At 43.4% G+C, this 568,388-nt stretch overlaps 7 protein-coding genes, 3 long non-coding RNA genes and 6 pseudogenes across 20 annotated transcripts, besides 23 other annotated features; 6 read left to right on the top strand and 10 right to left on the bottom strand.

Annotated features, from left to right (window-relative positions):
* Nucleotides 1,137–1,186: a silencer, noted in NCBI's record as "silent region_3190". NCBI's record gives its function as "represses an Ori minimal core promoter by ATAC-STARR-seq in GM12878 lymphoblastoid cells {active_cell/tissue: GM12878}" and the evidence as "EXISTENCE:reporter gene assay evidence [ECO:0000049][PMID:35858748]".
* Nucleotides 8,591–9,091: an enhancer, noted in NCBI's record as "H3K4me1 hESC enhancer chr11:18243023-18243523 (GRCh37/hg19 assembly coordinates)". NCBI's record gives its function as "activates a minimal SCP1, AML or CMV promoter by ChIP-STARR-seq in naive H9 embryonic stem cells {active_cell/tissue: H9 hESC(naive)}" and the evidence as "EXISTENCE:reporter gene assay evidence [ECO:0000049][PMID:30033119]".
* SLC25A51P4 (SLC25A51 pseudogene 4) lies at nt 16,989–21,429 on the bottom strand (annotated as a pseudogene). Of its 3 annotated transcripts, NR_026564.1 has the most exons (3): nt 21,374–21,429; nt 19,897–21,081; nt 16,989–17,486 (listed from the first exon to the last, which is right to left on the bottom strand). The product of NR_026564.1 is annotated as an SLC25A51 pseudogene 4, transcript variant 3 (transcript). The 3 variants fall into 3 exon arrangements; NR_026563.1 differs by lacking the exon at nt 21,374–21,429 and having other exon boundaries at nt 19,897–21,282; NR_026541.1 differs by lacking the exon at nt 16,989–17,486 and having other exon boundaries at nt 19,059–21,081.
* MRGPRX13P (MAS related GPR family member X13, pseudogene) lies at nt 33,083–33,898 on the bottom strand (annotated as a pseudogene).
* Nucleotides 39,344–41,663, bottom strand: GLTPP1 (glycolipid transfer protein pseudogene 1; annotated as a pseudogene).
* Nucleotides 56,287–57,730, bottom strand: MRGPRX4 (MAS related GPR family member X4). Its single transcript, NM_054032.3, has one exon. It carries the CDS (start codon nt 57,308–57,310, stop codon nt 56,342–56,344), a length of 969 nt encoding a protein of 322 aa, NP_473373.2. The 5' UTR covers nt 57,311–57,730; the 3' UTR covers nt 56,287–56,341.
* Nucleotides 76,313–77,290, bottom strand: MRGPRX12P (MAS related GPR family member X12, pseudogene; annotated as a pseudogene).
* On the bottom strand, nt 92,079–109,612 carry MRGPRX3 (MAS related GPR family member X3). 2 transcript variants are annotated; one of them, NM_054031.4, is made up of 3 exons: nt 109,403–109,612; nt 97,828–97,953; nt 92,079–93,389 (listed from the first exon to the last, which is right to left on the bottom strand). In NM_054031.4, the coding sequence occupies exon 3, from the start codon at nt 93,362–93,364 to the stop codon at nt 92,396–92,398; it is 969 nt and encodes a 322-aa protein (NP_473372.3). In that variant the 5' UTR covers nt 93,365–93,389; nt 97,828–97,953; nt 109,403–109,612; the 3' UTR covers nt 92,079–92,395. The 2 variants fall into 2 exon arrangements, with proteins under 2 accessions (NP_473372.3, NP_001357393.1); NM_001370464.1 differs by lacking the exon at nt 109,403–109,612 and having other exon boundaries at nt 97,828–97,996.
* Nucleotides 109,613–114,434: 4,822 nt separating this feature from the next.
* SAA3P (serum amyloid A3, pseudogene) lies at nt 114,435–118,095 on the top strand (annotated as a pseudogene). The gene is made up of 3 exons (NR_026576.2): nt 114,435–114,581; nt 117,280–117,490; nt 117,812–118,095. The product of NR_026576.2 is annotated as a serum amyloid A3, pseudogene (transcript).
* A 5,430-nt stretch (nt 118,096–123,525) lies between these two features.
* Nucleotides 123,526–123,969, bottom strand: HIGD1AP5 (HIG1 hypoxia inducible domain family member 1A pseudogene 5; annotated as a pseudogene).
* Nucleotides 124,280–124,329: an enhancer, noted in NCBI's record as "active region_4491". NCBI's record gives its function as "activates an Ori minimal core promoter by ATAC-STARR-seq in GM12878 lymphoblastoid cells {active_cell/tissue: GM12878}" and the evidence as "EXISTENCE:reporter gene assay evidence [ECO:0000049][PMID:35858748]".
* Nucleotides 124,480–124,739: an enhancer, noted in NCBI's record as "active region_4490". NCBI's record gives its function as "activates an Ori minimal core promoter by ATAC-STARR-seq in GM12878 lymphoblastoid cells {active_cell/tissue: GM12878}" and the evidence as "EXISTENCE:reporter gene assay evidence [ECO:0000049][PMID:35858748]".
* On the top strand, nt 124,485–150,275 carry SAAL1 (serum amyloid A like 1). The gene is made up of 12 exons (NM_138421.3): nt 124,485–124,660; nt 127,221–127,334; nt 133,713–133,796; nt 138,243–138,322; nt 140,074–140,133; nt 140,277–140,392; nt 141,057–141,237; nt 143,342–143,424; nt 143,513–143,701; nt 146,836–147,032; nt 149,064–149,156; nt 150,076–150,275. Exons 1-12 carry the CDS (start codon nt 124,526–124,528, stop codon nt 150,166–150,168), a joined length of 1,425 nt encoding a protein of 474 aa, NP_612430.2. The 5' UTR covers nt 124,485–124,525; the 3' UTR covers nt 150,169–150,275.
* Nucleotides 150,276–184,297: 34,022 nt separating this feature from the next.
* Nucleotides 184,298–213,012, top strand: TPH1 (tryptophan hydroxylase 1). The gene is made up of 11 exons (NM_004179.3): nt 184,298–184,326; nt 189,779–189,921; nt 194,425–194,608; nt 197,193–197,293; nt 200,988–201,055; nt 201,206–201,402; nt 203,942–204,077; nt 204,866–204,992; nt 206,584–206,679; nt 207,636–207,769; nt 209,402–213,012. Exons 2-11 carry the CDS (start codon nt 189,805–189,807, stop codon nt 209,574–209,576), a joined length of 1,335 nt encoding a protein of 444 aa, NP_004170.1. The 5' UTR covers nt 184,298–184,326; nt 189,779–189,804; the 3' UTR covers nt 209,577–213,012.
* Nucleotides 216,803–216,852: an enhancer, noted in NCBI's record as "active region_4489". NCBI's record gives its function as "activates an Ori minimal core promoter by ATAC-STARR-seq in GM12878 lymphoblastoid cells {active_cell/tissue: GM12878}" and the evidence as "EXISTENCE:reporter gene assay evidence [ECO:0000049][PMID:35858748]".
* Nucleotides 217,233–217,852: a silencer, noted in NCBI's record as "silent region_3189". NCBI's record gives its function as "represses an Ori minimal core promoter by ATAC-STARR-seq in GM12878 lymphoblastoid cells {active_cell/tissue: GM12878}" and the evidence as "EXISTENCE:reporter gene assay evidence [ECO:0000049][PMID:35858748]".
* SERGEF (secretion regulating guanine nucleotide exchange factor) lies at nt 217,520–442,519 on the top strand. 3 transcript variants are annotated; one of them, NR_104040.2, is made up of 12 exons: nt 217,520–217,616; nt 222,491–222,626; nt 223,821–223,976; nt 226,032–226,126; nt 230,010–230,070; nt 234,658–234,771; nt 237,574–237,636; nt 241,812–241,970; nt 270,931–271,097; nt 311,788–311,872; nt 352,323–352,359; nt 442,154–442,519. NR_104040.2 is itself a non-coding variant. In NM_012139.4 (11 exons), exons 1-11 carry the CDS (start codon nt 217,557–217,559, stop codon nt 442,480–442,482), a joined length of 1,377 nt encoding a protein of 458 aa, NP_036271.1. In that variant the 5' UTR covers nt 217,520–217,556; the 3' UTR covers nt 442,483–442,519. The 3 variants fall into 3 exon arrangements, 1 of the variants encoding a protein (NP_036271.1); NM_012139.4 differs by lacking the exon at nt 311,788–311,872; NR_104041.2 differs by lacking the exons at nt 270,931–271,097; nt 311,788–311,872.
* Nucleotides 218,211–218,727: an enhancer, noted in NCBI's record as "H3K4me1 hESC enhancer chr11:18033387-18033903 (GRCh37/hg19 assembly coordinates)". NCBI's record gives its function as "activates a minimal SCP1, AML or CMV promoter by ChIP-STARR-seq in primed H9 embryonic stem cells {active_cell/tissue: H9 hESC(primed)}" and the evidence as "EXISTENCE:reporter gene assay evidence [ECO:0000049][PMID:30033119]".
* Nucleotides 218,728–219,245: an enhancer, noted in NCBI's record as "H3K4me1 hESC enhancer chr11:18032869-18033386 (GRCh37/hg19 assembly coordinates)". NCBI's record gives its function as "activates a minimal SCP1, AML or CMV promoter by ChIP-STARR-seq in primed H9 embryonic stem cells {active_cell/tissue: H9 hESC(primed)}" and the evidence as "EXISTENCE:reporter gene assay evidence [ECO:0000049][PMID:30033119]".
* Nucleotides 220,204–220,263: a silencer, noted in NCBI's record as "silent region_3188". NCBI's record gives its function as "represses an Ori minimal core promoter by ATAC-STARR-seq in GM12878 lymphoblastoid cells {active_cell/tissue: GM12878}" and the evidence as "EXISTENCE:reporter gene assay evidence [ECO:0000049][PMID:35858748]".
* Nucleotides 331,374–331,875: an enhancer, noted in NCBI's record as "NANOG hESC enhancer chr11:17920239-17920740 (GRCh37/hg19 assembly coordinates)". NCBI's record gives its function as "activates a minimal SCP1, AML or CMV promoter by ChIP-STARR-seq in naive H9 embryonic stem cells {active_cell/tissue: H9 hESC(naive)}" and the evidence as "EXISTENCE:reporter gene assay evidence [ECO:0000049][PMID:30033119]".
* Nucleotides 362,746–363,247: an enhancer, noted in NCBI's record as "H3K4me1 hESC enhancer chr11:17888867-17889368 (GRCh37/hg19 assembly coordinates)". NCBI's record gives its function as "activates a minimal SCP1, AML or CMV promoter by ChIP-STARR-seq in naive H9 embryonic stem cells {active_cell/tissue: H9 hESC(naive)}" and the evidence as "EXISTENCE:reporter gene assay evidence [ECO:0000049][PMID:30033119]".
* On the top strand, nt 363,686–383,264 carry LOC124902642 (uncharacterized). The gene is made up of 2 exons (XR_007062610.1): nt 363,686–363,776; nt 366,785–383,264. It is a non-coding gene; the product is annotated as an uncharacterized LOC124902642 (long non-coding RNA).
* LOC107984317 (uncharacterized) lies at nt 373,756–383,192 on the bottom strand. Its single transcript, XR_001748144.2, has 2 exons — nt 376,889–383,192; nt 373,756–375,765 (listed from the first exon to the last, which is right to left on the bottom strand). It is a non-coding gene; the product is annotated as an uncharacterized LOC107984317 (long non-coding RNA).
* Nucleotides 396,843–397,343: an enhancer, noted in NCBI's record as "H3K27ac hESC enhancer chr11:17854771-17855271 (GRCh37/hg19 assembly coordinates)". NCBI's record gives its function as "activates a minimal SCP1, AML or CMV promoter by ChIP-STARR-seq in primed H9 embryonic stem cells {active_cell/tissue: H9 hESC(primed)}" and the evidence as "EXISTENCE:reporter gene assay evidence [ECO:0000049][PMID:30033119]".
* Nucleotides 447,510–495,786, bottom strand: KCNC1 (potassium voltage-gated channel subfamily C member 1). 4 transcript variants are annotated; one of them, NM_001112741.2, is made up of 4 exons: nt 493,995–495,786; nt 457,969–458,902; nt 450,923–451,111; nt 447,510–448,897 (listed from the first exon to the last, which is right to left on the bottom strand). In NM_001112741.2, exons 1-4 carry the CDS (start codon nt 494,562–494,564, stop codon nt 448,833–448,835), a joined length of 1,758 nt encoding a protein of 585 aa, NP_001106212.1. In that variant the 5' UTR covers nt 494,565–495,786; the 3' UTR covers nt 447,510–448,832. The 4 variants fall into 4 exon arrangements, 3 of the variants coding, with proteins under 3 accessions (NP_001106212.1, NP_004967.1, XP_047282872.1); XM_047426916.1 differs by lacking the exons at nt 447,510–448,897; nt 450,923–451,111 and adding exons at nt 452,745–454,017; nt 456,737–456,798; XR_930866.3 differs by lacking the exons at nt 447,510–448,897; nt 450,923–451,111 and adding an exon at nt 456,724–456,798 and having other exon boundaries at nt 457,080–458,902.
* Nucleotides 458,319–458,819: an enhancer, noted in NCBI's record as "H3K4me1 hESC enhancer chr11:17793295-17793795 (GRCh37/hg19 assembly coordinates)". NCBI's record gives its function as "activates a minimal SCP1, AML or CMV promoter by ChIP-STARR-seq in primed H9 embryonic stem cells {active_cell/tissue: H9 hESC(primed)}" and the evidence as "EXISTENCE:reporter gene assay evidence [ECO:0000049][PMID:30033119]".
* Nucleotides 458,820–459,320: an enhancer, noted in NCBI's record as "H3K4me1 hESC enhancer chr11:17792794-17793294 (GRCh37/hg19 assembly coordinates)". NCBI's record gives its function as "activates a minimal SCP1, AML or CMV promoter by ChIP-STARR-seq in primed H9 embryonic stem cells {active_cell/tissue: H9 hESC(primed)}" and the evidence as "EXISTENCE:reporter gene assay evidence [ECO:0000049][PMID:30033119]".
* Nucleotides 464,084–464,583: an enhancer, noted in NCBI's record as "H3K4me1 hESC enhancer chr11:17787531-17788030 (GRCh37/hg19 assembly coordinates)". NCBI's record gives its function as "activates a minimal SCP1, AML or CMV promoter by ChIP-STARR-seq in naive H9 embryonic stem cells {active_cell/tissue: H9 hESC(naive)}" and the evidence as "EXISTENCE:reporter gene assay evidence [ECO:0000049][PMID:30033119]".
* Nucleotides 464,584–465,085: an enhancer, noted in NCBI's record as "H3K4me1 hESC enhancer chr11:17787029-17787530 (GRCh37/hg19 assembly coordinates)". NCBI's record gives its function as "activates a minimal SCP1, AML or CMV promoter by ChIP-STARR-seq in primed H9 embryonic stem cells {active_cell/tissue: H9 hESC(primed)}" and the evidence as "EXISTENCE:reporter gene assay evidence [ECO:0000049][PMID:30033119]".
* Nucleotides 469,488–469,989: an enhancer, noted in NCBI's record as "H3K4me1 hESC enhancer chr11:17782125-17782626 (GRCh37/hg19 assembly coordinates)". NCBI's record gives its function as "activates a minimal SCP1, AML or CMV promoter by ChIP-STARR-seq in primed H9 embryonic stem cells {active_cell/tissue: H9 hESC(primed)}" and the evidence as "EXISTENCE:reporter gene assay evidence [ECO:0000049][PMID:30033119]".
* Nucleotides 495,847–495,946: a silencer, noted in NCBI's record as "silent region_3187". NCBI's record gives its function as "represses an Ori minimal core promoter by ATAC-STARR-seq in GM12878 lymphoblastoid cells {active_cell/tissue: GM12878}" and the evidence as "EXISTENCE:reporter gene assay evidence [ECO:0000049][PMID:35858748]".
* MYOD1 (myogenic differentiation 1) lies at nt 508,431–510,996 on the bottom strand. The gene is made up of 3 exons (NM_002478.5): nt 510,155–510,996; nt 509,587–509,665; nt 508,431–509,312 (listed from the first exon to the last, which is right to left on the bottom strand). Exons 1-3 carry the CDS (start codon nt 510,782–510,784, stop codon nt 509,059–509,061), a joined length of 963 nt encoding a protein of 320 aa, NP_002469.2. The 5' UTR covers nt 510,785–510,996; the 3' UTR covers nt 508,431–509,058.
* Nucleotides 509,024–509,535: an enhancer, noted in NCBI's record as "H3K27ac-H3K4me1 hESC enhancer chr11:17742579-17743090 (GRCh37/hg19 assembly coordinates)". NCBI's record gives its function as "activates a minimal SCP1, AML or CMV promoter by ChIP-STARR-seq in naive H9 embryonic stem cells {active_cell/tissue: H9 hESC(naive)}" and the evidence as "EXISTENCE:reporter gene assay evidence [ECO:0000049][PMID:30033119]".
* Nucleotides 509,536–510,047: an enhancer, noted in NCBI's record as "H3K27ac-H3K4me1 hESC enhancer chr11:17742067-17742578 (GRCh37/hg19 assembly coordinates)". NCBI's record gives its function as "activates a minimal SCP1, AML or CMV promoter by ChIP-STARR-seq in naive H9 embryonic stem cells {active_cell/tissue: H9 hESC(naive)}" and the evidence as "EXISTENCE:reporter gene assay evidence [ECO:0000049][PMID:30033119]".
* Nucleotides 515,415–515,915: an enhancer, noted in NCBI's record as "H3K4me1 hESC enhancer chr11:17736199-17736699 (GRCh37/hg19 assembly coordinates)". NCBI's record gives its function as "activates a minimal SCP1, AML or CMV promoter by ChIP-STARR-seq in naive H9 embryonic stem cells {active_cell/tissue: H9 hESC(naive)}" and the evidence as "EXISTENCE:reporter gene assay evidence [ECO:0000049][PMID:30033119]".
* Nucleotides 526,251–526,545: an enhancer, noted in NCBI's record as "tiled region #13094; K562 Activating DNase matched - State 9:DNaseU, and HepG2 Activating non-DNase unmatched - State 22:ReprW". NCBI's record gives its function as "activates a minimal TATA promoter and a strong SV40 promoter by Sharpr-MPRA in K562 cells, with weaker activation in HepG2 cells {active_cell/tissue: HepG2 | K562}" and the evidence as "EXISTENCE:reporter gene assay evidence [ECO:0000049][PMID:27701403]".
* Nucleotides 530,731–531,025: an enhancer, noted in NCBI's record as "tiled region #4357; HepG2 Activating non-DNase unmatched - State 22:ReprW, and K562 Activating DNase matched - State 5:Enh". NCBI's record gives its function as "activates a minimal TATA promoter and a strong SV40 promoter by Sharpr-MPRA in HepG2 and K562 cells {active_cell/tissue: HepG2 | K562}" and the evidence as "EXISTENCE:reporter gene assay evidence [ECO:0000049][PMID:27701403]".
* LINC02729 (long intergenic non-protein coding RNA 2729) lies at nt 533,628–535,300 on the top strand. The gene is made up of 2 exons (NR_132279.1): nt 533,628–533,748; nt 534,867–535,300. It is a non-coding gene; the product is annotated as a long intergenic non-protein coding RNA 2729 (long non-coding RNA).
* The last annotated feature ends 33,088 nt before the right edge of the window (nt 535,301–568,388 follow it).

The following is a 568,388-nucleotide window of genomic DNA, read 5'->3' as shown; positions in this document are numbered from 1 at the left end:
ACAAGGTACATTGCTTAGAGAAGCCTAATCCTAGGAGTTCTATCCTAGAAACTGCTATCTTGGACTCTGGTTTCTTTCTTTCTTTCTTTTTTTTTTTTTTTTTTTGAGACAGAGTCTTTCTCTGTTGCCCAAGCTGGAGTGCAGTGGCACGATCTCAGCTCACTGCAAACTCTGCCTCCTGGGTTCAAGCAATTATCACACCTCAGCCTCTGGAGTAGCTGGGACCACAGGTGCGCACCACCATGCCCGGCTAATTTTTGTGTTTTTAGTAGAGATGGGGTTTCGCCATGTTGGCCAGGCTGGTGTCAAACTCCTGGCCTCAAATGATCTGCTGCCTTGGCCTCCCAAAGTGCTGGGATTACAGGCCTGAGCCCCTCTGCCTGGCCGACTCTGATTTATCTCTTATCAACACCCGTGCCTCCCCTGACTCAATTTTTAATTTGTCCCGCTCATTTTACCTAAGGAATGACTCTCCTGTTGGTTTTCCTTATCTTTATTCTCTTTTTTTTTTTTTTTTTTTTTTTTTTTTTTGACAAAATCTCCCTTTGTCAAACAAGCTGGAGTGCAATGGGGTGATCTCGGGTTACTCAACCTCCGCCTCCCGGGTTCAGGGGATTTTTTCACCTCACCCTTCCGAGCAGCTGGGATTACAGGCATGGGCCACCACACCTGGCTAATTTTTGGGTTTTTAATAAAAAAGGGGGTTCACCATGTTGGCCGGGCTGGGCTAACTCATGGGCTCAACTGGCCAAGGGTCTGAAAATGTAGGCCTGAACCACTGCACCTGGCCGGCATTTCGTTGGCTTTTAGTTCAAATAAAATTCTACTTCCTGTCCTAAAGGGGAAGTGAGATATGTAGATAGACAACACAGTTTAGTAAGAGCCTCAACAGAAGCACACACTGGTGGCAATCCAAATTTTGCTGGGGTATGGGAAGTCAGCAAATAGTAATTAGAATAGCTGCCATTTTTAATTGCAATTGCAAGACTGTGCCCTACAGTTTAAATACTTTATCTGATTTAAGCTGCAGAGAAGGCTTTGATGTTCTCAGCTGGATAAACTGAGGTTTAGAGAGGTTTGTGTTTAGGACCTTCTCCAAGGTCACATATGTAACAGGTGCAGAGCCAGGACTGCAGGCTGGTTTGTCTGACTTCAGAACCTGTGATACACTGAACAAGGCCAAGAGGTTCAGCAGTGGAGACCCCTTTCTTCTTCGTGGATCTCCAGCACTTGGTTTAAATGGCCAGGTGAGCCCTTATGCTTGGGGAAATGTCTGACTTGTTTGAGAACAGGCACCATATCTTGTTCATCACTGCATGCTTAATGCCTAGCAGGGTCCAGGCACTCAGTAGTTGCTTTCTGAATTAGATTATCCCATTGAAAACCTACACTTCAACCCACATTACTCTTCACTCTTGCACATTGTCTTCTTCCTCTTAATAAGTCAAACTTGTTGAAAGTATTGCCCATCTACACACCTTCTGATTCTTCACTTCTGATCATATGTTAACCCACTCCAGCCTGGTTTCTGTCCCCACAACTTCAGCAAAATACCTTTGTCACCACTGACCTCCATGCTGCCAAAAACAATGAACATCTCTCTTTTCTCATATCAGTAGCTCTGTGAGCAACATTCAACGCAGTTGCCTTCCCCTTCCTTCCTGATATATTTGGTCTCTTGGCTTCATAATACTACTCTTTCCTTCATCAGCTCTAAGTAGCATAATATTACCCTCTACCTCAATTCTCCTTTATTTCCTTAGCTGGGACTTTTTTTATCTCCCCAAACTCTGTGTTCTTCAGACTTGGCTCTGGGCCCCCATTCTTTATTTCTCTATGCTCTCTTTCACAAGTCTAAATAGTACTTATATGTGGATGGCTTTTAAAATTATATCTCCCCCTGCAAAACTCATTTCTGAGCTCCATGCTTGTACATCCAACTGGCTACTTGACATATCTACATAGCTGGCTTCCAGATATCTCAAACTTAACGTGTCCCAAAATGAACTCGGGTTTTCCCGTCAGAACTCTTCACACTCCAGGTTTCTCCATTTCAGTTAATGACATGGCCATTCTCTCTGTTCCTCACACCAGTTAGGGGAATGTGTTGATGCTTCCCTTCACTTTACCCCCACATTCAATCCGCTGGATGTGAACTTCCAAAGTTCATCTCTAATCCATTGACTTCCTCTCATTTACACCCTCATGCTCCTGGCTACATCATTTCTCATCTGGGGTACTGCGGTAGCCATCTAACTAGTCTCCCCATTTTATTTTATTTTATTTTATTTTATTTATTTTATTTTTTTTGAGATGAAGTCTCGCCCTGTTGCCAGGCTTGAGTGCAGTGGCACAATCTCGGCTCACTGCAACCTCCGCCTCCTGGGTTCTAGCGATTCTTGTGCCTCAGCCTCCTAAGTAGCTGGGACTACAGGCGCCTGCCACCACGCCCAGCTAATTTTTGTACTTTTAGTAAAGACGGGGTTTCACCATGTGGGCCAGGATGGTCTCAGTCTCCTGACCTCGTGATCCACTGCCTCGGCCTCCCAAAGTGCTGGGATTACAGGCGTGAGCCACCGCGGCTGGCCGATTATTTAGATTATTAAAGGTCACTGCAGTCCCGTTTCAAGCTCCAATATCATGTCTGTTTTAAAGCATCCTGCTCCGCTATTGTTGGCTAGATTGTAGTGGGAGTGCTGGGAGGGGTGACGGTTAGAGACTCTTTCCCTGCTCCTCTGGCACCAGCACCTTAGAGAAGGGTGGGGATAGTCTAGTTCTGAGATGTCTTTCTATCACACTTCTCAGCCTCAGGATTGGGAAAGGGGAGAGATGTAAAGGAGGGGGTAATCATTTTGGCCTCACCCTGGTTTGATGTGCTTCTAACTGATGCTGATATATATTCTCTACTGATGTGGAGGTCTCTACTGAGATGGTGGTCAGGGTTCTTCCTGATGTGAAATCCAGCTCCCTCAGATATGGGGGTGGAACTGCCCAGAGAAGAACAGCTGTATCTACGACTGGTCCTGAAAGTGGTCCTTGTTCCAAGCCCCCTCTCTGGGTAAGGTTTACCTTACCTGGCCCAGCCACTGCTTTTTCCCTAACCTCAGTGGTTTTCTCAATAGACCCACCAGAATGGCTGAGGATCTCTTCTCTTCCTGCCCAGGGGTGCAGAGATCAGAGTTGGGTAAGAAGTCACCCCATCTTCTTTTTAGGCATATTCCACCAATACCTCTTCAAGCTCTGCTGGCCTGGGCTACTCCATCCTTCAGAAATCCCCAGATGAGAAGCAGGCACCAGAATGTTCACACATGGTGAGCTCTCTCAGGAACTCACCACACTCCCCTCTGCTTTGATGGGGGCACCAGAATGAGCTGGCAGTTTTTGCAGCTCAGTATGCACCCAGCTGGGAAGGCATTTTTCTTTTCTTTGTATTTATTCATTTTTAATGTTTTAAAAATTCAACTTTTATTTTAGAGACAGTGGGTACATGTACAGGTTGGTCTACATATATTGAACCCAGGTAGTAAGCATGGTACCCAAAAGGTAGTTTTTCAACCCACTCTCCCCTCCCTCCACCTCCTAGTAGTCTGCAGTATCTATTGTTCCCATGCTTATGTCCATGTGTGCTCAATGTTTAGCTCCCACATATACATGAGGACATGTGGTATTTGGTTTTCAGTTCTTGTGTTAATTCACTTAGGATTATGGCTTCCAGCTGCATCCATGTTGCTACAAAGGACATAATTTCATTATTTTTTATGGCTGTGTAGTATTCCATAGCATGTATGTACCACATTTTCTTTATCCAGCCCACCACTCATGGGCACCTAGGTTGATTCCATGTCTTTACTATTGTGAATAGTGTGGCAATGAACATATGAGTATGTATATCTTTTTGGCATAATGATCTATTTTCCTTTGGGTATACACTTAGCAATGGGATTGCTCGGTCTAATGGCAGCTCTGTTTTGAGTTCTTTGAGAAATCTCCAAACTGCTTTCCACAGTGGCTGAACTAATTTACCTCCCCACCAACAGTGTATAAATGTCCCCTTTTCTCTGCAGCCTCATCAGCATCTGTTGCTTTTTGACTTTTTTTTAATTTTATTTTATGTATTTGTTTACTTTTACTGAGACAGGGTCTCACTCTGTCATCCAAGCTGAAGTGCAGTGGTGCAATCACAGCTCACTGCAGCCTCAAACTCCCAGGCTCAGGTGATCCTCCCACCTCAGCCTCCTGAGTAGCTGGGACTATAAGCATATGCAACTGCACTTTGCTACTTTTTTGTATTTTTTTTTCCCAGAGATGGGATTTTGCTATGTTGCCCAGGCTGGTTTTGAACTCCTGGGCTCAAGTGATCTGCCAGCCTTGGCTTCTCAAAGTGCTGGGATTATAGGCATGAGCCATCACGCCTAGCCTGACTTTTTAATAATTGCCTCTGGCTGCTGTGAGATGGTATCTCATTGTGGTTTTCATTTGCATTTCTCTGATGATTAGTGATGTGGAGCATTTTTTTGGTATGTTCGTTGGTCACTTGTATGTCTTTTTTTGAGAAGTATCTGTTCATGTCCTTTGCCTGTTTGTTTTTTGCTTGTTGATTTGTTTAAGTTATTTATAGGTTCTGGATATTAGATCTTTGTTGGATGCATAGTTCGTGAATATTTTCTCCCATTCTGTATATTGTCTGTTTACTTTGTTGATAGTTTCAAAGAAAATGAAATACCTGGGAATATAGCTAACCAAGGAGGTGAACAGTCTCTGCAAGGAGAACTGCAAAACACTACTGAAAGAAATGAGAGACGACACAAATAAATGGAAAAACATTCCATGTTCATGGATTAGAAGAATCAATATTGTTAATATGGCCATACTGCCCAAAGCAATGTACAGATTCAATGGCATTCCTCTCAAACTACCAATGTTATTCTTTGCAGAATTAGAAAAAGCTATTCTAAAATTCATATGGAAGAAAAAAAAAGAGCCAAAATAGTCAAAACAATCCTAGGCAAAAAGAACAAAAGCTGGAGGCATCACATTACCCAACTTCAAACTATACTATAAGGCTGCAGTAACCAAAACAGCATGGTACTGGTACAAAAACAAACACATAAACCAAAGGAGCAGATTAGAAAACTCAAAAATAAAGCTGCACACCTATAACCATGTGATCGTCAACAAGGCTGACAAAAACAAGCAATGGGGAAAAGACTTCCTATTCAATAAATGGTGCTGGAATAACTGGCTAGCCATATGCAGAAGATTGAAACTAGCCCCTTACTTTTCACCATATACAAAAATTAACAAGATGAATTAAAGAGGTCAGGCGTGGTGGTTCATGCCTGTAATCCTAGCACTTTAGAAGGTGGGCAGATTTCTTGAGCTCAGGAGTTCAGCCTGGGCAACATGGCCAAACCCGTTTCTACTGAAAATACAAAAAGGTAACTGGGTGTGGTGGTGCATGCCTGTAGTCCCAGCCACTCAAGAGGCTGAGGCAGAAGAATTGCTTGTACCTGGGAGGCAGAAGTTGCAGTAAGCCGAGATCAAGCTACTGCACTCCAGCCTGGGCGATGGAGTGAGACTCTGTCTCAAAAAAAAAAAAAAAAAAAAAAAAGATGGAGTAAAGAAGTAAAGATTTAAATATAAGACTCATACAATAAAATTCCTAGAAGAAAACCCAGGAAATACCCTTCTTGACATTGGCCTTGGCAAAGAATTTTTGGCAGAGTCCCCAAAGACAATTGCAACAAAAACAAAAATTGACAGGTGGGATCTAATTAAACTAAAGAGCTTCTACACAGTGTTCTTCTTTTCCTCTCTGAATCCCAAATCTATATGAAGAAATCACCAGTCTCCACAAACACTGTACTCCCCACGGACTGACAACCGTGCTCTCTCCCCCATTCCTTTCCTCAGTCTTCTCCTTATATGGACTGGAGGGTGCAATGGGGATGAGGAGGTGGTTGGTTGCTGAAGGCCTACACTGCTACCTCTTCATAAGCCTTGGGGGCTTATGAGATCTGGCTCTACTTCTTGGATGTTCTCTCTACAATGTGGGGTACTTGGAGCTTCTTTGGTCTCAGCTGTGGTCAGAGGGAAAAAAAATATTACTCAACAGCTTGTTTTCCAAACTTGGGTCAAAAGCAGCCATCTTGCAATCCTCTAACTTACTAGGTTCACTTTTTACAATCTCTAATTATGGGAAAAAATCCAGGTCCATTCTCAGAGAACAGTATGCTTTATTTCAAACCACATTGTTTAAAACATATTTGCAAAAACTCTAGCCGATGACCTACTTGTACCTTTGGTGAAATGGCTGAGGGAATTTACAGTAACTCTAGGCTGGGCTCTATGGGCCTTGTTCCTGCATGATCTGACCTGTGGCAAGTGTGCAATGCACTGTGATCTTTGTTTACTCCTGTTTAGGGTTGGACTTAGTACTGTCCAAATAGTACCATGCTTCTCTTTAACACAAAGTCCTCAATCTATTTACCTTTCTGGTAAAGATGCTTGCGAAATTCACTCATCCATTTATTTATTTATTTATTTAACATGTATTTAATGAACTCCTAGTATTGGCAGGAACTCTTCTAGACCCTGGGAATACAGTAGGGAATAAGGCAGAGAAGACTAGTGCTCTCATGCAGCTGATGTTTCACTGGAAGAGTTATTATCAAGCTAGTTGATGTAATTGAATTACATTATGTTGTACATGTATTTGTATATATGCTATACTGCTGCCAAGTTTAGGTTGCAGCTATATAGCATTTGGTTAATAATCCCAACACTTAATCCTATCAGACCAGATTTGAATTTCAGCTTTGTCATTGACTCTGTGGTAGCTAAGGGCATGACATGAAAACATGCTTATGTTAAATTGCCAAATGAAAACGTGGACTATAAAATGGTAGATATTGTATCACTTGGTGTTTATGTATTCATATATCTATAAACACTTAGAAAATAGATTAGAGACCAAGTATGAAGATTCTACAGTGGTTCTCCTTACCCCTCCCCCAGCCTTGGCTGATGAAATTAGTATTGCTTTTTATTTTTATCCTTATACTTATTTTGTATTTTTCAAGTTTCCATCAGTGAACATGTCCACTCAGCTAAGACTCGTTCAACCGACCTATGTCACGGGCACCTTCGCAGGTACTGAATATCCATAGTGAAAAACCCAACTACACTGTTCCTGTCCTGATTGGGATTCCAGTGTTCAGACAAGGACAAATAACAAATATTTTATTTATAATATAGTTTAGAGTTTATAACCCTCTCTCTTTTTCTTTCTCTCTCTCTTTCTCTCTCCTTCTATGGACTAGAGGGTGCGATGAGAATGAGGAAGTGGTTGGTTGCTGAAGCCAATTCTGTACACAAACACAACACATATACAACACACACACACAATACACAAATACACCACACACACACCACATACATACACCACACAGACACACACACCACACACACACATACACAGACCACACACACATACCACACACATACACCACTCACACACACACACCCCCCACACACCCCATATACTCCATACACACAGCACATACACACACCACACACCCCCAACACCCCCTCACACACACACACCACACACACACCACACATATACACACCACACACATACACCACATATACCACACACACACACTCTCCACACACAAGACGCACACCCCCCCCACACCACACACACATACACACACCACACAGCAATACATATGCAAACACATAGGTACACATAATGCATACAAATTAATAAAGATTGCAATGAAATATGCTCCATATTCCAATAATCCTTACTCTGACCTTTTTCCCCAGTGTGATTCGTTTCTTCTCAGGCCTGCTTATCCATCAGGATTAACCAATGGAATTTAGGCAGTTGACCTTGAGAACTAGAGGCCCTACTAATTTCTGGTGAAAGAAGTTTCTTCAAGATAAGGAAGAGAAAATGTTCCATTTTCTCCTGTAGCTGCTAGATCAGCAGTTAGGATAATAAAAGCTGTACTTACAAAAGTTCTTTCTTTTTTTTTGAGATGGAGGTCTCAATCTGTCACCCAGGCTGGAGTGCAGTGGTATGCCTGCAACCTCCACCTCCCGGGCTCAAGCAATCTTCCCACCTCAGCCTTTTGAGTAGCTGGGACCACAGGCATGTGCCACCATGCCCAGCTAGTTTTTTGTTTTTTTTTTTTGTATTTTTGGTAGAGATGGGTTTTGCCATGTTGCCCAGGCTGGTCTCAAACTCCTGAGCTCAAGCGATCCACCTGCCTCAGCCTCCCAAATTGCTGGGATTACAGGTGTGAGCCACCGCGCCTGGACACAAAAGTTATTCCTAACAGGAATTTTGTAAAACAACAGCAGCAACAACAACAACAACAACAAAAAACACCTCAGAGATTGTTACTATGTCCTGTGAAACCCTATAATATCTTATTTAATGTTTAGACTTTAATCTATACCTTTGAAACAAAATCATTATTTTGATGGAATCTACTAGACTAGAAAAAAATGATGTTGGATTGTGCCAAGTTTTGGCAAGGATGTAGAGCTATAGAAATCCTCCTGTACTGCTAGAGCATGTAGATGGGTTATCATCCTGGAGAGCAGTGTGACACTTGGAAGTAAAAGAAAGACATATGGACTAACAATATCACTCTGTTGATATACACGGTGATGGCAATGGTGGCCTGCCTGGTGTGGGCACTGCCAAGATGCTGTCAGCAGCAAGGAAGGCGCAACTGGGCTGTGGGCTCTGCAGAGCCAGAGAGAGCCAGGAGCAGACAGGAGCCTTGCCCTCCTGGGTGTGGCTGCACCTGCCCAAGCTGTGGCTGTGGACCTGGGAATCCCTGTCCTCCCCTGTGCTCTTGAGGGCTGGGAGCAGGCAGGAGCCCCACTCTCCCAGGTGTGGCTGCAGCTGCCCAAGACATGGCTGCGGACCTGGGCCTGCACTCTTGGCCCCCATCCCTGCAGGCTCGGAAGTGCCTACCACTGCTGCCTGGCCTCTCCCCACTCCCGGTGTTCACTCTGATCTCAGAGCAAAGTTGAGGTCAAGCCTGGGCACTGTCATCACCCGGCTGGGAGTGCACACACTTGGGGCAGTGCTGACATGCCAGCCCCCTGCTGCCTCAGCCCCCTCTGGACTTTGGGCATTGATGAGCACAGGAGGGAGGCAAAGGTGGCTGCTGAAGGCAGCTCAGTGATGGCCTGCAGGTGCCCCTCTGCACAAACAGCCTGGGCACCATGAACAGTGGCAGGAGGCAGACAGGCTCCTGGGCAGAAAGGCGCAGGTCCCTGGTGAAGCCCTACCTTTAAGCCAGGGATGACTGGAAGCCTGGGGGCCAGGCTGCCAGTTCCATGGACCAGAATAAGAACTTATAGTGCCTTTTCCAGGCCTGTCCATGGCTACCTGTGGGCCAATCAGCATGCACTTCCTTCCTTCTCAGCCCATAAAGACCCCAAGCTCAGCCAGACTCAGACACTCCACAGGACAACCAGCTGTGGAGAGGAGCTGCCCACTCCAAGGTCTCCTCTCTGCTAAAAGCTGGGAAGATGTTGGGACTACCAGCAGTGGGAAGGAGCTACCCAATTCAGGTCTCTTCAACTTGATAGGATGACCTGCCTGTGGAGAGGAGCCACCCACTCCAGGGTCTCCTCTAAGATATTCTGTCACTCAATAAAGCTCTTATTCACCTTGCTCACTCTCCTCTTGTCTCTGTACCTCATTCTTCCCGGATGTGGGACAAGAACCCAGGACCCTCCAGACCCACTGGATAGCAGGACTGAAAGAGCTGTAACACAAACTGGACTGAAACATCCCTCTTGTTCGCCACACTGTGGGCAACATGAAGGAGAGAAGAGAGGAGAGAAGAGCTGTGACCCTTCAGGGAGCCCAGACCTAGGAGTTCCCCAAGCTAGGGGCGTGACACCCTCTTTGAGGTTCCGTGGTTCCTGGCATCTCCAAGCTTCCAGGTACCACCGTGTTCCCTGGTACCCTCAGTGGAAGCCATTTGCAGTGGAAGCCCATGCTGGTGCCTGGAGCTGCCTGCCCCACTGCAGCCAGTAGGCCTGGCTGTCCCCTCGCTCATTCATGCATCCCTTGCCACTCTGTGCCTGGTTTGCCCTTGGCAGGCATGACCTTGGGGCCAGTAGCACTAGCCAAATGCAGCCTGCCAGGCAGAGTGAATGGAATGAGCCTAGCAGGACTGAGCAAAACTTGGGCAAAGGCACCCCTGGCCACAGAGGTTTCCAGCAGGTGGAGTCTTTAGGTTTTTCCAAATATAAGATTATATAATCTGCAAACAAGGATAATTTGACTTCTTCCTTTCCAATTTGGATGCCCTTTATTTATTTCTCTTGTCTGATTGCTCTAGCTAGGACTTCCAGTATTGTGTTGAATGACAGGGGTGAAAATGGGCATCCTTGTTGTATTCCCCTTCTTAGAGGAAAGGCTTTCAGTTTTCCTCATTCAGTATGTTGCTACTTGTGAGTCTGTCATATATGGCTTTCATTATTTTGAGATATGTTCTTTCTCTCTCCAGTTTATTCAGGGTTATTATCATGAAGGGATGTTGAATTTTCTCAAATGCTTTTTCAGCATCAATGGAAATTATCATACGGCTTTTATTCTTCATTCTGTTTATATGATGTATCACATTGGTTGATTTGCATATGTTGAACCATGGTTGATTTGCATATGTTGAACCATCTTTGCATCCCAGGGATAGATCCTACTTGGTCATAATGAATGATCTTTTTAATGTATTATTAAATTCAGTTTGCTAGTATTTTGCTGAGGATTTTTGCATCAATATTCATCAGAGATATTGGCCTGTAGTTTTATTTTTTTTGACATGTCTTTGTCTGGTTTTGGTATCAGGGTAATACTGGCCTCATAGAATGTGTTTGAAAGTATTTCCTCCTCCTCCTCCTCTATATTTTGGAATATTTTGAGTAGGATTGGTGTTAGTTCTTCTTTAAATGTTTGGTAGAATTCAGCAGAGAAGCCACCAAGTCCCAGGCTTTTGTTTACTGGGGGACTTTTTATTACGGTTTTGATCTTATGACTTGCTATTGTTTTTGTTCAGGTTTTGGATTTCTCCCTGGTTCAATATTGGTAGGTTATGTATGAGTCTAGGAATTTGTCCATTTCTTCTAGATTTTCAAATTTATTGGCATATAGTTGCTCATGATAGCCACTAATGATCTTTTGAGTTTCTGCAGGGTCAGTTATAATGTCTCCTTTTTCATTTCTGATTTTATTTATTTGGATATTCTATTTTTTTTTTAGTTAGTCTAGTTAGTCTGGCTAAAGGTTTGCCAGTTTTGTTTAACTTTTCAAAAAACCTACTTTTTGTTTCATTGATTTTTGTATTCTTTTCTTCACTTCAATTTCTTTTATCTCTGTTCTGATCGTTACTATTTGTTTTCTGCTACCAATTTTGGTCTTGGGTTTCCTCTTGTTTTTGTAGTTCTTTAAGATGCATTGTTAGATTGTCTATTTGAAGTTTTTATTCTTTTTTGGTTAGGCACTTATACCTATAAACTTCTCTCTTAGTACTGCTTTTGCCGTATCCGATAGGTTTTGGTATGTTGTGTTTCCATTATCATTTGTTTCAAGACATTTTTCAATTTCCTTCTTACTTTCTTCATTGACCCACTGGTCATTCAGAAACATATTGTTTAATTTTTATGCATTTGTACAGTTTCCAAAATTTTTCTTGTTATTAATTTCTAGTTTTATTCCATTGTGGATAGAGAAGGTGCTTGATATGAGTGCAATTTTTTGAATGTTTTAAGACTTGTTCTGTGACCTAACATATGGCCTATCCTTGAGAATAATTCATGTGCTGAGGAAAAGAATGTGCATTCTGCAGCTGTTGGATAAAATGTTTTGTAAATATCTATTAGATCATTTGATCTATAGTGCAGATTAAGTCCAATTTTTTGTGTGATTGATTTTCTGTCTGGAAGATCTGTCCATTGCTGAAAGTGGGGCATTGAAGCCTCCACCTATTATTGTGTTGCAGTCTATCTCTCTTGTTAGCTATGATATTTGTTTTATATATCTGGGTGCTCCAGCATTGGGTGCATATATATTTACAATTGTTATATCCCTTGCCGAATTGACTCCTTTATCATTATATAGTGACCTTCTTTGTTTCTTTTTATGGTTTTTGTTTTGAAATCCATTTTGTCTCATATAAATATAGCAACTCCTGCTCTTTTTTGGCTTTCATTGGCATGGAATATCTTTTTCCATTCCTTTATTTTTAGTCTATGTGTGTCTTTATAGGTGAAGCATGTTTCTTGTGGGCAACAAATCAGTGGGTCTTGTTTTTTTAAATCCATTCAGCCACTCTATATCTTCTTATTGGAGAATTTAGTCCATTTACATCAATGTTATTATTAATAAATAAGGAGTTACTTCAGCCAATTTTTTTTGTTTTCTGTTTTGTGAACTTCTCTTCCTTCTTTCTTTCCTTCCTGTCTTCCTTTAGTTAAGGTGATTTTCTGTGGTGATATGGTTTGTTTCTTGCTTTTTATTTTTTTGTATATTTATTGTATGTTTTTTTGGTTTGAGGTTACCATGAGGCTTGCAAATACTATCTTATAACCCATTGCTCTAAGCCAGTAAGAACTTAACACTGTTTGCATGAACAACAACAACAACAACAAAACAAATAAGCAAAGAGAAAACTAATAAGAACTTTACATCTTAACTACATCCCCTGACTTTTAAACTTTTTGTCGTTTCTACTTATATCTTATCGTTTCTACTTATATCTTATGTACCATCTATGAGTTGTAGCTATTATTTTTGATTGGTCCAGTGTTTAGTCTTTCTACTTAGGATAAAAGCTGTTTACACACCGCAGTTACTATGTTATGATATTCTGTGTTTTTCGGTGTACTTACTATTACCAGTGAGTTTTGTACTTTCAGATGATTACTTATTGCTCATTAACATCCTTTTCTTTTTGATTGAAGTATTCCCTTTAGCATTTATTGTAGGACAGGACTAGTGTTGATGAAATCTCTCAGCTTTAGTGTGTCTGGAAAATCTTTATTTCTCCTTCATGTCTGAAAGATATTTTTGCCAGGCTTACTATTCCAGGGTAAAAATTTTCTCCCTTCAGCACTTTAAGTATGTTATGCCCCCTCTCCTAAGCCTGTAAGGTTTCACTGACATGTCTGTTGCCATATGTATTGGAACTCCATTGTATGTTGTTTATTTTCTCTTGCTGCTTTTAGGATCCTTTCTTTATCATTTAAAAGTTTTATTATTATTATTGTCATTTTTTGAGACAGGGTCTCACTCTGTCACCCAGGCTGGTGTGCAGTGGTGCAGGCTCAACCTTCTAGGATCAAGTAAACTTCCCACCTCAGACCCCTGATAGCTGGGACTACAGGCATGTGAAAGCATATCTGGCTAATTTTTTGTATTATTGCAGAGGCAGGCTGGTCTCAAACCCCTGGATTCAAGTGATTCATTTGCATCTGTCCCACAAAGTGCTGGGATTACAGATATGAGCTACTGTGCCTGGACAGAAGTTTGATTATTAAGTGCCTTGAGGTAGTGTTCTTTGAGTTAATTCTGCCTGGTGTTCTATAACCTTCTAGTACTTGGATATTAATATTTTTCTCTAGGTTTGGGAAGTTCTCTGTTATTATCCCTTTGAATAAACTTTCTACCCCATCTCTTTCTGTACCTCCTCTTTAAGGCCAATAACTCTTGGATTTGCCTTTCTGAGACTGTTTTCTAGATCCTGTAGGTGTGCTCCATTGGTTTTTATTCCTTATTCTCTTGCTTTTTTGATTATTATTATTATTATTTTTTCAGACAGAGTATCACTCTGTTGCCCAGGCTTGCTGCAACCTCTGCTTCCTGGGCTCTAGTGATTCTTGTGCCTCAGCCTTCCAAATAGCTGGAACTACAGGTGCACATCACCACACCCAGCTAATTTTTGTATTTTTAGTAGAGATGGGGTTTTGCCATATTGCCCAGACTGGTTTCAAACTCCTGGCCTCAACCAATCCACCCACCTCAGCCTCCCAAAATGCTGGGATTATAGGCATGAGCCCCTGCACCCAGCCTGTTGAGTATTTTCAAATAAGCTGTCTTCAAGCTCACTAATTCTTTCTTCTGCTTCATCAGTTCTGCTATTAAAAGACTCTGATACATTCTTCAGCATGCCAATTGCATTTTTCAGCTCCAGAATTTCTGTTTAATTCTTTTTAATTATTTCAGTATCTTTGTTAAATTTATCTGATAGAATTATAAATTTATTCTCTGTGTTATTTTGAATTTCTTTGAGTTTCCTTAATGCAGCTATTTTGAATTTTCTGTCTGAAAAGTCACGTATCTCTATTTATCCAGGATAGGTCTCTGGTGCCTTATTTAGTTCATTTGATGAGGTCATGTTTTTCTAAATTGTGTTGATGCTAATAGATGTTCTTCAGTGTCTGGGCACTGAAGAGCTAAAGTATTTATTGTAGTGTTCTGTCTGGGATTTTTTGTACTCAACTTTCTTGGGAAGCCTTTCCAGATATCTGGACAGATTTGAGTATTTTGATCTAAACTGTATGTGTTTTAGCAGGCATCCCAAGACCAGTAAAGCTGTGGTTCTTGCAGACTTGTAGAGGTACTGCCTTGATGGTTTTGGACAATATTCAGGATAATTCTCTGGATTACCAAGCAGAGACTCTTGTTCTCTTCTCTTACTTCTCCCAAACAAATTGAGTCTGTCTCCCTGTTCTAAGCCACCTAAAGTTGGGGGTGGAGTGACACAAGCACCCCTGTGGCCACAACCACTGTGACTGGTCTGGGTCAGACCTGAAGCCAGCACAGCACAAGGTCTTGCCGAAGGTCTGCTATAACCACTCTCTGGCTACTGCCTATGTTCACTCAAGGCCCTGGGGCTCTACAATCAGCAGGTGGCAAAGCCAGTCAGGCCTGTGTCCTTCCCTTCAGGGTGGTGAGTATCCTCAGGTTCCAGGTGGGTCTAGAGGTGCCAACCAGGATTCAGGGACTAGAGTCCAAAACCTTAGAAATTTACCTGTTTTCTATTGTACTACAGCTAGGGTGGCACTCAAACCACAAGATGCAGTTGTTCCCACTCTTCCCTCCCCTTTTTAAAGGCAAAGAAGCCTCACCCCGTGGCCACTACCACCACAGGCTTACAGGTAGTACCACCAGACTAATACCAATGTTCCCTTAAAGCCCAAGGGCTCTTTAGTCAGTTTGTGGTGAATGTTGTGTGGCTTAAAAGTCACCCTTCAGAGCAGTGGGGTCTCCTCTGTCCAAGGGCAGGTCCAGAAATGCCAAGAGCCACGTCCTGGAATTGGGCACCCCAACAGCCTGCTTGGTGCTCTACCCCATGTGGCGCTGGTGGCACCTGTGCACCAGTGCAAGGTGAAGCCTCCTTTACTTTTTCCTCTGATTTTCTCAAGCAGAAGGAGTTTCACTCCATCGCCACCACTGCTGGTAATGTGCTGAGTGTCACCTGAAGCAGCAAGTCCTGAGGCTCACTCAAGGCCCTCAATATAGTACCTGGGTATTGCTGCTGGTTATTCAGGGCCCAAGGGCTCTTCAGTTAGTGGGTGATGCATGGCGCCAGGACTGGGTTTTTCTTTTCAAAGCTGTGGGTTCCCTTCAGGCCAGGGTGTATCTGGAAATGTTATCCAGGAGCCAGGGCCTTGTGACTCTGACTAGTGCCCTATTTTTCTGTGGCTGGGTGGGTATTCAAGATGGAAGACAAAGTTCTCCCCACTCTTCCCTCTCATCTCCTTAAGTGGAAGGCTGAATTCTCTTTTGGAACCACAAACTGTGCAGCCTGGGCTTAGGGGAGGGTGATACCAGCACTCCCTTAGCACCCCAGCTGGTGTCTCAGTAATTTGTCTGCCCCTACGTGCCGTCCTTGCCCAGTCCACTGTGTCTGGGCCTGATTCAGCACTAGGACTCACCTAAGAGTTGCAGTCTGTATTAGTCAGAGTTTTCTTTCTTTCTTTTTTTTTTGACTTGAAAAACAAACTTTATTCCAAATTATCCAAAAAAAGTGTTAACTCTGGAACATTTAACAGATTTCATTTAAACTCATATGGTCATAAAACTCAAACTATCAAACAAAAATAGCAGTGTGTGCTTAACCACTTTTAATAATGAACCTTTAAGAGGAAACATTTAGAGACTCCCACAAAATTTGGGAGCCACTAGGCAACATGTATTTAATATTAAACAAAGACAGCATTAAAAACTAAAAATCCTCAAATTTCAAGAGAATGCCTGTTCAAGTCTTTGATATGCATTTGCACATGATAAAAGAAATATTTTAATTTAAAAGAAACCAAGTCTGAGTGCTTACCCTTTCTTCAAATGTAATCTCCTGTTCTCCCTTCATATTATGACTGCATACCCCTCACTCTACTTCATCTACACTGAACCAGTGTTAGTTCAACATGATTGTCTTCACTCAAAGCCCTCTAGATCCTATTTCATATATCCCATCGACCACCATTATTTCCTTACATGTTTGCACAGCCTTATACTGAGTATTACATTGTAACTGGGCTTGGGAATTTCAGGTATCCAAAGGTAATTATATACACACATGTTTCTGTTTTATTGCACAGTTCACAATATAGCCGGTGATTACACAGCCAAACATGTTAAGATGAATATTGACTATTTAGACAAAAACATCGATTTTGTCCCCAACCACAAATGAAACAAGAAAGACACACATATTCGCCACCATATAAAGGTTGTGTTTACTCTGTGGTGCAGTCCTGAGGGATCATATCACTCTAAGTGTGTTAAATCCAGAATCCATAACATTTCTGATGGCATCAGACATGAAGTATAGGACACAAGACCATAAATGTCCTGCTCTCATGAGCCATTTGTGCCACATATGTAACAGAAAGGGCACTTTTAAAGCTTTTCAGATATTCAATCATGTTTGCCTTTTCAAGTTTTTTTTTTTTTTTTTTTTTGAGATGGAGTCTTGCTCTGTCGCCCAGGCTAGAGTACGGTGGCACTGTCTCGGCTCACTGCAACTTCCGCCTTCTGGGTTCAAGTGATTCTCCTGCCTCAGCCTCCTCAGTAGCTGGGATCACAGGCATGTGCCACCATGCCCTGCTAATTTCTTATATAATAGAGATGGGGTTTCACCATGTTGGCCAGGCTGGTCTTGAACTCCTGACCTCAAATGATGTGCCCGTCTCGGCCTCCCAAAATTCTGGGATTACAGGCATGAGCCACTGTGTCCAGCCTGCTTTTTCAAAATTATTACCACACTGGTTCACACTGAAGGTAAAAGCAATAGCTAGAATCTCTTATTAACAACACATTTTGACTTCAAGTTCAGACAAAGCTGTTGGTTACAAGTTCAGCTGAATTTTTGTCAAATTTAAGAAGTCTGTAGGACAACACAAAACCATCCCTGGTAATATATTTGCAGTCTGGTCTTCAAAAGCTGTAAAAAGTGACAAAGAAATTTAAAAAAATTAAGTTGAAACCTTTAAAAATATTTATTTATTTATTTTTTGAGATGGAGTCTTGCTCTGTTGCCCAGGCTGGAGTGCAGTGGCATGATCTCAGCTCACTGCAAGCTCTGCCTCCTGGGTTCACGCCATTCTCCTGCCTCAGCCTCCTGAGTAGCTGGGACTACAGGCACCCGCCACCACGCCCGGCTAAATTTTTGTATTTTTAGTGGAGACAGGGTTTCACCGTGTTAGCCAGGATGGTCTTGATCTCCTGACCTTGTGATCCGCCCGCCTCGGCCTCCCAAAGTTCTGGGATTACAGATGTGAGCCACCGCGCCCAGCCTAAAAATATTTATTAATAATTGTTTTTAAATGCCACTTATTTGAGACAGCAGAAACCAAAGCATTTTCCTTAGAATTCTCACTTAGCTTATATTTCACAAAAGTGCTTCAGATTTCTACCACCTGTATGGAGTGTAAAGACAAAAAGGAAGCCCAACAAAATCAAAGGCCCAGTGGTGTTTATTCCCAGGGCGAAGGCATAACCCCAGGCTAACCCACATGCCCTGTGCTGAGTAGCTGGACACACCTGTGAAGTGCACACATGAATGAGGGGATCAGGCACCAAGGTGCTTTTATTCATTCATTTCTCAAACTCAACTCCCTTCAAATCCTGACTCTATTTAATAGGCCAAAGGATGCTATTCATATTTATTTCATATTTATTTGGTGCCAAATTATTATTATTTTCAAATCCTTACATCTGCACCTTGAAAGTAAACTGCAATATCCAGCACAGCATTGTCAGACAGAGCTGCTGTATGGCTATTAAGTTCATTACTGCCTGGCTAATACTTAATATGCTTCATTCTTTATAGCTGGAAGAAGGATGTTCACTGTATTTAACCAGCCATACAGCATTTAGAGGTAAACAGCTTTTACGGACTATTTGCCCAGAAACTTTAAGTAAACTACCAAGTTGAGGCCCTGATTTTATTTTGGTCAGTATGTGCACATATTCACATGCAATTACCCAGAAAGAAGAAAAACTGATTAACAAGAAACCTACCATCATGTCAGATGCTGGAAGTCAATCTTTAACTACATAATATTTACAGAAAGGGTTTTAAGATTCATAATCCACTTTTTCAGTCTGTCTCTTACGTTTCATTAGTCAATTAGAAGTGGCACATGAGTCATTTTGCTTTATCTGAAAAAAATATTTTCACATTTTCCAATTCCTTTGACAAAGAAGTTTTCATCTGTTGAGGGATGAGAATGCTATTTGGCTATTACCTACTGTTAGAATTCAAACTACCCCTTGAAATGTCTTTATTTAGATCATATGCTCTCAAATTATCTTATTGTTTTACTGACACAAGGGTAAAACTGGGTTCCCAAAATGTCAAAACTCTAATAGAGTCTCTATTTCCAAGAGTATAATAAAAGACAGCCAACACTGTGCGGTGAAAACTATCCTGAGCCCTTTTCCCCCCTCTGCAATATTTAGAAACCCAGGGTGGGGGGAAGTGGGATTGCATTAATAAACTTCTGAAACAAAATGTTATGGAAGTGTTTATTTTTTAAAAGGAGAGTTTTAAGAGAACAGGATGCTTGAATATGACCAACTCCTACTCAAGGGGAAAAATAACCACAGTCCTTTGCTGAGATGGCACCAATAATTCAAAGAAACCAAGCTAAACAGAATTTTATCTATACACAATTAATATGAAAACTTGTTGGAACACCTATTACAAAATTTAAGTCCCTTCATCTTTTGACAATGAAATAAGTGCAATTAACATAAGGATATTTTGGAAGGGTTGAAGGCCACAGTCAGAATCAAACAGAAAACTTTCAAACCCACAGAGCAAAATGAGAACTTTCATAGCTCCTTGATCTACCGTATCTGAATAGAAATAGGATAACGACTATCCAATAGGTGCTTAGTTTCAAAACTAATACAAGCAATTTATCAAGAAAAGCCTATACCTAATAAGCTGTTTTTCTTCTCTGTTCTGCCTCTTTGTCATATGCTTGAGCTTAATGAAGACTACCCTCTGCAGCTGCCCCTGGGGGCAGAGAAGCAAGCAATGGAGTAACAAAGGAAGACTGAGGAGCCCCTGGCCCCTGAGGACCTTCTCTCTGGCCAGTCACAGCCGTTTATGTTTCAATGCAGAAGATTTCAAGACTGGTTTGAGAAAAAGAATCTTATCTTGGGGATTAGGTTCCCTGTCAAAGGCCATCAGATGGACAGCTATTTACCAGGCAATTAGCCTAAGTATCTTAGGTAATGATAAAAAACAAAACAAAACACAAAAAAACCCTTATATTTTCCTATTGGAACCTTTTATTCTATTTTGTTGATGCTTAAGGAAAACAGCTTTGCCCATAACTCACTGTGGCCTGGAGTTATGACACCAACTTGTATTTGGCCAATTAAGGAAGAGGCCAAACTGCATTCTTCTTAGAAGGTCTATTCAGTTGATAAGTGGCACTTAACTGATGTTTTTTTTCATATAACCTTTGCATTGATTATGCCCCAAGAGATAAGGGACAGATGGTAATTCAGATGAGAACCTCTGAAAAGATTTATCAGTTTTCTGTCCCGTTCCAGCCAGATTTTTTGGAAAACCTTGGGGAAAGACTGAAATTCCCCACCAATCTGAGACTGTATGCGAGTTTTTACAACATTAATTGGAAAAAACAGGAATCCCAACATGGCACCCAATAGACCTCCACCGATAAAATCATTGACCAAATGAGAATTGTGAGTCGTCGCGGTAGGCAGATGCTCCTTAACGTGACCTCGAAGGCCGAAAAAAAAAAGACATTGCTGAGTCCATTCTGGAAAAGAATGGGCACCAAACCTCGATAAAACTCTCCAATTCCATGACATTTCAGTGCCTTGAAAGCCTGATAAATGTTGGCAAATTTGTCATGGTGCTTGTGGTCTTGAAGCAATGTCTGAAGTGAAAATTGCTTCCGTTGTCCCTGCAAGCACTGCTGCCACGCCACAGGTTGCAAACTCTGGAGCACTGACATGCTTGTGGAGAAGGTAGGATAAATCCTCATACAGACCAAACGTAAGTGCAAGTGTAGTTGTCTTCTGCATCAATCGGGGAAAGATTCCCCGATACAAGTTTCGAAATCCATCCGTTCTCAACTGAAGTATTGCATCCCCCGTTTTGATGCCATACAGCTGTTGTGGAAAGAGGACCTTCTGAATGGGAAATGTGATTGCGACGTTGTTGAAGGCTGCACAGCAGCCACACAAGTAATGCTTCATTTCACTAAATCTGTAATATGAGGTGACATATCTTGTTTCGAAGATGTTAGTATTGGTGGTCTCTTTCCATGAGCTTCTGAATCCATCATGTTGCTTAAGTTCTTCTTTTTTCATGAAGGACTTTTTCTTTTTTTTTTTTTAAACCTGTAACACCATCCAAGCCTGGAGTTTAACAGAATGATAGCTTTTTGATAATATTCCCAATTTCTTCCATTGTTATTGTTCTGTTAGGTTCTCTCTTCTGGAGTCAATTTTGATAACTGGATTTCCGTTCTCCAGGCGTCCATTTCCCCAGTCTGTGAAAAGCGGGGAGGGGGTTGGACAAGATCACTAAACCCTGTTCCGTCTTTGACACTCCACAGTCAGCGGTCCCGAGGTGAGGAGGCCAGAAATCCCAGTCTCCCGGGAGGCAGGGGCCCTTGCGCGGTGCCAGCTCTGCTCCCTCCGGAGCTCAGGCAGAGCCAGGCTCCTACCCGCCCCTGCGGTTCCTGCGCACCAGGGAGGTGCCTCCCCAGCCCGGGGCGCGACCGAATGAAGGCACAACCTCCTTCGCGGGAAAGGTCGCCCAGCAGCCGGACAAATACCCACCGCAGGAGAAAGAGCCGGGAACCGAAGAGACTCAACTGATTCCGCGCGCGCCGCCTGGGCGCGTTTCACCTCTCTCCAACCATATGCGAGGGGAGCCCGGTCCTTCCCCACGCCCGCCCCGCACTCACCCATCCTAGTTAGGGTTTTCTAGAAGGACAGTACTAATAAGATAGATGTATACATAAAGGGGAGTTTCTTAAGATTATTGACTCATACTATCACAAAGTGAGGTCTCACAACAGGCCCGTCGCAAAATGAGGAGCAAAGAAGCCATTCTGAGTCCCAAATCCTCAAAAGTAGGGAAGCCAACAGTGTAGCCTTCAGTCTGTGGTGGAAGGTCCAAGAGTCTCAAAGCTGAAGAACATGGAGCCTGATGTTCGAGGGCAGGAAGCATCCAGCACGGGAGAAAGATGTAGGCCAGAAGACTAAGTCAGTCTAGTCCTTCCATGTTCGTCTGCCTGCTTTTATTCTGGCCATGCTGGCAGCCCATTAGATTGTGCCCACCCAGATTGAGGGTGGGTGTGCCTTTCCCAGTCCACTGACTCAAATGTTAATCTCCTTTGACAACACCCTCACAGACACACCCAGGATCAATACTTTGCATCCTTCTATCCAATCAAGTTGACACTCAGTGTTAACCATCACACAGTCCTTATGGCCTTGACTGCCTTTCATATTTACTTAAAGAAACAGAGCAGTGTAGGTGGCAAGATTTGCAGGAACTCAAGTTCCAACCATTGGGCCTGTGATTCCTCTGTGGCTGGTCCTGGTTTAAAATCTCTCTGTGGGTGAGCATCATCTCAGTTTGGTCTGGTTTTCCTTTCTGCTCTAACAGGACGGTACTGAGTTCAATGGCTCATAATTGCTGTGTTCTCCCTCCCCCAGCACCCGATAGTCCACAAACCATGCAGCTGCTGCTGGGCTGTGGGAGAGAGGGGGTGTCAGCAATTCAAGACTGTTTTTTCTACCTCTTCAGAGCCTTTCAGTGATACCAAGTTAATACCAGGCACTATGAGGGCTCACCTAATTTACGGTTCTTAAGAAGGTTTTGTGTGTGTGTGTATGTGTGTGTGTAGATGGTTGTTAAATTGGTGTCCTTGTGGGGGGAATGATGGGTGGAGCCTTCTATTCTGCCATTTTGCCCTGCCTCCCCTTTTTCATTTTTTGAAATAATTTGAGAAGAATTGGTGTTAGTTCTTCATTGTAAGTTTGGTAGAATTCGGCAGTGAAACCATTCAGCCTTGGGGCTTTTCTTTGTTGAGAGACTTTTTATCACTCATTGAATCTTGTTACTTACTCATTATTGGCCTGTTGAGGTTTTTTATTTCTTCCTGATTCAACCTTGGTAAGTTGTATGTGTTTAGAAAATTATCCATTTCCTCTAGGCTTTCCAGTTTGTCAGTGTGCAGTTGTTCATACTAGTCTGATGATCTTTTTATTTAGATGTTATCAGTTGTAATATCTCTTTTTCATTTCTGATTTTATTTGGGACCTCTCTTTGTTTGGTTGGTATAGCTAGTAGTTTATTGATTTTATCTTTTTTTTTTCTTTTTGAGATAAAGTTTTATTTCTGTCACCCAGGCTGGAGTCAGTGGTGCGATCTTGGCTCACTACAACCTCCACCTCCCGGGCTCAAGAGATCCTCCCACCTCAGCCTCCGAAGTAGCTGGGACTACAGGCATGCACCACTGTGCCCGGCTAATTTGTGCATTTTTTTTTTTTTTGTAGAGACAGGGTTTCACTATGTTGCCCAGGCTGGTCTTGAACTCCTGAGGTCGTGATCCACCCACCTCAGCCTCCTGAAGTGCTGGGATTACGAGTGTGAGCCACCTTGCCCAGACTGAGTTTATCTTTCCAAAAAACCACTTTTTGTTTCATTGAACCTTTGTATATATTTTTTGTTTCTATTTTGTTTACTTCTGCTCTTATCTTTCTTCTTTCTACTAATTTTGGGCTTTGTTTGTTCTCACTTTTTTAGTTACTTGAGGTGTATCATTAGATTGTTTGTTGGAAATCTCTCAATTTTTTTGATGTAGATGTTTATTGCTATGGACTTTCCTCTTAGCATTACTTTTCCTGTATCCCATAGGTTTTGGTATGTTGTGTCTTGATTTTCATTTGCTTCAAGATTATTAAAAATTTCCTTCTTAATTACTTCCTTGACTAAAAGGTTGTCAAGGATCATGTTGTTGATTTCCATGTTTGTCTAATTTTCAAATAATAAGAATTATTGATTTCTAGTTTTATTCCATTGTGGTCTGAGAAGATACTTGATATAATTTAGACTTTAAAAAAAATTTGTTGAGACTTGTTTTGTGGCCTGTCATATGGTCTATCCCAAGGAATGTTCCTTGTACTGATGAGAAGAATGTGTAGTCTGTAGCTGTCATATGAAAAGTTCTATAAATTTGGTCTAAAGTGCAGTTTAAATCCACTGTTTCTTAGTTTATTTTCTGTCTAGATGATCTATCTAATAATTAGAGAGTGGGGTGTTGAAGTCCCCAACTTTTCTTGTATTGTAGTCTATCTTTCCCATTGGAGGTAATAATATTTGCTTTATATGTCCATATACTCCAGTGTTGGGTGCATACATATTTAGAATTATTTTATCTTCTTGCTGAGTTGATCCTTTTATCATTATATAATAACCTTCTTTGTCTCATTTTACTATTTTTGACTTAAAGTCTGTTTTATCTAATAGTACAGCTACTCCTGCTTGCTTTGGTTTCCATTTATGTGAAATATTTTTTTTCCACCCCTTTATTTTTAGTCTGTGTCTTTACAGGTAAAGTGAGTTCCTTGTAGGTGGTGGTATATGGTTTGGTCATTTTTTTATTTTTTATTTTATTTTTTGAGACGGAGTCTTGCTGTGTCCCCCAGGCTGGAGTGCAGCGGTGCAATCTCGTCTCACTGCAAGCTCCTCCTTCTGGGTTCATGCCATTCTCATACCTCAGCCTCCTGAGTAGCTGGGACTACAGGCGCCTGCCACCACGCCCGGCTAATTTTTTGTATTTTTAGCAGAGACGGGGTTTCACCATGTTAGCCAGGATGGTCTCGATCTCCTGACCTCGTGATCCACCTGCCTTGGCCTCCTTCCTTTCCCTTCCCTTCCCTTTTTTTTTTTTTTTTTAACTTTGTTCTGTTTAAAAAAGTCTGACTGGGTTATTTTGAAAGACTTGTCTTCACATTCTACAATTCTTTCTTCTGCTTGATATAGTCTATTGTTGAAGCTCTTGATTATTTTAAAATTTCATTTATTGAAATTAATCATTTTCAGGATTTCTGTTTGATTCCTTTTTAATGATATCTATCTCTTGTAAATTTCTCATTCATATCCTGAATTATTTTTCTAATTCTTTTGTATTATTTATCTGGGTTCTTGTGTATCTCACTGAGCTCCTTTTAAACAATTGTTTTGAATTCTTTTCCAGGCATTTCATAAGTTCCTTTTTCATTGGAATCTATTGCTGGATAATTATTGTGTTCCTTTGGAGGTGTCATATATCCTTGCTTGTTCATGTTTCTTTTGTCCTTTCATTAATATCTGTGCATCTGGTGTAAGAGTGGTTTTTAAAATTTTTTGGATTGGCATTTGTAGGGCAAGACTTTTTCCTGTAGATTTATCTATTGTATTGGTTGAGTAAAACACTTTAGGTTTGATTATGGGTACGTGCAGTAGTGTTGTCACCATATAATTTCTTTGCCTATGAATACTGTCAATATTGTCTGTGATTCCTTCAGTGACTTAGGCTGCAGTTGTTAATGGAGGATGTGATGAGGTTTTTCTGGGATAGGATGCCAGGTGGGCCAGTCCACAGGCCCCAGTGGTGGCAGCAGGCAGAGCATGCCTGTTCTTGGGCCCCTGGGTGGCATACACAGGCACTAGTGTTAGAGGGTCTTGGCAGGATGATTCTTGGGCTTCCAGTCAGCTTTCTTGGGTGCCAGTGATGACAGCACTTGGTCAGATAGGTGGGCAAGTCCTTGGTCTCTGAGCAGAGCGTGTGGTCATAAGTGATGACAATAGGCAGGGTGGGACAACCCTCAGGCTCCTAGGTGGCAAACACTGGTGTTAGCAGTGGGTGTGACAGGCTGGGCAGGCCAGTTTCCAGCTTCTCAGGTGGGTGTGGGTGAGTGCCAGTGGTGGCAGACTGGCAGGCCCATCTTCAGGCCCCCAGGAGGACAGTATAGATATCAGTGGTAGTAGATTAGGTGGGGCACCACTCAGGCCTTAGGGTGGTGTGCTTGGGCACTGAGGTGGGCCATGCCAGGTGGGGCAGGCCTGTCCTCAGTCTCCCCTTTATGGTGTCCACAGGCATAGGTTGTGGTAGGCTAGGTGGGGCAATCTCCAGGCTTCTGGATGGTGTGCTAGGGTGCTGGTGGTGGCAGGCATTCTGGAGTTGTCATTAGATCCTTTGGTGGTATACATGTGTGCCTTGGACAACTGATGGGTGGAACAATCCCAAGGCCCCCAGGCAGGGGGCTTGGGCCATGAGTGGCAGTGGCAAGATGAGCAGGTCTGTCCATAGGCCCTTCAGTGGCATACACAGGTGCAGGCTGCAGTGGGAGAGGTGAGGCTATCCTCAAGTTCTCGATGGTGTGCTTGATTGGCAGTGGCAGTGGTGGCAGTGGGTGGGAAAAGCCTGTCTTCTCAGGGCATGGGCAAGTGCATGGCAGCCCTGCTGCTGGGGAGAGGTAGAGTTGTTGACAGTGGCAGCCACCCCAGACAGGTGGCTCTCAGGATATGGGGAGTGCACACTTCATCCTAGTGGCAGTGGCTGGCAGGGAGAGCTTATTCTCAGAGTGCATGCAAGTGCATGGTAGTCCAGCTGCTGGTGGGAGCAGAGATGCCGTCAGTGGCAGTGGCATGAGGCAGGTGGGATTCAGGCTCTAGGAAAAATGTGATTTGACTCCCTTTATCCTGGGGGCAGTTTCCTTTGAGTGCGGCACCACCCTTTCCCCAGGGTGCAGGAGAGCATGTGGGCTAGAGTGCTGAAAACCTTGCAAGTCTGTTGCGTTTAACTGTGGCACTCCAGGTGAACATGGGGAGATGTTGGTGGGGCTCTGGGCAATATAGTGATGCAGGAGCTGTTGGATTCCAGGGCAGGATGTAGTCTTATGGGTTCTGGGCTCTCAAAATGGTACCATGCTGCAGCTGTCTGGGTATCCAGGAAATGTGTGGGACCTCGCATGAGCTCCCTTTCTGGAGCAATGTTGTAGTACAGACTCCAGGGGGCTCTCTATACCAGTCTCAGGGCCCATGGCAGTTGAGGGGCTCTCCGGTGGCTAAGATTGCAGGAGTTAATGATGGGAATGTGAAACTGCTGGAGATCTCTCTCTTACCCTTTCCCCACACTGGGGAGCTGCTCAGGGCTTCCAGCTGATCCCAGTTGGGCTTTCCCACTCGCCCCGCCGTCTTTTCATGCGTCAAGTGTTTTCTGTCACTTTTTTGCTGAATTCCAGCATTCTTTCTTAGACGCTCTGTTTGAAGTGTGATAATCCAGTCGCTATTTTGATTCTTCTCTGTGGAGGAGGCTAGTGTCCAGTGCTTCTAGTAAGCCATCTCAAAGCCCCTCCTCTATAGTTTTATTTTAAATTTATCAATATTAACAAGTAGATCAGTTGACTTCCCTTCTAAAAGGTGAAGAGTTAATCACATGTAAGTATCCTTCTTCTTCCTCCTTCCACTTCATGAAAATTGTTATTTATTTATTTTCATTTGGTATATATACTCACAATGGTATCTCTTATGAATTATCTTCTTGTGCCACATGCGACACTTAAATCAAGCTACTTGTCATTTAAAAAATGCCATTTGAATTAAAAATTATTTAAAATATTTAGAAAAGTTTTTTAATAGATTCATTCAGAAAATATTTATTAAGGATTGTGTAATGGGCTGAATTGTGTCACTGCAATGTTCATATATTGAAGTTCTCACCCCTAGTATGTCAGAAGACGACGGTATTTGGAGACAAAGTTTTTACAGAGTGAATGAAGTTAAAATGAGCGTGTTAGGGTGAGCCTTGATTGAATATGACTGATGTCCTTATAAGAAGAGGAGGTTAGGACACAGACACATAGAAGATCATGTGAAGAGGGGAGAAGAAGTTCCCATAAATAAGCCAAGGAAAGAGGCCTCAGAAGAAGCCACTATGAGATATCACTATACACCTCTTAGAATGGCTAAAAAAAGTTCATAGTTTCGAATGTTGGCAGAGGTTTGGAGAAACTCGATTTTTCATACATTGCCAGTAAGAAAGTAAAATAGTATAACTACTTTGGGAAACTCTTTCATATTTACCTAAAAAGGTATCTATATACACCATTCTTAACTAACAATCCATACTGGGCATTTATCCTAGAGAATGGAACTATGTTCACTTAAGAAATTTGCACACAAATGTTTATAGCAGTGATATGGTTTGGCTGTGCCCTCACCCAAATCTCATCTTGAATTGTAACTCCCACAATTCCCACATATCATGGCAGGAACCTGGTGGGAGGTGATTGAATTTTGGGGTGGGTCTTTCCCATGCTGTTCTTGTGATAGTGAATAAGCCTCATGAGATCTGATGGCTTTAAAAAATGGGAGTTTGCCTGCACAAGTTCTCTCTTTGCCTGCTGCCATCCACGTAAGATGTGACTTGCTACTCCTTGCCTTCTGCCATGATCATGAGGCCTCCCCAGCCATGTGGAGCTGTGAATCCAATTACACCTCTTCCTTCTGCAAGTTACCCAGTCTCGGGCATGTCTTTATCAGCAGCATGAAAATGGACTAATACAGTAAATTGGTACCAGTAAAGTGGGGTGTTGCTGAAAAGATACCTGAAAATGTGGAAGCAGCTTTGGAACTGGGTTACAGGCAGAGGTTGGAACAGTTTGGAGGGCTCAGAAGAAGACAGGAAAATGTGGAAATGTTTGGAATTTCCTAGAGACTTGTTGAATGGCTTTGACCAAAAGCCTGATAACAATATGGACAATAAGATCCAGGCTGAGATGGTCACAGATGGAGATGAGGAACTTGTTGGAAACTGGAGCGAAGGTGACTCTTGTTATGTTTTAGCAAAGAGACTGGTGGCATTTTGCCCCTGCCCTAGAGACTTGTGAAACTTTGAACTTGAGAGAGATGATTTAGCATATCTGGAAGAAGAAATTTCTAAGCAGCAAAGCATTCAAGAGGTGACTTGGGTGCTGTTAAAGGCATTCAGTTTTATAAGGGAAGCAGAGCATAAGAGTTTGGAAAATTTGCAGCCTGACAATGTGATGGAAAAGAAAAACCCATTTTCTGAGAAAAAATTCAAGCCAGTTGCAGAAATTTGCATAAGTAACGAGGAGCCCAATGTTAATCCTCAAGACAATGAAGAAAGTGTCTCTAGGGCATGTCAGAGGTCTTCACAGCAGCCCTTCCCATCACAGGCCCAGAGGCCTAGGAGAAAATAGTTTTGTGGGCTGGGCCCAGGGTCCCTGTGCTGTGTGTACCCTAGGGACATGGTACCTTATGTACCAGCCACTCCAGCCATGGCTGAAAGGAGCCAACATAGAGCTTGAGCCATGGCTTCAGAGGGTGCAAGCCTCAAGCCTTGGCAGCTTCCACATGGTGTTGAGCCTGCTAGTGCACAGTAGTCAAGAATTGGTGTTTGGGAACCTCCTCCTAGATTTCAGGGGATGTATGATAATGCCTGGATGTCCAGACAGAATTTTGCTGTAGGGGTGGGGCTGTCATGGAGAACCTCTGATGGAGCAGTGCAGAAGGGAAATGTGGGTCAGAGCCCCGACACAGAGTACCTATTGGGGCACTGCCTAGTGGAGCTGTGAGAAGCGGGACACCGTCCTCCAGGCCCCAGAATGGTAGATCCACTGACAGTTTGCACCGTGTGTCTGGAAAAGCTGCAGACACTCAACTCCAGTCCATGAAAGCAGCTGGGAGGGAGGCTGTACCCTGCAAGGCCACAGGGGCAGAGCTGCCAAGACCATGGGAACCCACCTCTTGCATCAGTGTGACCTGGATTTGAGACACGGAGTCAAAGGAGATCATTTTGGAGTGTTAAGATTTGACTGCCCTGCTGGATTTCAGACTTGCATGGGGCCTGTAAGCCCCTTTGTTTTGGCCAATTCCTCACATCTGAAATGGCTGTATTTACCCAGTGCCTGTACCCCCATTGTATCTAGTAAGTAACTAACTTGCTTTTGATTTTACAGGCTCATAGGTGAAAGGGACTTGCCTTGTCTCAGATGAGACATTGGACTGTGGACTTTTGAGTTAATGCTGAAATGAGTTAAGTCTTTTGGGGACTGTTGGGAAGGCATGATTGGTTTTGAAATGTGAGGACATGAGATTTGGGAGGGGCCAGGGGTGGAATGATATGGGTTGGCTGTGTCCCTACCCAAATCTCATCTTGAATTGTAACTCCCACAATTCCCACATATCATAGGAGGAACCCTGTGGGAGGTGATTGAATTTTGGGGCTGGTCTTTCCCGTGCTTTTCTTGTGATAGTGAATAAGTCTTTATGAGATCTGATGGCTTTAAAAAAATGGGAGTTTGCCTGCACAAGTTCTCTTTTTGCCTGCAGCCATTCACATAAGATGTGACTTGCTCCTCCTTGCCTTCTGCCATGATCATGAGGCCTCCCCAGCCATGTGGAACTGTGAGTCCAATTATACCTTTTCCTTTTGTAAATTGCCCAGTCTCAGGTATGCCTTTATCAGCAGTATGAAAACAGACTAATACAAACAGCTTTATTTATAATAGCCAAAGTGGAAACAATCCAAATGTCTTTCCACTTATGAATAGTGAAAGAAACTTTAATACACCTAGAGAATAGAATCTTACTTAACAATTTAAGAAAATCAACGGCCGGGCACGGTGGCTCACACCTGTAATCCTAGCACTTTGGGGGGCCGAGGCGGGCGGATCACGAGGTCAGGAGATCCAGACCATCCTGGCTAACATGGTGAAACCTCGTCTCTACTAAAAATACAAAAAATTAGCCAGGCGTGGTAGCAGGTGCCTGTAGTCCCAGCTACTCGGGAGGCTGAGGCAGGAGAATGGCGTGAACCTGGGAGGCGGAGCTTGCAGTGAGCTGAGATCGCACCACTGCACTCCAGCCTGGGCGACAGAGAGAGACTCTGTCTCCAAAAAAAAAAAAAAAAAAAGAGAAAATCAACAACAAATTACTTACCGCAACAACTTGGGTAGATCTTGAGAACATTATGCTTAGCGAAGAAAGTCAAACTCAAAAAGGTTATATACTATGTGATTCCATTTTATAACATTTTTGAAATGACAAAATTATAGAGATAAAGAGCAAGTGAGTGGTTGCCAGGGATTTGGGAAGGGGGATGGGTGCGGGTGTGACTATAATGTGTAACCTAAGAGAGTTCTTTTGTGGTGAAGTAACAGTCCTATACCTTGAATGTGGTGGTAGTTATGTCAATCTATACATGTGATAAAATGTCATAGAATGATTCGCAAAGGGAAATCTGCAACCAAAAAAAAAAAAAATGAGTGTATAAAAACTAGTGAAATCTGAATGGTTAGCTATGGTATAGATAATTTTATTGCACCAGTGTCAATTGCCTGATAATATACTATATTTATGCAATCTGTCATCATTGGTGTAGGTTGGGTGTAGGGTACACAGGAACTCTCTGTACTAGTTTTGAAACTTCTGGTTAACCTGTAATTAATTCAGAATGAAAAGTTAAGAAACAATGGAAAGAGCAGTTGGTTGGGTTGACTACCTACTACCTATGTGGATAATTGAAGTCACCAAGAATGAGGGTGATGTCGATGAGGGGTATGTTAATGAGAAGTTTGTAAACTAAGACACACGGGCCATAAGATCATATAATAAGCATCATACACACATCTGTAAAATGAAGCATTAAATTTTGTCATATTTTCTTCCAATTGGTCTTTAAAATAAATAAATACAATTTTACAGCTATATCTAGAGGCTCAAACTTGCATCTCTCCTCTCACTGATCTCTTCAGAGCTTCTGAAATTGATATTCATTATTCTCTCATATGTGTAGCTGGATGTTGAAACAGAAGTTTTAATTGAAATATCAAGACACTAGGCTGGGTGGGGTGACTCACACCTGTAATCCTAGCACTTTGGGAGGCCGAGGCGGGCAGATCACCTGAGGTCAGGAGTTCAAGACCAGCCTGGCCAACATGGAAACCATGTCTCTACTAAAAAAAAAAAAAAAAAAAAGACATTGTAGATACCACATTTCAAAAGAGGTGCAAGGTGAAATGCAGAATTTAAATGTGAAGTTTTTGGATAACCAATTACCAACTCTCAGTCCATCATCCATATCAAGCCTATAAAAAAGTTTAGAGTTGGATTTTTATGTGAGGAATAAAATGTTGAACTTAATTTAAAGATAAACTATCTTCCCTAATTCCACTTTGGGTCTTTTGCAGGCAAAAATGCTGCACCAGAGAAGAGGGTGCTTTCCACTGCTTCTCTCTTTCCCCCTACTCCCACACTTCTCTTTGTTCTATCTCCCTGTTGTTTTTACCAATGTTTTCTGACCCTGAAGGATTTGACATATTCCGGGGAGGAATGTTGGGAGGGTAAGACATTGCCTTTTGGCTTCTCCTGCTAGGCTGACCTGGCTGGCCTGCACAAGACTTGGCCATATTAAACAGTTCATTCCAACTAATTTCACAAAAGGATTGCCAACCCCTATCACTTCAAGGCCACTACAGACACTGGTCGTTGTTTAAAGCACTCCAGCCTTATGAGCCTTCTTTTTTAAAAATTAAATTAAATTTTTTTTAGAGACAAGGTCTTGCTCTGTTGCCTAGGCTGGAGTGTAGTTGTGCAATCCTGGCTCACTGCAGCCTTGACCTTCTGCACTGAAGCGATCCTCCCACCCCAGCGTCTCAAGTAGCTGTGACTACAGGCATGTGCCACTGTGCCTGACTAATTTTTAATTTTTTGTGGAGATGGTGTCTTGCTGTGTTGCCCAGCTAGTCTTGAACTCCAAGCCTCAAACTCCTGGACTCAAGAGATTCTCTTGCCTCGGTCACCCAAAGTTCTGAGACTACAGGCATAAGTCACTGTGCCTGGCCTTTAGAGTCCTCTTAAGAGGGATCTTGCAACTATGACCAGTCCATTTTCATGCTGCTCATAAAGACATACCCAAGATGGGGGCAATTTATAAAAGAAAAAGGCTTAATTGGACTTACAGTTCCATGTGGCTGGGGAAGCCTCACAATCATGGCAGAAGGCAAGGAGGAGCAAGTCACGTCTTACATGGATGGCAGCGGGCAAAGAGAGAGAACTTGTACAGGGGAACTCCTCTTTTTAAAACCATCAAATCTCGTGAGACTTACTCACTATCATGAGAACAGCATGGGAAAGACTTGCCCCCATGATTCAATTACCTCCCACTGGGTCCCTCCCACAACACATGATAATTCAAGATGAGATTTGGGTGGGAACATAGCTAAACTGTATCAGTGACAAAATACTTGGGGTGGCACAAGGAAAGAAACTCATTTACATACAGATCACCATTCCCTAAATTACTTCTATGCTTTTATTAACAATGCTACTATGAATTCCCTCCTTTCCCATTTCCAGAAAAAAAAAAGAATTTATTGGTTAAGTTGAGAAAGATGGAGATGTTCTTCGTTTAGACTGCTTTTTCTAAGAAAAAAAAAAAAAACCCAGGAAAAACAAGGCTAAAATTAATCTACCCAAAGTCATTGAGGAATCACTAAGACACTTCAGAGGCATGAGGCTGAGAGAAGAGCAGGTAACTGTCAATGCTGGCAGGGTAGTGTTGCTCTCAAAGTCCTGTCTGACTGACAGGGCAGAGGTTCTTCCTCACTGCTCCAATCTGCTTCCCGACATCTCCAGGGTTTCCTGAGGAAGCCGCCCTCCACCTTCATCCACCTCAGGTGTGTCCTGCAGAGCCTTCTGGAGAACCAGCTTCAGGTTCTGCCAATTTTGACGCTGCCTAAAGGAGCCCATGAAGAAGTAAATGATGGGGTTGGCACTGCTGTTAAGAGAGGACAGGACATCTGAAACTGGTTGCAAATGACAAAGGAAGATATCAAAATCCACGAGGATCCAGAATAATAGGAACCACTTAATGCCTAAGGGCAGGCTGCAAATAAGGAAGAGCAGCACTGTGAGCAGGATGGTCACACAGCGTGGTCAGCAGGATGTGCAGGGAGCCACAGAGGATCCTGACCAGCAGGACCAGGCTGGACTCACAGAGAACCACAAAAAAAATTTAAAAATATAAAAACCAGCCACACTGCAGTGATGAAATCAAATGTCCAACACCAACCATAGTCACCATTACTAACTAAGAAGCCACAAAACTTCCCTTCCAGGGTGTTCAGCAGCAGGGACAGGGCCCAGGGCAGGGCACACATGACAGTTGACAGGTTTCTTGGGCAGCAGCAGCAGTACCAGATAGGCCGCAGGACAGACAGGCAGCACTCAGTACTGATGGCACTCAGCATGCTCAGGCCTACAAGGTAGGCAAAGGTCATCACGCTGGTGAAGAAATTCAGAGTGTTCAAGTCACAAGTAAGAAGAGGAGTCTCATTTGTTTTTATTTACTGGTGTGAGCTCTGTCCTTCAGGCTGGAATGATTGGATCCATGCTCAGAACCCTCCACTGGTGCCCCTGGAAGGTTAGTGGGAACACAAACAAGATTTAAACACCATCTGTATGATCTCTGATTTGTAGGACCACTCTGCAATGTGTGAATTACTGTCCCCATTTTACAGAGAAGGGAGACTGGCTTATAGAGAATAAATAGCAAATCAAAAGGTAGAGATCCCTTGAAACTAGATTCAAACCCAGTTCTCGCCGGTTCTAAAGCCTGGGCTCTATTGCAACAGAGGTCCTCTGCTGACATGGGACTATTCTATGCTGGAAATACCTTCACTCAGCTGGCTAGGGCTATGGACCCAAGCATTACTCTCTCCTGGGCCAGAAATTTTCCCTCAGGTGCAGGAATTCAGAAAGACAAAGAGATGGCTGTGACACCCCCATGACTAGGAGTGGTCTATCCATGGAGGAGAAAGAAGACCATGATTTAAGGGACATGAGAGCAATGTAATATTTTGCTAGGAGAGATGTAAGAATGGCTGGGCCTTGTGGGTTAGAAATGGCTCCGTGTGTCAGTCATTGAAGTCAGAAGCACCTTTTATAACCCTAGTGTCTAGCTCCTTGTTCAGCACACTGTGTTCTCCGCAAATATTTATTCAATGAATGAATGCGTGAATGAGGAGCCTAATGGTAGTAGCAGATTTGGTGGTTAAACGGGAAATAAAAATGAAAGCACAATTAAAAGCATTAGAACACACATGTATAATGAGATGAAGAAAATTTCATTTATTCAGAATTCTTTTTCTGGACAGCTCTGTGTGTGTTAGAGTAATTACTGATGTGTGCCCAAATAGCTGAAGTTGACCACTGATGTGCCTTTGATATGAGAACTCAGTATGGCTTTGCTGAACATCTGGAAGCATTTTGGTACACAATGTTGGAGTAGGAAGTGGATTTGAGCTGAAGTGCTCAGCAATATAGTGAATGAAGGAGTAAGTGTGAGGTCTGAGTGCCACTGAAGGAGGAAATTGAAGTGTGGGAATAGAGACGGAGGACTACTAAGTGGTGTGCTGGGTGTGCACAACATAAACCTACTTCACTCTTTCCCAGGAGATCTTTAGAAGAGTTTCTTTTGCTGGCTAAATCTTCTGTGTGAGAGGAGTCTATGTTGGGATGTAGAAAAAGCGCCAGGCTTGGAGTATAAAGAGAGATGCTCATGCAGATTTCAACTGGAGACAGAGGACTAGCTCTCATCCGGGTAAATAACAGCAGCTGATTGAGAGTTTACCAGCTACTACTGTCTCCTTTAATCCTCTCAAGAGCTTAGGAGGGAAGAATTATTAATATTCCCATTTTACAGACGATGGCATAGGGGCACAAAATGGATGCATAATTATTCCTTGGTCTCACACAATGTGGATTTGAACCTAACAGGGCTGCCTCAGGTTTCAATCTTAGGTCCAGCCCTTTGGCCCCAACACCACCAAGCGTTCAATACACACGTTTGAGGGGGAAAGCAGGGGAGTAATTCCCAAGTTACATCCAAGTTGATTGTCAAGATCGGGGGTTGAAAAAAAAGCTAACTATAACAAGCTTCAGTTAGAGAGAGAATAAGAAGCAAATCAAATAGGAAACAAAAGAGAGATGAGTGAAAGCCAATTAGGAACAGATAGGAGAATCCTGGAGCCCTTTTCTACCTTACAAATGTAGCCATCACTCAGTCATCCAGAGGATTCAATAAATCAGGAGGCCTCTAAGTGGAAAGAGGATGCATTTTCTTCTGAGGGTGGAGAGAAGCATCAGGCGTGGATGCATCCACTATGAGCTCTCTTAGAGAGACAAACTCCCACAGCCTTGGTTGGCCAGGAAAAGAAAAGGAAGGAAAACCAAGACTTCTGTTGCTCCCACGCAAGGTACTGAACAGTTTGTAAATGTATTATTAGGGTGTGATACATTTGTCTTCCTTATCAAAGCTGAACCTTCATAACTAAGTCATACCTGTATTTGTTCACTACTGTGTCCTCAACATTTAGCATGTGCTCTTTTAGGGCCTCTTTTTGTAATATTCTCAGTTAATACAGGAAGAGGCTTAAAGAGTACATTGGATTTTCCTGTTCACATCATGAATAGCATGGCCAATACCAGCCTCTGTCTCCTGGAGCCCTGTCTGAGGCTTTTCCACTGTCTTCTGCCCTATCAATCATTATTTCTTGGGGGAAACCCAAAAAATTGTCATGTGAACACAGAATCTGAGAGACTATTATGGTCTGTAGAGACTGCTAGTGTCCCCTGCTAACCATTCCTCTCCTCAGTCACATAGTATTTCCCTTTTTTTTTTTTTTCTGAGATGGAGTCTCACTCGGCTGCCCAGGCTGGGGTGCAGTGGTGTGACCTTGGGTCACTACAACCTCCACCTCCCAGGTTCAAGTGATTCTCCTGCCTCAGCCTCCTGAGTAGCTGGGATTACAGGCACCTGCCACCATGCCTGGCTAATTTTTGTATTTTTAGTAGAGACAAGGTTTCACCATGTTGGCCAGGCTGGTCTGGAACTCCTGACCTCAGGTGATCCACCCGCCTTGACCTCCCAAAGTGCTGGGATTACAGGTGTGAGCCACTGTGCCTGGCCTGTCACATAGTATTTCTGAGAGTTATAAATCATGACAAGGATCCTATTTACCCCAACCCCTGCCTTGATGTGCATGACATCTTGTGATTAGGCACTAGACAATGGTAGGTGAGCAGATATGGTGTAACTGACTCTTGGATTAATGGAAGAAGTGTGGTCTCCCTCTCTCCTCTTCTTCTTCATCCCAGGCTGGAATGTTGATGTCACTGGAAGCCTGCAGAATCACAAGGATGAGGGCACCTCTCTAGGGATTAGGGAGCAGCAACATGGAAGGGCTTCTGGTGTCTGATGCCTGGAACCTCCAGCCCAACCCAGGTCTAGTAAACTTTGTTACAGAAGTCATTGTTACTACGGGACTTTTTTAAAGCAGCCACACTTACACTCTGACCAATAAGCAAAAAGTTTTTTCTTTTTCAATTGCATTCCATTTTCAGGGAATTTTTGATGAATATGGAAGATTATTTCATTAAGTGACACTAGAGAAAGAAAGTGCAAACAGGACAAAAAGTAACTGATGGAGATGTGATGAAAAAAATGGTTTAATAACATTTAGATAGAGAAAACCCCAGGAATAAAGGGAGGTTTGAGGGATCATCTCATTGGCCCTGGATATTTTTTCCCCACCTTTTTCCATTCTGTTTGACATCTGAAGAGGGATGCTTACCTCATCAGTGGTATTCTTTTCCTTCTGCTTTCTGGTTGAATTGAGCCACTGGGAGATCCCAGCAGGAGGAGAGTCATTTCGGATTTTCACTTCCTGGCTCTCTGCCTATGTGGCTGTGTGTTGGTGATGCAGGGCTCCTCTGCCTGCCTGGTCGTCCTCTCCCGCCCCTACAGCTAGCTACAGGTAAAGCTATGATTTCAATGATAACTCCTCCTTCCCTGTCCCTTTAAACCTAGGAGAGGAAGCAGTGCTCCACTATTGCTGCTTAGGGTGCTGCCCCAGGCATTGTCTCTTTCCTTTAATTCGGCCCATCTTAGTAAATAGTTCCCTCATGAAACACTCCTCAATTATTTCAGTTAGGACTATTTGTTTCTTCCTGGACCTTTCCAAATATACAAAGGAGAATAACTTTGAAAAGCAAGTAATGCAATAAAACCTGGGTGTACAGCAGTTCAGCTCTGGGAAGCAATACCTGTATGTTATCCTAGTCCTTAAATGAATGTAAGAGGCAGCTTCTTTCCATGAAAGCAGATTTGAATGGTTGGAATAAAAGGAGTGATACAGGGAGATGGATCTGAAGAGAGAAAGGTCCGCTTGACTCCGTTTGGAACTGCCATAGTTTAGGCTGCCAGTACTCAGCCTCCAGAAGGAGGGCTTATATCTCCTGCCTTTTCCTGAGGGAGGCACCATCACCCACTGCATGTAGCACTCCAAGGTATAAGCACAGGGATATAAAACTAGAGCAAAAGTTATAACTGGAAATCAGACAGTTTTTGGTATATATCCTTACCTTTCCTCCATTCTTTTGTCCAGAGGTAGAGAGTTGTCTGGTGCTGAATGGGGACAGCCTTCCTTGGACTGAGTGATGCCTGAGGATTTTTCTTGTTTTTCCTTTTTCTTTAATGAAATTATTGTTATTTAAATAGTTTTGAGGGAACAGGTGGTGTTTGGTTACATGAATAAGTTCTTTAGCGGTGATTTCTGAGATTCTGGTGCACCCATCACCCAAGCAGTGTATACTGTATCCAATATGTAGTCTTTTATCCCTCACTTCCCTCCCGCCCATCCCCTCAAGTCCCCCAAGTCCATTATATCATTCTCATGCCTTTGCGCCCTCATAGCTTAGCTCCCACTTAAAAGTGAGAACATACAATGTTTGGTTTTTCATTCCTGAGTTACTTCACTTAGGATGATGGTCTCCAAATCCAACCAGGTTGCTGCGAATGCCATTATGTTGTTTCTTTTTCTTCATCCACTCATTGGTTGATGAGCATTTAGGCTGGTTCCATATTTTTGCAATTGCAAATTGCGCTGCTATAAATATGTGTTTACGGTTGCGCGTGGTGGCTCATGCCTGTAATCCCAGCACTTTGGGAACCCGAGGCAGGTGGATCACCTGAGGTCAGGAGTTCGAGACCAGCCTGACCAATATGGTGAAACCCCGTCTCTACTAAGAATACAAAAATTAGCTGGCATGGTGGTGTGCACCTACAGTCCCAGCTACTCGGGAGGCTGAGACAGGAGAATTGCTGGAACCTGGGAGGTGGAGGTTGCAGTGAGCTGAGATCACGCCACTGCACTCCAGCCTGGGCAATAGAGTGAGACTCCGTCACAAAACAAAACAAAACACTATGCGTTTACAGTGTCTTTTAAATATGATTTCTTTTCTACCTGAGGATTTTTCTATGTTCTCTAATTGTGGAGATGCCTTCAGGAGCAGAAGTGAAAGTTGATGACTAAGCCAGGCTTATCAAGTTGCTGGACATCTTGTGATTTCCTGCACAAGAACTACAGAAAAATTAGAGACCAGAGGCATTTGAGGCAGGATTTCTCACTGAGATGTTTCTTAGCCTCTACCCCATTTCCATAACACATTAGCCTCTCTCATTCCATCCTTTCTGGTTCACCTCCCTGTAAGTAATTGCTGTTCTGGACCCTTAATTGCCAACTGCAAGCCTAGGTAGTACCATCAAGCAATGAGAGCTTGCATTGTGGAGCTTTATAACTAAAGAATAAAGTGGATCATAGGGTCATTCAATACTTACAATGGCCTGATTCTACTTTTTTTGGTATGTTTTCTTTTTTTTTTTTTTGTGATTCCAAAATAGAGATTTATTTATTAAGGATTATTTAGTTTCTGCATAAAAATCTCCAGTTGCTCCTCATTGGGTTTTTTCTTTTAAAACACACATCAACTCTTTTGGGGTTGCTTTGTTTGCCCCAGCACTTTAAAAAATACAGCTCTTTTTAGCGCCAGGAAGAACAGTTAAGGTTAAGGCAGTGAGGCATTTTCTTGGATCTTAGCAGCTGAAGGGTTCATCTCTCCCCATCAAGAGAATACACACAGTAGGTAGTTTCTTAGGTTGGAAAATCTGTCCCTGAAGGAAATAATTCTGCAGAAGAATGCAAACAGAGTCTTCTATGGTCAATTGTTTGTGCCCTATAGCTTTGAAAGAAATGCCTCTTGGTCATCAAAGACTTGCTGGTTGGTTTCAGCTGTAAAACAATAATAACAAAAACAACCAGAAAAACGAAAACAAACAAAAAACCCTGTTTAGCGAGACAGAAAGAGCAGGGTTTATAATATTGCTGTGAGGCTGGGCTGTGCAAAACACATGAGAATACACACCAGTTTGCTTTTTAAAAAAATCCCACATAGGGGCCCTGCATAATTTCAAATCAAGCTCTTTATAGTCCTTAAAATAACCAAAATAGCAATACAGCGAGAGTCTCATAAGGTCACGTGCTTTTTTTTTTGAGCCGGAGTTTCGCTCTTGTTGCCCAGGCTGGGATGCAGTGGCGCGATCTCGGCTACTGTAACCTCCACCTCCCGGGTTTTAGTGATTCTCCTGCCTCAGCCTCCCAAGAAGATGGGATTACAGGCATGCGCTACCGTGCCTGGCTAATTTTTTATTTTTAGTGGAGACAGGGTTTCACCATGTTGGTCAGCCTGATCTCAAACCCTGACCTCAAGTGATCCACCTGCCGCTTTTTTTTTTTTTTTGAGACGGAGTTTTGCTCTTGTTGCCCAGGCTGGAGTGCAATGGTGCCATCTCAGCTCACTGCAACCTCCACCCCCCGGGTTCAAGCGATTCTCCTGCCTCAGCCTCCTGAGTAGCTGGAACTACCGGTGCGCACCACCACGCCTGGCTAATTTTTTATATTTTTAGTAGAGATGGGGTTTCACCATGTTAGCCAGTCTGGCCTAAAACTCCCGACCTCAGGTGGTCCGCCCACCTCGGCCTCCCAGAGTGCTGGGATTACAGGCGTGAGCCACGGCGCCCGGCCATCATGTGCTTATTTTTAAAGCGAGGTGGATGACACCATTCACCCAGAGCCGTGTTCCTTTTTGGCGACAAAACAAAACCAAAAAAGCCTAGGACTTGACTCATTAGAAGTGTTAATCGATTTTTACCACGCTGAAATGAAGGTATAAAGTCAGTCTGTGCTGTCGTGAAATTCCAAGGAGATTTGGAAGTAAGATCATTATTTACTGGTCCTTTAGAATAGACCCCACCCCCCAAAAAAAGACTTAAAAAACGAGGGCTGTCCCCTGCAGACTCTGGCAGGACCCTGGGCTGCTCTGGGCGATGCAGACCAGGGGCAGCTCACCGACTTGATTCACAGTGATTCTGGTTTGCCGTTTCTCTGTGTGGCCACGAGTCGGGGGCGTGTCCAGCGGTGGGCATACTTACACCTTGTAGTTAAGCTCAGCGTTCATCTGGGTATACGTCTCGTAGATGACATCGATGGTCGCCATGTAGTTGACTAGGAAGAGGCGGATCTTTTCCAGGCACTCCTCCTCCGTCACATTCTGCCCCTTGGAGAGCGCTTTCAGGAAGTCGGACTTACAGGAGGCTGCGTACAGTGCTGCCTGGAAGATCTGCACGATCCAGCCGTGGTACTTCATGAGGGCCATTTCGTAGGCCTTGGTGGCGTTGACGCGGATGAGGTTGAGGTGGTTCTCGTCCGGCTCCTCGTTGCAGATGCTCTGGAGGAAGACCTGGATGAAGCGGAGGCCTCTTTTCAGCCACATCAGCGCCAGCGTGGCCCCTACTTTGAGCCGCTCTGCTCCATACATTTCTTTCTCCACCTCCAGGATGTTCTGCAGGGTCCGGAACTTGGCTGGGTTGGTGTCGTACACAGCTTTGATTTTTGTGATGTTGCTGCTTATGTCTGCCTTGATGGGAGTAAACACTGGGGACCCAAGGCAATCGAAGAAGGGCGGCAGGTGGGACACCGCCTCGAGGAAGGGCCCAGTCTCGATCTGCTTGTCCGCGGGCAGCGGCTTCAGCAGGTGTTCGGTCAGCAGAGCCATTTCGGGTTCGAGGCCCACGGTGATGCCCCAGCCGGCACCGCGGGCGTCCACACCGCACCCCCCGCCACCGCCGTCAGCGCCCGGGCAGTCACAGCCCTTTTTTTGGTATGTTTTCATGATCACAGTGATAATGCATCTATGTGTGTATTTTAATTCCAAATGACAACGTAGTACATACAAAGTGAAAGACTCCCTAAATCTGTTCTCCAGAGGCTTCCCTTTGCTACCCTTTTTATTCTTACTTTTTAAAATTATGAGCTCTGGATATAAACATATTTCTATTTTTAATTTATCAGTATTAAGGAGTGGCTTAATGGACATCCCTTATAAAGTGTGAAGAGTTCAGCACATATAATATATCCTTATTTTTCCTCCCTCTACTTCATGAAATTTGTTATTTATTTCCATTTGGTATGAATATTAAAAAATTAAAGCCTTATCTTCTATCACTGCCCTTCTTGTGCCTCATGCTGTAGCCAAATTAAGCTACTTGTCATTTAAAAAATAATGTCATTTGAATTAGAATCTATTTAAAATATTCAGAAATATTCTTCAATGCTGAAAAAATATTTTAAAAAGACCTTGTTATGGGCTGAATTGTGTCCCTCTAATATTCATATGTTGAAGTACTTAGCCCCAGTATCTCAAAATATGAGTATTTTGGGGAAGGAGGTCTTCAGAGAGCTAGTTAAGTTAAAACGAGTTCATTAGAGTGAGCCTTAATCCAACATGACTGATGTCCCTATGAGAAGAAGAGATTAGGACACAGACATACAGAGGGAAGACCCTGTGAAGACACAGGGAGAAAAAGACCCCATCTACAAGACCAGGAGAGAGGTCTCAGAGGAAAACATGATGATACAGCAGTATACAGCTCTTAGAAGGCTAAAGTAAAAAAATACTCATAGTTTCAAATATTGGCAAGGATTTGGAGAAAGTGGATCTTCTATACATTACCAGTGGAGAAGTAAATGGTACAGTACTCTAGAAAACTGTTTTAATTTTCTTAAAAAGTTAAATATACACTTACCATATCACCCAGCAATTTATCTTTGGAATGTATCCAAGAGAGTGGATAAGGATGTTCACTTAAAAGTTTGAACACAAATGTTAATAGCAGCTTTATTTAATAGCTAAAATGGAAACAAAGCAAATGTATTTTCACCAAGAATAATGACACAAAGCTTACTCTATCCATACAAGGAAATACTCCTCAGCAATTAAATTAAAAAGGTTTTTGGACAGTTCAAATTGTATGGATCTATTCTGTACAATGTGATGCTGAAGTACATAGACGTTGTGGTATAAATTTAGCTAAATAACAAATATATTACCTCATATGGTATTTTTGTGGTGAGAACACTTACCCACTCTGCATTTTTCAGAACACAATATATTATCATCAGCTACAGTCACCATGCTGTATAATAGATCTCTTAAAATTGTTCCTCCAGGCTGGGTGTGGTGGCTCACGCTTGTAATCCCAGAACTTTGGGAGGCTGAGGTGGGCGATCACCTGAGGTCAGGAGTTTGAGATCAGCCTAGCCAATGTGATGAACCCCATCTCCACTAAAAATACAAAAATTAGCTGGCTGTGGTGGTGGGTGCCTGTAATCCCAGCTACTCAGGAGGCTGAACCAGGAGAATCACTTGAACCCAGGAGGCAGAGTTTGCAATGAGCTGAGATTGCATCACTGCACTCCAGCCTGGGTAACAGATCAAGACTCTGTCTCAAAAAAAAAAAAAAAAAATCAGTATATTTTTTCAATATACTGATTTCATTTCCCTTGGATATCAACCCAGGATGTTCCTCCCATCTAAATGTAATTACATATCCTTTGACCAGCGTCTACTCATCTCCCCTTTCACCTAACCTACCCAGCCTATGGCAACCACCATTTTACTCTCAATTTCTGTGAGATCACCTCGTTTAGATTCTACATATGAGTGAGATCATGCACTATTTTTCTTCCTGTGCCTTGCATATTTCACTTAACAGAATGTCCTCTGGCTTACCCAAGTCACTAGAAATGATAGAATTTCATTCTTTTTTAAGGCTAAATAGTATTCCATTGTGAATATGTACCACATTTTCTTCATCAGTTTATCTGTTGATGGGCACTTAGGTTAATTCCATATCTTGGCCATTGTAAATAGTGCTGCAAGAAACATGGGGATGCAGATATCTTTTCAATATACTGATTTCATTTCCCTTGGATATCAACCCAGGAGCAGGATTTCTGAATATATGGTAGTTCTATTTTTAATATTTTGAGGAACTTCCATACTGCTTTCCCTAATGGCTGTACTAAAATACATTCCCACCAACAGTGTATGAGGGTTCTCTTTTCTCCACATCCTCTACAATACTTGTCATCTTTTGTATTTTTGATAGTAGCCATTCTAACTGGAGAAATGATATCTCATTGTGGTTTTGATTTGCATTTCCCTGATGATTAGTTACATTGCACATTTTTTCTTGTATCTATTGGTCATTTTTGAGTCTTCTTTTCAGAGATATCTATTCAGTTCTTTTGCCCACTTTTTCACTGGTTCATTTGTTTTATTGCTATTGAGTTGTTGGAGTCTCTTAAATATTTTGGATGCTAATCCTTTATCAAATGTATACTTTGCAAAATTAGTAGAAGGAAGGAAATAATAAAGATCAGAGCAGAAATAAGTGAAAAGAAGACTAGAAAAACAAAAGAAAAAATCAATGAAATAAAGAGTTGTTTGTTTTTAAAAGGTAAGCAGATTTTCTCCATTCAGTAATTCCAGAAATAAATAATTCATATGTTTAAAATTATGTACCACTTTGAATAGTGTGATGAAATCTCTTGTGGTCCTGCTCTGTCCTTCCTGGGATGTGATTCACCCCTTTGCCTAGCATATCCATGCTGTGTACCCTATCCATCCATTTGTAGCCCTCTCAGTTGCTAGATCAGTTGTTGTGGTATCACAGTGCTTGTGTTCAAGTAAACTTTATTTTACTTATTAATGGCTCCAAAGCATTAGAAATAGGGATGCTGGCAATTCAGATACGCCAAAGAGAAGTGATAGAGTGCTCCCTCTAAGTAAAGGTGAAAGTTTACAACTTAATAAGGAAGAAAAAAAATAGAATGTGGAGGCTGCTAAGGTCTACAGTAAAAACTAGTTACATCATAAAGGAGGCAAAAAAAAATCATGCTGGTTTTGCTGTTGCACCTCAAACTGCAAAAGCTATGGCCACATTACATGACGATTACTTAATTAAGATAGAAAAAGCATTAAATTTTTGTGTTGAAGAGGTGAACAGAAATGTGTTTTGGTTGCTGTCAATTGAAACACTTTTCATACAACCAGTGGGGGTCTTGGAATTTATCCCTTAAAGATAAGATGGAACTACTGTAAAAGGAAGGAAATAATAAAGATTGGAAAAAAAAGTAAAAAGCAAAGGGGCCAGGTGCGGTGGCTCACGCCTGTAATCCCAGCACTTTGGGAGGCCAAGACGGGAGGATCACGAGGTCAGGAGATCGAGACCATCCTGGCTAACATGGTGAAACCCCGTCTCTACTAAAAATCCAAAAAAAAAAAAAAAAAGAAAAATTAGCCGGGCATAGTGGCAGGCACCAGTAGTCCTAACTACTCGGGAGGCTGAGGCAGGAGAATGGCATGAACCCGGGAGGCAGAGCTTGCAGTGAGCTGAGATCACGCCACTGCACTCCAGCCTGGGCGATAGAGCGAGACTCCGTCTCAAAAAAAAAAAAAAAGCAAAGGTACAATAGAAAAATAACAATAATGATGAAATTTATATTTTTGAAAAGATAATAAAATTGATAAATTCCTAGCAATACCAATGAAGAAAAATATAAATAGAGAAAACACAAAACTCACACTGGGAATCAAAGAGAGACTATCATGGTACGTACTACCAGTATTAAAAATACAGAAATAAAAAGCTCCTTTGAATGATTTTTTGTCAAAATTTGACAATTTAGAAGAAATAGAAGTACTCTTTTAAAAACGCACCTTCCCAAAATTGATCAAGAAGATACAGTAATTGCAAATAATCCTGTATCTACTAAGGAAATTGAATTTATAATTAAAAACTCTTCTACAAAGAAAGCTCCAGGCACACATGGCCACACTGGTGAATTCTATCAAACACTTAATAATTAAAAAAATCAAGATCTAACCTTCAAGCTTCAGAAGTATAAAAAACATGAACAAATTAAGACCAAAATAAAAAGAAACAATAAAGAGCAGAAATCAGTGAAACAGAAAACAAGCAATAGAGATAAAATCAAAGCTGTGATAGTACCATGAAAAGATTAATGATATTCATAAATTTTTAGCAATACTGAACAATAAACAAAGAGAAAATAACATCATTATCAAGAATGAGAGTGGGAATATTGCTATAGTCTCTAAAGACATTAAAAGGATAATAGAGAACTATCACGAACAAACTTATGTCAATAAATTCAAAGCTTAGATGAAAGGGACACTTTTCTTGAAAGACATAACTCACCAAAACTGACATGAGAAGCAATAGAAAATGTGAATAGCTGTATGTCTGTGAAAGATATATATATATATAGTTGTTGTTTTTTTTAATGAAGTCTCACTCTGTCACCCAGGCTGGAGTGCTGCAACCTCTGCCTCCCGGGTTCAAATGATTCTCTTGCCTCAGCCTCCTGAGTAGCTGGGATTACAGGCGCACACCACCAAACCTGGCTAATTTTTGTATTTTTAGTGGAGATGGGGTTTCATCATGTTGGCCAGGCTGGTCTTGAACTCCTGACCTCAGGTGATCCGCCCGCCTTGGCCTCCCAAAGTTCTGGGATTACAGGCATGAGCCACTGCACCTGGCCAAGATACTACATTTTTAATTAAAACTTTCCACACATGCACATGCAAAAATTTAGATCCAGAAGGCTTGGATAAATTCTGTTGATATTTAAAGGGAAAAATCATATCAAATTTATACAAATATTTTATCATAAATTTCAGAAGGAAAGAATATTCTCCAACTTATTTTATGAGACCATGTATATCTTTAATAGTGAAATCTGGAAAAGATATTACCAATAAGGAAACTACAGACCAAAATTCTTTATGAATATAGATGCAAAAATTCTTAACACAGTAGTAGCAGGTAGAATCCTGAAATATATCAAAAGGATAATACAGAATGGCTAGTGGGGTTTATCTCAGTAGTGCAATGTTTGTTTAACATTTGTAAATCAATCAGTGAAATTTGCCACATTAACAGATTAAAGGAGAAAAATTATGTGAATATCTCAATAAACAGAGAAAAAGGATTTGACAAATTTCAACACCCATGGAGAAATGATTGACGGTCAAAGAGTATAAAACCTTAATTAAATAGGAGGAATAATTTTTTTCTTTGAGATATATTACATAGTGTGGTAAATATAGTAAATAATAATGTAGTACACATTTGAAAATAGCTGAGATTATACATTTTATTTTTTTACTTCGATAAGTTTTTGGAGAACAGGTGGTGTTTGGTTACATGGATAAGTAGTTTAGTGGTGATTTCTGAGATTTTGATGTACCCATCACCAGAACAGTGTATACTGTACCCAGTGTGTAGTCTTTTATCCCTCACCTACCTCCCACTCTTTTTCCTCCAGTCCCCAAAGTCCATTGTATCATTCTTATGCCCTTGTGTCCTGATAGCTTAGCTCCTACTTACAAGTAAGAACATCCAATGTTTGGTTTTCCATTCCTGAGTTACTTCACTTAGAGTAATGGTCTCCAACTCCATCCAGATTGCTGTGAATGCCATTATTTTGTTCCTTTTTATGGCTGAGTAGTAATCCATGGTGTGTGTGTGTGTGTGTGTGTGTGTGTGTGTGTGTATATGCATATGCATATGCATATATATATACATATGCATATATATATGACATTTTCTTTATCCACCTATTAATTCATGGGCATTTGGGCTGGTTCTATATTTTTACAATTGCAAATTGTGCTGCTATAAACATGCATGTGTGAGTGTCTTTTTCATAAATGATTTCCTTTCCTCTGGGTAGATATCCAGTAGTGGAATTGCTGGAACAAAAGGCAGATCTACTTTTAGTTCTTTAAGGAATCTCCACACTGTTTTCCATAGTGGTTTTACTAGTTTACATCCCCACCAGCAGTGTAAAAGTGTTCCCTTTTCACCACATCCATGCCAACATCTATTATTTTTTGATTTTTTAATTATGGCCATTCTTGCAGGAGTAAGGTGGTATTGTTTTGTGGTTCTGATCTGCATTTCCCTGATAATTAGTGATGTTGAGCATTTTTTCATATGTTTATTGGCCATTGGTATATCTTCTTTTAAGAATTGTCTATTCATGTCCTCAGCCCACTTTTCAAACGGATAATTTGTTTTATTCTTGATGATTTGTTAGATTTCCTTGTAGATTCTGGATATTAGTCCTTTGTCGGATGCACAGTTTGTGAAGATTTTCTTCCATTCCATGAGTTGTCTGTTTACTCTGGTGATTATTATTATTATTATTATTTTGCTGTGCAGAACTTTTTAGTTTAATTAAGTCCCATTGATTTATCTTTGTTTTTTTTTTACATTTACTTTTGGGTTCTTGGTCATGAAGTCTTTGCCTAAGCCAATGTCTAGAAGGGTTTCTCCGATGTTATCTTCTAGAATTTTTATGGTTTCAGGTCTTAGATTTAAGTCTTTGATCCATCTTGAGTTGATTTTTGTATGAGGTGAGAGATGAGGATCCAGTTTCATTCTTCTACATATGGTTTGCTAATTATCCCAGCATCATTTGTTGAAAAGTATGTCCTTTCCCCTCTTTATGTTTTTGTTTGCTTTGTTGAAGATCAGTTGGCTGTAAGTATTTGGGTTTATTTCTGGGTTCTCTGTTCTGTTCCATTGGTCTATACGCCTATCTTTATACCAGTACCATGGGTTTTGGTGACTATAGCCTCATAGTTTGAAGTTGGGTAATGTGATGCCTCCAGATTTGTTCTTTTTGCTTAGTCTTGCTTTGGTTATACAGGTTCTTTTTTGGTTCCATATGAATTTTAGGATTGTTTTTTCCAGTTCTGTGAAGAATGATGATGGTATCTTGATGGGAATTACATTGAATTTGTAGATTGCTCTTGGAAGTGTGGTCATTTTCACAATATTGATTCTACCCATCCATGATCATGGGATGTGTTTCCATTTGTTTGTGTCATCTAAAATTTCTTTCAGCAGTGTTTTGTAGTTCTCTTTATAGAGGTTTTTCACATCCTTGGTTAGATATGTTCCTAAGTATTTTATTTATTTATTTATTTTTTTGCAGCTATTGTAAAAGGGGTTGGGTTCTTGATTTGATTCTCAGCTTGGTCACTTTTGGTGTATAGCAGTGCTACTGATTTGTGTTCATTGACTTTGTATCCTGAAACTTTACTGAATTCATTTATCAGATCTAGAAGCTTTTTGGTTGAGTCTTCAGGGTTTTCTAGGTATACAATCATATCATTGGTGAACGACGGCAGTTTGTCTTCCTCTTTACTGATTTGAATGCCTTTTATTTCTTTCTCTTGTCTAATTGCTCTTGCTAGGACTTCCAGTACTATGTTGAATAGAAGTGGTGTAAATGGGCATCCTTATCTTGTTTCAGTTCTCAGGTGGAATGCTTTCAACTTTTCCCCATTGAGTATAATGTTGGCTGTGTGGTTTGTCATAGATAGTTTTTATTACGTTAAGGTATGTCCCTTCTATGCCGAGTTTGCTGAGGCTTTTTATCATAAAGAGATGCTAGATTTTGTCAAATGCTTTTCTGTGTCTATTGAGATGATCATATGATTTTTGTTTTTAATTCTTTTTATATGTTTTATCACATTTATTTACCTGTGTATGTTAACCTATCCCTGTATCCCTGGTATGAAACCCATTTGATCATGCTGAATTATCTTTTCAATATGCTGTTGGATTTGGTTAGCTAGTATTTTGTTGAGGATTTCTGCATCTGTATTCACCAAGAATATTGGTCTGTAGTTTTTTTTTTTTGCTATGTTCTTTCCTGGTTTTGGTATTTGGGTGATACTGGCTTCATAGAATGATTTAGGGAGGATTCCCTCTTTCTCTATCTTTTGGAATAGTGTCAATAGGATTGGCACCAATTCTTCTTTGAATGTCTGATAGAATTCAGCTGTAAATCTGTTTGGTCCTAGACTTTTTTTGTTGGCAATTTTCAAATCACCATTTCAATCTTGCTGCCTGTTACTAGTCTGTTCAGAGTTTCTATTTCTTCCTATTTTAATCTCCAGGAATTTGTCCATCTCCTCTAGGTTTTCTAATTTGTGTGTGTAAAGGTGTTCATAGTAGTCTTGAATGATCTTTTGAATTTCTGTGGTATTGGTTGTAATATCTCTTGTTTCATTTCTAATTGAGCTTATTTGGATCTTCTCTCTTCTTTTCTTGGTTAATCTCACTAATGGTCTACCAATTTTGTTTATGTTTTCAAAGAACCAGGTTTTTGTTACATTTATCTTTGTTTTTTTTTTTTTGTTGTTGTTGTTGGTGTTTGTTTCAATTTCATTTAGTTCTGCTGTAATGTTTCTTTTTTTTTTTTCTTCTGCATGGTTTGGCTTTGGTTTATTCTTGTTTCTCTAGTTCCTTGAGGTGTGACCTTAGGTTGTCTATTTGTGCTCTTTCAGACTTTTTGATGTAGGCATTTAATGCTGTGAACTTTCCTCTTAGCACCACTTTGCTTTATCCCAGAGGTTTTGATAGGTTATGTCACTATTATCACTCAGTTCAAAGAATTTTTAAATTTCCTTCTTGATTTCGTTGTTGACCAAAATATCATTCAGGAGTAGACTATTTAATTTCCATATATTTTCATCGTTTTGAGGATTCCTTTTGGAGTTGATTTCCAATTTTATTTCACTGTGTTCTGAAAGGATACTTGATATAATTTCAATTTTCTTAAATTTGTTGAGACTTGTTTCATGGCCTATAATATGGTCTATCTTGGAGAAAGTTCCACGTGCTGTTGAATAGAATGTATATTCTGTGGTTGTTGGATGGAATGTTCTATAAATATCTGTTAAGTCCTTTTGTTGTAGGGTATAGTTTAAGTGCATTGTTTCTTTGTTGACTTTCTGTCTTGATGACTTGTCCAGTGCTGTCAGTGGGGTATTGAAGTCTACTATTATTATTGTGTTGCCATCTATCTCATTTCTTAGGTCTATTAGTACTTGTTTTATAAATTTAGGAGTGACAGTGTTAGATATATATATATATATAGGATTATGATAGGATTATGATATTTTCCTGTTGGACTCATCCTTTTATCATTATATAATGTCTCCCTTTGTTTTTTTTAATTGTTGTTGCTTTAAAGTACTTTCTTTTGTCTGATATAAGAATAGTTACTCCTGTTCACTTTTGGTATATATTTGCATGGTATATCTTTTACCAACCCTTTACCTTAAGTTTATGTGAGTCCTTATGTGTTAGGTGAATCTCTCGAAGACAGCAGATACTTGTTTGCTGAATTCTTATCCATTCTGACATTCTGTATCCTTTATGTGGAACATTTAGGCCATTTACATTCAACATTAGTATTGAGATGTGTGATACTATTCTATTCATCATGCTAGTTGTTGTGTTAATACATTTTTTTTTCATTGTGTTATTGTTTTATAGGCCCTGTAAGATTTAGGCTTTAAGGAGGTTGTATTTTGATGTTTTATTTCCTGATTTAGAGCTCCTTTTAGCAGTTCTTGTAGTGCTGTCTTGGTAGTGGCAAATTCTCTCAGTATTTGTTTGTCTGAAAAATACCATATCTTTCCTTCTATTTAACAGGGATCTTGCCACCATGACCAAATACATGGGGTGACACAAGGAATAAAACTCATCAATGAATTATTCACCATTCCCTAAAAAACTCTATGCTTTTATTAACAGTGCCACTGTAAATTATCTCTTCTCTCATTTCCATCTGTCCAGATCCTATTTATCTCTGCTTCCCCAATACAAAAATTGAGGTGATTGGCAGAATTTAAGGATGGTATTATTATAATAATAATGCTGGGTAAATTGTAGTCATCAGTTAAAATTCTACCTATTACACGAAGCCTTCCATGATCCACTCACTTCTACATACACACTCAGGAATGAGATCTGCTCTGTCTCTGCTCTCCTTCCTTGTGTTTGCATCCTGCAAAGTTTCGAAACAATTGGACCAATATGATGGGCATGAGCATTGAGATTTCTTCTTCTATACTCTACTGTTGTTGTTAGATAACAGGAAACAAATGCCATCTATATCTATAGTCAGTATTGGTACATTGACGATAATGGTGCCCAACTGATACCACACAGTCATACAGAACAAGCATCACAGCAGTCTCTTCAGATTCTAGGTCACTGCCACATAGGTGAGAAGAACATATGCTTACTGTGATTATAGTCACTCTGTAGATACGTGAATTTCTCACGCTGCCAGGATCACAACAGTAGTTATCTTCAGTCCATGGTTATGGTAAAGTCCCACTTTACATACATATTCTGAAAAGAGATACCTGAGCACAAATGCACAAGTGGCACAGTTTCAGACTGGGACAATCCCGTAACCTCACTATCTGTTTGGATTGCCTGGAATGAGCATGTGACCCACGTTGGCCATGCAGTCAGCTTGAGAATCCCAAATCCCTGAAATAGGTCAGGTGTTCTTCGCATCTAGCACTTGCACGTTCTGCTTCCCTACCTATCCTGGGATTTCTAGATGCTGATTTGGTTTTGCCTGGAGGCAAGGGCTTGTACTGCTGGAACACAGGGTAATTGTGGTAGATAGTTCTGCAATGCCTGTGACCTAAGCACCTGCAGGGTCTCTTAACAATCTTTTCAGGAATTGTGCATTGGTGTGATGTTGGACTATTGACTGAGGGCTGTTGTAAGATTCAGCCTATTAATCTTTTGATGTCATCAATTATAAAACCGTTGCTGAGATTGTCCTGCATGAGCAGCCACCTGGTGAACATTCTCTAATTTATTAAAATCCTATTGTCCTGCTTCAGCTGAGTGCTTGGGGGTGGCATTCCTCTTCAGGATGGCAGCAAGATAACTTGGAATTTTTAGATACCCTCTCCTCTGAGCACCCTTGAGCCACAAGTACAACTCTTGGATAGTATACGTCACATTGGGAGGCAGTCTTTCCTGCACTAGTGTCCTTCCTTCACAGGCTGTGAGCTCTGTGAATGTAGGTGTGTTTACTTTGACTCCTAAGTGTCTGGCATGCAAGTTAGAGAATAGAAGATGCTCAGTATGTATTTATACAATAAACAGTAGAATAAGTGAGAGATACTGTTATGAAAAGCCCACTTAATGATATATTCAGGAATGCAAGTGGATAGGTTAACTGAAAATGTCTGTTAATCAGTATTCATAAAAAAGGATATGTTTGTAACATGAATATTTCATTTTTACCTAGAATTCATTCACTATAATAGAACTAGACTACAGAACACTCCTTTGTGTAGGGTTCAGCAAATAGAATTCTACTCTATCTTGCTGAAAGCATATCTATCAATCATTGTCTATGATTTGCAGTGTGGATTAGTTTAAGTGTAGATCTTAGCATCAGATACATAGCATTCTCTCTGAGGATATTGTTCAATATTGTTCATTTTTGTTTAATCTGATAGAGTTGGCAGGCTCACACCTATTAAACTAACAACAATTTTGGAACCTACATGTATTGTCCCTTTAAGCATTCACATTAGTTTGTATGGAAACCACAATTCTTCTTTCATACTCGTATTTCATTGATTTGTGGTGTATTTTGATAAATTAGGTAATTATATTGACAAGCCTAATTGGCAGAAGCAGGACAGGAAACAGATCCAATTGATTCTTGTGAGGCTGATGACTCAGTGCCCTTGAGCCCAGGTATACTAGAGCATCAGTGAATGGCCACAAAGGCTCAGCATTTGCTCAGCATCAATCAATTTATTTTCTTCATGAAGTGGAAAGGATTGGTTATAGAGATGGAATGTATTAGTGAGAGACTTATTTGAAAGGTGTTTGCTTTTATGTAGAATTAGCACAGTGCTTGATGAATTAGGTTCGAATGTTTGTTGAATTCATGCCTACAAAATAGTCATGAATGGCAGCTCCCAAAAAGTGCCATTAGAGACTTTTATATCATTTCTCACTTTCTGGAGAACACTCCTGGATGTCTTGCATGCTCTTCCTCGACATAGAACCGAGAGGAAATGATATCATTGGCCTGGGAAAGAAAGCAGCTCACGAGCAGACTCCCACATCTCCTCCATTCTTCTTCCCAGAGGCAGTGAGCAGACCTGCAATGAAGGGCAACAGTTCTTCTCAGAAAAACCAACTGCAGAGGACACTCTGTTGAGTGGGAGATGCCTGTAGGAGTTCCAGTGAGATCTGGTGACTGAGCCAGCCTTTTCAAGATGCTGGACAAACCTGTGATTTTCAGGTGGAAGCTGCTTGAGAAAAATAGTTACTGATACTCTCCTAAATTCCACACCTAGTCTGTTGCACTAGAAATTCCAAGACATGTTCTCTGCTCTTAAAGACCTCAGAGTGCAGTTGAAGAGAAAGATGTGAGGACAAACAATTGAAATACACTGTTATAACTGCTGTAGTGGAGCAATGTCTGAGGCCAAGTGAGTTCAGAATGGGCTTCAGGGACAGAATCTAAGCTTTCATAAAATTGAAATTTTCTTCTGTCAGAAAAAAAGAGTCACTAACGTCAAAATAAGCAGTGTCCCAGGTGAGAACCAACATTATTTGATTCAATTGCCAGGTGAAAATTCTCTACAGAATTCCTCATGATAAACAACATCTTTGACCAGAACTGTTCAATTGATATCACAGACTCCCAGAATGGGCTCTCTCAATAACCCTCAGTCTGAACTAAAGACATCACATCAAAGCTCCTTTTGTGGAGCATTGGCTGCAAACACTGCCTTCCTGCTTCCTCCAACCTGTAGGAAACCCTTACCTACAGCTATGTCCTACTATGGCATTTGGAAATCGAGGGTGGACAGATAGGATTCAGCATCAGCGAGTGCTGAGCCTGGAAGAGCAATGGATCTGCACTCAGGGGACCTGAGTTCAACATTGTGAACAATGTGATACGAGCCACGAATAAATTTGGTTGGACAAATTGAAAACTATACACCTGTTTATTGTTATAGACCTCTTTATTGCTTTCATAGCTACTTTGTACTGTCTCCTGTATACTCAAAATGCATGTGTCAGCTCCCCTCAGTGAGGGTTAATCTGAGGGGCAGCCTCACTGTCTATGATCAGCACAGACCCTGCTGTGATGTCACATCTTCTCTTGGTGGTCTCTTCTGTCTGCTTGAGCTATCTGTTGAAGGGATAACCACTGGTGGAGAATAGTCCTGAATTTTGTACTGATCCTGTTTTTATAATTAAATGTTTTTAATTGTGGTAAAATGCACATAACATACATTTTACAACTTTCACCATTTTATTTGTACAATTCAATGTCATTAAGTGCATTCACAATAAGTCGTAACCGTTACCACTGTCCCTTTTAAGAACTTTGCATTATTCCACACAGAAAGTCTGTGCTCATTAAATAATGGCTACACATTCTCTCCATCATCCAGCACCAGGATCCTTCTAATTTATTTTCTGTGTTCACGAATTTCCTAGTTTGGATACCTCGTAGAATTTGACCATACAATATTGTTCTTTGGTATCTGGCATATTTTCCTTAGCACAATGTTTCCGTGTTCATCTAAGTCACAGCATGTATCAGAATTTTGTACCAACTGTAAGTTATTATCCGGATACTATAATTGACATTAGCATGGAAAAGTCAGATGTTTTCAGTTTTGCTTCTTATGTTAACAGCCATAAAATTAACTGAAAGTTACAGCCAGAACAATTTGTACAAAACCTGAAAGTATGAAGAATTCTCCTACAACTTAAAGACTCTGTAAATGAATAATAAATGGTTTTCAAGATAATTTCCAGTTTGAAACCAATTTTAATTTCCAATGGCCAAAATGGAACTGGTGGGGTGTATTTATAGGCTCCTCACTGGTCCGTTAGTCCAGGAAGAGCTAAATAAGCACTTACCAGTTCTCAAGGGGAAGGGGCCACGATTGTCTTTACTAGAAACCAAAGCCAACGTGTGACCATGTGTGGACAAATGACAGGAGAGGGCTATTCATAAAACCAATTTCTAAGACTGTTTTTATGAAGGGAGAATCTCTCTCTAAGGACATTATTTTGCTTTATATCTGAGAATTCAATGGAATTTAGAGGTAGCAGAACTCACTTATTAAGAATTGAGCTTCCAACTGCAGTAATGCCTCCAGTCATAGAAGGGAACATGATTTTCAGGGGAACATAGTCTGACAGATTAATAAGGAATCTTCCTTTTTGATACTATCAGGTAGGAAACAAGTATAAAGAAGAGTTTTAGGGTTGTGGACAGGAACTCCTTTTATTACAATGAAAAGTGCAGAAAAAGTGTTCAGTAGGAAAGATTCAGTGCAAGATAACAGGGAAAATGTATTGGTAATATCAAGGAGAATCCAAACATTGTACTGTCAGACTAATGCTTTCCATGGGTGAAAACTGCAACTGTCAGGTTAGATAAACATTTATTTGAAGACCTTGAGTTACCACTGAGACATTTCTGAGGCGAAACGCTAAGAAAAACGCATGTAATTGTCAAGGGTGGCAGGACAGTGTTGCTCTCAAAGTCCCGTCTGACTGACAGGGCAGAGGCTCTCCCTCATGGCCCCAATCTGCTTCCCGACAGCTCCAGGCTTTCCTCAGGAAGCTGCCCTTCACCTTTATCCACCTCAGGCTTGTCCTGCAGAGCCCTCTGGAGAACCAGCTTCAGGTTCTGCCTATTTTGACGCTGCCTAAAGGAGCCCACGAAGAAGTAAATGATGGGGTTGGCACTACTGTTTAGAGAGGACAGGGACATGCAAACCAGATAAACATGACAATATAAGACTTCCAAATTCAGGTGCATCCTGTAAATTAGGGCCCCCAGAATGCCGAAGGGCAGGCCGCAGAGGAGGAAGACCAGCACTGTGAGCAGGATGGTCACGTACAGCCTGGTCAGCGGCATCTTCCGGGATCCACAGAGGATCCTGACCAGCAGGACCAGGCTGGAAACACAGAGAACCACACATAAAAAAATCAGCCACGCGACTGGGATGAAATCTGACGTTTCACACCAACTAGAATCAGCACCACTAAACAGGAAGTCACAGAACCTCCACTCCAGCATACTAAACAGCAGGGACAGGCCCCAGAGCAGGACACACACGACCGCTGACAGGTGTGTGGGGCGGCGGCAGCGGTACCAGATGGGCCACAGAACAGACAGGCAGCGCTCGGTGCTGATGGCGCTCAGCATACTCAGGCCTGTAAAGTAGGGAAAGGTCATCACAGAAACGAGGATTTTGCGGATGAGATGGCTGATATTGATGAGGCGTAATGGCAAACGTATAATCTGGAAGCTGAGGAAGAGGAAGTCTGCTGCGGCCAGGTTGAGGATGTAGATGGAGACAGCGTTCCTGCGCATGCGGTAGCCCAGGAGCCAGAGCACAACCGCGTTTCCTGTCAGTCCGACAAGGGAAATGATGCACGTCAGCACCGTGAAGCTCAGGGTCTGATTGTAGCAAGGAGTCTCCTCACGTCCGTTGATTGGTGTCAGTTTTGTACCGAAGACTGGGACGGTTGGATCCATGCTCAGAAACCCTAGTCTGGTGCCCCTGGGAACACAAACCAGATGTGATCACCAGCTGTATCATCTCTGATTCTCCCCACCACCCTGCCGTATGGGATTTACTGTCCTCATTTAAAGAAGAGAGAAACAGAGGCTCGCAGATAATAAGTCACTTACCAAAGGTGGGGGTCCTCAAATCCAGTTTGAAATCCAGTTCTTGTTGACTCTGAAGCCTGACATCTCTCTACTGCCACACAAGTTCTGTGCTGACATGGGAATAACATTAGGATCAAAACACCCCCACTCATCCGGCCAGGGCTTTGGACCCGATGATTAATCTATCCTGGGTCTGAAATTTTCTTTCAGGTGGAGGAATTCAGATACACAAAGAGGTGGTTGTGACACACTCGTGACTAGGACTGGTCATCCATGGACAGGAAGGAAGACCATGCATTATGAACTAGAGGAAAATGTGACCTTTGCTAGGATAAGTGTGAAAATGGCTGGGCCTGGTGGGTGAGAAATAACTCAGTGTGTCAGTCATTGCAGACAGGACTACATTTTACATTTTATACTCCCAGTGCCTATTTCCATGAGCAGCACACTGTGCTTTTCATATACATTCATTCAATGAATGAATGCATGCATGAGACTAATGGTACTGGTAGATTTGGATGAAATGGAAAATAAAGATGAAAGCACAATGTAAGGTATTAGAACACACACGTATAACTGGATGAAGAAAATTTAATTCATCAGAATTCTATTTGTGGAAAGCTGTATCTGTGTTGAGAAGAATTCTTGATGTGTGCCCAAAACTTGAAATTGACCACTGATGTGCCTTTGAAATGAAGACTCAGTGTGGCTTTGCTGAACACCTAGAAGCATTTTTGTACACAGTGTTTGGGTAGGGTGTGGGTCTGAGCTGAATTACTCAGCAATAGAACAGAGGAAAGAGTAAGTGAAGATGAGGTCTGAGTGTAACTGACGGAGGTAATTGAAGTGTGGAAATATCTATGGGGGACTACTAAGTGTTCTGCTGGGTATACACAATGTAAACTTTTTGGTTCTCTCTTTCAGGAGATCTTTGGTAGCATTTCTTTGTTGATGCAAACATTTGTATGAGAGGCGTCCATGAGGGGAAATAGGCGATGTGTAGGGCTTGGAGTGTAAAGAGAGAGATTCATGCAGATTTCAACTGGAGAATGAGGATTAGGTCTAATCTGGGAGAATAACAGCAGCTGATTGAGAGTTTGTAAGGTATTGTCTCTTTTAATCACCCGAAGAGCCTAGGAGGTAAGAATTGGTATTATTCCCATATGGCAGATAATGCAATTGGAGCACAACGAAAGGGAATTATTTGTCCCAGGGGTTATGTATTACATAGTATGAATTTGAGTCCGGCAGGTCTGACTCACAATCCAGTCTTGGAGCAGCCCTTTATACCCAGCACCACCCTGTGTCGATTATATATGTTACAGGGAGTAAAGCAGAGGAGTGATTCTCAAGTTAAATCCAAGTTGGCAGCCAAAATTGTGGATTGAAAAAAAAACTGACCTAAGCAAACTCCACATAGAGAAGGAGAGGCAAATCAAAGAGGGAACAAAATAGAGGTGAGTGAATGCCATTTAGGAATAAATTCAGGAGTTCCTTTTTGCCTATCAGAGGTCACATTTGCTCTGGAATCCTGAGGATGCACAGGGGCAGGAGGCCTCCTGGTGGACAGAAGATGCACCCTTTGCTGGGAGTACAGAGAAGCATCAGGAGTGAATGCATCCATCATGAGCTCTCTTAGAGGGGCAAGGTGCCACAGCCCTGATTGGCCCAGAAAGGAAATGGGAGGAAAAGGAGAGCCTCTGTTATCCACACTCAGGGCACTAAAGAGTTTCTCTATCTATATTTATGGTATGATATGTTTGTCTTCCTCATGAAAACCAAAGCTCCATAAGGACTAAGTCATACCTGTCATTTTCCCTGTAGTATCACCAACATTTAGCCTGTGTTCCTTAAAGACCATCTATGGTATTATCCTCATATAACATAAGATGAAGCCAAGGCATAGAGAATTAAAGGGTTTTCCTGAGTTCACAACACGAAGAGCAAGTCTAATACCAGCCCCTGGTCCCTGGAACCCTGCATGAGGCTCCAGTTCTGTTCTCTGCCCCATCATTCATTATTTCTGAGGAGTTCCTGAAAAATCTTGATGTGAGCACAGAGTCAGAGACAATCAGGGCTGAAGAGACTGCTAGATTGCCCCAATATTCATTTTCCTCTTCGGTCACATAACAATTCTGAGAGTATAAAAGCAGCACAAAGACCCACATCCCAGTTTTCCTTGATGCTGGATGACATTGTATGACCAGGTGCTGTTAAGTGGAAGAATCACAAAGTGATGTAAGCAATTCCTTGCTCACAGGATCAATAGAAGGAGTAAAGCCTCTCCTTCCCCTCGTCCTTTTCCATAAGGCTGGAATGCTGATGTAGCTGGAAACCATGCAAGATCACAAAGATGAGGGCAACTCTCTAGGGACTGGGAGCCCCAATTTTTGGAATTCTGATGTGTGACGCCTTGGAGCTTCTACTTCAGATTTCAAAGATAGTCATTTCTGGGTATTCACAGGGGATTTTTTCCAGAACTTTAGCACACACCAAAATCTGCAGATGCTCTATTTCCTTCTATGTGGTATTTGTATATACCTATGCACTTTCTCCCAGATATGTTAAATCATTTTTAGTTATTTAGAATAACTGACGAAATGCAAATGCTATGTAAATTCTTGTTATATTGTAGTTTTTCAGAAATAATGACGAGGAAAAACAAGTTTGTACCTGTTCAGTACATACACAACTCCACCATACCCTTATTTTTGGAATAGTTTCCACCTGTGGTTTGTTGAATTTGCAGATTCAGAATCTAGTGACCCAGAGACACAATTATACTTTTTTGTTTAAGATATTTCTACTTCATGTCTTTTTTAGAGCAGCCAAACTTAGATTCTAAACAAATAAATATGTTCTCTTTTTAAATTACATTTTATTTTCTATGCATTTTTGACAAATGCAAACATTTCTGCATAAAAGTGACAGTAGAGAAAGACATGCCAAACATTAAAGTAGTCTCATGGAGCTGAAATGAGACAGGAATCAATCACCTTCAGGCAGAGCAAGCCTCAGGAAGTAGGAGGATATAAGAAGGTAAGAGGAATAGTCTCATTTGGCATGAGGATTTGCTTTCCGTTCTTCTCTATCCTGTTTGACATCCCAAGTGAGTGGCTTCCATGTACCACATTAGTAGGATTCTTTTTATTTCTGGTTTCTAATGAAATTGAGACACTGGGACATACTGGCAGGAGACTGGAAGACAGCAGGAGAGTGACTTGGGATTTCCATCTCCTGGCTCTCTGCCTGCATATTAGTTCCTTCTTGCATTGATAAAAAGAAATACCTGAGACTGGGAAATTTATGAGGAAAACAGGTTTAATTGGCTCATGGCTCTACAGGCTATGCAGGAAGCATAGCAGCTTCTGCTTTAGGGGAGGCTTCAGAAAGCTTCCAATCCTGATGAAAGGCAAAGGGGGAGCAAGGCATCTCACATGGTGAGAGCAGGAGCAAGAGAGAGAGGGAGGAGGTGCTACACACTTTTAAACAATTAGATTTCATGAGAACTTATCAGTATCAAAACAATAATACCAAAAGGGGATGGTGTTGAAACATTCATGCAAAATCATCCCCATGATCTAATAATCATCCCACCAGGCCCTCCCTCCAACAATGGGAATTACAATCAACATGAGATTTGGGTAGGGACACAGATCCAAACCATATCGGCCTGTGTGGTTGTGTGTTGGCTGTGCAGGGCTTCTCCACCTGCCTGCTCGTGCTCTCCCACCCCTATGGCTACAACTATGGCTATGGCGACAATGGTAACTGCTCCTTCCCTGTGCCTTTCAGCCTAGGGGAGGAAGTAGTGCTCCCCTATGTATTGCTGCTTGAGGTGCTTTGCCATGCCTCATCTCTTTCCCTTAACCCTGCGCATCTTTGTAAATACTTTCCTCACGAAACACTCCTTAATTATTTCAGTTTGGACTATCTATAACTTCCTTGGTCCTTTCCAGATAGGCAAAGAAGAATAAATTTAAAAAGTAAGTGAAACAATAAAACCGGCCCTACAGCAGTTCAACTCTGGGAAGAAATGTCTTCATGTCTTCTGGCTCCTTAAATGAATGTAAGAGGCAGCATTCTCTCCAGGAGAGCAGATTGAATGATTGGAATGAAGGAGATGATACGGGGAGATAAATCAGAAGGGGGACCCCATTTGGAACTCACACAGTTTGGGCTGGCAGCACTCAGTTTCCAAAACGAAGCTTCGTGTCTCCTGTCTTTTCCTGAAACAAGCTCATGACCCCCTGCATGTAGCACCAAGGTGGAAGCACAGGACATGATCTGATAGCAAAAACCATAACTGACCATGGAAGAAGACAGTTCTTGGTACTTACCCTTATCTTTCCTTCTTTTGTCCTGTGGTGAAGACCTCCCTTGTGCTAAAGGTAGAGAGCCTTTCTGGGATTCAGTGTCTTCAGAGGACTTTTCTGTGTTGCTTAATTCAGGAGATGCCTACAGGAGCTGAAATGAAAGCTGGTTAGCAATCCAGGCTTATGAAGATGCTGGACAGTCTTGTTATTTCCTGTATGAGGACTATGGACAAATCAGAGGCCAGAGGTATTTGAGGCACAAATCCTAACTGAGATGATTCTTGGCCTCTGTCCCATATCCAATACATATCAGCCTCTCCCATCATGTCCCATCTTGTTCAGCTTCCTGTAAGTAATTGCTGTCCTGATTTTGAAAATCAATTATGGGCCTAGATATCAGATTAAGTAATGTGAACTTTCGTTATGAGGCTTTTTAACTAAAGAAATAAGTAGATCATAGGATCATCAAGGCTGAAAATGGCCTGACACCATGTTTCGGTGTTTTCTTTATCATAGTGGTGATATATTCATGTGTATGCTTTCTTTCCAAGTGGTAGAGAAGTGTATGCAAAGTGAAAATCTAGAATGTCATTGTCCAGAGGCTACCACTTGCTACACATTTTTTTCTAACTTCTTTTATTATTATCAACTCTGAACATTAAACTTTTTAAAAGTTCTGTGAAATTAAATCATTTGTTGTTATTATTTTTATTTCAATGGGTTTTGGGGGAACAGGTGGTGTTTGCTTACATGGATAAGTTCTTTAGTGGTAATTTCTGAGATTTTGGGGCACCCATCACCTGAGCAGTGTACACTATACCCAATGTGTAGTCTTTTATCCCTCACCCCTCTTCCATCCTTCCCCTGAAGTCCCCATAGTTCATTATATTATTCTATGCATTTACATCCTCACAGTTTAGCTCTCACTTGTAAGTGAGAATATATGATGTTTGGTTTTCCATTTCTGAGTTACCTCAGTTAGAGTAATATGTCCAGTTCCATCTAGGTTGCTGTGAATGCCATTATTTTATTCCTTTTTATGGCTGAGTACTATTCCATGGTATATAAATGTATACGTGTACTATATACATAGTTGTATATATATATATTTATATATATTTAATGGGATTGATGGATGAAATGGTAGATCCACTTTTACTTCTTTAAGAAATTTCCACACTGTTTTTCATAGTGGTTGTGCTAGTTTACATTCCCACCAGCAGTGTAAAAGTGTTCCTTTTTTACCACATCCCCGCCAACATCTATTATTTTTAGATTTTTAAATTATGGCCATTCTTGCAGGAGTAAGGTGGTATCGCATTATGGTTTTGATTTGCATTTCCCTGATCATTAGTGACGTTAAGCATTTTTTCCTATGTTTGTTGTCTGTTTCTATCTCTTTTTTTGAGAATTGTCTATTCATGTTTTTAGCCCACTTTTTGATGGGATTGTTTGCTTTCTTCTTGCTGATTTGTTTGAGTTCCTTGTATTCTGGATATTAGTCCTTTGTCAGGTGCTTAGTTTGTGAAGATTTTCTTACTCGGTGGGTTGTCTGTTTGCTCTGCTGACGATTGCTTTTGCTGTGTTAAAGCTTTTTAGTTTAATTAAGTCCCATCTATTTATTTTTGTTTTTGTTGCATTTACTTTTGGGTTCTTGGCCATGAAGTCTTTGCCTAAGTGAATGTCTGGAAGGATTTTTCTGATATTATCTTCTAGAATTTTTATGGTTTTAGGTCTTAGATTTAAGTCTTTGATCCATCTTGAGTTGATTTTTGTAGAAGGTGAGAGATGAGGATCCAGTTTCATTCTTCTACATGTGGATTGCCAATTATCTCAAAACCATTTGTTAAATAGGCTGTCTTTTCTCTACTTTATGTTTTCATTAGCTTTGTCAAAAATCAGTTGACTGTAAGTATTTGGCTTTATTTCTGGATTCTCTCTTCTTTTCCATTGGTCTATGTGCCTAGTTTTATGCCAGTGCTATGCTGTTTTGGTGACTATAGCTTTGTAGTATAGTTTGAAGATGGGTAATGTGATGCCTCCAGATTTGTTCTTTTTGCTAAGTCTTGCTTTGGCTATGTGGGGTTTTTTGTTTCCATATTAATTTTAGAATTTTTTTCTAGTTCTGTGAAGAATGACAATGGTATTTTGATGGGAATTGCATTGAATTTGTAGATTGCTTTTGGCAGTATGGTCATTTTCACAATATTGATTCTACCCATCCATGAGCATGGGATATGTTTCCATTTGTTTGTGTCATCTATGATTTCAGCAGTGTTTTGTAGTTTTCCTTGTAGAGGCCTTCCACCTCCTTGGGTAGGTATATTCCTAAGTATTTTTTTTTTTTACAGTTACTGTAAAAGTGTTTGAGTTCTTGATTTGATTCTCAGCTTGGTCACTGTTGGTGTATAGCAGTGCTACTGATTTGTGTACATTTAGTTTGTATCCTGAAACTTTACTGAATTTATGTATCAGTTCTAGGAGCTTTCTGGATGAGTCTTTAGGGTTTTCTAGGTATACAATCGTATCATCAGTGAACGGGACAGTTTGACTTCCTCTTTATCGATTTGGATGGTCTTGATTTCTTTCTCTTGTCTGACTGCTCTGGCTAAAGCTTCCAGTACTATGTTGAATAGAAGTGGTACTATGTTGAATAGAAGTGGTGAAAGTGGGCATCCTTGTCTTGTTTCAGTTATCAGGGAGAATGTTTTCAACTTTTCCCCATTCAGTATAATGTTGGCTGTGGGTTTGTCATAGATGGCTTTTATTACATTAAGGTATGTCTTTTCTATGTCGATTTTGCTGAAGGTTTTAATAATAAAGGGTGCTAGATTTTGTCAAATGCTTTTACAGCTTCTATTGAGATGATCATGTGATTTTTGTTTTTAATTCTGTTTATGTGATGTATCACATTTATTGACTTGTGTATGTTAACCTAACACTGCATCCCTGCTATGAAAACCACTTGACAATGGTGGATTATCTTCTTGATATGCTGTTGGATTGGGTTAGCTAGTATTTTGTTGGGGATTTTGGCATCTATATTCATCAGGGATACTGGTATGTAGTTCCTTTTTTGTTATGTCCTTTCCGGTTTTGGTATTAAGGTGACACTGGCTTCATACAATGCTTTGGCAGGATCCTCTCTTTCTCTATATTTTGGAATAGTTTCAGTAGGATTGGTACCAATTCTTCTTTGAATATTTGATAGAATTCAGCTGTGAATACGTCTGATCCTGTACTTTTTTGTTGGCAATGTCTCTTTAATTTTTATTTCAATCTCTCTGCTTTTTTTTTTTTTTTTTTTTGGTCTGTTCAGAGTTTCTGTTCCTCCTAGTTTAATCTAGGAGGTTTGTATATTTCCAGGAATTTATGCATATCCTCTCGGTTTTCCTGTTTGTACATGTAAAGGTGATCACAGTAGCTTTGAAGGATCTTTTGTATTTCTGTGGTATTGGTTGTAACATCTTCTGTTTCATTTCTAATTGAGCTTATTTGGATCTTCTCTGTTCTTTTCTTGGTTAAAGTTGCTAATGGTATATCAATTTTGTTTATGTTTTCAAAGAACCAGGTTTTTGTTTCACTTTTCTTTTGTTTCATTTGTTTTTTTTTTTTCATTTACTTCTGCTCTGATTGTTTTTATTTCTTTTCTTCTGCTGGGTTTGGGTTGAGTTTGTTCTTCCTTCTCTAATTCCTTGAGATGTAACCTTAGATTGTCTATTTGTGCTCTTTCAGACATTTTGATGTAGGCATTTAATGCTATGAACTTTACTCTTAGCACCACTTTTGCTGTATCCCAGAGGTTTTGATAGGTTGTGTCACTATTAGCATTTAATTCATAGAATTTTTAAATTTTCATCTTGATTTCATTGTTGACCCAATGATAATTCAGGAACAGGTTATTTAATTTCCATGTATTTATGTGGTTTTGAAAGTTCCTTTTGGAGTTGATTTCCAATTTAATTCCACTGTGTTCTGAGAGAGTACTTGATATAAATTCAATTTTCTTAAATTTATTGAGACCTGTTTTGTGGCCTACATATGGTCTATCTTGGAGAATGTTCCATGTGCTGATGAATAGAATGTATATTCTGCAGTTGTTGGGTAGAGCGTTCTGTGAATATCATTAAGTCCATTAGTTCTAGGGTATAGTATTTTATTTTGTTTATTCATTATTGTTATTTTTTTGAGATGGAGTCTCACTCTGTTGCCCAGGCTCGTGTGCAGTAGCGCTATCCTGGCTCACTGCAACCTCCGTCTACTGGGTTCAAGCAATTCTTCTGCCTCAGACTCCCAAGTAGCTGGGACTACAGGCACATGCCACCACGCCTGGCTAATTTTTTATATTTTAGTAGAGACGGGGTTTCACCGTGTTGCCCAGGCTGGTCACGAACTCCTGAGCTCAGGCAATCCACCAGCCCTGGCCTCCCAAAGTGCTGGGATTACAGGCGTGAGCCACCGTGCCGGACCTAGGGTATAGTTTAAATCCATTGTTTCTTTGTTGACTTTCTGTCTTGATGACCTGTCTAGTGCTGTCAGTGGAGCACTATTGAGGTTCCGCACTATTATTGTGTTGCCATCAAATTAATTTCTTAAGTCTAGTGGGAACTGTTTTATAAACGGGAGTTGCAGTGTTAGGTGCATATATATTTTGGATTGTGATACTTTCCTGTTGGAATAGACCTTTTATCATTATAAAATATCTCTCTTTGTCTTTTCTAACTGTTGTGCTTTAAAGTCTGTTCTGTCTAATGTAAGAATAGCTCCTCCCGCTCACTTTTAGTGTCCATTTGAGTGGACTATCTTTTTCCACTCCTTTACTGTAGGTTTCTGTGAGTCTTTTTTTTTTTTGAAGTTTCTTTTTATTATTATTATTATTATACTTTAAGTTTTAGGGTACATGTGCACAACGTGCAGGTTTGTTACATATGTATACATGTGCCATGTTGGTGTGCTGCACCCATTAACTCGTCATTTTACATTAGGTATATCTCCTAATGCTATCCCTCCCCCCCTCCCCCCACCCCACAACAGGCCCCGGTGTGTGATGTTCCCCTTCCTGTGTCCATGTGTTCTCGTTGTTCAGTTCCCACCTATGAGTGAGAACACGTGGTGTTTGGTTTTTTGTCCTAGCTATAGTTTGCTGAGAATGACGGTTTCCAGCTTCATCCATGTCCCTGCAAAGGACATGAACTCATCATTTTTTATGGCTGCATAGTATTCTATGGTGCATATGTGCCACATTTTCTTAATCCAGTCTATCATTGTTGGAAATTTGGCTTGGTTCCAAGTCTTTGTTATTGTGAATAGTGCCACAATAAACATACATGTGCATGTGTCTTTATAGCAGCATGTTTTATAATCCTTTGGGTATATACCCAGTAATGGGATGGCTGGGTCAAATGGTATTTCTAGTTCTACATCCCTGAGGAATTGTCACACTGACTTTCACAATGGTTGAACGAGTTTACAGTCCTACCAGCAGTGTAAAAGTGTTCCTATTTCTCCACATCCTCTCCAGCACCTGTTGTTTCCTGACTTTTTAATGATCACCATTCTAACTGGTGTGAGATGGTATCTCATTGTGGTTTTGATTTGCATTTCTCTGATGGCCAGTGATGATGAGCATTTTTTCGTGTGTCTTTTGGCTGCATAAATGTCTTCTTTTGAGAAGTGTCTGTTCATATCCTTTGCCCACTTTTTGATGGGGTTGTTTTTTTCTTGTAAATTTGTTGGGGTTCATTGTAGATTCTGGATATTAGCCCTTTGTCAGATGAGTAGATTGCAAAAATTTTCTCCCATTCTGTAAGTTGCCTGTTCACTCTGATGGTAGTTTCTTTTGCTGTGCAGAAGTTCTTTAGCTTAATTAGATCCCACTTGTCAATTTTGGCTTTTGTTGCCATTGCTTTTGGTGTTTTAGACACGAAGTCCTTGCCCATGCCTATGTCCTGAATGGTATAGCCTAGGTTTTCTTCTAGGGTTTTTATGGTTTTAGGTCTAACATTTAAGTCTTTAATCCATCTTGAATTAATTTTTGTATAAGGTGTGAGGAAGGGATCCAGTTTCAGCTTTCTACATATGGCTAGCCAGTTTTCCCAGCACCATTTATTAAATAGAGAATCCTTTCCCCATTGCTTGTTTTTGTCAGGTTTGTCAAAAATCAGATAGTTGTAGATATGTGGCATTATTTCTGAGGGCTCTGTTCTGTTCCATTGGTCTATATCTCTGTTTTGGTACCAGTACCATGCTGTTTTGGTTACTGTATCCTTGTAGTATAGTTTGAAGTCAGGTAGCGTGATGCCTCCAGCTTTGTTCTTTTGGCTTAGGGTTGACTTGGCAATGCGGGCTCTTTTTTGGTTCCACATGAACTTTAAAGTAGTTTTTTCCAATTCTGTGAAGAAAGTCATTGGTAGTTTGATGGGGATGGCATTGAATCTATAATTTACCTTGGGCGGTATGGCCATTTTCACGATATTGATTCTTCCTACCCATGAGCATGGAATGTTCTTCCATTTGTTTGTATCCTCTTTAATTTCATTGAGCAGTGGTTTGTAGTTCTCCTTGAAGAGGTCCTTCACATCCCTTGTAAGCTGGATTCCTAGATATTTTATTCTCTTTGAAGCAATTGTGAATAGGAGTTCACTCATTATTTGGCTCTCTGTTTGTCTGTTATTGGTGTATAGGAATGCTTGTGATTTTTGCACATTGATTTTGTATCCTGAGACTTTGCTGAAGTTGCTTATCAGCTTAAAGAGATTTTGGGCTGAGATGATGGGGTTTTCTAGATATACAATCATTTCATCTGCAAACAGGGACAATTTGACTTCCTCTTTTCCTAATTGAATACCCTTTATTTCCTTCTCCTGCCTGATTGCCCTAGCCAGAACTTCCAACACTATGTTGAATAGGAGTGGTGAGAGAGGGCATCCCTGTCTTGTGCCAGTTTTCAAAGGGAAAGCTTCCAGTTTTTGCCCATTCAGTATGATATTGGCTGTGAGTTTGTCATAGATAGCTCTTATTATTTTGAGATACATCCCATCAATACCTAATTTATTGAGAGTTTTTAGCATGAAGGTTGTTGAATTTTGTCAAAGGCCTTTTCTGCGTCTATTGAGATAATCATGTGGTTTTTGTCTTTGGTTCTGTTTATATGCTGGATTATGTTTATTGATTTGTGTATATTGAACCAGCCTTGCATCCCAGGGATGAAGCCCACTTGATTGTGGTGGATAAGCTTTTTGATATGCTGCTGGATTCGGTTTGCCAGTATTTTATTGAGGATTTTTGCATCGATGTTCATCAGGTATATTGGTCTAAAATTCTCTTTTTTTGTTGTATCTCTGCCAGGCTTTGGTATCAGGATGATGCTGGCCTCATAAAATGAGTTAGGGAGGATTCCTTCTTTTTCTATTGATTGGAATAGTTTCAGAAGGAATGGTACCAGCTCCTCCTTGTACCTCTGGTAGAATTCAGCTGTGAATTCATCTGGTCCTGGACTTGTTTTGGTTGGTAAGCTATTAATTCTTTTCTCAATTTCAGAGCCTGTTACTGGTCTATTCAGAGATTCAACTTCTTCCTGGTTCAGTCTTGGGAGGGTGTATATGTTGAGGAATTTATCCATTTCTTCTATATTTTCTAGTTTATTTGCGTAGAGGTGTTTATAGTATTCTCTGATGGTAGTTTGTATTTCTGTGGGATTGGTGGTGATATCCCCTTTGTCATTTTTTATTGCATCTATTTGATTCTTCTCTTTTTTCTTCTTTGTTAGTCTTGCTAGTGGTCTATCAATTTTGTTGATCTTTTCAAAAAAACAGCTCCTGGATTCACTGATTTTTTGAAGGGTTTTTTGTGTCTCTATCTCCTTCAGTTCTGCTCTGATCTTAGTTATTTCTTGCCTTCTGCTAGCTTTTGAATGTGTTTGCTCTTGCTTCTCTAGTTCTTTTAATTGTGATGTTAGAGTGTCAATTTTAGATCTTTCTTTCTTTCTCTTGTGGGCATTTAGTGCTATAAATTTCCCTCTACACAATGCTTTGAATGTGTCCCAGAAATTCTGGTATGTTGTGTCTTTGTTCTCGTTGGTTTCAAAGAACATCTTTATTTCTGCCTTCATTTCCTTATGTACCCAGTAGTCATTCAGGAGCAGGTTGTTCAGTTTCCATGTAGTTGAGCGGTTTTTAGTGAGTTTCTTAATCCTGAGTTCTAGTTTGATCGCACTGTGGTCTGAGAGATAGTTTGTCATAATTTCTGTTCTTTTACATTTGCTGAGGAGTCCTTTACTTCCAACTATGTGGTCAATTTTGGAGTAGGTGTGTTGTGGTGCTGAAAAGAATGTATATTCTGTTGATGTGGGGTGGAGAGTTCTGTAGATGTCTATTAGGTCCACTTGGTGCAGAGCTGAGTTCAATTCCTGGATATCCTTGTTAACTTTCTGTCTTGTTGATCTATCTAATGTTGACAGTGGCGTGTTAAAGTGTCCCATTATTATTGCATGGGAGTCTAAGTCTCTTCGTAGGTGTCTAAGGACTTGATTTATGAATCTGGGTGCTCCTGTATTGGGTGCATATATATTTAGAATAGTTAGCTCTTCTTGTTGAATTGATCCCTTTACCATTATGTAATGGCCTTCTTTGTCTCTTTTGATCTTTGTTGGTTTAAAGTCTGTTTTATCAGAGACTAGAATTGCAACCCCTGCTTTTCTTTTTGCTTTCCATTTGCTTGGTAGATCTTCCCCCATCCCTCTATTTTGAGCCTAACTGTGTCTCTGCACGTTGAGATGGGTTTCCTGAATACAGCACACTGATGGGTCTTGACTCTTTATCCAATTTGCCAGTCTATATCTTTTAATTGGAGCATTTAGCCCATTTACATTTAAGATTAATATTGTTATGTGTGAATTTGAACTTGTCATTATGATGTTAGCTGGTTATTTTGCTCATTAGTTGATGCGGCTTCTTCCTAGCCTCGATGGTCTTTACAATTTGGCATGTTTTTGCAGTGGCTGGTACCGGTTTTTCCTTTCCATGTTTAGTGCTTCCTTCAGGAGCTCTTTTAGGGCAGGCCTGGTGGTGACAGAATCTCTCATCATTTGCTTGTCTGTAAAGAATTTTATTTCTCCTTCACTTATGAAGCTTAGTTTGGCTGGATATGAAATTCTGGGTTGAAAATTCTTTTCTTTAAGAATGTTGAATATTGGCCCCCACTTTCTTCTGGATTGTAGAGTTTCTGCCGAGAGATCCGCTGTTAGTCTGATGGGCTTCCCTTTGCGGGTAACCTGACCTTTGTCTCTGGCTGCCCTTAACATTTTTTCCTTCATTTCAACTTTGGTCAATCTGACAATTATGTGTCTTGGAGTTGCTCTTCTCGCGGAGTATCTTTGTGGCGTTATCTGTATTTCCTGAATTTGAATGTTGGCCTGCCTTACTAGATTGGGGAAGTTCTCCTGGATAATATCCTGCAGAGTGTTTTCCAACTTGGTTCCATTCTCCCCGTCACTTTCGGGTACACCAATCAGATGTAGATTTGGTCTTTTCACATAGTCCCATATTTCTTGGAGGCTTTGTCCCTTTCTTTTTATTCTTTTTTCTCTAAACTTCTCTTCTCGCTTCATTTCATTCATTTCATCTTCCATCACTGATACCCTTTCTTCCAGTTGATCAAAACAGCTACAGAAGCTTGTGCATTCATCATGTAGTTCTCATGCCTTGGTTTTCAGTTCCATCAGATCCTTTAAGGACTTCTCTGCATTGGTTATTCTAGTTAGCCATTCATCTAATCTTATTTCAAGGTTTTTAACTTCTTTGCGATGGGTTTGAACTTCCTCCTTTAGCTCAGAGAAGTTTGATCATCTGAAGCCTTCTTCTCTCAGCTCGTCAAAATCATTCTCTGTCTAGCTTTGTTCCATTGCTGGTGAGGAGCTGCATTCCTTTGGAGGAGGAGAGGTGCTCTGATTTTTAGAATTTTCAGTGTTTCTGCTCTGTTTTTTCCCCATCTTTGTGGTTTTATCTACGTTTGGTCTTTGATGATGGTGACGTACAGATGGGGTTTTGTTTTGGATGTCCTTTCTGTTTGTTAGTTTTCCTTCTAACAGTCAGGACCCTCAGCTGCAGGTCTTTTGGAGTTTGCCAGAGGTCCACTCCAGACCCTGTTTGCCTGGGTATCAGCAGCAGAGACTGCAGAACAGTGAATATTGGTGAACAGCAAATGTTGCTGCCTGATTGTTCCTCTGCAAGTTTTGTCTCAGAGGAGTACCCAGCCATGTGAGGTGTCAGTCTGCCCCTACTGGGGCGTGCCTCTCAGTTAGGCTACTCGGGGCTCAGGGGCCCACTTGAGGAGGCAGTCTGTCCATTCTCAGATCTTAAGCTGTGTGCTGGGAGACCCACTGCTGTTTTCCAAGCTGTCAGACAGGGACATTTAAGTCTGCAGAGGTTTCTGCTGCCTTTTGTTTGGCTATGCCCTGCCCCCAGAGGTGGAGTCTACAGAGGCAGGCACGTCTCCTTGAGCTGCGATGGGCTCCACCCAGTTCAAGCTTCCAGGCTGCTTTGTTTACCTACTCAAACCTCAGCAACAGCAGGCGCCTCTCCCCCAGCCTTGCTGCCGCCTTGCAGTTTGATCTCAGAGCTCTGTGCTAGCTATGAGCGAGGCTCCATGGGCATAGGACCCTCTGAGCCAGGCATGGGATATAATCTCCTGGTGTGCTGTTGGCTAAGACTGTCAGAAAAGTGCAGTATTAGGGTGAGAGTGACCCGATTTTCCAGGTGCTGTCTGTCACCCCTTTCCTTGGCTAGGAAAGGGAATTCCCTGACCCCTTTCACTTCCCGGGTGAGGCGATGCCTCTCCCTGCTTCGGCTCATGCTCAGTTTGCTACACCCACTGTCCTGCACCCCCTGTCCGACAATCCCCAGTGAGATGAACCCGGTACCTCAGTTGGAAATGCAGAAATCATTTGTCTTCTGCATCGCTCACACTGGGAGCTGTAGACTGGAGCTGTTTCTATTCGTCTATCTTGGAACCGCCCACTCCCCCCTTGCTTTTTTTGGTGTTTTCTGACACTGAAGGGTTGAACATATACCAGGGGGAAGAGTCGGGAGAGCAAGACTTTGGTTTTTGGCTTGTCCTGCTGGGGTGACCTGGCTGGCTCTCTCCAGACTTGACTGTATTTTAGTTCACGGTCCACTAATTTCACAAAATAGATGTCAACCTCTACCACTTCAAGGCCACAACAGACATCACTCGTTGTTCAGAGCACTCCATCCTTGAGCCTATTATTTTTTTCTTTTATTTATTTTTTCATTTTATTATTATACTTTAAGTTCTAGAGTACATGTGCACAACATGCAGGTTTGTCACATATGTATACATGTGCCATGTTGGTGTGCTGCACCCACTAACTCGTCATTTACATTAGTTATATCACCTAATGCTACCCCTCCCCCTCCCCCACCCCACGACAGGCCCCGGTGTGTGATGTTCCCCAAATGTCCATCAATGATAGACTAGATTAAGAAAATGTGGCACATATACACCATGGAATACTATGCAGCCATAAAAAAGGAGGAGTTCATGTCCTTTGTAGGGACATGGATGAAGCTGGAAACCACCATTCTCAGTGAACTATTGCAAGGACAAAAAAACCAAACACTGCATGTTCTCACTCATAGGTGGGAATTGAACATCCTTGAGCCTTTTAAGAGGGTTCTCACAACCATGTCCAAATGCCTGTGGTGGCAAAAGAAATGAAACATTTATGTTCTGATTGCCATTCCCAAAAAACTCTATGCTTTTATTTGCAGTGCCACCAGGAATTACCTTTTCTACCATTTCCATCTGTCCAGATCATATTTAGCTTTCATTGCCTAATTCAAAAATGTATGTGACTGGTTGAAGAGACAGAGGGTACAAGCTGGGCGAATTGTAGAGTTGTCACTTCAAATTCCAAGTATTTCAAGAAACCTTCCCTGGTCTATTCACCACCCTAGACACACTTATTAATGGGGTTTTTACCCTTTGCTCCAATCTCAGTGTTTAATCCTAGTGGATTTTGAGCCATCTTTGCCAATATGATAAGCATGTGTAATAGGATCTTTTCTTCCACACTCTACTGTAGCTTCTGGAAAACAGGAGCTAAATTCCATCTATTTTTATAGTCACCATTTGTGCACTGACAATATTGGTGCCCAATACATACCACACTATTGTCTGAGTTCTAGGTAATTTTCACATGTGTGAGAAGAATATATGCTCAATGTCATTATAGTCACGATGTAGATATGTGATCTTCTGCATCTGCCTGACTCTCAATGATAGTTACCTTCAAGTCTATGGTAAAGTAAGCTCCCACCAATGGTTTCTTTTACCTGGACACAACTGGCATAAGATTCAGACTAGAGAAATCTCATAAACTCACTAGCTGCTTCAGTGGCCTGGATAGGGCATGTGACCCAAGTTGGCATGGAGTCAACATGAGAATCCAGGTTCCCTGACTCCAGGTCCACTGTTCTTTCCAATCTAGCATTGTCCATTCTGCATCCCTACATATCCCAGGATTTCCTGATGTTAAGTTGGGCTTTACCGGCGGCAAGGGCTTCCTCTGTTGGAATACAGGGTGGTGGAAGCAGGTAGTTCTGTAATGCCTATGGCCTACACACCTGTAGGGACTCTCCTTGAGAAATGTTTCCACAAATTGTGCAGTGGTGATACATCAGACTGTAGACTGAGCAACGTTACAAGATTCGGCAGAATGAGTTTTGCCCTTCCATCAATTGTAAACCTTTTGCTGAGGATGTATTTCATCCTCATGTGTAGCCACCTGGTGAACCCTCCCTTAATTTTTGGAACCATATTGTCATGCGTACGAGGGAAGTTGGATGTGATATTCCCCTTCAGGATGGGAGTAAGAGAACTGAGAGTTTTTAGATGCCTCCTCCTTTGAGCACCCTAGACCCACAGATGCAGCTCTGTAATAGCATGTTTCACAGTGTGCAGCAGTCTTCCCTGCACTAGGCTCCATCCTTTTACAGACTGTAAGCTCTGTGAAGATGGGTATGTTTTCTCTGATGCCCCAGTGTCTGGCATGCAGGCTAGAAGATGGATGATTCTCAGTATGTATTTATAGAATAAACAGAAGAATGAGCATATGACATTGCTATGAAAAGCCAACTTAGTGACAAATTCAGCACTGAAAGTGGACAGTTCAAATGCAAAGGTCTATTAAACGGCATTTGTAAAAAAAGATATATTTATAATATAAAAATTTATTTGTAAGTAGAATTCACTTACCAAAAATGAAGGAGATGAAGGACTTTCCTTTGAGAAGTGTTCAGCAAATAGAATTCTACTCTACCTGTCTTGCAGAAAGCACATCCATCAAGCATTGTCTATCACTTGCAGTTTGACTTTATTAAAATGGAGATCATAGCATCATATGAAAGAAATTCTGCAGGAAGATGTTTCTCAATATTGTTAAATTTTTTCAGTGCAGAACAGTTGTCAGGCTCACAGCTAAAATTCGATAACAATAATTTTGAATCCAGCCTTTACTGCTCCTTTTAGCATGCACATTAGTTTTCACTGAACCTACACTTTTACTTTCATACTCGTATTTCATTGATTTACATTGTATTTTGATAAATCAGGCACAGCATGCTTCACTTAACAACAGGGATACATTCTGAGAAATGCATCCTTAGGCGATCTCATTGTTGTGTGAACATCATAGAATGTCCTTAGACAAATCTAGATAGTATAGCCTGTTATATGCATAGGCTACATTCTATGGCCTATTGCTTCTAAGTTACAAACCTACACAGCAATAACTGTACTGAATAATGTAGGCAGTTATAGCACAATGTAAGTATTTGTGTTCTAAATACATCTAAACATAGAACAGGTACACTAAAAGTGTGGTACTAAAGATTAAAAAATGATATTCCTGTATAGGGCCCTTACCACGAATGGAGCTTGCAGGACAGTGAGTTACTCTGGGTGAGTCAGTGAGTGGTGGGTGAATGTGAAGGCCTAGGATATTACTGTACACTACTGCAGACTTTATAAACAGTGTACATTTAGGCCACACTAAATTTATTAAAAATTTTTCTTTCCTCAATAATAAATTAAACTTAGTTTACTGTAACTATTTTACTTTATGAACTTTCTAATTTTTAATTTTTTCTCTTATGTAATAACACTTAGCTTAAAACACAAACACATTGTACAATTGTACAAAATTGACTTTTTAAATTTCCTTATTCTATAAACCAATTTCCTAGACTATTTTTATGCAGGCAGAGAGTCTGTCTCCAAGGACATTATTCTCCCTAACACCCGAGAATTCAGTGAGATTGAAAGATAGAGAGCTCACTTATTCAGAATTGAGCTTTCCACCTGCAGCAACGTCCCCAACTCCAATCTCAGAACAGAACATGATTTTCAGGGGAACATAGACTGAGAGATAAATAAGGAATCTTTTTCAATATTATCAGGAAGGAAACAATGATAAAGAAGAGTTGCGTGGTTTTGGACAGAGATTCATTGCATCAGATGAAAATTGCTGCCCCAATCCACTTCCCGACAGCTCCAGCTTTCCCTGAGCAAAGTATCCTTCTCTGTGATCTATCCTAGGCATGTCCTGCAGAGCCCTCTGGAGAACCAGCTTGAGGGTCTGCCTATTTTGACGCTGCCTGAAGGAGCCCAAGAAGAAGTAAATGATGGGGTTGGCACTGCTTTAAGAGAGGACCAGACAACTGAAACTGGAAGAACATGACAAAGGAAGACATGAAAGTTTTTTCAGTCCAGAATAACAGGAATCACTGAATGCCAAGGGGCAGGCTGCATAGGAGAAACACCAGCACTGTGAGCAAGATGGTCATCTACAGCCCGCTCAGTGGCATCTGCTGGGAGCCACAGAGGATCCTGACTAGCAGAACCAGGTTGGACCCACAGAGAACCACAAATTTAAAAATCAGCCACGTGCCTGTGATGAAATCAAATGTCTGAAACCAACTGTAGTCCCCAATCTTAAACAGAAAAGCACAGTAGTAACCTTCCAGGAAGGCAAGCAGCAGGGACGGGGCCCAGAGCAGGGCACACAGGACTGCTGACAGGTGTGTGGGGCGACGGCAGTGGTACCAGATGGGCCACAGGGCAGATATGCAGTGTTTGATGCTGATGGTGCTTAGCATGCTCAGCCCTGCAAGGTAGGAAAGGATCATCACAGCATTGAAGAAGCTAGGAAAGTAGATGGAGATGGAAGAGAAAGTGCTGATGAATTACATCGGGGAATGTATAATGTGGCCGCTGAGGAAGAGGTAGTCCGTCTGGCCAGGTTGAGCATGTAGATAGAGAATGTGTTCTTGGGCACATGGAAGCCCAGGAGCCAGAGCACAACCGCGTTTCCTGCCAGCCCATCCAGGGCAATGATGCACGTCAGTAAGTTTGGGATCAGGGTCTCCAAGTCACAAGTTCAAGAAAGGTTCTTTTCATTTCCATTCATTGATGTGAGTTTTGTCCTCCAAACTGGGATGGTTGGATCCACGCTCCAAAACCCTTCACTGGTGCCTAGGGAAAGGCAAGGAGATTTGAGCTCCAGCTGTGTGATCTCTAATTCTCAAGACCACCCTGCAATGTGTGAATTACTGTTCCCATTTTTCAGAAGAGAAAAATTGGGGCATATGGAGAATAACCAATTAAAATATCAGGAGGCCTTGGATCTGGTTTCAAACCAGTTCTTGCTGACACTAAAGCCTGGGCTCTCTCTATTGCAACAAGGTTCTCTACTCACATGGAAATATTCTTTGATCAAAACCTCTCCATTCAACCAGCTAGGGCTATGGGCCTGAGCATTACTCTGGACTGGGCCAGAAATTTTCTCAGGTGCAGGAATTCAGAAAGACAAAAAGGTGACTCTGACACCTCCATGACTAACAGTGGTGTATCCATGGAGGAAAAAGATCATGATTAAGGGACATGAAAGGAATGTAGCGTTTTGCTGGGACAGATGTAAGGATGGCTGGGCCTGGTAGGCTAGAAAGGGCTCAGCATGTCAGTCACTGAAGACAGTGAGGTAAGAGGTGGGACTTGATTCTGGAGCCAGGGACTTAGACATCAGACCAAATTGAAGACTAGCTAAAACAAGGCCAGGGTGAAAGCAGCTTTCCACAGGACATGGCCACCAGTATGCCACTGAGGTAGGAGGTGTGACTCAACTCTGGAGGTGAGGACTCTGACATTGGACCAGATTGAGGACTAACTAAAACAGGGCTGGGTGGAAGCAGTTTTCCATAAGAATGCCCACCAGTGTGCCATGTCAGTTTACTATGGCCATGGTGACATCTAGAAATTATCACTTTTTTCCATGGCAACTACCTCATGACCTGGAAGTTACCACTCTTATCCTAAAAATTTCTGCATAAACTGCCCCTTAATTTGTGTATCACTAAAAGTGGGCATAAATATGACTGCAGAACTGCCCCTGAGCTGCTACTCTGGACACACTGTTTGTGGGGTAGCCCTGCTTGGCAAGGAGCAGTACCTCTGCTGCTTTAATAAAACTTGCTATCTAACACCACTGGCTTACCCTTGAATTCTTTTCTGTACAAAGCCAAGAACCTGCTTGGGCTAATCCCCAGGAAGGAGCACCACTTTTTATATTCCCAGTGCCTAGCTCCATGTAAGGCACACTATATTCTCCACAAACATTTATTCAGTGAGTGAATGCATGAATGAGGAGCCTAATGGTAGTGGCAGATTTGAGTTAAATAGAAAATAAAAATGAAAGCACAATTAAAGGTATCAGAACACATATATGCATAAGATGAAGAAAATTTCATTCATCAGAATTCTATTTGTGGACAGCTCTGTCTGTGTTAAAAAGAATTACCTATGTGAGCCTAAATATCTGATCACTGATGTGACTTTGAAATGAGGACTCGGTGTTGGCTTTGCTGAGCACCTAGAAGCATTTTGGTATACAGCGTTGAGGTAGGGTGTGGGTCTGAGCTGAATTGCTCAGCAATATACAGGAGGAAAAAGTAAGTGAGCGTGAGGTCTGATTGTCACTGAAGGAGGCAATTGAAATGTGGAAATAGACCTGGAGAACTTCTAAGTGGTGTGCTGGGTGTGCATAACACAAACCTACTTCATTCTCTCTCCCAGATCTTGGGTAGAATTTCTTTTGCTAATGCAAACTTTTGTTTCAGAGGAGTTCCTGAGGGGAACCAGAAAAATTTCAGGGCTTGGAATGTAAAGAGACATGCTCATGCAGATTTTAACTGAAGAAAGAGGACTAGCTTCCATCTGGGTGAATAACAGTAACCAGTTGAGTATTTATTAGGTATTATCCCTCTTAATCTTTTCAAGAGCCTAGGAAGTAAGAAGAATTAGTAATATTCCCATTTTACAGGAGATGACAAAGGAAGACATAAAGGATGTGTAATTATTTCTTAGTCTCACACGATGTGGATTAGAACCCAGCAGGGCTGCCTCAGAGTTTATCTTTTTTGCCAACCCTTTGGATCCAGCACCACTGTGTGTTGCTTACACATCACTGTGTGGGAAAGCAGAGGACATTGTAATTCCCAATATAAATCCAAGATGGTAGTCAAAACTGTGGACTGAAAAAAGTAACGTAAGCAAACTCTGGAGACAATAAGAAACCAACCTAATATCTAACAAATGAGAGTGAAGGGAAACCAATTAGGAGCACAATAAGGAAATCAGAGACCCTTTCCTTCCTCATGAAGTCAAGCTTTCCTCTGGAATCCTGAGGAGCCACAGGCGTAGAAAGCATCCAAGTGGAAACAAAATGCATCCTTCCTCAGGTGTACAGAGAGATATCAAAAGTGAGTGCATCCATCCTGAGCTGTCTTAGAGAAACAAGCTGCCACAGCCTTGGGCCAGAAAGGGAAATGGAAGGAAAACTGTGATCCCCACTCAGGGCACTTAACAGTTTGTGCATCTATATTTAGGGTATATATTTGATATACCGTATTTAACATTTGAAACATTTGTCTTCCTCATTAAACCTGAAGCTCCATAGGGAGTAAGCCATGCCTGTTTTTGTTCACTGTAGTATCACCAACATTTAGCATGTGATATGGTTTGGCTCTGTGTCCCTACCCAATCTCATCTTGAGTTGTAATCCTCATGTGTGGAGGGAGGGAGCTGGTTGGACATGATTGGATCATGGGGCAGGATTTCCCCCTTGCTGTTCCCATGATAGCAAGTGAGTTCTTACGAGTTCTGGTTGTTTCAGTGTCTGGCACTTTCCCATTCTCTCTCTCTCTCTCTTTCTCTCTCCTGCTGCCATGTAAGGCATGACTTGCTTCCCTTTCACCTTCCTTCATGACTGTAATTTTCCTGAGACCTCCCAAATCATGTGGAACTGTGAGTCAATTAAATCTCTCTTCTTTGTAACTTACTCAGTCTCAGGTAGTATATTTATAGCAGTGTGAGAACAGACTAATACAGCATGTGTTCCTTAAAGACTATCTATTGTACTATTCTCATTTGACATAAGAAGGAGTTGAGGCTACAAGAGTCAGACTTGTTTTTCCAATATCACAAAGAGCAGGCCCCATGTCAACATCCCTGTATGAGACTTATGTACTGTTCTCTGCCCCATCATTCATTATTTCTGAGGAGCTCCTGAAAAACCTTGATGTGAGCAAAAAATCTCAGAGATAATCAAGGGTTTCAGAGACTGCCAAGTTGCCCCAATCTCCATTCTCCTCTTCAGTGACATAACAATTCTGAGCATTTAAGAGCAGCACAAGGACACATGTCCCAGTTTTCCTTGATGCTGGATGACATCATAAGACCAGGTTCTTGTCAGTGGAAGGTGAGCAGATGTGATGTAAGGAAGTCCGGGCTCGTGGGATCAATGGAAGAAGTACAGGCTCCCCTTTCCCTCTTTCTTTTTCCATCAGGCTAGAATGCTGATGTGGGTGGGAACCAGTAAGACCACAAAGAATGAGGACTCCACTCTATGGACTGGGAAGCAGCAGTTTTTGGAGTCTTAATGTATGATGCCTTGAAGCCTCCAACTTATATCTAAGATACATTCATTCCTGGGCATTACAGGCAATTCATTCTTGGACCCCTGCATGCACCACAATCTCCAGATGTTCAGTTTCCTTATAGAAAATGGCATAGCATTTATATATAACCTACCCACATTCTCCTATATACTTTAAATGATTTCTACTTTACTAATAATACCTAAGACCATCTAAATGCTGTATAAATAGTTGTTATATTTTTTAGGGAAGAAAGGATAAAAATGTCTGTACCTATTCAGTACAGATGTCACTATCCTTTTTTATTTTCCTTTTCTGACCATTTTTGATTTGCTATTGGGTGAATCCCTGGATGTGGAAACTATGGATATGGAGAATCCACTGTACTTTCTTGTTTAAGATATTTTGATTTAATAAAGATATCTTTATTAGAACAACTAAGCTTATACTCAAACTAAAAGAAATATATTTTCTCTTAAAAATTATCTTCCAATTAGTCATTTTTAATTAATGTGGGTGTTTGTCCATAAAATTGACACTAGAGAGAGAAGGTGGAAACAGAAAAAAAAAAAATAGATGGAGCTGTGATGATACATGATTCAATGACATTTAGATTGAGAAAAACCCCAGAAAGTAGGAGGATATAAGAAGGTCAGAGAGATAGTCTCATTTTCCCTAAGGATTTTTTGTCCCTTCTTTTCTACCCTATTTGGCGTTCCAAGATGGTGGCTTCTATGTACCTCATAAATGAGATTCTTTTCCTTCTGGTTTCTGGTTCAACTGAGCAACTAGGAGACACTAGCAGGAGACTGGAGGGCAGGAGGACAGCAATTTTGGGATTTCTGGCTCTCTGCCTGTGATGCTGTGTGATGGTGATGCAGGGTTCTCCACCTGCCTCATCCTCTCCCACCTTTACAGTTACAGCTACAGCTATGCTTTTAATGGTAACTGCTCTTTTCCTGTCCCTGTAAGCCTAGGGGAGGAAATAGTGTTTATTGCTTGCCTTAGGTTGCATCGCCATGCATTGTCACTTTCCTTTAAGCCAGAATTTTTTTTTGTAAGTAATCCCGGCGTAAAATACTCCTCAATTATTTCATGTTGGACCATTTGTTTCTTCCTGGATAACTATTATTATTATTTCAGAATAACTTTGAAAGCAAGGAATGAAGTAAAACCTGGGTTTAGAGCAGTTTAGCTCTGGGAAGCAATGCCTGCATGTCTCTTTGCTCCATAATGAATGTAAGAGGCAGCATTCTCTCCATGACAGAAGATTTGAATGGTTGAAATAGAGGAGAGGCCATGGAGAGATAGATAGTAGGGAGAAAAGTCTGTTTGACCCCATTTGGAACTCCTACAATCATGTTTGCCAGCACTCAGTTTCAAGAAAGAAGCTTCATGCCTCCTGACTTTTCCTCAAGCAAGCTAATGACTCCCTGCATGTAGCATCCTGATATGGTTTGGCTGTGTCCCCACCCAAATCTCATCTTGAATTGTAGTTCCCATAGCGCCCACATGTCAGGGGAGGGACCCAGTGGAAAGTATTGAATCATGGGTTGGGTCTTCCCTCTGCTGTTCTCGTGATAGTGAATAACTCTCACGAGATCTGATGGTTTTATAAAGGGCCGTTCTCCTGCACATGCTGTCCTGCCTGCCACCATGTAAGATGTGCCTTTGCTCCTCCTTCATGATTGTGAGGCCTCTGAAACTATGAGTCCATTAAACTTTTTCTTTATGTATTACCCAGTCTCAGGTATGTCTTTGTTAGTAGTATGAGAACCGACTAATACACACCCTAAGGAGAAAACACAGGAATGTGAATTTATAGCAAAAACCCATAACTGACTTTGGAAAGAAGACAATTCTTGATATATACCCTTACATTTGCTCCTTCTTCTATCTAGAAGTAGACAGCCATCCTGTGCTAAAGTAGAAGAGCCTTTCTGGGATTTAGTGACTCCAGAGGACCCTTCTGTGTCCTGCAATTTCAGAGATGCCTTTAGGAGCTGCACGGAAATTTGGTGACCAAGCCAGGCTTATCAAGATGCTGGACAGCTCTGTGATTTCCTTTACAGGGAATGGGTGCAAATTGGAGACCACAGCCATTTGAGGCAGAATCCCTAGTTGAGGTGTTTCTTGGCCTCTGTCCCATTTTCACTCACATATCAGCCTCTCCCATCCCATTTCATCTGGTCCACCTCTTCGTTAGTAATTGTTGTTCTAGAGCACTTAATTGCCAACTGTGAGCTTAGGTATCAGTGTCAAGCAATGTAAGCTTGTGATGTGAGTCTTTAAACAAAATAATATGTAGACCATAGAGTCATCTAAGTCTCATAATGGACTGATACCACTTATTTTAGTGTTTGTTTCTCTTTTTTAAAAAGTAAAGAAATGCTTTTACACTGTTGATGGGAAAGTGAATTAGTTCAACCATTATGGAAGACAGTGTGGCAATTCCTCAAAGATCTAGAACAAGAAATAACATTTGACCCAACAATCCCATTACTGGGTATATACCCAAAGAAATATAAATCATTCTATTACAAAGATACATGCACACATATGTTCATTGCAGCATGAGATCATGTCATTTGCAGGGACATGGGTGGAGCTGGCAGCCATTATCCTCAGCAAACTAATGCAGGAACAGAAAACCAAACACCACATGTTCTGACTTCAAGTAGGAGCTGAACAATGAGAACACATGGACACAGGGAGTGGAGCAACACACACTGGGGCCTGTTGGGGCTGCCGTGATGGGAGGGAGAGCATTGGGAAAAAAAGCTAATGCATGTTGGGCTTCATACCTAGGTGATGGGCTGATAGGTGCTGCAAACTACCATGGCACATGTTTACCTGTGTAACAAACCTGTACATCCTGCACATGTACCCTCAAACTTAAAATAAAAATAAACATTAAAAAAAGAACACAGACCAACTTCTATTTTGTATGACAAAGGATAAATATATGTAAAAGAATATATATAAGAATACATATATAAAAGAATACATATATATTCTTTGTCATACTAAAACAACTACATATATATAGTTGTTTCCACTTGAATGCAGTTTCCCTGCCCCCTCCCCCTGAATTCTTTTATATAATTATTGAATCTCCCTTCTGCACCTGCAATGTTTACTTCTCTATTGGATCCTTCCACTACAGTTGAAACAAATATATATATATATATGCAGGTATGCCTGAGGACCTGGAATGGGAATGACAATTTTTACTGTGTGTATTAAAATTTTTTGAAACTTGTGACTTTATTACTTTGACAACATAAATTTTCAAACAAGGAAAAAAAATTTAATGGCCTAGCTAAGAGAGGGAGATAGGGATTTGAGAAGATATGAATGGGAAAGGAAATGAGAATAATGAGTGTAGAAACCTCTTTGGAAGAGATTTTTTTCTAAAGTGAAGAAAAGAAATCAGGCTGTAGTGAAGGGTAATATGGACATGGGTGGTGATTTAAGCCAGGAATATGATAGTGGATTTCAACTGTAATGGAAGGATCCAATAGAGAAGAAAATATGAAAGATGCGGGAGGGGGATCCAATGATTTTATAAAATGATTCAGGGAGAGGGGGCAAGGGAAACTGCATTCAAGTGGAAAGAATGGTTTCAAACACGAGCACACAGAGCCCATTTCCTGGCATGAGAGAAAAGGCAGAGAAATGGGCTCAGAGACAGATGGGCAGGTAGCTTGCATGGCGAGGTGGATAATTCTCAGCAGTGCATCACTTCAGAATGATAAAAAGAAGGAGGAAGTGGTTTCAAGAGAGAGATGGTGTGAAGAGTTTCGCTTGCAGAGTGAGAGGCAATTATGGAAATGCTAGATTATTTTTCAGGAGAAATAAATGGACATTTCAGGTTGCAAGTCATAAATATAAAGTGAAACAATGGGGCATGGTTGTTTACTTTGCTCTAGCCACATTCAGTTCTATGGGAACAGGTCTGGAGTTAGTGCAGAGCTGGATTCAACCAGGGCAAAAGATGAACAGATGCTTCAACAGGGAGATGTATGCATGGCAAATAAATGCCCGAAAGATGCTCAACATCACTAATATTTGGGGCAATAAATAAAAAATCTAAAATATTGGCTGAGATTTGGAGGGATTGCCAGTAAGAAAGTAAAATGATAGAGCTACGCTGGGAAATCCTATTTTCATACAACCCAGAAATCCAGCTCTAGAATTTATCATATGGAGAGGAAAACTATGTTCACTTAAAAATGTGTACACATAGGTTTCTAGTTGCTTTATTTTTAAATGCCACATTAGAAAAAAATGACAATGTCCTTCCACTTATGAATAGTGAAACAAAGCATAGTACATCCATGCAATGGAACACTACTCGGTAGCATTAAAAAAAAATCAGCAATAAGCTACTGATACCTGCAACAGCTTGGGTGGATCTTGAAAACATTGTGCTGAATGAAAAAAGCCAAAGTCAAAAGATTGGATACTGTATGACTCCATTTATGTAACATGTTTGAAATGACAAAATTATAGAGATGGAAAATAGATCAGTGATTAAAGGGATTTGGGAAGAAACAGAGTGGCTATGACAGTAGGGGGAGCCCAAGGCGGCTCTAATGTGGGGAAGAAACACTTCTAGGTCTTCAATGTGGTTTTGGTTATATGAATCTATACATGGGACAAAATATTATGGAATGAAACACAGAGGCATAGCTCACTTCAAAAATGAGTGCATGCAAACACTGGTAAAATCTGGTAAGATCGTACTGTAGATATTTGGTGAAATCTGATAAGATTTGAAGTGTAGTAATTAGATGGTACCAATGTCAATCTTTTGCTTTTGATAATACATTTATGTTATATGTTACTATTGCTGTAGTTTGGGTGGTAGGCATACAGAAACTCTCTGTACTGTTTTTGTAACTTCTTCATAGTCTACAATTAGTTGAGAATGAAAACTTAAAAAACAACTGAAAGGCCTTTTCTTTGTATGGATAACCTCCATAGATATTGAAGTCACCAAGTGATATGGTTTGACTGTGTCCCCACCCAAATCTCATTTTGAATTGCAGCTCCAATAATTCCCATGTGTCATGGGAGGAACCTGGTGGGAGATAACTGAATCATGGGGGGGTCCTTTCCCATGCTGTTCTTGTGACAGTGAGTCTCACAAGATCTGATGGTTTTGTAAAGGGGAGTTCCCCTGCACGTGCTGTCTTGCCTGCTGCCATGTAAGATGTGACTTTGCTCCCCGTTCGCCTTCCGCCATGATTGTGAGGCTTACCCACCTATGTAGAACTGTGAGTCAATTAAACCTCATTCCTTTATAAATTACCCAGTCTTGGGTATGCCTTTATTAGCAGGGTGAGAACAGACTAATCAACCAAGAATGAGGACATGGGGTGTACTGGAAGGAAGTTTGCAAGCCAGGGACATAGGGTAGAAGATGATATAATAATGAGTCACACACCTACCACGAAATTGAGCACATATTAAATTTTTATCATATTTGCTTCCAATTTCTCTTGCAATTAGTATATAAACTTTTACAGACACAATTAAAGGCTGAATCCTGCATCTCTACTCTCACTAGTAACTGTATATGAATTTGATAAGAAGGTAAGTGTGCCTGAGGACCTGGACAGGGAATGACAATTCTCATCAACTTCTTTAGAACTTCTCAGGTTGGTATGTATTATTCTTTCACACGTGTATCAGGATATTAAACCAGGAGTACTGAGCTAAATATCAACACACTATAGATACTACATTACAAAAGAGGTGCAAGATGACACACAGAATTTGAATAGAGATATTTTGGACGACTGGTTACCAACTCTTAACCTAGCACCAATATCAAGGCTATGCAAAAGTTTAGAGTTAAATTTTTATGTGAAAAATAAAATGTTAAAATTAACTCAAAGATTAACTATCTCCTTTACTCCCAATGTGGGCCTTTTGCAGGTAAAAATGCTGCTCCAGAGAAGGGGCTGCCTTCCACTGTTTTTGTTCTTCCCCCGCTAACCCCATGCTTTTTATTATCTTTTATGAATGCCTTCTGACCCTGGAGGGCTGCACATATGCCTTCTGACCCTGGAGGGCTGCACATATGCCTTCTGACCCTGGAGGGCTGCACATATGCCTTCTGACCCTGGAGGGCTGGAGGAGGGTATGGAGAGCAGGACATTGACTTTGTGGCTTGTCCTGTTGGCCTGACCTGCCTGGCCCACTCTGGACTTTACATTATTATAGAGTTCACTCCTACGAATATCACAAAATTAACACCAACACCTACTACTTCAAGGCCACAAAAGATAATGTTCATTATTCAGAGCACTCCAGCCTTGTGATTCTATTTAAGAGGGATCTTGCCACCATGACCAGATACATGGGGTGATACAAGGAATAAAACTCATGTATGAATTATTCACCATTCCCTAAAAAACTGTACGCTTTTATTAACAGTGCCACTGTAAATTATCTCTTCTTCTATTTCCATCTGTCCAGATCCTATTTATCTCTCCTTCCCTAATACAAAAATTTGTGTGACTGGAAAAATTTACAGAGGGTATAATTATAATAATAATGCTGGGTAAATTGTAGTCATCAGTTAAAATTCCACCTATTACACGAAGCCTTCCATGATCCACTCACTTCTACATACACACTTAGGGATAAGATCTGCTGTGTCTCTTCTCTCCTTCCTTGTGTTTGCATCCTGCAAGGTTTCAGAAGAATTGGACCAATATGATGGGCATGAGCATTGAGATTTCTTCTTCTATACTCTGCTGTTGTTGTTAGATAACAGCAAACAAATGCCATCTATATCTATAGTCAGCATTGGTACATTGACAATAATGGTGCCCAGTGGATACCACACCGTCATACAGAAAAGCATCACAGCAGTCTCTTTGGATTCTAGGTCACTGCCACATAGGTGAGAAGAATATATGCTGACTGTGATTATAGTCACTGTGCAGAGACACGAATTTCTCAGGCGGTCTGGATCATAACAGTACTTATCTTCAGTCCATGTTTATGGCAAAGTCACACCTTGCCCACATATTCTGAAAAGAGATACCTGAGCACAAATGCACGAATGGCACAGTTTCAGACTGGGACAATCCCATAACCTCACTATCTGCTTGGTTTCCCTGGAATGAGCATGTGACTCATGTTGGCCATGCAGTCAGCTTGAGAATCCCAAATCCCTGAAACTATGTCCATGTTCTTCCCATTTTAGCACTTGCATATTCTGCACCCTTCTGTATTCTAAGATTTCTAGATGCTTTGATTTGGGTTTGCCTTGAGGTAAGGGATTCTTCTGCTGGAACACAGGGTAATGGTAGTAGGTAGTTCTGCAATGACTGTGACCCAAGCACCTGCAGTGTCTGTTGAAAATCTTTTCTGGAATTGTGCACTGGTGTGATATTGGACTATAGACTGAGGGCTGTTGTAAGATTCAGCCTATTAATCTTGTGATGTCATCAATTATAAAACCGTTGTTGAGATTGTTGTCCCGCATGAGCAGCCACCTGGTGAACGTTCTCTAATTTATTGGAGTCGTATTGCCCTGCTTCAGCTGGGTGCTTGGGGGTGGCATTCCTCTTCAGGATGGCAGTAAGATAACTTGGAATTTTTAGATACCCTCTCCTCTGAGCACCCTTGAGCCACAAGTACAACTCTTGGATAGCATGTGTCACACTGGGAGGCAGTCTTTCCTGCACTAGTGTCCTTCCTTCACAGGCTGTGCGCTCTGTGAATGTAGGTGTGTTTACTTTGACTCCTTAAGTGTCTGGCATGCAAGTTAGAGAATAGAAGATGCTCAGTATGTATTTATACAATAAACAGTAGAATAAGTGAGAGATACTGTTATGAAAAGCCCACTTAATGATATATTCAGGAATGCAAGTGGATAGGTTAACTGAAAATGTCTGTTAATCAGTATTCATAAAAAAGGATATGTTTGTAACATGAATATTTCATTTTTACCTAGAATTCATTCACTATAGTAGAACTAGACTACAGAACACTCCTTTGTGTAGGGTTCAGCAAATAGAATTCTACTCTATCTTGCTGAAAGCATATCTATCAATCATTGTCTATGATTTGCAGTGTGGATTAGTTTAAGTGTAGATCTTAGCATCAAATACATAGCATTCTCTCTGAGGATATTGTTCAATATTGTTCATTTTTGTTTAATCTTGTAGAATTGGAAGACTCACACCTATTAAACTAACAATAATTTTGGAACCTGCTTTTATTGTCCCTTTAAGCATTCACATTAATTTGTATGGAAACCACAATTCTTCTTTCATACTGGTATTTCATTGATTTGTGGTGTATTTTGATAAATTAGGTAATTATATTGACAAGTCTAATTGGCAAAAGCAAGACAGGAAACAGATCCAATTGGTTCTTGTGAGGCTGATGACTCAGTGCCCTTGAGCCCAGGTGTACTAGAGCATCAGTGAATGGCTACGAAGGCTCAGCATTTGCTCAGCATCAATAAATATATTTTCTTCATGAAGTGGAAAGGATTGGATATAGAGATAGGATGTATTAGTGAGAGACTTATTTGAAAGGTGTTTGCTTTTATGTAGAATTAGCACAATGCTTGATGAGTTAGGTGTGAAAGTTTGTTGAATTCATGCCTAAAAAATAGTCATGGGCCGGGTGTGGCGGCTGAGGCCTGTAATCCCAGCACTTTGGGAGGCCAAGGCAGGCGGATCACAAGGTCAAGAGATCGAGACCATCCTAGCCAACATGGTGAAACCCCGTCTCTACTAAAAATACAAAAAAGTAGCCAGGCGTGGTGGCAGGCCCCTATAATCCCAGCTACTTGGGAGGCTGAGGCAGGAGAATCGCTTGAACGCAGGAGGTAGAGGTTGCAATGAGCTGAGATCATGCCATTGCACCTCAACCTGGGCATAAATAAATAAATAAATAAATAAATAAATAAATAAATAAATGTGCTTGCGAAACTCCATCTCAAAGAAAAAAAAAAAAGTAGTCATGAATGGTAGCTCCCAAAAGGTGCCACGTGAGATTTTCATATCATTTCTCACTTTCTGGAGAATACTCCTGAATGTCCTGCATGCTCTTCCTCGACATGTAACTTTTAGAGGAAATGATATCATTGGCCTTGGAAAGAAGGCAGCTCATGAGCAGATTCCCACATCCCCTCCGTTCTTCTTCCCAGAGGCAGTGAGCAGACCTGCAATGAAGGGGAACAGCTGTTCTCAGAACGACCAACTGCAGAGGACACTCTGTTGAGTGGGAGGTTCCTGTAGGAGTTCCAGTGAGATCTGGTGACTGAGCCAGCCTTTGCAAGATGCTGGATGACCCTGTGATTTTCAGGTAGGAGCTGCTTGAGAGAAATAGTTACCAACACTCTTCTAAATTCCACACCTAGTCTGTTGCACTAGAAATTCCAAGACAGTTTCTCTGCTCTTAAAGACCTCAGGGTGCGGTTGAAGAGAAAGATGTGAGGACAAATATTTGAAGTACACTGTTATAAGTGCTGTAGTGGAGCAATGTGTGAGGCCAAGTGAGTTCAGAATGGGCTTCAGGGACAGAATCTAAGCCTTCATGAAGTTGAAGTTTTCTCCTATCAAAAGAAAAAGAATGTCACTAACATCAAAATAAGCAGAATCGCAGGTGAGAACCAACATGATTTGATTCAATTGCCAGGTGAAAATTCTCTGCAGAATTCCTCATGATAGACAACATCTTTAGCCAAAACTGTACAATTGATATCACAGACTTCCAGAGTGGACTCTCTCAATAACCCTCAGTCTGAACTAAAGACATCACAGCAAAGCTCCTGGCCCAGAGCATTGGCTGCAAACACTGCTTTCCTGCTTCCTGTCACCTGTAGGAAACTCTCAACTACAGCTACGTCCTACTACAGCATTTGGAAATTGAGGGTGGACAGATAGGATTGAGCATCAGCAGAATGCCAGGCCTGGAAGAGCAATAGATCTGGACTCAGGGGACCTGAGTTCAACATTGTGAACAGTGTGATAAGAGCCACCAATAAATATGGTTTGAAAAATGGAAAAGTATAGACCTCTTTATTACTTTCATAGCTGCTTTGTACTGCCTCCTGCAAACTCAAATTGCATGTGTCAGCTCCCCTCAGTGAGGGTTAATCTGAGGGGCAGCCTCACTGTGAGCAGCACAGAGTCCACTGTGAGGTCACATCTTCTCTTGGTGGTCTCTTCTGTCTGCTTGAGTTATCTGTGGAAGGGATAACCACTGGTGGAGAATAGTCCTGAATTTTGTACTGATCCTCCTTTTATAATTAAATGTTTTAAATTGTGGTAAAATTTACATAACATACATTTTACAACTTTAATCATTTTAATTGTCCAATTCTGTGTAGGTAAGTACATTCACAATAAGTCGTAACCGTTACCACTGTCCCTTTTAAAAACTTTTCATTATTCCACACAGAAATCCTGTGCTCATTTAATAATGGCTACACATTCTCTCCATCTTCCAGCACCAGGATCCTCCTAATTTATTTTCTGTGTTCAAGAATTTCCTAATTTGGATACCTCATAGAATTTGAACTTACAATATTGTTTGGCGTCTGGCTTATTTTCCTTAGCACAATATTTCCAGGTTCATGTATGTCACAGCATGTATCAGAATTCTGTACCAACTGTAAGTTATTATCCAGATACCATAATTGAGATTGTCATGGAAAGGTCAGATGTTTTCAGTTTTGCTTCTCATGTAAACAGCCATAAAACTAACTGAAAGTTACAATCAGAACAATTTATACAAAACCTGGAAGTATGAAGAATTCTCCTACAACTGAAAGAATCTGTAAGTGAATAATAAATGGTTTTCAAGATAATTTCCACTTTAAAATCAATATTGAGGTTTCCAATGGCCAAAATGAAACTGGTGGGACATATTTATAGGCTCCTCACTAGTTCATTAGTCCAGGAAGAGCTAAATAAGAACTTACCAGTTCTCAAGGGGAAGGGGCCACGGTGATCTTTACTAGAAACCAAGGCCAACATGTCACCATGCTGTGGACAAATGACAGGAGAGGGCTATTCATAAAACCAATTTCTAAGACTGTTTTTATGAAGGGAGAATCTCTCTCTAAGGTCATTATTTTGCTTTATATCTGAGAATTCAATGGAATTTAGAGGTAGCAGAACTCACTTATTAAGAATTGAGCTTCCAACTGCAGTAATGCCTCCAGTCATAGAAGGGAACATGATTTTCAGGGGAACATAGTCTGACAGATTAATAAGGAATCTTCCTTTTTGATACTATCAGGTAGGAAACAAGTATAAAGAAGAGTTTTAGGGTTGTGGACAGCAACTCCTTTTATTACAATGAAAAGTGCAGAAAAAGTGTTCAGTAGGAAAGATTCAGTGCAAGATAACAGGGAAAATGTATTGGTAATATCAAGGAGAATCCAAACATTGTACTGTCAGACTAATGCTTTCCATGGGTGAAAACTGCAACTGTCAGGTTAGATAAACATCTATTCGAAGACCTTGAGGGACCACTGAGACATTTCTGAGGCAGAAGGCTAAGAAAAATGCATATAATTGTCAAGGGTGGCAGGGCAGCATTGCTCTCAAAGTCCTGTCTGACAGGGCAGAGGTTCTTCCTCACTGCTCCAATCTGCTTCCCGACAGCTCCAGGGTTTCCTGAGGAAGCCACCCTCCACCTTCATCCACCTCAGGCGTGTCCTGCAGAGCCCTCTGGAGAACCAGCTTCAGGTTCTGCCTATTTTGACGCTGCCTAAAGGAGCCCACGAAGAAGTAAATGATGGGGTTGGCACTGCTGTTAAGAGCGGACAGGAAAATGGAAACTAGATGCACATGACAAAATAAGACTTTCCAATCCAGGTGGATCCTGGAAAACAGGGCCCACTGAATGCCAAAGGGCAGGCCACAGAGGAGGAAGACCAGCACTGTGAGGAGGATGGTCACGTACAGCCTGGTCAGCGGCATCTTCCGGGATCCACAGAGAATCCTGACCAGCAGGACCAGGCTGGACCCACAGAGAACCACACATAAAAAAACCAGCCACGCGATTGTAATGAAATCTGACGTTTCACACCAAACAGAATTAGCACCACTAAACAGGAAGTCACAGAACATCCACTCCAGGATACTCCGCAGCAGGGACAGGGCCCAGAGCAGGACACACATGACTGATGACAGGTATCTGGGGCGGCGGCAGTGGTACCAGATGGGCCACAGGATGGACAGGCAGCGCTCGGTGCTGATGGCGCTCAGCATGCTTAGGCCTATAAAGTAGGGAAAGGTCATCACAGGACTGAGGATTTTGGAGATGGGATGGCGGATATTGATGAGGCGTAACGGCGAACATATAATGTGGCCGCTAAGGAAGAGGAAGTCGGCCGCGACCAGGTTGAGGATGTAGATGGAGACAGCGTTCCTGCGCATGCGGCAGCCCAGGAGCCAGAGCACAACCGCGTTTCCTGTCAGCGCGACAAGGGAAACGATGCACGTCAGCCCCGTGAAGCTCAGGGTCTGCTTGTAGCAAGGAGTCTCCTCACGTCCGTTGATTGGTGTCAGTTCTGTACCCAAGACTGGGATGGTTGAATCCATGCTCAGAAACCCCAGTCTGATGACCCTGGAAACAGAAACCAGATGTGATCACCAGCTGTTTGATCTCTGATTCTCCCCACCACCCTGCCATGTGGGATTTACTGTCCTCATTTAAAGAGGAGAGATCAGAGACTCGCAGAGAATAAGTCACCTATCAAAAGGTGGGGGTCCTCAAATCCAGTTTGAAATCCAGTTCTTGTTGACTCTGAAGCCTGACCTCTCTCTACTGCCACACAAGTTCTGTGCTGACATGGGGATAACATTAGGATCAAAACACCCCCACTCATCTAGCCAGTGCTGTGGACCCGATGATTACTCTATCCTGGGCCTGAAATTTTCTCTCAGGTGGAGGAATTCAGATACACAAAGAGGTGGTTGTGACACCCTCATGACCAGGACTGGTCATCTCTGGACAGGAAAAAAGATCATGCATTATGAACCAGAGGAAAATGGGATCTTCGCTAGGATGTGTGAAAATGGCGGGACCTGGTGGGTGAGAAATAACTCAGTGTGTCAGTCATTGCAGACAGGACCACATTTTACATTTTATACTCCTAGTGCCTATTCCATAAGCAGCACAATGTGCTTTTCATAAACGTTCATTCAATGAAGGAATGCATGCATGAGAAGCCTAATGGCAATGGTAGATTTGGATGAAATGGAAAATAAAAATGAAAGCACAATGTAAGGCATTAGAACACACACATATAATTAGATGAAGAAAATTTCATTCATCAGAATTCTATTTGTGGACAGCTCTATCTGTGTTGAGAAGAATGATTGATGAGTGCCCAAAACCTGAAATTGACCACTGATGTGCCTTTAAAATAAGGACTCAGTGTGGCTTTGCCGAACCCCTAGAAGCATTTTGTACACAGTGTTTGGGTAGGGTGTGGGTCTGAGCTGAATTGCTCAGCAACAGAACAGAGGAAAGAGTAAGTGAGGGTGAGCCTGAGTGCCACTGCAGCAGGTAATTGAAGTGTGGGAATATGTATGGGGGACTACTAAGTGTTCTGCTGAGTATACACAATGTAAACCTATTTCATTCTCTCTTTCGGGAGATCTTTGGTAGCGTTTCTTTGTTGATGCAAACATTTGTATGAGAGGAGTCCATGAGTGGAAATAGGAGAAGTGTAGGGCTTGGGTTGTAAAGAGAGATATTCATGCAAATTTCAACTGGAGAATGAGGATTAGGTCTAATTTGGGAGAATAACAGCAGCTGATTGACAGTTTATTAGGTATTGCCTCTTTTAATCATCTGAAGAGCCTAGGAGGTAAAAATTAGTATTATTCCTGTATTGCAGATAATGAAATTAGAGTATAAAGAGAGGATATTATTTGTCCGGGGGGTTATATATTATATAGTATGAATGTGAGCCCAGCAGGGCTGACTCATGATCCATTTTTTCACCAGCCCTTTGGACCCAGCACCACTATGTGTCGATTATACATGTTAGAGGGGGGTAAAGTAGAGGAGTGATTCTCAAGTTAAATCCAAGTTGACAGTCAAAATTGTGGGCTGAAAAAAAAAATTAACCTAAACAAACTCCAGATAGAGAATGAGAAGCAAATGAAATAAGGGAAAAATAGAGGTGAGTGCGTGCCATTTAGGAACAAATTCAGGAGTTCTTTTTTGCCTATCAGAGGCCACGTTTGCTCTGGAATCCCAAGAATGCACATGGGCAGGAGCTCTCCAGGTGGAAAGAAGATGCATCCTCCTCTGGGAGTATAGAGGAGCATCAGGAGTGAGTGCATCCATCATGAGCTCTCTTAGGGAGACAAGCTGCCACAGCTCTGATTGGCCCAAAAAGGAAATGGGAGGAAAAGGAGAACCTCTGTTATCCACACTCAGAGCACTAAACTGTTTGTCCATCTATAGGTATGGTATGATATGTTTGTCTTCCTCATGAAACCCGAAGATCCGTAAGGAGTAAGTCATGCCTGTCTTTTTCACTGTGGTATCACCAACATTTAGCATGTTGTTTAACATGCTATGATGTTCTTTAAAGACTGTCTATGGTATTATCCTCATATAACATAAGATGAAGCTAAGGCCTAGAGAATTAAAGGGTTTTCCTGGTTCACAACATGAAGAGCAGGTCCAATACCAGCCCCTGGTCCCTGGAGTCCTGCACGAGACTCCAGTTCTGTTCTCTGCCCCACCATTTATTATTTCTGAGGAGTTCCTGAAAAATCTTGATGTGAGCACAGAATCAGAGACAGTCAGGGGCTGAAGAGACTGCTGGTTGCCCCAAGATTTCCTTTTTTGGTCACATAACCTTTCTGAGAATGTACAAGCAGCACAAGGACCCACATCCCAGTTTTCCTTGATGCTGGATGACATCCCATGAGCAGGTGCTGTTAAGTGGAAGAATCACAAAAGTGACAGAAGCAAGTCCTGGCTCATGGGATTAATAGAAGGAGCAAAGCCTCTCCTTCCCCTCGTCCTTTTTCCATAAGACTGGAATGCTAATGTCGCTGGGAACCATGTAGGATCACAAGGATGAGGGCAACTCTCTAGGAACTGGGGAGCAGCAATTTTTGGAATTCTGATGTATGATGCTTTGGAGCTTCTAGTTCAGATCTCGAAGAGTGTCATTTTTGTGTATTTACAGGGGATTCTTTCCAGAACCCCAGCACAGACCAAAATCTGCAGATGCTCAATTTCCTTATATGTGGTATTTGTATATACTCTATGCACTTTCTCCCAGATACATTAAATCATTTAAAGTTATTTAGAATAACTGACAAAATGCAAATGCTATATAAGTTCTTGTTATATTGTAGTTTTTCAGAAATAATGACAAAGAAATACAAGTTTGTACCTGTTCAGTACATACACAACTCCGCCACACCTTTATTTTTGGAAAAGTTTCCTCCTGTAGTTTGTTGAATCTGTAGATTCAGAACCTAGTGACCCAGAGGCACAACTATACTTTCTTGTTTAAGATATTTCTTCTTCATGTCTTTATTAGATCAGCCAAACTTATATTCTAAACAAAATACATATGTTCTTTTTAAAATTACATTTTATTTTCTATGCATTTTTAACAAATGCAAACATTTCTGCATAAAAGTGACAGTAGAGAAAGACAAGCCAAACATTAAAGTAGTCTGATAGAGCTGAAATGAGACAGGGATCAATCAGATAGAGAAAGCCCCAGGAATTAGGAGGATACAAGAAGGTGAGAGGGATAGTCTCATTTACCATGAGGATTTGCTTTCCATTCTTCTTTATCCTGTTTGACATCCCAAGAGAGTGGCTTCTATGTACCACATCAGTGGGATTCTTTTTATTTCTGGTTTCTGGTGGAATTGAGACACTGGGAGACACCAGCAGGAGACTGGAAGACAGCAGGAAAGCACCTTGGGATTTCCATCTCCTGGCTCTCTGTCTGTGTATTAGTTCATTCTCAAATTGCTAAAAAGAAATACCTGAGACTGGGAAATTTATGAAGGAAATGGGTTTAACTGGCTAATAGCTCTACAGACTGTACAAGAAGCATAGCAGCTTCTGCTTCTGGGGAGGCCTCAGGAAGCTTCCAATCCTGGTGAAAGGCAAAGGGGGAGCGAGGCGTCTCACATGGTGAGAGCAGGAGTAAGAGAGAGGGAGGAGGTGCTACACGCTTTTAAACAACTAGATTTCATGAGAACTCGTCAGTATCACAACAACAATACCAAAGGGGGATGGTGTTAAAACATTCATGCAAAACCATCCCCGTGATCTAATAATCATCTCCCACAAGGCCCTTCCTCCAACATTGGAAATTACAATCAACATGAGATTTTGGTGGGAACACAGATCCAAACTATATCAGCCTGTGTGGCTGTGCGTTGGCCACGCAGGGCTTCTCCACTTGCCTGCTCATGCTCTCCCACCCTTATGGCTACAGCTATGGCTATAGTGACAATGGTAACTGCTCCTTCCCTGTCCGTTTCAGCCTAGGGGAGGAAGTAGTGCTCCCCTATGTATTGCTGCTTAGGATCCTGACCCTTAACTCTGTGCATCTTTGTAAATACTTTCCTCATGAAACACTCCTTAATTATTGGGCCATCTATATCTTCCTTAGACCTTTCCAGATAGGCAAAGAAGAATAAATTTGAAAAGTAAGTGAAACAAAGAAACTGGCTCTATAGCAGTTCAACTCTGGGAAGAAATGCCTGCATGTCCCCTTGCTCGTTAAATGAATGTAAGAGGCAGCAGTCTCTCCATGAGGGCAGATTGAATGATTGGAATGAAGGAGGTGATATGGGGAGATAAATTAGAAGGGGGGACACCATTTAGAGCTCACACAGTTTGGGTTGACAGCACTCAGTTTCTGAAAGGAAGCTTCATGTCTCCTGTCTTTTCCTGAAACAAGCTCGTGACCCCCTGCATGTAGCACCAAGGTGGAAGCATAAGGACATGATCTTACAGCAAAAATCATAACTGACTGTGGAAGAAGAGAGTTCTTGGTACTTACCCTTATCGTTCCTTCTTTGTCCAGTGGTGAAGACCTCCCTTGTGCTAAAGGTAGAGAGCCTTTATGGGATTCAGTGACTTCAGAGGACTTTTCTGTGTTGCTTAATTCAGGAGATGCCTACAGGAGCTGAAATGAAAGCTGGTGAGCAATCCAGGCTTACGAAGATGCTGGACAGTCTTGTTATTTCCTGTATGAGGACTATGGGCAAATCAGAGGCCAGAGGTATTTGAGACACAAATCCTAACTGAGATGATTCTTGGCCTCTGTCCCATATCCAGTACATTTAAGCCTCTCCTATCACGTCCCATCTTGTTCAACTTCCTGTAAGTAATTGCTGTCCTGATTTTAAAAATCAATTATGGGCCTAGGCATCACATTAAGCAATGTGAACTATCATTATGAGGCTTTATATCCAAATGAAAAAGTAGATCATGGGACCATTCAAGGCTGACAATGGCCTGACACAATTTTTTGATGTTTTCTTTATCATAGTGGTGATATATTCATGTGTATACTTTCTTTCCAAATGCCAGAGAAGTGTATGCAAGGTGAAAATCTAGAGTCCCATTGTCCAGAGGCTACCACTTGCTACACTTTTCATTCTTACTTCATTATTATAAACTCTGAACAGTGAACTTTTTTAAATTCTGTGAAATTAAATCATTTATTATTATTATTTTTATTTCATTGGGATTTTGGGGAACAGGTGGTGTTTGCTTCCATGGATAAGTTCTTTAGTGGTAATTTCTGAGATTTTGGTGCACCCATCACCTGAGCAGTGTACACTGTACCCAATGTGTAGTCTTTTATCCCTCGCCTCTCTTCCATCCTTCCCCTCAAGTCCCCAGAGTTCATTATATCATTCTATGCCTTCGTGTCCTCACAGCTTAGTCCCCACTTGTAAGTGAGAACATATGATGTTTGGTTTTCCATTCCTGAGTTACCCCACTTAGAATAAGGGTCTCCAATTCCATCTAGATTGCTGTGAATGTCATCATTTTATTCTTTTTTATGGCTGAGTTGTATTCCATGGTATATAAATATATATATTTATACATATTTAATGGGATTGCTGGATCAAATGGTCGATCTACTTTTAGTTCCTTAAGAAATTTCCACACTGTTTTCCATAGTGGTTGCGCAAGTTTACATTCCCACCAGCAGTGTAAAAGTGTTCCTTTATCACCACAGACCCACCAACATCTATTATTTTTAGATTTTTAAATTATGACCATTCTTGCAGGAGTAAGGTGGTATCGCATTACAGTGTTGATTTACATTTCCCTAATCATTAGTGATGTTAAGCATTTTTTCCTGTTTGTTGGCCATTTGTATATCTTCTTTTGAGAATTGTCTATTCATGTCCTTAGCCCACTCTTTCATGGGATTGTTTGCTTTCTTCTTGCTGATTTGTTTGAGTTCCTTGTGGATTCCGGATATTAGTCCTTGGTCAGATGCTTAGTTTGTGAAGATTTTCTCTCACTCGGTGGGTTGTCTGTTTGCTCTGCTAATGATTGTTTTTGCTGCGCAAAAGCTTTTTAGTTTAATTAAGTCCTATCTATTTATTTTTGTTTTTGTTGCATTTACTTTTGGGTTCTTGGCCATGAAGTCTTTGCCTAAGTGAATGTCTAGAAGCATTTTTCTGATGTTATCTTCTAGAATTTTTATGGTTTTAGGTCTCAGATTTAAGTCTTTGATCCATCTTGTATCAATTTTTGTATTAAGTGAGAGACAAGGATCCAGTTTCATTCTTCCACATGTGGCTTGCCAATAATCTCAGCACCATTTGTTAACTAGAATGTCTTTTCCCCACTTTATGTTTTTGTTTGCTTTGTCAAAAATCAGTTGGCTATAATTATTTGGCTTTATTTCTGGATTCTCTCTTCTTTTCCATTGGTCTATGTGCCTAGTTTTATGTCAGTGCCATGATGTTTTGGTGATTATAGCCTTGTAGTATAGTTTGAAGATGGGTAATGTGATGCCTCCAGATTTGTTCTTTTTGCTAAGTCTTGCTTTGGCTATGCGGGTTTTTTTTTTTTTTTTGGTTGTTGTTCCATATGAATTTTAGAATTGTTTTTTTCTAGTTCTGTGAAGAATGATGATGATATTTTGGTGGGAATTGCATTGAACTTGTAGATTGCTTTTGGCAATATGGTCATTTTCACAATATTGATTCTACCCATCCATGAGCATGGGATGTGTTTCCACTTGTTTGTGTCATCTATGATGTCAGCTGTGTTTTGTAGTTTTCCTTGTAGAGGTCCTTCACCTCCTTGGGTAAGAATATTCTTAAGTATTTTTTTACAGCTATTGTAAAAGTGTTTGAGTTCTTGATTTGATTCTCAGCTTGGTCACTGTTGGTGTATAGCAGTGCTACTGATTTGTGTACATTTAGTTTGTATCCTGAAACTTTACTGAATTTATGTATCAGTTCTAGGAGCTTTCTGGATGAGTCTTTAGGGTTTTCTAGGTATACAATCATATCATCAGTGAACAGGGACAGTTTGACTTCCTCTTTATTGATTTGGGTGCCCTTGATTTCTTTCTCTTGTCTGATTGCTCTGGCTAAAACTTCCACTACTATGTTGAATAGAAGTGGTGAAAGTAGCATCCTTGTCTTGTTCCAGTTCTCAGGGACAATGTTTTCAACTTTTCCCCATTCAGTATAATGTTTGCTGTGGGTCCGTCATATATGGCTTTTATTACATTAAGGTATGTCCTTTCTATGTCGATTTTGCTGAAGGTTTTAATCATAAAGAAATGTTAGATTTTGTCAAATGCTTTTTCAGCATCTATTGAGATGATCATGTGATTTTTGTTTTTAATTCTGTTTATGTGATGTATCACATTTATTGACTTGTGTATGTTAACCTATCCTGCACCCCTGGTATGAAACCCACTTGACAATGGTGGATTATCTTCTTGATATGCTGTTGGATTGGGTTAGCTAGTATTTTGTTGGGGATTTCTGCATGTATATTCATCAGTGGTACTGGTCTATAGTTTTCTTTTTTGTATATCCTTTCCTGGTTTTGGTATTAAAGTGACATTGGCTTCATACAATGCTTTAGGCAGGATTCCCTCTTTCTTTATGGAATAGCTTCAGTAGGATTGATACCAATTTTTCTTTGAATATCTGATAGAATTCAGCTGTGAATACATCTGGTCTTGTACTTTTTGTTGGCAATTTAAAAAAAAATTTTATTTCAATCTCATTCCTTTTTATTGGTCTGTTCAGACTTTCTATTTCTCCCTAGTTTAATCTAGGAGGTTTGTGTGTTTCCAGGAATTTATGCATAACCTCCAGGTTTTCTGGTTTGTGCATGTAAAGGTGATCACAATAGTCTTGAAAGATCTTTTGTATTTCTATAGCATTGGTTGTAATATCTCTTGTTTCATTCCTAATTGAGCTTATTTGAATCTTCTCTGTTCTTTTCTTGGTTAACCTTGCTAATGGTGTATCAATTTTGTTTAAGTTTTCAAAGAACCAGCTTTTTGTTTCATTTATCTTTTGTTTGTTTGCTTCAGTTTCAATTAGTTCTGCTCTGATCGTTTTTATTTATTTTCTTCTGCTGGGTTGGGTTTAGTTTGTTCTTGCTTCTCTAGTTCCTTGAGATGTGACTTCAGATTGTCTATTTGTGCTCTTTCAGACATTTTGATGTATGCATTTAATACAATGAACTTTCCTCTTAGCACCACTTTTGCTGTATTTCAGAGGTTTTGATAGGTTGTGTCACTATTATCATTCAGTTTATAGAATTTTTAAATTTCTATCTTGATTTCATTGTTGATTGAATAATAATTCAGGAGGGGGGTGGAGCCAAGATGGCCAAATAGGAACAGCTCCAGTCTACAGCTCCCAGCGTGAGCAACACAGAATCTGACGAATGATTTCTGCATTTCCAAGTGAGGTACTGGGTTTATCTCACTGGGGATTGTCGGACAGTGGGTGCAGGACAGTGGGTGCAGCGCACCAAGTGTGAGCCGAAGCAGGGCGAGACATCACCTCACCCGGGAAGTGCAAGGGGTCAGGGAATTCCCTTTCCTAGCCAAGAAAAGGAGTGACAGACGGCACCTGGAAAATCGGGTCACTCCCATCCTAATACTGCGCTTTCCCAACGGTCTTAGCAAACGGCACACCAGGAGATTGTATCCTGTGCCTGGCTCGGAGGGTCCTATGCCCATGGAGCCTCGCTCATTGCTAGCACAGTAGTCTGAGATCAAACTGCAAGGTGGCAGTGAGGCTAGGGGAGGGGTGCCCGCCATTGCTGAGGCTTGAGTAGGCAAACAAAGCAGCTGGGAAGCTCCAACTGGGTGAAGCCCACTGCAGCTCAAGGAGGCCTGCCTGCCTCTGTAAACTCCACCTCTGGGGGCAGGCCATAGCCAAACAAAAGGCAGCAGAAACCTCTGCAGACTTAAATGTCCCTGTCTGACAGCTTTGAAGAGAGTAGTGGTTCTCCCAGCATGCAGCTTGAGATCTGAGAAAAGGCAGACTGCCTCCTCAAGTGAGTCCCTGACCCCATGACCCCCTGATTCCCTATCTGGGAGGCACCCCCAGTAGGGGCAGACTGACACCTCACATGGCCAGGTACTCCTCTGAGACAAAACTTCCAGAGGAACGATCAGGCAGCAACATTTGCTGTTCACCAGTATCCACTGTTCTGCAGCCTCCGCTGCTGATACTCAGGCAAACAGGGTCTGGAGTGGACCTCCAGCAAACTCCAACAGATCTGCAGCTGAGGGTCCTGACTGTTAGAAGGAAAACTAACAAACAGAAAGGACATCCACACCAAAACCCCATCTGTATATCACCATGATCAAAGACCAAAGGCAGATAAAACCACAAAGATGGGGAAAAAACAGAGCAGAAAAACAGAAAATTCTAAAAATCAGAGCACCTCTCCTCCTCCAAAGGAATGCAGCTCCTCACGAGCAATGAAACAAAGCTGGACGGAGAATGACTTTGACAAGTTGAGAGAAGAAGCCTTCAGACGATCAAACTACTCCGAGCTAAAGGAAGAAGTTCGAACCCATGGCAAAGAAGTTAAAAACCTTGAAAAAAGATTAGATGAATGGCTAACTAGAATAACCAATGCAGAGAAGTCCTTAAAGGACCTGATGGAGCTGAAAACCACGGCACGAGAACTACATGATGAATGCACAAGCCTCAGTAGCTGATTCGATCAACTGGAAGAAAGGGTATCAGTGATGGAAGATCAAATGAATGAAATGAAGCAAGAAGAGAAGTTTAGAGAAAAAAGAATGAAAAGAAAGGAACAAAGCCTCCAAGAAATATGGGACTATGTAAAAAGACCAAATCTACGTCTGATTGGTGTATCTGAAAGTGACGGGGAGAATGGAACCAAGCTGGAAAACACTCTGCAGGATATTATCCAGGAGAACTTCCCCAATCTAGCAAGGCAGGCCAACATTCAGATTCAGGAAATACAGAGAATGCCACAAAGATACTCCTCGAGAAGAGCAACTCCAAGACACATAATTGTCAGATTCACCAAAGTTGAAATGTAGGAAAAAATGTTAAGGGCAGCCAGAGAGAAAGGTCAGGTTACCCACAAAGGGAAGCCCATCAGAATAACAGTGGATCTCTCGGCAGAAACTCCACAAGCCAGAAGAGAGTGGGGGCCAATATTCAACATTCTTAAAGAAGTCAGTGTGGCAATTCCTCAGGGATCTAGGACTAGAAATACCATTTGGCCCAGCCATCTCATTACTGGGTATATTCCCAAAGGATTATAAATCACGCTGCTATAAAGACACATGCACACATATGTTTATTGTGGCACTATTCACAATAGCAAAGACTTGGAACCAACCCAAATGTCCAACAATGATAGACTGGATTAAGAAAACGTGGCACATATACACCATGGAATACTATGCAGCCATAAAAAACGATGAGTTCATGTCCTTTGTAGGGACATGGATGAAGCTGGAAACCATCATTCTCAGCAAACTATCGCAAAGACAAAAAACCAAACACCGCATATTCTCACTCATAGGTGGGAATTGAACAATGAGAACACATGGACACAGGAAGGGGAACATCACACACTGGGAACGGTTGTGGGGTGGGGGAAGGGGGAGGGATAGCATTAGGAGATATACCTAATGCTAAATGACGAGTTAATGGGTGCAGCACACCATCATGGTACCTGTATACATATGTAACAAACCTGCACATTGTGCACATGTACCCTAAAACTTAATAATAAAAAAAGAAAAGAAAAGAATTTTCAACCCCGAATTTCATATCCAGCCAAACTAAGCTTCATAAGTGAAGGAGAAATAAAATCCTTTACAGACAAGCAAATGCTGAGAGATTTTGGCACCACCAGGACTGCCCTAAAAGAGCTCCTGAAGGAAGCACTAAACATGGAAAGGAACAACCAGTACCAGCCACTGCAAAAACATGCCAGTTGTAAAGACCATCAATGTTAGGAAGAAACTGCATCAACTAATGAGCAAAATTAACAGCTAACATCATAATGACAGGATCAAATTCACATGTAACAATATTAACCTTAAATTTAAATGGGCTAAATGCTCCAATTAAAAGACACAGACTGGCAAATTGGATAAAGAGTCAAGACCCATCAGTGTGCTATATTCAGGAAACCCATCTCAATGTGCAGAGACACAGATAGGCTCAAAATAAAGGGATGGAGGAAGCTCTACCAAGCAAATGGAAAGAAAACAAAAAAAGCAGGGGTTGCAATTCTAGTCTCTGATAAAACAGACTTTAAACCAACAAAGATCAAAAGAGACAAAGAAGGCCATTACATAATGGTAAAGGGATCAATTCAACAAGAAGAGCTAACTATCCTAAACATATATGCACCCAATACAGGAGCACCCAGATTCATAAAGCAAGTCCTTAGAGACCTACAAAGAGACTTAGACTCCCACACAATAATAATGGGAGACTTTAATACCCCACTGTCAATATTAGATAGATCAACAAGACAGAAAATTAACAAGGATATCCAAGACTTGAACTCAGCTCTGAACCAAGCGGACCTAATAGACATCTACAGAACTCTCCACCCCAAATCAACAGAATATACATTCTTCTCAGCACCACATCACACCTATTCTAAAATTGACCACATAATTGGAAGTAAAACACTCCTCAGCAAAAGTAAAAGAGAGAAATCACGACAAACTCTCTCTTAGACCACAGTGCAATCAAATTAGAACTCAAGATTAAGAATCTCACTCAAAAACGCTCAACTACATGGAAACTGAACAACCTGCTCCTGAATGACTACTGGGTACATAACGAAATGAAGGCAGAAATAAATATGTTCTTTGAAACCAACGAGAACAAAGACACAACATACCAGAATCTCTGGGACACACCCAAAGCAGTGTGTAGAGGGAAATTTATAGCACTAAATGCCTACAAGAGAAAGCAGGAAAGATCTAAAATTGACACCCTAACATCACAATTCAAAGAACTAGAGAAGCAAGAGCAAACACATTCAAAAGCTAGCAGAAAGCAAGAAATAACTAAGATCAGAGTAGAACTGAAGGAGATAGAGACACAAAAAACCCTTCAAAAAATCAATGAATCCAGGAGCTGTTTTTTTGAAAAGATCAACAAAATTGATAGACCGCTAGCAAGACTAATAAAGAAGAAAAGAGAGAAGAATCAAATAGATGCAATAAAAAATGATAAAGGGAATATCACCATCGATCCCACAGAAATACAAACTACCATCAGAGAATACTATAAACACCTCTATGCAAATAAACTAGAAAATCTAGAAGAAATGGATAAATTCCTCGACACATATACACTCTCAAGACTAAACGAAGAAGAAGTTGAATCTCTGAATAGACCAGTAACAGGCTCTGAAATTGAGGTAATAATTAACATCTTACCAACCAAAAGAAGTCCAGGACCAGATGAATTCACAGCCGAATTCTACCAGAGGTACAAGGAGGAGCTGGTACCATTCCTTCTGAAATTATTCCAATCAATAGAAAAAGAGGGAATCCTCCCTAACTCATTTTATGAGGCCAGCATCATCCTGATACCAAAGCCTGGCAGAGACACAACAAAAAAAGAGAATTTTAGACCAATATCCCTGATGAATATCGATGCAAAAATCCTCAATAAAATACTGGCAAACTGAATCCAGCAGCACATCAAAAAGCTTACTCACCATGATCAAGTGGGCTTCATCCCTGGGATGCAAGGCTGGTTCAACACACGCAAATCAATAAACATAATCCAGCATATAAACAGAACCAAAGACAAAAACCACATGATTATCTCAATAGATGCAGAAAAGGCCTTTGACAAAATTCAACAACCTTCATGCTAAAAACTCTCAATAAATTAGGTATTGATGGGACGTATCTCAAAATAATAAGAGCTATCTATGACAAACCCACAGCCAATATCATACTGAATGGGCAAAAACTGGAAGCTTTCCCTTTGAAAACTGGCACAAGACAGGGATGCCCTCTCTCACCACTCCTATTCAACATAGTGTTGGAAGTTCTGGCTAGGGCAATCAGGCAGGAGAAGGAAATAAAGGGTATTCAATTAGGAAAAGAGGAAGTCAAACTGTCCCTGTTTGCAGATGACATGATTGTATATTTAGAAAACCTCATCGTCTCAGCCCAAAATCTCCTTAAGCTGATAAGCAAATTCAGCAAAGTCTCAGGATACAAAATCAATGTGCAAAAATCAAGAGCATTCTTGTACACCAATAACAGACAAACAGAGAGCCAAATAATGAGTGAACTCCTATTCACAATTGCTTCAAAGAGAATAAAGAACCTAGGAATCCAGCTTACAAGGGATGTGAGGGACCTCTTCAAGGAGAACTACAAACCACTGCTCAATGAAATAAAAGAGGATACAAACAAATGGAAGAACATTCCATGCTCATGGGTAGGAAGAAGCAATATCGTGAAAATGGCCATACTGCCCAAGGTAATTTATAGATTCAATGCCATCCCCATCAAGCTACCAATGCCTTTCTTCACAGAATTGGAAAAAACTACTTTAAAATTCATATGGAAGCAAAAAAGAGCCCGCGTTGCCAAGTCAATCCTAAGCCAAAAGAACAAAGCTGGAGGCATCACACTACCTGACTTCAAACTATACTACAAGGCTACAGTAACCAAAACAGCATGGTACTGGTACCAAAACAGAGATATAGACCAATGGAACAGAACAGAGCCCTCAGAAATAATGCCACATATCTACGACTATCTGATATTTGACAAACCTGACAAAAACAAGCAATGGGGAAAGGATTCCCTATTTAATAAATGGTGCTGGGAAAACTGGCTAGCCATATGTAGAAAGCTGAAACTGGATCCCTTCCTTACACCTTACACAAAAATTAATTCAAGATGGATTAAAGACTTAAATGTTAGACCTGAAACCATAAAAACCCTAGAAGAAAACCTAGGCAATACCATTCGGGACATAGGCATGGGCAAGGACTTCGTGTCTAAAACACCAAAAGCAATGGCAACAAAAGCCAAAATTGACAAATGGGATCTAATGAAACTAAAGAGCTTCTGCACAGCAAAATAAACTACCATCAGAGCAAACAGGCAACCTACAGAATGGGAGAAAATTTTTGCAATCTACTCATCTGACAAAGGGCTAATATCCAGAATCTACAATGAACTCCAACAAATTTACAAGAAAAAAACAAACAACCCCATCAAAAAGTGGGCAAAGGATATGAACAGACACTTCTCAAAAGAAGACATTTATGCAGCCAAAAGACACATGAAAAAATGCTCACCATCACTGGCCATCAGAGAAATGCAAATCAAAACCACAATGAGATACCATCTCACACCAGTTAGAATGGCAATCATTAAAAAGTCAGGAAACAACAGATGCTGGAGAGGATGTGGAGAAACAGGAAAGCTTTTACACTGTTGGTGGGAGTGTAAACTAGTTCAACCATTGTGGAAGAGAGTGTGGCGATTCCTCAAGGATCTAGGACTAGAAATACCATTTGACCCAGCCATCCCATTACTGGGTATATACCCAAAGGATTATAAATCACCCTGCTATAAAGACACATGCACACGTATGTTTATTGTGGCACTATTCACAATAGCAAAGACTTGGAACCAACCCAAAGATCCAAAAATGATAGACTGGATGAAGAAAATGTGGCACATATACACCATGGAATACTATGCAGCCAAAAAATTGATGAGTTCATGTCCTTTGCAGGGACGTGGATGGGGCTGGAAACCATCATTCTGAGCAAAGTATCACAAGGACAGAAAACCAAACACCACATATTCTCACTCACAGGTGGGAATTGAACAATGAGAACACTTGGACACAGGGCAGGGAACATCCCACCCTGGGGCCTGTCGTGGGAGGGATAGCATTAGGAGAAATACCTAATGTAAATGACAAGTTAATGAGTGCAGCAAACCAGCATGGCACATGTATATCTATGTAACAAACCTCCATGTTGTGCACATGTACCCTAGAACTTAAAGTATAATAATAAAAAAAAAGTCTCAGCAAGGTTTGAAGGAATGTTATCTCTTGCAGCTGCAAGCAATGCAGGTTTTTTTGCAATGCAGATTTTTTTGCATGCAAGCAATGCAGTTTTTTTTGCATCATAAACATATCCTTGCAACAGTTATTTCTAACAAAAAAAAATCTTGAAAGATTTTTCTTTTTTTTTTTTCTTTTTTTCTTTTTTTTTAAATTTTATTTTTATTGATCATTCTTGGGTGTTTCTCACAGAGAGGGATTTGGCAGGGTCATAGGACAATAGTGGAGGGAAGGTCAGCAGATAAACAAGTGAACAAAGGTCTCTGGTTTTCCTAGGCAGAGGACCCTGAGGCCTTCCGCAGTGTTTGTGTCCCTGGGTACTTGAGATTAGGGAGTGGTGATGACTCTTAACGAGCATGCTGCCTTCAAGCGTCTGTTTAACAAAGCACATCTTTCACCGCCCTTAATCCATTTAACCCTGAGTGGACACAGCACATGTTTCAGAGAGCACAGGGTTGGGGGTAAGGTCACAGATCAACAGGATCCCAAGGCAGAAGAATCTTTCTTTGTACAGAACAAAATGAAAAGTCTCCCATGTCTACTTCTTTCCACACAGACACGGCAACCATCCGATTTCTCAATCTTTTCCCCACCTTTCCCGCCTTTCTATTCCACAAAGGCGCCATTGTCATCCTGGCCCGTTCTCAATGAGCTGTTGGGCACACCTCCCAGACGGGGCGGCTGGCCGGGCGGGGGGCTAACCCCCCCACCTCCCTCCCGGTCGGAGCGTGTGGCCTGGCAGAGGGGCTCCTCACTTCCCAGTAGGGGCAGCTGGGCAGTGGCGCCCCTCACCTCCCGGACGGGGCGGCTGGCCAGGCGGGGGGCTGACCCCCACCTCCCTCCCGGACAGGGCGGCTGCCGGGCGGAGACGCTCCTCACTTCCCAGACGGGGTGGCTGCCGGGCGGAGGGGCTCCTCACTTCTCAAACGGGGCGGTTGCCAGGTGGAGGGTCTCCTCCCTTCTCAGATGGGGCGGCTGGGCAGAGACGCTCCTCACCTCCCAGACGGGGTCGCGACCGGGCAGAGGCGCTCCTCACATCCCAGACGGGGCGGCGGGGCAAAGGCACTCCCCACATCTCAGACGATGGGCGGCCGGGCAGAGACGCTCCTCACTTCCTAGATGGGATGGCGGCCGGGAAGAGGCGCTCCTCACTTCCTAGATGGGATGGCGGCCGGGCAAAGACGCTCCTCACTTTCCAGACTGGGCAGCCAGGCAGAGGGGCTCCTAACATCCCAGACGATGGGCGGCCAGGCAGAGACGCTCCTCACTTCCTAGAAGGGGTGGCGGCCGGGCAGAGGCTGCAATCTCGGCACTTTGGGAGGCCAAGGCAGCGGCTGGGGAGGTGGAAGGTTGTACCGAGCCGAGATCACGCCACTGCACTCCAGCCTGGGCACCATTGAGCACTGAGTGAACCAGACACCGTCTGCAATCCCGGCACCTCCGGAGGCCGAGGCTGGCGGATCACTCGCGGTTAGGAGCTGGAGGCCAGCCCGGCCAACACAGCGAAACCCCGTCTCCACCAAAAAAATACGAAAACCAGTCAGGCGTGGCGGCGTGCGCCTGCAATCGCAGGCACTCGGCAGGCTGAGGCAGGAGAATCAGGCAGGGAGGTTGCAGTGAGCCGAGATGGCGGCAGTACAGTCCAGCTTCGGCTCGGCATTAGAGGGAGACCGTGGGGAGAGGGAGAGGAGGGAGAGGGAGAGGAGGGAGAGGGAGAGGGAGAGGGAGAGGGAAGTCCAGGATTTTCTTTTGTGGTGATGAAAATGTTTTGGAACTAGATAGAGGTGGGTATAACATTATGAATTAACTAAATACCCCGAATTGTAAACTTTAAAATAATTAATTTTATATTTGGTGAATTTCACCTCAATTAAAAAAAAAATTAGAAAAAGGCCAGGCATGGTGGCTCATGCCTGTAATTGCAGCGCTTTGGAAAGCCAAGGTAGGAGGATCACTTTGTGCCCAGGGGTTTGAGACCAGCCTGGGCAACATAGCAAAACCCTGTCTCAAAAAAAAAAAAAAAGAAAGAAAGAAAAAGGAAAAGAAAAAAAAGAAAGAAAGAAAGAAAGAGAGAGAGAAAACGGTAGAAGAAATAGGGACTAAAAACATTATATACTGTAGTCTACTCCAGTGATTTAATAGATCTAAAAGGCTCAGAAAACTGAGCCTTTTGGAGATGGAGAGACCTTCCCAAAATCACATCACTGGCTAGAAGCAGAGAGGTAGGGCAAGAACCCAGAAATTCCATACCACTGACCACCCAGCGTGTGTGTCTGATGGAGTTCAGCCTCAGCACCTTTTCCCTAGCTGACTCGTGAGATTACCGAAAGATTTTTCTTTCAAGTCTTTCACCCAGACTTCAAAGATGATTTTATGTCCTATTGTTACAGGACAGGGCTCAGGATCCAGACCCCCAAGAGAGGGTTCTTGGATCTTGCACAAGAAAGAATTCAGGGCGAGTCCACAGTGCAAAGTAAAAGCACATTTATTAAGAAAGTAAAGTGACAAAAGGACAGCTACTCCATAGACAGAGTAGAACGTTCCTGAAAGTCAGAAAAGGAACGTGTCCACCCTAGGCACAATTGCTTGTATACATGGGGAGATGTGTTCTGCTACAAGGGTTTGTGATAACAGATTTCTTCTTTTCTTTTTCTTTTTCTTTTCTTTCTTTCTTTCTTTTTTTTTTTTTTTTGAGACAAAGTCTTGCTTTGTTGCCTAGGCTGTAGTGAAGTGGCACAATCTCAGCTCGCTGCAACCTCTGCCCACCAAGTTCAAGCGATTCTCCTGCCTCAGCCTCCCAAGTAGCTGGGATTACAGGTGCCCACCACCACGCACAGCTAATTTTTGTATTTTTAGTAAAGACAGGGTTTTGCCATGTTGGGCAGGTTGGTCTTGAATTCCTGACCTCAGGTGATCCACCGCCTTGGCCTCCCGAAGTGCTGGGATTACAGGCGTGAGCCCCCGCACCCAGCCCTGTTTTCTTAATTACTATATTTTGCAAGAATCAATATTATTATCTTTTTTTTTTTTTTTGAGATGGAGTCTCACTCTGTCACCCACGCTGGAGTGCAGTGGCACAATCACGGCTCACTGCAACCTCCACCTCCTGGATTCAAGCAATTCTCCTGCTTCAGCCTCCCAAGTAGCTCGGACTACAAGCGCGTGCCACCACACTCAGCTAATTTTGCTTTTTGTATTTTTAGTAGAGATGGGGTTTCACCATTTTGCCCAGGCTGCTCTCGAACTCCTGACCTCGTGATCCACCCACCTGGGCCTTCAAAATTGCTGGGATTACAGGCGTGAGCCACCGCGCCCGGCCAATGTTATTATCTTCAAAGAAAAATTAGGAATGTCTTTGTTCTCCAAATATTGGGATATTTGCACACTCCCAAGTCTGGGTCTGTTTAGTAAACATTACGAATTTGTTCCCTTAACTGTAAACATCTAGAGGTTAGGAATGCCTAACTTTCTGAGCACGCAGCCTAGCAATCTCAGCCTCATTTTCCTAGCCCTCATGCCAAATAGAGTCGCTCTGGTTCAAACGTCTCTGACACTATGTGAAAATAAACCTTGGTCCTTATAACTGTAGTTCTAATTGGTAATCTTACTTACTAATGTCTTAATAATAGGTTGCCTTGGTAACAATATTGTAATTAATATTTCTGTCTCCTGGAAAATATAAATTATTATGCGTTTTCTTGGTTAAGGTGGAAGCTCTAAAATTAATTAAATGCTTTACACGTGCCCAGAATTAACCCAAGTCCCTGTCAGCATTAATCATTTAATCCTCACAACAACCCTACAAGGGAGTTGTATTTTTCTGCATCCTTCCTATATCTACTATTCTGGTAACTAGGATTCATTAAATGTGAATTTTTTGAGGGTAGTGATTTTGTATCATTATTTTCTTCATTTTATATTTAGGGAATATAAAGTTCTTCCCGCTGGTCTTCTAAGACTGGGGCTTAGGTCTGAGATGTCATTCTTAGTCATGATACCTGTGGACTTTTGGGCTTTTCTGATTTTTGTTTTTCTAATTCCTAATAGAATTAAGCCTTAGTATTCTCCTCTTCTACTTAAATTAATTGTAACTTAAAAGAATGGAGGTGTCTTGGGCCTCTCAATCAGCCTGGTCACACAAGGTTATCAGAGTAGTGCTACCATCTGATTTACTGTTCAATCCAGGCCATTGTAGACAATGAAAAGATGTGCCACTATTAAGCTTGGACAATAGACACTGATCTCATGCAAACCAGCACACGTAGTCACTTGTAAGAGACTGTTGGAAAATCCCTTTAAGGCCTGGGGACTCTGATATCATGACAGGAAATCTTTCTTTTTCAGGAGAAACAAGTGAAAAGAACTGACTGCCGTTATTGTCTATTATTCTCAGCTTGGCACCATAAGAAACTGCGTGTACCTTCCCGGAAGGCAGAATACATTAAGTAACAAAGGAAGAAAACAGGCAAGGCTTGTCAAAGTCCCTGTGAGGAGTTCCTCTTGGTATCTAGAAATCATACTCGCTTTCTTGCTCTTTTTCCTGTGAGTCAGTGTGTCACTTTGTCACCCAGGCTAGAGTGCAGTGGTGTGATTATGGCTCACCATAGCCTCCAACTCCTGGGCTCAAGCAGTCCTCCTGCCTCAGCCTCCTGAGTAGCTGGGACCACAGGTGCATACTACCACACCCCGCTAATTTAAAAAATATATATACAGATATATAGTGGAGATGGGGTCTTGCTATGTTTCCCAGGTTGGTCTTGAGTTCCTGGCCTCGAGTGATCCTTCTGCCTCAGCCTCCCAAAGTGCTGGTATTATAAGCATGAGCCAGTGTCTCCACGCCACTTGCTTTCTAATACTTCTGTATTAGTCCGTTCTCATACTGCCATAAAGAAATGACTGAAACTGGGTACTTTATAAAGAAAAGAGGTTATATTGGTTCATGGTTCTTTAGTCTGTACAGGAAGCATAGTGGCTTCTGCTTCTGGGGAAGCCTCAGGAAACTTTCAATATGGCAAAGGCAGAGCGGGAGTGAGGCATCTCATATGGTGGGAGCAAGGACAAAAGAGAGTGAGGGGGGAGGTACTGCACACTTTTAAATAACCAGATCTCAAAAGAATTCACTCACTATCACGACGACAGTACCAAGGGGGATGCTGTTAAACCTTTCATGAGAAACAGCCTTCCTGATTCAATCACCGCCCTCTAGGCTCCACTCCCAACATTGGGAATTACAATTGAACATGAAATTTGGGTGGGGACACAGATCCAAACCATATCAACTTCTATCAAAGAAGAGAATGACTTGAATAAAACGAGAAAGTAGATTTCCAGCATTGAATGGTTCCAAAGGGAGTAAAATAATTGTGACAGGATGTGATCATTGGCCCTCAATTTCTGCCTGAAGAAGAGTAGGAAAAAGGAGGTCTGGACATCACATGCCCTGCTTTATGAAGCAGCTCCTCCAAGTACACCATGACCAGTGGCTGTGGATGGTTGACAACTCCCCTCCTCTTCCCCCTCTTCTACTGTCTACTCCTGGGACCAAGTGAGCCACGCCAGCTCAGATACTACACTGACCACAGGGAATCCCACCTTTTCCAAGGAATGGAAGTTGTGTAGGGAATATTCAAATGTTGCTTAGCATTGCCTTAGATAAGAACCAAAGGGACAGGGAAATCCTCTGACAGCTATCTGCCTTATAACTTTCATTTTACTGTGCCTAAAATATGCTCAGAACCCAGAAAGAGGCATAATTCCTAATTTTGGCAGGCTCTAATCTAAAATAATGATTCTCAAACATGGTGTGACTTTTGTCTATTTGCTTTATCCTGGGTCACTGCTCCTCTTCTGTCAGATACTGGGATTCCAATGAGACAAATGGAAATGGAGACGTAGACCCTCTGACCTTCTATCTTTTATCTATACACATACACCTGTGTGTGTGTGTGTGTGTGTGTGTGTGCGTGTGTAAAACCGAGTGGGTTTTTTTCTTGGAATGAAAGAATGGACTAACATTACAAAAAATAAAAACTTGAAACAGAATGTGTATTATCCTTGGTTGTGTTTCCTTGGCCCTGCAGCAGGATGAAGCTCTCCACTGGCATCATTTTCTGCTCCCTGGTCCTGGGTGTCAGCAGCCAAGGATGGTTAACATTCCTCAAGGCAGCTGGCCAAGGTGAGGTCCACAGGATAGGGGGCAGGAGGCTGCTTCTGGCTGCCCCCAGGATGCAGCTGAGCAGAGGCCACATCCCCACTGGGCAAAGGTGCTAGTGATGCCACAGATGGATAGAGAAGGGGCATGGTTTTTCATAAGCGTGGTTCCTCATGCTTTTCTGGACAGCTTTGACACTCTTCTATGAGGATCCTCCAGCCGAGGTCGCATAAGGTGTGAGCTGCCTCTTTTCAGCAGGACCATGAGAGAGATGTGGAGTTGAGGGGTGCATGTTCCCATAATACCGGTGGGGCTCTACTGCCCCCTAGTGGGAAATCTGGGACAGTTCATGTCTATGTCTCCTGGGAAGCCAGGAAGCAGGTGGATCAAAAGTGTGAGGCGAGTCCATGGGGAAGCTGAACGGAGCCAACCGTCCCCATAAAAACAACCAAGCTTAGCTGAGATTTTAATACGTACTAGGCACTGTTTAAATGTACTAATGAATTGGTTTCCATCATTTAGTCCTATGATGCAAGCAGCATTATCCCTTAACAGAGAAGCTAACACACACACACACACACACACACTAACACACACACACACACACACACACACACAAACCCCAAGATACGTAAAGAAGTTCCAAAGCAGAGCAGGATTAACCCAGGCAGTCTTGCTCTGCAGAACTTGCTCTTAATCAAGGTACTCTGCTGCTTTCAAAACAAGAGTTTCGGATTTGTGAACACATAGCTCATCCTTTATCTAAGAAATGGCAAATAGGATGTGGTGCCTTTGGAAGGTAAGTCTAGCTCCACTTATCCCAGTAAAACCTACAGTGAATTACCTTGATGGTGGTTCTACTGGGGCTTATATATGGCCAGGAAACTGCTAGCAAGAGAAATATACCCCGAGGGCTGGGCACAGTGGCTCACACCTGTAATCCCAGCACTTTGGGAGGCTGAGGTGGGCAGATCACCTGAGGTCAAGAGTTCGAGACCAGCCTGGCCAACATGGCGAAATCCTGTCTCTACTAAAAATACAGAAATTAGCCGGGTGTGGTGGCATGCGCCTATAATCCCAGCCTCTCGGGAGGCTGAGGGAGAAGAATTGCTTGAACTCAGGAGGCAGAGGTTGCAGTGAGCTGTGATCACACCACTGCACTCCAGCCTAGGAGACAGAGCAAGACTCCATCTAGAGAGACAGAGAGAGAGAGAGAGGGAGAAATATACCCCACTAGCCATAATAAAGTGGCAAAATTTTGTTTTCAGAATGCAGTATTTTAAATTTCAGGTATTATTATTTTTCTGAGTCTCTGAAAAATGGTTTTAAGGATTTGCTTTTAATCCTATTTACATGTTCACACACTCAACTACAAATATCTTTCATTCCTTAGGTTAATATTTTTCAAAGGGTTGTTCTGGGACCACTTGCGTGAGAATCACCTGGATTCTGGGATGCTTTGTGAAATGAAATGAAGATTCCCGGGTCCATACCCTACCCCCTGCCCCCAGCAGCCACAGTCTCTTGGGACAGAGCCTAGAAATCTTGCCTTTGCTAAGCACCTCGGTAGATTTTTATGCACAGCAAAGGTTGAGAACCACTACCTCTTGTTTTGCTGCTGAAAGTGATAAAATGTGCCAGGAATTTTGGAAGTACTTATTAAGCCAATCTGAACATCAAGGAGCCATTTAAGTCAGTAACTCAGAGGAATAAGTAGAGTAAAAATGTCATAAACTCTCAATAAAAGCAATCAATTTAACACCAGGAGTAATAAATGCATAAAATGAAGATGAGTTATCTAATAGAGAAATTATATAAACCATGATTATAACTCTATATTTGAGTTCCCCCTTTTCCGTAATCAGTTAATTTTCTAAAAAATCTTCGTCACTTAATTCTAGCTTGATCAGATCCCTTCAGTCCGTAACTCCCTGCTCCTCATCTTAGTTTAGCCCTTCTTTTTTCTTATGCCACCTTTCCTAAGGACCAGAGAAGTGAAATGATAATATATTGGCCACCTACAATGTTCTAGACATCATACATGTATTTTCTCTGCTCTTCTGCATAATCACTGTGAGGCAGGCAATACTCCTCCATTTCATTGGGGAGGACATTGAGGTTCTGAACTAGTGGGTCAGTTGTCCTTTTTCTGAATTTGATTACCCAGTAGTATAAAGCTTTCTTAGGTAACTCACCTTTATCACTTGCTGACTGAATTCTGACAGATGTCAGTTTCTAATTATAGCCTGGACATTCAGATGTATTCAGGACCAAGTTGTCCTCACTCTACCTACAGGCATGAATTTCTCTCATTGACTAGGTTAGGAGCGCCATATGTCTGCAGCCTCCCTCAGAATCCCCTGTGTTCTCACACCAGGGAACTGAGGGTTCCCTGGGTCCTTCCAGGTAGAAGTTCATTGTACAATGAAACATCCCTTAAGGACCATTTCATCTCTTCTTTAGGTGCATCACACATGGTTAAAACAAAGTAATAACAGAACTTAGAATGGAATCAAACAGAATGAAACTTACACCAAGTACAATTCTCATTACATTAACCCAGAGAAGTGAAAAGTAGAAGAATATTTATTTCAAGCCAATATAATTTCCAAGGGCTTTGTTGAAGGCTGAAATCTTCGGGAGGAAAGTAGTGAGAAGAAAACTGTTCATTCCTCTATTTTCCCAGTATATAATTGTTTTGATCATTTTCTTTCCTTTCCAGGGACTAAAGACATGTGGAAAGCCTACTCTGACATGAAAGAAGCCAATTACAAAAAATTCAGACAAATACTTCCATGCTTGGGGGAACTATGATGCTGTACAAAGGGGGCTTGGGGCTGTCTGGGCTACAGAAGTGATCAGGTAATGCACATTCCTGATGTTGCCAGGAATGAGTGAGCAGAGCTTGACTGCCTTGGACAGTCAGGAGAGAGGTAAGCTCCTTGCAGAGAAGTTAGAGGCTGCAGCCCCTCCTCCTCTTGCCCTCTCTCTGCCTGTGTGCTTAGTGCGAGGGTCTGAGTGGATGGTAGAAGTGAGTGATTCCTCACCCTCCCTCTCTGGGTGCTGTTCATCCAGCCTAGGGGTGCCCAGCCTGGCTGAGTGGGGCAGTGCCCAGGCAGGGTCATTGTTTTCACCCCTCCTTCCTTGGCCTTCCTGGGCTTCTCCCAGAGTCCTCCCTTGGAAAGCAGAGAATGGGAAGGTGGGCTGTTGCTCACTGGCCTGGTGATTAATCTCCTTGCTTGCCTGGACTACAGCGATGCCAGAGAGAACGTCCAGAGACTCACAGGAGACCATGCAGAGGATTCGCTGGCTGGCCAGGCTACCAACAAATGGGGCCAGAGTGGCAAAGACCCCAATCACTTCCGACCTGCTGGCCTGCCAGAGAAATACTGAGCTTCCTTTTCAATCTGCTCTCAGGAGACCTGGCTGTGAGCCCCTGAGGGCAGGGACATTTGTTGACCTACAGTTACTGAATTCTATATCCCTAGTACTTGATATAGAACACATAAAAATGCTTAATAAATGCTTGTGAAATCCAGTTTGTTATTGGAATCTGGAAGCAGAATATGACAGTCTTCCTGGGATCATGGGCCTGTTTAGTACCATAGGGATGACCAATAAACATCACTGTTTTATTTTTTAAAACATAAAGCACTAATGCACAATAGTGGGAATTGGGGAGAAAACTATATCTATACATGGACCACATTGTATGGACCATAATATGGACCAACTATAAGCCTATAATTATATGGTTCATAAAATAGAAAAGATAATAAGATAATCCTATGAACAACTTCAGTAATGAAGCCTAAAACTAAATTAAAAATCAACAAATCATAGAAAAATACAATTTACAAATACCGACTAAAGAAGAAATGAGAATCTAGATTAGCCTGTAATTATTTTAAGAGATTAAATCTTCTTACAAAGAAAACAGCAGGCCCAGATGGTTTTGTAGACAAATAATATGCCTTCAAAAAGGCAAATAAGGGCCAGACATGGTGACTGATGCCTGTAATCCTAACACTTTGGGAGGTTGATGCGGGAGGATTGCTTGAAGCCAGGAGTTTGAGACCAGCCTGGGCAACATAGCAAGCCCCCATCTCTATAAAACAAAAAACAAACAAACAAACAAAAAACAGCCAGGTGTGGTTATGTGCACCTATCATCCCAGCTGCTTGGGAAGCTGAAGCCAGAGGATAGCTTGAGCCCAGGAACTCAAGGTTGCAGTGAGCTATGATCACACCACTGCACTCCAGCCCAGGTAACAGAGCAACACCCTGTCTCTAAAAAGAAAGAAAAGAAGAAATGGAAAAATGAAGAAAGGAAGAAGAGAGTTAGAAAGAAGGAAAGAAATAAATAAAGATGCAAAAAAAAAAAAAAGCAAAAGTACTTGGAGTTACAATGAATTGGCCCCAGCAGTGACCATCTCCAAGTTCACTGTGTAGCCTGAGGTTATTCCTTTCATAATCCCAGAAAATCCTGGATTCTTGGAGAGGGGTGTTCTCAGACACTCCACATAGTTTATTTCCCAAGTTGGATCCTCTCTCCTGGGTCTTGCTGGCCCAAGTATCTCTGGTTACAGTGGACTGTTTCTAGGCCCCTCTATGTCCAGGCCTCCTTTCTGTCCAGTCAGCTATGTCCTTTCCTTTTTTCTTCCCCCCAGGAATCTGGATTCCTCAGTGTTCTCTTTCCCTGCCACGAAGGCATAATCCCAGGAATCTTTCCCCACTTCATTTCCCAAACCCAGTGTCAACCAGTCCCTGTCCATGGTACTAAGAAATACCTTTCAAAGCTATTTCTCTTATCTTTTTGACTACTCCTTGGTTCGTGCCAGGGTAAAATGTCATCTTCTCAATGAATCAGATCTGTCAGCTCCTAAATCCTTACCCTGGGGTAATAATGAATGCCTCTATAGCACTTTGTTCATGCCTTCTTGAGAATCCAGTTCCATCCTTGTCAGAGTCAGTGGTTAATATGGCAGTACTCCTGCTGGTTGATTTTCAAGCTCATCTAAACGAGTCAATGGCAGTGAAAGAATGTGTGATCATGATAAAGGTGGTAGAATGACAGTTACTATTCATGGTGCGGTGACCAAGGGCCAGGCACTGGTCTAAGTGATTTCTTCTGTTATCCACTGGATCCTCACACTTTAATTATCCTTATTTTAGAGCTCAGGAAACGTGAGGCACAGACAATTTAGATAACATACACAAGTTGCACTGCTAGTTTGATGCTAGAGTCAACATTCTGAACCATTTGCTGTAACTAGCAATTGCATTGGAGTTTAGAACTTATAAAACACGCTTGCACATATGAGTTCATGTAATCACTGCTCCTATGAATGTATTCCATGAGCTACCCTAGTTAGTAATCTATGAATCTCATATCAAATCTGTGTGTGTGAGGAGCAATAAGGAGCTGAGAAAAAACCAGCAAGATGGAGGAGGTTGCATCGCTATTCAAGGGAGCTGTGGAGAGGCGTCTCCAGCGATGGAGGTGGTATATGTGAAGAATCCACAACACACATACACAGAATCAGCTTCAAACACCTGCTGGGCCCAAAGAACATGAAACCATCTTATGAAAACACCAGTCAAGTAAGAATTTTCCTTTCCCTCCCCTCTCACTTCCAATCCTTCCCCCCTAATCGGGGAGAGGTCAGAAAGAGCAGCTGTCTATCTGTGGGAGGAGGAAGCAGGGAAGGAAACAAAGTCATCACCCCCCTCCAGACTGAAGTACCCATCTATAGTGGGCTTAACTAGGAAAGGGGAGAGAAATTTTCATTTTAAATGAATTGGAAGCTTCAAATCATGACTTGGACCTGGACTTTCTAGTTACCATTTTGAGATAAACTAAATGCCATCAAACCTGTGGCTTTAAATTACTACCTGTATAACACTGTTTGTTTTGTTTTGTTTTGTTATTTGAGACAGAGTCTTGCTCTGTTGCCCAGGTTGGAGTGCAGTGGCATGATCACCACTCACTGCAGTCTCAACTTCTTGGGCTCAAGCTACCCTCCCACCTCAACCTCCTGAGTAGCTGGGACTACAGGTGCTCCCCACCACACCTGGCTAATTTTAAAAAGAACATTTGTAGAGACAGGGTCTTACTATGTTGCCCAGGTTGGTCTTGAACTCCTGGGCTCAAGTGATCCTCCCACCTTAGCCTCCCAAAATGCTGAGATTACAGGCATGAGAACACCGTACCTGGCCTGTACAGTACTTTCAATAACCTTTGAGTAACTAGGGAAGGCATGAATTGACTTGTGTTCAGGATCAAAGTGAGAGATATTGGGACAAAAAAAAAGAAAGGAAAAAAAACCTGCTTTCTGGTTATAAAATGTAATTCTGTTTGATTAGCACACTGATGACATTGGAGAGTGTGTAATAACTAAGGATTATGATTAATCCAATTCTGTGCACCTGAGATCCAAAGAGAAAAGAAAAAAAACAAAACTCATGGAGCCTAGCTGTGAGTATCAGACTCAAATAAAAGTTGAGAAGACATTGGGAGGTTATCTCAGTAATGCCAACAACTTACAAATGAATTTTAGACTGGCCTCTTTCTTTTTTTTTTTTTTTTTTGAGACAGGATCTCACTCTGTCACCCAGGCTGGAGTGCACCGGTGCGATTTCAGCTCACTGCAACATCCACCTCCCAGGCTCAAGCCATCTTCCCAGCTGGGAATACAGGTGTGCGCAACCATGCCTGGCTAATTTTCATATTTTTTGTAGAGACCAGGTTTCTCCATGTTTTCCAGGCTGGTCTTGAACTCCTGACCTCAAGTGATCAGCCCACCTCAGCCTCCCAAAGTGCTAGGATTATAGGCATGAGCCATCGCGCCCAGTCCTGGCCTCTTCTTTTTAAAACTCATTTTTATTTTATTAAGAATAAAACAAATAATATACCATGAGTATATGTCAAAATTTAACATAAATTATATATCATAAACCAGCAAGTATTGAATTGTGGACTCACATCAATATGATGGTTGGTAAACATAACCTATATGTGTGTATATGATAAAAGAAATGAGTTGGGAGGCCGAGGCGGTGGATCACGAGGTCAGGAGATCGAGACCATCCTGGCCAGCATGGTGAAACCCCGTCTCTACTAAAAATACAAAGAATATTAGCCAGGCGTGGTGGTGGGCACTTGTAGTCCCAGCTACTCGGGAGGCTGAGGCAGGAGAATGGTGTGAACCCGGGAGGCGGAGCTTGCGGTGAGCCGAGATCGTGCCACTGCACTCCAGCCTGGGCGACAGAGCGAGACTCCATCTCAAAAGATAAATAAATACATTAATTAATTAAAATAAAATAAATAAAAGAAATGAGCTGGGTATGGTTGCTCATGCCTGTAATCTTAACACTTTTGGAGGCTGAGGTGGGAGGATCACTTGAGATCAGGAGTTGGAGACCAGCCTGAGCAACACAGGGAGACCTTCTGTCTCCAAAAAGGTAACTCTCTGCAAGCCTGACTGCTGAAACTGCCTCTTGTAAACGGAGACCAGTTTTATCTAACAACTGCTGAAACAACCTACTGTGACTCTAAGACTAATTTTACCTGCTGCCATCTCTCACCAATCCTAGCTTGCAAGCTCCCCCAAACCTTACTAAAACCAATAAAATTTCTTTCAAAACAACGTGTAACATTTCTCCTTTTTATAAAAGCCCCAACCTTCTCTTTGTACTTCAGATATATTGAAGACGCCCACCTGTCTCATCTGTGTGTATGCCCTGAATTGTAATTCTTACTTTCTAAATCAATTGCTTTAAATTTAGAGATTCATCTCTATGTTTTGTTTGACTTTGACGTAAGTATCACAGTAATTCTAGGCAAACATTGGACACCTTCATTATGTTTTCTAATATAGTTATGACTGAGTATTTAAAATATTCATGTGGACATTTTATTTTAAATAATTTCGGCCGGGCGCGGTGGCCCGCGCCTGTAATCCCAGCACTTTGGTAGGCCGAGGCGGGCGGATCACGAGGTCAGGAGATCGAGACCATCCTGGCTAACACGGTGAAACCCCGTCCCTACTAAAAATACAAAAAAAAAATTAGCCGGGCGAGGTGGCGGGAGCCTGTAGTCCCAGCTACTCTGAAGGCTGAGGCAGGAGAATGACGGGAACCCCAAGGGGCGGAGCCTGCAGTGAGCCGAGATCGCGCCACTGCACTCCAGCCTGGGCGACAGCGAGACTCCGTCTCAAAATAAATAAAATAAATAAATAAATAAATAATTTCATGTCTCCATTCCTGTTTGGTCATTATATTGATATTTTTGAAATTTCATGTGGAAGTAGCTTATATCATCTATAAATTTAATTCCATTAAATCAAAGTGGGTACTTGTAAATCAATTCCATCATAGGTAATTTTTTTAGTTTAATGTTTACGATTCTTATGGAGAAAGAAGTGTTTTTCATTTACCTTTGCATGGGTGCTTAAAATACACATTTCTATTTCAAGATGACACTGAAAAATTCTTCTAATATAACAGCAGCAAAAATGTAATTCTGCAATTACAAAAGTGCTAAACTGAAATCCATAATTAAGGTTTTCTCATGTTTACAATTGTGGTTCTTTAATCAATACTAATACTATGCAGGTCTGTTGTAAGGTTTCTAGATTCGGTTTAAACACACGCACACAATACTGTCAGTTGTAGGAGGCTTTACAAGTTATATTTCATGCACTTTTTTTTAAAGAGTTCTAAAAGAGCCAACCAGTCCACAAGACAGACAGAAAAAAAGTTAAATTAACTGGAGTAAATTGGACTCTTAACATTCGAAACATGCAAGATTCTGCAGCAAACTGGGAGTACTTCAGGATTGGCCTGCTATCTTCCTTAGTATTAATTTCATCTTAACAGTTTAAGAAGTTGGACATTTTAACACCATCAAGCGCATTTAGGTGACGTGTTTCTTGTGTGTTAACTTGGCTCCCCGGAATGATCTAGTTAGTGAACTAGTCACTAATAATTTGGTCACCAGGCAAATCAAGCCTACACGAAAGGAAGCGACTATTCAAAATACCGTAGTATCATCTGAACCTACCCAAATAATTTATGTTCAACATAAACATGTAACTTCAATAATGAGATGACTCATTAATGAGTCAAGCTCCTCCAACAAGACAAAGACAACATCTCTTCTTCTAAGGTTTAAGTTTTGCATAGAAATCCGGATACATGGAATAGCCCATACCAACAGTCATTGCTCCTACAACAAAGCTGGACTGCCACACGCATGTGGATCAGGTGACGTGATATTTTAGTATTTCCCCTGCTTTTCAATTTGTATAATCCGTATGCAGCAACTACTGCAAAACCTGCCATTCCAATGGGGACAAATGGTGCCTCTTTAGTTTTTCGAATCACTTTGGATCCCTGGAATCCCTCACAAGCCATCCAGCTTCCCCTACGGATATTTTTAGGAATGGCAACAGTGGCCAGAGATCAGAGGATTATATTATTAGGGTTATACAACTTTTATATAAAAAAAGTGGCTTCTGACCAGGCGCGGTGGCTCACGTTTGTAATCCCAACACTTTGGGAGGCCGAGGCAGAAGGATTGCTTGAGCCAGAAGTTCGAGACCAGCCTGGGCAACATAGATCAGAAGGCGAATAGAATAAGTCCGCTAGCTTTGAGATTCACATCTGTTCCTGAGGCTTCCTCACTGCTCCCCACCCTTCCTTCTTCAATCAGTCTAAGAGCTCCTGGAGAAATGGAACACCTGATTCAGTGAGGGTGACAAATAATTATGAGTATGTTCGTGCCAGGGTCCTCGATAGGATGGGGTGGGGGAGGTCAAGCCGCCTTGGCAGCTGGCCAGGCTCCGAACAGCAGATGGCGCTGTAGGGGGAGTCCCACCGGGTACGCCGGGCGCTCTGGCACTAGGGCGCCGGTCGTCTCCTCCGCAGCTTCCGGCACGGCCTTCAAGCGCGGGACGCGACAAAGTCATGGACCGCAACCCCTCGCCGCCGCCGCCGGGTCGCGACAAGGAGGAGGAGGAGGAGGTGGCCGGTGGAGACTGCATAGGGAGCACGGTCTACAGCAAACACTGGCTCTTCGGCGTCCTCAGCGGACTCATCCAGGTGTGGAAACTCGCGCCACGCGTGGGGTGTCCCTACATCCCCCAGGCACCGGGGCTCCGCCTCTGGCGAATCCTCCTGCCCCGGGAGCCGCCATCCCCACAAAGACCCCTCCCCAGGCGTGCGCTGCGGGACCTTGCTCCTTGCGTTTCGCCGGCCGCTGCGGACCCCAAAACTATCTGGGCCCCCTCGGGGTCTCTCGACACAAAGGGAAGTATAATGGTAGGGATGCTGAAATACTTGCCGTTCTATTTTGCTTTCCCAAGTTCTCCAAAAATACATGATCGTGTAACTGCATTCCTCGGGTTTTGCTCCCCATCCCCACTGTCATTTCTGAAGCCCAGGTCCTTAATTTATGTATTTCATGGACTATCGTTGTAATAGAATAAATGGTGACTTTAGGGTTATACAACTTTTATATTAAAAACGTGGCTTCTGACCAGGCGCGGTGGCTCACCTCTGTAATCCCAACACTTTGGGAGGCCGAGGCGGAAGGATCGCTTGAGCCAGGAGTTTGAGACCAGCCTGGGCAACATAGACCTGGTTTCTACAAACTTAAAAAAAAAAAAAAAAAAAAGCCGGTCGTGACGGTGCACGCCTGTAGTCCCAGCGACTCAGGAGGCTGAGGCTGGAGGATCGCTTGAGCCTGAAGTTGGAGGCTGCAGTGAGCTATGATCCAGCTTCTGCACTCCAGGCTGGGGGACGGAGTAAGACCCTGTCTCAAAAAAACAAAAAACGCAGCTTCCTTACCCACTAGCTGCAGGTCACCTAACGGCTCAGAACCTCTATTTGTCCCTTAATTTCTATAAAATGGGATTATAATATTTATATTATATATAAGGTTATTGTGTAGGTTAAGTGAGATTATAATGGCAACAGAGTGCTTAGCATGGTGTTTGGCTTATAGGAGGCTGTCAGTAAATGTGTTTTCTTCCCCCCATGTTTCCCTAATTGGTTCCTCTCCTCCTATTGTCTATCCTCTCCAGTCAATTTTCTACACAGCTGCCAGAATAATCTTCTTTAAAGACAGGGCTATTCATGATACTGCTCTTAGTTCTTTTTGCCTGGGAGAAAAATGCATGTTTCTTGAAGTTTGGAATCCAGGGCTGTTTGTACATTTTCCAGCCTCATCTTCTCATGATACACTGTGTTCCATCAACTCTGAACTGTTCACCATCCCCAAACATGCTAGGCCCTTTCTTAACTCTGAACTCTTGTGCTTTCCTCTGAATACTCACTTCTCTCCTTCTTCACATGACAAACTACTATTCTTCCTTTAAAATTTAGCTTAAATATCAGCACCTAAGGGAAGGTTCCCCATCTTCTCCTAGGAATAGGTCATTGGTCCATCGTTTTTGCTACCAGAACTCTTTGTCCACAATTCAGTTGAATCACTTTGCCTTTTCTAATATGACTATCCCTTTACATGTCTTTCCCCACTAGATCCTAAAAGTTAAAAAAAAAAAAAAGCTTAAATGTAAGGGATTATATCTTACTTGTCTTTGTATATCTACCCCAGTGCCTAGCAACAGTATTTACTTTGTGAATGTTGAAAGAGTAGATCTACCCAAGGTACTACATTTTTAAAAGAAGATTTTTGCAAGAGAAGATACTTTGCTGATAGCCTCTTTGTGACTTCTAAACGATTATGGGTTAATATTAAAGTAAGTGCTCACTTAACATCAGTAGGTTCTTGGAAATTGTGACTGTAAGCAAAATTACTGATAATGAAACCAATTTTACCATAGCTAATTGATATAAACAAGAGTTAAGTCCCTGTGGCATATTTCTGGACACAAGAACATCACCAAACTTCTAAATGAGGACCTAAAACACTTCTAATATTAAACATTGAGATAAATGTGAGCTATAATACGTTTAGGAAAGGTTAATAAAAACAAGATAATTATTCACCCAGTTTTGGTGAGTTAGTGAGTGATGGTGGTTGTAGTGATTATCACTACAACCTTTATTCTTTGATTGTGTTAAATCAAGGAATAAATGTTTACAAAGCAAAAATGATCACCTCTTACTACTGTACAGTCCAAAAACAATAACAAATAAGGCAGGCTTACTGAGCACTTTCCTACCACATAATTATTGTCACGCATCTCTATGGTTATTGTCTTCTTTACAGATTTTTGTTTTATAATAATTTGTATTCATCCATTTCCCAACCCACTTGCTCTGGTTCAGGGTTGAGGGTGGCTGGAGCCTGTACCAGCAGTTCAAGGTGCAAGGCAGAAACCAGCCCTGGACAGGATGCCATCCCATCACAGGTACACACACACCCACACTCACTCAGATTGGGACCATTTAGATACCCGTTGTGCTAATGTGCAAATTTGGGGGATGTAGGAGGAAACTAAAGTACCTGGAACAGACTCATGCACTCTTGGGGAGAACATGCAAACTCCACACAGACAGTGGCCCTGGCCAGGAATCAAATTTTTTTCTCATCAGCGTTACGAGGAAATGTTATTTGATCACCTGCTGTATTTGGGTACCTGGTTAGTATTGTAGACAACTTTTATTCATGTTTTCTTTCTTTGTGTTTCTGAAGATTGTTAGCCCTGAAAACACCAAATCTAGCTCAGATGATGAGGAGCAGCTGACGGAGCTTGATGAAGAAATGGAGAATGAAATTTGCAGAGTATGGGATATGTCAATGGATGAGGTATGAGGCTGGAAACAAAACTCTGAAGACTGTTGGGTGAGGAGATGGTGAATGAATGTTTTAAAAACGGTTCAGTCCTTCACTCTGGGGAAAGGCTTTATCTCCTGTCTGTAATCACACCCATATATGATATAGGGAATGAGATCCCAGGGGCTATAAATGCTAAACTTCTGTCTTTGAGGCTGGAGGATTTGAGCTCTCAACAGATTCGGACTAAATACGTAGCTCTTATGAATGTATTCCTATACACATGTAGGCCGGGAAAGTTCTGATACTTACCTACCTAAAGAGAGCTCTGGCCATATATTTGACAGCAGGTTAGGAGTTAGAAGACCACTGATATACCATGATAATATTAGAAGGAAAGGACAATAAATAATTATATGTCTGTAATTGCAGTATTAATCATAGTGTTTTAATATCTGTATTTTATTCTATAGCTCAAAAGCATTTTCATATATAGTATTCTATTTGATCTTCACAATAACCCTGTGATGTAGGTAGTACCCTTATTTTACAGTTAAGAAAATAGAGGCCAAAAGACATTAAATGACCTATGTAATCTTTCTTGTTTTATTACCTGGACTTTAGCAATAGCTTCCTGATTAAAATCCTTGTTTTAGTCTCTTTCACCTCCCTTCTGTCCTCTACATTGCCACCCGTGTTACCTTTTTTTCCGGAAATACAGACTTAATTGTACTCATTTTCTTAAAAATTGTCAATGGCTATTCATTGTTTCAGTCATTTTATTTAAAACTTTATTGAGGTATAATTAACACCAAAAAACTGCATATTGTTTTGAAGTATCATTGACATTGATTTTTTTTTTTTTTTTGAGATGGAGTCTCTATCACCTAGGCTGGAGTACAGTGGTGCGATCTCAGCTCACTGCAATCTCCGCCTCGAGGGCTCAAGTGATTCTCCTGCCATAGCGTCCAGAGTAGCTGGGAGTACAGGTGTGAGCCACCAATCCCTGCGAATTTTTATATTTTTAGTGGAGACAGGGTTTTACCCTGTTGGCGAGGCTGGTCTTGAACTGCTGACCTCAAATGATCCATCCTCCTCGGCCTCCCAAAGTGCTGGGATTATAGGAGTGAGTCACCGCACCCAGCCAATAAACTTTGACGGATGTGTACGCAGATTAAGCTGTCACTGTAATCAGGATACAGCGCATACCCATCACCCCTGAAAGTTTCTTTATGGTCCTTGGTAGTCTCTTCCTCTTGCCTCTCCATTCCTCCATCCCCTCCAGGCAACCACTGATCTGCTTTCTGTCACTACAGATTAGTATGTATTCTAGAGTTTTATATGAATGTGCTCATATGCTTTTTTTGGTCTGGCTCTTTTATACAGCATAATTATTTTGAGATTCATCCATGTTGTGTATATCAGTGGCTTTTTTTTTTTTTTTTATTGCTGAATGGTATTCCATTATATGTATATACCACAATTTATTTTTTACCTGTTGATGAATGTTGGAGTTGTTTAAGGCTTATTACAGATAAAGCTGTTGTGAACTTTTGTATACAAGTGTGTATGGACATATACTTTGTTTTTCCTTGGGTGAATACCTAGAGTGGTGTGTTAGTCCATTCTCATACTGCTATAAGGAAATACCTGAGACTGGGTAATTTATGAAGGAAAGAGGTTTAATTGACTCTCAGTTCAGTATGGCTGGGGAGGCCTCAGGAGACTTACAATCATGGCAGAAGGGGAAGGGGAAGCAGGCACCTTATTCACACGGTGGCAGGAAGGAGAAGTGCGAGCAGGGGAAATGCCAGACGCTTATAAAACTATCAGATCTCATGAGACTCACTCATTATCATGAGAACAGCATGGGGGAAACCACCCCCGTGATTCACTTACCTCCACCTAGTCTTGCCCTTGATACGTGGGGATTATGGGGATTGCAATTCAAGGTCAGATTTAGGAGGGGACACAGAGCCAGACCATATATCAAGTGGCATGGCTGGATCATACGGTAGGTGTATGCTTAACTTTTTAAGAAACTTTCAATTTGTTTTCCTAAGCAGTTTTTTACCATTTTACATAACCACAAGCAGTGTATGAGACATAATTCCAGGTCCAATTTCTCCTCAACCTCACCAACACTTAGTATGGTCAGTCTTCTTAATTTTAGCCATGCTAATAAGTATGTAATGATAGCTCATTGTGATTATAATTTGGACTTCCTTAATTCCTAATGATGAGCATCTTTTCATGTGTTTATTTGTACTCTGTGTATCTTTTTTGGTGAAGTACCTGTTTGAATCTTCTGCCTGCTTTTTAATTGTGTTGTTTTCTTACATTTTCTTCTAAAAGTTTTATAATTTTAGGTTTTACATATAAGTCTGTGATCCATTTTGAGTTGATTTTTGTATAGTATATGGTGCAAGGATGGATGAAGTTTATTTTTTTGCTTATGGATATTTAATTGTTCAAGTTCATTTGTTGAAAAGACGATCCTTTCTCCACTAATTGCTTTTGTGTCTTTGTCAAAAATCAGTTGTCCACATACTTTATAGTTTGAAATCTTTTCTTTTTAAAGATAGACATCAAGCACTATAGAATTTTCCCTAAATATTTATGCTTTACCAGTATTCCACAATTTCTGATATGCTGTGTTTACAATTTTTTTTGAGACAGAGTCTCGCTCTGTATTTTTTGTAGAGATGGGGTTTTGCCATGTTGGCCAGGCTGGTCTTGAACTCCTGGCCTCAAGTGATCCCCCTGCCCCGGCCTCCCAAAGTGCTGGGATTACAGGCGTGAGCCACCATGCCCGCAGAAGTTCAGAATACTTTCTAATATTCTTTACTTTTTCTTTGGTTTATAGGTAAGTTTCAAATATTTGGGAATGTTTCAGTTATCTTTCTCTTGCTGTGGTTGGTGAACACTGAATCCTTTTAAATGTGTTGAGATTTGTTTTATAGCCCAGAATATGGTTTTAAGTAAACCTGAAATATTTACCATGTTGACTTAAAAAGCATGTGTGTTCTGCTGTTGCTGGGTGGAATATCTTATTCTCAATGTCAGATCAGGTTGGTTGAGAGTATTGTTCAGATCTACTTTCTATTCTACAATTATTGATAAATTATGGTTAAACAAATTTTTTTAAAAAGAAATAAAACCTGTGTTTTAAATGAACTCTTAGGGTGAAAGTCTCAGTTTTAAAATTGAGAAAACAGCGCTACTGTTTGAAGGAGGTTATTGGTGCAGGGCAAAGTCATGTTCTTTGGCCTCCTTTTGCTCCCTTACAAGAGGTGCCCTTGAGGCACCACTCAGAACTGAGCTCTCCACTGACAATTGAGGTCCCTGGCGCAAAGTCTGGTGAGTTTATATCTCAGTCTTGTCGCCTATCGTTCTGTAACCATGAATTCAGTGTGCGAGGACCAGAGACCTCCAGATACTTCCTGCACTTTCACGTGTCCATGGGCACTATTCATGCCGCTCTGCTTAGAATGGCTTCCAGCTGGCAAAATCCTTCTCATTGTTTATGGCCCGGCTTCAATGTCACCTCCTCTGTGATGCCACCCCAGACACTCCAGTCAGAATTAACCTGTCTTGTTTTGGTGTTCCCACAGAATTGCTTCACTCTGTTACATGTGTCCTCTGATGGATTTAAATTCCTTCTCATCAAAGCATAATGTCACCCCTTCTGAAATGCCTTCTTTTCAATGTCATGTCTAAAGTAGCCCGCTTTATCTTGGTTTCTAGCACATATCTTATTTTCTTTGTAGCATTTAGAAATTGTGTAGTTTAGTTGTTTTATATTTATTGTTTGTTCATTTCTTTAGAATGAAAATTCCATGGGACTGAGCCCTTATTTAGCTTGTTCACTGATGTATCCCCAGAACCTAAAACAGTGCCTATTAGGTTTTTCAGAAAATATTTGGGGAGTAATGAATGAATAGATGAATACCTGAGAGGTAGCATGTTGTGCTGGTTAAGAACATAGTCTCGCTGGGTACTTGCCTGTATTCCCAGCTATTTGGGAGGCTGAGGCAGGAGGATCACTTGAGCCCAGTAGTTGGAGGCTGCAGTGAGCTATGATAATGCCTGTGAATCTGTGAATAGCCACTGCTCCAGTATGGACAGGATAGCAAGACCCCCATCTCTTTTAAAAAACAAGACCATAGGCTCAAATCAGACTCATGGGTTCAAATCCTAGCTTTGCTCTGCTGAGACTGTATAATCTTGGGCAGGTTGCTACACTTTTTAAACTTCAGTTTGCTTATGAGTGTAATGGGGCTAACAATGATAACTAGTTGATAGAGTTGTTTTGAGAATTAAATGAGATAGCATGCAAGCCACTTCACTGTGCCTGGCATTTAATACTTGTTCAATGAATGTTAATTTTATTACTGTTGGTGTTGATATTGTTAGGCCACCCTTGTGCTACTCCAGGAATTACCATTAAATTTAAAAATTTCTGCATGTGGCAAAGAATTGCCCACAGGACAGCTTGATCACTTACAGTGAAGAGAATCTGCCATTATGACTTTCAGTTTAGAGTGTATCTTTGAAAATACTATTTTCTCTGACCATGGTCCTTTAGTAAGTAGAGTGTGTCTCTCTCAGTCAGTTGTCTGGCAGGTTACTGGTTTCACTTGCTGTGGAGAATAATTGCCTGTCTCTTTGAGATGTTCCAGGGCCCTTAATTTTCACATAAGCCATGCAGCTTATATTTTAAGTTAAGGCTTCTCAAATACACACCTCACATTTAGTGAAAATCTGAAGCAGTGGACAGCCAGAGACTTAATTTTATTTATATATTTTACATTGCAGGTCCCCAAGCAAACTGACTTAGCTTTTGTGTCTTACATTCCTAGGTGAGATTTGGCTCATTTGGGGCCACATGTCCACTCACATGTCACCTGTGTGTTACGCCCCTTTAGGCACTGTGGCAGACTCTGTAGGAAGAAGTTATGAGGCTGCCACAGTTACATTGTGATCAGAATTTTTATTCTATTGATGATTTTGAAAACACAAATTCTGGTTTTGGACAGGACCCAATAGCAGTTCTTGACTTCTTTCCCCTACCGTGTTTTAAGCTCTTGGAGGACAAGAAGGAATTTTGTTTTTGTTTGAGACAAAGTCTCACTCTGTCGCCCAGGCTAGAGTGCAGTGGCGAGATCTCAGCTCACTGCACCCTCTGCCTCACGGGTTCAAGCAATCCTTCCACCTCAGCCTCCTGAGTAGGTGGGACTACAGATGGTACACCACCATGCCCAGCTAATTTTTGTATTGTTTGTAGAGATGGCGTTTCACTATGTTTGCCTAGGCTGGTCTCGAACTCCTGGGCTCAAGTGATCCGCCTGTCCTGGCCTCCCAAAGTGTTAGGATTACAGGCGTGAGCCACCTCGCCCAGCCAAGTTTTACCTTTTTTTTTTTTTTCCTTTTTTTCTCGCTGTGTTGCCCAGGCTGGAGTACAGTGGCAAAGTCATGGCTCACTGCAACCTTGAGCTCCCCAGGCTCAAGTGATCCTCCCACCTCAACCTCCCAAGTAGCTGGGACTGCAGGCATGTGCCACCACACCTGGCTAATTTTCGTATTTTTTGTGGATATGGGTTTTCACTATGTTTGCCCAAGCTGGGCTCAAGTAATCCACCCACCTCGGCCTTCTAACCAGCCTCCCAAAGTGTTAGGATTACAGGTGTGAACCACTGCGCCCAGCGTGTTGCTTTTTTCCCTTGTCCCCCGCTTCTAGTTTAATACCTGATAGGTAATCACCAAATGTGTTTGAATGTGTTTAATGAGAATTCCTAGTGGGCAGAAAAATTATTAAGGTAAATAGATTCGGGCAGAAAAGAGTGGGATAATCCTCTGGAGTATTGTAGGTAGTTTAGATTTGTTTATGAAATTGTTCCATTGTCTGGGACTAGTTACCATAAAGACTCTCTAACATCACTTTTGTCTGTTGACACAGTTCCTAAGCCTGTGTTTTTTTTTTCTTGTGTCTAAAATTCTAATTTTATTTTATTTTTTTATTTTTTTTGGAGACAGAGTCTCGCTCTGTCACCCAGGCTGGAGTGCAGTGGCGTGATCTCAGCTCACTGCAACCTCTGCCTCCCGGGTTCTAGCGATTCGCCTGCCTCAGCCTCCTGAGTAGCTGGGACTACAGGTGCATGCCGCCATGCCCGGCTAATTTTTTTGTATTTTTAGTAGAGACAGGGTTTCACCGTGTTGCCCAGCTGGTCTTGAACTCCTGAGCTCAGGCAATCTGCCAGCCTTGGCCTCCCAATGTGCTAGGATTACAGGTGTCAGCCACTGCGCCTGGCGTAAAATTCTAATTTTAATATAGAATTTTATGGTTGCCTGAGCTTTAGGGTTTAGGGAGGAATATTCAACATCCAAGTTAATAATCATTTTTCTTTTCAGGACGTGGCTTTATTTCTCCAAGAATTTAATGCTCCTGATATATTCATGGGAGTACTGGCCAAGTCCAAGTGTCCTCGATTAAGAGTAAGTATGTACATTTCTAAAGCCTTCTTCTTTGAAGCAATAAGAACAGATAGTGCTGGATAGTCTTTTATTTTTCTCACTTTGATTTTCTTACTGACCATAAATCAACAAATCAGCCTGTAGATGTTAATTGAACATTGCCAGGTCCTAGGTAATTTGCTATTTAAATTTATTTTATTTTATTTTTGAGACAGGGTCTCACTATGTCTCCAGGGCTTGGAGTGCAGTGGCGTGATCACGGCTCACTGCAGTCTTGACCTCCTGGGCTCAAGGGACCCTCCCACCTCAGCCTCCCAAGTAACTGGGAGTATAGGTGTAAGCCACCACACCCAGCTAATTTTTATTTTTATTTTGTGGAGACAAAGGTCTCCTTATGTTGCCCAGGCTGGTCTTGAACTCCTGGCCTCAAGTGATCCTCCCACCTTGGCCTCCCAAAGTGCTGGGATTATAAGCGTGAGCTAAATGCCTGTAATAATTTAAAATATTAAATTATTAATAATTTAATAATTTAAAATTATGAAAATCATAGAATTTTAGATTCAGGCCGGACCAGGGAAATTAGCACTTTCATTTACCAGCTGTGGAGACGAGTTAGGCATAACCACTGTTATGCTGCTAGTATGTATCAGAACAAGGAACAGAGCCTGGGCCTCCCATTTTTCAGTTGATTTCTCTTTTTTACTGACAAAATCCACCATTGCTTGAAAACCATTCTAAACTCAGCCTGCTGCTTAAGACCTCTACTCTCTGAACCTAACTCATCTTTCCAGCATAAAATCTGGATAGCCAGGTAACCCTTCTGATTTAGCCAGACCTTTCTACTCCCTGTCTCATGCTGTCTCCGTGCCTCCCTTTGTGTGCCTTCTGTCCCCTCTCAGTATTTGCATCTGTTAATTCACAGTGGTACTTTTCCTTCCACACCTTCCCAAGTAAGTAAGTAAGCTTTCAGTAGTCATTGCTGTTAGTAAACTGCCAAGAACAATAGATAAAGACTAAAGGAGAGGCCTTTATATACTGTGCAGTGTACTGTGCTTTATTGCCAATTAAATTGCCATGTGCTATGCATATCATGGATTAGTAAATATCTGTTCAATAATTATAATTATGAAAAACTGCTGTTTACTGAATACCTGGTCTTACTACTATGAGGTATACTTTCAAAGAACTAAATCTTGGGTGAAGATATGTGTTCAGGGTCACACAGCTAGGAAAGAATGGAGCTGAGATTTCAGCCTAGGCCTGACTTCAGTATAACCACTGTACTGTATTTCCTCTCTTTCAGATTATAAAATGGAGAATTCCATAGTGTATTTTTACAAATTGAATGTTGAATTAGAATTCTTATTTAAGTAGAATGTTCTCTCTGAATTAGGGCCTGATTAACCGTTTTTTCCTTGATTCCTTATATTAATATAAGATTTGATGATTATGCTATTTTTATACTGAGTTTTTCTGTCTTAAATATATTTACTCACTACTAGTATATAAAGAAATAAGCTTATGTCAGGAATGGCACCTTTTAGGAATTAGTCATATTGTTGTATTATATCCGCTGGCCACCGTCTGCTGCCACAGTGATTCTCAGCCTTGGCTGCATGTTAGAATCACCTGGGACAGGGACTCTCAAACTTAAGCATGTCCCCGCATCACTAATTGCCGAGCCTCCCTCCAGAGTTTCTAGTCCAGTAGGTCCAGGATTCCTAATATGTTCCCAGGTGATGCTGGTGCTCTGGTGCATTGCCACACTCTGAGAAGCTTTACCCTAGGGAACTTTTGAAAATCTTGGTCAGGCCATACCCTAGATGAGTTAAAGCAGAATCTCCAAGTGTGAGACTCTGGGCAGCTTTTAAAGTTCCCCAGGTGATTCCAGTGAACAGCCAAGAAAAACTTGATCTTTGATTGGAAGTTCAGTTATTCCCTCTTTAGTTTATAAGGGAAATGTATGTGGTTTTTTTCTGCCCCTACTCACTCTTAATCTTTTCCCAACATTTGACCACCCACTTTTTATTGAAATTCCATTTCTATAGCTCCTGTGTCACCTCACTGTCGTCTCTGACCTCTTCAGTCACTCGTCTCTCACCTTTCATTGGCTTTTTTCTTTCTTCCTTTTTTATACTGTCCCGAATATGGACTTTTTCTAAGGTGTAGGCCCTGATCCTTTGTTCTCATTATATTCATTTTCCTAGTGAACTTATGTGTTCTTTACACCTTTAAGTTGCAACTCTGCCTGTAGGAGCAAAGCCTCGACTTCCCTTCTGATAACTGATGTCACATCTCCAACTTTGTTCAGGCATTCTCTGCTTGCACGCTCTACAGTTGTCCCTTGGTATACATGGGGGATGGTTGCAAGACATTCCCCCATACTGAAATCCACACATACTCAATTTAGCAGTCAGCTCTGTGGAACCTGTGTGTATGAAAAGTCAGCTCTGCATATTGTGCAGGTTTTGCATCTTGAGGACACTGTATTTTCAGTCCAAGTTTGGTTAGAAAAAATCCACCTATGAGTGGACCCACACATTCAAACCTGTGTTCAAGGGTCAGCTGTACTCTCTAACCCTGAATTCTGTATGTCCTCAGTGATTTATGGTCACACTTATCTAATCATAAAAGTCACCTGGTATATGCTGGGTAAACAATAGCTTTCCAGGCTCTACCCTGGAAATTATGATTCAGTAGATCTGAGATGAGATTTGGAAATCTGTATTTTTAACAAGCTCCCTGAGTGATTCTTATGTTCCAGCAAGGTTGGAAACACTGTACCATCTGAACTCATTGTAGCCTTTTATGCACTTTCTTTTTTAGTTTTCCTGTCAACGGGACCAATATCACTGATGGGGAAATGAGGCAACTTGAAAGCTAGGAGTCAAGTTCAACTGCTTTCTCCTTTATCCTCACACTGGATTATTTTGCTTTCACCTTGAGAGTCTTCCTCAGCTTCATCCTTTTCCATGCCTGAGGGCCCTCCTCCTCTTGCATCTTGATAACTGAGGTGCAGTTTGGAATAGTGGTTAAATGCTCAAGCTCTGGAGCTCTGCCGTGTTCTAGTTGGAGATCTTAAGATCTTAGGCAAGTAGCTTAACTTCTCTGTGCCTTAGTTTCCTCATCTGAAAAAATGGGGATACTATTAGTACCTATCACCTAAGTTATTATATGAAATTATACACAGAAAATGCTTAGAGTAATGCCTGGCCACCGTGAGTGGTAATAAACTGTTATTACATATTAATTAACTATTACTGAGATAGATTCTTAAGTTCTTTTCAACTTCTTTTCCCTATACACTAGTCTCCCCTTATCCTTGGGGGTTGCATTCCAAGGCCCCCAATGCCTAAAACCGAGGATAGTACTGAACCCTATTTATAATATGCACAAATTTCCTTTTCCTTCTTCACAGTTTCATGGATAGATTTGTTCTTAGAGATCCTAAGCAACCTCAGCATACATTTTTGTTTGTTTTTCTTATGAAGTCAAGAACTTTTACCTTTTCATGTAAAGAAAGCACTTAATGGCGGCTCCTTGGCATATCCAAATTGCCAGCATCACTACTCTTGTGCTTTGGGGTCATTATTAAGTAAAATAAGGGTGACATGAACACAAGCCCTGTGAGATATCCCGATGGTCGATCTGATAGCCAAGATGGCTACTAAGTAACTAATGGGCAGGCAGCACATACAGTGTGGATATGTTGAACAAAAGAATGATTCACATCCTGGGTGAGACGGTGCAAGATTTCATCGTGCTGCTCAGAAAGGCATGCAATTTAAAACATGAATTGTTTATTTCTAGAATTTTCTATTTAGTACTTTTATACCAAGGTTGACCATGGGTAACTGAAACCATGGATAAAGAGGGACTACACTAATACATTATGCATTTCGCCACCAGAGTAATCTTCCTAAGATACTGTTTCAGTATGTTGTCTCCCCTCCTTGAGCATCTTCATGATTCCAAATAACTTCCCAGATTAAGTCTAATTCTTCAGCACGGCATTCAGAGCCCTTAATCTCAGTCCTTTATACCTGCAGTATTTACCTCATGCTGTTCACCCACTTTGTGCCACAACCAGAGTACTTTATTGTCTACAGTATTCGCCATGTACATGATTCCCTTCCTGCCTTTGCTGATACTTTCCCCTTATTTGAATGTCTGTCTTTTTGTTTGCATATCTCATTCCTATCAATCATTTAAAACTCATTTTATCGATAGAAGTTCTTCTCGCATAGCTCCTGCCTTTGCCCTTTCTTGTTCTTACGTTTTTCATCCCTTCTCAAATACTGTAAGCTTGTCAAGGTTAGGGTACAGGCAGTATATGTATTTCTTTATCCTGCCTCCCCTCCGCCTTGCCCCAAAACTTGGCTCAGCGAAAGTTTTTGTTCAAGTTGATATTTTTGTTTACGTCTTTCGTCTCAGAGCCATTGTGACTTGTAAAATTTGATTTGGCAGGAAATCTGTGTGGGAATTTTAGGTAATATGGCCTGTTTCCAGGAGATATGTGTGTCCATCAGCAGTGATAAAAATCTTGGGTAAGTCTTACTATATAATTATGTTTTTTAATATATTCATTTATATCCTTAAGGAAATTCTAATACATAGGAAAAGTAGCAAATCTGAAAGACAGTCCTTTCTTTGTCTTGATGAACACTCTGTGGGAACTTCATTGTGTGTTGATGATAGCTAGGGGCTTCTTCAGGAGATACTGAAATGATTCAGGATTTAAGCCTGTTTTCTTCAGTAGCAAAGGAACCTGAATTGTCAGCTGGTGGCAATAAGCCAGATAGGGGAAGAACCAGTGGGCCAAAACTTGGAGATGGGGCAGCCAACTGGAATCCAAAACAGTTTAGGGGCAGGGAATCCAATGACTCAGCTGGAGTCTACAGAAACTAGATTTGTTGAATAATGTCATCCTGAGAGCTCTGACTTAGAGTGTAAGACTTGCCAACAACTGGAAGATAAAGGGTTGCCTCTCTGATGAAAAGACTTTCAGATATCTGCTTCGAGGCTCGTTCTCTTCTCCATGTGTAAAGTTCTGGGCAGAAGGTGTTTTAATGGAGGAAACCCCAGTGGTTACTGTGTTCGGAGAACACCCCGAAATTATATGCTGAATTTTGTGAGTGTATTAGTTTTCTAGGCAAAGGGTTCATGGCTTTTAATCAGAATCTCAAAGAAATTTGTACCCAAAATAGGTTAAGAAAACTGTTCTAGGCAGTTTTTGTCAGAGCTGGGGCCATGAGGGTTTTATCACAGGATTCAAGTACCTGGGTTTCTCAGAAAGAGAGAACTCCTAGTTGTGGAGGGACTTTAAGATCCTAGTTCAGAGTATTTATTCCTCAGTAATTTACCATCATCCATGGAACAAATGACTTAAGATTATGTTTGGTCTCTAATGTTCTCTATCAAAAATCCAAAAATGAGAAATGTTAACAAATGTTATAAATTCAGTTAAATGCTTGTCTTAATATTAGTGTGGTGCAATTTATATTGCTGATGGGATATAAATTTGTTGAACCACTTTAGTTGGGCATTATCTGGTCACGTTGGAACATATGCATGTGCTGTGACCAGCTCATAGTGGGCATATATGGTAAGAGAAACTGTGCACGTGTGCATCAGGATAACTCTTAACAAATATTGTAGGAGGATTGCTTGAAATAGCCCCAAATTGGAATCAACAGAAATGTCCATCAACAGTAGTCTGGAAAAATAAATTGTGTTATTTTCACACAATGGAGTGCTCTGCAGCAGTCTGTCAAAGAATAACAGCTAAAGAAACAACATGGGTAGATCTTACATGTATAATTTTCAGCAAATAAATGAAGACTCAATAAGTATAATTTATTTCATATGTTGTCTCCCCTCCTTGACTGTCTTCATGAATCCAAATAACCTCCCAGATTATGTCTATTTATTCAGCATGTCCTCTTAATCCTTTTACCTGCAGTATAAAGCAACACCAAAATATATAAAATAATAAAACTATAGTGCAAAGTAAGGAAATGATTGCTGGAAAAATCAGAATGGTCATCATTTCTAGGTGGGAAAGAGAATTGTGATTTGGAATGGACACATGGTGACTACAAAGATGCAGCTCTGTTCTGTTTCTTGGAAACACGAGTGTTTGCTTTATAATTATTTATTAACTATAGATTTGTATCTTTTGAGCTTTTCTGAATATATGCTGTATTTCACAATAAAGATGTTCAAAAAATTAAATGAAAACTCTGATATTTTAAATGCGAGAAGTGAGGCATATCGGTTAACTTCTTTGTTTTTGTAGGCAGGTGTTATTGCACTGTTTGTATGATTCAGACCCACCTACTCTGCTGGAAACAAGCAGGTATGCTTTTCCTTTTATGAATTCTATAAGGTTACTCATAAGAGTAGATAAGAAAAAAAAGTTAATTTTTTATTTTCGAATTTCCTTTACTGTTTTTTTTTTTTTTTTGAAAAGTAGAAATTCAACCCACGTTTACCATGTAGGTTGTTGCTTACTTGCCTTTCCCAGGCAGAAGTGGCCAGTGTTTGGGTTGAAAGGATCCAGGAACATCCAGCTATTTATGATAGCATTTGCTTCATTATGTCAAGTTCAACAAATGGTAAGTCATCATGTACTCTAGAAAAAAAATGTTTTAAATTGTATCTAATTTTTAGGAAACCATGTAACTATTTCTAGAAGTCACCTTTTTAAAAAAAGCCTTGAGTGCAAGGTAATGAAGTTTGTTTGAGACAGAATCTTGCTCTGTCACCCAGGTTGGAGTGCAGTAGTGTGATCATAGCCTACTACAGCCTCAAACTCCTGATCTCAAGGTATCCTTCTGTTAATCTCCCCAATAGCTGGGACTATAGTCATGCACCGCCATGCTCAGCTCATTTTAAAATTTTTTGTAGAGACGGGGTCTCGCTTTCTTGCCCAGGCTGGTCTCCAACTCGTGTGTTCAAGCAGTCATCCAGCCTTGGGCTCCCAAAAGTGTTGGGAGTATAGGTGTAAGCCACCATGTCCAGCTTTTTGTTTGTTTTTTTGAGAAAGTTTTTTGATTGAAGATACAAAATTTCTTAAACTCCTGGGACACTGATAAATTCCTCATTTAAAAATGAGGAAAGATAAGCAAATTTAAACATAAAAGATAAGTAAATCACCCTTTAGAATAAGTACTGCTTTGGCAAGATTTGGTTTTCTTAGAATAGCTTTAGGAATTTTGCTTAACCCTATTGCTTTTAGCAGTTTGTTTTTCATTTCAATATCTGTTTTATTCTCTGCAGTTGACTTGCTGGTGAAGGTGGGGGAGGTTGTGGACAAGCTCTTTGATTTGGATGAGAAACTAATGTTAGAATGGGTCAGAAATGGGGCTGCTCAGCCTCTGGACCAACCCCAGGAAGAGTCTGAAGAGCAGCCAGTGTTTCGGCTTGTGCCCTGTATACTTGAAGCTGCCAAACAAGTACGGTAGGTGAGCTCTTTTGTGTAAAATGTTCTGGGAAAATGCAATTGCTAGAAGTATTCTCAGATATAAAAGTCTTCTTATATTCCTTACAACAGAATAAAGTACATAGTCACTCCTTGTTACGTTAATTCACTACTACTATTTGTGATGCAACCTGTATAGTGGTTACAAAGTTCCTGTTATATTATCATTTAGCTATAGGCTGTTACTCAACATTAACTGTGGTTTCTGTCTTACCATATTTTATGTAATTTAAATCAAAGAGAAAACATTTTCTTGTGCTTTATTTTACATTGAACATTTAACAACTTCATTAACGTTGCACATCATTTGCTTTTTTTTGCTCCTTGTGTTTATATGCCAGTCTTCAATAAGTGACCGATGTTGGGACTCTGATGTCTTGCCAAGAGTGATTACTAAGCCTTACAGGTCATTAAAACTGTTTATTGCTAATCACTAGAAAATTAATTTTTAAATTGATCTGCTTAGTGTTTTTCTTAGTGCATTCTTAGTGCTGAGTAAGCCACATCAAAACCTATTAATTTTGTGTCCTTTATCCAAGTGAGGGATAAATTCATCATCTTTCCCTAAACCTGCTTCATCAGTATTCTCAATCTCAGTAAATGATGTAATCATTATCCTATTTGGATAATGTAGAAGAAATGGAGAAGCCAATTACTGAATCTTTCCTGCCCCAGTATTTTCCCATTGCAGTCAACTCCCAACCCTTATTCCTGACATTTTCTGGGATTCCATCCATGCCAATCAAGCCATTATTGTTTCTCATCTGGAGAACTGCCACATTCTTTTACTTGAATTCCCTGCCTCTATGCTTGCTCTTCCCAAGCCTAGACTTTAAAGCTGTTTTTGCAAAGTACGCACTCATTTCACTCTCATGCTTCGGTCTTTTCAGTTGCCTTCCTTAGGATAAGGTCCAGAAAAACAAACAAACAAACACAGCTTGGGTACTACATACATCACCTGGGTGATGGGACCATCCATATTCCCAAACCTCAGCATCATGCATGTAACAACCCCCAACATGTACCTTCTGAATCCAAAATATAAATAAATAAAATAGGGGAAAAAAGAATGAAATAAATGAAAAATTCTCAAAAAAATAAAGTACAGCTTATGGACCCAGTAGCGCTATCCTTATTCCTTGTACTCTGCGTTTCAGTCATGTGAAGTTTGCGTCACTTCTTCAACTGAACCAGGCTGTCTTGTCTCCAGGCCCTTGCACAGTATGTTTCCTCCACCTCAGACACTTCTTTGCCCCTTCATGTTTCTGTGTAAACATCATTTTTCTTAAGATACCTTCCCTGACCCTGCAAACTAAGTCTCCTTGCTTTGTGAAGTTCCTAGCCCATAGTGCTACATTAGTACCACTTTATTGTAATTACCCCACTTGGAATCTTCTTTCCTTTTAGAGTATAAAGTTTATGAAGGTAGGGATAACATCTTATACATCTGTTTTCTCAACTCCTAACATAGTGCCTGAAATTTGTAAGTACTTAAATAAACATTTGCCAAACCATTGTTTTAATTGTTCACTGTCTTTTCACTTGTTTGGTTGAAGAACTAAGATTTTGAGTTTCCAAACTATTTAGATTTTTGAGAATCCAAACGGTTGATCATAAGAATTAGACTTACATGGTTTTAGTGTTCTCAGCTAGGGAGCTAGGTTAATCCTGAGACATTTTCAGAACATCATTATTGTTGATGCGTGATGCAGCGGACCTTAACGTTCATACTATAAAAATCGCAGTCTTTTTTTGTTCTGATTATTCAAGCAAACCAAAATGATAAAGTATCAACTGGTAGGTTTCTGCGTTGTTGCTTTTATGAGATAGAGCCAAAAAGTTTTTTTACTTCTTGTCCTGTGTGTGTTGATTATATTATATAATATTTGTTTATTTTTTGCTGTTTCCCCTATTAGAATATAAAAGCTCTAACGAACACAGAGACTTCGTTCCTTTCCTTGTTTTATCCTCAGCACCTTGAACAGTGGCTGGCAGAGTAATAAATATTTATTGAATGGAGGAATGATTGGAATCCCCTGGACAGTAAAGTTGTTGATTCAGTGCTTTTACTTTTCCTATTTAGTTCTGAAAATCCAGAATGGCTTGATGTTTACATGCACATTTTACAACTGCTTACTACAGTGGATGATGGAATTCAAGCAATTGGTAAGGTGGTTTATCGGGATGCACTACAGTTACTCATTTAATTGTTTGCTGATTTTAAAGTACTGCTTTATTTGTCCTCTTTATTAAGTACATTGTCCTGACACTGGAAAAGACATTTGGAATTTACTTTTTGACCTGGTCTGCCATGAATTCTGCCAGTCTGATGATCCACCCATCATTCTTCAAGAACAGAAAACAGTGCTAGCCTCTGTTTTTTCAGTGTTGTCTGCCATCTATGCCTCACAGACTGAGCAAGAGTATCTAAAGATAGAAAAAGGCAAGTACAGTTTCCCAGGCTCATACTGTTTTTCATTTCATTTATTTCTCCCTTTTAAAAAATGCTTTCATTTCCCTAATTATAAAAACATTACATGCTAAACTTCAAAAATTTATTTTATTATCATATTTATTTATTTTATTTTTTATTGATTTTTATTTTTTGGAAACAGAGTCTTGCTGTGTTGCACAGGCTGGAGTGCAGTGGTACAATCTTGGCTCAGTGTAACCTCTGCCTCCTGGGTTCAAGTGATTCTCGTGCCTCAGCCTCCCAAGTACCTGGGATTACAGGCGCACACCACTATGCCCAGCTAATTTTTGTATTTTTTCAGTAGAGACGGGTTTTTACCGTGTTGGCCAGGCTGGGCTCGAACTCCCGACCTCAGGTGATCCACCCACCTCGGCCTCCCAAAGTGCTGGGATTACAGGCGTGAGCCACCCCACCTGGCCTGTTTACTTATTTTAAAGCCAGAGTCTTATTTTGTTGCCCAGGCTGTAGTGCAGTGGCAGGATCATAGCTCACTGCAACCTTGAATTCCTGGGCTCAGGTGATTGTCTCACCTCAGCCTCCTGAGTAGCTGGGACTACAGGCACATGACGCCACACCTGGCTAGTTTTTAAATATTTATAGAGACAGGGTCTCACAATCTTGCCCAGGCTTGTCACAAACTCCTGGGCTCAAATGACCTTCCTGCCTTGCCTTCCAGAGTGCTGGGATTACAGGCATGAGCCACTGCACCCTGCCGAAAAATTTATAAAAAATATCAAGGAAACATGATGTTTGTAATCTTACCATCCCACACATGCACATATATTTAATTCTGCTTTTTAGCCAACATTTCATTTAGAAATATAAAATGAATATTTTCCTATATAAACACATATTCTTTCACAGAATTGTTTTTATGACCACAATTAAATTCATGATTCATTTAGAATTTATTCTCGTGTCACATGTGAAGTGTGGCTTTAATTTTTTTTCCCCCTTTGATAACTTTGGTTCTAGTGGTATCAGTTTTTTCCCAGAGGGCTACCCAGTTATCTCAACATCATTTAGTGAATAATCCAGCTTACCCACACTGATTTGAAATTTCATCATTATTTTTAAAATTCCCCTATATATTCTGTTCAGTTCCATTGCTGTATTCATATATTAGTAGCCATAGTGTTTTTAAATATTAAGGTTTTATGTTTTAATACCTAATAAGGCAAATTCCTCTTCATTCTAAGTTTTCAGAATGTTTTTAACTATTTTTATCACTAACTTTGAGTTCCAAAAACAAAAAATTTCTGACATTTTTGTTGACATCGTGTTAACTTGATAGGATATGTTATGCCCTTTTATTTGTTCAGGTCTTTTTTGTGTCCCTCAGTAATGGTTTCTTCATATGGATCTTGGATATTTCTTATTAGTTTCATTCCTAGATAATTGTATCTTTTGGGTTTACTATTGTCTGTGACATATTTTCTTCCACTGATTATTATTGTTGGAATATATGAAGGCTATTGATTTTGGTATATTAACTTTGTATCCTGTAACCTTACCAAATTCTTAATATTTTTAGTAGTCGTTCCAGTAATAATCTTTGGGCTTTATCTGATAGTGCTTTGGCTTAAGTTAGATATATTTTATCACTTGTCTATCTCTGGTTTATTCTTCTTGTCTTTCTGGGTTGCCTAGAGTCTCTGGTGTAAAATAATAGTGATGGTAGAAAACATCCTTACCTTCTTCCTGATTTTAGTAGGAATAATCCTAGAGTTCCATTGTTAAGCATTATTGGGTATAAGATATATGTTTTACAGCCAGGTGCTGTGGCTCACACCTATAATCCCAGCACTTTGGGAGGCTGAGGCGGGCAGATTACCTGAGGTCAGGAGTTCAAAGTCAGTCTGGCTAACATGGTGAAACCCTGTCTCTGCTAAAAATACAAAAATTAGCCAGGCTTGGTGACGCATGCCTGTAATCTCAGTTACTCAGAAGGCTGAGGCAGGAGAGTTGCTCGAACCTGGGAGGCAGAGGCTGCAGTGAGCTGAAATCACGCCATTGTACTCCAGCCTGGGCAGCAGAGCAATACTCCGCACCCCCCCTCCAAAAACAGATATATGTCTTACCATTTAAGGAAATATTAATCTGTTTCTATTTTATTAAGAGTTTTTAATAAAAAAGGAATGTTGAATATTTTTAAGATCTTCATTTGTAGATACGTTACCTCATTGAGAAGGTGGCATTGAGTACAGTCCTTAGGGACAGAATGGAGGGAGTCATGTGCATACTTGGGGAGAAGAACATTCCAGACAGAGGGAATGGAAAGTGTAAAAGCCTTCAACCAGAAGTATGCCTGGTGTCTTTGAGGAGGAACAGTGAGATCCCATATGGCTGGGGTGGATTTAGCAAAGTAGCACATGGAGCCAGAGAGGTAGAGTATGGAGGGCCTGATGTTGCCTTTTCCTCTGAATGAGGTGGGGAACCATGGTGGGTTTTAAGCAGAAGTTGCCTACGCATGAGCTGGCTTTAATAGGCTGCTGTTTTGATGAGAAATATGGGGAGTCATGGGTACAAAAGGGACATGAGTTAGGAGGCTTTTAGAGATTCTTCATAATTGACTCATAGCAAGAAATGTTATAACTTGGACCAAGATGGTAACAGTGGTAGTGGTAGAAAAATCCTGTGAGCTAATTTTTTTGTACTTTTTGTAAAGACACGGTTTCACCATATTGCTCAGGCTGGTCTCGAACTCCTGGGCTCAAGCTACCCGCCCATCTTGGCCTCTCAAACTGCTCAGATTACAAGCGTGAGCTACCACCCCTGACCTCCTAGGGTATTTTAATTGCTGATGCTTCATTGCTTTAGTTCTCAACTCAATGTTACCTTGTCAGAGAGCTAGCCCTGCTAGGCTGCTATATTATATTCCTCTTTTATTTCCTTCATAGAACTTAACCAAAACCTGAAATAGTCTGTTTTATTTACTTATTTGAAAGTATAAAAATGTAAGCCTCTTATGGGCTGACATCTTGCTGATGTTACCAGTGTATCTGTAATACCCAAAATAATAATGTCTAGCACTAATTCAATACATATGAATGAAAAACCAAACTTAACTGGCCAATTCCATGCTTCTTGATTTGTTTATACAGTAGATCTTCCTCTAATTGACAGCCTCATTCGGGTCTTACAAAATATGGAACAGTGTCAGAAAAAACCAGAGAACTCGGCAGAGTCTAACACAGAGGAAACTAAAAGGACTGATTTAACCCAAGATGATTTCCACTTGAAAATCTTAAAGGATATTTTATGTGAATTTCTTTCTAATATTTTTCAGGCATTAACAAAGGTAGGAAAGAAGTATTGATGATGTCATAAGCAAAAGAAAGTGTGGGTTGCTTAACGCTTCAAACTTTATTTTTTTTTAAATATGAAAGTAATATATAATTTGGGAAAATAAAGTAAAATCTTAATATCACCATGAGTTTATAATCTTAAAAACAACTAGCTGATGTGGTTTGGTATATTTACGTGTGACAGACATATGCCTATGTTTGCATGCATGTGTTTTTATAAATGCATTTTTCATATACTTTAACCCAGCATATGCAATTTTTATAGACTACTGTTTTCCCTTAACACTGTATTATAAACATTTTTCTTGATTCTAGATGAAAGACTTTTTTACTGAGAGCCAGTTTAAACCTAATTTACCAAATAATCAGTTTTCAAAATTTACTGCAAACTTCTTTTAAGGAACATTCTCCCTGAATATGTTCAATGGTTATTAATATTCTTCTTTTGACCATGTTTTTTCTATCCATATATTTGGAAAGAAATGTATTATGAATATGTTATGAATATATTGTATTATGAATATAAAATGTTATAAATATAGCTGTGAAGAATATATTTATTCATACCCACTTAATTTTTTAAAGAGTATTCCTTAAGAAGTTTCTCTTGGCCAGGCGCCTATAATCCCAGCACTTGGGAGGCTGAGGCAGGTGGATCACTTGAGCCCAGGAGTTTGAGACCAGTTTGGGCAACATGGCAAAACCTCATCTCTACAAAAAATACAAAAATTAGCTGGGCATGGTGGCACACGCCTGTGATCCTAGCTACTTGGGAGGCAAAGATGGAAGGATTGCTTGAGCCCAGGAGGTCGAGGCTGCAGTGAGCCCAGACTGTGCCACTACACTCCAACCTGAGCGACAGAGTGAGACCCTATCTCAAAAAACAAAATGAAACAAAAAGTTTCTCTTATTCTGGTGATTTTTTTTTTATTAGTTGTCTTGCTTCCCTTTTCCATATTTGTATTTTCCAGATTTGGGGTTATTACCTTAGCAGGTTTTATATAATTTAAATTACTGGATTCAACATTATAAATGTGAAGATGGCTAAGTCATGATGGCCATATTTTGTCAAAATGCTATTTATATGTGAAAATGTTGGTTTTACTTGACGCTTATTATTGGGTATTATAATTTTTATGTCAAAGTTCAGGTAATAAATTGTGTCTTACTTTGATTTGCATTTTTAAATTAATGAGATTGAAATATTTGGATGTCGTATGTTAATTTGTTTCCTACCTTTTAATAATTTATCCATTTTGATTATTTGTATGAATTTCTTGGGTAATAATGTATCTTTTCCATATTTATCGCATGTATTTTTTTCCCATTCTTTGCTGTTGTTTCTGTTTTTTGGAGCAAGGGACATCGATATTTCTTAACTTTTAAGTGGTGGGAACATCAAAGAAAGGTGGGCTGAGAATACACGAGTGCTATGTCATGCAAATTCTTATGTCATATTTAGGGGATTTAGACTTCATCTTGAAAAAGCTGAGGAACTACTAAAGATTTTTTACTTTTAAGCACCAAGTGATACGATCAGTTTAGAAAGATTACTCCAAAAGCAATAGAGAGGAAGGAGTAGAGAGAGTTGAGGCTGGAGGGCAGGAGATCAACTAACAGGCTCTTGTGGTTGGTAATCTTCAAGAATAATCTGAAAAATGATGGCAGCCTAAACAATGGAAGTTTGAATGGAGAGGAGGGATGGGGGTAAGAGAGATTTGGTAGAATAGAATTGAGCACTTGCCGGGAGGAGTCAGCAGGAGGGGAGAAGGAAAAGTCTTGGCTGTGTTCCAAGTTTGTAGTCTGTGTAGCAGGGTGGATGGTGGTGCCCTTCACTAAAGTAAAGACGACAGTGGAGAACATGTTTGGGTTACATAAGCCTCCTTGATGTTGGTGGGTTCAGGTGGGACATTTGAAATGCCTATGAAGTCAGGAGGGAATTGAATATCCTGATTTGTTTTTATTCACTAGTTAAAGCTTGAAAAATTTTCCTTTTTTGACATTAAATCTTGTTGTTGTTTTAGGAGACGGTGGCTCAGGGAGTAAAGGAAGGCCAGTTGAGCAAACAGAAGTGTTCCTCTGCATTTCAAAACCTTCTTCCTTTCTATAGCCCTGTGGTGAGTATGGGTAAATGTATATAGGTGGCCAAGTTTTGTAGGATTACTAAATGTTTTCAAGTAAGCACTTGATTTCGAGGTCATTGTCAAAAATGATAGTATATACAATTTATATGACTTAATGCCTTTGTCAGATAGATGACTGCTGGAAACAGAAAACCAAATACCGTATGTTCTCACTTGGAAGTAGGAGCTAAACCATTGGATACTATGGACATACAAATGGGAGCAGTAGACACTGGGGACCACAGGAGGAGGGGAGGGAGAGAGGGAGGGCAAGGGCTGAAAAACTACCTATTGGGTACTAAGCTCACTGCCTGGGTAACAGGTTCATCTGTGCCTCAAACCTCGGCATCATGTAATATACCTTTATAACAAACCTGCACATTTAGACTCCCCTGAGTCTACAATAAAAGTTGAGGGAAAAAAAGATGACTACTGGAAAATTCATAATAGTATTGGGAGTAACAATTCTAAGAGGAAAAAAATAAGCTCTGAATTTATAGTACTCCTTTCTGTTATGAAGTAGATAACATCTATATTAAGCCAAAATCAGATTCTTGGGAATAGTCAGTAGGTTTTTATGGTTCTTCAAATGACATCACATTTCCTACCATTAGAATCAGATTTCAAAATAGGAACTTTTTCAGGAAAATGAAGGACAGAATGTGGGAACAGACTGTAAAGAAGAGGCGGGGGGAGAAGTACTAGCTCAAGAGTAAAACGGAATGGGAAAGCATAGTCATTTCCTTGAGAATGATTTAGAAGACTGCTTAGGAAGTACTGTTACTATCATCTGGAGATCTGCCAGCATTTCTTTTCCATTGGACCATTTAGAAACCACAGGTAGAGCAATCAGTACCTTAAAGCACGTTTTTCTCTTCTGTGTTTGATTTTTGTTTGTTTGTTTGACTCACAGGTGGAAGATTTTATTAAAATCCTACGTGAAGTTGATAAGGCGCTTGCTGATGACTTGGAAAAAAACTTCCCAAGTTTGAAGGTTCAGACTTAAAACCTGAATTGGAATTACTTCTGTACAAGAAATAAACTTTATTTTTCTCACTGACAGTTGAAATTGACTTATTGGAAATATTAACTAAAGCCCATATTAGACCATAATTGTCTGGTGTTAACATTTTTCTGTCCTAGACTTGTCTCACTTTTTTTGACTTTGGAATCTGAGGTTTCACCACTGTCACCCCTCTTTTTATGTGATATTTATCATCCTCAGTTGAGGAAAGCAAAAATGTAAGCTTATCATTGAGGTTCTTTTTAGGATATGTGCGAGATCAGTGTTGATTTTCTTCATAGCTGTTAATTTTGTTTGTTTGTTTGTTTGTTTTGAGACAGAGTCTCACTCTGTCGCCCAGGCTGAAGTGCAGTGGTGCGATCTCAGCTCACTGCAAGCTCCGCCTCCTGGGTTTATGCCATTCTCCTGCCTCAGCCTCCCGAGTAACTGGGACCACAGGTGCCCGCCACCACGCCTGGCTAATTTTTTGTATTTTTAGTAGAGACAGGGTTTCACTGTGTTAGCCAGGATGGTCTCGATCTGACCTCGTGATCTGCCCGCCTTGGCCTCCCAAAGTGCTGGGATTACAGGCGTGAGCCACCGTGCCCAGCCTAATTTGATTTTTTTAAGTGAGAATTACGTCTTTGTATCCACTGTTAAGTATATTCAGCTGCAGTAACAGAAACCCTCCTGTAGCAGCTGAATCTGATCTCTTTCAGGAACCTTATGCAAAAATCCAGATGTAATGAGGTGGCTCCTTTCACCCTTCACGTGGTCTGCCAGGTAGGCCTTTGCGTTCATGTTTATTGCCTTGTGGTTAAGGGGGCTGTGCCATCTCTGGGCCTTTATCCACATTCAGGAAGAAAAAGGGAGAAAGAGAAGGGGCTTTTTCCTACCAAGTCTTTATGTGTGTTTGGCTGGGTTGGGGGGGTGCTTTTTAATAGATTTTTAAGAAAATATCTGTTAGGAATAACAAAGCCAGCTTTCTGAACCTCACTTTTGGTATAGCCCCTTCCCAATTTATATCAGTTTTTTGGCTTTAAAGCATTGGTCTTGCCTCATACTTTGTTTTCTTTCCTTGAGAGATTTTTGGTGATAAAACCAGATTTTTGGTGATAAAAACAGTAATCTTATTGGTAAGAGATAATATGATTTCCAGTTTAGAGGTAGGTTTATGGTTGGAAGTGTCACTGCTGAAAAGAACTGGAACATAAAAGTAAAATCTTACAGGTGAAATCTCATTGGTAGGTTTATATATACTACACTGTATGTATATTCGCATGTCCTCAGTGCTGACCTTATTGGTAGACTGAATTGACTATATTCAGTATGAGATTTCAAAGGCACTGATGAAATCACTCCTACCTGCTAGCTGACACGAAAATTCCACTCTTGGTTTTTTTTTTGTTTAAGTTTAAGCTTAAGATGCAAACACTGATTAAGAATAATACTTGAGGTTATTAGTTATGTTTACCTCAGTGCATATGAATTTCACTTTTTTTCTGAGAGCATGTTTTTTGTTGTTTTTTTGTTTGTTTGTTTTTAATTTTTTTTCTTTTTTTTTGAGACGGAGTCTTGCTCTATCGCCCAGGCTGGAGTGCAGTGGCGGGATCTCGGCTCACTGCAAGCTCCGCCTCCCGGGTTCACGCCATTCTCCTGGCTCAGCCTCTCGAGTAGCTGGGACTACAGGCACCAGCCACCACGCCCAGCTAATTTTTTAAATATTTTTAGTAGAGACGGGGTTTCACCGTGTTAGCCAGGATGGTCTCGACCTGACTTCATGATCCGCCCGCCTCGGCCTCCCAAAGTGCTGGGATTACAGGCGTGAGCCACCACGCCCAGCCTTCTGAGAGCGTGTTTTAAAACGGGAAGCACAAGGACCTTATGTACCTGAAGGAGTGTTCCACAAAAATGGCAAATTACAGAGGGAGGAGGAGAAAGGATAGTAGTGGGAAGGCAAGGAGTGTCCAATTTATTTTCTGCTCACATTTCTGTCTTGGACCTACACTGTTTACTTTGTTACTTCTTTATTGTTAGCATTATGAGTTTTGGTACATATTTTCATAGTACTTTGGTATGTTTGAAAACATCCTATATCTATAAATTATGATACTTTTAAGTGACCAGTGTTAAAGCATTTTTAATGCTGCATGTTCTGAAGAATTCACTCACAAGATTTAGTGCTTGAATCAGTTGCAGTGATATTTTGAAATGGTGCTTTCTCCAGAACCATAAATATGAAATTTTATATACAGATGAAATTATATACACAAATGAAATGGAAACTCATTTTTTTCCCTATACTGTTTGGCAGGGAAGAGGAAAAATGCAAAATGAGCTTGAGTTAGCATTTGTTATATTGAGTTTGATATTTTAAGTACCTAAACCACTAAGAAAGAAGGCATGGTTTCCTTCCACTGTTTTTGTTTTTGTTTTGTTTTGTTTTGTTTTGTTTTTAAGATATTTTATCCCCTACAGCAAATGGGATATAGCTAAACTGTTGTTTTCTTGGTGGGTTCAGCTTTCCAGATCAAGAGTTTCCCCACTCTATGTTTAGTATTTTCTGTTGCCTTGCTTTGAATTAGTTACTGAATAATTTTGGTATGTAAGTGGGAAAAAGTTTAAGAGCCACCTCTCAGCCTGATATACTTTTTTTTTTGGTGAAGCACATGTAGAAACCGACTATAAGCATTAAAAAACAACCTCTATTAGGGGTTCAGAAAATCTTAAGTGTATGAAATATTGAACACCATTATCTGTTCTTCAGGACTGGGCAATGATGCTGTGTCTGAGCTAGCTGTGAAGCTGATAATCTGTAACTCTAGTATTCTATTTCTTCAACTAATATTCTTTTTTAATTAATATTCTTTATGACCTAATCAATAGCCTTTTTAAAAAAGAAGAAATAGGTCCATATTAATTTAGGACTGAATTATTTATTCTACTTGAGCATGTGTTCTCTTTTACCACTTTGGAACTTCAGTTTCCTCCATGCTCCTGTCAGAAGTTTTAAGAAAGGGAAAATAGGCAAATGCCCCTCTTAACCATACCATATTTTTCTTTCCTATTTTTTTTTTTTTTTTTTTGGAGATACGGATCTCACTATATTCTTGCTAAGACTGGTTTCAAACTCCTGAGCTGAAGCAATCCTCCTGCCTCAGCATCCTGAATAGAATATGTTTTCTTTTTGTTGCTGGTTTGAGATCCAAGAACCATTATTAAAAGTTATATATTTATAGTGAAATAGTATGATGTCTTGGATTTGCTTCAAATTAGTCTGGGGCAGAGGGAAAGAAGTAAGTTAATGGAGTAGATGAAACAAGACTGGCTGCGAATTGGAGTTGCTGAAGCTGGGTGACAATTACATGGGGTTCCATTATACTTTTTTTTTTTTTTTTTTCAGAGACAAGGTCTTGCTCTGTTGCCCAGGCCAGAGTGTAGTGGCACACTCATAGGTTACTGCAGCCTCAAACTCCTGGGCTAAAGCCATCCTTCTATCTCAGTCTCCCAAATAGCTGGGACTATGGGTGCATGCCACCATGCCCAGCTAATTTTTATTTATTTATTCATTTTTATTTTATTTTGAGACAGAGTCTCACTCTGTTGCCCAGGCTGGATTGCAGTGGTGTGATCCTGGCTCACTGCAACCTCCGCCTCCCAGGTTCAAGCGATTCTCCTGCTTCAGCCTCCTGAGTAGCTGGGATTACAGGCACGCACCACCACACCTGGCTAATTTTGTGGGTTTTCTTTCTTTCTTTCTTTCTTTCTTTTTTTTTTTTTTTTTTGAGACGGAGTCTTGCTCTGTCACCTAGGCTGGAGTGCAGTGGCGCAATCGCGGCTCACTGCAACCTTCACCTCCCGGGTTCAAGCGATTCTCCTGCCTCAGCTTCCTGAGTAGCTGGGATTACAAGCGCATGCCACCATGCCCGGCTGATTTCTGTATTTTTAGTAGAAACGTGGTTTCACCATGTTGGTCAAACTTGTCTCAAACTCCTGACCTTGTGATCCGCCCACCTCTGCCTCCCAAAGTGCTAGGATTACAGGCGTGAGCCACCATGCCTAGCCTAGCTAATTTTTATATTTTTAGTAGACAGGGTTTTACCATATTGGCCAGGCTGGTCTGAAACTCCTGACCTCAGGTGATCCGCCTGTCTTGGCCTCTCAGTGGGCTGGGATTACAGGCGTGAGCCACCACACCTGGCCTATTTATTGATTTTGTAGAGATGGGTTCTCACTGTTTCCCAGGCTTGTCTTGAACTCCTGGCTGCAAACAATCCTGCCTCAGCCTCCCAAAGTGCTGGGCTTGCAGGTCACCACACCTGGCCTTCCTGTTAAAGGTTTATAAAAGCAAATAAATGATACACAACTTAAGCTTTAATTTGATTATGAATGATGCTTATTCCTTTTATGTCATTGGGCTAGTCAAACTTACAAGAGCCTGGGCCAATGTAGTCTTGAGTCTTGTGGGCCAGTCCAGCAACCAAAAAAAAAACCACAGGTGAGACTGGAAGCAGGAGGGAACCTTGTGGTGGTGCTGCTAGCCCTCCACTCACCTCTCATACTATTTGTTCATCAACCTGACTGCTTTGTATTTCTATATAGAATGCAAAATCTGCATCGCTAAGCTTTTATGATGTATCTTAGATAATTTGCATGAGGTCACATTTGCTTAAATCCAATTTTATACAACCCAAGGAACATCTGTAATATAAAAGCCAGAAAACCTCCATAAGTTCACATTTCACAGCCAAGGATTTCGTAATATCAGGCTACTCCTTCTATCATTATGATTGTGCCCATGTGATTGCCCTTTCTGAACAACTGTGTTTTCCCTGGACGTTTGCAAGATTCTATAGTGTAGTAACATCATGGAGTAGGGCATTCTCATTTTATCCTAATTGTTCATGCCTCAGGGCTCTGGCAAGGATCACAATTCTGGGAGAGGGTCATGCCACACTGAAATTAGACCTGGAGGGGAGAGGATCTGTACCCAAGGAGGTGGCATCAGGGTCTGCTCTGAGTCCCTGTGTCACCTGGCTTCCTTATTTCCGTTTCTTCTTTCTTAGGACTTCAGCTTGTCTGTGGTCTCTCAAGACCACACCAGCCTGTCTTTTTTGGGGGGTTGTGTTCTGCCAGCTTAATCACTTTATTCTCTTGGTATTTCTTTAAATTTGTGAGAGAGAAATTCTTGCGCAGTTACTAGTCTTTTTGTATCAAGCAGTGTGAGTCACCTGTGATTTGGCTACTTTGGGCTAAGTGTGTGACCCAACACAATCAACTAAAGTTGAAATTAAAATGAGTGTGATACGAAATTTACCTCAGGACACAGAAGGATGTGGTAGACACCAGACTTAATTTCCTGTTAGAGATGACCGCCATTTATTGAGGATTTACTATGTGTCAGATGCTCTGTAAAGGTCTTTAGGTATATTATTTAATTTTGCAATAATCCCATAAGGTAATTGTCACCATTTTATAGATGGAGAAATGAAGATTCAGAGTGGTAAAATAACTTGCTGAAAGTTATTTAGGTAGTAAGTAGCTGACCCAGGGCTTGGATCTGGACCTGCCTAGCCTAATGAATATTCTTTTAGCCACTATACTGTACTTGCATACTGTGGGGAGGCATGGACTGGAGCATGAAGGTCTTGATAGATCACATGGAAGAGACAGCTAGGCTATCTGCACATCCACGTTCCTTTCTCCAAAATTGCCGCTGGACTGCCCACATTCTTCCCCCGGTTACAGCGTATGGTTTAATAAGGGAATTACTCCTAACCCAAGCTGGACAACTCAGGTTGGCTCAAGGACACAGGACTCTAGACCACGTAACTTACAAGGCTGAGGGCACTATTTGGGAGGAGGCAGCCAGTCATATTTATCATCCACTATGTACCAGGTATTCTAAGGACTAGGAAGACAGCAGTAAACAAAACAGACAAAATCTGTGTAATAGAAATACTGTGGACAAAGCAGAAAAAATCTTGACCTAGTGGGCCTGGAATTCCAGAGTCATGTGTAAGAAGAACAGAGGAAGAAGCTGGTCTGCATAGAGGTCATGCATCCTGTAGCAGACTGGATCATTATTCTCGATTCTTCACCTCTGTGTATCGTGCCCTTGCCATGGCTTCTCCGTGAATGGAGTGTACTTCCCTGTCCCTTGACTTTGAGCTTGACCAAGTCACTTGCTTTGGCCAATAGAATGTTAATGGAGCTGATGTAAGCAGAGTACTTTTAGCAGTTTGCTTGTGCTCCTGTCATTTACCGTGAGAAGAGCATGCCCTGGGTAGCCATTGATCCATGAAGGATGAGAAACATGGAGCAAACCTAAACCCAGTCTGCAGCCGGTGCTGGGTGTGGTGGCTTACACTTGTAATTCCAGCTACTTGGGAAGCTGAGGTAGGAGGATTGCCTGAAGCCCAGGAGTTTGAGGCTGCAGTGAGCTATAGTCGTGTCACTGCACTTCAGGATAGGTGACAGAGCAAGACCGCATCCTCTAAAAAAAATTTTTTTTTTTTAATCTGCAACCTGGAGTCCAGCCTAACCTAGCTGAGTTGCAGCCAACCTACAGATCTGTGATGAGTAGTTAAATGATTATTGTTTTGAATCATTGAATCTTGGGGTAGTTTGTTACACGTCTTTACTGAAGTAACCTCTCACTGAAACAGCATGAAAGAAAAGCTGCCTTAATGCTCAGCCGCTTTCCAGCTTCATGTCACAGTCTCATGGGTTCCAGCAGTAATTCCTGCTTTAGGTTGTCTGTAAGATATGCCCAAATCGCTATAGTAAATTTAACTTATAATAAATTCTACTTGGGATATGATCATTTGCATTCCCATCTTTAAAAAAAAATGGCACCGGGAATGGTGTAATAAGTGACAGACAGAGAAAATGTGGAAGTGTCTGTGGGATTACAGAAGGGTAGGATGCAGGGTAGTGAAAGTTCCCCAATTCTGGATGAGACACAAACCATCCATGATATAAGGTTCTGAAGAGCCAACTGATTGATTTCTTGTGTGTCCTTGAGATCTAAACCACAGGCCTCATGGGGCTGAGGAGGATTTTTTTGTAAAACGTAGTGGAAAAGGGAAACTCTCTGGTCCTCAGTGGCACATCACCATGCTGAGTGTGACCTTGAAGGCAGTGAGAAGCCCTTAAAGTGTCATGATCACTGAAAGCCTTCTGAGGGAGGAGGGGCTTGATACAGAGAGGTTTAGCAGTAGACACAACTGGATTTGGGCATCAGTTTGAAGCAAAGGAGAGTGAGAAGTTAAATCCAGAATTCTGGATTAGGTGACTGAATAGATGATGGCGTCATTCATCATGATAGGGAAGTAATCCAGGAAGAGTTGCAGGTAAAGGTGGGTAAAAGACGTGTTCAATTTTGAATACCTGTTGGACATCCACATGGAGATGTCCCATTTCCATACAGACTTGGAACTCTGTGAGAGAGTGGGCTAGAGATACAGCTTAAGGACTTAGGACAAAGCTCCAAGGAATACAAACATTTAAAGGGCTAACAATGTCGATGAAAGAGACAGGTTGTACAGAGACACTGGACTAAATTGGGAGAGATTTACAGCTTATAAGTGACAGTTCACAAGGAAATAGTACATTTGAAGCTGAACACCAGATCCACTGTTCTCACCTCTGAACATGACTGCTCCACCTAGGGCTTAGGAAAAGTAGCTCCGTGTGATGAATTGGCGCTGGACACTCAAAATCATAGCCTTCTACAGAAAGGTTTCCTATAAGGATATTTCCTGTAAGGAACTTATATTTCACACCCATGCTTGACCAAGCAGGTATGGCATAATGGGAAGCATGTTTTTTAAAAAGGGAAACAACACATTGGATATGCAATACGATTTTGATTTTGTTAAAATACATAGAATATTGAACAGAAATAGATCATATCAAACAGAAATAGAACACACATTAGTGGTGAAAATGAAAAAGAAAACCATTGATCAAGGTGATCAAGGGTCAGTATGACCTTGACCAAGTCAGTTAGCTTTTCTGAGCATCCTCATCTATAGAGTAGAGATGAGGTTAAATTGCCTACCCTGCAGGATTACTTGAAGTGTTAATGAGATTAAACTAACACTGGAAATTGTAAAGGCCTGTACAAATCTCACATATTAGGGAGCTTCCAAACACTAATGTTTTGTTCCAGGGAAATCTGTTTCTAAGGGGGCCTCACCAAAATGATGTTTGATGTTGGTTAAAATGAATTGGCTGATCACTTCTTAGGTTTTCTTGAGTGAGATCTGAAAAGTCTCAAAACTCTGAAAATTCTACAGCCATGTTTATTTTTCACTAGAGCTAAACTAAGTAAAGATGTACCATGCTTGATATTTCATTGCAAATCTGATTTGTACTGGAGCATCAAGAACTCTTTAGTCGTGGTCTTATTGTATACTTTGTGCTGCCTCTAAACACCTTTCCTTGTTTTTTGAGACGGAGTCTCGCTCTGTCACCCAGGCTGGAGTGCAGTGGTGCGATCTCAACTCACTGCAACCTCCACCTCCTGGGTTCAAGTGATTCTCCTGCCTCAGCCTCCCGAGTAGCTGAGATTACAGGAGCCCGCCACCATGCCCAGCTAATTTTTGTGCTTTTAGTAGAGATGGGTTTTCACCATGTTGGCCAGGCTGGTCTCGAACTCCTGACCTAAAGTAATCCACCCACCTCGGCCTCCCAAAGTGCTGGGATTACAGGCTGCAGTGAGCCACTGCACCCGTCCTAAATTAACTTTTAAACACCAGCTTCCTGTGTTCCACTGCCAAGGCTACAGCCCATATTTATAAAAACTATTCTGCTTGCTAGAACACCTCATAATTACATACTGACCTTGTATCAATATTGAGCTTGTTGACCTGCAGGCTGTTTAGAGGTTCAGGACTTACCAGACCATCTGCCAAATGCTGCCATTGGTAATGCTTTTCTCTATTACTGTAATGAAATCGCTAAAATCATTTCCTGTTCCCAGTCCTTGTTCAGATCTTCTATCTACTGTCAATAAAAGGATATTAAAATACTCAGAAAAGTCCACATATCCTTTTCATCCTGGTCCACAGTGTAGCACATGGCTTTATGTTTTAGTGTTGGAAATAATAAATGATCAATGACGTCAAGCCTGTTGTAATAAAAGAAGGCTGCTTATTAAACTCCCTCTCTCCAGCTGTTTTTCCTTTGACATCACGGGATCTGTTTATAATGACCTTTATGGGTTTTCCCCCTTACCATTCAGGCTTTATATGATTACAAGAGAAATTAAAGTTCTGTGAACAGTCTCTTCACAGAAGTGACACTTTCCTGCTCAGGCCCAATGTGCATGCAGGCTCCAACAACAGGATAGTGGGAAGAAGGAACAAAGAGGCTTCCCGTTCCCTTGGAGAAGCCTGACTTCCTGAAGTATGGGCTTGCTTCCAGGAAGCAGTATACATTGAAAGCAGTCAGTGGGTAAGGATTGTATATATTAATCACAGCCCACAATTCAAGCAAATGCATATACTATGGCTTTATTATGTCACTCAACATACGATCATGTAGTTTTGTTTTGAGTGGTGCCTGTTGAACCTAAACCATTTGAGGAATTTGGCATCTCTGCAAATTCGTTCTTTTGGGGGGCTGTATTTTGGAAGGCTGATGGCCTTTGTCAATCTATGAATGTGCTTCCTTCAAAATGCAACTGGTGTTGGACTTTTCCTATCTGTACCCAGGAATAAGCCAATTGGCAGGAATTTCTGGAGGAAACTCCTAAATCCTTTAACACTGCCCCTGCCCCCCATCACAGAGAAGTCTGTACTCTGTTGTCATTGGAAGAACAAAAGTTTGTTGATGCCCTGGAATAAAATCTCTAAATTAAATTCTCTAATTTCTTTTTATATTTATTTTAGGTTTGAACAAACCAGATAACTGTTCTGTTTGTCCTAAGTGACCTCTAGAGATTGTTGCCATTTCCATGATGTTCAATATTCAAAGCAATTTGGAGACTTCTTGTTCCAGATGCACCCCTTTGTTCGTTGCTCACATCAAGTGATATCTGACTGGTCTTTAAAGATCCAAATTTCACAATTTTGGATGAGCCTTGACTGATCTGAAAATGTTAGATTTTTCTCTTTCATTCTGTTTGAACATGCTTTAGTGTGAGTTGGCTATTTCTTTAGAGCAATTAAGGAAAAATGCCCAATTTCCCAGAACAACTCACAAAGTACTCATGGATTATTTCATTTTCTTAGGAAGTTGCCTACTTGCTAAAAGGTGTACCCTGAGCATTTGTGACTCCGAGGGAAACCAGGAACATCATGCTGCAGAAACCCTTTGGAGGAACGTGCCAACTGCTCCGTAACCATGAGCTGGCTCTCCTTTGATGGAGAGATTAATAGTTTCCATAATTATATCATCCTGGTTGTTCTGGGGCCAGAGTTTACTTAGACTTGAAAGAAATTGAAGTTAATTGAAAAAGAAAAAAAAATTCTTCCTGTCTTATTTCCCCTTTAAGCCTCTCATCTAGAGAAATGATGAGAAAGAGATTCAAGGATTTGTTGCCAATGGGAGCCAAAATGTTTCTTTTGAAATTGTAGATAAAAAGAACCAGAAGAAAGCAATTGGATGGTGGGGAGGGGGTAGTTATGGGAAAGGGGTTACAGCTCTGCCTAAATAATTCCAAACAACAGAAACACTGGGCAGCGGAGCCAGTGTACATGTGGCGGGTTGTCCCGGGGAGTGGACGTCGGTTCTGGAAACAAGTGCAGAAGGAGCAGAAGAGAAGTTTGGTAGTTGATGTGATTGTTAGTAGAAGAATTGGATTGGTCTACTGATTTTTATCTGTGTCTGTGTCTAATACAGAGGAGCTACCATCAGCTTATTTGCCACATCGTAGAGTTTGGGAATACTTATCTTTGGTTAAAATCCATTTTTTCTTGCTCTAAAATTTGAGCTCAATTTTTTCTTTGTAAAGCCCCTATCATCACTCTTGACCAGTTCTCTCAAACTGCACTCCAGTAAGATTGCTATTGGACCTTGGAGAGTTTCAGTGGGCGGACGATGTGGCCCTCCCTGGGAGAAATGGGATGTTAATAGAACATAGGTTCTATTGAGAGTGTCATGTCTTCAGTCAAAGATGAATTTCCAATATGTGATCACCAAGTGCTTTGTTGAAGCTTATTGAACCCGTAAGAGAGAAACTGAATTGTAGATTAACACTTCTCATTCATTCATTCATTCCAAAGTATATTGTGATTTGAACTTATTGTGTGTTAAGCACTGTGCTCAGTTAGTGGGACTAAGGAGGTGACAATTCAAGATAGGAGGAAGACAAGGGGGCTAGTTAATAGCTGTTCATTCCATCAGTTTCTGAAAGTTCAAGGTCCATCTCACTTCTCCTGAAGCTATGTACTTTCACTCTTCCAACTTCTATGCTAGTCGGAGATGTGGGGGTCTCTTGAGGATTACACAACTATAAGTGATGTATATATTTAGTGAGAGAATATCTCCCTGTAGTTTATATGCAGGCTCAACAGCACCCTTCCACCACTGCCCACCCTCCATGACAATTAAGGACAGCAGATAAATGCTTCCACCCACTCCTCTTTTGGGACTTAACAAGGAAATCACTCAGACCACTCTCATTCCAACCCAGGGCTTGGCCATATCTCACCTGTAGAGGGAGGTTCTGAATTTTAGCTTTCCTGTGATTCCTGAAGTTCCCATGCAATATCAATGCTGAGTTGAGAGCTAGTGGACATGCCAACACACCTGCATGGCAGGGAACGATTGTGCCACAGCAGAGACTAGAGGAATGATGTATATGTGAGAGGCTCAAAGGTTTGTTGCCAGTGGGAACTGTGATGAGGCCTACTCACTCAGGGAGTACTGTGGAGTCTTACCCAGGCCAAGAAAAACAAAATCCCTAAATTACATTAGCTTCACGACACAGCCTCACACAACAGTGAAGCAATCAGCATGTTGGAAACCAAGAGGCTAGAGTTGGAAAGAACATAATCCTCTCCACACCTACCGTGAGGTCTCACAGGTGTACCTCTCTTTCATAAAGTTGGGCTCCGTCTTAAGAGGAAGCTATTTAAGCACTGAATCTTTTTTTTTTTTTTTAATTAAAGACTGGGCAATTTTTTTTTTTTTTTTAGACGGAGGCTCACTCTGTCACCCAGGCTAGAGTGCAGTGGCACAATCTCGGCTCACTGTAGCCTCGACCTCCCAGGTTCAAGCAATTCTCCCACCCCAGCCTCCCAAGTAGCTGGGATTAAAGGCACCCGCCACCATGCCCCACTAAGGACTGGGCAATTCTTAAAGTCTCTATTTAAGTTATTGGACCAGAGTAAATTGAAACTGAATTGGGTCTTCAGTTTGTTAATTTTCCTGCTACTAACAGATGGGGGCTCCAGAGAAATAGCAGATTTGTCACAGGCAAAATGAAGCTGTTACCTTTCTCTCTGCATCTGAGCAATAGTATGAGTTGAATTTTGAGACCTAGACCCTACAATATGGGAAGAGTAGGAGGAGATGAATTTGCTGAAGTTATGATAGGTAAGATAGATAAGGGAGATAAAATAAGAATCCTTAGAGACTTTTGGAATCCCTATAGTTAGATATACTCAATATTCTTCCACATACATGGATCCATTTTCAAGAAAACAAAGAGCAGGATGGTAGATAAAAAAGAGATTTCATTATATTTCAGTAGGCTTGCTGACTGACTTCTTTTATATCCAGAATCTACAGGGAGCACCTAATATGTATGGTGAAGCCATGAAGCATGTCTATCCTGGGGTAAGCCTAAAGTATTCCTTTAAAATGCTGACACATCTAAAGAGAAAGATAAACTGGAATTCCACATCCAGTCTACAACCCATCTCCAATGTGAAACGGGAGACACTGTTGAACATATTCATTTTTATATTCAGCAAGCGTTTGCTGATGGCCAGCTCCATGTCAGGCACAGCACTAAATGCTGGGGGATACAGTGCTTGACATAGGGCAGTTGCTCCACAAATGTTAGTTAAATAAGTGAATGAAAACTATGTTCCCTAGCTGGAGGCTGACTTAACGTCAATAAGGCTTAACCCTTAAGGTAGTGGTTCCCAAACTTTCATGCAGATTGGAATCACCACAGGCTCTTTAAAAATGCCAGTGCCTGGTTTCTACCCCCAGACATTCTGATTCAATTGATATGGGGTGCGAACTGGGCACCAGGACTTTTTAAAAGCTCCCCAAGTGGTTCTACTGTATGGCAAAGTTTGGGAACCATGGGTTTAATGGCCCCTCACTTGGTCACGTGGTCTCCTTCCACGACTCTGGGAGGTGCCTAGCAATTTTGAATGTGAAATTTTATACTATTTTTATTGGACAAGGCCCCCAACTTGAATGATTTTCAGGTACCATAAAATCTGAATCTGCCCTTCTCCATCCTTGTGGTGGTCTTAGTCCAGTCAGCTGGTTGCTTATTGAGCACAAGGTTTTCAGAAGTGTAATTTGGCTGAAGATACAGATTAGCAGCCGTCTTATGGCTACCACCACATGGCAGCTAAACCATTACAAGCAACTGATGTCACCCTTTGTGGTTTTGTCTCCCTTATGTTTTGGCCCATGACCTTAACAGGGATTTTTGCAATGCTTTCAGAGAGAACTCCAGTGTGGAGTGGAAGCATTGGTTGCTACAAGTGCAAGGTTCTGTAGTTTTATCGAGGATTTTTTTTCTTTTTTGAGACACAGTCTTGCTCTGTTGCCCAGGCTGGAGTGCAGTGGCATGATCTCAGCTCACTGCAGCCTCTGCACCCCAGACTCAAGTGATTCTCCCACCTCAGCCTCCCAAGTAGCTGGGACCACAGGCGTGCACCACCACACCTGGCTATTTTTTAGTATTTTCTTTTCCTTTTTTTTTCTTTTTTTTAGATGGAGTTTCACTCTTGTTGCCCAGGCTGGAGTGCAGTGGTGTGATCTTGGCTCCCTGCAACCTCCCACTCCCAGGTTCAAGCGATTCTCCTGCCGCAGCCTCCCAAGTAGCTGAGATTACAGGTACCCACCACTACACCTGGCTAATTTTTGTATTTTTTAGTAGAGACAGGGTTTCACCATGCTGGCCAGGCTAGTCTTGAACTCCTGACCTCAGGTGATCTGCCTGCCTCGGCCTCCCAAAGTGCTGGGATTACAGGCATGAGCCACTACTCCTGGCCTTTTTTTGTATTTTCTATAGAGACGGGGTTTCGCCATGTTTGCCCAGGCTTGTCTCGAACTCCTGAGCTAAAGCAATCTGCCCGCCTTGGCTTCCCAAAATGCTGGAATTACAGGTGTGAGCCATTGTACCTGGCCTGAATTTTGTGTTATATTGATTGGGTTTCATGGTCAGCATAAAGTTTTTGCCTTCATAGCATTTCCAGCACAAGGGCTTTGCAAGAAACACACCATGGTCCTTTTCTGTGTCCCTGGAGTTCTCTACCTCACCATCCCCCTACCCTTCTTGGAAGAGTTGCCTGGTGACACTTACGAGGCCGATTCAAAGCTCTACAAAATTTATGCAATGATTTTATTACAGAGGCAAACAATACTGATTTCTGCTGTACACGTGGGCTGGTTGGCAGAGGATGGTCACATGTGCGACTTCCTCTTCTGTGCTTTTGGCCAGGTGCGCACCTGGGAATGTGTCTTTGTGACTCACTGGAGTGAACATGCACACAGCCTGAAGGGGAGAGAATGGAGCCTGCTGTGCAGGAGCTGACACCAGGCCCTCAGCGTCGTTTGGAAGTGGCTCTGAACTTGCTAAGTGGCTGTCTGCGTTGTATTTACTCATATCATCTACAAAGTAGAGGCTGCTCTGGGGTTCTCTGAGGCTTCTTTTTCCTGGCCAGGCTTGTTGTGAGTCCTGGCTCCTTTGGTATATCAGACACTTCCTCAGCAGGTTACATCCACGTCATGTGTGCACCTGATTATCAGCGGCTTTGTTGCCCACTGAGGAAAATGGACCCTCCCTCTCCAAGTGACCAGCAAAGGCAGTTTAAGGTCATGCTGCTGCTCTCTGTAGGGTGGGGCTTGGGCCTTTTTGATTACCTTCTGCCGCAATGGAGCCTGTAAAATCTTCTAATATCTGGCACCCATGAGGAGGTGCCCCTGATTAGCCTCTTCCAGGGTGGAGTATGGGGCATTTATGCTATGTAGATAGGATTTTCCCAAAGATGCGAGGAAGCTCTCTCCTTCTGTCCATTTGGAACTCCAGGAGTGGCAGTCCTTGTCTCTCCACATGGTGTATTTTCTTCTCTTAACTCTCCCAGATGGTCACATTTGGATTCTCTCAGAATCTTCCTGATTTCCATGAAAGCTCGGTCACAGTACCTTAAGCTCAGTTGGAGAAACAAAGAAGGGAGGTTAATCATCACGTTTGCTCATTTCCCCTGATGTAGACTTATCATACCCTTTCATAAAAGCTTCAGAGGTCATTAATTTGACAAATGGTACTGGCTTTGCTTTCTGCAGCCTCAACAAATGCTGTTTAACTTGTTGGAGAAATGGCTAGTGGCACTGTATGAGCAGGGCGATAATGCCTCTTTGAACAACACAAAGCAAACATTAAGACAGCAGACATTGAGGGAAATCAAGTGTGCCCAAGTAACGGGGCCAATTTCCCCAAGCACAGTTGATTCTCATGCTATAAGATAGTTTTCCTCACTCCAAAATCTGAGTAGCCAGCACTTCCTAATGATTCAGACCATTCTGTGTTTCCATATTAATGGCATTTTTGCACAGTTTGCGTTATTAACTTGAGCAGGAATGCTGCATGGTACAACTCCGGGGGGCACCATTCACGCTGTCTTTAATGTAAATCACGAGTCCTAGTCTTAGAATGTCTTGGCTCTTCCAGATGGTATTGAGTGCTTTCATAATTATCACTAAAGGATTGGGAGGTTTCTATATGATTCAGAACCCAAACTTAATGAAGTCTTAAAAACCTGAAGGAACTGAAAAATGAAATATATCTTTGGGTTCCTCAATCTACTTTTTGAAATGTTGTGGTACATTGAGGTAAAATGTTTCCAAGGATAAGTGAGGCCTTAGGTTCTGTTCCCCCTCTGCCACTTACTGTGTGACTTTTGGCAAGCTGTAATGCACAGCAAATGAAAGGCTTTGTCGTGATCGATACTTGTTGGGCCATTTTGCTCAGTGTGTTTGAAATGGCCACAAGCCAACACTTCATGAGGCAATGTGTTGAAGCAGAGAAGTTCAAGTGATAAACAGGGTTTCCAATTGTAATTTTAAAAAGTGTAATGAGAATTGAAGGGGACTTGGAATGAAATTTGTGTAATGCTGTGTGTAAACAGACTTGTGCACCACTCTTCCCGTAAAGCCATTTGGGTGTCATCTGATATGAGAGCTCACTGAAGATGTCATGTTGTGAAGATTACTATGATTTTTGCAGGGAGATTTAGTAGATCTGGATCTTGAGGACTTAAGAGATTATGTCCCGGCCTAACCTCTCTCCTCCATCCCTTTGCTTCATCAAATTAATTTCAATTTGAACATGGATAGAATGCCATATGGCTTCTAACATCTGAGGTCTTAAAGAAGCAGCCTCTGTTTCACACGCGTGGAGGCATAAATGGAGCTTTGACCTTCATGATTAAGGATTACAGACAGCATTTTGTTTTTATTATCATGTCTTGCATTTCTCTCACATCTCACATAGACTTGCTTTTTTCTTTTTGTGTTTGAGACGGAGTCTCAATCTGTTGCCCAGGCTGGAGTGCAGTGGCACGATCTCCACTCACTGCAACGTCCGCCTCGTGGGCTTAAGTGATTTTCGTGCCTCATCCTTCCAAGTAGCTGGGACTAAAGGTGCCCGCCACCATGCCCAGCTTCATTTTTGTATTCATATATTCCTTCTCAACAAGCATGTATTGGATAATTACTTATTAACAGCCTTCTCTGTAATAGGCACTGTGCTGGATCCTGCCGTAGAGGTGAAAGGCACAGTTCCTGCCCTGAAAGAGTTTATGGCCAAGGAGAGAAACAAAGGAACAAATATTTACAATGCCATAGACAGAAGTAAGCTTAGGGAGCGTTCCCACGGCAACTGTGGTTTCTGGAAAATGGTTGTCGCTTGTTACAGGGATCTCCTTCAAGTAAATGATAAAATCTAAGCTAAACATGTACATATTCATTCACTGGAGTTCAAATCACGTTTCCTCTTAGAAGAGGTAGCATGATGAGTAAAACCACACAGAGCTGAGAGACAGAACAGGTGGTTTCTAGTTCATGTTATGCCATTTACAAGCCGTGTAACTTTAGATAAGTCACCGAACCATCTGAGTCTCAGTTACTTTAATGACCAAAGTAAACAATATAAATAAAAGTACTTTGAAAAATGTAAAGCACTATATAAATTTTAGAGATTGATATCAGAAAAACCTTTAGTTTGCTGCATGCACACAATATATAGCTGAAGAATAGTAAGCACAACTTTTACCTTGGGCCTAATTTTTCCCTGAAGAAAAATTTCCCTAATCTTTCTTAACCATACACATAAATCACATTGTGATGTCCAAAACTATTCTTTTTACCTAAATCTCCAGTCACAAGACAATTAGCGTGCATTTTAAACTCTCAGTTTGTATATTAGCATGGTATTAAAATCTCTATAGATCAGCCTAAGAATAATTTTTCAGAGAATGATTTTTCCTGAGGTGTGCATACGAGTGGCAAGGCTACACTTTGCTTTGATTTCACTGCACACAAAAAAGGAAAGTTCTTCTCTACGCTTTCCATACACCACATACCCACATTTGATTTACTTTTTAAATGACTCAACACCAACAATTCAATATGACTTTTGCTATCTTAGAAGTATAACATCTTGGGATTATAACTTTCAAAAAATAACTGCACAGATCAGGAATGCTCATGTTACTTTCCAAACCCTGGTAAGATACTTGTATAAGGATTGGGGGTTAAAACATGTATTAAAATAAATGTTCCTCTCTGCAATATTATTCTTTGTTGAAATTTATTGAAGCACCATAAAGAAAGGGAAGAGGAAGGAAATTTGCAATTACCGAGTACTTATTGTGTGCTAGGACCTGATCTAGGGAATTTACATACATATATTATCTTATTAACACAATTCTCACAAGGGAGATAATATCATCTCTATCTTTTCTGGATGAAGAAAGGTTCAGAGAAGTTAAGAAATTTGTTGATGTTCACACAGGTAGTAAGTGGAAGTGTTGAAATTTGAATTCATATTTGTCTGATTATAAAGTCCTCCCCCATTTTTACCTAAAAATGCTTCGTTTTCTACATGTATAATACACGAACATTGAACTGCCATCATATAAAATGCTGTACCAGTTTTACTTACCTTCCCAAGGCGAGCTATGAAATGACAAAGACAGCAAGCCTCTAGAATTGAAACACTTGGACATATGAGTATTTTGAAGTATACCCCTGCAGTCTTTCTGGAAGAAAATTATTAAAGGACTTTAAGAAAATAAAAAATATATTCATGGGATAGAAAAAAAACCCAGTAACTTATGGGTCAAAAACCTATGGCTTAACAAAAGAGGAGTCAAGCTTCAGGTAGGATGGTTCCAGGTACCTAAGCAGTGCCTTAGGTCCTGGTTTCTTTTCATCTATCACTAGATACCACCTTGTCATCACCTTCAATAAGCCTTCTTCACTAGATGACTTCCATGAACTTCAGGCTTTTATCCCCCAGAGTTAAAGATAAGAAAGAGAAACTATCTTCTAAATTGCAAACAGAAGTCTTGGGCCTGATTCTTATTGGTCCAAATTGCATCATGTGCTCATTACTGAACCAATTAATCTGGCCAAAGGCTATTGATCCTCTCCTCAGCCAGTCCAGAGTCCTGCAACTGCCCTAGAACTCGGGGAGAGGGCAGGAGGAGTAGAAGTAGGTCCAACCAAAGCAAATGGACTGAGACTGAGAGAGGAGTGAGTCCCCAGGAGAAAACCAGAGTTTTTTCAACAGAAGGAAAGGGAATAGATGCAGAGCATTAAAAACAGTAATGTCCGGTGACTGTGGTCAATAATAATTTAATTGTACATCTAAAAATAACTATTAAGAGTCCGGGTGCAGTGACTATGGTCAAAAATAATTTAATTGTACATCTAAAAGTAACTATAAGACGCTGGGCACAGTGACTGCGGTTAAAAATAATTTAATTGTACATCTAAAAATAACTATAAGAGGCCAGGTGCAGTGGCTCATGCCTGTAATCCTACCACTTTGGGAAGTTGAGGCAGGTTGATCACTTGAGGTCAGGAGTTCGAAACTAGCCTGGCCAACATTGTGAAACCCCGTCTCTACTAAAAATACAAAAAAATTAGCTGGGCATGGTGGCAGGCACCTGTAATCCCAGCTACTTGGGAGACTGAGGCAGGAGAATTGCTTGAACCCAGGAGGTGGAGGTTTCAGTGAGCCGAGATCGCACCATTGTACTCCAGCCTGGGCAACAGAGCAAGACTGTGTCTCAAAAAACAAACAAAACCTATAAGAGTATAATTGGATTGTTTGTAACACAAAGGATAAATGCTTGAGGGGATGGATATGCTATTTTCCACTATGTGATTATTACACATTGCATGTCTTATCAAAATATCTCATGTACTCCATAAATACATACACCTACTATATACCCACAAAAATTAAAAATTAAAAATTAAAAAAAAAACCCAGTAATGCCTCTACAAACAATGAACAAATCAGGAAAATTGTTAATAAAGATTAAATAATCACTGATGATGTTAATGTAACATTTGATGCAATTGTTAAATGTTAATGTACCAACAATTTGTAAATAAAATTCCAGATGTTTTTAACACATACTTGAGGCTCAGTAAATATTTGTTGAATGAACAAAAATGAGATATTGGAAGGTTTAGGGTGGAGGAGGCAAGGGAAAAGAGAAATAAGAGCATTCCAAATGCCTTGTCTTGTTAAGGAAAGAGGTTGTAGATACTGAGTAATCTTGGTGTTGATAGGAATATATACATTTAAATATGCTTGTTAATGATTCAAGGATAATCACTATTGAAATAGGCAAAAGATGTAGAATTTCTAAACCACTAGATTTTAAAAAAAGGACCAGAGAAAATTTGATCAAGCCAGCAAAGGTCAGATTGAGAAAGAAAAAGAAGGAAATCAAAATACATTTTAAGACTCAAAACACCAATGATATGAATGGGCTAGACTACATTATTAAAAAGTAAGTATTCTGTTTGGAGACAAAATCAGTTTTACGTTTTTACAAGTGACAAACTTAAAACAACACACAATAAAGGCAGGGATAAATAAAAATTAAGTAAGTAATAACAAAATAGAAAGCAGGAATTGCAAAACAAAGAACAGAATCAGGGGAAAAACATTAAAGGGACACGGGATATTTTATAACTATAAATGATACAATTAATGAGATGTAACCATCATAAACTTTACAATAAACAATAGAGCAACTAAATATGTTAAGCAAATTTTGTTAGACATACCAAGAGTAATTCTTTTAAAAATTGTAGGAAAGTTAAACTCATCTCTCAGAAATGGGAAAGTAAGTAAAAGAAAAATAATAGTAAGGACATAGAGGATATGAATAACGACATTTTACAAAGTTGATTTTATATATTTGTTTTTTTATTATTATACTTTAAGTTTTAGGGTACATGTGCACAACGTGCAGGTTTGTTACATATGTATACATGTGCCATGCTGGTGTGCTGCACCCATTAACTCATCATTTAGCATTAGGTATATCTCCCAGTGCTATCCCTCCCCTCTCCCCCACCCCACAACAGTCCCCAGAGTGTGATGTTCCCCTTCCTGTGTCCATGTGTTCTCATTGTTCAATTCCCACCTATGAGTGAGAATATGCGGTGTTTGGTTTTTTGTTCTTGCGATAGTTTACTGAGAATGATGATTTCCAATTTCATCCATGTCCCTACAAAGGACATGAACTCATCATTTTTTATGGCTGCATAGTATTGCATGGTGTATATGTGCCACATTTTCTTAATCCAGTCTATCATTGTTGGACATTTGGGTTGGTTCCAAGTCTTTGCTATTGTGAATCGTGCTGCAATAAACATACGTGTGCATGTGTCTTTATAGCAGCATGATTTATAGTCCTTTGGGTATATACCCAGTAATGGGATGGCTGGGTCAAATGGTATTTCTAGTTCTAGATCCCTGAGGAATCGCCACACTGACTTCCACAGGGGTTGAACTAGTTTACAGTCCCACCAACAGTGTAAAGGTGTTCCTATTTCTCCACATCCTCTGCAGCACCTGTTGTTTCCTGACTTTTTAATGATTGCCATTCTAACTGGTGTGAGATGGTATCTCATTGTGGTTTTGATTTGCATTTCTCTGATGGCCAGTGATGGTGAGCATTTTTTCATGTGTCTTTTGGCTGCATGAATGTCTTCTTTTGAGAAGTGTCTGTTCATGTCCTTTGCCCACTTTTTGATGGGGTTGTTTGTTTTTTTCTTGTAAATTTGTTTGAGTTCATTGTAGATTCTGGATATTAGCCCTTTGTCGGATGAGTAGGTTGCAAAAATTTTCTCCCGTTTTGTAGGTTGCCTATTCACTCTGATGGTAGTTTCTTGATGAACACTGATGCAAAAATCCTCAATAAAATACTGGCAAACCGAATCCAGCAGCACATCAAAAAGTCTATCCACCATGATCAAGTGGGCTTCATCCCTGGGATGCAAGGCTGGTTCAATATACACAAATCAATAAATGTAATCCAGCATTTATTGATTACAGATTATTGATAAACAGAACAAAAGACAAAAACCACATGATTATCTCAATAGATGCAGAAAAGGCCTTTGACAAAATTCAACAACCTTCATGCTAAAAACTCTCAATAAATTAGGTATTGATGGGACGTATCTCAAAATACTAAGAGCTATCTATGACAAACCCACAGCCAATATCATACTGAATGGGCAAAAACTGGAAGCATTCCCTTTGAAAACTGGCACGAGACAAGGATGCTGTCTCTCACAACTCCTATTCAACATAGTGTTGGAAGTTCTGGCCAGGGCAATTAGGCAGGAGAAGGAAATAAAGGGTATTCAATTAGGAAAAGAGGAAGTCAAATTGTCCCTGTTTGCAGATGACATGATTGTATGTCTAGAAAACCCCATTGCCTTAGCCCAAAATCTCCTTAAGCTGATAAGCAACTTCAGCAAAGTCTCAGGATACAAAATCAATGTACAAAAATCACAAGCATTCTTATACACCAATAACAGACAAACAGAGAGCCAAATCATGAGTGAACTCCCATTCACAATTGCTTCAAAGAGAATAAAATACCTAGGAATCCAACTTACAAGGGACGTGAAGGACCTCTTCAAGGAGAACTACAAACCACTGCTCAATGAAATAAAAGAGGATACAAACAAATGGAAGAACATTCCATGCTCATGGGTAGGAAGAATCAATATCATGAAAATGGCCACACTGCCCAAGGTAATTTACAGATTCAATGCCATCCCCATCAAGCTACCAATGACTTTCTTCACAGAATTGGAAAAAACTACTTTAAAGTTCATATGGAAGCAAAAAAGAGCCCGCATTGCCAAGTCAATCCTAAGCCAAAAGAACAAAGCTGGCGGCATCACACTACCTGACTTCAAACTATACTACAAAGCCTTGTAACCTACTACAAACCCAGTAACCAAAAGAGCATGGTACTGGTACCAAAACAGAGATATAGATCAATGGAACAGAACAGAGCCCTCAGAAATAATGCCGCATATCTACAACTATCTGATCTTTGACAAACCTGAGAAAAACAAGCAATGGGGAAAGGATTCCCTATTTAATAGATGGTGCTGGGAAAACTGGCTAGCCGTATGTAGAAAGCTGAAACTGGATCCCTTCCTTACACCTTATACAAAAATTAATTCAAGATGGATTAAAGACTTAAACGTTAGACCTAACACCATAAAAACCCTAGAAGAAAACCTAGGCATTACCATTCAGGACATAGGCATGGGCAGGGACTTCATGTCTAAAACACCAAAAGCAATGGCAACAAAAGCCAAAATTGACAAATGGGACCTAATTAAACTAAAGAGCTTCTGCACAGCAAAGGATTTTATATATTTGTTTTTAAAAATCAAATCTAGCACTTACTGTGTGCCAAGCAGTATTTTGAATACTTTATAAATATGAACTCATTTAATCCTCATAATAATCCTATGAGACAGAAATTTTACAGATTGAGAAATCAAGGCATGGAAAAATTAAATAACTTGCTTGAAGTCACACAGCCAAGTGAATGGCAGGACTGCATTTGGCTCCACAGTTCATGCTCTTAATTCCTATACTCTAAGTGCACACATATATTGACCTTTGTACTCTGTGGTAAAGACTATTTGGGCTCTCCATATTTGGTTTTTATCTTCCTCTTGAGCTAATGGGAAGACTATGTTTAACAACCCTCTTGTAGTAGGGAAGGGTGAAGTGTTCAGTGATAGCCAATGAGTTAAATGACAAAGCATTTAAAAGCTGGTATTTCATCTCAAAACTCTCTTCTTTCTTGGTGACAGCCATGGAATAAGATGGCCGAGCCACAAGATGGAAATTACCTGAATCTCTGAGTAACCACACAGAGAACCACATGGAGAGGAGCTGCCCTGGAGAGTCCCCCAATGTATGTTGAACTTAGAGTGAAAGTGAAGTAAGCCTTTATTGTGTTAACACAATAAAGGGATAATTTGTCATTGCAGGTGTGTTTGCTCTATCCTGACTGTTACATACCCCAAAATGAAAATGTTACATTATTTTCAAATTAAATGGAACATCCGTAAAATTAGATGATGTGATAAGTCACAAAGAACATTTTCTTAAGTCCCCCGAAGTAGAAATCATACCAGCACATTCTCAGACTCTTGCATAATAAAGAAAACAATATTTTTAGGGAAAGCTAAACATAACCAAAAGAAAATTTTAAAATAGTGGATAATTTCCTAGGAAAATATTAAATACTAAAACCAAGAAGAGGCAGAAAACCTTTAAAAACTAATATTCACGTTGAAAACGTAGTAAAAGAACTACTTCCATCTGTACTTCAACAGAAAATAGTGGGAAATGGATGAATTCTATAGAGATAACAAAATTGTTAACAAAACTGGAAAAAACAGTCACACACACACAAAGCAAAACTGCAGACCAATCTCATCTATTAGTGTTGATGCAAAAATTCCAGACAAAATACAAACAAATAAAATTAACTATATTAAAAGATGGATAAAAATATACATTAAAAAACATCATGACCAAGATGAGTCTATTCCAGGAATGGCAAGTATGGCTTCACATTAGGAAATATTTAATGTAATTCACTACATAATAGACTAAAGAAATAATTATGTGATCATTTCAGTAAATGTTCACAACTCATTTGATAAAATTTAACATTTATTTCTGAGAAAAAGTCCTTTATAGTCTAAATAGAAGAAAATTTTATTAACATGATACTTATAGCAGACGTTCTTCTTTTCTTTTTTGAGGCAGGGTCTTGCTCTGTCACCCAGGCTGAAGAGCAATGGCACGATCATGGCTCACTGCAGCCTCAACCTCCTGGGCCCAAGAAATCCTCCTGCCTCAGCCTCCCAAGGAGCTGTGAGTACAGGCATGCACTACCATGTCCAGCCTTTTTTTTTTTTTTTTAATTTTTAGTAGAGATGAAGTCTTGCTATGTTGCTCAGCCTGGTCTCCAACTCCTGACCTCAAAGACTCCTCCCACCTTGGCTTCCCAGAGTGTTGGGATTACAGGTATGATTCATTGCACTTGGTCTCTGACATGATTTTTTTTTTTGAGACGGAGTCTTGCTGTGTTGCCCAGGCTGGACTGCAATGGCGTGATCTCAGTCATTGCAGCATCCATCTCCCGCATTCAAGAGATTCTCCTGCCTTAGCCTCCCAGGTAGCTGGTGCCCACCACCACGACTGGCTAATTTTTGTATTTTTAGTAGAGATGGGGTTTCACCCTGTTGTTGTCCAGGATGATCTCGATCTCTTGACCTCATGGTCCACCCGCCTCAGCCTCCAGAAGTGCTGGTATTACAGGGATGAGCCACTGCGCCCGGCTGAAAAGTGCCATTATTTTTTTTCAAGTGCATTTTCAGATGATATGATTATATACATGGGAAGTCAAGAGACTTACCTGACAGGCCTAATAGAACCAATGAGTTCAGCAAGATGAACTTTGCTCCTACAATCACTCTCTTACTTTCCTTAATTATTTCTTCTGCCCTACTAGAACATTCTCTCTCTAGATTGCTTATCTTAAAAAAACAAAAACAAACCAAAAAACCCCTCCCTTTACCTCGCATTTCTCTTCATTTTTCTGCTCCCCTTTACGATGAAACTCCCAAAGGAGCTCTGTGACCTAATCTCGTCTCTGCGCCTGTACACTGGATTCCCTCTGCCCTACACCACTTAAAGTGCTCATCAGGGATCCCAGTGCTGTCTCCGATGCTGAATCTATTGGTTACACCTCTGTCCTCAACTTGAAGTAGCATTCAAGGTAACCGACGAATCCTTCCTTCTTACAACACTTTCTCCTCTCGGCTTCTGTAACGTTGCAGTCACCTTAGTTTTCTCCCTCCTTGGTGTCCACTCCTTCACATCTCCTTTTCTGCCTTCTGCACCCTCTTCTGAACCTCTGAAGCTTGATGTGCTCCGGGGTCCAGTACTGGCCTCTTTCTTGTCTCTCTGTATATTCTCTCCCTAGGAAATTTCATCCAGTCCTATATATATATGAAATTTCCTCCAGTATATATATATATGAAATTTCATCCAGTCCTATATATATATATATATATATATATATATAAATTTCATATATATATATATATGAAATTTCCTAGGGAGAGAATATACAGAGAGACAAGAAAGAGGCCAGTACTGGACCCCGGAGCACATCAAGCTTCAGAGGTTCAGAAGAGGGAGCAGAACCATAAAAAAAATATATATATAAAAAATATAAATATATAAATATATTAAATATATAATATGTAAGTACATATATATTTATATATTAAAATATAATATGTAAGTACATATATATTTATATATTAAATATATAATATGTAAGTATATATTATATATTTATATATTAATATATAATTAAATATATTTAAAATATAATAGATATACATTTTAAATATATATTATATATTATATTTTAAATATATATAATATATATTTAAAATATATATTATATATATTATATATTTTATATATATAATATATATTATATATAATATATATTATATATAATATATTTTATATATTTATATAAATATATATATTTTATATATTTATATAAATATATATATTTTATATATTTATATAAATATATATATTTTATATATTTATATAAATATATATATTTTATATATTTATATAATATATATATTTTATATATTATATAAACATATATATTTTATATATTTATATAAACATATATAATATATATTTATATATTTATATAAATATATATTATATATTTTATATATATAAAATATATAATATATATTTTTTGAGACAGGGACTAGCTCTGTCACCCAGGTTGGGGTGTAGTGGCATAATCATGGCTAACTGCAGCCTCAAACTCCTGGGCTCAAGTGATCTTCCCACCTCAGCCTCCAGAGCACCTGGGACTACCATGCCCCTCCTAACTTTTTAAAATTTTTTGTAGAGACAAGGTCTCACTTTGTTGCCTAGTCTGGTCTCGAACTTCTGGGCTCAACCAATCCTCCCACCTCAGCCTCCCAAAGTGCTGGGATTACGGGCATGAACCACCCCACCCGGCCTATGTACTATCTTTATATATGATCATTATGCCAGTGGCCTCTACATTTATATCTGTGGCCTCTTTCTGAATTTTAGACTTCCATTTAATGCCTACATGACATCTTCATTTGGATAGCTAGGAGGCATCTCAAATCTAACAAGTCCAAAACAAACTTGATTTTCTCCTCCTTGAAAAGCCTGCTCTTCTTCTTCCCAGTCCTCATCTTTGTAAGTGGAACTGCAACCTACCCAATTGCCAAAAAAGCCTAGGAGTCATTCTTGACCCCTTTTCCCTTACCACCCCTCTATCCTGCCATCAGCTGATCCTAGTGACTCCATCTGCCAAGCATGTGCTCTGTTAGTCCTCCATTCTCCTCATCTCCACTCTACACTTGATCTTAGCCAAAAGGCCGAGAAGTGACTCCTCATCTCCACTCTACACCACACCCATGACTGTATCTCAGCTGGACCCCTTCAATAGCCTTTCAACCCATCTCCCTGCTTCCACCCTTACTCCTTGCCTCACAACTAATCTCCATCTGTCTGGCTTAGAACTTGGAAGAAAGAGAAGGATGTGATTTTGGGACTCCCTTGAACTCCAGCCTAAAAGTTTGATTTGACTTTATAAAAACAAATTTAAAAAGTTTTGAGATACAAGACATCTGAAATTATATGAAAGAAAAATGAAAGGCTTGGATGACAGCATTGCATATTGCAGACCATTAATATCAATAATATTTAGGGAGCTCCTACTTATCAATAAGAAAAAATAATCTCATTGAAAATGAGCAGTGAAATAAGTTCACATGTGAACAAATGTCTGAAAAGATGCTTGGCTTTGCTAATAATTAGAAAAATGCTAATTGAAAAATTAGATATTTATTTGTGCTATTGAGATTATCAAACATTAAGGCAATTAAGAACCTCCTCTGTTGAGAAGGATGAGGATGTTGTTTTATTTTCTTTTGAATAGGAATGTAAGTTGGTATAATCTTTTTGGAAGGCAATATGGCAGTACTCCACACCTGGGATTCAGTTCTACAGAAAGGCTAGAATGGATGCATGCACACACACCTATCTGAACATAGGTGCTATCATTAATTTGTCCCGAATGCAACTAATATTTATTGAGAAACTATTATGTGCCTATGTGCTGGGCACTGGGCTAGCCAATGAAGATTCAAAAAGAAAAAAAAGGTAAAATAAGAAAACAGTCACTTTTTTTGCCTATGGGGGATACAAGTGAACAAATGACATGACCGTATAATAACAGTTGTTACACGTTCTCTGAAGTAAAAGAGCAGAGTGTAAAAAGAAAATGAAGAACCTACACTGAGAGACTATTTACTTCAGGGAAGGAATTGACCCTAAGTGAAAACCTAAAGGATGAGAAAGGGGTTAACCAGGTAAAGAGGGAGGGGTCAGGGTGTGGGAGTGAGGACCTTCAGCTTTAAGCACCTAGGAAGGCCCTAACTACGGCGGGAAGGGGCGTGGATTAGAGGACTGGAACACAGAGCACTCCAGTGAAATGCAGTGAGGGATGGGAGAGCGATTGGATAAGAGGCCAGAGAGGTGCTTAGGGGCTAGATGTGGGGCCTTTACAGAGAACATGGGAAGGGTTTTAAATATCATCCCGTGAATAATAGGCCAGTGCGTAGTTTTAATTAGAGTAGCGACATGTTTGTATGTTGCATTTTTTAAACAGGGCAAAAATTATTGTCTAGTCTCTACACAACAGTTTTGGGCATATTTTAAAAATGAGAATGGGTAGGAGGAGGTTGATTAAAAGGGAAAATAAAAAAAACCAGTGAGGAGATAATTGCAGAATTTTAGTGGCAGAAGAGATGGAGAGATGTGGATGGATGCAAGTATATATTGGAGGTAGAAAAGACCAAATGTGCTAATTGATGGGATGAAGGAGATGAGAGAGAAGCATATGCAGGAAGGAAGAAGGACTTCGAAGGCAGGGAGATCAAATTTACTTTTATTTATTGAGATGAAATTCACATAACCTAAAATTAGTCATTTTAAAGTGAACATCTTAGTGGCATTCAGTATATTCGTAATGTTGCACAACCACTACCTCTATCTAGTTCCAAAACACTTCTGTCATTCCAAAGTAAAGCCCCTTTTACCCATGAAGCAGTCACTCCTCACTCTCCCACTCCCTCACACCCTGCCTTGGGCAACCACTGCATTGTATTCTGTTTCTATAGATTTACCTATTCTGAATATTTCATATAAATGGAATCATAGGACATGCAACCTTTATTTCTGGCTTCTTTCACGTTATGTAATGTTTTCCAGGTCCATCCATGTTGCAGCATGTATCAATGTTTCATTATTTTTATAAGGAAGAATACTATTCAATTGTATGTGTATACCACAGATTGTTTACCTCACTTATCCGTTGATGGACATTTGGATTATTTCCATCTTTTGGCTGCTGTGGATAGTGCTGCTGTGAACATTCTCATACAAGGATTTGTTCAAGTTCCTCTTTTCAGTCTTTTGTGTGCATACCTAGGAGTGGAAGTGCCAGGTCATATGTTAATTCTGTGTTTAACTTTTTGAGGAACCAACAAAATTTTTCCCACAGTGGCTGAGCCATTTTATCTTCCGACCAGCAAGATAGGATCCAATTTCTCCCAGTTCTCACCAACACCTATTCTTTTCCTAAGTTTACTTTAGAACATGTGAAGATGCCAATGTATCATGTATACAAGGTAAATTATTGGATATAAAGGTCTAGAGTTCAGAAGGGAGATCTGAGTTTGAAACACACATTTTGGAGTTGTTCGCATAACAAGGGTACAGGAAAGGAGGTGCAATTGACGAGGAAGAGGGTATAGACTGGAAAGAGAAGAGGGCCCAAATCCTCACCCAGCCAGAGGAACCCTGAATACCTGGAGGGAAGAGAAAGAGGAACTCCTAAATGAAGATGGAAGAGGATCAATCCAAAGGTTCCACCAAATGAGAAACTGAGAGGTTGGAATGTGTCCCCTCTCAAATATGTTCTGCTGGAGATCTGGGGAGTGCAGCGAGGTGTCCTTTACCATCAGTGCAGTGAGCACTTTCAGTTTCTCAAAAGCCCCATCTCCAGGTCAGAGAACTCCTTCACCATAGGTTCCACAGATTAAAATGATAGGACACACTTAAGGAGAAAGACCATTTCCCATCTAAATACTGCCCAAAGTGTCTAGTTTCAGTGCCTCTCTGTGGTAGGCAAAATAATGGCATCCCCAAATTGTCCATGTCCTAATGTCTAGAAACCATGACTATGTTATCTAACATGAGAAGAGATTTTGCAAATGTGATGAATGGTTTTGAGATGGGGGATCATCCCAGATTATCTGGGTAGGCAGAATGGAAGCACAGGGTCTTTGTCACTGAAAGGAGACAAAGACTTAGATTACAAGATGCCACATTGCTTGCTTTGAAGATGGACAAAGGGGTCATGAACCAAAGAATGCAGTGACCTCTAGAAGCTGGAAAAAGCGAGGGGACAGATTCTCCCCTGAAGCCTGCAGCAGGTACCCAGCCCTGATGACATCTTGATTTGTAAGTGTCAACTACTAAGGCCTTTCCACCTCAGGGCCAGCATCCAACCTATTCTCTTGACCTCCTTGTGGATGTGCTCATTAAATGAGTTGGTGCCATCTCTCTTCTTCATCAGGGGTGGTTTAAGCCCTCCTGTAGTCCCAACTTTAGGAAAGACATCTTTTTTCTATTTTTAAATTTATTTTTATTTATAATTTTTGTGGGCATGTAGTAGGTGTATGTACTTATGGGATACATGAGATATTTTGGTAGAGGCATGCAATGTGTAATAAACACATCATTGAAAATTGGGTATCCATTCCCTCAAGCATTTATTCTTTGTGTTACAAACAATCCTATTATATTCTTTTAGTTATTTTTAAATGTGTAATTAAATTATTATTGACTATAGTCCTCCTGTTGTTCTATCAAATACTAAGCCTTTTTCATTTTTTCTGTTTTTTGGTCCCCATTAGCCATCCCCCACAACCCCCCATTCCCTGTACCTCCCACTACCCTTCCCAGCCTCTGGTAACCATCCTTCTATTCTCTGTCTCCATGAGTTTAGTTGTTCTGATTTTTAGATCCTACAAATAAGTGAGAACATGCGATGTTTGTCTCTGTGCCTGGCTTATTTCACTTAACATAATGATCTCCATTTCCATCCATGTTGTTGCAAATGACAGAATCTCATTCTTTTTTATGGCTGAATGGTACTCCATTGTGTGTAAGTACCACATTTTCTTTAACCATTCGTCTGTTGATGAACACAGGTTGTTTTCAAATCTTGACTATTGTGAACAGTGCTGCAACAAACATGAGAGTGCAGATATCTCTTCAATACGCTGATTTCCTTCCTTTGGGTATATACCCAGCAGTGGGAGTGCTGGATCATATGGTAGCTCTATTTTCAGTTTTTTGAGGCACGTCCAAACTGTTCTTCATAGTGGTCGTACTAATTTATTATACATTCCCACCAACAGTGTACAAGGGTTCCCTTTTCTCCACATCCTCTCTAGTATTTGTTATTGCCTGACCAGGGTGAGATGACATGTTATTGTAGTTTTGATTTGCATTTATCTGATGACCAAGGATGTTGAGCACCTTTTCATATGTCTATTTGCCATTTGTATGTCTTCTTTGGAGAAATGTCTATTCAAATCTTTTGACCATTTTTAATTGGATTATTAAATTTTTTCCTATAGAGCTGTTTGAACTCCTTATATATTCTGGTTATTAATCCCTTGTCAGATGGGTACTTTGCAAATATTTTCTCCCATTCTGTGAGTTGTCTCTTCTCTTTGTCAATTGTTTCCTTTGCTGTACAGAAGTTTTTTAACTTGATGTGATCCCATGCAATCATTTTTCCTTTGGTTGCCTGTGCTTGTGGGGTATCACTCAAGACATTTTTGAGTAGACTGATGTCCTGGAGTGTTTCCCCAATGTTTTCTTGCAGTGGTTTCATAGTATGAGGTCTTAGATTTGAGTCTTTAATCCATTTTGATTTGATTTTTATATATGGTGAGAGATAGGGGTCTAGTTTCATTCTTCTGATGGATATCCAGTTTTCCCAGCAGCATTTATTGGAGAGACTGTCCTTTCCCCATTGTATGTTCTTGGCAACTTTGTCAATAATGAGTTCACTGTAGGTGTGTGGATCCGTTTCTGGGTTCTCTATTTTGTTCCATTGGTCTATGTGTCTGTTTTTATGCCAGAACCATGCTGTTTTGGTTACTGTAGCTCTGCAGTATAATTTGAAGTCAGGTAATGTGATTCCTCCAGTTTTGTGCTTTTTGCTCAGGATAGCTTTGGCTGTTCTGGGTCTTTTGTGATTCCATATAAATTTTAGGGTTGTTTTTTCTATTTCTGTAAGGAAAGTCTTTGGTATTTTGATAGGGATTGCCTTGAATCTGTAGATTGCTTTGGGTAGCATGGACATTTGAACAATAAGGATTCTTCCGATCCATGAACTTGGAATAGCCTTCTGTTCTTTTGGTGTCCTCTTTAATTTCTTTCATGAGTATTTTATAGTTTTCATTGTAGAGATCTTTCACTCCTTTGGTTAATTCCTAGGTACTTATTTTATTTGTGGCTATTGTAAATGGGATTAATTTCTTTTTCATACTGTTCACCATTGGCATACAGAAACGCTATTGATTTTTGTATGTTGATTTTGTATCCTGCAACATTAGTGAATTATTTAATCAGTTCAAATAGTTTTTTGGTGGAGTCTTTAGGTTTTTCCAAATATAGGATCATATCATCTGCAAACAAGGATAATTTGACTTCTTCCTTTCCAGTTTGGATGCCCTTTATTTCTTCTCTTGTCTGATTGCTCTAGCTAGAACTTCCAGTACTATGTTGAATAATAGTGGTGAAATTGGGCATCCTTATCGTGTTCCAGATCTACAAGGAAAGGCTTTCAGTTTAGGAAAGACATCTTTGACCTCAGCTTGGTTCTGAAAGGTCTCTCCCTGACCAGTATTTTTTATGGCATTGAAGTAAGAGCACTGGATTTAAACTCAGACACTTTTGCTTGATTATTGATGGTACTTACTAGCCTGTGCCAGAATAACGTCTTAGAGCCACCCCTGTGCTTCAATTTCCGTATCTGTAAAATACAAATAATATGTACCTCATAGAAGCATTATACAGATAAAAGAAAAATGCATAGAAAAGCTGTAAAGATCCTGAGCTTTAAAGTACATCCATACTCAGCAAAAAAGAAAACAGGAAAGAAAAGGAACAAATCACTAATACCTGCATGAAACTCAAAAGCATTATGTTAAGTGCCAGGAGCCAAAAATCTGTACATATTTCATGATTTCATTTCTGTGACATTCCAGAGAAGGCAAAACTGTGGAGACAGAAATCAGATCAGTGGCTGCCAGGGGCTGGGTGTGAGGTGAGAGACTTTAGACAAGGGAAATTTCTCGCAGTGATAGAAATGTTCTATATTTTGATCGTTTGGTGGTTACACAACTATACATGTTTGTCAAAACTCAGAATTGTACACCTCACAGGGTGAATATTACTGTATGTTAATTATACATCAATAAATCTTACTTTTCAAACATTGGAGGAAAGAATGTCCTATAATATACTTCGTTATGTGTACAGTCCTTTGGGATAAGGAGCTAATCGACTGACTACTCAACCAGTAAATACCTATTCCAAATTTTTTGCCTCTATGTCCTGTTGTTCACAATAGCACGTAATATGATTTTTTGCTAATATAGAATGCTTCTCTGCTTGCAGCTTAAAATTTTTTTTTAATTAGAAGGGCACTGAACACTTCTCTTCTAAAAAGTTCAACTAACTGTTGCTCTGCCTCAAGGAATGGGGGAAAGCACCAAGAGAATAATAAGTCAGGACTGGGCTATTAAATAGCCCAGAAGCACAGAGAGGTGTGGGAGGTGGGGGGATTCTTGCTTTGGTCTCCAACAGGCGAGAAGCACTGCAGTCCTATAGCAGGTCATTGTGTCGATAATAGGCGTTATCTTGGTTTGGAGAGAATGTCCAACTCTGGATTGTTCAGTGTTAGTCAGACTTGTGTGGTTAAGGACGGCCTAACATTCACTTAATTAAAACACCAGTCAGATACACGCAGAGATTGAGGCGTGCAAGTCTCTGGGAGCAGGCGGACGCGACTGCCCACGCCCCACACCCGCCGGCCCTCCCTTCTCATTGGCCGCTGCCCAGCTGCTCCGACGCCCGCTTCTATAAGAGACAGGCAGCGCGGGGCCGCCGGCCGACCCAGCCTGCACCTACTGGCGCCCGAGGTGAGTGAGGCGGCCCTTCCCGCGGGCACCGGGGACCGCCGTCGAGGCTTTGGCGGCGCTTGGCAGGCGCGGGGCTGGGCAGAGTCACCCTCCCGGGAGGTAAATTGGTGGTCTTGCGGAGTCAGATTTGGGAGGTCGGAGTTGTACCCCTATAAACGCTTACTATTCTTTCCTCCCACGCTGTTTGGGGAGAAAAGACACTTTCTGAGTGCCTCCTGTGTGCCAGGAACAGACTCTTTAGCCATCATGAGATTTCACCTTCATGACAAACTCTGGTAGATATTTCTTGAGTCCCCAGATGAGGAAAGTGGGGTCCAGAGTCCAACCCAAGTCTGTGTGACTCCTCTATGTTGGCAGAAACAGTAAGATTTTTCTTCCTTCCCTTCCTCTCCATCAAAGGGCAATGTCTCTTTTTTTCTTCTCCTCCCATGAAGGGAAGCTTCCCTTAAACAGCCTCCCGAAGAAGAAGGAGTCTCAGATGCAAAGCTTCTCAGCATCGCACTTACCATCATCACCACCATCCCAACAGACGACTGAGAGCTTTTTGCAAGGTCGCAATTGACAAAGAGGACTAGGTCCTTGCGGTTTAGAGTCAGTTAAGAGTCCGTGTGAACTCAACCTTGCCTTTGGCGTTTGATTTTCAGAGGTTTAAAATGAACTTCTCATTGATGTCCCACTCTACTTGACTTAGCAGGAAAAAGACTAGAGTTGAACTTGCTAACCCAGGAAAAGTTTGTGCCTGTTAGTTAAAAAAAAAAGGGGGGGGTGGAATTCTAATATCAATGTTTCTGTAAAGTTATAATCTGTGGTTTACATATGTTATCACTGAGGTCCATTTGTACATGTATTATTAGATTATCTCCAGATAGGGATGTGTCTTCTATTTCCATTTTCTCTGCCAGTGCCTTTATTTCCTAGAATACTGTTTTTCATGGATAGTGTTTTCTTTTGTATTTCATCTACACTTTCATCCTCATTCCCACTCCTTATTTAGAAAAGAAAATCAAGACTCCGTAGAGGATTCCCTCCCTCTGAAAGAATCCTCCTTGCAGTTTTTAGTTCTGTCTTCAAACAATATCCATGCTTTCAAAAGACTAATTCAGTAGTGCTTTGTGCTTCCTAGATCCGGTAAATATAAATTACACTTGTTTTACTGATTAAACTAAGGGAAGAAAAGAGTTGGTCATTGTATACGCCTTGACCTCTCCCAAGGGTCGGGTCTGTTGATCTTCTGAGTGTCTTCTTGGTATTTTTTCCTTATTTCCAGTGGTATGTCCTACACAGTGCATCCTTAGGCCAGGAGACGCAGTAGGAAAATGACTCTACCTTTCATGAGAAAAGGGTACCAGTTGGTATTAGCTGATCAGAGAGTTGCTTTAAAAATAAAATGCTTATGTATTGATGAGACACTGATTCAAACAAGTGTGACCTATTTTATCTTACCAGGTTAGTATTGTGTTTTTTTGTTTTGTTTTGTTTTGTTTTGTTTTCCTGAAAGAGTAGGAGGAGGTGGGTAGGTTGAAAGGGGAAAGGAAAAAGTAACAAGGCAAAATATTGAGGTTCTGAAAGCGGTTTGGGGTTAACTGGAGGAAAAAATAACTGATGCCTCATAAGCTCTGTCAACCAAGCAAAGTTATGGCCAAGTTTTAGTAACGATCAAAGATCTATGTCCTGTAAGATTATTTTGGGGTGGGGGGGAACAAAAAAGAGGGTGAGAATTTTCTTCTAGTTTTCTAGTTTCTTAGCAAAAGTTCCTTTTGAGAACCTTCATTTTTACCATGACTTAAACAAGGAGGAGTGTTTCCACATCTTTTTTTTTGAGACGCAGTCTTGCTCTGTCACCTGGGCTGGAGTGCAGTGGCGTGATCCTGGCTCACTGCAACCTCCGCCTCCCAGGTTCAAGCCATTCTCCTACCTCAGCCTCCCAAGTAGCTGGGACTACAGGCGCCCGCCACCACACCCAGCCAATTTTTGTATTTTTAGTAGAGACGGGGTTTCACCATGTTGGCCAGGATGGTCTCGCTCTCTTGACCTCATGATTCGCCCGCCTCGGCCTCCTAAAGTGCTGGGAATTACAGGTGTGAGCCACTTACATCTTAATATAATAATGTATGTCTTTAAATACATCAAAATAATATAAATGCCTTGCATATCATAAATTTCAATTAATGTATCCTTCACCCTCCTCTCCCCACACCAACTAAGGAGATGTTGGCACAAAACTTGATCCATTCCAGAATCAGGTAAAGAAAATAATTATGAACCCTAAAGGGATGGAGCCATGACTGTTAGCACCTTCTCACAATAGCAACTTCCAGGAAAGCTTAGGGACCAGTTTTGAAAATTGAAGGAAATTCTCTTTTTTTTTTTTTTAAGAGACAGGGTTTCACTCTGTCACCCAGGCTGGACTGCAGTGGCGCGATCATGGATCACTGCAGCCTAGAACTCCTGAGCTCAAGCAAGCCTCCTGCCTCAGCCTCCCTAGTAGCTGGGACTGCAGGTGAAAGCCACTATGCCCAGCTAACTTAAACAATTTTTTTTGTTGTTGTTGTTCATACAGCATCTCACTATGTTACCCAGGCTCTTCATAATAGTTTTTGTTGTTGTTGTTGTTTGTTTGTTTTTGTTTTTGTTTTTTGAGACGGAGTCTCACTCTACTGCCCTGCCAGAGTGCAGCGACACGATCTTGCTCCCTGCAACCTCTGCCTCCTGAGTTCAAACGATTTTCATGCCTCAGCCTCCCGAGTAGCTGGGATTACATGCATGTGTCATCATGCCAGGCTAATTTTTGTATTTTTAGTAGAGACGGGGTTTCACCATGTTGGCCAGGCTGGTCTTCAACTCCTGACCTCAAGTGATCCACCCACTTTGGCTTTCCAATGTGCTGGGATTACAGGCATGAGCCGCAGCAGCTGGCCTCATATAGTTTTATATGAAGAGTTTTATTCCAAGCTCCAAGAGGTTGTTGAAAGACAAATTATCAGGAGATCTAGAATTCTGTTAGTGTTACCACTGACTGGAAAAAATCAGTGGTAACTTTTCTTTACTGTTCTCTGATCCTTGCTCCCAGTTCTTAAAGCTGATTTACATGATGAAGCTAGTGGTTGGCCAGGAAATAGCTTATATTTGCAGAATCCTCTTCCTTCTGCATGTCATGGTGATGGTATCAGGAAACATGAGGACTCAGTAACTATAGGGTAACTCAGTACATTTTACTTTGGGGTCTTTGTCTATTTGTTTGCAAAAAAACTGCTGAATTATTTTCTTGAGATTTGGAATTTAATACACTTTAGGGGTTTTATAATAAATTAATGAAACTGAAATCACCTTGATACAAAACAATACTGACATTTTATATCATAAAGCAACTTTTCCACATGTTTGCTATTGTAAGAAATATGTTAACCATCTTGTAAAATGCCTAATTCCTAGGGCAAGAAAAATTCTTAGCCAGAGGTATTTAGAATGTCTATTTCATTACTTGAACATTTTCTCTTTTTTTGAAAACTGGAAAATTTGGGACATATTCCCCATTACTTGAGATAATACTTATTGAGTACTTAGTGTAGGTTAGCAACTGTTCTAAGAGTTTTATGTAAATTATAACTATTTAATTCTCATAAGTTTATATATGTTTAATCCTCCTTATAATCATGAGAGTGGTGTTAATTATCCTCCCTCCAAGTTTGCAAATAAAGAGGTTGATACATATAAAGATTATAACTTGCCTAGATGGATTTGCAGAAAGATTTATTACTAGCAATTTGTTATATTATTTTGCATCTCTTTTATTGTTTACATTTTCACGCTTTAGGACAACGTCGCCCATACTCTGTGTTTGATAAGAAAAGTCAATCTTTGAGTGGTAATTGAATGGGTAAGAAACGTTTCTGAAAGTTTTCACATCCCTAAAAACATTTTGAGAATGCTTATCTGAGGCCATCCCTGAATTTTTAGCCCCAGAGCCACCAATTTGGAATTTTCTGTGTATACTTAAGTTTACCTTAAGAAATGGTCACTTCCTTTGAAGTGGAAAATCTCTTAAGATCTCCTGCTTCTCATCCATAAATCCTTTCTCAGCAGAGACTCATGGATGGGCTAGAAGCTATATTCAGTCATCTTTAGAAGCACATGGGATATTGATCAAAGGGGTGGGGTGGTGGGAAGGTGAGGGGTGGTTGAGTGTACTCCTTGGGTGTCATGGCTGGGATCTCAGTGTCCCTTCTTTTCTGCTTATTTGTACTTATTGAGAAGTCTGTCTTCCATTTTCTCCTTCCCCATGAACAAGTGTGTGAATTATTTGGAGGCAAGTTGTCTTGTTTTTAAATTTTTACTGCCCTAACTTTGACTGTGGTGCTTCACACATGTGAATGCGCTTGGGTTGAAATTTTATTCGTTTTACCATTAGTAATTATTTGAATCAAAGAAAAATCCACATAATTATTCAGTTTAACTGGCCATTTAGTTTTATAGCATTTGAAATAGAAATTGTTTTTAGTTCTAGAGACTAATTTGGCATAATTTAAAAATCTTGGTAGTTTTGGAAACTTGAACCCAATGAATTCATAAATGTTAGTTAAATTTTGAATTATGTATCTCTAACTCTTCTTGGTACCTGAAATATCCTAGTTTCTTCCGTGAGGAAAATCTCAGAATAGCACGCCATGTTATGATGTTTTAAAACGAGTGAGAATTTTGGATGTTATGAGTTCTGGTAGCTGTTTGGTAACTTAGTTTTATATTAGAAAGGTTAAGTAGCATGCCCGAGGTCATACACTGATAAACATGAGGCCAATGATTAGATATGTCTGACTTCACATTCCACATATTTCCTTACACTGTTTTGCAGTGTAAATAGGTGGTTAAGAAGATACCAAAGTAGATCTCTGGTTCATCTTCTGAGAAGCAGAACTAGAATTCTCCTGGCTAGCAGTTATCCATCTAGTGCATATGTATCTAGAGCTGGCCAGGCCTTTAGTTTACAAAATAAATAGAAAGCCTTGTCCCCACTCTGGAGGAGCTTGCTGCCTTGTTAGAAGGTGAGATATGTTCGAATAGAACATTTGGGGAAACCATTTGAGACCTGGTATAATGAAGTGCTAAGATTGTGGGCAAGGTGGGGAGGAGGTAGGCCTTCCTGACTAGTTTAGGCTACAATAGTTGGGAAGACTGCAAGAAGCCAGCAGGCTTCAGTCATGCCCTAAAAGAGCGATTGGTTTAGAAAAAAAACAAAAGGGAACTACTAACATGTATTCTATTCTAGGCAGGTGTCAGGCAAAGTTGTATCTTATTTTGGTCTCACTAGATTCTTGCAAAGCTTATCTGCATATCCAGGTTTTATAAAAGGTTAAGAAACTGAAGCTCCTAGAAGTAAATGAGCCCTTAGTTATCAAATATTGTCTGCATTGTGCAACTTCTTTTTTAGCCCGTAGTCTTTGTTTTCATACTTTAGTTTTAGAGAATTACTCCAAATTCATCATGATTGAAGACAATAAGGAGAACAAAGACCATTCCTTAGAAAGGGGAAGAGCAAGTCTCATTTTTTCCTTAAAGAATGAAGTTGGAGGACTTATAAAAGCCCTGAAAATCTTTCAGGTAAGCATTTTCTGTATTTTTGCACAGAATTCTTCTAGAAATGAATCTCTAAAACTATATTTAAAATATAGGGCAACATAGCAAGACCCTATCTCTTAAAAAAAAACAAATTTAGCTGGGTGTGGTGGTGGACTCCTGTAGTTCCAGCTACCTGGGAGGCTGGGGTGGGAGGATTGCTTCAGTCCGGGAGTCCAGGGTTACAGTGAGTGAGCTATGATCACACCACTGCACTCTAGCCTAGGTATCAGAGTGAGATTTTCTCTCTATATATATATCTATATTTATATATAGATAAAATATATAAATATATAATTTTTATATATTATATATATAAATTATTGTAAACTCTTCAGAGATGGAGTACAAACATTTGTTAAGAACTTACATTTCTAAAATAGTGCTGAATTCTAACAAGGGATACAAACAATTTACAGAAGAGGAGATACAAATAGCTACTTCGAGAAATGGGGGAGAAAAGATTCACTTTATAGATTTTAGAGAAGCAAATTTTAATTTTATTTTAATAAAATATTAAAATTTTATCAATATATAATCATATATTATTAATTATATACTTGAGATTTAATGATATAGTCATAGTATATTTAATGATATTATTTTCATGTAGCAAAGATTCTATAATGACAGTGTCTCCTATTGTCAGAACTTCATTGCATTGGAGGTACATTACCCTCCAATGCACCTTTGGCACAAGGATAAATTTGTGTACCATGTAGGGAAACTATCTGGTAATATGTATTATGAGCCTTAAAATGTTCATATTTTTGACCCATAATTCTAATTTCATAAATCTGTCTTAAAAATATGGATCAGTCAGGCAGAACACGAATATTTATTGAGTCCTTACTATGTGTCAGGTACCACACCAGACACTAAGGATGTGGAGCTGGACAAAGTAAACACAGTGCCTGTCCTCACAGAGTATGTAATCTAGTGGGGAAGGCAACATTAAACAAACAACTGCAGTAAGTGAATAATCACTATGTGTAAAGTGACATGAAACAGAAATACCAGATATTCTGACAGCATTGAACTTGGGGGACCTAACTGAGTTTAAGGGCTCAGGGACACACAAAGATTTATTGTTTATAGGAACTAAAAATTATAAATAAGCCACTTGTCCTAATATAGGGGATGTTGAATTGTGATAGCAGAACACCACTGTGGTTAAGCTCTGGTCTCCAGAGACAGGCCACCTGGATTCATATCCTTGCTCTGTCAGTTATTACCTGGGTGATCGTGGGCAAATTGATTAATCTCTCCACACTTCATGATTTATGTCCATAAAATGAGAACTCTACCTACCTCATAGGGTCATTGTGAGCATTAGTAGAGTTAATATCTCTAAAATGCTTAGGATGGTACAGTACAAAGTAAGTGAACAATAGATGTTAGCTATGTTAATAATCATATGACATACTATTATATAGCTGTTTGCAAAGAATATTTCAAAGAATTAAAAATCTTAAATATAGATAGTCTAGAAGAGCTTGTAATGAAAAGCATCAGTTTTCTTACCTAACACATACCATATTCTCAGTCCCACTCCCTAGAGGCAACCTCTTTTAACTATTTCTGGTCGTTAGTTTTTTTGGTGGTGAGTTTATGAAATCTAAACATTGCTCTTATATGTCTTTTCAAGTTATCAACTTCACACTATATTCATTTACTTTCTATTATGAACAATGATACTGATACCACCTCCCTCCCTTCCCTCTCCCAGTCCTTCCAAATCTGATACTTTTATTATTACTTTTAGCTATTCTATTGATTACCTTTGGGTCTTTAAATAAAATACCTGTATGTCTTCTTCCATCAGCTTTTTTTAAATTTAATTTTTAATCGAAGAATAATTGTGCATAGCTTAAAAACAACTCAACCTGTACTATAAAACATATTTTTAAAAAAGTAGTGTTTTGCTCCATCTCTCTTCATTCCAAAGTTCCATTTAATTTTTTTGCAACCTTGTGTGCAGAAGCTTGAGTTAATCACACTCATTAAATCACGTGTACACTATCATCGTTGATTTGTGCAACCTCTTCCTGTTTTATTTCATTCTTGAATTCTATCTCCATTTCTCTCTTCTGATAGAGAGCTGCTCTCATGTTTGATATGTACATTGAATTACTTTGTCTGCACTTTAGAATATGTAGTCTTTGTGTGTGCGTATATTAGTAATTTATATAATCATATTGTGCTATAAAGATTCTTTTTCCCATCCAGCACTGTGTTTTTAAGACCTATGCACGCTGCTGTGTGAACATCTCATTCATTCTTCTAACTGCTACATGGTGTTCTCTGGGTGTGTCTCCACCTGCCTAGTGGAGACAACCTAGTTATCCCCTGCCTAGTGGAGGCAACCATTTTCAACTCTTTAAACTATTTTTCTAATATTTACTTCCACACTTATAAGTTATATGCTTATTCTGCTTCTACTTCTTGATTTCTAGAATTATAGGTAATTATCTATTGATTTTCAACAATGAAGTAAAAATTTAGGTTTCTTGACACAACTCCCCTTCCGATGGCCTCTTCAACTTCTTTTCCACTCGTCTTCCCAATGTATTTGTGTCCCGGTTTTTGGCTCTGTCAATCTTTAGTGTCTTTATTATTAAGATTATGTAAATATTGTTTGAAGAAGAGCCTTAGTATCCACCTTTGTGACTCTTCCTTTCTTGGGCAACAGGATTACAGCATAGTGTTTAAGCACATGGACTGTGGAGCTGGACAGACTAGATTTGAATTCCGGCTCTGACACTTGTCACCTGTGTGCTTCTGGCCAAACTGCTTAACCTCTCTATGCCTCTGTTTCTGTAACTGAAATGTCTGATAGGGAATGTTTCACTTACTACTTCTACTTTATCTGAATTTTCCAGACCGTATTTTTCTTCCAGATGAACTTGGAAATTATTTAATTACATTTCCTCACCAAATTCCATTGAGATTTTAATTTAGGAATGATTGACATTTTTGCATCTTTTTTTTTCTCCAAAGACATAGTTTAGCTTTATATTTATTCAAGTCATCATTTAGAAAATATTTACAAATGCATTATTAATGTAAAAATTTATAAGAAATAGATGAAATGAAACTCTTCTTTACACCTGATCAATCCCAATATATTTTGTAACTGACTTCTATTGATTCTGTGATAAATTATATGTTCCCAGATAAACCCTGCCTATTCTAATTTTCTAACATCCTCTATCACTCACTCCTCTTTCTTGTTAGCTCATGTTCCCTGATAATATTTTTTTTTTTTTTTTTGAGAAAGGGTCTCACTTTGTCACCCAGGCTGGAGTGCAGTGGCACAATCACAGCTCACTGTAGCCTTAACCTCCTGGTCTCAAGTGACCCTCCCACCTCAGTATCCCGAGTAGCTGGGACTACTGGTGTGCGCCACTACGCCTGGCTAATTTATTATTTTTTGTAGAGACAGGGTCTTGCTATGTGGTCCAGGCTGGTCCTGAACTCCTGGGCTCAAGTGATTCTTCCACCTTGGCCTCCCAGAGTGTTGGAATTACAGGCGTGAGCCACCACGCCTGGCCTATTCTATCTATTCTTTAAGATTCATTTAAGTTCCCACCTGCTCCATGAAACTTTCTACTCTCTCTTAAGTCGTAATGCTTTTCCCTTTGCTGAGCACCTGCATCCGAACACTCTTTACTTTATTTTCTTAATCTTCCATGTGTTCACCAACTAGATTCTAAATTCCTTTATGTCTTCCCTTTATATTCTTCGCAGCCCTTACCTAGTTACACAGGTGTTCATTAAGTTATTTTAGGATGCACTGGTTAGTATTGGAGATTATCTGCTCTAACCTTCTCATTGTTTTAGATGAAAAAACTATAGGGTGATTAGTGCTCATGTTTCATTATCATGTCCCCAGCACTCTTCCTCAGCTACCCAAATTGGTAAGAGAACATACCCTCCTCCCACACTTATACACAGAGCACCCCCATCTTAGGCTGACTTGGGAGAGGTCAGAAGAGGAGATCTGGTTCAGCTGTTACTAAGATTGTAGCTTAAGAGATTTGAGGTATTAAATACTCTGTGCTCAAGCTGTTCATCTAATTTAATTAAATGGATTTTTGAAAGGGAAACTCTTCTTTCTCCAGGACTAACATTGGTATCACTTTTTGAAAACTAGCTTTTATTTATGAGAATTTTCAAAAGATTCCTCTTACCCAGGAAACTTAATAATATTTTGATTTGAATTCTGATTAATTCTGACATCTGAAGGACCTCTAGTGTGTGTTATTTTATTGGTTTCTGGAGGATGGGATGAATTTTGAAAAGTTTTCTAATACATAATTTTTAAGAAGGAATTATTTTGTTGTTGGCAGCACTAAAAACAGTCTTTTTCCCTTTGCTGTTCTGAGAAGTGTGAATCTGATTTTTAGTGGTAATTAAAGTAGCCTGCTCAAAGACTATTAACATTTGAGGCAGTTACATGAAATCTTTTCCCTGTGCTTTACACAGGAGAAGCATGTGAATCTGTTACATATCGAGTCCCGAAAATCAAAAAGAAGAAACTCAGAATTTGAGATTTTTGTTGACTGTGACATCAACAGAGAACAATTGAATGATATTTTTCATCTGCTGAAGTCTCATACCAATGTTCTCTCTGTGAATCTACCAGATAATTTTACTTTGAAGGAAGATGGTAAGTTCAAAATGTGAAAATACTACTTAGAAGATGAAACACCTAATGTGTGTCCAGCCTTATATTTATCTTGAAGACATTAAAATAATAAAACACAAGCTCTCCAAATTGCTTACAGTCTGATAGTGAAGGGAACACAAAATATAGTTGCTCCAGATACCAAAGAAAAATTATAAAGCAACATTTGATCAAGTGTAAGAGAAATGAAAAAGAAAATCTTGAGTATAAGAAACAGCTGGGTGTGGTGGCTCATGCCTGTAATCCCCGCACTTTGGCAAGCCGAGGCAGACTCACTTGAGTCCAGGAGTTCAGGACCATCCTGGGCAACATGGAGAGACCCAGTCTGTGCAAAAAATACAAAAACTAGCCAGGTGTGGTGGCATGCATCTATGGTCCCAGCTACTCTGGAGGCTGAGGTGGGAGGATCACCTGAGCCCAGGAGGTTGAGGCTGTAGAGCTGAGCCGAGATTGTACCACTGCACTCCCGTTTGGGTGACAGAACAAGACCCTGTCAAAAAAAAAAAAAGAAAGGAAAGAGAGAAAGAAAGAAAGAAAAAAGAAAGAAAAAGAAAGAAAAGAAAGAAAGAAAGAAAAAGAAAGACAGACAATTTGGCATAATCAGAAATTGATAATTGATTATCTCTCAATTTCCAAATCATCAACATTTCTTGATTTGACAAACCTATAATTCACAATCCCTGAGCACTTAGTAAGTCTCATAAGACTTGTCATCTAGCAGATAGTAAATGAATATTTAAATTTGTTGAGAATGTTGACAGTTGCTCACAACTATGAAATGACACACAATATGTATAGCAGGGGACTCGTCCGTGGCCTGTTAGGAACCAGGCTGCACAGCAGCAGGTGGGCAGCAGGCCCGGCGATCCTTACCGCCTGAGCTCCGTCTAGGAGCGTAAACCCTATTGTGAACTGCGAGTGCGAGGGATCTAGGTTGTGTGCTTCTTATGAGAATCCAATGCCTGATGAAACCATCTCCCACCTCCCCGTCTTTCCTTCTTGGAAAAATTGTCTTCCACAAAACCACTCCCTGGTGCCAAAAACAGGAACAACTGATGTACAGCATTCCTTCCAAAAGCAAATGGGAAACAATAAAGCCTTTTGAAGTTTCAGATACTCAGGTAGCAAAGATAAAGGTTAAGATCTCTACTGGTAAAAAAAAAATCCTTGGAGTTCACTCGAGGCAAAAGACAAATAGATAATTTAGGTACATTTTATATATGGTACTCAATCTAAAATAATCTCTTCAGATTATGTCCACAATATTTGAGGTGTAATCAGGACTGCTATTCATCTGCTATGTGTTCGTACAGCTATATAATTATTAAAATACTGATATATCTCCACTTCTGGCTGGCAGAGAGCTACTTCCCCAAGTCCCTTGAGGGCTCCTCACCATGCCTGAAGCCTCTGTTGCTCCAGATACTGTCCCCCCAAGAAGTCCCATACCCATCATTAACAACTAAAGGGTTAACACCTTGCAGAGCAGAAGCCTAGGACTCTGCTGATGTCTATTTTGAGTGATTACTGCTCCTTTTGTATTTGTTGTTAAATCCCTTGAATATCACTCCTGGATATGTTAGAAAGAGCAATATGCTGGGGCAAGAAGAGCTGAGTTCTAGTCCTCTGTATTCCAAAAGGAGTGAGTTACCTTGGATAAATTACCTCTCTGGAGTTTGATTACCTCATCTGTAAAATGCAGAGGTGTATAGATGACGAGATAGTTCAGTTGATATTTAGGGTATACCAACCTTGTGACAGATATTTCTACTAAAAAATAGGGATACAAAAAGATATAGTCTCCACCCTACAGTTGTTTCCAGTCTTTCATGTAAGACAGACATATAAACAGGTACATTATAATAAAACATAGTAAAAGCCTTTAGAGAGAAACATAACATCACAGGAACCCAGGGGACAGATAATTAGCTGTACCTACAGGGTGAGGGAAGGCTTTGCGGAATGAGAAGATCTCATTAGATTTGGGTCTTGAAGGATGTGACGGATATTCTCAGGAAAACAGAAGGGTAGGGTGGGGCAGGGAATGGGAGTGGAATAGCTATTCCAGGCAGAAAAGTAGCATTTATAAAACCCCATAGTCTTATGAGGGCTTGCGTGTCTGAGGAATGGTGAGAAGATCAAGGTGGCAAAGACAAATGATTTCTAAGATCTTTTCCATCGGCAAAAATAAATGAAGTTTTTATTAAGTTTGTACCTTGGTCTGTAAATAAAGTTGTGCATCTTTATTCTGCTTTTGTTGAATAACTAAATATGTAGCTTAAGCATTTTTAAAACTTTCAGTCTGTTTCTAAAGTACAGTATTTCTCCAAAACTTAGACATCAACCTGAAGACTCAAAAAAAAATTAAAGCTCAGAAATTTTGAATAAATTTTACTTTTTAGAAATAGGGCAATTTACCTAACTCATATAAATCTTGCCTTGATGTACAAGCTAAAATTAAAACTCTCATCCAACTGAATTTAATTTTATCTTCTTTATTGTCTTGTTTAAGATTATCTCTTCAACTTTTACTGGTTTTTATTTTATTTTATTTTAAATTTTACAGGTATGGAAACTGTTCCTTGGTTTCCAAAGAAGATTTCTGACCTGGACCATTGTGCCAACAGAGTTCTGATGTATGGATCTGAACTAGATGCAGACCATCCTGTAAGTATTTTCTTTTTTTTTAAGAGCAAGTCTTGCTCTGCTGTCCAGACTGGAGTGCAGTGGCACGATCTCGGCTTACTGCAACCTCTGCTTCTTGGGTTCAAGTGATTCTCCTGCCTTAGCCTCCCAAGTAGCTGGGATCACAGGTGCCCACAACCACACCCAGCTAATTTTTGTATTTTTAGTAGAGATGGGGTTTCACCATGTTGGCCAGGCTGGTCTCAAACTCCTGACCTCAGGTGATCCACCTGCCTTGGTCTCCCAAAGTGCTGGGATAACAGGCATAAACTATCACCCAGTAAGTATGTTTAATAAATATTTTTATAAAAACAATTTAAAGCAAACTAAAAATTAAGGGCAACTTTTTTAGAGAAAGTGTTTTTTCTAGACTAAATGAGACATTGTTTTAATCAAGATTTCAACAAGCGGGCCGGGTGCAGTGGCTCGCGCCTGTAAGCCCAGCACTTTGGGAGGCCGATGCGGGTGGATCACGAGGTCAGGAGATCGAGATCATCCTGGCTAACATAGTGAGACCCCGTCTCTACTAAAAATACAAAAAAATTAGCCGGGCGTGGTGGCGGGCGCCTGTAGTCCCAGCTACTCGGGAGGCTGAAGCAGGAGAATGGCGTGAACCTGGGAGGTGGAGCTTGCAGTGAGCCGAGATCACACGACCGCACTCCAGCCTGGGCAACAGAGTGAGACTCTGTCTCAAAAAAAAAAAAAAAAAAAAAAAAAAGATTTCAACAAGTGTTAGTAGACCTCCATATTGGTGGAATTGAGACTAACTGCCTGAAAAACATGTAGCTTCATTTGTTCCAAAATATCTGTCCCATGCCCAGCATTCCTATTATTAAGAGCTATTCAAAAGGTTATACTAAAACGAAGACAGCATCTGCAATCAGTTTTTATTTAAATGAGCATGGGTTATTGGAAAGGGAGATAAATAAAAGTGGGCCAGAGAAAGACTTGCCCCCCACACTGCCCACCATGATTGGTTTATTAGGCAGTTGATGAACTAGGAAGTTGTTTCCTGAGAAAATTGTACAGTACAGGCAAGAGTTGGAGAATTAGTAAATCTAGAGCATTTCTGGGAGGGGAGGAGAGAAGAGAGTGCAATTGTGAAGTTAAACTGACCAGAGCTTTAATGTAGCTTCTCTCATGTGTTAGCTGTGTGAATGTGACCTTTTTATACTACCTTAGACAGCCACTAGATGATCTGTCCAATTATTCTATAATCTTATTGAATAACTATTGCAATTAATTGCAGTACTTGCCGGAAAGGAGCATGTAGTCTAGTTGAAAAGCTAAAGCACACATATGTAAATAAACACACACAAGATAAAATGTAAAAAGTGCACTAGGTGAAAATTTTGCTTCATGAAAAAATTGCCTCAAAATACACATAAGAGAGCAAACACTTCTAGCTGAAGAGATCAGAGAAAGGCGACATTTCAATTGGGCCTTAAAAGATTTCAGGAGATAAGAGATGGAAAGGAAGAACAATTCAGGAGGGAACAATATGAGCAAAGGTTCAGAGGCAAGAAAATCTGGGGCATGTTTATGGAAAGGTGAGTACATCAGTTTTACTGATCTACTAAGTCCTGCTGATTTTCACCTCCTAGGTATTTCTTAAATGTGTTCCTTATTCATCCCTACTACCACATCCCTTAAACTGGTCTCCCTTCTTTTAGCCTTGTCACCTTCAAACACCTCCTCCTTATCCTCATTAGAATGACCTAAAACCTCAATATGACTATTATTCATCTTCTCTCTTAAAAATCACCAATGGCTCCTAGGTACATACTTAAAAGAATTGAAAATATATGTTCCTACAAAAACATATACACAAATGATTGTAGCAGCCTTATTCATAATAGCAAAAAAGTGGAAACAACCCAAACATCCATTAACTGATAAATGGATGAAGCATGGTATATTTATATAAGCAAATATTATTGGCCATAAAAAGAGATGGAATACTGGTATGTGCTACAACATAGATGAACCTTGAAAACATTATGATGAATGAAAGAAGCTAGTGACAAAAGGTCCCATATTGTATGATTCCTTTTATATGAAATGTCTAGAATAGAAAAATACATAGAAATAGACAGTGGATTACTGGTTGCCAGGAGCTGAGGAGGGTTGGGGTGGAGTTGGAGAGTGATTGCTAATGAGCATGGTGTTTCTTTTTGGGTGACAGAATCTTTCTGAAATTAGATGATGGAGATGGTTGTTTAACTCTGTGACTATCTAAAAACCACTGAATGGTTATTTTATGGTATGTGAATTATACCTCAATAAAGTTATTTAAAAAACACCAGTGGGTTCCCATTACCCAAGGCTAAACTCCAAGCTCCTTAATGGACCTTTAATTTGCAGACACCAACTAGTTTCAACATGCTCTGCCTTACTCTCCAAGTTTGAGCAACATGGGGTTGCTTATATTTTCTTAGGCACAACATGCTGTTTTTGTTTGTTTGTTTGTTTGTTTGTTTTAATCACTGTGCTATTTCCACTCTTCTTTTGTGTCTTAGCTCGAGAGTCATCACTGGGAAGCCTTCCCTGAACCACACAATCGTCTTAAGTGTGCATGCCGTTCTGTACAATATGATGAGACATTTATTGTATCATTTTACAATAACAGGTTCATGTAAACTCCTTTAAGCCCCAGACTGTGCTTTGTTCATATCTGTTTTTCCAGATTTTAGCACAAATCATAGTAAATCTGTGCTACCTCATAGATCTGTATTAAAGAGATGAGTCTCATTCTCTCTTTTCAGATGTCCCCTTCTTTCCCATTATTTGCATTTTTTTCTCCTGGGCTTTGATTTTTGATTTTTTTTTTTTTCAAGATAGAGTCTCCCTCTATTGCCTAGGCTGGGATGCAGCAGCACCATCATACCTCACTGCAGCCTAGAATTCCTGGGCTGAAGCCATCCTCCTGCCTCACCTTCCTGAGGAGCTGGGACAACAGGCATGCACCATCACACTTGGCTAGTTATAATTGTTATTTTAAATTTTTTTTGTACAGACAGGGTCTCCCTTTGTTGCCCAGGCTGGTCTCAAACTCCTGGGCTCAAGTGATTCTCCTTCGTAGGTCTCCCAAAGTGTTGAGATTACAGGCCTGAGCCACCATGCTCAGCCATTTTGTCTAAAAAAATTTTTTTTCATGAGTATAAATTCTAATGTTACTATTTTGTCTGCTTTTTAAATCATCATTGTTTCTGCAAATGGCAAATATATTTGCATTTTGTGATAAAATCTAAGGCTAGATTCAGTTAAGTCACTATTTCAAATATTAATTACTTTTTATTATTAATTACTATTACAGGTAAATATAACAAGATATAGTCAAATGATTAAGGAAAAAACCCCTCACCCTTGGAAAAGAGCCATGTATTTAACTGGGATGGTGGTTTACTTATTCTTTAAACTGTTTTATCTTTGTAGGCACAATTCCATCTTTGTATCCATTATATCTTTTATCTTTGTAGCTACTGGAGTATAAAGCTGTCATGTAACATTGACTTTAAAATAAAAATGATCATAAATCTCTAAATAATGCTTGCTCATAGTATCAATTATGTAGCCCTTTAATATAATAGCTCTAGTAATAATGAAATGTTTCCCAAATATCATTTGTCAAGTATTTTTTAGTATGGATATTTAAAAACATATCTTTAATTATCAGGGCTTCAAAGACAATGTCTACCGTAAACGTCGAAAGTATTTTGCGGACTTGGCTATGAACTATAAACAGTAAGTATATTTAAAAAAATATAGTCAACTTTGAGATAATAAAATAAGTGAATAGAATAAATTGTGTTCATTTGGTAAGTAGAAAGTGAAATAAGTGCCACTATTTATTAAATGCTAATTCAAAACAACTCCTTCCCTTTATCTCATTAGTGGAGACCCCATTCCAAAGGTTGAATTCACTGAAGAGGAGATTAAGACCTGGGGAACCGTATTCCAAGAGCTCAACAAACTCTACCCAACCCATGCTTGCAGAGAGTATCTCAAAAACTTACCTTTGCTTTCTAAATATTGTGGATATCGGGAGGATAATATCCCACAATTGGAAGATGTCTCCAACTTTTTAAAAGGTAATAAGCTAATTAATTTTTTGTAAGGGAGTTGCTGAACTCTGTTTTGATCATGACAGCATTTTTTTTTTTTTTTTTTTTTTGAGACAGAGTCTCTCTTTCTGTTGCCCAGGCTGGAGTACAGTGATGCCATCTTGGCTCACTGCAGCCTCTGTCACTGCAGCCTCTGCCTCCTGGGTTCAAGCGATTCTCTTGCCATGGCCTCCCAAAGTGCTGGGACTACAGGCACCTGCCACCACACCCTGCTAATTTTTGTATTTTTAGTAGGGATGGGGTTTCGCCATGTTGGCCAGGCTGGTCTTGAACTTCTGACCTCAAGTGATCCACCCTCCTCAGCCTCCCAAAGTGCTGGAATTACAGGCGTGAGCCACCACACCCGACAATGACAGCATTTTTAATAGGGGAATAAAGCGTAGTGATATGGGAGGTCAGAATTTTCCCGTACTCTGTCCTGGTGTATTGGATCCAGGATTGGGCACCACATTGAAGGATAATCATAACCTGCAGCCAAGGTAGAGGAAAGTGAGCAGAATTATAAGGGGATTTGAAATTGCATCACATATAAAATTTGAAGAACTCTTAGGGTGTTTAACCTAGAGATTTAGGGGCTGTTATAGCTTTATTTAAATATTTGAAAGCCATCTTTATAACAGAGGGATTACTGTGCGACTCTAAAGTAAAGGACTGTTGGATAGAAACTTCAAGCTTTTGGCCTAGAATAGAGAATATCTTGTTAAAGAGTGATTTGAAAATAGAATAGGCTGATGAGATGGTTAGTTCCTCATCCGTGGGGGTGTTCATGCAAAAGCTCCACACCCATTATTTGGTAGAGGAGATTCAAACATCTTGGAGAAGGTTGAAGACATTTTCCACATTAAGATTTTATAATTTTAGCAAGAAAAAAGATGGTGCTAGTAGAGGCATAAACAAAGGGTAAGGACAATTTTGTTCCTTTTAGTTCTTTATATTTGTTTGATCCAGGCCTCTTTACTTTTTTCTAGCTAGTATAGGAAGTAAAATGATCAGTGATCTATCTTCAAGGGTTTACAATATTTAAGAAGTATAAATTTTCCCTTTTATCTCAGTAGATAATCTCAGCAGATTACCATAGTGGAGAAAACAAAGCAGTTATGCTGTGACTCAAGAGAGTTTAGTTTATTTCCATCGTGGTCTGAAATTGCTGTCTTTGAGTTTCTCTCATAGACTTAAAAAAATCTACATATCTATTTAACTCCTTAACAGTATTCAACAACTATACACAAAACTAGAAGAAATAAACAGGAAAGAGCAATACAGTTTCTACAAGGGAAGAAATTATGTAAGTGGTTTCTATAAAAACTAAACTTTTGAGAAATAGTGATTAAGGATGATAGAGAACCAATGCACATAACATTGCTGGACTTACAAAGATGGACAAATATATGCTACGGAAGTTGTAACATCAAATTTGCATGAGATTTGGAGGAAACGCTTTGTAATGCACACAAAACTGAAAGCTGATCTCTTAGGGTCTGGAGCCTGGGCTGGCTGCAGAATGTGCTGCTGAAAATGCTTCAAGGTCAAATACCAAAGAGAAATCAAAACTAACAGAAAGTTCAAGCAAAAGTTGGAAGGGGATATCTGCACTATTAAATATGGTAGACACTAGAAACATTTGGTTGTTTAAAATTTAAATAACTAAAATAAATGTAAATCAAGAGTTTGGTTCCTCAGTCACACTAACCACATTTCAAATGCTCAATGGCTACATGTGGCTAGTAGTTGCCTTACCGGACAGCACAGATATGGAACATTTCTATCACTATGGAAATTTTTACCGGACAGTGCAGTCTGCCCATCAGAATGGGAGCATCCAAATACAACACAGCTGGATGGAAGTGGAATACCAGAGTTGTGAGGGTTTGGAATGAAGGCCAAGATTAGGGCTTACAGGGGTCTCCTGAACCACTGAATCCTAGTGGCAGGCCTCTTTTACAGTATGCATGCAGTCTTGGCTGTTGGGAGATGGAAGGGCACTATCCAGTTTAGATAAAAGAAAGGGACTACTTTACAAGAGATGGTACTGGCTAAAAATGGCACAGCTTCAAAAATCGTTCTGATTTAAATGAATACATCTTGTTAATGATTTTTTACAAAAAGAAGATTATCTAGGAGATAGTATAACCCCTTAAGGGAGACAGCAAGGTGTTGTATGGCATGAGGAAATCTGAGTTTTCATTCTGCCTTTATCAACTAATGTGTGGACTTGGGCACATTATTGAGTCTCTGAGCCTCCATTTCATAGTTGTCACAATAAGGAGAAACATCCTTAAGTCATGCTGTAAATGTGAAAGGAGATGTGATATGTAAAAGGTCTAACTCATTGCCTGGCCATAGCAAGTGCTTAATAATAATTAGTTCCCCTTAATATGCATATGATAAATTATAGTTTCCATGCCTTCCATCAACGTGTTACTTGGTGCCACTAGCAGAACTAAAATGCTGCAGTCAGGGGTCTATTCTGGTAAAGATTTTCTTTGTTTTCTCCTTTGCTTTGCAGAGCGTACAGGTTTTTCCATCCGTCCTGTGGCTGGTTACTTATCACCAAGAGATTTCTTATCAGGTTTAGCCTTTCGAGTTTTTCACTGCACTCAATATGTGAGACACAGTTCAGATCCCTTCTATACCCCAGAGCCGTAAGTACTTCTATTTCAGCCAGGAATTCATCAAATGGTTATTTATAATAATGGCATCTACCTTATGGGTTCTTTTTTTTTTTTTTTTTTTTTTTTGGTGTGCGAGGATTAAATAAATTAGCACATGTGAAGCATTTAGAATGGTACCTGGCATGAAATACATGTTCCATGCTCTATATGTGTTAGCCATTATGATTATTAATTGACAACCTATTAGGTGCTAGCTGCTATTCTGAGCATAGGGAATGTAACACTGAAAAAAATCAGACACAAATTTCTGCCTGCATAAAGCTTGTATTCCAGTGGGGGAAACAGATAATAAACAAACAAGTAAATGTATGCAAATGTTGCATCGAGTGGTGTTGAGTCCCATGGAGAAAAATAAAGCTGAGAAAGGGGGATGGAGGAAAGTGTAGGTGGGTGGGAGTGTGTGTGTGTGTTGCTGTTTTGAAAAGGGTGATCAGGGAAGGCCTTGCTGAGAAGGTGATATCTGAGCAGAGATCTGATTTGGGTGTGTATGTGGTGGGGTTGGGTGTTGGGGGTTGTGGTTTTGGGAGTGGCATGTGGATGTCCATAGGTATCTGATGTGCACTTATATGTGTGAGTCTGAGTGGCCAAGGTTTTGAACCAAAATTGTTTCTTTATTTGATTAGTGTCCTTTGTGATCCATTACTAAAGTATTATCACCCGATCATTAGAATAAAATATTGGATTTCGATTTGATTGAATGGTTGATTATAAACGTATGTTAAGCACTGCAGCGTGACAAACTTGTACCTCTCTTTCAGAGATACCTGCCATGAACTCTTAGGTCATGTCCCGCTTTTGGCTGAACCTAGTTTTGCCCAATTCTCCCAAGAAATTGGCTTGGCTTCTCTTGGCGCTTCAGAGGAGGCTGTTCAAAAACTGGCAACGGTATAAATCTGGAATTAGCTATATTTTCACCTGGGGTAGGGTGTATGAGTATCTGTGTAGTTTAAAAGTACATATTCAGAATGACCATTAGAAAATTTGTCTTTGCTTGGAGGTTGCAGTGAGCCGAGATTGTGCCACTGCACTCCAGCCTGGGCAACAGAGAGAGACTCTGTCAGAAAAGAAAAGAAAAGAGAGGAAAGGATAAAAAAGAGAAAAGAAAGAGAAGAGAAGAGTAAAGAAAGGAAAAGAAAATTTGTTTTTGCTCATAATCTTTAATTCAAATAACATTAAAGAAGGATGTAAAATTTTAAGGTTTATCAAAAGGAGACATGAGCTTTAAAAAAGGTAGAGAAAAACAAGATTACAATAATAGGTTATCTATCTTTTATTTTCCAATAAAAAGGATAGGTTTCCTTAAAATTATGCTAAAGTGTTTTTGAGTACTAGGTACAAGACACTGTGCTGGAAATACAAAGATGAGTAAGGCCTGGTTTCTACCTTTAAGGAGCTTATATACTGTTTGAGGAGACAGTTATGTCAAATGAGATAGCCTATAGCAAAGTTCACATTGCTCTGGGAGCATAGAGAACCTGGGGAAGGTTTCCTGGGAGAAGGACATCTGGATTAGTTGATGGAAAATGAGTGATGTGCTCAGCAAGGAAGGAAGAAATGCATCTCAGGATGAGGGCACACAAGGAAAGACAAGGTGGTGCTTGGTGTGTCTGGGGAAACAGCAAGAAGCTGGAGCAGAGTGTCCAAGAGTGAGGGAGGCAGCGTGAAATAGAATAGTGCTTCTAAAACTGTGGTTTGGGGACCTCTGGGGTCCCTGAGACTCTTTTATGGGGTCCTTGAGGTCAAAATCATGCCTAGATAAAAGATCCATTCAAAGCACACAGTGGATTTTAATGTAACAGGCAGTTCATTGACATAATTCAGATTCCACATTGCCGTTGAACTTTTGAGAAACTCTATCCACTTGTTGAGTCTTCATGCAGAGTAAAAGGAGAATATCCACAACTATCCAAAAAGACTGTTAAGATATTCAATGCTTTTCTAACTAGATAACCGCATGAAGCTGATGTAACTCATGTACTCAAACAGTATATCCCAAAAGGTTAACTACAGAAGCAGACACGAGACTCCATCTGTCTTCTAGCCAGACATTAAAAAGGTTTATAACATTGTGAAACAATGCTACTTTTCTTAGTTTTTTGTTTTGTATAATATAGTTATTTGTATTAAAACATTCTTTGTTACCATAAAATGAGTTTATTAAATTTTAAAATGAATTAGCAAGCATTTTCCTCTCAGTTTTAATTTTTAATATGGCTAATATAGCTAGTGATAACCTACACATACACGCACAACAAAAGCTTTGGGGTCCTCTAATTTTTAATAGTACGTAAAAGTCATCAGAACAGAAGTTTGAGAAGTACTGGTTTAGAATGAGGTCAGATTGTAGAAAGACTTGTGAACTAGACTGGGATTTTGGACTTTATTCTAGGGTATTTTGGGTCAGTGACTAAGAATTGTAATTTGTTTTAAGTTGAATTCGTCAGTGTGTGAGAATAATATTGATGTTCTTTTGCAGTGCTACTTTTTCACTGTGGAGTTTGGTCTATGTAAACAAGATGGACAGCTAAGAGTCTTTGGTGCTGGCTTACTTTCTTCTATCAGTGAACTCAAAGTAAGAGTTGCAAATCTTTGTATATAACCATATTCACCTAACATAATTGATAAAACCTGAAATAGTTTTTGCTTTTGAACAAGAGCTTACTATGGAACATACTTGGGGATGTCACTAATCATTACCTGAATGTATTTTTCTCTATTTCCCAATTATATATTATATCATATAATCCAAATATGTGTGTGTGTATATGTATAGATAGATAGATAGATAAAATAAGAATTTTATAAGGGCATTTATGGGGAACAGCAAGCTACTTCTTTTGCTGGAGTATACTGTGGGTTGAATAGAGCTGTGGAAAATAAGTTTGGAATTGTAGGTTGGAGCCATTGCATTAGTAATACACACACACATGAAATATTTTGATATATTTCTGATATATATGAAATGGTATGTGTATATTTTAAGTAAAAACTGTTTTAAAATCTTTGCTTACAAAGTCTTGCTGTTTCCTCATCATTTCTGATATGCTAGCAATAACTTCTATAATTTCTAGGGAATTCTTTGAGATTTATTATTTATTCAATGAATAAATAAACTCAAGTTTGTTGAGTAATGAATGTGTATGAAACACCATCCAAGGTACTGTCTTGCTTTCAGGGAGCACTTGATGGTGGGTATATAAGTCATACATAGGAATAACTAGTGTTGGGTAGAAAGTAGGTGCCATAATACAGGAATAAATAAATAAAGATCCTTGGGTGCCTTTTACACAAAGAAGAGAGGAAGAACAAAGCCATGGAGAGGATCTTGGGGGTATTTACAGGGAAGGGCAAGCCATTTTTTTTGCTGGAGTGTACTGTGGGTTGAATAGAGCTATAGGAAATAAGTTTGGAATTGTAGATTGGGGCCATTGCATTAGTAATATGTTTAGAGGTGAGCCAATTATGGAAGTTGCATGATCTATGAAAAATAGATATTATTCTTTGATTCACTGACTCTTTGTCTTCTAGCATGCACTTTCTGGACATGCCAAAGTAAAGCCCTTTGATCCCAAGATTACCTGCAAACAGGAATGTCTTATCACAACTTTTCAAGATGTCTACTTTGTATCTGAAAGTTTTGAAGATGCAAAGGAGAAGATGAGGTACAGTATATCTTCTTCACGCCTTCATTTTCTTCAGGGAAAGATCAGCCCCATTATGGTAACAAGTCACAGAAGTAAGCAGCTAGATAATTTGAAGCCCACAAGGAGCCTTCTGTCTGTAACACATCTTCCTTTCATAACAAGTATCTAGAGTATGTTGTATATAAGGATTTTGCATAGTTGCAAATATGAATCAGATACATTGAGAAATTGTTTTCTTTCCAATTCTTCCAGTCAGAGAGTTTAGTAGTCTAATAGGGAAAATAGATGATATGCAAATTACTGTATAACAACATGGAAAATGACAAGAGCCTTGGAGAGATACAGATGAAACATTGTTCTGCATTTTATTCAAGAGCAATTCATTTCAGGTGGACAAACAGGGTAACCTTAATGTTATTTGAGAAAGGACTTGAAGGATAGGTAATATTTAGATATATTAAGTTTTAGACTGAGAGTTAGCATGAAAAAAGGTCAGGATGTTGAGAAATATAGGAGATATGTACAATGTAATCAAAGCTACGCTTTATTAATCAGCTAAGTGTGTGGTTAAGAAAGGAGGATATTGGAGGCAGAGAAACTTTTTAGAAGATTCTTGGAACACTTCAGGCGAAAATAAATGCCTGAACTAAGACAGAAGTAGTAGGAAAAGAAAAGACTTTTGAAGGAGAATCAATGAGACAACATTTAGTGGAAGCAGTCATGAGGTCACATTGTGATGATGGAGATCGATAGGGGTTGAAGTCATAGTCCTTGTCTTTCAGAGAAACCATTAGTTGGGGAGTTAGGCCATTCATGAAACCAAATAATAATACTAGCAGGGATTCCTCTAGCATAAATGTCAACTTTTTAGAAAAGGGGGTCCCCTCTGTAGACCAGGTGGATTATGAGTTGGATTTCAGCTGCTACTGATGTATAGTTGTCCTCAGCTTCACATTTATCCCTAGGAGTCCTGGACATGATTGTTCCTGGGGGTGCCAAATGAGAGGTTCAAACAGTGATTTGATAAAGGAGGCAGAACTTTAATGCTTGAAAAAGGGGCAGAATTTAGGTCATTTGAAAGGGGCCTAGAGGGAAACATTCTAAGCAGAAAAAATCTAACATGTGCAGGAGGTAGGACCATTCCTAGTCTATTTTGGGGTGTGTGAGTATGTGTGTGTGTGTGTTATATGTTATATAAACACACAGGTTACATATGTGAGTAGGTATAGTTATATAAGGCATGACTGAGGGATCTGTTACTATGTGGTTAAGTGTTGTAATGAAACAGTTTTACGTCTACTGATAAAACTACAGTAGTTGGTCTCCTTACTGTAGTCAAGAGATGTATACAGTAATAAATGATTAAGAAATCCATCTATGGGATCTTTCCCTAGTAATACCAGGGATTTACAACTACTTTATAATGTAAAGTACTTATAACTATTTTATAACTACTTCAGGTTTCCCACTTGTGTGGGATTCCAGGGGACCTCTGCAAATGTAGTGTAGAGAAGTAGGTCAGATTGGTTGTACACATATCTAACAAGAATTTGTTTTTTGCCTAGTATGTGAAATATATTCTGTTGTTTGTTTAGTTTTCATCATTCACTCCCTAGAAATTGATTGTCTCCTATTTGTTTTCTTAAATAGAGAATTTACCAAAACAATTAAGCGTCCATTTGGAGTGAAGTATAATCCATATACACGGAGTATTCAGATCCTGAAAGACACCAAGAGCATAACCAGTGCCATGAATGAGCTGCAGCATGATCTCGATGTTGTCAGTGATGCCCTTGCTAAGGTCAGCAGGAAGCCGAGTATCTAACAGTAGCCAGTCATCCAGGAACATTTGAGCATCAATTCGGAGGTCTGGGCCATCTCTTGCTTTCCTTGAACACCTGATCCTGGAGGGACAGCATCTTCTGGCCAAACAATATTATCGAATTCCACTACTTAAGGAATCACTAGTCTTTGAAAATTTGTACCTGGATATTCTATTTACCACTTATTTTTTTGTTTAGTTTTATTTCTTTTTTTTTTTGGTAGCAGCTTTAATGAGACAATTTATATACCATACAAGCCACTGACCACCCATTTTTAATAGAGAAGTTGTTTGACCCAATAGATAGATCTAATCTCAGCCTAACTCTATTTTCCCCAATCCTCCTTGAGTAAAATGACCCTTTAGGATCGCTTAGAATAACTTGAGGAGTATTATGGCGCTGACTCATATTGTTACCTAAGATCCCCTTATTTCTAAAGTATCTGTTACTTATTGCTGAATTTGTGCCAAGCTCAATCACATTCACACTAAAATTTAACAGGAGACCCTGCTGTCTTTGTTGCTAGCATGAGCAAAAGTATAGAGGCCTTTGCACATGGAGGATACCTAGTAAAGAGCAAGTAGTCTAGTTTCAAGTGTAGTATCTTGTAGGGAAATGGGAGTAGCTAAGCCTGGAAAGGTTGAATGGGGCATAATCATTAAGACTAGGCTAAAAATTCGAGACTTTATTTTTTAGGCATTAGGGAGCCCCTTCCCAAGTGACTATCTTCCTTGAAACTTTGTTTTCTTTCAATGACATCACACGATACTGGTTTTATTCTGGACTATCTATCCTACTCATGGGTCCAAGGGAAACTTAGTAGAGATGCGACTTGCATGGGGCTGTACTCAGACATGTGGTCCTAGGTATTATAATGGGATTGTCCCCAGATTAACAGGAAGCATTGTTATCAAAGGAAGAGTTCAAACTGAGATAGATAAGAGAAGCACAAAGTAAAAGATAGAAAAAACAGTGCTGAGTACTTTATTTCTAAGGTATAAGGTGAGGCCATAAACAGAAAGGTATGCAATGAGAGTAGAGGCTGCAGAAAAGGGGAGGAAATAGAATGTCAGAAAGGTCAAGAAGAGTGGTTTAGGACTGAGACTGTAAGTAATGTAAGGATTGCCAAGGAATGGTTTTTATGCAGAGTCAGCTGTGTAGCACAGGGAGTAAGCAGTCCTGTTATAAATGGGTGAAGCTGAACTCCAAAATACAAACTTATGTCTCTTTAATTTGCCCCTTTCCTCCCTCTAGTCACTAAATGAAGATGTTCTTCAAGTTTCTGTCTTTGCACTTCTACTCTTTTTGCCATCTCTTCATGGGGAATGTCACCCAGATACATGACTTCAGTTCTTATTTTGAATGACTCCTCTATTTGCAGTTATAACCCTGACATCTTTCTTGAATTTTTTTGCCCCTTAATTCCAACGAACTCCTGGATGTCTATGTAGATGTCTCATAATTTAGGCCAATGCTGTACAACTTCATGTGGCATCATCCACATAGAATGAATAGGGGTTGTTCAATATGACAGCCCTGCCAAGCATCTCAAATTGAACAGGTCTATAAAGGAACTCAGAATCACTTGAATATCACAGTCCATCAGCTTCCTTTCCCAGTAATTTAATTTCCATTAATGGTATATTAAACATCGTATTTTCAATCATTTTTAGGTTTAGTCAGCTACTTAAAAATAGGCTTTTTCTTCACATAAATAAATTGTATACCATTTAATGTGTTTTATTTCAACAGACTAATAGATCTTTTAACACTTCTTAGTCCTCAAAATAAATTATTAAAAACTTTGTATTTCATGTCATATTATATAAGGAAATAGAATTTTGAAGAATAATTCATGCTGTTTTAAATTTTTACATTGTACATTTTAATAGCTAATCAACTCTTAAGTATACATTTGATGGTAAATAGATGCTAGCTAATCTAGAATCATTTGAAATATTGATTATCTGATTTATAGTTTGGTTGCAAGGAAATCTACTGTAAGCAAATCATAATAGATAGCAAATCTTAGAACATGTAGAAAAAAAGAAATTAAAAAAAGCAAATCTTAGAACATGTAGAAAAAGGAAATTAAAAAATAGATAGCAAATAACACAAATTATGCATACTATATGTGGTTATTTTCATACAACTTTGATAACGGTGAAGAATCATACTTATTGAATTTTAAAATGATGATGTTTAAAATCACTCTATGACTAAAGCACATGAGAATAAATGTTAAAGGCACAGCCTTATAATCCACAACTTCAGAACAATGGAATTTTTTTTTTTTTTTTTTTTTTTTTTTTTTTTTTTTTTTTTTTGAGACGGAGTCTTGCTCTGTCGCCCAGGCTGGAGTGCAGTGGTGCGATCTTGGCTCACTGCAAGCTCCACCTCCCAGGTTCACGGCATTCTCCTGCCTCTGTCTCCTGAGTAGCTGGGACTACAGGCGCCCGCCACCACGTCCGGCTCATTTTTTGTATTTTTAGTAGAGACAAGGTTTCACCGTGTTAGCCAGGATGGTTTCAATCTCCTGACATTGTGATCTGCCCACCTCGGCCTCCCAAAGTGCTGGGATTACAGGCGTGAGCCACTGCACCCGGCCAAACATTGGAAATTTTTAATGATGGATTTCAGTTCTTCTCACCTCTGGGTATTTGTAATATTTGGTAAATCAGGAGTCCTGAGAGTCTTAGAATTTTCATGCATTTTAAATATATGTCTTCAAAGCACCTAGGAATATGTAAATAGTTACCCAAATGTGAGAACAGAATTGAACTAAAAGCTTCGTTTATAATTTTTTTTTTTTTTTGAGACAGAGTCTCACTCTGTTGCCCAGGCTGGAGCGCAGTTGCGTGATTTCAGCTCGCTGCAACCTGGGACTGCAGGCGTGCTTCACCATGCCCCGCTAATTTTTGTTTTTTTAGTAGAGATGGGGTTTCGCCATGTTGGCCAGGCTGGTCTCGAACTTCTGACCGCAGGTGATCCATCCGCCTCGGCCTCCCAAAGTGCTGGGATTACAAGCATGAGCCACCATGCCCAGCCGGTTAATAATTCTTAATCAGTAAATCATTATTCAAAGACATAGTTAATATCTTCATGACTTCTTAAGGATGCTCAAAAGCTGGTCTTCAGAATACCTACATTTCTTTATCTACATATTCTGTCATTTGGAGTTATACAAGTAGTAATGACACACCAAAATGTAAATAATTATTGTTAGCTTTTAAGTTGGCTTCCAAATTCAAAAAAGAAAAAAATCCTGAATTCTCTAAAGGAACATATGATAGAGTCCATATGTTAATTCATAGGAAGTGTTTAAGGTACTATGGTCTATTTTGGTCTAATCTTTGTTTTACTATGTAATATATATTTATGATTTACAAGTTTGTTATTCAGTGGGATAATAAATGAACACAAAATTTATGTTCTCAACCAATGTTTACTTTTTTTCAAACATACGTTAAAAATTTATTTAAAGTTACATTAGCAATTTTATTAGTTTAGGAAATCCATTGTATCTTTATACTTCTTAAAAAGCCTATGGATATGAGATAGAAGCCAAACATATCTGGAACCTGGTAACCACTTTTCAGAGTTCTTCGTAAAGTCTGTGTTATGTTCCTGTCAACGAAAAGAGTCAAACACAGTAAAGTATTTGAAGAGCCAAATATGAGTGACCATGGCCCATGACACAGCCCTTAGGAGACCCTGAGAACATGTGCCCAAGGTAGTCAGGGTACAGCTTGGTTTTATACATTTTAGGGAGACATGAGACTTCAGTCAAATACATTTATAAGATACACTGGCTCAGTCCAGAAAGCTGGGATAATTCAAAGTGTTGGGTGGGAGGTTTCCAGATTATAGGTAGTTTTAAAATTTTTCTAATTGGCAATTCATAGAAAGGAATGTCTGGGTTGCTGTATGAGTTTGTGGAGACCAGAGTTTTATCATGCAGATGAAGCCTCCAGATGGCAGGCTTCCAAGAGAACAGACTGTCAATTTTTCTTATCAGACTTAAGGTCTGTGTTGATGTTAATGCTGGAGAGGTATAAGGAGGCATGTGCGTGACCCCACTTCCAGTCATGGCCTGAATCAGTGTTTCGGGTTACATTTTAGAGTGCCCTGGCCTAGAAGAAAGTCCATTCAGATGGTTGGGGGGGGCCTTAGAATTTTATTTTTGGTTTACACTCCTCATCTGTAAAATGAACTAAGTCTACTACACTAGATTATTGGAGAAGTTATGCTGCAAGAGGACTTTGTAAAAAAAAAAAACTCATTTTCCACATGTAAAGAATTACTAATACAATCACTCTCTTAACAGATATTCCCCCTTAGCTTCTAGATGATTTTATCTTCCACAAGAGGGTATTAATTTTTGCTTCTAGTAGGCAGTATATAATGGCATGGTAAAGTCTGAGTCCAATTAGGGATTGAGCCAAAGAGAAGTTGAGCTTCAGTCTTTGTGAGGGCTGGTCTATTTCCAGTTCACCTTGACTTTTAGGGTGTAGCCCTTTAGGGATCTCAAGAGAAAACTATGAGTGTGTACCAGGGCTTCTCCTTGGGGGCTCTGGACTACTACTTTTGTCCCCTCCTTCATGTCCACCATTCCCTCCTCCCATCCCTACCCTATGAGATTGCTAAAGGTACTGCTCAGCTTCTTAGTTGTTGATTTCAGCCCAGTTTCTTAGCCTCCAAGACATTGCTTAGTAATTAGCAAGTGCTTCAAGCAGAAAAGTAGTGCCAAATATAATCTCTCAGCTTCCAGATCTTGGCCCTTCAAGTTCTTCCTGCTTTGATAGCTCTCCAATAACTTGAAATATATTTTAAAAATATTTTGTCAAATTTTCTAGTTGTTTTTTTATGAGAGAATAGGTATGCAGCTAGCTAATCTTCCTTTATCAAAAGTAGAAAACTGACCTTGAAGTAAATAACTACTTTGAGCCTCAGTTTTCTCATCTATAAAACAATGATCCTGGCCAGGCAAGGTGGCTCACACCTGTAGCCCTAGCTACTTGGGAGGCTGAGGCAGGAGGATCACTTGAGCCCAGGAGGTAGAGGCTGCAGTGAGCCATTATCATGCCACCTGCACTCCAGCCTGGGCAACAGAGGGAGACCCTGCCTCAAAAAAACAAAATAAGATAAAATAATAATCCTAACAGCACTTATCATACTAGTATTATTGGGATGATCACAAAAAATAATCCAACGGGAAAAAATTTCCTAACCTTCATGGTACAGAGATGCAATCTGTATGTTCTCAAATACTTTATACTTTCCTCTTTTGGGGAGATAAGCCATCTGAAAGTGAAGCCATTAGATGGTTTAAATCTAGTCCCATTCAAGAACTGCAATTCAGCCAGGCTGCTCATGGGAAGAACTAGGCAGTGGCGAGTACATAGTTGAAATAGTTGCAACATCTCAACACTTCCAATAAATTGTATTAAGGGATATGACATGATAATATAACTGTAGGTTAGTTAAAATATTGATGCTTGTACATTCAAGGGGTGGAGTCAGAAAACAACTATATTCTCCCAGACCTTCTCTCTATTAAAACTGGCTCTGTAGGTAGTTCTTCCTTGCCCTTCTGGATGAAATCTCAGGTTGCTGCCTGACTTTCTGCTTGCTCACAGGTAATAAAAAGTCCTTAGCTCCTAATTTCCATTTCTCTCTCTCTCTCTCTCTCTCTCTCTCTCTCTCTCTCTCTCTCTCACACACACACACACACACACACACTCTCTCTCTCTCTCTCTCTTTCTCATTTCAATATTTAAAAAGGCTAGTCCTGTGGAAAAACTTTGATAAAACAAACTTTAAGGTTGAAGCTTTTTTCCTCCTCCAGAACTGAGAAAGGAGTGGGTGTGCTTAGTTTCTTAATTTCCTTGTCTCTTGTTACTCAGTGGATGCCTGGGACTCCTCCAGGGTTGGGGAGATGTAGAGGGGAGGAGAGGTAAGGAGGAGAAAAGTTCTTTTTGGTCTGATACTGTTGTGAATTGTCATCAGTGCTTTCTGTACTTTGTAAATATTACATGCTGACATTTTCTTGTGGGCATTTTGGAAGACCTTCCCACCTTCTTATTTCTTGGGATTTCTTGATGTAGGTAAATGTATCTCTCTGGGCTGTTAAATTCATTTCCCTCACCCTCAAGGAATCTAGTGATCGACTGTCCTGTGGGTGTCACTTCACCCTTCCAGAAATTCTCTTGGACAAGGTCTAAGACCATCCCCCAGCCAGTTTGCTCAGGTATGGGAAATACTCACATGGGAAATGGACAGTTTTTATTTTGAAAAACTGTGGGTGTGAAAGACCTCCCCAAAGCATCAGTTTGTCTTTGCTCAGCTATTAGAGCAGATATCCAGCCACAAGCCCTTGTATTTCTCAGAACGGATTGGACAGAAGCCTGTCTGGGTCCTAAATCTAGAGGGATGCATACCAAGCTCTCTCAGGGACCCAGGTAAAGTAACTTTCCTTAGACCTGAGATGGGTTGAGACCCACACCACATTGATAATTGTGGCCACATATCCTACTAGAATTCTCTCTGGCCTCTCAACCTTTTTCGTAGACTGAAAGTCATACACTGGTTTCTAGACAGTTGCTTTGCAAGACCTGCTTTGGTGGTCTTGAACCTTACTTTATGATATAGGAGTAACTGGCACTTGTTGCTCAGCCAAAACTGAGCGGTGAAGGATCCCATTTTTACATCCTGTTACACATGCTTCAAAGAAATGGTCAGCACAAAAAAGCCCACTCATAAGACAGTCAGTAAGCATGGTATAGCTCCTGCACATTCAGATCCCTAGAGAATGAAGAGCTGTTTTATCTCTCCAAAGTTTGCTTTTTTCTTGGTATGGTCATCGACGTTCTCCAGATGCCACAGGTTGGAGAGATAAAGGTGAGGGGCTGCCCTCAAGTGGTCTTACAGGCAGAAACTCCTAAAAGTGGATGGAGTGAAAGAACAGGAAAGGACAGTGTAAGAGCTCATTGGAGACACTTCCCAGAAGCCCAGGGGTGAAGGGCAGTGAGTGCTGGAGGCCCGTGTCAGCAGAGGGGCCAAGTGCTACCGAATGTGAATGTGGATGATCATCTTTAATGTGACCCTATGTGTTCTGTATTCCCGGTACGCGGTGCCATATTTTCCTTCAGATAAATTGAACTTAATTAACTCCCATCAGCAACACGACGCTGTCTGAGAAAAGCCATTTTATATGGAAATGTTCGTTGGGTGACGATTATCCAGTATTATTAATAGAATGAGCTCAGGGCCGTGCCCGGAGCGCCGAGGCTGCCCCGGCAGGAGTCGACGCTAACCAGCCTCCCCCATTCAGCGTCGCGAGGCGCGGGTTCCCGCTCCGTGCCAGGTGCAGAGGGCGACACCGGCGACGTGCCACTCCACTCGCCTCCCAAGGCGCCCCCTCAGATGTTTGCGAACGCACACCAAAGCGGGCTCAAGACAATTGCGCCTGAGACGCCGGGCAGGACCCTGCCCTACCCCTCAGGCTCCATTTCCTGTTCCCGCAAATGGTGATGCCATCGCTGCCCTGTCAGCCCCTCTGGGCTGTCGTGGGCCTCCAAGGAGACAAAAACGCGAAGGAGCTTTGTGAACTGTGGCGCGCAGTGCACCTGCATGAAACATGAAATTATGACTAAAAATAAAGAGTACGAGGGGGTAGGAGCGAGAGGCTGAGAGGCCCAGCGAGACAGGAGGCTGCGGGCGGAGACGCTGCGAGCGCCGCCGGGGCGGGCTGACTGGGAGGCGGCTCCGGGGCTGTCGTCCGGCCCCGCCCACCACTGATCCCCAGTGGCCCGAGGGCCCGGCCGCACCCTCTCTCCCGGCCTGCGGGCCGCTTCCCACCACAGACCCCGCCCCGCGCCCTACCCATCACGCGTCCCCGGTCCGGCTCCGGCGCTCACCTACCCCCGGCAGGCGCCGCCCCCGTGCCGTCCCTCCCGGAAGCGCCGGCGGAGCGTCCTCGCATGGAGCGCGAGCCCAGCGCCTCGGAGGCCGCCCCCGCGGCGGCCGCGCTCTTCGCCTGGGTACGTGACTCCGCCCCCGGGCCGGTGCAGGCCCTGAGGGGCGCCGAGATGTGGGAGCTGCTGGCCGCGGCGTGGGCAGTTCAGGGGCTGGGCGGCTGAGGTCCGAGCCGGGCTCTGGGTTGAAGGATCCTGGGCTGGGAGCGGAGGGGGAGCGGAGGAGGAGCGGGCGGGCGGGGAAGGAAGGGTCTTCGCGGTCGACTTAGGGGCCTGCCGGCTGGCGGGGTCAGGGCCGGAGGGGCTGTGGCGCCGCGGGAAGAACCTGCCTCGGGGCAGAGCGTCTGGTTCCGCGAGAGCCCTCCAGCCCGAATAGCGCCTGGAAGACAGCGCGGAGGGCTCGGTGGAGAGGATCGCCCGGTCCCAGAGCTCCGTGGGGCCACCTGTGCCCCCCACACTCCTGATGCCTGGAGGAGGGAGACCCTGTCCCAGCCTGGCGAAAGCATCCTTTAGATGTGAGGCCTGCGGTGTTTGGCCGCGCACAAGGCACAGACCCTGCCTATTTGCTGACACTCTGCTGTGACCGGTTCTTGCATGTGTTGGGGGAGTTGGGCTGCTGTTGGTTTGACGGGAGCATTGGGAGAGACAGGGTCATCTTGATGTGTGTCTGGGAGAGAGGAGGGTTCATGCACAGGAGCGTGGCAGGTGGCCGACCAGCATGCACGGGAACAAGCAGTCGCTGCGTCTTGTGCTTCTTCATAGCACGTATCACAATTGTAATGATGTGTATAATTTATTATTAACGTCAGTCTCTCTGGCTGGAAAGTAAGTGTGGTAAGAGTGGGTGCTGTGCCTGTCTTGTTCACGGTGCCTCTCTTGGTGTCTGGCACATTGTAGGTCCCCAGTAAATACTCGTTGACGAATGAATGAACGAGCATCTGTGTGCCTACCCATGTGCTGGTGTTGGGGAAATACACATGAGTGAAATACACGAGTGAAGGACTTCCAGCTCTTGTGTTGGGGGAGAGCAAAATTATAACCTGTATTGCTGTTAAAATCAGTATTAGTTGTCCAATTTTTAAAGAAGTAATGATCAGTACAAGGCGGCAATTGTTGAATGTGGGGCTGCAATTTGGCAGGAGGGAGAGCATGGCGTGACCTGCGGTAGTCTGGCTGGCTGGGCGTCTTTGAGGTGGCCCGGGAGCTGGGGGTGGAGTTGGGGATTGAATGTGTGCTGTCTCTGGCTTTTTCCAGGCAGGAGACTGGCGTCTGTGTGGACAGAGGAAACAGAAATATTGTTTCAGTACAGACAAAGCCGAATATTAAAGGTTGTAAAATATGTTTAATAGGTTGTTGACACCCTTCTGCTGTGTTTGGAGGACTGGTAGTGTGTTTTTCCTGCTGTATAATCTGAAACTGTGGGGGTGTGTTGGTCGGCTAGGGCTACCATAACAAAATACCACACAACAGAGGCTTAAACAACAGAAATTTATTTTCTCACAGTTCCAGAGGCTAGAAGGCCAAGATCAAGGTGTGAGTAGGTTTGGTTTCTCCCGAGGCCTCTCTCTGGCTTGCAGATGGCCGCCTTCTCACTGTGTCCTCACATGGCTTTTTTCACTGTGTCCTCACATGGCCTTTTCTGTGTGCGTGAGCATCCGTGGTGTCTCTTCTTTTAAGGACACCAGTCATATTGGATTAGGGCCCCACCCTTATGACCTCATTTAACCTTAATTGCCCCTTTAAAGGCCTTCTTTCCAAATACAGTAAGGTACTAAAGGTTAGGGCTTCAACACGTGAATTTTGGGGGAATAAAGTTCGGTTCACAGGAAGGGGATTTACCTTGTTAGGGGTGTGTGTGTGTGTGTGTGTGTGTGTGTGTATGTGTGCATGTGCACGTGTGATATGTCTGGAGTGTTTGTGAGGAAGAAAGGCAAACAACAGTTGTAATAGGTTGTGTTAAATTTCCCTTCGTCTTGCTTTATCCTGGATTTAGGGCCTCTCACAGTGTTACAAAAATTGGTACCGTAATTTGAACCTCAGAGTGCCCATGTGTCATGTTACTTTTCTCCCAGGTGTTCAGCAGCCTTGCACCCCTGGTAATGGGACAGCCACGGAGATCTCAGGGCTGACCAAGAAATCCTGTGCATATATGCTCTATATTCCCCTTCATGCTGAGCAAGTCTTTCATAGGGTCTTACATTCATTCGCCATATAAATATATGTACATCTTCTTTGGGCCAGCACAGTTTCAGATGCAGGGGAAACAGCAGTGAGCAAAGCAGAGTTCCTGCCCTCCTGGAGTTTAGTTTCTGGCAGGGGTGGTGTACAGTAAACAAGTAGTCATATATAATGTAACATCAAGAAGTGGCATGAAGAAAAATAAAGCAGAAAATGAGTGATATGGGGATGCTCTTTTAGATAAAGTCATACAGTTAACCACCTGTCAGGTAAGCTCTGGGCTGCTTCACTGTATGTCCTTTTTTTATTTTTTCTAAGAGACACAGTAAGGTATAGTAAAAGGTGCAGGGCATCAGACTTTTTGCCTACCCAGATATAACTATGGAAAGTTACTTAACCTCTCTGAGCCTTAGTTTCTTCCTCTGTGAAATGGGAGTAATAATGTCCTTCTTAGTTGTTGTGAGGATTAAAGGTGAATGCACAGTATGGAGAGAAGCACTCAGTAATTGGTAGCTAATATTGCCCCCTGTGGGCTTCTGGGACTTATGCCCCTGCTATGGCTTACTCTTCCATCTTTGAGTCCTTGCAGCCCAGGATGGCTGTGAAATAGACTACAAGGGGAAGGATTATGTATGTATGTATGTAAGTATGTATATATGTATTTGTTGTAATTATTTTACATCACCTTTCCTCATTCAGGTGTCTTCAAAAACAAACATATTTAAAAGATTTTACTTCTCATCTCCAGGAAGAACCAGCTAGGAGTAGGTACTTGAATAAATTATAAAGATTTCTGAAATCTTAGTAAGATTCTCTCTGCAGGTCCACAATCCCTTGTCTTCAATTCTGAATACAAAAAGCTCTGAAAACCCAAAACTTACTGGACATAAGGCCATTTATAGTCTTTGGCCACTTCTTATGAATATTTGTACTTTGTAATGCAGAAATATTATTGTTTTGCTTATGGGCTGCTGTCCCTGGACCTTGCATCAGTATATATGACATATGTACTGTATTACTTTTCTAAAAGCTGTAAAATTCTGAATCTGAAATACATCTGACTGTAAGCATTTCAGATTAGGGATTATGGACCCTTTTTGTATAATAATAATAATAATAGACATATTGCCTGTCAAGGGGAAATCTGTCCCCTTACTGGAATCTCACCATGTGAATCTTGGAGTCACATAGCACTGTACTTGGAAAGGGCTTTAGAGATCATTGCCAGCCTCTTTCACTGTACAAATGAAATAATGACGTGCCTTGCTTTAAGGCAAGAAATCCTTAGCCAGCTTTGATTCCAGAGTCATTGTTGGTTTTCCCATCATGGGTGTGGGGAGGAGAAACAAGAACTAATTCCAGGATGTTGCCCTCCCATTTTGATGCCATTTCTCTCTCATTTTTTTCTTTCCTTAGCTTCCCTAGGTAGTTAGCTTTTATCAGAAGGAACCCCTGTGCTGTCTCCAAAAGGCAGTACCTGGGGGCTGGAGCATAAGAAGGGAAAGATGAGGAATATTACTGGCTGAGTTGTGGATGCCTAGGACTCTTCTCATATCGAAATCATGGTGTTCTGAGGATGGGGCCTCCATCTAAATATGGGAGCATATAACAGCCGTTAAGAATGAGCCTAACAGGTCATTTCCTCTTTGGTCAGTTTCCCACTTGACAAAGGAAGGGTAAGATTTACATTCCCAAATGCTCCAGAGTCCTTCTGGTGAGCGAATTATTATTATTTTTCTTTTCAGATTTTGGGGAAGGGATTTGAGGAGGGAAGAAAGGAGATGGGGTAAGAGTGTTTCTAAGTCTGAAACTCTCTCTGTCCTGAGCTGTTCCCGTGGTTACTCAAGGACAAGGGGAGACAGTTTTGCCCACAGCTCCAGAGACACAGATAACAAAGGAATGACCTTCATTTTTCTTCAGGTTGGACCCTGTAGGGGTCTGTGAGCAGCTTCTCCTGGAACTTTGTTTGGATTCTGTGTCCATATTTATAATTTATTTGAAACACGCTGGATAGTGTTCTCATTTGGGGGCTGAAGTTCAGCTAGGGAAAGCAGTGAGGTGGCATGGGTGCAGGAGGAGGGGGTAAGGAGAGATACGAGATACACCTGCCAACGACTCGTAGCCCAGAACTCTCTCTAGAGAAGAGAAGCCCCTCCTCCTCAAGAGGCTGTCTTGTTCTCAGTCAGAAGAACCTTGATTTAGGAGATGGCCTCTCTTTTCCTGGCCATTCTAAGAGGAAAGGCCATTTTACCCCATTACCTCCAGAGGGTTGGGCTAGGCCAAGGACCTCATAGGACTCATGTCCCCTTCAGCCATGGCTAGCATTGCTGCTTTGCCTTCTGGGGCCTGAGGTAGAAAAAAGTGTGGTTTCTTCAGCTGCTGCAGGAGGCCAAGCAGGGCATTTGTCCTTTGCCCCAGTAAATTAAGCCTGCCAGGGTGCCTACCTAGGAACTTTCCTGGACATGAATTTCCTCCACTGTTATGGTCATGAGTCTCTTTCTAATGGGATTACAGATCAGGGGTGGGGAGACAGTGTTACCTGTTGTTTTCTGGTGCTTGTTATTATATATTTGAATAAACAGTGCTGTGAGTATTTGCCGTGAAGGAGCTAAAAATTTTTTTTTAAAAAAGAATGAGCCTAATAAATCTCATCTGTTACAGGGTCTGAGAGATACGTCAGGGTGAGAGAGACAGAGACAGGTAAATAGACATTGACAGTTGTGGTTCCCACACTTTTTCATCCTTGGCTTATTCATCCCTAGGGTGCAAATAGCTATGGGCAACTTGGCCTCGGCCATAAGGAAGATGTGCTGTTGCCCCAGCAACTGAATGACTTCTGTAAACCCAGGAGTGTCAGGAGGATCACAGGAGGAGGGGGCCACTCTGCAGTTGTCACAGGTAATTTCCTTCAAAAGTAGATAGTCACTCATTTTCTTATTTAGACGTTTTCCCCTGGATATGATATTGCCATCTTTCAGCCTTTTGTATTTTGCAGAGGAAAATAATGTATTTTTGTGAAACATTTTTGTGAAAGAGCCAAATTACCATCAGAAGATCCTAGATTTTCAGGGCTAGAAGGACTTCAGAGATCTTCTAGGCCACCCCTTTCCCCCACCCCCTCCATTATACAAATGAAACTCAGAAAGGAACACTGATTGCTTAACATCACAAGGCAAAGTAGTGGCAGAGTTACAATGTATATTTTACACCATAGGAATTAGAAGTCTTTGTAATTAGATTGGATATTCCTTGAGAGCAAAAACTGTGTGTTCCCCTTAATCTTCCCTTACTGTATCTAGGATAGCACTTAACAAGTAGTACAAGTGCTACAATGTTGTAAAGGGGGGCATATTGCATCTGGTTGAGAACATGAGCTCTGGAATCAAATCTCTGGGTTCAGATCCTGGTTCTGTGACTTATTATCTATGTGGCCTTGGGCAAATAGCCACAGTTTCTGAATCTGTTACATGAGGATAATAATGGTGGGTGAAGAGAACCAGTGAGTTAGCAGGGCTCCATTCCGACTGTCATGGGTCGTTGGTGCTTTTCCCTTTATGGACCTCTTCCTTTGTAAAGAAAAAAATTATATTTTACAACTGTGTTGGTATAAAGATGGATATTAATAGAATCCACTCCAGATTTAGTGTTATATATGCATTGTTACTATATTATCTTTTTCTCATTTAAAAATAACTAAAAATTAAGCCACTCTGTGGGCCTCTGAAAGCATTGTGGGCCCTAGACACTGTGCCTAAAGGATAAGTCCGCTCTGCACAAAAAGCTCTTAAAACAGTACCTGGCACGTTCTCAATGTTGAATAAATGTTGTTGGCTTTTTGTTCCAGTAGATGCTCAGTTTGGTGATTGATTGACCACTGCGCCAAGACTTGAAGTTTCTCTGTAGGTATTAGTTTGAGGCCCTTGGCCTTGTGTTGTTTGGCTCCAGAATACATGAACATACACAGCTTATTAACTTGGATGGCAAAAAAAGTTATTGGTCTGAGAGTCCAAATAATTAGTGAAATCTTTTTGTTCATTTTGCAGTTGTGTTTTTTCCTGTGCACGCTATCACTGATGCCTTTATATTTTGCAGATGGAGGAGACCTCTTTGTTTGTGGCCTGAACAAAGATGGGCAACTGGGGCTTGGTCACACAGAGGATATCCCATATTTTACCCCCTGCAAATCCCTCTTTGGCTGTCCCATCCAACAGGTGGCCTGTGGCTGGGATTTTACGATTATGCTCACAGGTGAGTTCACTCCTAGGTAGATTTTTGTCACCACAAAGGCTTTGGGTGAGAACAGTATGATGATGGTGACTGCAGATTAAATGAAAGCCTCTTTGTGTTTAAAAAGCACACATAAGGCCTGGTGCGGTGGCTCACAATTGTAATTCCAGCACTTTGGGAGGCCAAGGCAGGTGTATCACTTGAGGTCAGGAGTTCGAGACCACCCTGGCCAACATGGTAAAACCCCGTCTCTACTAAAAATACAAAAATTAGCCAGGCGTGGTACCCCATGCCTATAGTCCCAGCTACTCTGTAGTCCCAGCTATTTGGGAGGCCGAGGCAGGCGAATCACTTGATCCTGGGAGGTGGAGGTTGCAGTGAACTGAGATTGCGCCACTGCACCCCAGCCTGAGCAACAGAGCAATAATCCATCTCAGAATAAATAAAAATAAATAAAAAGCACACACAAATTTTCCCTCTGGTTGTCAAGGAAAGTTGTGGACTACCTTTTCTAAGGAGAGTTTAACGGTAAAGGAGACTGGGATTGGGGTGGAAAACTTTTGTCAGAGAGTAGGGAATAGACTAGATCACCTTTGGTGGCCACTTCCTGTCCCAAAAGTTCATGATAGCTGTGTGCTTGGGGTAGCTGGCCAGTGGCCAGCAGTGGCAGCAGAGGGTTACTTACAGGGAATGTGGTAGGAGAATATGAGGCAATAGTGGTTGCCAAAGCAGTGATGGCAGCTTTTTCACACTGTGGGATTTTTTTTTTTCTAAATGTGTTAGGCAGATCTGTTTGGTCTTTGTGAAGCCAGGTAGCAGGATAGGATATGGCCAGAGGGTTATTAGAGTAATGCACTTGGGAACAGCCAGCAGTAGTTACCTTGTCAGCTGACGTCTGTTCCCTTGAAGCAGTTTTGACCTCTCTGTTCAGCTTTGCTCTGTCTAGCTGGCCATTCTGGATTTAAAGGACCATCTGTGGTTTCTGACCAGGCTCCCTCTTTGCCACGGTCCTTTGGCAAGGGCATCTTCTGTCACTCTCCTGTCATAAACCCTTGTGGATTCTCCCAGACATAGCTCAGATTCCTAGCTTTTTAGCGTTGGCCTTCTGTAACTGTTCCCTAGCTATCTTTGTGCTGTGTCTCTTATTCTCCACACTCCTCATACTTTTCTTTCTGGTCATACCAAGCAGTATATGTTCTTCTGTCTGTCTGGACCAGCCCCTCTTGTCTATCTGATGGACTCGAATCCCAGCTTTAAAACCCTGCTCAAGTGTCACCATCCTCCTCTGTGGAGGGGTTCTGTAATATGTGTTGAATTTGATGGTGATTATTAGAATCTAAACAATAACTATCATTTATAAGGTGTTTATTGTGAGCCTATGTTTTGGATTGTAAGGAGTCAGTAGATAATGCTCTTTCCTGCTCACATTTGGAGCCAGTTGTGAGAAAAGCACAGAGAAGTCAGTATTGGAGATTAAAAACTATTGGCTTTTCACTGGTAAAGGCTAAATTGGAGGACAGTATTAATTATGAGGCCAGTGGTCCTAATATTCTTCTGGTCCAAACTTACCCCCAAATCTCTAGGCTTTCCCCACAGGGAAATGCTTCCTATGTGTCAGCCTAGAATGACTGAGAGGGAGGTGCCAAGCCACACATGTCCTGTCCCATCTCCTAAACTCACCAGTTGGTTACATGACCGCTGTCCCCTAGAAAGCAGTGAGGATGGGGAAGGGCAGGGAGAAAAGCTGGAGTGTTGTTTTACTAATGGAAATTTTGTCACATGGAAACATGAAAAATGAAAAATTACTATCCTCCCATCCCAATACGAGGCACTGAGTTAAGTGTTCTACACAGATAATCTGTTATTAATGAGAGAATAGAATAGACAATCTGTGTAGAGTGCTTAACCTGGTGCCCAGTGTTTTCATTCCTAGAGGAATAAAAGCAGGGAATATGGTCTGAATGCACTGAAGCACTTCCCCTCATCCCCTTTGCATCTCTCACCCTGCAGCATTTACCCATTGGTCACAGACATCTTACTTCATAGATTTGCAATTTAAGTATTTGTATTTTGCAGAAAATGGTCAAGTTCTATCATGTGGATCCAACTCCTTTGGCCAGTTAGGAGTTCCTCATGGACCTCGAAGATGTGTGGTTCCCCAGGCCATTGAGGTGAGGACAGTTAATATTTAGCTTGCCCATGACCTGTTAAAGTGTTTCCAAGGTATTAACCTATCTCTCCCCAGAATAAAAGGCTGTCAGGATCCCTGAGAACCCATGGAGTAGGAGAATTTGAGTTGAAAAATAGGTCCTTCTGGGAAAAATTAAGTTGGGAGGTAAACGTTGTGAATGAAAACCTCTGTTAGTTTTCATACACTTCATATGAAGTTTTGTGAAATAAAACAATAAGAGTAATACATCTCATAAGGATATTGATGACATTTTACAGTTCTAAAATTAGTAATAATGGAAATTATGTTAGAAATAGGTCCAGATAGAAGTGATTTGTCGAAAGACACTAAGCTAGGCAAATGGTATAGGCCAGTGCTAGCCAGTAGAAATATAATGTGAGCCATATGTAATTTAAAATTTTCTAGTAGCCCTATTTAAAAAAGAAACAGGTGAAAGTAATTTTTAAAATAACAGCATTATTGAGCTGTAATTCACATACCATAAAATTAACCCCTTTAAAATGTATATCCACAGAGATGAGCAACCAATATCATTATCTTATTTTAGAACATTTTCATTACCACCAAAAGAAACTATGTACTTAATAGCAGTCAATTCCTATTCTCCCTTCCCCTCAGCCCCTGGTGAGTACTAATCTACTTTTTGTCTCTATAGATTTGCCTGTTATTTCAGCATGTCATCAGTATAAAGTTATTTTTTGTTTTTATTTTTATTTTTGAGATGGAGTCTCACTCTGTTGCCCAGGCTGGAGTGCAGTGGCGCGATCCCGGCTCACTGCAACCTCCGCCTCCCAGGTTCAAGCAGTTCCCTGCCTCGGCCTCCCGAGTAGCTGGGATTACAGGTGCCTGGCACCATTCCCAGCTAATTCAGTATAAAAATTATTAACAAGGTATTTTATACTGATTTTGTACTAAGTCTTTGAACTCTGGTATGCATTTTTTACTTACAATATGTCTCAGTTTAGTGTAATCACATTTCAAGTTTTCAAGAGCTATGTGTAGGTAGTGGCTACCATATTGGACAAAACAAGTGTTAAACAGGACTCTTGGCTCTAGTTCAGAGCTCTTTACTTCAGTGCATCATACTTAAAATCACCCCTTTTTGTGAAGTTTATATTGTAAGTGATCATAATAGGAATATAGAATTTTTAAAGAAATATGCTTGAATCAAAAATGAGTTTTACCACCTAAGCTGTCCCACTCCGATCTAATTTCCCTAAACTCTGATTAATAGTGGGAGATGTTTTTTCCCTAGAGAAAGCTTGGGTCTGCCCCTGCCAGCTTGCTGAACTCAGTTGTTGGTCTGTGGACTGTTATTTCGGGTCATGGTTCCCATGGTATGCACAAAGTCTAGGCTCTGTAGTCCCTGAAGGAAGTATTATAGCTCCCAATTGCAAATAGATGGCCTTGTAAGCACCTACATATAAGTTATAATTAATTTAGCTTAATTATACTTTATATAATTAAGGAATAGAGGAACAATGGTTAAAATATGTTGGTTGACAGAATCAGAGAGTAAAAACATTTTGACAGGTGACATTCTATGCAACAATAGGAGCAATGTGCCAAAGAGAAATTTAATAGAAATTCATTCATTTATTTAATGACAACCATTATGTGTAGGTACTATGTTTAGGCAGTGGGAGCAAAGTTGAATAAGACCTGTCCTAGCAGTTGAGAGTTTTATAGTTTGGTAGGACATGATAGGCACATAAATACTTAAATGTAATACCATGTCAGAACTATGACAGATGCATGTATATCCCCAAAGGAGGGAGTTTTGAGCATCTGGGGGAAGGTGGGGTGAGAAGAGGCTTAAGCTAGGTCTCAAAAGTTAAATAGAGGTTTACCCGTCTTGGGATAGGAGGATGCTCAGAGTGGGTGCAAAAGAAGAACATTCTAGGCAGAAGGAACCATGTAAGCAAAGGTGCAACGGAATGAAACAGGAGAGTTTGGGATATCGTAAGTAGTTTAGTATGGTTGGAATATAAGGAAGAGGTGGAAGTTCCAGGGTAGAGTGGGTGGGAATGGGGCAATCAGGGTGGTTGTATGTGACACATGGTAAGAACAACATGGTAGGGAGGTCAGATAGGAAGATGGATTGAAGGAAGGTTACTGAGGAAACTCTTGCTAACAATCCAAATGAAACAATTGTGGCTCAAACTAAAGCAGCAACAGTTGGGATGGAGAGTAAGAGGTGGAGGTGAGTGGTGTTAAAGAGACTGAAGTCACATGTAAAGCCCTTCAGTTAGTTTTTTGGGGAAAAACAAAAGAAAAATATAAAGGACAATATGTTCAAATTGTATTAACGCTAAGATTTGATCTTCTCGTAAGCTAATGTGATTGTGGACTCCATTGACAGAAGTATAGTTTCCAGAAGAAGGAAGGCCAAAGCTCAGCCCTTTCTGCTGTTCAGCCTGCATCTGGGATGTTGTGTTTTGTTGTGGATTTGGTGCTTAGGCCCTGGGCATAAAGGTATATAAGACTCAGGTCCTGCCCTTGAGGGTCCTAAAGTTTAGAAAGACACTGTGGACCTGTAAATAAACAAATGTGGTAAGCCTTAATGGGGTTATGATTATGCTATAGAGTTCCTTTAAAAGAGAAAGATTGAACAACTAGAGCATATTTAGAGAAGTGAAGACCAGGAGGGGAAGGGAATTTGAAATCCAGTGATGGCTGATGAATGGGGGATATTTGCTTTGAAGAAAAGATCTTCATTAGTTATCTATTGCTGTGTAACAAATTACTGCAAACCTTAGCAGCTTAAAACAGCAAACATTTATTATGTCACAGTTTCGGAGAGTCAGGAATTTAGGAACAGCTTAGCTGGTCTCTCATGAAGTTACAGTTGAGATGTTAGCTGGGTCTGCTTGCAATCTCCGTGGACCTGTAAATAAACAAATGTGGTAAAGCCCTAATGGTTTCATGTTCCTTGCCATGTGGACCTTTCTATTGGACTTTTCAGACATAGCATCTGGTTTCCCCCAGGAGTGATGAGAGAGAGAGGGAGAGATGCTAAGCAGGAAGCCTTAGTGCCTTTTTTCGCCTAGACTCTGAGTCACTCATTGCTGCTTTATTCTCTTTATTAAAAGCATGTCACTAAGTCCAGCCCACACAAGGGGAGGGGTATTAAGCTCCACATCTTGAAGGGAGGAGTAGCAAGAATTTGAGGACCTATTTTTAAAACCACTACAAGATGTCTTAGAGAGGACATGACAACTGTCTTCAAATATTTGGAAAGCATTGTCAGAAGCTGCAGGCAGATAGGTTTGGTTCCACCTAAAGAGATAAATGGAACTGTGCAAAAATGGAACAGGCACCTGGGGAAATGGCGATCCCTATGTCACTGGGGGTAGGTGTTTGGCAGGAGTTGGATGACCACTTGGTGGGGTGTTGTTGGATGGAGATTGGACTAGATCATGTTGGGAAACTTTGAGCCCTTGGTAAATAAAGTCTTACTGGCACACAGTCATGCTCATTCATTTATGTATAGTCTAGAGCTGCTTTTATGTTACAATGGCACAGCTGAGTAGTGTGACAGAAACTGTGGCCTGTAAAACATTTACTAACTGTCCCTTTACAGAAAACATTTACTAACTCTTGGACTAGATGACCTTAGAAGTGCCTCCCAGCCCTGAGAGTTGTTGTCATATGGTATTGTGATATGGTATTTTAAAAGATATATTTTTTTCTTTTAGGGATAAATGTAGAGGTATTAATGGGTGGAAATATTGGGGGGAGTGGTTGCTTTAAACCAGTCAGACCCATAATGAGGACCGTACTGCATTGTATTTGGTATAAATTACATAAAATTTTGTAGATGGATGGTTCTGAGATCTAAATCCTTTTCTTTATTTTGACAGCTCCATAAAGAGAAGGTTGTTTGTATTGCTGCTGGACTGAGGCATGCAGTAGCTGCTACAGGTGATCATCTTATCTTTATTTTTTTATTTTTATTTTTAATACTTTTTAGAGATGGGGTCTCACTCTGTTGCCCAGGCTGGAGTGCAGTGGCTCGATCATAGCTTGCTGTAGCCTTGAACTCCTGAGCCCAAGCTGTCTAACTGCCTCAGCCTCCTGAGTAGCTAGAACTATAGGTGCATGCCACCATGCCCTGCTAATTTTTAAGATTTTTTGTAGAGACAGGGTCTCGCTATGTTGCCCAGGCTGGTCTTGAATTTCTGGCCTCAAGCAATCCTCCCGCCTTGGCCTTCCAAAGTACTGGGATTACAAGTGTGAGCCACTGTGCCCAGCCTGCCCTCCGCCTTTTAAAATAGGTCTGTAATAAGAGGAAACTTAACTTTAGGAGAAAAACCATTTAGGAAATATTTCAAAGGGTCCTGCTGCATTGTGGTTCTGATGAAAAGGAGAGAACATAAGGCAGAAGTCATGTAGGAAAGACATTAGCAGGTAGAGAGGAAGGAAATGAAGTTTTCTAGCTCTTTGTGTTCTAGGTATGATGCTAGGTGCTATTTATTTGATTACTTTATTTAATCCTCACAACCAGGAAGTGATGCGAGTTACATTTTACATGTGAAGAAACTGAGGCACAGAGTTAAAGTGCTTGTGTAAGCTTATACAGGGAGTAACGTAGAGCTTGGATCAGAGCCTGGGATGGTTTGGATCCTAAGGCTCATATTTTTTGCAGGGAACTGCACAGCCTTCCTAATGGATTTTATTGTTTATTAATTTAAAAGCTTTAAGTGAGCTTGTCTCCTGTACTGTGAGTGGGTGATGGGACTGACAGTCTGTGTGTGAGGGGGACAGGGAGGTGGCGTGTGGGAGAATGGTGACCCTTTTATCTCTCCCCTTTTCATTTTTTCTGCTCTTACTCCTTTTGAACTGAAGGACAGCACTAATTGGCTGTGGCAGCTGAGGCTCAGGTGCTTCGTGAGTCCACTTGTGGAGTGGAGGAAGGAGAGAGGAGGTGAGGAAGAGCTCAATGCAGGACTGTGCTGATAGTCCTGGGCTTAGCATTGATTATACTTCAAAAAAAATTCAACTTTTTATTTTGAGATAATTGCAGATGCACATGCAGCTGCAAAAATAAAACAGACCCTGTGTGTTCTCTCCCGGTTTCCCCTAATGGTATCTTGCAAAACTATAGTACAATAACATAATGAGGATATTAACATTGATACAGTCAAGATATAGAACAGTTCCATTACCACAGGAATCCTTCCTGTTGCCTTTCTATAGCCACACCCATTTCTACCTGCCTATAACCACTTCTTAGCCCTAGGCTAAGCACTCTTCTGTTCTCCATCTCTATGATGTTGTCATTTCAAAAATGTTCTATAAATGGTATCATACAGTATATAACCTTTTGAGGTTGGCTTTTTTCATTCAACATAATTCCGTAGACATTCATCCAAGTTGTGTATATCAGTAATTCATTCCTTTTCATTGCTGAGTAGTATTTGATGGTATGGATGTACCACAGTACTAATCTGTTAGGGCTGCCGTAACAAAATACCACAAACTAGGAGGCTGAAAGAACAGACATTTATTTTCTCACCATTCTGGAGGCTAAAAGTATTAAGATTATTGTGTTGTCAGGATTGGTTTCTCGTGAGTTTTTTTTTTTTTCCTGGCCTGTAGGTGACCACCTTCTTGCTCGGTTCTTGCATGGCCTTTTTTGGGTGTGCCTGTGGAGAGGGAGAGATTTCTGATGTCTCTTCCTTTTTATAAGGACACCAGTCCTATTAGATTAAGACCCTACACATATGACCCCCTTTAACTTTTATTGCATTCCATAGCCCCTATCTGCAAATCTAGTTACAGTGGGCATTAGGGTTTCAACAATTTCAACATCTGAATTTTAGGGGGATACAGTTCTTCCCATGACTGTATATAAATACACACATACACATACACACACACACACACACATATAAACATATATATATATAACACACACACTCACACATGCATATATATATATATATATATATATATATATATATATATATATATATATGTATGTATGTATGTATGTATTTTTAAGATAGGGTCCCCCCCTGTTGTCCAGGCTGGGGTACAGTGGTGTGTTCATGGTTCACTGCGACCTCAAACTTCTGGGCTCAAGCGATCCTCTAGGTTCTGCCTTCCAAGTAGCTGGGACTACAGATATGTGCCACCACACTCAGCTAATTTTAAAATTTTTATTCTTGTAGAGATGGGGTCTTGGTATGTTGCCCAGGCTTGTCTTGAACTCTCAGCCTCTGACAGTCTTCCTGCCTTCTCCTCCCAAAGTGTTGGGATTACAGGTGTGAGCCTCTGTGCCCAGCCTGAATGAGGTCTACATATTGTAATTAGTTGATATGTATCACAAGTCTTTCTTTCTTTTTTTAAAAAATTATTTTTTTCTTAATTTTATCATGGTAAAATATACGTAGTTTACAGTTTATTATCTTAACCATTTTTAAGTGTATAAGTACATTCATATCATTATGCAATCACCACCACCATCCATCTCCAGAACATTTTGTCTTGCAAAATTGAAACTCTATACCCATTAAACAATAACTCCCCATTCCCCATTCCACTGGCCCATGGCAATCACTATTCTACTTTCTGTATCTATACTTTTGACTACTGTAAGTCTCTCATCTAAGTGGAATCATACAGTATTTGTCTTTTTTGTGACTGGCGTATATTTCACTTAGCATGATGTCCTCAAGGTTCATCCATGGAGTAGGATATATCGGCGTTTAGATACTTTTTAAAGTGGATAATATCCATTGTATGGATATATCACGTTTTGCTTACCATTCATCTGTCAATGGACATTTGAGTTGCTTCCATGTTTTAGCTATTGTGAATAATGCTGCTATGAACATGGGTGTACAAATATCTCTTCAAGATCCTGCTTTCAATTCTTTTGGATGTGTACCCAGAAGTGAAATTATTAGTTCATATGGTAATTCTATTTTTAATTTTCTGAGGAACTACCATACTATTTGCCACAGAGGTTGTACCATTTTGTTTCCACCAGGAGTGCACGAGGTTCCAATTTTTCCAAAAACTCACCAACACTTGTTATTTTCTGGTTTTTAAAAATAGTAGCATCAAAATGTGTATGAGGTGATATCTGTTTTCATTTCCCTGATGGTTAGCAATGTTAGCATCTTTTCATGTTTTTACTGGACACTTGTATATCTTCTTGGAGAAATGTCTATTCAAATCCTTTGCACTGCACCCTCCTCCCTCGCTTTTTTTGTTGAGACAGTGTCTCATTCTGTTGCCCAGGCTAGAGTGCAGTGGCGTGATCTTGGCTCACTGCAGCCTCCACCACCCAGGCGCAAGTGATCTTCCCACCTCAGGCAGCTGGGACTGCAGGTGTACACCACCATGCTTGGCTAATTTTTAAATTTTTTGTAGAAATGAGATCTCACTATATTGCCCAGGCTTTTCTCAAACTCTGGGCTCAAGCAATCCTCCCATGTCAGCCTCCCAAAATGCTGGGATTACATCTTTGCCCATTTTTTAACTGAGTTGTTTCTTTTGGTTGTTGAGTTTTTGGAGTTCTTTATATATTCTGGATATTCATCTCCTGTCAGCTATCTGAAGTCTCTTATAAAGTTTTTCCTCTTTTTTTTTTTCCTCTCGAAGTCAATTTGTTGAAGAGATTGTAAGTTTTTATTTCAACACTGTGCTTTGCTCACATTGTGCTCAGTGGTCATAGCTTATTTTTCACAAAACAGGCTTGTCTGTTTATAGCCTTAAAAAGGACTGCTGTTTATAGGATACTCCCAAAGGAGCAGAACCTTAATGTTGCTGTTGGGTGATGGATCCTAGTTTCACACACCTGAGTGTAGATCAAATATCTAGAATTTCATATTTGCATTTGTATGAGGTTCAGAACATAGGTACATGAATTAGATTCAGTGGGCATGAAAGTAAAAGGCCATTCCGCTGAAATCATGGCTATTAAGAAGCTATCTTGCAGTCATAAATATGTATTTACTTGGCAATTAGGAATCTTTGAATTCATCTTGGTGTCGTGGAAAGGGCACTACATTAGGTGTTAGGAAAGCTGAGTCCTGGCATTTTCTCTGCTGTTACCTTCCTGCCTGAGGAGACAAATCGCATCCTCTCTTCAGGGCCTCAGTTTTCTCATCTACTGAATGTGAGGAATGGATTTGATGATCTTCAAGGTTCTTTTCTGCTTTGTCTGGGATCTGAGTTGTCTTTTCAGGTTAATCATGAATAAGGTGTCATTCCACTGATTTGACTCTGAAGGAGTGTCCTGGAACTTTTTGTAGGAAGTTATGTGATATTGGAATTTGCTTTGATGGTCTTAGTCTGTCCTGAAGACTGGATTTGTGATTGGCTTGGTGGTAATCCCTGGGCCAGTTACAGGACCTCTTGAAGCAATTGAGCTTCTCCATAACACTCATATTAACTGAGAAAGAATTGGGAATTTCTCATAGCAGTGAGGTTCAAAGAGCAATCTAGTCTTATCCTGATGTGCATCTTCTCTGCTTTCTCTTCCATTCTGTTGGGAAGCGAGTGGCATCGTGTTCCAGTGGGGGACTGGTTTGGCATCATGTGGACGACGGTTGTGCCCTGGGCAGACTCTTCCATTGTTTTTCACAGCAAAGGAACCAAGCAGAGTGACAGGTAAGATGCTTCTTTCTTTAGTCCTATATTTGTTCTTTGTCAGGAAGTAGAGACATAAACATGCAGAAGAGGATTAAATGGATTTTTGATTTTGCTATTTCTTGGTCTCTCTAACTTTCTCTATTAGTTGGTCTGTTAGTCTTGCTGGCATTGTTTGTTGGCCCAGTAGAAGCAACCCTCTTTGCTGCCAGAGTTTGGAACCGATTGAGGCATAGATGCAAGTCAGGTAGGTGGAGATTGAAATGGTAACTCTAGAACTGTTAAAAGCTAGGTTGGAAGACATGATTAGAGGCTCACTATGACTATATATTGTCTTCAAACCCCTAATTCTGAAACTCAGATTGAATTTACCCACCAAGCACCGGGGTACTTGTATAGAGTTGGCCCTACTAAACTTAACGCCTGACCAAGAGGACATGAGGATGTACCCTCTCTTCAGGCAGGCACACCCCAAAGAGGGAACCCAGGAGGACCATGCCTTGCATGGCCAGTTCCTTCTCCCAAAAAGGAAGCAGGAGTGAGTGAGGATGTAGACAGAGGGGCCAGGAGTGTTCCCACAGGGAAATCTCTCTACGCGAAAATACGAGGAGTAGGTAATATGTGTTCTGCCCAAAGGTCTGTTGGTCATTTGGTCTGTATTTTCTCCTTCCTTTTCTTCCCCCCACCCTTCTTCCCCTGTCTCTCTCTCTCTTTCTTTCTCTCTCTCTGCTCTCCTTGTGGGCCTTTCTCCCTCTGTATACAGCACCATGTCTCCATTTCCTCCTCTTCTCCCTTTTCTGCTTTCTCACTCTTCTACTTTGTGACCGAGTTTACCCAGGCTTGGCTGTAGGAAAAACTTGTATAGGAGACTTGTAACTACTTCTTCTGTTGCCTGGAACAAATCAGGGATTTTTGAGGATGGTGGGAAGGGGTGGGGGAAGAATAGGAAAGGGTGGGTTGCAGTGGGAGTGATGTAATTGGGTGTTGAGATCATTCTAATTTTTCTAAGTCCTGGAGGTGTTCTCTTTCAGCTAGGGGTGGGCTTAGCTTCCCTGAAACCCATGGGTTGAGCTGGGGAAGGTCCTCTTAGAAAGGAGAAGGAGCATTGGATGTGGGACAGGTAGTCCACTTCACATGACATTAGAAACATGTATAATGTAAACTTGGACTTCTCAAACATTTTTGTCTTCTTCATCAAGGTATTCACTTCTCCCCAGGCATATCCTGCCTTCTCATTTCTCTGTGCTTATGGGAAAACTGTTACCTCTGCCCGAAATGCCTTTTCCTTTGTGTTCCCTCTGGGAAAAATTCTAAGAATTTTTTTTTTTTTTTTTTTTTTTTGAGACAGAGTCTCACTCTGTCGCCCAGGCTGGAGTGCAGTGGCGCGATCTCAGCTCACTGCTAGGTCCGCCTCCCGGGTTCACGCCATCCTCCTGCCTCAGCCTCCCGAGTAGCTGGGACTACTGGCGCCTGCCACCACGCCTGGCTAATTTTTTTGTATTTTTAGTAGAGACAGGGTTTTCACCGTGTTAACCAGGATGGTCTCGATCTCCTGACCTCGTCATCCACCCGTCTCGGCCTCCCAAAGTGCTAGACCTAGCTCAGATACACCTTTCTCAGTAAAGACCTTTTCTTTTCTAGTGTTCACTGCATTAACTTCACATGCATGGATAGCACAGTATACTGTTATTATGAATTGTCTGTATGTTTTCTCATATGCTGAAGATTATGAACTTTTAAAGGGTGGAAGCGGTGTGTCATTTTGCTCTATATTTTAGCACAGGACCTGTTATTAGAGGGAAAAAATGTTTTTTATTTTATTTCATTTAAACAACCTGTTTGGCATCTGTTTGGGTGGGGCACAGCTTACATTCAGAGTTGGTTTTGGGGGAGTTCCCTGATGAGACATTAGAATGGATCATCAGCTTCCAGTCCTCAAAGTCTTTCACTTTTCGTCCTCCCGTTCTCACCTCATTGCCAAAAGTTCTGGAGCTGGAACCCGGGCTGTTCCCTCCTCACCTGGCCATTAGGGGCCCAGTACTTCCTCTCTGGTGAACATGGGTGAAAACATCTGCTTTGTCCTGTTATCATTCCAGAGGACACTTGAAGGTGTGAGGGCCATTTTATTACAACAGTTATTAATTAAAAAGAAGTGTCAGAAAAAAAAGTTACAGAATAAGTCTGCGTCTATCTGCATGCTAGACTGCATGTCATCACAGGCTAGCTCCACTTTTAGCAGTGTAATTAAGGAAGGAAAAGTGCTGAATTTGGAGAAAGAAGCCCAGTTCAGAATCTGGTTCTGATTGTGTATTCTTAGGAGGCTTGGGGTTATTTAAGTGCCTGCGTTTGATAACAGCTGAGTGTATGAGATGTCATTGCTCTAGACCCACTCAACTGCTGGAGTTAGGAAATAGACACACAGACACACACACATGCACACACATTTTTACATACACACACCTATGTCTATTTATCTGTCTCTACTAGAAATCATGAATTTACACTGATTTTTCCAATTACTATCCAATATTACACGGTTGATTATAGCCTTTCCCCTTTTCATATCTATACCTTTCCTCCCCTCTTTGATAGTGATGAATCTGGCTCCTTTATCCTGAATGTATTTACTTGATTGTTCAATCTCCTGGCATGTTACCAGGCTCCCTACAATGCCAGCCATCTTCTTGGCCAGTGCTGCTGACTCAGGCCTGCCTGCACTGGCTGAGTCTCTCCCACGCCCAGGTGGTACTGGCTGAGTGCCCCCTCTCTGCCCAGTTTGTTCTGTTATAAATGTAATTCAGAAGAACATTTTTTCTTTTGTAGGTCTAGAGAATTCTAAAGCAATGTGTGTTCTTGCTGGCTCAGACCACTCAGCTTCATTAACAGGTAGGTACCAGCTCTTTCACGGTTTAACATGCCATTCAGGATTCTGTATGTGACTGCCTGAAGTGGTGATATTGAAATACAGAGGGAATGTCATAGACTTTGGAGCTAGAATTCTGATGCTACCACTGGTATGCTCTTAGGCAAATTACTTTTCCTTTCTGAGACCATCTTCTTGTCTGTAAAAGACTTTGTGGGCAGTTACGAGAATTAAATATAATACATATAAATCATGAATAGCAGACATAGGCTCACTTCCATTTCGTCTGAGTTTGCTTTCTTAACTATACAATAAGGATAATAATGTCTTCCTCTCAGGGTAATGGTGGTTGTCAAATCATGTAATCAACAGTAAATTTATATATAACATATATGGATAACACAGTGTAATATAATTATGAATTCTTTGTAGTTTTCTGATATACCTACGATTATGAGGGTAGAAGCTGCTCTCTTATCCATCTAATCTATTTTGGTGTGTATTGTAACTGTCTAAGCTCTCTACCTGTGTATACTCTCTAGTTGTCTAATCTCAAAGTAACCTGTTTTATCCATCTATATCTTTCTAATCCATTTATCAGTCTCCATTTGTGTATCTATCTACTCTGTTTACCTATGTATCTATTTATCTTTAATCTTTGTAATATCTAATCTGTGTGTCTATATATCTAACTCTAGATATGTAGTTTTGTAAATATTTTATATTGTTATATGTTTCTCTAATTTATCTACTTCATCTCTTTGATCTATCTGTTTTTCTGTCTTAACTGTTTTTTTATCCTACACTATATCTCTCTCTTTGGCTGCGCATTCATCCTTCCATTTGAAACACCGAGCCAATACAGTATAAACTGTCTAGTGACTTTTCCTTCCAAGGCAATGCAGCATTTTCTTGAAAGTGACAGTAATCCCTTCTCTTTGGCCCACATTGCCCTGACCCCTGCTGGTAGACTGGAGACTATACATCTGAGAGATTTATAATATTTTGTTTGGTAAGACCTCTCACAGAGTTGAATGTATTCTATTTTTTAAGCAAAGAGGAGGGACTTCCGTACTTAGTGTTTTATGTGGAAATTCAGGTGTGCCCATAATATATGTAAATTAATGGTGGTATGCATTCTTCGACATCAAATTTGCAATGCAGCCCAGCTGAGAAGTTGTTATTTCAAGAGCACGGGAGCCATAATATGAAAGTTTAAATGCTTTGCAAATTCTGAGCTGCAGATAATTTGTCATTTAATGAATTTAAAACAAACATCTAATAAAAAAGCACCTACTTTTAACTTGTGTCTCACATTAGGTAGATTTATATATTAATATTTGTTAAAAGTGTTGAGTTGAAATGAATGCCAACTATAAGGGACTCCAGTGGGTATCCAGTTCCTCCCTTCCTTTTACAGAAGAAGGACTAGAGACCTTAGGGTGAGAAGTGATGTGTTCGTGCCCCACAGTCAATGAGGGATGGAGAAGGCATTCTTTTCTGAGAATAAAAGTAGACTACGAGGTGTTTCTGTTTTGTTCTAATTAATTTGAAATGACTGATGGTATGTAAACCTAGAGCTTGTCTAATTGTTTGCCAACTTCAACTTCTTAAAAATTCTTGTTGGTAGTAAATTTGTTATTTCATATGTAGGGCACTTTTATTATGGTGTTATTTATATATAAATGTTGAATATTTTAATTAAGATGTATTTTAAATATAAGAAATTAAATTTCTTTTAAAGTATACAAAGAACTTAAGTTTCATTTAAAGTATACAATTTAGTAATTTTTAATATATTCACAAAGTGAAATGGTTTTTGATATTTTGAAAATGAGCTAAAGATTATGGAGATTAATAGCCCTGCTGGACACTGTGGCTCACACCTGTAATCCCAGCACTTTGGAGGCTGAGGCAGATGGAATACTTGAGGTCAGGAGTTCAAGACCAGCCTGGCCACTGGTCTACTAAAAAATGGAGTTTTTTTGTAGAAACCCCATTTCTACCAAAAAATTCAAAATTAGCTGGGTGTGGTGGCACGTGCCTGTAATCCCAGCTACTTGGGAGGCTGAGGCAGGAGAATTGCATGAACCCGGGTGACGGAGGTTGCAGTGAGCCGAGATCACACCACTGTACTCCAGCCTGGGTGACAGAGCAAGACTCCGTCTCAAAAAAAAAAAAGATTAATAGCCCTCTCTTTCTTCATCTAGTTCAAGCTGTTACACATTGGATTTTGTTCAATGCTCTTTAGACACTTTCTCTGGAGTGGTTGTAGATTATATAACTATTTGGCATTGCAGCAGAATTTAATTTTACCTGCTGAGGCAACAGCATAATGATCCTCATCTGGAAGACAGTTTGACTTTCAAAAAGATGGTTTAGAGCTACTAAGATAAGTGAAGTTGTTTACACAGGCTTCATCGTCAGTGGCATCTTTGTAGCTCAGCAGTCCACTTAATGGATTGATACTTTGCTGAGGGGGCTTCTTTGCTATCTTGTAAGAGATCTTCATACTTTGCACACCCTGATGAAGTCCAGGAGGTTGACCTCTCTCTGGGAATGGAATACACCAAATTCACTTCATAGAACTGCAGAATGTCAATGTTGCAGGGTCACCCCAGTGACAAAAAGGTTTCACTGATTTATACTCCCTCATTTTGGAGTTGAGGAAACAGACCTAGAATGTGAAGTGATGTGCCCAGTGTCAAACAGTGATCGGGTAACAGATGGAACTTGAACTGGAGACTTCTGAACCTTAGTCTGAAGCCCCTTAATGATACTGTTTGACTTTCTGTCAGTTTTTTGGAATATACTAGACTGCCCTAGGGCAAGCAATACTATCAAGTTTTATTGGGAAGCTACAAAATGCAGTGAAAGCAGAAGACCTGGCTTCTAGTCCCTATTTGACTCCTTATTAGCCATGTGATCCTGAAAAGTAATTTAATATCTTCCAGCCTTGATTAATTTATCTTCTAGAACAGTGCTAATAGAAATATAATATGAGCCATAGTTCAAAAAGTAAAAAGAAACAGGTGGGATTAATTTTAATAATATATCTACTTAACCCAGTATATCCAAAATATTATTTCAACATGTAACCCATATCAAATTATAAGGAGCCACACTCTTTTTTGCACTAAGTCTTTGCAGTCCATTGTGTGAGAGAGTAGCATTTCACTTACAATGTATCTCAGTTTGGGCTAGCCACATTTCAAGTGTTTAATAGCCACATGTAGGTGGTGAACTACTGTATTGGGTAGTACAGCTGTAGATCCTTAGATTATAAGGGTTGGAAAAGCTGAGGAGTCACAAATTGACAAGCCATAGGCTAAATTATTGCCCATGGCCTCATTTTGTATGGCTTTCATTTACAAAATATTTTTGAATGTGAATGCCTTTTAGATAGGCACGTACTCTCTGGCTTGCCACAGTCACCTGCCAGTCATTCTTGTTACCAGTGTCATCAGTCATATTGTCTGCCCTTCTAGACCAACAGCCTTCCCTTCCAATTTTCAGCTGGTGAAACTAAGTCTTAGAGAGGAAGTGATTTGTCCAAGGTCAATAGCTAGTTAGCAGATCCAGGAATAGAAGCCAGAGTCACTTGACTCTGAATTTGTTCTCTTTCTGTTAAATCACAATGTCAGTCAGTCACTTTCCTGCTTATATCACAGGATTATTGTGAGGTTAAAACAAACTGAAGTGCTATCCAGATGCGATTCTATAGCATTATATTTTCTGCTGGACAGGGCATGCAGTGAAATAATCTTATGTTTAAAAAATTTAAGCTTAAATAATGTATCTTTTAACCTGTTATTTTGAAAATTTAAAGCATTTTTTTCATACAAAAGGTATAGGCATATATTTTAAAAACGTAGAAAATAGAGAAATGTGTCTCATACACATGGTAGATGTTGCATAAATATTTGTTGAATGAAAAAGTGAAGAGAAAACCACACATTTTTATTTCTTAAGCTACTAAGAACATTTGGCCTTGTTTTTTATGTATAGAATTTTTGAAAATCTTGTAATAAGTTATTATGGTGTACACAAATTTTGTAACCTGCTTGGCTCCACTCAACCTTGTAGTCTAAGTATAAAACAACTTCTTTTAACCACTTATTTTTTAGACTTCTGTTATTTTCCATCATTTTGGACTAATGTTCCCTCACCTCTTTTGTTACCCTTCTGTTTGTTTAAGATGCAGGAGAGGTGTATGTTTGGGGAAGCAACAAGCATGGGCAACTGGCTAATGAGGCTGCTTTCCTTCCTGTGCCCCAGAAAATAGAAGCACATTGTTTCCAGAATGAAAAGGTCACTGCCATCTGGAGTGGATGGACACACCTGGTTGCTCAGACAGGTGAGACAGTAGCAGAGAACTTACGGTTGGTAAGAGCAGCTGGGGGACAGCTGTCTAAGCAGCCATGAGTGCTTGGGGTTAAGCCTTTTTACTGATGAAAGCTTAAAGATCAGAGATGGGGATACTGGGATCTAGTTCTGCCACCAGCCAGATATGTGGCTTTTCCTCTCAGAGTCACAGGTTTGTACCCAAAAGGGCAAGCCTGGGTTAAGTTAACTCCTTCCGGTCCTAAGAGCCCATGAGGTTTTGAGAAGGGATCCATTGCAGCAAGCGTCATCCAGAAATTTGTCCAGCTTGTTGGGAAGTTCTTACTTTGTCATAGCTATTTGCATGTCTAAGTCTAAATTAAAAGCATCAGAAAATGTTAAGTGAAAGATAAATATCTAAAGATTGAGGTAGGAACATTATTTTGATTCATAGCTGGCATGGAATTCTGATTTAAACTTTTGTTGACCTAATAAACTATGTGTATTGGTTCAGACATCTCATATATTCCCTCAGATGTTACCACATCATGCCATACAGCTTTTGGCATCTTCATCTTTTCTTGAATCTTCGTTTATTTCTCATCTTTCCCTTAGGGCAGTTCTACTTTCCTGGCCTTCATATTGTTAACTTTGTCCTCAGATTTTGTTTTTTCATGGCCTCTATTCATCCCTGCCTTCCTGCCTGTTGATTTCACAGAGTTCCCCAGCCAATTTGAAATTCCCAAGATCTGTTATCATGTCAAAGTATTCTGAGCTTCAGGGGTTCTCAGGAGTTCCCTTGCCTACTCCTGTCCTGCTTGCTAGCTACACACACATCTCTAGACTCCCAAATATCTAGTGACTCTTATTTCAGAAGTTTCTGGCTTTTGCAGGTTTTCAGGTCAGCTTCAGCTATCCTTGGTAAGTCACATATACTACGCATTTCTATACACAAATGTAGACTTATGAGCAGTCATACCTATGATGCTTTTAATTGGTCTTTTAAAACATTTCATGATCATTTTGCAATAGAGGCCTGTATAACAAAGGTGTATAATAAACTTTCCATATTACCGCTTTAGAGGATGCTCTAAGCAAAGTGTGTCATTCATTAGGAGGAAGGTCGTCACTTTCCTCAAAGAGATTCAGATTGCTTGAAGATTGGGCTTATCTACAGAACCTTTTCCTAAAGAGACTCACTGAGCATAGTAGCTGGGTTTTGTATGTTTGTAATTGTTGATATCTCTCTTTTGTTTCAGATAATGAGCTCTGTGAAGGAAGCCACCAGATTAGTCTTGCTCACTTCTGTATCTCCAATGCCTATCAAAGAATTTACTCATTTTCCTGCATCAAACTCTTTATAGTTAAAAGAGACTACACATACACAAATGCATACAAGGCAGGGTAGATAGCTAGGATTTCTGACCTCTTTCCTGGGACTTAGATGTTCATGAACAGAAAGCTTCTTTGTCTCTTTGGATTCTGGTGTCCAACCAAATAGGTTAATGTTTATTAGGCACCTATTGAGCAATGTGTTAAGCCTTGGGGAAATGGAGGAGAAAAGACATAGGCCATATCTTCCCACTAGAATATGTAGATAGGTGTAAGCCTAAGAATATAGAGATGGAAAACTTTATCATCCATGCATCATACAAATAGTGAGGGTCTTTTTATGTACCATGCCTTGTACTAGATGTAAATCTTGCCCTTAAGGAGTCCACTGTCCACTAGGGGTGATAGACCTGTGATAAAATTTTACTACATTCCAGTATGAGATGTGCAACAATACAGCTAAGTACAAAGGGCAAAAGTCGCATAGAAATTAGCAGTAGTCTTGAGTGATTGGGTGTTCACAGGTAGGCATTTCATGGTTAGTCAGTCTTCCAAGAATTGCAGTACATTAAAATACACTTACTACCAAATGGTGGTGAATTTGGTTGTCTGTCAGTAAACCCTTTAACTAGTCAGGTAGTTGACTAATGAAAGACATAAAGATGTTGCTTCTTTGATTTTAGCTTTGAAGCATTCTAGCTGATGCGATTCCCACATCTGGGCCAGCAGCCCAGCCCTTGGGGTGGGAGGTTGGAACCCATGTCTCTGACACTGTCTGAGTCACCCCAGCTGCTCTGGAGCTCAGCGTCAGGTTTCTGCCTCCTTTCAAGAGCATGATTTTTTGGTAACGTTTCAGCTATTTACTTAGCTTGTTAATTCAGATTGCTTGTTTTTGTACATTGCCACTTTCTCCTTTATCCTAAGGCCAGAATGGTTAAACCTGGGATGTTTGAATGTCCTGGTTTTTGTACTGAATTTTGGGTAAATGGGAGTTTCCGGTTACATGATTCACCAATTTTGTGTTCCTTCTAGCAGCAGTGGAGGCCCGTGCTCTGGCCCAGTGTCGTTGAGAAGAAACACCCAGGGCTTCTATTTAATCAGACTCAGCACTCACATTAATGGGAATAAGATTTCCTCACAGGGTCAGGAGCAGCTCATTAGTGGAACAAGGAGTTATTTGACTGTAGTTGTTTTCACAAGCTCCGGTGGTGAATTGTTCCTGGAATGAACTTGCAGGCCACATCAGCACAGAGGCTGCTCTCAGTCTCATTCTGGGAGGCATTAGTTGTGTGATATTGATTAAAAAAGAGTTTATGCACAGACACTATTGGCGTCTAATGGGTAGAGGCCAGGGATGCTGCTGAACATCCTACAATGCAAGGGCAGTCTCCTATAACAAAGAAGTATCTAGCTTCAAATGTTAATAGTGTCAAGATTGAGAAACACTGCTCAATACTGGACATCCCCAGTGGTAGGTGCTTAGCTAAGGCAGTTCACATGGTATCAGAATAACTTTATAGATTGTCTGTATGGGAATCTGGGATGTGTTCTCTGCCCTCCCCTCTCAGGAGTCTGTCTGATGCCTGCCTGCAGTGTTTGTGATGGAAAAATACTTTTCTCTGTTAGTCAGAGGCACTTGGAAAGAGTCCAAGAGAACCTGTTCTAATCTGGGAGAGTTGGCAAGGGTACCTGTGTCTCAGGCTCATGGTGCTGCATTCTAGAAACCTTTCCCAAGCTGCTTAATGTTCCCGATCATTGTTCTCAGGAACTTCATGGGACTCCTGGGTGACTTTATCCAGGCTCAGTGACCTGCAGGTGTCTCATCTGAGATTCATGGTTTCCTGGCTGGAGGTGCTTTTAATGAGAGTTGGATGGCAGATCTGGGTGCCTTCCTAGTTTGTTGACCTTGATTAAGTCACTTTACCTGTTTAGGCCTCAGTTTCCTCAACTCTGAAGTCTGGTATTAAAACCTGCCTGCATTCTACATAGGGCTGCTATGATGTTCAAATGAACGAATCTGTGAAAGATCCCAACTATTGTAAAATGCATACATAAGTGATGGCTGCCTGGGGTATGTAAGTAAATTAAAGACTTAGTAGTTGCTTTTAGAAAGACTTCTGTTTCCACAGGGATAATGCCACCTTGAGACTACTAGCCTGAAAGCTCATGAGCTGGCCAGGGATGCCATACTCAATATCAAACTCTGACAGCAAAGTTTTCTAAAGTCTTTTACTTGCATGCAGTAGGCAAGTGGCTCTTTCATATTATCAACAACTTGGAAGATTTTCGTGGCCTAATTTGTAATATTACCTATTAAAATTCAGGATACTCATCCCAATTTGTAATTGTGTACATCTCTTTGTATTCTTATTTGTTTAATGTCTAGACTGTAAATTACATGAGAGCAGTGTCTGTTTTGTTCATGGCCATATCCCCAGCATCTGGCACAGGCCTGATACATAACAGATGATCAGTAACTAAGTGCTGAATGAATAAGTAAATGGCAAGGTAGAGAAAAACCTGGGCTTTGAAGTCAGATAGACCAAGGCTTGAATCTTAGCTCTCTTAACCTACTGATTGTGTGACTGTGGGCAGCTCCACCTCTCTCTGTCTCCATTGTCACCACCCTAGTTCAGCCCACTGTCACCTCTTAACTAAATCCTGCAGTAGCCTTTAACTGGTGTTCTGGTCTTCCCATATTTACTCCTTGATATAGTTTGGATGTGTGTCCCCACCCAAATCTCATGTTGAAATGTAATCCCCAGTGTTGGAGGTGGGGCCTGATGGGAGGTGATTGGATCATTGGGGTACATTTCTCATGAATGGTTTAGTACCATTCTTCTTGGTACTGTCCTTGCCATTGTGAGTGAGTTCTCATGAGATCTGGTTGTTTAAAAGTGTGTACCATTTCCCTCTTGCTGCCTTGCGCCTGCTCTTGTCAGATGATGTCCAAGCTCCCGCTTCCTCTTCCACCATGATTGTACGCTTCCAGAGGCCTCCCCAGAAGCTAATGCTCGAACTATGCTTCCTGTACAGCCTACAGAACCATAAGCCAATTAAACCTCTTCTCTTTATCAATTACCTAGTCTTAAGTATTCTTTATAGGAGTGTGAGAATGACTAATATCCTCCCTCTCCCCTCCAACCCATTCTTCATACCTCAGTTGAAAGATCTCTTCAAACCCATTGTGTTACATTCATATGGCTTCCCATTGCTCTTATGATGAAAATATAATCCTTAGTGGTTCTACAGGTCCTATGTAATCTGATGTCTGCTGACCTTTCCAGTCCCATTTCTCACCATGCTAGTTCTTGATCCCTATCCAATCTGCACTCTGGCCTTTGCTTGGTCCCTTGAAAGCATCATTCATTTCCCACCATAGTGCCTTTGCACCTGATATTCCCTCTATTTGGCCACTTATCCATGCACCTCTTCTTCAGTTTGACTTAGCTAAATCCTTTTTTTTTTTTTTTAAAGTCTTAACCCTTAACTTAGGTATCTGGGAGAACTTCTCTTGACATTGCTGACTAGTCATTTCTCCTTTTTTTTTTTTCTGTTCTCATAGCACCGTAAACCTCTCTTTTGTGCTCTTTTTTGGTAGCATTCTTTGACTAATTTCCTTTCCCACTAGACTGTAAGCCCCATGAAGGCAGGAGCCATGCTTGCTTTTGCCTACTTAAGACATGTTGGACAAATGAAAAAACCCAACTTCTTTGAACTTATTTCCTTATTAGGAAAGTGGGGAAATAACTGCTGACCTGATATGAGGATTAAAAGAGATGATGTATTAAAGCATCCAGCACAGGACTGGCTCATATGTCTTTTAAAGACACATTAGCTCCCACTACTCTTTTGGAAACTCTTGAGCTCTCTAGAGATCACATGCTCCATTTCTTCTCTTTATATCTCTGTGGGGCTGGATGTGAATGTCTCTGGATGGGTGACAAGTTGATTCAGAACTCTCCTGAAGAGTGCAGAAAGATCAGTGCTTACAAATGCTGGTTACAAGTGCTGGTTGCTGACGGTGTGTTAGAATTTCAAAGGGAATTATTTACACAAGATCTAAACCTTAATGTGGAGTTGGTCAGAATGTCTAGAATCCAGTTGCTTTTGGGGTGCTGGAAGCTTTCCCTGAATCATGCAGTATCCCAAAGTAGCCTTGTGGTCTTACAAGGAATATGGATTGAAAAAGTGAGAACAAATACAGGGAGTTCTTTGACATTCTTTACTTTCTTCAGTGTTACCTTAAAGAGCCAAAGAGTCTTAGAAGTTTTAGAGAATCAATGATGGAAGAAGCAACTTCCTCACTTTGCAAATGAAAAAACTGAAACCAAGCAGAGAGAAAGTGACTTTATGGCAACTTTAAGCTAGAAATCTAGTTCTACTTTCCAGTGAAATTTTCTCCCTTCCATCGGTGTCCTCTTGATTTGTGGTTATATCCTTTTGATTGAGGTTTTTTATTATTTGTTTTCCTAAAGAGGGGAATTGTATGGTACATATGAAAGGGACTGGCTGTTAGCTACTCTTTCAAGTGTCACAGCCCAAGAAATATTTTATTGCATTTGATGTCTAAGCATTAGTGAAATTCAAGCCCAGCCATTGATTCACACTAAACTGAGTTTATAAATATACCTAATGCTGATTTTTCTGTTTTGGGGCCAAGATCCTTTTCAGAATAGGGTGACAGTATACATTACTCCATCTTCTTTGGGACCATATATCATGAAACTTCAACCAAGCCTGGGGAGATTCTGACCTCATGGGCTCTATTTAAAGCAGGTGCTTTGGAATTAATGATGCTTGTGCTTTAGAATTTTGAAAACCCCATGAGTGAAAGTCAAACTGAGCCCAAAGGCTTGTTTTGAAATGGATACTTTTTTATTCTTATTAAAGTCATGAGTTTTTATCCTAGAATCCTTAGAATGTCAGTAATGGATGGAAACTTAGAGATCATCTGGCCTTAATTCCTCAGTTTAGAGATGTGAAAACTGAGGACTAAATAGGGGAGGCACAGTGAGTGAATGAAGGAGCTAGGACCAGAACTCAATCAAGTCTCATGACTCTCAGTACAGTGTTCTTTCTGCCTTGTTACATTCTTTCCAGAGATGATGAGGAAGTGTGGACGACTTAACTAGTCAAATCCAGGGACCTGAACCAGGAATGACAGTTCCTTCTGTATAAGAAGTTCTGCTTTGGCCAGGCATGGTGGCTCACGTCTGTAATTCCAACACTTTGGGAGGCTGAGGCAGGTGGATCTCTTGAGCCCAGGAGTTTGAGATCAGCCTGGGCAGTATGGCAAAACTCTGTCTCTACAACAAAATATAAAAAAAATTATCTGGGTGTGGTGGTGCGTGCCTGTGGTCCCAGCTACTTGGGAGGCTGGGGCAGGAGGATGGCTTGAGCCCAGGAGGTGGAGGTTGCAGTAAGCTAAGGTTGCGCCACTGCAGTCCAGCCTGGGTGACAGAGTGAGGCCCTGTCTCAAAGAGAAAAAAAAAGAAGTTCTGCTTCAAGAAAACACTTATTCTTACCTGAAGAGTGCAGCCATAGATTTCTTTAAGGATATGTGTGTGGAGTAGAAACTGGGAAATGGTTCCTGAGAAGCGAGGGTCAGGAGGCCATTCTGGGATTCACAGAAGCAGCTACATGAGAATACAACAGCAATCATAACTCTCACGGACCACCTTTATTACTATAAAGTACTTTCACATCCATGTTCTCATATGAAGTTGGCAAGATGAGTATTATTATCCTTACTTCACACAAGAGTCCCTAATTCGTTAATGGCATTGCCCTGTTTCACACAGAAGGGCAGAGCTAAAACTTGAATCCCATCTTTTGTCCCCAAGCCTGCTATTCTAATTCCAGATCTTGTGTTTCTCAGAGAGCTCTAACTCATCAGCTAAACTTCTTTTACCCTTCAAAGAAACATCTTTCCCCAGCTTTTGACAGTGATACTACATTTCGGCAAGCAATTGGAAGGAAATTCATAGGTATCTTTAGTCCTTTAGCAGATATTTGTGAAATGCTTATCTATATGCATATAGTACTATGCTACAGAATACAGGGGAATATAAAATCCAGAACCACCTTTAGGAAGCTTGTGGTTGGATGAGCAACTAAATATTTAGTAGAAGAATAAAAAGATTGTGGCCAAGGGCCGAAGGAGTGACCCAGACACTGCAGGCTCTAGGATTTCAGGGGAAGGAGAGGTCAGTGTGGGTGAAGTTGGTCAGGGAAGGGTGTGAAATTGTGGTTGGGCTTTGGGAAGGTCACATTTTAATAGATGGAGAGTTTGACTTGCTTCTCTTGCTTTCTCTTTGTCCTCTGGCAAGACACTAAACTCTCTGGTCCCTTTCTTCCATCTGGCCAATACGTTTACATAATAATCTTTAAGGGTCATTCCAGCTCTGAAATTCTATCCTATAAAAAATAAAACTGGCCTAAAGAAATAGTCATGGATGTATTCAAAGATTAAGTATAATGCCATTTACTGCAGCCTAATTTATAATGACAAAAACAAAGGTATGGAAACAAATAAAATTGAAGAGAGATTGGTTAAACAAATTGTGGCAGAGCCATATGTTGGAATATTATATTGTCATTAAATAGAATGTTTTAGAAGGATATTTAATGACAGGAATACGCTCGTGGTATAGTAAGTGAAAAGAATGATTAACCATACTGTAACTTCTAATTTGTTGAAAGAAAAAAAGAATGTTTCTGTAGAAAAGACTAGAAGGAAATGGGCCAGGTGGGATTATGAGTGAATTTGTTTTCTATGATGAATTTTGAATATTTTCAATTTGATTATAGCTCCTATAAATACTATTTTAAAGTTAATAAGATCACTTACCCCTCAGTGCAAGAGACTGGCTCCTTTGCCATCTATTCCCATGTATATATGTCCTTGACAAGTCACTTGCACGGGCCTCAATTCGGAGGTTGCATGGAAGAGAGGCAAGATACTTTAGCAGGAGGCAGGAGAGTGGCCATCTATTTTTGGCTCGGTCATGAGTCAGCTTTGTGACTTTGGGTAAGTCCCTCCTGAATATCCCTGAGCCTCAGTTTCTTCATCTGAAGAGGGGAGTTGGAGGTCACAAAAGGTCCTTTAAGTTGCAAAATATATTTGTTCCTAAAGATGGATAATTTCTCCACTATTGTGGAACTGGCTAAGAGGCCTCTTTGGCTTCTTGAGCCTGGCCTCTTTCTTTTCTCTCCCGCTCCCCTGCACTTGGGCTCTGCTGGCTGCAGGCTGATTTCTTTCATTCAGAGTTCAGGGTGAATTGGAGTAGAAGTTGAGTGACAGGGTCTCTGCGCAGGTAGGGTGTAATGACAGCACTGAACCACTAGAGGGAAGCATTGTTTGATTACTTTCCCCTTTCCCATTTTTTAGCGGCTGTGTCTGCAGGTGAAGATCAGTCTTGATTTGCCTGGGGGTTTCAAATTCTAGCATTTTAGAATTAAAAGGACTTCGAAGATCATCCAGTAAAACCCTAGTATGCTGCAGATGTGCGATGATAGAGGCCTGGAAAAGCAAGCGACCTAGTTAAAGTCACACAATGTGCTTTTTCAGGGTCTACACTGTAAAGGAAGGCTGCAGACAGAGCCAAGGGTATGATCAGTTGAGTCCACAAAGAATAGACAGGTCCCATGTTGTGCAGAAACCTAAAGGATCTACTTGTATACTTGCATTCACTGAGCGCCTCTGGCCAGGTGTTAAGAGGCCTGGAGATAGAGAAGAAAAGATATAACCCTGCCCGGAGGAGCTGCTGTCTGGCAGGGGGAAGCTCACACAAACACACAATGCTACCCCAGGTGTCTTCCCCACTATTTGGTGGTCTGCCTAGTCTAGGATCCAGGCTGTGGTGGTGGCTTGGAGCCTGGTTTATGGAAGACCCTGCAGGTGTTCTTATGAATGATCACCTCCAAGATTAGGGAGATACATTGGATACCCCAAGTTTGTATTTCCAGTTAATTTCTGCAAGCAGTGCTCAGCCTGTTCACGTGCCATGCCTTACTATTTCTTGAGGTTTGCGAGGAATCCTGGCAGTTTTTTCCCCACCTTCAAACAGCTTTGTTCCTTGGCTCTAGGCTGACTTTATTTTTGGTTTGCAGGTACCCACCAGCCCTAAGCATTGTGGCAAAGTGAAACCGTGTACTGGCCTGGGAACCAGGCAGCTCTGTGATCTTATGCAGGTTACCTTCTGTCTTTGAGAAGGGAGGTCATGTTCTCAGCTGCAGCTGTGTCATCTCTGCTAGAGAGATGAAGCGTTATCATTATATTTGGATTTTGTGTTTGGCTGTGAATACCCATTGATCTGTGGTCTAGAGAAGTGTAGCATGTGTGCACCTGAAGCAGAAGCAGGAGTCACCCTCTGAAGTGGGTGTATTCGACAAGGGGCTGGGCCTGCAGGGCCACCAGATGGCAGCAGTAGGCAGCCAGCTAGCCTTGGGATGAGGCTGGTAGAGTCATCATTCGGAATTAGTAAGGTCAGAGCTGAAAGGGCCCCTGGAGGTCACCCAGGCCTTCCCTGTTTTTGTATGGATGGGAGAACCTAGGCCCAGAAAGGGAAAGGGTCTTGCATAAGGACACACCCTGAGTTAATAGCTGATAGTCCTTGCTCTTAACAGGAACTGATATGGATCTGACCTCTAGCTGGCTGCCCCATGGAGATCCAGGGGACAAGGGCCAGTGAGCCAGCTGTGGGAGAGGACCTGGCAGTGGCAGTTAACTGTCTGCCTTTTTCCTGATTTCTTCAAGGGCCTGGTCTTAATGATTTTTCACCTTCTCACTCACAGCAAAAGCAATGTGCACATCTTTTCTGCTCGCCTCTGCCCTGTCCAGTTCTCCTCCTCAGTTCTCTGGACCAAGGCTTCCCATCACACTGTGCAATGGATAGAATTAGGGGTCATCTCTTAAGTCCTATACCCCACAGATGGGCAGGCCCAGGGCCTTGCCAGAGACATGCTGAAGACATGAGTTAGCACAATTGGTTGAATAAGAACATTTTTTTTTTTTTAATTTCCAAGGGGATCAGGTTAGGGCAGGGAGCCAGTGTTTGCCAAGTACTTACTATGTACTAGGTGCTCTGCCAGGTACTGCTCTACAGCCTGAGGGTAATACTGCTGTAGCCCCTTAAGGTAGGGTTCATTTCCCTTCATTCTAGGTGAGGATTGAGGCTCAGAGAGGCTAAGTGGCTTGTATAAAGTACCATAGCTAGTTAGAAAGCAAAGCAGACACTTGAATCCTGCTGTGTTTGATATCAAAGCTTATTTTATTTCATCATGCCACTTCCTCTCAAGGTGACCTTATGGGAAATGTAGCAATTGACTATCTTATTCCATTCAGGCTGCTATACCAAGTGATATAGACTGGGTGGCTTATAAACAATAGAAACCTATGTCTTACAGTTCTGGAGGCTGGGAAGTCCTAATCAAAATACCAGAAGATTTGGTGTCTGGTGATGACCTGCCTCCTGGTTCATAGACTCTCACCTTTTTGCTGTGCCTCACATGGCAGAAGAAGTAAAGGAGCTCTCTGGGGTTTCTTTTATAAGGCCAATGATCCCATTCATGAGGGCCCTACCTTCATGACCTCATCACCTCCCACAGGCCTTGTCTCCATAATATTAAGGGTTAGGATTTCAACATATGAATTTGATGGGGACACAACCATTCAGTCTGTAGCAGCCCTTTAGGCTTTAGGGAGGGGGCAACAGATATTTTGTCTCTCCTTCCTGGAGAAAGCTTCTGGGGGAGTTATGGTGGTGAACTGCCAGAGGGAGGAGGCCTTTGAAGCAGGAAAGGGCAGGTATTTATTGGAGCAGGTTAGGGAGTGGTGGCTGGTGGTATAAAGCCCACTGAGAAATGGTTAAATACCTTTCCCCTCTGTGCCTGTGTTCTAGCAGTTCTTTCTTCCAGGAATGCTCGTCTCTGTGATTCCTGCATAGCTACTGCCTCACTTCCATTGGTTCTTGTCCAAATGTCACCTCTTACACTCTATTCCCTTCACTGTGTTATTTTTCATTATAGCAGTTTTCATTGCCTGAAACCATAGTGTCATTATATGTTTACTTATTTGTTGTCATTCTCTCCTAACCGAATGTGAGCCCCACAAGGTTAGGGACTTGGTCTGCTTTATTCATCCCTGGATTTCTCCAACTATAGACGAGAGACTCGAGTGCTGGTGGCATGGGATGGGTAGAACTTTTGGATGTGGAAGTGATGCTATTTCCAATGGCTGTGTTCAGGAGATACAGCCTGTAGCTGGCCCTGCCCTCTTCCTACCTTCTTGGAGAAGCCCAGGCCACAGAGCCTCAGCTCCCTGAGGCTGACAGTGATGCCTGATGCCCCAGCGTTTTAAGACCAGCTTTGCTCCTGCCTATCTGCAAGGCCTTGCCTTGAGACCTTGGCTTCCCCATCTGTCCATAGTGAGTGGGGTGACCAGCCATGCTGCAAGCTCACCAGATGGTTCTGGGAAGGGTGTAGAGGTCCCTGGCAGAGAGCTCAGTTTCCATTCAAAGAATCTTCCTCTTTCCTGATGGAGATTGATTTGTTCCAGGAGCTCTCTAAAAGTAAGCATTTAGTTACTGGCCTGTAATTTTGCCATCATTTTTAGGTTTTTGGCAGATGGCACTCTGCTTGCCCTTTCTCAGGGGACCTTGCCTATCCCATGGGTGCTCTCAATAATCACAGTGACAGCCAGGCACGGTGGCTCACTCATGTAATCCCAGCACTTTGGGAGGCCAAGGCGGGTGGATCACGAGGTCAGGAGTTTGAGACCAGCCTGGCCAATATGGTGAAATCCCATCTCTGCTAAAAAAAAAAAAAAAAAAAAAAAATGAAAATTAGCCGAGGTGGTGGTGCATGCCTGTAGTCCCATCTACTCGGGAGGCTGAGGCAAGAGAATCACTTGAACCCTGGAGGCAGAGGTTGCAGAGAGCCAAGATCACACCACTGCACTCTAGCCTGGGCGACAGAGTGAGTCTCCGTCTCAAAAATAAATAAATAAATAATCATAGACCAGTACCTTAAAGTGCTCTCAATGTGAGCCAAGGTGAAAGCAGCCCATTCTGAGGAATATTGGAGGAATCAACTCTTGCCCAATCAGAGAGTGACTTTTTACCTCAGGAGGAAGCTTAATGTGGCCAAAAGAACCCTGAAGAGCTAGGTGTAAGTTCTGATTTGGCTATTTGTTGGCTGTGTGATCTTGGGCAAGTCATTGGGCCTGAACTTCCTCACCTGTAAAATGAGGGCCTTAATTCCTAATTTGTCTGCTTCACAGGGGTGTCTTATATCCTTTACTCATTCACAATTCCTCCCTTTATTCCTTCACTCATTTGTTCAACAAATATTTGTTGCATAGGCAGAAGTGAGGGGAGGGCATTCCAAACAGAAGGAATACTGCGAAAAAATCTATAGAAGTGGGAAGTGCTCTGTGGTGTAGTTTGCTTGACCTGGGCCAGATGATAAGACATTGGGAACTTTTGGGTACAATGAGAAGGGGTCCTTGTTGAGGCGTTACTCTGTGAGTAGTGGAGGAGCAGCTGGAGGTTTCTGTGAGGAGTGGAGGTGTGTGAGAAACATAAACATTGAAAGGAGAGACCCTGACTCGGGGTGCTCTTGCAGTCTCCTCTGTTGAGGCCTCATGCTTGCTTTCTACTCATCGCTGTGGCTGAATTAGAAGTCCTCTGAATTCTTAGGGGAGCCCCTTTCAGGGGCTCAGGTGATTTTGAGAATCTATGAGATGGGGAGATGGGTGGGACTGGAGTTATCTGGTTCATTGGCCTTTCTTCTGGGAAGCTATTGTGAGCCATATGGAAGGTCATTCAGGAAACCATCATGTTACCTTTCATCTTGAAGCGTTTCTTAAAGGTCTAAAAATGAGCAGCTCTGGGGCTTCTCCTTATACCTCTCTGAGGAGATGGAGGTGTGTGAGGAAGGGGTCACTCACATTTATCAAGGGCACATGTATGCCAGGCATTTTACCAGGGCTTTACAAACATTTGTTTAATCCATATACAAATTTTGCCAAGTGAGGCTCACTCCCATTTTACACATGAGGAAACCGAAGAGACATAAAGAGACATGGGCTCACTCTACTTGGGTACTTAGCCTTGCTTCGCTCAATGTGAATTGCAGGTCAAGATCACCTTGTCAAGTTTGGGGGTGTTGTGAGGCTCAAATAAGATCATGGAAAGCACTTTGTAAACTGGAAAGTTACTGTGTGCATAGGCAGGGAGCCATCAATAGTACTACTGCTTCCCAGCCACATTCCTACATTGAGTTTTGTTTGGGCCACTCATTCCTGAGCTGATAGAAGCTTCTAGCCATTAGTTTCTCTTCTGCGCACTTTCTCCCCCAGCCAGCCCCAGAGTCAGTGGCTCTATTCACCACTTCTCTCCATTAAGCCCACAAATAAGAGCAATGTCCTTTTTTAGAATGCTAAAACTTTAAAACGTTACAGCACCAATTAATATCAGGGTAAACTTTCTTTTCTGTTTGCCATTTTGGTGAAAACAATAGTAAATTGTGGAATTTTAATCCTAGAAGGGACCATTTTATCCTTATTTGAAATTTGAGGAAACAGAAGCCCAGTGAGAGATGATTTGTCCCCATGGTCCCACAGCTAACACGTAGCAGAGCCAGCCAGGATTAGAACCCAATGGGTCCCTTGTCTAGGACCCCTCCACTGCCCCACATGAGCCCTTTTATGAGAGACTTTGGCTTCTTTGTGGAGGAAGAATCCAGTTTAATAAATTTCATTATACCAGCCCCTTTATGTAACAGGGCTGTTTCCAGGTCCTGGCAGATGGTCCATAGTAACAGTGCTTTGCTGATTTGGTTGGAGCTGAGCCTGTGAAATGAAAAATCCTCAGTAGCAGATGCCTCTCCCAGGCCCTGGCCATGGAAAAGTCCTCCTCTCCAAGGAAAGTACTGTAGCTTGGGTGGTAACTGTCTCTGGTGGGACTAAGTGTGAGCACCCTGAAAGATAATCTTAAACTGTGTCAAGTTTTTACAAAAGGTCACATTGGTGACTTGGAGGTTCTTGGCAGTTGAGCTGCTAGTAGAGGGTGTTTGTATTCTGGGGCCTGAGGGACAGATGGGAGCAGGGAGCAGAGCAGGAGGGAGATTAGTAGATGTGGAAGGGAAAGGTGGCCGTCCCATCCTGGGTCTGCCCTGGCAACCCCTCCTTTTCCATACCATGAGGCCATGGACCTCTAGACAAGCCATTTGAATGTGACAAGCATTTGTCACACCATCTACTAGCCTTGACAGTGGACTTTAACCCCAAACCTCTCCCAACCCCCTACTTTGGAATTACTGGGACTCTAAGTCTCCTGATTATCTTCCCTTTCCTGGTGGGTCCTTGAACATTGTATGTTCTCCTCAGTGGCCTCCTTCGGTGATGCTCATTATTGCCACTGCTCAATGCAAGTGCCAAGTCCCCAAACCACTGACAGTGGAGTGGTCATTATCTCCATTGGCATCTTCCTGACCATGTCCACCGCTCAGTTTCACCCTTGTAGAGTTCTCAAATATGGGGTGGGAGAATGTTTTCCCATCTTTGAGTATAGCTCTATTAGGACCCCTGTAGGTCTTTTATACTAATCTCTCTTGAAGAACCTGGGACAGTTTCCCAGGGATGGGGTTAGACTAAATTTGAGAGGCACTGTCTAAAGTCATGTACCAAGATGTTCTCACTGGTTGACCACAAATTGGCATCCTAGGATAGGCTCCTTCCCTTCCCTACTGCTGCCTCTGGGTGAATTGCTTACCCAAAGATTGGGGCCAACCTTTGTCTCCTCTATTGGAGATCTTAATCTGAGCTTCCCATTTCCCCAAAGCCAGTTTCTCTTTGGAAACCAAGGATGCAAATAGTATTTCTAGGGGGTTGTGGGATGTCTTGGGGTTTCAGAGGTGGGGTCCTGGCTTTCTAACATAACAGTGGCAGTGGATACATGGCAGTGGATGGGCTTTGCAGAATTCACTGGCTCCAGTGTATGTTCTGTCTGTCCCTGATCCTGCTCCTGTGGGACCTTAGGGTGGTCTGCAGGGGGAGCTGTGTTCCCATGGCCAAGTGCTGGGATTTTTACCAAGGGAACTCAAGCAGCTCCTCTGCAGGTTTAGGCGTGCTTGGGAACTGCGGCTTTCCTTTGGCTGTGCTGACACTCCCAAGTCGCATTCCCAGCTTTAGCCTTCAGCTTGGGTACTGTGAGTCATCGTCATCAGTGGAAAACACGGCCTCATCAACAGCTGGGTGCAGTGCTTGGCCTTTTTTCTTTCCTTTTTTTTTTTGTAACTTCACAGAGATGGAAACTGCTGATGATTTTGCAACGGACAAAAACTGAAGGTGATGTACAGAATTAGGGATGGCAGTTCCAGATAGGGAGAGGAGGATCTGGAGGAGATGGAGAAAGGGATGTTTCTTTCATTACCCAGCCCTTGGGCCTCCCAAAAGCCATCCCTGGGATGGAGGCAGTGAGGAATCGTGGGGACATCACCTGTCTGCTCTTCCCTGCCAAGGAGCTCAGGAAGCCCATGATAATTAGGTGAGGCAGGTCTCAATGGAAGCTTGGAAAAGTTGACTTGTACAGGCATACCTTGGAGTTATTGCAGGTTTGGTCCCAGACTACAGCAATAAAGCAAATATCCAATAAAGCGAGTCACACAATTTTTTTGTTTTTCCAGTGTATATAAAAGTTGTGTTATACTATACTGTATACTATACCTATTAAATGCACAATAGCATTATCTCTATAAAACAGTGTACATATCTTAATTAAAACATATTTTATGGCTAAAAAATGCAAATCTTCTGAGCCTTCAGTGAGTTGTGATCTTTTTGCTGGTGGCCTTTTAGAAGAAGGTCTTGCCTTGATGTTGATGGCTGCTGACTGATCAGGGATGTGGTTGCTGAAGACTGGAGTGGCTGTGACAATTACATAAAATGAGACAATAGTGAAATTTGCCACATCAGTTGAACTCTTCCTTTCACAAGATTTCTCTGTAGCATGCAATGCTGTTTGATAGCATTTACTCATAGTAGAACTTCTTTCAAATTTGGAGTCAGTCCTCTCAAACCCTGCTGCTGCTTTGTCAATTAAGTTTATAAAATCGCTTTTGTTAGCATTTCAACAGTGTTCACAGAATCTTCACCAGGAGTAGATTCCATCTCAATAAATCACTTTCTTTGCCATCCATAAGAAGCAACTCCTCAACCCTACAAGTTTGATCATGAGATTGCAGCAACTCAGTCACCTCTTTAGGCTCTACGTATAATTCTAGTTGTATTGCTGTTTCTACCACATGTGCAGTTACTTCTTCCACTGAAGCCTTGAATCCCTCAAAGTCATCCATGCGGGTTGGAATCAACTTCTTCCAAACTCCTGTTAATGTTATTTGACCTCTTCCCATGAATCATGAATGTTCTTAATGGCATCTAGAATGATGAATCCTTTCCAGAATATTTTTAATAACTTTGCCCATATCCATCAGAGGAATCACTATCTATGGCAGCTATAGCTTTACAAAATGTATTTCTGAAATAATAAGATTTAGAAGACAAAATGACTCCTTGATCCTTGGACTGCAGGATGGATGTTGTATTAGCAGGCATGAGAACAACATTAATCTCCATGTACACCTCTATCAGTGCTCTTGAGTGACCAGGGTCTTGGTCAATGAGCGGTAACATTTTGAAAAGACTCCTTTCTGAGCAGTAGGTCTCAACAGTGGGCTTAAAATATTCAGTAAACCATGCTATAAACAGATGTGCTATCATCCAGGCTCTGTTGTTCCATTTCTGGAGCACAGGCAGAGTACACTGAGCATAATTCTTAAGTGCCCTAGGATTTTTGGAATGGTGAATGAGAATTGGCTTCACCTTAAAGTCACCAGCTGCATTAGCCCTAGATAGTTATCTTCTTCCCATAGAAGGCTGTTTGGTCTACATTGAAAAGCTGTTGTGTAGTGTAGCCACCTTTATCAATTTTCTTAGCTAGATCTTCTGGATAACTTGCTACAGCTTCTGCATCAGCACTTGCTGCTTCACCTTGCACTTTTTTGGAAACAGCTTCTTTTCTTTTCTTTCTTTTCTTTTTTTTAGATGGAGTCTCGCTGCGTCGCCCAGCCTGGAGTGCAGTGGTGTGATCTTGGCTTACTGCAACCTCCACCTCCTGGGTTCAAGCGATTCTCCTGCCTCAGCTTCCCAAGTAGCTGGGATTACAGGCATGCACCACCACACCTGGCTAAGTTTTTGTATTTTTTGTAGAGACGGGGTTTCACCATGTTAGCCAGGATGGTCTTGATCTCCTGACCTCGTGATCCGCCCACCTCAGCCTCCCAAGGTGCTGGGATTACAGGTGTGAGCCACCATGACCGGTCCTACAGCTTCTTTTTTTAAACCTCATGAACCATCCTCTGCTAGCTTCCATCTTTTTTTCCTCAGTTCCCTCACGTCTCTTAGCCTTCCTACAATGGAAGAGAGTTAAGGCCTTGCTCTGGTTTAGGCTTTGGCTTAAGAGAATGTTGTGGCTGGTTTCACCCTTTATCCAGACCACTAGAACTTTCTCTATATCAGCAAAAAGGCCATTTTGCTTTCTTATCATTAGGGTGTCCACTAGCGAAGCACTTTTAATTTCATTCAAGAACTTTTCCTTTGCATTCACAACTTGCTTAACAGGTGCAAGAGGCCTAGCTTTTTAGCCTATCTTGGCTTTTGACATACCTTCCTCCCTAAGATTAATCATTTATAGCTTTTGATTTAAAGTGAGAGATATGTGACTCTTCCTTTCACTTGAATACTTAGAGGCCATGGTAGGGTTATTAATTGGCCTAATTTCAATATTGTTTTGTCTCCGGAAATAGGGAGGCCTGAGGAGAGGGAGAGAGATGGAAGAAGGGCTGGTCGGTGGAGCAGTCAGAACACAATCGATTAAGTTTGCCATCTTACATGGGCATGGTTCATGATGCCCCAAAATAATTGCAGTAGTAACATCAATGATCATTGATTACAGATCACCATAACAGATGTAATAATAACAATGAAAAGTTTGAAATATTGCAAAAATTACCAAAATGTCACACAGAACACATGCTGTTCGAAAAATGGCGCCAATAGACTTACTGGACTCAGGGTTGCCACAAACCTTCAATTTGTAAAAAACAAAACAAAAACCGCAGTTATCTGTGAAGTGCAATAAAGTGAAGTATGCCTATACTTTTCTAAGAAGCTGTGGACAAGATGTACTAGAAGTCAGGGCGACCTGGGTTCTAGTCTAGTCTTACTTCTAACTCACTATTTGACCTTGAGTAGTTAAGTTGCTTTTGTTTTGGGCCTTGTTTTACCCAGCTAGAAGCAAATGATTGGGTAAGAAGTTCTCTAAGGTTTCTTCTGGCTCAGATAGTGTATGAGGCTGAATTGAATGTAAAGAACTTTGAACCTTATTCCCATAATCCTCTTGAGAATCCAAAACCTGTAGCTCTTTCTCCAGATGAACAGTGTTGTGCTCACTGTGTAAGGAGAATCACATAGATATGGTACTCACCCTCCAAGGACTTACAGCTTGTTGTCCTTCTTTCCTGTCCCCACCAGGCAGCAGACAGAGTCTACTGGGAAGCAGGAAATTAGGATCCTAGTTCTGGTTCTACCAAAACATACTGTGTCCTTGGGCAGATCATTCCCCTCTTTTAGCCTTATTTTCATTTTCTTTAAAATCAAGGGATTAGACTTGCTGCTTGGCTTCAGCTACCCTCCCTCACCCCTCCACCCACACTCCTCACCCCCCAGCCTACTACTAGCTTTTCTGTAGGGTGTGATTCTTAGCTGCAGAAGCCCTGGGGTATAGTTTCCTTTCTTGCCGGGAGGGAGAAAAGCAAGATTATTTTTTAATTATGCAGCTAAGATTAGGCAGCAATCTGCATTTTAAAATGTTATTAATAAGAATCTAAAACTGTGTGAAGAAGCTTTAGAGTTTGAATGTGAAATGAGTTGGGAAACATCTGTAGAGTCACTGGCCTCAATCAGGGATTTTTCTCAGGTTGCCAAGCAGCTTCTAGGTGTAACTAGCAGTGTGATGTGCTGCTGGACCCTGGAGGAACAGGAAAACCAAGACCTCAGCCGGCACATCTCAGAGCAGGGACTCGTGGTCCAGCCTCTCATGTTGGTTCTTTGTAAACTGGCTTTAGAGAGTGATAGTCATAATGTTATTAACACTAGCATTTAAGAGTTTACAAAGTGCATTTATGTTTATTGCCTGCCTTTTCATCATAGGCTTGAGAGGTTGCTTGAGCAAGTTTCATTGCCTCTGCTTGAGTTGGCTGGGACTTGTAAGTTTAAGGTTCTTCCATTAGGAAAGGTGATGTGCTGTAGAGGAGAAGCTCACAAAGGAAGATGGGAGCTGGACACTGGTCCTGGGCCTCCATCTCCCTCCCCAGCACTGCCTGTCTCCTTTCCCTACTTTTTATTTCTCTGTAGCAATTAACGTCATTTGCCATAGGTAATGTTTTGTTGTTGTTGTTGTCTGTCTTTCCCCTCATTAGATTTAAGCTCCATGATGGGAGGGAGTTTTGTCTTTTTTTTTTTTTTAAATTAGAGACAGGTTCTTGTTCTGTCACTCAGGCTGGAGTGCAGTAGCATGGTCATAGCTCCCTGCAACCTTGAATTCCTAGGCTTAAGCAATCTTTCCACCTCAGCCTCTGGAATAGCTAGGACTACAGGTGTGCACTACCTGTTCAACTAGTTTTTTTTAAATTGTTTGTAGAGACAGGATCTTGCTGTGTTGCCCAGGTTGGTCTCAAACTCAAGCGATCAAACTCAAGGCTCAAGTGATCCTCCCACTTTGGCCTACAAAAGTGCTAGGATTAAGTTTTATGTGTTCTGTTCAGTGCAGTAGCCCCTAGCACCTAGGACAGCACCTGGTGTATAGAAAGTGCTCAATAACTATTTGCTCAATATTGTGAATGCCTGGATCTGTTTCTATCTATATAGGCTGTGTGACTTGGAAAATTATTTGTTTTCCTTAGTTTTGTTTTCTCTTTGGAGAGTAGGTTTAGATGGTCTCTGATATCCTTGGTGGTAACAGCAATACCTACAATTCCTACTGTTCAACAAACACTGAACACCACCTCTGGGTCAGGCTCTGTGTTAGGTGCTGTGGGGAATACTGAGAGAATAAGAAAAGATCATTGTTCTTCACCCTTCAGTGGGCAAACTAAGATATGCAGTCAAATAACCCTATGTTTGGAGGGATAGAAAGTTGTTGAAACAGAGGTACAAGCACCATGCCAGTGGCTCCTAAAGGAAGAGGTGGCTTATTCTGACCAGGGGATAATAGGGTGCTTTAGGGAGGCAGCAGCATTTAAGCTAGGCCCTGAAGGGGGAGTAGGATTCCATAAGTGGGACAGACAGGCTGACCAGCATTGCAGGCTGACAGGTGTTGCAGGCTGACCAGCATTGTGAGCTGGGGGCAGAGCATGGCCCTAAGGCCCAGGAAGGAGGAATATGAATATGCTTTTGACAAAGGAGCAGTCATCCAACATTGAGAGAATGTAGGTGCTTTGAGAGAGGCAAGGGAGCTACTGAACAAACTAGGACTGGGGCTTCCTGCCATGCTCTTCCCTAGCCTGGAGGAAGAAACCAGCCTGACTCCTTCTTGCTTTTCTCTGGAAAACCCTAACCACATGTTGTAGATAGTTCTGCACTCAGTCTTGGTGTTCCTCAGGGTGCAGTCTGTCTTCACTTCTATCACTGCTGCCCCCGATTTGGTAGCTAATAAAGTCAGTGGTGAAAATGGAGCAGCTGTGTGGAATACTTCTATGTTTTGGGAATCTGACCTTTGCCATATAGGTCAAGGATGGATGAAGCTCACTCACTCATCAGCTGGGCTCTCTCTGTGCCTCCAGCCCACGTGTGTGTCCCTGTGACTCTGAACAACCTCAGGAAGTCCTTGCGAATGTTCACTTTTGAAGAGCCAGTGTGACCACGTGAAAAGTGGAGCTGAGGTCAGACAGACCTGTGCATCCCCTGCAGGACAATGACTGAGGGCACTGACTCTGGTTGCCAGGCCCCTGGGTCCCATCCTAGCTTTGCCATTGAAAGCTGCTGGCTCTGAGCCAGAGACATAACCTCTCTCTATGCGTTAATATTTTCATCTATAATTTGAGGATTATAATGCCTACTCAGGGTATTTCTGTGGATTAAAAGGGATAATCCATATGAAGAGTTTAGCATGAAATAGCCCTCAAAATATTAGCAATTATTATTGTTATTATTGCAGCTGTGCCACTTACTAGCTATGTGATCTTGGACAAGTCATTTAACCTCTGTGGTCTGTTTCTTAATCTGTAAAATGGGATTCACAATAATCATTCAGGGTTGATTTAATTATGTAACTTAATGATAGTGCCTAAAGCAGTTTTATACAGAGTCAGCTCTCAATAAATAAATTCTCCCCAACCTTTCAACTTTTGTTCATTCTCTTTGCGGGCTTTTTTCTCCCCTTTTTAGTTAGGCAGCCTGTATTTGGAAATCTTATTTCTGTATTAACTTAAAAAAATTCCAAACCTTTTATTATGTGATATTGTTTATGATACGACTTTGGAAACTTGTGACATTTTACTAAAAAATAACAAACTATACAGTCAAGTTTTAATGTTTATTTACGCTAGGAACTATATGAGTAGTCTTTGATATTAGAGTGCATGCTTTATTTTTGGACAGTGGTCAGACTAAATATTCCAAAGGTGACAATAAAATTAAATTGTATACCAGTCATTTTAATACTGAAGATTTTTAGGCATCATAATTAAAATGTAGATCAGGGAGGTATCCAAGAGGTCATCTGTTGCGGTTCTCTCATTTTATAGATGGGAAAACTGGGTGCCTAAAGCAGAAGGGACCTGTTCAAGGCCATGCAGCCTAGAAGAGAAGCCAGGATTAGGCCTGAATCTTAATTCAAGTCTTACGAGTCTTGAGTTGAAGCTTCCTCTCTTCTCTTTTCCAACTGAATCTTGCTTCATCTTTCTTCTCCGTTGTTCCTTTTACTCATTTCTTTTTCCTACCTTTAATTAATTTGTTTTGTCTCGTACATTAGAGGCTTCTGATGTGCAAGCCACTATGCTTGAATCTTAAAAAAAAAATCAAAATTCCATGATAGAGCTTTCAATGTTCTTTCTCTTTTTTGATTATCATTAGAGGCATTGACCCTAACACTTTGGTAGGTGGGAATTGGCTGAGAAGATTTAACAAAGTGGTAGAAATGCTGTGTGGAACCATGGAAATCCTTAATAAGGCTGTGTTGTTCAGTTTGGGAGAATAGTAGTAGTAATGGCCATTCACTAGTTAGTATGTGCCATAGGCTTTATGGAAAAGTATCCTTGCAGCAATGCTGCAAGGGAGATGCTTTTGTTTTCATTCTGCAGATAAGACTTAGAGCTGTTGAGTAGTTTGCTCAAGATTATGGAGCTAGTGAATGGTAGTTTTCAGTAGTGGTGAGTGAGAGGTAGGTAGGTTGATAGGTAGGGAGGTGGTTGGATTCATTTATTCTATTGTTCATTCAGGCAGCAGATATTTATTGAGTGCCTACTTTGTGTTGGGCATTATTCTAGGACACAAGAATGAGTGAAATAGCCAGTCCCCAGTGTCATGGAGCTGGCTCTCTGGAAGAGGAGGCACACATTAATTAAACAGTCCTAATGAGTGTGCATTTATAAACTGAGGTAAATGCTCCCAGGATGAGGAACATGGTCCTCTGAGATTGTTGCACAGAGGAACCTGATCTGAGTTGAGTAGTGGGCAGAGTTGAAGATGAGTAGGAGTTGACTAGGTGAATGGGGTCAGGGTAGTAGAGATAGCTGGGGACAAAGGGAACCAGTATGGAGGCTGTATTAGTCTGTTCTCACGCTGCTGTGAAGAAATGCCTGAAACTGGGTAATTTATAAAGAAAAGAGGTTTAATTGACTCACAGTTCCTGCATGGCTGGGGAGGCCTCAGGAAACTTACAATCATGACAGAAGGCACCCCTTCATAGGGCGGCAGCAGAGAGAATGAGAGCCAGCAGGGGAAATGCCAGACACTTACAAAACTATCAGATCTCATGAGAACTCACTATCATGAGAACAGCATGGGGGAAACTGACCCCATGATTCAATTACCTCCCACCAGGTCCCTCCCACAACATGTGGGGATTATGGGGATTACAGTTCAAGATGAGATTTGGGTGGGGACACAGCCAAACCATATCAGAGGCCTTGTGGAGGAGCAGCATGGCACATGCTATACAGAAAGGAGTGTGGTGTGACTGCTTCCAGCACCTGTGCTCTGAGCTCTCTCCTTGCCTGTTTCCTGCTCCTTGTACAGGAAGATGATGCTAGGTGATTCTTGGTCAGTTAGTTCTGTGTTTGACTAGTCCCTGGGTATTATCATCAAATGTCCTTTTTATAAAGTCTCTGTCCACATGGCAGAATGAAGGATGAGTTACAGAAGTCAGGTTCTTAACCTTCTAAGGACACAGAATGAATAACCCAGAGAGTAACTGGTGCTTGTATTTGTAAACAGGTGAATCATAAATATAACAAACCTATAGGTAGAGAGCTTCCTCCTTTTCATGAGTATATTCTAGAAGACCTTGTAACATCCTGGAATATTAGAGTTGAGAGGGACTGAAGAGGTCATGTGACCTTTTCTCTGTCTTACCCATGGATTTTCTTTTTATAACATCCACCTCAGTTTGCTGACTCCATTTTGCTATCTTCAGTGACATTATATTCCCTTTTTGGACAGATACTGTCAAGAAAATATGGATGATCCTCTAATCTATCTTTCTATCACCTATAGGACTCCCTTCCCTAGAACAGGGTAGAAATTTCTCTTCCCTGAAGAGCTCAGACATCCCTGGAGCTACTTCTCATTGTACCTATAGCTATGGCTGCAGCACCTGCAGCCCTTGATGGATGGTAAAGGAAGTTGGCCTCTTGAATATTCATCATCCACCCACCCTACCCACAGAGTATCCCCTGCTCTCTGTGGTTTGCATCTAGTAGTCTTTCTCCTTACTCTCTCCCCTTTCATTTATATTTGACTATTTGATAACATGTTTGCCAAACGCCCCAGGAGAGTTAAATAATTTGGTAATGAAATAACATTTTATGATTCCCATTAGCGGGACCCTTGATGTAGCATCTCTACACCTTCATCATCTTCCTACTCACCTTGAAATCCTGAAATCTCAGAATGGTGTTTATTTCCTCTCCTTTCCTTTTAAAATCACATCTAATGGGGTGCCAAGCCCTGTAAATTCTTTCTTCTTTGTTTTCCTATGACTTCTATTCTAGTTTAGGCCTTGATGCATCCTAGGCTTGTGTTATTGTTGTTGTTTCTTTCTTTTCTTCTCTTTTCACTTGCTACCTCTGTGACTTTGGGTAAGTACCTTGTTCCCTGTCAGTAACATGGGGATGGTAAAAGTGCCTAACTCACAGGGTTGTTGCAAGAATAAGCAGGATACTGTACAGAGAATGTACTTACTTTAATAAATGTAATTTAATGTACATACTTTAATAAATAAATTAATGTACATATATCGGTGATGTGTTAAAAAATATTTTACTAATAGACGTCAGGCGTGTTGGCTCACACCTGTAATCCCAGCACTTTGGGAGGCTGAGGCAGGCAGATCACTTGAGGTCAGGAGTTCAAGTCCAGCCTGGCCAACATGGCAAAACCCTGTCTCTACTAAAAATACAAAAATTGGCCGGATGGTGGTGCATGACTGTACTCCCAGCTACTCAGGAGGCTGAGGCGGGAGAATTGCTTGAATCCAGGAGGTGGAGGTTACAGTGAGCCAAGATCATGCCACTGCACTCCAGCCTGGATAATGCAGTAAGACTCTGTGTCAAAAAAAAAATTTTTTTTTTTTTTTTTTTTTTTTTTTTTTTACTAATAGTAAGCAACCAAGTTTAGGGATCCCTGGTCTGGAGGGTGAGATCCAGATCCAGCCATGGCACTTCTCTGTGGCTGGCCCCAGCCTGGCAATCTTGACTCCCTTTCTAGTCTCCTTCTCTTGTGACCCTTATTCACTCTCCTGCCTTTTGACTTTTTTTTTTTTTTTTTTTTTTTTTGAAACAGAGTCTCCCTCTGTTGCCCAGGCTGGAGTGCAATGGTGCCATCTCGGCTCACTGCAACCTCTGCCTCCCAGGTTCAAGTGATTCTCCCACCTCAGCCTCCCCAGTAGCTGGGACTACGGTCGTGGGCCACCACACTCAGCTAATTTTTGTATTTTTAGTAGAGACGGGGTTTCACCATGTTGGTCAGGCTGGTCTCAAACTCTTGACCTCAGGTGATCCTCCCACCTTGGCCTCCCAAAGTGCTGGGATTACAGGCGTGAGCCACTGTGCCTGGCCGCCTTTTGATTTTCGTATCTTTGCTCATCCCCTCACGCTGCTCCTGCAATATCCTCCCTTGGTCTCCCATTTTCTTTTCTTATCCAGAAGTTCACCTTAAATGCCTCTTGTTCCCTCAAGCCTGCCAGGACAATTCTAGTTCCAGACCCCTTAGGTGTTCTTTCTCCATACTTCTCATTTGGCCTCTGTCGTTTTCTGTGGTACGTTGATATCTTTTGCAGTCTATACTTCTTGGCTCTGTAGTTATTTCTCTGTGCTAATTCTTACATGGACATGCCTTATAAATTGTGTTGCACTTGCTGACTTCGTTTTGAGCTATTTTGTCATCTCTGTCATTTATCATTTACCTGGAGACACATACCTATACTTTTTGGATGACATTAGTGTATCTATTTTTTTTAATCATAGTAATATATAATCCTTTAAGGAGAAGATACGTTTGTTAAATTTGTGATTTGAATCTCCCTGGATTTGACAGCACGCATCAGCTTGATGCAGACATTCATCTACAGTGTATTAATGAGCATTTTTTATATGTGGATTCATTGTTTTTTTTTTACTCCAGATGACATAAAATCATCATCCATGTGTTTATGCCTTTATTTCAGCACTTACAGTCCTGAGTTCTACATGGGCTCCTGGGAAGAAGATTATTCTAGTGAGGAAAGCTGGATGGTACACAGAGCATATCCATTTAATCTGGGTTTTCGTCTTCCTCAAACATTGTAAAAATGGCTATTTCATCAGCCAAGTTTTGTCAGTTTGGGACAGCAGCTGTGCAATCATTGGAGATACCACTGGCCCTGGAGTCAGAAGACACAGGTTTAAATCTTGATTCGACTATTTGGTTGTTGATTGAACTCAACCAAATCATTTAACTCTCATCATTTAACCTCATCTGTAAAATAAGCTTAATACTCTATATGCCATAGCATTATTGTGAGGATTGAGCCAGCGTCAATGAATGTACTGGGTACCTGGGAAGAGGTCAGTAAATGTCTGTTTAAAAGAAAAGGAAAAATAAAAGGGTCTCTTCTGTCCTGGGTGAGCCTTCTGATGCAGAGTTTATTTTGAGGAGAAATAGACAAGTTCAGAGTGTGTTAAATTTAGGCTTGAGACTAAAGACTGAACGTTAAGTCAGCCTGGTTTCTGGACTTGTCTTAACCAGAATGTCTATGGCCTCCGCAGAGAGTATGAGGATTAATTAGTTAATCTTTGTAAAGTGCTTTGAAGGTGAAAAGTGCTCTGTAAGTGGAATGGCTGAATTGCTATTGGGGATATAATAATGGTGGCACCATATTCTGCCAGTCTTGCCTGTCTTTGACTTCAATAATCAATAACAGGAAAGCTCTAAGATGTTTTACTTCATGTGAAAGAAAGGATTCAATGCGTGATTTCTGGTAAAATTATTTCTGTAGTCTTAGAGATAACAACTTCCTAGTTTTTCCCAGCAGAGGAACGGTCATTTAAGCAGCAACAGTCTCATCCCCTGGTTTCTTGGGAATCTCCTGCTGAGCAATCTGGTTAGAAATCCTAGCCAGCTCAGGTAGAGGGACAATTTGCCAGTTTTGGATGCCCTATGGGTCCTGGGCACATGGGTTTTTAAGAGGCTAATCTTGCAGAAGTGAAGGAAGAGTGTTGAGTGATTATGCAGTGACTAGTGCTTAATAACCAATGCAGAGTAATACCATGGGCTAGTAGAAAGGGATGTGGCTTAGCTGTGTGACCCTGGGCTAGTCACTTCTCTGAACCTTAATTTTTTTCACCTGCCAAATGGCGGCATAGTAGTGGATGAGTACAATGATAAAGGTGGCTCACAGGAGGGTGACTTTCACCCTTTCTGGGGAGAGCTGGGGAGTCAAGAAAGGTTTCATAGAACTAGTGGTACATGTGCTGGACTCCAACGGTGGAGCCATAGTTTACCAGCTAAGGAGAGGTCATTCTTAGCAAAAGGAACAGCACACAAAGAGCCATGAAGGAGTACATTTGAATGGACCTACTCCCAGCTCTCATAATATACGAGGTACCCCAAATACCCTGTGAGCTACGCAGACTTTGTTCCCTCTTTGAGGAAGCCCAAAAGTCAGATTCCTGTAAACTGCTTGGTATCTACCTTAGTGTCTGCTAGCAGGCTGATGCTGAGAACTGTTTCCCTGCAGAGCCTTGTATCACTGCAATATTCTGACATTTCCCCATGAATCTATGGTTATTTTTTTAGCTGACACTATAAACCATATGTTGAATGTGGGGCCAGATGAAGCTTTGATACCAAACACAAAGTATGCAGTAGTAGATTTGTCTAGAATTTAATATGCACTGCTCTGTGTTTTGTCTCTAAAGCAAAGTTTTTCTTTGTTAAAATAAACATGTATAAAGAATTTATACAACGCACATGGTTATGCATATTTATTGCAGAGAATCTGTTAATAATCTATGGCTCATCAGATTTTGCATTTCTGTTGAAATAACAAATGTGGCACTTGGTACAACTGAATGAATTTGGTGAATTTTCTCTTATCTAGGAGAAGAAAGTCCATTTCTCCTTTTGCAAATCTCATTTTCTTTTGTCATTTTTAGCACTGGCCAGCTTCCCATGTGGTGCATCTGGGGGACTAAATGCTTTTCTGGCTCCAAATGGTTTTGCCATTTTTTTTTTCTTCTCTCACTCCCTTCCCTCTAGCACACATAAACACTTGCCTTAGGATTGTTAGAATTGCTCCTTTGGGTAAGAGCATAGATTCTGAAAGGTCCCTTTATGTTACAAGGAGGGGAGAGCAAATGAAGCTGGCCATTCATTGAGCTAGGCCCTAAGAGATTGTGGAGTGGAGAACTTCAAGGTGGCTAAATGGGGCCCTGGGTTGGGTGGGGGAGAGGAGAGCCTGAGAACAGGCATCTGGGCAAAGCACAAGGAGTGTGTGGGGAAGGGAGGGAATGGAAGGCCATAAAGCATGGTTGAAGTATATCCGTAGTCATATTCATATCTATATAACATGCAAGAGCAGAAACTTTAGAATGAATCTCTGCTTGAATCCAGCTCTGGTACTCACAGCTTATTTGATCTTGGGCAAGTCATTTAACCTCTCTGAACCTTAGTTTCCACATCTGTAAAAATATGAGTGCATGTGCCTTCTTTACAGGAAGATAGGAAGGCTCCTGGTAGGTGGTACTAAAATAAATGTCACACTTTCTCTTGTAATTCATTGCCTACCCATGAGAGCACAGCTGTGGAATGTAGTCTTAATTCAAATAATATTTGTTTTTAGAAACTGGCAAGATGTTTACCTGGGGCCGAGCAGACTATGGTCAGCTAGGGAGGAAGTTGGAGACTTATGAAGGCTGGAAACTAGAAAAGCAAGATTCATTTCTCCCCTGTTCAAGACCACCGAACAGCATGCCTTCGTCTCCGCATTGCTTAACTGGAGCAACTGAGGTAGGAAGTGACTTCTCACAGATGTAATCTGTCCCTTTTTCTTGTCTTTCAGTGAATCATTTACTGAGGGCCTACTGTGTGCCAGGCGTTATGGATAGGTACCATGTAGGAATCAGAAGAGGTCCTTGCCCTAAGGAGCTCATGCTTTAATGTGGTCAAAAGTCAGTCACCCAGATAACTGTACTGCAAGGCAGACTTTGTGTAGTTCCTTGGAGGTTCAAAGTACTTTGGATCTACTGTGAAGAGCAAGAAATGAATTCAGGGTACAGAGATTGGCCTAGGCTTAGAAAATGACAAGGCTGGCCAGGCACGGTGGCTCACGCCTGTAATCCCAGCACTTTGGGAGGCCGAGGTGGGCGAACTGCCTGACGTCAGGAGTTCGAGACCAGCCTGGCTAACATGGTGAAACCCCGTCTCTACTAAAAATACAAAAATTAGCTGGGCGTGGTGGCACACACCTGTAGTCCCAGCTACTTGGGAGGCTGAGGCAGGAGAATTGCTTGAACTCAGGAGGCAGAGGTTGCAGTGAGCTGAGATCACACCACTGCACTCCAGCCTGGAGGGGGGTGGGGGCAGAGCAAGACTCTGTCTCAAAAACAAAAACAAAAAAAACAACAAAAAAAGAAAATGACAAGGCTCTGATCTGTGCTTTGGAGGATGGGTCAGACTTGAGCAAGCAGTTGTAAGACAGAAATTTTAAGTGTGCACAACAGCTTGAAAAGAGTCATGGAGGTTGGAAAGTGAAGAAACTATTTTGGGGACTACTTGGTGGTTCAGTTTGGCTGGAGCATTGGGTATCTGGCAGGACAGTTATGAGGTAATATCAGAAAGATGGGCTGGAACCTGATCAAGGGGGCCTTTAATACTGAGCTAAACATTTTATACTCGTGTTTATTTTTCCCAGTCCAGAAAACACTGTAGTTCAGTTGCTTATTCAAACCCCTTTGATTTTCTGAAATGGCTTGAATTTCTACATTTAAGGCAGGAATCTTAATTTCTCCAGGGTGTGCGTTTCTGTTACTAAATTTTACTTTACTGTTACCCTTAAAAAAAAAGAAAAGGCTAGATTTTTTAGAAGAATGAGGATGGCCACACAGGAAATGTGCCTCTGAACCCAAGTTGGCTTACTGAAGGGATTCAGTCTTCATTCAGAGTCAGTCAAAAAAAATTAATAAGCTAGTGAGACTTCTGTAATTAGCATCAGACTAATGACAACCCTCTTCATACCTAGAGGGCTTCCCTTCCCCAGGGCCCTGCCTGGCCTCCTCCTTCCGGGTATGTAGGACGCTTCTCAATTTCTGCTTTAACATCCCAGCCCTGGTCTTCCTGGGCCTTTTCGTAGTGCTGGGTTAAGTGTGTCTATCTTTTTTTCTCTCTCTTTCTCTTGGGTTGAAAAGGAACTAAACAATACCACAAAGACAATTTACATGTAATAATAATGAAACTACTTAATATTATGGAAGATTTCCATAATCTTGCCACCCTAAAACAGCTACATTCCTTTTTGTGTATACACATCTCCATACTTCTACAAGTTGTACCAATAGCATTTATGATGTTTTGTTTTCAATCTTTATTTTATCACAGATGCTTTGTTTTTTTCCCTCTTGGTCTTTAAAATGATCATTTAAAATGGCTATGCAGTAAACATTACATGATTAGAAGGTTCTGGGATTTCTCAAACCATTCTTTGGATATTAGACATTTAGATCATCCTTTTTTTTTTTTTTTCCCACCACTAGTGAATCTCTGTTGAACTGTTTTCCTGAAGATATGATCTTGGGGATGCAATGACAAGGGCAAAGGTCCGGAGCATCTTTATGACTTTTGATATATTTCTTTAGATTGTGTTTGGCAGAAGTTGGCTCTACCAGTAGTGAATAAGGGAATGCAGTATTTAAACTAGTATTGTCTGCTTAGTGAGTTAAGGTGCTGAGAGCCTGTAAATAGTGCTTTACACTCTAGTTTTTCTTTGTCTTTCCAAGATCATTTAAGACTTTGTGGTCAGGTAGTATAGTAGTGGAGGAACAGAGGATTCTTAGATTTTTCCGAGTCTCTAGTTCTATTGGCAAGATAAGTATACCCTTTATAATAATACCTAAGGTATTGGTATTGGTAAGGATAACATGCAAAGTTCTTGACTTAGTAGGCACTCAGAAACTGTTGATTCCATTCTCTTCTTACCGTTTGAAATTTTTTAATGCCATGTGGTAGCCACAGTATGCAGCACTGTGACAGACATGACCAGTGCAAAATTTAGTCTAAGAGCCTGACATTGATGTGAATTTTACGTAGCTTATCAGGAGTGGGCTTGAGCCCTGAGCCCCCTGGCAGCTTCATTTTAGAGCTCCTTCCTTCCTAGCTCCAGTCTCTGGGGTGCTGGAGTGTAGACGCTCTGATCTCATTTCAGGTTCAGACTCCAGGCTATTACTCTCTGGTAAATTGGGTCTGGGAATTGTCTCCAGCTGTGGATATCCAGGTCTGGCCTGCTAGGCATGTATTTGCTCGAGGCCAAGAGAGAGCCAGGCCAGGAGGCAGCTATATGCTACTAAGAGTGGGTTCACCTTGGAGAAGACAAGAGCCACACTAAACTAGGTGCTACCTTGGTCATGGGCTTGGCCAGAGAGGTGCAGAGATACCTGGAGGTGCAGGAACAGTGTTGGACTAGGCTGATGTTTCCTGACCCTTGAGGACCTGAGTGTGGCACATAGCTGACCAACTGCCTTTAATTCTTCTTAGTTGCCTTTAATGTCCAAGGGATAAGCAGGAGGAGGAGTGAATTGTCTGGTGTCTCAGATAGGATGTCTGCAAAGAAGGGTCCAGAAGGATAGCCAAGCAGGAGAGGAAAACACAGGTAGACAGAGCTAGACTGTGGTATAACCATCCCTTCCTGGGAACCAAAGAAAGCAAAGAAACACAAAGTTATTTAGTGCTTATTATAGGCCAATATGCTAAATGCTTTGCAGATATTATTTTGTCTTCATGATAAACCTGTGTGCAGGTGTTACAATTGCTGCTTTATGAATAAGGAGACTAAGGCTAAGAATGGGTAAACTCAACTGGCCTCTACTGATCACACAATAGGTAAACAGTGAGCCTGGGTCTTGAACTTGAAGTGCTTGAAGAAGGTCACATACTCTATAGATAAAGTAAAATTGAGGTCCTTCTTTCTATGTGCCCTTTCCTGGGTGGAACCCTTTGCTGGGTTCTTGAAATCTGGGAATAAGGGTCTCTAATGCCCTAAGTGTTTCAATTCTTTTCTTCTGAGCCATGTCTCCTCTCTAGCCTGAGAAACACTTTATTTGAGATTTTAGACCTTGTAGGCCTTCCTTTAATGTCCTTACAGTGGTAAAAACTTCTGTGTTTCATTCTCTGTCAGTTTTACCTTAGATACTGGGCCTCTCTAGGCACTCCTGGAAAATTCCAGGGTGGGTAGTACAGTGATCTGGATTAATCCCACCAAGCGCATGTCAGGGCAGGATGTATGTGAACAGGTTTGTTTGCTGCTTGACTGCACATGTATACCCCAGCAGCTCTCTACTTTCCAAGTCAGTTTCATAGCTAAGGTCTCTAATCCCTAGCTGCTAACTCAACTTTGGCAGACCTGGGAATGTTAACTAACCTATAAGTTCTAGGCTTCTTCAGGACCACTTCAGCCTTGCTCTGATTCTTTGCCCTGCCTCTATTCTCTGCCCTTGTTTCTTGTCCCCAAGCCCTCCTATTCCAGTTTACGTTGTGGGACTTGGTATGATGCTGCTGTTCCTTATTCCCTGGACCTCAAGAGAGTGCTCCTGCTCCCTGTTCAATTCTTTGTGTTTCCAAGATGAAATCCCTGTCTGGTCTTCCCAGAACTTGCAGTTCAGCTTTGACTGTCATCCCTATGGCTGTGCCCTTATTGCCTAGGACTGACCTCAGTGACACTGCCTTCTTGGATTTCTTGCCCACCATCCCCACCACTGGCTGTTTGTGTGCTGTCCCACCTTTTATGCTCTCCTGGATCTTTCTGACATTTACCTCCTTCTTGACTTTTGAGTTCTTGCCCATTCCATAAACATTGGTTGACACCTGTCATGCACCAGTGTTGGCCATACAGTGGAAGTGGATGGGGAGGTGGATACAAGGATGAAAAATACACAGTCTTTGCCCTCAAAGAACTTCCAGGTATGTAAGTTAATATCTACTGTATAGATGAAAAGTGCTATTAGAGGTATGTACAAAAGGCCAAAGGAGCACTAAAGATGGAATGGTCAATTCTGAAGACACTAACAAAAAAGAAATGTTATTTGAATTGGGTTCTTAAAAATGCATAGGAGTTTAGCAAAGATAGAAGGATATCAGGCCGAGGGACAACATAAACTGAAATTGAGTCTAGATCACTTTTAACTTGTGATGCAATCAGGATGCCTACCCATTCTAGTGGCTGAACCTAGTTTTGTAATCTGGCTGCCTGTCTAGCCTGTCCCATCACTGTCTGAAGGAAAATGACCTTCACATACATTGTCTCATTCGATCCCAGCATGATGCTGTGAAATAGGCCAGAATAGGCATGGTTACTCCCATTTTGTTATTCAGGAAACTGAGGCCAGAGAGGCTAGCTAGGAATTAGGAGAAGATCCAAGGCAAACAGCTTGACTCCCAGTGTTTCTAAGGACTTTCTCTGGGCTCAGTCTGCAGCCACAGTCCTGAGTCATGTTCCTGGTTTAAATTCTGCCCACGTTTGGTTCAGGAGCACCAAATCCCAGCCAGGGAACTCAGTATACACGTGCATGTGTGTGCACATACAGTGCCATTGGAGCAGGAGCAGGAAATGTGGAAATAAAAGTTAAACCAGAGATTGGGTAATTGTCAAGCCCAAATGCCATCAGCTCTCATTTGCAGCAGGACTAAAACTGCTAAAGGATCAACCTGTGCACAGGGTCTAAGTGCAATCTGTCGGAATGAGTGGGAAAGAAGCTATTTTTAGTTTGCAGAGTCACTCACTCAGCTGTGTTAGCTGAGGTTTGAGCCAGGCCCCTACACTTTCCACAGTGTTATTTCTGAAGGAGAAATACCACTTGAATGCTTGTGTAAAACCCATTAATGAACCTGGAAGTTTCCAGGGCGTCTTTGTCCTACAGCTCCCTCGGAAGACTGCCTTTCCTGAATGACCTTCCTCCTTTCCTATATTTAATACATTTCTAATTTTAAGTTTGTGTCAAGACTGTGGGACTTTGGTGCCCTAAATAACACAGAAATCTACCACCAGCAATCAGCTGAGTCCGGAGGGCTCTGACAGAATTGAACACAACCTGAAAAAGCATTCCCAAGTGGCTCTCTGGTAAGTACCCACAGCATCATTGCTGTTCCTAGAGAAGCATGAGGTCTCTGAGACCATGGGCCCAGGCAGGCCAAACCTTTCAGTTGTAGCAGGGTCCAGTGTTTTAAAGCCCTCTGGAAATGGGATAGCAGTGCTTAAAATGGGTAGTAGTGTGCACCCAAAGATGGTTTCACTGGAGATTTAAAAATCTAGCACATCTGTGCTGTAGCTGCTGACATAGCAGGGGGAGAAATAACACAAAACAAACCTCAAAGTGGTGGACCGGATTTGTCCCCATGAACACTCAGAAGAGAGGAAGAGCTGTCATGTTTGAGAGAGATGGTGAAACAAGCACTTACTACCACCCACTATTTTCTTATTTATATTTATCATCTCTCTTTTCTCACTAAAATAGAAAATCCAAGAGAGCAAGGGCCTTCTCTGTCTTGTTCAAAGTTGTGATCCCAGTGTCTAGAATAGTCCCTGGCACCTTGTGGGTACTTAGTGAATGTTTACTGACTGAATAAGTGAAAAATGAATGAAAGTAATGGTTTTGGAGGTATGTACCCATTTTCACTGCTTCTTCTCTTCTTCCCCATAGTCTGTGCTTCTCAATCCCAGGCCAGTTTGGGAATAGGCATTTCCATGTTTTCAGGCATTTGGTCATCAGATGCCCTGCAGAGCCAGCACAGATAGGCTGTGAGCCTATATGGTGCTCAGAACAGCCCTGAAGTTTCTTACAAAGGCTATTGATGATGAGTCTCATAGTCCTTTAGCACTTCACAGTTTACCAAGTACTTTCGTGCCTATTCACCTTTGGCTTTTCTTCTTTAATCCAATAGATGCTTGAGTATGCCTATCTGTCTGAACACAGCATTAGGGTAGGGGAAGCAGAGAAGAGTGGAACAGTTTCTGCCTTAGGAGCTTGTGAGTTAGTAGCAGGGCTAAGTTCCCTGTAGGACAAACAGAATGTGACAAAGGCTTTAAGAGAGTCTGGCAATGAAAATATGTTGATCCTGTCCCTTCCCGTGTCTTGGTGACCCTTTCTTTCTGGCATTTTCAATCCCTGTGGTTTTGCTGGGTTCTGCTGGGTGGGGGTGGGGGCTAGGGTGGGAGGTTGTGACTGGAAAGCCTTCCTGAATTGGAAGGCTTGATGTCAAATTAGTGCTCAAGGGAGCAAAAGTAAAGTAACAGGGGAATCTTGGCAAGAACTTGAGGAGGAAAGCAGAGGAAGAGCAGCCAGATAGAGACTGAGTATTGACAGGAGAGGGAGAAGGGAAGCCAGGTACTGCTGAGTCACAGAAGCCAAGGAAACGCTAACAGGGAGGTCACGGAGGTTGGAGATGGAGTAAAGACTACTGGATTTGGTGACTGGGAGGCTGTGGCACTTGAGAGAGCAGCTTCAGTGGGAAGGTAGAAGCTAAAGCAGGAGCACAGCAAATGAGTGAGCGGGTGATGAGAAATAGAGGCTGTGGGTGTGAGTAGCCCTTCCAGGAGATTCTGGTCAAAGAGCATGAAAACAAGCCCAGTACCTTGAATAGAGAGATTGGTTACTGTTTGTTTTGTAAGCATGGAGAAACCAGAGCACGTCAGAAGGCTGAAAGAGAGATTTAGAGAGAGGAAGAAAACTGAGTGAGTAAAGTTGCAAGAGGAAAGGAGAAGAATTGGAGCAAGGCCCCCAAGAAGATGAGAGAGAGGATTGAGGTCACTGTGAAGGGGCCAGTTCTGACAAGAAGAAAGGAGACCTTTTCTTTCTTTCAGTGCTGGAGTAAAGAAACAAGGGGATATGTGAAGAGAGAAGTTTTGAGGTGGAGAAGAGAGTGCTTTCATTGAACTGTGTACCTCTTTTGTCATCAGGTTTTATGTTAGTTTTATTTATTTATTCAACAGATGTTTACTTTATCCTACTGTGGGCCATGCACAGGCACCAAGAATTCACAAATAAAAGTCAAACTTGCTGCCCAATACTGCAATGTGGTATTTATTAGTAATGTAGTAATTATTAACATGCCTATTTCTAAATCAAACTTGAAGTTCTTTGAGGACAGACATTATTTATCTTTGTATAATTAGGGCAAGGTTTGGTACAAAGTAAGTAATAATAGAATTGTGCTGAAAAAAGTGTGAGAGCTCATGTTGGTTGGCTTAAATCTTCGTGGTTAGATTGGAAGGAAAATTATCTGCTGGAGTGATGAGATTAGGGCAGGGAGGCTACCTGGGAGGGACTAGTTCACTTTACTCTGTAATGGGTTCTTCCAGCACTGTCAGGTGACTGCCTGGAAATGGGAGAAGGAAGACACCATTATTGGCTCTGACCCCTGAGTGGCGGGAAGGGCAGATGCTGCTGTCCTCATTCTGGGGGTGAGGAAACTGAAGTTGAGAAAGAAAGCTGTCACTGCTCAAAGTCACAGTACATGGCAGAACAGGGACTTGAACCCGGCTCTCAGACCCCTCATTTTTCTCATTGCTAGCCCTGAACACCAACAGCTTCTTCTCTGGACAGTTCTCATCAGGGTGTGACCCTGGGCTCTGGCTTTGGGTATCACTGGATGGTAGTCAGGTCTAATGGAGACTTGGTGGCCCTTTACAGGCTCTGCCTCAGTGTCATATCAGGAAAAGCAACAAGGAAAGGAATAGCCTCAGTAAGTATTGGGACAGTAAGTTAATTCATGCTTCTAGTAAACTCGTGCTGGCTGGAGTTGGAGGTCTGATGGACAGAGTCTTAAACGTAGAGCGTGACTTGGGTTGGACTTTCTGTTCTGTTTGTACAATCTGTATGATTTTGGGTCATTCAAAACCTTTCCAAGCCTTAGCTTTCTCATTCACAAAGTGCACATAATAATATCTGCTTTATCTTGCCCATAGAGTTATAGAAAAATGCAGATAGTATATATAAGGGCGTTTGTAGACTGTAATGTGCTGTACATGTACAAAAAAAGTTGTTTTTTAGGTTCATGACATATGAGCTGCTTCGGGTACAGGTTTTGTTAAAAGTATGGGTCAGAGCTGCTGTTTTGTCTTAATCGCTTGAGATCTTAGGAGCTACCTAGAACCACCATGGATCTTGTAAACACTTCTTAGAACTAGAACCAGTGAAGATAGTGGAGCCTAGATGCTTGATAATCCAGCCAATCTCCCTGCAGCATCAGAGTATGAATTCCTGTTGAGGCAGCCATCAGCATTGACAGCAAGGATATCTCTGGCTTGCTTTTTTTTCAGCAGCAGAGGAAATTCATCAGCACTGATTTAAAGTCCTAGTGACCTCATATGTTACTACCATGCTCTGCAGAGGTACAACCGCCCCAGGCTTTGCCCAGGGTCACCCTGGAGCTGACCAGCTGTCTTTTGTTGCATTTGACCTTGAAAACTGGGCTGTCCCAGGGTGAAAGTAAATCATGCAGAGGTTTAGAGTGAAAACAGAAGGCAATGAGGATTTAAAGGAGGCTTCAGTGGTCTGCTGAGAGCAATTCTAGGTCTGTGAAGGCTGAATGAGCTGCACATGAATTGGCTTGTCAGGGGACTAAAACTACCTCCATTTCTACCACTATTCTTCTAGTTTGGACCCTCATTATCTAGTGCCTAATACAGTGACAGCTTCTTAGTTGGTAAGCCCTTGTCTCTAGTTTGGTTTCACCCCAGTTGCCCACAACCAGTTGCCAAAGTGATGTACTGAAATAGAAATCTGATTGCACTATGCTCTTTTTCTTTAGACTCTTAGAAAATACAGAAAACATTTATTCCCATAATACACACTTATTAGATAGCGACTTTCTATGTGAAAGAAACTTAGCCAAGCATTTAAGATATAGTGGAGATTAAGACCCAGCCTCTATTCTCAATGGGTAGGAGAAACACACAACCCATAAACTGCACAGCCAGTGTGCAAAGAATGGAGTCATTAGAGTGTAAGCTCCAGGACTGTTGTTGGCCTTGTTCACCACTGTCTCCTCATCACCTTGCATAGCACCCAGCACACAGCAGGTGCTGAGCAAATGATTGTTATAGGGATGAATGTGTGCCCTTACTTTCTGACGGCTTCCTATCCTGAATGAAGTCTAAAATCTCTGGATTTTCATAAGAAGCTCTTCTTGATCCAGCTTCTGTCAAAATACCCAGCCTCACCTTCTACCAGTCTCTCCCTGTATTCTGCAGTTTATCTATGCCTAACCAATAATGCATCAGGTTTTTTGATACTTCTGGGTCTTTGCATGCTGGTTCTGCTTCCCTTTGCCTTTGGCTCCTTGGACAACTACTACCTATTTCTCAGTAGCTAACAAGGATGATGTCTTATAATCATCTTGGTATTCCTGCCACCTAGTCTTACAAACATGCCTCTTCTTACTTTCTCTGTTGAGTTTTTCTTTGCGTAGTGTCATTATCCACCTTCCTTGGCTCTGTTGAGCAGCTGTCCCTGAAGCACTTTTCCACCCTCCCTTTACCTCCCCTGCCCTTGGGTTTAGGCCTGGAATTTGTTGGGCTGTTGGTGGCCTGGCTCTGGGATGTGATGAGCCCTGACCTCCCTTTTGCCTTTCCTAAACACTTTCTCCCTCCTGCTTTGGCCACATCCAGACAGCTAGATCTCTCTCCCAGTTCTACTTGCACAAAAACCCTATGCTGAGCAGGGTATGGGTTTTGCCAGTCCCATTGCGCAGGGATTGGACTCAGTGTCCTGGATCCTTAGTCACTGTTTGGGACTTTGTTCTGAGTGGCTCATTCCCCTATATAAGGCCATCTGCTTGATTCCAAGGGTTGCTGTTCCTTGGAGCTTCTTGCTTGGAAGCTTTCTGACCAATGGGACCTCCTTGTTGTTTACACTGACCTGAATTAAGCCTCTCTTTGCCAGGCTCCATTGGGTACTTTATATTGGATAGCTGCCTTAGGAGCGAGCCCTGTAGTTCCCCATCTTCCCCAAAGATGACTGCCGTCTGGCTCCAGCCTCTTCTTTGCCTGAAATGTCCTGAACCACTGAGGCCTTGCCTGGTAGGCACCTCTTGAGGTAGATAAAGAGAAAACATTCCTCTTGTCACTTTCAGGGAAGCAAAACCACACCATTCCCTTGGGATGCAGCCTTTAGACCCCCAAGATCCCCAGCCAGTTGTTAGAGGGACTGGTGAATTGTGACTAGAAGGGGGAGGTTAATCTTTGTATGGTTACATAATTCCCTTTGTGATATAGTGGTTCTGTCTGTGGGGACACTGCCAGTGGTGGCCACCACCTCCTGCATCTGAAGATTACTGTTTGGAAGAGAGCTCTTTTTACTGGATGTCTGGTGTCATCCAAGACTCAGGGAGACTGGCTATGGGTAGCAGAAATGGAAGGAATCAGAGATATCTTTGCAAAAGGAGCAACTGCTACAATAATTAATTGTGAGGCCTCTGGCTTTTCAGAGGAACCAGAAGTATAAGTGGAAAGCAAAGTAGGAGGTAGAGTGGGGTCCCACTCACAGGTGCTGGGAGGCTACTGTGGCTCCCACAGGGGCCTCCCCATGTGCCACTTCAGGAGACCCAGCTGGCTAGGGAAGGTTGCTCATGGCTGCTGAACAAAATGTTTATGTCACTGTAAGCAGCACTCCCAAGACTGGCTGAGGAAAGTCCCTCGCTTCAAAAAGGTGATTCAGTAATTTTTTAGTTTCTTCTCTGTGGTTTTATTTCACTGTGGTCCCCACTGATAAGATTTCTTATTAATTACGTGGGGAGCATGCATATCATTTGACGATCGGGTCTGCACGAGGGAGCAACAAATAGGGGAAGGACTTGGAAGAATCAAGAGACTACACTGCGGCTTGATCTTTGGACAGCTGCTTTTACTTCTCTGAGTCTCAGATTTTGCATCTGTCAAATAGATATAATAATTCTTATTGGATTTAGCTTTGTAAGTTGTCAGAATGATGTCAGGGATGTGAAAGCATTTTATCAACTATGAAGCAATAAACAAATGTACGTTTTGTTTATAGATTTCTTACATTGGTTTTTCGGAAACGAATTTCTTGTAGCACTTTGGGAGGCTGAGGCAGGTGGATCACATGAAACCAGCCTGGGCAACATGGCAAAACCCTGTCTCTACAAAAAACACAAACATTAGGCATGGCGATGTGTACCTGTAGTCCTAGCCTCTTGGGAGGCTGAGCTGGGAAATGGAGGTTGCAGTTAGCTGAGATTGTGCTACTGTACTCCAGCCTGGGTGATAGAACAAGACTCCGTCTCAGAAAAAAAAAAAAAAAAAAGAATGGATTAGGAACAATTGGATTTTTTAAAAGAGGTAATAATAATGTTAGTTCCTGTTTGTCGAACATTGACTACATGCCATGTATTATGCTAAGCACTTTATAAGCATCACTTTTAATTCTTAACACATTCCCATGAAGCAGTATAATAATTTATCCTTATTTTGTAGATGAGGGAACCAAAACCTGGGGAGGTAACTTATTTAAGGACAAAGCTGGGAAATACCAGAGCTAACATAGTGGCAGCAGTGTGGACTAGAGGACATACAGGTGACTGGATGGTGGTTTTCCAGGTTGAAGGGCAAAGAGGTGACTGTGGCTTGGTGCTCACCCCAACTCCTAGAAGTCCAGATGTGCCAGTCTTCTGGCAGAGCCTGTAACAGCTCATTCTTCCCTCCCTTGGTGTCTGGGCACAAACTAGTGGAGGTAAACAGAGCCACCCAAGAGGCTTTCCTTCCCTAGAAACCACCACTTTAAAGCTGGTACAGTAAAGCATGCCTTTGAAGACTTGAGAAAAGATGTTTTAATTCCTCATGATTCTTTCTTGGGTTTGTGTTCTGTTTCTGTTTACAGTGGCGGGAAGTATGAGTTTTGGAGTATCTCATTCCTAGCCCCCTTACCTGCACATCCAAAATGTACCACTTTACAAGGCTCAGATTAGAGCTTGCCCAGTGGAATCTTTTCTGGACAACTTCAGTTGCCATTTCAAGTATGAGCTACTTGAGGATAGGCACCATATCTTGATTGTGGCTGTAACTTTAGTGCATGACACAGTGCCTATCAGAAAGCAAATGGTTGGGATTTGTTATTGAATTGAACGGAAATCTTAACTCAGAGTTTGAATCACCTATTAGTATTTGATTGTATTGTAACATCTGATTATCCCATGTGTGGTGGTCTTCCAGAGGAAAGTATATGTTGCTACTGAGTGGGCACTGTATCTTAAGATTTTTTGTGTGTCTTACCCTGTTAGGCAGGGAATGAGGGGCTAAGTCACATAGCAGGCACTTGGAGAAGCCTTGGGGGCTCCATCTCCATCTACTCTGAAGCAGGCTTGGAGAGATCTGTCATGAGATAGCTGTATTGGTTGCTAACAGAGTTATAATGTATTAGTTCTGGAGGGAGAGAAACAAAAACAGAATGCTGACTCCTCCAGTAGTCTCAGCATGAGGGGCATAGAAATATAGGCATCTTTTTCAATCTGCATTGCTCCATTCCTCAGACACCTATTTTAGGGTGAGAACACAGAGGCGTGCAAATGGTGCATTTCCCTTTGCACCCCTCAAGGTGAAATTTCTGCTGTTGCATGGGGACTTTTGGGAGCAGTTCTGTAGTTACTGCTGTATAATGCATTTATCATTCTGCTCCCCTGGCACATTTTGTAAAGCTGCATAATTTCCCCGTGCCTTACAACACTCACTAGCTCCATGATGATGATCTATCTGGTGGCCACAGCCTCCCTCATCAGGGTCTGTGATGCAGTGGAAAGAGCAATGTATTTGCTAATAATGACAGCAGGTAGCATACACCAAGTCCCAGTAGATGCCAGATTCTCTCCTAAGCACTTTCTAGGCACCATCTCTTTAATCCTCATGACAGTCTTGCAGAGTAGGGATTATTATTCTTCCGTTTGCAGTTGAAGAGAGTGAGACTCAGTGGTGGTCGTTAGTCCAAGGTCACGTGATTAGTAAATGACAAAGTTGCTAGTAAAACCCTGATCCTACTGCAAAACCTATGCTACTGCATACCAGGATTCCATTTTCATCTCTGATATTGACTCCCTGTGGGACCTAGGACCAGAGACTTTGCTTTCTCTGAGCCTCACTTTCCTAATCTGTATAATGAGAAGCAGTTCCAAGGGTTCTTCCAAAGTTCTAAGGCCAATACCATTCTAGTTGGCTAGAGCTCTTAATCACCTGGAGACCAATTTCTTTTCACCTTTGAGTTTTTGTTTTTTGTTTTTTGTTTTTTTGAGGTGGAGTTTTACTCTTGTTGCCCAGGCTGGAGTGCAGTGGTGTGATCTCGGCTCACTGCAACCTCTGCCTCCTGGGTTCAAGCAATTCTCCTGCCTCAGCCTCGTGAGTAGCTGGGATTACAGGTGCGTGCCACTGTGCCCAGCTAATTATTTTGTTTGTTTGTTTGTTTTTGCTTTTGTTTTTGTTTTTTAGTAGAGATGGGGTTTCTCCATGTTGGTCAGTCTGGTGTTGAACTCCTGACCCCAGGTAATCCGCCTGCCTTAGCCTCCCAAAGTGCTGGGTTTATTTGTTTTGTTTTATAGTGGCAGGCTAGCTGCTGTGTATTAGTTCCACAACAATAACATTAAAATCAGGCAAGTAAGAGAATGCATAGTATAAAATTGTATGGATCAGTGCTGTCCAGTAGAACTTTCTAGGATAATGGAAAAGGTCTGTATCAGTCTAATACAATAGCTAATAACCACATGTGGCTACTTAGCACTTGAAATATGGTTAAAGTAACCGACTGACTGAATTTTTAATTTTATTTAATTTTAATTCAGATTTCAGTAGCCACATGTGGCTAGTAGCCACCACACTGGACAGTGCAGGTATAGATAGTGTAATAATATAAAACTAAATAGAGCATAGATTCTTCTATGTTCCAACCAAGGCTTCTAATTTCCATTTGATTTTTCCAGAGGTGTAATACCTGATGTATTATTATATTTGTATTGTGCTTTCAGCACACTCAAACATACATTATTAAATCATTGTGTTTCCTACCTAGGCGGCATATAGAAAAGATGGTTTGTGCTATGTATGTTTTTCAGATAAGGAAAGTTAGGCACAGAACAATTCAATATACTCCTAGCAGCTGAGAAAAGTGCTAATTGTGTATCAAATATGAGTAAGTGGCTTATTTAAGGCCATTTTTGGAGCAGTAGAATTAGGACTGGAAACTTATATCTTCTGATTTCCAGCCTAAGTTTCCTCTAGTTTTCTTATCACTGATATGGCAAGCATAGAATAGAGAGACTTTGTTCATGAGATCATTCTTTTAATGTTAGGCAGGAAGGCCTTTTCTTTTCATTTTATACTTTTCTGTACTATTTGATCTTTTAATTCTGTGTCGGTATCATCTTAATTATAATAATGAAGTAGATATTTGGAAAAGTTTTATGAAATGTTATGAGGCTGTATAATATAGCTGTTCCTGTTTTGTAAATGTGAGATCTGCCATGCTAATCAAACAGAGAGAAGCGGGTTTTTCATGCGGGATCTGTGCTCAGAAGAGAATTGAATCTCATCTCAATTCCATTTCTGGTAGTGGTGCAGTAGTTTCTATCAGACCAGTCCTCCTACAGAAATCAACTATAAACTCAGACAAAATGTGAAAAAAACTACCTGAAGGAAATGGAGAGTGACCAAAAGCAGGCACATTCTTCACAAGTGTCAAGGTCCTGGAAGTTAAGACTGAGGAACTGTTCCAGGTTGAAAGATTCTAAAGAGACATAGCAACTAAATGAAATGTACAGTTGTGAACTGGATCCTTTTGTTGTAAAGGACATTACTGGGGCAATTGGTAGAACCTAAATTAGAGTCTGAAGCTTCTTGAAAGTTACATATCAGTGTTTATTTTTTAGTTTTGATGGTTGAATTGTTATGTAGACAGTGATGTCAATTTTGGTGGCAAACACACTGACATATTAGAATAATGGGGCATCAAGTTTGGCAACTTGATCAGAGACAGTTTAGAAAAAAATAAAGGCCGGGCACGGTGGCTGACACCTGTAATCCCAGCACTTTGGGAGGCCGAGGCGGGCGGATCATGAGGTCAGGAGATGGAGACCATCCTGGCTAACACGACGAAACCCCGTCTCTACTAAAAATATAAAAAATTAGCTGGGCATGGTGGCACGTGCCTGTAGTCTCAGCTACTTGGAAGGCTGAGGCAGGAGAACCGCTTGAACCTGGGAGGTGGAGGTTGCAGTGAGCTGAGATCGCACCACTGCACTCTAGCCTGGGCAACAGAGCCAGACTCTGTCTCAAAAAACAAACAAATAAACCAAAAAACAAATAGAGGGAAGGGGATATAGCGAGCAAAGCTAGTGAAACGTTGAGATTTGGGAATATGAGTTAATTGTAAACAGGAGTTCTTTGTGTGGTTCTTTCAACTTTTATCTAGGTTTGAATTTACTTCAAAATAAAAAGATTTGAAAAACTTCGAACAATAATGAAAGTAGAGCACATCAGTGTTTGTGGGATGCAGCTAAAGCAGTACTTTGAGGGAAATTTATATCTTTAAATGAATATATTAGAAAAGAAAAAGGACTAAATTCAACTGCTTAAGGTTCTACCTTTAGAAGTTGGAAAAAGAGTAAAAATAAACCTGAAGTAAATAGAAAGAAGAAAATAATAAAGGAAAGAACAGAAGTTAATGAAATAGAAAGGAGAGAAAAATAAAAGTTCAAAAGCAATTCTTTGAAAATATCAACAGAATTGATAAAGCCCTACCTGGACTATCAGGAAAAACAAGGTCACAAAATGCAAATATTAGAAATGAAAGTAGGTATGTCACTACAGATTATGTAGACATTAAAGGAGACTAAGGAAATATTACAAATAACTTTATGCCTATAAATTCAGCAACTTAGATAAAATGGATTAATTTTTGAAAAACTACAGTGTACAAAAACACAAGAGGAAATTGAAATAGAAAATCAGAATATCTGTATGTCTAGTAAAGAAATCAATTTATTATCAAAAACTTTTCCACAAAGAACTCTTTAGGCCTAGGTGGTTTCTCTAATAAACTTTATCAGATATTTAAGTAAGGAAATAGTACTATTTTTACACAAACTCAGAAAATAAAGGAGGGGACACTTCCAAATTTATGAAGTCAGCATAATTCTGATACCAAAGACATTACAAAAAAGAAAATTATTGATTAGTATCCCTTATGAACATAAACACAAAAATCTGCAACAAAATATTAGCAAATCAAATCCATTAATATTTAAAAAGGATAATATATCATGACCAAACTATGTTATCTCAGGAATGAAAGCTTGCTTTTTCACTTGAAAATCAATTTAATTCATCATGTATTAACAAAATAAAGGAGAAAAACCATAATAATAACTTCAACAGTTGTGGAAAAATCATTGACAAAATTTAACATTTATTTGTGATAAAAACTTAGCAAATTAGAAATGGAAGGGAATTTCTGCAGTTTAATAAGGGGCACTTATAAAGCACTAACATGATAATTGATGGTGAAAAATTTAATGTATTCCTTCTTAGATCAGAATGAGGCAAGTATGTCCTCTCACCATTTTTATTCACTATTATACTGGATGGAGGTTCTAGCCAGTGCCATAAAGCAAGAAAAAGCAATAAAAGGCTTAAAATCAGAAAAGAAGAGGTAAATCTGTTTCTATTCACAGATGATATGATTGTTGAATTATAAAATCTAACAAATCTATAAAATAACTATTAGAACCAAAATGGCAATTTAGCAAGGTACAAAATCAACGTTCAAAAATCAACTTTTTTTTTATATAGCAGCATCAAAGAATTGGAAAATTTTTAAAAAGCAGTTTTTTTACGATTATAATTTTACAGTTATATCAAAAAGTACAAAATATTTAGGTATAAACTTAACAAAAACGTGCAAGACTTGTACATAAAAACTACAAAACACTGCTGGGAGAAGTTAAAGACCCAATTAATTGGAGAGAGATATCACACTCACAGATTGGAAAACTCAATGTTGTTAACTTGTCAGGTCTTCCCAAGTTGACTTGTAGATTTAAAGCAACCCCAATCAAAATCTCAAGAGACTTTTTTGGGGGTTGAAGTTGATAAGCTGATTCTGACATTTATATGGAAACATAAAAGGCTGTGACTATCCAAAGTAATCTTGGAAAAGAAGAATGAAGTTGCAAGATCCACCTAACCCGACTTCAAATTTGCTATAAATCTACAAGGTCTCAGCAACAACAAAAACCAAACAGCCCAATTTTAAAAAAGGGCAAAGGACTTGAATGGACATTTCTCTAAAGATAATATACAAATGACCAAGATTATGTGAAAAGTTGCTCAACATCCCTAATCATTAGAGAAGTACAAATCAAAACCACAATGAGATACCACCCAACACCTATTAGAAGGGCTACTATACCAAACAGAAAATAAGAAGTGATGGCCAGAATGTAGAGAAATTGGAACCCTTGTGCACTATTGGTGGGAACGTAAAATAGTGCAGCTGCTGTGGAAAACAGCATGACAGTTCCTCAGAGCATTAAAAATAGAATTACCATATGATCCAGTAATTCCACTTCTGGATATATATCCAAAAGAGTTGAAAGCAGAATCGTGAAGATATATATGCATACCCATGTACATAGCACCACTATTCACAATACCCAGAAAGTGGAAGCAACCCAAGTGTCCATCAAAGGATAGACGATAAACAAAATGTGATATATACATGCAATGGAATATCATTCCGTCTTAAAAAGGAAGGGAATCCTGACATATACTACAACATAGATGAACCTTGAGGACCTTAAGATAAGCAAAATAAGCTAGTCACAAAAAGACAGATACTGTATGATCCTGGGATGGGTACAGAGTTTTAGTTTTGCAAGATGAAAAGAGTTCTGGAGATGGATGGTGGTGATGGTTGTAGAACAATGCGAATATACTTCACACCACTGAACTGTACACTTAAAAATGGTTAAGATGGTAAATTTTATGTTATGTATATTTGCCACAATTTTAAAAATTGGAGGAAAGACTCATCAGCATATGTGAAGGACACTTGTATCTACAACTTATTTTAAAATACATTTAAAAAGATTGGTGAATAGAGAGAGGGATGGCTAGATTTGTGATTAAAGCAAATACAGAAAAATGTTAACTATAGAATCTAGGTAGTAGGAATATGAGTGTTCATTGTACAATTATTTAAGCTTTTCTGTATGTTTAAGCTTTTCTGTATGTTTAAGCTTTTCTGTGTGTTTAAAAATGTTTATAATAAATATTGGTGGAGAAACCAAATTGTGAGGAAACAGAAAACTTATTTGTAATGCTTTTGGCCACAATTCAGCAGAAGTACAGTGACTCGGAGCCTGCCTTGAGCAGTGGGTGGTCTGACCTTGGGCGGTGGTTCATATCTCAGCCTTTGCACTTACTTTCTCCAGTGTAAGACTGAAGGAACACTAGAAAGGGGCCGTAAGACTGATCATCAAGCCGGTCATGGTGGCGTGTCCCCGTGGTCTCAGCTACTCGGGAAGCTGAGGCAGGAGGATCTCTTGAGCCTGGGAGTTAAAGGCTGCAGTGAGCGATGATCATACCACTGCACTCCAGCCTGGACAACAGAGTGAGAGAGAGAGAAAAAAAGACTGATCACCATTTTTCAAAGAAATGGTTGTGTGTGGGTTTGGGCAGAGCATGGGAAACTGACATTGAGGGCTTCCTTACCTAGCATTCTACATGTACACTGTCTTGTTTATTTCTGCCATTAGTAATAATAAGTTATGTACATGTTATTGTCTCTGTTTTACAGTTGGGTGGGCGGTGGTGGGGGATGCGGTCACTGGAACTCAAAGAGGCTAAGTATGCTGCATAGCTGAGCAGGGCCTTCAACCCAGATAATCTTGACTCACCATGCACCGTCTTTTCCTCTATCCCAGATGGCCTTGTTAGCATCCTGGGATATTGATGTCTTGCCCACAAGGAGAGGAATGTTTAGAGTGCAAGGTGGCTTGGGTTTTCTTTGACCCCTCTTTTTTGGTCTGAAACGTGCTATTCTAACTTCCCTGTTGAACCCACCATACTGGACTCAGTTCATTTGCTAGACCTCTTCCCATTCAGCTTTCTTCTTCTTTGTTAGACTGGAGGTGGAAAGGAGGAACCAGGCTAGATAGTATACTGCCTGTTTTATTAGAAAGGTTTTTCTGGGGCTCTTTCCTCTGTAATAAACATGTTTAATTCCAAATAAAACAAGTAACTAACTGTTCCTTCTGATTTTCAAATATTGCTGAAAATATTGGTGACATTCTTGCTTGCATGTCCTTTTGATGTCTGAGCATTCATTAGACTGAGAAAGGGACTGACAACCCTATTACCAAAGAGGTTTTCTAAGAGGAATGGCCAAGTCTAGAATAGAACAGCCATCTGCTGCCAGTTGGACAGGGTCCCACGGAGCTATGGATTTGACCCAAAGGCTGGCCTTTGCTTTGTGTTTGCACTTTTGGGATATCCCTTGTGTCATTGCTCCCTTCTGGCTCATTGGCTCTCCCTTTCCCCCAAGGGCTGCCCCATCTGTCAGGAGTCATGCTGCCTGTGATGCCTAGGCATACCTGGTGATCCAGAGGAAGCATACTGTATTCATGCAGTGAGGTGGCACCTCAGCTTCTCTGTGCTGAAATGCCCAAATTAATTCACCATTCTTAGCAGTCTTCCCAGCTGAGAAGACTCATGGCATTTCAGAGTGTTCCAGTGCAACAGGTGGGGCTCAGGGGAGTTAGATTTTTCTGTCCACACTCAAATACTCTTGCCTGATTTACCTTGATATTTCATTATCTTGGAAGCCATCAGACCGGGGAGGGAGCTGAAGACAGGTTGGTGAGTGAATAGAAGTCTGAATAATGAAGTCTACTTTCCTTTTTAAATTAGAAAGCAAATAACTTATGTTTCCAGGATTGTCATCTGACTTGTTTACTATTAATGCTTTTCTATTCTTATGTCTTTTCTCTACCCCAACCTTCCCCTCTTGTTCTCCTTGTTCTGCCACTCTTGTCTTCCTACTCCTGCTCCACTTTCTAATCTTTTAACATTTCTTTTCTGATAATATGAAAATGTGGAATGGTAGGAAAAATATAACACACCAGACTTCTTCACCCCTTTCCTAGGTGATAGAGTCACCATCTTAAATAGAGTCCAGAATAAACATTCTTTCATTCAGAATTTATTACATTTATTATGCTCTATCCTATAATAGTTCTCTGATGAGAGGAAATCTGTAGCCAGGCTAAGGAGGACCAAGAAGCCAAGGTAGCAATTGATTTTTTTCTAACACCCATTTGTCCATTGCTCCAGCCTCTTCTGATACCCATGAAGTATCTCTACCTCTCTCCTCTGGTGAGGAATATGGATATTCACTTGTATCATAGATCTACTTAGCATTAGATGCTATTTCACTTCCTGTATAAAATTTTGGGTCTAGAGTACCCAATATACCCATATGTTCCAAGGATGTCCTGTCTTTTTCTGTTTGCTTGCTGTCAGTTACTCCTAACTACAAGTATGAACTTCATATTTCCTCATGTCTCAGTCACTGACAACTTAATAACTAAAGTGTCCTGCAGTCTTGGGCAAAGAGAACCATAGGAGGTAGAAGAGTCTGGGGTCCTTCCTAATATCAGGGGTCTGGGGTCCTCCTAATATCAGGGGTCTAGGGTCCCTGAGGAGCTAGGGATTCTGTAATGTAACACATGGAATTGGAAGCCCGGACACTTGGGTTCTAAACCTAGCTTGCTGATAACTTGCTGTATGGCTTTCAGCAAGTCACTTTGCCTCTCACTTTTCCTGTCTCAACTTTAGGTGCTTGCAGGGATATAGGTATAAGTTAAGATGCTCATATTATATTGTGACCAAGCCAAATCCCTACTATATTGTCTTTTAAAATACTTGGTGGGCCAAACCCAATGGTGGGTCAAGAATAAAATGTCTGATGGTTGTATTTGACAGTCTGACTCCTCCTTTCCTTTCCCATGGTATATATGGGACCACAGCTGCAAAGTGAAGCCTTTGGACCACTTTAGGTCCTCAGAGAAGTCCATGAGCACAGTGTCCTAGAACCAGTAGCAGAGGTCCTAGCAATATGTTTGCTGGACAGAGGGGCTTTTACTACTTGTGGTGTTAGAAGCTGGTAATGGCATAGTGGCCAAGCTGGTGATGGCATAGTGGCCACTGACTGCTAGGGTTGTTCCCCTGGAGGATCTCTATTTCTTGGCCACTGACTACTTGCTTTATCCCCAATAGTATGTACCACTGAGCATCAGGGTACTAGGCAGGAAGGATGGGGTAACATATCCTGTGGGTAGAGATATTTCACAGGGGGCTGTAGAATTCCAGGTCTCTAAAGTCTAACCTAATCAGGGGCCATGTGGTCACATACTGCTAGCTTGAACTCTCTCCCCAAAGATTCCATTTTAGGATAGTTCTTACTGTTAGAAAGTTCATCTTTATATTGTTTTTTTGTCTACCTCTGTGAGGTAGGTAGGACAGGAATTTTTAAAAATAATATTAAATTTCATGTTATAGAAAGTGTGCATGCTTATTGTAGAATTGTGGAACACCAAAATCATCTGTAATTTCACAACTTAGGGAAAACCACTTATACCATTGTAATACATTTTATTTTATTTATTATTATTATTATTTTTGAGGGAAGGTCTTTCTCTGTCACCCAGACTGGAGTCCAGTGGCACGATCTCAGCTCACTGCAACCTCTGCCTCCTGGGTTGAAGCAATTCTCATGCCTCAGCCTCCCAAGTAGCTGGGACTATAGGCACGCACCACCACGCCTGGCTGTTTTTTGTATTTCTTTGTTAGTAGAGATGGAATTTGGTTATGTTGGCCAAGCTAATCTTGAACTCCTGGCTTCTAATGATCCACCCACCTTGGCTTCCCAAAGTGTTGGGATTATAGGCGTGAGCCACCATGCCCGGCCCATTGTAGTACATTTTAAATATTTTTTTCTACACGTATTTTTTAAAAATATGAGACATTATAGATAGTATGTTTGCTTTATATTCATATTTCCACCTACAATTATATTAGGAACATTTATCTATATTATTAAATATTATAAAGTAACTATTTAACATTTAAAAATAATATTGTATTATTTGAATATGCCATAATTTATGTGATTATTTTTGGAAATTTAGGTTGTTCCCAGGTTTTTGCTACCAAAAATTATGCTATGATCAGCATCTTTGTGCTTAAATCTTTGGTCAAATCTCTGATTATTTTCTCAGGAAGGATTTCTAGGATTAGGATTCCTGGATGAAAAGATACAGACTTTTAAAAGGCTCTTGACACATATTTAGGATGGCAAGAATTATTAAAGTTCACATTCTCATCCTTGATCCCTACGCTCATCACCAGTATAGGGGCAGATGCCTGAGTGTCTGAAGTACTTCATTTGAAAACTCCCTGTACCCACGAAATGGTATCTCATGTACTCTTGGCATCCTTAACCCTAATGAATGGAACCCCTAACTGTGAGTCTCTCTGTGAAATGCCTGTTGGTTTCCTTGGCTGGAGCCACGTTTGGATCAGAGTGTACGCCCTAGAGAGCAGGAAGCTTCGTATTACCTTGGATTGACTGAAGGGCCAGCCTTCTTTATTAGAACATGAAAAAAAAATCCTGTTCTGTTACTTGTCAGATGAGAATAATGAATATGAAAACACATTGAAAACTGGAGAACTCTATAAATGTAATGTGTTATTATTAGGGCTACTTTGGATTCAAATCGTAATGCTGATATGACTACTGAGATATTACATAATGCTTTTAGCACATTAGGGGGCTTTGATATTCAAATGATAATGTAGAACCTCAGAGAATATCTTACCCTGCCCTCTTATTTTATAGATAAGGAAACTCAGGCTCAGAGAACTTAATCATCTTATCCAGTATTACCCAGAAGAATAGGGCAACTAGGTCCTCACTTCTAATTCTTTTTGGTCACATTCTTGGCTTGTTGTGGAGCCAAGTGCAGCAATTAATATCATGTTTGTATGTGCTTCTAAGGTGCTGTTTAACATTTTTACCAAATAGTTTTAACATTCTGCTTGTTATACTGATTTACTTTGGATGCTATTAAAAGAATAGATAGAGTCCTGGGAAATTTCAGGCAGATTTACCATTAGATTATTTCCTTTTCTGAATTGGTGAGCCTGAATTAATGAATTATAGCACAAATGCACATATGCACATAAAGACTGAATGGGTAGTGATCTTTGAGGAAATTCATCAATTGTAACCTCTAATCCTGCTCCCTCCACTCTGCTGCCCCATCTCCCCACTTTGCTTTATCACTTGCTAATATACTGTATTCTTTACTCATTTGTTGTATTTATTATTTATCTTCCTTTACTAAACTGTAAGTACCATGGGGGCAGGGTTTTCATTGTTGTGGTTGTTTCTTGATGTCTCAGTTCTTCAGTCACTGCCTGGCATACAGTAGCATTTGATAAATATTTACTGAATGAGTGAATGAATGGTTCCTGAATTAGGAATAAGGCTTTTGTGTTGGGCATAGAGACCTAGGATCCAATTCTCGTTCCTAATTACCTGTATAAACTTGGATAAGTCTTTCTTCTCATTGTGCCTTCTTTTAACATCTGTAAAATAAAATCATTGGTTCTCTAAGGTTCTGTCCAGCTCTAAAATTACATGATTCTATACATTCTTAGTTTTTGGTGTTTTTGTTTTGTTTTGTTTTTGTTTTGTCTCCCTCTGTTTCCCAGGCTGGAATACAGTGGTGCTATCACAGCTCACTGCAGCCTCAAACTCCTGAGCTCAAGCAGATCTTCCCATCTCAGCTTCTTGAGTATCTGGTGGCATATGCCTGGCTAGTTAAAAAAAATTTTTTGTGTGTGGAGACATGGTCCACTATGTCTGAGGTTAGTCTCAAACTACTGGCCTCAAGCAATCCTCCTGCCTTGGCCACCCAAGGTGCTGGGAACATTCTTTTATTTTTAAATGCTTAGTAGTAATACACCATTTTTATTTTATTTTATTTTATTTTAAAATTGTATGCAGAGCATCAAAATCTAAAACAGATAAAAATATAACTGTTCTGGTTGAATTGGGAATAGGGATAGGAAAGTCAGGGATGGGAGAAGGAAGCCTTATCACTTGGCTGCCTACTGGCAGGTTTCCTTTGTGGTGGCTCCTGAGGCACATCCAGGAGCACTAGGGCCCTATAGGACTTAGTTTGAGAAAATCTTTGTCTAAATTAAGTGAGAAATAGGACCTGGGTCATGTCTTTGAGTGAAAATTCTGTTTATGCTTAGATATGGATTTGAAGGGAATGTTGAATAATGAAAAAAAGATGTGACGTGGTATTAGGTGGTGGAATTGTAGATGAAGTTTTCTTTCTTCAAATAATTTCATTTACTTATGCAAAAAGAAAATCAGGATAAAATTTCTGATTATATAGTTCTATTAGAAATTCATTTGGTTGAGGTTAGTCAGTACACTTGGTCTGTAGTTCCTCTTTCTTCCATAGGTACAAATGTCACACAGCCTGAAGCCTAGAGATCTGTTTTGGAATTGCCAGAGGATTAGGGGGTCTTTATAAAGTTTTTACATTAAGTTCTCACAGTCATTGCCCCATTTTATTTAAGTGGACTATTGTTGAAGTTAATAGTGGAAGTAATGTCTAAGCAGTGGTCTGACCTAGAGGAGAGTTGTCAGATATATGTATTCAACAGGACAATGAATTAAAGATAAATGACATAGGCAGTTTCTTTTTTCCTGAATGAATAACTAGATTGAACTCTGTTTGGGTTACCAGCTGGGAAACAAGCTAATATTTGTCTAGCTCTGTGATCTGAATTGTTTGAGGGGTGGTTTAGCTTGTTTGAATTTTAATATCCATTAATAATTGAGAGCGATTGCAAGCTCTTGTTTTGCTGAGTGCATATTTACCATGTATTATATTACATTTTATTAATATAGCAGTTAAAGAAACATTCAGAGTAAATTGTCCCTAGACCCATTTGACTGGTATCCCTTCCTGGATAATGGCAGTGATATCTATACCTGGACAATACCTTTCATTTAAGTATCTCAATATTAAAAAAAAATTCTAGTTTTTTTTATTATTCAATTTATTCTGAGAACCACTTGAGCCTTGTTAATTCCATGAACATTTTGACACTGAACGCTGCAGAGAAGTATGAACATAGAGATACCAGCTTTAGTAGAAACTTTCTTGTGGCTGTCATCATAGGAAAAGCAGAGCCACTTGTTCATGGCCATTATTGATTGACCCAACTGACTGGGCCTCTCTGTTGCTATGGTAACTGCAGCAACATTTGGTGGAAATATGCAAACTCAAATTTTCCAAAGACACTTATTTTGATGATCCAAAATTTAGGGATTCAACAACACTGAGAACTATTTTCCAGTTTTCCTACTTGCCCATCTATATATTTGTAATACTTAAAACAGCATTTTTTTTTTTTTGCCTAATTTAAAAGTATTTTACAAGTAGTTTGTTCTTCAATAGAGGGTTTATTTGTTTTGAACTTAAGGGAATATAGATACTGTCTCATAGTAACAACTTTTTGTTTTCTGATCTGCTTATCACAACAGTTTGTTGAATTATGGCAGATATTATTGTTTAATTTTATATATGAGGAACCTGAAGCCCAGATAGATGGAGTGACTTTCCCAGGGACAGTAGCTAGTAGTGACTGAGCATGTTAGAAGCCAGGTCTCTTGATACCCAGTTTAGTGCTCTTTCCAATAGAAGTCCAACTCAATGCATATCATTTTTCTTCCTCAGTTTGCCATTTGGATGTCACAAGATGACATTAATCAATCAATACAGATTAAAATAAGATCAATGAGGACTAGTAGTGAATTGGAACAACATTATTAAATTTACAACCCTCCAAGCCAAGAGTTGTATAAACCTCCATTTAAAATGAAAGATGATAGAAATGAACTATCTTTAGATGGATTTATGATTAACCATGTGTATCTTTTCCTTAGTGACCTGTAGAACCTCAAATCATCTCTACAGGAAATTTGCTGTTATAGTACAGCTGACTTTTCATTATTATTGTCTTCCTCAGTATTCAACATTTTGTGGTATACTGGAGGAAAATTGCATTTGGATGATAACATTAGACCTAACTTGACATTGAGTTTCATTCCAGGAAAACAGATATTTTAAAATCAAATGTATTATTTTAAAACTTAGTTGGAGTTAAACATTAATGTATAATTCAGTATAGCCTTTATCATCATGAGCACTTTTTATTACATGATTGTCCATGCATTTTAAAATATAATGATGCTCTTTAATTAGGGCCACTGAATTAGTATGCATAAAAACAATCCATTTCTCATTATACTCTCCCTGCTCCCAGCCACCCAGCTTGAAGTTGCTCTGCCTCTCCATTTGTTCCGCATCTCTATTCCCACCCCAATGCAATGACAAACAAGAAAAGATAAATCCAAGCAGTAGCTCTGGGCAGCAACTAAGCTGTGCTGGGTTGATTTCACCACCTGGTGGCAGAGGCTAAGAAATGTTTCAATATTCCTTCATTACCTCCTTTCTCCTTCTATGGCTCCTTTCTCCTCTTAGGGCTGATCCTCCCATCTTTCTTTTTTTATTCAGAGCTCAACAAATTCAACTCTAAGCAGTCTCTTTCTCATATGTGCACACATTTATTTTTCCATCCTTTCAAAAATTCTACCTTCATTTTAAAATTATTGACCCCAGGAACATTTATTGCTCCTTTCCTTCTTACTTGCCATCCTCTTATTTATGAATTTTTTTTAAAAAGTGACCTTAATTATGATTGCTGAGTCTGAGAGATCTGCCAGCGAATGTGTGGGAACACCCTTTGAAGTGATGGGCTCTCAGTTGAAGAAAAGGCCTATATTTGGAAATGAAGCACCACACAGGAAAAGGCCTAGGGCCTTAGGCCGCAGAGGTTTTTGAACACGCGCAGACATTCCCTGTTGCATTAGCAGAGCATTTCTTTCTTTCTTTCTTTTTTATTATACTTAAGTTTTAGGGCACATGTGCACAACGTGCAGGTTTGTTACATATGTATACATGTAGCACAGCATTTCTTTCTCTTCCTTCTCTGACAAAGCTGTTTTTTTTTCCAAAACACCAATATTTAAGATACATTGAAAAACCTGTTCTTACCCAGTTTTATTGCTTTTCTCTTAGGTTTAATTGAAAGCTTAGTTTTCTACTGTTTTTACTGCAAACATGCAGCAGTTTGGATGCTTTAGGGCAGTGACTCTCAAACCTCAGCATGCATCAGAATCACTTGGAGGACTTGTTAAAACACAGATTGCTGGGCGTCACTCCCAGAGTTTCTGATTCAGTAGGTCTGGGAAGGAGCCTGAGAATTTGGTTTCTAACAAGTTCCCAGGTGGTGTTGATACTTAAGGTCTGGGACTATGCTTTGAGAACCACAGCCCCAGTATTAAGTGGTCTTTTATAATGCAGATATTGGGTGATGTTTTGCAGTCCATTCTTTGGCCTAAGTGCTCACAGAAGTCACCTTGTGGCATATGGACTGGGTTCTAGTTTGCCACTTTTTCTTTCACAGCTGGGACCACTTGACCTTTAGGCTGAGACTTTGTCTAAGGACAGTAATTGTGTCTTATTACTGTGGTTCTCCAGCCCTAAGAAGAATGGGTAGGACATATTAAATGGCATTTAGTGAATGTTGGGTATGTGTTTGGATGGAGGTGGTTAGTATTGCAAGGCAGCAGGCCCAGGACATTTGAGTATTATTTGCAGTGTTTCTGTAAGAAAAAGGTTCTGGGTTATGAATGGGCTACCTTACTGTGTGTGGCATTACATGTTTGTGAAGTAGGCATTATATTTTTGCCCCCATGTTCTTTCTGATAGTAGTATGATTTTTATTGCAGGTCAGCAATTCATTATAGATATTGCTGTTATTACAATGGAAACAAAGGAGAAAATTGTTTTCTGGGTAAATTTCATTTGGCAGTTATATTGATTAGTCTTTCTAATACTCTACCTAATCTTATTTAAAATAAGAAAGAATACCTGAAATACAGAAGCAAGTGACAAATAAATGATAGCTGTTTCAGGGAGTGCCTGTGATGATATTATCTAGTAAATTGCAAATGCAGAAGGAACAGGTGCAGTGCTGAATTGGGAGACTAAATAGGCTCAGGAAATACCATATTAGCTCTTCCTTATGACCATTTTTTCTGCAGTGTAATTGAGAGCAGTGTAGCAGACGTCAGCTCAGTGGTGTGCGTGATTGAAGAGTTCTCCTTTTGCCTGCTGATTACAGCTGACTGACATGCAGCTAGCATCTCAGATCTTTCTCACTGTAAGGGCCCTTAGACACTATCCTAGTCTAATCCCTTCGATTTACAGATGGTGAAATGAGACCTGAATAAGGGAAACTCTTGTCCCAAATCACACATCCAGTAGGTGGCAGAGTTTGGACTTGAACCCTGTCATCTGATTCTAGGTGTAGTCCTCCTGTTGTGCTGTGTTGCCTTTAACCTCACTGGTCTAACTAAGCTTACTTGTAGACCTTTGGATTCCATTAAGTTACCTATGGACAGCATAGATGGGGAAGGGAGTTTTGTATGCTTTTGTCTAAATGCTTCAAAAGCCAAAAGGAATGGGCTCAGTCTCTGCCATCTTCTCCCCATGGCTGCAGCCATTGGATCCTCCATCTGTAGGCTTAGTCGTGGGCCTAGTATTGTACCTTGGTCAGACACACTGAAGGAGCTCAAGTTCAAAGCTTGGGAGTCAGTAAGATGTCATCTGGGATGCTATCTTTGACCTTCCCTTATTCCTGTGCCTGAATCCTGTTTTGATAAGTTCTGATAGAATTGGGGCCCTGCCTTGGTGTTGTCAACTCTTTCGTAACTATAGGCAAGTTGGGAAGTGGGTAGGAGGATAACATTTGTTGAGCATCTATTTTGTGCCAGTTACTTTACCCACATCATGTTATTTAATCTTCACTACATCTCTATGAAGTTTTGTCTGTGTTTCACACATGAGGAACTAAGGCTCAGAGAGATTATGGGACTTGCTTAAGGTAACCTAGCTAATGAGTGGTACAGCTGGGGTTCAGATTTGGGTCTGTTGAGCTCCAAATCCTGCACTTATTCCGCTATATCTCTCAGAGCCTGTAGCTTGGCTATAAATCCCAGTTTGTTCATTTGTTCAGTGAATATGTATCGAATCCTACTATATTCTAGCCTCTGTGCTCGTAACTGGAGAGGCAGTCCCCGCTCACATGGAGCTTACCATCTATCTGAGACTATAAAGTAATGATGGATGTGTAGAATGTTAAAAAGGAAATGCTGTAGGAATATAGAGCAGACAAGCCTAATCTAGTCCAGGGTGGGATGGGGGAATAAATCAGGCAAGACCTCTTGGAAGAGGAAACATTTACACAGAGAACTGTGTTGAAGCATGAAACAACCTTGCAAAAGACCTGAAGGAAGGCTAGAGTGGCAGGAACATAGTAAGCAGTAGTAGGCTGATGTTCTGCTGCCTGCCTGCCTAGCACAGCGCCTGGCATATAATGGGAACCCACAAATGTTTGCTGAACAAATGCATGAATGGCTAAAACAATGAATGAATGGCAATGCTGAAAGCTCATTTTGCTTGTTATATAAAAACATAATAAGTTACCTTGGGATGATTCATAGTTCCAAACAGCTTTTTCCTCCAGCTCCTCTTGTCTTTCTGTTGTTTTGGGTTTCCTTGCTATATTTTGAATGTCCACACACGTGTCCTGCCTTTCCTTCACAGCCATGGGGTGTCTTCCTGTCTCAAAGAGAGCAAAAACTGAGCTGCCCTATTATCCTCTTAGTGGCTGCCTTGAGCATGAAGTTTGAAATAGCGTCAGTGATTTGATTTTTTCCTCTGGGGATCTGGCAATTGAAAATAAATGTAGAAAGAGCCCCAAAGGAGTTTTTTCTTGGGGGCATGAGAGATGACAGCACCAGTTATTGGTGCACTTTGACAATGCCGAGTTATGTAAGTGGATGAAAAATAAAGGCTATTCCACCAAAGTCAGCTTGCCTTACTTAAGTGATTTTATATTCACAAAAGTGGGTGGTCCAAAGTGTTCTGTAATTCTGCTATTTGCAAAATTCCTAGTTTATGACATAGAGAAATAGAATTCTATAGATTGAGTTTCAACAAATGTTAATGTAGATGATGATTATGTGTTAGGTACTTTCACATTGCATTTAATAACTAAAATATAAATAGCATCTAGTTTCTAGAAAAGAATTTCTTGCCTGGAAATTCTGGTAAGAGTAGCATAAAACATTACAAAACCTGGAAAAGGTTAGAATAGCCTGTTTGTTAGCATACCTTGGTCCAGAAAAAAATGCCAAGCTAGTTTGAGTCCCTTTTTTTTTCAGGTTTAAATCTCCTAGACCCCTTGGGGTCTTCTGTTCTGGCTTTTGGACTGAGGAGTAAGCTTAGTTCACGAGTTTGAAGGGTAGTCTCGACTGACACTGATGAAACCAAGCGAATGATCTTTGGTCCTTGTTTCTTTATTGTTTTTTTTTCATTGGTTGGTTCGTTCATTCATTCACTCATAAAACATTTGTTGAATGACTTCTATGTGCAGGCCACTATAGCTAGAGACAAGTTTTACAGTCCTGTCCTCACAAAGCTTGCAGTCTGTGGGAGAGACAGATAAGAAGTCAGAAACTGGCTTCTCCCTGGATTTGGAAGCGGGAGTCTTCACCACTAAATATTCAGTCTGTGCTGGTTCCACTCTGCTTCTCCCTTTTTTCCCTTTCTCCTCCATGGACTGACTCTGTGGGTCTGTGACCCCAGAGTTTGTAGCCCTCTCTCACCTTTGCCATACTGTCTAGGCTCAGACAGTGTTCCTTTCAATGTGGTCTTGTCTGTGAGATTCCAACTGAGACTGAAGTTCTGTAGGTGAGGACCAGTCAGGAGACAGGTGAGGCCGGGAGAAATGCTGTGGTTACAGAGGTGACCTCCTTGCTGATTTTAGAGCTTCTGTTCATGCCTGCTGGCAGCATGCCAGTACAGAAGGAGCTTTGGATTCACTAATGCTTGGTTCATGGTTAGACTTCCGTGCATAATTAGTATTTTTAAAGTCATTTTATCTAAAGACTTCAAATTTAGAGACTCTAAGTACTTGAGAGACATTTTATGGATTGCAGCTGAGTTTAAAAGGATCTTGCAGCATTTTCTCCTCAGCCCTTACTACTAGCCAGCTGCTTCTAATCACATTCAGTAAAGTCCTGTGACAGACTCTTTCTTCTTCCAGCTTCTTGCAGAAGATGTCATGCCCCAGGTCGGCCTGGATCTTCCTGAGAAGCTGCACAACAGTGTTTCTCAAATTTCAATGTGTGTGCAATCACTTGGGGATCTTGTTAAAATGTAGAAGATTCTAGCTCTGTAGGTCTGAGTCAGTAGGGCTACTTTCCACTTCTAACAGGTTCCCAGATGATTTCAATTCTGTGTTCTGAGTAGCAAGGAAATTGCTAAATGTCAGGCATAGACGGGGCTTTATAAATGGATCATCACATCTGAGACTGTGACTTTACAAAGGAGGACACAGAAATCCAAAGAAGGAGAGTGACTTGCCTGAGGTCACACAGCAAATTAGTGGAAGAGACCAGGACCAACACTCAGGTCATCATTTTCCTTCTGTGTTGTATGTGTGCTTTTCCTCTGCTGATCTAGCAATGTAAAGAAGCAGAAATAAGGTTTCCTACTTGCATTTTCATGTTTACAGCAGCCTCACAGAACCAAAATCGGGTATGTTGGTAGTCTAGACTTGCCTGAAGCCCTTCTTTCTTAGGTTTTAGTGAGGCATTTACCACGGGATCTTAAGCAGAGCCTCTCTATGACACCAGGCTTTGTGTTCAGTAGTGCTTGTTGAACAGGACTTGAGTCCCTTCCACACTGGACAAGGGGAAGTGGGTGGTGCCAAAAATTGCCAGATGGCCCCAAATGAGTCTCTAGTGTGGGTTAACCCTCATAATCCAGGAGCAAAAGGTGTGTCTGGGACACTGAAGCAGCCTTCAGACTTCAGAATTTGCTTAGCACTCTTTCTTTTAGGATGTGCTAAGTGGCAAAGAGGGCATACCGGGAATAGAGTAGGTATGTTTGACCCAGAGACCCTGTCAGGGGCCTGGAGTTGGAACAACAAAGCAGCCAAAGAACATGGTGACAGGCGATGGTTGGTTTATCCGTCAAAGAGGTCCTGTGAGTTGGGGAGGGGCATAGGAGCAGACAGTCTGCAGTGATCTAGACCAGTGGGTAACCTTTTCATTCTATAAATATTTGTTGTGTGCCCATTACATGCCAGATACTGAACTGCACAGTGGGAGATGTGGAGATGAATTCCTAGAGCTCTGGTCTCAGGAGGCCCTCCAGGTGGATTCTGCATCAAGATAGTCTTTTGGAGTAATAGCAAGGTAGGACTCTGGTCTTGGTGAAACGGTTTATTAGGTGGGGATTCAGATAGAGGAAACAATCAATTCAGGGTCACACTTGCTGAACCTCTGGCATAAAGGAGGGCATGGTTTCTAGAATAAGGCAGATACCCAGTGATGGAAACCAAGGAACAAGATCAGGGCAGGAATGGGCAGCACACTGAGGCTGCTTCTGAGCTGCTAACCTCTGAAACTTGAAATCTTTCCTGATAGAAGACAGGGGTACGCTGGAGTAAAGGTCACCTGGTGTGGACGTGGAGCCAGGCACTCTGATACTGGAAAGACTTAGCCATGCAGGTTTTCCATCTGTTTACCTGTCTCTCCCTGCCTCTGGCCCTGCTTGTGAGAACTGTCTTCTTCTGTGGTTGTGGAGGGTAAGATTCTGGAAGCTTCTTAGGATCAGGCCCTCTAGGGTAGCAGAGGTGGCAGAGGCTCCTCTCCCCATCATCATTTGTACTAACATGTCTCAGGGCCTCTTAGGGCTGAGATGTCGTTAGATATCTCCTGATGGAGGCAAGTGACTAATGCCCCAATTGGGAAAAAAAAACTGGGTGAATGAGAGGTTGGCTTGAGACCATAGACCTGTCTGCATTTGAAACTGACATCTAATGACTGAGCTGGAAGGGGTGGAATATTGGTAATAACATTAACAGTTGAAGGGAAACAATGCCTAATACCTAGTAGGCTCTCAGTGAATATTTATTGACTGAGTAGGTATTAGCAAAGTGCTTTATAGTTTTCAAAATATATTGTTTCCCCCAGACTCTGTGAGACAGGCAGAGCATTATACTCATTTGATAGTAAGGCAGCTGAGGCTCAAGATGTTACATATTTTGCCCAAGATCACACAGCTGGTAAATGGTACAGCTGACACTGGAATTCAGGTCTTTTGAGTCTTATTCTAATGTCCTGTCTTTGAAGACACTTCCAAAAATGCAGACAGATACTGCCAGGGATCTTGCTATTGTACATTTAATTTTTGGTATCTATTAAACAGATATGGTTTTTTTAATGCAAAACATTTTTGTAAGATGGAAATGTGCCTCCCTGTGTGCATTTTTACCAAATTGAGCCCTTGGGTCTCTTTATTTTTAATAAGGAGGAAACACTAGGGTCTGGAACAGCTGAACCAAGCACCATTGCTGCCTACTCATTAGCTCTTTCTGTCTAATTAGATTGAAAGCAAGGAAAGAAGCAGAAAAGGCAACTATTTTGTGTTTAGCAGAAGTGGTCATGTATGGTCTTGAACACTCCCTCCCCCTTTTTCACCCTTCTTTTCTTCTTCTCTTCCTTCCTTTGCCCTCCAGAAGGCTTCTAGAATGCAGTCCCTTTCACCCTGCAGTAGCGTATTTCTTCTGCCATGAGTGGTGTCTTTGTGATGTGTGTGACAGACAGATGGACTTCTGGGACCTTAGAGACTTGGTGGGTTACTGTATCTCTTTCGTGGTGCCCTTGTGATGTGTGTGACAGACAGATGGACTTCTGGGACCTTAGAGACTTGGTGGGTTACTGTATCTCTTTCGTGGTGCCCAGTGGCCTAGTCATGTAGAGCAAAGAGGCTATTGTTTTTTCTTTAAGAACAAATTAAATACAAAGCATTTCTCTGAAGTACAAGGAGGACCTTGGGTTCCTGTAAATGGCTTAAAAAACAAAAGAAAAAAAAGAGTACACCTGAAAGATTTTGTCGGTGGAACTCCATCCCCAAGTTTGCATGTGAATAAAAAATTGCTGGCCGGGATCCCAGGCCTGTTTGTAGATGGTTTCATCTAACCATCAGTGGTGACTGTGACCTCTGGGCCTGTTCATGCGGTCAAAGTTTTCAGCTGGAATTTTCCATATTCATGCTCCTCTATTGCACAAATTGTAAGACAGCAAACATGGAAGGAAGGTGATTTATTACAACTCATAGACCTACACTTTATGTGAAGAAGTCTTGGGGAATGCCAAGGGCCAGTTGCAATTTTTCTGAGACTCAGTTTCTACCTAACTTCTTGAGCTGGCCAGCTTCACTTTCCCCCTCTCTCCACCCCATCTCCATTCTTTTCTTCTCAACCCAAATCACCCCCCGCACCCCCACTGTTCTATGTTTGTCTCCAGTCTTACCCCTTTTTTCTACCCTCCACACTGCCACCACAGTGCTTCTATGTTTCACTCTCTTACTCAAAACCCTGCAGTGGCTTTTCAGTATCTTCCAGGAGAAATCCATTCTCTGTGGCAGAGCTTGCAGGGAATTTTTGGCTCTAAGTCATCTCTTCACCCTGTGTGTCACCACCATTCCTTTGCACAGACCCTTCTTATAGCCAGACTTGCAGTTCCTGAACATACCAGGTTCTCTTTCCTGCCTCTCTGACTTCACACATGGCCTTCCTTTGGCCTGATTTTAGATCTTTAGATTTTAGTTCAAGTGTTACCTCCTCTGTGAAGTTTTCTATATATGCCAAGGCAAAATTTGGTGCTTTCCTTTCTGCTCTCAGAGTAATTCAAATGTATTCCTACTATATTATTTATTACATAATTCCAGAACCATTTGTTTGAATGTTTTTCTCTCCCTCTTACCTCAAATTCATTGCCCCAAATTCATTCACTAGCTAACCCTTTTTGAGTATTGACTCTCAGTCAGGGATTGGGATAAGTAAGGGCTTTAGATAAGTTCACTCATTTCTTCCTCCTTGGGTGTAGAGATTATTATCATCTTCACTCTACAGACTAGGAAATTGAGGCTTAGAGAGTTTAAATGACTTGGCAAAGCTAGTAATTGGTAGGCCTGGGAATTGTACCACGCACTATGCTAGATGGCTGTAGATATAAAGTTCAGTATGACACAGTCTCTTCCATCAAGGAGCTTGTGATGTAGCAGGTGAGACAGGTAAGTCATAGTGTCAGTCCAGGATGCTGAGTGCAATGATGAGGGTGTCCAGGGTGCTATGGCAGCAGAGTGCTGGGAACTAACTTATCCTGGGGGAGGGCTGGAGCTGTGTGTACACCCACCTCTGCATCCCTAGCACTTAGCACTGTGTTAAGTTGTTTTCCCCTGTGACCAGGACTCAAAATCTCAGTCACCTTTTGCTTCACTCTCTGTATTCTCATTAGTCCATCTGCAACACCTCCCTTCCCAGTGAGTCTGGAATCTGTACTGCCTCCACCCTGGTCCAGGCCCCATTCACATAATCTGCAGCAAGCGTGTGAGGAATGTGCATGAGAGTGTGAAGGTTTCTGGAGTACCAGGAGTCTCTGGAGATTGCCTGTGCTCAGCTCATTTGTCATTGCCTAGGTTTCCTGGAGCATTTCCATCCTAGGAAATTTTTTCTTGGCCTCAGGACAGAACTTCTAAGAACATGTCCCAGGATTGGGCCCTCTGGCACCGAGTCCCTCTCACCCCACCACTTCTGGCCAGCCTCTGCTGTGTACTGGATCCTGAGCTGCTTACAGAGCTGAGCGCACTGAGGTATGGCCCCTGCTCTCCAGGGACTAAGGATCCAGTAGGCTAAACTGGATGAGGGCAGAAGCCTGGCTAGACCTGGGCCTATGGCAGGGCTGGACCAATAGACGGGAATCAGCTGATGGCAGGAGAAGAAGGTTGCAGGGACAGGGAAACAGGCAGACCTCATAGATGGGTCAGCTAGAGAGGAATGCAAACTGATGTATATCTAGGTGGGATGGGACTGTCAGAGGTCAGAGGAAGGAGAGAAGTGAAAGGGCTGGCCCCGTGGTCATTACCCAGATTTCTTTCTGTTAGGGTAACCTCCAGGTGGAAGTTAGTTTCAAACCAGCAGAGACTAGGATGGCAGTTTTAATCTGAAATCAAAAGAGGTGAACCCAGTATCCAGATAGGAAACCATTCTAATTTTTCCAGGACACAAAAGGAGTAAAGGGAATAGAGAACAAAATGTAAATAGCTCCCTTATGTGCATTGTGCCAGGTGCATGGTATGTTATTTAGTTTCCACAGAAACCCCATGAATCTACATTTATGAATGGGGAAACTGAGACTGCAAGTCATACAGTGAGGACACAAAAGAACGAGCAGTATTTGAAGCCAGGTATGATTCCAGAGCTTCTCCTCAGTGTTCTGCTTGTTCTCAGGGGACTAAAAAATACCCCCAGTGGAGACAATTGAGTAAACTCCTGAGTACCACATAGTACGCCAAAAACTGACCAGTATGAAACTGCCACCCAAGGAGCAAAAAGTTGTTAATGAAATATTTGCCAGCATAGGCTGTGTTATAATACTTAGAAAAAAACCCCAATGTTTTCTGCAAAGGGTCAGGTTCTTTTTACTTTCTCTTCCTTGTTCTGAGCATGATCATCTTTTCCAAGAGCTATGGGTAACCTCATGACCCTAAGATCTCTGAAAGACCCTTGTCTGTTGGTACCTTGATGAATAATCCTAAAACAATATAGGCTGGCCTGCTAGAGCCCTCTCTGTGAGTGTGTGTGATCTGTCTCACTGCCAGAGCTCATTTGGGCTCGTTTAATAATTGAAGGCCAGTGTTAAGCATTTTGCAGTTTGTCCTTCGTAGACAGGAGTGGTTTTCTGTGTGTAAAGTGATATGCTCTATTCTCCAAGGACACTCTGTTTCCTGAAGTGCAGCTGACTCAGCATGTTCAGACGTTGCCATTGGGTAACTTAGATTTCATCAAGTTCTCTTTTAAAGAGAAATCTCTCCCATCTCATCTTTGAGACAAGTCCATGAGGCTTGGTGGTGGCTGGGGCTTGAGATCACCTTACTGGGAGTTTGCACTAGGGAAAGTGGGCTACAAGGCAAGCTCAGCCACTTCCCATTGTGCTGAGGAGTCAGTGCATTTAGTCACTTTAACAAAAAAAGAGGGGCCATTGCAGGTCTCATGACCATCTGTTCCCCCTGTGTCGGTCATTCTAGGCTGGTTCTAATTACAGTATCCCTAAATCATGTGTTCTTCCTTGCTTCCAGGCCTTTGCATGTGTTGTTCTCTCTGTCTCTTGGTCTCTGTCTCTTTTTCACCTTCCCCCATGCTTTACTGAACTCATCTTTCCCTGTCTAGTTCATTTCAGGTCTTGCTCTCCCCTGGGGTGAGGACTCTTTGTCTGCACCCTCATAGCCCTTTTTGTCTATGTTTCTCTTAGCACTCATTCCCTTTTGTGGGAGTTACATGCTTACTTGCCTTTCCCCAGCAGACTGAGAGCTCTTTGGGAATGAGGGAATCATGGAATGTATGAACAAATGAACAAATTGAGGTGGTTTGTAAATTCTGCTGCTGAGGAATTTTTAAGGAAGAAAATCAGCATTTACTGAGGACCTATTATGTCTTAGGCACTGGACTAGATATTTTACATGGGCAGTCTCATTTAATTTTCACAATGGCCTTGGATTGTGAATATTAGAGGTTATACAAAGAAGCCAATCTTCCTTCAGTCTTTCATTATCATCCTTCTGTTTTTGGACTGACTCATCATAAATGACCTGCTTTATAATTTAATAATGAGTACTTTTAAAACTTAAAAAAATTACTTTCTTTTAATTTTGCAGTTTCACAGTTTAGCATTGAGTACAATAATGTATCAGATGACTGTCAAAATGCAGAACCAACTCTTTTGCTGGAAATAATTACACTTTGCCAAACCCGTTTATTTTGAGCAGCTCCAGTGTGATAATGTACTGAACTGTAAATGTGAGTCTTGTGATGTATGGATTATGTGGGGGGATCAGAATGGCAATTAAACCAAGTGCAGATCCACTGGATGGGTGTTAAAAAGGGAAATAGAACATGTCCCTTTGTTAAATACATTCCCCTGAAGATAAGTTTGTAATTTGACAATCTAGGCAGCTGGAAAAATTAGAAACTGCTTCACTGGAGAAGCTGGCCTGATTCTTCAAACTTGCACTTGGAAAATGAAACCATTCGTTCTCTTGGTGATTCTCTGGTCAGATTGCTTGTTTCTCAGTCTGCAGGCAGTTCAGGATCTCTATGCATACGTAGACCTGCTCCCTTCCAGGCCAAGTCTACTGTCTTGTGGGAATGGTTGCTCTAATCTCACATCACTGGCCTCCCATATAGGCCACTGTAGCCTTAAACTTGGTCTGTCTAAAGGGAGACTTTGCCTGCTAGAGTGAGAGTTGAAGTTGGACAGATGTGTTTGAATTCAGATTACTATCACTGATTGACAACTGTGTTATTTAGGGAAAGTTGCATTCCTCCTCTCAGCCTCAGTTTTCTCATCTATAAAATGGAGATAGTTCATTGAATTTATTGAGCACAGTTATGTGCCAGCCACTTCCAAGGCATTTGGGGAATAGACAGAAATCCTTGTCTTTATGGAGTTTACATTTTAGTGAGGAGAGACAGACATTAAACCTAGACATAAGAAATAAACTCAAATACCATGTTAGAAGATAATAAATATAATCAAAAGAAGAAAAAAGTGAGAGCAGGGTAAGGGATTTTAGGAGTTCTGGGGAAAGTGTGAGTTGCTGTTTTGTTTGTTTGTTTGTTTTTGAGACAGAGTCTCGCTCTATTGCCCAGGCTGGAGTGCAGTGGCGCAATCTCGGTTCACTGCAATCTCTGCTTCATGGGTTCAAGCGATTCTCCTGCCTCAGCCTCCTGAGTAGCTAGGACTACAGGCGCGTGCCACCATGCCCAGCTAATTTTTTATATTTTTAGTAGAGACAGGGTTTCACCGTTTTAGCCAGGATAGTCTCGATTCCCTGACCTTTTGATCCACTCGCCTTGGCCTCCCAAAGTGTTGGGATTACAGGCGTGAGCCACCGTGCCTGGCTGCGGTTTTTTTTTTTTTTTTAGATGGAGTTTTGCTCTTGTTGCCCAGGCTGGAGTGCAATGGCACAATCTCAGCTCACTGCAACCTCCGCTCCCCAGGTTCAAGCGATTCTCCTGCCTCAGCCTCCCGCGTTGCAGTTTTTAATAGGCCTCACTGAAATAATGACATGGAGTTGGTGAGGGACTTAGCCATGCAGATATCTGGGGAAGCATGTCCCAGTGCAAAGGCCCTAAAGTGGGAGCAGGCTTGGCATATTCAGGAAATAGCAAGGAAGCTGGCATGACTCAAGTGGAGTGAGTATGGGGGAGAATAAGAGAGGATGAGTTCAGGGAGATAATACCCTCAAGGGTTGTAAGGATTTAATAAGTGATATCTATAATGCATCTTGCTCTTCCATTTCACTACCCATTTTTCAAATGGTTTGGAGTCTGTTACCCAGACTCCAAACTTCAGTGAGACTTTGATGTCTTCCTTTTCTGCTCACATTGCCAATCACTTACTGTGTTCTGTAACCATCTCTCTCTCTTCTGTCCCTTTTTCCTCATTCCCATTACCCTTAACCTAGTTGTTTCCAAACTCTTGCCTGTCTAATCACAGTGGCCTCCTAGCCATTAGATCTGAGGCTTCCGGTCTCTCCATCTCCATCCCTCCCCTTACCCTTTCCTTTTCAGGCCATGATGCAGTATTGAGCCTTCTCTCTCCTGCTTATAACCTCTCAGCTGCTCATTAGTGTACTCATTTATTCATTCCTTTGTTTATACATTCAGCATCTTTTGAGAATTTACTAATGCTCAAAGTCATTTGAATTCAGTCTAATGGAGGAAGCAGACTTGAAATAATTATAATACCAATTCAGAAATGTTTGTTTTTACCCTAGTTTGTTGCAAAAAGGATTTGGGGTTCAATGATTTGTTATGTAATATGATGAGTAATATGCAGCAGCTCTCTATATATGTACAAAGTTCTGCTCTCTCAACCTAGCATTTAGAGTCTTCCCTACTGAGGCACAGTCCTGCATTTCTAGTTTCATCTCCCAAAGTCACGTTAAGTGAACCTTTTGCTTCACCTAAGGGGATAACTTGCAGTTCTGTAACTTGACTTCTCTTTCACACATTTATACCTTTGCTCACACTCTTCCCTTTGCCAGGAGTGCTTTTTGCCTAATCCATATTCTGCTTTTTTTCCAGACTAGCTTTAGATGGCATCTCCTTGGAAAGTCTTCCCTGATGTCCAGGTCCTAATTGATCACTTCATTCTCTGAACTTCCAGTAGGTAGGGGGAGAGAAAGAGAGAGAGAGAGAGAGTGTGTGTGTATGTGTGTGTGTGTGTGTGTGTGTGTGTCTGTTCCTGCTTTATTTATCTTACTGATTATGAATTCCTTAAGTCATGGGGACATTTTCACCTACAGCACCTGGCACAGCACCTTTTCCATAGGAGGCAGTAAATCTTTGAATGAGGGAATGAATGGATGTTTCCCAGGCCATGACATCTGGGGAGGGATTTGCCTTGGAGGTGCTTTTTCTTATGTTGATATAAATGAAGTGCTGACAAGTTCCTGGAGCCCAGATGTATTGACCCTGCAGGGAGCTGCTACCTTCTGGTGCTGTAATTCAGAATGCATGTTCTTGTAGAAGCCATGATGTAAATAGTTTCTACAAGTAGTTCTCTCACTAGTTCCAAACATCTGACTTAGAAAAACATTTTTGGAGTCTTGCTCATTCATAAGTTGGGGACTGTCTCTGTTTTGAAGTGCTCCACTTGTACCAGCAGGCAGGTGGTATCTGCTTAGCTATACCCACAGGCACCATGGAGTGGAGAAAGGAACACAGACTTCGGGTCATACAGAGATGATCAGCTGTACCACTTCTTAGCTTGTGACCTTCAGCAAGTTACTTTACTGATTTGAGACTCAATTTTCTAATCTGTAAAACAGGAATAAAAATACCTACCACAGGCATAATGAGGATGAACAAGGTAATCTGTGTAAAGGACAGTGCCTAGTAAGTACTTATAAACCCCATTTAAATAATCAAAACAACAGTAAATTTAGTTTCATTTGCATCTCTGAAGTTCCTGTGGACTAGGATAGTGCTTCTCAAATGATACCGTGCATATGAATCACCTGGGGATTTCATTAAAATGCAGAATCTGATTTAGTCAGTCTGGGTTGGGACCTGAGATTCTGCATTTCCAGCATTCCTATGCTGCTGATACGGAGACCATACTTTGAATTGCAAGATGTTTGGGTGATGGTTCTCGAACTATAGCCTGTTTCTGAATCACCTGGAAAGCTTGCTGAAATGAATTTCTGGGCTTCACCTCTGATGATATACTCATGCAGTAAGTCTGGAGTGGAGCTTGAGAATTTGCATTTCTTTCTTATTCATTTATTTATTTATATTTCCATAGATTTTTGGGGAACAGGTGATATTTGGTTACATGAGTAAGTTCTTTAGCGGTGATTGTGTGATTTTTGAGACCCATTACCCAAGCAGTATACATTAAACCCAATTTGCAGTCTTGTATCCATCACCCACTTCCCACCCTTCCCCCCTGAGTCATTGAAGTCTATTGTGTCATTCTTATGCCTTTGCATCCTCATAGTTTAGCTCCCACTTATGAGTGAGAACATACAATGTTTGGTTTTCCATTCCTGAGTTACTTCACTTAGAATAATAGTCTCCAATCCCATTCAGGTTGCTGCAAATGTCATTAATTCATTCCTTTTTATGGCTGAGTAGTATTTCATCATATATATGTACCACAGTTTCTTTATCCACTAGTTGATTGATGGGCATTTGGGTTGGTTCCATAGTTTTGCAATTGCAAATTGTACTGCTATAAACATGCATGTGCAAGTATCTTTTTTGTATAATGACTTCTTTTTCTCTGGGTAGATACCCAGTAGTGGGAATGCTGGATCAAATGGTAGTTCTACTTTTAGTTCTTTAAGGAATCTCCACACTGTTTCCTGTAGTGGCTGTACTAGTTTACATTCCCACCAACAGTGTACAAGTGTTCCCTGTTCACTGCATCCGTATTCAAATAATATTCCCAGATAATGCTGATGCTACTGATTTAGGGACCACACTTTGAGAACCGTTGTGCTAGGGGGATAACAGGGATGAAGTTAATAAGAAAAAACAGATAAATGATAGTGATTGTTCCACTCCAGGATATTTGTATTCTCTGCCTTTTAGCTTGTACATGTCCATAGAGTAACTATTATCAGACCAGGCTTGGAATGTCTTATTAATTATTACACAGCAACAAAAACCAACACTTATTGAGTACTTATTATGTGCCAGGTATTGTGCTAACACCTTTATATAGTTTCACTTAATTCTGATAATAATCCTGTGAAATGGATACTATAGTTTTCTAGCTTGGTGTTTCCTATGCTAACCAATTCATAAGAATCACCTGGTGTGCTTGCTAAAAATACAGATTTCCAGGTCTCTACTTTGATTCTAATCTGGTGGGGCTCAATGCCTCCAGGTAATTTATAAGCTCAGATAAAGCTAGAAATCTCTGCTGCAGTTAATCAGCTACTCTGCTTCTCTTTCATCTATGTCCAACACAAAATGCCAATTTTTAAGAAATAATAATAATGATAATAAATTTGACACTGAAAGCTGCACTCAGCCAAATTTTCCTTTGATGATTCAGAAAGCCCTTTAGGATCTCCAAATGCCTTAGAGTCCTCATTTTGAACATTCTTGGACTGTAGAGGTACAGAAGGGCCAGGTGATAGAGCGATGTATTTACTACAAAGCCAGGGAAGCCCATGCCAACTGTATAACTTTTGGCTCTCTTGAGCATTTTGTTTGGAAAGTTATTCTAGGAAATTGGTCTTCATTGCATCCAGATGGATGCTGTGATTCCACAGACTTTTAAGAAAAATGGAAAAAAAAAGGTTTTACTTGCTTGTCTTCAGGCCAGTTTGTTTGCCCACAGCAAGGCCAGTGTGGCCAACCACTTGTTGCAGCACAACCCATCACTACGTCAACAGTCCCTGCACCTGCTGCTGTCCCTCACCTGGCCAGACTCTTTAGCTCCTCCCTGGTTTTCCAGCCACTGGCTTCTTTGCCTAGCCTTTCCCATGTAGCCTGGCATTGCCTTACCATATCTCATTGGAACTTGGCTAAGGATGGAAAATGGGAAAGGTTCATAGTTTTATTTGTAGTTGGAAATTCACCAATCCCCTGCCTGCTCTAGGAGATCCTGTCTGCATGCCTTGCTGTGGGTGGTGGAGTTGGGCAGTGAGGTGTCGTGAGGGTGAGATTGTCTGTGAAATGTACCACGCTTGAGTCATCAGCAAAGACTGTTATGAGATCAAAGAAAATGGAGGTTTTCTTTAGTTTTACTGATGCCAATCTGAGTTGTTTTTTGGGTCAGCTGAGTTAATGGTCCTCAGAATAGTTTTTTCTTGCTAATGGAAAAAGTGTTTCAGTTTGATGGAATGAGCACTGGACCAAGAGTCAGAAGAACTAGGGACTCAGATCACCTCTCCCTTTGATTTCTTCTGTGACCTTGGGCCAGTTAGGTGATCATCTCTGAAGAATAGTTTTCTCTTTAAAAAGGGGAGGTTGAGCTCAGTAATCTCAGGATGAGCTTGATATTCTGTGATCTTGTGATGACCTAGTCGCAGGAAATATGCCATCAAAATAACTTGTCCCAAAATTCAGTCAAGTTCACCCACTCAGCCAATATGTATTCAGCATCTGGTATATTTCAGGTACTGCCCTGGGCATTATGGGGGATACAGTGATTAATAAGGCACATTGATCCATTTACTCATTCATTCATTCATTCATTCATACAACGAGCATCTACTTATTGAGCACCTATTTATGCAAGCACTATACAAAAAGCTATGAGAGATACAAAAATGAATTAGACACAGGTTTTGTTGTCAGTCAATATGCCATCTAAAAGGGACGTAAGATTGCAATAAGGAAAGCCGTTCCTAACCATATTCTCTAAGAGAGGACCTCTTCTTTTATTCTCCATTCCTTTCCTGCTTTTACTGGCACTTATCATCTGACCTTATTTTATCTGTTTAGTATCTGTTTCCGCATCAGAATTTAAACTCCATGAGAGCAGGGCCCTTTGTGTTGATCACTATTATATTACAGTGCCTAGAACAGTGCCTGACACAAAATAACCCTCAATAAAATACTTTAAAAATAAAATATGTATGAAAGAAGCTAGAAACTATGTGTCATAAAAGATATTTAGATAAAATGTTATGGGAGCTCAGTGAGAGGAGAGATCTCTTTTAACGAGGACAATGGTTTTTAACTATGGTTGCATATTAGAAATACCTTGAGTTTCTCTCACTCTTTCTCCATAAATAAAAATAAAATAAAATAAAATACTTAGCTGAGGGCAGTAGTACATGCCTGTAGTCTCAGCTACTCAGAAGGCTGAGGCTGGAGGATCACTTGAGCCCAGGATTTGGAGGCTGCAGTCAGCCTTGGATTGTGCCACTGCATTCCAGCCTGGGTTCAGAGCAAGACCCCAACTCTAAAAAAATAAAATAAATTAAAAAAATAAAAACATTAAAAATGTTACTTGCCAAGCCCTACCCCAAATTCATTAAATCGTCATCTCTGAGGATAATGCTTAGGCATCAGTATTTTGTAAGAGCTCCTCAGGTACTGATAATATGTAGCTGAAATAATGTGAACTAGTAGAATAGTCAGGAAAACTTCATGGATGAGGTGGGATTTGAGCTGGCTTGAAAATCCGTAAGATTTGGACAAGAAGGAAGCATTCCAGATGGAGTGCACAGCATGAACAAAGTACAGAGGCAGGAATCACAGACTGAGTTCAGGGATCAGCAAGTAGTTCATTTTGGCTGTAGCCTAAAGAACACAAAGGGAAATAATTGAAACAATGTTGTAAAGGTCAACTGGGGCCAATTTGAGAAGACCTTTAATGCCAGGCTATAGGATTTGGGCTTCATTCAGTCATGTAGTCAGTGAGAATTGTGAATGGTTATTAATCAAATGATGTGATCAAAGCCTTCCCTGGCTGCCCTTGGAGGATGGCTTGGAAGTAGGCAGGGAGACCAGTAAGGAAACAGTTGTCAAAGTCTAAGTAAGGTGGGCTCTACTGAGGGCTGCATCACTGGTGTTGGAGAGAAGGGCTGCAGTAGAGCCTGTACAACCAGGCTGTGTGAGGGCTGCCTACACTGCAGCCACAGGTCTCTTTTCTCTTGGTGGAGTCACTGGCATTGCATTTTAATCAAGCCAGGGGAGTCAGTCTGCACTGGCATTCTCTAGCCTAGCTTTTTCCTGTGCATGACTGAGGAGTAGATAGTGCAGCTAAGCCTCCTTCCTGAAATGATAGGCTGTTTTATCCAGAGAAGCATTTCTACAGGCAGAACTCAGTACCCCCCAAAGCTACCTCTGAGATAGGTTTCTATTATCTTACAATAGCAGTATGTGTCTTCTCTAGCTAATTCCAGCACCATGAATGAAGTCAGCTCTACCAGTGTCTGGAGCTGTTAATTTCTTAAGCTCTGGGTGTACTAACAACATCCTGCCTCCAAAAAGACAGCTTTGAGCTAGGGCTGGGGTCAGGGGCCCAAGGGTGTATTTCTAGTAGCTTCATAGCAGGACGCTCATTTATAAACAGCTGAAGTTTTTGGAGGCACAGGACATCTGCACAGGCAAGCATGCCATATGTGTGTGGGGCTGGAAGAAAGTGGGGCTAGTGGAGGCAGGATGGTGATTGGGTCTAGTATTGCTGATACAGGCTTATGCAGAGAGGACTGCCTGCCCTTGGCCAGATGCTGCGGGTAGCCAGTGCATCCCCAGGGTCATATACTACCCAAAAGGACAGGCAAGCAAGAGTTGCTAGTGCAGATATTTTTTCTTTCCCTCTGTCTGTTTAGCCAGGGCTGACCTAACTCACAGTCATTTGTTTCAGAATGTCAGTCCCTGAGATGGGCACAGACTTTACAGTTTGTAAGGATCCTTTGCACCCATTATCTCATTGGAATCTCACAGCAGTCCTATGAATTAAGTAAGATAAGAGTTATTGCTCCATTTTACTAATGAGAAAACTGGGGCTAGGATAGGGTAAAGTAGCTTATTCTACAGTTGTGTGGATGTAAAATATGAAGGCTGTGACTTGTTGAAGCTGGAGCCGAGAGGCCACTTGTCAGGGCTGCCTTAGGTGGAATGTATACACATTGTGGTAGAAGAAGTAGTGAATGCTTTGGCTCCCTCATAATCTAGCTGGGTGATTCTGCGCAAGTCCTTTATTATGCCTCTCACTTTTGTCAGCTATAAAATGGGAATATAGCATCTATTTAATAGGATTATTCGAAGATTAAAATGATCATTCATTATGAAAGTGTTTAGTACAATGCCTGGCATACATTAGATGATGTTCAGTTCGTTCCTTGGTTTTTAAACTTTTTAATTTTGAAATATAGATTCAGAGGGAAATTGATACAGATGATCCTATATACGCTTCACCCAGCTTCCCTCAATGATAGAATCTTATGTAACTGTCGTATCATATCAAAATCAGGAAATGGGCATTGGTACAATACCTCTTGTTAACTAGGCCACAAATGGTATTCAGATTCCCTGTGTTTTTTTAAAGAAAAATTATATCATTTCTGAGTTTGTTTCTGGTTCTGAAATGTTTTTATACAGTGTCATCATTATCCTTGACTTTTCTCTGGCATCTAACTTTTTAGAAGCTTTGTTCTCTGTTGGTTTTCATAACACTGTGTATTTCTCCTTGTCATCCCCCTGTCTCCTTCACCATCTTCTCTTCTTCTCTTCTATACTGTATGTCTCCCAGATTCAGTTCTTAGCCCCTGCTCTTCTCTCTGTTTGTTTTGTTTTGTTTCTCCCTCTTGGATAGGGTCTTACTTTTATCTTTATTCTGGAATCAGTATTCCCACCTCCACTTACCAAGCCCCTCTCTAGTTCCCTGTTTTTGACTATTTGCTGAATATAAGCTCAAACTCATCATATCCAAAGCTAAATTTGTCATTTTTTTAAACTCCAAACTACTACCCAGCTACCTCCACTTGACTTCCCTGCTTCCATTAATGAGTTGTCATTCAAAAACTGCTCAGGGCTGTACGAGGGGACTTTTTGGTGATAGATATGCTCATCATCTTGATTGTGGTAAAGATTTTACTAGTGTAGGATGGGCATGGTAGATAATGCCTATAATCTCAGCACTTTGGGAGGCTGAGATGAGCAGATTGCTGGAGCCCAGAAGTTTGAGAACAGCCTGGGCAACATGATGAAATCCCATCTCTACAAAAAATACAAAAATTAGCTGGGTGTGGTGGTGCGCACCTGTAGTCCCAACTACTTGGGAGGCTGAGCGGGGAGGATCACTTGAGCCTGGGAGGTGGAGATTACAGTGAGCCATCGTGCTGCTGCACTCCAGTCTGGGCAACAGAGAGATCCTGTCTCAAAAAAACCTAGGTGACAAAGAAAGACTGTCTCAAAAAAAAATTTTTACTAGTGTGTACATATGTCAAAACTTATCAAATTACACACATTAAATATATGTGTGTGTGTATATATATGTGTGTATATATATTTTATATATATTTTAATATATAAAATATATATATTATATATAATATATATATAATATATATAAAATACCTCAATAAAACTTAAACAAAAAACTTCCCAGAGCCAGACATGAATCCTGGCCCCATCACTCATACAAGTTACTCACCTTTCCTCTGCCTCATTTTTCTCATTTGTAAAATGAGGGTTATAACAGTAATTTACCATATTGGATTGCAGGGAAGATTGAGTAGGTAAAGTGCTTAAAACATTACCTGATACATATTAAGTTCTTCAAAAGTATTTGTTGATGTTCCTCTCTTATTCATCTCATGTGCCCCATGTCTGGCACAGAATAGGTGTTTAATAAGCGTTTGTTGAATGAATGTTGCCACAGTCTTGAAGTACTATTTTCCCTCCCTGACTTTTATTTAAATATTGCTTCTTCTGTAAGGTCCAGCTTAGGTTCTACTTGATCTGTGAGGTCTTGTCTACCCACCTGAGCCACGAGGCCCTCCTGGCCACCCTCCTCTATCCCCAGCACTGATGCTTTGTATTAGCGTATTTGTTACTGATTCACAGCCAGATTTTTGGTTTTGCCTTTTTTTTTTTAAAGTGGCTTTCAGTATAGATATCTTTCTTCTTCATCTACATTGGACATCTTCTGAGGGCACATGTAATTTCTGATTTTTTTTCTCTATGTCCTCTTCGCCTATGCTGGGCATATAGTTGGTTTTCAGTAAAAGTAGAATGAATGAATGAATGAGTGAATGGTGTATGATTTGCAAAATATTAGGGAGACTTCAGACGACAAATTCCCATGATTTAGCTTATTAAAACAAACCCACAACAGGCCAGACATGATGGCTCATGGCTATAATCCCAGCTCTTTAGGAGACTAAAGCGGGAGAGAATTGCTTGAAGCCAGGAATTTAAGACCAGCCTCGACAACATAACAAGACTCCATCTCTATAAAAAAATTTTTTTTAATTAGCTGGGCGTGGTGGCACATGCCTGTAGTCCTAACTACTCGGGAGGTTGAGGCAGGAGGATTGCTTGAGCCCAAGAGTTTGAGGTTACAGTGAGCTATGAGTTCACCACTGCATTCTAACCTGGGTAGCACAGTGAGACCCTGTCTCTAAGCAAACCAACTAACCAACCCTGAACTTACAAGATTTAGCCTTGGAGGGAAAGAGAGAGAGAGAGAGAGAGTGTGTGTGTGTGTGTGTGTGTGTAGGTGGCAAATGGTTCCAAGTCTGTTCCTCTGAATTCACCTCTTTTGGATCTTAGGGGAACTGTAGGCCTCCTTTAACCCCTTGATCCAAGTTTGGACCCTGACCTTACTGTGAGTCCCCTGAGTGCAGCTGAGGCAGGCTGGCAGTGTTCTGACTTGTCTGAATGATAGTGCATGAGAGATAGGGAACTAGACAAAGAGAGAAGAAATGTGAAGCATCTGGCTCACTTAGTCTAGGACACTCAGTCTCTGGCCCTAAGGGGTGGATGCAACTCCCCTAACTCTAGCCTGGTCCTCTGCTTTCCAGCTGCAGCCCCTTGCCTCTGTGGGAGGTCTAATCAGAAACTTTCCCCCCAGGAGCTCCTTCTTGGATATATGACATTTTAATGTCTAAGATTGGAGGACCTGGTTTCTACTTCTCTGAATACACACTTCCTTTATTCAGTTTGAGAGATATATCCAGGATGATCACTATTCAGGTGACACTTCTGCCACTCCACTCTGCACAAATGTAGTTCTGGTTTGTCCTTTATTTGACTCTAATAGCATGATGATACCTTAGCCATATCATCAAGAAGACATCTATATTCTGATAGTTACACAAAATAACACATTATTCTGTGCCATCCCAGCTGGGCCCTGATCCTGCTTACAAGTTCATCATTATTAATACCATTCCTTTGGATTAAGCATTGACCTTTCCAGCAGAATCTCCCACTGGGAATGGTAACATATCAGGTTCCTCATACCTTGGAGTACATTCCTTTATCAACATGTGTTCTTTCTCGTCACAAGGAATCTGGAACAATTTATAAGCTCTGGATTCCTTCAAACAGAAGAGACAGCTTCTGGCCAAATAATAATTGTCAATTACATTGCTCCTTTCATTTACGAAGTGTTGTATGTCTCATATGTTTCTTTAAATAGTTCTGTGAAATAGGTATCATATGCCCATTTTGCCAATGAAGAATCTAAGATTCCTAGGAAAACAATGGCTTGACTTGCCCAAGGTCACAGAGGTAGTAAGTGGTGGAGCTACCTAACTCCAAAACCGGTCCTCTTTCCATTGTAACTCCTGGCTCCTTCTACCAGCATCTTCCCTTTGATCTGCCTAGGCTTATTCTGGCTTTAGCCCCAGGTTTTTTCTGTGATTCCAGGCTAAACTATTTATTAATTTCTCTGCTGCTTCTATACCTTTTTATTCTTGGGAGAGTTCCATGGATTCCAGCAAGAAGAAGTTTTACCTCTCAGGCCCTGAGATTCTTCTGTGGCTTCTCATGCTGATGACGGAACCCTATCCATTTCCCTTTGCTAGAGCTCTTACTAGTTTCTGCTTTTATTTTTTCTACTGTCAGATTTGTTGTTGGTTCTGCTTTCTCCCTAATCTGTCCCATATTTCTCACCATTTGTCCTGTCAGTATTGCTTTGATTCATTAAGGCTCCCCCATCTATCAGGTAGGCTTGGTTTCCCACGTGCATTTATTTATTTACTCACTCACTCATTCATCAACTGTTTTCTGAATACTGATGTCAAGCACTGTATTTAGAGTTCCAAGATGTTAAAATATGGTTGAGGAGATCAAGGAATCAGGAGCCCTTTACAATTCAATATGGAAATGGTTGTGATGGCATAAACATAAGATGTTTGTGGAGCATAAGAGGAGGGATATGTCATCCAGATTTGAGGGAGCTGGTCAGAACAGTCTTCTCGGAGGGGATCATGTCTGAACTGACTCCTAAGGGATGAGCGGAAATTGCCTTAGAGTGAGTGAGTGATGATGGTGGTGGTTGGGGGAGTTGTGGAGAGGGCAGAGTTTCAGGCAAAAAGAGCTGCTTATATGAAGATCCAAAGCTGCACATTCAGGAAACTGCAAGCACTTCAGCATGACTGGAGCAGAGCCTGTAGGGATGGTGAGGGATGAGACAGGAGAGGTCATCTGGAACCAGATTGTATAGGACTCCTATTTTGTTCTGAAGGTGATGAGGGGCCATTGAAAGATCTGAAGTAGAAGAGTGGCTGTTTAAAATAGTGTTTTAGAAAGATCACTGTGATGGCAGGGTGAAAGATGGATTGGAGAAAGGGAGAGATAAGAGGCAAGTCAGAAAACTGTGACAGTGATTGAGGGCTAAGTTGCGGAGAACTTGAACTAAGGTTATGGCAGCAATAATGGAGAGAAGTAAATAGGTTCAGAATATCAGGGAGGTGGAATTTCTAGGACTAGTAGCTGATTAGCTGCCCATGGAGTTGAGGATGCATGCTATTTTGTCTTACCCTTAGATTTGTCTGCCTTGCTGTCTCCTACAAGCAGTTCCTTTTTGCTGTCTGAAGAGAAACCTGATGTTTGTTTCCTAGTTAACTATCAATTTCCCTTTCCCTACCCCATCTTCCCTCTGAGATCCTTCTCCTTTTGGCTGACTCTACCTTTATCATCTGTCTGACTAATGTCCAGGTTATTTTTTCAATTTGTACTTGGAAACCTGAGTGACAATTTGATATTTCTTTAGGCAACCCTCATTCCCCCTCTGCCTGGATAGTTCTATCCTCCTCCAAGAGTGGTACCTGGGGAGGAGTGAGGAAAAGGGCAACCTTATTTGCGGAGCTATCTCAAAAGAAAGAGGAGGCAAGTATCTGCCTTACATTTTTAGAATAGAAGATCTTTAAACACAGGGAAAGAACATATAACTAATTCTCATTGTGAGAAGAGAAAGCCCATTGTAGGCAGATTGAAATGCAATTGGTGACATTCAGAACTGACCCCTCCATGGTAGTGCTGACCAATTTAATCTTTTATGGAATAGAATAGAGCATTAGCATCAGAAGGCACTGTAGAGTTTATCCAGTTCATCACCCTCATTTTGCAGATGAAGACTCTGAAGTCTCTAGGGATCCTGTGGTTTGCTCAAGGTCTTAATTATTTAGTAGTAGAACTGGGACCAGAATGGGGACCTCTAGTTCAGTTCTTGTTTCACTAGTCTGATGAAAGTACATTTTTTTTTTTTTTTTTTTTGGTCATAAGTTTGACAGTTTGACAGACTAGAGAATAAGAGACTCACAGGATGTTTTAATGATAATCCAGTTTGATATTTTCCTCTTTCCCCAAGACACTGGAAATAGCTTTCCGAGGGTCATGGACTGGGCGAGGAGAAGAAGGGCCTGCAGACTTATAGCCTAGTGCTCTTCCCAGCACAGTCCAAAGTCTCATCTAGGGCCCAAGACTTGGACAACTGTGGCTCCAAGGACACTGAGCAGAATCATTCTTTAAATATATTACAACCACATTCAGTTTCATAAGATCGAAAGACATGATTTCTTTCTTTTTACCCTGAGGTTTTTTTTTTTTTTTTCTTATTTGATAGAAGTGTATGGCTGTGGAAATTACGTCAGTTTAATTAGGCTGCTTGACACAGTACTTTTCCACTGAATTTACTAGGAACTGTGAATTTGTTGTAACAAACTGCACTGCCGGCTGCAGTATCTGATTGGCATGCCAGGAGCATCACTAGCGAACAGCTAAATAGAGATTGGGGAGAAAACTGGGTCAGGAAACAGGCCTCCTGTACCTGCAGAGGCTGCAGAAGGCGGCGCAGAGGCGGCAGGTGGCCACAGCATGGCACTGTCTCCTAGAGCCTGAGCCACCAAGCGCCCCACCCCCACTTAGCTCTGTGCTGCAACCCCCACCCCACCAACCCCCTTTGCAGGTGATTGTTCCTGTGGCCATTTTGCCTTCTGTTTCTCTAAAGACCACAAAGCTTTTATATCTCGCAGCTCAAGAATGGCTTTTTCTCAATAAAAAAGACAGAGACTGGTTTAGACCGAAACTTCGTTAGCCACTGGTATTCTAAACCATGGATCAAGTCTTTTGGCTTTGCAGAGCTGGTTTTGTCAGGAGGCTGAAACTGGGTTTGAGAGTTCTGCACGGTAATGAGGAAAGGGTTGGTAATGTTTCAGTTTGCCTGTCTCCTGTATTCCCTTCCTTATCAGCCCACCCCTCCCCGTGCCCTGCTCCAACTATGTAGCATCCACCTCTGACAGTGTCAGTGCTGAGCACCAACACAAATTAGGAGCTCCTAGAGAAGGAATGAGTGGTTATGCCAGAAGGGTCAGGGGAAGCTTCTTGAAGGCAGTGGCATTCAAACTAGGTTTTGAGTGATGAATTGGGTCAAGACAGGAAGAAATGAAGGGAAGATGCTAGTGGCCTCCCATGCTGGTCTCAGGACTGCCTTGTTAAGGCTGGAGACCTCCTCAGCAATCTGGGGTTGGAATCTATTTCAGAATTTCGAGGCTGACTGAGACCCTAAGGATCTGCTCATCCAAGCTCCTTATTTTATTTATTTATTTATTTATTTTTCAAGCTCCTTATTTTAGAGATGGGCAGACTAAGGGACAGAGAGGAAAGGACCAGAGCATAGGCCAGTCTAGTGCTGTTACAACCACACAGTTCCCATTTGTGCACTTGTCCTCATTTCTAATGGGTCTCTGAAAACATTCACTTCTTCTTTCTGGGTTTCACTCCTGTCACCTCTGACTCCTGTCATGTGAGCTCTGAGAGACCCAATGGTCTCCACTTATAAATTACCCATTAGAGAAGGAGCCCTGGGTCCTGCTGACTTTGGATTCCAAGGTCACTCCAATCTCTGCCAGATAACTGCATCCTTCCTCCTCAGACTAAGCCTGGTTCAGCCAGTGCTGGTTGTTCAGCAAGGCTGGTGCCTCCCCAAGAATGCTTGGTAGGAATGGGTCTTGCCTCAGAGCAAGGGCTCAGATTCTCACAGTCAGAAAAGCTGAGTGTGTCAAGAACCCAGGCCATTGCACTTTTATGCTATTCTGTGAGAAAACTGGGCTCATTGTGACTAAAAATTGTTTCAATAAATTACACTTCAATTTATTGAAATTTGCTTTAAAGACAATGTTTGTTAGAACATTTAAATTCTGTACAGCATCTCTTTCGCTTTTGAAGAGAAACAGAGGGTGGAATAAAAGCAATCTCCCTAATAAATTTTCCTGGATATTTTGGATAGTCTCCAGTATGAGGAATGTTGTCTTTGGACCAAGTATTGATGTTACAACTGAAATGCAGAAATGTGTACCCATATTCTTATAGATGTACTAAAGTTTGCTAATCAAATGAAGTATTTGTGTAGGATCTTTCAGGGCCAATTTCAAGACCAACATGTTTTGGAAGACAGTTGATATTTCAGATGTCAAGTAGTCTCTGGGTTGAGCAAAGTTGGAAAAACAGATGAACCCATTAGGATAGGTGAAACTTCTGCCTGTGAGAATTAGGCTTTGATGACCCAGGGAATCAGGCATCCAGGACTGATCCAGTTCTCAAGCAGAAGTTTCTGTCTTGCACTGCATTGCATTGTGTTTTGGGTCAGAGAAGGTGGTTTTAAATGCCTCTAAATAATTTCCTTGGTCTTGGAAGGTTATATCTGTTTGCAGACTGGTAGGCCTTGCATCTAGTTGGTATTTACTAAAATAAAGAAAGAGGGAGAAGGAAAGAAGAAATGCTTCTTGATACCTAGGGAGGTTTCTACTCAGAGGCTGACATAGTCATATAAATTTCCATTTATTCTTAAACTAGGACTTGTCACTAGAGTCACCTAACAGTTCATAGAAATGGTTTGAATAGACAGAGTAAAGCTGGAGAGAGATTATAATTTGAAGTTTATCAAGAGTCACCTCTCTTCCTAGAACAGTTACATTAAAGGAATTGAAAGGCAGGGCCTGTGGCTATAGTCGAATGCCCCAGCGGGGCTCAGTCTGGCATGGTGGAGGCTGGCTGGGTAGTCTTTCCAGGATCCCAGCCTCTTTGGTCATGGACATTTATCTTAAGAGTAGACTTTAGTCCTCAACCATTCACTTTTAGCTGCTGCAAAGGGTACCTTGGAGAACCCCCACTCTTTTCCTTGAGGACTTCACTTCTGCTTCACTGGTTCAGGCTGTGGCCAATGTTCCTACTTCCAGCCTTGGAAATGCTTTTCTGTTTCTTGGAGCCCTCATTAGCCCTCTGATACAAAATCAACACAGGGTCTAAAGCAGTGGGCTGCATTTTCTCCTCTTCCCTCGGCTTTGCTACTATCCCAATCCCTGAACACTTCCCTGCATATACTCCCCTGGCCCTAGATACCTACTCCTCTGTTCTAGGCACACAGAGCAGTTGTGGGCTAACTGATCTGGCACTTGTGGTGATGCCTGCAAGGCCTACACGGCCAAGGTGAAGGAGGGATTATAGTGTTCATAGTTGATGGCTGTTACCTTGTCACTTAAGATGACCTACGGAAGTGGAGACTCCCCTTTCCCTTTTTCTCCACGGCTGTCCTCTTCCCTACATTAATGACTCCTCAGTTCTGATCATGGTTAGAAAGCTCAGGCAGCTTCAGTGTGCCTCTTCCTTCCTTCCATATTTATCTGTTCAATGATCAAATCCTGTGATTTTTACCTTTGGAATTTCTTTTATATCTCTCCCCGTGTTTTAACTTTTGCTGCCACCTGAACAATTGCAAATAAGCTTCTCTTCCCAAAGCTCTGCTCTGGAAATGTCTGTCCTGGTTGCAGCCTCTACAATGTCAGCTTCCATTGCTTGCTGCCCAGGCCTCTCCTCATTTACTTGTTTGCATCTCAGGCTTTTATACTAAATGTTCATTAAACATTCTACAATCTATCTAGGGTAACCTTGTCAGAACAGGGAGGGAAAAAGGAAATATCTATCTTCTTTCTTGTCATTTCTCTCAGATGAATGAATTAAATATTTTTATTGCCTTGAAGATTAATTATCTTCTGTCCCCAGGCCAGCTTTAGTATTCTAGCTGTATCTTCTTGTGACTGGACCTGCCAGTTGGAGTTTCTGCCCCCACTCTCAACTCTGTGTTTTTGCCAGGTTTTTCTTCATCATCATATCATGTAGGCTTCCGCAGTGAGTCACAGTCCAGGGGTTCAGAGAGACTAGAGTGTGACCTGCAGGGTTTAGAATAAATTTTGAATTATCTATCTTAGAGCTGAGAGACCTCCTGAAATCTTCTGGTCCTTTCTGGCACATGAGATACTGTTATTGTACTTAACAAGTGAAATACCTGAGACCTAGAGAGTTTAAATGACCAAGCTAAAGCTGCCCAGCTAATAAATTATGAGTCCTAATGGCAGATTTTATCCTTCCGAGGAAAGCCAACTCTTAATTTGGAAAAGGCATCAACTCTCTGGATTCTCTTTGCAGATAAAACAGTTTAGGACCTCCTTTTGTAATAACATGCCTTGTTAGTGTAAGGAAGGAAAGACAGCTTAGAAGTCATTTCCTTGGGGCAGGTGATGTCTGGTAGATAGGCAGATATCCCTTGTCCCTTGTCTTCTAGAAAGCTCATGAGCTCAGCATGTTGGCAACTCTAGTCCTGCATGCTTCTTGTTCAGCTAATCCTTGCAGGCGCTCATGTACAAAATGATTTTTTGTTTGTTTGTCTCTGAAGTGGCTTCTCAGTCCTTGAGGGCCACCAGGCACTAATTCCTCGTTTCTGCCCATGTTCCACCTAACTAAAAAAGTAAACTTATGTTCTTTGTACATGTGCTGCTCCCCTGACACCTCCTACCTTCCCCAAATCCCTCCATTCTTCTGGGTGTTCTTCTGTTCTTCTAGTTACCGAGGCTTGGGGTTCTCTGTGATTCAGCTTGATGAGAGTGCTCCAGTCAGTTAGTTCATCTGCACTCACCAACTCTGCCATTTTTTCTCTTGAACATGCTTTGCAAATTCATCCATTCCTGTTTGCTCCCTTGTGGCTTCCACCAGCCATAGCCGGGTGTCTGCGCCCTCTTTCCTGGACCACTGTAGCAGCCTCTTAGTGATCTTCTGGTCCTCTGTCCTTTCATACATCATGCAGAGTGATAGACTCCCAACTTTTGAACTTAAAACTTGGTAAAGCAATCAGGCCAAACGTTATAGCTCTTTCATCAATCAAACCTTCAATTCCCATATAGGTTTGTCAAAGTGGACTACTCCTGTCTGCTGCATGTTTACTCATTTGTTCCCTCCATCCCTCTCTCCCTTCTTCAGTGAAAAAATACAGTAATGTTTCTTTGCAAACTATAAAGCATGCAACCTTTTATCTGTCCAACAAAGTACCCTGCTATGTGAAAGGGAAGAATGGAGTTTTGGATTTGGTAACTACCTACTGTGTGCTGATAATTTGTATTTAGTATCTTATTTAATTCTCTTGTTATTCCTGTGAGTTAGATTGAGTTATGTTCACGTTACAGATATGGAAACTGAAGCTCTAAGAAAAAAGTAACATGTTCTCCTGCTCTGCTGCCATCCTGGTGCTAGACGCAGAGTGGTGGGTGGGAACTAAAGTCTTTAAGAGGGCAGGAGGGATAAAGCACACACATAAAACAGCTGTCATGGAAGAAAATGCTCATTGTCATGAGAACTGTAGTTATGGTGCTGTCAAAATTCTGAGCATGATGAAATTTCTTCTAGCTGGAAGATTAGGAAAGACTTCATGGAGAAGTTGGATTCCGCTGAGTGTGAAGGATGGGCAGTGTTTTGACAGAAGGAGCTGACAGGCAGAGATCAGGAAGGGAGGGACTAGCATAGGCAGAGGTACAGAGAGGAAATGCTGGTAGTGCCATTAGAAATCATTAGTTTACAGTCCACTTTGGTTGGAGCATGGACTTCTTGTGGTGGAAGATGTGGTGGGATGTAGGCTGTAAAAGTGAGCTGTAACCTGTTCATTGATGAACACTTAAACGTCTAGCTAAAGGATTCGTGGTTTGTTCTATAGGCTCAGGGGAGCCATTAGCAGGTTTTGAGCAGAGGAGTTGCTAGTCTGAGCTGAAGTCTAGAAAGGTTACTTTGGGCATCCAATGAATTGGAGAGAAGAAGAAACAGCAGAGAGAGGAAACACTTAAGAAACTATTGCCATTGTCCAGTACAGGTGTTTTGAGGGCCTGAACTAGTAGAGTGGCAGTAGAGATGGAAAAGAGGGGCAACATGAGAGCAGAACCAGGAAGGCAGAATTACAGGATTTGGTGGTTGGCCACACTTGGGGAGTGGGAGGAGGAGGTGATTCTGAGGTAACTACAATGATGGTGATGGCAGCACCTAACAGAAATAGGAGGATCAGTAAGGGAAACAGATTTGGGGGTGGGAAGGGATGAGGTGGGGGTAGACGGTGTGTTCTGTTTTGTGCAGCTTGAATTTTAGGTGCAGGTGAATTGCCTATTTCACATCTATGTTCAGTGTTCTTCACCACGACTGCCACCATTCCTGGTCCCCTTCTCTCCTCCCTCTTTATTAAGCAAACTTTTGGCTCCTTTTACAATGTGGCTGAGTGAAACTCTCAAGTAGTCTTTGTTTATCTTTGAATTTCTGATGTACCATCCATGTCACTTGGTATTTCCTAAGGCCAGTCTCCCCATTGTATGCTTCCACACACATAAATATACTTACAGGTATGAGCACCTGGTGGTTATAACTGGCATAGTAACACCAGTGGTTCATGTTTGTATGAACGTTTATGGTTGGCAAAGCAGTTAGAATTGTCAGAAGTATGTTGTACTTCTCCGCTAATCCCCTAGGTAGGGTCACTGAACCATTGACTCAATAAGCTAAAAAGGTTATTAGAGAATAAACAGTAGATTTTAGTTTAATAATAAATGCAATTGGAGCCATTAGCATATATCAAATAGGAAAGTTAGATGACTTTTAGCTGCTATAAGTACATAGATTTTGTTGGAAGAGATGATCAAATTTTAAAATATATTCAGGATGATAGCAATGCCGAGATTGATGTTTTGTGGGTATTAAGAATAGCTGTCATGTATAGGGTACTTTGTACAATACTGCTCTAAGCATTTTGCATATCATAATTCAAATCTCATGGTAACCTAGCGAAATGGCAACTATGTTATTCTTGTTTTTTAGGTGGGGAAACTGAGACGCTTAGAGTTAAGCAGCTTGCCCAAGGTCACATAGCTCAAATAAGGCAGAGCCAGGATTCAAACTCAGGCCGTCTGTTTCTAGACCCTGCACTATTAGCCACTATGTGTACTGCCCCTTGGTGATATTTCAGTCAGCTTTGAAATATTGTTTAAAGCAAACTCTAGCCCACTACTCTTAACTCCTAGAAGGTAGGGATATTGTCTTCATTCTGTCTGTATCCCTAGTGCCAGCACATTGCCTGACATATAGTACATGTTCATTAATTTTTTATTTAGTTTTTTTTTTTTTTTGGAGGCAAGAGTCTCAAAATTCAGGCTGGAGTGTAGTCATGCCATCATAGCTCTCTGCAGCCTTGAACTCCTGGGCTCAAGCCATCCTCCCACCTCAGCCTCCTGAGTAGCTAGGACTACAGGTGTGTGCTACCATGCCTGGCTAATTTTTTAATTTTTTTTTAGAGATGGGGGGTCTCAGTATGTTGTCCTGGCTGGTCTTGAACCGCTGGCCTCAAGTGATCCTCCTGCCTCAGCCTCCCAAAGTGCTGGGATTACAGGTGTGAGCCACCATACCTGGCCTCATTAAATGTTTGATGAATGAATATCTTTCTAAGTTACTTTCCTAATCTGATATGAAGTGAAGGTGGTCAAGGAAGTTTCTTACATATTCCTGTTGTTGCTGCTAGAGATGCTGTATTTCACAGAAGAGGTATGGTATGGTGATATATTAATAGGTACACCTTTGGTGTAGATTTGGACAAATCACTGAGACTCTCTAAGCCTTAGTTTTATTATCTGTAAAATAGAAACAATGATGGAACCTGCAATGTAGGGCTTTAGTAAGGATTAAATGAAATAATTCTTGTAAAACTCTTAGCATTGTACTTGGCACATAGAACTCAGTAAATTTTGGATTATATTATTACTGATGGAAATTTTGAAACCGTAGAAGGGAAAAAAGTCATTTTTTAGAGTAGGACCAAATTATTAATTAAAATGGAAATATACAGTGATTTTAAAGTGCCCTGGTATTTATCTGTTCTCACACTGCTATAAAGAAATATCTGAGACTTGGTAAATTATAAAGAAAAGAGGTTTCATTGGCTTATGGTTCTGCAGGCTGTACAGGGAGCATAGTGGTTTCTGCTTCTGGGAAGGCCTGAGGAAACTTACAATCATAGTGGAAGGGAAAGAAGAAGCAGGCATGTCTTAGATAGCTGGAGCAGGAGCAGGAGAGAGAAGGAGGAGGTGCTACATACTTTTAAACAACCAGCTCTCACGATCACTCACTCACTATCATGAGAATAGCACCGAGAGGGTGGTGCTAAATCATTCATGAAGGGCCACGCCTATGATCCAGTCACCTCCTACCAGGCCCCACCTCCAACACTGGGGATTACAATTTGACATGAGATTTGGTGGGGACACAGAACCAAACCATATCAGGCCTTTAGAGATCTAAAATAATTGTTGATGGGTGCAAAAATGTTTTGTTTGCTCATAAAATTATAGCTAACACATTTAGAGAGAATTAAACTCAAAGTTTTGGAAGAGTTGTTTTTCTTTTCCATCTAATGTTTCTTAATGAAATATAAAGGAGGTCTGGGGGAAAAACGTTTTCCTACCCCTCAAACAATTTCACACTTCCCCTTTTGTTTCTCTGGGCCATTAGATATTCAGTGGACAAGGGGGCAAGTGAACCATCATGTAAGCATCTACTTTGTCCAAGATGCTAAATAATAGCTAACTGAATTCAACTCTTAGGATAGTCCTGTGAGGTTAGTACTATAATTCCTATTGTGCAGGTGAGAAAACTGAGGCCCAGAAAGTCTTAGTAACTTGGCCAAGTTCACAGAAGATTGTGATAGAACCTGAAGTTCAACCTACTCTTACCTGGACTACTGCAGTAGCTTCCTGACAGTCTGTGATTGCAGAGCTCATGTTCCTTTCTCCCTGCCGTGCACCCTTCCTGCTGTGTGTGGCAGAGGGTGACAGCTTATGTTCACAGCTTCACTTTAGAGCTGCTAGAACAGGAATTCATTCAAAAATATTTGACCTGTATATTGCTTGAAGGCAAGACAGGGCCAGATTCCTGAGTTTCTCAGTCACCATTGCTGCCTACTTATTTAAAATATATTTTTTAATAGTGTTAAATTATCATGAATGCTCAGCCCTGCCAGTGTGGCCCCTCTATAAATGGGACATATTATTAAATGGAACTTGACAAGAGAAATCTATGTAGCATAGCTTTTTGAAAACTTGGTTATTCCCTTCTGGAATGTATTTTAAGGTTTCAAATTGTGCTTTTGATAGACCGTTTACCAACATTAGGGGTTAATGGGGTCCTTAGTCTTCTTAGAGTGGCAGAGAAAGAAATGAATATATAGTGGTGTGTTTTGTGAGTGGACCTCCCCATTCTCCATGCTAGGCTGAAGGTACAAGTGGAGGCAGAAAAGTCAGACAGGAAGGGGATAGGATCAGTCAACCAATCCACCCCAACCACAGCCTTTCTATTGCTATACATTAGATTTGTTTTTCTGCCTGCTTTCTATCACTATAAATTAGATTTGACTTTCCTAGAGTTTCATATTAATGAAATCATGCACTATTTACTTTTTTGTGCCTGGCTTCTTTCACTCGGCACAGTGGTTTTTGAGATTCATCCATGTTGTTATGTGTTTCAGTAGACTGTTGCTTTTGTATTGATTAGTGGTATTCCATTATATGGTTGTACTATGCTTTGTTTATTCACTTATCCATTGTATTAGTTCTCTCTTGCTGCATAACAAATTACCACAAACTTAGTGGCTTAAAACAGCACATAATTAATAGTTCATAGTACTGTAAGCCAGAAGTCTGGGTGGGATTGGCTGGGCTTTCTGTTTAAGATTTCACAGAGCCTAAATCAAGGTGTCAGCTGGACTGGATTCTTACCTGGAGACTCTAGGGAAGAATCAGCTTCTAAGCTTGTTCAGATTGTTGGGAGATGTCAGTTCTTTGAGATTATAGGACTGAGGTCCCTGTATCTTTGCTGGTTGTCAGCCTTGAGTTGTCGTCAGCAATAGATGCTGCTCTCCAGTTCTTTTATGTAGCACCACATCTTCAAACCCAGCAATGGTCCCTTACATCCTTCTTGTGCTCCTAGTCTTTCTGATTTCTCCTTCTGCCATCAGCCAGAGAAAACTCTCAGCTTTTAAAGGGCACGTGTGATTGATTAGGCCCACCTGGAGACAGTCCTTTGATTTTTGGTAGAGCTTTATTTTTAGAATGGCCTTTCTAATATTAAGGTGTACTTTGACTTTTTAAGACTTCCCTTCCCTTCCCTTCCCTTCCCTTCCCTTCCCTTCCCTTCCCTTCCCTTCCCTTCCCTTCCCTTCCCTTCCCTTCCCTTCCCTTACCCTTCCCTTCCCTTACCCTTCCGTTACCCTTCCCTTACCCTTCCCTTACCCTTCCCTTACCCTTCCCTTACCCTTCCCTTACCCTTCCCTTCCCTTACCCTTCCGTTACCCTTCCGTTACCCTTCCGTTACCCTTCCCTTACCCTTCCCTTACCCTTCCCCTTTCCCTTCCCCTTCCCTTCCCGTTACCCTTCCCTTCCCCTTCCCTTCCCCTTCCCTTCCCCTTCCCCTTCCCTTCCCCTTCCCTTCCCCTTCCCTTCCCTTCCCCTTCCCTTCCCTTCCCCTTCCCTTCCCTTCCCCTTCCCTTCCCCTTCCAAGTCTTCTGTTCTCCAGACTGAAAACACTCATTTTTTTCCCTTTATTTTTTATGTGATACGTTGTAGCATAGCATTAAGTGTACTCTCTGGAATTATACCATAATTTGATTTAAATTGCAGCTATGCCACCTATGAACTGTAATATTGAAAAAGTTAACTTCTCTGACCTATGGTTTCCTTATGTACGTATACTTTATAGAATTAAATCACAGATTAAATGAGCTAATGCATGCAAACAAAATTCCTAAGCCCTTTTCCTGTGACATTATATACACCCCATATATGTTAGCCAATATTATCATTTCAATATTGCTACCTTTTCCCCATTTTGTTCTTTTTCTTCTGAATGTGGTTCATTTTGTCAATGATCTTAATAAAATGTACTCCCCAAATTGTATAGTTGTCTTAAAGAGATTCATAGCCCCTTTTTCAATAATTCTATTTTAGAAAACTTATCCCAAGGAAATAATTAGAGATGTTAAGATTTTTTGTTCACCACACACTTTATAATGACAAGTTATTGAAAGTAATGTAGGTACCCCATAGAAGAGAAATAGTGAAATAAGGTATATTCCTATGATGCTATAAAGTCTGGAAAATCACATTTTCAATGAAACAATGATATGGGAAACATAAAATGTTAAAGGCAAAGGTCATGATATAAAACTGAATATATAGTATGACTATAAGCTGTGTTTCTGAAATTATATATATTTTATTCACATGCAGACAAATATCGATAGGAAAGGACTAAAGGGAATATACCACGTGTTAAGTGGACAGTGGGATTATGGGTGTTTTTGTTTTCCTTATTATATTCTTTGCAATAAGTGTATATTACTTTTATAACCTAAAAAAATAAATAAACTTTATTTAAAAATTATTATGTATATGTATATGTATGTCACCCAGAACAGAACCTGAAAATCTACAACTTTATTTTGTACCAGAAAAGTTGCAGTCATGTCAGTAGATCAAGAAGGTCACTGTGATGATCACTCAGCTAGGAACTGGACTTCTGGCAGTGGGATTCTAGCAAGCTGCCCCTGGGGACAGGACAGCAGCACTCCTAAGTCTGCTGACTTGTCGGGCTGTGCCTAGGAAGAGAGTCTGTCAGGCTGGGTTACGTGGCACCAGTCAGCTGCAAAAGATATATTCATCATTCTTGCTGCTGTGTTCAATGTTATATTGTATACACTTGCTATGATAAGCTTTGATCTCTCTGTCACATCTTATCTTCATTATTGACTTTTTAATCCCAGAAAGAGTAAAGCTTTAGGACCTGGCCTCAATACGTTTTGTTTTGTTTTAATCACAAAATCAAAAGTGATCCTTACGGTGAGGGGCTCTGGGGTACCAGAGGGCCTCTTGATTAGGGGCCATGTTCACGTGTTTGTGCCTCATGCCTGGCAGTGGCCCAGCCAAGCTCTGCTGTGCAGCTGCAGCAAAGGCAAAGATTCTTGGGCTCTGTGCACAAATGGCTCAGAGTCAGCCTGTCATCTGGTTGTTGTTGTTGGGGATAGAATGGAGACAGGAAGGGGCTGTGCTGCCTTTCCCCATACACTACAGGCCCACTTTTTAACTGTCTCTGCCCTGTGGCATCACCCAGGGAACTTTTCCCTAGGCCTTGTGGGATCTGCCTGTGATGTTTTGGGAGGCCATTCTGTTTAGCCACTGACTCAAATTCTTAACGTCTGAAGGATCATCAGTCTCTGAATTCAGCCATTACTTACAGAGTTCAATGCATTTACAAGACCCTGGTGAGGAGCTGAGGAAGTTCAGAGATAAATTCAGTGTCATTCATTTAGCATTTCCTGAGTACTAATGTGTCAGCCTCTGAGCCAGGAGCAGTAAGGGGTACCCAGATAAGTGGCTTCAATTCAACAAACATCTCATTAAGACCTACTATGTACACAGCACTGTGCAAGCCACTGGGGATAGAAATGAATGAAATATATCCCGCGTGATTAAGAAAGTTATAATCAATATAATTTGGGAAGAGACAGATTTGAAAACCACTTAATAATAAGTAGAGAAAGTACTATTTCTATAGCAGGACCCAGAGGAGGAAGCAATTACTTATGAAGTGGCCCATCCACTTACTAGCTATGTGCTTTTAGTCAAGGTATTTAACCATCCTATTTCTCAGTTAATCTATAAAATGTGGATATAATGTGTTAATCCACCAAAAGTACCTAGAATAGGTTTAGTAATCACTAAATGTAATTCTTTTCCTTTTCTTCTTCTCCTCTCTCCTTCCTTCTCAAGGATGAGTGGTGAAGGTACACTGAAGTGAGAGCACAGTGTAAGTTGGGCATGATGAGGAGTGGGGTGGTGGGATGCTGTGTGGAGGGGTTTGATGAGGTAGGAGTGCAAGTACTTGTGGGTAATTTTACTGGGGAAAGAGGCTAGAGAACTGCATTGGGTCTAGACCATGGAAGATCTTAAATACCAGACAAAGGAATTTGGACTTCGGCAATGTGGAGCAAAATAATTCACTTGTACTTTAGGAAGACCATTTTGACAGAGTGGGGGAGAGGTCAGAGGGGAGAGGAGCACAAGGAAGCTGCTGCACAATCCCAGGCAAGAGCTAAGGCCAGAATTAAGACTCAGACCATTTCTCTGACACCCTCAGTGTCATGGAGGCTGAGCAAGATATTTAGTTCCACCCTTTCTATGTGCCTGTGGTTTTCTTGCTGGAGGAACACTGGTTTGAGTGATAGTTTATTCCATGTAGCCCATAACTTTTAATATTGTGAAGTTATGTTCAGCCTTCTGATCTCAAGGCTGATCTACCCATGCATCCCTGCCCATTTGGCTGTACTCATCACATCATATGAGAGTTGAGCATATACACAAGATCTTTCTGCACGTGGATACTAGTGGCTTGTATAGAGCTGAGCCACTGTGGAACCAGCTGAACTATGAAATAGCCTCATGTAGGGGAGCCTCTCTGAAAAGAGGCCCAGTATTTATTTACAACAATGAAAATTACCTTGATATAGATTCCATATAAAGATGTTTTCCAGAGGCCCCATGATATGAAAAGAGTGGGGATATCAAGGGAGATGGAAGTAGTAATATTGGTTGAACCACTTCTAGATACTAGGAGATGGGTTGGGTTCTTTAGCATATTTGATCTCATTTAATCTTCACTATCTGGTGGGGCAAATATTACTACACCCATTTTACAATGAAGAAGCAAAGGTTCAAAAAGTACAGGCTTCATGCCCAAGGTCAGACAGCTTACATATGTCAGACCTTGGACCAGGCTTTTAATGTCCATGAGCCTCAATTTTCTCATCTATTTAAAAAAGTCATAATAAAACCTACTTTTAGGGCTATTTTGTGGATCAAATAAGGTTCTGTACAGATAAAGAGAAAATCATTCCCTGGCATCCAGGAACTGGCCTGGTACTATCAGTCACTGGGCCTTGGTGTTGCTGTGAGCTGGCCTGGCACTCAGGTAGGTCTTGATGTTCTCCTGTTGAACATATACTACTTGACAAAACGTCAACATCAGACAAGGCCACTCTGTGACCATGATGGATCAAGACAAAAATAAGACCACTTTGTAATCATGTGTGAACACAGACAAAACATGAACATTGTCCAAGCCATAAATCACCAAACATCCCACTTTTCTGTCTAATAGAGTCCTTTCTAATATGTTCCAGGCTGGAGTGCAGTGGTATGATCTCAACTCACGGCAACCTCCACCTCCCAGAGATGCTCCATGGTTTCCTGTAGTGTGTGTTCTCCTTCACAGCAATAAGTAGTAAACCCGTCTGTTCAACTACACACAAGTTCCTGGTAGTCTTGGGCTGCAGGGCATTAACAGTGAATACACTTGGAAACCGCTCAGTGCTAGACAAATGTTAGTGGATGTTTTAAGTCAGTTATCTATCGCCACAGTAATGTTACGTAATAAATCACTCATAACCTAGTAGTTTAAAAACTTCTAGGTTCTACTACGAGAAACAGTTATTTGTTCATGTGTCTGTGGCTCAGCTAAGTGGTTCTTCTGGTCTTGGCAGGTCTTGCTCCCATGCCTAGGTCTTGGCTGATCTTTGATTAGGACAACTGGGAGTGGCTCAGCACTGTTCCACATATCTCATCATTGAACAGGGTAGCCTGGGTGAGTTCTCATGGCAGTGGCAGAGGGCAGAAGGCAAAAATGAGCATAAATATACAAATGATTTTTCAAATCTCTACTTGTGTCACATTTGCTAACATCTAGTTACCCAAGCAAGTCACATGGCTGAGTCCAAAGCCAAAGGATGACGGGCTGGTAAACTGTCTCTGAATGGGAAGGCAATTCATGGCAAAGGATGTGGATATGAGGAGGAGTAAGAATTGGGGACATTCATCCAATCAGTCTATAATAGTGTTCTTATGTTTTACTATCTTCTAGGCATGCTTCCTTTTTATCCCCAAGTGCTCCTCACATTTTTCCTAACTCTGTAGTGTTTTTCTGGAAAAAGCTGGAAGCTTCCCCTCCCCTTTTTCACCCCCATTTTAGGCATAGTCCTACTCCAGAATTTATCTATATGCAAATACTTATTTTCAGAATTTTTGCCCACTTGGAAAAAAGATCCTAAAAGATAGACAAGGAGACCAAAGAAGGTGGTGGCTTAGGAAAAATGTCTAGCCAATAGTAGGACAGATACAGAAACTCAGAACTCAAAAGGATTTTAATAATTAGCTTTGAGAGGCAGTCTGTACTTAAATGCTTCCCATAGTGGGTAGTAGCTCACCACCTTACAAGATATACCACTCTGTTTTAGAATAGCTCTGTGTTAAAAAGGTTCTTCTGCATATTAGACCACATTCTATGTTAATAACACTGTTTTGCCATCTGGAACCCTGCAGAACAAGTTTTCTATGTGACTGTCTTTCAGTTATTTGAAGAGTCATATGCACCTCCACCTACCACGTCCCTACAAATCTTTTTTTCCAGGCTTAACATGTATTGTTTCTTCAGCAGCTCATTATATGACAATTTCTACATGTTTTAATATTCTGGTTACTTTGATCTTATTATTCCTTAAATTCAGTATCTTAAAATGTGAGAGAGAGTCCCGAACTGACCACAGCTCTCCAAATATGATGTGACCAGCACAGAGGACACTAGGACCAGTTCATTTTTGTGGGCAAAAATGTAATGCAGCCCAGGATCCTATTTTTTGAGAGGCTATGTCACATTGCTGACTCAAATTGCAAGTATGGATCTTTTTTCACAAGAAATGCTTTTTAGTCAGGTCTTGCCAATTCTGCATCTCTACAACTTTTTTTTTGAAACTGAGTTTAGGAATTCACATTTTAAATTATAACCTATGTGTTTCTACTTGTTCATCTCGTTGAGTCCAGAGCATCTCATCCAAGGTACTGGCTGTCTCTCCCAGCATTATAAATTCTGTGTGTTTAGTAAGCAAACCTTCAGTCTTTATCCAATTTGTTGATCAGAAGTTTAGTTAGGCCAAATTGAGGGCCATATTCCTTGGTAAACCACAAGATGCCTCTAGGTAAGAGCTTCACATAGGAAGATTTCTGTTTTAGTCTCTGGCTTATATTCCAATGAGTATCATTATTTATTTTGATGCTCAAATTGTCTTATATTTAGCCAGTGGGAACCCCTTCAAGTTTGCTTCTGTGTCATTTGACATGCCCCCATCATTTTTTGAGCACTTTTTTTTGCTCTCTGACACAAGATGTTACAGGTTCATCTTATACTTTCCCTGCCTCAGTCCTAGAATCAGCCATTTCTCCAAGAATAATTTTTTAGTGGAGAATGATTTTTAGAAATAAAAATCAGCTAGGCGCAGTGGCTCATGCCTGTAATCTCAACACTTTGGGAGCCTGGGAGGTGGGAGTATCGCTTGAGCCCAGGGGTTTGAGACCAGTCTGGGCCACATCATAAGACCCCATCTCTACAAAAAATCAATCAGTCCATCAATCTCAGGTCTGGGTGTGCTTGTATCATTGGAGATTGCTGCTCACAGCCTCCCTCAGTGGACAAAGCTGAGAAAACATGTGAGAGAAAACGTGAGAAAAACATGAGTTTGTGCATATACAGACACACACACACACAGCCCTACTTTTCTATATATATTTCTGTTTCTCTGTCTGCCTTGAAAATAATGAGTTCACGCCAGCGTCTTTAGTTATAATGCAGCACTACAGAGTTCCTTCTATATCTCACTCTTTCAGTTGTAATTCATTTCCCTGACTATGAGAAACCTGGCTCCCATTATCTTCAATACATTTACTTACTTGCTCAGTTCTCCTGTATGAAACCGACCCATTGCATCACAGTCCTGCTGACTACCTTCCTTGCACAGGTTGATTCCCCACCAGGCCACAGCTGTCCAGCCAGGCTCTGAACCTTCACTGGGACCCTGCTGCCCCTTCTTAGCCACTTTTCTCATGTAGGTTCTGATGCTTGGCCACTTTCCTCACTTAGGCTTAAGAAGGAAGCTATCCTGTCTTTTTTTTTTTTTTTTTTTTTTGGTTGAAGTGTAACTTACCTACAGTAAAATGCACAGATCTTAAATATTCAACTCAGTGACCTCTTATATTTGTATGCACCCATGTAATCACCCAAATTAGGCACTTCAGTAAGCTTCCTGGATATACCTATCCCAAAATAACCATTATTCTAAACTTTCACCACAGATTAATTTTGCTTAACTTTTTATTTTGAAATGATTTCAAACTCACGGAAGAGTTGCAAGAATAATATAAAGAATTCCACAAATCCCTTCACCCAGACACAGAATGTATTAACATTTTGCCACATTTGTGTCCTCTCTCTTTTTAAAACAATTTAACGTTGATAGAATACTCTTATCTAATCTACAGAGCTTCTGTATATTTTTCCAGTTGTCTCAATGATGTCTTTTATGACAATTTTTCACTTTGATCTAGCATCCAGTTCAGAATCATATATTGCATTTAGTTGTCATGTCCCCTTGCCTCCTTTATTCTGGAATAGCTTTTCTTTATCTCTTATGACATTGACATTTTTTAAGAGTACAGGACAGTTGTTTTGTATATAATGTCCCTCAATTGGTTTTATCTGATTTTTCCTCATGATTGGATTTCACTTACACACTTTTGGCAGGAATACTAAATAAGTGATGTTGTGTCTGTCTTTAGTGCATCATATGAGGAGGCACCTGATGTCAGTTTGGCACATTATTAGTGATTCTAACCTACATTTCTTGTGTAAGGTGGTGCTTGCCTCCTTTCTCTGCTATAAGGCTACCATTTATCCTTTGTAATTAAGAAGTAATCTGTGAAGAGATACTTTAAGACTATGTGAATACCCTTTTCCTCTTCAGACTTTTGCCCAGTAGTTTTAACATGCATTGATGATTCTTGTCTGAATTAACTAATGATTGCAAAATTATTTTCTAGCCCAATTATTCTTTTACATTTATTATTTTTGGCATCCTACTATAAGAAAGAGCTTTCCCTGCTTCCCTATCTATCTATTGCTCAGTATATACAGTGGATTTTTATTTTATTCAATGGGCTATAATCTACTGTCATTATTCATTTTGGAGCTCAAGTTCTCCCTGATTTAGCTAGTGGGAGCTGTTTCAGGCTGGCTAGTTTCCTTTTGACACGTCTCCTTTACTCTTTTATCACTTTCTTACTTCGTGGTACAAATACATGTTCCAGGCTCAAACTGTTCTTTCCTCATCCCAACCCTAGAATCAGCCTTTTCTCCGAGGAGCTCTGATCCCTCTTAGTTGAATGGTATTTAAAAGCCAGGGTCTGTGCACCAAGTAAACTCATTGCTGCTGGGGTGTCAGTGCTGCTGGGCAATTTCATGTTGGTTTAACTCAATGCGTGTGTGTGTGTGTGTGTGTGTGTGTGTGTGTGTGTGTGTGTGTGTGTGTAAAACTGTGAGTTCATACTGATAACTCTAATTCTAACCTGATATCCACAGGGTTTCTCTTTGCCTTCTCTCATTCTATATTTGTGTTTCCTTCAACTACAGTGAGCATTCTGGCTCCTAGCAACATTCATATATTTCCTCATTTGCATGGTCCCACAATATATACAAAATACTTTCAGAATTGATACACGCATGCAATGAAAGAAAATAACCTACAAAGTAGTTAAATTTTTTTTGCATTGTTTGTTTGTAAACAGAAGTTATTTAGTCAAAGTACTGTGTTCAAGAGTTATTCTGACCCCCTTCAGAGCAGTTATATTATTTATTTGAAATCAGTTTTGCCTACTTTTGAGTTTCATATTATTATTCTTAAAGATTTACTTATGTTGTGAATATCAATATTTCCCCCCACTGCTGTAAAGCAGCAGTCCCCAACCTTTTTGGCACTAGGGGCCGGTTTCCTGGAAGAGGTGGGGATGGGATGGTTTCGGGATGAAACTGTTCCACCTCAGATCACCAGGCATTAGTTAGAGTCTCATAAGGATTGCGCAGCCTAGATCCCTCCCACGCGGAGTTCACAATAGGGTTTGTGCTCATATGAGAATCTAATGCCACCGCTGATCTGACAGGAGGCGGAGCTCAGATGGTAATGTGAGCGATGGGAAGCAGCCGTAAATACAGATGAAGCTTCGCTCCCTTGCCTGCTGCTTACCTCCTGCTGTGTGGCCTGGTTCCTAACAGGCCGTGGAATTTTACCAGTCTGCAGCCTAGGGGTTGGGGACCCCTGCTGTAAAGTATTCTGAATGAACTACACTGTATCCATTATACTGATGATGAATATTTGTGTTATTTCATATTTTTATTATGAATAAAACTGCTATGAACATGCTTGTACATGCCTTTTGATAGAAGTAAGCAATAATTTATTTTGGGTACTTGAGTGTCCACATATGTGTTTAGCTTTAGTAGATACTGCCAGACAGTTTTTCCAAGCAGTTGTTGAATTTACACTCCCGTCAGCAGTGTAAGAGTTCCAGTTATTTCACATCCTCGTTAGTACTTGGTGTTGACAGTCTTTTAATTTTAACCTATCATGGCTACTAGGGAAAGGGTTAAATTGTTTCTGAGAAGCCTGCCATAGGATATTTACCTGGCCTGAATCTATTAATTGCCTGTCTTTTAGTTTGATTGTCCAACTCACATGGTTCCATTTTGTTCTCAGTACAAGTACTGAGTAACTTAAGTAACTTGGTGGCATGCCTTTACTGAAATCCAGATGTATTGTTGTGTTAGGCTTTTTTAGTTGGCAAGGACCAGAGATATTAGCAGATTATTATTGTGAAGACTGTATTGTACTTTAGCATAAGTGAGGAAAACAGGTGAAGCAAATGCCTTATAAAAGAACAATGGGAAAGTCATTTAGAACCCAAGGCAACTCAAAAGCCTAAACCTTCTTGAGCCCTCAGCAGTAGGATCTATTGATTCTTCCTTTAGAACTCACATCCTGGTGACTTAGCTTCACTTTACTGTTCCTTCCTGCTGCTTCTGACTCCTCTGCTTGTACCTCCTCCTCATCTTAACCTTCCTTGTGTCTATTTCTTCCAGCTACTGCTCCAGCTACCAACTGGAGGACTCACTCCCTAGAACTGTTTCAAGGCAGAATTTTCACTAAGCCGTTTCACAGGCTGTGGTCAATCTATGCATTAATCCACATTGAGACAGGTGTCCATCCATAGTCCAATTAGGTTTGGCCCCAGGAAGCAGGACTGCATGGTATCAACACGGCCATTTATGATGAAGACATTCCCTTAGAAGGGCACTATGGGAAAAGCAAGCAGTCTGACTGCCTGGCTAGTTTAATTGTATATATTATAGCCTAATTACTGTGTATATTATATTCTAATTCAGTAGACATTTCTCAAGCCCTCTCCTTATCTGTCAATAAACTATTGGAAAAGGAAATGAACTGTTTATACTGAAGAAGGTTTTTTTGTTTGTTTGTTTTGTTTTGTTTTTAGTCTCGCTTTTAGTACTCGCCCAGGCTGGAGTACAGTGGTATGATCTCGGTTCACTGCAACCTTCGCCTCCCAGGTTAAGTGATCCTACCACACCACTTCAGTCTTCCAACTAGCTGGGACTACAGGCACACTTCACCACGCCGGGCTAATTTTGTTGTATTTTCTGTAGAGACAGGGTTTCGCCATGTTGCCCAGGCTGGTCTTGAACTCATGAGCTCAAGCTATCTGCTTGCCTCAGCCTCCTAAAGTGCCGGGATTACAGATGTGTGCCACCGTGTCCAGCTTGAAGAACTCTTCATAGTGAACCTATGCCAGTTGCTAATGCTTATAGTCTCCTTTCATATGTTCTCAAATAATATATAAGTCCTAAAATGTATCTGTAGAACAGGGTCAAGCCCAAAGTGAATTTTATTCTGTAGATAGCAGAGGTTAGGATGCGTGAGGTATACCTGGTTGTTTGAATTCCGTTTTACAGATGAGGGAACTGAGGGCCAGAGGGAGGCAAAGAGATTTACCCAAAGTCACATGGCTAGGAAGTGGGGGCGGGGGGCATCAGGACTTAAATCCAGGTTTTCTGGTTCCATATCCAGAACTCTCTCCATTACCTCACACTGACATGCCCCATACTCGTGTCCAAGCTGTTAAAAGCACAAAGGAGATTTGATAAAAGCAAACTATAGCCAAGGCAAGTGGTGAGAATTGAGAGGAGGCAGATCTCCTAAAGGCTGAGGTGATCTGGGGGACTGCCTCAGGTTTTGAACTAGGCCTTGTAGAGTTGGTTGGATTTAGAATGGTATGGAGAAGGGAGAATGGTACAAATGAAGATACAAAAGTGGGGGAAATGAGATTTTTCCAGAGACAGAAAAGAGACTCGTGTTGCTGGGTTAGAGGGTTTATTTAGGAAAGGAGTGGTAAAATGTGTGTTAAACAGTAATGAGACTTTGATAACTGTGACAACTTTAATTAAAAAAAAAATCAGATCATGCCCATGCATGTACGGTGGGTCATGCCTGTTATCCCAGAACTTTGAGAGGCCGAGGGAGGAGGGTCGCTTGAAGCCAGGAGTTCAAGCAGTCTGGACAACATGATGAGATCCTGTTCCTACAAGAAGTAAAAAAAAAAATTGGCCAGGCATAGTGGTGTGTACCTGTAGTCCTCGCTACTCAGGAAGCTAAGGCAGAAGGGTCGCTTGAGCCCAGGAATTCGAGGTTATAGTGAGCTAGGTTCACACCACTGCACTCCAGCCTGGGCAATAGAGCAAGACCCTGTCTCTAAAAACAAAAACAGATCAGATCATGATATTATGGTGAGAAGAAAGCTTAAAGTCATTGGTTGCTAAGACTCCAGGCTGAGGCGAAAAGGACTAAACTAAGATGATAGCAGCTGGAAATAAGTCAGACTTGAGAACCATTGAGAAGGCAGGATTAACAGGATCTGGAGACAGCCTAAATATAAGGGTGGGAGAGAGATAAGGAAAAGAGTTAGAACTGTCACTTGAGAGTTTGAGCCTTTGTGACAGGGACACTCTGTATCAAAAGAGGAGAGTATCAGAGGAGGAGGAGGCAGTATGTGTAGTGAGTTAGCTTACAGGCTTTGGACCAAAGCAGACCTGGGACCAGTGACTTAACTGCTCTGAGCGGGTTTGCTGGCCTGCTATGTAGGGAGACAGATTCCCACTTCTCAGAGTGGCTGTGAAGATGGGAGGTATTGCAGGTAAAGTGAAATTCTATAATGTCACATGCTTGACATCCAGGCACTTAACCAAACTTTAGCTCTCTTCTTCTCACCCCAACTTCTCTGGAAGATAGCAGAACCTAGTTCAAGCTCATTTTTTTCACAGGCATACATACAATGTGCTTTTTTTAAAAATGTATATATAACATATACACATATATATGAAATAAAATACAAATTCAAGCCCACAGAGAGAGTTAAAGATATCTTAGTAAGGCTAGGTTCTTCCAGAAGCAAACAGCCGTGCTGCCTCTCTGGTGTCGCCATGGCCTTCCCCAGTTGGGACCATTTCTGAGCTTAGAGGTGGAACTCTGGTGGCTCACTGGATTGCAGTGTGCCTGTAAAACGTGCCCAGCTTCCAAGCACTGCGTTTCTAATAGTTTGGAAATTCTGGTTGTCACCCCAGAGATACACGGATGGAAACCGGGTTTGGGCAGAGCTCTAGCAAAGGCGGCACCGAGACGCCCATTCCCTCGCCCTGTTAACCCAGGCGGCGCAGGCTGCCCAGCCAGCTGGGGCTGCCATTCTGGAGCTGCTTCTGGTACGCTTCTCCCACCCTGGCGGCTGTGCCCGCCAAGGGCTCGCAGTGCGGCACAGAGCATAACCCAGTACCGTACCAACCTAAACCCCGTTACTCCCCTTCCACCCTGGCCATCATGTGTTTCCGCACGTACGCCTCGTTGCCATAGCACCTGAAGGCGCCCGGGCTCATTGGCACCCGGCGAGAACCAATCAGCAGGCCTCGCTGTCCATCTGGCACCCTGGGTGGCCTTTGGGCTGCGGCTGGCTACCCCTCTCTGGTAGAGGAAAGCGGCCCCTGGCTGGTGGCGTGGGGCTGGCCTCGCCTCACTTCCTCTCCTTGGCGTACCTGACCCTGAGTTCTGGTCCGCAACCCGGTGTTCGTTTCCCACCCCACTCTTCCGCGCCCCGATTTCCCCGTTTAGAATGTTCAGATTTGAACAATCTGGCGGCGTTCTGTCGCCATGGGTATCCATGAGGAGGGCAGGCGACAGAACTTTGTTGCCACTTTGCAGCCGTTCCCCTAAGAAATATCCCTGGAAACAGCTCCTTGATCATTCCAGAGGTGGGCACTCCTAGCCCTAGGCAGGATGTTGTTTGGGTCCTATAAATCTAGGGCTCTCCCAGGCTTACGTCCCTGGCACTGGGCTTGCCAGATGTAAGGGAACTGGATGGGTGGTTTATTTCCATCTAATATGAGAAAAAGAAGGGTACATACCGTTTTGAGGAAGAAAGCTTGAACCTGAAGGATCACAGAATCCTGCACCTCCGCTAGCTGTGAAACACTGCACAAGTTACCTTGCTTCCCTGAACCCCAGCAGCTTCATCTGTAAAATGGTTGTAACAAAGGAATCTCTTAGGTTTTGTGTAAGTCTATATGAGATAATATAGGTAAAGCAGTTAGCCAAGTGCCTGGCCTATAAGTATTCTATAAGAGCCAGTCAGCTGTTTTTACAAACAGGTACAACTGTACTGCTAAGAACCAAAGTACTCACATCCAACAGTTGGCAAGCATTTTCACATTCATCCAATTTTTGCTTAAATTATTCGTTTGTTTTAACTCATTAATGCATTCAACATGTATTTACTGAGCATATTATCAGTCAGCTCTTGCCCTGGTCCAGCTGTATTTTCTAAGACCCCACCCCTAGGAGAGTTTTAACTGGCCTTGCAAGAACTGATGAAGTCTAGCCTGGTGGGTGGGTGGGAGATCTTATCCCTCTGGCATTGGGGTTTCGGAATTTGTTTTTTGCAGCTCTGACTTCGCAGGCTGAGGTCCCTGAACAGAGCAGACCTCTCTCATTTCTGGGAAGCACTAAGACAGAGCAGCTTTCCACAGCCACCTTTGCTTCTCACCCCTTACCCTTGGGGAGTTGTGTCCCCCTTCTCCAGAAGGCCCCAATCAGCAAGCTGGAACTTGCTTTTTCTATAGTGGGGTCCTGTTTCCTGTAACTGACTTCTGTTACAGTCTTCTGTGCTTTGCTGTGCTGGAGTTGCCAGAAGAACCCTACTCTGCTTTCAGTGCCCCCAGCATCTTCATGCTGTATCCTTCTAATGCTGTCTCCTTGTCCCCATTGTGCATGTCAGGGTCTGTCTCCAATTGGACTGGATTGGCCACACTGCTGCTTATACTTGCTTTGGGATCATATACCTTCCCTGAGTCCCTTCTCTTTGTACTGCCATCTCCTCACCCCCATGCCCTGTACTTAGATTGTGTGCAGAAAGACTACTGAGCAGGCAGTCTTCTAGATGTCTGAGAGACAGAGGACCTAACACATGCACAGTCTGATCAGACATCATAGTGGGATAAGGGCCATGATACATAGTGCTGTGGGAATAGCCAGGACGGGGCAGCTGGCTCTGCCTGAAGAAGTCAGGGAAGGCTTTACCAGGAGGTGATGTTTGAACAGTCTTTTTTTTTCTTTTTTTTTTTTTTTTTTGAGACTGACTCTTGCTCTGTTGCCCAGGCTCAAGTGCAGTGGCATGATCTCAGCTCACTGCAACCTCCACCTCCCAGGTTAAAGCAATTCTTCTGCCTCAGCCTCCTGAGCAGATGGGATCATAGGCACCCGCCACCACGCCCCACCAATTATTTTTGTATTTTTAGTAGAGACGGGGTTTCACCATGTTGGCCAGGCTGGTCTCGAACTCCTGGCCTCAAACGATCCCCCCGCCTTGGCCTCCCAAAGTGCTGGGATTACACACGTGAGCCACCACACCCGGCTGAGCAGTCTTAAAAGATTTACCTTGGTAGACAGTGGGAGAAAGCAAATTTCAGGCAAGGAGCATAGCATGCATAAAGGCCTGAAATTGCGTGATGTTCTTAGAGAAAAGTAATGTGATGTGAATAGAACAAAAGGATTATATTATTTGGTTTGAAGGTTCATGAGTAGCAGAGGGAGGAAATGAGGCCAGAGAGGTAAACAGGGACCTATTCATGAGGGCCTTGTAAGATGTTTTAGGCTTTATCCTACCAACACTGGGATCCTGTGAAGGTTTTATACATGGGCATGACATGGTCAGATTTGTGCATGAGGAAGGCAGGATGCATGGCTGTAAGGGGATAAATTGTCTCATTTGTCCTCTAGCGAGTCTGTAAGGCAGGCAGGGAAGACACTGTTATCTACTTTTTACACCTCAGAACACTGAGGCCCAAGAGGTCAAATCAAATACCTTGCCCTTTAGGTCTCAGAGCCAGAAAGAGGAGGACCTGGGACTCATCTAGCTTCCTGGTCCTGAATCTCTTTCTCTTGGGCGCATTGCCATTGTTAACAGCATCTTCTAGAAAGCTGCCTGCAGCTGAGCAGTGGGTAGATGCTGACAGGAGCATTATGAAGCAAATGGTCATTGATACAGTTTCACTGAGGGAGTATAACACTGGGATTTTGCAGCCTGTGGTGTTCAGTGTCCTGACCTCTATGCCAGCACACAGACAGCAAGAAGCAGTGGGGAACTTTGAGCTTCAAGCTCTACATTGGTTTGACAAAATCAATTCATCACTGTCTCATTCATTAATGTGCTGTCTGATACTGACATTTGTCAATGGCTTGTTTCTGGAAGCCCCTGGTCCTCAAGGCTGGTCAGCTCTACAGTCACAGCCCCAGGGTGAACCCCAGCAGTCAGAAGCAGGGCTTTTCTCTCTCTGCATTTTGTAAAATAAAATAACTTTAAAACAATAACAAAAGTAACATGATGTAGCAGTAAAGAACACTAGCTTGGAGATCAGGCAGACCTGGGTTTTAGTTCTGCTGCTGCCACTTGTCTAGCTGTGAAGGTTATTTAATATGTATGAGCCTCAGTCTCCTTATGTCTCAAATAAGCAAAGTGGAACTTACCTGAAAAGATTGTTGTGATGACTAAAATGTGATAATGTTTATAAAGTACCTTGGCATGACACCTGGCATGTATGAATCCTCAATATATGCTGGCTTTAATTCCTACAGTTACTGTTGCCCTAGCCACCACTACTACTGCCACCACAGTTAAATAATATTTGGAAAATAGAGAATAGTAGAAAAAATATCTTACAATCTTACCACCATGATGCAGCTACCCTTATAATTTAAATTTCCTTCAAATCCTTTTCCCCCACTACTTCTAAACATTCCTGATTTTATAGCATGTATATTTTATACCCAGGTGGGTTTTTTTCTCTGTGGTGGTAACTGCATTACACTTATTTTTTCTAGTTTTTAATAGATTTTTCCCTAATTATAAAAATTTTGTATAAAATTCGGAGTATAGAAAAAAAGAAAAAGAAAAATCATACTCATTGTTAACATTTTGATGTATCTCCTTCCATTCTTATTCATGCTTTATTATAGAGTTGAGATCATATTACATATACAATTTTTATGTAATTTTTCATATCATGAATATTTTCCTATTATTATAAGCATCATTTTCCGAGGCTGCATATTAGTCCATCAGATGGCTCTACCATAATTTACATAAGCATTTCCCAATTGTTCGACATCTGAGTTTTCTCCAGTTCTTCAATCGAAATATCTTCCTGTAACAGACCTAGAGAACCAGCCTCATTACAGCCAGGAAGCATATAATGAACTTGTGCTGCATATATGGTCCTGAGTGAGGCATAGTGGGAGCCCTCAGGTCAATCAGACACAGAGCCAGCCTTAAAGGAGCTCAGAGACTAAACAACCTGGAAATACTTACTGGTAATTAAGCACTGTCAGGGAGTCCACTTAAGTGTGGGTAACCCTTTTCCCTGTGGAAGCTGGGATCTGGGAAGCACAGCTTCTACACAGGAAAAAGCCTAGGAGGCCTTGCTGCCCCTTCTCACCTATGAATGTGCAGATTGGCTTCTAATGCTGAAATGCCTTTTGAGCTACACTGTCAGGGGCCTGAGCTAAGAACCATTGAATATTACTTCCAAGTGGTTTTCACTAGGAGAGAATGAGAAACACTACCAAAGGAACTTGTGGGAGAATTAAGAGAATCAGAGTGGCTCTAGTCTTAGTTTTTTATTTTATTTTTTTAATTGACAGATAAAATTGTATATGTTTACTGTATACAATATGATGTTTTGAAATATATACGCATGGTGGAATGGCTAAACTGGCTAATTAACATATATTACTTCACATAGTTGTCATTTTTGTGGTGAGAAAACAAAATCTACTTTCAGAATTTTTCAAGAATATAATAGATTAACTGTAGTCATATATAATAACATGGATGAACCTGGAAGACATTATTTTAAGTAAAATAAGTCAAGCACAGACAGACAAATACCACATGATCTCATTCAATAAGGAATCACTCATACATGAATTTAAAAAGTTGATTTCATAGAAGTAGAGGATAGAATGGTGGCTCTAGTCTTAGTTTTGTCACAGACTTGCCCTGGGACCTGAGGTAAGTAAGTTATTTCTCCCTCCCAAGCCTCCATCTTCTCATAACATAGGTGATCTCCAGGGCCCTTCCAGTATTAACATTCCAGAGTACTTGAAACATTCCTCTTGCCAGGAGCTAAAGTGAGTATCCTGATAAAGGTCACAGGATAATTCTCTAAAGCCTAGAGCTCCTCTTAATTAGTCCTGGGGAACCATTTATGCCTTTGTATTCCCAGTCACTTCCTCCTGCTAGCAGTTGGGACATATGGAGACTGAAGGGCAAGAAGTATCTCCCACTGGTTGGAAACTCTGGATTCAGAAAGCCAAAAATTGTCTTTTATGTATTAGGTATTTGTTCTTTTATGTACTTTGTTCTTTCATTCATTCCCTCATTTAGCAGATGTTAACTGAATCCCAGGCCTTGTCCAATCCATCTGTGCAATACAGAGGTGAATGAGACTCAACCATGTTCTCAAAATAGATGTAGTCTCATAAGAGGACAGGAAACAATGATAAAAGGCAACAAGATGGTTGCTACGGTGGGGGTACATTTAAGGGCATAAGGACAGGTGCACCTGAGTCTGCCTAGAAGCAACAGCAAAGAAGTCTTAGTAGATACTTTGAGATTTTAAAGGATAAGTAGAAATTTTTTAGGTATGCAGTAGAGGAGAGGACATTCTGGGTAGAGGAAGAGGCATGTGCAAGGGGCTAGAGGTGTGAGAGAACATGACGTGTTGAAAGAACTGCATATAGTTTGTGTGGCTGGTAGGTGAAAGGGAGAGTGGACAGATGAGAAAAAGTCAAACATTTCTCCACAGACCAGTCTGTTTCCACTGAATTCTTTGCTCATTTTATCAGTCCATACGAGAGGGATGGTCTTTTTAGTTCAGTTTTCAAAAACTGTTATCTTTATTGCCTTATCTTTCCATTTTTACAGTAACATATGCTCATTTTAGAAAGTTTGAAAAATACAAAAAGTAAAAGGAAGAAAGGGTTTAAAAAATTACTCATGGTCTCACTAGCTAAAGACAACTTTAATATCTGATGAATTTCCATTCAATATTTTTTTTATTTTCTTTTTATGTAGCTGTGAATGTGTTGTAATTATAATCTTAACTTTTGTATGTGATGCTTCTTTCTATTTCCTTCCTAAATTTTGCCAAAAATGGATGTTAGTGTCATTAGAAAAGAACTATGATTATAAAATATACTGGCTGAAATATCTATCCATTTTCTTTGTCTTTTTTTTTTTTTACAGGTCTCTTGTGGCTCAGAGCATAATTTGGCAATAATTGGTAAGTAATTTTTATACTGATAACTGTTTCTTCTGAAAATCATGTGGCAGAATTGGAGAAGACTTTTGGTTAACCAAAAGCCATGGTGCGTGCACTCATGCATGTGTGTTAGGGGAGATTGGGGGAAATGGAAGTTTTTGGTTGACCAAGGGTTTACTAGAAGCTCCTTTTCTGAATATTTCGATTCATATCATTGAGCATCTTTTTAAGGTACCTGAGCTGGCCTCCCTGCCCGGGAAGTGGCATTTGAGCATATTAAAGAACTCACAGGCTGAGGGGCACCATGTGTAGAAAGCCAGACATAAAAAGGAAGAATGATTGGACTGCTTCTGGTTTTTCGAATAAATCCCCATTCTAAGTTCTTTCCTATTGGTTTGGCTCTTTCTTTGGAAATATGCGGCTCTGCTCACTGCCCTTGCTGCCTTGTATTTAGTGGCACTCAGGAACTCCCAGTTGGACTCAAACCTCTGGTTAATAGAGGCTTCCTCTTAGTTGGCCCTGGATAATCATAGTTTAGTGTTTTCATAATTAGATCTATGAGTAATTCATTCAAGAAGGCTTCTCATTAACTTCCACAGGTAGACTCAGTTTCCATCTCACAGTACATTAAAGAGACTGCAGTGTAGGGCCAGACTGCCTGAGTTCAGTACAGACTTCTACTTACTAGCCATGTGAACTTGGACAAGGTATTGACTTCTCTATGCTCATCTTTAAAATGGGGAGGGCAATAGTGCCTACCTCATAGTGTTGTTGCAGGGATAAGTTATGTAAAGCACATAGAATGACGCTTAACTCCTAGGAGGGGCTTTGGTAATGTTCGTTATTATTACCTGATATTATATGTTAAAGTAATTGCCCTCCGCTAGGCTTTAGTTTCCCCATCTGTAAAATGGAGAAGTTAAAACAGAAAACCAAGTTTCCCTCCAGCTCTGATATTTTAGGACTCTTGTTACAACCCCACCACTGACTGATTTGTGTCAATAATTTCTGTTCCTGGCCACTCCTGTCTCCTAGCTTCTAACTTTGAACTTCTACCAGGCCAGGCCCTTGTGTTTTCCTCATTTCTTGCCGATTCACAGCACCTAAAGCAGTGTGTGGCTCTTAGCAGAGACTCACACATTCTTTTCTGAATTGAGCTGGACTGGCTCAGCTGCCTGGGGTGGCAGTAGTTTGAAGCACTACTTTGCAGGCCCAAACATGATGTACAAAGAGGCAGAACCAAGGACAGCAGAGGAGGTGGGGAGTAACAGGGACTGGAGTTAGAGAAGGAGCTAGAAAATGTAACAGCAAACCTGCATGCTTTGCAGCAGGACCAGATACTTTATACCGGAACTGCTTCGGCCTGGGTGTAATTAAGACAAGCTAATCAAAAGAGTCAAAGGCGGTGCCTAGGACATTGCTGCTACTGCTATCACTGGACTGGGAGAGGCTGGCTTCCCCTGGGACCAACATAAACAAGAAGATGGCAGGGAATCTAAATTTGTGAAAGCACAAAATCCAGATGAAGGAATGGGTCAGAGCTAGCAAAGCAGCAGGCTGAGCTGACGTAGGCAGCCTGGGGCTGTAGAAGGAGCAAAGACTCTGCAGGCAGACAGCCTTGGTTCAAACTGGCTCCATCTCTGTGTGAGCGTCCATATTCTTCTCATCTTTGTAATGGGGGTAATCATTCCGCCTTTCAGGATTATTGTGATTAGGTGAGATAATTTATGTGAAATGGCTGGCAGATATAAATTCCTTTGGTTTCTCTTTTCTCTTGGTTGGGTAGCGGGAGGGGAGAAATACTTGTTAGTGTAACTGTTCTAGTGAAATATTTCTTTGTTGGAAGAGAAACAATGACATTCTGGAAAGATGTGTCCAGTGTTACCTGTGTGGAGGCCATCAGAGGCAGTGGGAGAATAGGGCATGCTGGCGAGCACTTGAGGACAGACCTGTTATTTTCCATTTTATCCCCAGTGCCTGGGACCTGGCTCACAGACTTCTGAATGAATGGTTTCAGAGTCAGGAAAAGTGAGTGCAGGCACAGGGCTCTGCACATATGTACCTGCCTGGTGGCCAGGAGCAAGAGGCTCTCCATCACTGGAGGAATGAGGCCCTCAGTGGGTGCCCTGCAGGGTGCAGGCTTTGAAACAGGAAGCTACAAGAAGCTGCCTGTTAGTCCTAGCAGGAGGCTAGCAAGAGGGAGACAAGTTGCAGGTGAAGAAGAGTTCCTGCCAGCTTAAAGCCATGTTTCTCATGGGGTTGAGCTCCTCCCCTCAATCCTACTGCCTTTGCCTGCTTTAGAGGGATTTCCCTGCCTTCAGTTTCATTCCCTGAACTCTAGCCCTTCAGTGCCTGGTGCTGTGTCCCACATGTAAAAGGCACAAAATAGTTATAGACTAGACTAGAAGAGAACATAAAGCAGCCAAACTTTGCCCAAGGGTATAAGCAACCTTAATGTCTGATGAATGTGTGACAGATGAATCAACTTGGAAAGGGAGGTGAAACAGAGAATGGTGAAAGGACATGATTGAGAACCTAGTCTGTCTTAGGTTAGTGGACACAACTCCTCAAAGTATATTTGTTGTATCTGCTTTGTAGAGACGAAACAGACTCAGAAGTTAAATGGGTTAAACAGGTTGTAGAGATAAGTAGCAGTGTTACCTGAGCAATGGACTCGCTGCCCAGCGCACATAGAAGCGAATGCTGTGACACTGGCTTTGAGAAAAGAAAGTTTATTGTGAGTCAATTGACAAGGAGACAGGGAGGCAACGCTCAAATCCATCTCCCCGATCTGGGAGTGGGTCAAGCTTTTATGGCATTTTAAACTAATCCCAGGTGATGCCAGTGCAGCTGGTCAGCCAGGCTGGTGATGCTAACAATTAGGCTGCTAAAGCTTTTCTCCTGAGCATGCCAGGTAACTTTGGCTCTGCACTACCTGTAACTTAAGCAGTGATTACTTGGTTTGAATTGGTCCTACGGTTACAGCAATAAATAGTAGAGCTGTCTGCCTGACTTCCAAAACTGCTCCTCTATTCTGTCATTTCCAGTGGCCTGAAGTAGTATGGGTAGTAGTTAAGAAGAGCTCAGGCACTGGGGACAGATTGCCTGGATCCAGATTCTGTCTTCTCCACTTACAAGCTGTGTAACCTGTATAAGTGGCTTACCTTCTCTATGTCTTGATCACCTCATCTGGGATATAATATTATTGACTTCATAGGGTTGTTAGGTAAAGTGCTAAGAACAATGCCTAACACAAAAGTAAAGACTCAATAAATGTTAGCTGCTATTATTATTATTCTATATTAAGACCTCAAGGAAGGAAGTAATTATAAGCCTGAGGCCAGGGTAGGAATCTCAGGAGCTAGAGAAGGAAGTGTCTTTCCCAGCCTGGATATCAGGGTCCATGGCAAGATCTCAGCATAGCTGCAGGATGGATTTGTAAACTGGAGCCTGGGGTTCCCACTGGGGAATCTGCACATCCAAGCAGCCCTGGAAACAGTCCTAGCCCAGATTTGTTCAAGGACAGGATTCTGCTATTCATTGTCCCAGACAGGGACTCAGGCCCTGCATGTTCCAGCCTGAAGCAAGCCCCATGGAAGCCACATTTCAGTTTCTTGAGAAGATGGAAATTTTACTCTGCTGCTTTATGTGCTTCTGGGTTTCTTTGTTCCCCTTCTTTTGAAATTTGGTTTAGTTACTTCCTTAGTTTTCCAATTAAGTTTCTCTTGACATGTTTTGTCTTTGCCACCAGGTGCCCCCATGACTAGACAGAATGGTGAAGTGGTATGAGTTCCTGCTTTAGACTAAGGAAGAACTGTTGGAGCTGAGCATAGAGAGACTCAGGTGACAATCAGAAAAGAGAGAGCTGAGGCCATTGACCATGGCTGGCTTGGGCATTCTCTGCCTATATGCCTTGTACAATCACTCTGCCTCACCAAGCCTGATTCCTCATTTGTAAAATCGACATCATGATACCCACTCCCAGAAGTTGTTCTTCCCAATGGCATAGGTATGTCAAGTACATGCTCAGTACCCGCCATGTCATAGGTGCTCCGCAGGTGTTGTCCACTTGGCTGCTTCACTGATTCACTCTCTTCCTTTCCACCTAGGATTTCTTTCCACATCTGACAAAGCTCACTGGCTAACTCCCATTTGTGGGCATAGACTGAGGTGAACTGAGGGCATGTGGCCATCACTTGCTGAGAAGATCCCTGCCTTTCAGAGGCAGGGTCCCCAGATCCAGCTCTGCTTTCAGGCCCCTCACCTCTGTGTCTGGATGAATTGGCTCCAGCTGTTGTGCTTCCACCAGGAGCAGCTTATTTTGGCTTGAATTGGCAATTTGCTTGCCTTCTTCCTGATGTGCAGTTGTTTTGTCTTCCCTTCCTGCGGAGAAAAAAGAGCTGACTGCGTTTCCTCTCTCCCTGCTCCACACAGACCCTTGGAAGGATTTTATTGGTGGCCCTTTCCTGGAGCACTCAGGCTTGCCAGACAGGCATTGTTAAAGGGTTGGTTATTGGCAGGAAAGTGTGATGCCTCCTCCTCCTCCTCCTCCTCCTCCTCCTCCTCCAAGCAGAGCCAGTTCTTTTACTAAATTGGAGCTATAATATATGCATGGATTTTTTTTTCATTTCACAGATGATTTTCAACTGTTGAACCATTGTACCTTTATAATATGTATGGCAGAACATCTAACCTTGGCATGAAACCATCAAGCAATTTCATGTAAGAATTTAATAGGAAAATAGAGAAATAACTCTTTTTTTGGCACTGGATATTCCTCTGAGTGGTGATATCTCCAAACCCTAGGGCCTTGTAGAGAGCTTAGAGGCAGATACAAATTTGTATGTTTCTGTGCACAATGAGATAGGCAGAATGTAAATGCTTTACCTACCTCATCCCATTTAATCCTCACAGCAAATTGATGAGCTGGTACTCTGGTTAATCCCATCTTCTAGGTACGGGAAAATGAAGCTGAAGGTGAGCAGTTTACTCCACCCAGGTCACACAAGTAGGAAGAATTTGTGTGTTAGGTCTTTTACCCCCACCTCTAATTTCAGAGCCTGTGGACCGATGCTGCCTTCCTGCAGACTGGTGACAGTCTGGCCTGTTTTTAAAGCCACCAGATAGGAGTACTTCATCTTTTTGTTTCAGTATTTAAGATGAAAAACTCCCTTCCATGCTATCCCCCTCTCTCTAGCTCCCCAAAACCCTTCTACCACATGTGCAGGTAATGCCTGTTACTAGTTTCTTCTGTATCCTTCTAGTGTCCTTTTACATATGTAAGTGAATACTAAGATATGTTTTTATCCTTCCTTTTACATAAATGGTAGCATACTATACTCATTTCTCAGTGCCTGATTTTTCTCAACAATTTTTCTGGGAGATCTTTCCATATCAGTATAAAAGCTGTCCTAGTTCTTTTTTTACAGTTACATAATATTCCAAAGTTCCTATGTATCTTGATTTATTTAACTAGTGACCTGTTCATGGACATTTATGTAATTTCTAGTCTTTTGTTATTATAAGCAACGCTATAGTGAATGACCTTCTATGTATGTTATTTCATGTGAGGAGAGTATAGTTATAAGTTCCTAGAAGTGAAATTACTGTGTCAAAGTATAAATGTATTTGTAATTTTGCAATGTACTTCAAAATTGGCCTCCATAGGGGCTATGCCATTTTTCACTTCCACTAGCAAGGTATAAGGGTGCTTGTTTATTGCAGCCTCCTTAATAGGATATATTAAGAAACTCTTGGATTTTTGCCAGTCTGATAGGTAAGCAACTACTCAGGGTAGCTTTTGTTTATCTTTTTAAGTTGAAGTATAACGTATATAATATAGTAAAGTTCACAAATCTTAAGGGTTCAGATGATGAATTTTTACATATGTATGTACTTAAGAAAACACCATCCAGAGCAAGATATAGAAAAGAAAACACCATCCAGAGCAAGATATAGAACATTTCCAGCACCCTGGAAGACTAGTTCATGCTCCATCTCTGTCTATAACCCACCCCCAGAGCTAACCATTCTTCTGACTTCTGTCTCCAAAGATGCCTTTGTTTGAACTTCACGTGGATGGTGTTTGGCTTCTTTTGTTCAACACATTGTGTCTGTAAGAGTCATTCATGTTGTGTGTAGCAGTAATTTTGTAATGCTTGGTAATATTCTACTGTATAAATATACCACAACTTATTTAACCATTTAACTGTTGAACATTTGGGTTGTTTCTAGTTTGGGGATGCTACGTACATTCTTATACACGCCTTTTGATAGATATGTGCATTTATTTCTCTTGGGTGCATGATTAAGACTAGGAATTCTAGTTCATATTTAGTATTAGTAAATACTGCGCAACAGTGTTTAAAGTAGTTGCACCAATTTACACCCCCACCAGCAATATGAGAGTTCCATTTGTGCTATACTCTCGCCAGATATTTTCAATCTTATAGATTTAGGCAATTCTGTTGAGTGTGCAGTGTGGAATCTCACTGATTTTAATTTGCATTTCTCTCATAACTAATGATGTGGAGTACCTTTTTACATGCTTATAGGCCATTTGGGTGGCTTCTTTTGTCAAATTCAAAGACTTAAGTCCGAAGACTTTAAGTCTTTGCCCATTGTTTTAAGTTGGGTTTTGTCTATGTTTCTCTTAGTGATTTGCAGGCATCCCTTATATCTTGTAGATTCCAGTCCGTTGTTGAATATGCATATTGCAAACATCTTCTCCCAGCCAGTGGCTTACTCTTTTTTTTTTTTTTTTTTTTTGAGATGGAGTCTCGCTCTGTCACCCAGGCCGGAGTGCAGTGGCACAATCTCAGTTCACTGCAAGCTCCGCCTCCTGGGTTCACGCTATTCTCCTGCCTCAGCCTCCCGAGTAGCTGGGACTACAGGCGCCTGCCACCACACCCGGCTAATTTTTTGTATTTTTTAGTAGAGACGGGGTTTCACCATGTTAGCCAGGTTGGTCTCTATCTCCTGACCTCGTGTGGCTTACTCTTTTACTCTCTTAATCGTGTCTTTTGATGAATAGTTATTTATTTTAATGAAGTCCAGTTTATTGACCATTCCTTTAATGGTTTGAGGTATTTGTGCCCTACTTAAGACATTTTTACTCATTCCAAGATCATGAAAGTATTCTTATGTCTTCTTTGTGAAGCTTTATTATTTTGCCTTTTATATTTAGGCCTAAAATCCATCTCAAGTTAGTTTTTTTAAACATTTAGAACCATTTATTGAAAAGTTCATTTTTTACCATTGAATTGTGGAGGTACCTTTGTTATAAATCAAGAGACTGCATATATGTGTTGATGTGCTTTTAGATTCTTTTTTATTAGTTTGTTTTTCCGTTTGTATGCTAGTATCACACTAGCTTGATTATTGTAGCTTTATAATAAATCTTGATATCTAGCATTATAAGCCCTCCTACTTTGTTCTTTTTTAAGATTATTGTGGCCTTTTTAATCTGTCTAATTTTAGTTATTATAAATGAAGGTTGAGCTTCTTTTTATATGTTCAAGAACTATTTGTATTTTCTCTTTTATGAGGAGTTTTTCATTCACACCCGTATTAGTTTTGTTCATTGTTGCTATAACAAATTACCATAAAATTAATGGCTTAAAACAAGACAAATGTATTATCTTCAAGTTTGAGGTCAGAAATCTAAGATGGGTCTCACTTGGCTAAAATCAAGCTGTTGGCAGCCTTCATTCCTTCCTGGAAGTTCCAGAGAGAATTCATTTTCTTGCCCTTTCTAGCTACTAAAGGCTACCTATATTCCTTGACTTATGACCTCTTCCATCTTCAAAGCCAGCCATAGCTTTTCAAGTCTTTCTCCTACTGCATCACTCTGACACTGACTCTTCTGCCTCCCTTTTCTACATTTAAGGACCTTTCTGATTACATCATCCCTGCCTGGATAATCCAGCATAATCTCCCTGTATTAGTACATTTTCATACTGCTGTAAATAACTGCCCAAGACTGGATAATTTATAAAGGAAAGAGGTTTAATTGACTCACAGTTCAGTGTGGCTGGGGAGGCGTCAGGAAACTTACAATCATGGTGGAAGGTGAAGGGGAAGCAAGGCACCTTCTTCACAAGGTGGCAGGAAGGAGAAGTGCCAAATGAAGTGGGGAAGAGCCCCTTATAAAACCATCAGATCTCATGAGAATTTACTCACTATCACAAGAACAGCATGGGGGAAACTGCCCCCCTGATTCAATTACCTCCACCTGGTCTCTCCCTTGACATGTGGGGATTATGGGTATTACAATTCAAGATGAGATTTTGGGTGGGAACACAGCTAAACCATATCACTCCCTGTCTTAATATCAGCTAATTAGCAACCTTAATTTTATCTGATAACTCAGTTCCCCTTGCCATGTAACAAAACATATTCATAGGCTCTAGGAATTAGGACATGGACATCTTTAGGAGGCCATTATTTTTTCTACCTCAATATCCTTTGCCTTGCTATAGAGTCTGAATGTTTGTGTCTTTCAAAAAATTTTATGTTGATATTTATTCCCTAACGTGATAGCATTAAGAGGTGGGGTGTTTGGGAGGTGATTAGGTCATGAGGGCTCTACCCTCAAGAATGGTGTTAGTACCCTTATAAAAGAGGTCCAAGGGAGCTTGTTCACCCCTTTTGCCATGTGAGGACATTTAAAAGGTGCCATCTAAAAGGAATAGGCCCTCACTATATACCATCAGATCAGCTGGTACCTTGATCTTGGACTTCCCAGCCTCCAGAACTTGTATTATTTATACATTTTCCGGTCTAAGGTATTTTGTTATAGCAGCCCAGAAGGACTAAGACAGCCTTTTATATTGTCAGTCTTTTTCTAATAAATGTCTAGGTGTTCTTTACATATTAGGGAGATTAGGCATTGTTCTGTGATTTGAATTGCAAATGTATTTTCCCAGCTTTTTATCTTCTGTTTTTGATGTTTTTGTTTATTTTGTCTGTAATATTTTGTCATGCAACCTTTTATTTTACTATAGATTAAATGTATCAGTCTTTTCCTGTATGGCTTTTGGATTTTGAGTCAGGGAATCCTTCTCTCCTCCAGAGTATAATGGTCTTTCTTTATATTTTATTCTAGTATGGTCATGCATTGCCTAAAAATCGGGATACGTGGCCAGGGTCAGTCGCTCACACCTGTAATCCCAGCACTTTGGGAAGTCAAGGCAGGCTGATCACTTAAGGCCAGGAGTTTGAGACCAGCCTGGTCAACATGGCTGATATGGTTTGGCTGTGTCCCTACCCAAATCTCATATTGAATTCCCATGTGTTGTGGGGAGTGACCTTGTGGGAGGTAATTGAATCATGGGAGCAGGTCTTTCTCATGCTGTTCTCATGATAGTGAATAAGTCTCACGAGATCTGATGGTTTTAAAAAGGGGAGTTTCCCTGCACAAGCTCTCTCTTTGCCTGCCACCATCCATGTAAGATGTGACTTTCTCCTCCTTGCTTTCTGCCATGATTGTGAGGCCTCCCCTGCCATGTGGAACTGTAAGTCCATTAAATCTCTTTATTTCGTAAATTGCCCAGTCTCAGGTATGTCTTTATTAGCAGCATGAAAATGGACTAATACAGTAAATTGATACCAGGAGTAGGGTGCTGCTGAAAAGATACCCGAAAATGTGGGTGCGACTTTGGAACTGGGTAACAGACAGAGGTTGGAACAGTCTGGAGGGATCAGAAGAAGACAGGAAAATGTGGGAAAGTTTGGAGCCCCCTAGAGACTTGTTGAGTGACTTTGATCAAAATACTGATAATGATATGGACAATGGAATCCAGACTCAGGTGGTCTAAGATGGAGATGAGGAACTTGTTGGGAACTGGAGTAAAGGTGATCCTTGTTGTGTTTTAACAAAGAGACTGGTGGCATTTTGCCTCTGCCCTAGAGATTTGTGGAACTTTGAACTTGAGAGAAATGATTTAGGGTATGTGGTGGAAGAAATTTCTAAGCAGCAAAGCATTCAACAGGTGACTTGGGCACTGTTAAAGGCGTTCAGTTTTAAAAGGGAAACAGAGCATAAAGTTTCAGAAAATTTACAGCCTGATGATGTGATAGAAAAGAAAATCCCATTTTTCTAAAGAGAAATTCAAGCCAGTTGCAGAAATTTGCATAAGTAACAAGGAGCCAAATGTTAATCCCCAAGACAATAGGGAAAATGTCTCCAGGGCATGTCAGGGGTCTTGATGGCAGCCCCTCTTATCACAGACCCAGAGGCCTAGAAGGAAAAGACGGTTTTCTGGGCTGGGTCCAGGGTGCCCCTACTGTATGCAGCCTAGGGACTTGGTGCCCTGTGTCCCAGCCACTCCAGTTGTGGCTGAAAGGGGCCAATGTAGAGCCCTGGCCGTGGCTTCAGTGGGTACAAGCCTCAAGCCTTGGCAGCTTCCACATGGTGTCGAGCCTGCGAGTGCACCAAAGTCAAGAATTGGGGTTTGGGAACCTCTGCCTAGGTTTCAGAAGATGTATGGAAATTCCTGGATGCCCAGACAAAATTTTGCTACAGTGGTGGGGCCTTCATGGAGAACTTCTGCTAGAGCAGTGTGGAAGGGAAATGTGGGGTCAGAGCCCCGACACAGACTCCCTACTGGGGCACTGCCTAGTGGAGCGGTGAGAAGAGGGCCACTATCCTCCAGGCCCCAGAATGGTAGATCCACTGACAGCTGTGCACCTGCAAAAGCCACAGACACTCAGTGCCAACCCATGAAAGCAGCTAGGAAGGAGGCTGTACCCTGCAAAACCACAGGGGCAGAGCTGCCCAAGACCATGGGAACCCACCTGTTAACATCAGCATGACCTGGCTGTGAGACATGGAGGCAATGGAGATCATTTTGGAACTTTAAGATTTGACTACGCTACTGGATTTTGGACTTGCATGGGGCCTGTGGCCCCTTTGTTTTGGCCAATTTCTCCCATTTTGAATGGCTATATTTACCCAAAGCCTGTACCCCCATTGTATCTAAGAAGCAACTAACTTACTTTTGATTTTACAGGCTCATAGGCAGAAGGGACTTGCCTTGTCTCATATGAGACTTTGGACTGTGGACTTTTGAGTTAATGCTGAAATGAATTAAGACTTTAGGACACTGTTAAGAAAACATGATTGGTTTTGAAATGTGAGGACATGAGATTTAGGAGGGGCCAGGGGCAGAATGATATGGTTTGGCTGTGTCCCAGATCTCATCTTGAATTCCCATGTGTTGTAGGAGAGACACAGTGGGAGGTAATGGAATCACGGAGGCAGGTCTTTCCTGTGCTGCTCTTGTGATAGTGAATAAGTCTCACGAGATCTGATGGTTTTAAAAAGGGGAGTTTCTCTGCACAAGCTCTCTCTTTGCCTGCCACCATCAGTGTAAGATGTGACTTGCTTCTCCTTGTCTTCTGCCACGATTGTGAGGCCTCCCCAACCACATGGAACTGTAAGTCCATTAAATCTCTTTCTTTTATAAATTACCCAGTCTTGGGTTGTCTTTATTAACAGTGTTAAAACAGACTAATAAAATGGTGAAACCGCGTCTCTACTAAAAATACAAAAAAATTAGCTGGGCTTAGTGGCACATGCCTGTAATCCCAGTTACTTGGGAGGCTGAGGCACAAGAATTGTTTGAACCAGGGAGGCGGAGGTTGTAGCGAGCCAAGATCCTGCCACTGGACTCCAGCCTGGGTGACAGAGCAAGACTCCCTCTCTCTCAAAAAGGGGGGATATGTTCTGAGAAATGTGTCATTAGATGATTTTGTCATAAGCAATATAAAGTGTACTTAACAAACCTAGATGGTATAGCCTAGTACACACCTAGGCTATATGGTTTAGCCTGTTGCTCCTGGGCTATAAACCTGGACAGCATGTTACTGTACTGAATACTGTAGGCAATTGTAACACAATGGCTGATCAGTTATCTGAAAACTATTTATGGAGTTCTTTGGCTGCCTTCCTGGGTCCTGTTGCTACCAGAGCAGCCGTAAGGCATTACCCAAAATTGCACAGCTGGTCAGTAGCAGAGCTGGGACTAGCACTCAAGTCTAGCTTGTGCTATTCAGAAGGAGATGGTGCCTGATTCTCAAGGGGCTTTCTCAAGTGGTTGCTTGAGCTGTTTGCCAGACAGGGAGACAGCAGCTAAAGGCAGAGCAACAGTTTTTTAGTTCTATTGGTTACCAGTGCTCTGTCCCAGGTCTTGCCTTTCTCAGGCAAAATATGGTACAAAAGATTAAAGATGATACATCTGTATACGGCATTTACTATGAATGGAGCTTTCAGGACTGGAAGTTGTTCTGGGTGAGTCAGTGAGTGAGTGATGAGTGAATATGAAGGCCCAGGACATTATTATATACTACTGTAGCCTTTATAAACACTATACACTTAGGCTGTAAATACTGTGCACTTAGGCTACACTGAATTACACACAAAAAATCTCTTTCTTCAAACGTAAATTAACCATAGCTTACTATAACATGTTGCTTTATGAACTTTAAAAAACTTTTTTACTCTTGTAATAACACAGCTTAAAACACATTGTACACAGTACAAAAATATTTTTTAATATATTTTATAAGCTATTTTCTATTTCTTAAATTATTATTATTATTATTTTGCTTTTTAAACTTTTTTGTTTAAAACACAAACACACACATTAGCTCAGGCCTGTACGGGGTCAGAATTATCAATATCACTGTCTTTCACCTCCACATCTTGTCTCACTGGAAGGTCTTCAGAGGCATGTATGGAGCCATCATCTCCAATGGTAACAATGCCTTCTTCTGTAATATCTCCTGAAGGACCTGCCTTTTAGGAGGTATTTTTACAGTTAACTTAAAAAAAAGATAAGTAGAAGGAATACACTCCAAAATAACAATAAAAAGTATAGTATAGTAAATACACAAACCAGTAACATAGTCATTTATTTATCAAGTATTATTACATACTGTACATAATTGTATGTGGTAGACTTTTATATGACTAGAAGCACAGTAGGTTTGTTTACACCAGCATCATCACAAACATGTGAGTAATGTGTTGTGTTACAACATTATCACAGCTACTATGGCAGTAGGCAATAGGAATTTTTTCAGCTCCCTTATAATCTTATGGGACTACCATTGTATATATGGTCCAGTTGTTGACCGAAACTTGGTGATGTTTTGGTCAACAAAATAGCATGACTATATTTTTATGGTTTTATTTTTGGCATCTAAATCTTCGATCCATATGGAATTTATCCTGGTATAAGTCAGGTGTGCATTCAGCCTCACAATTTTTTAAATGGCTGATCAGTTATCTCAAAACTGTTTATTGAATTCTTTGGCTGCCTTCCTGGGTCCTGTTGCTACGAGAGCAGTCCTAAGGCATTACCCAAAATTGCACAGCTGGTCAGTAGCAGAGCTGGGACTAGCACTCAAGTTTAGCTTGTGCTATTCAGAAGGAGATGGTGCCTGGTTCTCAAGGGGCTTTCTCAAGTGGTTGCCTGAGCTGTTTGCCAGACAGGGAGACAGCAGCTAAAGGCAGAGCAACAGTTTTTTAGCTCTCTTGGTTACCAGTGCTCTGTCCCAGATCTTGCCTTTCTCAGCCCTGGAACTGATATATTCGTTGCCACTACCACACCTGGCCGCTTGGGGCACCATATTTTCCTCTCCAACAGGCCAGAAACATGATAAACCTTTTACATTTAAGAAAGATGTTTCACAATAAATACAGAGTGTTTTTTTTACAGAATCTTGCTTATTGCTCAAGTCACATTTCTGTTAAGTCATACATTTTCAAGGCATAGCTTCAAATCCCAAGATGTAACTTTTTACCTCTCAATCAAGGTGGATTTTTCACTGTTCCTAAAGAAGCGACATTTATATCACTCCACAGGAGTCATTCTATATGACACCACAGGTGAGGGTGCCAGGCTGTTGAGGAGGCTCCCATACTTGCTAAATTACTCTTTCATGCTGGCCATTTTAGGCACAAGGTTGACCACCTGTTTAGCACAATGCTCTGGTCCTTTTTAGGGTTGCTTACAGTAGTAGAAACTGCATTTGTGACCCACTGCACTTGTTTACAGTTACTCAAGAGGCTTGAGGCCTTGCGAAAGTAAATCTAATGTGAACTCAAAGAGGAAAATACAAAAAATTAGAGCAAGTTAGAGACAGCCTTCCACTGTGCACCATAACTAGAGTTATGGTGATAACTCTCTGTGTTATCCTAGGCAGTTACTCTCCTTCTCTGGGCCTCTAGAATCCCCATCTGGGAAATGTGGGAGCTGGACTAGACAATTTCTAAAGTCTTCTGCAACTCTCAAAGTCTGTCTTCATGTCCACAAACTGTGTTTAACATCTTCATAGACTCAGACCATCTATACTTGCCATGCATGCAATAGGTGCTTCATGTGTTTGTTAAATACTCAATGAACATTATATGCAATATTTTCTCATTCTCTCCTTTCAGCTTACTAGTGTCTGATGATGTGCCATGTAGTGTTATGGATGCTGTGGAGGAATACAACATTCATGGAATTCACATTCATGGAACTCACATTTAGTGGGAAAGAGAGCTATGGGAATTAAATTTGGCCATACTTTGGACTTAAATACTGAATGAATGAATGAATGAATGAATGAATACAAAGCAGACCATGATAAGAACTAGGAGAAAGAATGAAGAGGTAAGAATGATTGATTTTGGAAATCCTTATGGAAGAAGTGGCTCCTCAGTGGAGGAAGGGTAAAGAGCAGCATTCTGTGCTGAGGGATAAGCATGAGCAAAGGGAAAGAAGGCTCTAAAGTGTGAATGGTTGAGGGACAAGTGGTCAGCCAGCAAAACAGCTTAGGACCAGGTCTCCAACAGCATGCTGAAAGGCATTGACTTTATTGTTTAGACAGTGTAGAACTATCGTGGGTTATTTAGGAAGATTCTTCAGAAGTTGACAATTATAGCAGATAAAACTTTTTTTTCGTTAAAGGATAATACCTTTTTACAGAGTAAAACTGAAGTGATGTAGTTAAGTACAAAGTGCTGACACTATTCTGAACATTTTGCATATATCATCTCACTTAGTTATCACCATGCAGGGTAGAAAGTAGATAGAAATTGTCCCCGTTTTTCAGATGAGAACTCAAAGAAGTAGAGCCCAGAATTCAAACTAAGGTCTGCTGACTGCAAGGTCTGCACTTGCCGCTTCTTGTGCTGCTCCCTGCAGAGGTTTGACTTAGGTTAATTAGCATATCAAGCAGCATAAACTGAACTTTTAATATGCATGTGGCTTTGGAAGACAGGAAAAAGCAACAGCAGAGCTAGCATTACTGATGGTACTTGTTTGTAGGGGCAGAGACCAGCCCCCATCCTTTTGTCTTATCTACCATAGCATAGCAACTAGGGGACAACCACATGTGACATTGGGCAGCTTTGACAATGGCCAGGCAGTCCAGCCCATGAGCCTGCTCTGTCCTTCCTTAGACAGGCACTAGCTTCCTGAGCCTGGGCAGCACCATCGTATCTGCAAAACTCAGACTCACAGTATTGCCTCTCCGCATCCACAGGCCTCAGCTTATGCTAGTGCCCCTCTGTATCACCTGTCCTATGACTGCTGTCCCTGCTGCCTCTTGCCTCTGGAATCCTCTGTTCCTCCTTGGTGCACCTAAAGCCCTTAAATGTAGAACAGCTATGACTATTCATTCACCGTGCTGTCCCTGGGCAGTGCTTTAGCAACATTCGGTTTGCCTATTTGTCCATTCATGAATTCATTTATTAAGAAGCTGTACCATGCAATAGGAAGAGTACTGGGACAGAATACCTGAGTACTAGACAAGCTGCTGACACCTTGGGCAGGCCACTTTCCTTCTACAGGCCTCCTTTTCTTTATGGATAAAATAGGAGAATTGAGTAAGATAATCTTTGAGGTCTCTACTAGCTCTCTCACTTTGAGGCTGTTTTGTTTAGCTGTAAATTCACACCTTCATCCTAACATGGGGTTAGGGAATGCTTCTTAGAAGAGATGATCCTTGAAGTGGGTCTTAACGGATGAGTATGAAGAAGAGAAAGGTATTCCAGGGAATATGATCAACATGAACAAAAGTATGGAGAAGGCATGGCAAACTGGGGGAAATGAGGGCCTCTGGAGGGGAGCAGAGCAGTGGGAGACAAGGCTACAGTGATGGCTACGTTCAGATCGTAAAAGCTTTAATGTCAGGCTAAGGAACTAGAACTTCATCCTGTGGGGTAAAGGTGCAGGAAAGGTTTTAAAGCAGAGAAATGACTTGATTTGATCTATTTTTAGAAGCTAGTACTGTTCAACAGAGAAACCTGGGAGGAATGGCAGTGGTTTCAATCTTGTGGCTTTGTAAGATATTAATTTGGTAAGTTTTTGCTTTTTAGCGAGACAAGATGCTACCGACCTATTGGATAGGGGATGTCATGATTTACAGTCTGACTGTGGCTCTAGAATCCCCATCAGACTCCTTTATCCAGATTCTGCCCCATTCTAGTTGGCAACTCCAGGCCTAGGCCAAAGCCAGCCCTTTTCTCTTCCCATGACAACCAAGCCAAACAGCTGACTTAGGAAGCTCCACAGTGTAGCCCTTGCGGCACGCATGCATGTGTCAGTAGGTCCTCATGTGTGCTCACTGCTTCATAGTGTATCAGGCTCTTTGACTCACCAACTCTTTTCATTCTTACAGTAACTCTGAAGTTCTCAGAGAAAGTACAATCCCTACTGTACAGTGGGGAAATGGAATCTCAGAAGGATTGCATGATTTGCCCCAAGCAGCATAATGTAGTGTAAGGGGCATGAGGCCTTGGAGTTGTTAAGTCATGGGTTCCATTTCCAGTTCTGCTGCTTAATATCTTGATATCTGACCACGGGCAAGATTGCCACCCTCTCTAAACTGTGGGTTTCTCATCCTTAAAGACTGAGATAATAATAGCTTCTGTATGTGTGTATCATTGGAGCGAATTATGTGGTTTATGGAAAAGCTCTTGGCACAGAGTAGGTGCTCAGAATGTCTGTTTCTGTTTCCTCTGACTCACTTCAGTGCTCTTTCTGGTGTTTCGCCTTGCTTCCCATATGGCCCTCTTTGTCATCTCTCTTGCTCCTCTATTCTTAAGTCAATGCCACAGACATGCATTACTGGAAATGTTCTTCCTGGGTACACAATATGAAGCTAAGCCTTGTGGATGAAGTGAGAGGACATAGGAAATGGCCCTTTCCCTCACTGCTTGCTACCTGATTATTGTGGGTGTTAGGGTGGAGAGGGTTTAGCCTTCACTCTTGAAACAAAGCTGAGGTGATCTGACCATCTCATGATGATCCCTTCTTGCTCCTCAGGGAACTTACTGTATGCCAAGTGCCGGACTCAACTCTTACACTGTCTCACTAAGCTCTTACACACTGTTACATCCACTGTGTGTGTATCTTACATACGCTTCTGTATTCTTAACATATAACCCTGTTCTACAGATGAGGAAAATGAGGCTCAGAAAAGCTAAACCTATTAAGATCTTAAACTCATATTTGATGAAACCAGGATTTGAGCTAGGTTATCTGATTCTGGAGCATGCACTCTTAAATTAGATTACCTTTTGTTTATTACAAAATAGTGTATGTACATAGTTTAAAAATTTTCTAAATACTAAAAGGCTTAGTAATGGCAATTTCTGCCTCACCTTTTCCCACTCTTTTGTCCAATTTCCGGAGCCAACCATTTTGAATTATTTTGGGGTGTCTATCTCTATATTTCTAAACTAAATGTCTATTTAAGATATCAATTTTAAAATAAATTTTATCTGTTGCTTTCTTATAAATAAAAATTTAATTATCTTATACCACCACCTTCATTTCCCTTCCCTCCATCCTCACGTGTAGTTAAGTCATTAGTCTATTATTATGAGTAGTGTAAATACTGTTCTCACTGCTAAGCCAAGTAATATATCATGATATGGTTCCTATGCTATACTTTTCTTTTCCTGGAGTTAAACTTGCCTGTTTATTTTCCCCTTCCTTTAACTGACTTTCTATATACCAATTACTAATTGTTCCCAAATGCCTCCAAAACATCTATAAAACACCTCTTACACGCTTTGCAACATGGTCAAAGACGTCAACTCTTTCAGCAGTCTCCCCACCCCCACTTTCACCACATGCCACTCTGGGGTTCAGCCTTTCTGTTCCACTCTGAAATGGTTACTCTAGGCCTGCACCGTGGTTACGTGATGACTTCTCTATACCATTTCCCTGTGTTAAATCCCTGTTCCCTATCTTCCTTCTTCTTTAGATTAGTCTCATTTTGGTGGGGCACAGGACTCAGTACCTTTCCCGGAAAAGAGGAGTTGAAGATAAATTTTTTGGTTCTTTGAAATTCTGAAAATATACTTACTCTATTTTCACATTTGATTGACACTTTCACTGTTTGTAGAAATCTAGGTTGGCAATTTTTTTCATTCTGACTTTTGCATGCATTTCCCATTGTCCTCTAGCATCTAATGTTACTATTGAGAAGTCTGCTGCTTTTTCTAATTCCTGTTTCTTTGTACGTTGCCATTTTTTTTTCCTTGAAATTCTTAGGAACTTCTCTTTACTTCAGTGTTTTGAAATTTTATGATGACATGCCTTGATATGTATCTTCTTTATTCATTGTTCTGGTATTTATTGAGCCTTCTCAGTCCAGAGGCTTAGGCCTGCCAGTTCTGGGAAATCTTTCTTGAAATTGTTTTACAATTTTTTCCTTATTTTTCTTTGTTCTGTCTTTCAGGGACTTCTATTGAATGTATATTGAATTTCCTGACTCCTAATTTTCTTATCTTTTCTTTCCTCTTGGGCATGTTTTTACTTTTCTTACCACTTTGTGAGAAAATTTTTTGACTTGATCTTCCAACTTTTCTAATGGAACTTTTATTCAGCTATTATTTTTAATTTCTAAGGTTCTTTCTTATTTTTAATCCTTTAAAATAGTTTTCTGTTCTTGTTTATATTGCCATATCATCTATCATTTTTCTATGGATATTAATTATAGAGTTTAAACAAATGTTTTCTTCTCTGCCTTGACTCTGTTTTTTTCCAATTTTTAATTTTCTATTTCTTTGTTTTGGGTTCTGTCTTTCACACTGGAGACTGTGCTTTATGTTTTTTGTTTGCCCTGTAGATGCATTATCCACCTTTTTTCACACTCCATATATCCCTAGGGAGGATGGCCTCTCTATGGCCTGCATCAACTGGCCCTCTGGCTTCTGGTTGGGTTCAGCTAATGAGAGGAACGGCAGATCTCAGGACTGAAAAACAACGAGGTCAGGGTATTTATTCTCCTAGCTTCTCCCTGCTTACCTGCCATGGCTGCATCCCTCTATCAGGGATTCCAGTCTGGTGTCCCTCTCCTTAACTTCACCCTCTCCAATTCACCCTCTCCAAGGGTAACCACTCCTTTCCCTTACTTCTTCAGGCTTAGAGGTGGTAGAGCTCTAGTTTTATCTAGTAGTCCTGGAATATAAACATTGTCCATACCTCTGTAAATGGTTCCTTTATTAAACTCTCACCTGCTGTCCAGTTTGATGTGGTCTTCTGCTGAGATTCTAACTGATACAGAGGTTTTCCTCTCTAAAGATCTGATGATCTTTAGCTGGCTGTTTATATTGAAAAGAGATACTACATGAGACTCTGTGGGCATGGGGAGGATGCACTGGCTGCTGACTTCCTTGTAAGATGTTTGGACTGATGAGTTGGGGAAGCTTTTCCATTGGTAAACTTCCAGAGATCAATATTTATGAACTTTTCCCCTAATCTTCTGTCTTGGGGTGTATATGCTTAGTTGTTGACTTTCTGGAGCAGGATGCCGGAAGGGGGCTGGGGGGAGTCCCATCATCCTTTACATAGACTGTCACTTACTCACTTAACCCATTTGTTTCATTCTGATCCTCACTCCCACCCTCTGATGACTCTTCTTCCAGGTCCAGGGCTGCCCTGGGTCAGTTTCGCCAGATAATAAATGTGTGGTGTTCGTTAGGTATAGCAAGAGATAGGTTGCCTAGTTATGTGTGTTGGGGAGAATCTGGGCATCTAACTACCCCCCATAAATATACTTTCAGGCAACGCCTCTGATTTCAGCCCTATCCTTACCCGACTTTCAAAGACACTTGGTGCTTCTCAGTCCTGAGGCTTTTCATTGTCTTCCAAGACAAAATTTGTTTCCTTCTCACTGTTCCCTGCAGCAGGCACAGGGTTTCAGCCTCCTCCACTCTGCATAATCAGTTACCTCCTTCATCTGTGGTATTCATCTGAAATGTGTTGAACTATCTTGTTTCTTCTTCTATTCCTCTTTTCTTGGTGGATTCATACTTTCTTTGTTCCTTTACAGTTGGCTTAAGAGGGTTTTGGAAGGAAATAGAGATAAAGGTGTGGGCTCAATCTATCCCGATTAATGGAAGTTCCTACTGCTCTTTGTAGGCCACAGCTGACAAGGATAGAGAAAGTGGTCCCACAGTGGCCCTGAGAATGTGAGGCAGGCTGGAAGTTGTGTGACTGCACAGTATGACAGAAGGGAAGCCACTCAAAGCTGAAGCCTTGGCACCGTGGCCTTTGTATTTGTGAGTTTTGTGAGTCTGTTCATTTTATTCGGGCAGCACCTCTGAGATGAATACTTCTTGTGAAGGAAATTTACTAAGATCAGCTGGGAACTTACTTGAAGAAGTTTTCACCAAATGGCATTACATAGCAAGAAGGGGGAAAAATATGGGGAGCTCTTAGACAGATGCTTTTTAAAATTTTAATTTTGCCAAATGGCGAGGGTAGCCAAAGAAGACGTATATGCTTCTAGTCTGGGAGGGACTGCTTTTCAGAGCGGGGAGAAGCAAAATCTTAGCTGATCTAATGTAAGAAGAACCCTGGGGTCATAGAACCACAGACTTTCATGGTGGAGGGGACTTTAGAAACAGCCTAATCTTTACAGAAGAGGAAATTAAGGCCTAAGTTTGGAAATGATTTGCCCTAAGTCACACAGCAAGTTATGGGCTATGTCCGGAACGGTCACCCACAAGTCCTAACTTCAGCTGGCACATTACACCCCTCTGGAGATAGAACGTCGGCAACTTTAGAGGTGAGCTCCAAAGGTCCCACCTTTGTCACTGTGACCTAGCAGTCCATGGCCTCAGGAGCCCTTGACTTGGCTTGTTTCTGGGTAGTTTCTGCTACTCACCCATACTGGAGATATTATATTCTCCATTTCCCTAGGCTGCATAGGTTTGTACCAAACCAGTGCTATGCCAAATTGTAGACCTGTTTAGACATGTTTCCTTTCGTTTCATTATTTTTGGGGGCTCTGCCAAGGCTCACCATATGAACTCAAATGTGATTTAAGAAACAAAAAAAGATAATGACTTCAATAGCTTGGCTTTTTAGGAAAGTTAAGGGGGAAGAAGAGTCCAGGAAGCCAACACACTGTGTGACCAACTGTCAAATATTTATTGAACCATAATAACAGTAATAGTTGACATTATTGATCTATGTGTGGTTTTACACATTTTACATACATTATTAATTGATTCTTTACATCAACAGTAAGGTAGGTACTATTATTATACCTGTTTCACAGATGGGGAAACTATGGCAGAGAGGGTAACTTGCTCAAGGAGGAGAACCTTGTCCTGGGTACTCTGCAGCTTAAGGACTTGGGTATCTAAAGACACAGGTTCATAATTAGCAATATTCTCTCAAATTATTCAGTAACAGATTGTTAAGAGCTGCAAAGGGGTCTCTTTTGGCTGCCAAAAGGCTCCAGCTGCAGCCTGTCTCCATGAAGGCATAGAAGGGGACCATTTCACTTTTTCTGAAAACTGGGAATTTATTACACAAAGGATGATGAATTCAGGATCTAAAGGGTGGAATATGAAAAGAAGTCAACAAAGTAATGTGTAATTGGGAATCAATATAAGAGAGGGCCTAGTGGTAGAAATGGTAAGTCTTGGGTATTGACTGAGTCAGCTTGCACTAGGGAGGCCAGAGCACAGGGGAGCCAGCCATGGGCAGCAGAGATATTGACAGAGGGTAAAGGATGAGCTTGTTAGTTATATTGCCTTTAAATTGTCAGTGGGATAGGCAGTGGGGTAGTCTGAAGACATTCCTATAAAAGAGGCCTAGAGAGGAAATTTGTGGGTTAGGGGTGGGGATGTGGTTTTCAGTATCTTGCATTACAGGACCACATCTGTGCCCACACTGCAGAATAACCTTTGTCCATTCTAGAGAGAGCCTGCAAAGTACAGATGACCATGGTATACTTGGGAATGTTGGGTTTATAGAATTAAAGTGGGTTGGTGCTGGAAAGGATCTCAGAAGCCAACTGTTCCCAATCTTCATCTGTAAGTGAAATATTCAAGTCTTAGAAGGGGCAGTGATATGTTTCAGTTGTGAGCCAGCCAGAGGACCTGCCCAGGCAGACTAAGAAAGCAGATCTCCCACCACTCAGCCCAGGCCCCTTTGCTTCAAATCGTGTCTCAGAGGGAGAACAGTAGTTCCCCTTATCTGCAGTTGCACTTTCTACAGTTTCTGTTACCTGCAGTCAGCCACAGTCCGAAAATACTCAATGGAAAATTCCAGAAATAATGCAAAAGTTTCACATTTTGAGTAGCGTGATGAAATCTCATGCCATGTCACTCCATCCCACCCAGAACATGAATCATCTCTTTGTCCAGTGTGTCCATGATGTATATACTATCCGCCTGTTACTGTATAGGAAAAAATAGCAAATATATATAGTTTGGTACTATCTGAGATTTCAGGCATCCCTTGGGGGTCTTGGAACATGTCCCCTGAAGATAAGGGGGCACTACTGTATTTAAAACTGTGACAGTTTCCAAATCCAGTACTGACTGTCCCCTAGTGAAGATGTCTTTTTAATCTGGCTCCTTAAACTGTCCAGGTACCTTTGTTAATCTTCAATTTTAAAATGAAATTTAAATTACCTTAAGTAATTTACTCGCCCTCCAAGGGCTCCAATAGCACATCTATAAAATAAAGATAATACTCTGGCTCTCCTACTCCCCCGCTTTACTTTATATAGGCCTTCTGAGGTTGTAACAAGTACAAGTATGGTTGGAAAAGAAAGATAATAATTTTGTATAAAAAGTAAGAATATTATAGTTTTAATAGTTTCATTATAATTTTCAAATGAAGTTGACGTGATTTTGAGAGGGACACTAAGTCCATGAAAGAAACTCAGCTCTGCTCCTTCCTAGCAATGCAACGTTGAGTGAATTATAACCTCCTTGAACCTCAGTTTCCCTATGTAGATAAAGAATGAAAATGCTCAGAGCAACTATGACAGTTAGACGGGATAATATATATAAAGGACTGAGCTTAGTGCCTGATGCTTGACAGAAGCAGTAAATGCAGATTTCTATAGCTCCACATCCTTGCCAGAACTTAGCATGATCCAGTTATCAATTTTTACCTGTCAAAGGTGAGAAACAAAATGTTATTCTACTAAAATAAGAATTTAGTTTTAGTTTCAAAGACAGAGTGTGTCAGTCCAGGTTCAACTAGAGAAACAGACCCAGAAGGAGATGCAAATTAAGATATTTTGGTGAGGAAATGGCTTGTACAACTGTGGAGACTGGCTAGCAAGCTTGAAATCCACAGGGCAAACTGTCAGGAAGGACAGGCAGTGGCAGCAGAAATAGGAAGTACGGAAGAGATTTGAAAGCCATTGCTAGTCAGTAATTAAGTGGCCTAATATGAAAAGGATTGAGAAAGGAAGGGGAAGAATGGGCAGGATCAAGGATGTGGTACCCTTTTCTCCTTGGTAGACTGGGTAGATATGTCATCATTGAGAAGAGAGATGCCTGGAGAGAGGAAAGAATAGGCTTTGGGCAAGGTAATGAATTTATTTTTTAGCATAGCTGAGTGTAAGATGCCTGTGGAACACTAGGCATCTTACCCAAACAGGACTACTTGGTAGAAGGTTGGAATGAAAACTTTCAGCTCTGTAGAGAAGTCGGGGAGTTGGTTCTGTAGAGAAAGCTTAATGAAGCAGAGCTACTTAATTACAGTTTTTTTCTTTATGTATATGTACACAGTGTTTGTGCTAAGTGGCCCTGCTATAGGGTATGGTGTTGTGATAGCTTTAATAATGTTATGTAAGTGTCACTATTCTGTGATTATTTTTGCTGCTGCAATAATTTGGCCCAGGGCAAAGACTGCTTTCCTGGTCCTTTTTTTTTTTTTTTTTTTTTGAGACGGTGTCTCGCTCTGTCCCCCAGGCTGGAGTGCAGTGGTGTGATCTTGGCTCACTGCAACCTCTGCCTCCCGATTTCAAGCGGTTCCCCTGCCTCAGCTTCAGCCTCCCGAGTAGCTGGGACTACAGGTGTGCGCCACTGTGCCTGGCTAAATTGTGTGTGTGTATATATGTTTTTTTTGTTTTTGTTTTAGTAGGGACAGGTTTTGCCATGTTGGCCAGGCTTCTCAAACTCCTGACCTCAGGTGATCCACCCGCCTCGGCCTCACAAAGTGCTGGAATTACAGGCGTGAGCCACCGTGCCCAGCCTCCTGGTCCCTTTTTATAGGGACGAACTCACCTTAGTAGACTTTCCAGATTCCAAGAAGCTATTGCAAAGGTTGAGTCCTCAATAGGAACTCCATACGTGGATACATGGGAAGGCTCTGTCTCCCTGAGGAAAAACCAGATGGAGTTGTCCATTTCTGCAGAGTGACCTGAAAGCACATAGCACCACGTATGATTAATGACTTTGTGTAGCAGCTCACTGCCCCAGTAAACAAGGCCAGCCCAGTCACATTGCCTGGGAAGAAGCACTGTGTGCTCTTCCTCAACCCTAGACCTCGTCTTAACAGGTCTACAGATAACAGATGGGGGTGTGGTGCCTTGGGAAATACAGGAGCAAGGGGAAGGAGAAGAAATGAACATTCACTTAACATTTCTCATGTGCCAAGCAGTGTGTTGGGCACGTTCATGATGATAATGATGAAAACAGTGACAGCTAACACTTACTGATTGTTTGCCTTGGCGCCAAGCACTGTTCATGTATGGTATTTTTTTTTCTATTTAGTCATCACAACCACCATATGAAGTGGGTACTATTGTTTGCTATGTTTTACAAGTGAGGAAATCAGGGCAGAGATTAAATGAGTTGCCTAGGGTCACACAATTATGTAGTAGTATATATCTAAGGTGGGACTTGAAAAATGTTCCTGAGCCCACAGTTCCAGACTCCGTGCTACTACTCTCTGATACTGTCGCAGCCACTTTCCCCTCCCTGGTCCTGTCATGCAGAGGGGCAAGACTACAGAGTTCTTTCTCTGATAGTTCTCATGGATTTCTGTCTTCACTTTATTGGGTGAGTGGCTTATGGGAAGCACTGAGCGAGAATTAGGAGACCTGGGTTCTTATCCTACCCACGGTCTGACCTTGGACCTCAGATCTAACCCTCACATTCTTCATCTGTAAAATGGAGATACTAACATCTACCAGGGTATTATGAGGATCAGATGAATAAATTGCTAGGAAAGTGTTTATGTAAATGCTGAGAGTTACCCTGTTGCATCTGTACCTACTTCTTTGCTTTTCAGAATATCTTCTTTCCTGTTACCTTCCCTGACCCTGATTCCTTTTGTCCTTTATTATGATTTATGACATTTTTATCACTTAAAAGTCTGTGATAATCATGCTTAAGGCAGGAGGCCACTGAAATTCTTACATAAATAATTCCACCTACCTGAGCCAAATGGAGGGGGTGAAGTGGGGTGGTGTGTAGCAGATTTAGCAGCTGCTGAAGCTATAACCAAGAGAAGTCTCCTTGTCAGTCACAGGAATGAATCATTCAAATGGCTGCCTTGCTGGGTCCTTCCCAGAGCCAGAAGGTAAATTAGGGAGCAATGTTGCTTTCATTACTCATTAAGCTTAAAATGAAGCTCTGCCTCTTTGAAATGTAGCAAGGATTTCTGTTTGAAAGAGCATGGGTTCGGGAGTCAGACTGACCTGAGTTCATTCAATTCCCAGTATTGCCACTTAGTAGCTGAATGACCTTGGGCAAGTCATCTTACCTAACTGGGCCTCAGTTTCCTCCTCTGTACATGCATCCCAAGGTTATTGTGCAGCACAGATGAGATCATGGGTATAAAGGGCCCGGCATGGTACCACACACTCATTAGACTCTCAGCAGTTTTTACTTTGCTGTGTCTCCAAGCTGTGGGAATGAACACCTTAGGGAGGTAGATTTGATGGGGAGTGAAACAACCTGGTTTCCAGAGTGCAAAAGCAGAGAACTCAGTAATAGACATTTGAATCACAGGTCTATTTTTAGTTCAATCCAGCCTAAGATTTCAAAATGTGGGTTCTTCCTTGTGTCCCTTCATCCTTTCTGTGTAAGCAGTGGGGGTGGGGTTGTCCAGCTTCTCTGAAGGCACGTACTCCTGCCATTTCAGTCATATCTTTTTCCTCATTAGTGTCCAGCACAGTCACCTTGGATACATCAGCTTAAAAATCTGCAATAATGCATGAATGCAAGTGTTTTACTCTAGTCTTCAGCAAGATTCTGTCACTGCCACGCCAGCCTTTAACTCTCCAACTTTTAAAACTTCGGAGAAATTTCATCCATAACCCTCATCCATGTTTCTAGTATGGCTGACTTCATGACTTTGGGGAGCACAGCAGTAAATACTTTTCTACCAGGTCCTGTCTGTCCCTTGCCTTCTCAAAATGCACATATCCCCACACAGGGCCCCACAGTCACAGAGCAGCCTCATGTGCGGGGGCTCTATAGAGCATCCTTGTACTCATGTGTCTTACAGAAGAGGGATGCAAACTACTAGATACACAGGAGACACATAATAATTAATGTTTCTTCATTTCTTCCTTGCAACAGCTCTCTGGTAAGTAGGAATGTGGTTTCAAGGTTAAGGGCACTGCATTTCAAATCAAGGGGACCAAGGTTTGAATCCTAACTCTGTAACTTAACAGTTATATGACCTGGTACAAATTATTGAACTCCTCTGAGCATAGGTTTCCTCTTCTGTCAGCTGGAGATAATAGCACCCGTCTCACAGGACTGTAAGGAGGAGTGAAAGAATACATGCAAAGCCCTCAGCACAGGGCCAGCACACGGTACAGATATATACATAGTAATTGTGACAGTTTCACAGCAGAGGAAATACTGCCCTAGGGAGGTTAGCTAATTTATCTAAGGTAGGTATCATCCCTATTTTATGTAAAAGGACATCGAGGCTGAGTCAAGCATGTTGTCCAATGTTATATAGTGAATAAGCAGCAGAATGTGAACTACAACCCAGGTCTCCTGACACCTCAGCCAGGTCTCCTAACATTTCACCAGAAACCTCTGGAAAACTGAAATAAATGTCCCCCAGCCCATTTACAATTGCCCCCCTGGTGGTGGAATCCAAGCCCAGCTTCCCTTTTGCTGAATCCTGCTTTCTAGAAATAGGCTGCCAGTGAAAGATGTGTGCAAGTGTATATAGAAATGCATACATATATGTGATAGAGTGGGAAAATATCCCAGGGAGCCATGATTACCAGAGTACTCCAAGAATGCAGTATTTTGGTTAATGGATTTTTCTCAGAGTATTAACCTCTTGGTTTCAGGCCTTATTGAAAGTCATTATGAAATGCATTGCAAACATTCACTCTCTGATGCTAGAAGGAGCTGTCTAGTGAGCGTAATTAAATTCTCTTTAAGTGACAGAGGATCTTGGCAGGATGTCCATTTATCACCAGAATGATCAGTTGTGCTGTTCAGGACTCTAATAACAACCCATATGTCTGTCTGGGTCTTTTACACTCATTATAACATTTAATCATTGCAACAGCCCTGTATGTGTACGTGTGTGTTGGGAGTAAAGGGCAGGATGGGAAGATGATTATCCCCATGTTGTTACTGAGGAGGCTAGGATTTGGAGAGCATGAATGTCCTGTTAGGCATCTGCTATGGTTTGAATATGCTCCTCAAAAATTCCTGTGTTAGAAACTTGGTCCCCAGTGTAACAGTGCTGGGAGTGGGGCCTTTGGAAGCTGATTGGGTCATGGGGGATCAACCCTTATGAATGGATTTATGTCATTATTGTGGGAGTAGGTTAGTTATTGCTGGAGTGGCTTTGTTAAAAATATAAGCTCTCTCTCGCATGTGTTCTCTTCTCCTTCCACCTGTCCACCCTAGCATGACCCTCACTAGATACCAGCACCATGCTCTTGGACTTTCCAGCCTCCAGAACTGTGAGCCAAATCAACTTCTTTATAAATTATCCAGCCTGTGGTATTCGGTTATAGCAACAGAAAAAAAGACCAGGAGAAGATCATGTATCTTGAAAGTAACAGAGATAGAACTGAAATGACATTTGCTGAGACATAATATAGTAAAGCAGAAAAAAACATAGATTTTTGAGTAAGACATACTTGAGTTTAAATCCTGATTTTGCCACTTACTGATGGTATTGACCGTGAATAAATTAATCTCTCAGGTCCTAAGATTCCTCATCTGTAAAATGGGTCAAATAATATTTCCCTTGCTGGGGGTAATTTTAAGGATTCTAAATAATGTATATAAAGCAACCAGCATTGTGCCTGGTCAGAGTAGGTCCTCAGCACATGGAAGCTATTATTATTCTGTCTCCTGGTCCTGTGCTCTTTCCAGTCTACCAAGATGTCTACTACTGTAGATATAGAAGGTACAAGGGATTGGCCTTACCTGTCTTCAGCCCATCAAATGCTAGAAGTCTTTTCATTAGCCTCAAGGGTGGGGTTGGGGGGGTTGTTTTATCCCTTTCTAATAACAGAAGCTGGAGGCAGCTTTTATTGTATAGGTAAAACTTAAATAATTTTATATCAATACCAGAGCTGCTGCAAAGCAATAAAGTAAGTATCACGTATGACTCTTGTTGATAGTAAGTGCCCAGAGTCAGGAAATGCTTTTTGGATTTTAAAAATATGCATAGAATTTGACTAGGAGAACAAGAGATACTTCATGTAGGATCAACGGTGTGGAGGTAAGACAATGTAAGATTTGCTCAGCTTGGCTAGAACAAAAATTGTCATTGGTAGGGGAGCATACATGATAAGGATGGAAAAATAGACTCGTATATAGAGCTTCACATGTGCATGTAAACACACACATGTTACTCACATCTCCTATGCATGTACATTGCCAACCTAAAATACTTAGAATTGATTGGAAGCATTGGGTGAATAGATATTATTTCATCTCTCTATGATTTGTAGAAAAGCAATGTGGTCAGAAGAAAGAGAGCTAGAGTGGGGGTTGGGAGACCCAGATGTTGCTCTTGGTACCGCCCCATTCGACTGTATAATCTGGACAAGACATGGAACCTCTTTGGGCCTTATCTCCTCATTTATAAAAACATCTGTGCCACTTTTGGAAAATCCTTTGGAGCTATTATCAAGAGCCTTGAAGATGTCCATTCACTTTCATTTATTAATTCATATCCTAGCATTCTTCTCTAAGGAAAGATCTTAAATATGGAAAAAAACTTTATGGTTAAAGATGTTCATCATAGTCTTTTTATAATTTAGTAAAATTAGGAGCTACCTAATTTTACTAACATTTGGTAATGGATAAAAGATGACCTATCTGCTTCACTAATTTGTAGTGTTTATTAAGTAAGAATTGCAGCATTGGTCATGTAAAAATGAAAACAAAAAGGCACATATGAAAAATATACTGGGAAATATACTTTCCAGTGTAGGAAGCATTGTTGATGTTATCCACACCCTTCATGATCCAGACCCAGATGTTCACACCAGCTGTCTTTGTGCCACCACTATTTACTGTATATGGTGACCTCACTATGGTGACCTTAGGACATTTTCCTAACAAATACCTTTCATCCCTGTATGCTTTTGTATGTCTGGTTCATTCCTCCTGAAATTCCCTTTACTCCCTTGTCTCGCCATGAATATCTGCTCTTCTTCTAGTCCAGCTCTGCAAATTTCCCTGACTTCCTAGGTGGAATCAGTTGCTCCTTCATCCTTCTTTCTATAAAATTTGTAACTTGGCTCTAACACATATGTCCTCTGTTACAGTCTTCTTGTTTGTTTCCATCTCTGCACATAGACTGGGCCTTCCTTAGGGTCAGAATTGTGTTATCAACAAATCCCTAGGATTCAGCAAAGGGCCTGGCATTTAATAATCACTCAATATATGATTGAATTTTTACTTTTTTATTTTGATTTTTTGCTTTTCCATGTTTTCTGCATATTTTATAATGACTATGCATTGTGCTTATAATGGAAGAAAAATAGTAGTAATTCATTTACTCATTTACTTTAACAAGGTGACTGACCTAGTTCAGAGGTTCTCAAACTTGGCAGTTCATCAGAATCACCTGGAGAGCTTATTAAATTGCAGATACCCTGGCCCCTAGACAGACTTCTTGAGTCCCAGTCTCCCGGATAAGGACCTGGAATCAGTATTATTAACAGGCTACCAGTTATTGGGATGCTCAGCCATGTCTGAGAACCTTTGACCTCAGTACTGCTAAAGCCCTTTCAGCTTAAAATCTTCCTAATTCTTTGATTGGCCTTCTGTCCCTTGCTCCCCCTGCTATGAGAGGCTTTAGCTGGAGGGCATGTGGAGCAACAGGCCATACAATGGAGAATACCTGTACTAGCTTCATTATTGGGCTCCTCTTCTGTGCCAAAGACTGCTTTGTAAATAGCGTTTTAAAATATCTATACAATCATACTTTAAGGTCAGTTTTATTTTCTCCATTTTACAGATGAGAAAACTGAGGCAAAGAGAAGTTGTGACTTTCCCAAGGTCAAATAAGAAAGCATTGGATGCTGTGTTTCAATTCAGTTCTGTCAGACTTCAAAACTGGATCTAGAATTTCCCTCACTGCCCCTCCCTGTCCCCCTTCCCCCCAAATAAAGGAACCCCAGCAGGGTCACGTACAGCCCTGCTGAGTGCAGACACGTTCTGCCGTCTGCTCAGGCATGTGGAATTAGCATCCTTGGGCAGCAATGCACCACATAAGCAGAGGCTTGCAGCTCACCAAATGTGCTCTGGCGCCCACCCACCTGCTTACAGGGTGCAGTGAAGCAGTGGAATTCAATTTGCGGCAGTGACCTAAGAAGAGCTATTTTTAGTAAGAAAGTAGGTCAGGGGCTGCAGCGGTGCTGCCTGATAAAGGAACAGCCTCCCCTGTCACCAGGAGGCTTGCTCACTTCTCGCACAGCCAGTGTGGAGGTGAGGTGCAGATCTGACATCCTCACATGACTGCAGTTGTAATCATTACTGTGGAGCCACTAGGGGGTAATACACACACACATCTAAGACACAGAGGCTCTTGCCTGGGTTTGCTTAAGGTCTTGGGCCCTAGTCTTCCTCAGGAGATTAGAATCCCTTCAGGAAACACCTCTAACATACTAGGAGGCTCATCTATTATATACCTGCTACATGTCAGCCACCATTCTGGGTTCAATATGCATTCTCTCATTTAATCTTTGCAGTATCTCTGCAAGGTAAGTATTATTATCCCAGTTTTGCTGATGTGGAAATGGAGTTGCAGAGAAATTAAGAGATATACTCAAGATCACAGTGTTCATGTGTCATGGAGCCATTTTTGAATCCTGTGAGAGACTTCAGTGCTGATGATCGGATGACCAGACCATCAAACCATGCTGGAGGTGATTTTTTAATTACCATTCTGCCTCTGCCCCGTTTTGTTCAATACTTCAGAGAAAAAAAAATACAAAGATGGTGTTCTCCATCTGAACTTATCTGAATCAGGACAGGAAAGACCCAGGACACAGACCCTTTCCCCAGAGAGGAGAGAATACATCTCTACATACTGCTGCCCAATCATCAAGCCCAGTAGTTGCCAAAAACAAACCAACCACCTGATTTCCCTGGGCCTGGAGTGTTTCAGAATCCTCTGCCCCACTTGTTCTGCCGTGTATTAACTGCAGAGCTGTGGCAAATTGCAAGGCACTCATTGGCGATACACAGGTGGACATGAGCTTGTTAACAGAATGCAGTAATTGACATACCGTGATTCATTATGCACAGCACGAAGGACTCTAGTAGAAGCCCACTTTATGGCCAAGAGCTGCTGGCACCACCAACCTTGAGAATTTGTTCCTGGCTCTGTTCTGTCTCCCCAGCTAGAGAGCACCATCCCTTTAGGGGCCAGAAGCAGTCTGTGGCTTCAGTCTTATCTGCCCCTACCTCCAGGCAAGGAGTAAGGATACTTCCCTGGTCCCAGGCTGCATGACGTTGGAGGGAGATTATTTGTTCATTCATTCACTCAACAAGCATTTAAAAAAATCTGGCCAGTAATGCAGTGGAGAACAAGACAGATAGTTCCTGCCCTTCCAGAACTTAATCACCTGGTGACTATCAGAACTGCAAATTTCTAAGCACCCAATTCCCAGTTCTATAGACCTGGAAGTGGGCCCTCTCTGGACCTTAGTTTCTTTATCATCAAATGAGTAGAAAAGAGAGAATTGTATTGGTCAATCTCTTTTAGCTCTAAGATTTCAGACTCTGTGGTTATGGATTATAAACATGAGTCACAGTATCAGTCTTAGTCATTTGTATCCAATGCCAAAGGAAAAAAAATGAAAATCTCAAATTTCAGAATCTGGATGGGAAACATGGACACAAGCTAATTCAATTTCTTCACTTACAAATGGGAAAAATGAGGCTAAAAGAAGGGTGTGTCTTGCCTAGTATATCAGTGAACAGAGCCAGGATGGAGAGGCCAGTCAGCTGAGCCCAAGTCTTGAGACACCCCATTCCTACTGAGGCTGCCTCTTCACTCAGCACTGCTGCTGTGCCCCTGTTTGGAACCCTTTCTGCACTTGGCTTTTCTAACAGTGAGCTCTACTGAGTCTTCTACTTACGCCTCTAACCACTGCTTCTGTGTTTCCTTATCAGCCCCAGGGCCGATGGCCTGAGAGTAGAAGAAGGAGTAGGCTTTGATAGCTGAGCCCCCAAAGGTAAATCAAATTTAACTTTGTTATGCTAAGGCTATAAAAAAAAATGGACATGAAGAAGTTGAAGCAGAGCATGTAGAGTTTGCTGACAGAGTTCTCGAACAAGCAGTTACAGAGGCAAACCACAGTGAAACAACAGAAGAAGGGAACCTGGTGGAGATGGCTGCTGAGAAGTTGCTCCATGAACTCAGAGGACCTATAGAAGGGCCTACCTACACTCATTGTCTTAGAGCAGCCTTGCTAACCCACGGGCAGCGAGCTGCATGTGGCCCAGGACAGCTTTGAATGCAGCCCAACACAAATTTGTAAACTTTCTTAAAACAGGGGTTTTTTGTTCTGTTTTTTTTGTTTGTTTGTTTTGTTTTGTTTTTTTTTAAGCTCATTAGCTGTTGTTAGTGTACTTTTTGTGTGGCCCAATTCTTCTTCCAGTGTGGCCCAGGGACGCCAAAAGATTGGACACCTCTGGCGTAGAGCCTCTCTATACCCCTGGCCCATGTCTGTCTTCTACATGTAGCCAATGAAAGGAATCTAAAGCTGGAAGGGCAGGGGACCTTTCTGATGCTCTTGTGAGGCAAAGGGATTGAGATCACTGCAGAGAAGCTGGCAACAGGAGGCCCATCATTTTTTCAGTGGGCAGGACATCTCCATTCTGGGTGGAGGAAGACGCAAGGCTTTGGCAAATACTAAAATGCTTGTTTGTCTATTGCTCTTTCTTTATGTCCATCACAGTCTGGGAACCAGTACCTTGAAGCACTATCCTTGATTAATTTATAATTTTCTGCCCTATACTGACTGCCTAGGAAAGAGGTGGTCAGAGGTACGAGAGGGTGAAAATACTGTTCTTAATTATGAAAACCTATATCTGTTCTGTGTATCCATGGATAATTTTAGTCTTCTAAATTGATTTGTTATTTTCCAAGCTTTATTTTTATAAAAAGTCATTTTTCAGTAAACATATAACATTGTCAAGAACTACCTAATCCATGTACATAAAATGTCATGTGAATGTATAAATATGTATATAATGTATAAAAATAAAATTATTCTAATTTTTAAAAAATGACTAAAGGTCATTTGACTGTGAATTGGATACCTGAGTCTGAAGTATTGATTCCTGTGTGTCCTTGAGCTAGTCACTTGCCCTTTCTGCCCCTCTGTTCTCATATCTATAAAGTGAAAGGTCTGGATCAGTGGTTTTAGTCACCTGGACTATTCTATCAAATCACTTGGGATAATTATTAAACATATACATTCCTGGGCCCACTTCCAGATCAATAGATTTGGGAATTGGGTGCTTAGAAATTTTTAGTTCTGATAGTCCTCCAGGTAATTAATTCCAGGTGATGTAGCCAGGTTTTGAGTAGTTGTCTTCCCTGAACCCCTCTGGTTCTGATGTTTTAGGATCCTTTGCCTTCTTTCTCTCTTGCTCAGTTTCCCATTGTTCTCTTTTCCTTTTTTCCCTAGAGTGCTCCTCTCACTAGACTGTGAACCTCTGAGGAGGAGGGGCTGTATCTTACCCATCTCTTTATCCCCGTCCTCCAGTGCAATGTCTGACACACTGGTAGTGCTCAGTGAACAGTGGGTGCAATGAAGGGAAGGAGGGAATGAATGGGCTCTCATGGCTTTATACCACCTATACACATCCAAGTAATGTCCTTAATGTTTCCTGCATCCTCAGTCATTATAGATTTCTTCAGAACAGTAAGTGGAAAGACCACAGACTTTGGAATCTAAGAAAACTGGATTTGAATCTCAACTCTTTCTCTTACTGTGTAGTGATTTCTCCTAAGTCATTTAATCTCTTTAAACTACAGTTTCCTTGATTGTAAAATAAGGAGAATGGCACCTGTTGCTTGAGATTGTTGTTAGGATTGACTTACTACATGAAAATATGGATGCAGAGTGCTTGACATATAGTAGGAACTCAAGTATCTCAGCTTCTTTTCTTCCTTTACATGCCCAGTGATGAGTGACAGTAAAAGGAGGGAGGAAGACTCAGAAGAATAGATCAACCCCAAGCCAGGCCGCAGAGGATGACAATATAGTTCATTGTCATCTCCTGGCTTCCTGTGACACTGAGGTTCTCACTGAGGCCCAGGCATCTTGGTGGATCCCCACTTGCTCAACCCTGGGCATATCAGAATTCAGACTTAGAATCTCCTGACTTTAAGTGTGGCCTGTTCTCTCTGTTTCTGTGAGCTACAGGAGATAGACAAGTAACAAAAGAAATTCAAGGAACTATTATAGGTTGGGGATCCTTATGCAGGCTTGATGTCTGGGCTTGCTGTGAGAAACTCAAGTTCATTTCATATGGTTGGTTCTCAGGGCTAAAAATCTGTGCGTTGGTTTCGTTAGCATATCAGCTCCTCTCTTCACACACTCTGTGTTGGAACTGCCACAGCATGCTGCTTTTCATAAAAGTCTCTCTTTCAAACCAAGTCCAGCTGTTTCAGTCCTAGAAGGCAGCCAGATTAGTTCTCTTCTGGGCAAAATGGTAAGTGCTTATCACTCCCCACAATGCCTCCAGCACCACAGAAATAACAGCCACCCTTTACTGAGTGCCTACTGTGCTTCAGTCCTTTGACATCACTATGAGTGGTTATTATTAGCTCATTTTATAGGGCAGTAGGTTATGATTAAGACTGTAGACTTTCAAGTTTGACCAAGGTTCAAATCCTGGCCCCACCATATTTTAGCAAATCCTCTCTGAGTTTCTGTTTCTTATTAGCAAAAAAGGGCTAGTAATGTATACCTCATAGTACTGAAAGGATTAACTGAATACCGGATGCATGGTCTTGGTACCACGCCTAATGCATGGTAAGTAAATCCTCAATAAATGTAACTGTGGTAATGATGGCAATGCTGTGGTGTCTTCATCTATAGAAGGTGTTTCACTGTAGTGGATACCAGAGAGATAAGGAGAGGTGGCAAAAATATCAACAGTTTCTGTTAGTCTAATCCAGACTCAAGAGAACCTCAGAAATACTATTAGAAAGGGACCTGTTATGATTGCTTGGAATAAACTCAGTGAATAGCTGCGGTGTATTATTCATTCAGCAGATTTTTATTGACTATCTACTATGTTTCAGGCCTTATGCTAAAAGCTGGAGATACTATGATGATAAAACAGACATGATCCCTCACCCTCAAGGAGCTTAAGTCTTATGGAAGGACTCAGACACTGTTAAAAAAAAAAAATTGCACCAGTCATGCAAAATTACAGACTAGGATAAATGCTACGAAAGAAAGGGACAAGGTACTATGAGAATGTATGATAGGGGTCCTCACTTACTTCACATGATCAAGGATAGCTTTGCTGAGGAATTGACATCTGAGCTGAGATCTGAAGGATCACTAGGAGTTATAATTAGATGAAAGGAGTGGGTAGGGTGGAGAGAAAGCTTTCTAGGCATATGGACAAATATGGCCCCCATGGTGAGAGGCAGCTTAGCGCTTTCAAAGAAGTGAGAAGGTCAATATGATTTGAGTACAGAGAAAAGGCTGGAGGGGGAGATTAGGTTCTTGCAGGCCATGTGAAGAGTTTCTTTTCTTTTTATTCTAAGCTCATAGTAATCATAGAAGGATTTGAAGCAGAGGTGGTTATGTGTATGTTACTCATGGGGAGGGCATTATGCTCAATTTGACATTTACAAGAGATCTTTCCAACAATGGCCTTGAGAATTGATGGAGGGTGCAAAAGTGGATGTGGCAAAACCAGTTAAGGAGCTTTTGCAATGGTCCCAGTAAGAAATCATGCTGGATAGAGTGAGAGAAGTAACAGTGGAGATAAGAAGGACAACATGGTTTGAGATATTTAGCAGGTAAAATTAGCAGGACTTGATGATGGATTGAATGTAGCTGTGAGGAAAAGAAAGATGTGAAGCATAAGCCCCAGGTTTCTGGGTGCATAAGTGGGAATGGCCCTGCCATTCGCTAAGCTAAAAATAAACAGTAGAAGGTGAACAGGTTTGGAGAGGAAGATCTGATCTGAATTTGAACACACTGCACTAGAGGTGCCTTTTAGACATCTGGGTATGGATATTCCATGCCCATGGCCACCAAGGGTAGGCCACAATGGCCTTAGGATGCCCCGAGAAATGTGACCCAGATCCAGCCTCTCTGGGGGTCAGCCTTGTTTGGTAGCTGGCCTGAGGACTCATGGTTTGCTTCCCACCCTTGTGGTTCTATTTCCTTACCAGAGTATCCTGAAAAGGGAGAATTCAGCCTAAGAAGGAACAGGAACAGTCTGGGGAGAGACTCTGCTGCTTTAGGGGAAACAATTTAGATATTGATGCATGTTGTTTGAGATGTTTTTCCAAATCTGTGATTGAGATATTTGTGTTTGACATGTGTGCTTTTATTTATTAAGATATTTGCTATTAATATATATCTACTATATGGTAGACACAATGTCAAGTCAGAAAGGACCCGTGGTACTTCAGAAGCGACAGCCCCAGAACCCATCTGGCTTTGCTGTTCTTGTGATTTTAGAGAATACTAAATCTCTAGGATGCTGAGCTGCTGACTTTTCATCAAGGGAACCTGTCCTTGAGTTCAGGGGGTTGGCTTGTCAGGGGCTTCTTCTGCAGCTGCAACTCTTCAATCTGTCTTTGGGGGCCTCTCTTCTGCAGTCTCCCTAGACAGTAACTACATCAGTTCTCCACTTTGAACAGGGCTCAGCTGGGCACTCTGAGCCACCCCACCTTACCACTGCTATGTGTTCTGGTTTGTTGCCTGAAAGCAACTCTTTGTGTCCAGGTTAGCAGGTGAGGGTGAGAGAAGTGTCAGAGGAGGTTTCGTGTCCTTCTGTAGAACAGCAGAGGAGAGCTGGACTGGCGGGCAGGAAGGGGGTGGTGGGCAGAGGTGTGACTCATCCAGCCCTGGCACCATGTGATAGGATCTGTGAATACCCATGTGAAATAGATACATGCTTTAAGAACATTTGCCTTGTGAAAATCTAAACTCACAAGCCACATGAATTTGGAACCGCGATTACCATCACAAAAGGGAGCTGGTATCCTTTAAAATATCCTGTAGTGTATCTAAAATACAGTGCAGTGAGTGATGAAATATTTATGCCAGTTTAGGCACTCAGGGGAAGCTGGCATTCTCTATGTCAGTGGAACAAAGAACTTCTTATAACTGGAGCAGATGGTGAGCCCCTGTCAGGGCAGATGTTCCTGCAGAGGCCAGGTGACCACATGTCAGGTGGGACAGAGGGACTGCTTCCCATGGTGGACTGAGAATCGCAGCTTTAAGATTCTCTGATTCTTGGCTTTGCTTTCTGTCTTGAAAAGTAAGTCTGCCTTAGGCAAATCTGCCAAGGACAGATGTGTCCTTGAAGTCAGAAGGACCTAGGCTAAATCTCAGCTCCACCTCTTCTAGCTATGTAAATTAGGCAGGTGGCTCTCTGAACCTCCCTCTTCTAGTCTATAAAATTAGGTTTATAATACCTTGCAGAGTTTTGTGTGTGAGGGTCAAATGAGTTAAGTCCAGGAGCCAACACCTCAGGATGTGAGGTGGGGAGAAGGCTTCGGAGCCTCTGATCAGCTGGCAGCCCTGTGGCATGTGCGCGTGGATGGTGTGCACATGGCTTGAGTTTGCATGCTCTGCACAGGGAGAACATTCATTGCTCCACAGAACACAAATTCAGGGCATGTGTCAGCTCACTGGCAGCCTGGGGTAGGCTGGGACACGCTGTCCTTTTTCTGCCTGAGGACTGACACCAGCTCAGCAAACAGCCCACCCATCTTAAGTTTCCCCAAAGAACTCAGTCTTCGTTACAGAGAAATCCTTTCAGGTGCTGAGAGTGGCATGTTTCTTGCAATCTGACCCCTGGAAGAATTCTGACTGTGTCCCTTTCCCATGCCAACTCTTTACTAAAGCCGATTTTATGAGGAATTATTTTTCTAATGTGTTGGATAAAATCCTAAAGTGTGTCTCTGATGGTGTCTTAGGAGGTTCACAATGTTTTTATTTTCATGGGGAGCATTAAGAGGATACAGACTAGGTTTTTGTTGGGGCAAGCATAGTCATTGTAAACTAGAGGCTGCTTGCTGCCTGCAAAATCCTTGACACCCAAGGCAAAATTCTGGCTTCATATGTCACCATCTAGCATACCTGAACCACTCCAACTTGAAGACATTTGTCCCTGTTCAGGGTATCCATCATAGTCATCACGGTTCCATCTGTGTACACAATAAAGCTCTGTATTTACCAGTTATTTTATCTGCCTAGCCTCCCTGTGGGCTCTGTAGGGCAGGGTTCTTGGCCCTTTTATTCAGATTAAGAGAACATGGCTCTGCAAGGTGCAATAGTTTGTCTTAGGTCACCCAACTAATTATTGGCAGGGCTGTTTTTCAAATCCTGGTCTTCTAAGGGGCAGCCTGACATAATGTAAACACCATCCAGCATTTACATCCCACCAATGGCACTCATGAGCTGTATGACCTTGTGCAAGCTAGTTATTATAAGTAGTTATTGATATTAATAATTAGAGTAGAATTTACAAAGCACCTGGCATGGTAGTAGGTGCTCTACACCGTATCTCGTTTTCATTCTCACACTAGACCTGTGAGAGGGGTTTTATTATTATCGGTTTTACAGATAAGCATCCTGAAATTCAGAGTGCTAAAGTAGCTTTCCCTGTCTGAGCCCCAGTTTCTCTATAAAATAAGAATATTAATATCTCCCTGGGAGGGTGATGATAAGGGCTGAATGAGATAATGTGTGTAAACTGCCCAGCACAGAGCCTGGAATAGAGGAGGTGCTCAGTCAATACTTGTTTCCTTTCCCTAGTTCCTCCTCTGACTTCTAATCTAGTGGTCTTTCTACTGCACCCCACTAAATACATTTGGAAGCTAAGGTCATGCTTAAGTCCTCTCCATAGCTCTCTCTATCACACTCTTCCCTACTGCCCAGAGGCCACTTCAAGTCTCTCTGTCAGATACCGCCTGTTTAGTTTTATGCCAGTTCAGGAAACATCATCCTTCCCTGGCATGCTGCACCCCTGACATTTGCCCCAGGGCTGTGTTCTGGACCGCTAAAGCCTACCCTGGCCTCTCTAGCCACAGGGCTTTCTTCTTTCCTAGCTTTCTCTAAGGCAAAAACAGGTTGCTTCCCTTACTTTGACATTTTACCTGGACTCTTTCGTGTTGTTATGTTGTGCTTCATGAGAGGCCACATATGGCACCCAGGTCTTCTGACTTCTAGTGTTGTGCATGCCCTGAAGGTTACTATCTTCGTCTATTTGGTGATTGTATCAAGGAATACCTAAGACTGGGTAATTTATAAAGAAAAGAGGTTTATTGGCCAGGCACGGTGGCTCACGCCTGTAATCCCAGCACTTTGGGAGGCCGAGGCGGGTGAATCACAAGGTCACGAGTTCAAGACCAGCCTGACCAACATAGTGAAACCCCCCCATCTCTATTAAAAATACAAAAATTAGCCGGGCGTGGTGGCAGCACACACCTGTGATCCCAGATACTCAGGAGGCTGAGGCAGGAGAACCGCTTGAACCCGGGAAGCAGAGGTTGCTGTGAGCCAAGACAGTGCCACACTGTACTCCAGCTTGGGCGACAGAGCAAGACTCTGTCTCAAAAAAAAAAAAAAAAAGAAAGAGGTTTACTTGGCTTATAGTTCTGCAGGCTGTATAAGAAGCATGGCGCCGGCTTCTGCTTGGTTTATGGTGAGGGCCTCAGGCTGCTTCCACTCATGACAGAAGACAAAGGGGAGCCAACATATGCAGAGATCACATGGTGAGACAGGAAGCAAGAGAGAGGGGAGGTGCCAGGCTCTTTTTAACAAGTAGCTCTCCCAGGAACTAATAGAGTGACAACTCACTCCCCACAGAGGGCATCCAACTATTCGTTAGGGATCTGTCCCCCTTTACCCAAACATCACACTTCAGGCCTGTACCTCCAATATTGGGATCAAATTTCAACATGAGGTTTAGGGGAACTCATTCATTTGGCTTTCAATAAATATTCATTTATTTATCACTTACTCAGCCAGACCCTGTGTTAGACAAAATAGTAAGTGCTGTAGTACTCAATTAGTATAGATCAAATTAATAGCTAGTTTCAGCTCCTAAACTTGGGGATGGGGGTGTGGGGTGTGGTAAGGAAGAAGAGAAGGGTATTACCTGGCAGTGGGTGGACGTCAGAGGTAATAGACCTGACTGCCAGGATGTACCTCCATAAATTTGAGGGACTATAGATAGCGGCTAGTTCTTATACCTCTAAAAGATAGCTTGGAGAAGTGAAAAGGGGAGCTATTTCTGAATGATTCATTCATTCAGCAGTCTTTTAGCAAGTACTTTATCTGTGGCTGGTGTTCTGCTGGTGGTGAATAAGATAGGGCTCTGTTCTTTTGGACTCCCCTTGTCTCTGGAGAGGTAAACTTGTAGATAGGTGAATCTCAGTGAGTGGTATAATGGCAAAGAAGAGTCCAGGGAAGGTGGGAACTTCGAAGGACGGGACTTACTTTTCATAGGGGAAGTAAGGGAAAGTTTCATAGAGAAACTGCACCTCAGAAGGGGATTAGGCAAGAGAGCATTCCAGAAAAGGGAATAACACTTGAAAAGGCCCAGAATCCTTAAGGAAAGGAGTATATTCAAGAAACAGAAAACAAGACAGTGTGTTTAGGAGATATGCACTGATGTGTTACATTATTGGTTGTACCATGAAGGTCTTTGTGTGGCATGTTGAGGGTACTGGACTTAATCCTTTAGGCATCAGGAACCAATAGAGGTCTTAAAGCTATAGTCTAGTTGATGGAAAGAAAATAGCTGTTCTATTGAATACTAACCAATCAAATCCCCATTTTCTACTGAGTCTGGATGCAGCCTCAGAAATATTCTCATGAAGGAGGCATGAAAGTATGAGGCTTTCAAGTAAGCCCAGTCCAGTAGACCTTGAGTGGATGCCCTTGGCCCATATACCTGTAGTGATCCAGTAAATGCAAGGCCTTCTTGCCCAATGGACATTGGTCCTTTTCTCCAGGAAGCTCTTCTGAACAGAAAGTCTAGCTCTTTTGAAGAGGATAAAATGTGCTGGGCTAAGGAATCAGGAAGTAGCTATTAGTCTGTAACCTCACTGGTGGCTGTGATTGTCTTTGCCAGCTCTGTATCCCTAGAATCCAGCACAAAACTTGGCACATGGTATGTGCTCAGTGATGTTTGCTGAATAAATAACAAGGAAAAGAAACTAATCAACTCTCTACCTAACCAGTCAACCATCCAACCTGGGTTCTAATTCCAGCTCTTAAATTTTCATTCTCTCAGCTATACAACCACCTGGTTGTTCTCTAAGGCCTTTCACACCCTAGGATTGTAGGATGATGAATAGTTCAGAGCAAGCCCAGTTATCATTTATAATTCTAATATGCCTCAAATTTAATCAGAATAAAATATCAAAACCAGCACTACTTTACAACATTTCAGATATGCCGTCTAAAAACAGAACCTGCATCTGTCTCAGAGTTGTGAAGAAAATGTATTAAGTTATATTAAACAGCAAGATTGTCCTTTTTGTAGGAAAAAAATAAATTAAATCTTGTCTTCCTGACTGGGGATTTTAATTGGGATTTGAGTCAATTTGATCCAAATTTGAGCATCCATCCAGAGAACATTTATTGACATCTGCTATGAGCAAGGTTTTGTGCTAGGCATGAGGGAGATAGGAAAATGAATAAGATACAGGTCCTTCCAGGCAGGAATTGATGGTGTAGTTAGGGAGATATAACATATACATGCTTGACTCTGACCCAGATGGACAGAGAATAAGCAGAGACAGTCCAGATCCAGGGGTAGGAGTGTCGGAGGAGGAAATCCCTTCCAAGTACACCATATATGTAGGAAGTCTGCCTCTTACCACCACCCTAGGGCTCAGAATTTAGACGGAGCTATTGTGGCTATGAGGATGTGCTCTGTGGATTGTGCTCTGTGCCATGCAACTGCCTGGAGCTTACAGTCATCCTCAGCCATCAAGTTGAGCACCTCAGCCCAAACCGGTATTGGCAACGAAAATCATCTTAGGCCTTAATGAACAGTGTGCACATACTACACTGCCAAGCTTGGTAGCATCTTTTTGTGGCTTGTATCCTTGGAGTTGATTTCCAGAAAAAGTTGTTCACTGTAACAGGAATTTGTATTTCTTGTTTTATAAGACTGGAAACTATTAATAATATTTGTCCAATGTGTGCTCTTCTCTGCCTTGGCTGCCACTGAAATTCAGGACCTAGCTAAAATGGGATCATCCACTTTCCCAACATTTATCCAACAATTATTTGTTAAGTGATTCTCTGTGCAAGGCCCTGTGCTAAGTGGGTAGGAGACACACACAGGCTATGCTCTCAAGGAGCTGACAAAAGATGTGTGAACCAGGCCGAGGGGAACCGAAATACCAGCTGAGAGAAGTACTAGAGGGATCAGAGCAGAAAAAGTTTGATTTTAGCCTATGGGCACAAAGAGAAAAACGTAAAAGAGATCCATGTGATTTGGACCTCAAAAAGGTAGGAATAGTACACATTGAAATAGGTGTAGTAGGATTTCTAAAATAAAATAATGACCAAAGTATTGAGGAAGCAAAAAACTTCAGGCTTGTTTAGGAAAGTAGGAATACTTCAGTTTGGCTAAGGGGAACAGGCTTAGAAAAGGTTAGGATCAGATCATCACAGAGGGCCTCCTCCTCAGATGTTCCAGGGTAAAGCATTTATATATTTAATTCTATGGGCAAAAAGATGCCTGCTTAAAAACTTAATAAGTTTAATAAGTTTTTAAGCAGGTGTGAGTTGGAAAAATCCTAGAGTTGGAAAGGATTTTGGATATAACCTAGTTCAGCCTCCATCTGTATTAGTACGTTTTCATGCTGCTGATAAAGATATACCCGAGACTGAGCAATTTACACAAGAAGGAGGTTTAGTTGGACTTAACAGTTTCATGTGACTGAGGAAGCCTCACAATCATGATGGAAGGCAAGGAGGAGCACCTCACATCTTACGTGGGTGGTAGACAGGCAAAAAAATGAGAGAGCTTGTGCAGGGGAACACCTCTTTTTAAAACCATCAGATCTTATGGGACTTATTCACTATCATGAGAACAGCATGGGAAAGACTTGCCCCCCTGATTCAATTACCTCCCACCAGGTCCTTGTCACAACACGTGGGAATTCAAGATGAGATTTGGATGGGGACACGGAGCTAAACCATATCATTTCACCCTGGCCCCTCCCAAATCTCATGTGTCCTCACATTTCAAAACCAATCATGCCTTCCCAACAGTCCCCCAAAGTCTTAACTCATTTTAGCATTAACTCAGAAGTCCACAGTCCAGAGTCTCATCCGAGACCAGGCAAGTCCCTTCTGCCTATGAGTCTGTAAAATCTAAAGCAAATTAGTTACTTCCTGGATACCATGGGGTTACAGGCATTGGGTAAATACAGTCATTCCAAATGGGAGAAATTGGCCAAAACAAAGGGCTACAGGCCCCATGCAAGTCCAGAATCCAGCGGGGCAGTCAAATCTTAAAGCTCCAAAATGATCTCCTTTGACACTGTGTCTCACATCCAGGTCACTTGATGCAAGAGGTAGGTTCCCATAGTCCTGAGCAGCTCCACCCCTGTGGATTTGCAGGGTACCGCCTCCCTCTTGGTTATTTTCACGGGCTGGGGTTGAGTGTCTGCAGCTTTTCCAAGCACACAGTGCAAGCTGTCATTGGATCCACCATTCTGGGTTCTGGAGGATGGTGGCCGTCTTCTCACAGCTCTACTAGGCAGTGCCCCAGTAGGGACTCTGTGTGGGGAATCCCACCCCACATTTTCCTTCTGCACTGCCCTAGCAGAGGTGCTCTATGAGGACCCCACCCCTACAGCAAACTTCTGCCTGGGCATCCAGGCTTTTCTATACACTTCTGAAATCTAGACGAAGGTTCCCAAACCCCAGTTCTTGACTTCTGTGCACTTGCAAGCTCAACACCATGTGGAAGCTGCCAAGGTTTGAGGTTCGCACCCTCTGAAGCCACGGCCCAAGCTCTACGTTGGCCCCTTTCAGCCAGTGCTGACAAAGAGCACCAAGTCCCTAGGCTGCACACAGCACAGGGACCCTGCTCCCAGCCCACAAAATAATATTTTCCTCCTAGACCTTCTGGCCTATGATGGAAGGGGCTGCTCTGACATGCCCTGGAGACATTTTTCCCCCTTGTCTTGGGGATTAACATTTGGCTCCTCGTTACTTATGCAAATTTCTGCAGCTGGCTTGAATTTCTCCTCAGAAAATGAGATTTTCTTTTGTAGTGCATTGTCAGGCTGGAAAATGTCAGGTGTTTTCCAAACTTTTGTGCTTGGCTTCCCTTATAAAGCTGAATGATTTTAACAACACCCAAGTCACCTCTTGAATGTTTGCTGCTTAGAAATTTCTTCCGCCAGATACCCTAAATCATCTCTTTCCAAAGTTTCACAAATCTCTAGGGCAGGGACAAAATACCGCCAATCTCTTTGTTAAAACATAACAAGAGTCACTTTTGCTCCAGTTCCCAACAAATTCTTCATCTCCATCTGAGACCACCTCAGCCTGGATTTCATGTCCATATCATTATCAGCATTTTGATCATAGCCATCCAGCAAGTCTCCAAGAAGTCTCTAGGGAGTTCCAAACTTTCCCCACATTTTCCTGTCTTCTTCTGAGCCCTCCAAACTGTTCCAACCTCTGCCTGATACCCAGTTCCAAAGTCACTTCCACTTTTTCGGGTATCTTCAGCAGCAGCCCACTCTACTGGTACCAGTTTACTGTATTAGTCCATTTTCACACTGCTAATAAACACATACCTGAAACTGAGCAGTTTACCAAAGAAAGAGGTTAAATTGGACTTACAGTTCCACGTGGCTGGGGAGGCCTCACAATCATGGCGGAAGGCAAGGATGAGCAACTCACATGTTATGTGCATGGTTGCAGGCAAAAAATGAGAGAGCTTGTGCAGGGGAATGCCTCTTTTTAAAACCATCAGATCTCATGAGACTTATTGACTATCATGACAACAGCACGAGAATGATTTGCCCCCATGATTCAGTTACCTCCCACCAGGTCCCTCCCACAACGTATGGGAATTCAAGATGAGAGTTGGATGGGGACACAGCCAAACCATATCGCCATCTCACACATAATGACAGAATCCCAAAAGGGGAAGTTGCTAACCCAAGGTCAGACAACTAGTTAATGATGGTGCTGGAGCTGGGGCCAGAACCAGATCTTCTAGCTTCAGATATAGTGGACTTTTTACACTCTGTGATGAAACCTATGCTCTGGGGAGATTAATGAGGCTTTCTAGGGGAGGTAGTTTGAAGGAGAGGCAAGAGTCAGGGAGAGCCTTGAGATGTTTTTACAGTTCAGATGAAAGGTAATGCACAAGGTCTTTAATTAGGGCTTTGGAAGTGGGCTGATGAAGAAGGGGCTGATGGGAGAGAACATAGAGGTCCAGTCAGCAGGACTTGGATGTGGAAGACAGACAAGAGGGAAACTTACCCTGTCTTCAGTTATTGTTCTTTACTGAATTGTCCATTTGGTAGGCTATCTCAAAGTGGAAAAGAAAGGGTATAGAGCCAAGATAAATACATCAAACACTTCCAGTATTTCCCCAAATGAGCCTCTTTGCAATTGTTGTTGTTGTTCCTCTTCCCTAGAAGGCCTAATTCTTTTCCAGAACCTGGCCTTCCAGCTCTTAAGTCCTCAGAAATGGGATCCATTTGCCAGCTACTATTCTGGCTTCATGATTTTACTCATGGGCTCTTGGAACTGCCCTCATTGTCTGAGTGTGTCCCTGGTTTTGGCTTTGCCACCAGGCCCCATGAAAGTGCCATACATGTGACTTGCCTCCCATCCTGTGACTCTAGGTTTGAAACCAAAGCCCTGAGACAACCTGCAACCCGTGCTGACCTCCAGAATAGGCCAGGCACCCAGCCTGAAGGAGAGTGCTGGACTGGACTTTAATTGTGTAGGGGTCTTGCCCCAGGTCTGTAGACCACTTGCATCAGAATCACCTGGGGAATATTAAAATGTGGGTTTCTGGGCTCTATCTCATCCTGCTGAATCAGAATCTCTGGAGGTAGGTGACAGGAACTTGTAGTTTTGACAAGTGCACCAAGTGATTTTTATTTACCTAAAGTTTGATTCTGCCTTAGATAGTTTTTTTTCCTGGACCTCAGTTTCCTTGTTTTAAAATAGGAAAATTATATATTCAGTTTACCGTGAAAATAGAAAAGTACTTTGGGAAGATGCTAAAAGTTTATACATATTTACTTATCACATATTATTAAGTTTACAGTCTTGAGATAAAGAAAATTTGAAATATTTCTTAGACTGAAATACACTGAAAACCAGTAAATGGTCTGAGTACTCACACTTAGAAAATGTATGCTTACTAAGTGATACGGTTTGAATGTTTGTCCCCTCCAAAATTCATGTTAAAACTTGGTCATTATAACAGCATTAAGAGGTGGGACGTGTAAGAGGTGTTTAGGTCTGCCCTTATGAATGGACTAATGCTGTTATGGAGGGAGTCGGTTCATCCTGACTTACTCTTGCATGTACATGTGCTCTCTCTCTCTCTCTCTCTCTCTCTCTCTCTCTCTCTCCCTCCCTCTCCCTCCCCCTTTCCCTCTCTCTCTCTCTCTCTCTCTCTCCACCTCTCTCCCTCTCCCCATCTCTCTCCCTCTCTTCCTCTCTCTCTCCCTCTCTCTTCCTCTCTCTCACTCTCTTGCCATCTACCATGTTACGATGCATCAGGAAGGCCCTCACCAGATGCTGGCACTTTGATATTAGACATCTCAGCCTCCAGAACTATAAACCAATAAACGTCTATTATTTATAAATTATCCAGTCTGTGCTATTCTGTTATAGCAGCACAAAATGTACTAAGACACCAAGTGAGTGAATATATGAATGAATAGCTCCAGGAAAGGCAAACCCTGAAGAAAGGTCATTAACTTTTTCTTCAACATCCCCTACTTCATGCATTCAATCAGCATTATTCACTGAGTGCCTAATATGTGCCAGGGCACTATGCCAGGCTGAGAATATAAATAGGATGTGGTCCTTGACCTTAAGGGATTGGAGATCAATGTGAGTGTTCAATACAGTGTGATAAGCACTGGCCCCAGGATGGGTAGAGAGGTGGGTATTAGTGCTTTGGCAACCAGAGCAGAAATCACCTCTATCTGAGCCTGTCAGGAAAGGTGTCACCAAGGAGTTGGCCTTGGAGTATAGGATTGTTCCAAGAAGGAGGAAAGCCCTTTTTACAGTCCTTGTCACTGGCTTCCTTCTTCCATTCCATTAAATTCTGTCATCAATTTCCTCTCCTCCTCCATCAAACTAATCTCAGGAACTCAATGTTTATGTGTTTTTTGTTTTCTTTTTCAACCTACCCAAATCTGCTTTTATACTCAAAACCAACACTTAGGTTTAGTCATAAACACTTGGTCTTAAAACAATGCTTTTTTGAGGATCAGGGTAGTTTACATTGTCACCCCTAAAAGTTTTCATCTGAAATAGTTTTAAGCTCTATTAGGGATTTTGTTTGTAGGTTTACTTTTTCACAGCTGATAGGAGGAGTGTTGCAGTTTGTTGGTTAGTAGTTGTTGGATTTTTTTTTGGGTGGTGTGGGGAGAGGATTGGTGACAACTGGTTTACCCCAGCTCCTGTTATTTTACTAGATAAATAATCACTATTTTGCTTACCCATAAAGAATCAAGGGTTAATTCATGGTCTTCTTTGTGTTTTAAGGTAAAACGATAATGGTTAATGAATCAGACTTTAAAGTGGCATAGCCCTTTACAACTTACAACATGTCTTGACTGTTCATGTTCTTCTTTTCTGGTCAAAAGGTGGTCCACAAACCAGAGGCAGGGAGGGAGACGCTAATTAGAAATGGAGAACCTCAGGTACTACCTAAGACCTGCTGAATCGGAATCTGCACTTTAGCAGTATTCCCTGGTAATTTTTATGCACAATAAAGTTTGCAAGAGACTATAAAGTTAGTGGTTTGTCCGATTTATTGATTAGGACATTGAAGTCTGGAGAGATTAGGGAACTTACCCAAGGTCACGTAACAAGTAGCAGAGCCAGGCCTCAAGCCCTGGTCTATCTGATTCCAGTTCAGCACTTTGTCACTGTCCTACTAGGTTTCTTTGTGCCATATTAACTGGAAAACACTTCCTCTGTGATTGATTCATGGTTGTGAAGAAGGAAGAAAGTAACAATTTTTCAAAGTATAAATGTATCTTCTTGGGAGTTGCAAGGGACTAGAAGAGTTAACGGGGAGCTCACAGGCTGAACCCTGACTTTATGCCAGACACTTGGACAATTATACACAGGAAGCCTTGTTCCCATTTTACGGATGGTAAGAACCCTCAGTATTTTCCTGACCTTGATGAGCCTGTAGGGACTCTCGGGGAAGCAGGGGTTGAATGTCGTATTTAAAGCTCAGGCACTAGGACTTTCTGGGTTGGAGGTGAAGGAATCAGATGTTGGACATTTCTTTTCATCCTTAAAATAAGATTCTCTTCTGGTATGAGGCTTTGACTAATCAGGTTGGGTGGCTGCCCACTTCTTCTGGAGTCAGGAACTTAGGCTTTGGCCACCAGGAACTCCTCTTGATTTATGAACAACTCTGTCTTGTAGAGTAAAAGCGGTTTTCCCAAAGAGGAAAAAATAGCTTAAAAGAAGGCCTTGAAGAATCAAGATGACAAAATGTATTATTTATAAGGACCTAAAATAAGTGCCAGATCCTCCACTTGAAGTGAGCAGGCGACAGCCGTGCGCTGTGTGGAGTAGAGCCCAGCTGACTCCAGCTGGATCCACACGGCAGGGCTGGTCAGCCACAGCTCTGCTCACTATTCCAAGGCTCTTCTCGGAAAGACTCCTGCTGCCGGTGCAGGCCATCTGTGGAGCTCACATGAATGCGTACCGGCTTACAAGCTTAAAGAGAAAATTCTTGAAGGAAGCTGGAGGAAATGCAGTGAGAATCTGTGGATTGGTAGAAAGAGGCCACAAACACACACTCATACCTGTAACACACACGCATGTAAGATTACATCAACTTCCCGACTTACTCACTCAAGGATACAGACACGTTTTGAGAGTGAGGAGTCCAGGCAGCACACAGTAGATACGGGGTATCTCAACTCCGCCTTCACTAGCCCCTAGCTCCCTAGTGGAACTTGCAGCTGCAGGTAACACCATCCATGCAGAATAGAGTTCTGTTGCATCCAGGAATCAGCCCCTTCTTGCTGCATCACAGGCCTTTTTCACTCAAGGCTTGTCTCATCATTCTTGAAGAACTTAGTGCTGCTATGTTTTCCTTTAAGAGAATGTTCACAAACATTTCTTATACAAAAAGCTCTTCCACTTTTTGAAGCAAACTAATGGTCAGCAAGTCTACATCTTTATCCAGTGGGGAAAAATACAGATTCAGTGTCTAGGAGTCTCTGATCAATAGCCAGCATTGCAGAAAACCCATTTCCTTGCCACTCATCCTTTCACTCTGGCCTAATACCTTTGTTATCTGGAAGTTCGTGATACTGAGTTAGACCTGAGGATCATTTCCCAAATCTGTTTTTCTGGAGGGCAAGATTCAGTGATGCGGCGAGAGGTAACTGAAGAGTAGGAGGTGATGCCGAGGGATTTCTGAGGGCACCCAAGGCAAGTAGGAGATTGTGCTGCAGCTCCAGAACTGTTACAAGTCTTACCAACAGAACAATAGGCTAGGATTTGAACATACACTGCAGATTTCAGAGCCTTCTCACCGAACTCTAATTATTCCTGTGTCATTGTCTTTCTCTTCCTCTTCAAAATTTCTCTTCTGGGATATGGTGACTACACTGTGGGGAGAAATGCTTTTAGTAGCTCTTTCTGTATTTGGAGCTTACTTTGTGTTCTCTGTTGGCTGATGGCTCCCTCCCCAGCCATAGGAGCTGATTATGATCCAGCGGCCCTGATGCAGTCCCCTGGCAGCATCAACCTGGTTTTGCCTCTGGTTCTGATCTCAAGGACCCTCCAGTTTCCTCTTATCATAATGGTTGCCCCTAGAGGGCAGGATTCAATAGGCTGAGAGGTTTACCTACATGCCCTGGCAGTACAGGGAGCCTTCAAGAAGATGGATATCTGACCTTTCTACCCCCTACATCCCAATTCAGAATAATAAAATCTCAGGCTTGAGATAAATTTTCGGCATTTTAAAATCCAGGCATCTATTTAATATTTGAACGAGAGGCGGCGTGGTATAGAAGAAAGAACACTGGCTGAATTCAAATCCCATCTTCACCACTTTCTAGCTGTGTGATCCTTATAAGCAAGGAATGCCTTGCAGGGCCCTGCTGGAGAATAAAGATAATCTAGGTAAAGTCCTGACATATATGATATGCTTCATAAGTAGTAAGTACCATTGTCCTGTAAACCAGAGCTTTCAAACTTTTTCCTTCAGAACACTTAAATTCTTTCACATATTCTCTATCATATATGATGTTTAGATTCCTCACAGCCCTGGTTACTTTATTTGTTATTATTATTACTATTGTTACTTTTATTGTAAAATATATATGACATAAATTTATTATTTTAACCATTTTAAGCATGCAGTCTAGTGGCATTAAATACATTCACATTGTTGTGAAACCATTATTACCATCCATCTCCAGAACATTTTTATTCTCCCATACTGAAATGTTGTACCTATTAAACAGTAACTCCCACTCCCCATCCGTGCAGCCTGGGCACTCTATTTTGAATAGCATGCTCCAAATTCCTCAGTGTCTTTCTTCCCATTGCAAATGGAGGTTAAAAAGAGCCTCTTGGAAGGGTTTGAGTTCTTCAAACTCCCACTGGGGAGCCCGAGAATTAAAAGTCTATACCAGTTGCGGCAAACTTTTGGGATTGCAGATGGTTACAAAATTAGTGTCAATATAGCTGCTTTGCATGGAGTGGATCTGGCAAAGAGGCTTCTAAGCACTGATACATTCCTTTCAGAAATATCAAAGGATATGGCTTGGCATAGCTTTGGGGAGAAACCAACAGTTTTCGAATTCTTGAATAGCATCTACCTTATGGTGAAGATTAAATGATATAATTCATGTCAAGTGTATAATACAGTGCTTGGCACAGATCAGGCCCTTATATGTAGGCTTTTGTTACCATAATTGCACTATGGCAGAGATTACATATATGTTTTGGTAGTTAATTCCCATGATAGGTAGACACCATTTTCATCTTATCTGAGGAAACTGAGTCTCTGGGCTGCTAAAGCCCCCAAAATTACAGAGCTAGTAAGTTATAGAGTAGCAGAGCTGGGATTCAAACCCATACTCTTTCTCTTATAAGATGCTGCCTGTTGTGATACACCAAGAAAGGAACCCTGTGAGTGAGGTGTACTGACTTCATCTTGATGTTTCATCTTTCTGTATACCCTGGCCCTTTTCTAGGGTCATACCATCTTGCTGTTTCTTATTCTTAAAATCATACACCTAATGTCCAAGCTTCAGAGCTTTCTGTATTTACCAGTCCCCATTCTCTCTGTGAGTGAAGTGATCTCTCACAGTCTTCCATAAGCTCTAAAGTAGGAAACCAAAAGCATGTGTGCAAACCATGGAACTCTCTGGCTTTATTCAATGAGTATCTAAGAGCTAATGAACTGCACATAGAATTTAGAGGAACGTTGACTAGGATTTGATCAGAAAATGGTACTTTCCAGGACATTCAGGGCACCCACAAACACTAGGTAGAGTTTGTTCAGAAAAGAAAATGCTTACATTTGACTTCTGTGAGTGATTGGGATTCATTTTCCTTTCAGAAAACAAGAACCAAGTCACGCTCTCTTGCTCTTTCATGGTTGCTAGGAAGCTAAAGCCAACCTGGATGCTCAATTTCGGCATGTATATAAGCTCCTAGGGCTGGCATTTGGATACGCCTCCTTTCCATGGTTTTGAATTTCCGCTTGTATTTTATTTACTGTATTATAGGAATACCCTTTCAAAGGAGATGAGCTTAGAGTAAGTAAATCAATAAAAACTATAAGCCCCTAGAGGTCAAGGACCATTTTCATTTACTTTAGTGTCCCCAGCACATAACTCAGTATCTGGCGTATAGTAGATGCTCAGTAAATGTTTGTCAGTTGAATGGATGAAAGTGATTAATGAATCAGCATTCAAAATGACTTAAGAATGCCATCTCTGGTACCTTCCTTTGGACTTTCAGATAACAAGGCCATCAAGGTGGAAGCTTTAGAAGGTGTTCCTTGGATTTTGGAGGTCTATCATTAAGAAAGTGTGTGCACATTGCTAGACATCGGAAATAATATTGGCTTAGACAAGACAGAAGCATTTTCTCTCACTGTTATGGACTGAATTGTTTCTCCCCAAAATTCGTAGATTAAATCCCTAACCCCCAATGTGACTGTATTTGGAGATAAGGTATTTAAGGAGGTAATGAAGGTTAAGTGAGGTCTTAAGGATGGAGCCCTAATCTAATATGACATATCATTATGAGATGCAGAAGAGACACTAGGAATTGCTCTCCCTTTACATGCAGAGGAAAGGCCATGTGAGGACACAGCAAGAAGGCAGCCATCTGCAGGCCAGGGAGAGACTTGCTAGAAACCAACTCTGATGGCACCTTGATTGTAGACGTCTAGCTTCTAGAACTGTGAGAAAATTAATTTCTGTTGTTTCAGCTACCCAGTCTGTGGTATTTTTTGTTATGGCAGCCCAAGCAGACTAATACATTCACGCATGACAGGTCTGATGATATCCCCCCACAAGATTGCTATAATAGTTCTACAGATATCAAGGGCCCTAATTATTTCTATCTCTCTGTTTCACTATCCTTAACATAGGCCTTTGTCTTCAAGATTTTCTCAAGGTCCAAGATGGCTGCTAGCAATATTCAGCCAGATAGAAGGGAGAAAGGACAAAGAGAGGCCTTTTTTTTTTTTTTGAGACGGTGTCTCGCTCTGTCACCCAGGCTGGAGTGCAGTGGTGCGATCTTGGCTCACTGCAAGCTCCGCCTCCTGGGTTCACGCCATTCTCCTGCCTCAGCCTCCTGAGTAGCTAGGACTACAGGCGCCCGCCACCACGCCCGGCTAATTTTTTGTATTTTTAGTAGAGACGGGGTTTCACCGTGTTAGCCAGGATGGTCTCAATCTCCTGATGTCGTGATCCGCCCGCCTCGGCCTCCCAAAGTGCTGGGATTACAGGCATGAGCCACCGCGCCCGGCCAAAAAGAGGCCCTTTTAAGGCACTTTCCCTGAAGTGGTACCAAGCAATGTCAACTAAAAACTGGCCAGAGCCTAGTTACATAGCCAAACCTGTCATGAGGGCTGGGAAGTGAGACTTTTAGCTGGGCATATGTTTATCCTGAATAAAATTTGAAGTCTGTTACCAGGAAAGAAGAGGAGAATGGATAATAAGTAGGTAACCAGCAATCTATGCCTCAAAGAGCAGGAGAATTGTGGGGAATAAAGGAAGCTGGAAGTCAGCATCTCACTCATAAAACAGTCCCACTTCTCAGCACCTGAGCAGTACCCTGAGTGCCCTAAGCAAGGTGATGAGAGGAGATGGCTCTCACCTACAGATTAGTCCAAGCCCCGTGCTTGACTGTAGGGCACTACTCAGTTTGGGCCTAGCCACCCTCCCCGCCTTCTCTTCCCCCGTTTGCCAATACCTTGCCCCCAGCCCTGTTCCCCAGATATGCCTGCACTTACCTACATTGCAGTTCCCTCTACTTGGGATGTCCTTTGACACTTTAATATCTTATTATTCTTTCAGGCTCCATCCAAACTGTTCCTCCTGGGAGCACCTAACTTGCTTTCAAAGAGTAGAGCATGGAAAGGGGTTGGGGGAGGGGGATGAGTGAGGAATAGCCTTACAGTGGAGAAACCTGGCAAACACTACCTTGCCCAGGTGACCAAGGTTAACATCATCAGTGATAAATCATGTTGATAGTATATAACTTTTATATAGTGTGATGATAAGGACACTTCACCTCTGTGGTCTTCCTCCTCCAAGCCCATAATCCCAGTCTAACTATGAGTAAAACATCAGAAAAACTCAATTGAGGGACATCCTACAAAATACCTGCTAGTACTCAAAACTGTCAAGATCATCAAAAACAAAGTTGGAGAAACCGTAGCAGACCAGAGGAGACTAAGGAGACATGATGGCTAAATGTAATACGGTATCCTGGAGCAGAGAAAGGACATTAGGGAGAAACTAGCAAAATCTAAATACAATATGACGTTTGGCTAATAGTAATGTACCAGTGCTGGTCCCTTAGTTGTAACAGATGTACCACAGTAATATAAGATGTTGACAATGGGGGAAACTGGGGGAGGGATATTTGGGAACTTAGTACTATCTTTAAAACTTTTCTGTAAACCTAAAGCTATTCTAAAATTAAGAGTTTATTAAATGAAATCTCTGTGCTCCTCCTCACTGATGGTATGACTTGGGCAAGTCACTTGACCCCTCTAGGCTCGGTTCTTCGATGTAAAATGGGGGTGACGTACCTTCACTGCAGGATAGGAAAAAAACTTCAGTGAGACAGTGTGCCTGATGGCACTTTGGAATCAGTGAGCCTTGGCCCTTGGGATGGCTTTGGGTGCTTCACACGTTATTGTTCAAATGCAGATTCCACTCCTGCCTCTCTGAAACTCCACACAGGGAGCCGCTCCAGAGGTTTCCCCAAAGGCTGCAGTTGCTGGTACCTAGCAAAACCCTGCCCTGTCCCCATTTGGAGTTCTTTTTCAGCCAGAATTTCTGTGTGGGTAACTTCCCCTTCACCTCTCTTGATAGCTTGCTCTTATAGACTAAGATTGCATTTTTATTTTCATATTTCACTTCATTTTTCCCCCTTGAATTTAGTTTTTCTCTTTAGGAATCAGCATATGACTCAAACTGCCAGTTCTAAATTTAGTATCGCCTGTGATACGGAGAATGCATTTAGTGCTGCCTGGGATATGTATTTGGAAATAATGGTTTTATTTATCCACATCCAGTAATTCTGCTGCCTGCCTGCTGGGTTCTTTCAGGAAAGAGTTTGTCATCTCCTTTCCTCCTAATGATGAAATGTTGCTTGCTCAAGTCCCAGAGGCCCAGCCTGAGCCAGATGCTGGTGACTTGAGTCTCTGTTTAATTAAACAATACCATTCCCAGGATTCTGCAGTCATAAGGTTCTGTCTATGGCTTCTGTTTAGAGGGAGTTTGGAAATAGGTCTAGAAGGGGCTCATGGACTCTTTGGATCCTGTAGGCTTATTTCTGGGCCTCAGGCTGGTAAGATTTACCCCTTTTTTGGGGAGAATTGCCCTTTCAGTGCTGAAATATGTGGAAGGAGGGGGAAGCTCTACGTGTATGTAGCTGTGTCCTATGTTGTGGATGCTGAGGACTTAGAAGCAGTAAATCACATTACTCTCTTGCCCTCTGAGAAGCTCTTCTCTTTTGAGTGAGATGGACACATATACACATGATTAGAGTGCAATGTAAGAACTGCTGTATTACAGCAATGTACTTGGCACGGAATTAATATAGAGAGATTAATCTATGTGATAAGGAAAGGCATGCAGAGAAGAGGTGATATCTCAGTAGAGTTTTGAAGGATAATTTTATAGGTGTTTGTAAGGGAATGAGGAGGGCATTCTAGGCAGAGGGAATAGCATATGCAAAGACATGGAGGCATGACATAGCATATTATGTTTGAGGAACTGCAATTAATTCATTTATTTAAAAAAATGTATGGAGCACCTACCGTCTACCTGGTGCCATGCTAATCATTAGGGTTTTGATAATGACCAAGTTAGATAAGGTTCCATTCTCCCAAAGCTTGCATTCTTGTAACGTAGTTTGTATGAGGGAGATGAGGGGTGATACATGATAAGTTAAGGAGATAGGCAGTGTGTATTAGCATAATAATATGAATAATTATTAGTATTCGTAACCTAAAAATTATTAGTCTCCCATAATAAAGTACCACAATCTGTGTGGTTTATGATAGGAATTTATTCTCTCATATTTATGCTCTCACTTCTGGAGGCCAGATGTCCAAAATCAAGGTGTCAGCAGGGCCATGCTCCCTCTGGAGGCTCTAGGAGAGACAGTTCTCTTGACTCTTCCATCTTCTGGTGTTTCCAGGCATTCCTTGGCTTGTGGCTGCAAAAACCCTGACCCTGCCTCTGTCTTCACGTGGCCTTCTCTGTGTGATGCATCTTTTCTTCTTTCTCTTATAAAGAAGAGAGATTGCACTCATTCCAAGGTCTTTAACTTGGTTACATCTGCAGAGAGTCTGTGGGCTCTAGGGGAGAATCTGTTCTTTGACCCTTCCAGCTTCTGGTGGCTGCTGCCATTCCTTGACTTGTGGCCACATCACTCCAGTCCCTGCCTCCATGGTCACACTGCCTCCTCCTCTTTTGTCTGTGTGTCAGATTTCCCTCTGCTTTTCTCTTGTGATGACATTTAGGCTCACTCAGATAATCTAGGACAAGCTTCTTATTTCAAAATCCTTAACTTAATTATATGTGCAAAGACCCTTTTTCCATAAAAGGTCACATTCACAAGTTCTGGGGGTTAAGGCATTGACTAACATCTTTTGGAGGACCATTGTTCAACCCACTATACAGTCCAAGATTGTAAGGTCTTTGTATATTCACCTTATGAGGTAGGTTTTATCATCCTCATTTTTCAGATGAAGACACTGAGACTCAGAGAAATTAAGTGATTTGCCCAAGGTAATTCAAAAAGGAAGTAGCAGAACCAGTGATTGCAACCTGGCTTTGTCCGACTTTGAAGCCCATTCTCTTCCTCCCATGGCACACTGACCAGAATTGTTTAGAAGTCTGTCCTTTGGCTTAATACACAAGTGTCCAGTTGAGGGGGTTGCAGGGAGCCACACCTAGCTATTACCAGGCAGTATGACCTTAGTGGGAGCTAGTTTGAGAGAACTGTTAGAGGATCGAGAGCAGGCTGCAGTGGATATGGGCAGGAAGTTTGGGGGAGGGAGGGCAGTGGGGATGGGGGTGACAATGAAGAGAAGGGGCTTGGAGTTCAGGACAAGGGCAGGAATACCCACCAAATGAGGGAAATAGCACTTAAAGGAAAAGTAGGGCCAGGTGCAGTGGCTCATGCCTATAATCCCAGCACTTTGGGAGGCTGAGGCAGGAGGATCATTTGAGCCCAGGAGCTCGAGAGCAGCCAGGACAACATAGTGAAACCCCGCCTCTACAAAAAAAAATTTTTTTTTAATTAGCCAAGTGTGGTGGTGTGCACTTTTAGTCCCAGCTCCCCTGGAGGCTGTCGGGGAGGATCGCTTGAGCCTGGGAGGTTGAGGCTGCATTGAGCTTTGATAGTGCCACTGCACTCCAGCCTGGGCAATAGAGTGAGACCCTATCTCAACAACAACAACAACAAAAAAGCAAAAGTGGGCCATGCTTTACCATCGTAGAGTTTTGCCCAGCACCTCTGGTTCTTTGATGTGTGAGGGGCTCCTATGCTTGCCTACAACTGGGAAGGTCTCTGACTGGGGTGGATATAAGCTGGAGGGCCTGAGATGTGTAGAGAAGGACTCTCTGGGTTTGTATTATTCATTCCTCCTGAGCATTGCCATGAGTGAGCACTGGAAATTCAGAGATGAACATGTTTTGGTCCTGCACCGGAGGCAGAGTGGCAGAGTAGAAAAAGATCAAGAACCAAATCCCTGCTCTGCCTCTCATTCACCGTGTGACCTCAGATGAGGCACTTTAGCTTTCCAAGCCTCTGTTTTGTTATCTGAAGAATACAGATTTTTTTGAGCTTTGAAGGAGATAAAAATGAAAAGTGAGTGGCACACCCCTGGAATATAATAGGGTCAATGAATGTTACTTTCATTTAATCAAAAAACTCTCTTGCTGAGCAGAGCAATTGTTTCCAAACTGGAGGTTCTGCAGCCTTGGAGTCCTCAGAGTCTATAACACATACACCTACATGCACCATTGTTTTCAAATATTGTAGATGGCATGGTGTTGACTAAAATACAGTTGCATTTATAGGCTTTACTGAATTAATGGTGACTCTTGGTTATTAAGTATTGCTTTGATTGGTGTATATGAAGATCCTGAAATTCTTTGATATTAAAAAGGAGTCTTCAGACTCAAATATGTTGGCAACCACTGGCGTACCATGGAAGATAGAGATATAAACTGACAAATAAGATTATGGGTGAATAGTGTTATTACAGAGCTATTGCAGAAGCATAGAGGAAAGCTAGACAGCTGCCTGAAGAAATCTGGGAAGGAGGAGGTGATACTTAGGCTAGGCTTTCAAAGATGAGTAGGAGTTTCCCTCCTTTGGAGAGAGGGCCTTGCAAGTATAGGGAACAGCAGGTTCAAAGTCTAGGTGGCAAGGACTTCAGTTTTGGTGGGAGGTGGAGTGGGAGACAGGCCAGAAAAGGAGCTAGGAGCAGGGTCAGGACCAGGCCTTGAATGCCATGCTATAGAGTTTAAGATCACCTTAGGCAGGGGAAATCAGGGGCGGAGTTTAGATAGAGGAGTAATAGTGTTTGACCTTTTAGAAAGATCATTGCCTTTGCAGCTTGGAGAGTAGAGCTGGAGAGACCTGTGAAAAGGAGGCAGTTGTGGAGGAGCAGAGTGGGACTCACAGCAGAGCACTAAAGCACAAAGTCTCAGGCAGTATATACCCTGGGCCTAAATCCTAGCTGTACTCCTTAACAGCTAAGTGATCCAATTACTCAGTCTCTCAGTTCCTCAATTTTCTTATCTGTGTGATGGATATAATAATGTATCTATCTCATGGGATTTTTGTGGAATATAAATAAGGTACATATGTATGGAGCCCGGCACACTGTAGGTACTTAGTAGATATTTTCTGTAAAATTTCCTACTTCATTTTTTTCTTATAATCACCCTAAAAAGGAAAATATATTTGCTTGTTTTCTTGTTTTACAGACAAGCAAATTGAAACTCTTAGAGATTAAGAAACTTGCCTAAATCCCCCCAGGTAGTGTGGCTCAGAGGTCTGAGTTCCTCTGAGCCTTTGCCCTTTCCACTGGGAGATGCTGTTTCCCGTGTCTCACTCAATCCTGATTACAAGTAAGTTCACTTATGCCTGGGGCAGAGCGGACACCCAGAAAACCGTAACTGTATAGTGTCCATGAACTCTAACAAAGAAGTGTACACGTGGTCATAGCAGGCTGGCTCTCCCAATCCTCAAGTCTGTCCGTCTTAGGGAAAGATGGGATATGCATAGAGTGGTTTGGAAACCTCGCTCATCCAAAGTCACCTGCTGGAAGAGCCTTCCTGATGGCTGAGGGCATCCATTTCTGGTTCTGTGGCCTTTCAACCCAGAGGACAAATGAAGTCAACTGGCCTCCCTGAGTTTAGGTTGGAGTGGTTATAACATCATCCTTACCAAGGAGAGCTTGAGAAAGGGTGCAGCCTTTGGGTTGAATACTTAAATTGCCCCTTATTAGCTATGTGATCTTAGCAGAGTGCTCAAACCTCAGTTTCCTCAACCAAACCAGCATTAATAACACTAACCTTGCAGAGTTGTTATTTGGATTAAATGATACAGAGCCAGGCTGTCTGGGTTTGAATCCCAGCTCTACCACTTACTAGCTTTGTTATATTGATCAAATAATTTAATCTTTGTGTGTCTTGGCATTCTTGTCTGTAAAATGGGTGTAATGATAGATCCTAATTCAAAGAGTTGTGGTGAATATTAATGAGTTAATACATGGAGGCCAGGCGTGGTGGCTCATGCCTGTAATCCCAGCACTTTGGGAGGCTGAGGCAGGCAGATCACGAGGTCAGGGGATCGACACCATCCTGGCTAACATGGTGAAACCCCGTCTCTACTAAAAATACAAAAAAAATTAGCCAGGCATGGTGGTGGGTGCCTGTAATCTCAGCTATTTGGGAGGCTGAGGCAGGAGAATGGCATGAACCCGGGAGGCGGAACTTGCAGTGAGCCAAGATCGCGCCACTGCATTCTCCAGCCTGGGCGACAGAGCGAGACTCCATCTCAAAAAAAAAAAAAAAAATACATGGAAAGTGCTTAGAGTAATAGTATCTAATAGTAATACATTGTAAGTTCTCAGTAAATGTTAGTTATTGTTATTATTATCATGAGCTTTTTCCTCTCATAGACCCTAGCAGCTGTGTAAACATGCAGGCAACTCTTTTTGACAGAGCAACACCAGCAGCAGAGGAGAGGAGAGATCTCTGGTCTTTAGGCAGATACAGAGACAATGTGCCTGTCTGGACAGGCTTCTAGGGCAAGTAGCACTCTTCCATGTCCTTGAAGGACCATTTGGTATATCACATATAAGGCTGCTTCCCTATGGAGAGGGTTGAGATCTGATCTGAAGGTGAAGTCATTTGTCTGTCACCACATTCCAGCCCCATTACCTGAAGAGGAAGCAGCACTCTCAGACCAGAACCCAGAAATGAAGGGGGTTGGCTCAGGCCAGAGCCAGAGCTGATTCTGGATCTTGTCTCAGGCCACAAGAGACAAGACTCTGCAGGACAGATTTCCCAACCAGGATACCAAGACAAGGATCGCCTCAGCACTTTGGGGTGGCTGGCCAGGACTGAGCTAGCAGGAGCAAGTGGTGTCAGACTGCACGCTTACCTTTCCATTTACCTATGTGCCAAACTTCAGTATTTTTTATGTGACCTTAAACACGTTGGGGAGTACTGTTCTGGGAGGCCATGCCTTTGAGGCAATAAGCAAGATAGTGACCAAGTGGAAACTGCTGAAAGTTCAAATGGCAGGAAGCTTAGCAAAAGCTGCTGCAGATGTTATGTTCCAGCCCTTTGGAGAGAGAAGAGTTATTAAAGAGTCACAAACCTCATCTTGGCAGCCCTGCTTGCTTATAGATATGTTTGGATTCCTGTGATTATTTCCTTTTCATTCCCCCTAGCATTTAGTAAACTTCCTCTTGCAAATACCGCCCTGTCTCAGCTGCACTAATGGGAACTGAGGAAAGAGGGTTTCATCCATCCTTAGACTAGAGTTATTATTCAGAAAAACAATACTCCCCCTTTCTCAGGAGACACCATGGTGCTGAGAGACTTCTGGATCAGGAAAGGGGAGCTGGAAGAGGCAGAATGAGGGCTGCTTGTTCATTTGCTCTACCTGAGCACAGCCCCTTTTAGGGCTCATTATTCAAGCAGAGTGCAGTCTTCCCACTTTCCAACAGTAGCCCAATGGAAACAATCTATAGCCTGGATTTGCCTTCAGGAGGAAGACCACTCATTAACTAGCAAAAACATTATCTTCCCCTTAGTATTTGAGGGTCAGTGTTTTTTGTTTGTTTGTTTGTTGTTGTTATTTGAGATGGAGTCTCACTGTCGCCAGGCTGGAGTGCAGTGGCGCAATCTGGGATCACTGCAACCTCTGCCTCCTGGGTTCAAGCGATTCTCCTGCCTCAGCCTCCCGAGTAGCTGAGACTACAGGCACCTGCCACCACGCCCAGCTAATTTTTGTATTTTTAGTAGGGACGAGGTTTCACCATGTTGGCCAGGATGGTCTCGATCTCTTGACCTCGTGATCCACCCACCTCGGCCTCCCAAAGTGCTGGGATTACAGGTGTGAGCTACCAAGCCCGGCCGGTTTTTGTTTTGTTTTGTTTTGTTTTGAGATGGAGTCTCGCTCTGTCACCCAGGCTGGAGTGCAGTGGCACAATCTTGGCTCACTGCAACTTCCGCCTCCTGAGTTCAAGCGATTCTTCTGCCTCAGCCTCTGGAGTAGCTGGGACTACAGGCATGTGCCACCACGCCCGGCTAATCTTTGTATTTTTTTTTTTTTTTTTTTTTAGTAGAGATGGGGTTTCACGATGTTTACCAGGCTGGTCTGGAACTCCTGACCTCAGGTGATCTGCCTGCCTCGGCCTCCGAAAGTGCTAGGATTACAGGCGTGAGCCACCATGCCCGGCCAGGTCAGTTTTTAAAAGTGATGAAACCCCGAAGTATTTATATAGATCAAAACCCTAAATCCAGAAACAGATCCCAGGTAAGAATGTAGATCATAACCTAAAGACTGTAATTTTTGTTTTTTGTTTTCTTAAGAGATGGATCTCATTCTGTCACCCAGGCTGGACTGTGGTGGCCCGATGGTAGCTCACTGCAGCCTTGCACTCTTGGGCTCAAAGGATCCTACTGCCTCAGCTTCCCAAGTAGCTAGAACTACAGGCTCATGCCACCACACCTGGCTAATTTTTTAATTTTTTATCTTTGTAGAGACAAGGTCTTGCTGCGTAGTCCAGGCTGGTCTCAAACTCCTGGGCTCAAGCGATCCTCCCACCTCAGCCTCCCAAAGCACTAGGATTATAGGCCTGAGCGCACCTAGCCATCCTGAAGACTATGTTTTGTAAAAGCAGGTCATCCTGCTTGAATGAGCAAAATTGTTCATACTCCTAGTTCCCTTTGGTGTTAACTGCATCCCCAAGGAGAAGGAGAACTCAGAGGAATCAGCAACATTATTTGCTTTGGCCAGGAATTCTGTCCCAGAGTTCTTAAGAGAAATTCCACTTCCTCACAGACCTAGGGTGATACATGGGCTTTGGAATCATAGTTAGCAAGCTTTGGTTTCCTCATGTGCAAACAAGCATCAAAATAGCAAAACCTACCTCCAAGGGTCATTTGGAGGATGAAATTAGGTAAATTAGATGAAAGCATCCCATCCCATGTGTATTCATCAGGGTTCCCCAGAGAAGCAGACCCAATAAGTTAAATCTCTACCTCTACCTCCATCTCAGAGAAAGAGAGGGAGAAAGATAAAGAGAGAGTGCCATTGATTTGAAGGAATTGGCTCACACAGTAGTGGGGGCTAGTAAGTCTAAAATCCATAGTAGAGATTCAGGTAAGAATTGAGTCCAAAGGCTGGAAACTCAGGCAAAATTTCTCTGTTGCAGTCTGGAGATAGAATTACTTCTCCAATAAACCTCAGTCTTTGCTTTTAGAGCCTTTAACTGGATGAGGCCCACCCACATTATGGAAGGTAATCTGCTTTACTTAAAATCAATTCACTGTAATATGTTAGTCACATCTAAAAAATACCTTTACAGAAACATCTACACTAGTGTTTGATCAAACAACTGGTTTCCATAATTGACACAAAATTAACCATCATACCATGTAAGGGTTAGAGTTCTCAACAAAGACATTTCCTTCCAACTTCCCTTCCTCCCTCCTTTTTAAAGTCATTGCTGAGGTTTGAAGAGGTTTCACTTAATGCTGTCTCTGGCATGTAGGCCCACAAGCTGTTAGAACCTAAGCAGTGGGGTCTGTGTGTCCCTTCTGTCTCTCTCAGATCTGCTTCTGCTGAGTTTACATCTCAGGGAAGCAGTGTCCCCACTTCCTGAGTCAAGCCCTGGGATAGCTTTAGTGGTTTTCCATTGAACCTGTGCTCCAGGCACAGATATACAGATAACGAGTTTTCCTCCATATCCTGTACACATTGTTTTCAATCTGCTTCTCTAATGTTTGCGGTGTTGCATTCCTTATTTTTGTTTCTGAGGTTTGATCAGAAGATGTGGGCTCTGCCACAGTGAGAATATTTCAGCTACCAGGATGACCTTTCTGGCACAGGTTAGTTAGCAGTGACTGAGAGACTGTAAGGAAAGATTTTTGTGGGGGAGTAAGAGTTAACTCCCTGCCTAGAATGTTTCAGGTGGCATTCTGCCTGGAAGTAGAGAGCTGGACTCCATTCCATGACAGAGATTTATACTCTGCAGGTGATCCAAAATGCTTCTCATTTTAATGGAATGTGGAATTGCTTTTGCCAAAGTTGAAGAATGTTTTAGATGGGATCTCTAAGGTAGCAAAAGGTTGTGAAAAGAGCTCTGGACCAAGAATTAGAAGACTGGAACCCTGCTTTGCCACTGTCTCCCCACATGATCATGAGCAAGTCACCTCATGAGCTTAGGCCTCAGCTACCTTTTTATAAGATTCTGGAAACAAAACTCCACCTCATCTTTGCACAGACACCACTTGGCTGCTTTCAGAGCACTTTTACCATTCATCATCTCTGGTCCTCACACCAGCTTCGTGAGGTAGACAGGATACTGGTATGGAAATTGGTACTTCTGTTTTTCAAGCAAGGCCACTAAGGTTCAAAGAGATTAAATGACTTGCCTAAATTTACACAGATGGAAGTGATAAGGCTGGGACTGAATCCAGGATCCTTAGTCTAGCTTGTTTTAGGGTACCCTTCTGAATACGGTGATGTCCATGGAACAGTAGGGAAGAGCACACAGTCCTGTTGGCAGAAAAGTAGTGAGCAGATCTGATGTCGGAGAGGAGGTGACATTGCCTTCACGCTCTCCAAGCACCCGAGGCTTTGGAGGGAAATGATAGTCTGAGTGGACTCCCATAAACCAGAAGGAGGTTGGTCTCCAGCTACTCAGATTAACATGTTTTCTCATGCTGTTGATTCAATTCAGAAAACATTTATTGAGGCTTTATCATATGCCAGGCTCTCTACTGGGGGCAGAGTAAGTAAGCAGTATAATGAAAAGTAGACTGGTAAGTTTTGTATTTGAAATGTAAACAGAGGGCTTTGGGTTTACAGTCAAAGGTACAATTAAGTCATCCTGGAGAGATGAAGGCAAACACAGCTGAGCCCTGAAGGATGAAGCAGGATTGAACAGGAGGAGAATGGAGAAAAGTGATCCCTGCCCTACTCTTCCTGCTTGGCCCCTGTGCCACAGCCACCCCTGCTATGAACTGCCATTCTACATGAAGCCAGCAGCAGACAGCCTGTTTGCTGCAGAACCTGCCAGATCTAACCCTGGTGGAGCTTTACCATTGCTTGTCAGATTTGATGCAATGCCCTGAAGCATATACTGCAAAGCAAGAGGAATTCTGCCTGGCAGCTCTTAGAGGAGTATACAGCAGGAGGGGAGGCCCATGGGCCCCTGGCAGAGAAATGGGCAGGTTGGAAGGAGGTACTTTTCTTAGTGATTGTGCCTACCCCTCTTAAGGGGCTGAGAGGCAGGAGCTGTTGCTTTGCATGTGTGATTTTAGACTGAGAGTGTTTTGTGTCTTTATTTTAAAACTGGTTTCTCAGTCTCCCGTGCAGTTTTCTGTCAGCTCGTTGCCATGGAGAAGTGGGTTGGGGCTGGAAGCTCTGTCCTTCTCTGTCAGCATTTCTGGACCCACCAGCTGCCTCCTGCCCCTTCTGCAGATGGAGGGGGGCAGGACCACATTTGGTGGGCAGACCTTTTCTCTGCAAGCACTGGAACTGCACCTCAGTTCCCTTTGGGATGCTAGTTTCATTCACCCATGCATTGACTCAGCAACTCTACATTGAGTGTCTTTTATGTGCCAGGCATTGTGCTGTGCTCTGCAAGTACAGAAATGACTTTGGCTGGTGGCACGTACATCTGTGGTGGACCCTGCCAGCCTGTTCTGTTACAACATCCCTGTCTGTTACTGTTCCTCAACCTCATTCTTTTCAGAATTTGAAGGACTGAATTTGTTTCTCTTCCAATCTTTATAACTGCTCATTTAGGAGCTCCCTGGAAGTTACCTACTTAGTCTCTCCACTCCTGGATCGTATTCTTCGCCTCCGGAGCGCCCAGCACAGTGCCTGGGGCAAAGGAGGGACTTGGCCAGGAAGTGTATATCTGATGGAATTCTTTGTCAAACCTCTCAGAATGTCTGTCTGTCCTGTCTTTCTTCCTCCACGCTGAGCCTAGATGCAGCATGTCTGGAAGCATGAGCTAATGGGAAACGACGGGTTTTTGAACTAGATAAATCTGTGCTTGATATGATCTGACAAGCAAGTGGCTTCTTAGCTTGGAGCCTTAGTCAAACCCATTATTTTCTCTAAACCTGCATCACAAGTCTATCAGCAATTGAGTTTTGACAATTTAAAAAGCAGTGTAGAAATTCTTGGTGGCCATTTAATCCTACCAGCTGCTCTCCTGGCTACGTCCATGTGGGACCCAGATGAGAAAAGTTGTCCTGCAGAGAACCCTGGGTTGGGATCAAGAGACATGGAACTGTGTCCTGGCTGTAACCCTAATGTACTGTGTGACTTTGATCAAGTCTCTTTCCTTACCAAGACCTCAAGTTCCCTATCTGAAACATTTAGGAATTGGGTTAGGTGATCTTGGAGGGTTCTTTTAGTTCCCCAGATCTGAAGATTCAGCTTTGAAAGAAAAATCTTCTCTCAGCTGCTTCCACCACCATTACCAGTGTCCCTAGGCTGGAGGCTGACCTCAGCATGACCCCTTCTGCCAGCCTCTGGAAGCTGCTCTCCCAAGAGGCTCCGGGCTAGAACACTGATACTGGATGCAGAAATCTCTTTCGGATGTAAAAGTCTCCTTTGAATGTATCATCTCTGTTCTCACCCCCAGTCCGGTGGCTAGGCTTGGCTTGCATCCCAGAACAGAGAAGAATTGCTGGAAGGAGGTTTTTGGTGGTGGTTTTTTTTTTTTTTCTTCACCTGTATCCTGCTTTTCCTCAGGACCTGTTACCTTCCTGAGTCTTTGGCTATTAAGGATTCTATTTCCTGAGCCACCTGTGACCCAGGGCTCTGTGCTAAGCACAGTGGAGGATAAAGAGATACAAAAGTCATCGTCCTCACAGACAGTCTCACAATCTGTGACATGGACAGGTGAAATAAAGAACTACAAAGTTCATGGGAAGCTCATCAAGGGAATGCTATGGACTTGGGTTCTAGGCATAGCCCTTATTCTGTCTTCTCCAGGCCCCAGTTTTCTGTTCGGTAGAATTTTGAGGGTTGGGCCAATGATCTGTAGATGCCCTTGCTGCTCTGAAATTTAACTATAGCTCAGTGTAGGCATGATTGTTGTAGACATTTTAGAGGAAGGAGGACTTGAGCTGAGCCTTGAAGGCTAGGCTAGGATTTGGATTAGCCCAGGATAAGGGCATTCCTGATTGCGGGATGGGGAGGTGTGAGGATAGACAGATCCCAGGCTGAGGGCAGAGTGTGGGAAGCCCTTCTGACCAGAGCACAGGGTTTGTGTGGGATACAAGAAGTGAGAGAAATATCAGAGCAGGCAGCTGTTGCCTTCCATCTGAGGGCCCTAATCCTCAGGGGCTTGGGGCCACCCCAGTGATACCTAAGGACAGAGAAATAAGGCAGGTTAGAACCAGGGCATTCTCCCTAAATGGGGACCCTAGTCTGATGCATATCATGACAGAAGACCTCCACCAAGAATACACTAGGGTCAAAGAAAGAGAGGCCACTTCTCTCCAGGTCCTTTCCTTCTCACTCCAACCAGCAGGTACTAGGTTGGTAGGAGCAGGGCACAGTGTGGGAGAATAAATCTTCCTGGGACAGCTGCCCTTGTTTCATGGTCTGTTCCTCCCCAAATGTTTTCCTGAACTCAGGGTGACAAGGGATATTTTGGCCATATCCTTGGGGTTGGATTCTAGATTCATCTACCAGGACTGTGAATCAAGGAATCACATATCCTAGACCTGGTTGCGACTTCCATCCTCCTAGTCTCCTGGCTAAGGCTATCTGACTCCTCTCACCCCTCTGTACCCACAGCTTCACAGATGCCAAGTCCTCTTGGTCCCACCTCTTTGCTTTCTCTCCGTCCTGCCCTCTTCTGCGTCCCACTGCCACTGAGACAGCTCAGGCTTTGTTTGTCCTCCTCCTCTTAGACTTTGCCTCCACCTCCAAATGATCTCCCTTAGACCCTCCTTCCCACTCAGTCTAAGTGTTTAGAAAAGTGCCTGGCATCGTGTGAGTGCATCCTAAATGTGATCTGTCATGATGGCAAGAACAATATTGATGATTGTTATTATGCCAGATTTTGCCTCTGAGGCACAGATCTGATTCTGCTACTCTGTTGTCCAAAAGCCTTAGTGGCTTCCAATTGGCTATGAAATAAAGTCCAAAATCTTTAGTCAGGCTTTTTGAGGATTATATTTCTTGAGCCATCTGCCATATGCCCCGTACTTATCATCCCAAATTTCTTTCCTTCTGCTATGTTTTGCACCACGTCTTCTTCCACCAAGTGGAACTACCACCATTATCTTTGCAATCCCCTCCTTCCCCCAGCTAGGTCTTTGTTCCCACTGTTCTATCTACTTAGAATGCTCTTTCTTCCCTCTCCCCTAACTTTTCTTCTTCCTCCAGGAAGTCTCTTCTGATCCCTCAGATTATTTATTCCTTGCTAGCAGGTGCCATGAATGGTTCATTTTATATCCCTTATGATATCTACCAAGTAAGACAAAATAGACATTTTATGAATGACTGGAAAGACCGGGTTTAGCCCCCTATTTTCAAGGAACCTAGAGTTTGAATTAGGGAGTTGTCAGGACTTGTCCAGCCAAACCCCAATACCTATATATTCCTTTGGAGAGATCCAGAAGTTCTCTAATGGACAAGTATTCAGTTAGCTGGCTCCACATGGTCATGACCCTATAAAGTGTATACAAGCCAATTGGCTCCTCTTACAGCAAACTGGCAGGAAAGGGTAGAAATATGGGGAATACTAGCTACGAAGTTGGCCCCTGCTGGGTTGAGATAGGGATCAGTCATACAAGGTGTAGGGGCCTATATTATCCTGGAAATGTCACTATCCTGGAGGGCCCATTTGTGACCAGGGGTCTGACAGCAAGCGTCTTAAGGTAATTATCATTGGGTGACATGGCTTGGATGTTTGTCCCCTCCAAATCTCGTGTTGAAATGTGATTTCCAATGTTGGAGGTGGGGCCTGTTGGCAAGTGATTGGATCATGAGGGCAGATCCCTCTTGAGTGGTTTTGTATCATCTCCTTGGTTATAAGTGAGTTCTCTTTCTGAGTTCATGTGTGATTTGGTTGTTTAAAAGCGCATGGCACTTCCCCCTGCTCGCTCTTTTGCTCCTGCTTTCACCATGCAATGTGCCTGCTCCCCCTTTGCCTTCCACCATGATTGGAAGCTTCCTGAGGCCCTCACCAGAAACAGATGCTGGCACCACGCTTCCTGTAGAGCCTGCAGAACTGTGAGCCAATTAAACCTCTTTTCTTTATAAATTATCCAGCCTCAGGCATTTCTTTGTAGCGACACAAGCACGGACTAATACATTGCACATTCACATTCCAAGGGGCCCAAGCCAGGCAGCAACTTGGAGGACAGATAAGAAGTTCAGGCCCTTGGTAGTGGGATGTCAGGAGAGCCTAGGCAGAGTGTGAGGGTCCTGCTCAGCCAGTAAGAGTTTGACTCAGGCCTTTAGCCCCAAGAAACTCTCAGATTAGGGGACACTAATCTTGTGGCTGCACATTCTAGGGGGTCAGCAGGGCTATCAAAGGGAAATGGGCTCTCTTCCTGGGTCAGGACTGACTTAGAAATTGGCATGTTCTCAATTTGGAAACACCTTGTTCTGGTCTTCATTTCCCTTAAGTGGGCAGGACTGGGGGAGGCAATGGCTGCCATATAGCTAGGCTCAGATATGAGTCCTGCCTCCCCTCCTGGTTCACAGCCTGGCTTACCAGGCCCTTGCTTCCATTTCAAAGTCAAGTCATGATCATGCCACCCTGTAGGCCACCATTTGGAAAGGCCAATCCCAGGCTGACACTCATTGCCTGTAAATGACGTGGAATTAGGGTAATCAGTGGCTCCTAATTCCCCAACAAATGCAAGTGCTGTGCTAATTGCCAGGGTCCACGCCGGCAGATCCCTGGTTGGCGGCATCAAACAAGAGAAGTGGTAATTTGGGGGCTGGAGTTGGGGACAGCCTGCTTCGTTGGCTGAGCCAGCTAAAAACCGCATTACCCCCTGGGTGAGCCACAGTGCAGACAGCCAGGGCCTGGCTTCCTTATCAGTAAAGGGACCAGGTGAGTGGCCCAAAGTATGTTTATAGGAGCTGAACCTTGGCACCAGTGCTCAGCAGTTGCTTGTCCATTAATGGGTTGTGTTGTTGTTGCATGGGTTTTGGTGAATTTTTTTTGTGGGGGGGGAGTTCTTTGAGGAAGATTCCACAAGCAGCCTGGCATGGCACTGCCGGGGCAGCTCATCAGGGATAAAGCATTCCGAACCTTGGTCTGCTGTTACCATGGCAGCATCACATGTCCGGACATTCCAGGCAACCCTTACTGGCATCTGCTACTGTGACAGATTCAGATGGAGAAGGAACACTGCTCTTCTCCATTATAAACAGAGCAAGTTGTGGAGACAGGGGAGCCATTCACCAAGGACCAGGGTCTTAAAGAAAATGCTATTCCATCGAGTTGGGGGCTTCTTGATGAAATAGTATTTGAGTGGTTGTTAAAGCTTTTCTGTTGGGGGAGAGATGCGGCATCAGAAGAGACCTCCTGGAGGAGAGAAGTAAGGGGAGGTGGGGGCAGCATGAACAAAGTCCTGGCTCAGGGGTGGGGTGGTAAATAGAGTGTGTAGATGGGGTACACAATTGAGTTTGGTGGGAGAACAGACCTTGTTGGAGGTAGGCAGATGTTAGCCATACCTCTCTGAATCCTGCTGGTTTGAGCCCTGTCTGGCAAAAGTCATCACGCCACCCAGATTCTACCTGATGCTTTCCTCTCCTGAGGAACGGGAAGTGACGGCCTCACCTCACTTCAAGTGGGCACTTCTCCCTTTCTCTTTTGGGTCACAGTTGTTTGTGATATTTCTCGTGCCCATTAGAATAATTGAATCTCTACATTTCAGATGGGAAGATGCTTGCCTAAGGTCACCCAGCAATACAGAGGCTGTGGAACTAGGAGTTACAAATTTAGGATCTGGACAGGCTGACGTTGGTTTGAGTCCTGGCTCCACCACTTAGTTTTCAGCTGAGCCTGAGCCTCAGCTAAGCCTCAGCTTCTTCAAGGGTAAAATAGTGATCCAGAACATTCCTGCCCTCTTGGCTTATTGTGGGTGTGAAATGAGATAACAGAAATAGTACAGCATAGTTCTTGATATATGGTAAGAGCTCAGGAAATGTTCATTATTAAATGTTAGTTATTTTCCACATAAATGGACCATCGTATTCATCTTTGCTCCTTCCTCCTTCTCTTTCCTTGCATACATAAGGTACCCAAATATCACTTTATCTAGAATTGATATTAGAGGAATGTTTGTTGACTAGTTGAATGTGCGAATGATGGGAACAAGGAACCATCCATGTTGCTGGGCTCTATACTTCTGTCTAGTGTTTTCAGCTTTGGTGCAGTTTAGTCTCCATAGGGTGGGAGCCAGGCCAAGCTTACAGTCTGTCCTGTGTAGCTCAGCTTGCAAGTCAAGTGACTTGCTCATTCAGGTTTCATATCCAGCTGCCCTGTGGCCCAGGACTTAAACTTCCCAGGGCTTTGGGTTTCTTGAAGGACAAATGGGATGGATTCCTCCCTACCTTTGGGCCCAATAAATGGTATTCATGGTAACTGACATCTAACTTTATAACATACAAAAGGTTTCCATTCACTCTTCCATGAGCCTCACCACAGCACTGGAATTGTCAGAACAATAGCCCCATGTTATGGATAAAGACACTGAGTCTCAGTAATAGGGAGTGGCTGGTCCAGAAGCACACACAGGAGAGCAGGAAGAGGGGATCGCACCCATCTTTTGACTCTAACACTGGTGGTCTTTCCACTGCATGAAGCTTTTAGGGTCTGTAGTTCTTTTAGGATATGATCCCAATGAGGTAAAGAATACTAGGCTTGGAGTTGAAATACCTTGATTTTGGTCATGACCCTGTCACTTACAAGTTTGCAGCTCTGAAATGAGCCACCTCTCTTCCCAAGGTGCTTATTCTCTGACCTTCTTGCTTCAGGGTTGTGGTGGGGCTGATGGAGCTTTGGAAGGTCTAAAACTCCACATGAGTGACTGAGGAGAAGAGCACTGTATCCATGAGCCACCGTGAGCTCAGCAAGGCTGTACGCCCAGCACAGCCAGATAGGCTGTAGAATTACAGCCTGGGTATATTGGGAAAGTTACACTTCATTGTCTGGAACATCAACCATCAGATCCGGGAGGGCCCTTGCAGATCACCATAGCTGGTGCTTTCAGTTTATAGGTGCAGAAACTGAGACCCTGTGAGAGGTAGTGACTCACCCAAGACCACGTGTTGAGTTAATGGCAGAGCTGAGACTTAGAGCCCAGGTCTGACACTCAGCCCCACACTGCCATGGAGCCATGTGGCTGTTAGGAAGGGAAAATTTTGCATTTTCTCTTGCCTGAGTATCTCATTTGAATTCATTTTAAACTGTTAGATAAAGAGTTTCTCAGAGAACTGTGTGCATCAGACAGTATTTTCAACAGTCTTTGTTTTCCAAACTTTTTTTGTTATGAAAGTAATATATGATCATGGAAGTAAATTGGGATAATAGAGAAATGTTCTATTTAGAAGACATCAAATTGAGGGATATTCTTAGCCCTCAGAAAAGATATTTTTTAGATGGAGGCTTTTAGACCAATGGTTCTCCAAACCCTGCAACACCTTCTGGAAGTTTAGTTACAGACAGTAGGAGAGTAACAGTCCATTGAGGCCTCTGAGGACTTAACTTAGTTCTATAGACTTGAGATAGTTAGATATACCACTAATGGTAGTAATAATAATAGTTGTTGGCATTTATTTGCAGAGTCTCTTCCAGGTAACAAACAACTTTTTCATAGGTGGTCTCATGATTATTTGATTGTTAGAAGAATCCAGTAAAGTAGGGAAAACAAATACTATGCTTCCATTTTACAAAGGAGAAATCTGAGCCCAAGAGAGATTAAGTAATAGTGGAGCTACTGACTTCAAACAAATACTTGGCGTAAAGAAGGAAGGCACCTAACAAATATTTGTGAATAAATGAATGATTGAATGAATGCTGACTTCTCTTCTAGGGAAGCCTCTAGAAATCATTTTGTCCAGTGGTTCCCAAACTATGGTCTGGGAAGCTGTAGGATTCCATGGAGCCAGTTGGGAGTAGTGGGAGGCTGAGTGGATAGGGCTCTGAGCCTTTCATCCCTGCTCCAGTCAGAATAACTTCAGTGCTGCCTGTTTCATGCACTGGGAGATTGAAAACAATTTAGCGAGTCTAACTCCTACAGCAGTGGTTCTCAAACTCTGTTGTGCGTCACAGCTCTGAGGGAGATTCTGACAGTTGGTATAGGATGGGCATCAGGACTCTGATTGTTTACCAGCACAGATGGTCATCGGGCCACTGTTTGAAAAATAGTGTCCTACTTCTGAGAGTTGGAGATTGCAAGACCCAGGGAGAAGCAGGAATTAGCCTTGGTCATACAATCCTGTAGGAACATAGGCCCCACTAGGTGTCTGATCCTTGGGTACCTCTTCCACTGCCCTTCCCCCGGTACCACAACTGCAACCGTGCCAGAAAACAAATGACACAGCAGAGAAGAACAAAATGGTTTCCATAGCAATGCTTAGTGGCTTGTGCCTGTCAGAATGCCTCAGACAAACAGTAATCTGAACCCTCGGCTAGAACTTGTGTCAAATGTTACCTACTTGTTCCATGCAAGGGGTCCATGGAGATGGGAAGAAGGAGAAGGGATGACACAATTTTGCCATGTGCCCCTGTATTGGACGGTTTTCCCAGATTCACTAATAGCTGGCCTCAAGATACACCAGATCGAGGAAGGCTGAGAAGTAGATCCTGGGCAGGAGATGTGGGCAATCCCAACAGCAGAGGGGAAGATGGGGAAGGGAACAAGTGTCCAGTGAGCGTGTGTCACGTGATGGAGTCTGTGCTGGGCACTTTACATATTCGTTTAGAAAAAGGCAAGGAAAAGACGATTGTTCTTATTTACAGATGAAGAAACCAAGAATTAGGTATATACAGTAGGTGACAGAGGCAAGATCAAATCCAAGCCTGTCTGGCTCCAAAACTACTGAGCAGCAACAACTCTCTCCCAGTTCTCTGACCCACTGGGTGAGGACTTGAGATATATACTGCCCAGCTGGCTTTCCTTCATCTCAGAAAGCAGAGGGTCAGCCTACATGCAGATGGATGGGTGCTCATTTGAAGGGCTGGGATGGACTAGGCTAGGCTAGGCCTGCCAGGACAGGGTTGATCCTAGAGTTGGAGGTGGTCTGTTCAACCTCTAGCTCTGATAACTCCCTTCCTCCATAACTGAGGCTGCAGCCACCCTACAGAATGCCTTTAGCATGGGCTACCCTGACTGCCCTGCCACATGTGTGGGTGTGCACACACAATATAGCAGTTGCTTCAGATTGGTGATCCCAGTAGATGGTCTGCCCAGCACTTTGATTTGGGTTCCCCTCAAGGGAATGAGCCCCTCCTGGGGCAAGTGACAACTCTTCATTGCTAAAACAAATATTTATTGAGCACCTTTTATATACTCATACCTTTTCTAAGTGCTGGAGATACAGCAGTTGAATAAAATGAAATGTTTGCTCTCATAGAGCTTTTCATTCTGGTGGGGAAACAGACAAACAAAAGTATATGATAGGGTATTACGTGCTGGGAAGGAAAATTAAGCAGTATAAAGAGAATGAAAGGATGAAATTGGGTGATCAGGGAAGGCCCTCTGAGAAAGTGCCATTTGAATGATGCCCTGATTGAAGGGAGGGAGGGAGGGAGCCATATGGTTATCTGGGGAGGAAGGTTCCGGGCAGAGGGAACAGCTGGTGCAAAGGCTAAAGCTGGAAGCATGACTGGCCAGTTGGAGGAAGAGCAAGGAGACCAGTGTGGCTGAAGAGGAGTGGATTAGGAAAGGTGAGGACGCGAGTGGCAGCAGTGGGTATCAGAGAGGTAGCTGGGATCAGATGGTATAGGACCTTATAGGCTAAGGTCCAGACTTGGTATTTTCTTCTGAGCTAGAATGCCATTTGAAAGATTCACACTCTGAGACAAATGTGCCTCGCCTCAGCCTCAAAGTCTCTAGCCCCCTTGTCTGGGAGGGGAATCTGCCACTAGGGGCTGAGCCCACAGGAGGCTGAGTAGTCCCAGGTGGAGACATGTATAGTCATGCAGGGAGGGAGCCCAGTGGAACTCACTGGGCTTCCTTATCTTCATTTGTGTATTTATTCTTAGAACCAATGTTTAAGGGTCTTTCAGGGCTGCCTCATTTTTGGGTGGCCTCATACTACCTGGAAATTAGATGTCCCAAAGAGAGTCTGGCTGCAGGGTCTCATGCAAACACTGCATCCTCTGGGAATGCCACTGCTCCTGCTGACACCCTGCTTCAGGAGAGGAGCTCTGTGCCTGGGTTTCCCAGCGCAGCAGTCCTGGCAGCTCAGCAGGGTTAGAGAAGAATGCTACTTCCAATGGGACCAGTAGGAGAACTTGGGTCGGTGGTTATAATGATCTGAAATGGTAATTTTCCTTTCAAATATTATGTGTTTTTTTATGAAACAGGGACATTCACAAAGGTAATTTATATTATTAGCCCATGTAGTATGTATGCATCCCAGTCAAGCACTTCATTCAAGAAAAAACAAAAACAGGAGCTATAATTTAGAGTGATGAAGGCACCAAATTAGGCCCCATCGAACCATAAGCACAGTGTTACCTCTTGAGCTGCCCGCTGCTCACCTGGTAGCTCCTACAATTTGTTATTCACACGGTTTCCCAGGTCTCAGGTTTATCATCTCTTAGGCTCACCAGAGGTCTGTATTTGGGGAATACATTCATTCATTCATGTCTAATAGGCACTTACATCTTAAAATGTCCAAAACAGAACTCTTGATTTTCTCCCCCAAGCCTATCTCTCCTCCAGGCCTCCTCAACTTCATAAATAGCACTACCATCCACTCATTGCTCAAGGAATCAGTTTTAATTCCTATCTCTCTGTATATATAATGTATCAGCAGGTCCTAGAAATCCTATATCCAAAACAGTTTATAAATCCATTTATCTCCGTCCCCACTGCTACCAGCCTACTTTGAGCCACCTTCCTGCACTGCCTGGTTCTCTGCAATGCAGTAGCCTCCTAAATCTGCTCCCTGCATTTTGCCTTTGTAATCCAGCCTTCAGAGAGCAGCCTTTTCAAATGTAAATCAGAATTTGTCATTCCCTGCTTAAAACCCTCTCTAGCTTCTCAGCATTCTCAAACTTCTAACTCCTCACCTGGCATCCCAAGGCCCTGCTTCCCCTTGAATTTTTTTTTCTTTCTTTTTTTTTTTTTTGAGACGGAGTCTCGCTCTTTCGCCCAGGCCGGAGTGCAGTGGCGCTATCTCGGCTCACTGCAAGCTCCGCCTCCCAGGTTCACGCCGTTCTCCTGCCTCAGCCTCCCGAGTAGCTGGGACTACAGGCGCCCACCACCACGCCCGGCTAATTTTTTGTATTTTTAGTAGAGACAGGCTTTCACCGTGTTAGCCAGGATGGTCTTGATCTCCTGACCTCGTGATCCACCCGCCTCGGCCTCCCAAAGTGCTGGGATTACAGGTGTGAGCCACCGTGCCCGGCCTTCCCCTTCAATTTTAAGGCCTGCCTCTCCCTTGGCTCACTTGGCCCCAGACACACGTGGTCACCCTCCTTGCTATATCTGGAACTGGCAAAATGCCTTCCTCCTTCCAGCCTTTGTATTGTCATTTCTTCTGCCTGCCAAGTTCTTCCCACAGATATGGCTGGCTCCTTCTTGTCCTACAGGTCGCAACTCAGGGGCCACATTATTGGGGAGGACTTCCCAACTACCTGCCCTTCTAAATCATATACTGTTTTTTTATAACTCATATTACTAGCTGCATTCTGTTGAATTGTATGACTACTTGCTTGTTGTTTCTCCCATTAGAGTATAAGCCCCTTGAGGACAGGGACCTTGTGTGTTGTTTGGTGCTATATTCTCTGCAACTGCTTGAATATTATTGGCACTCTATAACTATTCTTCCACTCATTTATTCTGCAACTCTGGCAGATGAAAAGATAAATAAGTATGCAAAACACAGAGGATTTTTAGGGCAGCAAAACTATTCAGTATGACCTTATAATTAGGTGGATCCATGTCATTATACATTTGTCAAACCCGTATAATGTACAACACCAAGATCATCCATAATGTAAACCACCCACTTTGAGCGCCAATGGTGTGTCAGTGGTGCGGGATGTTGGTGGGGAAGGCTATGAAGTAAGTAGAGGCAGGAAGTATTATGGGAACTGTCCATACTTTCTGCTTAATTTTACTATGAACCTACATTTTCTCTTAAAAAATAGTCTATTTAAAAGGAAAAAAATTCATTAATATATATTAAAAGTATTAACCCATTAGTTTTCTCCTATTTTGTATTGTAATAATTTTTATTGACAAGAAGTTTAATAAAATTTTACTGTTTAGAAAAAAAAAGATAAATAAGAGAAAGACTCTCTTCCCTTCGGGGTTTGATCCATCTCAGGAATTAGCCACTGCCTGGTCTTCCTGAGCAAATCTTTCCAGGACCTCATCTCCCTGTGCTGTCACTGTGGGATGGACGCTCAGCTCTCTAACCCAGCACTTGGGCTTTGTGGGAGCCTAGTTGATGTGTACAAAATGAATTGAACTGAATTGGGCATAGCACCAGACACGGACCAGATACTAAGTAGGTACAATATTTATTCAGTGATTGGAACTTCTAGGGAGAATTCTGTCTCAGATTTGTGTCATCCGTCCCCATGTGAACTCTAGTACCCTAATCTTCCTGCATGTGGATTCTTCTGGACCTGCCACTGGATTCCAGAGCAGACCTTCTTACTACCACCTCCACTATTGCCCCAATTCCCTAGCTTCCTCTTCTGCACACTGGTGATTCCCAAACAGGCTTGAGGAGAGCAAGGTAAGGAGGCTCTGGTGGTGACCAGGCTTCAGGAATGGCAACAGTGCAGCTGCTCCTGGTCCCAGAATGGCATCCATTCCTCCACCCCTCTGCTAGTGCCCCTCGGAGATTGGCATGTTCATTTAATAAGATGACTTTTAATGGAAACAACCTGAAAGTCCCAGCCAGGTCTAAACCACCAGCATACGGGCCAGGCCAGGTAAGAGATAGGAGAACAAGTCCTCCAGAAACTGTTTAAGAGTTTTTGCAGGCCGCGGGTTCAGCAAGGGGAAGTGGACTTGGCCTCCAAAGCAGCGAATGTGGCCTCAGGCTAAGCTAACAGAGGTGGAACCTTGGGGACTATGTGTGCATCTTGGTGGGCCCTTCATCTCTGGACCTCAGCCAGCTCTGGGTACCATACTTCTAGAGGGATGATGATGACTGAGAATCTGCTGAGGGGGCCCTGGTAGGCAATGGGGACAAGCTACCAGGTCATACAGAGGGAGGAGGTATCACCAGGATTGAAGAAATCTTGGAGGACAGGAGAGCAACACCTGAAGGGATTCAGATCCGAAGGTGCTGTGTGCATGCCCTTGCTGCTCCATCTGCCAGGGCCACCTTTCTTTTGGCAGCACCAGGCTCCACAGCAGACCTGCTGGTCCACAGCCTCACTCTTGTACCACATCACAGGGTGTGCTTGCTTCTGGACCTCTCCCAGCCTGTTTCCTCATCCACAGAGTGTGACCAAAATATCTTCTTCCCAGAGCTGTTAAATGAGATGGGTGATACAAAAGCCCATAACGCCATATGTGATCATAGTAGGCCCTCAAGAGGGTTAGTTTCTCTTTCTGCCCCCTCTCGCAAGGCAGCCAATAAGCCCAGAAAGCCAGCAGTTCTGAGAGAACACAGAATTCAGAAAGACAGTCTGTAGGGAGGATTTCAGTTGTTTATAAAACAGGCCAACATGTTTCCACCTTGTAAGTTCTAAATCCGTCATCATAGCTCCCTAGATCTAAGAATAGTCACCCACTGGAGCCAACGTGCCACAGCACGCTCTCACTGCAGGTGACTGAGGAAATGTGTCCACAGCAGCCTCAGCAGCCTCCTACTCCTGGGGCTGGGGGTGGGGAGGGCTGGCCTCTGCCTGTCCCAGCTTGGCTGTTTCTGAACCGCACCCAAATGCAGTTTTCTCTTCCATGCAGTGTTGATCCAATACGTGCCTCACTGGGCTGCTGTCAGATGAGGTGCCTGCAGTGATGCCAGGGGGTGGTTGAGAGGAGCGGGGAGGTAGGCCAGTGGGGACCTTTGCATGGCATTGCCCCACTGTGGGCCTCAGTTTCCTCCTATGTAGAGGGAAAGTGATTGACAGAGAGAACTGGGCAACCTTTTGAGCAAGGGGGTTCTAGAAGAGGTTCCAGAGCAGTCCTAGCCTTGCAGCTTAGAACCCATCAATTCAACACACTTATTTATCACTTGAGCCAAGGCCTTTCTTTTGTCTGGTTTGAAGGAGCCAGCCTGGGGAGCGTGTATCTGCCCACTCTCCTCTTCTGTGTCCACCTTCCTTCTCTTTCTTACACACTTCCATATCCACACACACCACCACACAAATTCTCCAGGATTGGAAGGACTTTTGGTTTGTCTCAGCCCAGCCTCTGCCCACTGTGGGACTGTCCTGGGGGCTCAGGACCTGTGGCAGAGCACCAGCTATGTTCCAGAGCAGTCTTCCAGTCATTGCAGCGTTCTTCCTGATAGCGAGCTACAATTGCCGTGCCCATGGCTGCTGCTTTCCACATCCATGGGTTCCCTTTTGGCCCTCTAAGAGAGAAGAAGCAGCTCCATTCTCTCACTGCCATTCATTCATTTGTCCTTTCATTCACACAACAGCATTGAGCGCTAACCTATGCCAAGCACTGTTTCAGGTACTGGGATATAGCAGCAAACAAAACAGAGTACCTAACTCTCAAAGAGCTTGTGTTTTGTTAGGAGAGAGAGATCATAAAATAAATAAACTGTAAAAAAAAAATGAAGAAAAATAGAGCAGGTGAAGAGATAAGACGGGAGTAGGGGTAGACTGCTATTTCATATAAAGTTGTCAGGGAAGGCCTCTCAAATAAGGTGGGACTCTCACAAATACCTGAACAACATGAAGGAATGAACCTGTGGCTGTCAGGGCCAAGAGCATTCCAGATAGCAGGAACAATAAGTGCAAAGGTCCTGAGGCAAGTACTGTTTGAGGAACAGTAAGAAAGTCAGTGTCACTATGGTGATGTTAGCAGAGTGGATCATGATAGAACATGATGTTAGAGAAGGAGCTGGAGACCCGCTGTTGTTTATTCTGAGTAACAGGAGAAGCCACTGAAGGATTCTAAACAGTGCAGTGCCTTGTCTGACATAGGTTTTAACACAATCACTCAAGTTGCTGTGTGGAGAATAGAACATACAGGGAAACAGAGGCAGCAGAGAGACCAGTTGGGCAGCCCTTGAGGGGTGATGGCACTGGTGAGAAGTGGCCAGATCCTGGCTGTATTTTGCACATTACCTTCCCCAAACCCTTTTTCCACAGGCCCTGCCCTTTTCTTACCTGGTGGACAGCCACAGCCTCCTTGCTGGCCTCCTTGCCTCCAACCCTCACCCCCCATCTACTCCTCTCACCTCATTCTCAGGGCTGCTGTGGATCTTGGTGTGAAGGGGACCCTAGGCCTGTCTGTTTTCCCACATACAGCCTTCTCTGAAGCAATGTGGGCCACAAACCTGAAACATCCCCAGAGTAATCCTGTGGGTGAACAGCCCCACTTTTGATTCTGGAGTAGCTTCTTTCTGCTGCCTCAGCTCCTGCCTCGAGGGTATCCTTGGCCCTGGAGAGTGATGGATGGACTAATTCCTGAAAGGGCCTGTTTTAGTCCATGTTTTGCTGCTATAACAGAATACCACAGACTGGGTAATTTATAAAGAAAAGAGATTTATTTAGCTCAATAAATGGTTCTGGAGACTGGGAAGTCCAAGATCACAGGGCCACATCTGGGGAAGACCTTCTTGCTGCATCATAACATGGCAAAAGGGCAAGCAAACATTCAAGAAAGAGAGAAAAAGAGACCAAACTCCCACGATAATTAACCCATTCCCACAGTGACAGCATTCATCCATTCATGAGGGCAGAGCCCTCATGACCTGATTGCCTCTTAAAGGTCCCGCTTCTCAACACTGTTGCATTGGGGATTAAGTTTCCAACACCTGTACTTTTGGGAACACATTCAAACCATAGCAGGGCCCAACACTGACAGTGCCTGTGTCCTCTGCCAGGCCCAATAGGACCATCATCCTCATAGCCATTCTCATGGCCATTCTCTGCATGGCCTCCTGGGTCAGTGTCTCCTAGGTCATCCTCTCCTCTTTGCTACCTCTGTCCCTGGAAATACTATTATTTTTAAAATCATCTCTGTGTTACTGCTTTTTAAAATATTTGAACGAAATGAAAATGAGGGTCACCCTTCCCCCATTTCTCCCTGTCTTTGTCAGAGACTGTTCTCAATTTGGGATGTATTCTTTTCCATTTGTACATATAAAAATATATAGGGGCTTTGCATAACTTTATGTTAAAAAAAAGTTTTAATATGTAAGGATCCTAGTCTGAAGGGGGCCGTGGCTTTTTGAAATCATCTTCTACTGGTGAATGTTCTTGAAGCCCCCCAGTCTTTTGCAGTTGCAAACAGTGCTACAGTAAACACCACTGTCCATGCCCCTTGTGTACACATGCCATCATTTCCCATAACTGTCTTTTCCCATGGCTGTCTTCCTCAGTGGATGGGGACCCTGAGGGCACAAAATGAATTTTCCTCTTCTCTGGGTCTTGTGTGCAGCACAAGTCCTAAACCAGAAAAGGCACCCACATGATGAAATAAATGGACTCAAGGTTGGGCAAGAGCATGGCAATGTGAACAGCCTGGGTGAATTCGGGGAGCCGACAGCAAGCCTGTGGGGCTGGAACACTGAGTTGGGGAACAGGGGTGATGAGAGACAGACTACTCAGGGCCTTGGGAGCCAGCTAAGGGGCCTGGACTTGGTCTCATAGGTGCTGTGGAGACAGGAAATTTTCCATGGGAGGACCTAGACCAGGCTGTGTTTCTGCCTGATTTCTCCCACCCAGGCCAGCAGCCTCAGCATAAAGGATAGGGCAAGGGACGTGAGGACCTGATCCCCTTTTTCCATCCTGCTGTTGCCATCTAGACCCAAAGCACTTTAGGAGGCCCACTTCAGGGATTCCTCACTCCCCATTCCTTGCTCACAGCAGGACCCTAGGGACAGTTCTACCAGTTGCTGCCAAAAGGATGGGATCCCTATGAGCTTGGGTGGCTAAACACTCAGAAGTGTCTCCCAAACTTACCCTGCTCCAAGGCCCGCCCCATCCTTCCTGACATGTACCAGAATCCAGAGCCCTCCTCTCTATGAGGGCGCTCAAACCTCACCCCTCCTCTCCGTCAGCCTGGTAGTGCAGAAGAGCAGTCCTGACTGTTGGTCTAGGCCTATGCGTGCTCTTAGACAGGAGGAGACAACATGGACCATTCGCTACCTAATTTCTTGTGCCTATCTCTCCCTCCTCTTCCCACTGCCCAGCAGATGCAGAAGGGGGCAGGGCCTCAGCCCCAGCGCTCACAGGGCTCAGGGAGATTTCTGCTCCTCTGCACAGTATCTTTCTCTCGCCAGCTGGAGTTCTTGCCTTCCATTACTTCCTGCGTTCCCATAGGTGGACTGTTACTCTGTACCTTTTCTTAATTACCTGGGAAGCAACGTTTTTGCTAGAGAGAACAGTATAATATTAAATAGAAGAGGGCCTGGAGCCAGACTGTCTGGGTTCGAATCCAGCTCTGCCTCTTGTTTCCTTGCACAGTTCACGTCATCTCTCTGCAAAATGGGGATAATATTAGATTGCACTTCACAAGTTTGTTGTGAGGATTCGGTGAATGAATATTTGCAAAGTGCTTATCACAGGGCCTGGCATATACCAAGTATTCAATGATTCTGTTACCATTTTCACATGGTTTGGAACTAGTGAAGGCGCCTGAGATTTGGGAGTCCTGGATTCTAGTCCTGACTAGAATAGCTGTGTGGCTATAGACAAATTACTTTACCTCTCTGAGCCTGGTTCTTCATCTGTAAAATGGACGTAGTAGTACCTCCGAGGGTTGCCGTGGAAATTAAGGTGACATTTTTATGAAACTGAGAAGCACCATCCCTAGGTCGCAGCCCTCATGCTCATGGTCAGAGGTAGTGGCTACAACTCCAGCTATCGCATCCACATTCCCAGTGACAGGATGCAAGAGGGACAAAGAAGAAGGAGCAAAGAGTGTATGCCATCTGTCTTTTAAGGAAAAGTCCCATAAGCAATTACAGAACATTTCAGCTTGACCCTCACTGATCACACCTAGCTAGCTGCAAGAAAGGTTGGGAAATGTCTTTATTCTGTGGTTCAAGAGACAACCAGGAGGCTCTGCACACATGCTCAGGTGTTTATTCCTCCTTGGCAACGTCCTCCAGCAGAAATGCTGCCCCCTCCCTAGCACTGGGCTGCAGTCCCAGCACCATAAGGCCCTATGAGGACTTAGTTGCCAAGAAGCTCGGGCAGGTGCCACAGACCTGAACAGATTTGGGTATTGTGTCCAGCTTGTGCCAGGGACCCTGCCAGTCCTGAGGTTCCGTTGCCTGCAGGGCTCTTAGGCTGACGCAAGTGTGGTGGGCTGTGAGCTCCATCACTCGTCACAGCCTAGATTGAGCCCTGTGAGCAGGAGGCCTGAACTCCAAGGGCCTAGGGAATCCCTCTGTAAATATGGGGCTCTCCACCCAAGTCTCAGCCATGTGCCCCAGGACCAGCAAAGCAGATCTCCGTCAACCAGGTGGGATTCTGGTGTCTTCGAAGACCTGACAAGTGCCAAGCACACTGCAGAGAGCCCTCTGTAAAGCCAGGGATCGTCCTCTAACTTACCTGTTTTGAAAACTGGACGTTCCATGTTCCATGTCGCTTAGGGAGAGGCTTTCTGTAGGCCACTCTCCTTCCTCTTACTTCTGTGTGAGAACAGCCTGCATAGTAGCATCTTGCTGAGTCTGGAGGGCCTTGCCAGCTTCATTGTGCCCCTGAAAAGGTGGCCCTAAGTGAGGTTAGGGGGTGAATGAAACCTATTCTAAAATGCTGGAGGAGCTTATTACTGAAAGATGTCCTGCTGCAAGTCCTTCTGTTAAGGGGATAACCAATCCTTTGCTTTTCTGAGTTCAGCATCCTGGCTTTTTTTTTCCTATAGGCTTGTTTAAAGTGTTTGGAAACCCCAAACTTCCTATCATTCTACTTTAGACCTTCTCATCTGCTGCTGCCCCTCCATCTCCTCTTTGCTGTTTGCCACTGGTGTGGCTTTCCTTGCCTTTTCCTCCTATTCCCATGATCTGCTTTCCACATGGGTTTGAGCTGTCACTGTGTCAGGCATGGTGCTGGGGCATTGCTCCTCCTCATGGCAACCCTATGAAGTCAGTGGGGACCTACGTACCATTATCACACAGTTGTGTGGTAAGGTGGGACCAGGACAGCATAGCGTAGTCCATAGGCCATAGTCTATAATATGTGTGGAGCAGGGGATGGCAAACTATGACCAAATTTGACTTGTAGCCTCTTTGTGTGTGATGCTGCAAGCTAAGAATGGTTTTTAAAGGGTTATCAAAAAGAATACATGACAGAGACCTAACATGGCCCTCAAACCTAAAGTATTTCCTATCTGCCCCTTATAGAATAAGCTTGACAAGCCCTGGGATGTAACATGCAGACTTCAGCACAGATTCTGGAGCCATCCTGCCTGGATTCTAGAGCCTCTGTTTTATTCTCTCTAAAATGAGAATAATCTGTAAATTGTGGCTGCCTCACATGGTTCTTAGAATTAAATGAGATAAAGTACACAGAGCACCTAACCCAAAGTCCAGCTTTCTTTGGAAGTACTGCGGGGGGATATTACTGGGCCTTTACCAGGCTTCTCGACCCAGTGGGCATGAAAATCCTGGCTCTAGTCCTTTGGCTACCCCGGTCCCAGGCGTAGCTTCCTCAGAGTGTGTTCCCTTTGGCTGGAGGAGAGGCACCTGCCAGCTTCCCACTGTGCTGTGTCCTGCTGGTAGGTCAGCTCTGCCTTCCTCCCACCCCCATCCCTGCTGACGGTCAGCTGGTGCCACTCACCAGGGCCGGGCACAAAGCCCATACCAGGTGCCGAACTAGGCGCAAAGGTACCAAGCCTCTTCCACTCTCCCTACCTCGTGCCTCAGCTCAACCTGGCTGGAACTCCTGCTTAACTGTAGGAGATGTGGCCTGGGGTTCATCCTCTCTGTATGCGCTTCCGCATTTGTGGGCCAAACAGGCAGACATCTGTGTTTCCCTAAACCCAAGCTTTTGGCCAGTGATTGCCTTCCTACTAAGGGAAAGGGAAGGGAAGGGTAATCCCGGGGCCCAGCCAGCTACCCTCTTGATAGAGTGGTCTGCAAAACAAGTTTTCAGTGGATAATGAGTTAAATGTAAAGAAGATTTAAAAATTCAAATCCTTGAACTATCAAAAAGAAGTTTTTACTGCGTAGAACCATACACTTATCAAAAGACTGAAAACAAAATTTTAAGTCAAACTGAGGAAAAAAAAGTAATGCTAAATATAGCAGAGAAAGAACTAATATTCTTAAAATCAAAGTCTTTCAAACAACAAAGCTCTTAATAGGTGACAACAACAATAACAAACATTTATGTAGTACTATGTGCCAGGCGCCATTCTGAGTCTTTTGCATATACTATACTTACTCATTTAACCCTTGTAAACAACTCTAATAAGGTATTACTGTCCCCATTGAACAGATGAGAGAACTGAGATATAGAAATGCTAAGTAACTTGCTTGAAGCGGCACAACTAGTAAGTGGCGAAGCTGGGATTTGAACCCAGTTCATCTGGCTCTTGGGCCTGAGTTCTAAACTCTTCTGTACTAACCAGGAAAAAGATATAAGCAGATAGTACACAAAGGAGGAAATATAAATATCTGATAAACATTGTAATTATTTTTCTGTTTCAATGGTAGTCCAAAAAGTACATATTAAAACAAGAGATACCATTTTTGTCTTCAAATTAGGAAGATCTTTCAACATTATAATACTATTAAAAACTTGCAGTCCTAGAGTAAGACAGAGATTCTCACAGATTGCTGAAGTTATATGCAAGTAGCCTTTCTGAAAAGTATTCTGGCAGTACTCAAAACAGTACTCAGGCATTTCAAAAATGCCTATACTCTTTGACCAGGAATTCCCATTCTAAGAATCTAATTTGAGAAAATAATTAGAGAGACAGACAAAGACTCATGCATAAAGATGTTCATAGCAATGCTATATAAAATAATGACAAATTGGAAACAACCTATGGATCTGATAATAGAATGCAGGTTAAGTAAATTGTTTAATCTTCATAATAGGTAATTAGGCAGCCATTATAAGTAAATGTGTATAACAAAAGACACCATAAACCAAGTGAAGAGACACACCACAGACTTCTGGAAGAAGATACTTCCAAATGCACATAACAACAAAGAATCATAGAAACAAAATAATACACAAAGAATACTTGCAAATCAATAAGGAAAAGGCAAACAACCAAAGAACAAAACAGAGAATGTATATAGACAATTCACAGAAGAGGCAACTTAAACGGGTAATCAACAGAAAGCGCTACTGCTCCATCTCACTAGTAGTCAGGGAAATGCAAACTAATTGAACGTACTCATGAGAATGGCAAGAGTCTAAAGGTAAGATCTAAGGAAACAAATTCATATCTATTGTTGATGAGAATATAAATGTCTAGTCATTGGAGAGATATTTGGCCACACTTACTAAACATAAACATGCTTACATATACATGCATGACTCATATACTCCCAGGGATCACCCTGTACAAATACCAGTTTGTACAAGGAGATATGTTCAAAGACTTTCATTGCAATACTGTCTATAATAGCAACCATATTAGTATTGTTGTTGCATAATACTATATATTTTCCATTGTTATATAATAAAACAGCAACAATGATATTATTAAATAACTAGCCATCAGAAGGGACATGGGTAAGTGAAATATGATTTATACATAATGGGATACTATGCACAGTTAAAATTAAAATAACTGAACTAGATCTGTAACTACCAGCTCAGATAAATTTCGAAAACAATGATGAGTGTAAAGAGCAACTTGCAGAAAAAAAAAAAAATATGTGAATGATTCTATTTGTGTAAGTCTTTAAAACAAACTAAACAGATCACAATATTTAAGGACACATCTATGTAGAAAAATATGAAACCATGCAAATGATGTGCACCAACTTCAAATAGTGGTTACTTGTGGGAAGGAGGGTTGGATAGAGGGACAAGAATGGGAGGTGGGGCATAAACTGTATCTTTAAGATTTTTTTTAAGAGAAGGGTTGAAGCAAATATGGCAAAATGCTAGCTAATGTTCTTAATCTGGGTGGAGATCTGCGTCTTTCTATTAAATTATTTTCTGTTCTTTAATGCATCTTGAGAAGAAAATTATTTTTAATTTACTTTTTTGTTTGTTTGTTTTTGAGACAAAGTCTCGCTCTGTCACCCGGGGTGGAGTGCAATGGCACAATCTCAGCTCACTGCAACCTCTGCCTCCTAGGTTCAGGTGGTTCTCCTGTCTCAGCCTCCTGAGTAGCTGGGATTACAGGCATGCACCACCATGTCTGGCTAATTTTAATTTACTTTTTGAATACTTTACAATCCATGGAGAAATATTTGTGCTACAATGTTAAAAAGCAGGACAAACATATATACAAATATTTATAAATTTCACAAATTAAAGGGTTGAAAGAGATATCCAAAATATTCCTAGTAGTGGCAAGGGCAAGATTCTGCAAGTTTGCTTTTCCTTACACATCCATATTGTCCATTGTTTCTTTTCTTTTCTTTTGTCATGAAGATGTATTATTTTTATGTCCAGAAGATTTTTTTTAAACGACCACAGAAAAACATGAATGAGTTTAGACCTAGGACAGTGTCTAAAACCTAGGAAGACGTGTTATGATGGGTGGACTGTTGGAGTTACCTGGGCATGAATGTTGGCTTGGCCACTTTCTGGCTGTATGAATTTGTTCATTTTTGTATCTATTCAGTAAACACCTGTTGAGCACCAACTGTGTACCAGGCACTGTCCTAGAGATACAGCAGTGAAGAAAGTATACACGCTTCTTCCCTCACCACAGAGTGCAGTCTAGTGAAGAGGGGACAGTAAACACATCACCACACAAATCATCCCTCACTACAGAGTGCCAGATCCTCATGAGGGAAGAATACAAGGGCAGTCATGAGAATCTGATTTGGATTGGGTGGTCAGGGACCCTGGCCTCTGAGCGACAACTGGAATGGAAAACATGAAGAGGTCTGGAAGCCCAGTAAACTGAGGGCTTTGAGAGATAGGAAGGCCCTACTGGACATACTTAAGGAACAGAAAACAAGCCAGGGTTCTGCATGCAAAGAGGGAGGGCAAGAGTTGTGCAGGGTGAGGACACCAAGATAGTTAGGAGCCAGATCACTCAGGCCTCACAGGCCAAGGGAAGGCCTCCTTAAGGACCATGGAAAGGCACTGAAGGGTTTTAAGCAGCAGAGTGACACGTGATTAGATTTGCAGTTGTCGAAGATTGTCTTGATGCTCTTTGAAGATCAGGGTGGATGGAGTGAGCAGCTGGGTTAGTTAGTTGGCTATTGGCATGGCCCAGGTAAGAGAAATGGTGGCCTGGATGAGGCTGGAGCTGGCTGAGGAGATGGAAAAATATGGGGAAAGATTTGAGATGTTTTTGGAGGCAGAGTCAGTAGGTCTGGTGATGGATTATATGTGGTGGTGACAGTAGGGAAGGGCCGAGGAGGAAAGCCACGCTTGGAACATGAGCAGTCATGAGTTTTGTGGGAATGGGAAGCATGCCTCAGGGGCAGGAGGGCAGCTGCCCTCAGGGGAAGGGAAGGAAGTAGGGATGGGGAGGATGCCGCCATGTGTCCTTAAGCTTTGGCGTCTTCCTGAGTGAACTGGGGTTTATGATGATACCTGTACCCTCAGGGTGAATGTTTCAGCCCTATTATCCAAAACCTCTTCTACAGCAGTCTTCCCTCTCCTTCACAGGTGGAGTGTGTTACTCTTGGGGCTGGAATGAGCATGGCATGTGCGGAGATGGCACTGAAGCCAACGTCTGGGCCCCAAAGCCGGTGCAGGCTCTGCTGTCATCGTCAGGACTCCTTGTGGGCTGTGGGGCTGGCCACTCCTTGGCCCTCTGCCAGCTGCCAGCTCACCCTGCATTGGTCCAGGACCCCAAGGTCACCTACCTTTCCCCAGATGCCATCGAGGACACTGAATCTCAGAAAGCCATGGACAAAGAGAGAAACTGGAAGGAAAGACAATCAGAAACTTCAACCCAAAGCCAATCTGACTGGTCCAGAAATGGGGGACTGTGATAGAGAATCTTTAATAAAGTGGCTTTTCCCACCAAAAGCCTTCCCAGAGAATTGTTTTGTTGGGCTGTGGGGTTGGCCGAAGAAGGGCTCAGGAGGCAGTGATGGTTAGGCTGACCACAAACCAGAATGATGGCAGGCTGCTTGCCTAGTGCCTGGGGCTCAAGGAGACAGACATGCTTTCTACTCAGCAGAGGAGAATGAGGGGTTAGGTCTTCACTAAAGATATGGAAAGCTAACACACCAGTAGGAAGTCTCCAGCCTGTCGCTGCCTGGTGGAGATAGAAAACCCAGTTCTAGGTCCTTCATTATTTTGGCCCAGCAGCCTTCAATTCAGCAAAACAAAGGGTTCCTGGGCCATGCCTAGAGCAGCCCCTCCTGGGGTTTTATTTTTAAGGCCCAGAGCACATGGTTTTCTAGTTCAAGGATATCGAGGTACCCTGATCAGATGACTGGATACTTAAACAGGAAAGAGCTCTTATCTTGGTGACTGCGGGTGAGGGAGAAGGTTCTGGAGTAGGGGTGGAGGGGAATAGAGAGGCGTATGTGGAGGAAGAGTCAAGACTTCCGGGAAGACCCAGTAGAGGAAAACCCTAGGACAGCAAGAGAGGCTAGAACCGACGAAACTCTCAGATTTTTCTTCATCTGAGTCAGCCAAGGCGCTGGAGCTTGTTTGTGTGACTATACTTGCTAAAATATACTGTTTCAGATGAGGGACAGGCCACAGCATGTGAAGGGGAGTCTGTAGGGATAGCAACGTCAAAGACTCTGACCCCTGACCGTCTGCCCCTCAAGCCTTAGCCTGTACAGGAAGAGGGCCCTCGGGTAAGATGGAGACCAGGCCAGATCCCCATTCCCTGACTTCCCTGTGGCTCTGGGGGACATAGGACCTTTCTCTCTGCTGTGACTCGCAGCAAGCCTTTTGCCGGAGGACCTCAGAGAATGGACTTTTTCTGGAGAACCATGTGGCAGTATCACCAGCTAGGCAGCCCAGGTCTGTGACCCATCCCACGCTGCCTCCTTGTGACTCAGAATGAGTCTGTGAGGGCTGGGCTGCAGTGGCTTCAAGTTACAAAATCCCAGGATACCAAAGCTAGAGGCCCTTGAAAGACCATCCAGCCTAGTGGCCGTCACGCTGCATCCTTTAGAGCCCTGGGAGTCTCCTGAGAACTCAGTGGCCACCTTGTGGGTCAAGGAGGCCAGGTAGATAGAGGTCCAGGTTCCCCCGACCCCCGCCCCCCAACACATCTTATTCCAAGCAGCTTTAGTTTTTCTCTATATTGGGCTTCACATAACATTTCGTTTGACAAGAGGTCCTTGAGAAAGTTTAAAAACCACTGATTTTATTCAACATTTTCATTTGTTCATGTGGGAAAATGGAGGCCAAAAGGGGGGAAGGGACCATCTCAAGGTCATAAACCTCACTACCAGGCCAGGGTCCTGATTGGGAAGTGACCCAGCTAAGTCCTTGAGTGAGACAAGGGTTTGATGGAGAGTAGCCCTGGGACCAGGAGTGAGTTCAGCTCAGGAGAGGAGGATGAGGACAATCTTGAGCTTCCCAGGCCTGAACATAGAGACCACTGACAGCCACAGGCTGACCTTGAACATCGTGCATGGAGTCCTCTCAATATTGTACCCTAGAAACATGGCTGCCCTGGCCAGCAAATCCCTTGGTTCCCCACCTCTCAGGACCAATAGAGGCCAGTACAGTCTCCAAGAACTTGAGGAATGGGAAGAAGGATATCTCCATGCACTCGGAGCTTGACTTGCCAAGGTGACCAAACAAACCACAGAGATGGAGCAGTCAGATGGCCCAGAGGTGATCCATATGGGAGCAAGCCCAAGGACACTGGCCCACCACCCACTGTCCTAAAGGCCTGTATCAGACACACAGGCCAGAAAGCAATCCCACACCGGATAGCACTCAGGCCCGTACTGCCTGAACAGTTACTACTCACAAAGAACCAACGCACTCTCTCTCACAAGGTTCCAGTTCAGAGCTCCCTCCTACCTCTTTCAGCACCTGCTGGAAGAAACCAAAATCCCAAGGCCTCTGCTGCTGAGTCCTAATGCCTCTCCCATGACCTCCTTGTGAGCACCAAAAAGAAGTGTCTCAGAGTTCCTTCCCAGCCTGAAACAGGATCAGGTGGTGCATTAGCCCGAGCCCTTTGATGCAGAACCTCAGACTCTCAGAACTGAGTCAAACCCTTCTTAGAAGCAGACAGGTGCAGATAATCCACATGTGGAAGGATGAATGGCTGTTGGCACTAGAAGACATCATAGACCATCCCATCACCTTGAGTTCCTCCATTTTTGCCTTTCCCGACAGCAGTGTTGGGCAGATGGGCGCTCTCCATGCTCCTTCACTGGCTGAATCTGATGAGTGTCTGAAAGCACTCATCAGATAATGAGTGAGGAGGTGTTGACAATGTCTCCCAGATTTTTTTTCTGCACCCTTTGATTGCTATTGGTTATTCTCAGACTTTGTAGATGTCCAAGCCCCTCATTCCTAATAGCCTGTGAGCTCTTTGAGAGCAAGAGACCAGGTCTTGGTCAATTTTGGAACCCCTTTGCCAAGGAGGGGTCCTGGAATGGAGGAAGTGCCCAATAAATGCCCATGAATTAATTCATCAGTACACCCCACCCACCGTAGGGGGGAGGTTAAATGAGTGGGCTCTCTGATCCTCTCGTCACTATTCATCCTTTACTTTTAGCCCTTTTACAAATATCATAACCATTTGACAGTCAATTTACGACAACATCATTCACCTGGTAAGCTAATGTGCTGTAAGAACTGTGGCTATTTGAGAAAATACTCATTTTTAAAAACTACTTTTCTTCAGTGAACTAAGTGAATCAGTCTTCATATTCCTCCTGTGTGAGAAGGAAGGGAAAGAGGGGAGCAGGCCCCATTCTGTGCTCCCTGGTCGTTGGCCTGGCCCCTGGAGTGATGGTTGAAGGTCAAGCACAGACCAGATGTTGGTGGGACGTCTCCCTCCCTAACTACCATACTCACCCTCCCCTCCTGAACACAAGTACCCCATCATCCCTTGACACCCCCACCACCCTTGGCCCTGGTGGGTTGTGAGGGCCATGAGATCAGCCTTGGGTGAGATTGTGCTTAGGAATGGTGAATCCAGGCCTAGGGCTCAGGCTTAAAGCCTTCTCATCAGCCCCAGGCATCCACCACTTCTGGGTGAAGTGACTTCGTGATCAATTGAAACTGGGAGTTAGGGAGTTAGTTAGGGGTGGGGGTGATAGAGGGAGGGCGCGGGTCCGTGCAACTGCTACAAGTTCAGAATTTCAGAGTGACTGCAGTGCGGAGGGAGGAGGGAGGAGCGGCTGGTGAGGCAGTGGGCTTTGCCAGCTAGTTGAAGGAGCTGAAACTCCAATCTTAGGGCAACGAGGTGTTTAAGCAGGAGAGTGAGGTTGGCCAGCTGTGTGTCGGGGAGGCTTGGGGCACGATCAGAAGTGGCTCCCTCCTGTCACATTCATGGCACTTCATGAAGTAGGGCAGGAGGCCAGGTCCTGAGGTCCTGGGATTTAGGACCAGCCACTCTAGTGTTCCTATCATTTCCACCCCTAATGGCCAGCCCCTGAAGGCCTCAAGTAGCTTGAGACAGTTGTAACTTGAGCTCTGGATTCCGACCACCTGGGTTAAAACCCTGGCTTTGTCACACATTGGCTCTGTGGCTTTGGGCCATTATTTTACCTCTCTGCACCTTGTTTCACCTGTAAAATGGGACTGTTAGGTGATTGTGAGCTGTCATTAGATAACGTGTGTAAGATGCCCGCATGTAGTAGATACTCAGTTCATGTTAATTCCCTTTCCCCATTAGCTGCTGTGTCCCTGGAAACCCATATTCCTAACGGCTTTTTGCTGAGTCCCACTTTGAGTCCACCAGGGCACTTCTTTGCTTGTGGATCCCTAAGTAGAGTGGATATTACCCTCCCTGCAGCAGCGGAGGCTACTTGGCTTGTGCATCCTGATGCTTATGAATGGTGGTGGCAGCCCTGGTAGGGGCCCCGGGCAGAGGCCTGACAGTACTCACTACTCCACGGACCCCAACCCCTTGTTTCCTGGACTGCATGGGGCATCAGGAAGTTGAGGCCAATGCTTGGAGATGATGAAAAACTGTTAGATGAGAATTTCATACACACTTGAAGCTTCCCACCCACCCATCTGATCATGGACTCATGCCATGCTGGGAGGCATCAAGGGAAAAAAAATCAGGGGAAGACTGACACCTACTTGTCTGTGGCCCTGGGCAGATCCCTCTCTTCTCTGGGCCTCATTTCCTCATCTGGAAAATGCTCATAGATTGACTCTCATGACCATTATGGACGCTTTCCACCTGAACATTCCTGAAGTCTCTAATGGATAGAAAAGAATTGGAACCCCAAACCTCCACTTTGCCACCAAAACCAAGTGAACAACCCAAGACAGTCACGATCCCTAGGAGAGGGCTTTACCCCTCCCAAGATGCCTCCAGGCCGAGAGAGGGGTATGTGATGAGGGCATCCCTCAGACTTGTCCTGGCAAGGGTTCTGCTGGGTAGGGCACCCAGATCTGACAGTCAAACCCTACCTCTGGCTTCATCAGAGTCAAGAATGGCCCTAGAAGTGAGGTGACCACGGTCTGCATAAGGGGCTGGGAGCTCTAACATGGCCCGATTCAAGGACCCATCAGTATGGCATGATTCATGGAGAAGTTTCCTGGTCAGGTGAACCCCCTAGAGGAATTGCTGGTCTTAGGTCCTTATAAGCCCTGTGCCTTTGAAAGCTGCCTCCCTCCCCTGACCCAACAGGATCTGCAGCCCAAGGGGCCACCCTGCCCAACCAATCTGCAGAGGACAACTTTTTCCTTAGGGCCTGACTTTCCCCCAGCAAGAGGACAAGCACCTTAAGGGTGGATCCTTGAGACCAGAGCAGCCAGGGCCCAGGTTTACCCCCAGCCCAGCCACAGGGGACCAGAGGCCCAGACCAGAATCACGACACTGCCTGAAGGCAATAAAAACCCAAATTCATGCTTCATCTCAAAAGTCAGTTTTTTATTATTGGGGGCCAGGGCCCAGGGAGGGGAGGTTGTTGAGCTAAAGCATCATTGCTCTCTTTCCAGGAAATGTTGTGAGCTGCAGTGAAAGCTTGAGATGTTGCATTTTTTTCAACTCAAGCATGTGTTTTTCAAAAATATCATCCTTCCCCCCCACCCCACTAATTTTAGAATCAGACCAAAGCCAAGCTACTGTCCTCTGTTTCTGTTGGGAAAATACTATATTTATTCGAGATGCAGAAGTGTGTCTCTGCAAACCTCCGACTGCTTCAGGAAAACAAATCTGCTTTAGACTATACAGAAACCATGATACAAAATTTATTTCATGCTAGAATCGCTTTGCATAACATTGGGCATGCAGGTTTTTACTCTGAAGTACTAAATTGCATACAATGCCAGGTTGTGCCTTAGTAAAGGTGGAGGAGGCTGCTCCTCCCGTGGTCCTGATCTTTTGGTGCTCTACATCCTGGTTTTAATGGAACACTTGGAAAATCCATACGGTGGTGATTATTTACTATGAACAATTTGTTATGAAAGTTGGTCACACTGGATCTACACACCGATAAGATGAGAGAATCAACCTAGACTAGCTGCTGTCAGGGGTCTTGGGGAGACATCCGCTGGGTCACAAGCATGCCAAACGGGGAAGAAGGCAGCCGTGCGAGTTTCCACAATTCTATTTGGAGCAAAGTTCTCAGTTTCCACGTGAGAGATGAACTATGAAGGTGAGGTCAATATGACCGATGACTGACCGACTGCCCTTTTTGGAAGCTTTCCTCTTGATCTTGTGTACAAAAAGGAAGCAATCCATTCCCCATCTCTGTCCCTCCTCCCCTCGCCCCTCACCCCCAGAAATGTACAGGTTTCTACTGAACGCCGTTACAGTTTGGCTCCAACAACGTGTGTGAAAGTCAAGAGCTTTGAAAGAAAATAGAGGGCTTTGATGTTTTTCTTTTCATTATTGTTGTTCAGGGTAATCATACAGTTGCAGGGGGTTGGTGGGTTTGGTTTGCTGGGTTTTCTGTTTAACTTCATGCAAGTCATGCTAAGGAGCCCCTCCACCCCCCCTCCCCAAATAAAATAAAATTTTAAAAAATGAAAAGAAGGAAAAGAAATCCTCTACGGTCAGTTACCATTTGGCCGTAGAAAAAGCTACGTCCGTCCTAGTACAATGCCTGGGCCACTCGGACTCGTCCGGCAAACCTGCATGGCGTGAATTTACTCTGTCCGAGGGTGAGGAGGGGCTGCAGGTCCACCCAGATGCTTAATAGCCACCAGTGTCCTCGGCCAAGCCGCCTGGTCAAGTCACTCTCACAGCCTCTGTCGGCATATACTTAGCAATGACAGGGCTTTCTTTGCAAAGATCTGTATGTAAAGAATACAATTAACACTTGAGCTTCTCTTCTTGGCTCTCCCATCCCGCTTGGTACTTAGTTTTTAAGAAGGAGGAGGAAAGACAGAACAGCCGCATGCAGAGGCAGGCAGATTCTTCTCCAGCTGGCTTGGTTTGCCCATGCACTGAGCCAGCCTAGCACGCCTCTTTCTCTCCCTCCTGGGGGAATGGGATGAGTCCCTACTTCTGCTCTGCACATTGACTCACACACCTGCATGCCTTCTGGCTCAGAATTAGCCTGAGAAAAACAAGTCCTCGGCGGCTGTCGTGGCTCCATGAGAGCGCGGGCCGAATGGATGTAGGTGGGGACACTTCACCCTTAGCGCCTCCCAAAGACTCTGGCACCTAAGCCTCGGTGGGACTGAGGAATGGGTATCTCCTGTGGACAGTGCTTACCGCTGGACTCCCAGCCACTGCAGGGAGCAGCGCTGTTCCTGTCCCACACTCCCTTCTGTGCTTCTGGCACCACAGTAAAGAGACTGTCTTGTCTGCTCTTTGGGGCCACACCAATCAGTCTAACATTCAAGATGATGGAGACAGAAAGCCCACGAGAGCTTACTGGGCAGGGCACAGACACTGGGAACCGTCTACCTGCTTTTCCCCTCACTCCTCGGGCATTCTGCTTCTGGGCATTCTAGCACCTCCAACTGGGAAAAAGCCAGTCGCAAAGGGGAACATCAGGCCCATCCATGGCCGGTGCCAAGGATGGGACCCTCCCGAAGGCTGGCAGCCCTCCGCCATGCAGCACCATGCGGGGAGTTGCGCACCGTGCCCCGGCTCAAAGGACCTCTGGGCAGGGCAGAGAAGCAGAGACCAGCCTAGACCAGGTGGGCACAACTAAGCACCAGTGACCAGAACCACGTTCCCTCGTCTCCGTGCGGGCTGCCTCTCCTCTTCTAGGTTTGCCTTTGCTTTTGCATTCTGTTTTCTCCTGCGTGTGGTTTAATCACTTCAAATACTGGAGCAGTTGTGAATGACCATAGGCTGCACCAACTGTTGCTTTCAAAAACCCAGCTCCTCTTCTGACCCAGCCTGCTCACCCCGTTCAGCATGCATCCGTGTGCACGTGTGAGGCACTCCAAGACATGCACGAGCTGCCCAGCCAGTCTGCTGCACCAAGAAAGGTGCCCTCTGCCTTCTAGGTCCGGGCCAGTGCCTGGAGCCTTGAGCTCGGGCGCCCTGGGCCCCCACCCCAAGCCTCTCCCCGGCCGGTGCTGAAGCTCTAGGAGAAGCCTCTCTCTCCAGTGGGGACAGCCTAGCGTGCTGACTACAAAGAGACCTGGAGCAGGGGCCACCAGCAGCCTCAGCCTTCGCCAACCACAAGAGGGTGCTGACCACACCCTGGGCAGAGGCCTGTGGGTGCTGCGGATGGAAGGGGCAGGACCGTCCTGCTCAACCACCTTCTCTTGGCAAGTTCTCGATCTGCCACTAGCAATATTCTGACTGCAAGGACAATGGCCTTACCCCCAAGCCCTGAAGACATCTCTCTCTTCTTGCCTCTCCTCCCTCTGGCTTGTGGATTGATTATCTTTCAAGGATGCCTCTTCCATGCCAAGAACACGGATCTTGTGTAGCTAAGTTCACAGGGTCCTGGCCCACTCCACTGCCCTCCTCAATCAGGGGAGAGGAGAGATCACTTTGCCTTTGGGACTTGACCTGCCATCTGCAAGAGCAGCCTGGGGGAGTCAAGGCTCCTCCTGCATTCCTGGGTACCCCTGCCTTGGGGTCATGGCCTAAAGTCAACCTGTCCAATCCCCTCTCAACTCCCAGCAACCCACAGCTGCCAGGGCCTCAAGTTCTCTCTGCCAGCCTGACATCTCACTTGGGGGGAAGGGCCTCAGCCCTCCAGGGGCCGACCCTGGGAGATTCCCTCCATCCTTGCCCCCCTCGGTGTGCCTGCCTGCCCCTCAGCGCCCTTGCCCGCCGCCCTGCCCACCCATCTGCAGGAGCGCGAGGCGGCCCGGACGATGCACGGTGCTCCAGCTTCCTCTACATACCCTTTCTCATTCCTCCACCAGGTGGGCACGCGTACTCCCCGGTTGATAAGAGGAAGCAGGGTCCGTATCTCTCGCGGGTGCCCGAGCGCGTAAAGGGCAGGCCCTCATCGGGAGTGAGGGCCTGGTCTATGTGGGGGCAGTCTTCGTTCGCCAGCGCGGCCTTCGCCACCTCCCCATTCAGTTTGGAATCTTCAAACATATAAGCAGAAGCTATTGAGACACTGAAAACTGTTTAGTGGGGGGCAGGGGGGGACAGGCCAGAAGCGGGGTATTGGCAGAGGGCAGCTTGAGCGTCCCTGAGGACGGAAAAGCGGGCAGGCTGTGGAGCGAGGAGGGCACAAGGCAGGGGGCTTGGTGGGGGGTTCAGCTCATTCAGGCAGCCTTCGGGCTGCCCACAGTGCTGGGAGTGGGGACTCCTGGGTTTGCTCAAAGTTTGCAAAAAGATGAGTTGGTGATGGATCCAGCAGGTGTGGTGCTGGGGGCCGGCCCCGGGCCCCAAGCAGGGCCGATGAAACAGGATGGTGTGGATGCAGTCATGGGGGAGAGCCAGACACAGAGCTCAGGGAGAAGACAGACAGACACGCAGAAACACTCCAGTCCAGAGAGGGGCCTTTCCGGACCCCTCTGCTGCTGACCAGAGCCCGGCTGCCTCCCGTCCACAGCCAGCCAGTTGCTCGGGCTTCCCTAGCTCCATACAGACCATCTCATCTACTCTACCCCATCTCCCATTTGGATCTCATCTGATCACCTGGTTCACACCACCCCCACCCCCCATCTAATCACTCAGCCTGCGCCCGTACCCCCCCGACCCCAACCTCATAAAGACCCAAGCGGGTCACTCTGTATGCCCTGTTCCCCATACAGGCTAGGCCCGGTCACACAGTCTACTCTGTTCCCACACAGACCTGGTCCAGTCACTCTATGCCCCGACCCCCCATACAGACCAGTCCTGGTCACACAGTCTCCTCTTTGCCCATGCAGACCCAATTTGACCACTCCATCTGCTCCGTCCCCCACATGGACGGACCCAAGCTGATCACTCAGTCTGCTCTGGTCCCCACACATATCAAGCCAGTGTCTTCCACTCCATGCTGTCCCCAGCAGGCCTGGTCAGCTTGCACAGGCACAACAAGGATGTATGCATGAGGCTGTGGCAGCAGGACATGGATTTGGGAGGGGCTCCCATTCCTCTGTCCCCTCTGGTCAGTGTCCCCGGCAAAGCAAGGCAGATGAATGTGTAGAAGACAACAGCGGCTGATGGACTTGGGTGGGGGAAACTGGAGTTCTGGCCTCTGTGGCAGCCTGAGAAGAAGCCTGGGAGGAGGTCTGGGAGCACATTTGGTGGGGGGCAAACTTTGGCCAGAGCAAGGAGCTCTGTCTCTCTGCGATCTCGGAGCAGAGCCGTGGAAGCCTCTGGAGCTGACAGAGGTAGCCCTGACTGGCCTTTGCCCCCATCCCATCACTCTTGAGGACCGAACCTGCCCCAAACTCTCTGCCCTCAAAGCAGAATCTTCCTGGCCAGGGTGGAGCCAACTCCAATACTTCATCTAGGGTGACAGCCTCAAGCACAAGCCCTTTTGTGGAAGAGGGAAACCAACTTGGGCACGACCACGTCAGGGGAGGCTCTCTGAAAGAGTAGAGTGGGGGGAAAAGGCTGGAGACAATGTCCACCCGATTGAACACTCTCCCGTGATCCTGTTCACATCATGTAACTACACGCAGAAGTGATCCTTCCCCACGTGCACACGCTGGGCGTGCACGTGGGTGGGATTACCGCCCGTGTACACATCATGTCACTACAAAGAGGCAGTCAGTCAAAAGAGAAATGGACCAATCAGATTTATTCGTAAAGCAAATCCAAAAAAATCCCATCATAATTTTGGAACTTAAAAAAAAAGTCTTTCGTACAAGATGGCAAAGCATTTCACGTACAGTGCGTTTCTCGACAAATCCCAGGGGCTTCACTTCCCAATTTACTCTGAACCAAAAAGGCCAGTTGCCAAGGTAACTCTGACACCATGTGACTGGGGCCGGGGCGTCTCTGGGGTCTTGGGGCATGTCTGCAGGCACACACGTGTGCTCGCAGACACGCTGGTCCTGCCTCCCACTCTGGCTGGCCCAGTCTTCCATCCAAGGGTCTCCGGGCTGAGGGAGGAGGGTGTTGGGAGAGGGGAGGGAAACAGTATGGAGAGGACGCGGATGACGATGTGGGGGTTGAGGCCCATAGCACCCTGCATGGATTTTCCTCAAGGGGAGAACAGTGGGTCCTCCCAGGCAGCGTCTCCTTCTGGGAGGGGAGTGAGGACTTGCTGAGTCTCTGTTGGCCATCCTCTGCCAGGGGAGGTGTCCACAGCCTGCAGTTCTTGCCTGGGGAGGGGTGGGTCAGAGGGGGGTGCCTTCTCTCTGCCTCTGCCTCTGTGGAGATGGTGCCGCCTGAGACCCTTCTCTGGCTCTGAATGCTGGGCCCCCGCCCACTGGTTCTGTCCACAAGCCCCCAGGCCCTGGGGGCTCCCAGCTCTCACAATCACTAAAGGGCCCAAAGTTCGGGATGGTTTTGGGCAGGGGACAAGGAACATCCATCAGGGATCCCTGGAGGGATGATAGCCTGGCACCTTTCCCTCCTGGGGGATTCCCGGGACACCCCTAGGGCCTACTGCTTCTCTCAACCCTAACCTTTGAGGAGGGACTAATGATTGGGTGGGGAAGCTTAAGTCTTGCTCTGTGAAGGGGCCCAGGCCCCTGGGCTGTTCGTCTATCTATGGTTTAAGATGCTTTCAGAAACTGGGGCATTCTCCCTCCCCAACTCCAGAGGGGTGGCTTGAAGAAAGAGAAACCAACGAGGGGCCAACTGTATAAATCTGGGGAACCCATGAATAGGGTCAAAGGTGTGAGCCCCCGCCCCTGCCCCATCCTTTGGATGAGATAGTGGCTAGGAGCCTCCATTCCCACCTGCTTTCCAGAGGCTGGGGGCCCTGCCTCCCCCAGCCCAGGGCCCCCAGGCCCCCACTAGACCCACAGGCCTGCAGTGATGAAATGGCAGCATGGGCAGCGTCTCAGAGATGGTTTCCAGGCTTGAAATGGGCTGAGATGAGCATCTGCGAGAGGGTCATTTTTTTTTAAACTTTGGAGCAAGGAGAACCCGAGGCTGGGCCCTCAGTCAGCACAGCTGGCTTTTCTGCCCTGGTCTCCAGGCACCGCCAAAGTACTTACTGTTCACACCAGCTGCGGGCACCGGAGGGGCGCACGCGGGGCTGGGGTGGGTTGGGGGTTGCTGGGCATTTCCTTGGGTTTAGCCCTGAGGGATCTGCCCAGCTGGGGACTCAGGAAAAAAGTCTCAGGCTAAATGGGGACAGTCTGTGAGACACGAGCAGGGAACAATCACGAGAACCGGCACAAGTCATGCAACAAAACGAGGAGAGAGAGAGAAACATGATTAGTGGAGAGAGAGAGAAAGAGAGAAAATGTGAACAACACGGAAAAGAACACCCATGCCTGGCCCCTGGCGTCACTTCATTTCTCCGCTACTTCCCCCACAGCCCACCTGAGGACAACAAAGACCCCACTCAGGGCCCACAGGCTGCTGACCCTGCAGCTGGGTCCCTGCAGAAACTCTCTTAGCCCCACCCGCCGCCTAGTCAGCGCTGCCCAGCTCCCTCCCCCCTCCATGGATAGCACCACTCACTGGGCAGCCACTGCTGCCCAGCAGGGGAAGTAGAGGGGCTGGGGATAGGGGACTTTAGACCCCTTTGCCAAAGATAACCCAGAGGCTGCAAGGTTAGCTCCCAGGGAGCCCAGGCGGGGGCTTCTCTGAGACCTCACTGCTGTTCTAGGTGCCATGGGCAGGAAGGGAGCCCGGCCACCACCACCCCCTCCACCGGCCACCCACTGCTCACTGACGTGGGACCCTGCAGCCCTGGACGCGGCACCACAAAGGACTGACCCACATCACAGGAGCGGAGATGGACAAGACACATGCGAATGGGCATGGCAGGACGGAGGAGGCATTGTGGGCTGTCCAGAGTGGGCGGTCTGGGCATCCGACTGCAGATGCAGGAGGGAGCCCCTTTCTGGGAGAGAAGTAGCTTCTCCTGGGCCCCTCAGCCCTAGGCAATCCCTGGCTGTGCCAGGGCGCCCTCCTAGCATCCCCCAAGAGGTCCTACAACCAGGTGAGAATTGGATTCTTGATACCCCTCCCAGGACAAGCCCTCAGACACTGAGGCCATGCCAGCCACAGCACACAGGAGGAGACCAGATTGTCCCTGGGACAGACACACAGACTGAGGCTTCAGACGAGACCAAGAGGTGGAGGTGAGGGGCAGGTGCTGCTGGCACCACTGGGGGCTGGCCTGGGGGGGCGGGAGGGATGCCCTCAGAACCCAGCGTGCCACACACAGCCCCTAACTCTGGTTTTAAAAGTGGAATTGGAGAAGCTCAGGTTTTGGCGAGGCCACTAGACTGCCTTGGGGGTACAGTGAGACTGGAAAGGCCTTGGGGGGCTGCATCTCATCTCTCACAATTCCTGTGGGGCCACCACATTTACCTTCCTTGCCCCTGGCCTCCCCCTCACTCTCCCACAAACTCACCCCAACCCTATGCCCATCTAGGTGCATGGCTGCAAGCAGGAAAAAAGGTGAATGGGAAGAACTCTGGGGTGCAGAGGTGGGGACAACGCCCCTAAAGACCGCAACTCCTCTTGGTGGCGGATAGCCGGGGTCTCACACGCCAGCTTTTGGAGGGAGAAGTGTTCTGGTGAGGGATGAGGCTGGAGCCTCGGGGGTCAGGATATCAGGACAGCACCAACACCACCGGGAAGTGAGTGCTTGGGAAGGGCTTGGGAGCACAGTTGGTGACGGGGGAGGCAGGAGGGATCCAGGCATCCAAGCTCCAGAGGGCAAGCTTGTGAGGGCCCCAAATACTTCCTCAGCCACAGAGACTGTCCAAGCCAGAACTGTCTGGGCCCCTGAAACCTGGGACCAGGGCAAAGTGGCTCTCAAAAGCAGGGCTGGGGAGAGACTGTGGAGCTCAGGGGCAATCCCACAGGAGTGCATGGGTTTTACAGGTTTTGTGTCCTGGGATTAGCTGGTGTGCATGTCTGAACAAACACATCTGCACTCCCTGGGGGGCAGGGGGACTCCGCACAGGATAATACTGTCATTGTCCAAGAGTACAGAGGAATCTGGGCCTGCCTGGAGAGCACTGGGGATTCTTGACTGGCTGGCCCAGGGCACCTGTGCTTGGGGCAACACTCCTGAAAGATCCAGTGTCGGGGAGGATGCAGGGGAAGGGCCAGGTAGTGCCACAGTGATGCCACTCAGGCTGAGCTCTTCTTGCCAGGCCCACATGGAAGCTGGGGCCTGGGCCAGCCCACGCGTTCCTCCTAGAGGCCCAGAGCCCTGTTGGTAGCTCCTGAAATCAAGTAACTAGCTAATCCAAAGCAGAGAGCTCGGAGCTGTTTCAGCCTCGGAGACCCCTGGCCATGTTCCTCTCAGGCACCTACAGAAATCCCAGGAAGGGAAGGGTATGCGGCAGGGTGAAAGGACCGGGAAACCCCCATGGGCAAAGAAATGGGCCTTGAGGGTAGTGCTCGGGCCAGCATAGCTGTGGGGTAAAGCCAGAAGAGGATTGGGATGGGGTGGTGGGTCAGAGAGCGCGATAGCAGGGAAGAAAATCAATCATCCACTGGGGGAGGCCACCCAAACCAGGGGGAAACTTCCCCACCTGGGGCTGAGCTAGCCAGCAGCCTCCTGCCAGACCTGGGCATGGGGAGGTCCTTCATAGACTAAATGCCACCTGTCACGTCAACCTCCTGCTCACCTGGCACTCCTTCTTACTCAGTGCTGTCATTCTTCTCTGGGTCATCTGTTCCTTTGAAATCCCTGTGTCCACAGAATAAGTCGATGGTATTCCATGGGTAGAGGTAGACTATGGGCTTTATATCTTCGGACCAGAGCCCCATGATCAACTTTATGTGCTATGTGCAGGTTCTCATAAAACTGAGATAGTCCCATAACAAACCACTAGCCATGGAATATTAGAATATATCCCACGGTGACTAGTATTGTTTCATGCCCCCCTCCCCCCTCCCGGCCCCCAGTGAATTCACGGGAAAGTGGTTGTACACTGGTTGGGATGTCTATATTGCTGCTGCAGTCCCTACCGCTGGAAACGGGGAGAACCCTCGGTGGGAGGCTGTTGCTGGTCTGTAGCGCTTTCATCTAAGCTGCCCAGGGTGGTGGCCCCCTCTAGTCTTTTGCTCGGCAGCCGCTTCCATCGGGTCACCGGAAACTCCCACTCGACCATCAACCCAAACAGACAACGTGAAAGCTAGAGTCACTTCAACAGGTTCCTAAAGATAAAGGCTAAACTCTAGAGTGGTGGTAGAAGATGAGTTGGTTCAGCATGCTATGGGGTAAGTAAGCTTGTCACGGAGGGCTACAGGCGTCTCCTGGGAAGGACCTCGAGCTGGGCAGCCCGAAATCAGGGCAGGAATTCTACTCAGCTATGGAGACAGGCTCTGCCGGGGGTGAGAACCCTTGCACCTGCCTTTGCAAGGGACCCTCCTGCCCAGATCCCATGCACCATCTCTGCCATCTACACAGCCTGAAGGGAGCCATGGTAAGGACCAGATCAAAGGCTGTCTAGCGTTTCCAAATCACACCCGCCCCCACTCTGTCCCAACACCGGGTCAGTAGCCTGAGTCAGAGACTCACACCGGACTCCTGCCCCACCAAGCAGAGCCCCCCTGGCTCCTGCTAAGTTAGTCCTCAGCAACCTGGCGGGCCGCGTTGTCTCTTCAGAACATCACGAGACCAACCGCGTCAACCTCCTTACCCAGGGGCACCAGTGAGGTTCCTCTAGCAGGCTCTTGCCTGCTGAATTTGGCCGCCCAGCATCTCCCTGGGCCCCCAGGCTCCACACCTCCAGACTGAGTGCGGGGTCCGGGGTCACCCACGGAACTAAGGAAGCAGTCTGACTGGATCTGGAATCATCGCTACAGGGGGCAGAGGTGAAAGGTCAGATCGACATGCCTCTAAGAGGTTTCCTACCTGCTCTGTTAATTTCTAAAATTTCTTCCTGGGCCAGCGGACATGTGTCACTCTGAGTACTGTGGTGTGGAGAGTTTACGACAGATTTACAATAATTGGGAGATCCCAGCTGCGGTGGCCGCGGAATATGCTTCTTTTTTTTCTTTGGTAGTTTCTGCTTAGCCATGGCTAAGGAGTAATACATCCCGAAATTGTTCACGATGACGGGCACGGGCATGGCGATGGTGAGCACGCCCGCCAGCGCACACAGAGCCCCCACCAGCATGCCGGACCACGTCTGCGGGTACATGTCTCCATAGCCCAGGGTCGTCATGGTGACCACGGCCCACCAGAAGCCGATGGGGATGTTCTTAAAGTGCGTGTGCTCACTGGCGCTGGGGTCATTGGGCTGTGCCCCTATCCTCTCGGCGTAGTAGATCATGGTGGCGAAGATCAGCACGCCCAAGGCCAGGAAGATGATGAGCAGCAGGAACTCGTTGGTGCTGGCTCGGAGCGTGTGGCCCAGGACCCGCAGGCCCACAAAGTGGCGGGTCAGCTTAAAGATGCGCAAGATGCGCACGAAGCGGACGACGCGCAGGAAGCCCAGCACGTCCTTGGCTGCCTTGGAGGACAGGCCGCTCAGCCCCACCTCCAGGTAGAAGGGCAGGATGGCCACAAAGTCAATGATGTTGAGCGAGTTCTTGATGAACTCTACCTTGTTGGGGCAGAAGATGACACGCATGAGGAACTCGAAGGTGAACCAGACCACACAGACGCCCTCGATGTAGGTAAGGAAGGCCTCCGTCTCGGCCTCCCGGTAGTAGCGCACTTGCGTGCCATTGCGAACGTTCTCGATCTCCGTCTTGTTCACGATGGGGTTGAAGCGCTCGTGGGTCTCCAGGCAGAAGGTGGTGATGGAGACCAGGATGAAGAAGAGGGAAGCGAAGGCCACATACTGTGGGGATAAAGACACAGTGTCAGAGGGAGGCCCACCCAGAGTGGAGAAGCCTGGGTTGCCTCTGTCCAGTCCCAGGGCCAGGCGGGGGGAGATGCCAGCACCAGGCCCCCTGCAGCACGTGCTACATTTCCCTCCTCAGGGCACAGGGGGCCTGCACGACCGTCAGGGCAGGCTCTAAAACCCTCCTACTCCGCCTTCCATGCTGTCTTCTTCCCCCTATTGCCAGCTAGATGTGGAAGCCCCAATAACTAGTATAACTACAGAGGGAAGGAGCCTGGGTCCCTGAAAAGAAAGACATCAGCCACATACCCACATTGAACTGTTACCTGAGTGGGAAATAAATTTCCATTGTGTTCAGTCACTGTGATTTGGAGCTGATTTGTTAAGGCATTTAGCTACCCTGCCCATTTAGCTAGCCTGCTGGGGCTGAAGTTTGCAAAGAAATAAGAGGGGGCAGCTAGAGTGGAATGAAGCCCCTCAGAGGCCAGATCTCCATTTGTTCTCCCAACTCCAGGCTCTTTGCTCTTTTCCATGGGTCTGTACCTCCCTCATGTGGTCTCTTTCAGGTTCTATCCTGCCTAGAGCTGAAAAAAATGTATGTCTTCCCCATGGTCATAGACAGCTTTTTAAAATGTACCCCCTCTCTCTGTCTTCCTAGGAACTTGCACCACAACATGGTAATGAGTTCCCTGTCCTTGGAGGTACTCAAATAGAGGCTGAATGATCTTTTGTGAGAGAGACTGTTTGAGGATTCAGGCATCAGGAGGAGAATTGCACCAGGGATCCCCAAAGGCACCATAATCCATAGGCTCTGCTTGACTCCTTTCCAGCCCTAGGGTAGGGGTGTGAGTGGGAGGGAGGAAGAAGCTGCTGGAGGCCTGGGGCTTCCCAAACATGTGTGGGCACCTACTCTCTCAGACAGCACCAATGAGAAGGAAATGGCCAGGATCACCCTGCCTGTCCAGAACCACCTGCTCTGGCCCTGAGCCCCCAGCAAAAAGGTTTGGGAGACCCTTTGGTTTGGTTTGGAGGCCTCATCTAATGACCCCCTAGGCTTCTCTAGCCTGCAGCAGGCATGGGTACCGAGGAGACAGAATCAAGCAGCTTTCTGAGTTTCAAACCCTCCTGCTCAGACTGGATTCTGGGGCAAGGTCTCTTCTCACAGTCTCCTGCCAGCCCCGCCGGGACTCTAACACACTGTGGCCTCCCTTGGCCCTGCCCTGGGTGGATGGGCCCCTGCCAGTCAGCCCTCTCTCAGGGGCCCAGATAGTCACTCCCGCCTGCATGTCCTCACTGCACCCCACCCTTTTGGGTCCCCCTTCTCCCTGCCTAGCCATGGCCAAAGCAGTGCCTTCTCCACAAGGCAGCTCCGGGCTACAGTCTGCAAGGCGTGACACCTTTGTTCTCTGACCTGCCCTCATAGATCATTTGGAGGAGGGCCAAGGTCGCGCCCTGTGTCAACAGCAGGAGGCAGCCATGCTGCCCCTAGAGGCCGCCTTGTTTGCAGTGATGCCCCTCCCCCACCCAGGGGGTGCCCTGGAAGTCCCAGAACAGTCTTGTTTGGATTAACCATGGTCACAGGGCCTGACACTCAACCTGGCAGGGATCTGGGAACCAAGAATTATGTGGACCTTCCAAACCACATTCTGTGTTGAGGGAAGCTGGGAGCAAAGGGAAGTGACAAAGTTGGCATCTCAGAATGACAGAGTGAGAGTAGCCTGTAGATATGATCTGTTCTGAGACACCACATGCTACGAACGGGGAGCTGAGGCCCAGAAACGGGAAGAGATCTGCCTAAGCTATGCCAACGGGACACTACTAGTCCTGTTGGTTCCAGAGCATTGTGCGATTTTCAGAAAACTGTCTCCTGAGCCACTATCAAGTGTGGTCCATATGCAGCCTTCCTTCCTTCCATCCATCTGTCCCTCCTTCCTGTTTTTAAATTTTTATTAATTAATTAATTTATTTATTTATTTTTATTTTGCAGAGATGGGGTCTCTCTATGTTGTCCAGGCTGGTTTTGAACTCCTGGCCTCAGGTAAGCCTCCTGCCTTGACCTCCCAAAGTGCTGGGATTACAGGCGAAAGCCACCCCACCTGGCCTATCCCTCCTTTCTTTCACCAGCACATCATCCTCCCTTCCTCCTTTCCTTTCTCCTTCCCTGCCATCCATTCATCCTTTTTAATTCATTCATACACCCATCCATCCACTCATCCTCCCTCCCTTCTTTTCTCTCTCCCTCCCTTCCTTCTTTCCATCCATACATCCATTCATCTTCCCTTCCCTCCTTTTTTCTTTATCTCCCTCCCTCTTTCCTGTGTCCCTCCCTCCATCCCTCCCTTCCAACCACCCATGCACCCATCCATCCATTCCTCACAAGGCACCAAGTTCTGCCTGGCACAGAGTTGAATAAGGCCTCATTCCAGCCTCAGGGAGCTCCCTGCCTAGCTCAGGTGAAGGATACATTCAGAGACAAGTACAATGCAGTGGACTGAAAAGCTGAACCCTCAGCCCTATGAACTAGAAGAGGCTGGAAAAAGGTCAGAGTAATGTGGGCGCACTTGAGAGAGGCAGGGTAGAGGCTCAAAGCCATGGCTCCCAGATCCAGAAAGACCAGACCTGGAGCACAACAGAGGTAGACCAGGAAAACAATGTAGAAGCAACGGGAAGAGGCTGCCATGCTGGCTGCAAGTTTAATGAGCTCCAGAGCTCTCTCCATCACCAGAGTTGCCAAGGCTCTTGGAGCTAAAACACACATCCTGGTCTGCTGGGTATCTGGCTTCAGATCCCCCCTAGAAGGCCGCATTCTGGAGCTTGGCGTTCACAGCCCAGAGACTCCCTAAGGGCAGGGCAGGCCCCCCAGCTGCACCCCCTGCCCTGGCCTTTGTATGGGACGAGAGGAACAAGCACACTGTGGATGACCGAACGGTGCCAAGAGGCAGGGCCCACTGCACACTTGGCTCTCAATCCTGGCTGAAGGCTGGAGGCACCTCCCCTCCTCACTGCCCCATCAGCCAGGACATCCCATTCCCAAACCGCCCCCCCCCCCACCAACATCCATTCTCCACTGTACTCCCTGTTCATATGGGACTCTCTCCGGGCAGGGTCACTGCCATCAAAGCAGGTTTAGACTTCAGTCTTGGCTACCAGAGGGTGCTTTCAACTGGAATCCCAGCTCTGCCCATGCAGCCCACAGAGAAAGTCCAAATTCCCCAGCCTGGCACACGAGGCTCTCCACGTCCTGGCCTCATTTGATTTCCCAGGGTCCTCTCCCTGCATGCACCCAACATTCTTGCCATGTGCAGCTCTCTGCCATTTCTGACCACAGAGTGTCTCCCCACCTCCGTGGTTTTGTACCTGCTATTCCTTCTGCTGGAGAGTGCTCCTGCCAGTCTCTGTCTGGAAAAATCCCATTCATCCTTCAGGGCCCTACTAAGTGACCCGTCCCCTGAGGTGAGGTTCCCCTTCACAGCCCTGGCCCACAGGAGACAGCAACTGAAGGGAGTTCCCCAGGAGTCTCTAAATGCACCCCAGGGAGGCAGCAAGCCCATCTCCGACTCCAGCTCTTTAGTGCATGGGGAGGCTCACAGGAACAGCCCAGACAGGGCACTGATGTCCCAGGAGCCTGGTAACTCCCAGGCAACCCCACAGCCCTCAGAGCTCTCATCTCAAGTGCTCCTCTCAGTTCAGATCCTGATTGGAAAACTCAGGCCTTATAAGATTATGGTAAAAAGTCTTTGTTTCTCAGGGACCAATGGACTGCCTGTCTAGATTCTTTCCTCTCTGGGCCCCAGTGCCCAAGGAGTGGAGGATGGGGAGCAGGCAGCAGAAGCCAGGTCCAGGTGCAAAGACACCTTCCCCAGGGAGAGTCAGGAGAGGTGGAGGCCAGGCCTCTCACACTGCTCAGGCTCCCTGGGCGCCTGCCTTCCTGTCCTCTGCTACTGTGAGGCCTGATCTTCCTCTGTTACAGGCAGAGCCCCAGCAACATCAAATCCCAAGGGACGCTTAGAGTGCTGTGGAGGAAGATGCCTCAGCCTGCTCAGATCCCAGTGTCCTCCTAAGTCTAGACCAGTGGGAGGTCAGCCACAGGCACAGCCGGAGCAAGAGCAACGAAGCCCCAGGTCCCTTGTGTCCATTCTCCAGGGCTGGCTGGAGAAAGGAAAGAGCTCCCAAAACTTGAGGACCTACTATGTGCCTTCAGTCCTCACACCAGCTTGGTGAGACGGGGCCATATCCCCATTGCTTCAAGGAGGAAATGCAGGTACAGAAAGGTTCGGGGACTAAGCCAAGGTTTTAAAGCTCGTGATGAGGCTGAGACTTGGATCCAAGTGTTTTTCTTTCTTTTCTTTTCTTTTCTTTTCTTTTTTTTTTTTTTTTGAGACGGAGTCTTGCTCTGTCACACAGGCTGCAGTGCAGTGGCGTGATCTTGGCTCACTGCAACCTCCGCCTCCCGGGTTCCCACCTCAGCCTCCCAAGTAGCTGGGATTATAAGTGTGCACCACCACAGCCGGCTAATTTTTTTTTTTTTTTAAGACAGAGTCTCGTTCTGTTGCTCAGGCTGGAGTGCAATGGCGCAATCTCAGCTCACTGCAACCTCCGCCTCCTGGGTTCAAGCGATTCTCTGCCTCAGCCTCCTGAGTAGCTGGGACTACAGGTGCCACCACCACGCCCGGCTAATTTTTTTTTTTTTTTTTGGTATTTTTTAGTAGAGATGGGGTTTCGCCATGTTGGTCAGGCTGGTCTTGAACTCCTGACCTCAGGTGATCTGCCAGACTCGGCCTCCCAAGTGTATTGAGCTCTAGAACCTAAGCTCTTGCCTCCAGAGTCGCCAAAGCTCCTGGAGTTAAAAACCCAGCCCCACCCACTGCAGAGCGCCCCCTGATTGTGTCTAAATGGCTCTGTCTAGGAGCCTAACAGGCACAGCTCAGAATCCGTAAGAGCAGGTTGTGCCTATCCCCAGTGATAGAGCAAGGCTACCTGGATCCAAATGCTGGAGCCAGCCACATCTGAATGCTTCTTAGGCCTCATTGCCCAGAATCTGCTAGCAACTGGAATAAGAGCAGCCCCATGGGTGGGGACACTGCCCCTGTCTAGCAAGGTATAATGTCAACAGCAGAGGGACCCTCTGCCTGGTAAGCCTCAGAAAAGCCTATGTGACAACCCTGGGCTGTCATCCCCGGGGCTGTAGGGTCACAGGCAAGATTAGGGGACTGCTTCCCACATGAGTGATCTGCTTCCCAATCCAAGCCACCTAGAGACATGGAAGAGTCACCCACAGACCACAAACACACACAGTGACGCAGAGCACATGTCTCATCCATTACCTAAGCACAGACACTGTGCACATGGCACACAAACTACAACAGTGTCCCCACCACACAGTAAACACAGGAGCCCATGGAGCACATGCGGAGACACATCGCCACACACCACCAGAAACACTTGGGTGCTGCACTGCAAGGCGCACACACGCACCACTCGTGCATACACACTCGGCACACACAGATAATGCAGCAGAGGTAACAGCACAGCATACGCACTGTGAGCACATGGAGGCCCTGGCTGTGCCCCGGCAGCTCCCTGCAGACTTCTCTCTCCCGACCCCAGGTGTAACTGACTCAGTGTCTGTCCCCCTCCTGCAGGACAGGCAGCTCCAGCCCACCTTGCCTCTGCCTCCTCCGCCCTCTCTGCTCAGGCTGCCATCTCCCGGATTACCCGACCCTAGGCTGTGCCCATCACCCATGGGCTTCCTGATTTTGTGTGACCTGTCAGACTTTATCTCCCTTCTACACGCCATGCCTGCAGCAGCTGAGTCCCACCACACCCAGGATCCAGGCCTGCTGGGAGGCCAGTCCCTCCTGGGCTGCCGGCCTGACAGGGGGCACAAAGGGAGCTCTGCTGGGCAGCCCTCAGGCAACTGTCACCCAGGCTGGCCATGGCAGTTGCCACCCTGTAGAATTTCGAGACAACACAGGCGAGATCGTCTGACAATGCGGCATAAACCCAAACTGGTAGTTTCTGGCCTTTTTCTCCCCCCAAACCAAATCACAAACCGTGAGAGACCCACCAATTGTGTTCTAGAAAGTGGTCGCCATGGCAACAGAGCAAGGCATCCCATTTCTATGGTAACCAGGGTGGTGAAGCTGTTGGCTGTAAAGTCAGACAAACCTACTAACGATCTGTTGACTTAAGAAAATGTTTTATAAATCACCAAGTTATTTTTACCATAACCCCACCCCTGAAACCACAAATCAGAAAGGCAATTTACTATCTATTAAAATGACCAATATGTGCTATGACTTTCATTTATGAATTATTTATGCCACAGTCATCTTTAGAAAATTGTGCTTGCCTTTCGGATCGGAGCTGTTCGGGGGTTCGCCTTGGGGAGCTGTGTTCATGCAGTCTGGCGTTTCAGGAACAAGGCGATGACTGTAACGTGGTGCAGGGACCAACATTCCAGTGTGGCTGCTCACTTGCTGTGTGACCTTGGCGAGTTGCTTCCCCTCTCTGGGCCTCAGTTTCATCCTGGGTGCAGTGAGGGTTGGATTGGTCCTTTCTGAGGATTCTGAGGCAGGGCAGGGCTGCGGGCAGTGGGGGCATGTGATAGCTAATCAGGGGAGCCCTGGCTGACATCCAGGCCCCAGGCCCCCAGAGGCTTCAGGTCAGTTTTTCCGCCTAATTAAATCTGCCCAGCGGGGGTGTGCAGCCTTTGAGTTAATCCATGCGGAGTCAGTGATGCAGAGCAGGCGGGATGGCCAATTGTCCTAAATAAATTGTCAGTTGAGTTGGGTTTAGAAACTGAATTAGCCTCATCTGGACTTCCGCGGGCCGGGAATGCTCACAGTGTGCTGGGCCGGCTGGGGGATGGGAGGGAGGGCAGGGAGGAAATGGGATGGTTAGGGGTCCAGTCCCTTTTTTGTTCTGTCAATAAATGCCTGCACCATCAGGCAAAGGAGGCCTGGCCCCCGAGCGCAGCGTCTGGGTGCCAGATGCTGCACCGGCGCAAGGGGCAGTGGGCGGGAGGAGCTCCCCAAGGTGCTCCGTGGAGGGTGTGAGCAGAGTGTGTGTGAGCATGTTCCAGGAACACGGCTGTGTGGCAGCCTGCTTGGGGAAGTCTGCACTGGGGGGAGTGTTAGCGGGGTAGGTAGTGTCAGTGTGGGGTAGGTGTGTCATGTCTACATAACCTGACTCTAGGCCTGTGCACAAGTTTTGTGTAAATGGTCGCTACGTGTGCTGTATGTGATTCATGTGTGTGCATGGACAGATATGGGATGTGTTTGTGTGTGTGTGGACATGTATGGGGTGTGTGGGGAACACATATGGAGTGTTTGCATGTGTGTATGGAGACAGGTATGAAGTGGTGTGTGTGAGTGTGTGTATGGAACTTTGTGTGCGGTGGTGTGTGTGTGTGTATGGGACTATGTGTGGTGTGTGATGTGTGGTGTGTATGTGTGTGTCTATGGGGCTATGTGTGGTTTGTGTTGTGTGTGTGTATATAGGGCTATATGTGGTTTGTGGGGGGGTGTGTGTGTGTCTATGGAGACGTGTGGTGGTGTGTGGGGGGCTATGCAAGTGTAGGTGTGTGCATGTGTGGGGTGATGTGTGGGGGTATGTGTGTGTGTGGGCGTGTATATGTGCACGTGTGGGGTGCTGTGTGGGGGTCTGTGTGTGGGTGTGTATATGTGCATGTGTGGGCTGCTGTGTGTGGGTGTGTGTGTGTGTGGGCGTGTATATGTGCATGTGTGGTGTGTGGGGTTTGTGTGTGGGTGTGGGTGTGTACATGTGCATGTGTGGTGGGGTGTGTGTGGAGGTGGATGTGTATATAAGCATGTGTGAGGTGGTGTGTGGGGGTCTGTGTGTGTGTGTATTGTGTGTGTGGGGTGGTGTGGGGGTTTGTGTGTGGGTGTGGGTGTGTATATGAACATGTGTGGGGAGGTGTGTGGGGGTGTGTGTGGGTGAGGGTGTGTATTTGTGCATGTGTGGGGGTCTGTGTGTTATTGCGTGTGGTGTGGTGTGGGGGTGTGTGTGTGTGGGTGTGTATATGTGCATGTGGGGTGGTGTGTGGGGGTCTGTGTGTGTGTGTGTGTATTGCATGTGTGGGGTGGTGTGGGGGTCTGTGTGTGGGTGTGGGTGTGTGCATTGCGTGCGTGGGGAGTGTGTGTGGGGGGCAGTGCATGGGTGTGAGTGTGCATGTGCGTGTCCGGGCCATCTCCCAGGGAACCAGGGTCTGGCTGGGCACTCTGGGCACGTGTTCTCTGAGCCGAGACTCAACCCAGGGCCCTGACCATTTTCTATGCCAGAGATGGTCACTCCTTCATTAGCCCAGGGGTGTGCCCCTTTCCCTGGGACTGTCCTGGACTTGGAGGAAGGTGATAGGCAGGGTGGGGGGCTGAGCCGGCCCAGCTCAGGAGCCCCCTGCATCTCCACAGTGACACTTTCCATCCCAGGATTCAATCTGAGAAGGGGGAGAGCCAGAGCCAGAAAAGGCAGCGTCCCGGCGCAGACGTCCAAAGAGACAACGGCTCACCTCACTGAATTCATTCTCTGGACCCTACACCTGGGTCATATCCAGAAAGAGCCCCCACAACAGCTGGGCTGGCCCATCCCGAGGTGGCAGGGGTTCCTATGGTACTTTCATCCCAAGATGCGTATCTTTTTTTTGGAAGTTGAAACATATAAAATGCACACATCCCGGAATGGTATTTCTTCCTGGATCCGCACATGTCTTACATCGGTGGCACCTTGGGCTTGTGGAAACCTGGTCATTAGAAGACCAGAGCACTGATGGAGGAGGTCCTCGGGGGAGGTTGCAAAAGCTGCCTGGCGGGTGGGAATGGAGAGACGAAGGCGCAGCACGGTGAGGGAGTGGCCCAGGGGTGCAGAGCACTCAGCAGGACCAGAGAGGGGAACCACGTTCTCCAGGAGCATCAGCACTGGGCTCCAGTGTGGCGATTTTCTTATCAAGTCTTGGCTCAGGCAGTATCCCTCCAGCCCTCCAGGCCCCTCTCATCCCTCAGGCCCACCTGCCTTCAAGATCCAGTCAAAGCAGCTGGAGTCTCATCAGAGGAGGTAGTGGCTGGAGCAGAAACGGCAGGACCGTGACGTCACACCCGCCTGCTTTTCAGGCCTGACTCAACCAGGTGACTGTGGTCAAGTCACTGTCCCTTTCTGAGCCTTCATTGTCTGCCTCCCAGTGGTTGTAACAGTGAGTTGAAATAATACACAGAGAGCAAGAAGGAAGTGTTCAGACACACCGCTGAGCCTCCACACAGAGCCTCTCACCTTGAAGCTCCGGTGGACCCTCCCGCCCTGGTCCTCTCCAAAGGTTTAGGATCATGTAGAAAAGCCTAGAATCTTCTAGTCATGGAACGGGAACTGCTGAGCTGGGAGGTGCCTGGGAGTTTGAGGCACAAAACACCACCATTGTCCTTCAGAGACCCGTCTCTTCCCACACTCAGCCCATGCAGTGTGAGTGAGGCTGAGCCTGGCCCAGCAGCAGGTGACCAATATCCAGTGATGGCCAGCCCTTGTCCTGCAGTAAAAGGGGAGAGGGTGTCCCTGAGGAGACGGCCTCAGAGGGATCCCGTGGGATGGGGCCGGAGGAGCTGTCTCTGGATTTAGCAACAAGGAGGCCCTGGTGGGGGCTAAACCCATGCCCCTGGAAGGGTAGAAAGGAGAGCTGGGAGTAAGAACCTTTCCCTGGAGGTGGTTGGTGGGGAACGAAGGAGGCAGGAGTGGGCAGATGCTGGTGTGATGGGCAGGATGGCAGGGGAGGGAGAGTGCTGGGGAGAGTGACTGAAGGGAGATCCAAGCGCAGAGCCCAGAGACTCTGGCTTAGTAGTTACGGGTGGGAACAGAAATTCACCTTTAATTTGTGCCCCAGGAGGCTCTGATGCCACCAGCCAATCCTGGCATTTGGGATCCATGGGGCCAGATAAGACCCACATGCTAGGCAGGTCTGATGCTTAACGGACCACGGTAGGTGCTGGCAAGTAGGCCACATGGTGGAAGGAAAGGAGGCCTGGACTTGGCTCCAGAGACCTGAGTTTGAATCCCAGCTCGGCCACGAACCATATGCCTATGGCCTAGTAACCTCTTGGAGATGCAGTTCCATCATTCTTAAAATAACACACTCCAGGAAGTAAGACAACATTGAGGGGTGTGGAAGAAAAGGCCAGGTGCCTAGGACTTCCCCAGATCCAGGGCAAAACCCCAAGACTGCTGGCTCCCTTGCACACTGGCATTCCGGGAGCTGGCCGAGGCGGCCCTGCACAAACAACAAACATCCAAACACAGAATTTTGTTTTTCACAAATTACCAAGAGGTGAGGGAGGTGGGAAGGTGAGCAGAGCAATAGTTAAAGGGAGAAATGTGTTAAGTTTTAGGCCTTTCTCTCTAATTCTTTCTGCTTCTGCTACCACTTGCCTGTTAAGGGACCAGGAGCCAAGGACAGCCTGGTGGGAACCGCCAGTGCAGCACACAGCCAGCTTCCTGTGGACGAGTCCAGGTGTGTCCAAGATCCAGCCCTGTGGCCTCCAGTCAGTGAGAGACATGGTCCTCGAGGTGAGGGGGACTTCCTGTCCCCATGCTTGCAGGGTTTTCCACGTGGACCCCTGCCTGTCTTGGGTGTCGGGAGGGAAAGGACACCCAAGGTCGCACGATGAGTGGGGCTCAAGCCAGAGCTGCCGACTTTCCCGCCTAACTCTGGTAACAAGAAAAGAGATGACAACAGCTTCCTGAGTCTTGGGCAGGCCCTGCTTCCGGGGCTTCCCATGCACTGTCCCGTTTAAACCTCGTGCCAGCCCAGTGCGGTGTTATCATGTCACTCTCTAGATGAGGAGCTGCCATTCAGAGGGAAAGAATCTTGCCTGAGGTCTCAGCACTGGATCAGTCTCACTGTCCTCGGGAACAACGGACTTCATTGCCTTCCATAAGCCCCCTAAGCAGCAGGCAGCGCGTGCAGAGGTCCCACCATGCGAGGTGGCATGGAGGTGCCCTTGTAGCCGGATCTGGCGACTCTGACCTTTCTTGGCCACCAGCAGGTACAGAGGGCCCTAGGGGAGGCCTTAGGGAGTGTGGTGTGCTGTCCCACAGTGCCCCCTGCAGTCCCACAGGCCAGGAAACCTGAATGTTAGTCCCCAGAAGGACCAATCAGGAGCCCATATCGCACCTGCTCCTGTGGACTGAGCCTTCCTCCTGGAGAGCAGATGGTAAATAAATACGGAGGCTAACGGGGGTCTCCTCTCACCCTCTCCCATTAGCATCTTAGACTTGGAGCAATACCAGGATCCCACGTGGGAAATTCCTCTTGTGTTTCAGGGCTTAGAACAAGCAGGTGTCTCCTAGTACGCCTGTCTACATTTCTGTTAGTAAATGATGAGTCATAAAACCCTTCACATTTTCTCTTTTGCTCTGACTGCCAGGGAGCTCGGCTAAATTTAGTGCTCAATTCTAGGCGAATCCTTTACCTGGGTTTGGGGTATAGCTATTTCTTTTCTTCATTATACTACATGTATTTTTTCTTCTTTATTTTTAAGGGTTCTGTGGTAGGTGTGTCTTAGGTGCCTCAAACATTTTTTTGGGAAAGCCACAGATTGGAATAAGAAATACGTGAATAAGATTCCCAGATTAGGCAGTGAGTAGGAAGGCGCTCCATATAGGATATGCAGACATGCCTCGTTCGACTGCGTTTTGCTTTATTGCATTTCACAGATATTGCAATTTTTTTTCCAATTCAAGTTTGTGGCAACCCGTGCTATTTTTCCAACAGCATATGCTCACTTTTTGTCTCTGTGTCATATTTTGGTTATTCTAGCAATATTTCAAATTGTCATTATTATTATATCTGTTATGGTGACCTGTGATCATTGATCTCTGATGCTACTATTGTAATTGTTTTGGGGAACCACAAATCACACCCGTATAAGATGGCAAACTTAATTGATAAATGTTATCTGAGTTCTGACTGGCTGTTCTCCCATCTCTCTCTCTCCTCAGGCATCTCTATTCCCTGAGACACAACAATATTGAAATTAGGCAAATTAATAACCCTACAATGGTCTCTAGGTGGTCTAGTGAAAGGAAGAGTTTCATGCCTCTCACTTTAAATCAAAAGCTAGAAATGATTACGCTTAGTGAGGAAGGCATGTCGAAAGCTGAGATAGGCCAAAAGCTAGGCCTCTTGCACCAAACAGTCAGCCAAGTCTGAATAATGCAAAGGAAAAGTTCTAAAAGGAAATTGAAAGTGCTACTCCAGTAGACACATGAGTGATAAGAAAGCAAAACAGCCTTACTACTGATAGAAAGTTTGAGTGTTCTGGATAGAAGATGAAACACAGCCACAACATTCCCTTAAGCCAAAGCCTAATCTAGAGCAAGGCTCTAACTCTCTTGAATTCTAGGAAGGCTAAGAAAGGTGAGAAAGCTGCAGAAGAAAAGTTTAAAGCTAGCAGAAGTTGGTTCATCAGGTTTAAGGAAAGTAGCTCTCTCCATAACATAAAAGTGCAAGGAGAAGCAGCAAATGCTGATAGAGAAGGAAAAGCTGTAGCAAGTTATCCAGAAGATCTAGCTAAGATCACTGATGAAAGTGGCTACACCAAACAAAAGATTTTTCAATGCAGATTAAACGGCCTTCTATTGGAATAAGATGCCATTGAGGGTTTTCATAGCTAGAGAGAAGAAGTCAATGCCTGGCTTCAAAGCTTCAAAGGACAGGCTGACTCTCTGGTTAAGGGCTAATGCAGCTGGTGACTTTAAGTTGAAGCCAATACTCACTTACCACTCTGTGAGTCCCAGTGCCCTTAAGAATCAGACTAAATCTACTCTGCCTGTGCTCTAGAAATGGAACAACAAAGCCTGGATGATAGCACATCTATTTATAGCATGGTTTACTGAATATTTTAAACCCACTGTTGAGACCTACTGCTCAGAAAAAATGATTCCTTTCAAAATATTATTGCTCATTGACAATGCACCTGGTCACCCAAGAGCTCTGATAGAGATGTACAAGGAGATGAATGTTGTTCTCCTGCCAGCTAACTCAGCACCCATTCTGAAGCCCATGGACCAAGGAGTCATTTTTACTTTCAAGTCATATTCTTTAAGAAATACATTTCATAAGGCTGTAGCTTCCATAGATACTGATTCCTCTGATCAATCTGTGCAAAGTCAATTGAAACCTTCTGGAAAGAATTTACCATTCTAGATGTCACTAAGAACACTTGTGATTCATCGGAGGAGGTCAAAACAGCAACATTAACAGGAGTTCAAAAGGAGTTGATTCCAATTCTCGTGAATGACTTTAATGGGTTCAAGACTCCAGTGGAGGAAGTCACTGCAGATGTGATGAAAATAGCAAGAGAGCTAGAATTAGAAGTAGAGCCTGAAGATGTGACTGAATTGCTGCAATCTCATGATCAAACTTGAACAGATGAGGAGTTGCTTCTTATGGATAAGCAAAGAAAGTGGTTTCTTGAGATGGAATCTATTCCTGGTGAAGATGCTATAAACATTGTTGAAATGACAACAAAGGATTTAGAATATTCCATAAACTCAGCTGATAAAGCAGCAGCAGGGTTTGAGAGGATTGACTTCAGTTTTGAAAGAAGTTCTACTGTGGATGGAATGCTGTCAAACAGCATCACATGCTACAGAGAAATCTTTTGTGAAAGGGAGAGTCAATTGATGCAGCAAACTTCTTTGTTGTCTTACTTTACAAAATTGCTATGTCCACCCCAACCTTCAGCAATCACCACGCTGATCAATCGGCAGCCATCAACACTGAGGCAAGACCCTCTATCAGCAAAAAGATTATGACTCACTGAAGGCTCATATGATTGTTAGCATTTTGAAGCAATAACGTATTTAAAAATTAAGATATGTACATTTTTAGACATAATGCTATTGCACAATTAATAATGTACAGTATAGTATAAATATAACTTTTATATGCTCTGAGAAACCAAAAAATATGTGACTTGCTTTATTGTGATATTCACTTTATTGCTGTGGTCTGGAACCAAGCCCACAATATCACCGAGGTATGCCTGTATAGGCCTCTCAAGGGGGCAGTTCAATGATCTCATCTGCAGTGACCCTGAGACAGATGTCTGTGTTGGTCACCACCAGTGATGGGAAGTTCACGAGGCCATTCATTCCGTCTTTGAACCAGTCTAAGAGACATGCATTTATTTCTCATGTAAGTCAACCTCCTGTCTCATTTTCCCAGCAATCACAGGTCTGCCCTCTGGGGTCATCAGAAGACACCTGCTCCTCTTCCTCCCTGTGATGGTCCTGCCTATACCTGCAGATAAGACTCAGGACATGCCCCTGAGACATCCCTCCTGCAGGCCAGGCTTCCTCGGGCTTCCTTCATGCTCTCTTCCTTGCACCATCTCCCCTGACCTGCTTCAGAGTCTGCTTTTGTTCATCACTCACTGTGTGTGGCTAAATGGATGGCACATTTTACCCTTTTTAATCCTCATAACCACCTTGGCCATAGGAATATTTACCTTTGTTGAGCTTCTCTGTCCTCTGCTATACAGTAATAATAGCATGCTCACCAGAGGTCAAGCACTTTACAAACATTATCTCATTTATCTTTAAAAGCCTCTCCGAAGGAGGCATCATTACCTCCATTTTGCAGATTAAAAAACTGAGGTTCAGAGTGGTTAAGACGTGCAAAAATCCCCCACATAGCTGGAAAGTGTTAGGTGGGCTTTGAAACCAGGTCTCTCTGACTCCAAAACCACTATGCTCTATTACTTCCACTTATAAATCTTTCTCACATCACCCCCAGGTAGTCCTGGGAGAAAGCTGTTTATCTTCCCATTATGATGACAATAGGCACAGCCTTCTTCAGTATATAGCACATCTTCATGTTTTGGATCTTATATGTACAACACACACACCCCCGCCCCCCAACTGGGCCATCAGCAGGACAGTCTTGATGGCTTCCATTTGGTAGATGAGAAAACTGAGGCTCCAACCTCCATGGAGGAGCTAGGAATGGAGTCCACTTGGAATTCACTAGGAAATTTCCCTCCTGTGCCCACTTGTGTGTTTGTATCGAGTCAGGGGTCCTGACTCCCAATGTACATGCGTGTGTGTGTGTGTGTGTGTGTGTGTGTGTGTGTGTGTTTGGAGGGAAGGGAATAAAAATGGCTCAGGGAGGGTAATGGACAAAACCCAGGTGGGACCACAGTTGACTGCCCACCTGTGTCCCTCTAACAAATATTTACATCTTATTCCAGGCCTATACAGGGTACTGGGTATAGGGTGAGCAAAAACAGCCACAGCTTCTTGGGGGAGGAGTAGGAGAGGGGGACATTGACATTTATCAATTAACCATACAAGCAAATATGTACCTATGTGAGCTGACAGGGGCATCAAGGGGAATGCACAGGCATTTGGTAAGCCTTTAACAACAAGTCTTGAGGTTAGAGTGGCTTCCAGGAGAAAGTGACAACTGTGCAGAGGTTGGAAGGATGGATAAGAATCAACTAGGGAAATGCAAGGTGCAAGGAAGCACATTCTAGGCAGAGAGAAGGGGAGCGCTGCTCAGGCCTCATGTTCCTGACTCACCAGCAGCATCTGATGCCACTGATCCCTCCCTCCTTCTTCTTGCACTTCCTGGGACCGCATAGCCTCTGGATTTTCTTCCTACCTCTCTGGCTGCTCCTTCTTGGAGTCCTTTGCCAACTCTTCTCCCCAGTCTCTATCGGGGCACCCTGGAGCTCAGTCCTTGCTCCTCTTCTTCATCTACACTCACATCCTTAGTGGTTAACCCAGTTTTATGACTTAAAGGCCACCATCATTCAAATACCCATAAACAGCACACTCTCAAAGGCTTATCTCCAGCCCAGCCCTTCCCCTGAACTCAGGACTCCAGCATCCAACTCCCTGGCATCTCCAGATGGAATTCTACCAGCTCTTTCAAACTCAACACGTCAACTGAACTCCTGTGCCACCCCCACCCCCTGCAGCCTCTCCATCTCATGAGAGAGTGTCTCCATCCTTCCAGGACATTCTTGCCAAAAACCTTGGAGTCATCCTTGACACATCTCTTTCTGTCACATCTCACATTTAATCTGTAAGGAAATCCTCGTGGCTCTGCTTGAAAAATAGACCCAGCATCTGAGCCCTTCCCATCACTGCTGTGACCACCCATGTCCCAGCCATCATCCTTTCCCCCCGGGTCATGGTAATAGACCAGTCTCTTAACTGGTCTCCCAGGTTCCAACATTCCTGGTGCGCTAGGACTGTTTTCAACACAGCTTTTAAAACATGAATCGAACTGTGTCATTTCTCTGCTCAGAATCCTGCACTGGCGCCCTATTTCTCTCAGAGGAGGAGCAAAGGTCTTCTCAATGGCTTGCAGATCCGACTTGATCTGGTCATCCATTATCTCCCCAAACTCCTCCCTGCTACCATCATCTTCACATCTGCCTCCTCAAACATGTTCCTCAAATATGCCAGACACACGCCTGCCTCCATGCTCTTGCACTGGCTGTTCCTTCTGCCTAGAACGCCTTTCCCCAGGTACGCCTATGGCTTACCCCTTCACTGCCTCATGGCACCCCAAGAGGGTGCTTCTGACCACCCTATTTCAAGTCTCAACCAACACCTCCAGTAAGGAAAATCTGGTTTTCCTTACTCTGCTGTTCCCCCCAGCACAGATCATCTAAGATGCCAACTTTCCTCAGCTTTATCAAGGTATAATTTACCTATAAGAAAATAAGAAAATTGAGGTTTAGAGTGGTTAAGATGTGCGAGAAAATCCCACGTAACTCAGAAGTGGCAGCAGGATTTGAAATCAGGTCTCTGTTGTAAGTATCCAGTTGGCTGCGTGTTGGCATTGACACTGTCTAATTTACTTAGTGTTCATGTTTGTTGTTTGACTCTCTTCCCCCTCTAGAATGTAAGGTCCATGAGGTGGCTGAATCTGAGGGTCAGGGTGGCCCTGCCTCAAAGACCCAGCCAAACACTCCAACTAGTAGGGGAAAGGAGGCTCCTTCCTCCAGGAAATGGGGAGCACAAGCATAGGTTTCCTCTGTGGAAAGAAGGTCGTGGACATGGGTCCTATGTCCACTTGCCTCACTCCCTCTAGTTGCATAATGGGCACAATGGTTTACTCCCTGCAGCCTCCTTCAGAAGTGAGCCCCCGGCGGCTGGTGCTTGCTGCCCCTTGTCAATATGGGCAGTCACTGATTCAATGATACCACATCTGCGTCTACCCTGGCAATGTACACAATCGTTGATTTCAGAGTTGCATTTACATGGGCACTGACCACAGTAACGGAAGCGCTACACTGGTAAAAAGATAATCTCCATACACCAATCTGTGACTCAACCAGCCATAGACATGATCACTGATCTTTCAGCTATGCTCTCATTGGCAATGGGCATCCTTGATCTTTGCACAGAGTGTTTATTACACTGGCAGTGGGCACAGTGATTGAGAGCAGAGCCGTATCTACACTGGCAATGAGTGCATTCATTGAAAGCAGACTCATGTCTACACTGGCAGCAGGCACAATCACTTTCATCTCCTTGACAATGGGCACAATCAGTGAACAAAGGCCTGAATCCCCACCAGCCATGAACATGAGTGATGCATGTCATTCATGGAGAGTGCGCACAAGGTCACAGAGTTCCTTTCCAGAGAGAGGGCAGATACATCCTTCCCTCCCAGCAGACAGGCCAGCTGAAGGCGCTCATGATGTAGTCCAACAGCCTGAGTCCTGTCTACGGGGCAGAACTGGCACTGGATTGTGGAATTCAAAACCTGGATGCGGGCACTGGAGTGGCGAATCTGGAATCTGGGCATCGGAATTGGAATCTGGGACACATGGTGAGGAGATGAGACCATGTCTATTCCCAGCGTCTTGAGATCACTCAAGGTGAGGAGAGACTCAGGCTGTGTGACTCCCATTGCCACCCGCCCCCTCCCCACCCCCCACGCCGGGGCCTGGCCCAGCCAGCCTGGGCTTAAAAAAGCACCAGGAAATGTCAATTTCTTTTTGAAGAGGCGCAATGGGAGGAGATGGCCCAGGCAGTTTAGCGGCTGGTTTATTCAAAGGTCGGGAACGATGACAGGACCTTCAAATCCTGAAGATTGTTTTGTACCCAGGCTAGACCCAAGTCCCTTCCCTGGCAGATGGAACCCTGCCTAGTGCCGGCCAGAGGCCCCAGCCTGACTGACAGCCCAGCCAGGGATCTGACTGATGTGTGACTGCATGATTCCTGTGGCTGTCCAAGCCGGGACCAGGACTGTAGCCTGAGCATTCTCCAGGCTCCAGACTCCAGCTGCCTGGGGCTCAGGGGCTGCAGCTTGACCAGGCACCACCTGCTATGCTAGGCCACTGTGCTAGGATGGCTCAAGGTGGCAGCCTTGGGCTCCGGCCACTGACTACTGACTGGCATGGGACAATGCCTGCTCCTTGCTGCCTCTCTGCACTGCCGTTTCCCCATCTGCAAAATGAGGGGTGGCCCAGACACCTTCGGGTTCCTGTTCTATCTCTGGAATCCCTGTGTTACCCACAAGAACATCTAGATCTTATCGGAGACACAGCCTGCATGCAAGTCAACGGAGGGTGAATTCCTCCTGAAAGAAGAAAGCTCTGAGGACCTTCAGCCACCCATCTATGCAGCTTTCATTCATTTGTTCATTCATTCCATCATCAAACATTTACTGAATGCCTATTATGCACCAGGCACTACTTTTCACAACCATCTCCAGAAATAAGAGTGCAGAACTGGGCACACAGTAGGTACTCAACAGTAATGATGAAGGCAGCTACCACGTACTGACACATTCTGAGCCAGGCCTATTCTAAGCGCTCTGACATGCCCCCATCTCATTTACCTTTACACCACTGGTCCACAAGGTGGCCACCACCCCAATTTTATAAAGAAGGAAACTGAGGCTCAGAGAGGTTAAGTTGTCCATGGTCATACAACCGGGAAGTGAGGGAGGTAGAATTTGAAACCCAATTTTGTCTGACTCCAGAACACATGCACTTAACCACTCTACTGGCCCCCTGACAAACATTTATTGAATGACTGAGTAAATAAATGATAAAGCTTTGCATTGGTGCAAGTATGCATTCATGTGTGTGCAAGGCCATGAGTTTGCACGAGGGTGGGGAGCCTGTGTGTGCAGATGTCTGCATGTTTGCATGTGGAGCTTTTTTATGGGAAGACGTTCCCTTGTTGTCTTAGTCTTGTGTGTGCTGGAGCTATACTTAGCTGCAGCCGTGACTGTAATGAGCAGTTAGCGGCACACCAGCCACTCTCATCGGGACCTGGTTTCCCAGGGAGATCGCCGGGCCAGTGTATATGTGTGGGGGGTGCAGCTTGGTGCTGGGGAATGCTAGATCAGGGCTTTGGAGGGAGCCTGGAGCTCACAGTGCTGTGCCTTGTGCAAATGGAGAGACTTAGCTCCAGCTGGAAGAATCTGCTCCAGGCCAGAAGCATCTAAGCATCCAGGCTCCACCAAGCTCAACATTGGCCACCTATGCCTGTGGTCCCTTCACTGGTCCACAAGCAATTAGAACTAAAGCCTTGGAGTTCATGGCTAACACCTGGGGGTTGATAGCAAAAAGCGGTGGGAAGATGGTCGATCCTGGTATACCTGAGCCAGGGTCTTCTGCGGCCTCAGGAGGGCCCCCTCCTCAGCACCTTCTCTGCAGCTGGTGAAGCTGCACTGCCTCCTTGAACACATCCTGCCTGAGCTATCAGAGGTTCTCACTCACCAAGGCTGGGGACCTGAGGAGGAAGAGAGACCTCCCTACTCCGGAGCAGACTGAAACCACAGACTCTCTCACACAGCCTAGGGTTCAAAGGGCAATCCCCCACTCACTGACTGCCCTTCAGGCTTTGGCCAGAGGCAGGTCTGGAAAACCACAGGTCCTGAGGGCTTGCCGGCCACATGACTCTGCCTGGAACTTCTTTCCAGCCTGGTCCTGGTTCTCTGCCATCAGGGACTCTCACCTTTGAGAGTGGGCCAGTCCCTCAGCCCAGTCTCTGTCCCCAGCTCCCAGCTCTCTCACTCCACAAACCATCCCACCTCCTGCATCTGGCAGTCCCACTTTCTGCACACATGTACTGGGCCACTCCACTCTGCCTACTGCCCTGAAGTCCATGCTTCCAAGTCCCATCGTCCAGGATGTGTTCATCCTGTGAGAGGTGGGACTTCCGCTTTGAAGGCACGCAAGGAGAAGCACATCCATGGTCCTCCATCCATCCTTCTCAGCCATTTGTTTACCCATCCACTGAGTCACCCAGCTGTGTCTCCTTCAATCCATATGTCCCTCCTTCCATCCATTCACTTGTATCCATCCACATATCCGTCTTTTTATCCATTCTTTCATCTATTCGTCCATTACTCGTCGGTCTCTCCCACTACCTCATTTTTAACCATAGAACCACAGCATCCCAGAGCCAGAAGGAACACTGGCATGGCTCTAGCTGACCTTCTTGATTTATTTTCAAAAGAAGACCTGGGATCTAATCCTTCTACCACTTGCTCTCTTCTGGATGGTCTTGGACAAATAAATGATTCTCTCTGGGAGCCATTTTTCCCTCATCAATAAGAGGGGTATACTACCTAACCCTTCCACCTCACAGGGGCACATAGCTTTAGCAAAGATCGATTGATTCCCTATTATGTAACAGGCACTACTATTGCCTAACCTGACCCTTGTCCTCCAAGAGGTTGTGGTTGAGTCTGAGAGTCACAGAATGATAGTCAGTGGATCAAAGGCCTCAAGTCAGACAGGAAAGGTTTTCTGGAAGCATGAAGGGCAGAGCAGGCTCTTCCAGGAGGTAGAGGGTGTCGGGAAAGGCTCCCTAAAGGAAGAGCCATGAGAGCCGGCCTAGCAGGAAGCATCCATTTCAGAAATGCAGAGGAGGAGGAGTGGGCATTCTCAGTGGAGGCAACGGAATAAGCAAAGGCAGAAGGGCAGGGAGCCGGAGCACGTTGGGAATGGATGATGCACATTGGGGCCCAGGGTGATCTGGAATAGCAGGGCAGGTGGGGCTCCCAAGGATCACACCACAGGCTTTGGAAAGGGCTGGGGACATGGAAAGTGTCAGTAAGCCAGCACAAACCACTGTGATTCCTACATTCCAGGCTTTTACTCCAATCCTCAGACTGCCAGACAGGAAAAAATATCTGCTTGGTGACAGCCAGGCCTCGGGAGACACGATTCCTGCCGCCTAGAAGGGAAGCCAGCGCCTGGTATTTCTGACCTTTGTGACTCTAAATATATCATTGGTGATGGTGGCTCCTGGCCCTGAGGTTGTGGGCAACCGGCTGAGGCTTCTACAGCCTCCCTCCCTGCCTCTGTGGCTCAGCCAGGGCCTCCTTATACCCAGGAAAATCCAAACCCAGGACCTGCTGACAATGGCACCCCAGGTCACCAGATCCAGCCCTTGGCGAGTGTCTCCCATGTGCCAGCCACGGTGCTGGGGGCTTTGCCCCTCTGAGACCCACCACAGCCTGTGAAATACAAACTATCATCCAATCTTACACACGAGGAAACTGAGGCTCAGCCAGACACCACCTGCCCGAGTCCACACTGAGGCAGAGGAAGGATCAGAACCCAGGCCTGGCCAGGCCCAAAGGCCTGTGCACCCTCCTTTAGCCTGTCCCCTCCCTACACTCCCCTTGCACTTGAGATGGTGGCCTCTTCCTGCACATGGCACTCAGAACTGTGTTTTCTCCCTAATGCTCTTTCTGCCTCTGGTCTGACGGATTCTCCTAACACCGCTGAGAAGCTGGTGATGCCATTATGCACACTTTATAGATGAAGAAGCTGAGCCCGAAAAGGCAAGACCATACTCCAGGTGTTGGGGCTGAACAGGGGTCAGGGCAGAAGCACCCACGGCAGCTTGCAGGGAGCTCACTGCATAGGACTGACCCTCAGCAGATGACAGCCACACACGTGGGTTTACAGGGCCCAGCCCTCTCCCCTTAGCCCAGGGCTCCAGCTCACTCCAGGTGGCCCAGCAGGTGGCCGTGTTCCTCACTGCTGCTCAGAGAGCCCCTGAGGCTGAGCATCAAACATTCATCTCTAAGTGGCGAGACACTGGCCCTGGTGGGTGGCTGTGGCCTGAGGTGTGTTCACTGCCCTGCTCTGGTGATGAGGCCCACGGAAGTCATGTTCTTCTGCCCCACCACCTATGTGGGCAGAGAAGGTCCCCAGGGAGCCACCTGGCAAGGCTGGGTCCCCATCGAAGCCTCCCCAGGTATGGTAGCCCGCTTGTCAGGTATTAGATTCATATTCTCCTCTCAGGTGGGGTGAGGCGAGTGTCTGCAGAGCATCCCACAAAGATGCCTTATCTGCAAGAGGTGTGAGTGATCGTGGGCATCACGTGCGCACCAGTGCTCGCAGTGCAGTGAGCCAGAGGGCCTTCTGTGACTTATTGCCTTCTCACAGCAGCCCTTTGAAGTAGGGACTCTCGTTATCCCCTCTTGACAGCTGAGGTGACTGAGACTTACTAAGATCACACAGCTAAGAACTAGCAGACCCAGAATTGGGCCCTGGCAGTCTGGCTCCAGTGTGGCCTGTGCCCATGCCACTAGCCATCTTCTCCCGGCACACCTGCAGTGAGAACCCTGTGAGCACCACGGAGGCCTGTGTGACTGGAAAGAGCTCACATGATCTCTCCCCGGCAAGGCCCCCGACCCTCTGTCTCCCTCACCAACTTCTCTCCAGCCCCACACCCAGCTCAGAGAACCGTGTATGGGACCCACCATCTCCTGCTGGGCACCACAGACCTTCAGGAAGAGGCCAGAGGCCCCTCATTACGGCCCTCCATGCAGAAGCAGGAGCCCCCTCCACGCAGGCCCACCCTGTGCAGGCCCCTGTGGCTGCAGGAGGGGAGCAGAGGGCAATGAGAACTGAGCCCTGGGCTGGAACACTCAGGGAACCCATGGGGCAGGCCCCGTCAAGAGCAGACCCCACTGTCAGGAGCCAGTGGGGTTCTGGGTAGCTCGACTCTTTCTTTGCATGATTTAGGGGTGGATTTTTCTTTCTTTTAAAAATTATTTTATTTTAGATTTAAGGGGTACATGTGCTTGTTTGTTAAATGGGCATTACATGCATAATGGTGGGTATGGGGGCCCCTAGCGTGCCCATCTCTCAAATATTGGACATTGCACCCAGTAGGTAATTTTTCAACTGTCATCCCCCTCCTAGCCTCCCTTCTTTGGAGTCCCCAGAGTACATTCCTCCATCTTTCTGTCTGTGTGGAAGGAGCACCACCCCTTCTGATATACCACTGTCCTTTGACTCCGAGCCCAGCCCCAGATATGCCTCCTCGCTGCGCCTTGAACCCTGGGCACACAGCTGCTCAGGGCTTTTGCACATCTCACTTCCTCTGCTGCCCAGGTGTCCTGTGGCCTCCTTCCTCACCTCCTTCAATCTTTGCTGAAATATGACCTGCGCTCACAGTGACGCTTCCCTGCCGCACGAGTTAAAACTGCCCACTCCAGTGCGCCCTGGGCTCCTGCCTCTGTCATATCTTGCCCAGCTAGAATATAAGAACTTGAGGGCAGGGATTTTTGGTGGTTTTGTTCTTTGCCCTATTCTCAGCTTCTTGAGCAGCACCTGTCACATAGTAGATGCTCAATAAATATTTGTTGGCTGGATGGATGAATTGGTGCTGACAGCAGCCCCTGGCAGGGAAATGGCTCATGGACTGTGTTTATGTGCAAAGCGGGAGTGTGGGGAGAGGAGTTGTGAGCTTTCTGTGTTGCACTGGGGAAGGAAGAGGTGAGGTGAGTGGCATTGTGGGCAGGGGTGCCAGAGCCAGGCTGCCAGGCCAACAGGGAAGGGCTGGGGCTGGCCAGGGTGGAAGGGGCATCCGACGCCCTGCAGAGGCTTGAGAGAAAGCTTCATTTTGCTGCCATGGCTCACACTGAGGCAGCATCTGAGCCTGACCCAGCGAGGCTGGTTCCTGAGCCCCCCTGAGCTCAGCTGGCTGGGGCCGCCCCAGCTAATATTAGCTCGTCCCCACCCAGGCTGGCGTCGGCCTGGCGGAGCAGCCCAGCTTCAGAGTGGGCACCGCCCATGGGCACCCAACAGGAGCCCCCAGCCCTAGCCCCCAGGCTCCTCCCTGTGCCAGAGCAGCCCCTTTAAAGAGGAGACATTCCAATGACCTGAGCTGTGATGCATGGCCTCCGCCCGCCAGCCCTACCACACTGGCACACTTGTCGGCATCTGAGGTCCCTGTGCTTGGCTCCCAACCAAGGCCTGATGTCAGCGGCCCTCCCTCCCTCTCCCCTGGCAGGCGGACGTTCCATCATCCTCCCCTTTATACCCTGCCACACCTGGGGATGGAGGAAGAGCAGGGACAAGCGGCCCATAACCACAGATGGGGAGACCGAGGCTCACAGGGGTTGTGACCTGCCCAGGACACACAGGGAGCTCAGGAGAACCAAGCAAGAATCCATGCCTGCCTCCCAGGGTGACGCCTCTGAAGTCTGCCCCTGGTAGACAGACTGGAGGAAGGGACCCCAGGGACCACGGTAGGTGAGCTGCCACCTAGGAGAAGCATCTGATAGTAGAGTCAGGAGCTAAAAGAAGGAAACAGGTGGGTAACGGGTGACGATTTGAATCTCGCAGGGCCGAGAGCTGGTAAAAAGATGATGGAATGCACAACAATTAAGCACTTACTATGTTCTGGGTTCTGGGCTAAGTGCTTAACACATTGGATCCTCCCAACTTCCCTATGAATCAGGTGCTATCAATACCCCTCTTTTGAGGCACAGACAGGTTAGGAGACTTATCCAAGGTCACACAGCTGGAAGGTAGTGGGGCTGGGATTCGATCGAAGGCCTGATGGTTCAAGGGGCTATGCTCTTGCAGAGAAAGGGGCTCCAGGTCATATTCCCAAAATCGTGTAGCCAGGAAGCAGTGGGGAGTGGGGAGATGCAAAGCCCATACACTTTCTACTGAATGCAGAAGGAGGCCCAAAGCAGGGGATTTGGGACAGAAACCATCCTAGACTTTGGAGGAGAGAAGTCCATTTTGAAAGCCAGTGACTAATGCCTAGAACTTTCCACAAGCACAGCTACAGAGGAAAGGGGACAAGGAGGGGACAGGGAAGGGAAGGAGGTGGACATGGAAGGAGATGGGGAAGGAGAGGTAGGAAAAGAGCCTGGCTGGCCTTTGGGAGGAACGGAGTCCAGGAGAAGTCAGACTCGGGGGTCGGGCTGGACCAAGTGGGACGTAGGAACTTGTGCATCTTGGTTTTGGAAAACAGTTTCGTGGCCTCAAAGCTGTGGTTGTGGATGGTGGGTGGGCTGATGCAGCGCAGAGAAGAAGTTCGAAAAGACAGAGGGTTAAGCTGTGAAGAGCTTCATCTGGGCCTGGGTGGTGACACCAGCAGGTGGGCCCCTGCCTGGATTGGGGTTTGGACCCCCTACTAGCGCTGCCCCAGCCTTTGCCTGTTATTCGCTGCTCCAGGCTCAGGGGATGGAGGGATTGTGCTCCCACGTGAGGCCAGAAAGGAAGGCTCAGCTAGGAACAGGTTCAAATGCACGGTGCCCATGTCTGCCCTCGGCCTTGAACCCTACTTGCTTATTCTTTCTTTCAGTAAATATCTATTTAGCACCCACTATGTACCAGGCCCTACTCTAGCTTCTAGAGACAGAGCAATTGGAAAAAGAGACAAAAATCCCTGCCCTCATGGACTGTACAGTCTAGTGGGGAAACAGACAATAAACAAGGCAAACAAGTAAACTATATAGTACATCAGATGGTGGTTAATGCCAAGGAGAAAAGAGCAAAGCACGAAGTGGGGAAGGGGCCGGAGAAGTGTCATCTGGGCTGATGATGTCTGAGTATAGACCTGGAGGGGGTGTGAGAGCTGATACCCAAGGGAAAAGCATGCCAGGTGGAGGGACCAGCGCAGCGCAGGTCTTGAGGCAGAAGCATGGGCAGCGCTGGGGAGGAAAGCCATGGAGGCTGGGGGAGGGAGGGAGAGAGAAGCAGACAGCAGAGGGAGATGCTGGGTGTGGGGCACTCAAGTGGAGCCTGCATCCTCTGAGGAAGCCCAGACCCCAGCGTGAGATGGAGCGGAGGGCTGACTTGGTCCGATAGCACTTTGCCAGGCCGGCCCTGGCTGCCCTGAGAGAAGGGCGGGGCAGCTGGGGCTGAGAGAAGAACTCAGGCAAGAGAGGGCAGGGGCTTCCACGGGGGGGTAGCTGTGGAGGGGTGCGATGCACTCAGATTCCGAGTGTACTTGAAACATGAAGACAACAGGGTTGGTTGATGTCTGAGAGAGAGAGGAGTCCAGGATGACTCCCAAGGTCTACCAGTGGGAGCCACCAGATGGATGCGGTTGCCATGGCTGTGATGGGGCCTCACCCCAGGCCCAGTCCCCCTGCCATCGAAGCCTCAGCCTCAGGAAGGAGCGGCTTGCTTGTGACACTCTGCCAACCCACACACGCCCATCCAGCCCTCTGTGTCCTGAGGCTGGCCCTCGACTGGAGCCGCTGCCTGCATCAGCACTTCTCAGACTCCACCGTGCATGAATCATCTGGGGAGTGAAAATGCAGATTCTGAATCGGTTTCAGGGCTGGGGTGAGGCCTGAAAGGCTTCACGTCTAACAAATGTCCTCATGGTGTTGCTGTTGGTCAGAGGGCCACACCTTGAATGGAAGGAGCCCACACCTCTCAGGCCCCAATGCAGCGATGTACCCTCACTCAGCAGTGGCCTCAGCTGTGCTGAGGGGTGAAGGGAACATTCTCCCCCTCCCTGATCTAAGAATCGAGTTTCCCAGGAGTATGAACTTTAAGCATCCCAGGTAATTCTGAGGGTCAGGCATGGGTGGGAGTCCTCCAGCAGCCACCCCTCCATCCCCCATAGCAGCCATCGCAAACACCCCTACCCAGCCCTGGCCCTTCCAGCACAGCACCCATCCCCTGCGCCCTTCCCCACAGCAGCCCTACACCATAGAAGTTGGCCCCACTGCCCCTGCTCCAGACCCCACAGCCTGGCACACAGGAGCTCCAAGTGGGCCTTTCTGCAGCTCCCTAAGGGCAGGAAGCGAAGAGAAGGGCCTGGAGAAGCGGGCAATGGGTGCTGTCCATAGGCCTGAGCAAGCACCCCCAAAAGAGGTGATCCCCCCAGGTCTGTGCCTGCCAGAGGGCTGGGGGAGCCCGTCAGGCAGGGGTGCGATCACTATGCCTTGAATGAATGAGTGAGGACAGGATGAGGCAGGCTGAATGAATGTAGGAGGAAGCTTTTTAGACCCCTTCCTGCTGGGCTCCTGCCTGCTCTGGGCCAGGACCTTTGCCAGGATTGCTCACACGTGCCCTGGGGAGGAGCTGGGCTGGGAGAGAGAAGGAGAAATAGGGGAGGACTGGCTTGGTTTCCCCAGCTCCTCTGGGAAGCTGAAGCCTAGAATTCTTGGACTCCCAGAATGTCAGAGTTGGGAAGAGCCTTAGCCGTCAGTTAGCACGACCTCTGTATTTTACAGGTGGAAAAACTGCAGGATGAAGGGGCCACAGGACTTGCTCAAGGTAGCCCAGCTGGTTTCACAGCCTGGCTAGATTCCTCTCTAATCCAGGTGTCTGATGCCTACAACCTGGGTCTTGCCTGTGGCCTCATCTCTCCACACACCGGGGCTGGTCTCTAATCCTGAGGGCCCGCCTGTCCCCAGCCCCCAGCCTCCAGAACTGACCTACTCATCACCAGCTCACATCTCACAAACTGGATGACTCAGTGCCCAGTGCATACCCCTCACTCCCAAAAACATGACGTCAGCGAGGGCAGGAGCAGCCAGGCTAAGTGTGAGGAACCTTAAGGGATGGATTTTCACGTTCAGCAAAAAGCAGGGAGGACACTGAAGTGAGGGGAATAGATGACCAAAACCCCAGAGGTTAAAGGGCTGCCAATGAGGACCAGGGAGGAGGCTGGCGGAAGGGAGCCGCAGGAGCTGTGGCTGGGTTCCAGGGCAGAAGGCCTTGGAGTGCCGAGCTGAGGGGCGGCCAGCGTTCCCACCATGTGCCGCCCTGCACAAGCAGCTTCTGATCCTCCCAATCCTCCTGGCATTTCACTTTAGGCCATATGGAGTCCCAGGGGCTGCATGGATGGGAGTGGGGGGACAATTGAGGCACTGTCACAAAACCTTCCTTGGGACTGACAGAGCGCCCTCTTAGCCCATGGCCTGGCCAGGCAGGGCCCTCACCTGCCATTACCCAGGGGCCAGAACTTGCTGACAGGTTCTGGACAGGTTGTTGGGAAAGAGTGGATGGTGGGGAGGGAGAGACCCAGACGGAAATTCAAACCTGGGGCACAGCAAGCCACAGGCCTCACCATCCCTGGAACATGGACAGGAGGCAGTGCTGTGTAATAGTTACAGATAGAGCTCCAGCGTCAGACAGACTGAGGTCTGACTGCTGGCTCCACCGCGCATGAGCTAAGTGACCTTGGGTAAGTTACTTAACTTCATTGAGCCTCTGCAGCCTTGTCTGTGTCATTGGCGTGATAGTATAGTGCAGCCTTGAGAGCCTTGTGAGAATTATTAATAAATGAGGATATATAAATCAAGTCCTTAAGACAGTGTCTGACACTGCGTGATTCAAGAAAGGAAGGGGGTTCTGGAAAATCCTGCTTGGGGAATCCTAAGGATTTGGGTCAAGTCTGGGTTGGCTGACGTGAGAAGGTCTCAATCAGCTGTGCCGTGTCCTTGGAATGCAGGTATCTGTGTATTCCACTTCCCCCAGGAAGGAAATTAATGGGAGTAGATAAGAGAAGAACAGCACGCCCAGGTGGGGTTTGGTGTTCTTGTAAAACTGAGAGCCAAAAGAAATTCAGATGGTCAGGCCCTGGGACCAGAGGCCTAGGCTGTGAGTTTGAGTCTCACTGATTCCCTGTGTTGTCTTGAGCAAGTGTCTTTCCCTCTCTGAGCCTGTTTATTTTCACTGAATGAAAATATTGACTAGAGGTAGCCTGGGAGCACCCATTCCCTGCAATAGTCCCATGCATATGTGAAGTGGTCCCTACCACCTAAATGGTTCCCCTGAATAAGGACTGAAGAGCAAAGCACCCCTGCAGCCTGTCAGGCCCTCCTTTTCCTCTAACCTTGCACCTAGCAGAGGGGAGCTCACGCTGGGGTGGTAGCCAGGCTGGCCCCAGAGCTGATGGGAGGCAGTGGCTCAAGGCCCTGACCTTTTGGTCTAGAGTGAATCCCCTGGTCATGAGACCGCTCAGAATAGCCAGAGGCATTATATTCAGCTGTCGTGGAGGCCTTGAGATCCTCAGCCCAGGCAGTGGACCCTGGAATGAGCCCCCACTGAACCCCCTCCCCCACCTCTGAGACAACCACCACCTCCCTCCTTGATAGACTTCAGCCAATCCCCTCCAAAGCTTCTGGCAGAGGCCAGGCCTCCTGCTCAGAGTCAAGGAGCACAGACTCCAAATGCTCTGAGGCGATGTGACACAAAGCACCTGTGAGCCAGGAGTCAGGAGATACGAGTTTCCCAGCCAGCCCTCAGCTAACCCGCTCACGAGGGGCCTCAGGTAGAGCACTCCTCTCTGGGCCTCAACTTCCTCATCTGTCATGATAACAGCTCCTATTCTATAGAGCATGCCAGAGGCTTACAGTCTAGAGGAGAGATGAGCCCAAATCAAACAAGGCTGCTAATGAACATTTTATTAGAAATCAGAGAGCTTCTCTCCCAGGAAGGGCCCTGGTTCTGACTCCAACCCAGCCTAGGGGCCCGGGAAGGCATCACTGAGGAGCTGCTGTTTGAGGTGGGGTGTCGGGGATAAAGAGGGGTGAGCCAGAGGAAAGAGCGCTCCAGAAGGCAGGGTATGTGCAAAGGCCCTGAGGCAGGGGAACCTGGCAGGTGCAAGAAGCTGAAACGAGGCTGGGTGGTTGGGGTTTGGTAAGCGATGGAGACAGTCAGGTCAGAGGAAACTGGAGGGACAGGCAGGGCCTGAGAGGCCACAGTATGGGCCACGGGCTGGCGAAGCACTGAAGGGTTCTAAGCAGGCTCGGGCGATCTGACAGGCCCGTGAGTTGAAAAGACCTCTGTGGTTGCCAGGTGGAGGATAAACTGGAGCAGCCAGGGGCTGGAGGTGGGAGAGCAGCTGGGGGGCTGCCGGGGAGGTGAGCCTGAGGGGAACCATGGTGGCTTGAGCCAGGATGGTGAACATGGAGGTGGAGGGAGACGAGAGAGTCTACAGGAGGGGAAATGATAATACAACCAACAGTAGTAATAATAGTAGCCAACATTTATTGAGCATTTACTGTATGCCAGGCCCTGTGGTTCGGGGCTGTCCAAGCATTACCTCAGTTATCTTCACACCAACCTCGTGAGGACGGTTCTAACTTTATTCCCATTTAGCGGTGAAGGGGCTGCAGGGCTCTGACCAGGAGGCGCTTGGTTTATGATTTTCATTACTGGGAGGGGGGTGGGGGGAGCTGGAGGAACCATTCAAAGACCTGAGGACCCCATACAAGGATCATGGGAAGCAGGGGGGCACACTGTGGTGGAAGGCCCTTGGGGTGGCTGGGAGGTGAACATACCCAGCCCCTTCTCCACTGTTCATGGGTCTCCTTCATATGGTACCATGACTCCAAGTGGGGCCCTGGCCTGGGGGAGTGGGCTCCGAGGCAAGGGGGTGCACTGCCTAGAATCCCCTGATAATAGCTCTGTCCCCCAGCCCTCCGCATGCCAAGCCACGACTCCAAGAGCCCTGTGTCGGCTGGGACCCAAGGGAGGAACAGAAGCCTCTGGCTGGGCGCTTTATTTCCCGCCACCAGGTAAATTTCCTTCCCTGGGAGCTGAGGGGAGGCCAGTTTTTATCGAGTTCCAAAGAGGCAGTGACAGGGCAGAGAGACAGACACAGGACAAGGGTCAGAGGAGAGGCAGGCAGCTGGGTGGATGGAGGTGGGGCTTCCCCAGCTTGGGGGCCATTGGCACTACTTTGGCATTTGGAAGGTCAAGTGACTCAGGAACAGATGTTAACACACACACACAAACACACACACACAGGACACTCTGGCCTGCAGCACAAGGACCACCATTGGCCCTGATGGGACGCAACAACGTCCCTGATGATGACATGCAAATCAGAGACTAAAGCCAAGAGCCTCAGACCTGAGCTGGCCCCCAAGGAAGACAGGAGGGCAGGTTTCAAGCCAGGCAGCCCCAACACTCCCCTGCCTGCTCTCACACCTCTATGACCCCCCTGCCCTCTCCACCTGGTTAACTCCTCCCTGCCCCTCAAAGGTTGCCCCAGCATCACCTCCTCTGGGGCAGTTCTTATTCTCATGGCCCCAGGAAATCCCTTCATAGCCTCTCCAAACAGTACCACCATCATCATTGTCTTGTGTGTGTCAGGGGCACCACCCCCCAACCCAGAACACACGTGGAGCTCATCCTGTCCCAGCTCATCCCCTCAGGCTGATGCCCAGAGCACAGGAAAGGGGGCCAGGGGAGCAGCTGCCCCAGCCAGCAGCCGGCACTCTTGCCCCTCAGGAACTCAGATGGGCCCTCCCGCCCCGACTATGTAGCCCCTATCTCCAGGGCCAGCACCAAGGCCCAGGGTAGGTGGCAGCTCCTCAGGGAAAGGTGACCTCACCACCCGTCCCACACACTGACAGTGGCCTGGGCAGAAAAGCATCTCTACTGAGGAAAGGAAATGCCCTCAGTTAGGCCACTCCGGAGTCCCAGAGACTGAGGCAGTGGGCAGGAAGCAGCTCTGGAATCTCATCTTCCTCAAGCACACACACACTCGGGATGCACAGGACCTCTCTCTCACATACACACAGCACACTGACACACACGTGGGTTCTCACACACATCACGTACACTGTCACACACAGGATTTCACACACAATCTCTGTCTTACACACACCTTCACATACAGTCTGTCACACACAGGGACCCCCACCCCACACAGCCTCCTGCCTTATGTGTACACGCATGTACACACACACACACACACACACACACACAGACTCACACATGAGCTCCACATATACAGTTTCACACTTGCCACACACAGCCACACACTCACGCAGACACACTCACCTCGACTCTCACGCACTCTCCAAACCTCACACACAGCATCTCTCTTACACATGCAGTCTCTCTTCCTTATACACACTCTCTCCCACACAGTCTCATTCTCACACACGCACAGTCCATCCAAAACACAGAATCCGCCTCTCTCACACACACAACCCCTGACACAAGGACTCAGGAAGCTCGCACAGAGTCGCAGTCTCACCACACACACACACACACACACACACACACACACACACGCCTGGAGTCTCACATTTATTCTCACACACACAAGTCTCTCACACTCACACACAATCTCTCTTACAAAGAGCCTCTGTCTCACACATACAGCCTTTCCTTCACACACATATGCAAGATCACACACAACATGCTGGCCTAGATCTAGAATAACGACTTAAGTCCCGACCCGCTGGTGTGAGGAGTCTCGGGGCCCCGTGTGGGGGAGGGGTAAACAAAGGTGACAGCAGAGGCGGCAGAGCAAAGACAGAGGGGGAGGAGGGCGGGCAGGCGGCTGGTCTGTGCGCAGATGAGCCGCAGAGAGGCAGCGCAGTGCAGCTAGGCCAGCCGGGCGGGCGGCAGGAAGCTGGGGTTCTAATCCCGCTCTGCCCTCCTCAGCTCCCGAGTGCCCTTGGGCAGGTCCCTCCTCCTACGGGCCTCAGTGTCCTCAACTGTTCCCCGAGGGAGCTGGAAGGGACAACAACCTTCCTTTGAGGCCACTGGGGAGAGAAGGTGGCTCAGACAGGCTGAAGGGGAGCACCCACTAGCACCCGCTCCTATCCCAGTACCGCCTCACCCCGACCACCGGGCGCCCAGCTTTTCCCTCAGAGTCCGCTCTTCAGTGAGCATTCACTTCAGAGATTTTTTTCAAGACTTTTCTGTACGGTTTTGCACACCAATAGAACCTCAAACCACACTAGCTGGCCCATTTGTCTGCCTTGGGTGAAGGCCACCCGCAGCCTAGGAATGTCCAGTGGGAGGAGAGGGCCAGGGGAGGGGGTTGGAACATGCCCCACTGCCCCCTGCCTGCCCTGAAACTCAGGACACTGATCAGAGCCCCAACACTGAGTGCAAAGGGTGGGGCTGGGGGACTCAGCCTCTTGCTTGGGAGTCAGGAGACTGAGCCTACCCCTTGCTTCTGGGGCCAAAGTTGGTGGGGGAGATGCTGCCCAAGGTCAAGTGTGGGCTGAATGGGCAGCTGCTGTAACCCAGGCCTCTGCCCACCCCCACCCCAACATGCACTAGTTCAACCTCCCATCCCCCTCCTCCAGCCCCTCCCCACAGCTCAGCCACAGCCTCCAGTTACATAACCCTCTAGCTGTGGTGGCCTCTGTCAGGAAAGGGAAGGGGAGGGAAGCCCTCTGAGGGTCCCAGTCCACTCTGGGGAAAGGCAGGAGCTGGTAGGCAGCCCAGGGGAGGATAGGGTCCCAGGAGAATTGAGTTCTAGTCTTTCTTGGCCTCTAGCTCCCTGGGTGACCTTGGGGAGGGTCCTCAGTGGCAAAACATGGGCCTGGCTCTCTCCCTATTGCCTCCCCCCATAAACACAGTTGTTCTAGAATTCAAGGTATAAGACTGACCGGCTACCTGCCCCCCGCCCGCCCCGACATACCATACTGTTTTTGATCTCAGTTAACAGATCTACAAGGTCTGTGCCTAAACACAGACTTTCTTTGCCCATGGGCACTTGAGGTCCCCCCAAGTCTCCTCCCTCCACTCTCCTCTGCAACTTCCTACCCCTCCCTAGCCCTCTACCCCTGGCTCTGGCTCAGGCTCCAGTGCGCAGGAGGGGAGAGATGCGGAGTAAAAGACAGCAGGGCAGAGGCAGTGCTTTGCCTGGTAGGGGGTGAGGGCAGCTCAGGGATGCAGGAGGGGCTCTGCTTTAAATTCTCTACTCTGCCCTTCCCCCACAGGCCTTAGGGTCTCTCTTTAGGCCTCTAAGGACAGAGCCCAGTGAAGGCTGGGAGTGTCTCTTCCAGGGTGGGTGGCTGCTACCAGTTCCTCTTTTTGGGCTCAGTCACTGATGTTCCAGCAGCAAGGCCCTTAAGAGTTCACCAGGCCCCCTCCCCCATTTTACAGATAAGGAAACTGATCCAGAGAGGCCATCTGAGGGACCAAGGTCAGCAGCAGCGTGTCCTTTCTTCCTAGGAACAAGCTGGTATGGCTATAGGGGAGTGGCCCATGAAGACACGCCCACCTCTCACACACCTTCTCCTTGCAGGTTCCCCCTTAAGGACCCTTAAGGACCGACCCCCTCTCCCCACCACGGGATGTCCCAGAGGAAGCACTGGCATAAGCCCAGTGACCCACTCCAACACCCTCCGCTTTCGACAAGGAGGAAGGACAGGCTGTGATCTCAGGATCGGGGGCTCAGACGGACCACCCCTACCTTACAGCCCAGCCCTCCACCAACTTCCAAGCCACCGAGATTAGCCATGGAGATGCCCTCTTGACCACTTCCTCAAAATTGCCGGAGGCTGCTCCCTGAGGAGGGGGTGTCTGTCTCAAGCTGCCCAGCAGGCCTCAGGCCTTTTTGGGGGACCATGGCTGGCTCCAGATGCGCCTTTACCTGGACAGGAGGAAGGGCTCCCAGCTTCCCTCCCCACACTGAAATCTCGAGAGCAGTCCATACTTTGACAGTGCACCTCTGCAAAGACACAAATGTTCACGGGCAGGCGCTCATGCACACTCGAACATACACACATGCTCACTCATTCCCACTCCACACTTTACCCACCCAAATACACACCACCACACTTACATAAATATGCACACACAATCTACTCATACACACAAACACACCCATTCATACTCATACATATTAAACTTGGCAACACACAGACTGACATACATAGAAAACCAGAACCCCGGCGGACACCCTTCCTCTCTTACCCTGGTACGTGCACACATGCGCACACACCCCCTTTCGATTCTGAACTCCCTAGGCGCCAGTTCTCCGGTCCACCCCTGCCCGCGGGGAGGCACAGGACGCTGCCTTCCCGCCCCGCTCTTCTGATGGGTAAATTGTCACTTACCCGCGCGTAGCGGGACGAGTACGGGTCCTCGAAGAGCGCCCAGATGCGCGGCTGCCAGCGGCGCCAAAAGCCGCCAGGCCGGCCATCCGGGGAGTCACTGAGCGCCAGGCGCTTGGTCATCTCCAGCTCGTCCTCGCCGTCGCCCGAGTCGCCAGGGCCGTCGGCGTCCGCGTCGTCGGCGCTGTTGTCCAGAGGAGCGCCGCCGAAGCTGTCCAGAGCCTCCTCGGCGTCGCGGTGCTGGCGGTACGTCATCCAGCAGCAGGGCTCCACGTCGGTCTCGTCGATGCCCCAGAAGGCCAGCTCCTCCTCGTAGAGCGGCCCGCACACGTCGGCTGGGCAGTGCAGCTTGCCCGTGCGGTAGTAGTTCAGGATGTGCGCGAAGACGCCGGGGTGGCGGTCGAAGAAGAACTCGTCAGCACGCGGGTCATAGTCGAAGTGGCTGTGGGCGTCGGGCTCCGCCAGCCAGGCGAGCCGCGTGCCGGGCAGCGTGCGCAGGGTCGAGCGGTACGTCTGGTGGCGCGTGCCGCCCACGTTGATCACGATGCGCTCGCTCTCGTCCCCTTGGCCCATCGCGGCGCCCCCTTAGGCATGGCGCGGCCCAGCGACACCCATGGGAGCGGCCGCCAGGGGGAGTTGGCGCCGGGGAGGGGGGCGCGCGCCCTCTTCCCCCCTCCCCCCAGCCGTCGGGGGGAACAGAGGCCTGCGGCTCTGGCCACCCCAACGAGCGAGCCAAGCCTCTCCGGGCGCTTTGTCGGGTGCCGGTCCAGGGGAATGTGCGCGGGATCCCAGGGGTCTCTAGGAGCCAGATGTGGGAGGGAGCTGGTCCGGCAGCGGAGGAGGCAGAGGAGGAAAGAAGGGAGGGAGAAAGGGAGGGAGAAAGGGAGGGAGGGAGGGAGTGAGGGGGAAAGAGGGAGGGGGGCGGGCTCAGCAGCGAGCCCCGGGAGGTGGGGAAAATGGGTTGGGGGGCCGGGCTCCCGTCCCCATCTCCGCGGGAAAATGGAGAAATCGGCACAAAGCTTTTGGGGGAAAGGTCAGCCGCTCCCGGGGCCGGACTAGAGGCCAGCCCCCAGGAGGGGGAGGGGAGGAGACAGGGCCGGGAAATTCGCGCTCCTCTGTGAGGTGGTCGCCGCGGCGCGCTCTCGGCGCGGGGGAGATGGATGCCGCCTGCCTTCCTCCCTGCGTGGCCGGGCTGCAGCTCGGGACGCAGGGCGGGCTCCGGCCCCCTCCCTCTCTCCTTGCTTGGCTGCCTGCTCCCCCCGGCGGCGGGCCCGCCTGCCCGCCCGCCCTCCTCGTTCCTTCTCCCCGCCTCCTGGAGGAGATGGCGGGCCCCCTGGGCAGGGGCACCCGGGGTGTTGCTCGTGCGGCTAACGCCGAGCGCTGCTCTCCGTGAGCCCGGGCTCGAGCTGGGGTTCCGCTGGGCTGCGCTCGGACTTGGGCTCCCGCGGCGGTGCTGAAGGGACAGCTCCCGGCGGTCGCGGAGCTGCACGGGGCCAGGCGGGGGTTCTCCTGGCTGGGTTTGATTTGCGGGGCCGGCGGGCACTGGCTCCGGTGCCTCTGCGCCCCGCACTCCGCTCCTCGCTTCGGGCAGGCGGTGGGCGCTGCCGGCCGAGACGGGGGCTGCGGAGGTCGGGCGGGGAGGCGGGGGTGGCGGGTCCGGGCGCGGCGAGGTGAGGCCAGCGAGGCCGGTGAGGCGAGGCGCGGAGCGGCCGCTGCCGCCGCCGCCGCGACGCTGCTGCCGCCCGGGCTGCTGCTCCGCTTGCTGCTCGCCCGTCGCCTGCTCGTTCGCGCGGTCCGCGTCCAGCCCGCCGCTCTCCGGACACGGGCACACGGCGCGCGCAGCCGCACTCGCCCCCGGAGGAAGGCGCCGCGCTGGGTCCTAAAAAGCCCTGATTCCGCGCCCCCCTCCCAGCCCCGCACCGAGCCCGGCCTCCCTCAACCTCGGCGCTGGGGGCGCCCGCCCCGCGCGGCTCCTGCTGCTCCCGGGGGACCCGCCCACGGTCCGCCCTCGGGGAACGCCACTCCAGGGGCGGGGGCTCCGAGAGACGTCTGGGCCCGCGCCCCCGGGTCAGACTGAGGTGAGAAGGGCGTTGGCACCCTCCCCTTGCCTTCCAAACCAGGGACCATCTGATCCCTGGTGAGACAAAGCTCTCCCGGAGTTTTGTCATCAGAGACACCCTGGCCCGGACCAGTGCTGACCGCTCCAAGGAATCCTTTAATACCGACCCTTCTCGCGGAACCTGGAGGCCCCATGTTCCTTCCATGGGTAATGTCTTGCATGAACCCCAACACACACACACACACACACACACCACGTTATCCTCTACGCCCTCCACTAACAATCAATCCTGGACCCCTATTAACCCCTTTGGACTCCTTACTGACCCTGGGCCCTTTATAGCTTCAGACAGAGGGAGTCTCCCATGAGTGCCACATCCATCCAAGCTCACGGACTCTCCCACACTAACCCTGGATCCCTAGGTGGAGACCCCTTATGAAAAGGACCTTCTGCCCTCAGAGGTCAGAAGCAGCAACTGCTCGTAGTTTCCCTGAGCACTGACACCCCCACCCCGCACTTCCTAGGGCTTCAACTGCCCTGGGTGATAAGCTGGTGTTATGTCTGGGAGCTGGGTGGGAGCTGCTGCTTGCTGTGATTCCTCCATCTTCACAGTTGGTCCTGGGGGTGGGAGTTCCAGTTTGAACCTCAAAGCCTTCCTGGCCCATGCCTGCTGCTAGTGCCTTGGTTTACTCAGTAAAGCAATCACTCCTTTACTCCTTACTTGTTTCAGGATCCGTCCCAGGCACAAGGACACAAGAGATGAATCTGACCCAGCCTCTGGCCTTGAGAAGCTCCCAGCCTTCTGGGGAGGTGGCCAGGTGGGCCTAGGCAGGACTGGGGAGGTCAGGCCCGTCTCCAGGGGTGGCTGGGGTGGGAAAGAGGCTTATTGATCCCAGCTCAACCCAATCGAACACAGGATGCCTGGGCAAAGGGCGATTTAATTAAGAAGATATGAGGCTTTTATTACTGCTGGCACTTTCTAACTGTGCAGACAGCTGTCCCTCTACCCTGACCCACAGATGCCGTTGTGAGCCTGGGGACAAAGCTGTGCCACAGACATCGCTCTCCTTACTTGGCCAGGGGAATCCCAATCTAGCCACAGGAAAATCTGTGTGTGGTGGGTAAAAGGCTTGAAGGGGTGGAGAGGGGCAGGGCAAGGATTGACAGATGGGAATAGGACAAGGGGAGAGACAGAGAGGCTAAATTAAGTCAGAAATGGGCAGAGTTGGGCAGAGACAAAGAGAGGGTTGGATTTTGGGGCCTGCATGGCACCTCCTCCCTCCAGATATTGATCTGTGTGATTCCTCTAAATAGGAGCTGTTTCCCCTTCAATCTCAGAGTAATGCAGGGATGAGAGTGATTTTGAGTGTCCCTTTCACCCTGACCAGTGTGAGTCCCCATCTCCTAACCACAAGGAAGCCTGGCCTGGTGTGGCCCGGCCTGGTGTGGCCCATCCTGGCCCATATTCAGATCCCCGGGACATGGGTTCTCAGGAAATTCTGTCCCAACATTGGTAGAAGATGAAATAGAAATGGAGAATCCAGAAGGAAGAGAAAAAGGTGGACACAGAGGCAGACACATACACACACACACACACACACACACACACACACACACACACACACACACAGCTGGGAGAAATCAAGATGGGGAGAGACAAGAAAGCAGCCTCTCCAAACCTTCCTTTCTTTCTACCCAGATGTCCAGCCCCTCTTCTCACCCAAGAATCTTCTGGGATTCTACTAGCCATAGGGTTCCAGGACTTCACCTCTCTCTTCACCTGCAGAACCACACGGGATCAGAGTATGGCTCCTGATCTTCTCCATAGCTCATCTGATCTCCATAAAAGGACCATCAGCTCCTCCAGGGCTTCTTGTTTGCTTCCCTCCAGAGTGCCCAGAATACAGTAGATCCTCACTAAGGTCCAGATGATTTGAGAAAGGCTAGGAGAGAGGCTGGGATCCTAGAACCCAAGTGGCAGAGACTGTGGGAGTCTGGAACACCTAATGGAGACCAAGTCAGGAGGAGGGACTTACCCAGGGTTTTTTAGGGAATCAGTGCAGGGCCCCATCACTACGCCATGGCGAGTCCTAATAGGGGGCTGCAGTGTGACCCAGGCAGTTGGGGAGGGGGCACAGAGAGACAGAGAGAAACAAGGGGCTCCTGGTAGGCAGAAGGTTGGGTGATTAGGGGCTCTGGACGATGTGTTAGAAAGAGGGAGGTAGGCCAGGGTTGGAGGCAGAAGGAATGTGAAAGGGTATTCATTGCACCCTAAAGCCCATTACACCCTAAAATCCCCCAAGAGGTAAGCAGAGAAAACTCAGACACAGGAGCCTCCCCAGCAGGAGAGGGTAGCTGTTCCCAATGTGCCCCACACTGTTCCACTTTAGGATTCTCACTTTGATCCCTGATGACACACCCCCAGCCCAGGCCCCAAAGAATGGCCTCCCTTGTGGATCCTGAACAGGACATCAAACTTTCTTCTCTCACTTCCCCTTCACACTGCGAGAATGCTAGCATTTGCAAACAGCCTAGGAAAACCAAGAGGGCAACACAGAAGAAATCAACAAAAACCAAAAACCAGAAAACAGAGAAACAGAGGGTTTTGGGGGGAAATAGGAGGAAGAATGACTAACCATTCCCTAGCTTCTCACTCGCAAACACTAACGACAGACCCCCAGCTAGACTGAAAACCTCACTCCTTTTCCACTTTGGAGCAGCACCTCCTATTCGCAGCCATTTGCCCCTCCCTTGCAGAAGAAAGCTTGTGGTCTGGTGCCAGAGGGTCTTTGGTAGCTGGGGCTGGTGGGGGTGGGAGCAGTTGTGGTGTGGTATGTTCAGTGGCTAAGAGCACAGACTTTAAAACCAGACTGCCTGGATTCAAATCCCAGCTCCAGTACTGACTAGCTGTGACCTTGGGCAAGTTACTCAACTTCTCTGTGCCTCGTTTTTTGCTTTTACTGTTGTATTGAAATAATAATAATAACTCCTGTATCCTTAACATCTAAGTTCTAGAATTTCTCTTGTTTAGGCCCAAGGAGGGATTGCTGGGCTTCAGTAAGCTTCATGTAGGAAAGGCTAGAATATAAGCTGGTGTTGGGAGTGGACTAAAAAAAAGGTGAAGGGAGTTCTGAAGCCAAGTTTGGCCTATGTTTTCCCACCTGGCACTTGCAGGCCTTAGATCTGGTCCTGCTAAGCTCTGGAACTGGCCCAAGTCCAGCCCCTAGGCTTTTGTCCAGGTTGGCACATCCTCCATGCTGCTCTCCCAGGCCCAGAGCCTCAGCCCTCCTGGTGGGCTGGGGTGCCATCTTGTGGCCATGGCTGGGAACTAACCTAAGCTGGGTATTGACCGAGAAGGCTTTGAGGATAGTAACCCTGCTCTGATGGTAAGCCGTGGGGGTGGCAGACATCCCCTCCCTAGACCATACCGCCTGCCTCCAATGGTCAGGGAAGATTGAATCCAGAGATGCCGTAGTGGGAAATTGGCGACCTTGGCCACAGATCTGTAGGTTGAGCAGTGACCCTGGTAACCTGGGCTGAGCTGCAGCGAGGTATACAGCTAGCTGTTCCTTCTTGGAAACTCTGGGGCAGGGGCACCAACATGGCTTAGGCCATGGGAAGTCCAGAAAGGGGCCAAGGTGAAGAATACTCTTGGAAGGTGTCTAGACCAGGGTTTCTCAACTTCTGCACTGTTGACATCTTGGCTCAGATGTAATCCTTTGCCAGGGTTGGGGCCGGGTGCTGTACTGTGCATTGCAGGATATTTAGCAGGCCTCTGTCCACTAGGTGTCGGTAGAAGCCTCTTCCCTAGCAGTGATCACCAAAAAGGTCTACAGACACTGCCAAATGTACCCTGGGAGGTAAAATTTCTTCCGGTTGAGAGAACCACTGATGTAGACAGACTTGGTTACAAATCCCATTTTTGCTATTCACTAGCTGCGTCAACTAGTCCCATTCCCTCTCTAGGCTTCTATTTCCTCATTATCCATAAAGGGACCAATGTCTGGTAAGGATTAAATGACATGGTACCTCATTTCCTCTTCTTCCCTTTTCTCCCTTCCCTCGGGCTCCCTAGCCCACTTCTCATCCCTCTGTGACCAGCCCTTACACCCCCTCCCCCTCATGGACTCCTACCATCCTTCAGCAATGTCCCTTAGGGTGTCAGTGTGGCCCTGGGGACAGAGCATTAGCCCTCCCTGGGCCTGGATGCCTCTCCCTGCAGGCTGTGGGAGGGAGGTGCGGAAGTGTGAGATGAGATGATGGCTGTGGTGAACATGGTCAGGTGTGCATATATGTAAGGAGGCTGGGTGGGTACAGGCCCTCCTGCAAGCATGTTCACAGCAGGACTGTGCAGAGGACACTGAGTTCTCCTCCCAGAAGCAGCTGGAGACTCGTGGCTACCCTAAAGGTCTTCCCTCTGCGGCTCCTCTGATAGGGAGAGCCTGGCAAGTTCTCTTGTATGTACACCTGTGGATGTGTCAGCCTGCAGGTGAGCATGGTCAGTATGCAGAGGTGGGTCCAGGGTGTGTAGGGCCTGAAGCCTGGAAGTTTTGGGGGTCACTCTTTTAAAAAAAGAAAGCAAAAAAGAATACAAAGTTGGATACAAAAGTGAATATTTATTTAGACTTAGAAAAGGACTCAAGACCAAATATAAATTTTAAGAAGCTGACATATACTACAAATATTTAAAAATACAGAAAAAAGCTTCATATTTTTATTAACTGCACGGCACACCTATATAATGATTTAAAATAAGTTACATTTATTTGGAAGCATTCAGTATGCCAACAAAAACAGATGCAACTTTTTTTGCAATTACAGAATAATATTTAGTTAATACATTTATTTTACATAAGCTACATCGAAGATGACTGGAAATTAAAAAATCATCACCTTCCCTCCAATATAACTATTTTTTTCTGTGTACTAACAAGACCCTGCTTTACATTTCTATGCCAATTTATAGGTCCCGGGTAGTACCAGGCACAGTTAGTAGCTACTGAAAACACCTCCTGGACAGGACTACTTAAAGATACATTATGAAATGCAAGGGACCCAGAAAACTCACAACAGTATTGAAGAAGGAGAGTAAAGCTGGAGGACTCACGCTTCCCAATTTCAAAACTAACTACCACACTACAATAATCAAGACTGTGTGGTATTGGCATAAGGATAGATAGATAGATCAATGGAATAGAATTGAGAGTACAGAAATAAACTCATATATTTATGGTCAATTAATTTTTGACAAGAGTGCCAAGACAATTCAATGGAGAAAGAATCGTCATTTCAATAAATGATGCTGAAACAACTATATATTCATACGCAAAAGAATGAATTTGGATCCCATACTTACACCATATTAAAAATTTTAAATGGACCAAATTCCTAAATGTTAGGGCCAAAGTCATATAACTCTTAGAAGAACTTGAAGTAAGTAATCGTTTCTTAGATGTGATGTCAAAACCATAAGCAAAAAAAAAAAAAAAAAAAAGGAACAGGTAGATAACTTGGATCTTGGATCTCATCAAAATAAAATAGACATTTGTGCTTCAAAGGAAGTGAAAAGAATTCGCAGAATGGGAGATATAATTGCAAATCCTATATCTGATAAGAGTCTGATATCTAGATTAGATAAAGAACTCTCATAACTCAATGTATTAGTCCATTCTCACACTGCTATGAAGAAATACCCAAGACTGGGTAATTTATAAAGGAAAGAGGTTTAATTGACTCACTGTTCCACATTGCTGAGGAGGCCTCAGGAAACTTACAATCATGGCAGAAGGCAAAGGAGAAGCAGGCACCTTCTTCACAGGGTGGCAGGATGTAGTGAATGGAAGCAGGGGAAACATCAGACACTTATAAAACCATCAGATCTCATTGAGAACTCACTATCATGAGAAGAGCATGGGGGAAACCACTCCCAGTGATCCAACTGCCTCCACCTGGTCCTGCCCTTGACACATGGGGATTATGGGGATTACAATTCTAGGTGAGATCTGGGTGGGGACACAGAGCCAAACCATACCACTCAACAACAAAAAGACAACCTAATTTTAAAATGGGCAAAGAATTTGAATGGACATTTCTCCAAAGAAAACATACAAATACTCAATACGCACATGAAAACATGCTCAACATGTGATTAGAGAAATGCAACTCAAAACCCACTTCACACCCACTAGGCTACTTCTAACAAAAAAGACAAACAACAGAATGTTGTCAAGGATGTGGAGACATTGGAACCCCTATATGTTGCTGATGGGAATATAAAATGGTGCAGCTGCTTTGGGGAAAAGTTTGACAGTTCCTCAAAACTTTAAACATAGAGCTGTGATATAGCTAGCAATTCTGCTTTTAGATACATACCCAAGAAAATTGAAAGCACACATTTACACAGACACTTGTACTTGAATGTTCACAGCAGCATTATTCCTAATAGCTAAGAAGTAGAAATAACCCACGTGACCAACAGATGAATGAATTAAAAAAGTGTGATATATCCGTATAATACACTATTATTCAGCATAAAAAGGAATGAAGTATGCTACACGCTGTAAGATAGATGAACTGGCTGGGTGCGGTGGCTCACACCTGTAATCCCAGCACTTTCGGAGGCCGAGGTGGGGGGATCACCTGAGGTCAGGAGTTCAAGACCAGCCTGGCCAACATAGTGAAACCCCATCTCTACTAAAAATACAAAAATTAGGCGAGCGTGGTGGTGGGTGCCTGTAATCCCAGTTACTTGGGAGGCTGAGGCAGAAGAATTGCTTGAACCCAGGAGGTAAAGGTTGCAGTGAGCTGAGATCACGCCACTGTACTCCAGCCTGGGTGACAGAGGGAGACTGTCTCAAAAAAAAAAAAAAAAAAGATAGATGAAGCTTGAAAACATGATGTTGGTGTTAATTGTTGAGGTCTAGTTACAGTGGCATATTATGAATTTTATACATGATTCCTTTCATATGAAATTTCCCAAATACGCAAATCCATAGAGTCAGAAAGTAGGTTAGTGGTTGCCAGGGGCAAGCAGGAGGAAGGGGATAGTGAAGAGTGACAGCTAATGCCTATGGGTTTCTTTTGGGGGTGATGAACATGTTTTGAGATTAGACAGTCGTGATGGTTGCATAGCCTTGTGCATATAGTACAAACCACTGAACTATGCATTTTAAAAAGGTGAATTTTATGGTTGTGAGTTATATCTTAATTTAAAAATTGGGAAAAGTAAAAGAAAGAAGGACCAGTTAACCAGGAGTCTATAATTGAGTTGCCTGTGCTGAGAATAAGCTTCTCAGTTTGTTGTGGTCCCGGTTTCCTTATCTGTAAGAGATCTGCTTCATAATCTCTTCTTTCTTTGAAATGCTTTAAGCAAATTATGAAATAATTTCAAAACTGAGACATACTTTTTAAATTTACTAATTTATTCCACAGAGTAAATGCCAAAGTCCAGGTGGGTTAAGTCCCATTCCCAAGATCTTAGAGCTGGTCAATGACACAGCCAGGCCTAGATCCCAGGGAATTATGTAGCCATTGGCATACCATAGGACTCACTTCCCCCTGCTACTGGGAAAGTTCTACATGAATTAAAACCCACTGTCACGTGTTCTCTGAAAAAAATAAGTTACCAACTACACAAAAATGACCCTGTGCAATATAAAAACAAATATTGCACAGCCTCTCATCGAATGTTTTTAAATAGGAGTGACTTGTGTGCAGTGCGAGTGTTTCAAATGCCTTATGAGAGAAAAAAAAAAACGAAGGTAGGACCAACTTGTTTTTTCATCATTATCACATCATCATCTTTGCCTTTATCTTCCTCCTCGTCTCCTCATTCTATCTACCTTCCACCTCTTGCTCCTTTTTCTTGTCTTTTTCAGTCTTGCCTACCTCTTTCCACCCGCATCCGGCTGCACATTCTTTGATTGCTTCTTCATGTGACAATGGTTTTATAATATCATTTTCTATACAGAGAATAGAGAGATTATTCAGTCTTTCCTTCAACATGGTTGATCAAAACTTGTTTTGTACCATTGATAATTTAAGGAAATTTCAGGCTCACAAGTCTATTGGAAATGTCATGTACATTTTTAGAATTGATGTCAAATTTGAGGAAACCTCAATCAAGTTTCTTTCATCTGTGGGCTGTAAAAACTCAAGGCATTTTGAGTTTTCTTGTGTGGTGACTAATTTTAAATATTTTTTAATTGACAAGTTTCTTTAATAATTGTGTTGATGATGTTGAGGTCTTGTTATAGTGGCATATTATGAATTTTATGCTATCTTTGTGGATGCCAGTAGTTTGTAACAGATCAGCAAAAAATTTAAATCTTTTCCCAATGTGTTCATGTAATTTGCCATTATTCACTGGTGGGATTATTAAACCATGCAAGAGTCTTTTCCATAAATCTATTAGAAAATTTTCTTCTTCTTTTAATAAACCACTTTTTGGCATGATCTAGATAAATTTTGTGGTTCTAATTATCTTCTCAATGTCAGAATCATTTAAATTTATATCATTGTTCATCATTATTGCTTATGTTTTATATTTCATTTATTTAAAATATATTCCACTAAACCCAAATGAAATTTATACCTTTAGATAGGACTGATCCAAACATCCCCATGAGTGCTACCCAATACAAGGGTCAGAACAGAAAGAGACAATGGTCATAACCAATTGTTAAAAGTGATTTACTTTGGCAAATTAAAAAAGTAGCTAGACCATATAGACATATTTCTAGGGTTTCCCCCAGGACCTTAGAAGGGGCTCATACGAGAGAGGGGAACTGAAGCTTAAACTTTATTGTCTTCACAGTCTATCAGCCTCTGATGGTGTGCTCTGGGTACACATGTGCTTTTGTATGAGCACATATGTGTAAAGACATATACATATGTCTCTGTGGAGAGCATGGCCCTGGTGCTTCCTCAGATCCAATGCAGGTAAAATGGCCCCATGAGCAAAGGATGTTCCATCTACACTGCAAGTGAAGTCAGGCTCAGCCAGTTGTCCCCCCTTGAGGGGACTGAGGTAAGGGACAGGCTAGGAGGGGACCTCAAACCCTATCCTCGATGGTGTGATCCAGTCTCCAGCTGTTCCCTTCCCTCTTGACTTTTCTCACTTCCTCTCTTCTGACATCCTCTGCAGAAGACACAGAGCAAGGCAGCCAAGAGTGCAGTCTCTGGAGCCCTCTGCCTGGGTTCAGATCCTGGCTCATGACCTATGCTGATCTAACTAGACTTCTTCCCTGGGAATTTTCTCCCCACTGCCCCGACAAAGATGGAGTCTTGCTCTACTGCCCAGAGCTGGAGTGCAATGGCATGATCTCAGCTCACTGCAGCCTCTGCCTCCTGGGTTCAAGCAATTCTCCTGCCTCAGCCTCCTGAGTAGCTGGGATTATAGGCGTGCACCACCACACCCAGCTAGTTTTTGTATTTTTAGCAGAGACGGGGTTTTATCATGTTGGCCAGGCTGGTCTCGAACTCCTGACCTTGTGATCTGCCTGCCTCAGCCTCCCAAAGTGCTGGGATTACAGGCATGAGCCACCATGCCAAGGCTGGGAATTTTCTAACTGGGTTTAATGGTAAGATCCATGGTAACCCATGAGTTTCTGGAGAAAACCAATATGGACTAGGAGAGAGTGAAGCCAAGCAGAGACATGAAGTGGACAGCCTAGAAGTGTGAGAGGAGCTCTAGCTCCCAAGGTGCATAGATGCCGTGGTGCTTATAGCTCTACTTCCAGATATGAGCTGCCCCGTGAACTTCCAACACACCCTCTTGTGGGGTTTAGGCTAGTTTGAATAAGGTTTCTGTCACGAAGTATTCTACACTAGATGTGTCACCATACCTGCTTCTCCTCCTGAGGTCCCTATCTGTGTAATGGCACCACCACTTACTCAGAAGCAAATCACGGCCTCAAGTCAGAAGCAAACCAGAGCCTGGAGTCATCCAAGGCTCCTCCCTTCTCTACACTTTCTAGGGCCTACACGCACAAGGCACTGTGAAGTTATGCAGGTTGTCACTACAGAAGTGCACCCAGCTGAGGAGGTGAGTGGGGGCTGAAGTCCAGCCTGCTCTCTGCCTGCCTAGTCATGATCCCTGGTGCAGGGCAATGCCCCAGGAGAGAAGGGGTACTTTTTTCTAATTACACACAGACCCCCTCTAGGATACTGGGACCCTCTTCATGTATAGAATTGCTTCCCTTGGTGCAGAACTTCTGCCTCCTCTGTCGACCTGCTTGCCTTCTCACTCCGCATTACCACCTCTGCTTACACCTGTTGCCTTTCCTTACGGTGTTTCTCATCGTTTATAACATTGTATTTATTCACTTGGTTCTTCATCTCACGGTTACTTCCCCAGTGGATTTTAAGCTGTAGGAAGGTGGAGACTGTGCCTTCAATGTTCTCTGCTGTACCCTCAACACTGACACATTATTTGGCCCAAGCCAATTCAGGATATGTCATACCTCCTCTAAGCAACCCCAGTGGCTTCCTGAAAGATCTCCCTGTCTCAAGTCTTGTTCTCTCCTACCTATTCTGCTAGCCCAAACTGGCCTTTCTAAAATACAGAATTATTTGTATCCTTCCCCTGTTTAAATTCCTGTGTGGCTCCCTACTGCCCTCGAGATAAAGTCCAGATGAGGTCCATTGTGGTCCTGCCTCTGCCATTCCATCTTCCTCTGGCCCCTCCCCATGGGCACCTGCAGTTCCACAAAGGCAGTTTTCTTTCTCTCACCCCTGGATCTTTGCACCTGCTGTTTCCTCAGCTTGTAGCCCCTTTCTTTGGCCCCTCTTTCCTGACCAACTCCTTCAAGATTCTCATTAAAGTTTACCTGTTTGTCTATATCTCCCCCAGAATAGTTAGGGAACCTTCCCCTTTGCTTCTATGGCGTTCCCCTGCTACATGCACCTCCAGTACAGTACTTAATTCAACAGGATGTAACCAGCTGCTAAAAGGTTCCATCCTAGTCAAATGTTTGTGTGCTTCCCAAGGGCGGGAACTGCATCCAACAGTCTCTGTTTTCACCCAGCATAAGACCTGGCATCTGTGGAATCAATGAATTCATGAATGGACCCCAGGGGGTCTCAAGGGTATAAAGAATCCCAAGGGACATGTGGGGAAGTGGCCAGAAGACAAGTGGAGGATCATTCGTAACACAACAGCTCTGGGCAGCTTCCTAGGCACCCTGTGTTGGGGAGAGCAGAGAATGGATCCTCAGACAGGTAATGAGGATATTCGGATATTCCTTCTGGCATCACATCTTGCCTGCATTCCTGAGGGCCCCCTACTTGGCAAACAAAACCCTTGAAAGTGGGCCTGTAGGGTTTTCAGGAACAACATATATGGGGTGGGATGTAGGAGGTCCTGAGGTCCTCATGGCACGCGTGTGTTGGGGGTGGGGAGGTGGTAAGTGAGTGGGGAAGAACCCTTGCCAGACCATCCCTCAGGGGCCTTGGACCCAGGGGAGGGCACAGGTACCTGTGTGTGTGTGTGTGCGTGTGTGTGTGTGTGCATTGTGAGTACATTGTCTACTCTTGTTTCTTAAGACAGAGCTCAAATGACAACTCTTCCGGGAAGCCCTCCCCAACACTCAGGCTAAATAAATGCCCCCTCCTCTGCTCTCAGAGAGTTTATAGCCTGATGAAGAGTACCTATGCCATCTGTGATGATGCTGGCCCACATGCCGCTCTGCTCACAGGATCCGGGCTCCTGTTGTCTTATGGAATCTGATAGTGTCGGGATGCTCTAGGTGCTGGGTAGAGGTGTCTGTGCCTGTCTGGCCTTCTATGCTATCTCTTTGCAGTTACACCTATTACTAATGGGCTGTAAGTGCCAGAGAGCTTACAGCACATGTCTACACTCATTTAGATCTTCCTCGGAATGCTGTGGGCACCCTATCACATCCTCTATACCCAACGAGGCCCCCAAGTGATGCCTGGGCCACAACCTTCCCGTGGTTCTTCTGGTTATCACACCTGGGTTCACTCACTTTATATGGAGGGGATGATTCTCAGCCTTGAATGAACTTCAGAATCACTTGGGGAGCTTTTGAAAAAAAATACCAATACCTGGCCCTGGGTATATGGGGCAGAAACATTAAATCAGAATATCTAGGGGGCGAGCTCAGACATGGGTTTAAAAAATACTCATATCAACCTGTGTACCCTTCCATAAGAGCCACGGACGTGTGTAGTAATGTAGTCAAGGTCAGAGGAACTTCCTCACGTACTGGAGAAATTTGCACCCCTCCTTCCTTCCCCAGGCAGCAGGCTTCCTCCTTGCAATCCGCCTGCCGCCTACAGGCGTCGCTGAGGGACAGCTGGCCCAGTTTGCGGATTTTCCTCCGGATCCCACACCCATGTCCAGGGAAAGCCGGAGCCACGGCGGTATAAATTAGCGCCTTTATTTTGATCACCTGAGCGAGCGCCCGCGGCTCGCCCGCCTGCGGTATAAACGTACAAATTCCCTGTAGCACCACACACCATGCCTCAGAGATAAATACAGCCCCAGGGGCTCCTGCTCTGGCAAAGCAACTCTTATTTACAGGAATAGATTACAAAAGTATTACAAAAAGTGGTCCTGAACCGGGAAACGGGTTGGGGGTGGGTTACGGTTACACCTGCTACATTTGGGACCGGAGTGCACTGGGTCTCACGCCCCCCCAAATAACCGGTGCATCCCGGGGCAGGGCTTAGGTCTGCGAGGGTCTCACCCCCATGGGGGAGGGCGCGAGAAAGCTGAACCTAGCCCCTCAAGGTTCAGCTCTGGCCCACCGAGGAACACGGAGCGGCCATCGCAATGGGTCTCCGAGAAGGGTGCTGCGTGGAAAAAACCGCGCTGTGTCCTTGCCCTGTGGGGCGGGGGCGGAAACTTCAGTTCTCCCGCCTCTCCTACCTCAAGAGAGGTCGCTTTTAAAGCGCTGTTGGGAGGGGGGCATTTAAGTTCAATCTTTTGGGCGCGAGGGACCCTAGGGGCACCATCCCTCGGGCGGGTGGGCGGCCACCATCCCCTCAGAGCACCTGGTATATCGGGTTGGGGTTCGCACCCGCAGGGCACTGCGGGGCGGCGTCCGGTGACTGGGTGGGGTCGCCGCTGCTCTCTCCCTCGCTGGGGGCGGCAGCCTCTTGCCTGCGCGGAGGCGACTCAGAAGGCACGTCCGCCAGCAGGAGGGCGGGCGCCGCAGGGCTCTCGGTGGAGATGCGCTCCACGATGCTGGACAGGCAGTCTAGGCTCGACACCGCCGCACTCTTCCCGGGCCTGGGTTCTGCGCGGGGAGGGCTCGGTTAGTAAGCAGGGGTGGGGCCGCGACAAGCCTCCCACCCCCGGGCCCAGTACTTTGAGACAGATTGGAAACTGAGGACTTTAGTTAGAGTCCGGGACAATCCAAAAGACAGGGAGCTACTTGCTTAGTATTTCATCTCCTGCACCACTTCCCAGGACATAGGCGTGTGTGAGTGGGGGTGGGAGCGTCCTAGATAGAGGCCAGGACAGCTCCATGAAGGAGGAGGAGCGAGCAGGGAGAGGCCCGGAATACCCACCGCTGGGCGCCTCGTTGTAGTAGGCGCCTTCGTAGCAGTTCCGCCGCCGGGCGCCGCTCGGGGGGCCGCTGTAGTCCATCTGCAAACAGCAAGGGCGACTGAGTCAGGCCCGCGGGACGGCTCGAGGCCCGAACACCAATTCCTGTAGCCGCCCCCTCCCTAACTCTAGCCTAAGGCTCTAGTTCCGGGCCCAGACCTGTCCTGGTTGGGGGGGTAATTACGGGTGGGTAGGAGATGAGGTCTGCAACATGCAGGGCCAAACCAAGGGCGGACAGTCACCAAGGGGCGCAAATTTACATTTTGGAAGTAGGGATAAGTAGAGAAAAAGATCTTCACGTTCGCGCTGCAGTGTTCTAATAGCGCCCCCAATGGGGCAGCTCGAACGCTTGCCCGCACACTTCCAAAACAGGCTACCCCAGTGACAGCTGCCCAGGACAAGGGGGTCCTCTCTCTCGGGAAGGATCCTGGCCCAAACCTCCCGCAAGGCCAGCTCCCCGCCCTCGGAAACGCGTCCCTGATATCCCGAGCGCCGCCCTAACTTCCTCACTTCCTGGGGTCCCGGCCTTACCATGCCGTCGGAGCAGTTGGAGCGCGGGCTGGACGCGTCGGAGTCGCCGCTGTAGTGCTCGCCGCCGCGGCCCGGGGGCAGCGGGCCCGGCGCATAGAAGGCGGCTGCGGCGCCAGGGGGCGCGGCGTCCTGGTCGCGCAGCAGAGCCTGCAGGCCCTCGATATAGCGGATGGCGTTGCGCAGGATCTCCACCTTGGGCAACCGCTGGTTTGGATTGCTCGACGTGCAGCGCTTGAGTGTCTCAAAGGCCTCATTTACTTTGCTCAGGCGGCGCCGCTCGCGCATGGTGGCGGCCTTGCGGCGGTCGGCGTTGGTGGTCTTGCGCTTGCACGCCTTGCAGGCCCACAGTAGGCAGCGGCCCGCCTGGTGGTGCCCGCTGGGCGCGCGCACATGCTCGTCCTCACGTGCGCCCGGGGCCGGGTGCACCGCCGCGGGGAAGTGCGAGTGCTCTTCGGGTTTCAGGAGCGCGCCCACGTGCATCAGGCGCGGGTCCAGGTCTTCGAAGAAGCGCAGGTCCGGGGAGTCGAAACACGGGTCGTCATAGAAGTCGTCCGTTGTGGCAAAGGAGCAGAGAGAGCCGTCGGGGGCCGTCAGGTCTACGTCGCGGAGCGGTGGCGACAGTAGCTCCATATCCTGGCGGTGGCGCGGCACGGTCCTGGCTTCGCCCAACCCAAGCGGCAGAGAGTGGCCGGAACTTTCTGCCGCTCGGGAGCCCCGGCTGTAGATAGCAAAGTGCTGGCAGTCTGAATGCCCACCCACTGTCCCCCACCCCTCCCTCTCCTGTCCGGCCTGATTTGTGGTTAAGGAAAGCGGCGGCAGCGCCCCAGGGCTTCCTCACCCCTAGCTTCTCGCCAGGCGCCCTGGGCTATTTATCCGTAGTAGCCTAAACGCCCCGGAGCCCAGGCGGGCAGCTGGGGGAGGGGGAGTCCGAGGCCAATAGGAACACTGCGGGGCGGGGCTTGGGGGGGTCCCCGGGGTGGCCGCAGGGGCCCGCAGACTGGCCAGCCAGCCCGCCCCTCCACACTGGCGTGCGCGCTAGGTCCCCTACCGGGCAGGGAGGGAGGGAGCGACCGGCAGCCCTAGGCGGCTGCACTTGGCTCTCCGGCACGCCCTTTCCAAACCTCTCCAACACCCGACTGCTGTATCCGCGGGAAACGCTGGCTGCGCGCGCTCACCTCTGAGCTGACTTTCAATACTCCTCTGTCCCCTGATTTGTGGGGGACCCATGGGTAGAGCGGCTGTAGAAATCAGGTCGTGAGAGATTTGGAGAGAGGCAAGGCATTGGGGGCACAGAGCTGAGGAGTGAGACCGTGAAAGAGGGACCGAAAGAGGCTGAGAGACACGCAGAAAGCAGAAAGCTTAGAGCGTCAGGGGCAGAGAAACGCACGAGTGCAACAACAGGCGGAGAGACCCCGAGAGTTGAAGTGGGCGAGCCCGAGACAAACGGGTCGTAGAGGCTCTGATATTCCGCCAGTCCCCGACCTGGGAGTTGCTCAGCAGGTCGTGGGCCCAGTCCTTCTTCCCTAGACGCTTAGAAACCCAGCTATGGTTGTACAGGAATCGGAGATTGCTGCTAAAGCTTCGCGCCAATCTCTCCAAACTCGGATCCTGCCCAGGTTAGGAATCCCCTCCATCTAAATCTGCACGTTTCCACAGCAGGGGTGTCCAGTGCCATGCCTGGGGTCTAGGCTGAGCTGCCTCTTCAGCTGGGAAGAAAACCCTTCTGCTCGGGGCTTGGCTCCGCCTCACTCGCGGTGCTGAGTCAAGGAAAGTGCATTTCGCCAAGGTGTCAAACTTCAGGACCTGGCCTGAGAACCTGACCTCATCTCACCTGAAGTCTCCGAGAGTGCGGTTTGCAGACCAGTTGAGTGCAGACTCCAGAGTTTCCCAACTGTGTGATTTTGTGGAAGTCATGTCTCCTTCCTGAGCCTCAGTTTCCAGTTATAGATTTGGGGATGACAGTAATTTCTTGGAGTAATTGTGGTGGGGATGACAGTCTGAAGAGACCAAGGATATGGAAGCCCTCAGGCGGTGATGTAGGGTTATTCGAGCAAGGGGCTTTCAGAGTTGGATGCTGTGTCCCGCAGGCTTACAACTCATCTGTGGTACCATGCCCTGACGGAGTGCCACGAGTCTCCAGGCCTTAGCTGTGTCTCTTTCCTGCAGCCTCACTGGAAAGGCTGGAAACAGGAGGAGGCAACCACCCCATGGGATGTGGGATATCTGGCTCCCATACAAGCCTCAGCATACCGGCCACCCCCATGGGGGTCTCTCAGCCTCTTCCTGAATCTGCAGTTCACACAGTCCTCTCAGCACTCTGGCTAGGAATCTCCGTTGGCCATACATCCCTGCCTGGATCTCCCCTCCTGGAAACCAGAAATTTAAGCAGGAGTGATCTTTGTGCCTTTCCCACTAACTTCTGGAAGGCATTCTAGCTGGCCGTTCTGGGCCCTAAGAAGTCCTCCCTTCCCACAAAACTCAGAGGGCTCTGTTGGGGTCCTAACTTCTTCACTTCTCTGCTGCTGGTAGTGGTGCTGAAGGTCTCCCTTCATGAAGTACTCACCTCGCTTTACTCCATAGGGCCCACCTGTATTTGTTCATTCAGTAAAGTCTACATCATGGAGCAGCAGTGACAGTAACTCTAAATCCTGGCAGAGGCAGCAAAGTCCTGGCCTCACCCCACCCAAGCTGCAGGGGGTCACCCGGAAATCCACATATTGTTAGGTATCCATTATGTGGCAGGTACCAGTCCAAGTGTGGGGCTAGAGCAATGAACAAAACCAAGACTCTGCTTACATGGCACTTACATTGTCAATGTAAGCAGGGTGATAGACAATGAACAAATAAGCAAGGAAGTATGTGATGCCAGGAGGTTAGAAGCCTTATGAAGAAAAAGCAAGGCAGGGAGACACAGTGATGAAGATTATGGAGTGATTAGAGAAGGCCTCTCTGCTACATTTAAGCAGAGACCTGAATGAAGAGAATTGGAAGCAGATACCTGGAGATATGTAGGGCCAGATAGAGGGATAAGCATGTGCAAAAGTCCTGAGGCAGGACCATGTTTGGCAGATTCAAAGTATGGCAAGGAGGCTCATATGTCTGCAGCAGGGTGAGTAAAAGAGATAGTGGGAAATGGGGTGAGAGAGAGAGAAACAGGATTATATTCTGAGATGGCTTGAGCCATCTCACTGGAGGGCTTGAGCGGAAGAGAAGAATATCACTATCTGATTTACATTTTAACAGGAGCATGCTGGTTACTGGAGGGAAAGGGCAGAAGGAGGGAGACCAATTAGGAGGCTATTGCAATAATCCCAGTGAGTGGAGCTGGTGAAAAGTGGTGGTTGAATTCTAGATATATGTTTTCAAGATGGAGCTAGCAGTATTTACTCACGATTGCATGTGGGAAGTGAGATAAGCAAGGAGCTAAGGATGACTCCTGCAAGAATGGAGTTGAGAAGACTAGGTTTGTGGGTGGTAGATTAAGTGTCCAGGTTTGGGCAAAATTTGAAATGCATATCGGATATCCAGATGGAAGTGTGGATTAGGCAGGGGGATTTTTAAGGCTGGAGTTCCCAAGGAGAGGTCTGAGTATGAGGAAGAGCTGTCCATTCTACCTCTAAGACCTGTCTCAAGTCAGTCCATCCCTAGTGTCACCATCCTGGACTAAGCTGTCACACTGCTGCTCTGGATGACCACAATAACCTGGCTGCCCTCCTCACTTCCTCTGTAGCCTCAGTATAATCCATTCGTTACATAGCAGCCTGAGTAGACCTTTACAATGTAAATGGGATTATGCCATCCTCCTGCTTCAAACTCCCCAGCAGCTTCTTGCATTTAGAGTAAAATCTCATCTCCATCCCCTGGCCTATCAGGCCCTGCATGAGCTAGCCTCAGCCTGTGTCTCTTACTACACCTGGAGGCACCATCCGTTTTGATTGCTCTACTCCAGTTAGCCTGACCTCCTTTCTTGTCTTCTAACACTCTGAACAGGATCCTGCCTTGGAGCCTTGTCCTTGCTGCTCTAAACTCATAGCATTATCCCCTGGGCTTTTCCCAAGATTGACTGCATTTTATATAATAGATCTTCTTGCCTCCTTGGGACATCACTGACCATTCCCTCTAAGATAACTGCCCCCCATACTCTGGTTCACACCACCCTGTTAATTTCCTTCCAGGCACTGCCACTCTTTATAATCTTCTTCATTAGTTTGTTCATGACTGACTTAGCCCCATGAAGGCAAAGATGTTTTGTTCACAATGACATTTCCAAAAACCATCACAGTGGCAGTCACACAGTAGGCACCTGATAAATGTCCAGTGAATGAATGAGTGGCCTCACGCCCTTTGCATCTCTATGCATATATTTGAATGTCTTGAACTGTGACATTAATGAAGATGGTTGAATTTCTTCAAAACTGGGAAGTCACATACATGATTAGACATCCATGTTCTATTACACTTGCTCTTCCCAGGAAAGGCTCAGACCCCATCTGCCTGGGGCATGTTCTCTTGAACTGGGCATTATACATGGCATGCTGCAATATTGTAGTGGTATACTATAGAGAGATTTGGCATCTCGATGTGTCTTCTTATTGTTTTTTCACTATACTCACAATGAGGAATGTAAGTAATTGTTGTATTGATGATTTAGAAACAAATACTTCTTCCTACTTGCTCAAGGCTCAGCAGAAAGCCAGGTGCATAGTAGGCACTCAATAAATATTTCTTGGGCAAATGAATGAATGAGTCTACTTAATTAAAGAGTACTCTGAGATTCCCAGGTGAGCTATTCAAACCACTTATCTATGCAAATCTAGATTTTCCCCAAATCTGAATAAGCAAGAAACTACAAAATAAATTGGATGCTGAGACAAGTGAATACAACTTTGCTTTTTGTGCTTTGTGTTTCTAAAAACTTCCTCAGGGCTGTCATCAAGTTGCCTTTACAATAAATAAGTAAATGTTATATGTTTGAACTTACCAAACACATTTAATATTTTATCACTTATGGCTTATAAATCTAAACTGCTTTGACAGTTTTAAGCTTGATTTGCAGCTACATCTTCTTCCATAATTAGGAAGCGCTGTTTTAAAGCACACAGACATTCTAGTGGTAAAATGCCATTTTTATATTAGGCTTTCAAGTGGGATTTTTGTTTGCTACCAGGCTTCCGTTGCTCAAAAAAAGATTGGAACTCACTGAACTCGGTGACCATTTCAGACCTCTCCATGCCTGGCATCCACACCTGCCTGGAATCACCCTTCTGGTTGCGTCTCCTCTTTGGAGAGAGGTTTGTCAACACCATCATCTCTTCCCTGCTGCCCACAGAGCAGGGAGAAGTATGTCCAACCTGGGACATGTTGTCCTTTTAGTCCCAGTGCTGGGTTGGGGGCGGAGGGAAAAAGGATACCAAGTTTGGAAGCTGAAAACATTCAAACTCTTATACTGCAGAGTCTAGTCAAGGGTGCCCTTTGTCCACAGGTGCTGGACTTGTTCTGTGAGGGGCCACTAGCAATGGGCTGAGGGACTTTGAGGGGATCCCCTGGCAGCCCCCTCACCCCTCAACGCAGGTCTGACCAGAATGGTAGGCTCTGTGCTTGGGGGCATGTGCACACCTCGCCCTGGGCCTGGCTTCTGCTGTCTTCATGATGAGGGGCTCATTTGGTGGGGAGTGGGGAGGGAGTGCTGCCTGGGCTGCCCCTTCTCCCTCTGCCCTTTCCAGTCCTCCCCTCTCAGCTCCCTTGGCTGCTCTGCCCAGGGGCTATAAATGGAGAGCTGGCCTCTGGAAAGGAATGTGGGCCTGGCTGGGCCCCCACAGTGTTGTGCCCTCAGGGAGCGGCCCTGGGGCTCCCGGCAGCCTTTATATATATAGCCTCTGGAAACCCAATCCAGCCTGCACCTGCCCCAGTCTTCACGCACCCTGCCCCTGCCCAGGCTGGGCCTGTGGCTCTGCACTGGGGCTGACACAGGCTGCGTATCTGGCCGGGAGGTGGGGGGCGCCAAAGGGCCAGAAGGTAAAAGCATGAGTGGGCCTGGTGGGGCAGGGCCAGCTCCAGGTCCCCTCTCTGTCCCCAGCCTTTCCCTTCCTGTTCCTGGGTCCAACCTGAGTGCCTCCCTCTGTCCCCTGACAAACTTGCTCCCTGGGAAAGCCAAAATCCACCCACCACATGGGTATAGATCCTTCTCTGGGCCCAGTCTGGGTTGGTCAGGAGGGACTGTGATATTGCCAGGATATAGACATGGTCCCAGATTAGGGACAGGGTCCCAGAGATTCCTCACAGAAGGCCACATTTCCCCGTTTGGGGGTACTCTCCAGCCTCCCACAGACAAGCAGGGCTTAGGAGTCTGGCAGCTGAGCTGGGAGTTGAAGAACAGGAGTCCACACTGTGGAGGGAGGGAACAGGAAGACAACCAACAGCATGTGCCCTTCCCACCCAGTGTGCAGGGGGTGGGGGCAGGGCACTATTGGGGTGGTGGGGATATTCCCACTCTCAGTTGTCCAGTCTATGATTCATTCACTTATACAACAAACATTTATTCAGGTGCTGGGAATGTGATGGAGAATGAAACAGACCATGTTCCTTGTTCCTGTGGAACTGACATGCGGGCAGGGCAGGGCAGACAATAAGCAATACACATAATAATAAATAAATTATATAGATGTTAGAAGGCGATACACGCAGAAAAATATTACAAGCAGAACAAGATGAGCAGGATTGAGGTGCCAGGTTGGGGTCGGCTGTAGTGTTAAACAGAGTGGTCAGGTTGGCAAGGTAACATTTGAGCAAAGAGTTAAAAGAGGCTTGGGAGTTAGCCATGTGGCATCTGGGGAAGAATGCTCCCGGCAGAGAGAACAAAATAATTATTGAGCACCTTCTATGGGACAATCGCTTCTGCTAGGAGCAGAGGATTCTGTGGGTACAGACAGGCATGGCTCCTGGAGCTGTAGGGGCTGGGGGGTGTGGGGGTGGCACGAGATAGAGTTTGGGCATGGGGTTTGATGGGCAATCTGTTACTTCTTCTTTTTTAAAAAATTGAAACAGAATCTCGCTCTGTCGCCCAGGCTGGAGTGCAGTGGCGCGATCTCAGCTCACTGCAACCTTTGCTGCCGGGGTTCAAGCGATTCTCGTGCCTCAGCCTCCTGAGTAGCTGGGACAACAGGCGCGAGCCACCATGTCTGGCTATTTTTTGTGTGTTTTTAGTAGAGATGGGGTTTCACCATGTTGGCCAGGCTGTTCTCGAATTCCTGACCTCAGGTGATCTACCTGCCTCAGCCTCCCAAAGTGCTGGGATTACAGGCATGAGCCACCCGCACCTGGCCAATTTGTTACTTCTAATGAAAGAATATCTTACAAACCAAGAGATTCTTGAAGAACTAGGCATAATAGGCTAGAGCTGTTTATTCCCCTCTTCAATAGGTTTATAAAAACTCCCTCCAAAACTGACATAGTACTTAAATTTAAGAGGGAATTCTCTAGATGTGATTTTTAAATTTAATTATAACTTCATCTAGAACTAAGCTTTAGCCCAATTCAGGATGTGAGATGAGGGTGGGCTGCTACCCAGGGAAGAGGCTAAAGGGCATGGGATGTGACCCATGTGAGCTTGGTGTTATGGGGGGACCCTCCCTGCAGCCCGCCCAGCTCTTTCCCCCACGAGGCCCCACATGCCATGTGCACCTCACATTCCATGCAGCCCTCACAATGCCTCTCACTCCGGGTTCTTTCCCAGACACTAGGAAGCCAGATGAGTGAAAATAGCAGGAGCTGAGACTGCCCACCAGGTAGGGGAAGCTGAGGCCAGGCTTAAGAACCCACTGATGCCTGGCTTCTGGAAAGACCTGAGGCGTTCATTCATTCATCCAGCCTCTCTTCTTCAAGCTTATTCTTTATGTAATTAAAGACTTTCTCTGCCTCAGAGGTGAGCCCTGGGGTCTTTGTGGGACTAGATTCCTGGGGTTTGAAATACACATGCGCTGTTTACTAAACAACACAAATAAGGTGACAATAACTTAATGACTAGAAGTGTTCAAGCAGGCAGAGCTCATGAAGGTGCTAATTATTCTTCTAGCCTAAAGACATTAGGCTCCCGGGGTGAGGAGGTCTACATGAAAGGAGAGTTCACTACCTTCACATTTGAAAGCACCAAAAAAATGCGAATTCAACTTGCAGCATGAGGGATTTAAGTCAGATGTAAAAATAATATTACCAACGTATGGTATTCCTCAAAGAGCACATTGCCCTTGAGCTAACGTGGTATGGATGCAGGCAGAAGGATGGAGGAGAAGGCCTCTCAAAGCTGCCTTCTCCTTTATGTATAAAAGGACTCCTGAAAAGCCAGAGGACGTCCCTCTGTCTCCTCTGCCTGTGACACTGCTCAGGAGGTTGTGCCATGCGTCCAGAGTGTGAGCCCAGGACAGAGCTGACAAGCACATTTTCTTGGAAGGACAGTTTGTCCTCACCTGCATTCTTCCATATGCCTTTGTGGTGTCATAGCTATGTGCACCTGATAAACTGCAGACAAGTCACATACAGTGCTCACCTTACACTGTGCACACCTCTCACACAATATACAGTGCACGCTCCCTGTACACCTCTCTGATAATGTACACCTCACACTCCCTGCACACCTCTCACAGAATGCACACCACACACCCCCTGCACGCCTCTCACAGAATGCATGCCACATACTCCCTGCATGCCTCTCACAGAATGCATGCCTCACACTCCCTGCACACCTCTCACAGAATACACGCCTCACATTCCCTGCACGCCTCTCACAGAATGCACGCCTCACACTCCCTGCACACCTCTCACAGAATACACGCCTCACATTCCCTGCACGCCTCTCACAGAATGCACGCCTCACACTCCCTGCACACCTCTCACAGAATACACGCCTCACATTCCCTGCACGCCTCTCACAGAATGCACGCCTCACACTCCCTGCACGCCTCTCACAGAATACACGCCTCACATTCCCTGCAAACCTCTCACAGAATACACGCCTCACACTCCCTGCACGCCTCTCACAGAATGCACGCCTCACATTCCCTGCACGCCTCTCACAGAATGCACGCCTCACACTCCCTGCACGCTTCTCACAGAATGCATGCTGCACACTCCCTGCATGCCTCTCACAGAATGCACGCCGCACACCCCCTGCACGCCTCTCACAGAATACACACCTCACACTCCCTGCATGCCTCTCACAGAATACACGCCTCACACTCCCTGCACACCTCTCACAGAACGCACGCCACAAACTCCCTGCACGCTTCTCACAGGATGTACACCACATGCTGCCTGCAGCCTCTCTCATAATGTACATCTTTCACATAATGTATACCTCTCACATAGTGTACACCTCACAATTCCTATGTGCCTCTCACAGAATGTACAGCTCACGTTCCCTCTATGCCTGTCACATAATGTACACCTTATGCTCCATCTACCTCTCTCATAATGTGCATCTTTCACATACTGCACACCTTTCACATACTGTACACCTCTCACATACTGCACACCTCTCACATAATGTACAGTTCACCCTCTCTGTACACCTCACATACCACATATATCTCAAGCACTGTGTGTATCTCTCTTGTGCCATGTCTACCTCACACTCCATGAATATGTTACACACTGGGTACATCTCTTATATTGTGTACATATCCCACTCCATGTACACCTCACACACACACACACCTCACACTCCATGTTACCTCACATACTATGTACAAGTCTCACATTGTTTACACATTACATGCCATGTACACCTAACACTCCGGATACACTTGACACTCTATGTAAACTCACATGCCATGTAAACCTCCAACAGCAGTATGTCCCACATATGGGATATTTCCTCTCTCACATCATGTGCATATCACACATATTACACCTCATATACTGTGCATGCTTCATAGTCCATGCACACCTCACACATGCGTATACCTCCCATGCTGTGCACCCCTCACCTACAGAACACACACACTTCACATGCCATGTGCACACCACAGATGCGTCCCACCTGCTCATATTCTAAGTTAGGTACGTCCACACCTCAGTCCCAGTGTGAATGCTTGTCTCCACCTATGTGCCTAAACATCCCCAGCCCCATTCAGAAAGAAGACGCTAAGGGGCACAGATGCCGTGACATCCATCTCTTCTTTGTGTTTTCCAGTTTGAACTTTTTAAGCTGAATCTTCCTACCTCAAGGAGGTCAGACCTCCCTCTAAGGGCTGAGGGAGGAGCAGCTCAGGGCTGAGGGGATAGCTGGTGACGAGGACCTGGTGATGGGGTGGCACATGTAGCAAGATCCAGAGGGCGGCTGTGGGGACCTGGAGAGGGGGCTCGGCTCTCCACCCCTCTCCTGTTGCCTCCTTTCTGCCTCATCAGTCCACCTGCCAGCCTGGGGGGCACCAAGGACTGGGATTAAGGCACACACAGCCGTTGGGCTCTGGGACAGACACCAGCTGCAGCCCCCAGCAGCTGCCCCAGCCACATACCTCTGAGTGGAGACCTAACGCCTTGAAGAAGCCTGATTCCCCCCTCCAAAATCTGCTTATCCCTGGCCAATAGCACCCAGGACAGGGGTTTCCTGGCAGAAGAACGGAGGGCAGAGGTCTCATGAATGATGCCCTCACCGCCTGCGAGTCTATGGTTTGCCTCCGTCCTACATCCCGTCCTGCCACCTCCGTGAAGCTCTCCTGGACTGCTGCTTTCCCCCTGGCTTGGGAAGGTGATTTATGGCCCATGCGCCTCAACAGGCCTAACCTCCCCCAACCCCTCAAGCATTCCCCAGACACCCACCCTGTTTCCAGGCCCCAGGTTAGGTGCAGTAAGATCTAGGGATGATTCAGACAGCATCCCCAGCCTCAAAGAGCTCTGTCTATTGGGGAAAGAGCAATCCATAAATGAATAATCAAAACACCCTGGGGGAGCACCAAGAGGGAACAATGAACTCTCTTGTGGACACCCAAGAAGAGTTCCCCAAGGAGGAAATATTGCTATCCTTCTTCTTGGTTACTGAAGGATGAATAGGAGTGCCCAAAGTGGGTCGGGGGGCTGCTGTAGGGAAAGGCTTTCCGGGCTTACAGAACAGCATGGGTGAAGGCCCGGAGGCATGACATGTGTTGGGATGTTCCTCAGGTGGCTGACGCTGGATCCAGGGTTGCTTGAATCATTTAAGACCTGTTGCTTCAGGCACCCCGAGGTGTGAGTGGGCTCTGTCTGAGGTGAAGCCACCAGTTTTCCAGGCAAGACAACAGGTCATGGCAGGGGTAGAGGACTGCAGTAAGAGGTCAGAGACTACATACAGTGGAGAGAGCCCGGACCAGAGCCAGAAGACCAGGGTTTTCACCTCGCTGTGCTGCACCCTGCTGCGTGACCCTCTCTCAGCTCTGTCCCCTCCTGGGTCCCACTTTCTTCACATGTAGGATGGAGGCGTTGGATGCCTGACTCCATACACACTCAGGAATGAGGAGGTCTTGCAGAGTCCCTTCTTCTCCGTGTCTTCTCAACCTCCCTCTTGGGCCTCCCTTCTCTGGGCAGGAGGGCAGCTGCCCATCCTCTGACTCCATCCACATGGCCCACATAGGGCTGGAACACCACACAGTCAGCTCTGGGGTGAAGCAGAAGCTGTGTGAGGCGAGGGCCCAGCATGAGATCAGAAGCCTGCTCCCCAGACTGGAAAGAAGTTAACTTGGGGGTCCCCACAAAGGAGCACTGGGGGACCATGAATATCATAGTCCTTTGCTTCTCCCAAAGATGGAGCACAACTTGCCTGGGTCCATCTGAACTTGGCCTAGGAGAATATGGTGCTGAGCTTGCCCAACATGGAGACTGGACCACCAGTGCTGGGGCTATGTTCCTCATGTGTCTCCACTGGACTTAGGAGTCTAATACACCTGGATTCAAATGCTGTGTCTGCTCGTTACTTACCTTGGGTAAGTCACTTCCCCTCTCCGTGTCTCATTTTTCCCAGCTGTCAAATGTGACTGGTTCTAGCACCTACGGAGGATGTAAGGGTTCAGTTGTCAAGGTATACACAGTGCTTGCATCATGCCTGTCTCAGGGTGCACAGTAGGAGCTTGGGAATTATTCTTGCTTTGCTTGATCTCTCTTTGGATGGAAGCCATGGGCAAGCAGTGGGTGGGGTGGGGATGAGGAAGTTGGGAGCCTGGCCTAGTTATTCTGGACTCTGGACCTCTTGGAACTGGGGGTCATGGTGGGGTTAGGGGTGGCTGGAAGCGTGGGTGATGATGCAGCCTGTGAAGTGTTGCCTGCAGCAGCAGGAATCACTGCCTCCACCATGCACACGGGCTAGCCTGCCAGCCACTCCCAAACAAAGCCTGGCCAGAGGGGAGCAGAGCAGGCCGATGACAGATGCAGACAGGCTGTTGCAGGCAGGGCCAGGGCCAGGGGCTGGGGGAGGCCCAAGGAGGCAGTTCTTTGCTAAGGCATCCCCAGAGAAGGCTGAGGTCCAGCAGAGTTCACATTTCAGCAGCTAGTGTCCCCACCCTGCCCCAACACCAGTGGCATTTATCCTCGTTGCATGGTGTTGGAACCTGAGGCCCAGAGAGGGTAAGCCACTTGCCCAGGGTTCACATATGCTTAGATATGGAGGTTCTGGGACAGAAATGCTTATCTCTTGCTTCTACATATCTGGTTAACTCTGAATCCCAGATCTTGGAAACAGGGAATGGGCTTCTTCAGGCCCCTTTATGCCCAGGAATCTCTGAAGGAACAAGGATGAACTTCCACCACCTCATGCCTTTGAAGCAGGGACATCCCCACCAATGGTGGACAAAGGCAGACACAGGACCCCAGGAGCTGGCGCTGATTTGGTTTCTCCGTGATCAAGTGGTGGCTGTTTCTGCCCTGACCTCTGACCTCTGGCCCATTTGACTCAGGGGTCTTGGGTCTCTGTTCCTACTTAGCTATCATGGGATGGGAGCTCAGAGTGGGCTTGTCCCAGGAACTTGGGAGAGCCAGGGAGGTGGGGAGAACATGGGGAGAAAGAAACATCTGGTCTTGGGGCCTTGCTGCTCTCCATCCTTTCAGGCCTTTCCCTGCCTTTTCTTCCATTCCAAGCCAAAGCTTTCCCACTGTTTCTTATGAATGATTTTGAACATTGACAGAAATAGACACAATAATACTGTGAACCCCATTACCACTTCCAATAACCATTAGTCCATGTCCAAACCCGACCTGTCAATGCCCTGCCTACTTCTTCCCCTTGTATGATTTTGAAGCAAATTTCAGACATCCCATAATTTCATTTGTATATATTTGATTATGTATGTCTAAAACCTAAGGACTGCCTTTTAAAACATAAGCACAATATCCTAAGCAAATTTCAGACATCTTGTAATTTCATTTGTATATATTTGATTATGCATATCTAAAACATAGGGACTTCTTTTTAAAACATAAGCACAGTATCATTAGCATACTAGAAAAAGTAATAGTAATTCCTTATGCCAGCAAATATCCAGGCAGATTTCCATTTGTCTCATAAATTTTGTTTGTTTGTTTGAATCAGGATCCAAACAGGTCTGCACCACAATTGTGATTGGTTGATCTGTCTTTTTACATATAAGTTTCCCTCCGTATCTTTTTTCCCCTTGCGATTTATTTACTTTTAAAAACTGGGAAACTGGGTTGCTTGTTCTGCAGTTTGTTATAGTCTGGGATTTTCAGATTGCATCCCCATGGTGTTTTTGTTTGTTTGTTTGTTTGTTTGTTTTTTGAGACGAAGTCTTGCTCTGTCACCCAGGCTGCAGTGCAGTGGCGCGATCTCGGCTCACTGCAAGCTCTGCCTCCCGGGTTCACTCCATTCTCCTGCCTCAGCCTCCTGAGTAGCTGGGACTACAGGTGCCCGCCACCACGCCCGGCTAATTTTTTTTGTAGTTTTTAGCAGAGACGGGGTTTCACTGTGTTAGCAAGGATGGTCTCGATCTCCTGACCTCCTGATCCACCCGCCTCGGCCTCCCAAAGTGCTGGGATTACAGGCGTGTGCCTGGCCCCTATGGTGTGTTTTAACAGGTTCACCTGTTCTCTGTATTTTCTGTAAATTGTTGGTTGGATAGAGGCTTGGTCAGATGAAGATTTGATTCGTTTGGGTAAGACTGCTCTGTAGGAGATGTGTTCTTCTCTCAGGGGTGCATAATGCCTAGGTATCTTCAATCAAGTTTCTAGAGTGTCTTCATTCGCTGGCTCCTCCTCCTCTTCTCCTGCTTTCACATTCACTCCCAAAGACAGGAAAGTGGGTGAGACACCTATTCACCAAAACAGCCACCAACAACCTTATTATTGCTGAGGGGACATTTCTCTGTCCTTGCCTTATAGGACGCCCTTTAAAGTCACCAACGACTATGTCCTCTTGCTCAAAATGTTCTATTCCCTTGGTTTCCAAGACAACATCCTCTCTGGTTCTGCTCTGACCACTGACCATTCTTTTAAAACCTACTTCCCAGTCTTCTCTTGTTCCATCTGCCACTGAAGTGATGATGCTCCCTCCAGGTTCTGACCTTTGGCCATACTTTCTTCACTCTCTGTGGAGTCATTATTCATTTCCAAGACATACCCACCACCTGAACACAGACAAATTCATCCACATCCATTTCCCTAGCAAACCCTCACCTGCGAGCCTCAGACTCATGTATCCAACTGTCTATTTCACATCTCCACCTGAATATCTCACAAGCTCCCCTAATTCATCATGTCCCCAAATGTGCTCACTACCTTCCCCTGGAATCCAGCCTGTCCTCAGGAAATTTTTCTGTCTCATTCAATAGCACCACTACCTCCTTTGTCACCCAATGTAAGGACCTAGCCATCATCTCCCACCTCTTCTCCCTTGTACCTTCATTTAATCGGCCACTAAGTCTTACTGATTTCATCTCTTAAATATCTCTTGAAGTCATCTTCATCTCTCTGCTCCAATTACCCTGTTGTAGGGTGGCCCCTGACAGCCTTCATCTCCACTATTGTAGCAACCTCATAGCTGGTGTCTCTGCCTTGACTCTTAGTCTCCTTTAAGTTGGTCCCAACACTGCCCCTGGACTGATGACTCTATAATAGAAATCTAGCAGTGTCCCCCTTGCACAACCCTTTCAGAGCTCCCCATTGCCTCCAGAATAAAGTCCTAGTGCCCTGGCATAGCATTCAAGGCCTTTCAGAATGCATTTCTACTTATCTTCTGGCCACATGGCTCAGTGTTCCCTGGGAAGTAATATGGGTTCCTCCAACAGGATGACTTATGTGGCCAAAATTCTGCTCTTGCCATTTCCTTCTTCCAGGAATTTCCCCTCTCCTTTCATGGCCCACCCTGTCACTTGTCCTTGAAGATTCAGTTCAGAATGTCTCAATAAGGAAGCTTTTCTAATAGCCTGGCCCCAGATCTCTGGCTTCCAGTCTGACTCAGTGCCCTCTCTCTGTCCTCATGTCTCAGTTTCCTCATCTGTAAGGATGTATTATATGAATGAAATATATAAACATAAGTAAAGAATGTAAAACAGCAAAAACAGTAAGTGGCTCCATAATTGTTGCTATTATTATTGCTTCTAACATGACATTTTCCGTATTAGATTGACACTATTTTCTGGTCAGTCCTGCATCCTAGGCTATGATTTCTCCACATATAGCATGCATCACTCATTCATTTGTTTGGCTAGAGACACAACAGAGACAGCCAGTTGTCCTCCAATATCCATACCTCACTTTTTTAACATAATGATATAATGTTTACTTGGAAACATGGTATATCAGTCAGCTTGGGCAGCCCATAACAAAATACTACAGACTGGGTGGCTTCAATCTAGAAATATATTTTCTCACAGTTCTGGAGTCTGGAAGACCAAGGTCAAGGTGCTAGCAAGGTTATTTCTCCTGAGGCCTCTCTCCATGGCTTGCAGACAGCCACCTTCTCACTGTGTACTCACATGACCTTTTCTCTGTGCATGCACATCCCTGGTGTCTCTGTTCTTGTTAGGACACCTGTCATATTGGATTAGGGCCCCACTTTTATGATTTTAATTAACTTTAATGACCTCCTTAAAGGCCCTATCTCCAGATACACTCACATTGGGGATTACGGCTTCAACCTATGAATTTCCAGGTGAGGACACAATTTAGTCCATAACACATGGCCATCTAGCAGAAGACTACATTTCCCAGATGCCCTTGCAGCTAGCTGTGACCATGTGACTAAGTTGTAGCCAATGGGGTATGAGTGGGAGTAATTTGTGTGCAACTTCTTAGTTATGACTTTTGAGGGGAAGGAGCTGGCCTTCTTTCCCTCTCCCCATTGGTTGGTATGTGGGTGATTGGCAGGAGCTGGAGTGGCCATCTGGTAGACAGAAGAATGGCTCTTCCTCAAAATGTGCACATCCTAATCCCTAGAACCTGTGAAAACATTACGTTACAAGGCAAAAAGGACTTTGCAGATGTGGATGGGAAGATTATCCTGGATTCCCGAGGTGGGTCCAATGTATTCACAGGAGTCCTTATAAGGGAAAGAAGGAGGCAGGTAAGTCAGAGTCAGAGAGGAAAATGTAGCTATGGAAGCAGAGGTTGGAGTGATGTGGCCATGAGCCAAGGAATGCAGGTAGCTTCTAGAAGCCAGAAAAGGCAGGGAATGAATTATCCTCTAGAGCCTTCAGAAGGAGCACTGCTCTGCCAACCTTGATCTTAGCCCTCTGAGGATCAATTCAGACTTCTGACCTCTGGAATTGTAAGATGATAAGTCTGAATTGCTTCAAGCCGTTAAGTTTGTAGCAATTTGTTTGAGCAGCAATGGGAAACTAATATACCACCTTAGATCATGTGATGGAAGTTGCAGATTGAAGATCTGCAGAGCAATGAGAAAGAAAGAGAATCTGGGTGTCCAGTATTATTAAGCTGCCACATAAGTCTTTAACCACCTACGTGGAATTTTATGTAAGCAAAGAATAAACTGAAATTTTTAGGTCTTTTTGTAATCACAGCCGTCTAATCTGTATCCTACTGATATGCCTACCTGCTATGGGTCTGGCAATGACATGGGCCCTAGGCAGTAAGATGTATATTGTATGTGGTGAGGTGGCTGGGATATGCCCAGGAAATTATGTGAACACAAAAAAGGAGGCAAGAAATATTTGCTATACTAAGCTGACTGCTGCTAGGTAAATAAGAAATGCTCTTCTCATTTTGCAGATAAGGCCAAGAGGTTGGGGGGCTGTCTCCCAGGGATACAGATGTCATGTCTCTGAGGAGGAAGTAGAGGTTCTGGGGTAATCTTTAGGGAAGATGAGAAGTGAGTGCCCCTTGCAGGGAAGTGGTGGGAGTCAAGTGGGCTGTGGTGTCACACTGCCTAGGGTGTACTCATGACTCTGCCACTGACCGTGTGACTTTGACAAGTCCCTCAATCTCTCTGAGCCTCCATTTCCACATATGAAAGGTGGAAATATTAATTTACGTTTCAAAAAGTGCTGTTGTGTGACCAGGCGTGGTGGCTTATGCTTGTAATCCCAGTACTTCGGTAGGCCGAGGTGAGTAGATCTCTTGAGCCCAGGAGTTCGAGACCAGCCTGCATAACGTGGTGAAACCCCGCCTCTACAAAAAGTACAAAAAAATTAGCTGGCCATGGGGGCATGTGCCTGTAGTCCCACTTGGGAGGCTGAGAGGTGGGAGGATCACTTCAGCTCAGGAGGTCGAGGCTGCAGTGAGCTATGATCATGCCACTGCCCTCCAGCCTGGGTGACAGAGCAAGTCCCTGTGTCAAAAAATAAAATAAAATAAAATAAAGTAAAATAAATTTAAAAAGTGCTGTTGTGGTTATGAAGTAGGAGAATGCAGGAAAAGTGTATCCAAAGCACAGAGCTAGGAACATAGTGAGTACTCAGTCAGCAGCTACTGGCTGGGCATGGTGGCTCACACCTGGAATTCCAGCATTTCAGGAGGCCAAGGTGGGAGGATTGCTTGAGGTGATCCAGCTTGAGTTTGAGACCAACCTGGTTTTGAGCCTGGGTCTTGAGTTTGAGAACAGCCTGGCAACATAGTGAGACCCTATCTTTACTAAAAATAAAAATATTAGCTGGGCGTGGTAGTAAGCACCTGTAGTCTCATCTACTTGGGAGGCTGAAGTGGGAAGATGGCTTGAGCCTGGGTTGAGGATGCAGTGAGCTGTGATAGTGCCACTGCACTCCAGCCTGGGTGACAGAGTAAGACTCTCTCTCTGCCTCTCTCTCTCTCTCAATAAATAAATAAATAAATAAATAAATAAATAAATAATAACCAAACAAACCCAGCAGCTACTGTTAGTTCTCACCTGTCCAAAACTCAATGATCAGACCTGCCTACTGAATGTTGGAGATGTTTAACACCCATCAGCCCCTGTGAATTCCCAATAGTTAAGCCCGGATCTCACACACACAAGCTTCTACAATACTTATAGCTGCCGTGATTTTATAGCCCGTGCCCAAGGAAGAGAGGAAGAGGTGAAAGGGTTTGCCCCGCTGCCCCTCCTTCCATCTCCCTCTCTTTTGTCCTAAATGAAGATGAAGGCCACGTGCTGCATGAGTCCAACTATAGGACATTCTGGAAAAGGCCAAACTATGGAGACAGTAAAAAGATCAGTGGTTAACTAGGGGTTGAGGGGATGGAGGGTTGAATAAGCAGAGTGCAGATAATTTTTAGGGCAGCAAAACTATTTTGTATGATACTGTAATGGTGGATACATGTCATTATCGCTTTGTCAAAGCCCATAGAATGTACATCACAAAGAGTAAACGCTAATGTAAATTGTGTACTCTGGGTGATGATGATATGTAGTTTCATCAGTGTTGGTTTGTTGATTATAACAAATGTCCTCTGGTGCAGGATGTTGACAGTGGGGGAGGCTGTGCATGTGTAGGTGCAGGGGTATATAGGAACTCTCTGTGCTCTGCTCAATTTTACTGTGAACCTGAGACTGCTCTGAAAAATAAAGTCTTTTTTTCTAATGGCATGTATCTGTTATCTATTACCGTGATAATTATGTGTAATAAGCCGCTCTCCAAAATCCAGTGGCTTCAAACAATAAGCCTTTAGTTTCTGAGTCTGCAGTTGGCTATTTAGATTGGGCTGTTTTCCTAGGCTCTGCTGGGCTCACTCACATGCTGTACTTTACTGGCTCAGGCTGGTCTTGGCTGGGGAACTGGGCGACTCAGCTGCGCTCCACAGGCCTCACCTCTAGCAGGCTAGCCTAGGCGTGTTTTCATGGTAATGGTAGTGGTGCAAAAGTGCAAGCAGAAACATAAGCACATTTCCCAAACCTCTGCCTGATTCATATATGTTAATATCTCATGGGTCAAAACAAGTTACATGGCTGAACTCAGAACTGAGACATGGAGAAATACACAATATGCCTCCTGATATGAAGAGTTGCAAAATCATAAGGCAAAGGGTATGAATACGAGGAGGAGTGAAGAACTAGATTCATTAATATAATTGGTCCACCACATGTAGATAATAGTATACCCACTCCAAGGGATGTTGTAAGGGTTAGATATGGTCAAATATTTGTGTTTAATATAGTGTCTGGCCCATAACAGGAACTTATAAAGTGGTTCATTCCTCCTTACACACAGGAATCTTTGGATGAGTATGGGACTTTTCAGATGGAGTAGAAGGTATTGAGAATCACTGGCATCACAGGAGCAAGGGTTAGCACACGATTTGTGCTTTGCTCAGTAGAGGTACCAGTGGGAGCCTCCGTCGTGTATCTGCTATAGCTGTTTCTTGGGTTAGGTCTTCAACCATAACAAGCACGATGCCACTGGCTGGCAGATACTCCCTTATCATTTACAGAGTCATATTCATCAGAATAGATTTCCTGCCAAGTGAGAGGTGTCACTGAAATCCTTTCAGACCATTAGCTTCCCTCCCGCTATACAAACATAAGTCCCCTGACAAATGAAAATGGATTCTCCTGCTTTTTGAGCAGTATGATGATGACGATAACAACAATAATATTAATAGCTCCCACCTACTAAGCAGGAAAATAGGTTTTGATTCTCACATTAGCTCGCCAAGGTAATGCTATTACTATCCCAGTTTTACAGAGGAGGAAACAGAGGCTCAGGGAAGCTATTCAGCTAGTAGGTGGCAGAGTTGGGACTTGAACCCATGTCTCTCCAAGGCCAAAACACTACTCCACCTTTTCTACCTGACTCGACTTGTGTTTATTCTGCTGATCTCAAGTCAGAGGTCCCCTGTCATTTGTGTTACTTTTTGCTAGCTCACTTCAGCCACCATACACAGGTTTCATGTCACATGCTGACAGGGAATGAAGATCCGCCATGAGAGGGTCATGGCTGAAGGGAATTTTTCCAGGTCTGGGCAGGTGAGGCAGGGACCCCAATTTCAGGACCAACCCCTCCCAGAGTTACACTTGAAACCTTCCCCTTCTCTGGAAGGCCAAGGCCTTCTGGTCATTTCTGGGATAGCCTGAGGGCTTGGCCAAAGCCAAGGCCTGGAACTGGCCCTCCTCTCAGGTCCCTGACCTCTCATGGCTTGTATGTAGGGGTCAGTGAGAAGCAGGACTCCAGGAAGGAAGACAAGGCCCCAAACCTCAGGACTCAGTTGGAGAAACCAGAGAAGGCCCCAGAACAGCTGACTCTGGGCGCCACGTATTGGAGGCAGCCACCCCCTCCCCCACACTGGCTGTGCTGTGAGTCACGGGTTTTAAGCTGAGCACTCTGGGAGATTAACCAGCTTTGTGACCAGCTGCTGGAGGAGGATACTTGGCTGAAAGAAGCAGGATAAAGTTACCCTCTCAGAAGTTTATAGGAAGGCCCATAAATGCCCCCAGCTGCTGTGGGGCCCATGTTCTGGGGTGTTCCTTGGTGTTCCCCCTGGGCAGACCCTCAGTGGCTGTGCTCATTCCCCCTGCTCCTCACCTACCAAGTAGGTTCTACTAATCTGTCACTCACTGGGGATACCTGCCACTTGGGGCCCCATGGTTCCAAGAGGGATCTTGGGCCATGGGCCTTCCTTGCCTGGATGACAGATATTAGGAACAGAGCCCATCCTGGAGTCAGTGGGAGGAACCTGGCTCCTGCCTGGCTTAGATTTGGGGCAGAGGCTGGTGGGAAATGCCTGAGTGGGATGGCAGCCCCTGGCACACAGGCCGTCCCAGCCAGGGTGAAAGGGACAGGAAGAACCCCACCCCAGAGCCCTAGAATGCAATGTATGGAGGGGCTGAGGAGGGCCTGAGGCCTTGGAGAGGGAACTGGGAGGCCTGGCTTCTAGCCCGGCTCTGCCTCTGACCCTCTGGCCTCAGTGTCCTCATCCACCAAAAGGAAAACTTGTCATTTCAAACTGTGTTCTCTGGAGTCCTGGGCCATTCAGAAGTGCTATAGGGATTCCACAAATGTTGGATCAGAATTTTGGGCCAGAAGTATCCTTCAACCATCATACATACGTATCCCCTTATTTCACAGATTTGCATTAATCAAAATAGCCTCATTTTTTCTTCCACCGGTTGACCATTCATTCAACAATTCTTTCATGAGTGCCTACTATGTGCCAGGCTCTTTTGTAGCTGGTGAGTAGAGCATACTTTATAAGAAATAACAGTAATCCATGTGAACTTATAAATGAATTTATGGCAATAAAATGGCCCCTCTGTCTGCTTTATGTATCAGGGTTTCACCTAAGAATTTATCTGAAGACAGGATTCTGCTCCTAAATAAGTTTGGCTTGGGATGATCTCCCGGGTGCCTCCCTGTCCATCTGGCTCCATTCTCAAAGCACTAAGCTGCCAGTCCCATGGGGGAAGATCTAGAAGAGGTGAAGATCAGGCACTTTAGTCCCAGGGTACCCACTGGCATGGGGGTTTCTCCACGTGGTGGAGAGGCCGCCGTCTGAGTGAGGCTTTGTGTGTCCTCTGTACCAGGGCCCGAATGGTACATGGGCAAGAGGAGGACATTGGGTGCAGACTGTGCCTCAGGATCCCAAAATAGACATTCAGGAGAGCCCAACCTGGTTCTACCCCCACCCCATTATCCTACCAACAGCCCACCCCCAAATGGTGCTACTACTGATGCCAACTTCTGCTCTGTGCCAGGCACTTTACATACATCCCCTTAATCTTGCCAGATGGATATTTTTAGTCATATTTTATAGATGAGGAAGGGAAGGACCTACTACAGGCAAGCTGTGTGCTAAGTGCGGGGGATACAAGCAGAGAGTGGGCCCATTTTAATCTAGTGGGAGATACTAAGAGTCATATCTAACACATGCACTACTTACTATAGGACAGGAACTTTTCCTAAGTCAGTCTCCTCAACACCAGCATATTATTATCATGCCCATTTTATAGATGAGGAAACTGAGACAGAAATATTAGTGTCCTAAGGTCACAGAGCAAGTAAGAGCTGAGATTTGAACCCCAGCACTTGGGCTCCTGAGCCCATGTGTGTAACTACCCTGCTGTGCCCTCTAACAGTCAAGTTAATATTCCGCAAGCATTCTTTCATTCCTTCATTGGGAATTCCTTCACTGAGAGGACAGGACAGTCCTTGCTATCCCACAGCTCCCACGCTAATGTGGGAGGCAGAGGTATAACAGAGTCACCACCTAGGGTGAGGAGAGCAGCGCCTGAGGTCAGCACTGGAGGACAAGGGCATGGAAAGATGTGGGGTGTGAATCTTGGCTCTGCCACTGACCAGTCAGGTGACCTTGGACAAGGGATATAGCCTCTCTGAATTTCTATTGCCTCATCAGAAAGATGAGGATGGTAATATCTACGCTTCAGGATTGATTTAGGATTAAACAGACAATGCACATACAGTGTCAAATACTGTGCAAAGGAAGACAATAAGTGCTTAGTATATGGTAGCTGTATTTATTAACAAAACTAAAGAGTGGGTGGGGAAAAGGAGGATGAAGAGGATTCTGGAACTTGTTTCTCTATGAGTTCTGTTCTTGGCCAGAAGCTGGCCTTCTGTGCCCAGCCCCCTTTCCATCCCCAAGCCTGTCCAGGCACCTGCTATGGGTCCTGGCATCCCGAGGCAGGGCCAGGGAAGGGCCAGGGTGAGGCCAAGAGGGCGGGTGAGGACAGCCCAGCCCAGCTCCTCACTGCTGGGGAGCCTGGTGTGGGGGCAGGACTGCTCTTGGCAGCTATGTTCTCCCTGGATGGAGAGAAGGCCTGTGTGTCTATGGGGTGAGTAGAGGCAGAGGCAGCCAGACCCTCCTACCCCTTAGAAAGCAAGGTTCTAGCAGCATCTCTGTAGGGGTTCATGGTAGGGGCGAGGGCAATGGCTCTGCCTGCCCAGTGCCTCAGCTCAGTGCCCAGATCCCTGCCGCTTATCCCTCCAGACCTCGTCTGGGCCCTGCCTTTGTTCTCATGCAGCAACTGTCTCCAGGAGATGGAGATGACATCAGAATAGCCGGAGCAGGTGTGATCCAAGGTTCTGCAAGGAAAAGGAAGGATGGTGTGGAGTGTGTTGCTGCAGGGAAGGCTTCCCAGTGGAGGTGGCTCCTGAGCTCTAGGAAAAGGGAAGTGAGTGTCCTTCCAGGCAGAGGGAACAGCAGGTGCAAAGGCCTGGGGGCTCGTCTATAAGGTTAGATAAAACTTCTCAGTTCTAACACAAACTTTATTCAGATCCAATTATTTTGGTAGGAAAGGGGGCATGTTAAAGCATGTCTGGGGGCCCTGAGCTAGGCCTGGGATGAGGATGGGCTTAGGGAGCAGGCCTGAGTTTAAGGAGGGCAGGAATCCAGGTGCCAGAACTTAGGCACTGTCTCCATCTCAGCACCAGAGGTCTGAGGCCCTGCAGGATGGATGGCTGAGACATTGCTGCTGGGAAGGAGCTTGTGGGGGGTCTTGCGCCCCAGAGGTGTGTCTGCAGAAGGAACTTGAGCAGCAGGTCCCAAGGAAGGTGGAAGCTCTTCCCAAAACCCCTAAACACACTAAGAATATGGAGGTGTCCCATAGACAGTCTGGTTACAGAGATACTCCGAATATGGGCTAAGGTCCTGGACAGTGACACATGGTCCACATAGGGTGATAACAGGGATTGTCATATCAGAGAGACACCCCCAGACCCCCCGGACCACACCATCACACAGTGACAAGAGCTCACAGGGCACACAATCAAGTGTTCCCCCGCCCCCACTGCCCCTGGGGCAGCCTCACTCCTGGGACCCCCTGGAGCTGGGCGCAGCCGGTGGCCGTCAGCGCCAGCGGCAGGGCCCCCCGCGGCACACGTGCACTCGCCGCCCGCAGCCGCACCCCGCGCACACGCCGGCGGGGCTAACGAGCCCACAGGCCTCCAGGGCGGGATGAAGCCAGTTGTCGGGCGGGGCCGCGGCGGTCACACAGCATTAGCCCTGCGGCCGCCCCGCCAGGTGCGGCCACTGCCCCTAATCCCTCGCCCCGGCACCGCTAAGCCGGGCCTGAACGACGCCACAGCTGGGGGCGGCCGGCCACGCGCCTCCCCTCACCGCAGCCCCGGCCCGGCCCCGGCCCCGGCCCTGGCCCCTCTCTAAGGCCGCGCGCCCACTGCGGGTCCCCTCCCCACGCTCTAGCGCGGCTCCCACCTCCTCGCCCTGCCCAGCGCTCTCCAGTCCCTCCCCGCCCACTGACCCTGTGCTCGCACCCCCGTCTCTCCCCAGCACCCCCACGGCCGCGGCCCAGATCCTCCCCGCTTTGCCCACCGGCCTCCATCTCTGTCCTCAGGCCCGCTGGAGTCACAAGCCCCATCCCAGACTCTCCAACGCTGGACCTGCAGCGCCCAGCCCTGCCCTGGTGCTACCACCTGCCAGCTCTGTGCCTGCCCCTCCACTAGATCATGACTTCGGCTCCAGCTCCCTCACTCTCCATGCCTCTCACTTGCGGGTTGTGCCCTGCTCAGCTGGCCAGACTTTGGCCCCCTCCCTACCTGGATTTGTGAAGCCCCAAATTTCATCTCCCCCACCACACTTATTCACAGCCTCCGCCTGCTGACATACCCAGGCAAGACTCCCTTCCCCTCCAGGCAGCCAAACTTCAGTTCGAATCTTCTGGCTCTTACCAGACCCCTGATGAATCCCAGGATCTTCGCAGGTGGTCCCAGGGCCTCTTTGAACCACAGTTTTACTTATCTGAAAAATAAAAAGGCATGATTTAGATGACTTCTGAGGACTCTCTTGCCTTTCCTACCCCAAAACACTAGCAAGGTCATGTACTTCCATTCATCTGAATATTAAAGACAGATGAATATGGAAGAACAGCCACTGGCCATGTGTCCCCACCGGAACCCTTCCCATCCCTTAGCTCTCAGGGTCTGAGCTAGCCAAGGCAGCTTTTAGCCGCTGGCGTAGGGTGGGTAAGAGGGAACAGGGTGGAACCTGGTTGCTTAGGTCTGGGCCAGGACTTGGTGTCTCTGCCACCTTGGGAAGGATGTCTCCTAGAAGGGTGTGTCTCTGAGGCTGGCCTGCTGGGGGTCCTGGCCTCAGGCACTGCCAGTATTAGTGCTGATGGACAGCCCCAGCAGGTGGGAGCCGGCTAGTCCTCCCCAACAGCCCTGCCCACCTGTTACCCTCTTTGCTCGGGTGACCGGCTGCTTGACCCACTGACCAACTTCTTGCTGCTTCCCAACACCCTGGGCACGGTTCTCAGTGCCCCACTCCTCTCCCTTCAGCTTTTCCCAGCAACATCCTGGCTCAGAGCACACAGCACGCACATATCATGCATATGCACATTCACATTGCACACATAGTCACACGCTAATATAGGGCTGCATGCATGCGCACCCCGCATCTGAGCCTGCTTCATATTCATGCAGGCTGAGCCAAGTTGCTTCTCTCCAGGTGGAGAATATTGGCATTGCCATCTCTGTGGCAATAGGACCACATGGTTAAAGCAAAGGCATTAAGTCTGGATCACTGGATGCCTGTCCTGGCTCTGTGATATCCTAATGTGTAACCTTGTCAAGTTACTTAAACTTCCTGCACCTAATGTTCCTGATCTGTCAAATGGAGCTGATTATATCTCATAGGATTTTGAGACTCAAATGAGAAGATCCATGGAAAGTGCTTAGAACAGTTATCAGTACCGTGGAAATTCACAATACATGTTAACTGTTAGTAGTAGTATCCAGGAGGGACTGAGGGTCTCCTGGGAATACCTTGATAATGTTCCTTTAGTCATCTCTGGCCATAACTATTCAAATGGTTACAAACAATCCTGATTGTATTTTTCTTCCACTTATGAAGCCTGTATCAATTGCCCAGATGAAATCAGGACATGCCATTTTCACAGCCTTACCTTTATCTTGATAATGATTGTTCATCCTTTGCTGTTTAAAAGCCAAGAAAACTGGTAAGCGTAGGCCTAAGTTGTTTAGAGAACTCTGGGCTGGGTCCTGGAGCTCACACATCATCCCTTTGGAATCTGTTCTAGACCCTCTCCCCAGATCAACATCAGCACCCTGATCTGTGTGTCTTGGGATCCACCTTATTCTTTCTGGAAATGAAGGCAATGTCTGCCACCTCCCATCCCCCAGATCTCAAAGGTCACCAGCAACTCCCATTTCACCTCACGTGCTCCCAGGACTCAAAGTGGGATTTCTCGGGCCTAAAGAGAAAAATGTACTTGGCAGAGCTCTGAGCTCTAGGACAATCTCTCCCCACGTCTCCTTCTTCAGTCTACTCCAACCAAACCTAATTCCATTCGTGGCCACATTTGAGAAAGGAATGCCACAGCTTGAGGCTCATGGACCTCAATATGAAGACAATAGCTGCAGATGAAGCTGGAGAGTTCTGCTTCTCTACCACCCTCAGCCCCAACAGAAGCCTTCTTTGTTCCTTTTCTTACCCTGAACAAAACAAGAAATCCTTTTTTGCTGCCATTAGTAATTTCCTAAGTCTCACTCCATTGGGGTCCTCTCCCTTCCTGCTCCCTTTTCTGAAGCCATCTCTTTGGTTCAGCTTCAGGTGTTTGCCCTGTCTCTGATTTTGGTATATTCTCTATATATTCTTTATTGTAACTATTAGAGAGTATTATAATCTCTTTTATAATCTTTCCTATGTTAGTTACCTATTGCTACTTACATTTAGCAGCTTAAAACAACACATTTATAGTTGTACAGTTTCTATGGGTCAGGAATCCAGGATCAATTTAGCTGCAGTCTGGCTCAGGTCCCTCACATGGCTGCAGTGAAGGTGTTGGCTGGGGTTGCAGTCATCTCAAGGCTTCACCAGGGGAGGATCCATGTCTAGCTCATTCACGTGGCTTTTGGCTGGAGCTGATGCTCCTTGCCATGTGGGCTTCTCCATGGGGCGACTCCCAACATGGCAACTGGCTTCTCTTAGAGTGAGTGAACTGAGAGCGTGCACCCTAAACAGAGCCGCGTCTATTTATAACCTAATTGTGGAAGTGACAACCCACTACTTCTGCTGATACTCATAATCAGAGGGAAGTGATTACAGTGTGATGGGAGGCGAGGATCACTGGGGACCATCGTAGAGGCTGCCTACCACATTTCCCACCTGGCTTCTCCATGTGCTCTTGTGCCTAACACAGTGCCCTCAGTAGATGGTTAGCACTCAGTAGATATTTGCTGAAAGAATGAATGCGAGCATCAGAGGACACTCTGCAGAGTTTATATAATTCTGTATTGTTCTCTCGGGCTACTATCCCCCCTACCCCTGGCTTTTCCCGCATTTTTCTTCTTTCTTGGAATCATTTGCATTTAAAATTTAAACTTATTTTATCCTTGAATAGCACATTTTCTCATAGGAGCCTATTTATCTCCTCCCCCCACTTTTTGAGATTTGCCTTCCAAAAATGGGGACATGCTTGGCATATATCTCATGTGGATAACCCCTATGGTGAGCACCTATGGATAACCCCTATGAATAACACCTATGGATAACCCCTATGGTGAGCACAAGCTCAGAAATGACTGGGCTACTTTCTTTATATAACTGGTCAGAAGGAACCTGTCTTCATCTAACCTGTCTTCATCTAACTGGTCAGAAGAAGCCATTCCCCATGTCACATCCTCCCAAGTGTTCACACCACGTGCGCTTACCTTCCCTCTTACGGCTCTCAGCCTCCGGAGCTTCCTGGGTTTTGTATGGGTCTGCCTTCCCGGTAAACAATGAATGACCCCTTACAGAGTAGGAACCGTTTAGCAAACATTCAATGAGCACTCACTGAAGCACGCATTATGTACTAGCACTGGCCTGGGGACCATGGAGACAAACGAGTAACTCATGGAACCTCCAGCATGTGGATGGAACAGGTGCTTGGGAATGCTTGCTCCTTCCGGGAGATCAAATTGTCAGCAAGTCTACCTAAACTAATTCTCAGATACTGTAATGGCAGAATTTCTAGGAATGGCTCCCAAGACTCCACACTCACTGGAACCCGTAAATATGATACTCCCCTGACTGTGCTATGCTATGTTGTATGGTACAGTTGACCTTAGAGAGGGGAGATTATCTGAGGGAGTCTAATCTAATCTCTTGAGTCACCAACAGCAAAGAACTCTCTTAGGCTGGTGGCAGAAGGCGAAGTCAGAGAGATTTGGAGCATAAGAAGGACTTGATGTGCTGCTGCTGGTTTGAAAAAGAGAGGGCCATATAAGAAGGAATGCCAGTAGTCTTAAAGTGCTGAGAGACAGCCAGCCAGTGAGGAATAGGGACCTCAGCCCTATGACCACAAGGACAGTAATCTGCCCACAAAGTGAACGAGTTTGGAAGCAGATTCTTGCAATATGTCTCATGCCCACCCCCAACACCTTGATTTCAGTCTTGTGAGATCTTGAAATTAGAATTCAGCCAAGCCCTCCCAGACTCCTGACCTACAGAAATGTGAGCTAATAAATGGGCATTTTTTAAGTGGACAATTCAGTAGTTTTTTAAATATAGCCATAAAATTGTACAACCATCATTTCTATATAATTCCAGAACATTTTCATTGCCTCTGCCCCCAAACAAAGCCCATACTTATTAAGTAATCACTCTACATTCCCCCAGCCCCAGAAATCACTAATCTACTTTCTGTCTCTATGGATTTGCCTATTCTGGATATTTCACATAAATGGCATTGTACAATATGTGGCTTTTTGTGTCTGAATTCTTTTGCTTAGCACGTTTTCAAGGTTCATCCAAGTTGTAGCATAGATCAGTGCTTCATTTCTTTTTATGATTGAATAACATTCCATTGTATGGATATACTACATTATATTTCTCCATTCATCAGTTAACGGACATTTGGTTTGGGCTGTTTCTGCTTTTTGGCTATTATGCATAAAGCTGCTATGAATATTTGTGAGAAGTTTTTGAGTAGTCACACATCTTCAATTCCCTTGGGTATATACCCAGGAGTGGAATTGCTGGGTCATATGGTAACTCTATGTCCAACTTTTTGAGGAAGGGTCAGACTGTTTTCCAAAGTGACTTCACTGGTTTAAGCTCCCACCAGGAGTGTACAGTGGGAATACATGCACACCAACACTTGCTATATCTGTCCTTTTTATTAGAACTATGCCAGTGGGTATAAAGTAGAATCACATCATGGTTTTGATTTGCATTTCCTTAATTACAATTGATGTTTTGTAGGTATTATTTTAGGCCACCAAATTTGTGGTAGTGTGTTACAAAGCAATAGAAAACTAATCTAAGTGCCTTCTTTTACCCAGGTGGTAAAAAAGGAAATGGAGCAAAAGTTGATTAAAAAAAAAAATAAGCCATTTGAGTTGAGTGGCCAAAGAAGGCAATAAATGACATTCTCATAAAGCAGGTCTGGACTGCTGCGAGTGTGAGGACAGACATCTAAAGTTGAGGCACAGGGCTAAGTCAAGAACAAGGGCAGTTTACTCAGTTATGAAGGTATGAACAGCACAGCAGACATGGAGTGAACCAGATGAATATTGGTAATAAGTTGCTTCTGCTGTTTTGCTAGTTTCCATTTGATCAGCAACAAGTATGGTTATATTAAAGGTGCCTCAAGGTCTGAGATATGTTTGATATTCAGCCACAAGTCCCTTGTAGCAGGACATCCAGATGGATGAAGACCCCATCACTTCTTAAAATACATTTCTGGGCAAGACCCAGGACATGTTTCAATATCTCAAACTCCACTTCTTTGATCTGGCCAGGGGAGCTTTAGAGGACATTCCTCTCCACTTTACAACTTTGATTGATTGATTCCATTCGTTCATGAATGGGCCAAGTTCTGTTCTTGGCCCTGAGGACACAGCAGTGAACAGATCCCATGAGGCTTATGTTTTAGGTGGGAGAGTGGTCAAGAAGCATAAAGTTAATACAAAAGTGAATTATATACTTGCAGAGTGTTGGTGTTATGCAATTTAAAAAGAAAAGAAAAAGCAAACCAGGGTAAAGGAGCTCAGGATCCAGAAGGTGGGAAGGTTCAACTGCAGTGAAAGTGTGGTCAGGGAAGGCCTGCTGAGATTTGAGCAGACTTGAAGACAGTGAGGATTTGGTAAGGTAGATATCTGGTAGAAGAACGTTCCTGGCAGAGAGAAAAGTTACAACAGAGGTCCTAAGGCACTATCATGTCTGTTACGCTTGAGACACAGCGAGGAGGTTGGTGCACCTGGAGCAGAGCAAGGAGGAGAGTAGAGGAGATGAGGTCCGAGTGTTAGTAGAGCCAGACCATGCAGAGCCTTGCAGTCATTGCCAGGACCTTGGCTTTTAGGTTGAGTGAAATAGGGGCTTTGGAGGCTTTGAGCAAAGAGTTACGAACCCTAGCTTAGATTTTTAAAAGGATTCTTCTAGCTGCTGTGCTGAGAATAGATGGGGTGGGGGTGTGAGGTTGGGGCAAGGGCAGAGGCAAGAGGGCTTGTAGAGAGGGGTTGTACTGCACTAACCCAGCTACAAGACAACCATTGCTTGGTTGACCATGGTAACAGGGGTAGGAGTAGGAAGTAGTCAGCTTTTCGATATAGTATTTGAAAGCAGAGCTAATGGAATCTCATGACAGAGTAGATGTGTTAGGAGTAGAGAGGGGAGACAAAGAAAAGATTAAGACATAGTGCCAAAGTTTTTGCCTGAGCCACATGAATGAGGGAGTTACCCATAAGCTGAGATGGGAAAGGCTGTATATATAGTGGGTTTGTGGGTGATCAGGAATTTAGTTTTGGATAGGTTAAATTTGAGAGGTCTATTGGATATCCAAGTGATTGATACCACATAGGCTGATAGATACGAGTTTGGAGTTGATTGAGAGATCTGGCCTGAGGATAGCCATTTGACAGTCATCAGCATATAAATGGCATTTAAAGCAAACCTGAAACACAATCCTTGGTGCTTTTGACATATAGGATTGTTTCCCTTCCCCTGAACAAATTCATTTTCTTTGTGCCCATGAAAATTTCTATTTTGTTTCTGAGGGGCGAGTCTTATCCTACCACATCTTGGTGAAGTTGGAAAGGTGCATTGATTTTGCTGACTTAAAATCTCAAGCCCCTGGGATTTATTATTCTACTCCGATCTCTGTCACTACATTATTCATCTGCCTCTTCTCCAGGTGACGTCTCTGAAAAACAGGGCAGCATCCCCACATTGCCCTTCTTTCTGGGTCATACCTGTGGATGCTATGCCAGTGTTATTTGGCCATCTTTCTACCTCTTCCTGCATTTTCAGTTTGTTGATAGTTCTGAGTCAGATCGGAAAGCTCTTGGTGTGGGCCCCAGCATACCGTCTGTATAGGGAGTGTTAGATGGTGTTTTTAATTCAGCAAGTCATAGGATTTTAGGCCAGTCCTGTAGACCATGCTCTCAGGGGCAGGAGGTGAGGCTAGCTGCCAAAGATGCCTCTACTGCCCCAGCCCCTCAACACAGGGATTTGGGATGTGCCCCGGGATGAGGTGTTCCTGACTCTTGTCAGTTGACTATTCTCTGCCCATTTCAGGAATAGAGACACAACGGTCTGGGGTGGGTGCGGCATGTGAAACAGACGGGATTGGAAGTCAGGGCGTAATAAGAAACTGACATCCGGGTCCCCTGTCTTGTGTCACTCTGGAGTAGAGATTTGGGGTCTCCTAGAGTCACAGTGAAAGTGATTGAGCTGGAACACCCGTAGGAGCTTGGCCTGGTTCCTCTCTACAAGCCCCCTGCCCTTTCCCTCCTCTGGGTTCTTGCTTCCCTCTTCCCGCGGGCCTGGTTGTCCTGGCCTCCTCCTCCCCTGCTTCAGGAGGAGAGGGGCCAATTCAGGGCCCTGTGACTCAGGCGCGGGTTGGGGAGGATGTTTTGGATGCCGCTCTGCTGACGCTGGTGCCCTCTGTTCTTACATCCTCCTTAATTTACTGCCTGAGGAGGGGGCCAGGGCTCTGGAGAGGGGATTAGATGGTCCACACTGATCTGAGGCAACAGCTGCTGGGCTGGCGGCCGAGGAGTGAGCAGTGAGCAGGCGGTGGGGGAGGCTCATGCCTCCATCAGGGCCGGAAGGGAACTAGGCAGGCATCCGGATGGTGCCCTTAGGTAAGGGTGGCTCTGGAGGAGGCTGCTCTTGGTCTGAGGGATAGGGCTACAAGGCCTGTCTGGTCAATAAGGTCAAATCCAGGTGTCACAGGAAGAAGGCCTAGAGGGCCAACTGGTCAACCATCTTGCCAGCTTTCTGGAGAATATTGGGAAGTGTTTTCTTTAGCCTCCTGAAATCCAGAAAGGAGAATATTGGCTCTGGGGCCCTGGTTCAAAGGGAAGTCTTGCCAAGCTCTAAGCTGTCATGTAGTTGCATGAGAGGCCCCCTAAAGTCAAAGCTGTTACACACCAGTTGGAGTGATCCCTTCCACCATGATGGCACTCTTCTCTCATTGACTCTCCACTCACAAGGCAGAAGGCAGACTAGACAGTGGCATTTCCATTTGACAGATGGGGCAACTGAGACCCACAGAAGGTGAGTGCCTTGTCTCAGGTCACACTTGGTGTTGGTAGAATGGATATGATTACAGCCCAATGCTCCTAACTAAATTGCTCTGCTTCTTGAATAGCAGTGCAACACATTGATATTTGGCACTGGAGGCCAGCATCTCTTCTTCCTTCTAGTTCATAATTCCACGTGATAGTTTTGTCTAACAGAAAATGGCCCAAACATGGGAGCCATAAGCTTGAACTCTTTGAATCAATTAATGTCCCCTTTTGGAGACTTGGTTTTCCCGTCTGTATTATGGATATCTTGAATAGCACTATGACTGTCCTCAAAAGCATAGCAGTCTTGTCTTAATCACTCAAAGGACAGGAAAGACACTGGGGATCATTAAAAATATTGCAGTGAAGATTTGGGCTCTGGAGTCAAAATATCTAGGATCAAATAAAATCTCTGCCACTTACTAACTTTATTTTACCTAGTGAGTTTCTTCCCCTCTTTGAGCTCAATTACGTCATTTTCTGCAGACAAGAGGTAATAACACCTATCACACGTGGCTGCTATGAGGATTAAAAGACAATGAATGCTAAAGGCCTAGCATTGTTCTTGGGGCATAGTAAAGCTGAGTGAATTATAGAAAGACTAGTGGTAATAGTACTTCTTGCTTATTGATACATGGAGCCACTGAGATTGAGGCAAGAACTCCTGGGCTAGTGGACGGTTTAGAGCAATGCTTCTCACTCCTGCTGACCAATCAGGATCATTGCATTGGAGATGGATGCTTAACAAGGTTCCTAGGCGATCCTCAGGCTCTCCTGAGGTTGGTAATCACTATCATAGAGGACCTGCTTTGATGGTGAGATAATTACTGTATCAGTTGTTTGTAGGTAAACAGGTGCTCAGACATTTAATAGTTTAAACATTTTCCCTGATTGGCACTTTCACTACTAATTAACTCCTAAAGAGCTCTTCCTTTTCTGGGTCATGAGCAGGAATTCCCCACTGGGGGTTCCCAATTAATGAAGTTTGCCCAGCTTGAGGGCCTCTGGGAAGCAGGCAGGACTAATTATTCTCTACCACCCTCCCGCACTGAAAAAAACCCTGGCCAAATCCTCTCCCTATCCTTCATCAATCTTGTCCTGGCCTCCAGCTGGCTTGCATTAGCTCTGGTTTTCCAGCCCCCAGGGCTGCGGCTGTAGTGGAGGGATTGAGCCAGTCCAGGCTGGATGGATCTGTCACCTGATCCTGGGTCTGTGCCGCAGCCAGTCCTGGAATCTGGGGCAACGTGATCCTGCCCTGCGGGAGCCCCTAGCCAGGCCAGGGACGCCATGGTGGGGCTCAGAACATCCTGGCTGTCCAGGGACCTCTGTTTAAGCCCGCAAGGATAACATCCGCAGACTCTCAGAGCTCCTCCTGTCTAAGCCCCTCACCTTAAAGAAAAGAAAACTGGAGCCTAGGTTGGTGAGGCACCTGCCTAAGGTCACATGCTTGTTCACAGCAGAGCCCCGGTCTCTCTCCTCCTACTGCAGGACTCTTTTCCTGGCTCCTCCTGGAGAAGTTTGTCTGCAGACCTATTGTCTGCATGATGGGATCAGATATGGAGGCTCCTGCTCAACCCCAGACACCCAAAGTAGAGGAGGTCAGGGGAAGGAGGGTTTTGGACTAATGCACATGATCCTTTGACCCAGATTAAATAAGTCGAATTTCAGGTCATTTAAAGGAGAAATTTGGAGAGTAGCAAGAATGGAAATATGGAAACAATTGAAATAAGGGTGATAAGTTTTTAAAATATCTTTTATAGATACTGTCATCTTTTAGTACAATTCAAGAACATAGATGGTTTGGCTGTGACACATGGAGACACTCTCCTCTGGAATCTGAGTTTGCTTTTTACCATGTCCTGCTTGCTTCACCCAGCAGTATGGAAACCCAGACCATGAAACAAACCTTTATAGAGGAAAGTTTCATTTTGTTCTTCAGTTGTTGAGGGAAAGGTCAAGATAGTTCTCCAAAGACTGATCTTTTCCACATCATTCCATTTTTTAATGCCTGGATATTTTTGCATCTCACTCAGACCTAATTCTCCTGTACCTGCTAAATAGTTTGAGCCAAATCTCTAGGACAAGAAATGGTTCTGTTAGAGTTCTGAGGGCAAGGACAGTGGGGGCCATATCGCTATCTGGTCTTGGTCTTAAAAGTACTGAGATGCCAAGCAGCTCTTAACTAGAGAAGGCGAAATGGCCACCTTCCCTTAGGGGCAGCCTGGAGCTCAGAGCTGGCTTCTGGCATGAGTCTTTGAGGGTGTGAAAATGTGCCTGCCCTTTAGTAAGAGTGGTCATTTGCTGAGAAAGGACCTACTATATCCCAAGGGCTTTGCAGACAATTATTTTGTAAGGTTAAGTATTTTAATCCCTATTACACACTTTAGGAAATGGAGGCTTAGGGCAGTCAGGTGATATGTCTAAGGCTACTAACCTACCAAGTGGCAGAGCCAGGATTTGAACCCAAGTTTATAGGATTCAAAAGTCAGTAGGTATTTCTTCAATGCCTTTTGGGTAGAAGTGTGGAATACCATATATCCCAGTTTGGTTGAGATACACTGGATCCCGTTTCTTGCTCCCTTTGAGTTTATTTCCCTATTGTTTGCTCTCAGAGTTCAGAAAATTGTTTAGGAAGGTTCCGTTGAGTGTGTGTAGCCTCTGGTGTTGCACCACAAACCCCTGGCCTGCCCCTGATTTCAGCCACAGCAGTAGTGGACAGTTCTGTGCAAGCTTGGACTCAGTCTCAATGTCCTACCGCAAGTAGGAGCCAGAGTCTTTCCAGATTCTGATCTGAGGTTTCTTTCACGACACAGAAGCTTGCTTACAACCTGCAAATGCTGCCTAGAGGCACAAGGCAGTTAACTTCCCTAGAAACAATTTTCAACCAGTAAGGGGAGATGGTGGATAAAGACTCCGGGTATCACCTGTCAGGTGCACACTGCAGGAGACGTTCTATAAACTTTTCAGAGATTCCAGAAGAATTGAGCCCCTACACCTATAGACATGAGTCCAAGGAAACACCCTCATTTTAGATTTTCCTACTTCCCTATCTCACTCTTGCTACTCCTATCTATCTGTGTCCTCAGATCACCTTCCAAGTAGATAACATTCAACAAGTCCTTGTCTCAGGTTCTGCCTTCTGGGCAACCCAAACCAAGATGGTTTGCCTGTGCCAGGAGGGCTGTTTGAATTGGGGAGCAGCACCATGAGGGGTGGAGGGAGTGACACCCGGTGACAGCAGTAGGAAAAAACTTTACACAAGGTAAATTCTAAGGGTTGTAGCAGCTGGGGCCTCCTATCCTTCTCTGGAGATTCTCCCCATATCAAACTCCTGGAGCTCCTGAAGTTTCTTTCCAAGAGGGAGGCATCGCATGGTTTGTGGGGGCCTGAAGACATGTGATTTCTTGACATTTGTGGCAGTGGGTGGGATCCTCACTCAATATGGTGATTTAGGAGGGGGTTAGAAATGTCCCTAGGCCCTTGGTGATGGCTTCCCTGGACTGCCAGTTGACTAGTGGGGTTGTCTCAAGCAGTGACTATCAGCAAGGCTGTCCCTGGGATGACTGACACCTGACCGCGATTTCAATTAGTCAGTTTCATTGGTCACAGAGCCTGGATCTTGCAGGACACGGGGCAGGAGGGCTGTTTTACCTGGTAGTGTCTTTGGACCTGATATCCAGCTTCATCCTAAGCCTCTGTATAAAAACAAAGCGGGGGAATTTAACCAGGCAGAAAAATCAATTTAAATGCTTACAGAGAAACAGTAAGGCCCAACACTGCCGCCTCATTTTCACGAGGTGAGTCACTCAAACCGTTGACCTCATGGCTGATCTATGAGCAAAGGCGTGCTGGCAGTTGCTGCTGGCACAGGAATGGCTTCAGACCTGTTTCCTGGAACCCTGGCGCCAGGCAGAGCTCAGAGTGGCCTTTTGCCATTAGGTCAGATCACCTCTCCGAGGAGCAAGTTCCCAACACAGAGATGCAGGCTTTCCTGTGACTCTGTGACTGGTCAGTTTCACTGAATAATCCCCTTTTCTCAGTTATTGCCTGGCCGGTTTAATCACCCATCTGTCACAATATGCAGCTCTCATTGGTCAGGTTCACCATATGCTCTCCAAAGCCCTTGTTCTATGATTGGTAAATTCCACCATCCAGTCAGCTGAAATGAACCTCTGCTTGGTCAGCTCTCATAAACCGTCCATCCAGTTTCTAGGCTAGTTCCTGCTATGATCATCTGAATTTATGCTGCTCTCATAGACCTAATGTGAGCATTCCTATTTCATTCCTTTTCCCTGTCCTGTAGGTTTAGAAACAAAGGTTTGGAGGTGGAAAAGACCTGGGTTTGAATCCCAGCCCAGCCACTTATTAGTTTCATAATTGTAGACAAACTATTTAACTTTTCTGTGCTCCAATTCTAATAGCTAAGAGCCCTGGAGTCAGATGGGTTCAAATCACAGATTTATTATTTGCTGACTGTGTGATTTCAGATGGGTTACTTAACTTCTCTGAGCCTCACTGTTTTTGGCTATAAAATAGGGATATTAGTAGAACATACCTCAAGGACTTGTTGTGAGGATGAAATGCCATAATTACTGTAAAGTATTTGGCACACAATAAGTTCTCAATAAATGTTAACTCTTTTTCTTGTGTATTTAGAAGGAAGGAAACATGAAGAACAATAAAGACCCAGCCTTATCCTCAGGTAGCTAAATATTCTGTTCCAAAGGTCAGCCAATGTGCAGACCTGGGTGATGGTCAGGACAACCCCAGCAACAGGTCCCACCTGGGCTTGTCCCTTACAAGGTGCAGGCAGACACTCCAGGTGTGAGCCAGAGGGCCAGGAGGGGCAGCAGGATGTATAAGAACATTGCGTTAAGATCAGTGACTCTGAAAGACCCACATGAGTCAGAGAGGGCAATACTATTGGCTATTAATTATGCTAAAGCACTCAATAATTAGCATGAAAGCATTAGCAAAGAAACAAACACCCACTTACGTAGGATTCAGATACAGGATCTGGATTCAAACACATGACTGCAGAATCAGGATGTATAACAATTATTACAACGAAGGAGGTAAGATCTAAGGTTTCTGTTTTTTCCGTTCTGTTTTGTTTTGTTTTGTTTTGTTTTTTTGAGACCAAGTCTTGTTTTGTCACCAGGCTGGAGAGCAATGGCACAATCTCGGCTCACTGCAATCACCACCTCCTGGGTTCAAGCAATTCCCCTATCTCAGCCTCCTGAGTAGCTGGGAATACAGGCATGTGCCACCACTCTGGGCTAATTTTTTGGTTTTTTTAGTAGAGACAGGGTTTCACCATATTGGCCAGGGTGGTCTTGATCTCCTGACCTCGTGATCTGCTGGCCTCGGCCTCCCAAAGTGCCGGGATTACAGGCATGAGTTCTAAGGAATCTTAAAGTGCATCTTTGCACTGCTTTATTAATATGATTATCTGCCAGTTGCCCAATAACACTTAATTACCATCCTACTAGTCTTTAATTGGTTAAGCAGTGACAAGACCAAAATATATCATACAGATAAAGATAAAAGCATCAGTGGGTTTACAAAAAGGGCACAAGAAATTGTTATATTGGTTAAATTCAGCTTTTGGAATTCAGACGATTTTGACAAAGAATGTTTCTTTTGCACTTATTACTCTAAAATCTTTGGATTGGACTATAATAATATAGACTATTTTTATGTGCAAATAATATTTTATGTGCCTATAATCATATAGCCTGGATTATTTTTATGTGCAAAAATTATGTGTGTGTGTGTGTGTGTGTGTGTATATATATATATATATATATATATATATATATATATATATATTCAGTATATTGTGAGGCGCTGTGAAAACTGGTTCTCGCCTGCCCTTTGCCAGAAGAATCTGAATGTTTGTATGAGTATTAGCAAGGATGAATGCTGTAGTGGTTGCTAGCCCTTTGAGACTTGGCTGTTTGTTACCTGAAAGTATATAGAAAACTTTGTCAGAATTATATGGCAGGGATCTTCTATAACTTAAAAAAAAAAACTTCCTGATACATGTTTCTATTCTAAGTGGTTTGGGTTTATACCCTACAGCATTTCTTTTTCTTTTTTTCTTTTTTTATTTTTGAGACAGAGTCTTACTCTGTCACCCAGGCCGAAGTGCAGTGGTACAATCTCAGCTCATTGCAGCCTCTGCCTCCTGGGTTCAAGAGATTCCTTATGCCTCAGCCTCCCGAGTGGCTGAGATTATAGGCAGATGCCATCATGCCTGGCTAATCTTTTTTTGTATTTTTAGTAGAGATGGGTTTCACCATGTTGGCCAGGCTGGTCTCAAACTCCTGTCCTCAGGTGATCCACCTGCCTTGGCCTCCCAAAGTGCTGGGATTACAGGTGTGAGCCACTGCTCCCAGCTTCAGCCCCACAGCATTTCTCCCATCGACTTTCAGGCTGTTGGGCTGAAGTAGGAAAGGAGAAAGAGATGATGTAAGAGAAGTCCCTTTAGACAGAAGGGGAAGCAGAGAGCTCTTCCTGAAAGTATAAAATAATATCAGGATGCTGCCTTAGTCCAGGGATACAGGGGAGAGGAGAGAGGATGGATGCCCTGATAAAACCACACACTTCCAAGTTTTAGGAAATGCTACAAGAGTTTGTGTTGTGGTTGCATTTTCTCCCTGCCCCACTCATATGCTGCACGCTGTGTCTAGACTGATAGCCAGAAGCAGGCTTCACATGCTTTTAAAGGGATCCAGAAGCATCTTCATGGCTGCGGCAAGCAGAAAAGTTGACGCGAATTAAGAATCGGCAGGCCTGTCTAAAGATTGCCATGGTGTGGAAGTCCAAGGTCCCCCATGGCTCGGAAGTCGGAAGACTCCCATTACAAGAGGCTGGGAATAGGCAGCCCAAAGCTGGGGTTTAGGTGGGAGCTGTAGCTGAGTTTCACAGGGTCAGTAGCTTGAGCAGGAGCCGAACAGCAAAATGACAGGGCTATCTTTCAGAATGTAATCACCGAGTCATTTGCCGGTACTGAAGGCACAGACTGAGATTGGTCAGCAACGGATAAGGGAAGGAGGAGGTTCACTTCTAGAGACCAGGTGGACTGATCTATCCCTTTCCCCCAGGTGAGCAGAAGCCATATGGCTTAGACCGCAGGTCCTCCTCCATGCCATTGTGCTATGGAGCACCCCCTTTTCTTGTCAGTGCCTCTATAGCATTCAAGGGGAAGAAAGAGGAAGGAGTGAGTGGGGAGTACCTTGAAGAACTGAAGTACTCACCAAAAGAGCATGCATTTACTCCAAAGCAATTTTAACTTGAAGAGTTGGAGTGTACAATTCTTCCTCCACCTTCAGTTCATTTGGAGACTTTAAAACAAGTTGAAAACATATAGAGAACAATAACATATTTTCTAGCATAGTTGAGTTGTAATGCATAAGTTGTAATCCAGTTACAAAATGTACAGTGGACAGCATGCTTGCCCTAAAGGCTGTGTAACAACCAACTGTTTTAAATCACATTTCCCACATCGTAAAACTCTCTTGTTTGAAAGGATAGTACTTTAAATTTTTTTTGTCATATGCTCCAAAGCATAGATGGTTCTCTGATCTGCAGATTCTTTGGGGGAAAGGATTATAGTCCATCATTTTTCATCCTGTAATTGATACAGCAACTGCCCATTGAGACACAAGATTTCAGAGGCCAAATACAGCTACTGGCTTTGTTTGCATTTCACCAATCACATTAAAAGATGGGTGAAAAATCCAGTGTGGCAGACACACCAAAGGAATAAAAACAATTCTCAAGTAACCCTCCAGAATTATGATCAATGCTGCTCTGTGCAAAATCATAAAAAAGGCAAATGGAAAAAATTAAAATTGAATTTGCCAAGATAGTTATTTTGAAATATTACAACCAGAGTGCCTGCATTTATGTTGTGTGTTCTGCAGTTTCAACAATTCCTAACACTTTTGATTTTGGCAGAATGTTCTTTCTCGAAATTAAAAATAAAGACCCTTTGGCCAGACACGGTGGCTCACGCCTGTAATCCCAGAACTTTGGGAGGCTGAGGTGTGTGGATAACCTAAGGGCAGAAGTTCCAGACCAGCCTGACCAATATGATGAAACCCTGCCTCTATTGAAAAATACAAAAATTAGCCAGGCATGTTGGCGTGTGCCTGTAGTCCCAGCTACTTGGTAGGCTGAAGCAGGAGAATTGCTTGAACCCGGGAGGCAGAGGTTGTGCCACTGCACTCCAGCTTGGGCGACAGAGTGTGACTCCATCTCAGAGAAAAAACAAACCAACCAACAAACAAAAACAAACAAACAAAAAACACCTTTAAGGAACTACAGGAGGCAGCACTTGACTTGTGAGGGTAGCATAGCTTAACGAAAAGGCTCAAAAAGCTGGAACCTCCCGCTCTCTCCCAACAGAAATTGCAAAATCACAGCATACCCTTTGTCATTTGTATAAAGCTCTTCATAGCAAGAGAATATTGTTTGATTGTTATATTTTTGATATTTGTTTTACATTTTCTGTTTTTTTAAATGAAGAGTATTTTGTTTTAAGCAGTGAACCAATTGGTGATTAGTAATGTGCCCAGTTATTATACTAAGCTCTCTATATTGTGCTCAGTGCTGGATGGAGGTATGGCGAACGTCACATTGTGGTCTGTTCCTCCTGCCAGAAGGTCTTGCTATTCCCCAAACATCTGCTTGGAACTCCCACTTTTGCAGTCCTGTGGGCGAAGGCACCTCCTTTATAAAACGTGCTCACCTGCACAGTGCGAGCAACGCAAGAAAGAAGTAGACAGGAGAGGAGGGTAGGAGACAGCCACAGATACGGAGAAAAACACTTTTACTGAGAATGTGCTGGGCACTGTGCCGAGCTCTTTATAAGCATATCGTTGCGATTTTTTTTTTAAAAAAACCTTTTTATTGAAGTATAATACACATAGAGAAAATGCATATAAATGTACAGCTTGATATATTTTCACAAAATGAGCACAGCTGTGTAATTCAGCTCCCAAATTGAGAAACAGGCCATAACAACACACCCAGAAGCCTGAAAGTGTCCCCTTCCAACACTTCTGACTCTACCAAGGGTAAGAGTTAGAAGGATAATACTATCCTGACTTCTAGCACTACAAATTAATTGTGTCTGGTTTTTTTCAAAAAAAATTTTTATGTTTTGAAATTATCTTAGACTTGCAAGAAGTCGCAAAAGTTGTACAGAGTGTTCTTGTGTACCCTTTACCCAGCTTCCCCCAATGATATATTACAAAAATTTTTTTAAATTTATTTATCTTTTTTTGAAATGGAGTCTCACTCACTGTCACCCAGGCAGGAATGCAGTGGCGTGGTCTCAGCTCACTGCAACCTCTGCTTCCCGGGTACAAGCGATTCTCCTGCCTCAGTCTCCCCAATAGCTGGGATTACAGGCGCCTGCCACCACACCCAGCTAATTTTTGTATCTTTAGTAGAGACAGAGTTTTGCCATGTTGGCCAGGCTGGTCTTGAACTCCTGACCTCAGGTGATCCGCCCACCTCAGCCTCCCAAAGTGTTGGGATTACAGGCGTGAGCCACCATGCCCAGCCTATATTACAAAATTACAGTATATCATCAGACAGGAAATTGCTGTTGGTACAATACTACTAACTTTGCTACAGACTGTGTTCAGCTTTCACCAGTTTTTACACGCACTCATTGTTTTCGGGGTACAGTTCCATGAAATTTTATAACATGTTTAGATTCATGTAAATTACCCACCATGATCAGGATACAGAAATGTTCCATTACCACAAAGAATTGTGCCTGGTTTTGAGCTTTATCTAGATGGTACCATACAGTATAACTTGGTTCTTAGGGTATGCACAAGTTTATCTTGGATAAATACTGTAAATGAGTTTTCCAAGATGGTTATACCAACTTACATTCCCAGTAGCAGTTTACAGAGTCCTGGTTTCTACATCCTTAGCAAATATTGACATTTTCTATCTTTTTTCTAGCCATTTAGTGATATTGAATGTAGTATTGTGTGGTGGTTTAATTTGCATTTCCCTGATGACTAGTGAAATTGAGCACAGTTTCACACATTTATTGACTACTTTGTTATTATTTGGATATTAATTTTTTGAGAAGTGCCTGTTCAAGTCTTTTGCCATTTTTTATTGTGTTGTCTTTTTTATTTCCATTATTGATTTGCAAGAGTTTGGATATGAGTGCTGATATGGTTTAGATTTGTGTCCCCACCCAAATCTCATGTCAAACTGTAATCCCCAGTGTTGGAGGAGGGGCCTGGTGGGAGGTGACTGGATCATGGAAGCGGATTTCCCCCTTGCTGTTCTTATGATAGTGAGTTAGTTCTCATAAATCTGTTTGTTTAAAAGTGTGTAGCACCTCGCCCTCCTCTCTATTCCTCCTTCTCTGGCCATGTAAGATGTGCCTGCTTCCCCTTCACTTTTGGCCATGATTTTAAGTTTCCCGAGGCCTCCCCAGCCATGCTTCCTGTACAGCCTGTGGAACTGAGTCAATTAAACCTCTGTTCTTTATAAATTACCCAGTCTCAGGTAGTTCTTTATAGCAATGCAAGAACAGATTAATACAAATGCTTTGTTGAATACAATATCTTCTCCCACTATGTGTTGCTATTTTAATTAAAAAATAGACCATTTTAAAGAGCATTTTTAGGTTTACAGAGAAACTGAGCAGAAAGTAGAGAGTTTTCACATAGCCCCAGCCGGACACATGCCCAGCCTCTCTCCCAGTGTCAACAACCTGCACCAAAATGATACATTTGTTACAATAAATGAACCCACATTGACACATCATTATTGCTCAAGGTCTATAGTTTACATTAGGGTTCACTTTTTAGGTTGTACATTCTGTGGGCTTTGAGATGTATAATTGCATGTATCCTCCATTATAGTATCATACTGAATAGTTTAACTGCCCTAAAAATTCTCTGTGCTTTACCTTTTTTCTCTCTCTCCCCAATTCCTGGAAACCATTGATCTTTTTCACTGTCTCCACAGCTTTGCCTTTTCCAGAATGTCATATAGTTGAAGTTATACAGTATGTAGCTTTTTCAGATTGGTGCCTATCACTTAGTAATATATGTTTACAGTTTCTTCATGTCTTTTCATGGCTTGATAGCTCATTTCTTTTTAGTGCTGAATAATATTTTATTGTCTGTTTATTTATCCATTCACCTACTGAAGGACATGTTGTTGCTTCCAAGTTCTTGAAATTATGAATAAAGCTGCTATAAACATCCATGTGCAATTTTTGTGTGGACATAAGTTTTTAACTCATTTGAGTAAATACTGAGAAGTGTAATTACTGGATCATATGGTAAAAGTATGTTTAGTTTTGTAAGCAACTGCCAAGCTGTATTCCAAAGTGGCTGTACTATTTTGCATTCCTATCAGCAATGAATAAGAGTTCCTGTTGCTCCACATCCTCACCAACATTTGATGTTGTCAGTGTTTTAGACTGTGGCCATTCAAATGGATGTGTAGTATTATCTCACTGTTTTAATTTGCAATTCCATAATTGCATAAGGACATATGATGTTGGGAATCGTTTCCTATGCCTATTTGCCATCCTTGTGTTTTCTTTGGTGAAGTGTCTGTTCATATCTTCTGCCCATTTTTTAATTGGGTTGTTCATTTTCTTATTATTGAGTTTTAAGAGTGCTTTGTATATTTTGGATAACAGTCCTTTATCAGCTAGATCTTTTGCAAATATTTTCTCCCAGTATGTGGCTTGTCTTCTCATTCCCTGGATGTGTTGCCTTTTCACTCTTTTAATGGTATCTTTTGCTGAAAACACATTCATAATCTTAATATGGTCAAATTTTATGTTCTATTCAAGAAAATTTTACCTACACCAAAGTCACAAAAATGTCCCATACTTTGCTCGAGAAGTGTTACTATTTTACCTTTCACACTTCAATTTGTAATCCAACTGAAATTGATTTTTGTGTATGGTGTGAGGTGGGGCAGGTGGGCAGTCAACGTTCTCTTCTTTCCCTGTGGACATCCAGTTGACCCAGCACCATTTACTGAAAACATCATCATTTCCTTATTGCACTGCACTGGTATATTTGTCATAAGCCAGGTATCCATATATGTGTGAGTTTGTTTATTACGATCTTTTATTCTTCACAACAATTCTTTGTAAGAGGTGAGGGCTCAGGATTCAGGGCACCTGTCTTCCTGACCTGCTCAACAGAGTCCTTACCCAAGTCTCACTGGAAGCTGGGGAACTTCTGTGATTGCAGTTAATTCTGTAGGCTTTGGAATCCTCGTTGTGTGGCTTTGAACAGGTTGGTTGACTTCTCTGAGCCTGTTTCTATAGGTGTAAAATGAAGACAAAGAATAACAGTGTGACCTGATACTTGGGAAGTTTAGACAATTAAATGTATATTATTGTTGTCTGTTATCTTAAGAATGATAATAACAAGGACGGAGTGCTTCCACTGCATCCTCTAAGTGTCGTAGTGCCCCACCTCCCTTGTCCCTAAGCTAATGTTCTTGTGAGGACAGGGGAATGACGATGGTTTGAAGGGCTGCCCCCTGGGGAGAGCCCACTGCTTCCCATCCTCCAGGCTTCTTCTTTCTCTGCATATTATTTTCCCACAACCTCTGCTCCTTCCTGAGACCATCTCTAACCTCCTCTCTTAAATCTTTGTTAAGTGCTGGCATTTCCAAGGCAGGCATGGGATGCAGGAGCAAGAATAAGGTGTGGCAGTCAGAAAACCCTGGTTCTTAGGCTCGGCTTAGCAGTTAATCTGAGCCAAGATTGTCTAAAATAATCTTAGATAAACTGCTCCCCTTCCCTGAGACATAGATTATCACACACAGTGGAGTGGGATCATTCCATCCTGTTCTCAAGCCTCCTTGGTGCTCATATTCTATAACTTCTTGATGAGACATGACATCATTTACCCTGGTTTGTGGTCATTTCCAGGGTAAGTTCCCAGAGAAGCTACAGAGGAGGTTTATCCCATGCAAGGGGGCTTATCACTTTCTAGAAAAGAGCCAGGCAGCCTGATTGCTTTTCTTTCTTATTTGTCCCAAAGAAAGAATAAAAAATACAGAAATATCTTTATGCACTAAGATGTTCACCACACCATTGCTTATGCCCGTGAAAACATCCAGTTTGGAAACAATTGCTTTGCCTTATTGCTCCATCCAAGGCCAGCCAGGCTGGTCCTCAGGATCCCAGATTCAGTACAGAGAAATAAATCTAATATTGACTTGGCTTTAAGAAGGCAGTCACAATACTTGATATAAAAACATTTAGTCATTCATCAAATATTTTTCAGTCACCCATTGTGTTCTATGCCCTGGGCTAAGAAGTGGCTATACAAAGATGACTCAGACACTATTTCTGCCCTTAAGGAGTTCACAGACTAACCAAGGAAGAAGAAATATAAGGGTTGAAGTAAAAGTCAATGTAAGTGCTGCCCTAGGGACATGTGCAAGGTGTCCTGAGAGCCCGGGGAAAAGAGAGAGTTATTTTCCTTGGGAAATAAGGGAAAGCTTCCAGGAGGAGATGGTATCTGGATTTTCCAGATGATAAATTGGAAAGTAATTTCAGGCAGTGAAAGCAAAGGCATAGAGAGGGATTCTGTCTGTGCAGCTGAATTATAGGGTGCATAAGGGTGGCAAAGTGCAGAAGAGGGAGGAGAGCAATTAGGACAGTAAACTGGGGTCACTTGTGGAGGGTCCTGAATGCCAGGGTAAGGAGCATGGGCTGCATCCTGTAAGCTGAGTGGGCTGGGGAAGGGGGCATTAGGATAGCAAGAGAATGATGATTCGGAAATGTTTTTGAAAGACAGATTGGGGAAGGGCAAGAATGGAGACTGAGTGATCAGGTGGGAGCTGCTTGTAGTTTTCCAGGAGAGGAAGGAAGAGGCATGGGGACATGAGGGCCTAGGATGGAGGGAAATGGAGTCCGAGTGCCATTTAGGAGGTAGAATCCAAAGGCCCTGTGGGTCGAGAGGATGTGAGAGGTGTGATAAGTCTCAGGTTTCTGACTATGGCAATTGCATATCCTTTACTGAGATGGGAAACGCAGGAGGAGAAGCTAAGGGGATAACAGCTGTGGTTCGGATCGTGTTAAGTTTTAGGTGCCTAAGAGGAGATATCAGGAGGCCCGTGAGTGGATGAGTCAGGGCTCAGAGAGAGATGGAGGCTGAGAGCTTGTTTTGGGCCTCATCAGTCTAGAGTTGGTGTTCAAAGCCTTTGGAGGAGAAGAAATGTGTATTGAAAGAAAGGACCTGAGGACAGAACCAAGAGGAGCCCCTACCTTTAAGAAAGGGAAAGAAAAGCAATAAAAAGACAAAAGGGGAAAAGCCAGTGAAAGAGGCAGAGAAAGAACCGTCAGAAGAGATGAGGAGAGAGTAGTGTTCTAGGATGAGGAAGGAGGAGAGAGCAGGAAGGTAGGAGCGGTCAATATGTCCTATAATGCTGAGAGGTCCAGGCGGCTGAGGACCATGAAGTGTCCATTACATGCAGGAATGAAGTGGTCAGAACAGGGTAGTTTCCACAGGGTGTGAAGAGTGGAATCCAGATAGCAAGACATTGAGTGGGAACTGGGGAAATGGAGGACAGTGAATGGAGACAGTGTCTTTGAGGAGCTCGACTAGAAAGAGAAGGGAAGAGACGGGCAGTGACGACAGTGATCAGGCACGACGGAGGGTTGAAGGAAGGTGTGAAGCATGGTGGTGGCCACCATCCTCTTCCCACCCACTGCCAGTTAGGGATCTCTCTCCTCTTGCAGGGCTTCCCACAGAAGAAAGTGCCTGGGTCAAATGTCTGTCATTTTCCCTTTGGGTGTGTGAGTGTTTGTAGTGTGTGCATGCCTGTGTGCAGACAGCTGTAGTACGGAGCCTTTGGGTCAGAGCTCTGACTCCCCACCTGGTCTGGAGGCAGCCCTGGTCAGCCCCAAGATTCCCGAGAGGATGGGCCTGCTTCTTTTTCTCTAAGATGAGGACAAGGAGCTGGAAGCAGGCTGCGGACCATCAGGATCTGTCAGCAGCCCCTGTAAGTCTACCCACCATCTGGGCCCTATCAGACGAGTGGGGCTTTTCCTACATTAATCTCTGATGAGCTTGGCCCGGCTTTCATTTCAAAAGGCTCCACTTCATTTTCTGTGTTCCACCCAGCCCCTTCTTTATGCCCCCTCCCCAGGACAGGACTAAAAATTATGCTTTCTCCCTTCCTTGGTTTCCCAACGCAGCTGGGGCCAGAGAAAGCTTTGAAATTGGAGCAAGGCTCAGGATGAAGAAAGAGGGGGTGCTGAGTAGGGGTGGGGAGGGACTGGAAGTGGAAATGGCCAACAGAGCCTCTGAGGGAGGGGCAGAGAGCAGAGATCTTTTGGTGACCGATTCTGACCCCTCAGGATCTCTGATCCTTTTCTTCTCATCTCCCACCAAATATCCATCCATCACCCCTGTCCTTCCTCTCTTTGTCCCACATCCCTGGAAACAATTTCCTGTAACTTCTACTCCTCCCATCCCCATGTGTCTCTGCAGACCAGGCCAACTCTGTGTGTCAGGGAGTGAGTCTGGGCAAAAGCTGACCTGTTATGCTTGAAATCAGGGGCTTTCAAGGCCATGAGCCGGGGTTCTTGAGCTTGTTCTTCTATCTTCCTCCTTCCACATTCATTGTACAGTACAGGAGACCAGTGTTGAATGGCTGTGTGCCAAATGCAAAATAAGGTGTTGGGTTAACCAGTGAACAGAGTTTGATGTATCTCAGAGTCCAGGAATCCTGGAAGGTCAGAGCTAGGAGACACCTTGGGACATGTAGTCCAGACCAACTACCGTATGTAAAGGAGTGCTATGGCCCAGGAGGAAAGAGTGATCACAGAGGGAGTTGGTGGCTGGGCCAGGATGAGAACCTGGCAGTAACGCTCCCATTCATGAATCGGTCTAGTGTGGGTCGAGCTACAAGCATAAAAGATGCTCCATGGGTCATAATTCAAGGACCAAGTTGTATCCACAGTCAAAGGGGGCCAGGGTTGTAGTAAAGATGTCTCATGATAGATCCGGATTCCACAAATTGGAGATGAGGGATGGGTTGGAGCCAAAGCCAAGGACCAGTTTGTAAGAGGATTGGGGAATGAGTGGAGGATAAGTGGCTCAAAATAAAAGGCAAGGAGCCCAGTCTTACTAAATTTCTCCTTCTGTGAGTCCGTGTCTTTCTGTTTGCATGAAGAGGAGATTCGTTCAGTGATGGAAGGCTGATCATATGGATGCAGGATGGATTTGGCTACACATAACAGAAAACCCAACCCAAATGGGTTTAGACCAATAAGAGCATCTATTAACTCACAAAATAAGTTCAGAGATGAAGTAAGACTCAGAACTGATTGATTCAGCAGTGCAATCATGTCACCAAGGATTCAGGTTCTGTTACTCAGCTTTGCCTTACTCCATTTAATAATGTGGTTGCCTCTTAGTTGTAAGATAGCTGCCAGCAGAAAGCTGGGTTTTTTTTTTCATTTGTTCAGTTTAATGGGAAAGAGGAAAATAATTTCTCCCCCACCATGGAATGTACATCTTTCTCTTGAGTCTAATTGGGCAACTTTAGGTTACATGCCCATTTCTGGACCAATAATAGTTACCAGAAGAACCCTGTGCTTATTGACTTAGACCAGAGATTGGCAAACCATAGCTCATGGATCCAAGAAGTCAGGACATAAGCTAAGAATGGTTTTTGCATTTTTAAATGGCTACAGTGTAATGGTTATATAATTACCCATGTAATAGCTTTCATGTTGTTTTTTAGCCTTCAAAGCCTAAAATATTTACTGTTTAGTCCTTTAAGAAAAAATTTGCCAATCCCTGGCTTAGACTAATTAGGATCTACCCCTGACGTTGGGGGTGAGTTCAACTTTCTCTGAAGTCCATGACTATGCAGAGGACAGGCGGATATCTGCATAAAATTGGGTTTCTCTTTGTGAAGGAGAAGGTTGGTAGAACCGGGTAGAAACCAAGAGTGTCCATTGTAGCATAAAAGATAGCCATATAGTCAAATCTCATGAAAACTCGGGTGCAACCATTTAACAAGATTCACAGAGTCTCAAAAGTAGTTTGGGAACTGGAAGCTCATTTACAGTCCCATGCTATCTGGTAACCTCTTCTTCAGCATGAAAAATATTTTTGCTTTTTCCATATCAGCCAAGATCAACCACACTCTTTAGTCTTTATGTCTTTCACATATAATTATTCCTACCTTCTGCTTACTAGGATCCCTGCTTACTCCTGCCTTCTGCTGACTGATTCTTCTACTTTCTGTCTTTATTCACAGACAACATGATTATCTTGGAAAACTGTATGGAATATACAAATAAACTTCTAGACCTAGTGAGTTTAGTCAGGTGGCATGATACAAGATCAATATATGAAAATCAATGGTATTTCTATATTCCAGCAATGAACAATTAAAAGTTAAAATTTAAAGAATAATTCCATTTATAATAGCATCAAAAATATGAAATGCTTTGAGATCTATCTGTCAAAGACTGTGCAAGACTTGTGTAATGAAAACTGCAAAACACTGCTGAGAAAACGTAAAAGATCTGAATAAATCAAGAGGTAGCCTGTGCTCATGGATTAGAAGACATAATATTACTAAGATGTCAATTATCCTCAAATTGATCTATAGATTCAGTGCAATCTCATCAAAATCTTAGGCTTTTTTGTAGAAGTTGACATGCTGATTCTAAGATTTATACTGAAATGTATGGGATTTATAATAATGAAACAGCTATGAAAAAGAACAAAGTTGAAGGACTCACAGTACTTGATTTCAAAAGTTATACAAAACTACAGTTTTTTGTATTTGTTTTGAGTTAATTTTGGCACAAGTTGTGAAGGATAGAATGAGCTTCATTTTAAAACATACAAATATACAATTGTTCTAGCATTAGTGAAAAGAATATTCTGTTTCCATTCAACAGCCTTTGTGCCTTTGGTGAAAATCTGTTGTCCATATATGTGTGGATCTACTTCTGTCGTTTCTACTCTGTTTTATTAATTGATTAATCTATCTTTATGCCAATAGTAAATTGTCTTGATTACTGTTGTTTGGTTCTGTTTTTGGACTTTCTAGTTTGTTCCATTGATTTATGTATCTATCCTTTAGTCAATACCACATTTTCTTAATTACTGTAGCTTTATATTAAATCTCTAGTTTGTTCCATTGATCTATGCATCTATCGTTTAGTCAATACCATATTCTCTTGATTACTGTAGCTGTGTATTAAATCTTAAAATCTAGCAGTGTAAATCCTCCAAATTTGTTCTTTCTCAAAATTTCTTTGTCTACTCTAGTATCTTTGCTTTTTCACGTAAATTTTAAAATCAGCTTGTCAATATCTACCAAAGAAATTCTGCTTGGATTTTTATTGGAATTCCATTGAGTCTATAGGCCAGCTTTGGGAAAATTGACTTTCTTTTTTTCTTAATTGAGACAAGGTATCTGTTGCCGAGGCTGGAGTGCACTGGTTCCAAAAAGGCTTATGCAGCTTCCACCTCGTGGGCTCAATCTATCCGCCCACCTCAGCCTCCCAAGTAGCTGGGACTATAGGCATGTGCCACAACACCTGGCTAATTTTTGTACTTTTAATAGAGACAGAGTTTAGCCATGTTGCTCAGGCTGGTCTCCAACTCCTGGGCTTAAGCAATCCACATGCCTCCCAAAGTGCTGGGATTTCAGGTATGAGCTACTGCGCCCGGATGAAATTGACATCTTAATGATACTGAGTCTTCCAATCCAAAACCACATTTATTTTGTTCTTCCTTGATTTCTTTCATTAGCATTTTGTAGTTTTATACATATACATCTTGCACATATTTTGTAAGCTTTACACTTAGTATTTCATGCTTTTTGGTGCTATTGTAAATGGTACTTGCTATGGACTAGACTACATGCCCCGTCACCCCAAATTCATATATTGGAGCCCTAATCCCCAAAGTGACTGTATGTGAAGATGGGGTCTTTAGGAGATAATTAAGGTTAAATCAGGTCATAAGGGTGGGGCCCTAATCCTATAGGACTGTGGGCTTAGAAGAAGAGGAAGCTCTCTCCCTCTCTTTTCTCCACTGCCACCCTTTCCACTTTCCCCATGTAAGGACACAGAGAAGGCAGCTTTCTGCAAGCCAGGAAGACAGCTGTCAACTGGAACCAAATTGGCTTTCCCTTTGATCTTGGGCTTCTCAGCCTTCAGAACTGTGAGAAAGTAAATTTTGTTTTTTAAGCCACCTGATCTATGATATTTTGTTATGGAAGTTTGAACTAATACAGTACTTATTTTAAATTTTATTTTCAAAATATTTATTGATGATATATTGATGTGTCCTACAATCTCACTAAACTCACTTTTTAGCTCTATAGTTTCTTTGTCTATTCTTTGGAATTTTCTGCAGAGGCAACCAGGTCATCTGTGAATTAGAGATGGTTTTATTTTTTTTTCTTTTCAATCTGTATACATTTTATTTCTTTTTCTTGATGTTCTTCACTGTCTAGAACTTCCAGTACAATGTTGAATAGAATTGGTGAGAAAAGACATCCTAGCTTTGTTCTCAAATTTAAAGGGAAAGCATTCAGTCTCTCATTATTAAGTGTGATGTTTCCTTTAGGGTTTTTTCAAATGCCCCTTATTGGATTGAGAGAGTTTTTGTCTATTCTTAATTTGCTGAGACTTTGTATCATAAATAAATGTTGAATTTTGTCTCATGCCTTTTCTGCATTTATTGAGATGATCTTATGTTTTTCTTATTCCTCTGTTGATGGCAAATTACACTGATTTCCAAATGTTGAACTAACCTTCCTTACTGGTGATGATATACTAACTTCCACTTGGTGATGATATACTACTCTTTTTCTGTACTACTAGATTTTATTTTCTAGTATTTTCTTGAGGATTTTTATAACTATGTTCATGAAGAATATTGGTTTGCAGTTTGTTTTTCTCATAAAATTTTCTTGTGGTTTCAGAATGGGGATAATGCCTGCCACATAAATTGAGTTGGGAAGTATTCTTTCCTCTTTAATTGCCTAGAAGAGTTTACATATAATTGTTATTATCTCTTCCTTAATATTTCATAGAATTTGCCAGTGAAGCTATCTGGTCCTGGAGTTTTCTTTGTTGGAAAGTGTTAAATTATTAATTAAGTTTCTTTAATAGAATAGTGTTATTCAGATTATCTAATTTTTCTTGAATAACATTTGGTTGTTTGTATGTTTCAAGAAATTTTTGTATTGCTTTTAAGTGGTTAAATTTATGGACATTATATTCTCACAATAATGCTTTATTCTCCTTTAGTGCCTGTGGGATCTGTAGTGATGTCCCTTCATTCATTTGTGATATTGATAATTTGTATCATCTGTCTATGATTGATCTGACTACCTAGAAGCTTATCAATTGTATTGCTCTTCTCAAAGAACCAGCTTTGGATTTCCTTAATTTTTTTCTATACTGTTTTCTTTTTAAATGCCATTGATTTCTGTTATTATCTTTATGATTTCCCTCTTTGTCCTTGCTTTGATTTAATTTACCCTTCTTTTTCTGTTTTTTAAGGTGAAAATTTAGAAAATTGATTTAAGGTCTTCCTTTTTTAAAAACATAGGCGTTTAATGCTATAAATATTAATTATACTGTACTTTACCTGCACCCCACAAATTTCAGCATATTGTGTTTTCATTTTCATTCAATTAAAAATATTTACTAATTTCTCTTATAACTTCCTCTTTGACCCTCTTTGACAATAAATGCATTGATTAATTTATAAATATTTATGGATTTCCCAGATATTTTGTTATTAATTTCTAGTTTAATTCTGTTTGTTAAGAGATTTGTCTTTACATAATTTCAATTTTTAAAGCAATTTCTTGAAGTTTTTAATGACTCAGAATATATTGTCTCCTGGTGACTATTTCATGTGCACTTGAGAAGAATGAATATTCTGCTGTTGTTGGGTTGAGTTTTCTTTAAATGTCATTTAGGTCAATTTAATTGGTAGTGATCAGATCTTCTATATCTTTACTGATTTGCTGTCTACTTATTGTATTGATTACTGAGAGAGAAGTTTTGATGTCTCCAACTATAATGGTTGATTTGTCTATTTCTATTTTAAATTCCATTTTCATTTCATTCAAGTTGTTAAATTTGTGGACATTGTGTTTTTCACAATCATATTTTATTCTTCTTTAGTGTCTGTAGAATTTGTATTGATGTCCCTTCATTAATGGCTGATGTTGGTAATATATTCCTCTCTCCCTTTTTTTCTAGATTAGTTGTGCTCCAGGAAAATCAATTTTATCAAGCTTCTTAAAAAACAAAACTTTGTTTTTATTGGTTTTTCTCTATTGTTTTTCTATTTTTATTTCATTAATTCTAACTTTATTATTTTATCTTTTTTATGTTTACTTTGGTCTTAATTTTATTTCCCTTTTCTAGCCACACAGAGTGGAAGATGAGATCAATGATTTAAGATTTTTCTTCTTTTTTAATACAGGCAATTAGTGTTATAATGTTAGATGTGTCCCACAAATTTTGACATGCTGTGTTCTAATTTATAATTATTTATAATTTTCTTTTTAATTTCTTCTTTGATCCATGGTATCTTAAAGGTGTGTTGTTTTATTTCTGAGTATTTTGAGGCTTTCCAGAAATCTTTCTCTTAATGGTTTCTAACTTAATTCCATTGTGGTAAGAGAAAATGCTTTTTATGACAGTGTTCTTTTAAACTTAGGTAGACTTGATTTATGGCTTAGAATATGGTTTATCTTTGCAAATATTCCATGTCCATTTGAAAAGAATAAGTATTCTGCTATTGTTTGATGGCATGTTCTATGAATGTAAATTAGTCCAGTTGGTTGATAGTGTTGTTCAAGTCTATAGCCTACTGATTTCCTGTCTACTTGTTCTATGAATTATTGGTAGAGGAGTGCTGAAATCTTCAACTATAACGATAATTATTTTTTTACTTCCTGTTTTTTGAAGCTCTGTTATTAGGTATATGCAAATTATTGATTGTATGTTTTCTTGATTAATTGACTCTCTCATCATGAGATTACCTTTTAAAAAATCTCTGAGAGTATTCCTTTCCCTGAAGTCTGCTCTGATATTAATATATCTACTTTCTTATGATAAGTGTTTGCATGCAATTTCTTTTTCTATTCTTTCCTTTTTAACTGACATGTGTCTTTATATTTAAACTGTTTCTTGTGACAGATATAATTTGACCATTTTTTTAAAGCCCAATTTTAATCTCTTTTTATTGGATTATTTAGACCATTTGTTTTAAACATAATATAATGATGTAATATAATACTATGATAACTGGGTTTTAATCTATCATCTGGTTATGTGTTTTGTATTTGTTCTATTACTCTGTCTTTTTTTTCTTATTTACCTTGTCTCCTGCTTTCATTTAGAGGAATTATTGTTTATGATTCCCTTTTATCTCCACTATTTGTTTATTAGCTATAATTCTTTTGTTTAAGTGATTGCAGAACAGTTTAAAATAAGCATCTTTGACTTATCTTTATCACATCACATTCTACCTTCAAATACTATTGGAGGCATATAATTTATATATTATATGTAATATAAAATTTGTATGTAAATATATAATAAGTACAGAATTACATGAAGTATATAATAATGGCTCATAAAATCTTTGTAAACATACTTCAAGTAAGCTCAAATTGAAGTATATTATACCTTCATATAATATTCCCTATTGACTATTATACCATTGTATGCATAATGGACAACAGTACACATTATACAACCTTACAACAGTATACCTCCATTCCATCCTTTGCGTTGTTGTAATCATACATTTTACTTCTTCCTATATAAATTACCACATGGAACATTGTTGTTTTTGTTTTAAAGTGAGTTTTTTTAAAAAAAACATATTTTCACTGAGGTATAATTTAGATAACATAAAATTTACCCTTTGTAAGTTTACAGTTCAATGACTCTTAGTAAGTTTATATAGTTCTGCAATCATTGCCACAATCAATTCCAGAACAATTATATTACCCACTCATCCCCAAATTTTCCTCCTGTCCATTTGCAGCCAATTCCATTCTCATCCCAAGCATCAGGTACCCACTGATCTGATTTCTGTCACTATACTTTTGGATTTTCTATAAATTTCATATAAATGGAATAATACTGTATGTAGTCTTTGGTATGCAGCACCTCATGCTTAGCACAATGTTTTTCAGGTTCATCCATGTTGTTGCATGTATTAATAGTTCATTTCTTGTTTATTCTTGAGTAGTAGTTCATTGTATGTGTATATCGTATTTAGTTTGTTCATTCCTTTGTTGATGGACATTTGTGTTTTTTCCAGTAAGGACACATTATTATGCATAATGCTCCCTTGAACTTTTGCATGCAAGTCTTTGAGGGACACAAATTTCCATTTCTCTTGTGTATCTACATAGGGGTGGAGTTTCTGGGTCCCATGGAAATATACGTATAACTTTTTAGGAAATGTTTAAAATGGCTGTACTATTTAAATTCTTACCAGCAATATATGAGGGTTCCATTTATCCACATTCTCACCAAAACTTGCTAGGTCAGTGTTTTAGACATTTTTGTAGACATTCTAGAGGGTGTACAGTGTTACCTCATTGTGGTTTTAGTTGGAATCTCCCTAATAACCAATGATGCTGGGAATCTTTTCATGTGCATTCATATGCTTAGTTGCTATCATACAGTCAGGTGCTGCACAGCAATGTTTCAGTCAACAACGGACTGCATATACAAACGGTGGTCCCATAAGATTATAATGGAGGTGAAAAATTCCTATCGCCTAATGATGTTGTAGCTGTCATAATGTCATAGTGCAACACATTATTCACATGTTTGTGATGATGCTGGTGTAAACAAACCTACTGTGCTGCCAGTCTTATGGAAGTATAGCATATACAATTATGTATAGTGCATAATACTTGATAATGACAATAAATGACTATGTTACTGGTTTATGTATTCACATACTATACTTTTTATGATTATTTTAGAGTATACTCCTCTACTTACATATTTTAAAATTAACTGTAAAACAGCCTTAGGCAGGTCCCTTAGGAAATATTGCAGAAGGAGGCATGGCTATCATAGGAGATGATGCTCCATGTGTATTGTTGCCCCTGAATACCTTCCAGTGGGACAAAATGTGGAGGTGAAAGTGATATTGATTATCCTGCCCCTGTGTAGGCCTAGGCTAGTGTGCATGTTTGCATTTTAGTTTTTAATTTAAAAGTTTTTTAAATAAAATAAAAAAACCTTTTAAATAGAAAAAGTATAGCTTATGGATATAAAGATAGAAAATATTTTGTACAGTGTGTTTGTGTTTTAAGCTTAGTGTTATCACAAAAGTCAAAAAGTTAAAAAAGTTTATAATAAGCTAAGGTTAATTTATTAAAGAAAGAAATATTTTAAAATAAACAGTGTAGTATAAGTGTACAGTGTTTATAAAGTCCACAGTAGTGTACAGTGATGTCCTAGGCCTTCACATTCACTCTCCACTCACTCATTGACTCACCCAGAGCAACTTCCAGTCTTGCAAGCACCATTCATATAAGTGTCGTTTACAGCTTTTAGATGTACCATTTTTTATCTTGTATACTGCAGTTTTGCTGAACCTTTTCTATGTTTAGATACATAAATATGTACCATTGTGTTACAATTGCCTACAGTATTCAGTACGGTTATACTCTGTACAGGTTTGTAGCCTAGGAGGAATAGACTATACCATATAGTCTAGATGTGTAATAGGTTATAACATCTAAGTTTGTGAAAATACACTCTAAGATGTTTGGACAACAAAATCATCTAACAATGCGTTTCTCAGAATGAAACCCCATCATTAAGTGATGCATGACTATGTCTTGTTGGTGAAGTGTCAGTTCAAATTTTTGCTCATGTTCTTATCAGTTTCTTGACTTATTATTATTGCATGGGTGTATTTATGGACTCTATTCTAGTCCATTGACCTTTATGTACATTCTTAGGCCCACACTATGCTGTCTTGATTAATGTAGCTTTATAATAAGTTTTGAATAAAGTAGTTTAAGTTCTCCAACTTTGTTCTTTAGCTATTCTAGATCCTTTACATTTTCATATACATTTTAGGATCAGCTTGTCACTTTCTACCAAACAAGCTTACTGGGATTTTGACGAGGATTTAGATTGAATATATAGATAAATTGGGGAAAACTGCCAACTTAACAATATTGAGTCTTCCAATCCATGAACAAGGTATCTCTCTAGTCATTCACATCTTTTAAAAATTCTCTCAGCAATGCTTTGTAATTTT

Source organism: Homo sapiens, chromosome 11 (assembly GCF_000001405.40).
Source record: "Homo sapiens chromosome 11, GRCh38.p14 Primary Assembly".
Lineage (NCBI taxonomy): Eukaryota > Metazoa > Chordata > Mammalia > Primates > Hominidae > Homo > Homo sapiens.
The sequence above is the reverse complement of the archived record's forward strand: the minus strand, read 5'-3'. Positions and strand labels throughout refer to the sequence as shown.

Coding starts and splice junctions, on each gene's coding strand:
- MRGPRX4 (NM_054032.3), bottom strand. CDS start 57,310: ATGGATCCAACCGTCCCAGTCTTCGGTACAAAACTGACACCAATCAAC.
- MRGPRX3 (NM_054031.4), bottom strand. CDS start 93,364: ATGGATTCAACCATCCCAGTCTTGGGTACAGAACTGACACCAATCAAC.
- SAAL1 (NM_138421.3), top strand. CDS start 124,526: ATGGACCGCAACCCCTCGCCGCCGCCGCCGGGTCGCGACAAGGAGGAG. Junction 127,335..133,712: donor GGGATATGTCAATGGATGAG/GTATGAGGCTGG, acceptor TTTTCTTTTCAG/GACGTGGCTTTATTTCTCCA. Junction 138,323..140,073: donor AGCAGTGATAAAAATCTTGG/GTAAGTCTTACT, acceptor TTGTTTTTGTAG/GCAGGTGTTATTGCACTGTT.
- TPH1 (NM_004179.3), top strand. CDS start 189,805: ATGATTGAAGACAATAAGGAGAACAAAGACCATTCCTTAGAAAGGGGA. Junction 194,609..197,192: donor TTTTACTTTGAAGGAAGATG/GTAAGTTCAAAA, acceptor TAAATTTTACAG/GTATGGAAACTGTTCCTTGG. Junction 206,680..207,635: donor CTTCTATCAGTGAACTCAAA/GTAAGAGTTGCA, acceptor TTTGTCTTCTAG/CATGCACTTTCTGGACATGC.
- SERGEF (NM_012139.4), top strand. CDS start 217,557: ATGGAGCGCGAGCCCAGCGCCTCGGAGGCCGCCCCCGCGGCGGCCGCG. Junction 226,127..230,009: donor TGGTTCCCCAGGCCATTGAG/GTGAGGACAGTT, acceptor TTATTTTGACAG/CTCCATAAAGAGAAGGTTGT. Junction 237,637..241,811: donor CCACTCAGCTTCATTAACAG/GTAGGTACCAGC, acceptor TGTTTGTTTAAG/ATGCAGGAGAGGTGTATGTT.
- KCNC1 (NM_001112741.2), bottom strand. CDS start 494,564: ATGGGCCAAGGGGACGAGAGCGAGCGCATCGTGATCAACGTGGGCGGC. Junction 458,903..493,994: donor ACTCGTCCCGCTACGCGCGG/GTAAGTGACAAT, acceptor TTATCCCCACAG/TATGTGGCCTTCGCTTCCCT. Junction 448,898..450,922: donor TGGTGGAGGAATGAGAAAGG/GTATGTAGAGGA, acceptor CTTTACATACAG/ATCTTTGCAAAGAAAGCCCT.
- MYOD1 (NM_002478.5), bottom strand. CDS start 510,784: ATGGAGCTACTGTCGCCACCGCTCCGCGACGTAGACCTGACGGCCCCC. Junction 509,666..510,154: donor CCAACTGCTCCGACGGCATG/GTAAGGCCGGGA, acceptor TGCTGTTTGCAG/ATGGACTACAGCGGCCCCCC. Junction 509,313..509,586: donor CTACAACGAGGCGCCCAGCG/GTGGGTATTCCG, acceptor CTCCCCGCGCAG/AACCCAGGCCCGGGAAGAGT.